This window comes from Halichoerus grypus, chromosome 3 (assembly GCF_964656455.1).
Source record: "Halichoerus grypus chromosome 3, mHalGry1.hap1.1, whole genome shotgun sequence".
Classification (NCBI taxonomy): domain Eukaryota; kingdom Metazoa; phylum Chordata; class Mammalia; order Carnivora; family Phocidae; genus Halichoerus; species Halichoerus grypus.
The window spans coordinates 103,642,847-104,219,562 of record NC_135714.1 but is presented as its reverse complement, the minus strand read 5'-3'; the positions used below and the strand labels follow the sequence as shown (position 1 = coordinate 104,219,562).

The 576,716-nt window shown below is 37.2% G+C and overlaps 6 protein-coding genes, 3 long non-coding RNA genes and 2 pseudogenes across 24 annotated transcripts in view; 6 read left to right on the top strand and 5 right to left on the bottom strand.

The window, feature by feature from the left end:
- Nucleotides 1-194,312, bottom strand: part of BLTP1 (bridge-like lipid transfer protein family member 1) — a 208,044-nt gene extending 13,732 nt beyond the window's left edge. For 2 of the 7 annotated variants that reach the window (XM_036069404.2, XM_078069201.1), the window contains exons 1-80: nt 194,078-194,312; nt 192,299-192,384; nt 176,336-176,465; nt 173,566-173,682; nt 172,270-172,348; nt 171,091-171,155; nt 159,466-159,652; nt 156,760-156,841; nt 156,205-156,398; nt 154,174-154,253; nt 151,282-151,432; nt 146,253-146,409; nt 145,764-145,842; nt 143,563-143,654; nt 142,170-142,287; nt 134,832-134,987; nt 134,477-134,574; nt 131,697-131,875; nt 131,423-131,529; nt 130,254-130,462; nt 123,215-123,442; nt 122,063-122,200; nt 117,298-117,477; nt 115,215-115,343; nt 112,215-112,334; nt 111,026-111,306; nt 106,036-106,286; nt 103,129-103,387; nt 101,258-102,095; nt 98,572-98,642; nt 97,242-97,415; nt 96,624-96,744; nt 95,477-95,623; nt 94,951-95,078; nt 94,429-94,625; nt 91,801-91,998; nt 90,838-91,049; nt 87,260-87,411; nt 86,657-86,807; nt 86,340-86,492; nt 85,088-85,328; nt 83,763-83,905; nt 81,180-81,399; nt 80,558-80,716; nt 78,875-79,050; nt 74,763-74,938; nt 71,438-72,144; nt 70,780-71,025; nt 70,215-70,308; nt 68,244-68,294; nt 65,010-65,216; nt 63,083-63,321; nt 57,915-58,159; nt 54,984-55,089; nt 48,878-48,975; nt 47,992-48,177; nt 39,613-39,781; nt 37,883-38,094; nt 35,679-35,877; nt 29,400-29,459; nt 26,904-27,130; nt 25,648-25,778; nt 24,457-24,580; nt 22,618-22,727; nt 21,854-21,944; nt 21,237-21,299; nt 18,899-19,152; nt 18,116-18,331; nt 16,453-16,633; nt 15,552-15,753; nt 13,687-13,848; nt 12,366-12,505; nt 11,073-11,274; nt 7,148-7,348; nt 5,923-6,102; nt 2,891-3,028; nt 1,868-2,125; nt 778-928; nt 238-395; nt 1-133 (exon numbers count right to left, since the gene is read on the bottom strand). The exon at nt 1-133 is cut by the window's left edge and continues 60 nt beyond it. In XM_036069404.2, coding sequence (XP_035925297.2) covers nt 1-133; nt 238-395; nt 778-928; nt 1,868-2,125; nt 2,891-3,028; nt 5,923-6,102; nt 7,148-7,348; nt 11,073-11,274; nt 12,366-12,505; nt 13,687-13,848; nt 15,552-15,753; nt 16,453-16,633; nt 18,116-18,331; nt 18,899-19,152; nt 21,237-21,299; nt 21,854-21,944; nt 22,618-22,727; nt 24,457-24,580; nt 25,648-25,778; nt 26,904-27,130; nt 29,400-29,459; nt 35,679-35,877; nt 37,883-38,094; nt 39,613-39,781; nt 47,992-48,177; nt 48,878-48,975; nt 54,984-55,089; nt 57,915-58,159; nt 63,083-63,321; nt 65,010-65,216; nt 68,244-68,294; nt 70,215-70,308; nt 70,780-71,025; nt 71,438-72,144; nt 74,763-74,938; nt 78,875-79,050; nt 80,558-80,716; nt 81,180-81,399; nt 83,763-83,905; nt 85,088-85,328; nt 86,340-86,492; nt 86,657-86,807; nt 87,260-87,411; nt 90,838-91,049; nt 91,801-91,998; nt 94,429-94,625; nt 94,951-95,078; nt 95,477-95,623; nt 96,624-96,744; nt 97,242-97,415; nt 98,572-98,642; nt 101,258-102,095; nt 103,129-103,387; nt 106,036-106,286; nt 111,026-111,306; nt 112,215-112,334; nt 115,215-115,343; nt 117,298-117,477; nt 122,063-122,200; nt 123,215-123,442; nt 130,254-130,462; nt 131,423-131,529; nt 131,697-131,875; nt 134,477-134,574; nt 134,832-134,987; nt 142,170-142,287; nt 143,563-143,654; nt 145,764-145,842; nt 146,253-146,409; nt 151,282-151,432; nt 154,174-154,253; nt 156,205-156,398; nt 156,760-156,841; nt 159,466-159,652; nt 171,091-171,155; nt 172,270-172,348; nt 173,566-173,682; nt 176,336-176,432 — 13,631 coding nt within the window. In that variant the 5' untranslated portion in view covers nt 176,433-176,465; nt 192,299-192,384; nt 194,078-194,312. Of the gene's footprint in view, nt 134-237; nt 396-777; nt 929-1,867; nt 2,126-2,890; nt 3,029-5,922; nt 6,103-7,147; nt 7,349-11,072; nt 11,275-12,365; nt 12,506-13,686; nt 13,849-15,551; nt 15,754-16,452; nt 16,634-18,115; nt 18,332-18,898; nt 19,153-21,236; nt 21,300-21,853; nt 21,945-22,617; nt 22,728-24,456; nt 24,581-25,647; nt 25,779-26,903; nt 27,131-29,399; nt 29,460-35,678; nt 35,878-37,882; nt 38,095-39,612; nt 39,782-47,991; nt 48,178-48,877; nt 48,976-54,983; nt 55,090-57,914; nt 58,160-63,082; nt 63,322-65,009; nt 65,217-68,243; nt 68,295-70,214; nt 70,309-70,779; nt 71,026-71,437; nt 72,145-74,762; nt 74,939-78,874; nt 79,051-80,557; nt 80,717-81,179; nt 81,400-83,762; nt 83,906-85,087; nt 85,329-86,339; nt 86,493-86,656; nt 86,808-87,259; nt 87,412-90,837; nt 91,050-91,800; nt 91,999-94,428; nt 94,626-94,950; nt 95,079-95,476; nt 95,624-96,623; nt 96,745-97,241; nt 97,416-98,571; nt 98,643-101,257; nt 102,096-103,128; nt 103,388-106,035; nt 106,287-111,025; nt 111,307-112,214; nt 112,335-115,214; nt 115,344-117,297; nt 117,478-122,062; nt 122,201-123,214; nt 123,443-130,253; nt 130,463-131,422; nt 131,530-131,696; nt 131,876-134,476; nt 134,575-134,831; nt 134,988-142,169; nt 142,288-143,562; nt 143,655-145,763; nt 145,843-146,252; nt 146,410-151,281; nt 151,433-154,173; nt 154,254-156,204; nt 156,399-156,759; nt 156,842-159,465; nt 159,653-171,090; nt 171,156-172,269; nt 172,349-173,565; nt 173,683-176,335; nt 176,466-192,298; nt 192,385-192,674; nt 192,849-194,077 lie in introns of all 7 variants that reach the window. The other 5 variants (XM_078069196.1, XM_078069197.1, XM_078069200.1 and 2 more) reach the window with 5 other exon arrangements.
- Nucleotides 194,313-206,150: 11,838 nt separating this feature from the next.
- Nucleotides 206,151-206,851, bottom strand: LOC118521076 (prefoldin subunit 3 pseudogene; annotated as a pseudogene).
- Nucleotides 206,852-218,740: 11,889 nt separating this feature from the next.
- Nucleotides 218,741-218,848, top strand: LOC118521105 (U2 spliceosomal RNA; annotated as a pseudogene).
- Nucleotides 218,849-279,157: 60,309 nt separating this feature from the next.
- Nucleotides 279,158-387,803, bottom strand: LOC144381371 (uncharacterized). Its single transcript, XR_013446449.1, has 3 exons — nt 387,681-387,803; nt 377,987-378,131; nt 279,158-279,905 (listed from the first exon to the last, which is right to left on the bottom strand). It is a non-coding gene; the product is annotated as an uncharacterized LOC144381371 (long non-coding RNA).
- TRPC3 (transient receptor potential cation channel subfamily C member 3) lies at nt 386,763-458,389 on the top strand. Its single transcript, XM_078069195.1, has 12 exons — nt 386,763-387,301; nt 406,030-406,801; nt 414,155-414,343; nt 422,853-423,017; nt 426,739-426,955; nt 428,945-429,178; nt 431,257-431,521; nt 434,323-434,518; nt 436,697-436,906; nt 439,973-440,056; nt 454,747-454,822; nt 457,764-458,389. The coding sequence occupies exons 1-12, from the start codon at nt 387,090-387,092 to the stop codon at nt 457,904-457,906; spliced, it is 2,763 nt and encodes a 920-aa protein (XP_077925321.1). The 5' UTR covers nt 386,763-387,089; the 3' UTR covers nt 457,907-458,389.
- A 7,750-nt stretch (nt 458,390-466,139) lies between these two features.
- Nucleotides 466,140-516,822, top strand: BBS7 (Bardet-Biedl syndrome 7). Its single transcript, XM_036099193.2, has 19 exons — nt 466,140-466,345; nt 468,646-468,711; nt 472,995-473,057; nt 474,418-474,593; nt 477,133-477,319; nt 479,326-479,398; nt 480,011-480,127; nt 481,761-481,891; nt 483,360-483,444; nt 484,178-484,280; nt 485,901-486,093; nt 495,082-495,156; nt 497,904-497,969; nt 501,868-502,007; nt 503,661-503,825; nt 512,752-512,861; nt 512,995-513,098; nt 513,230-513,353; nt 515,612-516,822. The coding sequence occupies exons 1-19, from the start codon at nt 466,310-466,312 to the stop codon at nt 515,743-515,745; spliced, it is 2,148 nt and encodes a 715-aa protein (XP_035955086.2). The 5' UTR covers nt 466,140-466,309; the 3' UTR covers nt 515,746-516,822.
- LOC118540155 (uncharacterized) lies at nt 471,518-517,565 on the bottom strand. 2 transcript variants are annotated; one of them, XR_004919486.2, is made up of 4 exons: nt 517,438-517,565; nt 509,603-509,711; nt 508,182-508,273; nt 471,518-471,636 (listed from the first exon to the last, which is right to left on the bottom strand). It is a non-coding gene; the product is annotated as an uncharacterized LOC118540155 (long non-coding RNA). The 2 variants fall into 2 exon arrangements; XR_004919484.2 differs by lacking the exon at nt 471,518-471,636 and adding an exon at nt 482,339-482,522.
- On the top strand, nt 517,084-524,375 carry CCNA2 (cyclin A2). The gene is made up of 8 exons (XM_036099195.2): nt 517,084-518,141; nt 518,913-519,156; nt 520,637-520,749; nt 520,946-521,169; nt 522,036-522,243; nt 522,798-522,911; nt 523,354-523,487; nt 523,828-524,375. The coding sequence occupies exons 1-8, from the start codon at nt 517,929-517,931 to the stop codon at nt 523,874-523,876; spliced, it is 1,299 nt and encodes a 432-aa protein (XP_035955088.2). The 5' UTR covers nt 517,084-517,928; the 3' UTR covers nt 523,877-524,375.
- A 206-nt stretch (nt 524,376-524,581) lies between these two features.
- EXOSC9 (exosome component 9) lies at nt 524,582-536,613 on the bottom strand. The gene is made up of 12 exons (XM_036099194.2): nt 536,443-536,613; nt 535,998-536,092; nt 535,160-535,279; nt 534,931-535,033; nt 533,879-534,016; nt 532,019-532,101; nt 530,134-530,266; nt 528,951-529,039; nt 528,182-528,328; nt 527,420-527,604; nt 525,101-525,179; nt 524,582-524,729 (listed from the first exon to the last, which is right to left on the bottom strand). The coding sequence occupies exons 1-12, from the start codon at nt 536,506-536,508 to the stop codon at nt 524,645-524,647; spliced, it is 1,323 nt and encodes a 440-aa protein (XP_035955087.2). The 5' UTR covers nt 536,509-536,613; the 3' UTR covers nt 524,582-524,644.
- On the top strand, nt 529,224-530,378 carry LOC144381370 (uncharacterized). Its single transcript, XR_013446448.1, has 2 exons — nt 529,224-529,634; nt 529,843-530,378. It is a non-coding gene; the product is annotated as an uncharacterized LOC144381370 (long non-coding RNA).
- A 33,084-nt stretch (nt 536,614-569,697) lies between the features above and the next one.
- SMIM43 (small integral membrane protein 43) lies at nt 569,698-576,326 on the top strand. Of its 9 annotated transcripts, none has more exons than XM_036099203.2 (6): nt 569,699-570,364; nt 570,929-571,046; nt 571,303-571,457; nt 572,522-572,586; nt 573,615-573,772; nt 574,814-576,326. In XM_036099203.2, exon 1 carries the CDS (start codon nt 570,170-570,172, stop codon nt 570,359-570,361), a length of 192 nt encoding a protein of 63 aa, XP_035955096.1. In that variant the 5' UTR covers nt 569,699-570,169; the 3' UTR covers nt 570,362-570,364; nt 570,929-571,046; nt 571,303-571,457; nt 572,522-572,586; nt 573,615-573,772; nt 574,814-576,326. The 9 variants fall into 9 exon arrangements, 7 of the variants coding, with proteins under 7 accessions (XP_035955099.1, XP_035955096.1, XP_077925320.1 ...); XM_078069194.1 differs by having other exon boundaries at nt 571,290-571,457; XM_036099199.2 differs by having other exon boundaries at nt 569,731-570,488.
- Nucleotides 576,327-576,716: the final 390 nt, after the last annotated feature.

Here is a 576,716-nt window from a genome sequence, read left to right as displayed (position 1 = left end):
AGCTTGAGATCAGCATTACTGAAGATACCCATGAGGATACTTGAGCCCATGTAATCAACACGAGCTTCAGTAGAACCCATAGTAATCTGAATTTTGTGACTAGGTTGCTGATTTGGATGTTCAGAAATATGAGCTAAAATAGAAATGATAATTACCTTTCATAGAAATACCTAATGGGGAAAACTTATCAAAATCAATTTTCAAAAATTTGTTTTCAGTTGTAAAATTTCAACATACCAACCATCTCCAAAGCATTGACATCTATGGTCCCTCCAACTACTCCTCCTTTAGAATCCAACTGTGATCTTCCCAGACCTACGGACATGCTTATCTCTCGATCTCGATTACTTCCTACCGACAGACGGCCCTGGCTCTTCAAACCACTAGTTGTCCAACTGGAGAAAAGAAAAAGGGTTGTTAATTCGACATACCACTTTCAATGTCATGAATTAAAACAGGAGTTAGAGGATTTTGAAAATCTGACAAAACAATACATTTCTTATAAAAACTGTGGTAAATGTTTGAATATTGATAATAAAGCTTTCTTCTTAGCAAATTACACTGTTTTCCTTTTAATTTTCTCTTTTTAGAGGACATAGTCCATGTTGTTTTATATTACAATATCTTTAGGATAAAACCATTTTCAAGATAAAGCAATTTATAGCTTTTTTCTACTGTCTCAAACACTTCAGTATTAAAAAGGTTTTAAATTGCTTTATTACAATATAAGAAAAATTACAACGAATGATTAATTTTCCTTGTATCTGAATATCTTACGTTGTATTTCCCATTACATTACTCATATTCATTTGAACGTTTAATTGCTTCAAGTTGATGGCAAACACGACCAATGTTTCCCATGGGGTCCCTTGTTGGCTTGCTGCTTTGTTCGATTTGTTAAAAGGAGTTGATGTTTTTGAAAGTGAATCTAAAAACAGAAACATCAAATGCATATTCACTCACATAGATGCTCAGACAATTAAAAGTTACCATTCTTACCACTACAGCCCCAGAAGTAAAAATATGGTATTCTTAATTAAAACCTAACATCTAATAGCTGTCATATTGCTTCTAAAATACTAGCTACCATTTACTGAACATTCAGTAGGGCTAGCAGTCTTCTTGAAAGCTCATAAAGTTCCGGATGATCTCCATTTTACATGAGGAAATTCTGGTGTGCATGGGATACAGCAGCACAGATCGTCACCCTGGGATTTTCTTAACAAAGGAGAAAATCATAAGTTGCGGCTGCCAAATAGAGGACTTGAAGGCAGGGACCATTCTGAAATGCAGACGCCTGCTGAGGTGCCCGTCTGCTGGGTTCCTGTGGGCTCAGTGTGTATCTTGAACCCTGCATTTACTCATTATACTCTAAGCTTGTGACATGAACTATATCATTTTTATATGTTCAGATACAAGTAGAGTGCTGAGCACATAAAAGAGTTCAAAAAACATTGGCTGAGTAAAGGAATGACTGAATGGATGAATACCAAAGATTAACTTTTTCATAAATGAGTCTGACACTCAGGGAAAAAAAAATTAACTTTTTCAAAATCAAACATCTTTTCCAACGTCACAGGTTTGTTTTACTTCTAAAAATAACTACCACGTGGAACAAACTAATAATATGCTCATTCCTCTCTTCTTTTCCCTTTTCAAAGCTACTAGTCATCCAGCTATCTCTTCTTCTGGCAAACACTTTGAAGTGTCTATTGTTTGGTTTTGGGTATTCCCACCCCTCCATCTTCCATAAAAATCTTCAAGAGTATCTTTTCCTACAGTTGAGGCAGAAATCTGAGAGTAACTAATTAAGATTTTTATCTTGGGGGCATTGGAGGGATACTGATAACAAAGAGAGCAGTGTTACCTCTTCGGGGAACTGAAGAATCAGACACACTCCTTGATCTTATGGAAGCTGGGGATTTTAGGCTCTGTGCTGCTGTCCCTGGTGACATGGTGCTGTTTGTCATATGTTCATTGAATACATTAGGTGACTGAGGCATGTGGGTGAAAGAGGCTGACTGACTAGGCTGTTCCCAGGTCCTGCAGTAAGCTTTTCTTGACGATTCAGGAGAAAGATGCTGGCTTACCCCTTCAATGGAATCAGGTGTCCCTGGGCCAGATGCTGTTAGAAAAGTAGAAACAAAATTAACAGAATCAAAATTAATCAGGGTACAATCTCCACGTTATAAAATAATAAATTTCACCACTCTACCTTTTCTAATCATAGATTCCTTCTAGTTCTCTATTTGAGAACTGTACAGCAATTTATGGTTTGCAAAGTACATTCCAGCATGTTATTTTATTTAATTCTCATGGTAATTCATGAGAGGGGCAATACAGGTACTCTTTTTCAATTTTACAAATAAGGGAATAGATGGGCGCCTAGGTGGCTCAGTTGGTTAAGCATCTGACTCTTGAAATCAGCTCAGGTCATGATCTCAGGGTCGTGAGATCCAGCCCTGCGTTGGGCTCCGCGTTGGGTGGGGAGCCTGCTTGGGATTCTCTCTCTTCCTCTCCTTCTGGCCCTCCCACCCCCCGCCGGTCGTGCAAGTGTGCACACTCTCTCTATCTCAAAAAATAAAAAAAAATAATAATAAGGGATAGACTCAAACTTGGATTTCTAATATTTTCTACTGTATCATGTTAACTCTACCTTTCACTTACACAATATGCTACTAAAACATCATCTAAGTCCAAGAGAAAAAGTGCAGGCAATGTGATAGCATATCCCCAACATTTTCTGTTTTCCATGCTTAATTAACCATGATTAACTTGGATGTCTTACCAAGTAAAACAAAGTTTGTGGTATCAATCATTGATTCCTGTTACTACTGTAACCAAAATTAAAAGTAACATAAGTATAATTACAATTACATAACAAGCTTACTTGGCAAATTTATAGTTTGGTCTCCAAGGAATAGGCGTCTTGCAATACTTCTCCTATACCAGGCTCTTGGAAATGCCAGAATTTCGCTGAGTCGACGCATATCATATTTAAAGGAGGCAGACCCTATATCACATACAGCTGATACATAAATAAATAAAGTCTGTTAGAACAGATTTCCAAAACCTTTAATATTGTCACATGGTAGGTATGACACATGACACAACTAAATTATAATAATGTTATAATTAATGAAATATCAAAATAAGTTACAAGGTATGATTAGTAAGTGATAATATTTGTTCCTTCCACAAATGATAAAAATAGCACATTTTTGGGCGCCTGGGTGGCTCAGTTGCTTAAGCAACTGCCTTCAGCTTAGGTCATGATCCCGGAGTCCCAGAATCGATCTCGCATCAGGCCCCCTGCTCAGCAGGGAGTCTGCTTCTCCCTCTGACCCTCCCCCCTATCGTGCTTTCTCTCATTCTCTCTCTCTCAAATAAATAAATAAAAATCTTTTAAAAAATAGCACATTCTTACACTATTCCCATTTCCTTTTTTGAGGTGAGGGCAACTTGGAATTCTGTTGTCACTTTATCATGAAATTCTGAGGGGTTCTAAAGATCAGACTTATTGACAGCTTTCAACTTTAATATAGGGCTCTTCTCAAATATGGAAACTGAATAATCGGGATGGGCAGGGACACAAACTTCCTCAAAAGTAGTTGTAAACCAAACAGTGTGTGGCAAGAACTACTATTTTCCTTTTAGACAAAGAGCAGGGACTTGTCAGTCTGAAAGCATTGTGATGACCACTTCTTGGGGTTCTGCTCTGAGCACTCTTCCGCCCCTGCTTTACATGCTCTTCTGTTCTTCCACCAGAGCTTCTGTAAGGAGTTACACACCAGTGTCCCCCAAATCTAATATTTCTGTTTCAGCCTGAGTCCATATCCACATAGCCCATCAGCCAATTAGCTACAGACTCTCCCACCTAAACGTCCTAATAAGCACTTCCTTATTTTTTTTTTTAAATATTTTTTTTTTTTTAAAGATTTTATTTATTTATTTGAGACAGAGAGAATGAGAGAGAGAGAGAGCGCACATGAGAGGGGGGAGGGTCAGAGGGAGAAGCAGGCTCCCTGCTGAGCAGGGAGCCCGATGCGGGACTCGATCCAGGGACTCCAGGATCATGACCTGAGCCGAAGGCAGTCGCTCAACCAACTGAGCCACCCAGGCGCCCCAGCACTTCCTTATTTTTGATCTAAGTTAATGACAGTCCACTATCCCTTCAGTCACCTAAGCTAAAAACTTGAGGCATCCTTGTCTCCTTTACTCCTTACACAACTTGTCCTCAAGCTTGTGGGTTCTACTTCTCTTAAAACCATTCTCTCTTCTTTTTTATTGTCACAGTTTTGGGCTTCACTCCCTATTGCTTGGTCTATTTCAACAGTCTTTTCAAGCATCTCTCCCATTTTTCATGCTGCCATCAACTCTTTCTAAAACACCAATCTGAAGCATCATCCCATTTATTTTTTTTTTTAAATACAAACATGTTATTTTATAATACATATACAAATTTATTGTGTGTGGTAAGAACACTTAAGATGAGATCTACTATCTTCACAGATTGTTTTTTTGTCTTCACAGATTTTTGAAGTGTACAATATAGTACTGTCATCTTTAAGCACAGTGTTGTCATCCCATTTCTTAAAAACCTCTAATGGCTTTTCACTGCCCAAAGGATCAGAATCCTGTTCTTTAGCCTGGCATATGAGTCTCCCATCAATCTAGTCCTGGGGTGTTTTACCAGCTTTCCCTCTAAGCAATTCCTCTCTCCCTTGGGACATTTAACTATACAACCAGTTAAATGTTCAGTTATAACTATGCTTTGCTTCAGTGAACCGAAGTATGATCCAAAAGCATACTTTCTGATGCTCTCTGTACCATTAAAGACCATGTTGCTATAGCTAAGAATTTTTTTTTTTACATAATTTTGAAGATCTGGCCCCAATATCATTTCTTTTGTGAAGCCTTCTTTGATCTCTTGAATAAACAAATTATTTCTTCCTCTTTATGTAAAGCTCCATTATAGCATTAATTACACTGCACTGTCATTTATTTGTCTACTTGTGAGACCTTGTCTTACTCATGCCGGCACCCTGAATCACCTACCAGAGTGTCGGCACAAGTTCATTGTAAAATATAGGCTCAGTGTATGTTTGTTGAATACTAGCTTTAAGTGTACTTACTGTATTTGTGCAATTAATAACTTTAAAAATTTTCACTCCCATAGTACTCTGAATTCTTAAAAATGTTCCACATGCACTTAATTTTTTTTTTTTTTTTTTTTTTTTTAAAGATTTTATTTATTTATTTGAGAGAGAGAATGAGAGAGAGAGCACATGAGAGGGGGGAGGGTCAGAGGGAGGAGCAGACTCCCTGCAGAGCAGGGAGCCCGATGCGGGACTCGATCCCAGGACTCCAGGATCATGACCTGAGCCGAAGGCAGTCGCTTAACCAACTGAGCCACCCAGGCGCCCCACATGCACTTAATTTTAAACGGTCAAGTCACAACATAAGGAAAATGAGCAAGTGATTTGCCCATAGGTATATGGCTAGTTACAAAGCTAGCAATACACATGTACCCAGCTTAAGATCTAATGACACTAAGTAAAAAAATTTTAACCATCATCCCTCATTAGTGTTTTAAGAATTTACAATCAGAAAACTAAGCTAATGAAAAATCAGAAATTTTACCAATTCATGGTAGAGAAGTGAAGAAAAGAAGCAGTTTTCAGTGACTTAACTAGGCATACTTTGGCCTTTGGGTGACATTTCTATGCATTTACCTAGAAATCATATTCCTAACATTGCTTACTTGGACTGAGAGAGAACATTGGCCTAGACTGTTACTCCTCTCATTTAAATCATTCATCACTAAAAGCTTAATATTACTATTAAAACACTGTTAAAAAGGAGGCCCTTACTTAATTCTGAAAAACAGCATTTTAATTAAGAAACTATACAATTAAGTACCAGATATATTGATTAGTGTAGTGTCCATTTTGCTTGCAGATTTGCTTACAGACTGACTTTCAAAAAATGAGGCACCTCCTGAGCGCCTTATCCGAGACAAACTCACTTTTACAAATTCAAGGTTTATACTGAGTGAGTCTTTTCGACCAGTGACGGAAGTGGGTTCTTCATCCACATTCCCTTTAAACCAAAAACAAAAACACAACACACACACATTTATATATGTATGCATATATATACATGTATGCAACTATCTAGTTACATGAAATTATCTAATACACTGGAATATGCCAACAATTAAAATCACTTTAGGTGAGGTTAAAAATTTAAGAATGATCTAATGAGCATTAGCATTCTTAACAATAGTTTAATAGTTTCAAGCCCATAAACAATAGTGATGATTTTCACAATACTGCTCCAACAAAAACTAGCACTGACATGGAATATATGTTTTTGTTACTTCTCTAAGCAAATCAAGAGACATTCACTAATATCAAAATCTCAGACATTTTTAGTGGTAAATCTGCACTTTAAAATGATAGTGAAATTTAAGTTGGTTAAATAATGACAAGAAGGAGAAGCAACAGCAGCAGAAGGTGGTTTCATTTTAAACTGAGAAATGTGATGCACACACTTTAAAAATTCACTATTTGCAGAATACAATTTCTTATACAAATAATGATTTGGTAAAACATTTAAACTTTTCAGTAACATAAATATCCTTTTTAAATCCAAAGATTATTGTGCTGCATATGTCACTGTTTTAAAATTCTTATATAATTAATTCACCTCAATTATTTATTTCATATTTCTACTTATGTAGAGACAGGATAGATATTGTCAAGAAGAAAAATAAAGTTTTTGATCTTATTTTATATCCATTATTTTTTAATTAAAAAAAATTTTTTTAATTTTCTTTTATATCCATTATTAAAGGTACTGTGATTTCTGAAAAGATCAAAGCTTGAAAATGTGCTATAAATTAAAAAAGATGGAAACACTCTTTTTTTTTTTTTTTTAAGATTTTTTTTTTTAATTTATTTGACATAGAGAGAGGGAACACAAGGAGGGGGAGTAGGAGAGGGAGAAGCAGGCTTCCAGCTGAGCAGGGAGCCCAATGCGGGGCTCGATCCCAGGACGCCGGGATCATGACCTGAGCTGAAGGCAGAAGCTTAACCGTCTGAGCCACCCAGGCGCCCCAAGATGGAAACACTCTTAAGTATACCTAGTCCTCCTGATCCAGGTGTGAGCCCAGAAACAGCAGTTTTTTGTTTCCCTGCTCCGTACGGATGAAATACATAAAGGGAAAAGTCAGACATGCATGCAGTGAAGCTCAACCCAGACGAACTGCTGCTAGAACTGGTCAGATCTGACTGACTACTACTATGTCGACTTCTGCCAAGAGGGCTGCCTAGGCCGGATGAACCTATAGTGAAAACAAGAAATCCAAAATATTTATAAGCCACAGAAGATTGTAAAAGCCTGTCACTTAATACATTCTTAAGAACCAAACAAGACTTGAAATTAAAATGGAAATACTCAAACATTAATTGATAAATAGATTTAAAATCTTGATATCAAAATAAAGACTCAGATGTACTTTTCAATTAATTTATTCTATTAACTGGGGTTGAATACTCTGTTCATCTTTGAAACAATTATTTAGACATTTGATTGGCCAACTCCATGGTTTCCTGTTTCTTTTCTCCTTTGCTCCACTGGAAGCAGGCAGTGGAAAAGGCACAAAATAGCTGGGACTTAAGCGAAGGGGGAGAACAAACTATAAAAAATCCAAATCATGTAACTGGAGTCCACATTTCAGTAGCCAGCAGTGGAAATAGAGCACGGTACACAAACGCAGAAAGTTAAAGATCTCTTTCTCTGAGAAGAAGCAAGTGTCCTCATTGGCAACACTTACCATAGGTGGTGTATAGGCTAATTCAAAATATGCTTTAAATGTAAAAAATACGAGTAAAGCATCTTAAGAGAACATTATATGATTTTGCTAGTAATTCCAAAATATGTATTTCCAAAATATATAGACCTCCTTTGGATTCATATTGCAACTGGTTACTTGACATCCTACTAGAATGTGTCACAAGCATTTAAAGCTCACCATGTCCAAAACTGAACTCTTGATCTTTAACCCCCATCTATTTTTCTTCCAGTGTCTCCCATCTCCAGTAAGTGATATTTCCAAGCAAATAGCTCAGCCAGAAACCTGAGACTTATTTGTCATTCTTCCCACTTCTATCATGTAATTTATCACCATTATCATTTCAATGTCTAAGAACATAAATTAAGCCTGTCCATTTCCCTGTATCTCACTATTGTTCCTCTAGTCTAAGCAATTATCAGCTCTGGACTGCTGAAATGGCCAACTGTTCTCCCTGCTTTCTTCTACTCTTGTTCTCCTCCAATCAACTATCGGACTGCAGCTGGACTGGTGGTATTCTGAAGGTGTAAATCAGAATCTCACGTCTACTTTCCTGTTTAACCTTCAGTGGCTTTCCCACATGATCTGGCTCTTTCCCATCTCTCTAAATCTTTATCATACCAATCTACCTTTTGTTTGCCACACGACACTTACACTAGTTGTTTTTGTTTTTTAAACTTGCCAAATTCTTTCTTGCTTCATGGATTTTGTGTTCTCTCCCTAAAGTGTTCATCATCCCAACTCTCTGCTTGGCTAACTCATACTCACTTCACATTTCCACTTAAAATACACTTGTTTGCTTGTTTTCTGTTTCTCCAAATTCAACTTAGGTTCCACATTAGCAGTGACATATCTGCTAGCTAGGTTCACTACCATCCATTCAACCTCTGGCATGGACCCGGGCCCCAGTAAAGTTCAATAAAGATCCTTTGAAAGAATGGATACTGTTGTGGTGTCTGGGTGGCTCAGTCAGTTAAGTGTCTGCTTTCAGCTCAGGTCATGATTTCAGGGTCCTAGGATCAAGCCCCAGGTCTGGCTCCCTGCTCAGCAGGGAGCCTGCTTCTGCCTCTCCCTCTCCCTCTGCCTCTGTCCCTACCCCCGCTTGTGCTTCTTTATCTGAGAAGATAAATAAAAAATCTTAAAAAAAAAAAAAAGAATGGATACTATCATAACCTATACTTCTTATACATTTATTCTTATCATTATTCTTCCTGCATGTTTTATGATGATAAAATGAGGGATGCTATTTCATTTTTTTTAATTTTCTATAGGATCAAAATGTGGACATAAAAAATAGTCGCTCATTTCATATTCCTTTCACTACATATACTTAGTATGGTACATATCTACACTACTACAATAATTTAAGTGTCAGTAATTTGTGGCATTTTGTCACTAAGAAAAAAAGTGAATATCCCAACAGAGAAATGGACATGGGCATATTTTTCTCCCGCATTAGCCAATAAAGTAATAACACATAAAATAAAACCCCATTTTAGCCCATCACATTAACAATGATTAAAAATAAATTTAAAGCGTAATGTTGGGAAGAATACAGTGAACCTGGTGTCTACACACACTGTGGTGAGGATGCAGAAATCTTATATTTACTAGAATAGTAAAACATATCAAACACTTTAAAAATGTTCACTCTCTCTGACTCAGGAATTCCACTTTTAAGAATTTATCCTAAGGATGTTGATTTATATATAAAGATATTCATCTCAATATTATTCACAAAATAGAAAACAAAAAGCCCAGGGAGTCTCAAATGTATGATCAAAATGATGGAATATCATGCAATCATTAAAATTATTTTAGAGATGAATATTTAATAATTTGAGAAAAACTTATATTTTAAGTTTTTAAAAGATACATAGCAGAAGAGATCATATTTGAATTTTGCCTGGGAAGAAGACTGTATCTACAAAAATGTGGGAGAGTAGGTAGGAAGTGATAATACTGGTTATCTAAGATAAAAGGATATTATTTTCATTTTTAGTACTCTTGTTTTCTGTATTCTCTATAATGAACAGTGAGTTAATTTTATAATCAAAAAGTAGGTTTTCAAAAACTGACACTACCACTCCAATATTTTATAGACTACAACACAATTCCAACAGCAATATTTTGGAGCTAAGCGTGACAGTGGGCAACCACATTTGCAAAAACTTATTTCTAAAATATCAACTTTTTTTTTTTAAGATTTTAAAAAATTTATTTATTTGACAGACAGAGACACAGCGAGAGAGGGAACACAAGCAGGGGGAGTGGGAGAGGGAGAAGCAGGCTTCCCGCTGAGCAGGGAGCCCAATGTGGGGCTCAATCCCAGGACCCTGGAATCATGACCTGAGCCGAAGGCAGACACTTAACGACTGAGCCACCCAGGTGCCCCTAAAATATCAACTTTTTGTTTTCCTATTTTATGAGGAAAACTTTCAAAGATTCATGCAGCAAGGCAATGTTTTGTTTTAGCCATTTTTTCAGTGTCTTCTGACATTGCAAAATATCCCCTGGGGGCTTTTTTTAACCCCTGGTTATGAACCATTGTTTTAATGATAGTTCTCTTATTAATAATTATCAATTTTCACTCATTCTAGTCTCTTTAAGAATGGTCAATAAAATCTTTATCATTTGCATATGCAATCTTTCTATGATTTTTAGGGCAGAAATGACACTGAGCTTTAATACAGTGAACAGTGACTTTCTCACCAGGAAATCATCAGTTGTGTGTTAAAAACAAAACCTTTCATGAAATGGACATTTGAGTTCTAAATATATATATATATACATTATTATGATTACATACACACACACACACAAACTACCCTTGATACAATTTTAATTCACTGTGATAAGTTCTTGCATGATAACACTGTCTTATTTTCCATTTGCAACACTGATTACTCTTAAATGTAAAAATAGAGCATAAGACATTCAAAAGTACTTAAACGTATAAAACGACATTTACTTCATAGTGCTTGTAGCGTGTACATTCAAACCAAACAAAAAATGCTATCCAACTGCCATTCACTTGTACCAAAATATACTCAAAAAACTTTGATCTCAATATATTTTTCTATAAATACTCTAATCTCAAATATTCTCCTTTTCCAAGTTTATTTTTTTAGTAATATACACTAATCACTATTAAAATACTTATTTGAAAATAGTAGTTGGCTTTCTACCAGGGAATAAAAGAGTATTTCTGTACCCGGTGTTCCAGTTTTGCTTGTAGAGGTCTTTGTTCCAGTCTGAGTAGCATTACCTCCAGGGGATAAAGTCTCTGTGGGATACGTGGTCCCCAAAGTCTCCAGTTCACCTCGGTTTGAAGAAAACACCAAGTCCAGGGATGGTAGCTTTAGCATGCATTCTACTCTTGATACTGGTAAACAGCTAAACTTGATCTGTGAGGGCTAAAAAGTGCAGAAAGCCAAAAAAAAAAAAAAATTTCTGGGTACTAGTTAAAAAATTTCACACTGGATTCCAAATATATAATTTCCACTTCAGTCCACATATAGCAAATTATTCGACACTTCAAAGGCTTTTGTGTTTAATGTCCTAGCTTTTTCAAACAGATACATGATACATTAACCAAAATTTATTAACAAAATGGCATTTTAGGAATCACCTCTGAGTGATAAATATTTAGATATTTAGATGATTCAGAACATTAAAGATATCTATGTTCATATTATACTTGCTCATAATCAAATTTTTAAAGGAAATAATTCCTCTTATACTAAAATTTTTAAAAAGCTATTTAATAAGTTTTATAAACTCTCAAGCCCTCCCCCATTACATGTTTTTATCATATCTTCAAAAGGCTAATGCAAAACTCCATCCTGAAGCCCTTTTGGCCAAACTGCTATTGTAGAAAATAGTTTGAACAGATGACCATTAGTGTTTCTTTTATTCTTGAGATTATCAGATTTTAATTGAAGGTAAACTGAAACCTGAAGTTTGGTTACAAGTAGTTTTCAAATCCTCTTTAATAAATGGACTCAATCAGATGCTAATACAGTCCCAAAGGGCGACTGTGAAGACTGCATTTTACAATAAAATATTAAATAAAAATTCCATAACTTAGCAAAAATCTAACAAAGGTACTACTGTGTGACTTACATCTCAATTACACTTTACATTTGCCCCAAAAGGACCATAATGGCAAGAAATACAGGTGGCAAGAAATAAAAAAAGGCATAAAATTCTAAAAAAAAAAAAGGGTTTTAACTTACACATTTTTATTTTTGCCAAAAAAGTGTAAGATCTAAATTTTGAAAACCCAAAGATCTATGAACCTCCTCAGCAGAAAAGTAAATACACACATAAAATTGTACATATACTTCCCAGAGGTCCAGGTGATCTCTAAGCCATTATAGGTTTACTAAAGGTCCATGAATCCAAGGTTAAAGAAACTTTAAGGGAAATAATGTTGGAAATATTCAAATAAACTTAAGAAAAACATTTTTCTTTAAAACAAAAAGGAATAAATGAAGTATATCACCTGAACTCGTACATAAACCACAACATCTACAGGGAAAGAAGAGTAAGCAGATGTCGAAGATGATACTAATGATGTTGTTGATTCTTCCATAGGATCTGGTATTTCAAAATGTCCCATATCTTCATCTTGTGAACTGACAGCTGTTAAAATATTTAGTTTTATTATTAGGGCAAGGGCAAACTATTTTTTTTAAAGATTTATTTATTTATTTGAGAGAAAGAGAAAGAGTGTGTGCAAGCACGGGGCGGGGGGGGGGGAGAATCTTAAGCAGACTCCACGATCAGTGTGGAGTCTGATGGGGTACTCCATCTCAAGACCCTGAGATCATGATCTGAGCCAAAATCAATACTTGGACGCTTAACTGATTACACTAGCCAGACACTCTGGGAAAACTATTTATCAAAAGATCCTTTCTTGGGGCACATGGGTGGCTCAGTCGGTTACGCATCTGCTTTTGGCACAGGTCATGGTCCCAGGGGCCTGGGATCGAGCCCCGCGTCAGGCTTCCAGCTCAGAGGGGAGCCTGCTTCTCCTCCTCCCTCTCCCTCTGCATTTTCCCCGTTTGTGCTCTCTGGCTCTCTCTCTTTCTCTCTGTCAAATAAATAAATAAAATCTTAAAAAAAAAAATATCCCTTCTCTTATGCTAGTACTGAGATCAGGGATATGAACACACAGAAATGTGCTTTTGTAGCCCATCATTCTACACATCTTTCCCTATTCAAACCTCCTGCTCATTTCTCCAAATTCTAATTCCCCTCCTACTACAACAAACACTGTACAAAGAGAATTAAGCCTTTGCCCTCAAGAAGTTTCCAGTCCAAGAGGGAAGCTAATGTAGGAATTAAGGATGTTAATTTCATCATTAACTAGCTGTGGCTGTGGGAAAATCATGTAACCCTCACCAAGACTTAATTTATTTGTAAATGAGGACTAGATGATTTCTCAAGTTCTTTTCTTGATTTGTAAATGAGGACTAGATGATTTCTCAAGTTGTCTCTATAATTCTTGATTATTGAATATATTAATAATAATATATAACAGCATTAAAAATCCTTCTAAGTAATAGAATTTTAAAAATATTTGTGATGCAGGGGCACCTGGGTGGCTCAGTCGTTGAGCATCTGACTCTTGATTTAGGATCAGGTCATGATCTCAGGATTCTGAGATCAAGGTCCATGTTGGGTTCTGGACTGGGCATGGAGCCTGCTTAAGGTTCTCTCTCCCACTCCCTCTGCAACACCCCCTCCCTGACTCTGTGCTTGTGCTCTTAAAAAAAAAAAAAATTGTGATGGGGAAGTAAGTATATAAGGAGGATACTTACTTGTGTAATTCCTTTCAATTGGTGTAATTGGGATAGTTTCCAGAGCTTTTTCCAGAAAATCTAATAGGCAGGGACTAATAACCATTTCTTCTGGCAATGACTGAAGTGCTACCCAAGCATATAATTTGGCTGTTTTTACTCCTCCACTTCCTTTTCCTTTGGCTAGAACATTTACAAATGTGAGGTCAATTTAATAGTTCCCATACAACATATAATAATTTTGTGAGAAATTAGAACTATATATGACAGTTTAATCAGGTGAAGCACCTTATACCTAAACCATACAAGAATGCAGTAAAAATAGCAGATTGATAGAAATGATATATTAATATTAGAATATAAAGATAATGATGCATATAAAACAATAGTTATTTCTACTTGCTCTAGGTCACAAATGTTGCTTCAATTTTTCAAGTTTATAATTTGCTAAGTGTCTCATTTAGCATTATTTTGTCTACTTAAGAAAACACAGAGAAATCTGACGAACAATATTTTGTGTTAAGTGAGGAAAAATGTTGTTTTCAGGCTTTCCTATGTTCCTGCTGTTCTTAGCTTGTAGATTTTTACAATGCCTCCCTACATGGACTGCCATCCCTCTTTCACTTCTACATAACAAATACTTCCGTGTGAGTAGAATGAATGTAATAGCTAACTAAGATTTAGCTCACTTTGGCTTAGGTTTCCACCCCCAACATATATTAGTTTTGTAAACCAAGTAAATCAGCTCAACTTCTATGAACCTGAACTCTCTTCATTTATAAAATGGGGATAATAATATCTGTCCTGCACTTAATGGGCATAGATGTGCCTTGTCAATTCAAAAGTGATATAAAAAATTTTATGCATTATCACATTTATTAGCTATTTTATTGAGCATACAGGTCAGCTCTCTTCAGTGTGGAAGAAAACTACATAAGGGCATGAGTACCAGGAGGCAAGGGCCACTGGAAGCTATTTTGGAATCTGGCTACCACACCACATGAATAATACTTTATATGTATAGTAGAATTTCCAAGAAAAGGGATTATCAGACCAGACAAGAATTAGTTCAAAATGTTTCATTTGAGAGATGGAGTTTGATATATAAATCTTCTAAGATATTGTGGAAGTTAATGTTTGTGACTTCTGAGGCTAAGCCATAAAAGATACTGCAACTTTAGTAGCTATGTTCTCTTTTGGATCACTCCTTTTGAGGGAAGTAAGCTCCCTTGTTATGGGAACACTCAAGCAGGCCAGTGGACAGGCCCACATGGGAGGAACTAAAGCACCAGTTTGCCCATCATGTGAATGGGATGTGATGGAAGTAGAACTTCCAGACGCAGTCGAGCATTCTGATGACTGCAGCCTTAGCCAACATCTTGACTGCAGTCACGAAAGACTGTAAAGTTAGATTCACCAGCCAAACTGTTCCTGAATTGCTGATCCACACACACTGTGTTTAAGGTTATAAGCCACCAGGTTTGGGATCATTTGTTATGCAGTAATAGATAATTAATAAATGTGGTTAAGACCATGTACTTTGTCTTAAAAGTATAAGTTTGATGCTTCCATCTAGATCATAATCTCCTAAATATGAACTACATAAAAATTTTTCTAAATACATATAGATCTAAAAAGTTAAGTAAATAAACTATTTAGCATAGTAAGTTTCTTTTAACACTGATATTCTAAGGTAGTATCAGTTTGAAAAATAGCCAAAAGTCAGGCCACACTTCCATATGTGAGTTTTATACAGTCATTATTGGCAAGTCTATGTGATCTTCTCTTTAACACGTAAATTTGCAAGAAATTCTCAATAGAGCAAGTAGGTGATGATTAAAAAGTTACCAAAAAAATTAAAAATAACGTATATTTTCCTGAAATACCTGAGGGAATAGGTGGGGGTTGGGGAGGAAGTAAGGTGTTAGTCTTGCTCTGGACAGTGCAAGGTAAAGGAGGAGAAGGAGGAGATGGTGCACTATCTTTCATACCATACAGCTTGGACTCTTTAGAGAGGGTTCTTGGCAAGGAAGATCCTCTGGAGGCATTGGGTGATTCGGTCTTTAGTGTCTTGGAATTGTAATGCAACTGTATAAAGACAAATAAACTTTCAAAATTAAAATAATGAAGATGAGAAAAACCAACATATGTAGAAAAATGTGGAAGAACACCAATCCATGAGTCAGAAGACACAGTTCCAGTTCTTACAAGTTAACGCTGTGATACTAGCAAGATTCTTAGCTGTTTTTCATTTAAAATTTAAAAAGTCATCCTAGATAATAAGTTCCTTCTAGCTTAATTTATAGGATTCTATAATTCTAAAATCTAAAAAATAGGTGTTTAAGTTGGACTAGGAAAGGTTTAGCAAATGTAATGACTATCAATGCATAAAAAAGTAACTTCTTACTGACAAATTTTAATGGAAAAGCTGTATAAAAGAAGTGGCAACCTGCAATTTGGACGTTCTTATGTTCAGAATATGGCTATATCAGAGAAAAATGTTGGAAAGTCTCACTTTTTTTCTTTTAATTTTTTAAATTTTATTATGTTATGTTAATCACCATACATTACATCATTAGTTTTTGATGTAGTGTTCCATGATTCATTGTTTGCATGTAACACCCAGTGCTCCATTCAGTATGTGCCCTCCTTAATACCCATCACCAGGCTAACCCATCCCCTCCACCCCCCCAGGAAAGTCTCACTTTAATAGGTAAAGGAAGAACACGTACGACAGAAAATAAACACTGCTAAGAATAATCTAATCCTAGACTTTTAGGTTTTTACCTTTACATCAACTCCAGGAATGTAAAAAACTGTTGTTTCTAAGTCACTAGACTTTGTCTGTAGAGATGATGGCACTTTCTTGCCAGTCATTAAATGGGTGGTAGAAGCATAATTAGTTTGAAACTTCTTCTTTTTTGAAGGAGAGTCTTGATCTAAACTCCTGGAACTTCTATCATAACTCCTATAAATAGAAAAATGATTTTTATCTTGTAAAAAAAACGCATTTATCTCCTTTTGTTTAAAACCAAACTTTTACTTATACAGTAAGTGGAATGTCATCCTTCATTAATAAAGTTGAAAAAGGAAAGCTCATTAGTGCCCGCTGCTAACCTGGCTAACACTGTCATGGATGATGTTCATGTCGTGCGCTCTGCAGCTACACAGGGCAGCCACCTTTAGGCTTTCCTGAGGTCACAGGTGTTTCACATGAACATGTTAGATTGAACCAAATGAAATTGCCCTTTACATAGGTAAAACGAGCTGAATATAAGCAATGTATTATAATGAATTAACATGCTTTTTATCGTTACTACTACATTTGTAGGAATTTAACTGCTTGAGTGCCTTTTTATCTTCTCATTTTATAAAACCCTCCTTAGACAAAAAGACAATTTTTTTTTTTTTTTTTAAAGTAATCTCTATACCCAACATGGGGCTCAAACTCACAACCCTGAGGATCAAGAGTCCCATGGTCTACCAACTGAGCCTGCCTGGTGCCTGTAAAAATCTTTTATTATGAAAAATTTCAAACATGCAAAAAGTAAACAGAATGGTAAACTGTGAACCCCTATGGCTCTATCTCCCAGCTTCAACAATTGTCAGCATTCTGCCCCTTTTTTTAATCGACATTTCCACCCACTCCCCATCTATCCTCTCAATTAGTATTTTCTTTAGCTCTTTTTTAGATTAGGAAAGAAAAGCAAACATTCAAAGAAAAAATAATCTAATCTTAAGCCTCTTTATACCACCACTTTTTCAATGATGGAGACAAACGGTAAAGCTGCAGTTATATCCTGAACCACATTCCAGTATATTGAGGCCTCTCTGTCCCCCAGTTTCCCAATCTTGTTTTTCTGAATTCATCAAAATTCTGAATAACCAAGATATCTCTGAGTACTGCACTGTTCTTTAAAACAGAAATGTGCACAATACAAGAACAGAGACTGAGAAATTTGGGCTTATTTAAAGGAGAATTACAAAGATACAACTCTTTTAATTAAATCGCTAGAATCTAAAGCAGAAATGCATTTCTAGTTGCCAGAAAACTTTATACACTTGTTTATTTATTTATTTAAAGATTTTATTTATTCACTTGAGACACAGAGATAGAGAGAGAGAGAGAGAGCATGAGCAGGGAGAGAGAGAAGCAGGCTCCTCGCTGAGCAGGGAGTCCGATGTAGGGCTCGATCCCAGGACCCTGGGATCATGACCTGAGCCGAAGGCAGAAGCTTAACCATCTGAGCCACCCAGGCGCCCCTATACACTTGTTTAAAGAAACAGTATGTTATACAAATAACCACTCAAACTTACAACTATAATTAAATCCACTCTTTAAATCTGTATTTTGGGACATGGGTGAAAAAGTTCTTTGTAATTCAGTGATATATCAATAGTATTTCTAACAAATGAAGTTACATGTATCCTTTTCTGACCAGTTTCTTACCTTCTCAAGCTTATATCGTCATGTTCTTGTAGAAGGGTAGTTGGGTGGAGCACACATTTTCCACTATCAATTTCGACCCGTATATCAAGTTCAAAGTCAATATTTCTCTCTGTAGCAGTGCCACTGAGACTTCGGTTGACTGGAGTTGTGGGCCAGCGTTCTGTAAATAGTTGATGAACAGCAGCAAAGCCTGTTGCTTTTTTACGAGATGTATGTCTAGAGAAAGAACAATTGATCGTTACATTGTATTAAATTGGAAGAATTTCCAACAACCTATTTCCCAATATATTATGTCAGCAACAGTCTGTAAATAAATTTTACCTGTTTTACAAATTCATACATTTTACTAAACTAGCTCATACTAATTGAAGTTTTTCCTAAGTTTGATGTAGTTACATTTTTATTCAACAACGATGCACTCAGTAACTATTACGTGCCAGGTGATGTGCTAGGTGCTGGACACAGGCATAATCACTGCTATTAAGGAGTCTGAATATCAGTGTATGAACTATAGTCTACATTTTTTAGGAGATTTCATTTTTGAAAATTGTAAAATGCTATTTTCCTGATTTTATTAAAAGAACGAAGAATAGGGAAAGAAAAAAATAATATCGCGTGGAGCTAAATTACATTAGTAAACCATGGCTATGTCTCTTAGTCTCACTCTGGCTAGGTACATTAAAATTTTTTCCGTAAAATTTAATAGTTATACATAATACTTTAAAGTTCAGTTCTAGACTCTGAAATGTTACTTATGGGTCTCAAAATAAAAAGGTCACTTACGAGGGTTTCCTGTAAATATAAAACCTTTCCCTCTCATGGTCTTCATCCTTTTCATCCTTCTCAGAATCTTCACTAGTAGAAGACAAACTGTCATCCCGTCGGCCCTCTTCAGGTTGGAAAGGAAGGCCTGATGAATAGCCTCCTGGAGTTTTGGGAGAACTGAACACGGAATATGATCCTTCACTATTTGAGGAGTAATGGGATGGACCTTCAACAGTTACTGACAAAAGGTCCAGTTCTGTTTCCTCTGGAAACTGTAAAAAGAGAAGACATGGATCAGGTTCATATTACACATCTCTTCTTAATTAAAAAAAGAAAAAGAAAAAAATATATGTGTAAACATTTAAAGTTCTCTCAGTTGAATTTCCTCACTCTGAACTAAAAGAAAGTCATATGAAATGGCACACCAAGAAAGGAAGCAGGTCTTAACCACAGAAAGTCACACTACTGACATACTAAAAATTAGAGTGAAATATTACGTTATATAAGCTTATATCAGCCTGTTACTTAGTACATACTGTGTAATTCTTTAAGCATAAGTTAAACATGCTGTGGAGACAAAGCAAATAATGTTGATCAACCGTAAATCAGAAGGGCAAGAGAGCAATTAGTGATGGAAGAGCACGCAGTGTCTGTACAGAAAGTGCTTCATGATTCCGGATGCTTTTTATAGATAGCTTTTAAAAATGAGTCCCTAATTGGCTGTAGACAGATGTGCCAGTCATTATGTAATTAAAGATACCAATCAGTCCAACTTAAGAATACTATTTTTTAAGGTTAATAGTTTTTTATAAACACTATGTCACTGAGAATTGCACCAGGAGGCCATTGTATTTAAGTAGATCAAAAAAGAAACAACAATAACAACAACAACACTTCCTATGATCTAATTTGTAGTCCACTTTTGAGAGTTGCTTAAATACCCTTTGAAAATGTGATAAGCCTTTGTAAAGTGTTATGTGCAAGGTAATGTAATTTATTGACGCTATTAGATACAACAAAATTAGATACACGAAAATAGAGTACTATAATAAAAATTTCAAACATGCGGAATTCAGCTTTTCCTCACTTTTTATAATATACATGTTATTTAGTAAATAAGTAAAAGATTTTATTTATCAGAACATCTTTAAAATTTACATTTTTAAAAGTAAGAATCTGTTTTATGTTTATATATATATTTTATATTTATTTTTGTTTAATCTTTCTTTTATATTTATTTTACATTTAACCATGCCTTAGTGATCTATTTTATAATTTGTGATTTTTATATACTATTTTTTACAAATAGCATACACTACTATTTAAAAATAGGACTTGAACCAATTCAAATATTAATGCCTTTAAGAATTACTTAATCATTTCAAAATATACACATAAATCAAATCATTAGTTTTACATCTGAAACTGATATAATGTTGTATGTCTCAATAAAAAAAATCGGATGGGGAAAAATCAATTAGGAGAATCCCTCAACTCAATTCTGTAAATGATTTATTTCCAAGTTCGTTTTTAGAAAAAAAGGACATGTTTATCAAGCTCCCTATAATCTCATAGTTCTAAAACAAAATTCAGTTTGACTACATTCAGTGTAACTATGGGATATGTACTAAAACTATGGCTTAAGAGGGCAGGAAAACAAAATGTACGTGGAATAAGTGCCAATTTGTAATGTAACTTGACAGAAAATTCCTAGACAAAGGTTTATATACCTAGTGTACAAATCTATTTTTAAAATTTAATTTTACTTTCATGACTTATATTTAGGGAAAATATACAGTTCATAAAAATGTTAATTCAACTTATAAGTCCTTGTGTAGCACATTTTCCATACTGTTTTGAACATAATTTTTAAATGGATTGTTTTTATAAATGTATGTTTTATATGTATACAGTGACTCCAAAGAAATAACATTCAATGATTAATCTGTTGTTCTGAGAGAAGTTTGATTCTAGTTTCTGTTAGTTAAAATTCTTTTTTTAAAGAAAAGATTCATTTTGTGGTTGAATGTAGAGAAAAGAGATTCACTTAGGGATTAGCAAATAACTAACAGCAGTTTTTGACTTATGATTTGGTTAATCTGGTAAGCTGCTTTAGTCTTTAATTTTGGAGACTCAGTAATTAATATCATACAAAGAAATACAGAACTAAAATATATTCATGCAAGAGCTTATAAAACATACATGATGAAAAAGAATTCAAACAATCTTAAAGCTTTATGTAAAATATTTTTGACGTCTGAGTTTAGTATAAAATGAGAGGAAGACATTTTGAAAGCAGATTTTCAGGGTGGTTAATTAGTTTTAAAGCAAAATTTACGTTGTTCTTAATAAGTACCTGAAAATACCCTTCCCCAGGACAGCTGGATTGTGGCGTACTTCCCCATATTGTTTTTTTCAACTTAATTAAAATAATAAGAAAATATATAAAAACTCATGAAAAATAAAAAGACAACGGTTTAAAAGCAAAGAAACATTCAAAAAACAAAACAAACATGTTAATGTAAATTTTTACATATATAAAATTAAATATAGCTTTTAAGCTGACCTTCTGACTTCTGGTTTCTGCTATTACCTCTATATATTCTGAGCTAAAATACATAATAAGATAAATACATAAAGTATAAACATTCCACATTTACACTTGTGTAAAAGACCTAGTTTAATGTGGATTCATACTTGAAAGGAAAATTATTCAACAAAGTCTTTCCACCTAAGAGCAAGCAGTACGGAATCTTTATTCTAGGTGCAAAACACGAACATGAGCAGCACGGCTCTCAAATGATAGCACAGAGGCAGTGTCCTGCTGTTTGGTAATTTAAAGACACTTCACCCATCACAATTGGCACTTTCATTGTAGGAATTCGTATTTTGAAACTGTGTAACTACTATAATTTCGTTATTACTAAAAATTATTTGGCACTGTGTATCTCTAACAAATAATCTCTCTCTTACTGTATCTTGGATATTGAAAGTTACTCTGGGTCCGGGAGATGCTGCATCCACACGGATTTCAGGGAGCTCCTCAGTTTCTCCTATTCGAGAACTGGAAGTAAAATATAAAGTTATAAAACATTAATAATAGTCTTTTTAAAAAAAGTCCCTGGACTTAATGAAAGTCTAGCAAATGACAGTAACATTCTAAATATTTCTAAATATTTACCTTATCCAAGGATTAAATTTTTGGTATCCCATTTCTGAATCTTTAGCATCCCATAAAAAAAAAAAAAACAACACTGAATATTTTAATTAATGTGAGATTTTCTGAAACTAAACCATATAAAAGAATTTATACTTCTTACTTTAAGTGCTCATTAATTAGTAAGACAGTATTTTTCTCTAATATGTAGAATTTCCATTTTTTTATATGCTAAATGTGTATGTAGTCACACCTTTTCTAAAATGGCAAACTTACAGCAGCAGCTACTAATTTGCCCATACTCATTTCCTTGGATAGTCTGTAAGTTTACACATAAGCTTGTCTAAATAGCAATGTACTTCTTTACTAAAAAGTACACGGTGATTCTGGTATAAATAGAGGAATTCCTCAATAAACTTTTTAGTTTGACAGTATCCATTATTACCAGTATTTGACTAATAAGTTTCATTTTTACTCCCTTATGTAATTTCCCCAATTAGAACATAATAAATAAGTAGTGGACCTTCATAAAGGAGTCAGCAATTTTATTACTTGTTTCAGTAGTGGAAATATATATTACCTTGCCCTTTCCATTCGTTTAAGAGGAGGTCTTCCAGAAGCAGAAATGCTTTTCGAACGGCTATAACTTGGTTTGTAACCCAAACCCCACTTATCCTTTAGAGAAGCAGCCTAATGAAATGGGAGAGGAAGAGTGACTTTAGACAGTTGCTTATGTCATAATATCTGACTACAGATAAAATATTCTATTCAACAAAATAGTATGTTTCCCCCAAGTCAATAACATGTTACTTTAAATTTGACTTTAAATGTCACTTAACAGTATATAGATGGATCAAAGTAGAGCAGGACTCTGCTACTTTTTAGTCCTAATGTCAATTAGAAGGGCTGTACAATGGAAATACAATTCACCGTCTGGCCTGAGAGAGAAAAGAAAAAGATTGGGAGTAGGCATGAGGGGTACAGAAATAAGGTGAGAAGAAAGGAAACAAAAAGGAAAGAAAGGCAAAAGAAAATGAGAATTAAAAGGAAAGATTCTGGGAGAAAGCTGGGTGGTGGGAGGAGGTGAAAGGGGCTAGATAATGAAAAGATTCCAAGACAATGGAGATTTGGAATGCGAGGGGACTGAGGGGGAAGTGAGGGGGGAAAGACAGATGAGATACATGCTAAGAACACTGATAAAACTTCGACAATTTCCCTAATTCTCTCTACCTAGATTTTATTTTTAGCAGACAATTACCAAGTATAAACTACCTTATAAATAGTACATAAGCAGTATTTTAATTCTATTTTATGATTGTTAGGTATATAGTAGCAAAAATTTTAAACACAGACTTATGCATTACAGATCATCACTATCCATTTATTACCATCAGAAGCCAGGGATGAATAACTCATATTGGATTTTATCTTCTATTTGAATAAATAATTTAGAACAGTATTCAAACTAGGGTGTCTGGGAGTTTGGGGTGATCAAGAAAGTTCAAGCCAATGAACCCTGGATCCCTGCAACCTTTCCCCCCTTCCTCTGGCCCAATCAGCTCTGATTTAATGTTTTTTATGTATTAGGGTGCCACCAAAAAATGAAGGGTTCTGTTGATTATTTAAAAAAAAAAAAAATAAGGTTAAGAACCTATCTTTTTTGAAAAAAGTAGTTTTTCCACTAACAAGACCACCTTGATCCAAGGAAACCTACCTCCATTTAAATACATTTTAGAACTATTTTCTACTATATGTTTGTAGAATATCTATCTACATATTTATTTCACTTGTTCAGCAATTGGACTAAATCCCAAAAAATGTGGTAGGAAATGGGGTCAAAGATAAATAACTTGTTATTTATGAGACTCAAATTCTAGTTAGGACAACTAAATGTGCAAAGAAAAGAGAATGAAGTGCTGAAGAGTACATAGTGGCTGAGAGGTAAAGTCAGCTGTGGAAAATGGGACAGGAGTAGAATGGGCATCTCAAAAGACTCATACTGAGATACAGACTGAAAAGAAAGTGTGGTTTTATGAAAGGTGGACAAAAGACAGTGGCTAAGGACAGACTGTAGAGTCCCACTGTTTGGGTTTAATCTTGGCTCCACCGAGATTGATGGCTGTATAACCTTGGTCAAATTATTTGACTTCTTTCTGTCTCAGTTTCCTCATTTTTAAAATGGGGAAAATAATACAAGCTACTTCATATGGCTATTGTAAAGATTTAATGGGTTGTTAAATGTAAAGTGCTTTAAACAGTGCCTAGTACATAGTAGATATGAGATGTACAAATCAAGTGGTTATTATCACCAGCAATGGAGAAAGAAAGAGAACTTCAGTATGGTCACAAAGTTTCATAAAGTAAAAAATAAAAGAATGGTCTACTCCAATAATAATATTCTTCTTAAATGTTTACTCACTCGCATACTCGACCTCCGTAATTTCTTACGGACGTCTCTTCGAATATCATTCACAGCAACAGATTCTAACTGTTGATAACGCTGAATTTCCTGGTTTATGGTTCCTTCACTTGCACCTAATTTTCTGGATGCAAAACAAATATGGCAATTAGTGTAAAGAGGTAACAGAGTAAGAATGATTTATATTTGCTCCACAGAATATCAAAGATTATATATGGACAGGCCAAAATCCTCCATAACTTTTAACACCTTGGTGATCTCATTTATAAATTAAAAGGGTTGTACTAGCCCAAATCCAGTTTTCTCCATATTTAAAATTCTATGATTCTATTATTAAAAAATATTATATTAAAAATCATTACACATACTTAAGATCACCTAGTAAACTGTAAAAAAACCTCTCTAATATTTTAGGAAATGGCTCTTTCTCACCTCTGCATTAAGAATCTCTATGACAACTTTATGAAAGCTATGGACCCACTCTGCAGAATAATGTCTGTATGTAAAATTCTACATAAATTTAAGCCTCAGGTACAATTTAAAGGGAGGAAGTATATTTTGCTTCAAGTCATTTTTAACCCCTGAGAGCAAAACTCAAACTGTAATGTAAGTCAACAGGAAAATGTGAGTCACTGTATCGTCATTAATTTACAGATGAGTTTTTAGGTAATACCTATCATTGTACAAAATGCACATATTTGTCTAGAGTCCCTGAATGCAAAACCTCTGACACAGGTGGTGTATGAAGATTAGAAAAGATGTAATGAATCATTGAACACTAACATTAAAAACTAATGATGTATTATAGGTTGGCTAACTGAACATAAAAAAAAAATTTACATTCCAGAAATATCAATGTTAGCAAAAGACTAACACATATGTTAACATACACATGTGAAGTTATATGTAGGTGTATATACATATGCAGAGATATGTATGTGTGATACACAGTCTGTCATGAACTGCCCAGAAATGGGGAGTTGTGATGAGTGCTGCACCAGGACTTCAAGCCTAACTTCATCACTAATGAATGTATGATCTCAGGCAAGTTATCAAACTCTACTGGACCTTGGTGACCTCATTTATAAAATAAAGGGGTTGTACTAGCCCAAATCCAGTTTTCTCCATATTTAAAATTCTATGATTTTATTATTAAAAATATTATATTATATTAAAAATCATTACACATACTTAAGATCATCTATTACTTTGGCCTGTTCATTCAGTTCTCTGATATCCACTATACGCTTCATAATTTTTCTTCCTCTAAGTTCTCCTGGCTGGCTACAAGATGCTCCTTGTCTTCGATAATCTACAGCTTCCTGTAAAATCAAAAGCATGTCTGTCAATACCATCCTCAGGTCACATAGGCAAATCTATACTATCACAAAAATAACACCTTAAATCAAAGGAAGCATGCAAGAATCAAAGCCATCTATATCAAGTAAGATGATTGGAATTCTCCAGTGATTCAAATCCCTTCATTTTCACAAGGAATCTATGTAGTTGCTACCTACGTTTCCCCATGAGTGAGCTCTGCATGCTTTCAAATGGGACTGGCTAGACTGAGGGGAGCCCCACATCTCTGGGTCACACAGATACTCTGCAGGAACAGAATAGCGCTGATTTGGGGGCGTCAGGCCTAGCAGGTGATTTACAAGTCGCTGCCCAAAGGTGAGCTTGTGGCCATCTCCACTTACTGAACTTCCATCTGAACTCTAAATGATAAACAGTAACATTAATTTTTTGAAAATTTCTTTCTAAAAACAAGACTATTTCATGAAACAATAGTTAAAAGATACTTAAATTTTTTTAAACCAATACCAGAACAAAAGCAAAGAGTAATTTGCCTTTTAACTACCAAATAATTTATACTATATACAGTATAGAGGGAAATACATCTTTTTAAATGTATATTTTGTGTGCATGCACTTTGCTTTTCAGATTCATTTTTTAGCACCTTTATTGAGATACAATCCACATGTCATAAAATTCACCCATTTAAAATGTAAAATTCAGTGGTTTTGAGTATATTCACAAAGTTGTACAACTGTCACCACAATCTGTTTAGAACATTTTCACCACCCCAAATGAAACATCACAGCTAACAGCAGTCTTTCTCCATTCCCCATCCCCGACTCTCCCAGCCCTCAGCAACCACTAATGTACTGTCTATCTACAGGTTTGCTTGCACTTTGCTTTTAACGTTAGTACATTACTTGTAGGTTAAGGCACAAGTTTGTTGACAGTTATTATGAAAACTATCAATGAAAAGACAATATTATGAAATTAAAAAACAACATTATAAAATACAGACCCAGGGAACCACCACTCTCTCCCTTCCTCTACAATTATCAACTACAATATAATAAATAACATTAAGTCAATCTTTTCCTTGTCTAAGGGTAAAGGCCAGTCCAGAAAAGTCTAACAGTGAGTTTACTTACAGTATGGATAGTGGGAGACATAGTATCAACTTCATCCTCATCTGACAGGTCAGCTATGTTCACTGAATTTAGATCAGCAATGTCATCTATGTCCTCCTCTCCTGTCAGGGTCGTAAGGGTATTGCCCAGAGCATTAAGTCTTTTGCCAATGTTAGGATCCATGTGGACATCGATCCCACACATTTTCCACAAAACATTGAGTGTCCACGTTCCAGCACTACTACTTTCTGTTTAAACAAAGAGAAGTGGCATTTTTGGTAAGTCTTGAGTTCAGAAATTTAATTCAATCTATATTTAAGGAATAAAGTGGATGATGGCCTTGTGTAACAACTAATCTCTCTCACAGCTAGGTGTGGGATTGATTTCCCTTTGCAGAGTGTGCATCTCTTGTTCCCTCTGTGCAGCACCCTTCTTTCTCCTGTGAACTATGGATTCTCTCTTCTCCCTGCTCCCAAACTGATCTACCCTCCCATGGCTGTAGTGGGAATTGCCATGACCCTCACTCATTAGCCAGAATTAGATAAGTAGGCCAGGTGAGAGTCAAGGTTGGGAAACTAAAACCCTTCCCTGGACTTCAGAAAACAATGGTCCCTCTCTAAAGACTGAAGGTGGGGGAATGAGGCTCATGAGCTGATGGCAGCCATGTCTCCTGGCGTGTGTAAGGACGAGATCAGCAGTATGAAGAAAATGAAGCAGCCAGAGAGGAGCAAAGAAAAGAGCCCTGGTGGCAATTGAAATCTTGGATCCAGGAGTTCCTGAGGGCCCCTAAATTGACCTGGTTCCTTATCTTCACTGAGATAGCCATTCCTAAGTTTAACTGTGATCTCTACATACCCTTTTAATAAACTCCCCCCTTTTTGTTAAGCTAGTTTGTGTGCCTTGTCGTCACTTATAAACCAGAGTCCTGACAAAGACTTTTATGTGGCCTTTCTCCAAATATGTGTGTGTTCACCTCAGTCATCACCCTTTCCTTCTAACGTTACTCCTGGAAATTTCTCTTTTTTTTTTTTTCAAAGATTTTTATTTATTTATTTGACAGAGAGAGAGACAGCGAGAGAGGGAACACAAGCAGGGAGAGTGGGAGAGGGAGAAGCAGGTTTCCCGTTGAGCAGGGAGCCCATGTGGGGCTCGATGCAGGGCTCAATCCCAGGACCCTGGGATCATGACCTGAGCTGAAGGCAGATGCTTTAACGACTGAGCCACCCATGCGCCCCACTCCTGGAAATTTCTTAAACTCTTCTTCAGTTCTCCATCAGTGGGACTGCTGGCCTTGCTACTTTCTGAGACAATTTACTTAGGATGAGCACCAAGGCTAGGCTTGGGGAGGACAACAGGAAATAGTAAGGAGAGAAAGGAAATCTACTAACTTTAATCAGCTTCTACTCGCACTGACATTTTAAGAGCCCTTAAATAAATATCTTCCTTTAGCTTACCCTTACTTTATATCAAGTAAAATAAAAATTTACAATAGACAAGTTATAACTTCCAGAGTTATCTCCTAACCAGTTTCCTAAGATTTTTTTCCTTTCTCATCCTTGGAAGTGTCTTTCTTGCTCACAAAAATTCAGTGGCTCTCCCGCTATCCACCAAATTAAGTCCAGACTCCTTAATTTGAGATTTAACATTTTTCCCATATTATTTTTCACATAACTCTGTTCCACCCAGTCTGGACAATTCTAACTAGACACCGTTTTCATAGCATAACTAATATTCTGTCTGCCTGAATTTTCTGACCCATACCCTTCCAGTTTCTGCTTCAGAAACAATTTTATCTGTCAAGTCCCTATTCAAATGCTTGTTAAATATTAAAAGAAGCTTTCTCTGGGCCGCATGGGTGGCTCAGTTGGTTAAGTGTCTGCCTTCGGCTCAAGTCCTGATCCCAGGGTACTGGGATCAAGCTTGCCTTTGGGCTCCCCACTTTGCGGGGAGCCCGCTTCTCCCTCTGCTTCTGCCTCTCTCTCTCTCTCTGCCTCTGCCTCTCTCTCTCTCTCTCTCTGCCTGTCATGTCTCTCTATCTCTCATGAATAAATACAATCTTAAAAAAAAAAAAAAAGATTTCTCTAATCCTAGTATCCTTCCAAATTTGGAATTTTTCTCTCCCCTCAGTAGATTTCAGAAGGAATTAGAATTTCATATTTTATTGAACTTACCACTTATTATAGCTTAGTCATGCTGCACAGCCTCAACAACATTAGAATTTAAATTTATACAGAGTAGAAAGTATATCTTATTCGTATTTGTCTTTCCCAAAACTTTTTGCAGTATATCAGCAAGTGTCTAATAAATAATTGTTAAATAAATAAAAATATGCTAATATTAAAAATAGTTTTAAAATCAGGGAACACCAGAATTAGTCTAGTTAAAAGACTCTCTTAATGTTAATGTAAAGGCTATATATGTCTGTGTATATATGTGTATTTACATATATATGTATAAAAAGGCAGAATTCTAACTTATATATGTAAAAAAAAAAGGTAATACCAGTCATGAACTTACCGGCAGCTGCTTGTCCTGTAGTCCTAGAACATACTTCATAGGTGCCATCTGGAACTACACCTGCATAAAAATCACCCCAAAAATAGTTTTCAATAAAATTATGGTTGTGAGCATCCTTTCTTGATTAAAACTCTTCAGAGTATAGGGATACAGGGTACATACCTTAATATCATAAAAGCCATCTATGAAAAACCCACAGTGAATATCATTCTCAATGGGGAAAAACTGAGAGCTTTCCCCCTATGGTCAGGAACACGGCAGGGATGTCCACTATCACCACTGCTATTCAACATAGTATTAGAAGTCCTAGCCACAGCAATCAGACAACAAAAAAAAATCAAAGGCATCTGAATCGGCAAAGAAGAAGTCAAACTCTCACTCTTTGCAGATGATATGATACTTTATGTGGAAAACCCAAGACTCCACCCCAAAACTGCTAGAACTCATACAGGAATTCAGTAAAGTGGCAGGATATAAAATCAATGCACAGAAATCAGTGGCATTTCTATACACCAGCAACAAGACAAAAGAAAGAGAAATTAAGGAGTTGATCCCATTTACAATTGCATCCAAAACCGTAAGATACCTAGGAATAAATCTAACCAAAGAGGCAAAGAATCTGTACTCAGAAAACTATAGAATACTCTGAAAGAAATTGAGGAAGACACTAAGAAATGGAAAAACGTTCTATGCTCATGGATTGGAAGAACAAAGATTGTGAAAATGTCTATGCCTCCTAGAGCAATCTATACATTTAATGCAATCCCTATCAAAATATCATCCACTTTTTTCAAAGAAATGGAATAAATAATCCTAAAATTTCTATGGAACCAGAAAAGACCCCGAATAGCCAGAGCAATGTTGAAAAAGAAAAGCAAAGCTGGTGGCATCACAATCCTGGACTTCCAGCTCTATTACAAAGCTGTAATCATCAAGACAGTATGGTACTGGCACAAAAACAGACACACAGATCAATGGAACAGAATAGAGAGCCCAGAAATGGACCCTTAACTCTGTGGTCAACTAATCTTCGACAAAGCAGGAAAGAATGTCTAATGGAAAAAAGACAGTCTCTTCAACAAATGGTGTTGGGGAAAATAGGACAGCCACATGCAGAAGAATGAAACTGGACCATTTTCTTACCCCCAACACAAAAATAGACTCAAGATGGATGAAAGACTTAAATATGAGACAGGAATCCATCAAAATCCTTGAGGAGAACACAGGCAGCAACCTCTTCGACCTCAGACACAGCCACTTCTTCTTAGACACATTGCCAAAGGCAAGGGAAGCAAGGGCAAAAATGAACTATTGGGACTTCATCAAGATAAAAAGCTTTTGCACAGCAAAAGAAACAGTCAACAAAACCAAAAGACAACCGACAGAATGGGAGAAGATATTTGCAAATGACATATCAGATAAAGGGCTAGTATCCAAAATCTATAAAGAACTTATCAAACTCAACACCCAAAGAACAAATGATCCAATCAAGAAATGGGCAGAAGACATGAACAGACATTTTTCCAAAGAAGACATCCAAATGGTCAACAGACACATGAAAAAGTGCTCAACATCGCTTGGCATCAGGGAAATCCAAATCAAAACCTCAATGAGATACCACCTCACACCAGTCAGAATGGCTAAAATGAACAAGTCAGGAAACGACAGATGTTGGCTGGGATGTGGAGAAAGGGGAACCCTCCTACCACTGTTGGAGGGTTATAGCAGCACTGTCCTCAATAGCCAAACTATGGAAAGAGCCTAGATGTCCATCAACAGGTGAATGGATAAAGAAGACGTAGGGTGTGTGTGTGTGTGTATGTATACACACACACACACACACACACACACACACACTGGAATATTATGCAGCCATCAAAGCCCCCCAAAATCTTGCCATTTGCAACAACGTGGATGGAATTAGAGGGTAATACACTAAGTGAAATAAGTCAATCAGAGAAAGACAAGTATAATATGATCATATGATCTCACTGATATGAGGAATTTGAGAACCAAGACAGAGGATCATAGGGGAAGAGAGGAAAAAATGAAACAAGATGAAACCAGAGAGGGAGACAAACCATAAGAGACTCTTAATCTTGGGAAACAAACTGAGGGTTGCTGGAGTGGTGGGGGATGGGAGGGATGGGGGCCTGGGTGAAGGACATTGGGGAGGGTATGTGCTATGGTGAGCACTGTGAATTGTGTAAGACTGATGAATCACAGACCTGTACCTCTGAAACAAATAATACATTATATATTAAAAAAAAAAAAAAGAAGATAGTAGGAAGGGAAAAATGAAGGGGGGAATTGGAGGGGGAGACGAACCATGAAAGACTATGGACTCTGAGAAACAAACTGAGGGTTTTAGAGGAGTGGGGGGTAGGGGGATGGGTTAGCCCAGTGATGGGTATTAAGGAGGGCACATATTGCGTGGAGCACTGGGTGTTATACACAAACAATGAATCATGGATCACTACATCAAAAACTAATGATGTAATGTATGGTGACTAACATAATAAAATAAAATTTAAAAAAATTATGCTTGTGATTAAATACTGTAATGTTTCACCCAAAGACTATTATCTAAATATAAACAGAATCACTAGCCTCTTTAGGCTTCAATTTCTAATCTGCAGAATGAAACATCTACCTTAGATGACTCGTAATATTCCGTATCTCAACATTTTTTTATTTTATGCTTTTAAGAATTTAACTGCAGCTTTATCTTTACATTCTGCATGTGACAATACCTGGCCAACTCTGAAGCTCTAGTTTCTAGATGGTATGACAATTTGTGCCATCATGTAAAGGGCACTTTGAGAATGCAAATGATTTAAAAAATAGTTTTCTGTTAATAAAGAACTTCCACATTTAGGTCACAGACAGGATTTATCAGCCTTGTCTTTTCATGGATCATTTTTTTTTTTTTTTAAGACTTCATTTATTTATTTGACAAAGAAACAGCGAGAGAGTGAGCACAAGCAGGGGGAGTGGGAGAGGGAGAAGCAGGCTCCCCGCTGAGCAGGGAGCCCGACGTGGGGCTCGATCCCAGTACCCTGGGACCATGACCTGAGCCAAAGGCAGACGCTTAACAACTGAGCCACCCAGGCGCCCCTCATGGATCATTTTATGAGAAAAAAAAATGACTGACTGCCATGATGTCAGTCTCATATAATTACTCTCTTAAGGTCATGGGCCTATCCTCAGAACATATCTAACTTTAACTCTGAAATATTTACTACCACTTAACTTTAATCTGATAACTTCAACTTCAAAAAAAAAAAGGTGAACTAAATTAACAATTTTAAACAGTAAAGGGACATACCACCTTTGAAACAACTTTTCAAAAAAGTAAAGTCTAAGGACAGGGTTAAGACTCTTTCTCAGTAATCCTTCATAGAAACCAAATTTCAATCTAAACCTGGTAGTACATAAGTCTTAAATGAAATGTCCTTTTGCAATTCATTCTGTATCCTAAGTTGGTATTCAAATGTTACTCAAATCTGAGCTGCAGAAATACTGTAACTTATTTTGGGAGAAAGAGTGTATTAAGTAATAATATTATGTGGGTTTTTAAAAGATAATGCCAATAACTTTAAAATCTAAATTATATTTTTGAACCATATGGTACCTGTGCTTCGTATATAAATTACAGAATATGAGAGAACTAGATCTTGTCTTAGGGTAAAAGATTGCCCAATTCACCTTTACAGTCATGATTATAAATCAGAACAAAAGGAACTTAGATAACTCTTTCAAATCTATGAATGCTAGAATGAAAAGAAAACCCTCTGAAATTTGAGTAACATAATGGAGGCAAATGAAAGCTAGTAAATAAAAAAAGGATAGAAAACTTTCAGGATTTCCAATCCCAAGAAGTGTCAGAGAATTTTAAAAAATTAAGTTTAAAAAAATTATATAAATTCATATATTACAGAGCCATGATGAATTAAAAAGGAATATTAAGATTTTTAGGAGTAGATCCAAATCCTCAAAGTAAGGAGAAGGGAATCAACTAGCCTCTTCCCTGTTGTGCCTACGGTCTCTGAGTCAGAGACAGAATGCTGAGTTGGATCAACCATTAGTCTGAATCCAGGATAGCAATTTTCCTGCTCTTTCGACCTAATGTTACCCAGGTGTTAACATAGAGCTTGGAGTCTTTCAAACTTCTTCTACACCCCCACACCCATGCTACAGTTTCAAAGTTTTAATGGTTTATATAAATTTTTTTTTTAAAGATTTATTTATTTTTTTTAATTTGACAGACAGCAAGAGAGGGAACAACACAAGCAGGGGGAGTGGGAGAGGGAGAAGCAGGGTTCCCGCTGAGCAGGGAGCCCGATGCAGGGCTGGATCCCAGGACCCTGGGACCATGACCTGAGCCAAAGGCAGATGCTTAACGACGGAGCCACCCCAGGTGCCCCTGGTTTATATAATTTTTATAAATAAATGTTAGTAAAGATTCTGATCTTTTCTATCTACTTATATGGTCCTTTGAATTCTACCTACAGACTGTCCTTTCTAATTTTTACTGCATTTCCTAGAAAACATTATCACCCTATAGAGGCAATTCCACTGGGCCATCTTTTTTCTAGGCCCTGATTTTAAAATGATCTGTTAAAAAAAAAAAATCCTACAGCATAACTCTACTTTCTTTGTTTCTCTACCCTAATTCAGACCTTTTTGTCAAAAATATTTAATGCCATTTATATTCTATTTATTATTACTAATAAAAACTAATTTGCCCGTTATAATTTAGAATACTTATATTAATAAAACAACCACTCAACTCTTCTGCTTCCTTCCCAAGACACCAAACAAAAAGCATGTTATAAAAACAAGTCATTTAGTATCCTACAAAACCTAAAATAAACCATGATTATTACAATTATCAGCATGTTAGTATTCTACTTAGTTGGTATAATATACACTGAGGTACTGAGTTATTGTTTATATATTTTTAATACATGTTTTTGATTTTGATTCAGAGGCGTATTTCTCAGGCATCTTCCCTTTATAATAAACTGTTAAGGAAATGGTATTCTCTCTTTGCTTCCAAATATATTTATCCATTTTAATGATTATAAAAAAGGCAAAGTTCATCTTACTACAAATCAGTAATTTAAATTTATTTTAAGAAAAAAACAGACAAAAGAGTTATAGTGACTTTTATAAATATATATAACAACTGTATAAAAGCTTATTTGTTAAGATTTCTGATGAAGGCTATTTTTGTTCTTGTGGATATTAGGCATAAGTACTTTGATATCAAGTCTTCTTAGTAACCTCAAGTATTTCACAGAAATTCCAGTATTATACCTATGAATTATCTAAGTAAGAAGCAGTCAAAACCAGAATTTCACCTATAATTTTATCTAAGTTTTAATCAAAATGGAATGCCAAAACTTCAATTTTTGATATAAAAATAATGAAGTTTTCTTGTTCTTTAAAGAAGACCCAGAACTGGAAAGAAGATTTTCTTCCAGTGGAGAAGGGAAAATACTGCATAAACAACAGCATACCACCTTTTGTAAAGTAATTATTAATTTTGGTTTAGAGATTGGCTGAGGAATTTTAGTTGGCAACCTTTAATTCCTCAAATGTAGTTTTTCTTTATTAGAAGATCAATGATGATTTATTAACTCTGCTATAATATTTTAAAATATTATATAATTATAATATATTAAATAAAAATAAACCCATATACCTTCAAATATATTAAAATAAAAATAAACCCATATATCTTCGAAACTGTATATAAACACAGCTTTAGTTACACCCAACCTTGAGTATTATGGAATCAGAGGAATTCACACAAGTTACACACTGTAGCTTACAAATTTAGACACACGAATTTATTCATGTCAATATTATTTTATGGCTGGAGTTCCTGTTCCTGGTTATCTACAACCTGTTGTTCTATGTTATATGATGAACTGGATCCTGCACATTTATCACTTCCTTTGAAGATCCCCACAGAGCAAAGATGCTTTATCTGGTCATTCTTTAATCAATTATAGGAAAAAATCAGGTAGTAAACAAATCTTCAAATGTTAGACTATCAAGAAGAATGCCTAGTTGATTTACCAAAACTATGGAAAGCTGTAGTGTTTCACAAATATGACCTACCTTCAACTAAAAATAGCCCTTATTTCAGAAAGTGCAATAACATTCCTATAGCTAAGCATCCTATGGTATTACAAATGAAGACACCATTTTTGTTTTTTTTTAATTAAAAAAATTCTAAACCTCATGCAGAAAATAAAAGACACTCACAGGCATTCATCACTAGATCGCCACGAATTTCTGGTTTCCAGTCATCCCACGACGTCTCAAAGCCATCAGCAAAACGAATACAAAAGTTTTTGAAATGCCCTTTACTAACCAGAGATTCTGAAGAACAAGCAGTGATGAGAGTACTTTCAATGGTCAGTACTAAAGCAGAACCAATGTCAAGGTCTCCAGTGTGATTAGACTGCAAAATATATTAAAAAATAAGACAAAAGATAGAACGTTTTAAATTTGGAAATTCTCACAGGATTCATAGGAACAAAAGTTTAGAAAAAGTCAAGACTAGAAATCTTCATTAAAAAGCAGCTTAGAAAGATGTCTACTTTCAAAAAATTAAATTGTTGAAGTGAATACATTTGCCACATGCATCTTTTTTTTATTATTGTTCAATTAGCCAACATATAGTACATCATTAGTTTTTGATAATGACTCATTAGTTGCGTATAACACCCAGTGCTCATCACAACACGTGCCCTCCTTAATACCCATCATCTGGTTACGCCATCCCTCCACCCTCCTCCCTTCTATAACCCTCAGTTTGTTTCCCAGAGTCCAGAGTCTCTCACGGTTTGTCTCCCTCTCTGATTTCTTCCCATTCAGTTTTCCCTCCCTTGCCCTGTGGTCCCCCGCACTATTCCTTATGTTCGACATATGAGTGATACCATATAATTGTCTTCATCCTTTTTTTTATTTTAAACTTGCAAAAGGTAGGGGTGCCTGCATGGCTGAGTCGGTTAAGCGTCTGACTCTTGATTCCGGGGCAGGTCATGATCTCAGGGTCGTGGGACTGAGCCCCACGTGGGGCTCTGAGCTCAGTGGGGAGTCTGCTTGAGATTCTCTTCCTCTCCCTCTGCCCCTCCCCCACTCACATGCATGTGCTCTCTCTCAAATAAATAAATAAATCTTAAAAAACTCACAAAAGGTTAATTTCTCGTTTTGGGGGGCTTTTTGTTTTGTTTTGTTTTGTTTTTAGAGAGAGAGAGAGAGAGCACGAGCAGGTGAGGGGGAGAGGGAGAGAATCTTAAGCAGGCTCCATTTGGCATTGAGCCCCAGCAGGGCTCCACATGAGTCTCCATGTGGGGTTTGATCTCACTACCCTGATCATGACCTGAGCTGAAATCAACAGTCCGATACTTAACTGAGCCACCGAGGTGCCCCTAATCATCTAGTTTTCTACCTCAAGCTTCTGTTTTAGCCGCCTCTGGTGTATATGGCTTTCCTGTGCTCTGTCCATAATGCCATTAAAAAATCACCATTTTTCAACTCCTGAGGCATAAATTACTACATGTTGCCAATCATCGACCCAGAGTTTTTCTTCACAATGTCTTGCTAAACAAATACTAAAAGTTAAATTCATGCAACAACTGGTTACAGGTTAAGGTAAATTTTAACAGTGAAACAGACCTCTGTATTTGATATAATTGTAACCTCTTAGGCCTGATAGGGGTTTTTGCCCTTTTTTGTCTCATATGCATGTCCATAAATTATGAAAATTCTTGCTTCATCTGGTATACATAACTTGGAAGTTTCATTACCATTAAATATTGCAGCTTAAAGGCATTTTGAAATCCCCTAACCCATTTTAGATGAGATTACTGAACATTATTAAACAGTATTCTTAAATGTTCTTTTGCTTCTACTTTATTAACAAGTGTATGCCAAAGACCTATTTGCTAAAAAACAAAACAATAAAAATATTCTGGGGGCGCCTGGGTGGCTCAGTCAGTTGGGCGGCTGCCTTCGGCTCAGGTCATGATTCTGGGGTCCTGGGATCGAGCCCCACGTCCGGCTCCCTGCTCAGCAGAGAGCCTGCTTCTCCCTCTCCCTCTGCCAGCCACTCTGCCTACTTGTGTTCTCTCTCTCTCTGTCAAATAAATAAATAAAATCTTTAAAAAAAAAAAATTCTGAAAACTAAGCTGCTTATTTTCAAGGTAAAAATTAAGATTTATCAGATGGGTATCAATCTCATCACAATTCTGTGGCAGAGTGCTTCAGAGCAAAGTCTCATGAGATTCATATTTAATACACTGTGGATGAATAATGGCTGAAGGAACCCAATCTTACTTGCTATTTACTAAACTCAAGTTATAAACTGTTAATATGAAAAAAATTATTATACTCCATATACAAAGAAATGGTTAGTAGAATGTTGTGCTCTTAATCTTGGACTATGATTTGATTTTTTGTACCTGTGCAGTATTTGTGATGGGCAGACATATTCCCAGATCATTCACAGTGAGCTGGAGGAAGAGAGTCCCAAAGGCCTGGGCTGATGTTTGCTGGATACCCGGTAGCATATCTACCACTTCCTTTGTAGCCATATGAATATCTTTATGTAAAGCCATTCGTTGTTCATTCCAGTTGTCATAGGCAGCCTTATAATTCAGCCAAAATAGCACAGCTTTTTATAATTAAGGCGGGGTGGAAAGAAAATTAAAATCAAAGCTGTAAAGCTAGAAGGCAAGTAAAACTCAGTAGCTTCAAAATCTAGCTGATTAATAAAAATTACTCCCATGAGAAAATTATAGCATTAGAATTAGAAAGGATCTAAGAGGATACAGTCAATTTGACAAATGAAAGCAGGCAACTGCATAATGGCAGAAAGAAGAAAATATTCCAGGTCCATTTGTTCATTTAACAAATTATTTGTGAAATGCCTATTAGATGCTATGCACTAGGATGCAATAAAAATGAAATGAAAACAGAACATGGTCCCTGACCTTGTAGAGCTTACTGTTACTACTGTTAAAAATTCTTGAAGGAGAGGTACATAACAGTAGGAGTATATATCAAAAAGATAGGACCTACAAAGAGAGGCCAAGACATCTGAGTCTGTAACAAGAATGGAACCTTATGGAAAACCCTCATTTAATGCAGTGTACAGAAGGAGGAGCCTAAAGAGGAGATAAAATGAAGGGGCTAGGGAAGCAGAAGGAAAAGTGTCATGGACACAAAGAGTAAAAAGTATTTTAAGGAGTTGTTGAAAGCTGATGAAAGGTTAGTTAGATGTGAAATGAAAAAAGTGCACAGAATTTAGCAAAATAAAACATTATCCATAACACTGCCAAAAGAATAGTTTTCTAACAGACTTATTACCAGCCAATGCGTACCACTAATTTAAATCTTAAATGACTTCAAAAATGGTTCTTCATTACTTCTACAATTCCAACATATATGCCCAATATACATTAATTAGACCCTATCTATCTGTTCAGTCTTATTTCCTATTATTTATGAAAGCTGCTACATGTTTTAGACCTCTGTGTTAATATATATTCATTCATATTCCCTCTCATTTGGTAAATATTTATTTAGTTCTTACTATAAGCTAGGCACTATTCTAGACCCTCAGATACAAAGGTAAATAAGACTAGCTTCATTTCCTTGTCTCCCTGGTGAACTCCTAACTCCAAGTCAAATCTGAAGAATTAGTTTCTCCTCTAAGAAGCACAGGCAAAGTTAGAAGGCTCCCTCAGATACAAGAACAGGTATCTCTAACTCCTCTCTTTAGTATACTTTGCTTTCTCCCACTGGACTGAGAGGTCCTTGAGGGCAGGGAATCCTGTTTTCTATATTTGTATTCCACTTCCAGACAGTAAATGTTTACAGAATAAATGAATAAAGACAGTGCCAAAACAAATGGGTGCATTAGTTTCTGAAACCAAAAAACTTAGTATTACAATTAAAATTCTGAATCAGACATCCTATATATCCATGTAGAAAGCAAATGACTTTAAAAAGCAGTAACTTTAAAAACTGAAAGGAATAAGCAAAACACTTTTTTTGGATGCCCATATTTCAGATTTAGGAGACATTTAGCTGTCAAGCATTTACACTAGTAAACTACAGATGATTTTTATCCAACATTGCTAAAATATTTCTAAATCCAACAAGATAGTGTTAATGGACTTTATCTTACCTCTATCAAAGGCCACAGGCTGTGCATAAACAATGGGTCTATTCAAGGTAATAAGCACAGCTTCCCTATCTGAAGAACCACTGATTTCTTCTCGGAGGGCATTTCTTAATCCGATTCTGGTTTTAAAATAGGCAACTTGATGAAAATCAGAACCAGCTTCTTCATAAACCTAAAATAAAATTAAACGCTCAATAAAACCAAGTAATGGAAAATGTTGTGATAAAAAACCTAAAAGTTTTAACACCATTAATGGTATTATTCACCAAAAGAACTATCATATATTTCTCAATTTTATTTATCAATGATATATTCCTTATATTCTGTACCATAAACACCTGAAATTAATACATAACATGAATGGGTAAATAAGACGTAAATATGAAGTCCTACATAAAGTTGTAGAAAAGCTAGGATGAGGTCCATTTTTTTTTATTATGTTAATCACCATACATTACATCATTAGTTTTTGATGTAGTGTTCCATGATTCATTGTTTGTGTATAACACCCAGTGCTCCATGCAGTACGTTCCCTCTTTAATACCCATCACCAGGCTAGCCCATCCCCCCCAACCCCCTCCCCTCTAGAATCCTCAGTTTGTTTCTCAGAGTCCATAGTCTCTCATGGTTCGTCTCCCCCTCCGATTCCCCCCCCTTCATTCTTCCCTTCCTACTATCTTCTTTTTTTTTTTAAACATATAATGTATTATTTGTTTCAGAGGTACAGGGCTGTGATTCAACAGTCTTACACAATTCACAACGCTCACCATAGCACATACCCTCCCCAATGTCTATCACTCAGCCACCCCATCCCTCCCACCCCCCACCACTCCAGCAACCCTCAGTTTGTTTCCTGGCATTAAGAAATCCTCATATCAGTGAAATCATGATACATGTCTTTCTCTGATTGACGTATTTTGCTTAGCATAATACCCTCCAGTTCCATCCACGTCATTGCAAATGGCAAGATTTCATTCCTTTTGATGGCTGCATGATATTCCATTGTGTGTGTGTGTGTGTGTGTATTTATATATATATATATATATATATATATATATATATATATATATATATATCACATCTTCTTTATCCATTCATCTGTTGATGGACATCTTGGCTCTTTCCATAGTTTGGCTATTGTGGACATCGCTGCTATAAACGTCAGGGTGCATGTACCCCTTCGGATCACTACATTTGTATCTTTGGGGTAAATACCCAGTAGTGCAATTGCTGGGTCATAGGGCAGCTCTATTTTCAACTTTTTGAGGAACCTCCATACTGTTTTCCAGAGTGGCTGCACCAGCTTGCATTCCCACCAACAGTGTAGGAGGGTTCCCCTTTTTTCCGCATCCCCGCCAACATCTGTCGTTTCCTGACTTGTTCATTTTAGCCATTCTGACTGGTGTGAGGTGGTATCTCATTGAGGTTTTGATTTGGATTTCCCTGATGCCGAGCGACGTTGAGCACTTTTTCATGTGTCTGTTGGCCATTTGGATGTCTTCTTTGGAAAAATGTCTGTTCATGTCTTCTGCCCATTTCTTGATTGGATCATTTGTTCTTTGGGTGTTGAGTTTGATAAGTTCTTTATAGATTTTGGATACTAGCCCTTTACTGATATGTCATTTGCAAATATCTTCTCCCATTCTGTCGGTTGTCTTTTGGTTTTGTTGACTGTTTCTTTTGCTGTGCAAAAGCTTTTTATCTTGATGAAGTCCCAATAGTTCATTTTTGCCCTTGCTTCCTTGCCTTTGGCGATGTTTCTAGGAAGAAGTTGCTGCAGCTGAGGTTGAAGAGGTTGCTGCCTGTGTTCTCCTCAAGGATTTTGATGGACTCCTGTCTCACATTTAGGTCTTTCAACCATTTTGAGTCTATTTTTGTGTGTGGTATAAGGAAATGGTCCAGTTTCATTCTTCTGCATGTGGCTGTCCAATTTTCCCAACACCATTTGTTGAAGAGACTGTCTTTTTTCCACTGGACATTCTTTCCTGCTTTGTCGAAGATTAGTTGACCACAGAGTTGAGGGTCCATTTCTGGGCTCTCTATTCTGTTCCATTGATCTATGTGTCTCTTTTTGTGCCAGTACCATACTGTCTTGATGATGACAGCTTTGTAATAGAGCTTGAAGTCTGGAATTGTGATGCCACCAGCTTTGCTTTTCTTTTTCAACATTGCTCTGGCTATTTGGGGTCTTTTCTGGTTCCATAGAAATTTTAGGATTATTTGTTCCATTTCTTTGAAAAAAGTGGATGGTATTTTGATAGGGATTGCAGTGAATGTGTAGATTGCTCTAGGTAGCATTGACATCTTCACAATATTTGTACTTCCAAACCATGAACATGGAACGTTTTTCCATTTCTTTGTGTCTTCCTCAATTTCTTTCATGAGTATTTTATAGTTTTCTGAGTACAGATTCTTTGCCTCTTTGGTTAGATTTATTCCTAGGTATCTTATGGTTTTGGGTGCAATTGTAAATGGGAATGACTCCTTCATTTCTCTTCCTTCTGTCTTGTTCTTGGTGTATAGAAATGCCACTGGTTTCTGTGCATTGATTTTATATCCTGCCACTTTACTGAATTCCTGTATGATTTCTAGCAGTTTTGGGGTGGAGTCTTTTGGGTTTTCCACATAAAGTATATCATCTACAAAGAGTGAGAGTTTGACTTCTTCTTTGCCGATTCAGATGCCTTTGATTTCTTTTTGTTATCTGACTGCTGTGGCTAGGACTTCTAATACTATGCTGAATAACAGTGGTGATAGCGGACATCCTTGCCGTGTTCCCGACCTTAGGGGGAAAGCTCTCAGTTTTTCCTCATTGAGAATGATACTTGCTGTGGGTTTTTCATAGATGGCTTTTATGATACTGAGGTATGTACCCTCTATCCCTATACCCTTAAGAGTTTTGAACAAGAAACGATGCTGTACTTTGTCAAATGCTTTTTCTGCACCTATTGAGAGGATCATATGGTTCTTGTTCTTTCTTTTATTAATGTATTGTATCACATTGATTGATTTGTGGATGTTGAACCCATCTTGCAGCCCAGGAATAAATCCCACTTGGTCGGGGTGAATAATCCTTTTAATGTACTGTTGGATCCTACTGGCTAGTATTTTGGTGAGAATTTTTGCATCCATGTTCATCAAGGATATTGGTCTGTAATTCTCCTTTTTGATAGGGTCTTTGGTTTTGGGATCAAGGTGATGATGGCCTCATAAAACGAGTTTGGAAGTTTTCCTTCAATTTCTATTTTTTGGAACAGTTTCAGAAGAATAGGTATTAATTCTTCTTGAAATGTTTGGCAGAATTCCCCTGGGAAGCCATCTGGCCCTGGGCTTTTGTTTATTAGGAGATTTTTGATGACCGCTTCAATTTCCTTAGTGGTTACAGGTCTGTTCAGGTTTTCTATTTCTTCCTGGTTCAGTTTTGATAGTTGATACATCTCTAGGAATGCATCCATTTCTTCCAAATTATCTAATTTGCTGGCATAGAGTTGCTCATAATATGTTCTTATAATTGTTTGTATTTCTTTGGTGTTGGTTGTGATCTCTCCTCTTTCATTCATGATTTTGTTGATTTGGGTCATTTCCCTTTCTTTTTGATAAGTCTGGCCAGGGTTTATCAATCATGTTAATTCTTTCAAAGAACCAGCTCCTAGTTTCGTTGATCTGTTCTACTGTTCTTTTGGTTTCTATTTCATTGATTTCTGCTCTGATCTTTATTATTTCTCTTCTCCTGCTGGGTTTAGGCTTTATTTGCTGTTCTTTCTCCAGCTCCTTTAGGTGTAGGGTTAGGTTGTGTATTTGAGACTTTCTTGTTTCTTGAGAAAGGCTTGTATTGCTATATACTTTCCTCTTAGGACTGCCTTTGCTGCATCCCAAAGATTTTGAACAGTTGTGCTTTCATTTTCATTTGTTTCCATGAATTTTTTTAATATTTCTTTAATTTCCTGGTTGACCCATTCATTCTTTAGTAGGATGCTCTTTAGCCTCCATGTATTTGAGTTCTTTCCAACTTTCCTCTTGTGACTGAGTTCTAGTTTCAAAGCATTGCGGTCTGAAAACATGCAGGGAATGATCCCAATCTTTTGGTACTGGTTGAGACCTGATTTGTGACCAAGGATGTGATCTATTCTGGAGAATGTTCCATGGACACTAGAGAAGAACGTGTATTCTGTTGCTTTGGGATGGAATGTTCTGAATATATCTGTGAAGTCCATTTGGTCCAGTGTGTCATTTAAAGTCTTTATTTCCTTGTTGATCTTTTGCTTAGATGATCTGTCCATTTCAGTGAGGGGTGTGTTAAAGTCCCCCACTATTATTGTATTGTTGTCGATGTGTTTCTTTGCTTTTGTTATTAATTGGCTTATATAATTGGCTGCTACCATGTTAGGGGCATAGATATTTACAATTGTTAGATCTTCTTGTTGGATAGACCCTTTAAGTAGGATATAGTGTCCTTCCTCATCTCTTATTATAGTCTTTGGTTTAAAATCTAATTTGTCTGATATAAGGATTGCCACCCCAGCTTTCTTTTGGTGTCCATTCGCAAGGGAAATGGTTTTCCACCCCCTCACTTTGAATCTGGGGGTGTCTTTGGGTCTAAAATGAGTCTCTTGCAGACAGCATATCGATGGGTCTTGTTTTTTTTTACCCAATCTGATACTCTGTGTCTTTTGATTGGGGCATTTAGCCCATTTACATTCAGGGTAACTATTGAAAGATATGAATTTAGTGCCATTGTATTGCCTGTAAGGTGACTGTTACTGTATATTGTCTGTCCCTTTCTGGTCTATGTTACTTTAAGGCTCTCTCTTTGCTTAGAGGACCCCTTTCAATATTTCTTGTAGGGCTGGTTTCGTGTTTGCAAATTCCTTTAGTTTTTGTTTGTCCTGGAAGCTTTTTATCTCTCCTTCTATTTTCAATGACAGCCTAGCTGGATATAGTATTCTTGGATGCATATTTTTCTCATTTAGTGCTCTGAATATATCATGCCAGTCCTTTCTGGCCTGCCAGGTCTCTGTGGATAGGTCTGTTGCCAATCTAATGTTTCTACCATTGTAGGTTACAGATCTCTTGTCCCGAGCTGCTTTCAGGACTTTCTCTTTGTCTCTGAGACTCATCAGTTTTACTATTAGATGTCAGGGTGTTGACCTATTTTTATTGATTTTGAGGGGGGTTCTCTGTGCCTCCTGGATTTTGATGCCTGTTTCCTTCCCCAAATTAGGAAGTTCTATGCTATAATTTGCTCCACTATACCTTCTGCCCCTCTCTCTCTTTCTTCTTCTTCTGGGATCCCAATTATTCTAATATTGTTTCGTCTTATGGTATCACTTATCTCTCGAATTCTGCCCTCGTGATCCAGTAGTTGTTTATCTCTCTTTTTCTCAGCTTCTTTATTTTCCATCATTTGGTCTTCTATATCACTAATTCTCTCTTCTGCCTCATTTATCCTAGCAGTTAGAACCTCCACTTTTGATTGCACCTCATTAATAGTCTTTTTGATTTCGACTTGTTTAGATTTTAGTTCTTTTATTTCTCCAGAAAGGGTTTCTCTAATATCTTCCATGCTTTTTTCAAGCCCAGCTAGTATCTTTAAAATCATCATTCTGAACTCTAGGTCTGACATCGAACCAGCGTCCGTATTGAGTAGGTCCTTGGCAGTCGGTACTGCCTCTTGTTCTTTTTTTTGAGGTGATTTTTTCCGTCTTCTCATTTTGACCAGAGGACAATAGATGAATGAGAGAACAAAATGCTAAGAGGGTAACAACGACCCCAGAAAAATATACACTAAACAAATCAGAAGAGACCTGAAACTGGGGAAAAAGAAAGGGAAAGAAAGAAAAAAGAAAAAGAAAAAGAAAAAGAAAAAGATTAAAAAAAAGAAAAAAGAATATGATCCAATTTGATCAGGCTGGTGCATAGATCAGTGCCACACACTAGATTTTGGGTGTATTTTGGTCTGTTAGAAGAAAGTGCCTCCCAAAATTTTAAAGAAAGAAAAACTTATATATGTACAAAAATAAGGGTAAATACGATAAAGGGATGGAATATGACTGTACAGATGAAAATTATAGAAGATTTTATAAAAGGAATTGATAAGAAGTTGGTTGAAAAAAGAAAGAAGAGGAATTAAAAAAAAAAAAAAGGAAGAGAATGTGATCAGGCAGGATACTAGAACAAAGCCATACACTACAGATTTAGGGTATATTTTGGTCTGTTAGAAGAAACTGTATACCAAAATTTTAAAGAGAGAACAACTTATATATATATATATATATATATATATATATATATATACACACACCAAAAATAACGTTAACTACTATGAAAGGATAGAATATGACTCTAATAATGAAAAATAAAAAAGATTTTTTAAAAAAGGGATTGATAAGATGTTGGTTGAAAAAGGGAAAAAGAAAAATTCAAAAAAAAAATTAAAAAAATTAACTTTGAAAGACTAAAGAATCAGGGGGAAAAAAGCCATGAATTGTATGTGCTGTATTCCCCTAGTGCTGGCGTTCTGCCGTTCTCACTGATCAGTAAACTTGGTCTTGGCTGGCTGTTCTTGCTGATCTTCTGGGGGAGGGGCCTACTGCCGTGGTTCTCAAATGTTTTTGCAGGGGTGCGGAATTGCCCTGCCCTTGCCAGGAGCCAGGCTAAGTAATGTGCTCGGGTTTGCTCTCGGAGCTTTTGTTCCCTGCAAGCTTTCTGTACGCTTTGGAGGACGAGAGTGAGAATGGTGGCCTCCCAATCTCCACCCCAGAAGAGTCGAGAGCTCGGGGGCCCACTCCTCAGTGTGCCCCCAGAGAAAAGCAGTCAATCACTCCCATCTCCCCGGTCTCCGGTGGCACTCCGTGCTCACCCGGCCTGTCACCGAGCATTTCTATCTCTGGCACACGACCCCATGTGGAGTCTCCAAACCCAGAAGATCCCTGCCGTGCGCTCCGACACCGCTCCTCCCGGGGGAGGAAGGGGAGTCTCCCCGGGTCTGCCACTTGTTGGGTCCCTGCTGGAAGAGCAGTGGTCCGACTGTGTCACGGATCACGGTTAATGGCAACCCCGAGTTGTGAGCCCACTCCTCGGCTCCGTCTCTGCAGCCCACTTCCCCGCTCCAATACCTGGGAGCTCTGCCACACTCAGGCACCCCCGGTCTTTCTGTGACCCTGAGGGTCCTGAAACCACACTGTCCCAGCGAGGGTTCCACCCCCCGCTTAGCCACTGGAGCTACGTCCCTCAGCGGAGCAGACTTCTAAAAGTTCCGATTTTGTGCTCTGCTGCTCTATCACTCGCCAGTAGCACTGACGGAGGCCCCCTCCCCCACCATCTATCTTCCCAAAGATCGCTTGGATTCAGTTCTCCGCGTGTCCTACCTTCCAGAAAGTGGTTGCTTTTCTGTTCAGAGAGTTGCTGCTATTCTTTTCTTTGATCTCCTGTTGAGTTCATAGGTGTTCAGAATGGTTTGATCCCTATCTAGCTGAATTCCTGGGACCAGACGAAATTTAGGTCTCCTAATCCTCTGCCATCTTGCTTCTCCCCCCCAGACTGAGGTCCATATTTTTAATGTCAACATATTAACTGTTTCAAGATAATTAGATCCTTTTTCCTCTCAACATGTGTTTCCACTTGGAAAAAATTACTGTTTTTCTAAAGATGGCAAAAAATTTTTCTTCATTTATTCCATGTAATCTTTAATATAGCCATTCAATTTTGAAAGTATGACTGGTATTCTTTTAATCAGTTCTTCAAATGAAGGAAAAAGGTTAAAATCTACATAATAATTTCTAGCAGAATAAAAACAATAACAAAAAATGCTCCAATGAGGTGTGAAAATTATATTTTTATAAAATAGAATCTGATTTATTGCTCTATGTGTGTATATAGGTGTAAAACTTTCTATACATATATATACATATATGTATAGACATATATACACATGCACACATATATGTGTAACATATATGCACATACATGTGTAAAACCTGGCATATGTAAAATTTCTATGTTTAACATTACGGTATGCAAAACTTGTCAATGTTAAACAGGGCAGCTAAGAAACTTAGTGACATTTTAAGAACTGACCAAAGTTAGTTCAAAATGCTGAAATAAAAAAATAATTCTTAACAAAATCAAGAGGAATTGAAGATGCTGAATTAAGCTTCATGTGACTGCATTTGCACTAAACTGTAGCAATATACCACCCAAAAACAATGAAATGACAAACTAAAATTGTAAAGGCCTTCTTAAATGAGGTTTCACTCCAATTTACAATTAGAAATTTTAGGAATGTTAAATACTTTTTTAAAGTATAGTAATATTTAAAGTAGTTCAAATTGATATACAAAATTTAAAAGCCAAAATTCTAATATCAGCATATTCTGTACTCACTTGATGTTTGACAATTTGTCCTAATGCCAGATTTAAATCCACTTGGCATTTACCAAACAGTTTCAGATAGCTGCTACTCCCTGGTGAAGCTTTAGTTTGAAGTCGATTCGAAAGTTCCAGCTCTATCAATCCAGTTTCAAATCTGACAGCTCTCATTGATGGAGTAGTAGCTGTTACTTGAATACCCTAGCAGATTATATGTTAGGAGGAAAAAAAGAATCTTAAATCAACAATAGGCACTCACTCAAATGAAATCTTTCAATATGATAAAATAGCCACATTTTATAACACATATGGGCTATCTAATAAGCTGATAAAACTGGCAACATTCTTTAATTTCTCATATTAGTAGGGAATTTTTTAGCATTTAAATTTCATTTTAACATTTTGTATTTAACATCTGAATTGTTCATGAGTTAAATACATTAATTATAGTTAACTATTTGGTAATAGTATTTTTAACACTGATATCTTAAGTACTGGAAACATTAAGGTTTCTATTAAGGTATTATTGTTAATTGGACAAATGTACAAAGTATTTCTTACAGAGTAACTTATAACTGTAATAATTAGAAAAAAATAAAAATATTTACCAGCAACGGTATAATAAATAGCTATTCAGGAAGATAAAGTTGATCTATATGTTCTGGCATGGAAAGGTATTCAAGGCTTCTAAAATGTAATAAATATATGCATATATAAAAATACAAAGAGAAATAGTCCTAAAGGGCATTCAATTGCTAATGCTTTTTCTCTTGAGTGGATGCGGTCATATGTCATTTTTATTTTCTACTTGCACATTTATGTATCATATGAATTTCCTATAACTAGAATACATTAAATACTTAGAAAAATACTTTGAAAAGTGTAATTACTTATATGTTACCTTAAACTGCAAGTTCAGGGAATAGAGCAGAATTTTAGGCTTATCTCCATCTGCTGTTCCATCATGTTCATTCCAAAGAGGAATAGGCTGCTCCCCACCTAAACAGATTAAGTAATTGAGGGTCTGGGGCAATCACTTTAAGAGGAAAATAATAATTATTTTGTGCATTTAAAAAAAGATAAAACAGTTATTTTTTTTCTAATCATTAACTCAATCCTTAATAGGGAACTGTAGCCATGTTACATTTCACTGACACAGATATATATATATATATATATGTTAGGGATAATACTGCATATATAGATAGGTATTTATTAAGAACATTTTATAAGGACTAAAAACATTATGTATATAATTAAACAAATGTAATTATATATCTCAGAAAATGTATTTGAGGGGAAAAAAGTAAATTGGACTAATTTCTTCAATCAAAAATGTGAACTTTGTTGTTTACATTTAGATGTGCTGCAAACAAAAAAGAATAAAAGAATAAATAAAGGTGGTGAAATTTTAAAAATAAGGTAATGCATGCTCATAATAAAGAGTGTTACAGCAAAGGTTTGTCCTACAAATTAAAAAAAAAAAAAAATGAGGCAGGGAACCCTGGGGTAGAGTTCCTATCATTTGTTGCCTCGGCAATGTGGCATCCATGAAATAATTCTAATATTTTTTTTTTTTTTTTTAAAGATTTTATTTATTTGACAGAGAAAGAGAGTGAGAGAGGGAACACAAGCAGGGGGAGTGGAAGAGGGTGAAGCAGGCTTCCTGTTGAGCAGGGAGCCTGATGCGGGGCTCGATCCCAGGACCCTGGGATCATGACCTGAGCCAAAGGCAGATGCTTAACAACTGAGCCACCCAAGCACCCCAATAATTCTAATATTTAATGTTTACCTTCTATTTCCACTTTTCGTCCCCTTGACGAAAAGAAAATTGTTTATCTTTTAAATTTTCCATCTTAAAATGATTAATATTTTTGTATGTATGTTGAGTTTAGCATCATCCCAGGGAGCATATATACATGGGATAGGAAGTTTTCTCCTACTAGGCAACCAAATTAATGCAATCCATCACAATCCTTGTAAAAAATCACATGGTCTTATCAAGAGATGCAGAAAAAGGGGCACCTAGCTGGCTCAGTTGGAAGAGCATGCAACTCTTTTTTTTTTTTTTTTTTTAAAGATTTTATTTATTTATTTGACAGAGAGAGATACAGCAAGAGAGGGAACACAAGCAGGGGGAGTGGGAGAGGGAGAAGCAGGCTCCCCACAGAGCAGGGAGCCTGATGTGGGACTCGATCCCAGGACCCTGGGATCATGACCTGAGCCGAAAGCAGACTCTTAACCCACTGAGCCACGCAGGCGCCCGAAGAGCATGCAACTCTTGATCTTGGGGCATGAGTTCAAGACCCATGTTGGGTGTAGAGATTACTTAAATAAAAAATAAACTTAAAAAAAAAGATGCAGAAAAAGCATTTCACAAAAATCCAACACCCATTCATAATAAAAACTCTCAGTAAAAAGGAATAGAGGAAAATTTCCTCAATTTGATAATATCTACAAAAATCTATAGTTAAAATCATATGCTCAATGGTGAAAAGCCTGAAACTTTCCTACTTAGATAAAGTACAAGGCAAGGATGACTCCTCTTACCATTCCTGTTCAACATCATATGGAAAGTCCTAGCTAATGCAATAATACAAGAAAAGGAAATAAAAGGTATAGAGATTGGGAAGAAGAAAATAAAATTGTCTTTGTTCACAAATGACAAGATTATATATGTGGAAAATCTGAAAGAACTGACAAAAAAAACTGCTGGAACCAATAAGGGATTATTGCAAGTTGCAGGATACAAGGTTAATAATATATAAAGGTCAATCACTTTCCTATATACCAGCAATGAAGAGTAGAATTTGAAATTAAATACACAATGCCATTTACATTAGCACCACAAAAAATTAAATTAATTAAGTTAATCAGGGATAAATTAACAATATATGTATAAGATCTATATGAGGAAAACTACAAAATTCTGAGGAATGGTATCAAAAAAGAACTAAATAAATGGAGAGGTATTTCACGTTCATAGACAGAAAAACTCAATGTTGTCAAGATGTCAATTCTTCCCAATTTCAGTTTTAAATTCAATGTAATCCCAATCAAAATCCTAGCAAGTTATTTTGTGGATATCAACAAACTGATTCTAAAGTGTGTATGGAGAGACAAAAGACCCAGAATAGCCAACACAGTATTGAAGGAGAACAAAGCTAGAGCACTGACACTATCTGACTTCAAGACTACAAGCTACAGTAATCAAGGCAGTGTGGGACTGGTGAAAGAATCGACAAATAATACATCAGTGGAACAAAATGGAAAGCCTAAAAATAGACCCATACAGTGAACTGATCTTTGACAAAGAAGCAAAGGCAATGCAATGAAGGAAAGACAGTCTTTTCAATAGATGGTGCTAGGATAATTGGATATCCACATGCAAAGAAATGGATCTAGACATAGACCTTATACCCTTCACAAAAATTAACTCAAAATGGATCACAGACCTAAATGTAAAATGCAAAACTATAAAAGTCGTATAAAATAACATAAAAGAAAACCTAAATAACCTTCCATATGGTGATGACTTTTTAGATGCAACACCAAAGGCAAGATATATGAAAGAAAGAATTAATAAACTGTACTTCACTAAAATTAAGAACTTCTGCTCTACAAAAGACGATGTCAAGAGAATGAGAAGACAAGCCAAAACTGGGAGAAAATATTTCCAAAAGATACATTTGATAAAGGACTGTTGTCTAAAATATGCAAAGAGCTCTTAAAACTCAACAAGAAAACAAACAACGTGATTAAAAAATGGGCCAAAGACCTTAACAGACACCTCACCAAAGAAGATACATCGATGGCAAATAAGCACAAGAAAAGATCCTTTACAGAGTATCATCGTATCATCAGGATATGAAAATTAAAAAATACTAAGATACCACTACAAACCCATTAGAATAGCCAAAATTTGGGACACTGACAACACCAAATGCTGATGAGTATATGGAGCAGCAAGATCCCTCATTCATTCCTGGTGAGAATGCAAAACGGTATAGTTACTTTGGAAGACTTTTGGTAGTTTCCTATGAAATTAAACATATTCTTACCATATAATCCAGCAGTCATACTCCTTGGTTATGATCCAAAGGAGCTGAAAACTTATGTCCACACAAAAACTTGCATACAGATGTTTACAGTAGCTTTATTCATAATTGCCAAAACGTGGAAGCGACCAAGGGAGGGATAAATAGGTGGAGCACTGAGAAGTTTTAGGGCAGTGAAACTACTCTGTAGGATACTATACATGTCATTATTCATTTGTCTAAACCCACAGAGTGTACAACAACAAAAGTGAACCCTAATGGAAAAGATGAACTTTGGATGATAATGATGTGCCAATGCAGATTCATCAGTTGTAACTCTGGTGGGGGATGTTGACAATGGGCCAGGCTATACATGACTGGGGGCAGGAGATACCTGGGAAATCTCTGTAACTTTCGCTCAATTTGCTATGGACCAAAAATTGCTCTAATAAGTTTATTTTTAAAAAAACTGTTTTTTTTTGATCACTGCCTTGAATATCTTTTAACCAGTCACAGCAATTTTTTTTCTTAAAATTTAAAAGCAAGAGCTCTGCCTCTTACAAAATATACTGTACAATAATTTTAGCTTATAGAAATATCAGAGACACTATTAGTCACATCAACTCCACAGTTTTTTACCTCATGATGAATTAAATATATAACTGGACCAATTCTCAGAAGGTAACCTCCTTATATGTTTCTTTTTTTTTTTTCCTGTACCAAAACATTTTTTTAAATGAAAAGTTGTCAATTGTAGTAGTTAACAAGGATAAAATTGCAAGTGTCTTTATGTTCCAGCATATAAGCTTAGGTTGAGCATTCCACTGTTTCTAAGATGGCTGTCCATATTCAAAACTAAATCTCTTCTGTTTACTAGGTCAGTGCTTACCTACATCTTTCTAAAACCCAGGGAGTCCATGGACAATAAGATTAGAAGAACTGATTCCTCAAAAAAAGAATTTTACTAACAAACTTGATGACTGCTGTCCTAGAAAATGTCCTAGAGCTAGCTGTAATATTAAGGAAAAGCATGAGGAAAAGGTGTAAGAAACAAAGAAATAAGGACAATAACTATGAAGATTATGGGAGAGTAGGGAAGCAATACAGAGATTAGAATACTAAGAAACTTGGCTACAAGGGTTCAAAGTATTCCCTCTCAATAAAATATTACACTCTCCAGTTTTGTAAAATCTCTGCTCCATGAGGTCCTGGGGCCAGCTAGATGATAAATGACTTACTTTCAGCCATTTTCCTAGAGTTCACTCTATAGTCAGGAAGGAATGGTTCAGGGATCAAACCTAGCCACTAAATGACTTTAGTATCAGAATCTTATCTCTGAATTCTTCACAGTGATTAGTAAATCTTCATGGTTAGAATATTAATTTCTAGTCTTCTTTTCCAGTTCATTCTTCATAGACCTAGGGATATACTTGTAACTCCTCATTGACTGTAATCTGAAGGTTAAGAAAAGCCTTTCTCTTTCATCAAAACCACCTTAAGGGCAACTTATAGTGCCAGTCTGATATTAGAACTCTATAATGCTAGCTTTTTAACCATGAAAGATACAAAATTAGTTACTTTAAGAGTCTATATATTTTTTCATTATACATATTCAGCAATAACAGACTTGAAAATATTCTATAGAACTAATAAAAATTTACCAGCTTAAAATATTCTGAACTTCTATATCTCAATGTTCTAACGTGATTTTAACCAGGTAAACGGGCCACATCAAAACTTCTGTATATTGCCCAAATACAGGCACCTTCAGTGGCAGAAAGGGCTTTGCTATTTATTTTTTTTTCTTCCTTAATGGTTTGTATTCAACCACTTTCAGAAAAATTCCAAAGCTACCAATTGATCTGATTTTTCACAACTTAACTCGTGAAATTCTATAGCTCTACTGAGCTTCTTCAATGTAATCATTTAGTAGTTTCCTGACTTCAGATAAAATCAGAAGCAGCTCACGAGAATCAGGAAAATCTGTTGTTCACATGGGTACTATATAATTTAATTCCCTACTGCAATGAGATTTGTCCCCCTTTGGGGCCTTATCGAATACTTGTCCATAAGCTCTGCCTGCATCTCTCTACCTCTCCTTTCTTGCCAAATAGATTTCACTTATGAGGTTTGGGAATATGACTTCCTCTGCATAGCCTTTTCTGATTTCTTAAACTATATTAGCTTCTCCTCTGACACAGACCCAGCACACTGTTCTTGCCATTCACAGGATTCATTAAAATTATAACTGAATACTCAGATACTTACTCAATAAATCAGTTAAATGAATGAATTTATTCATCAACATGGAGGAATTTCCTCTTGATGGCAATTTATAGATGTGGCTTTCACTATTATTTTAACATGATTATATCCATACTGGAAATATTTAGCCTCGAGAATTCTTATGCAGAGTCAACTTATTTTCCATCCTAATACCTCTTGATACTTTATCTTGTGAATTAAAGGTCAGTTAAACATTTTTTAAATCAAACATATATTTCCTGTTTAAATGTAAAGCTGTGATTAAGACGCTCATTTGTAATCTACTCCTGATGCACAGCAAAAATATGACAAGGGTTGCTACAGATGATTTACCAGGCAACAAGCAGAGTCATCATATTAAAAAAAAAAATCTTATATTGATCTAAATCTTGTTCCCAAATGAGTAAGATTAGTTTGGTTAATAGACATACACTATTAGCTCTTTTTGTGGGGGTGGGGGAGAAAGCATAAAGGAGCTTTGTGAAGTTTATAAATCATCAATGTATATATTACACATGACAAAGTAATAAGCAAAAGAATCTGTAGGTGGAAAAGCCAGAAAAGGAAAAGAGTTTTTAGGGAATGACTCAACAACTATATCTAAATGATAGGGTCAATACTTATACCACAGATAAATGGAATATCATGTAGCCGATGAGAATAAAAATCATATATTCTATATTACAAGGTACTAGATTATCTTACCAGAAACTTTCTGTATTACTTCATTAACTTCCTTCATGAACACTTTCTGTACAAATACCAAGTGGTTTAGAAGATCAGTTGTGAGATTATGTTCGAAGGAACCAACCTGTCAAACAAAATCAGAATATTAGATTAACAATACTGACTGTATTTGTTGTAACTACATCTTTTGCTCACATAGGTCATCCCAAACTCTGAAGAAAAACAATGAATTATCTACATATTCTTCGAAAAAAGGTTAAAGAATATTCAGATTGCCCAACATTTACTGGTCTGACATTATTATGGGCCATTCCTTAATTTTTTTTAATAACAGTGGCCAATAAAGAGTCTTTTTCTATCTTTCAAAAGTGAATGAAATTTATACTTTATGTAACCTGCTAATTTCAAAACTGAAATTTTGTCTAGAATGGTATTTATTTTCAATGACTACTATCATATTGTTAGAAACATGGACAAGTATTAATACACATGAAAGTAAATTTATTTGCACATTCAAATATTTATTGACCATCTACTTTGTGTACCTTGTTAGATGCTAAGGATATAGCTATGAATAAAAACAAAATCATGGCTCTCAAGAGGCTTACTTCGCATGAAATAGCAAATCAGATATACTCAATCAGCTTTAATATATGCCCTATAATTAGTATAAAGCATAAGATTTCTGGGAAGAATTAATAGATTAAATAGAAAGCAGGTCCTAATTGAAGTTGAGTATTATAGTAAAGACAGATTGAAACACCCTTATGAGTAAGGCAAATGCTTCAAATTTACCACTTCGTTAGCATTCATATTTTGATCAAAAATAAAGCAAAACAGATTTAGTAGTCTTTACTTAAATGAGAAGTTACATAAAGTCTAAGTTGCACTAGCCGCTTTTTATTTTGTATAGTATAGTACAGAATGGGCTAAGATGATTTTCATGTGTATTTATTTCAAGCCATAGTAAAACAGGCAACTGTTTGAGGAATGCAACTTTAGATTCTTTCAAGAGTTTTTAATTAACTGCATTCTTAGCAAATCTGGGATTGTGTTCTTCCCCAATTACAAACTTTATACCTTTCTAATAGCTAGTATCAGTAAGGAATTATGCAACATACTACATCAGATTTGTTTTATTTTCTGTCAAATAAGGCATTAAGAATAGTATTGCTAAACTAGAGTTTGAAGCACTTCTTTTTCAGAATAGAAAGCACAAATGAAATATGCTTTATAATCTACCTTTTAAATAAGTATCGGACTTCTAGAATCTTGTACACTATTTTATTTGTACACTCATTTTTCACATAAAGAAATCACAACTTTTAGAGAGGTGCTAGGGTAAGCAGCATCTAAAGAAGGTAAACCTGTATGGTGACTAACATAACATAATAAAAAAAATAAATAAAAAAAAAAAAAGAAGGTAAACCAGACTTAAATTAAATATCTCCCATAGCTGTAATATTTCTAGCAAAGAACTCAAAGAGTATTCTCACACATGCTTCACATTCTAGAGAATAAAACTTATAAAAGAAATAGTTAGAAAACTGCTTTTTCAAAATAAGTCAATCAGAAAAAGACAAGTATCATATGATCTCACTGATATGAGGAATTTGAGAAACAAGACAGAGGATCATAGGGGAAGGGAGGAAAAAAATGAAACAAGATGAAACCAGAGAGGGAGACAAACCATAAGAGACTCTTAATCTCAGGAAACAAACTGAGGGTTGCTGGAGTGGTGGGGGGTGGGAGGGATGGGGGGTGCTGGGTGATGGACATTGGGGAGGATATATGCTATGGTGAGCACTGTGAATTGTGTAAGACTGATGAATCACAGATCTGTACCTCTGAAACAAATAATACATTATATGTTAAAAAAAAAAAAAAGAAGATAGTAGGAAGGGAAAAATGAAGGGGGGGAAATTGGAGGGAGAGACGAACCATGAAAGACTATGGACTCTGAGAAAAAAACTGAGGGTTTTAGAGGGGTGCAGGGGTAGAGGGATGGGTTAGCCCGGTGATGGGTATTAAGGAGGGGCAAGTATTGAATGGAGCACTGGGTGTTATATGCAATCAATGGATCATGGATCACTACCATCAAAAACTAATGATGTAATGTATGGTGACTAACATAATAAAATAAAATTTAAAAAAAAGAAAACTGCTTTTTGATAAAGTTGCAATTGTTTCTGAAAAACTGACAAAGCAAGCTGAGAGACAGCCCTGTGTATGAATCCTACATTGCTCATTTGATAGTGGAAAGATTTAGGGAAAGTTATTTAATTTCTCTCAGCTTCAATTTTCTACTATATTAAATTAGTATAATAACAGATGACCTGCTTACCACAAATCAAGTAAAAAATATGTATGGGAAGGTTTTTTAAACTTATGACAGTTGTACCAATATAAAGTGAAAAAATGATGGAATTAGGTATGCTGGTTTTCAACTTCCCTTAGTAAAGAAATTAGTCTGAATTTAACTGTATTTTATTTGTATGACCTGTAGATTGTTAATAATTATGAAAAAAAGATTGTTAATAATTATGTATTCCTGATGAATCATGTAACCTCCTGAAAGCGCAGTTTTTTCACTTACAAAATGAGAACAAATATATCTGCCTCTTAGGATTGATTTAAGTATTATACAAGTCAATGCATATAAATGCTATTAGTTTTTTTATAGTCAAATGAACCATAAAGTATTCAAGAGATGGATATGAAATCTAATATACGAAATACAAATTCAAACATGACTAATAAAAAAAGCATATTTACATGAAACTATAGAGAGACAGATATATACACACATGTGTACATACATACACCCCAAATTTGGTATAAAATTCTGTGAGGATAAATGATATAATGATTTGTCTTAAAAGTTTGGTACACCTAAAACTTAAAGACTTCTAAATGACAAAGCATAAGAAAATTAAAAAGTAGACTTACTTCTGCCACACAACGTAGATAATTTCCCTGTAAATAGTACCCTTGTTTAGAAGGTAGTTCATCAATACTCCACACCTGATCTGAATAACTATCATGTTCTTCCATTATATATTTCCCTGACATAGTAACAGGAGGAAGGTTGAGACTGGCAGAAGGAGGAATGGTTGACATATCTGTGGCAGAAACTTTCGAAGTAAAACGTAATCTGTGATTTGGCAGCTCAAATGTAAACCTGGTCTGTGCACCTGTAAGAAATAAGAAAAGTTATTGTTTGTTTGTTCAGGTGCTCATTCACTCCTTTGTTCAAAAAATTGGTTTCTAAAAAAATGCATACATATCCCAAATAAAATAAATCCTTATATATATATTTACGAGTACTATAAAGAATCAGTCAGTACTATTAAGCCAGCAAGTATTATTTATTAAGCCGACTAGGTGCCAGAGAAACACCTACAAATGTTCTTTATTTCATAGAAAGTAGAACAGAAAGAAACTGCCCTTATCACAGAAGAGTTATAACAAGAGAAATTAAGTGTAAAAAAAAATTCTAATCCATATTCACATTCATTCTGCTTTATTAACAGAGAAGTTAGCACCTAACAACTAGCCTCCTGATCCTGATTCAGTATGGAAGGAAATAGTGAAAACTGTCAAATCATTGTACTCATTGAAAACATTCATCAGGTATAAAATTATGCAAACACATGTATTTTTTACCTTAACAATAATTATTAACAGGACCATATACCAAATAGGGACATGGTATGAGTTTTAGTTTACTAAAACTACTGTTGGTTCTAAACACTTAAATCAACAATTTGGCATGCAGTTGTTCAAATAATTATAAATGTACAACCTATACCGTTATTCGAGCCATATTTCTCCAGCTGTTTATGAAGGCATTAAGGAGTAGAAGAAGCCCTGTTAAAATCAAGATCTATCATTGCCCATTGTATACATATGCGCTCCTTTCCAACCAACCAAGTCTTACACCGTTCTATATGTTACCAATTCTCTCCACTCAAACATCATTAAATAGCCTATTTTGCCTACATACATATTATAATTTAATAAATATTCCTAGTGTTCTCAATTGTGCCAGAAATAATTCTCTTTTTTCAAAATACTAGTAAAAGATCACTCCTGTATGTTACATTTGCTATTCACTAACTATACAATGATGTTTATAATTGGAATGAGTTAGGCATAAACAGAAAAAAGCTCTTTCACCAAACGTTGCATGCAACTATGAATGGCCAGATGGATCATGACTGCTCTGATCTTCTCTTACTAACTCCAACTAGGCAGATTCAGTGACCATCACTTGCAGGATGCAAAGGGTGGGGGGCTACCACAGAAATTAAAATTTCTACTACTATCACCAGCATTACCAAATAAAAACATCAAGATTGAAGTAATCCTAGGCCTCAGGTCATCCCTTATCACTAGTATAGCCATTCTTTTACTATTTTTGTCCCTCTCCTTCATTTCAAGAAGAACTAATTTGATATTTGATAGTACATTTACTTTGCTCCTAAATATTCATTTCTTCCTAGTTCCAACTGCCTATTTGGCTTTTGACTTACTGTCTCTGTTGAGTCTTACATTTCATGGATGCCCTGAATAAATGACCAAGATGAGTCTAATTTATTGTCAGGCCAATATCTGAAGGCCCTAATACTTCTGACTCTGTCAAATCTGGAAGCTCCCTTCATAGTGCTTCTCTTTCTAGTAACAGAAAGACCTAGATGTTCAGAAAAATCCCTCTCTATAAAGAAAAGTTAAAATGCTAGAAGTAGGAATAAAGACATACATGTAAATATATATAAATACATATGAGTACATATTTATATATGCCAATGTATGCACATTTTTAAATTGGTAATACAACTTATGTTAATGGTATAAAGGAGAAAAAACATTTTAATTTCAATAGATGTAGAAAAAAGCATCTGATACTATTCACCAATTTTTCTTCATAGAAACTCTTAGCACACTAAGAATAGAAATCAATTTTCTTAACCTGATAAAGGGAATCTAGCAAAACCTTACAGCAAACATCACATTCATTGATGAAATATTGATTCCCTTAAGAAATAAGAGTAAGACAAGGATGCCCACAATACCCTTTTCTGAACATTGTAGCAGAAGCACAATAAGAAAAAGAAATAAAAATTCTTAAAGACTGGAAAGGAAGAAACAAAAGTATCATTTACACATGGTACAAGTATCTACCTAGGAAACTCCAAAGAATCTTATTGGCAATAAAAAAAAAGTTTACTATGGTGCTGAGTATAAAATTAACATAAAAGAATCAAACGTATTTGTATATCTCACCACCAGTTTAGAAAATGCCATTTTACAAAATATCCCATTCATAGTAACTAAACAACAATAACAATAACATAAGGTACCTAGGAATCTATGCAAATAAATATATTTTGTAACAGAAGCACAAAAACCTTTGGTTGAAAAATTTTAAACTTTGCAGAAAAACACTGAAGAAGACCTAAAGAGACAAAGAAGAACATATTCAAGAATAGAAGGGTTAAATACTGCATCAATTCTCGGTATTAATCAATATTGTCCATTCTCTGCCTGGGTGGCTCAGTTGGTTAAGCGTCTGACTTTGTCTCAGGTCATGATCTTAGGGTCCTGGGATCAAGCCCCACATTGGGCTCCCTGCTCAGCGGGGAGCCTGTTTCTCCCTCTCCCTCTGCCTGCCACTCCCCCTGCTTGTGTTGTCTGTCAAGTAAATAAATAAAATCTTTTTTAAAAAAATAAAAACAAAAACACAAAAAAATATTGTCAATTTTCCCCAAGTAAATCTACGGATTTAATTAAATTCTTATAAGAATCGAAATAGGCTCCATTCAGTACGTGCCCTCTTGAACGGAGCATTGGGTGTCATACGCAAACAATGAATCACGGAACACTACATCAAAAACTAATGTAATGTATGGTGACTAACATAACATAAGAAAAAAATAACTAATAATAAAATAATATAAAGGTAAAAAAAAGAATCGAAATAGGCTTTTTCAGAGAACTTGAGAAACTGATTTCTAAAACGTATATGAAGGAGCAAGTAATTAAAAATAACCAAGATAAATCTTTAAAAAGGAAATGTCAGGTAGCAATATGAGACTGTAAATAGGTGGTGCAAACAGGTCACCAATAATGGTGCAAATAGGCCAATGAAGCATAATAAAGAACTCTGAAACAGACCCCACATATATCAGCACTTAAGAGATGACAATAATGGACTATGTATCAATTGAAAAAAAGGACAGATCAGTCAATAATTGATGCTGCAGTAACTGATTAGACAAATCCACACCAAATTAAAGAAAAAAATAATTCCATATAGATTAAGAACTTAAAAAGCAAAATTTAAAAACATTTAACAGAAAACATAAGAGAATAGCTTCATATCCTGGGAAGATAAAGATTTAAGATATAAAAATACACATCATACAAGAAAATACTGGTAAATTCAATTACTTTAAAACTAAGAATATTTGTTGGTCAAAAGACAACAAGTGAAATAAGCCTCTAATGAAATGACAATGTATGTTAAACTTATAATATTAAAAGTTTAACATATAAAACATATAAAGAATTCCTGTGAACAAAAAAAAATACAAATGATTCAATGGTAAAATGGGCAAAAAACAATAACTATCAAGAGGCACTTCATATAAGAAAACATATAAGGATATCTTAATAACAAAAAAAATCAGCTTAATTACAGAAATACAAATTAACACCCCAATGAGCTACCATTCCACATTTACCAGACAAAGCAAAAACTTAAAAGAATATACCAAATGTTGACAAGGATGTGGAATAATGGGAACTCTCATTTAATACTGGAAGGACAGTAAATACTGGTGAACACAAGTACTTTGGAAAACAGTTTTGTACTTTTTTTTTTTAAAGATTTTATTTATTTGAGAGAGAGAATGAGATAGAGAGCATGAAAGGGGGGAGAGTCAGAGGGAGAAGCACACTCCCTGCTGAGCAGGGAGCCCGATGAGGGACTCAATCCTGGGACTCCAGGATCATGACCTGAGCCGAAGGCAGTCGCTTAACCAACTGAGTCACCCAGGCACCCCAGTTTTGTACTTTCTAATAAAACTGAAGATGTATTTACCCTACAGTCTAGCTGTACCACTCCTAAGTAAATATCCTTGAGGAACTCGTGCACATGTACCAAGAGATGTGTGTGAGAACAACTGTAAAAGCAAAATATAAAATGAGCCAAAGGTCCATCAATAGTAGAGTAGATAAACTGTAATATAATCACATACTGGACTATTAGGTTTCAGTGAAAAATGAATGAACCACAGATACATGAATGAACAGATGAATCTCAAACAAAATGTACAGCAAAAAATCTTCCAATTAAAAAATACATTTTAGTGGAAGTCCATACAAATAAAGTTCAAAACATAAGCCATTTTGAGTATATACATATGTGGTAAAACTATAAAGAAAAGCAAAGGAATGGGTAACACAAAATTCATGTTAGTGGTTATTCCATGAGCAGTCATGAAGAAAATCTGGTAGTGATAATATTCATTGAAGGAGGCTTCACAGTACTAGTAATGTTTTCATTCTTAGTTTGTGTAATGGGTTGGTAAGGTTACAGTTATTATTCTTGAAACTGTGTGTATGTAATTTACACACTTTTGTAGATATGATAAGTTGCAGAATAAAAATACAGCAGCAAAAATTTTTTGGAGAGAGTATATAAGGATCACAATACCTTATAGAAGTAGCTATTTTGAAGAAGCCAAATAACCTCTGATTTGCGCTAAATTCACTCAATGAGAGAATAAACCAAGTTATTCAGACTAAAAAGAAACTAACAGATGTGGAAACTTATTGAACTTAAGCTTGATCAGAAATGGCCTCAATAGTTGAATAGCTCTGAAGAGTTCAAATAAAAGTGGGGTCCCTGCTGGTCATTCAAGGAAGGTGTAACTGGTATTTTTTTACCTGACTGAAGGACATCATTAATGAAATTGAAAAGTGCTCTAATTAAAATTATTTAAATTTTCATATAATATCTTCAAAACCAAATGTACTTTTTCATCAAAATATTACTAATTTCTCAAACCAATCATAAATTTAAAGAGACTGAATTCAAAATTCAATGTTACCTGTCATTCCATGACTTCTCATTCTTCCCATTTTGTATTCTGCTTTCAGAGATGGTAAAAGTGCTGCTCCAATGGCTATACCATCTAACATGGCACTGAATTTAAGAACAATAGGCTTCTTTTCTAAACCTTCGGGTAGCTGAGGAAATTCATTTGTTTCAATAGGAGTTTGATTAACACTTGTTGGAGTTTTTTCAGAAGGTAGGGGCGTTGCAATATCTTCTTTCATGGGCTGTGGGCTATAAAGCAAAAAAAAATCACTTTAAAAAGATACAACTAGAACAACTACCATTTTATTGTATAAAATTATTAGAATTCTCAATGAAAAATAGCAAAAATTAACTGTAAACAGAGGTTTTCAATACCAGACCCCCTTAAGACTTCCTAAAAACAGCCACAGAAAAATGATGATCTAGAAATTAAACAAGAAGTAATAACAATACAAACGAATGTTATACTGTCAAGGCCATTCATATCCTTAATGTGAAACTAGAGTGAAGACTCATGTTTGTCTGATTCCAAATTCTATGACTTAAGCATTGTGCACTCTATTACTGATGGTAATATTACTACTGTTACCACTACTGTCATTACCACTATTAATAACAACACCACCAACAATAACAATAATTATTTGAGTGCTTAGTATGTGCCAGGTAATATTCTTAGTGCTCTGTGTGTTTTATATCATTTTTTCATTTATCTCACAAAAACCTTTGAGTAGGTATGATTATCTGCTTTGCAGATGAGGAAGCATAGCTAGAAAACGGCGAAACCATGATTTTAACCTGCTCTGACAAGAGTCTGATTTTTTTTTAACATTCTGCTGCCAATGTATTATAATAAGGAAAAGTTCCTTAGCATATTTTTAAACTAAGTCTTACGTACACATTTTGGATGCCATACTCCACTGACAGGAGAAACATATTTAAATTATTACTACTTACTCAACCAGACATGAATATTATGTCAGAATTAAAGATCTATATAGAACAATTAGAAATATCACTGCTTTAGCACACTGTAAAAAGACACACTAATGTTTTTCTACCTTACAGATAAAGCAAAAGGATTATAATAAGGCAATTTTTTTTACCTTTTACTTACCATATTTTTATTAATTATTCATTAGTTATATAGCTTTAAGGACCAGGAATAAATCTTAACAATTCAGACCCATGAAAAAGGGCTATAAACACAGGGAATAGAAATCAATGTACAAAGGTCCAGTTTTCTTCCCTTTAAAATATTTATGTGGCATGATCATATCCTGCCTTGAACCATGTACAACAATTTCATAGGACAACACAAAACCATGCATGGGATATAATTGACCACTGTAATTTTTAAACTTATGCAGTCATAAATTTCAATGAGTTTAAAGTAAATAAGAATTGATACAGTCCTAGAATTTGTTAATTTGCTTTTTTTTAGTACCTCTTATTATGCCCACAAATCTCTGGGATCTCTTTTTTTTTTTTTTTTTTTTTTAAGATTTTATCTATTCATTTGAGAGAGAGAGAGAGGGAGAGAAAGAGGGAGAGAGCAACAAGCAGGGGGAGAGTCAGAGGGAGAGGGAGAAGCAGACTCCCCGCTGAGCAGGGAGCCCAAGTGGGGCTCAATCCCAGGACCTAGAGATCATGATCTGAGCTGAAGGCAGATGCTTAACCATCTGAGCCACCCAGGAGTCCCTCTCTGGGATCTCTTAAGCTTTATTGATGCAATAGAGAACACTGACAATTGCATTTGTGACAGAGTACTTTATACCCAATATGATTCTCCCACAAACATACTTTCCACCTGCACCATAGTTCATAATGGTCAATATTTGGATGAAACCCTCTGTCTTCCTCCAAACTATAGTTAACACATCAAAGACCAATTTAAAGTATTACACAGAACCATAGAACTTGAAAAAATAACTTACGCTGTAGAAGGCTGTCTGATAAGATCTGAGATCTGCTTAGATAGTTGGTGGGAACTCCGAACCATCATGCTATGTAAGGTGGCAGGGTGCTGGGGAATGTTGATGCTGATAGCTCCTACTTTGAACACGGCAGCATTGTTAGTCTTCAACCCTCTCTGGGCACTGTAGAGGGCTTGTGACTTGGCAATACTACATTTCACTACAGTTCTATTAATAAAGAAGGAAGACCATTAAAATATAGCCAAATAAAGAGAAATGTTGAAAAAGTACTTTAAGAATAAGGCAATGCTTTTAAATCATTCAATGAACTAAATGACTTAAGATTTTTCAGGCATTTAAATCATATATTGAGGAAATACTTTATAAAAACATTGAAATATATTTATTTTACATTGTTTGCACTGAAAATCATTCTATATCTTTAATAGAGTTTATGGAAGAAAACATGTATGTGCTCACAAGTAAAAGAATGAACATGGACATATTACATGTGTACAACACACAAAGTTCCATTTTTACTTTTCCTCCATTCAGAACTCCTCATTTTGCCCCCAATTTATTTTAGGGATATGTGTAACCACTAAGAAAGTATAGATGCTGAATATAGAATAAAATACTCACTATACTTCTTAGAGTCTAATCAAAGGAATTCATCAATTATCTAACATGTTGGAAGAAATTAACAGGAAAGAAGGAATTTAACTTATATTTTCCATTTTTTAAAATTTTCAACAAGTGTCAAAGAAATGATAGAAGTCTAATTCATAATAAGTAACTACTACTTAGTTAAAAATTAGTAAGCTTTACTGATACAGACACAAAGCAGAGATATTATCTTTCTGGATTTCTTGTTTTCTCTTACAATGCCTACAACAGTACCTTGAGCATGGCAGCACTCACTGAATTTTGTGAAATTAATGAGCAGAAAGAAATACAGCAGAGGAATGACTCCCAACACTAGAGCTGTGGAATTCCACGATAACATGTGATAAGTCATGTATGTAGAAGTCATGATGAAGCAGTTTTGATGTATAGAATGGAAAGGTTCACGTCAATGAACTGCACCAGTAAAGGCCCAGTTAGTAAAAGGATAGCTTCAAACGTAAATATTATCTTTCAAATGGGCAAAGGATTCTTGACAATAAATAGATTTAGCAAAACAACATATAAAATGCAAATTTCGTATTAACTACAGGTCGGTTGACATACATTTATCTCTACTTAGGTTGTAGAGGATTTGCTGAGAATTTATTTACAGTCTCGAGGATCTAAACAATTTATCATATTTAGCTTCTATTAAAATAAGCCTTGAGAAGCATAACAATGGCTCTATCAGAGGTGTTGATTATTTACAGACAATGAAATCCATGTATTATATAAAATTAAAACATGATTACTGGAGAACAATGTGGCTTTCTTCTACAAAGGCAACTATTTTCAGAGACTATCACAGACTAGGGAAAAAGGTAATCTATGAAATTGGTCTAGCCAGCATGAGAGTAGATTCTGGGATACTGACTAGTTACTGAATTTGGAATCTTTTCTTAAATATTATAATAAATAAAGCTACTTTTATCATCAATGAGATTTCATTTTAAATTCAATTTCAACATAAGCCAGAACACTCAGATGGTGCTAAAATGCAAATGATTTTTTACTTGTGAACAGCATCCATCTACTGAATGAAACTAAACATACAAAGAAGTCTGTCTTCTTATCATGACAGTAAAATTCTATACCTATCTCGCTGTTTTTTCCTTTATAATCTATAGAAGTCTGCTTAAATATTACTTTCGATTATATAAGCACGTATAGAACACTGGAATTTCAGGTATATGGCAAAAGTAAGAATGGAAAGCTAATGGGGCTGATTGCTCTCCTATTATGGATCCTACTATGATATTTCCAGTGAAAATTCTGATGTTAAGGACTTCAGGTGCTCTGTGCTGTCCAGCACCAGAGGGCTCCATTCACACTGTAGTCTGTGTAAACGATGCCTACTACTACAATGTGAGTGGTGTTCTTCTGAGCTGGATAACATGATAGACCTATCTTGATCAAACCAAGCCAGAAACTATAGAGGATGTCTGATTAACATTAACTCCTGTCAAACTGTGCGTGTTAAAGACATAAGGAGACCCAGAATGAAGAATTAAATAGTTTACAAGCTGCTAGGTGAGTTATCTATTCATAATTTTATTTTAATTCTTGAAGAGAGTTGTCACCTAATCTAGCTCCTACAGTAATGTAGAATATGTAACACTTTTACACAAGAAAGAACTGGTCAAAATCTCTCTGAAGAGAAGACTATAACAACAGGTAGCACCTTAGGCATGCCTCATATATATATATAAAAGTTCACGGCAAGTGACCAAACAATCTTGTTAAAGAATTCATTGGCAGTGTTAGTCTACCCTCACAAGGTTCTGACAGATCCACTGTGATCAGCTACAATGACCACCTGCCTAATGAGGCAAGTACTTTTTCCGCATCTTCTTCTACTTCTTGAGTCCAGGAAGTAAATGCAGGCCCCATCCTTTTCTATCCAATAGGCTGAGTGAAATTTGAGGATTTACTCTGGGGCTTCATTATCTCTACTCTATCTCCACCCCCATGTAAGACTCATGTAACAAATACTTAAATTAATAGCATTCAGTATAGCTCACTACCACAAAATATCAGCTATAACTGGGTCAAATCAAGCCACTCAAAATATAAAAGCACTTTTACTAAAGCATATATAAAATCTGTCAACAGAGTAGTAAACTCTCCTCATCTTATTTTTTTTAACTCTCATCTTGAAAACAAAATTATAAAGTTGAGATGTGTCAATGTTTTCATATATTAATGTTTTAATAATTATTTTTGTAATTAGTAAAAACTCATATGCAAGTGAAACTTTTTAGTTTCTATTATCACATCAAACCTTAAGAAGGATTTATGATAATATAAATTTTAACAGTGAGGTGTCTTAAAAAAGCACAAGCAACACATAACTACAGTGTTAAAATCTTTCAACAACAAAACAAAGTGTGAATTACCAAAAGGTAGACCTTACCTCTGTGTGTTCCTTGAATGTCAGTAAGCTTTAATCTATAAAAGGATCTACATTAAAGCTACAAAATAACAACTACATACATTCACAGCCATGCAGATAATTGAAATACTTCTTTAAAACTATTCAATACTATATTAATCACAAAGCCCATGGGGAAAAAAAATAATATGACATACAGAAACTCTTGTTTGGCTGTGCTTGTAGGAGATGTAGGAAAATCCTCCAGTCTACAGATGAAGATTCAAGAGAAAGCAGGAAAACAAAAAGGAAGCAAATAAACATTCATACATAAATTAGTTACAGCATGACCAATCATCTGGAATGCTTTTCTTATTTCCCACTTTTAAAATTTTCCCTCAAAGAAACTTTTCAACTATTTTTTTTTTAGTTTCATTTCCTTTTAACTGAAATCAGAAATGAAAAACCAAAGACTAAATCCAGAATGTCTTAACACTAGTACAGTTTGGTAGTGAATAATTAATAACTTCTATTTTTCAAAAAAAAAAGTTAAGGGATCTTTGTTTTGTTTTTTTTTTTCCCAAAGGCAAGAAATATAACTATATAATACTTTCTAAAAATCTGTTTTATAAATACTGTTTTGCAGGTCTGGAAACTATTTGAAGCCCTTAAGAGATAACAGATAATAAAGATAAAAGGTTCAAGAGGATAGAGTAAATAAGACACCTGAGACAACTAGAGAAATTTGTTTTACTTGCTGCATAAGTTAAAGTAGCCGTGGTACTTTCAATTTAGAACCAGCAAAGGAACCATGGAACTGAAGGTCTGTAGTGACATTTGGCAGAAGCACAGGTTCAGACAACAATTCTGACTGTAGGGTTTTAAGTATTTTAGGCACAGCTTTTATCTTTCTGAATCTCAATTTATTGTTCTGTAAAGTGGGATAAAACTACCTCAGTTCACAGGATTCAGATTAGGATTAAATAAAATAATCTATGAGAGGCTCCTGGTTCACAGTAGGTCCTTGTTAAGATTGCAATTACTACATCATAATCGCCCTTCTCCCACACTGAATGATCAGAAAAGATCTTGTCTGTCATAACTACTGTAATTTCCTGGTCTTTCCAGACTGCTTAGGAAATGCAATCTGGACCAAGTAGGCATCTATAATGAAATATACTCTTTGGCTCTAGGTTTACAGGTCTAAAATACCCCAGTAAGACTTAACCAACCATTTAAAGGAAATGTTCTCCAAGACAGTTATCACATCACCCATGTTTAAAATATGAATAGAACTGTTACTAGTCAATATATGATTAACACTTAATATTTACGAAGCTGAACAAAATCCTCTATTTAGTCAGTATTTAGTACGACAGATTCACTATAAGATGACAGAACATTAACTAGTTATATTAAGAAACAGCAAATTCTCAAAATCTGACCTAAATTATCAAAGCATATTTTGTAGTTACAACATAAAGCTGCTCCAGTAAAAGGAAGTTAGGAATTAAGATATATACTCCCAAGCATATGAACAAAGTCAATGGTTAAATATACTGATAATAGGTTAACGATCTGCATATATTGAAAGGTAATCATTATCAGAACAATTCAGAATAGATCTAAGAGTAGAACTTATAAAGAAAAGGTTAAGAGCAAAGAATCAAAAGAAAAGTGATATGGTATGGTATACTCACTATAAAAAGTTTACCTATATTATTACAAGAGTCTCATAGGCTTTATTGTTAAATTCTTTAAATGAAAAATGGCAAGATACAGTTTTAAAAGCCAGCATGAATTTGAGTAATGATTACTTAACATAAAATCAAGAGACAGTCTGTATTCTTTGACTAAAATTTTAACTATTTGAATTATGTAAGCTTTTTGTATGTTGTATGTTTAACTGAAGTTTGCATTATAATCATTTTTTCTTGTTATACAAACTTATAGTGTACTTGGAGTCAGCTTTTTTGGGGGGGGTGCGGGGGTAGTAAACCAATTGTAAAAAGGGAAAAAATTATTTTTCTGAAAACATTTCATTTGGTGATATTCTTAATGACATAGGAACTATAGTATCTGGTAACATAATGTATACACATCTCAACTCAGCATGTATGGGATTCATCCAATGAATTTTAAGTTTCCTATAAAACTGTAATAAACAAGTTGAAGACAACAACACTTACTGTATATTTGGTGTAATCCCTTCAAGCAGCACAATATTAACCCCACCAATATGAGCAGTGGCACACGTTTCAGTCATCTTTTGATGTAAAACATCTTAAATGTAAGAAAAAAGAATTATATGAAATCTGGAAATAAATTAATTGTATTTTGTATTAAAGTTGCATTTTATCCATAATACAATCATTGACAAAAGATAATTTAAGTTTTATTTATAATAAAATTTAAATTATTTTGGAACTACTTAAAATTTTTTTTCTTATTTCTATGTATTCATATATATGTACATATTATATGTCAAAGTTGGAATAATGCCAAATATACAGTTTAATATGCCATTCATGCATTAAATAGCCTAAAAGCATTTTAAATCTCAGAAGTAGATTTGGTGCAGAAAACTTGGAAAACTAAAAAAATAGGAAAAGAAACTATATAAAGTGGCACTCTTCATCCATATAAATGGAAAAGTTCATTTTTTGAAGAAAAACTGCCAAGTAGGAATTTTAGAGACATGGCATTGGCTTTTTTTCAGAAAAGTAGCACTACAGTGTTAGAACGTCAGCCTACCTTTCATTTTTTCCTTAAGTGTAAAGCTGCCGTGGATCCTCTTCAGTTCTGATTCCATTGTTAGCCCCCCAATGTCAGCCTCCAGGTGTGTGCGGTTCACCATGCCAATCCCAAACACTATCAGAGTAACATGCTGAGGTTCAGAAGTCACCAAGCTACGTTTCCTCTGTGTCTTAGTCAAACTATTACTGTCTTGTTCATTCTCAAACACAACTTTACATGTTGGCTCTGTAGGGCTCCGAACTCCTTTATAAGGAAACAAAACATATGGATTTAGATAGGAAAATGTGAAATTGAAGGACACTCCAAACACCATCTTATCTTTCTTCATATTCCAAACCAGCCCTCTTCCTCACCAAAATTATTTTTAAAATTTTTCAACATTTTCCCATGATCATACTGACAGTAAATAACAGAGTCAGATATTTGAAAGTAGTATGTCTGAATCTTTAAGACCATACTGTGTATGGAAGGACAGGAAATGGGGTGGCAGATTATCTGACTGCCATTACTATTTTCTCTCCATGGGTGACTGGCAATTTTCTTGGCATTTCATTTATCTCCTTATAACATTAAGAAAACATGATCAACAACCAGTCTGTTTTAGTTTTACTGCTGTTCTAAAAAGAAATTTTTCAAATATAAAGATATCCATTACCTGCTGGTCCAAATGTTTCTGAAGATTTTTCCAATATTCCTGTTGGATCAGAGATAAGTGAATAGAAGTTAAGTAATTTATACATATTCTGCCAGCACTCAGCCGAAGGCTCACTTTGTTCTGACACTGTAATTGAATCAGAGTCATCCATATGAATAGTCATATGGTCCACCACATCTTTTGAACCTTTCCTAGACACTTTTGAAGTTCTTCTTTCAGATCTTCCTAATGAATTTTTGTTTCGAGATTCCTTTTTGTTATTTTCATTGTTGGTCCGTTTGTTCTTTGCATTGTTTACTCTATTGCCACCATTCAGACTTCCTCTAGAACTGCGGCTGAAGTCAGATGAGCGAAAATCCCGATGTTTTCTGGTTTTGAAGGTAGGTGTTGGGGAAGCCGATCCAGCTGTATATCTGCTAAGTTTAATGTCAGTCTGAGTCGCTTTGATGTCATCTATCATCGTACTAAATTGATGAATAAGACGAACCAAAGCCATATCTACATGCTGGCTTATTGACTGACAAGAAATAGTAAAGTTACAGTGGAAGGTATTATAATACCGTTTGTTGAGATCATGAAAAGAAAGAGCACTGGTAGAGTTCTGAGGGGTGCACACTGACTTTTCCATTACAACAGCACTGATGCTAAAGGTTTCCAACATTAATGCTGGTTTGAATTCAAGTGGAGGAAGATTCACATGACCTTGCCTAAAAATGAAGAAAAAAGAAAAAAATGACAAGATTTTATTTCCTTTTTCCCAGAGCTGCACAATCTTTATTAGTTTGTTAGCAAAAAACCTACAAGGTGAAACATGTTATAAACAATTTAAATAATTTTAAGCAAGAGATCAAGTAGACTATGCTTTCTCATGAGGCCAACCTTTTATATGTTGGAAACTAGGCCTTAAATCTTCCCTCTTGATCTTATTCCATAACTGACTAGTTAAAATCAGATTTATGTTAATTATTTCAGTGAAGTAATAAAACATTTTTTCTTGCCAATATGGTGGTATACGCCAATGGTAATGGAATTTAAAGTCAATTATAGGTCAATTAGGGTACCTCCCTTAACCATCCTCTCCCCCTCTGTTAAATATATTGTTTATATATTTAATCTCATCGCATTTATATATAAAATTAATTTGCTATTTGAAATGAAACCCTACTGGCTTACTTTGCCAAGATGAAAGTGGGGAGGAAGACAAGTGGAAACAAAAAAATGAAAAATACACACAAAAAAAGCTATGAAAATTATTTGGGCAAATCTTTCTGCTTATCTGAAAATTTTCATGTAGGAATATTATAGTCAATTTTAACATTTAAAAGCCAAAACTGTCTCAGATTTCTGTAAACCACTACCAATAACAATAAACCTTGGGGCCCAAAATTGTAAAAAAAGGTATTTTTTCCTTCTTCTTCCATGTATAATACGAATATGTAGTCACATAGGTCAAATTTTCCTAATAGAAAAAAGAAACAGAAGTTGCTTTGATGTTCTCAATTTAACTTAAAGATTTTATAGAGAATAATAATTCTTTAATGAATATTGTTTTAAGAAAAACCCCACTATGGAGTATAATCCATGAAAATCTACAAGCTCATAGTAAGACTACAATCAATACTAAGCGTGTAGTCAGAGAAGGAAAGACTGGATTTTGAGAAGTGGAATGGACAGGAGAGAGAAGACTCAAAAGAAATTAAAATAATCCACAACTGCAAAAACAAGAATTAAAAACATATAAGGGAAGCAAGAAAGTCTTAAAGAGAGGAGATTCAAGTAAAAGGGGAAAAAAAAAACATTGGTATTTAATGAAGCAGTCACTTAAGACAAAAGTAGCCAGACAGATAAAGAGCTGGTGTGGGCACTGTATAGCCAAAGTTAAAAGGATGACAATATCCCAGAGGAAGTGATGCTGGCAAAAAATTTCATAGTAAAAGGAACTCGTGATGGTATTTCATGACATTAAAAGTGCAAAGGAAAAAGTGTTGGAAACTCATCAATACTTACAATGGAGTATAGCATTATGTAAAGGTACAGAAGAGATGCTCTTTCTGTATTGTAAGTTATATGATGATAAGATGGCAAGGGCTTTTCAAACTATCCTTTGGTGAGATTTTTAGAATTGAAGTAAGACAGTTTAATTCTCAGTGTTTCTAATGTTTTAAATTATAATGTACTACGTATTAGTTTTACTGTATTTTTCATTTCCCTACACATTTAAAATAAGCAGTAATAGAGTGTTTAATGTTTTAACAAACATTTTTTCCAGGTCACAAAACAAAGGTAATTTTCCCCACTAATCTTGATAATCATTAAGGTCACTTTGTGGTGCTTCAGCTGGCCAGTCATTGTTATGGTATAACACTACGAAAAGCAGTGACTGTCTTATATTTAATAGAAAAGACAACGTGATGTCCATGTTCCTGTGTCATTAGAAAATCCTCAGATATCGAGACCTGAAACAAAATTTGAGAAAGCTGTATTTTTCTATTAATAATTGCTGTAAAAATGTTTAAACTGATTGTCAAATTATTTAAATTTTTAAATAGAATATTTCAAATGAAAAACATACTTCACTTAGTTAAATGTGTGATACATGTGCATTTTACTTTTAATCTACCACCTTGCAAGAACCTAAATTGGATGAAATGAAGAATGTTGCAAAAACCTCTTGTCATAATTGCCACCTATATCCATATTCTACTATTCCTATCTACATCACATCAGCCAAGACCCACGCAAAGTAAAATTTAATGTTCACAGAAGGATTAATCAAATATTATTAGTGGGCATAATATTTCCTATTCAAGCAATAAAGAAACTAAAGAACTATCCCTGATAATAATGACAGTAAAACATGGTTCTTAACTTTCACCATGCTACATTTAGCATTCCTGTGTATTTGTTTCTCATGGCCATACTCTCAATATGACTTCTACCCTGTTTCTAATAGAAAATAATGCAAGTCGACTCAGAAAGGCAGTTAGGAATAATTCTAAGTAAAATATATAAAATTACAATGCATAAGATAATAAAAATTCAGCTACAGAAACAGTAAACAAATTCTGAGGATATACACAACAAATGTACTTTGGCTGACCCACATACACATGCTAACATGGCACAAAACGAAGTCTCAGCATAGACCTCATCACCTAGAAAATCCACAGGTTATTAAAATGAGGTTATTTTTGATAAATGGAAGTTACCTTCTCATTAAGATATGAAAATTACTCTCATTAGCATTAGAGGAAAACAAAGTTAAAAAAAGATACTATAACCTGTGTACAACATTTTACACAAAAAAAACAATAACACAAGACACCTTCTTGCTCTTTTGCCTTTTCTCTCTTTGGCTGTGTCCGAATCCACAATATCTGCTCTAAGGCAGTCCAAAGTCCCTGAAAATGAAAGGTGTTCTCCAAAGTACATTCGGTAGCAGAGTGGCATTGCATCCTGTGATTGAATCCCTGTATGACTGAGAAGAGGTCTGAAAACAACCTAAAAGACATAACATGTTCATTAATTAGCTTAACTTATAATTCATCATTTACTGTGGCTTTTTTCTTACCCTACCTCAATACATATGTCAATACTGTAGTGTGACAAAAAAAAAAAAAAAGAAAGAAAAGAAAAGGACTTGTGCAATAAATATAACTCTAATTTTACTTAAAACTTAGGAGAAGATATTTGCAAATGACATATCAGATAAAGGGCTCGTATCCAAAATCTATAAAGAACTTATCAAACTCAACACCCAAAGAACAAATGATCCAATCAAGAAATGGGCAGAAGACATGAACAGACATTTTTCCAAGGATGACATCCAAATGGCCAACAGACACATGAAAAAGTGCTCAACATCGCTCGGCATCAGGGAAATCCAAATCAAAACCTCAATGAGATATCACCTCACACCAGACAGAATGGCTAAAATTAACAAGTCAGGAAACGACAGATGTTAGCGGGGATGCGGAGAAAGGGGAACCCTCCTACACTGTTGGTGGGAATGCAAGCTGGTGCAGCCACTCTGGAAAACAGTATGGAGGTTCCTCAAAAAGTTGAAAATAGAGCTGCCCTATGACCCAGCAACTGCACTACTGGGTATTTACCCCAAAGATACAAATGTAGTGATCTGAAGGGGTACGTGCACCCTGATGTTTATAGCAGCAATGTCCACAATAGCCAAACTATGGAAAGAGCCAAGATGCCCATCGACAGATGAATGGATAAAGAAGGTGTGGTATATATATATATATATATATATATAGAACATTATGCAGCCATCAAAAGGAATGAAATCTTGCCATTTGCAGCGACATGGATGGAACTGGAGGGTATTATGCTCAGCGAAATAAGTCAATCAGAGAAAGACATGTATCATATGATCTCACTGATATGAGGAATTCTTAATCTCAGGAAACAAACTGAGGGTTGCTGGAGTGGTAGGGGGTGGTAGGGATGGGGTGGCTGGGTGATAGACATTGGGGAGGGTATGTGCTATGGTGAGCACTGTGAATTGTGTAAGACTGTTGAATCACAGACCTGTACCTCTGAAACAAATAATACATTATATGTTTAAAAAAAAAGAAGATAGTAGGAAGGGAAAAATGAAGGGGGGGAATTGGAGGGGGAGACACACCATGAGAGACTATGGACTCTGAGAAACAAACTGAGGGTTCTAGAGGGGAGGGGGGTGGGGGGGGATGGGTTAGCCTGGCGATGGGTATTAAAGAGGGCACGTACTGCATGGAGCACTGGGTGTTATACGCAAACAATGAATCATGGAACACTACATCAAAAACTAATGATGTAATGTATGGTGATTAACATAACATAATAAAAAAAAACTTAACAGTACTTTTCAGCACATATTATATGCCACTCATCTTCAAATTAATCACAAGGACAAAGATTTCTCTATCTTGCCTGAGTGTCTGAAAGGACAAGGAAAATAAAATTGTGAACTAATTTAAATCATTCTACTTCTTGCTCTTTAAAAAGGCATGAATATATACTGTTTCCATAAAAATCTGGTATATTAGAATAGTTTATCAACTTCCTATGTTAATATAAAAACATTTCATATGTAATATTATGAACATCTGACCTCTTTTTAAATGGTATCATTTGGTTGTTACAGTCATTTAACATTTATTTTCTGGAAAAAAAAAAGTTCCTTTAAAGTATCATACAAGCTTATGGAAATAGATCATTCTGGTTAAATCTCTTATTAACTGATTTTGTAGTCATGAAGAGCTAACCCAAACAGAAGCAACTACATGTGTTCAATAGTTGATCACTATAATCCCTCTGCTTAATCTTTGCTTCATGGTTCCTTTTCCTCCTTCCATATCCAAAATATAGGTGTTATCCAGTACTTTCCATGGCCCTCTTGTAACCCTTTCCCTGTACATCTCCCTTAGTAATCTTTACCTGAAAGTTAAATGATACTATTAAAATGGACAAGTGCCATTTATGTATTAAGACCTAAGTCTACATGTTCAATTATCTCTAGATCATCTCATTTGTTTGTGCTTAGGAAGACAGGCTACTCTTGTGAAGGTCTAATGGCCTAGAACAGAGAATTCCAACAATTGTACACTAGATTGGAACCTTAGGGAGAAATTCCCTCTCCTTTATATACTTGCTTGGGATATTCTTTTTTGGATTTTACTCTTTCATTCTAAAGGAAAAATTCTTCCCTCTTCAAGGTTCAAACCATCCTCCATCTTTTCTAATGTTTGTCATTTATTTATCCCCCACCTTGTTAATCCTCCTAACTAAACTTTGATTCCTGACTTACTTTCCTCTTTTTCTTTTCAATCCCAATTTACCATCCTGAATGACTTCTGAATGACTTCTTTGACCATGCAGATAACTCAACCAACACTTCAGTTCCAAAGTTATGTGACTTCTTTTTCCTCCCATAATCTTGGCTTAAACTCCATTTCAGCAACTTCCTAGACTGTTTATATCTATCACCTCATTTTTCTTGCTACATCTGCTTTGGATCAATCCTCTTATACTCCTATAGCTGAGCTGCTAGGAACAATGAAAGGAAATGATATAACTGCATTCATTGGTACCCCAACACTAACCTAAACTCTTAACTAGGCCCTCAGCACTATTTGGCAATCCTTTTAGGGAGTCTGTGGTAAGCTCTCTTTCATATTCACGCCAACCTGTACACATATCTAAATCACCTTACAGAGTTTTTTACTGTATTATTTAATATTCATGTTTCTAGTGGATTTTAGAATCTTACATGTAAAACAATATAATTATTTCTAAAAATATGTATTGAATGCTAATAAATACAATTAATGTATTCTATAGGCCAAAACAACAACAAAAAGGTTATTTATTTTCCCACTCTCCTTTAACAAAAAAATGAAGTCCCTAAAAACTACTCCAGTGCATTGGAGAAGTAAATCTCAAGAAAATTTAAAAGTGCCTGACACATTTCTTAACATAAATTACTTTCTACATTAAGAGAAAATTGAAGCTACCAATTTGCAAACTTAACCTGTATAATTGTGAACTGTCCTTATTGCCTTCTTAGTTTCTCAGAGGAAAAAAGTAATTTTTTATGTCTAAAACATCTCTCTCTATGAGTGACTCTAAATTCCAACAGTCCTCATCCCTCTCTGAATCTTGCTCTATCAGTTTACCCTCTTTTTTCTTTTTCTGATCAGGACCTTCCTAATTCCTCCTCAGTATGTAACTATGCTGGAGTCTCTCTCATCCTGAAAAAATAACACCTCTTAATACCCATGGTCCCACTCACCCACTTGCCTTGTGATCATTCGGACTAAAATATACATTTCAAAGGATTTTGCTCTCCACTCTTATATTTGATCAATTGAATAAGACCTTCACATTATTTTGCCTTTACCTTATCAAAGCCACAACCATCTAAGTTAAAAGCCTCATTTACCACTTATGTGAACTACTTCAGTAACTCATCTTTTCACCTATAGTGTCTCTACTTCAATCCATTTAACACATTGCTACCCATATAATATTTCTACATGTACAGTTCTAGTCACTTAATTCCTCTGCTCTAAAATCTTCAGGGCTTCCCAACTGCTCACTCAGTAAAGTCTTAACATAGTACTTAACACAGTCTTCTAATTTCTAGTTATGTTATTTAGCCAATCTGTATCTCCACATAACAAAAATGCTATTATATGAGACAACTAATTATATACCACTCTTCTGTTTAATGCATACGTATAGATGCTAAATTAGCATTTGTAACTAACCCAGGTACTTTAAAAAGGCTCCTCCATTTTTGCATGAAGACTTTAGACAGACAAGCACACAAAAAAGATTTTCACTAGAATTCCAAGGTGCATATGACTGGATGGTTCCCGCTGCTAAGAATTACCTAATGAGGGGTTACTATAATTACAGAAAAACAGACTGGCTCACCTGTGCATCAGCAAGCTGCACAGCAGGAAACCCTTGGTTGGCTTCTTCTACACCTGCCACATCATCCTGACTAGTGCTATGCTGAGAATGTGTTCCATCCAAAGTATTCTGGTCACTAGATAAGACGGTGTTGAAATCTGAGGCTGAGGGTATTGTAGGAAGATTGGGTGCAACACCTAACAGAGTAAATGTTCAAGAGTAAAATCTGAATTATAAGGAAATAAAAACAACATAAAAGGGCACAGCAAATTAAACTTATGAAGCCCGTATTACAGCAGTATTACCAGACCATTTAAACTGAATGAAGGTAAAAAAAAACCAAACACACACAGCACTTTTTGGTCATTTTACAGACGATTTAATAATAAAAATGAAATTAAACTAAAACTTCAGAAAGTATCAGTCATTCTCATACATGAAGTCTGTATTAGAGCCAGTCAGTCCAAAATACAGAAATTTATGGCCAGAAGATCTTTGAAAAGCATTTGATATCCCCTCAGCTTTGCACTGAGGAGCAGAGTTACAGACAGCAGCAGGGCAAAAGCCACAGATGTCACAGAGTCCCACATGTAAATTTCTTCCCAATTATGCTTTCCCAAGGCAGAACAAAAATAAAATGGCGCTATTTCTTTCCTCTGTATTCCCTTTATCCTCTAACCCCCAGGCAAAGGATCCATGAGAAAAAAGAAATGTTCTTTTCTGATTTTCTCAAAATTTAAACTGTGCAGTAGTGAGACTAGTGCTAGAACAGTGCTGAGAGCTGGCGGAAACAGTGTCCTCTTCTCTTCTTCAAAGAAGAACCAATGCTAAGAACTGTAATGCAGTCATAACTAGGATCAGTTTCAGATTCAAGAGTGATCCACATACCAGCAAAACAAAGGACTGAGTGAGTAGTCACTTATCAGCCATATTTCACATCATATTTTCTACATGAACAGAATTTGCTAGCAATGCAAATAGCTGTTACATGGATTAATTTCAGCTGCCTTCAGGACCTAGGATCAAAGTCTACTTCACATGTTTTAAAAAAAAAAATTTTTTTTTTACAAGAATACATGCATCTACTAAATTTGGAAAAATATCCCAAAAAGAAAAAAATAGAAAATGAAGGGTGGCACCACTTATGTTTCTGGAGATAGCCACCAACATTTCTTGGTGAATTCCCTGCCAGTGTTCTTGCTCTTTGTACGTATTCTTTTAAAATTAATAAGTTGCCCTCATTTCTTCCTCAAAGGCAAAATCTTATTTTATTCCTCTTAGTACACCTTTAGGTTTAATTAAGAAACTATAAGAGTAAAAGAATGCTATTATTATTTCTCAGAGGAATCTGAATAAACTAAAATATTTTCTATATTATAGGTACAGTATGCCATATTCTTTGCATTTTTCCATTTACCTCCTTTTGGTATTTTGAAAATTAAACCGGCCACATTAATTGGACATTTTAAACTCTAAATTACATAAGATCTCACATATGACCTATTTGTCTTTTCACAAGAATACTAAGTGACTGCTTATAATTCTCTCAATTCAGTATTAACAAAGGCATTTCATAAATGGGCAAATTTCAACTAAACAGTATTAAACATTTGATATTTTGACCATTCTGTGAAAAATAGAATTTTGTTAAAATTTACATATGTCCCTTAGACAGTTAAGCAAAATAACATGATAACTCAATACCTGATGGAAGACTATTGTGTGCGGATTTTGTAACAGGAGATTCTTGTACCACACTTCCACGATTACCCACAGCATTTGACATCCAATTATAGAAACTCACAGATGATGGCTCAGATAGCAAGGGATGTTCAGATAACATATCAGTGGCCATTGTATTTCCTGAAAATAAAATTTTATTGAGTATAGTATTACTTATGTAATAAGCAGAAAATGTGACTTATGTAATTATTTTTTAAAAGTCAGACCAAACTGTCTTTTGCAGATGTTTTCAAAATCACTGCATGATGCTGGTATTTGGATATTAAGGCACTAATAAACAACTTCTTTTTAATATAACAAGAAGAAATTCACTGTTGGATGGCTTAGACATCATCTCATACCATGACTAGGCTGGTAGTAGTATCAAATGCTGCAATTTAGAAATGCAAACTAAGGGCATGAAGATACCAACAAGTTACAAACAGAACAGTTTCCCAAACTACTTTTTCAAAGATAAGGTGTAATACATAGATTAGTTATGCAACCGAAGTATAAAGCAAAATAAACTTAAGTTCTATTTGTTTGTTTGTTTTTTAATTCTCACATAGAAGTAAACTTATAATTGTCAAAACCAAGGAAGTACCCGTTCTCGTTAGGGAGCTGCTTTTTATAGCTGCACTACTTCTCTGAGGAGTCCCTTCTAGGAGGTTGTGCAAGCTTGGGAAGCTTCCAGTCAGGTAGCTGAGTAGGCTCTCCTTCCTTGGACTCTCCTTAACTGGCATCCCAGCACGTCCAACATGCACCGGAGAATCGGTGGCAGTGTCTCCACTGGTATAGCTCAAAGAATGATATGGGTGAATACCCTACAAAAGGAACAACACAGGGCTCTTTCTCATGCATATAAAAATGACTGCTAATAACTAACACTACTAGTACTGTTGCTATTACTGTTAATTACCATTCACATTAATACCAAAACAGATTGTGCCTACTAGGATTGTGGTGAATCCCAAATGTACACGAAAATGTTTTAAAACTTTACAGTACAATACCAAGGACAGCCTTTATCATTCACTTATTTTAATAATGAATTATTAATTCCTTTTGAAATCTGAAGAGTGTGTCTGGTGGCAAGATTTCAATCTCAATATTCTTAATACTATACTACTCTTGTTGGTACCCTGATAATGAAAATCTATAAGAGATTCTCTGTAGAGTTCTAATATGCCAAAAACAATTTCCAGCAATTCTCTGAGGAAAATTAAAAAATTACAGAATTGCCCATCTCTATCTGTTTTGTCACATCTAAGCTTAGAATTTCGGATCAGTTTAAAATAGTATAAGAAAAGACTATACAGACAGAAAGATCCTGAAAAGAAGAGATCTGAAACAAAGCGGTGCAATTCCATTTTTTGGAGGACTTTTATAATTCATAAACAAAGGAATGTTGGTAGGGATAGGAAAAACCATTGAACGGGAAAAAAATCTGAGACTGATTAAGGATGTGAGAATTTAAAAGTATCCTGGCTTCAAACTATACTATAGAAGTAGAACAAGCCTAATAGTTCAAATTTTTAAAAAATGTATATTAAACTATCTTTGAATGTTTTAATTAAGAGCAATACTTATACAGAATAAAAACTTTAAAAGCACAAAGACAATTCAATAAATCGTATCCCCTGAGCTCGTCTACTAGATCCCTTCCCCTAGAAGTACTCTTTACTTATCTCTCCTCCTTAAATAATTTATAACTATATAAGCACATGTACATATTTGTCCTTTTTTTAACACACAGATACATATTGTTTTATATTTTGTTTTTACTTTAATCCAGGCACTTTGGTAACCATTCCATATCCACTTAGAGATCTACATTTTTCTGAAGTTTTTATGGTATGCATCTCTGTAACAGGGTACACTAGTTTATTAGTCCTCAAATAGTCATTTATGTTGCTTCCATTATTTTCCTATTACAAACAGTGTTGTCTCTTAGCATTTATGAGCATTCATTTCTTTAGAATGAATTCCTGGACATGAACATACTGGGTGAAAGAATATCACATTTTAAATTTTGATACAAATTGCCAAATTGGTCTTCAAAGAGTTTGTGCCAATTTTCACTCCCACCAGTACTGTAGGAGAGTGTCTGTTTTTCCTTACCTTCACCAACATACACCATTCAAATGTTAGTGTTTTCAATCTGATTTGTGAAAATGGAAATCTCATTTTTTTAAATGAAGCTGATTTTTTTTAAGTTTTATTTTATTATGTTATGTTAGTCACCATACAATATATCATTAGTTTTTAATGCAGTGATCCATGATTCATTGTTTTCGTATAACACCCAGTGCTCCATGAAATCTCATTTTAACTTACATTTCTTTAATTATAAGAGGATACATTTTCATATTTGTGTGTGTATTTCTCTGTGAACTGCCCATTAACCTATTCTCTATTTGATTGTGTTCTTTTTCTTAGTGATTAGAAAAAAGATCCTTATATATGAGGAAATTAGCCCTTTGTCATATGTCTTTCTATTTTGTTTATAATACATTATTTTTTCTGTGTAGAAATCTTATATTTTAATACGGTAAAATTATCAGTCATTTACCTTATGGATTCTGAGTATTAATGTAAGTCTATACCCAAACTTTCAAAGAAAGTTAAAATACTAATTGTCTGTCATTTTCATTGCTCAGAAAATGAAACTAACAAAACATAAATAACCCACGACAACAACAAATAACTTACATGCTTATTACGTGTGGGTATTGCTCTAAGCATTTTTCATGTATTAACAGTTATTTCTTAACATCCATATTCTGGGAAAAGTTACTATTGTAATCTCAATCTTACAGATGAGGAAACTGACACACGGTACAGTTAAAAATTCGTTCAGTCACAAAACAACTAAGTGGCAGAGGCAGAATTGAAACCAAGGCTGTCTGGCTCCCAAGGTAGTATTCAACCACCCTGCTATATACATGTCTTACCAAGCACTGGTTAAATTTCTTAAAACAGTGTAATTAAAATCATAAAATAGCCTAACTCAAACTGTTTATGTTGCTAATCATGTTCATGTCAACTCAATTATTAAATTATTAATTCTTGAATATAAAATACTATTTGAATATTTAAATTTAAACACCTAATGTTTGAATTTGAGATATCAGAAATTTAGGTCTTCTCTGGAAGTCTACTCTAACCAGAAACAGCAGTAATGTACCTTTATCTTTAATGCAGAGTCACTGTGGGTATGAGTCTTAGAAAGTTTCCTCATTATCTCAGCTCCAGTTACAGGTCCAGAGCTCCCAGGTGGAGGACGGTTGCCTGTTCCTTCTAGTAGCATTGTGTGTTCACTGACTGTGGCTGAAACAGTTCAAAAGAGTAAGTGGGCTATAGATGATCATTTTCTTGAAACATCAATACCAGTGTTCCTGGTGGTGTAACTACCACTCAACTTTACATATTCCTTGAGTAAACAAATTAAATTAATTAAATTTCCTTGAAATTAATTGTGGAATCTGCTATAATATTATTTTTTGTGTTTCTTTTACTCTCCCAACCCCAATCTTCTCACTCAGTCTCAAGAAAGGAACAAATAGCTTGTATTCAGTCCCTCCACAACCCAGCCAAAGGGTTTACAGAGAAAAAAACCAACCAGGCTCAAAGTACAGAATTTTCAGTTTAACCCAAGAATTTGCAGTTAATTAGAAGGGAGCCAACATGGGGCTTGATATTACAACCCTGGGATCAGGACCTGAGCCGAAATCGAGTTGGATGCTTAACCAACTGAACTACCCAGGCACCCTTCCTCATAGCATATTCACTTTTAAGTATAAACTTTTTTTTTAAAAGACAATAAAAAAAGCTGGGTAAAGTATTACATATCAATGTTCTGAAAGCTCTAATTTTAAGGCTACCGTCCTTTTTCATGGTACTTTTAACATTTTTTTCCAAAATACCGTAATTCAATATTATTGAATATTACATGTTGTGATAACAAAAGTTTACCCCAGAAAAAGCATTAAAATGTGCACATATATTTCTGAAATGCATATCTACTGTCTGTGTTCTGGCACAGTCATGTTGCTGACAGAATTGTATGCTGAATGCATGACTCTAAACATTACATAAATGCAAAATTAACCAGGCACCAGATAAAATTCAAAGACTCCTTTTAAGTGGCATAGGAAAGATGATGAACAAATATGAATATGAATTTTATTTTTTTCAAATGTGAATTTTAAAAGGAAGTTAACATGCTTCATTCAAATATTCTAGCTATGCAAAGATGTCTGTTACCGTACGCGATAGATTAGAAGTCTATCATATTTCATGAAATTAAATGTAAAAACCAAAAGTCAGTATAAAGATTACAACATTATTATCATTTATTTGGACTAATACAAATCATACTTGTATAATTAAGCCATAACGGTTTCAAATTTCGGACACAAATGATTAAAATTATCACATATTCATATCACATTATCACATATATATGTTACCAGTATCTGGCTATATTTGACTAAAATATTTACAAATTACCTGCATCAAATTCAAATTCTGCTCCATCAGCACTGGTGTCACTTTGAAGACCACCTCCATTGTCTAGCCCAAGTCCGTCTTCATGTTCATGGTCCACAGCTGATTGAGGTTTCAGCGGCTGAGCTGGTCTGTGTAAGCTAACTCCTTTAAAGGCTGGTGTCACCACAATAAACTTCATCCACTGCCTTGCCAATGCAACTAAACCTTTCTTTAATGTTACCAAAGCAGGAAGTCCATCACTCTGTAACAACAATGATGTAATAATGTTGCCATTTAAATGCTTTGCATACATTTATTCATTTAAATCTCATAACCCCCATTTAGAGATGAAGAAACTAGAATTATGTGTTATAATTTGTCCAAGGTCACAAAAGAGAGTATTTCAAGCTGACAATAGAACTCAATCTCTAAACACAACATTGCATCTTTCTGTCACAAACAATGCAGTACCAGGTGAATAAGAGGCTAAACATGGGGTGCAAGATTGGGATTCTCCTTAAGAAGCATTCAATCCACTTTACCTTTTTTGTTCTATTGAGGAAATCAAATGTATTTTGAGCTACCTGGAATAGTCATTAAACAAAGAGGAAATGAAATTACTCCCTTCAAAGATTAAGTAACTACCACTATTTTAACATTTTAACTAAGACATTTTTTCCTAATTCTCCTACCTCTTCCTTTCCCTCCTAGGCATTCTGTATAGCTTTATTCACCTTCTCTTCACCCCCTTCCCCTTTAATTTTGGTGTTCTTCAGATATCCATTCTTGACCAGTTTCTCTCTCAACATACCATCATTCCTAGAAGTCTCATCCATATCCACAGCTTCCAACACCTTCATGTTGGCAATTCCCAAATCACTTATCTGAGCCCATTGTTGTCTATAAGCCTGTATTTTTAACCATATTTCTCCTTTGGACTTCCCATCTGCATCTCAAACCCTGTAGGCCAATGAATGAGTCCTCAAAAGGACAGAGGCTTCCTTTTGTTTTGTTTTTTTTTTTAAGATTTATTTATTTATTTTAGAAAGAGAGAGAGAGAGATTGGGAGCATGAGCAGGGAGAGGAACAGTGAGGGGGGGATGAAAATATCCCAAGCAGACTCCGCATGGAGCCCAAAACAGGGCTTGATCTCACAACCCTGAGATCATGACCTGAGCCGAAACCAAGAGTCGGATGCTTAACTGACTGAGCGACCCTGGCACCCCAAGAATAGAGGCTTCTTTAAAGCTAACATATGGTTTCAGTAACTCACCATTGTAGCATCATCAATGATGGAGTAATTTGCCTGGTGCAGGTAGTGATGTAGTATATTGCACAGTAAACATGAAGGATTTTCTTGGAGAAAACGGGCAACTTTTGTAAGTCTGTTGTATTTACTTCTTAAGGGAAAATGTACACTTTTATTCTGAAACAAAGCAAAAACAACAGATTTAGAGTGATGTATCAAAGACACTGCAAGTAGAAGATATCCAGTAATCAAGAACTTGCAGGTCTGATGTTTTCCAACAATGATGAACAATTAGAGATCATGTTCAATAATAAGATACCTTGTATTGTTGATAGACATACCTCTAATGCTTCTGTCATTATACATCCCATAACAGCACAAATTCTCAAGGTGCCCTCAGTTTCTAATTTGTTTAAGGATGATTTGAGTTGATCAATGGGAACAAGCCATGCACCAACAGCTGGAGTTGCAGTGCTTAAAAGGTTCAGCTGCCTTTGAAAATTTAAAAAAAAAGAAATTATAAAAACTGTCAAAATTTGTATTTCAAACAATCTCCCATACCTACTGTACTTAGTGGCTATTTTACTTAGGCAAAATTACTTTTCATTTTGGCTACCAGATAAATTATGAACATATAAGTAGAAAATGTGAAGAATAGAAAATAGAAATGAAGAAAACATATTAAAACCTATTAGAGGTGAGAGTAAGAAGTTCATGGTGGCATGACATATAATAGTAAAACTAAAGCCCTAGGAAAGAAAAAGGGTCAAACAAGATAAGAATAATGTCTACAGAAAGCATAAAGTAGGAAAGATGGTAAGAAGGTGGCAACCCTAACGCTAGATAGACCAGAAAAATAATTTAAAAAAATAACTGAAAGAGTCGTATGTTATTTAAAATGAAGAAAAATCAAGGAATAGTACTACATGTTTAAAACTTTTTACCTAGAAAATGCATGTGTAGGAGATCTCACATTGGTGGGAGCTGCAAAACTAAACCAAATTTCCTTGATGGTCAACTTCATGCTACATGAATCTGGAGGTGGAGGCATCAGAGGTAAATCTTTTTTCAAATCATCAGATTCAACTCCTTCATCCTACATAAAATCAAAAACCAAAAACTTATAATGTATAGCTGCTTAAAACCATTAGTGCCAAGGTAAATGTTTTAAGCACAAAATCTTCCCATCAAATCAAGTTCTACAGATGACACCTTTATATAAAACAGGTAACATAAACCTTGCTCAGCCTAACCCTAATTCTGAGAAATACCTATAGATCCTTGAAGCTCTAAGGAGCACAGTCTGAAAAACCACTACATTGTAGTAAGCCATAAATCACTGATCTTAGAACTGAATGTTTCTCCTGACCACTTCATTCAATTACATTTGTTTAGGGATGTTTAAGTGTTATTTTTTCCAGATGAAAAAAGTGAGAGAAAGAGGTTTTGTGACTTGTCGAAGGTCATACAACTATTAAGGAGAATGAGTGAGAGAATCAAAGTTTTCTGCTTCCTACTACAATGTTTTCCATTCCATTTTTTTGTTTTGTTTTCCATTCCATTTTAACAACATATTTCAAATTTCCAAAAACAAGTGCCATAAAAACACTAGTGTTTTATGTTCAAATAAATAACACTCTACAATAAAAAAATTCTTGGTTATCTTATATGCTAGCAATCTGAATCAACGTTAAGAAATAATAATTTTGGGGGGCACCTGGGTGGCTCAGTCGTTAAGCGTCTGCCTTCCGCTCAGTTCATGATCCCAGGGTCCTGGGATCGAGCCCCGCATCGGGCTCCCTGCTCAGCGGAGAGCCTGCTTCTCCCTCTCCCACTCCCCCTGCTTGTGTTCCCTCTCTCTGTCTCTGTCAAAAAAATAAATAAAATCTTTAAAAAAAAAAAAAAGAAATAATAATTTTTTTAAATGTATAATCACCACTCTTTAGAATGCAGGGAGGTAAGCATAATATTAAAGAAACAAACAAAAAAGTCTACTGCCTGTTATGTCTCCTCACAGCTCTCTAATTCACTTTTAGTTATTACTGGTCAAGATGAAGAAGACTGGCATTTTCTTGTGGTATAATTAAGGAATGAAGAATATCCACAAAATAGCTTTGAATCCTAAGTGCTACAAAACGTTGTGACTATAGGCAATAGTAATTTTAAAGTTAGAAATGCTAGATATATAAGTCCACATTCCTTATCTGCAGCTCTAAAACTCGTAACGTTCTGAGAAATCTAAATATTTTTGTGTAAATGTGGCATCAAAACCTGATCTGAATCTGATGAGAGGCTATTTATCCCACTTGGAATTTTTATGAATGTTGTGCTGTAAAAGTATTTAAATATTTCAAGATGGAATGCTGTCTCAGATCCCACTAGGAGCTTATGTAACATATAAAACACATACCATATTACCTTTCTGTTAAAGGAAAAAAAAAATCTGAATTCTCAAATACATCTGACCTGTGGGTTTCAGACAAGGCTGTGAGCTAGGCACTAAGGTATACAAAAGATAGAGAAGACAGTCTTCAAGAACTCAAAATTTTAAAAAGGGAAGGAGGCTTACAGATAATAAGCAACTAATTATAATAGTATGTGAAGCAAAGCAATAATAAAGTTGGATTTAGGTTGACTAAATTTTTGGTACCTATGGCATGTGTAAATGATGATAGCTAAAAGGCCACTGCATACAATTCTGGAGCTCAACTGAAAGGTTGGTGCTAAAAGCATAACCGATGGGAAAGAGTTAGTGTCATCAAATTATGGAGCAGGACTAGAAAATGAAATAAATCAGGGAGTGGACATACAGCAAAAAAAAAAAGAAAAGTAGCGAAGAACAGAACATGGGAAGAACACCCACATTTAAGGACAAAGAACTGAATGAGGATATGGACCAGGAAAAGTTACAGAACCCAAAGAAAGCAATGTTACAAAATTTAGGGACATTCAGCAAAGAGACAAGGATCAGAGGGACCAAGGAAGACATCTGAGCTTTTTTTTTTTTCTTTTTTTTGAAGATTTTATTTATTTATTTGACAGAGAGAGACACAGCGAGAGAGGGAACACAAGCAGGCGGAGTAGGAGAGGGAGAAGCAGGCTTCCAGTGGAGCAGGGACCCCGATGCAGGGCTCGATCCCAGGACCCTGGGACCATGACCTGAGCTGAAGGCAGATGCTTAATGACTGAGCAGACTGGGTACCCCGATATCTGAGCTTGTATCAAGTGCTTCAGTGGGATAGAGGAGAAAGAAAGAACAGCTGGGCTCTTCCCAGCTCTTTTGTCCAGTGAGTAGCTATTATATTTTTTAATTTCCTTAATTAAAGTGCTAATCCCCAACCACCACTCAAATACATCCAAAGACCTCACAAGAAAACTGTGATTAAACTCTTAAACTATGCATCAAATCAAAATAAATATTTCAAAAAATAAATTACCAGAAACCTGGGGTTCAGAGGTGATTATGCCAATGAATGGTGGATATCCGTGACATTTCTTTTTTTTTTAAAAAAAAAAGATTTTATTTATTTATTTATTTATTTATTTATTTATTTATTTGACAGAGCTATATAGAGACAGCACAAGTAGGCAGAGAGGCAGGCAGAGGGAGAGGGAGAAGCAGGGTCTCTCCGCTGAGCAGGGAGCCCAACGTGGGGCTCAATCCCAGGACCCTGGGATCATGACCTGAGCTGAAGGCAGCCGCTTAACCTACTGAGCCACCCAGGCCCCCGTATCCATGACATTTCTTAATTAAAAGGTGGTTTCTTTTCTCTTCAATTGGTTTAATTTCCAAATGATCAGAAGTATATGTACATATGTGTTTAAAAACAACATTTACCAAGTTCTTACTATGTGCTAGACACTGAGTTAAGCCTTTTATATGTATTATCTCCTTCAGTCTTCACAAGTTTAGAAGGTCAGTATCCTTACAATACTATTATAGACGAAGAAACTTCGAAGAGGAAAAAACTTGCACCCATCAGTTAGTGGTACAACTCTTCTGTAACCTAAAATTTTGAATATTTTTATTATTGCTATTATTAATCATTGTGACAGTCTACCATAATAAAAATAATAAATGAATTGCATATAAGGTATTCTTCAGGACTCTAGCTGAAATGGGTGGATATTGACAAAAATATTTAGAACTTACATGAAATACTACCAGTGACAAAACTAAGTATTTCCATGAACTCTGCTAAAATCCTTGAAACAACATCAAAACAATGCCTACTTTTCTGAAATTCTATTCATTCATTAATTCAACAAATATTATTAAGTGCCCAATATAAGCAAGGCATTAAACAAGGTACTATGATAGATATAAATATATCCATGGTACGGTACCTATGCTTCAGAAATTATATTCTAGTAGTAGTATAATCACCAAAATATCTTGACTACAATTTAAGCAAAATTCCAAATATTGAAAGAAGCAAATATACTCCAGAAATTAATTTTGAAATGGGTATGTAGTTTTGTTATTTTTTCAAAGCACTATTATTATTAAAAATTCACCAACTTGTTCATCTGAAACAGAATTTCCATTTAAGTCTGAAGAAGGGCTTATTCGATCACAGGGAAGATTATCATCAGAGACATCAGTATTATAGCCACTGCCAGTTGGAGAATCAGAAGAATTATTGGATGTCAGCACTCCACCTCTTTCTGTGACACTAGCTTTACCCATAATTCCAAAAGTATTATATAAAACAGCACCAGACTGTCTTCCTCCTATAAGAATGAAAGAATATATTTATTAAAAACAGTGGGTATCTCAACACTGTACTCTACAGTACCCATAAAGACAAAAAAATAAAAATAAAAATTCATAAAGATATTTTTTTCTCATCAAAACTTCGCCCTTAACTGTAAAAGTCATGTAAGACTGGATTATCAGGTAAAGAACTACAGGCATACAGGCGCCTGGGTGGCTCAGTTGGTTAAAAGAACTACAGGCATACTCGATTACTATTATATATAAATATATATGACTAACCTAGAAGTCTTACATGTAACTCAGCCTTCCTTTTTTATATATATTACTCAATAATGTAAAAGAAAACTGTATATAACTGTAAGTTATATAACTGTAAGTCAGTCTGTCACTGAATAAAGGATTTATAGTATTTTCATCCTGCAAGGCTCTACTAATCAAAAATCCAGTTTCCAAAGACCAAACTTTCAAAAGCTGGGTGGCTCTACATTTTATTCAAAATTTTTTTTCTGAACCAGATTTTTTTGTTCAAACAATGATTTTTTTTGTATTTCTACATGCTCTGTTAGTTTTGAATCACACATTGAAGGGGAAGTCCCACTTACACAATTGGGATGGGGCACCCACCCTGGTAAAAAATCCCAGGTCCCAACTTTCTGCTTAAATATGCTGATTCAGGTTATTAAAAGTCACAATTGTTCAAAACATTTCAGCAATGTGAGGCCAATTTGTACCTCACTTAAGCAGAAATGAAAAAAAAATGCTTACCTTTTATGGTTAAATTTTCAAGTCCACATTCAAACATTATCCAACCCCATTTTTCTTGGCTGGGACCTATTCGAGTTACATCTGGAACAGCTTGCTGATCAGTTTCATCCACAAAAGTAAACTCATCCAACTCTTCCAGAGTAAATAAAACTTTGGACTTCTCAAAAGGAATAGCAGTGATGGCACAGGTACCAATATCTATTATCAAAAGAGAACAAAATGACCATTTTTAAACAGAGAAGTTTTTATTAAAAAACAAAACAAAACCAAGAAAGTAAACATTTGGCACAGTGTCTGTCTTAAAAAGGTATCTTAATACTCTGTCAAAAAGAAAGATAAATGAACCAACCAACTTCTAAAATAATGTCTAATGTCCTACAAGTTAAAAAATGCCAGAATCACATTGAAGTAAAAGGAAGAAAAAAAGATTCCATAATTAAGAAATAATTGCTCAGAGGCAGAATGAATTCATTTCTGAAAGATTATAGGGTACTCTAAAAATCTATTAAAAAAAGCTCCTGAATAATTCAACTTCATGGTAAACTATTTTTAAATACTTTCTCATCATCTTACAAAATAAGAAATCATTTTAATTAATTACCCAGCTACAGGAAAAACATTAGAAAACAGAAAAATTATAGCTTTTACTAAAGGACTGCTTTATAATACATTTTATATAATTACAATTCATAACAGACATTGCCATAATTCCACCACTTACAATATGCAATGTGGAAACTAACATCCTGCATGTCTGGCAAAGGTTTGTATTTTATTTACTTTTTTTCATTTCTTTCTCTGATTACAGCTAGTAAATACAGAAAAGCAAAAAAAAAAAAAAAAAAAAAAAAAAGATTTAAAAAAAAGACATGTGAATTTACCACCCAGAGATAACTTGTTTACATTCAAATTAAATTTCCTTCTAGCTTTTTAGAGATTATTTTACAAACCAACCAGCTTTGGTTCCCATATTTCAAGTGACAGTAAATCATTATAATTTCCTGAGGGCATTAAAAATTCTTCAAAGATATTATTATAATAGTTATATAATACTCCATCATATGAAAATACTGTATTTCACATTTGTGGTTAGAAAATATTCCTGATCACGAGTAAATATTCACTTAAATTTTTCTATGATTTTCTCATTATTTATTTTTTATATTTGCCTTTAATTCCATGAATTTATTCTGATGTATAAGGTGAGGATTAAACTTAAATTTTTTGATTAAGTAATACACTTGCACAGATCAAAGATCCAAAACGTGTGAAAGGGTATACAATGAAAAGCCTCTGACACCACACCCAGGAATCCACTTCCTCTCCCTATAGGTAACAAATGTCATTAGATTATTGAGGATCCCTTCACAGATGAAAGGATTATGAACATATAAGCAAAGACAATTACATTTTTCCCTGCATTTTTATACAATGTTTTGTCTTTGATGACATTTTTCTGCATAGCGTGCTTTTCAAAATTCTATTTAGTTACTTCTTATGCTCTTATGCAAGTGCAAACTGGTTGCCAGTGCAAACTACAGAGCTGAGAAAAGTCTTTTTATATCAAGCCACTGTATTTTGTACCAGCTTTAGGATGAGAGATCTCAGGTAGCCAAGAAAAGTCTCTTTATTTGGAATCCTCAGGTCAAATGCTTTGCTCTCAAACACAAGGATGGTGAAATAAGCTTTGAGAAAGCCACAACAGTTATACAGACCCAGAATACAGACAAGAATCATGGAACCTTCAAAGCCTACAGAATATAATGAGCAAATTCAAGGTAATCATTTGTTCATTCAGGATTGGTCATCTGTCCCACATGTAGATTTTAGTGTAGCAAATCCTCTCAAATAAGACTAACAAACTCAATGTTTTCTAGATTGAATCTCTGACAATCTGAGATCATTTAAGCTTCTAAAGGTACTGAATTACATCAAAAATATTAAAAGGACGAACCATGAGAGACTATGGACTCTGAAAAACAAACTGAGGGTTCTAGAGGGGAGGGGGGTGGGAGGATGGGTTAGCTTGGTGATGGGTATTAAAGAGGGCACATCCTGCATGGAGCACTGGGTGTTATATGCAAACAATGAATCATGGAAAACTAATGATGTAATGTATGGTGATTAACATAACATAATTAAAAAAAATATTAAAAGGATATGTGACATCTCTAGTTTTCTCTTTCACCTCACCAGGGACTTTAAGAGGCCAGATCTATCGTTCTAATTGCTACTATATTTTACAGACTTGACCATCTGCTTTTGATATTGCAATTAATTCTTTTTAATGAAGTTGTGCCAACAGAACGATTTTAAAAAGTAAGAAAGACGATAAAGATCATACTCTCTCTTCTATAATGAGCAAGCAGATACCATGAAGAAAACAGGGGATAGAAGTAGTGCCTTTAATTTGGGCCATACCACTTACTTTCCTACCAAAGTTTACCTTCCATTCTCATAGAACATGAGTAAATATTTAAATACCATGTGTTCAATATATGCAGAAACACCTTTCTCTTATAAAATATTCAAATTATAGCAATATTTGAAAAAAATCATGCCTCCTTTTGCAAAATCCTCTTATATTTATATGTGTCAAAGAAAAAAATGTTTGTTGTAGAATCCTACCTGTTGTATCAAGACCCCTAAGTTGCCCATGAACTCGATGAATATTTAACTTGGCCGCAATTTCTTTGCCTTTTTCTGCTCCAGCATTTGATCTGAGAGATCCAGATGACTGAGGCTGCATCTTAGTGGCATGGACATACCTATCAAAATTTGATGTTCTACCAGGTTCTGTATTTGAAGTCTCTTCAACCACACCTCTTTATGGAAAAAGAAAAAAAAAAGTATGATGGTGAATATTTAAATAATATAGTTCAATAAAAACATTTAGTAAGCAGTTTTTTAAAAAACTCCGTTTTAATTAAACCAATATTAATAAATTTTTCAGTGTTTACTGAAAAACAGTATGAGTAAAACAGTACAAACTTTTAAAAACCTACTTTGTTAATCTATAGTGATATTTGAAATTCCAATACCAATTTTGAGTTTTAACATTAGAATTTTCAGATATGTATTAAAATGGCTATGGCTTGCTTTTACATCCAACAAGAAAATTATGGCTCAAATTAATAAAATCTTTCTTACCTGTTCATACGAACTTGCGTAGCAATTCTGTCAAAACACAATGCTACTAGAGAAACATGAGTCACACTTTTACTAGGAGCTGTACTTGGAGATTCTTCCACTGAGGCTTGTAACAAACATAAGTTTACCTAACACACAAAATGTCATAAATTTCAGATATGAAAAGTGAAATATTATCACTTAAACATAAGATACACAGAAAAATGAAAAACTACTGTTAGGAATGGTATATCTATTTGTGTGTCTGAGAGTAATGAAGATAAAGCTTATAAACAGACTCATAAAGTAATCATAATTCAATTGTTACTGGAGGGAGGGGAATATTTTAGCAAATACTACCCAGTATTCCACTTAACGTAAACTATTTCTATTATTAATTTTTACATTAGATCATCAAAGGAATAAGATATGTATTTTTGATATTATAATCTATTCTACCACCATTCAGTTTAGTAAATACAAAGGATAAAAACCACCAAAATGTTCTCCTCTTCCAGGAAAATTTTTTAAAATATTGAATTGTTACCTTTGGTATGCTAACATTAGCCTGAAGACCTTTAATTGTTACATTATCTTGCTTCATTACAAGATTTGTCTGTGCTTGTCCTTGGTTAGTCGTTCCTATGGTAGCGTGTTCAGTTTTTGTTCCTCTAACATCTGGTTTGGAAGATAGCTAAAGAAATTAAAGCAGAATTGTTATTTCACAGAACTTTCATAATTTCCACAACACCCACAATAGCAACTTGCTTATTCACTGGGCTCCCTTATGCCCATCTATATGCCAGCTGCCATCCAGTTTAGCTTCGAAAAGCTAGGAAAAATACCAGAAGCTTAGGGGCTGAGAGAAGTGATATAAAATAAAGTGAAACCAGTCTATAGAGAAACAGACAGAAAAAAAGAATGGCAATAAGTATTATTTTAGAATTACTAAAATGAATTTATTTGACAGCATATTTTGGATCTGATAACTGGCTCCTTGTTGACAGAATATTTTCAAATTTCTTACGATAGTAGTAAGATGTGTGCACCTCTACCCTAACTACCTATAGCACATGAAATGCCAATGTTTTGAATAGTTGGATCATTCAAAATAATCAGCCTCACTTTACCGTGCCTCTGGTCTCTAGCCCAAATATGACCCAGATAAATCGGAAAGTCAAATGGAGCACCAGGATATGATTGCTAAGAAACTGGCTCCATAGCTAGAACTACAGCACAAGTAGACTCCCACACACCAGGAGATGAGGACTTGATTCACTGAAGTGAACAAAAATAATCTAAAAATATTAAGATACAAATGATCTAATCACAGAGAAAAGCCAAAATAATATGCAGCGTTGCTTTCTTAGAAAATGAATGTACCAGGGAAGAATGCTCATTCACTTAGGACCAAAGTTCTTTAGGAAAGGCTTACAATTAAGCTACTTCCGAAATAAAAGAAAAAATAAAACTACAAATTTAATAAATATTTTATTGCTATTTAATCCATAGTATAGTTATATACGGTATCTCTTAAGGAGCCAATAACATATAAAGACTATTTAGAAACGTCCATGTATTCCAATTTAAATGGTGATAAAATTTTAATACATTCAATTTTTTTTCAAGTTCAGATATCATGCATACATGAAGAGTACTCAATTTGCTAAACTCATTGAATAAAAAGTTCTTACATTTTCTGAGAAAGTAGTCTTGCTATTTTGGACAGCCTCCCTGAGGACTTTGGCATGGAGATCATCTACAATTGCCGCTGGATGGCGGGTACTAGCACAATGAACCATTGCTTCAATGTACCTGAGGGAAGAAAAACAGTAAACGAAAAACTTAAATATCACTTAATACTATGGCCTAGTTTATCTAAACTGTTCCATTATGTTCCATTCTAGATTTCATCCACGGTAGTTTTACCTACCTTGATAGACTATAAGCTCCTTGCAGGACAGAGTAATCTATTATTTCCCCTTTATCCCTTCATTGACTAGATAGTAGTAAGAATATCAAAAATAATAATTAGTTCCTGGGTGTTTGATCATTTTATGCTTATCAGCCCAAAGCAAAAAATGGAAAATATAATGCAATATAATTATAATATTGCAGTATAATTACTTATCCTGAAAAAGTAACAAATGATAACAGACCTTTTTAAACATATTTTCATCTTTGTTCAACCAAAATAGCCATCATCAACATCTTCTTCATGAACACATATTGCATACACTAATCATATCACATATGCTTAATCATTTTATAAAATAGTAGTTAAAAATTATGTTTTTCAACAAAATTAATACCTGTCCAAAGCTTCAGCCACCAGGGGAGTCAGAACAATATCAACAGTCCCTTTTACTTCAACTATGGCTGTGGTCCTGGTCTGAGAGACTGGCTGATCCAAGGTCCACTCTTCTGTCAACGTCTCATCATCTGTGTTATCAACAGTTTTCTTTTCCAGAGGAGTATATGGTGTACTATACAATTTAATAAGCAAAATACATATTAAAAACACCATGAAAAAGAACAGAAGTTAGAATTTCCTTAAGATGAATGCCACTCAAATATACATTTATTTCAACTAAAATTTTCATGGAATCAGATTAGATATTTTATGTCCCAAATGCCTTGCAGAGACAAGTGAGGTACAAAAATACAAACTGATCAAAGATGGTTAATACATCAAGTAAGAAAAAAAAATGCTGATATATTTACTTGATGGGGCTTTTCCAAAATATGAAAACTACAATGCTGAATTCTTGGTAGTTCCCAATTTCAATATGCCAAGTTATGGCTTGCCCATTATGTCCAACAGAAATGCTAGTGGCTGCTTAGAAATGTTGGCAAAGCCATGACAGACAACAGAGTTGAATTATTTACGATAATTACTTCATTTTTTAAAAATGTTCCAGGGTGCCTGGGTGGCTCAGTGGGTTAAGCGTCTGCCTTTGGCTCAGGTCATGATCCCAGGGTCCTGGGATTGAGCCTCTCATCGGGCTCCCTGCTCAATGGGGAGCCTGCTTCTCCCTCTTCCTCTGCCTGCGGACCCCTCTCCTGCTTGTGTGCTCCCGTACTCTCTCTCTCTGTCAAATAAATAAACAAAATCTAAAAAAAAAAGTTCCAGAACTAATCTTATTTTTCTTTCATTTTCCCAAGGCCCTAGACAATTCCTGCCACATGATGGCCAATGAAATGTTATTTGTAAGAATGAATAAATAAAAATGAGAAGCTGTAAAAAAAAAAAAAAAAAAAAAAAATGAAATAATACTCCATCCAACAACTGCAAAAACACTTTCTTTTCTACTGCTTGTGGAACACTCACCAATACAGACTACAAGCTGGGGTACAAAGCAAGTCTCAACAAATGTAAAGATCAAACTCCTAAAGAACATACTATGTGATTACAAAATGAAATGATATCTTTTAAAATTCTCAAATACATGGAAATTAAGCATTGCATTTCTAAATAAGCCATGGGTCAAAGAATTAAATTAGAAGGGAACATTTTTTAAATAAATAAATAATAAAGTTTATAGTCAAGTAAAGAATGGTTATTTCTCAGGATAAACGCTAAATATCTAATAATCAAGAAAGACTGACTTTGAATTTCAAAAGTATGTAACTTTTACTTACTTCGAAGTTGATCCTGAAAGTTGCATTCCTCTGTCTAGTAAAGAATTAGCTGTGAGCCCCTGTTTGATAACCTAAAATAATATAAAACATTACTCACAGTCTAGAATCTTAATGTTATTTGTTCTCTAATTTTATGCTATCAACTGTTATTTGTGAATATTCAGATTACCTTGTTAATATGACTTTGATATGTACAATAAAAATATTTAACAGACAGAGGTGCCTGGATGGCTCAGTTGGTTGAGTGCCCAACTCTTGGTTTCAGCTCAGGTCATGATCTCAGGATCCTGAGATTGAGCCATGCGTAGGGATTCTCTCTCCCTCTCTCTCTGCCCCTCCACCCGCTCTCTCTCTCTCTAATAAATCTTAACAAAAATACTTAACAGACAAATTGAGAAAAATCAGATAAAATATATAATTGGCAATTTCATTTTCTGATTATTCAGACAAATGACAGGGCAGGGCTATGAGGATTCAACAATGAGGGTAAAAGACTATACAACTAAAGCTTAAAGGTAAGTGCTTCAAATATCTTTCCTCCCAAATTCCTTATCAAACTGAGCTTTTCTTAAACTAATTTTAGAATCTTCTCCTGGCACAATCAACTTTTAAGTGGGGAAGAATCCCAGAGAAACATTAAGTTATAGGAAAAACTAACTTGTATGTCCATAAAAGAAAACAAATAAAATAATGCATTTGATTATTCAAACTAAACTGAACCCTTTTATATGTTAGACAGTTATTCAGATTTAATAGAGAAAAATAACTTTCTTACCACCTATATTCTATTTCGAATTTATCTAAAGATATGAACTCCTTCCTTGACTTATTTAGTTCAGAGATTTGACTGCCTAATCAAAGTAGAAAGATTTATTGAAAATACTAAAATAATTCTAACCTTTTAGGTACAATTCTGTATTGGAAGTACCACTGAGTTTTATACTGGAAAATCCATATACCAACATACTTTCACATGGAATAAAGAGAACATTTTGAAGTCATAACATGGGCAATTTATATTGGGCAAGAAGTGGCACAACCTTAAAGCAAAAACTTTGGGGGTACTGGGTGGCTCAGCTGGTTAAGCGTCTGCCTTTGGCTCAGGTCATGATCTCAGGGTCCTAGGATGGAGCCCTGAGACTGGCTACCTGCTCAGCAGGGAGTCTGCTTGTCCCTCTCTGCCCCTCCCCCTGCTCATGCTCTCTCTGCCTACCTCTCTCTCAAATAAATAAATAAAATCTTAAAACAAAACAAAACAACAAAAAAAAAACTTTGTAACTGTCACTGTTTCTTCTTCCTTCAACACATATTGCTCAAATGCATATACATATATTCCAATTCCATTTATCACATTTCCAGCATTACTTAAGTCCAGTCCTACCATCTCTTGCACAGACTGCTGCCCACAGCTTCCTAAGTCATCACCCCACTTCTTCTGCTTCATGACAGTTCAATTCCACTCAGTAGCCAAAGTACATGAGATCACATTTCCTTAAAGCTCTCATAAGTTTCCTAATGAAATTTCAATGAAATTGTAACTACTGATACCATGGTCTATAAGTCCTTAATGATCTGGTCCTTGTTTATTTAGGTCTCTAGCCTCAAAATGAGCAGTGTCCCTGCTAACTTATCTATGTGCACTGACTTCTTTCCCACTTTAGAATTTTAGCAAGGCTCCTGCCTGTGCCTAGGTATCCCCATCATCAATTCCTTCTCATACTTTAAGTTTCAGTTTAAATATTACCTCCTCAGATAGACCTCTCATGTCAATACAATATAGGTAGCTCCACCCCCCCATTATTCTCTATCCCAGCATCTCTGGATTATCTTCATAAGACTCTTCTCAACTTGTAATCATATACTTATCTGTTTTATCTATTAACTGTCTCCCACACCTAACCTCTAAGTCCTATGTATGTTTTCCTCATCACTGTGTATCAAATGCCTGGCACACAGTAGTATACAATAAATATTTGAATTAAGAATGAATAAATTAACATTTAGACACTTTAAATAAGTGTATATGCTTATGTAAGTATATACCACATAAGATTCCTAAACAGTTATTCAGTTCCTTCCATAAGATTTGACCTGCTTAATTTTGTTTTTTAAAATCATAAAAAATCTCTTATAAATGTACAATTTTATAAAAATAGTTTCGCATTGGTTATTATCACTAAATTTATTTTGATGTATTTTCAGTTTTCCTTTAAAAAGCTATTTACAGAATTCATTACAGAAATGGACAATAACAAATTCCTGCTAAATTATAAGATCTCAAATGTCAAGTGCATGGAATTGGATTTGCATAGCAGCAGTTAAATAAATTAAGTAGAAAGAACACCAGCTATTAAAAATAATTTCAAAATTTTATTTTGAAGACACACAAAAATTTGAATTCATAAACTTGATCCTAATCTTAGAGCATAATGTAGACAGAGACTATATGTTAATTAACTAACATTGTGACAATCAAGTCTGAAACTATTCCTCAATTTGAGATGTTTAAATTTATAATACTCATCAATAACCCTGAGATTTATTGTCACACATGGAAGCCATGACTTCAAAAATTCTTTCTTTTAGAGAGGTAGTTAAAATGACTGAGAGAATAATTTTGGAAACATCTTAAAAATTGATTTATCTAAGTAAACCTAACAGTGGAAACTAATGATTTGGTTTATACCTTAAAAGTTGGAACAGAAAGCTGTTCAAATGACGATGAACTTTCTTCACTGGTTGGAGTATCGAGATCGAGGGGACGATGCAATGAGGACTTAGAGGTTCTTTTGTTAGTAGGATGCTTCACTGACCAATTAATTACCTGGAACTGAGTAAGGTAAGTCTGATAACAATTCATCACAGGTTGTTGAGAAGTAATCTGCTCGCTCTCTACTGTTTTCTCAACTTCTACAACATATGGATGTTCTATAACGTCATCTTCTCCACCTAATGCAGAAACAAATGAAGCCTGGGAAGGATGAGTTTTGAATGGCAGAGTTCGGGGATCCTGAATGTTTTCTCCATGGCCAGTAAGTGGTCCCTCCACACTGTGATATATGGAACCCCTACTGTAGTCAATCTGCTGTGTTTGCTTTTTCTTCTTTTTTCTACCTGGATAAGTTCCAGGGCCTTCATCACTGCTAATGGGCTCAAATTCTTCAGCTGCAGAAAAGTAGGCTTCGCTATCAGCCATTGACATGCTGGAATCCATTGACCGATATTGATGAAATGAATTGGAGTCTGCCGATGGTGTGTATGGAAATGAACCAAAACTTCTTCTCTGCTTTGGTGAGTCTAATACATTCTCATCACTTCGGGAGACATCACTACTAAACTGGACTCCAACTGTAACAGGTTGCTTGTCCCCATAAAAAGCAGCAGTAAGGCTCTTGGTACTCCCAAGTCGAGTGGAACATACAGAGGCTTGTCGTTTCAAGGGAGATCTCAAAGGAGATTGACCTACTGACTTTTCCTGAGTATTAGGAGACACAGGGCTGTTTCCTGAAATTTCTGTAGGAATACTAAAATGGAAAGCAAGGTTATTACCATTACTGTACATTGTATAATTTAAGTATAAATAGAAGTACTTATAAAATCTTTACAGTAATCTTAATCATTTATTTTATAAATAAAGGAAAATCTAAAATTTTACAATGAAATATCTATACAAAGTAACAAAACAGCACAATATGTGTTCGTACCCCATGTAGTTCCAAAAAAAATTAAGGCAGTTTACAACATAATAAAAAACCCAAAGTATAATCTTCCATCCATAATTCCTGGACACTAATGCATTTATAACTTTTTTTTTTTTTACATTCTTTAAAAGTTTGTCCAACAAAATCTACAAGGGCTTTGGTTAAAGGAGATAGCCCCACTATCACCACCTTCAGCAGCTGATGCTAGAGCCATTTACTGAGGCAGAACAAGTTGAGAATGAGAGGCACAAGGTCACTTTTTATGGGCTGAGTTTAAGGTCTCCATGAAACATACAAGTAGAAATATCAAAAAGGTAGCTGGGCCTACAGGGACAAAAGTTTTGGCTAGAGTTTTACATTTAAAAGATGTTGGCTATAGATCATAATTGAAGCCAAACAGTTACTGAGACTGTCTAGGGAAACAGTATAGAGTGAGTGGAGATAAAGGCACAGAACAGAGTCCTGAGTATCCAGAACATCTAACAAATGGCAGGCTGTAAGAGGAAGAAAAAGAAGAAATTGAGGGAAAAAAATGGAGGACATGGAAATAGGGAATAAGAAGGAATAGCCAAGGAGGTTGGAGGAAAATCTAAAATTTTCATATCTGTGGTATGACAAGAAATATTTATTTTCACTACATTTTTCTGTATTTTCCTATTTCTGGAACGAATATATATGTATTAATTTTATAATTAGCAAGACAACAGCAAATGGACATTTAAAAATATGTTCAGGAGGAGAAAAGAATTTTCTATAGTGGGTTAGTTGAGAGGGAAGTTTTCCTTGCCAAAATTTTAAGTAATTATAATCTTATTATAATTTCTAATCTATTTTCTAAATGTAATTGAATACTGACCTTACTTGACCATCATCTCTTTTTGCACTATGCAAGAATTCTTTTTGAACCAAATGGTCATCAGCAACAGAAGAGGGACTTTCCTTTTCTCCGGCCAATAAAGGCTGTGCAGCACTAGAACTACTATTCTCTTCTGAGGAAGAGGATGAGCTATGAGATCGTAATGGTACTTGAAGACTAAGGTGCTGAGTTTTTCTTTCTACTTCTATTCCCACTGATTTGTTTTCCCATTCTTTCCTCTTCATGCCATTCACATTACCTGAATAAACAAACAAAAAGTAGGTTACATGAACATAATTTCAAAAGCAATTTATGAAAAATAAGAGCACTTAATCCAATTCCCTATTTTTATGAATATAATCATTTTTAAAAGCACAAATATCCAATTTCACATAGCAATATGCTAAACACTATAGAAAGATATCTACATTAAGTATGGGTCCAGAGTCCATAGACAGTGAATTTTTTCTTATTTTTTCAAACTTTATTTGAAAATTTTCAAACTTACAGAAAACTTTAAAGAATAATACCAAGCCACCATATTATCTTTTACTTGGAATTACCTATTTTAAACATTTTGCCACATTTGCTCTAATATATATAATATATACATAAGACTTTTTGAATTAAGGGCAATTTGCAGACATAGTGACCTTTTATCCTAGATAGTTAAGTGTTTATTTCTGAAGAATAATATGTAATAACTATATAATTATTAACTTGGTAAATTTAGTATTCATACAATACTGTTATCTAATCTACCATGTGCTTTCCAATTTTCTCAATTGACCCAATAATCTCCTTTAAAGCACCTCTGCCCCTTCCAGTACAAGATTCAATCTAGGATCATATATTATTGCATTCAGTTGTCATGTATTCTTTAATGTGGAACATTTCCTCAGCCTTTTATAAGACATGTTATGTAAATTGGGGGTGGGGGGGATGAAAAGAGAGTTCTAAATTGCTTAGATTAAAAAAACAAAACAAACAAACAAACAAACAAAAACTCCTGCCCAGTTTCTATTCTCCTCCAGCCATTCCTGTGTTACCCAAGAAAGAAGAACCCGTTAGTAGGAGAAAACACCTCTCTGAGCAGAATACAGTTCTAGATGGAATTTAAGGGGTAAGAAGACTGAAGAACTTACAATATAAGTAATATTATTCGTTTCTACTACCACAAATGGAAAAATCAGAATAAATGTCAGAAGAAAAATGGGTTTCATTCACTTCTAAGTGGTAGGAAACTAGTGGTCACTGACCTTCCAAGGAAATCCTGCATTCTACCATGTGCCCTCTAGATTGTATCCTAACACTGCTTATCTATACTTGGCTCCTAGAAACTTCAACAATCAGAAGTCAGATACTTACATAGGGGTTAATTCTATAGTAAAATCACAGTGATTTGGGAATTATAGCTCACTCCTGAAAGAATCAATAGGAGATACAATCTCTATTATACATTATAAGAGTTATAATGAGCTCTGCTTTGTTCAGTTAGAGAATTTGCTCTCTTCCCTCTTTTATACCATGTGTAAATTCCCTGTAGATTTTCTTCCTTCCCTTTGTGATGGTTAAACTTTGATCTGCAGATCAGAAAATCAAGCAGTGTTTATAATTAGTGCCAGCTGTAGTATGGTAGAAAGAACACTGAAGTGGCTTTGATGGCCCTGATTCTAGTTTCTGCTTAGCCATTTGATTTTGTGCAACTCCCTCTCAGTGATGAGCCTCACTTTCTTCACTATAAACAAGGAAAATACAGAACTCACATGGTAGCTTGAAGATTAAATGAGAAAATACCTGTGAAAACCTTTAAAAACAAACATTATTCAAATATAAGAAAGTAATATTGTAAGAAAAATGATAAATTTTATTTAGCATCTTCCCTACCCTTTAAATGTCAAGAACTTTTGATGTTTGCAGAGTTTATAGGATAATCTGCTCTTATTCTAGGCAAAACTGCTGAAGTTAAACAACCTTAAATAAGATGTACATACTTATCTATTAATATTTAGTGAAAAATCATTAAAGCAAGAGCTTGGTATATGTAGTTCGGCTCTTTCTTCTGAGAGCTCCTTATACATGGGAAATCAATGAACTTTTAAAGTCGAAACTTCTTTTCTCCCTTTTTGCCTACTGACAAAAGGCAGTGCTGTTAATGTTTTTGAATAGATCAAGAGAAAAAGGCTAATATAAAATATAAAATACCAAGATTTTTCCACATTTCACTTCTTGACAGCATGACAACTTAAGCAGTAAATACTGCACTTAACTGTAGGAACATACAACTAAAAAACCCAAAGGAACATCCACTTCTGAAGTCTTCAGAGAAAAGATGCTAGATAAATCTAAATCTAATATACTTAAAGCCACCATTTACTGCTCATATGACACACTTGTGTATTTGCAAAGTTATCCTACAGGGTCTAAGGCCACATTTCTCTTCTTGACATGTTCAATTTTAGTGATAAAAAGAATATCTTGCAAAATAGTTGGTAATATGAGGGCCAACAGTATAAATATTACTACTGATAAGCTTTCCTATAAAAGTAAACTCGTAAAACAACTGTTACCTTGAAGCACAGCTATTCTTAAGTAAATCTCTGGAAGCTGAGGTCTAGGAAAATGATACATAAGGAAATACTCAGAATAAGCTTGTCTAGGAAAATCACCAATGTCAACAATTGATCTGAAGGGTAGACCTACTTTTGCCTTGTGTAACTGTAAAAAACTCACTAGTCTTCTCTGGCTTTAGTTAAATCACCTGCAAAACAAAGGAAGATTATACTGAATTCTACCTATAAGACCACTCAAAGAATTGAGTTGAACAAAGTAACACTGAACTTCTCTCAGAATGGCATATGGATAAAGATAAAAAAGATTAGCACAAGTAACAAAATAACACATTACCATCTACAATTTTGGGAATTTCTTTAGTAATAATCCATTCTCCAGGCTGTAGCAGAGACTGTCCATAATACATATCAGACTCTGCACTCGTGCTTGAAAATGCAGAACTACTGGAAGGTGTCAACTCTTCAAGTTTGAAGAAATCTAGGCCAGTTACTGTGCCACCAAAGAATCTGCAGCCACCGAGACAACCACACTTGTTCCTACACCTCTTATTCTTCAGGGTATCATCTGGCCACAAAAACCACAACCTAAACAGAACCCAAGACAAAACAAACAAAAGCAACAACATAACAAAAACTCATTAGGAATAAACTTTTTGGCAGATAATTAAAATTAATTGTTAATATTTTTAAAAGACAAGGTAAACACAAACACAAAAGCTTATTTTACTGTGGAGTGTCTAACCATTTTGTCTTTCTTAAAAAAAATAGTCTCACCATGGTGAGATGAAAATAAGTAGGAACAGAAAGAGAGATATAGCATACCTAAAAAAAAAGAACTAAAAGAAGCAAATATAAAGATCAGACATTTAAGTTCAATTTAAAAACAGTAGTAAATATTCTCAAAAGGACTAAAAATTTTAAACATTAATGTAAAAAATGGACAAAACTATTGGTACAGATTATACCAAATACATAATTTATCACCATTAGCATTTCAGAGCCTATCTCACATGGCAAATACACCAAAATACTCTAAATGTAGGGCAAATAAGAAATCTATTTCTCAATAAAACCAAAATAATGCATTCCTTATTAGAGGAAAAAACTGTAATAATTTTGGAATAAGGACTCTGAACAAACTATTAAGAATTAGGACAATGGGAGAAAATGTGTGTAAAATTTTGTGGGTTCTGTGAATGATCCACACAAAAGCCCGTCAGTGTATTAACTCTCCTACTTTCTTAAAAAAAATATTATATAATACAAATATGGGTGCTATATCTTTATTCCTCTTTTTTAACTTTAAATAATAAAATCACCTCATATTAACAGTCTTTCTAAGTATTTTTACATGCATTATCTCATTGGATCCTCAGGGCCCTCAAGGAAGACAGAATAGGTATTATCATTTTCATTTTACATTCACTCATTTATATTTCTTGAACATATATATATGTGCCTAGTATTGTGCTAGGTGAAACTGACAGACACAGTCTTATCCATATGAAGTTCAGAGTACGGAGGCAAAGGCAAGCCACAAACAAAATATCTAATCATAAATTATACTGAGTGCTATGAGGTAAAAACAAAACAAAAGAAAACCACAAGGTTTTGTGACAAGGAACACAGAAGGAATCTTTCAAAAAGTAATACTTGAGATGTGAAAGATGAGATGAAATATATCAAGATAGAAGTGAAACATCAGTCTAGAGGACAGAAGGAAAAATATGTGAGAAAGCCTTAGGATTAGGGAGAATCTGACATATTACTTTAGTTAAACATTATCAAATTCAAATCACTTCTCTATTTTAAAGCGTTAAGATTCAGTCACTCAGCAAACTATTGTAAGCACTAACAAAATAAAAGACCTTACATATTCCACACACTTTTTTAGCTCATTTGTGTAGCATAAAGCTTAGTAAAATGTATGGGTTTGCATTCATCTAGACATGGGTTCAAATTCCAGCTGTACCACTTAGTAACTCTAGGACCTTGGTCAAATTAGTTAACATTTCTGAGCTTCAGTTTCCTTAACTGTAAAATTGTGGTCTGATATACCTAATAAGACTGTTTTGAAGATTAAATGTAAAGCACCTGATATAAAATCTGGAATACAGAAGTTGCATAACAAATGTAAGCTCCCCTTCCCTACCTTTATTACAATCCAGTGCACTAGTTCTCAAACTTTAGTTTGCATTAGAATCACCTGGAGGGCTTATTATACTATGGAGAGCAGGGCTGCACCCCCAGAGTTTCTGACTGAGGTCTAGTAAGACCTGATTATATAAATTTCTAACAAGTTCCAAGGAGACACTGGTGGTGGTGGTTTGGGAACCATACTTTTCAAAAACACTAAAGAAACTAATGACCTGTGTGTCCAGTAACTTTTCCAGTTACATCAAAAAAGAATACATGTAGGCTCCAAAACTCCTGGGAAACAAATATGCACAAAGGCAGCCAAAGCTGGAGGGCAATGAGTTACATTGGGAGGGCAATTCCCAATTTGCCCTAAACATCCCTACCTGTTCTTGTGGGTATGCCAAGAGTGCAAAGCCCTGACCAGGGCTTGGGATTGTACTGGCAGTAAACAACCTAAAGAGATGAGGTAATATCTCACCCTGGAAAAGAGTAGGTTTGCTTCCACGTATTATAAAAGTGATAGAACCCTTAAGTTCAATATTCCTCTTCTATAATGTATCCCACTGTGTGTAGATATCCATCATGGACTTTTTTGTGTCACCTCCAAAAGATTCATGAATAGGGGTACCAGATATACTAAATAAAAATAAGTTTGTCCTATGCAATATTTGGGACAATATGACACACCTATATTAAAAAGTTATTTGTTGTTTATCTGAAATTCAAATTTAACTAGGCATCCTATATTTTATCTGGCAACCCTACTTGGAGGGCACAGGGAACCCATAAAAACACATATGACTCCGGTTCATGCTTTTGTTGTAATAAAGTCCTTTGTCCCTGACCAGAAGTCTTGTGTCTTCTGGCAGCATCCATGAAACTGTGGCAGGCTAACTTGTTAGCTTGCAAGTAGGATAAAATCCCACTCTTCACAATTTTTAACCAAACAGAGCACTGAAACCAATCTAAATAGTTGGGTTTACTTGAACACCTGGAACTTGAATCACGTGGTGCCATTTCCTTTGCTTCATTAGCACCTTGTTCTACCATCTGACCTAATTAGACCCAGGCACTTTGTTCATAGTAACTGGCTTCCTGAGCAATAATTAACAAAGAAACCAAAGTTTTTTTAAAACATTATTTCCCACACATGAGCTTCCATACTCAGGTTTACAAGATGTCAGGATCTTAAAGTAACTTAAAAGATTAATGTAATGTCAGTAAAAAACTCGGGATTTTTTAAAACAAGAATAACACTTCTTTTAGGAAATTAACAGATGAAAATACCTAAACGTTTGTGATGAAATGGAAAAATAAATGTGTATTAGGTATAAATTTTTACCCCTGTATTTGAATACATATTTGCAAAAAAAAAAAATCTATTTACACCCTTGGCTGGATTTAATACAAACACACCATTCAAAATCCAGATACAGGGGCACCTGGGTGGCTCACTTGGTTAAGCATCCAACTCTTGATTTAAGCTTAGGGTATGAGATCGAGCCCCCCATCAGGCTCTGTGCTGAGCATGGAGCCTGCTTAAGATTCTCTCTCTGCTCCTGCCCTCCCCCCCAACCATGTGCACCCATGTACATGCTCTCTCGTTCTCTATCTCTCTAAAAAAAACCCCAAAACAAAAAAAACAGAGTTTTATATGTTAACAACCAGAAAAAGGAATAGAAAAAAGAAAATACAGGTGCCATGTGATTACTAGCAAAAGAAATATTTTCTCAAATTAGTATGAGAAATTACAAAGGTTACAAACAGACATATTTGAATGCACAAAAATTAAAGTCTGTATATAAGACTAAAAAATTTTAAAAATGAAACAAATTGCAAAATATTAGCAACAGGGACTATTGAAAGGAGATAATCTATAAAGAGCTCTTAAAAATTGGTAAGAAATACACCAATATGCCAATAAATATACATAGAATAGTAATATGCAATTCACAAATAAGGAAATAAAAACCACCAGTAAATACATGAAAAAAGTATTAATCTCAGAAATAAAGAAATGCAAAATAAAACAGAAATATCATCTTTCAGTTATCATAAAACACATAAAGGATAGCAAAGATGCAGTGAGACACAGATTCTCCTAAAAAGCCACTGGGAATATAAAGTGAAATAATCTTTCTGGGAATTTGGGAATGCATATCAAAAGGCCCAGTTTTTAGCACAGTCACACCCCCCTTCTAAGGAAACTATTTAAAGGGAATTTAAAGAACATGTGGGAAAAGATTTTATGTGCAAAAAAATGTTCCTCTTACTATTATTTATAATGAAAAATTCAGAAACACCTATGTATTTAATAAGTAAGGGCAATGGCTAAATAAAGTACAATACATTTTTTTGATGGTGTTCTATCATTTGTTTGAAAGGAAATTTATAAAATTTTCGGTCATATGGGCAGATGCTTAAGATAGAAGTTTAACACAAACATGCAGAATTTATAAATACAGGATGATTTCAAGTATAAGAAAGATACATTAAAAATATGGGGAAGAAATATGACAAATTCAGTGTGGTAAGGTTATGGCAATTACTTTCCTTTATTTCATAATAGTTTTCTCAATTTTTAAAATAAGCTCATTTAACTTTATAATGAGGGAGATGGGGATGGAAAAAAGTTATACATATGGCATTTTAAATGGACATGATTTAGTAAGAGGCTCTGGCTACTTTTTAAATGGCAGATACAATTATTTCTTAATGACTGTTTCTTGAGGATTATATTCCCTTAGTCTCCCTTGCAGTCGTGAGAGCTCACAAAAGGAAGAGTTTTGTAGAGTACAAGGTGATAGCAATGACGTTTTCTAGAAATGATGAAATCAAAGTGGAAGGCTGTGGTGAGAGAGAAAGGGGAGTAGTGCTCTATAAAACGTTATTTGGGAACTAGTAATTTAAACTCATTTCACTGCTAATACACATAGTACGGGCTTGGAAACACGATAAAAAACAGTGTTATTTCCATCAACCATACCATTACCAGAGATGAGATATACAACATATTTACTTAAATATCAGGTTCTTATACCTCCACTGAGGTGTACCCAGCACAATCATATTTAGTCTTTATGTAAAATGTTCCTATTCCATTCCTAACAGTAGAATTTCCTCTATAATTATAAGGTAATTTTCGTCTGAACTTGGGACCATTAACTTCCTTAAATTTCACTTACCTCTTAGTTCTGGCATCATGAGTTTCTAAGAAATGTCTCTGAGCCTCATGTTTAGAATGATGATCAGCAGCTAATGCAATATCAACAGTAATGAGTCCTAAATTGGCTGACCCCGCTTCAAGCCAATAGGCCCTCCGTAGTACTGCAGGCTGAAGTCCAACTCTGGAATTATTTAATTGTTCAATGTACTGTCTCACTTGAAAATCCTGAATTGCAGCACTTATTCCTTCCCCAACCGACTGATTGTGGAGATTACAGTTTGCAACTCGAATTGCACCCATCTAAATTGCATGAAGAAAATGAAATAAAACTGTAGTTTCTGTATTCTTAAGCAACTTAGAATAAACTACAGAATAGTTATTTATTTCCAAATTGCATGAAAGAAGGGAAAAGAGAAAAAAGGGAAATAGAAAAGATAAATGCAACAGATTAAAAGTAGACATTCAGTTAATAAAAAAGAGGATAAAAGGAAAAGAACATAAGTTGAAAGGAAAACAAGAGAAGGAAGAAAGAAATGTTGGTAGTAAGTAATAAAATCACAGACTTTTAACAAGGTTTAATTTTAAGCAGTAACCCACAAAGCAGAGGTGGCAAACAAATGTTTTCAGGAACCAGGCAGGATATAAATGTACAAAACCTAAAGGCATTCAAAATCAAATCTTTTAAAAACACTACCAATTTAATCCCTGCCATAAAAGCAACCTCCAAGTTTATATCCCTGCCCTAAAGCAAAGTTATGATAATTCAGTTAGAGTAAAATAGTAGTGAAGAAACAGACTGGAAGAGAACATGGACGAGCCAAAAACAGAAAGCTATCTCCTGGAATTGTGTAGTGTTTTGTGAGATGGCAAATTATAAATGTGTGTTCTACCTCAAGAAATGGAGGTTTGGGGGCGCCTGGGTGGCTCAGTAAGTTAAGCGACTGACTCTTGATTTCAGCTCAGGTCATATCTCAGGGTTGTGAAATAGAGCCAAATGTCTGGCTCCACGCTCAGTGGGGAGTCTGCTTCTCTCTTGTTCTCCCTCTCTCCTCCCCCCCACCCCCGCTCATGCTCTCTCTCTCTCTCTCTCTCTCTAAAATAAATAAATAAATCTTAAAAAAAAAAAAAGAAAAAGAAAAATAAATGGAAGTTTGGTTTGGTAGAATGGAAAAAGAACTACACTGGCCAAGAAATAGACAAAAGTGTACCTTTAGATTTGTAGCACAGCCATGCTCCACAATATAAATATCTGCTCCATCTACTGCTAAACGAGTCATAGTATATTTCAAATCATCTGAAGTTGGACAAGGCCCAGGAATACAACTCAACTAAAAAGAAAAATAATTGAATATTTAATCCTCAGTATCAATTCACCATTTTGATACTTACATCTGCTTATTTAAATAAAATTTTGGTTACATGTGTATTTTAAAAAATTAGTCAATTAAATCTCATTTTTTATAATGATAAATGAAATTATCAGTAATTAAAGTCTTACTAATTAGAAACTAATCATAAGTATGTACCATTTTCATTCAAAAGGGGAAAAAAGCAAGTCTAAGTTGACAGAATGTATAACTTGTTATTGAAACTCACAAAGAACAAAGTAAAATGATAAGTAAACAGTGTCACAGGATTATAAGAACTATACAGGAGTTTAAAGTTGTAAGATTTTCTTATGAGTACTCTATACTACACAAACACACAACTTGTTTTTACAAATATATCAACTGTAAATTTTATTATGATATCTAAGGACAATTGACACAAATTTAATACTATTTTATTCCTGAAAGAGATTTGGTCATGGTTAGGTTGGAAGAAAACATACACTTCACCTACTCTGATGAACTTCTTGGGGAAATGGCAGCCCTGGAGTAATTATTGACTCAATAGCATGCAAATGTTCATTAGTGGCAGAGCCAGAGTAGAACACAGGTGTCTTGCATTATACTCAGTGTTCTATAATAATAAGGCATACCTTGGAGATATTGCGGGTTCCATTCCAGACCACCGCAATAAAGCAAATATCACAATAAAGCAAGTCAAATGAATTTTTTGTGGCTAAAATCAAAAACACAAGAAATAAGAAGTGTTGGCGAGGATGTGGAAAAAAAGGAACCCTTGTGTACTGTTGATGGGAATGCAAACTGGTGTAGCCACTGCGGAAGACAGTATGGAGATTGCTGAAAAAAATTAAAAATAGAACTACCCTATGATCCAGTGATAGCACTATTGGGTATTTGCCCAAAGAATATGAAAATGCTAATTCAAAAGGATATATGTACCTCTATGTTTACTGCAGCATTATTTACAATAGCCAAATTATGAAAACAGCCCAAGTGTCCATTGATAGATGAATGGATAAAGATGTGGTGTACACACACACACACACACACACACACACACACACACACACAGAGGAATATTACTCAGCCATAAAGAAGAATGAAATCTTGCCATCTGTGACAACATGGATGGGTCTAGAGTATAATGCTAAGCGAAATAAGCCAAAGAAAGACAAATACCATATGATTTCACTCATATGTGGAATTTAAGAAACAAATGGACAAAGGGGAAAAAAGAGAGGGAGACAAATAAAAAAAATAGACCCTTAACAATAGAGAGCAAACAGATGGTTACCAGAGGTAAGTGGGCTGGGGGATGGGTGAAATAGGTGAAAGGGATTAAGAGTACACTTGATAAGCACTAAGTAATATACGGAATTTTTGAATCACTACATTGTATACCTGAAATTAACATAATACTATATGTTAACTATATTGGAATTAAAATAAAAACTAAAAATAAATAAATACTATTAAAGATTAAAAAATGAATTTTTTGGTTTCTCAGTGCATATAAAAGTTATGTTTACACTTTATACTATAGTCTGTGCAACAGCCTATGTCTAGGAAAAATGTACATGCTTTTATTGATAAAAAATGCTAACCATCATCTGAGCTTTCAGCCAGTCATAATCACTATTCATAGATCACTGTAACAAATAATAATAATGACAAAGTTTGAAATATTGCAAGAATTACCAAAATGTGACATAGAGACATAAAGTGGGCAAATGCTGTTGGAAAAATGGTTGATAGATTTGCTTGTGGCACGGTTGCCACAAACCTTCAACTTGTTAAAAAACAAACAAACCAACAAAAACCACAGTATCTGCAAAGCACAATAAAACAAGGTATGTCTGATTTCCCCCACACAAAATAGACCTAAAAAACCCCGATCTAAAATGACAGAGGCACATCAATGGTTGCACAGAATAATGAATGGCTGACTGCAAAGGGACACAAAGTAATTTTCTAAGGTGATAAAAAATGTTCGATTTTTAAAAATTTTAATGCAACATAAAAGCTCTGAATCATTAAAAAAAAAAAAAAGAGGAGACACCTACAAGTATGTGTGATTTATCCATAAGGAATAATTGGTTGACATATAACTAAGGATTCCCTAGATCCTGGCAATGTGTTTATAACAAGAAAAAAATAATTTTATCACTGATTATTGCGGTTTCCTTTATTGTTGGTAAAGAAGCAGAGGTTAGATAGATATTTTGGACATAAAATTAAAAGCAGGATGAATTGTTTTCAATTCACACTAATATAACAGTAAATAAACATAGTATGTATAACAAAAGAACAAAAGGATAAACACATATAGGGAAGAAATCAGAAAGGAAAATGAAACTGTTTACAATGGTTATCTCTATATTATAGAATCGGGATAAAAAAAATTTTTTTTAAACTGCCATGTTTTCTTGGCAAATGCCAACATTACTAACCACATTACAAAAGAAGAGGTATGTTCCAGGGAGGTCTATAAACAATGTCATGTAAGGGATTTAACCTTCCTCTTGCTTCAGTTTCTAAATCTTGTACATAAATACACAGCCATATCCAAAAGAATGTAATAACATAAGAAAACATGAGAGTTAACAATAAAAGTGTAAAAGGTAAGATATAATCTTTATAATATCTGCATTTACCTGTGAATTTATGTTTTAATAATTACCTCATATGTTAGATACTTGCAACTAAATAACAACTGGCTACAAATCTGCAAAATAATTTTATTAATTGAGAAAACTGAACTATAATGGCTGTGTATTTGATTTAAAACTGATATCTCAATCTTTCATTTTAAAAAATCCATAAATGTTTATAATACTGCTAACATCTTTGTTAACATACCTTGGATTCACAGAACCGACGGTCAAATCCATGCTGACATATTATTACTGATTTAGGTCTTTCCAGTTCATACTCCCGACATACCACATGAAAAACAAATGTCTGTCCCCACTCCAAGAGAAAAGCTAGCTACAAATAAGCAGTGACAGGTTGACAACAGTGTTAGCATTCTAAACACGTGTTCAGAGTTCAAAAGCTTATCAAGAATATTAATACAGTTTGAAAGAACACAAATGCTGTTTTATATCTGCTGCTACATAATCCACTTTTTAGCCAGAATCATGATTTTTCTACCTTGACATCATTTATAAGCTTATGTTACTTCTCATTTGTGAATGACAAAAAATGCATGACAACTGAAAAATTCAACTTCAGCAACTTACAGAGTAAGTACTTTCCTTCAAGGTTATATCTTCCTTCTTACATAACTAATCGGAATCCTCTGCACAGAAAAGCACCTAAAATTCTCTACCTAATAATAAACAAAGCTTGGATGTGAAATTATTATCTAATTATCATAGTGAGTTACAATTTTGGAAAATCAGATTTTTGAAGATTATAGCACTTTTGTTTATGTAAATAGAAACTTAAGTATATATCAATTCTTCATCAAATCTTCAGTTTACAAAAAAACCCTTCATTTTATAATTGATTAGAGTTGTTAACAATAAACACACTAAAATATGGGTATACATATTATTCCCTTAAAAAAGTACAAATTTAAACTATCAGAAAACATGAATTTCACTTTTAAAACATATAAAGAATGGAATAAGCATTAAAAGCACCTATGGATTCATGAAACACTAGAAACAGTGATGTCAAGATTCTAGTGAAGAAAGAAATGTTTCATCTTCTAATAACGGCAACTTATAAACATAGATACTAGCAATTGTTAAAGAAATTGTGTCCAGTCTTGCACAATCAGCATGGCTTTATTCTATGTTTGTTAAGGAACAAACTTTTTTATATATATTTCAGTCTTTACTTGTACATTAGAGAAAAGAGATGGTGGATAATAAGGAGAGGATAGTTATCAGGCCAGTGAGCACTGAATAGTTTCTTTCCATTTTTATACATTCTGTTATATATTTTATCTACTTTTAATATAAACTATCCCTTTTCCATTCCATTTTCTTATTTATAGAATCTTAATTTTTGCTGCCTTCTAAAAATTTCTTGTAGATATGCAAGGTATCTAGAGTCTTTATCCACCTTCTTGTTGTATTTCCTACCTATAAATGTTTCATACACATTCTGTAATTTTTATTAAAATTGAGTATGTACATTTCACACATTCAAGACCATATTCCAGTTTTTCTAAATGCCAAGATAAATATGCATATTATCATAAATATCTGGATCAATAGGTGAAATGTTACACTAATATGGCTATTTGGCTAAATTTCAATGGTCCATTTCTAGAACTAAATGATCCTTATGACTTCTGAGTCTTCTAAAGATTAAAGGGGACAAGAGGAGGAGGGGGATTTTATCCAGAAGGATCACAACTAGCACTCTAGACCAGGTTTACTTACCAGCAAATTTCTTTTTATTTTTTTAAATCCACATCATTAACAGCAGATACAAATGATGTTATCTTGCTTTGAGACATGACAAGAACCGAACTACCTAATCCTGAACACCATAAACAATATTTTCAAATCCTACTTAAGAAATATATAAGAAAGCAAAATTCTTTAAAAATTATTCCATATACTGGGAAAAAAAGAATTTTTCAACAGTGGAGAAACAACTAATGTAATTTTAATAATATATAAAATTTCCAGACCAGTTCTCATACTGAGTTTTTCCCAAAGTCTTGGTCTTGAAAGTGTTATGCAGAACTATAAAACATTACACCCTTCAATTTTATGTGGCTCAGAAATGTGAAACTTGTCTCTGATTCATCTATTGCTAAGAAAATTCTGAATGGCAAGAATGACTCTCATCCAAAAAGCAGAGTTGTCTGGCCATCAGAACACCATTAGTGAAAATGCAATGAACATTCAAACAGGCATACAACTTACTCTTGGCAAAGTGGGTAAGCAAAGGAAAAAGAAAATAAGTCAGAGAATCCTACCTGTGGTGCTGTGACCTTAGCTGTAAGACTTCCAGCCTGCACATCAATTAACCATGCATATTCTAAGGAATCGCTTCCCAAAGGAAGACCTTCTGCTGAGAACATAGCATGTGCTCTCAGCTGGAGACCTGACAAATTGATGTGACCCTCCCTGAGCACTTCATCCACAGGAGGTCGCTGCTGAAAACAATAAGAAGACTGTAAGAAGTACAAGAAAATCGGCATTATTATTTCTAGTTGTTTCTTTCTCCAGAGACTAACAGTAAAAACATGCTATCTGGAAAGTAAGACTCAAGGATCCATAAGATCCTAACACAACCTTGTACCGTAGAGTCTCAGTTAAGCTTCTTTAGTGACAATATTCATAAGAGTTCAACTGCAAAGCAAGATAGCAAAGTCCTAGAAAGAATGAGACCTCTCTGATAGAAATGAATGGCTCAATGAATAAAAAGAAATTAGTCCTCTGACTGACAGGGAATGTAAGAGACCAATCTTAGGTGGAAAGACAGGAATAATGAGATTAAATACTAAAAAGAAAAAAAAAAATAACAGGGAGAACAAAGACCATTAAGACCATAAAATGAAGAACGAGGGAAGAAAGCCATCTTTCATATAGGTTTTGAGAACTACATAAATATAAAAAGAATAGACTTATCTTACAGAAATTACATACTTACTACTAAAAAGCAGCAAATATTTCAAAGAGAAAAGTTCTGGACTTACTCACAAAGCTAAAAGATATGTCCTAAAATAGGGTATTCCATGGAGCACTAACTAGTTCCACAGGATATTATTAGTAATACAGAATCAAATAGGTTTGGCAATGCCCTACCCATCAGTCACCAATTTCTGTAGAATCTACCTCCCAATCTCTCAGAAATGCATTGATTTTCTTCTATCTTCACCACTATCATCATGGTCCCAATAATATGACCTCTTGCTAAGATGTTTGCAGAGCCTCCCAGCATTCACTTTTACATCACCCACCTCCATACTCTACAAAACAACCACAGAGATCTAAAAAGGCCAATTTTATCATGTTCTTGTCTCAAGACCATTATTTATTATTTCCTCAATATTTCTCTTCTCCACCAGGTTTATTAGGGTAAAGACTATTTCTGTCTTGTTCACCATTTATCCCACTGCACCTAACAGTGACCACAAAAGGAAGATAATGTTGTGTATTTCTTCACAGCAAGTCTTTTCAGAGAATTCAATATACTAATATACATTGAGACAGTTCACAGGTATTTCCCAAACTAATTTTATTACAGTAGTCTTTTTAGTATGTGTATGCAGGCCATCTGCACAAGGAATAGTGTTAGCATTCTTTGTTTCAACACATTTTAGGAAATGTGTTCTTAAAAAAAAATTAAGGATATGAGCTAAATCAAATTCATAAGGAATTCTTAAAATGAAATTTCTAATTATGACTATAATAATAGCTCTAGCATCTCTTTTGATACATTTTTTATTTTTTTTTCATCTAAGCTGTGTGACAACATAAAATCACCAAAATTTCTCCAGGCATTAGTTTCCTTCTATTTTTTATCTGAAGAAGCTGGGGAGGATGGTGAATAAAGATCACTTCTGGCACTAAGTTTCGATAATTCTCAGCATAAGATACTTCTGATTGATATTTTTTGAGCTCAAAAATACATATAGATCTTGGCTTGTCCTAAAGATAGAGCCTATCTAGTACACCAACAAAGATCATATTCTAGAATTTATTGTGGGGTTGCATCATATTGTGGGCTGAATTGTGTCCCCTAAAAAGACACATTCAAGTCCTAAGCCCAGACACCTGTGATTGTGACCTTACTGTATTTGAAAAAAAGGGTTTTAGCAGATGTAGTCAAGTTAAAATGAGGTTACACTGAATTAGGGTGGGCCTTAATCTAATGACTGGTGTCCTTTTAAGAGGAAAACTGGGACACAGAGACATATTGAGACAATGCCATGAGAAGACAAAGGCAGAGACATGCATCTACAAGACAAGCAATGCCAAGGATTGCTAGAAACCACCAAAAGCTTAGAAGAGGCAAGGAGACCCTCTCCTACAGCCTTCAGAGAGAGAGAACATGCCCATGCCAACACTTTGATTTCAGAATTCTAGGCTCCAGAACTGTGAGAGAATACATTTCTCTTATTTTAAGCAACACAGTGTGAGGTATTTTGCTATGACAGCCCTAGGAGACTAACATACATCATAAGATGCTCATAAATTAAAAGGGGATGGTTCATTAAGTCGGACACAATAATCTATCCATCACCTCAGATCCTTAACCTTGAGGCCCTGCATTAAGACAAATGCTATCAGGAATAAGCAGCTAAATCCTGGAGAGCTCACCCGTACCAAAGGTTTCAAATTTGCCCAGATTCACCAGAGGAATCACTATCTATGGCAGCTATAGTCTTACAACACGTATTTCTTAAATAATAAGACTTGAAAGTCAAAAGGACTCTTTGATCCATGGGCTCCAAAATGGATCTTGTGTTAATCAGGCATGAAAACAACATTAATCTCAGGGTGCATCTCCATCAGCGCTATTGGGTGACCAGGTGCATTGTCAATTAGCAGTCATATTTTGAAAGGAGTCTCTTTTTCTGAGCAGTAGGTCTCAAAAGTGAGCTTAAAATATTCAGTAAACATTGTTGTAAAGAGATACACTGTCATCCAGGCTTTTTTGCTCCACTGATAGAGCACAGGCAGAGCAGATTTAGCATAATTCTTAAGGGCCCTAAAATTTTCAAGCATTGGCTTCAACTTAAAGTCACCAGCTGTGTTAGCCTATAAGTAGAATGTCATTCTGTCCTTTGAAGTTCTGAAACCAGGCACTGACTTCTCTCTAGCTATGAAAGTCCTAGATGGCATCTTCAACTAGAAGGTTATTTCATCTACTTTGAAAATCTGTTGTTTAGTGTAGCCACCCTTCATTAATGAACTTGGCTAGATCTCCTGGATAACTTGCTGCTTCACCTTGCACTTTGGTGTTATGGAGATGGCTTCTTTCTTTAACCTCTGAACCCACTTCTGCTAGCTTCAAACTTATCTTCTGTAGCTTTCTCACCTCTCTCAGGCTTCGCAGAATTGGAGAGTGAGGGCCTTGCTTTGGATTAGACTTTGGCTTAAGGGAATGCTGTGGCTGATTTGATCTTCTATCCAGACCACTGAAACTTTCTCTGTATTAGCCATAGGCTGTTTTCCTTTCTTATCATTGGTGTGTTTACTGGAGTAGCACTTCTGATTTCCTTGAAGAACTTTCCCTTTGCATTCACAACTTGGCTAACTTTGGTGCAAGAGGCCTAGTTTTCAGCTTAGCTTGGGTTTTGACATGCCTTCCTCACTAAGCTTAATCATTTCTACCTTCTGATTTAAAGTGAGAAACGTACAATTCTGCCTTTCACTTGAACACTTGGAGGCCACTGAAGGGTCATTAGCTGGCCTAATTTCAATACCTTTTTGTTTTAGAGAATAGGGAGGCCCAAGAAGAGGGGGAGAGACAGGGGAGCAGCCGGTTGGTGAAGCAGTCAGAACACGTGCAATGTTATCACTTAAGTTTGCCATCTTACATGGGCACAGTTTGTGGCACCTCAAAACAATTACAATAGTAACATCAAGATCAGTGAACACAAATCACCATAACAAATAGAATAATGAAAAAATTTAAAATACTGTGAGAATTACCAAATGTGACAGAGACATGAAGCGTGCAAATGCTGCTGGAAAAATGGCTTTGATAAACTTGCTTGATGCAGAGCTGCCACAAATCTTCAATTTGTAACAAATGCAGTATCTGCAAAGTGCACTAAAGCAACATGCAATAAAATGAGGTATGCCAACTATTTCAAAAGTCTGATAAAGGAAACACATTCAGTGGCAAAAATAAGCATATATTAGGTATTAAGTTTCAGCTACTATGAGGTCAGCTGTGTTGAATATATACACATGAAAAACTTAAATTCTATGTAGAAAAATATGGTCAGTTATGGCAAAAGAGTTGCAAAGGGGGTAAGCTATTTTATATAAAATGATCAGTTACTATATAGAATCCATAGTAGGTTATCATCTGTTGTGATTTTGGGGTATCAAATTCACCACCCATTTATAATTTTACCTTGCTTTATATTAAAATCCATTTATTTTTCTAAAGCTCACAACTTGACTAAAAGTAGAGAAAAGCCCTAAAGTAGTGTTAAATGAAAAGTAAAGCCATTTGGCATTAAAAAATAATAATAACAAAGTGATTATCTACCCAAGAATGTAAATTACTCCCATTTGCTGAATATCATTGGTTCCCTTTCAAAAGAGCCCTGGGGATATCTTGATGGGATTAATAAAGTGTCTTGTAAGTACGTTTGGTGAAAAGCATAATCCATGTGGATATGGATGTTTTGAAGATTTAGAGTACTGGTTAATGTGAATATTGAGGTTGTAATTCTCAACAGAATCCACCAAAATTTTATACATTTTCCCTTCCATAAATATATGAAAAAGTTTTAAAGTATTTCTTTCCATTTCTAAAAACAATAGATACAGAATATAATTATATGAGATCACATAAATAGGGAACAGCAGAAAAAAAAAAAGAAAACTGAGATTCCTGAAAAACATATATATACAAAACTTCTTAATATGGTTAAATAAAAAGCCTCTAACTTAAAGAGCTATATATTCTATGCACAGAAGCTAACACACTGTTTCAACCCCATAAACAATAATAATACATCTCTAAGTCTCTACCATAACTCACTTTCACATTACCTGATAGTTATCACTGACAAACACATTTAGGGGTGACAGGACAAGTTGCAGCATGGTCTCCCGAAATCCTTTTTTCATTTCAAAACACAGTCTTTCCAAGAATGCTGTAGGGCACTCAGGGCCATCAGTGGTTCCATGCTAAAGTCAAACAAAATACCATAATCAAGATACAGAGAAAATAAGACCAAGGAGGTACAGGAAAATAAAAATTACATTTATTATTTTTTAAAGATTTTATTTATTTATTTGACAGAGAAAGAGACAGTGAGAGAGGGAACACAAGCAGGGGGAGTGGGAGAGGGAGAAGCAGGCTTCCTGCTGAGCAGGGAGCCCGACGCGGGGCTCGATCCCAGGACCCCGGGATCATGACCTGAGCCGAAGGCAGAGGCTCAATGACTGAGCCACCCAGGTGCCCCCAAAATTACATTTATATAATTAAGAGATTTTGATTCTTAAAAAGGAGAAATAGTGCTTACTGACAAAGTTAACTATTCTGGACCCCAGTAAGAACATCAGGTTCACTAAGCACCAGAGATGACTCCTCTGCTCTGCAATCCTAGGTGCATGATATGGAGCCAGTAAGCAGCACAATGCTCTAGGGCCTCACCCTCCCTATCTGGCCTCACTCCAACGACCCTGGGTTCTCTGGGCAATATAATCTCATTCCAAGTCGGTCCAAATGGTCCATTGGTCAACCTTAGACTGAACCAGGATTCTATGCTGGATCTGAACCCCTGAAAACAATTCAACCTTCAGGATCAAGCTGAATCTTGATTTTGTAGTAGGTGCACCATAAGGGTCCCAAATGGTCTAGATGGATAAAGGATAAAAAAATGTAAATCCTAGAATATCCATCAGGCTAACTATAAACCCAGCAACTCAACGTCATGACAAAATGTTCTAAAGTTACACAGAACAGCAAGAAGGAACTCAAATGAAAGAAGAAAAGCAGAAAATTATCAATGATCAAGTAATCACATTAAGAAGAAAATAATAAACTAACTTTATAAAGGTAAAAGGATAAATTTTAAAGTTTTCAAATCTGATTTTTTTTATTAGTGTCTGCATGTGTGTACAAACACCTACAGTTTTCTAAGTTGGGTGAATTTCATAATATACTCCAGACTATACTCCAGATACGTAAACACTTACAACAGGAAGGCGCCCATGAACTTTGTACAAATTAACAAGTACAGTAATATCCCAAGGACGTAAGGTAAGCGGATGAATTGACTTGGCTGAACTTTCATTTTCCTTTTTGTCATTTTCCATTCCAACAGCAGTCCACCCAGAGCTGGATGATGTTGACAGTGACAGAACAGGACTTGAAATAACCTCTTCAAAATCCATATACATGTCATCTTCCCCAAAGTAGTTTTCCTATAAATATCAAGAACAAACTTCTATTAAAGAGATATGTATCAATAACTTTTCAACTTAGAGCCTGAATTTTGTAAACCAAGCATCTCCCTAAACTATTTTATTTAGTTAAAAGTATATGGTCTGTTTCCTTGAAATGAAAAACAAACAAAAAAAAGATACATATGCTTAAGACATATATTTACTTGGCTACTTAGCAAATAAACATTCTGTAGCAAAAAAAAAATAAAAATAAAAACAAAACAAACAAAACCCAAAAAACAAAAACATAAAAATTTAAGGAAGTTTATAGTAAAGCTTCATGACAACACCATCTCCAATTATAGCAAGAAACTTGCAATTTAGGTCCTAGAAGAAAACTTTGAAAATCTGTAATGTTCAATAGTTTTCAATTTTTCTCAGAGTTCTGAGGCAATAATACCCAGAGACATCTGTTAAGGGAAGATCAATTCAATGAAAATCAATTTGACTAAATCCAATTAGCTAACTACTACAATTCATATATTCTGGGTGAAATATTTATCAGAAGTGTTTTTAACAACTTAAATAAGAATCTCCAATTTTGGTTACTGATGATAAAAACATGTGTTATCAACAGTTACTAAAACATCCTTTCATATAATTCATCCTGGTTTCTTATGCAAAGTATTTTAACTTAATATTCTGGTTCCTTTTGCATCAGAATTTAAATTTATTATTTTTTTCTTCTTTTAAGGTTTTATTTAAATTCCAGTTAGTTAACATACAGTGTAATATTAGTTCCATGAGTAGGATTTAGGGATTGATCACTTACATACAACACCCAGTGCTCATCACAAATGCCCTCCTTAATCCCCATTGCTTACTTCACCCCTCCCCCCACCCCCTCCCCTCTGGTGACCATCAGTTTGTTCTCAATTAATTAAGAGCCTGTTTCTTGGTTTGCCTCTCTCTTTTCCCCCCCCCATGCTCATTTGTTTCTTAAATTCCACATATGAGTGAAATCATATGGTATTTGTCTTTCTCTGACTTATTTAAATGAAATTCTTTTTTCTTCCCATTATTCTGAATTTAAGTTTTATCTATTTGATCTGTCAGTAGTAATCAGAAGTTGTTAAAATATTCCTGCTAACACAGTTAACTATATTTGTTCAATATCAGAAATCAAGTCAGTATTTCGATAAATTCTGCCTTTTAATTATTGGCACATTTATTTTCTGGCTAGAATTCTAGTCAACTAATCAGGCCAATTAAATATCTTTTCATAGAAAAGGATGCTGAAGGGTTTACAGTCATTTGGTTAATTAGTGGTAGGACTAATAATAAAATCCCAAATCTATGGACTCACAAAACTGATACTTTTTCCTCATTCTCTATTGTTATCTGGCTCTAATAATACAGGTCCTACTTAGAACCTGCTTGACATCTTGAAAATTGCCTTTATTATATAACTCTGAAGCATGGACAAATTCAAGCACAAATATAAATGTAAATAAACATTAACCTATATCCTAAATTCTAACATTAAATTTCTAAAACTAAAAATAAATGTCTAATTGATTTCAATCTAAACATTAAAGATCTAGAAGTATTCAAAGCAGCAGTCCTCAGATCATTTGAGAAGCCTTTTCAAAAGACACATGCCAGGGCGCCTGGGTGGCTCAGTCATTAAGGGTCTGCCTTCGGCTCAGGTCATGATCTCAGGGTCCTGGGATGGAGCCCCGCATGGGGCTCCCTGATGAGCGGGAAGCCTGCTTCTCCCTCTCCCACTCCCCCTGCTTATGTTCCCTCTCTCTCCCTGTGTCTTTCTCTGTCAAATAAATAAGTAAATCTTAAAAAGAAAATACACATGCCATTCTGGTCCTGGGGACAGGTTCAATAGTTTGCAATGGGCGTGGATTTCAGAGACAGAAGAAAAGTAAAATATTTCCTTCAGTGATTTTATCTACAAACGGCCTCCAGACCCTATCACCTCTACTCCACCCTTCTTCCATACAACTGATCAACGGAATCAGTGTACAATGTTCACGTTTATTAGCTTTTGACATACTTAGAGTTACCAACAAATCAATAAAAATAAGTTATACTCATTTTAGCCAATTTTTAATAATCCTACTCTATAAATCTCTTATTTTTATTATTTTTTATTTTTTTAAAGATTTTATTTATTTGACAGAGAGAGACACAGCGAGAGAGGGAACACAAGCAGGGGGAGTGGGAGAGGGAGAAGCAGGCTTCCCGCAGAGCAGGGAGCCCGATGTGGGGCTCGATCCCAGGACTCTGGGATCGTGACCCGAGCTGAAGGCAGACGCTTAATGACTGAGCCATGCAGGCGCCCCTAAATCTCTTATTTTTAAAAGATTCCTTAGAAGTCTCTTACAGTCTCTTGCCATTTTTAACCTTAAAAACAGAAGAGATTCATGTAGATTATTAAAATCAAAAGAAAAATATTCTCTTGGGCCTAATGTTCAATTTGCTACCAAAACAATCTCACTTAATTATCTGAAACAGGAATAACTCATAGCAAATTCTTTAGGGAATACTGAATCCCCAACATAGTAGAGAACATTTGCTAATTTTTATTAAATGTGTCAGTGACTGTTTTTAAAGAGTTATAAAACTCTAGGAGTCTTTTATGAGTTATCATATCAGTACATATTGAATATTATCAACAAAATGTACTTTTAAAATTATAACTCCCTTAAAACACTTAGCCTCACATTAAATGTTTGATGCCGAGTGTGAGATTTAAGTTTTGCATGTGCTTGTTTTAGTTTTGCTTTGTTTCTTTAGTATGTGTACTCCATCTGTAAAGGTTAATTTCTTAAGGATTCACTAAAAAAAATTACCAAAAGGTTGACCAAAGTATAAGGTAAGTAGTAATATACTATGGCAAACATATGGTATTTTAAGATTAATAAATGTACACAAATATTTACAAATACAAATAAAAGTTCCAGTTCCATGTTAAGGTAGGTAGTATGCAAAATTGAACTATCTCTAGAACAAATTCCAAACAACCTTAGAAAAAAGCAATAACTTATATAACTGAAAAAATGTGTTCTTTTGTCAAGTTTGCAGCATGAATGAATTTAAAAATGATAAAACAAGCTGTATTTTCAATCTACTTAAGAGCTCTATGAAATTTTATTTTCCTAAAGATATTTTATTATGTGTGTCAAGTAACTACTTCAAGTAACAGGACATTACCATTTTTTTCCCCAGCCTACTTATGCAATGATACTCACTTCTCAAAAAAGAGGAAAAAGAATTATCACTAGAGTTAAAAGAAGACAGCTAATAAATTCAGAGAAGCAGGGGGAAAAAAAACAACCTACAGGTAGTTTGTTTCCAATATTAAATTTTTTTAATGGAAACTTAGCCAGGCTTCTGTTGAAGACTATTAAAACTGCTTTTTTCTAATAAGGAAAGCATATATGCCATATATACCCACCCTTAACCCCACAGTTACTACTGACTACCACTGACATGCTATCACTATTTAGATTCAGATTTCCCTTATTCCATTAAGAAAAAATGTAATAAGACCAAGAGAAGTCAATTCAGAAGATGTAAACATTTCCATAAAATATTCTCACAAATTTTAATGCATGTTAGTATATATTCTTCTCAGAGTTCCTGGTAATAATAATGGTAACCCTAGTTTCTCCTGTAGATTTTAGAAATCGTTTTTTTTTTTTTTTTAAAGATTTTAGTTATTACTTATTGTGACAGAGACAGAGAGAGACAGTGAGAGAGAGCACGAGCAGTGAGGAGAGGGAGAAGCAGGCTCCCTGCCAAGCAGGGAGCCCGATGTGGGACTCGAGCCCAGGACCCCGGGATCATGACCCGAGCTGAAGGCGGCCACTTAACCAACTGAGCCACCCAGGAGCCCTGGAAATCTGTTTTTTTTTTTTTTAAAGATTTTATTTATTTATTTGACAGAGAGAGACACAGCGAGAGAAGGAACACAAGCACGGGGAGTGGGAGAGGGAGAAACAGGCTTCCTGCTAAGCAGGGAGTTCGATGTGGGGCTCGATCCCAGGACCCTGGGATCATGACCTGAGCCAAAGGCAGACGCTTAATGACTGAGCCACCCAGGAGCCCTGGAAATCAGTTTTTTATAAACGGTCAAACAAATATGATTTTTTTTTTCTAGTCTATCCTTCAGAATTTCTTGATGTTTAATTCTAGTAACTAAGGAAAATACAATCTCGGTTACATGAATTTTCACATTCTCTTTGTTTTCTTTTATATATACATACATACATTCTAACACTAAGTAGAACATAGTTATATATTAAAACAAATGAAAAAAAAGTAATTGAAAGAGAAAGATTTAAGATAGAATACATCTCCATGTTAGCATGACACTAAGCTTTCTAGTAGGCAGTAGGCAGAAAGAAAAAAAGAAGAAAAAAAAAGACGAGTTACTTATATTCCTAATAAAAGGAACCATAGAGTTCATTGGCCTAGAAAAATTTTTTGTCATGTTTTAGGTACATACTTTTAAAAATATTTTAAAACTTCAACAATTTTAATTTGCTTTAGTAAAATTTTAATTTGTTTAGTAGAACATACAAGTTCTATGTTAATTCGATGAATGCAAATACTAATAGAAACTTTAGGGGCGCCCGGGTGGCTCAGTCATTAAATGTCTGCCTTCGGCTCAGGTCATAATCCCAGGACACCCCTCATTGGGCTCCCTGCTTGGCGGGAAGTCTGCTTCTCCCTCTCCTGTTCCCCCTGTTTGTGTTCCCTCTGTCAAAAAATAAATAAAATACTAAAAAAAAAACAAACTTTAGTACAACAGACCTCTGACACTACTAAACAGCTGTTATAAAATCTTAAAGCATGGAAGAGACTGCACCAAAACAAACTATCAAGAGAGGTTACATTTATGGAGAATTTGTAAAGAAATCTTTAAAAAAAGGCATTTAACTCCTTTCTCTTTATTCTTCTTTGTTATAGTCCTCTTAATTTTGACGAATATGTATTATTATGGAATTTTTAAAAGAAAAAATTGAGGTTCAGTATACATACAGTAATGCAAAAAAACAGTGATAACATCTCTTTAGTAGTATTCAAAAATGGTACTATATCAATATAACCACCCTCATTTGCTAACTAAATCATTACTTACATTTAAATTAAAATACAGTTCAGCCTCTTCAGGGAAATTATAACTTGAAAATTGCATTTTAAATCCTTTATAGTTATTCACAAGCAATCCCAAGAAAATTAGATATTGGGAGAAATATGTGAAGAATACTTTAGGTCAAACAACGGTCACAAGAAAGAAAAAAAAATTCGTGTGTATGTGTATGTTTGTGTATGTATTTCTCCCCTTTGAATATCTGAAGAATCACTCCTTTAGGAATCTCTCCTAAAACCAAACCAAAACTTTAGATTTCCACAAATATTAAATACAATGTCCCTTGCATCTTTTATCTTAAATTATATCATCTGATGCTTTATGGTAGTTTATAGTAAATATAAGACAGTAAATCAAATATAAAAATTTTTTATAAATATAAAAACCTGTTCAGCTAGCACTTCTTCCAGAAAACCTTTCTCAACAAACCTTGACTGTCTTTCCTTAATCAACCCTGATCATCCTAGACCCTTTCCAGAATTAATTACTCCTGTCACTGTACATTATGGGATTGCCTATTACCTAAGCATTCAATATCCAAACCTCCACAGTTGTGAAATTACAAAAGGAAGCAAATAAGTAAACACTGACAAAATTAGACTCACACAAAAACCTATCCCACAAGTAACTCTACTGCTCATGACTGTTAATGTTTAGACAATTAATCTCACTTTGTTTATCAGATGTAGTAAAGCATCCAACAGTATGATGAAAATCTGAAGCAAAGTGAATTAGCAAAAACCTGGAAAAATGCAACATTTCATGAAGTTGCTAAAAGTGATGTTGGATAACCACTCAAATCACAGAGAAAGGTATCAGTGATAAGTGAGGATCTGGAAGGCTTAGAGTGGTTACCTATAAAAAAGAGTAAATCAATAAGAGTTATTGATGACTTGCTGGGGTGACTTTTTTAAAGTACGAATTGAATACCAAAAGAATAAAAGTGATGTGTAGAAAACTTACAAAGTACTCACATATTTTTCTTAAAATAGCCTCTCTTCCTGATCATGCTTGATCAACCTTCAAGAGCTATCATTCTATGCAGTCATACAATTTCAATGGAAAAATTATACTAAAATGAATCAACACTTGATTTGATCTTTATTCAAAGAAGGCATACTTTTTAGAACCTAAATTTGTCATATTTTGAAATAAACTTATTTTCATATATTTGCTTCAGGTTTTAAGACAGTGCTCCAAACAAATCTTTGCTTATTATTTAGCATGAAATAAAGTTTTCTGTTTTTACTGAATTCATTTGAAGTCAACTCTTCCTGGTTTTATTTCATTATTCTCAGATGACAAGGTTCTCTTGTACTTCTTTCGCTGTGTTATATTACAATGTGTTAAAATTTGTCCCTATATATGTCTATCCTACTATGTCCTCTAGCTTATTTCCTTGAGAACAGATGCTGTATCATCTCTTTCTCCAGCCAACTAGCACAATTCCTAGACTATATTAAATGCTAAAAATACAAAATAAAAACTCAACTGAGAAGTACATCATTTTAAATAAATAAGTTTGTAATTGACTCTAGCACCAGAAGTATAGTCAACATATATATCTTCAACAACTTTAAACCACCGAACTGGCTATTTCAAAAGGTCTCAATTTCAATTAGATATTAACTATTTTGCCTATGTTTAAAAATGTGTAAGATCTTTTAAAAATCATACCTTTATACATAAGAAGGCATTTAATAGTGGTCCATAGAGAGTTATTTGAGAATCTGGGGAAAGTTCCATTTCTACATGAAGTTTATCAGGTGGAAGTTCAGAGGGATCAATAGGTGGGCGTGAAGAAGTAGAAGGAGTAGAAACAACTCTGTCTGATGTTTTCTGGGATGGCCTTAATACAGAGAGCATTGTTTCTTCCATTTCTGATACTGAAAAAAATTAAGGAAAAAAAAAATTGTGGTGGGGAATTTCTCAGAAGTTCTTTAAGGAAGCATTCACTAAGACATTCTATTTTGTAATTTTTCATGAAAGCAACTATCTCTGATACAGTATCTGTAGTATATAATGAAAACAGACTTGCAAGACTAATAATTAAGAATGTGAAATAAAACAGACTTCATTGAAATATGTGTAGAAATACATAAATTAGATGGTATAGAATCAATGAAAATTTCCTATTAACATTCTAAAGTCCCTGCAATATAAATTCAGGTCACAGTTAGGCTTTATCTATACTTGGGCATTAAAGTACAAAGTTGTTTTCACATAAACAGCTATTCAAATACAGTGTGACATTATCAAGCTCCAAACACAAGAACAATTATGAAAACTATTCTTTAACACTTAACTCACTAGAAAAATACAAAGAAAATATCACTTGACTCTAATTTCATTTTGGACCCTGGTAATAAGGTACATAAGCTTCAGGGAAACATGATATGATAGCTGTGAAAATGCATTAAAAAAACTAACAGTTCATGAAACCAAGTGCTTTAAATATATATATATATTCATATTCACATACACCTTATTTGATATTCTAGTTCTTCTGTTTCTAGCTTGGCAGAACTTGAAAAAAATTATTTACTTACTCTGAACATATTTGTTCAAATGTACAATAACAACATTTATCTCACAGAGTTGTTGTAAGGACTAAATGAGATAATGTAAACCAGTAAACAGCTTGGTCTAGTATTTGATACACAGTAAATGCTCAATGAAAGTTAGTTGTAATTATGCCAAAAATCCTTAAAAGATTTTTAAATGTATACAAATACATCAAATGAATAGATACATTTCCAAATTTAAAAAACTTTTTCTTATACTTTTAATGATTATCAATCATAAAACCAGATGTTTCGAAGTACAAATTATATAAAAACACTTACATGATTGTTTTAGCTGCTCATCCGCTTTTTGTGGATAAATTGGATGCCATGTATAATCGATTGTAAGCATGACACTTGGGACAGTCCAGCATTCAACCCAACCAGCTCTTTGAAGAATAAAAAATAAAATTCTGGTCAGTTACTTAATTTATTTAATTGTATACAAACACCAATTACAAATAGTCAACTTTTATCTTTATTCTTTGAAAGAATCAGAAGAATCTTCCCCACATATAAACACAAAATATTTAAATCACTAATTTTATATACTCACTTTTCTTGTGTAATATTCCGCCATTTTGGTTTAACTGTTTTCTGACCACTTTGACACTCAGCAGGAATGCCAGTATCATGAGTAATTTTATTTGGGTGGCAATTCTTTACCAGCATAAATAATGAATATTTACTAGGGTGGCAATCTGGTAGAAATAAATGAAGATCAACATCTTCTCCCTAAAAAATAATTCATAATAACCCAAAGTAAAAAAACAGGAACATAAATATGTTAGGTTTCTATTTCCAGCCAAACTTATCTATAATAATCTTGAGAATAAATTCAAAAGAAAATAAACAAATTTCAAAAGGCAGATTTTATAATCAACAGTCAGTTAAATAACTGGAATAAGATTTTACATTGACTAAAACTAAATTCTGATTAGAAAGTTAAGAAAAAAAATTAAGGAAATAAAAAACATAGTTTCCACAAAACAGTAAAAAGATTATCTTCTATGGGTATTCATGGGTATTTCACATGTAACTCAGTAAAAAAAACAATTAAAAATCATCTCACTGAGGAACACCTAGGTGGCTCAGTTGGTTAAGTGTTTACCTTCAGCTCAGGTCATGATCTCAGGGTTGTGCGATCGAGCCCTGTGTTAGGCTCTGTGCTCAGCAGAGTCTGCTTGAGTTTCTCTCTCCCTCTGTTCCTCCTCCTTTCCCTCTGCTCATGCTCTCTCTCTCTCTCAAATAAATAAATAAAATCTTTAATAAATAAATAAATAAATAAATTAGAAATCACCTTACTGATAATAAGTTCAGGTGGAATATATTCTGCATTTTATTAATTTTTTTAAAGATTTATTTGAGAGAGAGAGAGAAAGAGCGTGGGGGTAGGAGCAGAGGGAGAGGGAGAGAGAAACTCAAGGAGACTCTGCTGAGCATGGAGCCCAATGCGGGGCTGGATCTCAAGACCCTGAGACCACAACCTAAGCCTAAACCAAGAGTCAAACACTAAGCTGACTACACCACTGAGGTGCCCCTACTAATTTTTTTGATTCTAGTAAGTCTTGGATTATCAACTGGTTTTTAAGAATTCTGAATTGATACATTTTCATTTGGCTTCACTTTTTTCCTTACAGGTTGGTGCCCTAATCTTGTTCCTCATGATGCCTGATATTTTTTTTAGATTGTATTATTACAATATGTAATTGTAATTATTACAATATATAATACAATACATATTACAATATGTAATATGTATTACAATATGTAATTTTACATATTGTAAAATTTTACATATTTACATATAATATGAATTTTATTTTGTTTCAAGTTTTTATTTAAATTCCAGTTAGTTAACATACAGTGTAATATTAGTTTCAGGAGTAGAATTTAGTGATTCATCACTTACATGTAACACCCAGTGCTCATCACAAGTGCCCTTAACCTTAATACCCATCACCCATTTAGCCCATCCCCCTGCCCACCAACTTTCCAGCAACCCTCAGTTCTCTATAATTAGTCTATTTTAGGGTTTGCATCTCACTTTTTTCCCGATGTTCATCTGTATTCTTAAATTCCACATATGAGTGAAATCATATGGTATTTGTCTTTCTCTGACTTATTTCACTTAGCATAATACACTCTAGCTCTATCCACTTCGTGGCAAATGGCAAGATTTCATTCTTTTTGATGGCTGAGTAATATTCCATTGTGTATATAGATCACAACCTCTTTACCCATTTATCAGTCAATGGACATTTGGGCTCTTTGTAATTTGGTTATTATCGATAATGCTATAAACATTGGAGTGCCGTGATGCCTGATTTCTTAACAGGCAGCATAGTAGAGTGGTTAAGAGAATGAAGGCCTAACCTATACCACTTGGGTTCAAATTCCAATTCAGCCACTCACCAATCACATAAGTTATATAAACTCAGCTTCTCAGTTTCCTATTTCATAGATGCAGATAACAACTACCTCAAGCAAACTGCTCTGAGAATGAAATGAGCTAATACACATAAAGCACTTGGAATAGTGAATGGCACACAGAACATGTTTAATAGGTATTAGCAGCTCTTATTGCTATTTTTTACCACCATAGCCTCCATCAATACTACAACTACATCTGATTGCTCATACCCTAAAATTAGGTATTCCACAAAATTTTGAACTCATTAGAGCTGCCTTTCAGAGAAAAGAAAGAGAGGTATCTGTGGCTGTCCCTTGAATTCATGTTTATAATTAGTAACGAAATTAAGGACAGTACAAAATCTAGTTCATCCACTGTTAAACATTAGAGTTAGAAGGGGTTTTTCAAAAGAACATGTAAGTTAGCCACAAAGGTTAGAAATGAGCTGGTTAAGAAAATAATCAACTCAGGGAATTTTCTTTTTATTGTCAAAACTCCTCAGGGGAAGTTGGGGAACTTAGGGGAATGACAGAACATTACTGTTAACTACAAAAAAAAAAAAAACAGCAGCATTTCTGTGACACCGAAGCGCAGGAACAATGGTGGAGAGCTAAAATACTGCAGGATGGCAGTAGGATAGGCAGGGAAAAGTAGAGATAAGCTTTGGGGAATCACACTAATAAACCTATGGAATAAAGAATGCACGCAATTATACGTGTTTATCTTTTCTTTTTTAAAGATTTTATTTATTTGAGAGAGAGAGAGAGAATGAGCAGGGGGGAAGGGGAGAGGGAGAGAAGAAGCAGGCTTCCTGCTGAGAAGGAGCCCGATGTGGAGCTCGATCCCAGAACCGTGAGATCGTGACCTGAGCTGAAGGCAGACGCTTAACCGACTGAGCCACCCAGGCACCCAATTATACGTACTCTTAAAGAGAACTTGGTGTTACACGTAGCTGGAACAAAGTCCGTAAAAGGCAAAGAGAAATCAATGTTTAATGTTTCCCCACAGGCTGCCAGATATACTACAAGAGGAAAAAAGAGAAAATTTATTTTTAACTTCAATAAAACTTTAAAAATTGCCTTAAATACATACCTAAGAAAATGAAAGATAATATGCTTAGTCCAATAAAAACTCTAAAGTAGTTCTCTGAGAGTATTATAAGACAATGGAAAAAAGATCACATCTAGTAGCTATTAAAACTACAAAATCAACATCAATTTCCATTGTTATTTGTCTTAATGAACAGAATACTTAACCTAATTTTTAAGAAGTTCTTACCATTTTCCTGTTGTTTAGTGGAACAGTCAATCCAATTGTGTTGATTAGCAGCCCAAATCATTTCAAATTGATGAAACATGATTTTAAAATTCCATGTATATGGCACAAATGAAAAAATGTCCGGAGCACTATCACTAGACCAGTCTTGAATTAAATCTAAAATTATGGGAGTGGGAAACAGAAAGCAAAAATTAACTGAAATTCAGAAAACAAAATATAAATATTCTAACACCAGTCAAAAATGAATTTTTCTTTTGCAACTAAAAAGACCTTTTATACTGAAATAGTAAAAGAAGATTAAGGTATACGTGTGATTTAATAGCAATCCAGTATTCACCTACTAATCACAGTTTCAAATAAGAGAAATTTTATGCCTTTTATATACCTATTATTTTTTATTTTTTATACCTATTATTTTTTAAAGAAACTTTAGAAGATAAAAGAGAAAAAAATATCACCTGATAATCCACTACCCAAATACCCAGCATGGTGGATAGGTTTCCTTCTAGTTTTTTTTTTTTTTCTATGTAGACTTTCATACTATTCTAGATGCACATATTTTATATATTGCTTTTTCTCATTGAACTCAAAATTTTTCCATATTATTTCATATACATTAACAAAAATTTTAATGAGAGTTCATTAAAGAGATTTGCCAGGATTTACTTAACCATTTAATAATCTTGGATATTAGATTCTTTCCAAATTTTTGTGTTATATATAATTTTATGGATATTTTCATGTAAGATATTTTACATATTCAGGATTACTTTGTCAGTATAGATTCCAGAAGTAGAAGTGGCTAGGTCAACGTTTATAAATTTTTTCAAAGCTATTACAAATTACAGAATTGCTTTCTGAGAAGAGTGAAACCATTTATACTCCTACCAGAAATATATGCTTGACTATTTCATTGTACCCTCCTCCTGCATTATACTTCTTTCTACCTTTCCCTCCCCCTGTCCCCCCCTCTTTCTCTTTCTTTCTGGGGGTAGTGGGAGGATGTAGCTTGGTAATTAATTGACCATTTAAAACTGTTATCTCATTTAACTGAATTTCCTAATTACAAGTAGGGTTGAACATTTTTTTCATTTTTTTTTTTTTTAAAGATTTTATTTATTTATTTGAGAGAGAGAGAATGAGAGAGAGCACATGAGAGGGGGGAGGGTCAGAGGGAGAAGCAGACTCCCCGCCAAACAGGGAGCCCGATGCGGGACTCGATCCAGGGACTCCAGGATCATGACCTGAGCCGAAGGCAGTCACTTAACCAACTGAGCCACCCAGGCGCCCCTTTCGTGTTGTTTTACTCATTAAACAAATACCTACAGAGTGTCTACTGTGTGCCAGACTCTGTTCTAGACTCAGAGAATATAATGGTGAACAGAAACTTGGCCCTGTTAGTATTTACAGTCAATAATCCCTGATTTCTGATTTGTTGTACTCTGATTTGTATGGTTTTAAGTGTTGCTTTTTAAAACTATTCATTTATTTAGTCTGCTTATCTTTTTTGGTACCTTTTTTTTTTTTTGAATCTCGAAAGGCAAAAAACTCTTTATATAAAGATATCAGCACTAATCTTAAACAGTGGTTTTACTTTTTCTTCAGCCATTCACATCGCTTACGTGCCTATACTCCCAGCAATCATATCTTTCAGGACATGTCTCCTCCTAAAGGTGGCAAGCTCATCTTTGTATATTCATAGTATATAACATAGTGCTATGCATATAAAATTAGAACTTTGTATATATATGAGAGAGAGAAACAACTAGGAGCAGTATTATAGCACACTTTGACAGCAGACAGTCCTGGGCTTAAATTCTGACTTTGCCATTTTACTAGCAATACAATCTTAAACGAATAACGTAAATGCTATCAGTTTTCTTTTTTACAAAATGAGGACAACTTCATAGACTTATGGTGAGAACTGAAACTATATGTGTCAAGTTTTAGCACAGTAACTGCCACAGGGTAAGCACTCTATGTATGGAAGCACTTATTATTAAAGATATTCTAAAGAAAATAATAGGTAAAAATAATTAAATATTTAAAGTAGTTTCTTTGGATTTTAAACGAGGTCATTAAACTGAAAGATATTATATTCAATAAGGAAATCAGAAGTCAAATTTCTCTTACATAATATCATATGAACTCATTTAAAAATAATTTAGCTGCAATGTACAAAGCTTGTGCATATTAAAAATCCCTCTTAATAAAATGGCAAAATAATACATTTAATATCAAATGTCAAAAATTTGAATATTAATAAGATGCAGAGTTTTATATCAATCGAATATGGCAATTAACCTGTTCTATGAATAAAGGAAAACTCCACTTGACAATTTTACTTTAAATGTATTTTTATTTCACTGAACAAGCAATCACAGTGGTTCATCATATTGTATAGTATCTATGCTTACTTCTAAACTTTTACTTCCACATGCCACCCTACCTAATATGACTCCATCCCAACTTTGTAACTTTATTCTTTAGCACAATGGCTAGCAATTGAGAGATACCCAAAAGTCATCTCTGGAATTAACCAACTCTACCATAAAAATTTACCATTCATCAAGCTGATTTTCTCACTTTTCTTCTTCATCAACATTTTTAGTTCTGTACTTTTACTCAAACTATTCATCCTATCTAAAATAAGTATACTCTTTGGTATCCTCTCTGCTAAAGGAAAACTCCAACCATCTTTAACAGCAACATGATACTATAGAGAGAGCACAGGGTCCATACTCAAAAAAATGTTCTTAAATATCTCTTCCAGTTACTAGCCTCATTGAGTCTGACCAATTCATTGAATGTTTCCCTGCTTCAATTCCTCTTGTTAACTCAGGGAGAGCATTAACAGCTATCTCTTTTCATAGTCATGAAGGTAATATAAATGAACATGGTTTGGAATGTTCTGTGGTGACAAACTATGCAAATATCAGTTAATATTACTGAGTTCATTTACAAAGACCATTTTAGATGTTATGGTCTTTCCCTTACCTCTCTGATTGCCTTTAGGTCACAGCCATTTCCTCTGTATTCATGTGTTACATGCATTTGTTAGTTTCAGTTGATGTTAGTAATCAATATATACACTGTTTTGTATTACTTCATTTGTTTAAGTCTAGTGCACATGCCAATATACTTGAGACTGATAAATAATACAAAAGAAGAAATGCCCATAAAGCAACATACCCATAAATTCTGTGGGCTGAGATCATGGTTTAAATTTGTTTTGAATCATTATTAATAAGAGACTTTCAGCTTACACTGGTTGCATGTATCTACTTCACACTTCTAGTTAAAAGATTGAAATATAATTGCTAGTAAAATAAACATAAATTCAAATAATCCACTAATCATCTCAGGAAACCAATGTAATTTTATAAAGTTACTAGCCAATTTCTATTTTAACAAGTCTTATTAGTTTTTCTTCCATATTTTATTTGAAATTTCAAGATATTCTGCAGTATAGTTTCCTTATCACCTTATATAATATCTTTACTTATAAATATTTAAAAATATGGTAAAATATTTTTACTAGCCTCAACAACTATATCTAATAAGTATTTCTCTTTAAACCAAAAGCTGCTCTCATTAGCAGGTGATCTTATCAAATAATTGAAAAAAGGAAGCACTTTCTTGATGACTGCCTTACTCATTTAGACAACAATTTTTTTTTTTTAAAGATTTTATTTATTTATTTGATAGAGAGAGACACAGCGAGAGAGGGAACACAAGCAGGGGGAGTGGGAGAGGGAGAGCAGGCTTCCCGCCGAGCAGGGAGCCCGATGCGGGGCTCGATCCCAGGACCCTGGGATCATGACCTGAGCTGAAGGCAGACGCTTAACGACTGAGCCACCCAGGCGCCCCTAGACAACAAATTTTTAAAGTTATTAATTTGTGATGAGCACTGGGTGTTGTATGGATGTGCTGAATCACTATATTGTATGCCTGAAACTAATATTACACTGTATGTTAACTAACTGGAATTTAAATAAAAACTTAAAAAATATAATTAAGTTGGTAATCTAAATATTCATCTGGAAAAAAACTCTTCTACAACTCACTTTATAATTATATTGTTAGACAAATACCCTATAAAATGCCAGTCAATTGTACTGGAGCTTAGCCATATTGTTACCATTGTCTTCTTCTCCCCTTTATCAGAGTAAATCTAAATCAATTTCGATATTAGCAGAAGAGACTTCACTTCTGCCTGTTTTACATCTTTTATTCCTGAGACTCTTTTTTATATTTATCATGAAGCTGTCTTTGCCCCACACTAAAATCTCTTAAGAACAACTTTTTGGGGCACCTGCGTGGCTCAGTTGGTTAAGCATCCATCTGCCTTTGGCTCACATCATGATCCCAGGGTCCTGGGGTTGAGCCCTGCATCGGGCTCCTTGCTCAGTGGGGAGTCTGCTTCTCCCTCTCCCTGCTGCTCCCCCTGCTTGTGTTCTCTCTCTCGCGCGCTATCTCTTTCTCTCTGTGTCAAATAAATAAAATAAAATAAAATAACAACTTTATTTAATAATTGGCATAAGAATGGCTACTGAGGAATATTAGGCATATCCTCACACCAAATTAGATCATTTGCTTTCTGCAGAATTCTGTCAATGGGGAAATAGAAAACTGAGAACAGAGCAAAGCAATTCAAACACTATGACCAAGTATGTTCATCTCCAGGATAAGCATGTTACTCTCTAATAGTCATCCTTTTTGAAGAATAAATAAGTTTTTAAAGGATTCTAAAAAGCAATAGAAGACATATGAATAAAAGTTACAGCTGTAAAATCCGGGATATGAGAACTTAAGTTTTGTACCTATTTTCTTTAAATTTCTCCAAATAAATTTTAGGAAAAAAAAAAGTGAATTGCAATACATATAAGCTTAGAGATTAGAAATAAAGAAAATAATTTAGGGAAAACATGGTTGTAACTTGGGAAATGCATTCAAATCCTATTTGAAAGTGACTAATACAATGCTCAGCCTAAACTAAAGTGTTACTATAAAAATTTTAAATCTTGAGGAATTATCTACTCCAACTATTCTTAGCACTGCTAAAGTCTAAGAATGTGAGACGTCTGGAATAAAAACAATGTGAAGGATTAAATGCTTGAAAATAGGAACCTATTTTAAAAGGTTAGCAAAGTTATAAAATACAAAACTTAAGTGAGAGAGAAATGGCTACTGCCAAAGAAACTAAATATAACAGATTCTCGAGCCAGACAACTTGGGTTGGAACACTAGCTCGACAGACTTACTAGTTGTGTGACCCTGGACAAACTGCTTGACCACTCTGTAACTTACTTTCCTCATCTGTAAAACAAGGATAACAATAATATCGATCTCAGGAATTATTATAAGGATTCAACAATTCATGTGCAAATTGCTTAGAACAGAGATAGACACATAATACACACTGTGAGTTTTAGCTATTTTTTTTTTTAATAAATCTGAATTTGAGCAGTACTTATTCAATGTTCAGCTTCACTGACAAAAGTTTAACTTGCCAGGGATTTTGTTACAACTTCTACTACTGGGACCCTGACTCAAGCCTTGAAGAATTATATAACTCCAAGAACGCAGAAGCTTTCTATCTAGCCCCCACAATAAAGTTCCCAAACTAAAAAACAAATATAAAAGACTTACGAATGAACATATTGTAGTAATGGCATTATACAATGCCCAAACTCTAACAATAACAAAATTAGGGTAGAAATTATCTCTATTTCACAGATAAGGAAATAGAAGGTAAAATAATTGGATAATTCGGCCAACATCATATTGCTAGTAAGTAATGTGCAGGCAGGACTATCTATGAATACCTGACTATCACTATATCCCCATATATCTAATATTACTCAGCACAGATCAGATGCTTGTAAATGACTGGTGGATACAAGGAAGGATGGAGGGCTGGCTGGTTGGCTGGCTGGCTAAATGTAGCAATCAGTAAAGCAAATATTAGGTGCTCTGGGGGAGCCACTGACCCTGGCAAATCAGACCAAACTCTGTTTAGCTAAACTTTTTATGGGAAGGTTCTATATAAATGCAACTTATTTTTATGTAGTAATATTTATGTTAGTCAGAGACCAAGACTACATGTTCCTAAACCCATGAAATATGAGTCGCTATTGTAATATGCTTCAAGAAATAAAGGAATTTTTTCCAACTAACAATAACCAACTCAATATCCATGCCAATGGAAAGAAGTAGGAGCTCCAAATACAAAAGTAACATACCCTCATGCACTGTTGGTGGGAATGTAAATTGGTACAGCCACTGTGGAAAACAGTACAGAGGTTCCTCAAAAACTTAAAATAGAAATACCACATGATCCAATAATTCCACTACTGGGTATTTACCCAAAGAAAATGAAAACACTAATTCAAAAAAATGTATGCACCCCTATGTTTATTGCAGCATTATTACAACAGCCAAGATATGGAAGCAAACTAAATGTCCACAATAGATGAATAAAGAAGATGTGATGTGTGTTCACACACACACACACACACACACACGCACACACACACACAGACACAGAGGAATATTAAGCAGCCATAAAAAAGAATAAAATTTTGCCATTTGCAACAACGTTTCACTTACATGTGGAATCTAACAAACAAAACAAATAAGCAGAAAGAGACCCATAAATACAGAAAACAAACTGATGGTTGCCAAAGGGGAGGAGGGTAAAGAGATGAGAAAAATAGATGAATGGGAGTGGGAGGTACAGGCTTCTAGTTATGGACTGAGGAAGTCACTGGAATGAAAGGCATAGCATAGGAAACACAGTCAGTGGTATTGGCAGTAGCATTGTATGGTGACAGACAGTAGCTATACTTGTGGTGAGCATAGAGTTGATAAATCACTAGTTGTATAACCAAAACTAATGTGACGTGTTAACTACACTTCAGTAAAATAAAAAAAATAACATACTTGACTATTTGAATATACTGTTTGTGGATTACAATAATTGAAACAAAATAATGAAACCATGCTGATGCCTAATTCAGGCAAAGAAAGAAATTGATTCATCCTCCCCAAATTGTCCCCCACTAGGATGATAAAAAGTACCAGCCTAAGATGAGTTCTTTCATTTTTTTTGTAAGCCCAATTTTGGATTGATATTTTCCTTGTTTGCGGTAAAAGAGAACACAAAATACCTATATTTAAATTTTCCCTTTTATACTCATAGCCCAAAAAGAAGTGTAAAAAAAAGTATGAACTCTACCATCAAATCCCTATGTTGAATCTAAAAGCAAAACTTCGTGAATATAAACAAGTTCACTGTGATAAATCTCATTGTATTTACATTTATTAGAAAATTACCAGTAAAGAAGTTCTTCTGTGCAAAGATGAAGTGATAGGTGGCTTTATAAACCTCTAATTCACACTGCCAAGTCTGTGGCATGTTCCATATTCGGGGATAACTGGCAATGATGTGGAACTGCAAATGAAATGTTAAGTAAAAATGTTAGAGCTTAAAATGTGACATTGTGTGAAGAACATTAGAAATAAATTCACACACACACACTAGTAGAGTAATTAAAACTTATTTTCCCACTGAGCTGAACAGAAGGTCCCTTTGAGATTTTAATATTACTGTGGCTAAAGGTCAGTATCTATGGTTATATCCAGCTCCTTGAAATACTAAGCCATGAAAACTTTAAGAACAACAAAGCAGACTACAGTTTTGATACTGTACTCTAGCTAAACCAACAGAGTAACAACCAATGTCCTTAATTCCTCTTTAAACCTAATCTGTTACGTGAGAGGCTCGGGGTTTGGCCACCAGTGCCTCCCAGGTTCCCTTTTGGCAAATACATGCTTTATCATGTATTTAAGGTGCTTTATCATGTATTCCATCTGCCGAAGTTTGGAGATTCTGCTAAAGGCAAGAGCTGCCTGACCAGGAATAGCATTATGGTACAGCACCATTTATCAGCAATAGCTCAGGAATTCATTTAAATGCTGAATATGCCAGTTTAATATACATTTATAGTATTCAACATATTCTTGGTAATTACATATTTTTCCTCTTAATTTACATATATGTGTGTAAAAAATGCTGTTTTTAGACAATTAAAACCTAATGATACCATCTTATAAAAGAATCCTTTCTGAATATCAGCCATTCTACATAGTGGCTTTTGTTATTATTGTTATTGTTGTCTTCCCTGATAAGGAATAATCTGCCTGATAATGAAATGAATCCCTAATCTGCAATTTTAATCATAAGCATTTCCATATTTTTTCTAATATGGAGTAATCTGCAGTATCAGTAAGATTTCCTTCTTTTAACCTCATTCATCAAGTAAAAACCAAAATGACTTATTAAGCCATGAGAAGGAATCCAATGGGGCCAGAAACATATAGTGAAAAATTATCTCATTTATAACATAGGAGTTAGTCTAGTCATAAAATAAAATTTAAAATTAATATTCTAACAACTTTTCACATTTTTAAAGACCAAAAACCATGCTAGCACTGCCTTATATTCACTTTGCCCATAACCAGAAGCAGAGCAAGAGAGATGCCAGAGTCCATAGCCCTGGGAATCTACTCCTCTTCACAAAAAATAAGGCCAAGAGCACCTGGTAGTTCTTGAATGAGAAGATTAACTATTTAATGACTTCCTGGTCATTAAAATTTTATATTAAAAAATTAAAACCAAATTCAGATTTTATGTATGTATACATATCATCATATACTCTAGACTTACTGCTAACATTTCTGCTTCTAAAAGGGTCCGGTATTGCATGCTGGTGGTGGCATCAACATGTAAGAGCTGTCCTTTAATTGCAGGAGTATAACCTAGTAAGTGAAAACATAAAAATTAAGAACCTACAAAATATATGTGTGACTAAAAATTTTGTACTGGAAACAACTCCCATCACCACCCAAAGAAGGAATCCGTGAAAACTGGTGATCAGACACAATACAAATACATCCCAGTGATGGGGAGCTTGCTATCTAACAGATGACCTTTCTCATTTTGGACAGCTCTAAAGGAATAAAGTTCCATCTTCATAGAATGTCCTCCTGATTTTGCTTTCCAGCGCAAAACTCTAAGTCTACCCTCTAAATGACAGTTTTCAACTATTAAAGATGGCTACTATGTCTCTTCTTCTCTCACTGACTCAAGGGAAGTTGTTTTCATCATTTTCAACTGTTCCTTATATAATGATACTTTCTGAACAACGGCTATTCCTTATGTAATTAATGACAGTTAGCAAATAACATAGCTCCATTCTGAACAAAAGCAGAAAAGTACAGAGTATTTCACTTCTTTTCTTGAAGGGCTGCCCTTCTATGAACACTAATGCTATGGTCATTAGTATATGACTAGTTCAACATGTATCCTGCTCTGGATACAAAGACCTGGACCTCTGAAAAAAGTTTTACATGTGTTTGAGTTATATTTTGTTAATGTCTATGACTTAATCTATTTTTCCCCTCAGACAGTCATCTTAAAAGCCACCTAACCTTCCCAAGAACCTGACTGGGTTTTCCTTAGACCGGTAACTCACTCAGAGTTCCACAACCAGTGTGCTGTGGCACTACCCATGAATTCATAATTAGTATGTTCCAGATATTGATTCCCTCAGCCCTCAGTGGCTCCCTTACCCCAGTGCACCAATAATTGTACAAAAGAAAGGTGTACAAATATTTCCTATGTGCAATATCAGTTTAAAAATGGTAGAACCACTCCCTTAATTGAATCATTCTCAATTTTACACAACCCCCAACTGTCTTTTTCCTCCTGCTTTGTATCTGTAAGTAAGGCTACCCTAAAAGATGTTCTTTCCAACTCACTACTCTGAACCATCCAGTCCTAGAGAATCTCAAGCATCTGCTTCAAGACTTAGTATGACCACTCTTTTACAACCAGCAAAGGTAAAGTTTAACTCTTCATCAAAAGAGCCTCAAAGTTACAGGGAAAAGATACACTATGCCATTCTCAGTCACTGTTTCACAACTGATTATCTAAGTAGGTAGACCTGACTGCTACCTTTTTATACAAGCTAATGAATATAGTCAACTCACTACCTGCCTTCTTATACCAGCAACAAAAAAAGGTGACAAAAACAAGTAAAGAGAGCCAAGAATGATATAAAAATTACTCTAATTATACTTAGCCATAGTAACATTGTTGGTTAGTGACTTAAAAATACAGGTACGTTGCTATTCTCTGTACTCTGAAGAAGTGAATAAATAAAGTAGAATTTCATTTTAATTGTTCTCAATTACAAATATAATAAGAGGATAGGAAGAAGGAAAATGAAAAAGGCTATATAATATTTTGATAAATTTAACAAAATGTATTTAATCACATTATTGATTAACTTGTATCAGAGTTCAAATTTCAAATGCATAATGAATTTAGATTAGCTCAGGTGAAACTATAGCAGAGTATTATTTAATATTTTAAATATGAAATGTTCTGCTTTCTTAGTTATATTTTTCAAAGTACCAGGCTTACTCCCTGACAAAATCTATTAACACCATAACCTAAAACAAAGCCTATCAATCATACTATCACATACTGCCCATATACCATGTGCCAGGGTACTGGGTTCAGCACCAAGTTTACATCAGTTTAAAAAAAACACACAGCACCTGCTCTTACAGAGCAACAGACTAATAGGAAAAGTACATTTTAAACAAATTATGCTCAGTCTTACAAAAAAGAAGTACAGGGTATAACGAAAGCATAAGACCTAACTTGATTTAAAAAATTTTCCCTTCTCTCCAGGTGCACAAAATATTTAATTACGTAATTAATATGTACTGTTAATATAACAGAAAGCTGAAAAAGAAAACCCCATTATGTTAGTCTAAATAGGATTGCAAGCTATTATTTATAGATTAATTATTCCCCTACTAATCATTTAAAATAGGAAAGTACTCATTGCAGCTTACCATTTTCCTCAACTGTCATTGGAATATTAATTTCTAAATATGAGCCAGCTCCTACATTTACATGTACAGCATTTGTTTCCTACCAAAAGAAAAAAATTAAACCATATAATTATTTTCTCACTATTTAATCATACTCCCATCTTTACTTTTCAGTTATTATCACAGACAAAATATAATCATCAATGATATGAAATGGGTATTAAAAGTTCCTAAGAACAAAAGTTCGAAGTTTTACTAAAAATACACTAAAACAATTTGGCCAGATATAAAGAAGAAAATGAACCAGACTATAGAATTAAGGTTTATTATTAATTTTTCCTACTTTTGGTACTTAATGAAAGCAACATATATACAATTATTATGGGGGAGGGGGTGATAGGAGGCTCATAGAAATGAATCTAAGTATAGAACTAGTTACCAGAAAAATACTCTGGAAAATCATGTTTAAGTTTTAAACACTATTTTCTACTATATTATTTCAATAATTACCCTGTTTTTGGTAAACAGCAAATCAATTGTAGCATCTGCAATAATATTCATTCGCAGTTCAAAAGCAAGGATCTGTCGTGGTCTCCCAGGCTGTGCAATTTCAGAAACTTTCAGAACTTGATAATCAGGTGGGAAGAAAAACTTCCATAAACAATCTCTATATAAGGAGGTATAAAGGTATAAAGAATAACTTGTTATTTAAACAAAATTACATTTATAAGGGAGCATAATCAGTATTCTAACTTTGTACTATCACTGTTATCTCATTTAACAACTGGGCATGAAATAGAAAAAAAAATTAAGTCACAAAATAGCACCTACTCTAATTTCCTTTCAGTAAAATGAAATTTTCTCCAATGTTTTATACTTCCAAAGATCAACAAGCTTTGAGTATTTTTTTAGATTTATTTACTTATTTGAGAGAGAGAGTCTGTGCGCAGGCATGCACAACACACACATGCACAAGAATGGGGAGGGGCAGAGGGAGAGAATCTTCACACAGACTCCCTCACTGAGCACAGAACCCAATGTGGGGCTCGATCTCACGACCCATGACCTGAGCTGAAACCAAGAGTCCAACGCTTAACTGACTGAGCCACCCAGGCACCCCAACAAGCTTTGAGTATTTAATATACTATTGTCAAATGAGATATAGGTAATAACAAATTTACACTGTTGAGGCATACTGTGAGAAATTAAAGACTTTCTACAAGCATATCAAAAGGCAAAGAAAGAACTAAAGGAGGATGGTTTAATTAGAATCATTACACTATGGATGAGTTACTTAGCCTTTCTGAGGACACCTGACCTGCTTTCTCATCTGCAAAATAGGAATAACATAACTGGCCTCATAGACTAGATCTGAAGATTAAATGACAACATATATGGAAAAGACTTGGCAGTACATGATGCTAGAAAAAATGGCTATTATTTATTTTATTTTTATAATCATTTATTATCTTTTAGAGGGGGGAGAGGGGCAAAGTGAGAGGGAGAGAGAGAATCTTAGGCAGGCTCCATGCCTAGCATGGAGCCTGATGCAGGGCTTGACCTCATAACCCTGAGATCATGCCCTGAGCTGAAATCAAAAGGCAGATGCTTAACCAACTAAGCCACCCCGGTGCCCCTTATAATCATTACTTTTAATCAATAATCTATCAATAAGAGTCTAAAGAGCAATAGATCTCTAAAAAGTAAAGATGCTAAGGCTCTAATACATTTGCCTCCCCTCATCATTTCACAAAGATGAAAGAACCCAAGGAATTTCCATTTCAGAGTCAAAATTAATGTAATGTTATTCATACATTCAGAGAAGGTGCCAGTTTATAGCTTTTAAACAGGAAGGGTTGAAAAAGTAACAGAAAATGCTACTTGGAATAAATAAGATAGGGAAAAATTAGATGAACAGAACAAAAGTTGCAAACTGACCCATTATAGACTATAACTTGCCATCATTAAGTAAGTGTGTATGAAAGAAAAATAAAGTTCTGCAAATGTTTTGGCTACAACATACAAATACATGAAACTCAGACTATTAAAGACAAAAAAAGTCCAATATGATCATTGAATGAAAATGGACTGTTTAGTGGGTAGCAGGATATAATGAAAAGAGCAGTGGACTTGAAAAGCTGGTTTGAATGTTAGTTCTAGATGGCTATAGCATCATTATCTTGCCGAAATCACTGAACCTCTCTGCATCTCCATTTTCTCACAGGTACCTGCCCTATGTATCTCACTGGGTTATGAGAATCACATGTGAAAATATAAATAAAGCACTTATGTGAAAGCAGTAAGAGGCTAGACAATGTTGAAAATGTTTGTGTTATTGTAATTATTATCTATCTAAGGATTAAGTACAAATCTCATAAAGTTTGCATTTCAACTCTGACGTGAAAATTCTCAGAAAGAAAATATCATGAAGGAAAAGCTGAGTATCTTAAAGATTCAGAAAAATTATGTAAAGGTGGTAGAATGAAATCAAAATCCATAAGCTAACAAGTCATTCTATATCAGAGATCAAAATCTCTTCACAAAAGTGAATGAACTATCCAATAGCAAAACAGTTAAGATTTCTTCCTAAATTTCTTACATCTTAGTGGATGCTAAGAAAACTGACCTTACTATTCATTTCCGGGTATAATTCATATTTGTATAGAAACTGAAAATGGGGAAGAAGAAAAGGAAATGGCTACAAAAGAGGAAATGCACTCTTTGTACATGTAAGTCAGGAGTGAAGTATTCTTAGCAAATTAAACCCACGTGACAGTAAGTTTTTCGGGGCAGTTGGGTGGCTCAGTCGGTTAAGTGTCTGTCTTTGGCTCAGGTCATGATCTCAGAGTCCTGGGATGGAGCCCTCAGTCAGGCTCCCTGCTCAGTGGGAAGTCTGCTTCCCCCTCTCCTTTTCCCCCCGGCTTGTGGTCTCTGTCTCTCAAATAAATAAAATCTTAAAAAAAAAAAAAAAGAAAGAAAAGAAGTTTTTCTTTTCTGTCTTTTTTTTTAAATAAACCTGAATGAATGGTTTTGTTAAGTCCAGGTTAAGAAAGATATTGCTGTTCTCTCCTGGTAGTGGCAGGATCTACTGAAAAGAGTTGATAAAACAAATTTTTCTTTTATGTTAACTTCACTGTCATTTCTCTATATAATACAAAGATCACCTCACAAGTGAATATGGCTATATATTAAAAGAATTTTAGTTTGGACTTTATGTAAATATGCCCTAATATTTTTTTAATGTAACAAAATTAAATACAATTTAAGAATAATCACACTTTATTCTTAGAAATGCAAAAATATTTTATGTGTCTGTGTTAAAGCATTGTTTTAATTTTTTCCTTTCAAATATAATAATGTATAAATGTAACTATTACTTAATAGGATGTAAAAACCCTCATCTTCAACTATTCAATAGTAAATACAGCATGGCTTACTACAGGAAAAATTTTATCATAAAAGGAAAATTTAAATCCAGTAATTTGAAAAGCATTTGTTTCCTAACCTGAAATTTTAAGCTGTTCACTTTCAAGTCTAATAAATAACCTAACCCAGAACTCAACAAAGTATTGTATTAGCATATTGCAAGAGTTTTCAAATGACAAACTTACTCATTTTTCATACAATTGTTAAATAGCTACATTTGATGAGGCAGGTATTCCTATATACTAAGATACAAAGATTAATAGAACATGCTACTTAACAAAGTATATAATTCTTCTAACAATGCTAGGTAGAAAGCACTTCTTAAAATAAGTATAAAAAGAGTAAGTATATCAAGTCAGTATCAGCACTCTTCATTAGTCCATTAACAGCCCAATAATATCTGCTTCGGTGAATGATTTGGCTTATATTTCTCCATTCAAGCTTGTTTATGAACAGAAAAACTAAACTGACTTTAGGCAATGTCTATTTACATAAAAATTTAGATGTTCCCTCATAATTAGAGGTAAATATCCCCTATTTGCTTAAAACTCTTCAATAAGTAGGAATGTGGTCAGAATAAATTAAAATAAGAATTACTTCAAAATTAACAGAATGACTAAAAAATAAAAAAAAAAACCTCTCAGATACTGTCCATGACCTCCAGGATAAAGTCTCTGTTTCTTAACTACCTACAAATCTCCTAACAACCTGTAGAAACTATAAGACAAATCTCCATCGTCATCATGCATTTGCAGAACTCTTCCTTTGCCTCAATTATTTGTCCTCCTCTTCCTTCATTGGCTAACTCCTACTTAGGTTTCAAAATTCAACTCACATATTACCTCTACTGAAAAGCCTTCCCCAATTCTTCTCTTCTGAGTTATGTACTTGTTATGGGAAGAATTGTGTCCCCTAAAAATTCATATATTGAAGTCCTAACCTCAAGTACCTGAGAATTTGATGTTTGGAGATAGGCTCTTTAGAGAGGTAATTAAGTTAAAATGGGGTTGTTAGGGTGGGCCCTAATTCAATATGACTAGTGTTCTTCTAAGACAAGGAAATGTGGACACAGAGGCCTACAAGACACACTAAAGGGAAGACCATGGGAAGACCAGGGAAAAGATGACCATCTACAAGCCAGGGAGAGAAGCCTTGAATACACCCTTCCCTCATAGCCCTCAGAAGGAACCAAACCTATCAACACCTTGATCACAGAATTCTAACCTCCAGAACCGTGAAAAACTTCTGTTGTTTAAACTACACAGTCTGTGGTACTTTGTTATGGCAGTCTTAGCAAACTAGTACAGTACCTTTCTAAGTGCTTCATCAAGACTTTTTACCTACCTTTACTACAGCCCTTAATAAAACTCTTTTGTTTCTTTTTCCTCACTAAAACTGAACTATATGTCTTTTTTTTTGTATTATGTTATGTTAATCACCATACATTACATCATTAGTTTTTGATGTAGTGTTACATGATTCATTGTTTGCGTATAACACCCAATGCTCCATTCAGTACGTGCCCTCTTTAATACCCATCACCAGGCTAACCCGTCCCCTCACCCCCCTCCTCTCTAGAATCCTCAGTTTGTTTCTCAGAGTCCATAGTCTCTCATGGTTCATCTCCCCCTCCAATTTCCCCCCCTTCATTTTTCCCTTCCTGCTATCTTCTTCTTTTTTTTAACATATAATGTATTATTTGTTTCAGAGGTACAGGTCTGTGATTCAACAGTCTTACACAATGCACAGCGCTCACCATAGCACATACCCTCCCTGATGTCTATCACCCAGCCACTCCATCCCTTTTGTCTCTGAATCTCCACAGCCCAATAATCCCTGGCAAACTCATTGAATACAAAACAAAAAACAAAGAAACCAATAAATATGCTCCTCATTCACCATTTTTCTAATGGAATTAGCCCCTCCTTCAGAGTGCACTTGTTTATGCCAATTTCTCTACAAACAACTTACAATTTAAATTAAAGTGCTTAGTGATATCTTACTCTGCCATAATAAAATAGCTTATAAAAATATTAAGCTACTTTTTAATAAAATTTATATCATTATCTTAATACATTAAAAGACTTACTAGAAATATAATTTACTCAAGTACCTTTGCCTATCGGCCCATGGCCCATAGTTGAAATCTGTTCCTTTACCACAAACTATATCCAGTCCCCAACATGGAGGCAAATCTTGTAATTTGCAATCCTCACTGCTCATTTCTCCTTCAACATTTTCTTCTGTTTCTTCTGGAACAAGTCCTATATTGCAGAATATACAACAGAAAGGCAATTACTTAAAATTACTGTTTAAAGATTCCCTAGATCAGGAGTTCTAAAAATGTTTTGCTCTCAGTAATCCTTTACACTATTAAAAATTACCAAGGATGCACAGTGGGATTTTTTGGTATTACCTCAATCATAATTTACTGTATTCAAAATTGAAATTGAGCAATTTTAAAAACTTTTATTTTAACAACTCATTGCATGTTGATGTAATGAAATGTTAAATAAAATTGAACTCACTACATTTCATTTAATAAAATTTAATGAAAATATCATATGAAAAAAATATTTTAAAAAAAATAAATGAAATTTTAATTCCATTTTTAATGAAAATACTTTTTAATGAAAAATAACCGTATTTTCTAAAACTAATTCATTTAGAAATAAGTGTTGGCATTGTTTTTATTTCAGCAAATCTCTTTAATGTCAGGCTTAATAGAAAATAAGCAAATTCGCATAGCTGCTTCTGAATAGGCCAATAACCAGTAACGAGATTGAAGCAGTGATCAAAAACCTCCCAAAAAACAAGAGTCCAGGGCCTGATGGATTCCCTGGGGAATTCTACCAAACATTCAAAGAAGAAATAATACCTATTCTACTGAAGCTGTTTCAAAAAATAGAAACAGAAGGAAAACTTCCAAACTCATTCTATGAGGCCAGCATTACCTTAATCCCCAAACCAGGCAAAGACCCCATCAAAAAGGAGAATTTCAGACCGATATCCCTGATGAATATGGATTCCAAAATCCTCAACAAAATCCTAGCTAATAGGATCCAACAATACAGTAAAAGGATCATCCACCACGACCAAGTGGGATTTATCCCCGGGATGCAAGAGTGGTTCAACATTCACAAATCAATGTGATAGAACACATTAATAAGAGGAGGGAGAAGAATCATATGGTCCTCTCAATTGATTTGACAAAATACAACATCCTTTCCTGATTATACTCTTCAGAGTATAGGGATAGAGGGAACATTCCTCAAGTTCATAAAATCCATCTATGAAAAACCCACACTGAATATCATCCTCAATGGGGAAAAGCTGAGAGCCTTTCCCTTAAGATCAGGAACACATCAAGGATGCCCACTCTCGCCACTATTGCTCAACATAGTACTAGAAGTCCTAGCAACAGCAATCAGACAAAAAAAAGAAATAAAAGGTATTCAAATTGGCAAAGAAGAAGTCAAACTCTCTCTTTTCGCAGACGACATGATACTTTATGTGGAAAACCCAAAAGACTCCACCCCCAAATTACTAGAACTCATACAGCAATTCAGTAATGTGGCAGGATACAAAATCAATGCACAGAAATCAGTTGCTTTCTTATAGACATTGCTTCTGCATTCAATCTGTTGTTTAAGGATTTGAAGAAAACCTAGCCTCAAGCAAATAGCTATACAGAAAAGGGAGGAGTATTTTAATAGCTTTTTCAGATAATTTTGAATATTCTTCTCTGACACTATGCCAAAATTCAACAAGTGGTAGTTTCTTAAAAGTTAGTTGCAATGTGGAATCTGAAACCCTATACTGAATTTTTCATACTCTGATACATTAAAATTTACTGATCTCTCTAACACTTTGAATATATATTTTACCCATGGCATAACTTTGTAACATCATGCATTTGTAAAATATTGGTTCAGAGACACACATATGTTTTCCAAATATTGATAAATTTCATCATTAAACATTTTTAAAATCACATTTGTTGATATCACTGGTGGTCCTATCAGAAAAGTCCTTAAACTCACAGTGGCAGACCCAAATTTTCCAAAATTCTGATTCTCATATGAAAACTCAAAATCATCTGTCTCTAGTTGCTCCTTCAAGTAAAACTGGTGCTCCATGAAAAGAGCAAATAATTCAGCTAGAAACTCAACTATACAAGTGCTTTTCCTCCAAACATCAGTATACTTTGGGATGTAGCAGAAGTATATTATGTGTACTTGCCATTTTTTCACACTGAATATTAAAAAGTTTACTCAAGGGTCAAGATTTGACAAAAACAATTTTTACTGCTTAATCAAAGTTTTTAAAACTGATACTGGCATTTGTTTTACTGTAAATGGGTGGCAGTGAAAAAGACAGTGATGACTAGTATAGTATGGAACCACTGCCTTAATTCATGCTAAAGCACCAACACTTTCACCCACCATTGCTTTTGTACCAGCAGTGCAAATGTCATATGGTGAAAAAGGCAAGTAACATCCTAGTTTTACCCTGAAAATACTCTGACCTCATTAACCCCATGAAAGGCATAAAAAACCAGAAGTAGGGAAAAAGGGCTAAAAATCCAATGTTTAGCTACTTTCATAAAATTCAAGCCACCTGTGAAGCACTCTAACCAGCTAGATTTCAATCCTTAAACTTCAAGCCTCAAACGATTTTTTTCTTAAGCTAGCATAAACTACCTTAACTGTCACCACATTTTCTAAAGGTTTTCACACCAGGTTACTTGCATTCACAATTTTTGAGGTATACTTCTGAAAATAGAATTGAACAAAAGATTCCTATATTGTTCCTTTGGTCTGAAATAGTAATATTCAATTTTTGATAAATGACACAGACAATTTTTAGGTAGGTACTCTTCCATCCACATTTACGATTTATTGATGTCTATTTTATCCTACCAAGGAGACTTAAAATATTATTAAATATCAACATTTCATAGAATAGAAGTGTAGCTATGAAACACACTTTCAAAGACTAATACCTGGTTCATCCATGTAGTAGTAGATGTCAACATCATTTGACTGCATCACCACAAACCCTTCTCCCATTAATCTTGGTGGTCTATAAGAAGGAGGGGGGACAGCAAACTAAGTACATCTCCAGAATATAAAATGTTCTGTATTCTAATTATGGTAGTAATAGTTGAGAACAAAAAGAGAAAAAAAATCTAAAAAGCAATCAAGTGTAGCATATTGAAAAGGGAAAACAAAACATCTTTTACATAGACAATGAAGTTTTGCATAGTTGTATTCTATATTAGACTAAATAATAAATTGGTACTGAAAAATTTCTAGTCAAAATATTAGTTTCAAAAAGAAAAACTGAAAAAGAAAATTTGTTTTATATTTTTCATTTTAAGTTTTAAATGAGAGAAATCAATTTAAAGCAAAGTTTAATTAAATACAATGTAAGAAGTATGATCATTAGAATAATCATATTCTGCATTTACAACAAAAATTTAAAATTAAACTTAAAATTCAACCATTTTATATTAATAATACTTTACAACTTAACAGGAAATATTTTATTATATCTGTAAAATAAAGTTTAATCTGTCAGAAACATTAAATAAGAAAAATACTGTCATTTTTATTTTTAACAACTTTATATTATCTTTGTCTTTATATTATCTATTTGCAAGAATATTTAGTTGATCAACTTGAAAAAATTCTGGAATGAATGTTTCTCTACAATCACTTTCCCACAAACTATTAATCTTTACTTGCTTTGATTTAACAACTTCTCTCTTTTTCATTCATATACCACATCTTCCTTCCATATCAAAATTAACTTCTCAATCATTAGATAATATATACAAATTCAACAATCTTCTTCTAAATATGTATTAAATGACAAAGGTTAATGTCTAGTATCATCATTTAATTTCCACACTTACTTTGAAGAGTGAAAATACAATTTTACATCTTTTTATAAAAATTAATAAAAAACACCTTTTTATCTTACTCTAGTAAATTTCACAAAGTCCAGATTTATTCAGTATTATAACTTTTACCCGTAATATATTGAATTGTGTACACAGCCCACATTCTACAAGATGCTTAGCAAAGTCTGTGATTATGAAGAATGAGATGAGGTAAACCCACAGCCTCCCTGCTACTCACATAAGGAAAACCTCTCCATCATCGTAATGATGGAGAAATCTAATAAGCAAGCTAGCCAAAAGTTGGAACTAAGAAGAAATAATCATGCTTCTTATAACCTCATAAACTTCATACTGCCTGCACACAAAGATAAAAGCTGGGACAGTTCTAAAACTGTATCATCCAAACTTCACCAGTTTTCTAAGAGCAATTTAGATTCAATTTACAACTTTTTATTAACTCAAAATGGTATTCCACTATACTGCATTTGTTGAATGCAGTTCAAACATTTTCTAACCTACAAACATCAGGGCTTAAATGCCCAAAATAAGTTTCCCAAGTATAGTGAGGAGGACAAAAGGGTAGAAAATTTATAGCAATAATCTTATAGGAAAATATTTAAAATTAGAGTTCATCAATGGATAATATATCCATTTATAATTATAAAGCAAGACTACACTGTTAACTGATTTAATAGAGAAATATGCCCAACATAGAGTACATCATTAGTTTTTGATGTAGTGTTCAACGATTCATTAGTTGCATATAACACCCAGTGCTCATCACAACACATGCCCTCCTTAATACCCATCACCTGGTTACCCCATTCCCCCAACCCCCTCCCTTCTGTAACCCTCAGTTTGTTTCCTGGAGTCCAGAGCCTCTCATGGCTTGTCTCCCTCTCCAATTTCTTCCCATTTGTCCACAATAGCCAAACTATGGAAGGAGCCAAGATGTCCTTCAACAGATGAATGGATTAAGAAGATGTGGTTCATATATACGATGGAATGTTACTCAGCCATCAGAAAGGATGAATACCTACCATTTGCATTGACATGGATGGAACTGGAGGGGATTATGCTAAGTGAAATAAGTCAATCAGAGAAAGACAATTTATAAGACTATCTTACTCATCATTTTGAAGACCAACATATCTTGGACTAGGAACAAGCATTACTCGAACATTTTCAAGCTTCCCTTTCACAATATGCATGAATTGGTCAAGATGACTAGAAGGTGGTTTTGTAGTATAAGTTAAGAAAGCATCATCAAAGTTGATACATAGAGTTTGAGGTTGGTAATGATTTCCAAAGGCCAAACGTCCCTAAAAGATAGATAAGAGAAATTATGCTGTAATATACAGACCATATATTTTTCCTTAGTTGACCTAATAACAAACATTTTCAAGCAACAACTAAATGATTCCACTTTAGCACTATACACTATCCATATTACTCCACTGATCAATTTAGACCAGTGTTTAAAGAAATCTAAGTACTTGTGAATAAGTAGCCCTTAAGACCTAATAAATGTGTGCTAAGATGGTATTGGCGTTGAAATAATTCTTTCACACTTTTATGAACTTTGGAACCCCAAAATTACTTTCTTAAGTGAAAATTTCATTTGCAAAAATAAGAGTTTCATTATTAACCCACCAAACATTAATTGCAGCAGAATTTACTTACTGTGCTCACATTGACCTTTATGACTGGAATAAGTGATCTCCATGAAGATGTCGGGTCTTGAGATTCTGTTTTTACTTTAACTCTGAGAAAAATAAAAATAAAAATAGACATACATAAGAAAAGCTTAAATAGCTGAGAACACAGCTGACTTCTTCATAATACACAGTAATACCAGCTGTGACTTTCCAAATACATCTAATGATTGCTCCAGTAAACAAATAATGACAACATCTAACAGAATACTAATATCTCTCAAATATCTCTTGGAATGCACTCTATCATATATCAATTTTTAGACTGGCAAGGTATAATAACAAAATTATGTTTTTAGAGTAATAAGTTTTAATGACAAAAGTATAAATTATGATATGCTGTCATTACATGCTCCATTATACTCACTATAATATGACATTCTATAAGACAACCTAAATTACTAAAATTACAAATAACCAAGGTACAAGTCACATTGATATTTTCTACTGTTTTAAGCACTTTTGACAACTCAGCTGATCCTTTCCCTTCCTTATCCCCATCACTTTGTGACAGAATAATTTCCTCTCGGTAAAATGAAAATGATAGGCCAAGAATAAGAAAAAAAGAAATTGGCCACACACAAAGTACACAAAATTTAAGATATGAAAATTTCACAGCAAGTCACTAACGATTTCAGATGAGAACTCAAGGCATAACTCTTCAATAACCCAGTAACTCCTAAATCATATTTCTGAGGCCATCTCCACTAAGGTAGCCCTCAGTGCTTAAAACTAAATTTGAAACTGACCTCACTATCTCCCCTCTAACCTGCTCTTTCTCTGAGGTTCCATGAGCATGACCACTAATTAAATTAGAAACTGGATTCATTATTAACTCATCCTTCTTACTCATTCTCCACACCTAATCTATCACTGTCTTATGGATTCATTTGCCTAAGTATATTTAGAATCCATCCACTTCTCTCCCTTCTCCTTGTTACCAACCCAACTGATGATCATCTCTTCCCTGAATTGTCACAACATCTTTCTTCTTCCTCAATCTGTATAACTTTTATTTCCTTTTGTCTTATTGCAGTAGGTAGTACTTCCAATACAAAGTTGAAAAGGAGTGGTTTAAGGGGACATCCTTATTTTGTACCTGATCTTAGTGAGAGAGCTTCTAGTTTTTCACCATTAAGTATATTGTTAACTATAGGGTTTCTGTAGATATTCTTTATCAAGTCAAAGAAGTTCTCCTTTATTCCTAGTTTACTGTGAGATTTTAATCATGAATGAGTGTTGGATTTTGTCAAATACGTATTCCGCATCTATTGATATGATCATTTGGTTTTTCATTTTTAGCGTGTTAATTGATTTTTGAATGTTGAACTAGCCTTGTTTACCTAATAGTTTTTTAAGTAGATGATGAGGACATTTATTCCCAATTAAATATTTCATGGATATTATGTCCAAGGCACCGAGCTGAGGTATTGGGGATACTGAGAATATGACAACTGTTCTGTTTTGAGGGAATCTGTACCCTAGAATGGGAGTAAGAATAGTTAAAATAGGCAATTTTAGTGCAAGAAGTGTTACCTTAGGAAAAATAATAGAATTCTGTGGGCGCACATAGAAGGATCAGGGAGACCTGAAGGGTGAATGAGTTAGGCAAAGAAGATGAGTCTTCCATTGAGAAGAAACATCATATACAACAAAGAAGTTGTTTACTGAGGCTAGAGTGGATTAAGGTGGGAAAGAAAGAAATAAGACTTTCTTTGTTTGCAGATGACACAATCATCTGTGTGGACAATCTGGAAGAACTGACAAAACTCCTGGAACCAATAAGTGATTATAACAAGGTTGTGGGATTCAAGATTAATAATAAACAACAATCACTTTCCCAAATACCAGCAATGAACAAATGAAATTTGAAACTAAAACCACAATACCATTTACATTAGCACCATAAAAATGAAATACTTAGATATACATTTAACAATATATATAGAAGATCTACATAAGGAAAACTATAAAATTGTGATGAAAGATATCAAGCAATCAAATAAATGGAGAGATATTTCATGTCACTGATACGAAGATTCAATATGATTAAGATGTTAAGTTTTTCCTAACTTATCTATAGATTCAATATAATCCAAACTGAAATCCCAACAAGTTGTTTTGTGAATATTGACAAATTGATTCTAAAGTATATATGGAGAAGCAAAAGACCCAGAATAGCCAACAAACCACTGAAGGAAAACAACAAAGTTAGAGGACTGACACTACCTGACTACAAGACTTACTGTAAAACTACAGTAATCAAGATAGTGAAGTACTGGTGAAAAAATAGATACATAAGTCAATGTAACAGAAACAATGTAGACAGCCCAGAAACAAATAAAACAAAATCATATATTTGTATCTTAACTATGTATATATGTGTATATATTTATGTACATGCACTCAAAAGGAAAAAACACAAATAGATAACAGTAGTTATCAATATGGAGGAAAGTAGGACTAGTAAGCAGAACAAGACTGCTTCTTTTTACATTATATAATTCTTTATTATTTGAATTTTTAAAGGAATTATATAATTTATGTGAATGTAAGTTTTAGTCAAACTACAAAGAAAGACTAGGCTGTGTTTAGGTGAGTAGCATCGACGATATTCTAATAAAAGTAAATGTTAAATGTTAGAGATTAATAAAATTCAAGTGTGACTATGAACCTTTCAATTTTGGACTGGGTTCTTGTTCTTCCATTTTCCCGTGTTTTATCATCCTCTTTCTTGGGTGGAATTATTGTTGGTTCCAAACCAAACAATTCTTGAAGACGTCCATAAAGATCCGAACGATTATAGACATGAAATTCAAAGTCATTGACTGTGATGTATAATCTGGTTTCTGCCTTTGGATCTAAAGATACCAATTACAAAAAAAAAAAAAAAGTTTTTAGTCAACTTTTTTAAAAACTTCAAAGTTTTTAGTCAAATCTTTTCTCACAGCTAAAGTAACTCTATTTTAAAACATAATTCTATGATCAAGAGAATTTCAAAAACTTAAAAATATATAATTTATATAATATATATAACTTATACAAAATATATAAACATATTTTATTTTTTTAAGTTTTTTTTTTTTTTTCAGATTTTATTTTTTTGTCAAAGAGAGAGAGAGCATAAGCGGGGGTGGGGAGTGGTAGGCAGAGGGAGAAGCAGACTCCCCGCTGAGCAAGGAGCCCAATGCAGGACTCGATCCCAGGACCCTGGAATCATGACCTGAGTCAAAGGCAGACACTTAACCGACTCAGCCACCCAGCCGTCCCTATAAATGTATTTTAAAAATATATAAAACACGAGCAAAAGAAAGAAAAAAGCTGATGTTACTGTAGTATTCCAATTTAGCATTCTAAAACAACCTGGATTTCTAAATTCTGGCTGTATAATGACAGAATTTAAAGATTTTATGCTAAAAATAGCAAAGTGGCCTTTACAGACCAAAAGTAAAACTTTATCCTAATAATAAATTTATAATAAAGTATATGAATAGCAAAATGTTCAAAGTATGATGCATTTAAACATCACATTAGTATTTAAATTTTTGCATCACAGAAACAAAGATTTTTCATAAATACTAGTTTATTTTTTAAAACTACACAATACTAAGGTACGTGTGCGTGGCTCAGTTGGTTAAGCATCTGCCTTTGGCTCAGGTCATGATCCCAGGGTCCTGGGATCGAGTCCCGCATCGGACTCCCTGCTCAGCGGGAAGCCTGCTTCTCCCTCTGCCTGCCGCTCCCCCCTGCTTGTGCTCTCTCACTCTCACTCTCTCTTTGACAAATAAATAAATAAAATCTTAAAAAAAATTTTTTAAATAAAACTACACAATACTAAAACCAAGATCTTATAAACTGTAGACTTCAAACAATAATCTTCTCAAATAAAAGACATAATTACCTTAGATATAAGTAACAATAGTAATTATTAAATCCAACAACAAAATGATAGATGGGGCACTTGTTTCTACTGAGGAAATAACCTAAGACACTGTATCACATGTCAACCAAAGGGCGTCAGAAAAAAGGTACCATAGTGCTTTCTTTAGTGTGTTCTTTTCTTATACATGTTTTTTTTGAGATTGCCTTTTTTTAACCTTTATTCATTTTTCTCCCTATCAAATTCAATTGAAGGACAATTAAAATTAGATATGATCAGTTAGAGGGCTTATTTTTTTTAAATGGCTATGGAGAACTGTTACTTTCATTGCAGTAGCTTAAGCTGTGTTTAAATATGAAGTATACACCTTTAGTAATATACCAAATTACACCAAAATTAATTTCTTCTCTAGTTACTAGAAAATAAGAAAGCGTAAGAAATGTCAAACATCCTAAATAAATGTAAATTTTAGTTTAAATGAACAAAAGAAAAATACTGTCACTCACACTTCAAAAATAAACCTTGGAAAATGAATCAACATTCATTTTTTATACAGTAATACTTTTAGTTCTACTCCAATCTAGGTTTTTTTTCTCACCACTTCCTAAGATAATTAAGAAAAGAAAAAGATAAGCCTAATCCTTAAAAACAAACAAACAAACAAACAAAAACAATGTTTAGGAGCTTTAATTTTTCTGGCATTTTTCAAATAGCTCTTGACCTATGTTTCCTCCTATTTCTTCAGATTTATCACAGGCCTAAAAACTAAGACAATCCCCTAAACTATTACAATCAAGTGTTTTGCCCCTTTTTCTTGTTATAGGTCAAATTCTTAAAATTAAAATAAAAAGAATAGGAACCACTGTTTTTTAATACATTTGGAGCATTCTAAGACATGATAGTAATAAATACCATCATCCATTTTTAAGTAAATCACCAAACTCTATCACTAATTAGGTTTAAACCTTTCCTCAGTAATCATCCACAACCTCTTCCCAAAATGCCAGGGTCAACTATCCAGAAAATTACTCAAATATTTCCAATTTGATACATTAACAGGTATCTCACACTTGACATTTCCAACCGAACATCTGCTTTTCTCACATGACCAAACGTAATCCACAGTATTCCCCATCTTATCAATAGTAAGTCAATCTTTTCAATTACTCAAGCCAAAAAAATTGACTGCTCTCTTTCGTGTCCCAGATAGTATCAGCAAATTCTATCAGATTTCCTTTGAACATATATCCAAAATCCAACCACTTCTCACCACTCTGGCTCAAGTCACCATCAACTTACACCTGTTTTAATACAAGAGCCTCCTAACTAGTCTCCATGCTTCTGCCCTTATTCCCCTTATGTGGGTGCTTTTACACATCTTTACAGATCTTACAAAAACCTACTGAAAGCGTGTTACTCTTCTGTTCCCTAACTTTTTGATGGCTTCCCCTCCCATTCAGATTAATATCAAGGTCCTTTAAGTGACCTATAAAATCCTATAGGATCCATACTCTTCTCTCCTAATCTCTCCAAAAAACTGGTCTCAACTTTGGTAATGATAGGAACAACCAGGAAATGTTCTTCCCCCAGACATTTACAACTCATTTCCTTACTTGTTTCATGTTTCTGTTTAACTATCCCCAAACAATAAAACCTTTACTGACTTCCCTATATAAAACAGAGCCCTCCCCACAAACCAGCACTCCCTATTCTACTGAATCTGCTTTTATTTTCCTCAATGCCATATTTTCCTCACTCATTCCTCAAGGCTATATATATTTACTCGTTAATTACCTGAATCCCTCCCAACTTGAATGAAGCAAGATCTGTAAGAGAAGGAACTTGCTTTATCCAATGTTGTATCCCTGGTACCTGCAATTCTTAGCATATAGAAGGACTCATTTGTTTGAAAGAATAACAGCATCTTACCACAAATCATACTCCTAAGTAAAACAAAAATATCCACACACAGATCTTAGAATTTTTGAAAACCCTATATGCAGAAGCATAGTAACTGCAAAGTGGTATATTTTTCTATTCCCCCATTGATCTATACAAGTAGGAATGAATTATTATGCAATTCTTCAAGGTCATAAACTACTCAATCAAAATTTACCTCAAAACTCATTTAGGTCACTTGTTTTCAAATTTACTTACAGAATAGTTTACCAGGGTCCCTGAATACAAATGCCCTGATCATTAGGACCATGTTATAAAAGCCAGTGGATGAGCTGTAGAAGCAGCAACAGGGAAAATTAAGAGTCTGAACTAGCCCCTAATTGGATCAGCAGTGATGAATAAACAAAAAGTGACTGTATAAAAATGGAAATAAGATTCCTCTCAATTTCATCACTAACTTACTGGACATGCACAACTGATTCTCTTCTTTCAGTATAACTGATATGATTTGAATGTGGCTACATTAACTTAATAAGGACACCAAGGCACAAAGATAAAGGTATTAATCTCTGAAAACATTTTGACAACATTGACAAACACTAAATACTTGATACTAAAATACTGGAAGATCCCGGGGCGCCTGGGTGGCTCAGTTGGTTAAGCAACTGCCTTCGGCTCAGGTCATGATCTTGGAGTCCCGGGATCGAGTCCCGCATCAGGCTCCCTGCTCATCAGGGAGTCTGCTTCTCCCTCTCCTGCTCCCCCCATCTTATGCTCTCTCTCTCTCTCAAATAAATAAATAAAATCTTAAAAAAAATAAAAAATAAAAAATAAAAAATAAAATAAAATACTGGAAGATCCCCTCAACAATACCTACCCTATCTTTCCAACTTTTTTGGCATTAATATTTATTTATTGTTGCCTCCCCCCACTAGATTGCAAGCTCCATTAGAGAAGCATTTTTCCTGTTGTGTTTACTACTAATTCCTTAAAACAATGCCTGGTACATAGGAGGTGCTCAATAAATACGTTAAATCTTTAAATAGAAATAATAAGTGGGTTTTTTAAAATAAGATTGAACATGGACATTAAGGAGGGCACATAATGTATGAGCACTGGGTGTTACATAAGACTGGTGAACCACTGAACTCTACACCTCTGAAACTAGTACCACTCCATATGTAAATTAATTGAATTCAAATTAAAAAATGAAAAACAAAACAAAAATAAATAAGATTGAACAAAATGCCTAGACCACTCTTTTCCTTCCAAAAATCACTTTAGAAAAATAATAGCAAATCCACAAGCATTTTAAAAGCACCTATTGATTTCGTATTTTAAAAGAGAAAGATTTAGCTGAATTCACAAAGCATTTTTTAATTTGTTCTGCTGGTTCTATTTGTTTCACCTGCATTAAAACTACTATTCCAGCCAGCAAGCTATGTGATTAAACAATAAATCAGAACTCCACACCTGGCTTACATGGCTGTATTCTCTTCAGGGCCTTTGTCCAGGATCTTTTCTGTCAATAATCTCAGCTTTCTGTGATCCCCGGGAATATTCTATATAGCGATACACTTTCCAGCCCCCTACCCCATCATAACATACACACAAAGATGCGAAGTACTGGCACACTTACAATCTCACCCTCACACAGTAAATCCATACAGCGCCACACACAGAGGCACCCCACACACATTGTGCCTGTTGATTTGGAAAGGTAACCTCATAAATAAATATCTCTGCTGACAGATGAGCACATTCCCGAAAGATAGACATCTTTTCCAAAGACACGTATCTCCTCTTCCAAGGAATGTGCATGTACACACACACACATACATGCACACACAGCTTCTTTAATTAAAAAAAAAAAAAAAAAGTTGGGGACTCCTGCATTGGATTCTCCAGAAACTGGAGAAAGTAGTAAATAAACAGTAGAAAGACTGTTAAGACTAGATCCATGTGACATTTTTACTAATGTAACCTAAGGCAAGTACCTTAACCACTGTGAGCCTCATTTTTCCCATCTATAAAATAAGAATATGGGACACCTGGGTGGCTCAGTTGGTTAAGCCCAAGTGGGGCTCTCTGCTCAGTGGGGAACCTACTTCTCCCTCTGCCTGTTGCTTCCTCTGCTTGTGCACACTCTGTCTCTCTCTCTCTCTCTGACAAATAAAATCTTTTTAAAAAATTGTTTAAATAAATAAAATGAGAACATCTCTACCTACCTGTAGGATTGTCATACAAAATAAATACTAGTTTCCTTGTTTCTGCAGGTCAAATTCTTACTAGTCATATAAATTATGCATTCACTTTCAATTTATAAGTATTTTTTTAAAAAATAATCTTTCATTGGGGCGCCTGGGTGGCTCAGTCGTTAAGCTGCTGCCTTCGGCTCAGGTCATGATCCTAGGGTCCTGGGATCGAGCCCCACATCGGGGGAAGCCTGCTTCTCCCTCTCCCACTCCCCCTGCTTGTGTTCCTGCTCTCGCTGTGTCTCTCTTTGTCAAATAAATAAAATCTTTAAAAAAAATAAAAATTAAAAATAAAATAAAATAAAATAACCTTTCATTTCATAATATGATACAATGTTAATAATAATAAAAGCAGCTCATCTCTACTGAACATATGCTCTGTTCCAGGGACTCTTCTAGACACTCTATTCAGCTAATCTCATGTAATCATCACAGCAACCCTGGCAGTTGAAGCCCAAGATTACACAACTAGAAAGTAGTAGAGAGAATCCAAGGTTCTAAATACTAGGTCTTAACCACAAAATTACTTATCAATTATATTAATAAATGCAATGATGGTTTCAAAAAAAAATGTTATTAATCCCTGAAAACAGAAATGTATCAAGAATCCAGTTATTTCTTCGTAATTTCATGAAAAACTTATCAATATTCAAAGCTTAAATGCAATATTTAAAACTGTTAAATTCTAGTAACATTAGATCTCTCAATGACATTTATTTCTCCTGGGAATTTTAAAAGCAGTTTTTAAGTTTCATTCATTCTGATGACACTGAAAGTCAAAGCAAAAAATTTAATTTATATATAATTTAAGAAAGGCATAATCAGTTGACTCTTTTTTTTTTTTTTTTTAAGTAGTCTCCATGCCCAGCATGGAGCCCAATATCGGGTTTGAATTCACGACCTTGAGATGGGAGACCTGAGCTGAAATCAAGAGTTGGACACTTCACGGACACTTAACCCACTGAGCCACCCAGGCGCCCCAGATGACTCTTTTAAATCTCATCTCTACACTGACATTGTTCTATCACTGAAGGCAGAAATCTTTTTCTCATATCCTTATCATCTAATATTTACCTAATGGACCCCCCAAAAATATGTGTTAATAAATACACAGATAGATATAAATTATAAATATAAAAGGCTCTTCACTTAATAAGTAGTTAATTTATGGAGGAAAAAAAGGTAAATGAATGTTGTAGAACTGCTTAAGTCTCCTGAGCAAACAGCTAATTGAGACTTCTTGTTTTCCAAAGGGAAATTAGGAAAAAGGCACTTATTTAATTATGGAATTGGGACACATGCTATTTGTAGTAAAAAAAGCTAAAATGCCAAGTGCTGCCAAGGCCTTGTGATACTTGGAATCAATACTTAGTACAAAGACAAAATAGTCTACTGACCTTTTAAATTGTTAAGGGATTTTTATTTCCTGTATTTAACAAACAAGATTTAGATGCTACAAATTTAAAGTACTAGATTATATTAGGCTAAAACTTCTAAATGACAAAATAACAGAAAGGGACATACTTTACCATCATCCTTTCACTTCTTAGCAATGTAAGAACTTCTCTAGATAAGAAAGATGCATGCCTAGTTATTTAGATTGGTATTCATTTAAACACTGTATCATCACATATTAAGAGGTAATTGGTTCTGCTACTTATTTTCCAAAAGAATGGCTTAAAATCAACTATCCTAAAAACCAAAATAAAGGTTTTTAATGGTTATCCTCATTAATTAGTCTTTGGCCAACAATCATCTACAGGGGATCACTGATTTCATGACCTAGGGAATATTTTACAACAAATTCTATGTTAAACAAATTAGATGTTAATTCCTTTTTTTTTTTTTTTTTTTTTAAAAGATTAAACTGAACTGACAACTCTAAATCTACTCCTGGATTAAATTATCCCAACCAAGCTCAATGGCACAGAATTTGAGCACCTGAACACTCCTTTTCTCTCCTAATAAAATAGTTTTAAAGTTTTCTCATAAAAATCTTAGCCTTACCCAGACAGACCTTAGCCTATCTCTTTGGATTGCTAGTGGCCATTATCTATTCAGGCACACGCTCCAATTAGGTTTCCAAATTTTCCAACAAGAAATGTCAACCATCTCTACTTCTTGCTCAGTTAACTGTGAAAGTACATGATCTGGATCTGACCTTAATCAGTAAGAAGTCCTATCTAGACTGTAAGGTCTCATGAGTGAATGTAATTCACTATTTTAATATATATTCCATAATATTGTTCAACTTTTTACCAAAAGCTCAGTTTGCAGTCTACCCATTCTTCTATGTACTATATTCTCTCTCTGAATCATGCTAAACTAATAACGTATTTAGATCAAACTGCTTATTCCTGCATTGCTATTCGGCATTGTGTCTTTATTTTGGAAAGGTGTGACTGAGCACCTTAAGAATGGCATCCTCTGTAACAGAGAATTTTTTTTTTTTTTAAGATTTTATTTATTTGACAGAGAGACACAGTGAGAGAGGGAACACAAGCAGGGGGGATGGGAGAGGGAGAAGCAGGCTTCCCACAGAGCAGGGAGCCCTATGCGGGGCTCGTTCCCAGGACTCTGGGATCATGACCTGAGCCAAAGGTGGACGCTTAACAGCTGAGCCATCCAGGCGCCCCGAGAATTTCTTTTAAAAGCACATGAGAGAGAAACTTCTTTGACCCTCAGCAAAGCTGTGCTCTTCTTGATGAACACATAGATTTAAATGTTGAAATGTAGGGAAAACTATGAGCAAATAATTAGAATTGCAAATGTGATAACTAATAAAGTCTACCAACTTTTTTTTTTTTTAAAGATTTTATTTATTTATTTGACAGAGAGAGACACAGCGAGAGAGGGAACACAAGCAGGGGGAGCAGGAGAGGGAGAAGTAGGCTTCCCGCGGAGCAGGGAGCTCAATGTGGGGCTCGATCCCAGGACCCTGGGATCATGACCTGAGCCAAAGGCAGACGCTTAACAACTGAGCCACCCAGGTGCCCTTGGGTCAGTTACTCTTGATCTCATCTATGTATTTTGGTGAAAAGCAATCCACTTTAAGGAGATAAAATGAAGTAATTATTTTCTTCAAAAAAAAAAGCTACAAACAATTTAAGATGTATTCCGCATGTCTAAGAAAATTCTAAAGTGGGCAACCTCATTAGGCTTAGCCTTAAAACTTGCAGTTGTCTCTGGATACTACAAATTATCATATTCATTCCTCCCATAAGCTGCCACCAGTGTTTATATATAAGAATTTTCAAGAACCTACTTGGCCACATTTAACAAGCCTGTTTTATAATACAAGGAACACTAGACTGGAAGTTAGCAAACCTAGGTTTTCATTCTGGCTTTACCATTTATTGATAACAGGAATTTCTGTTTTTCCATCTGCAAATCGATGATTTTTGAGATCATTAGTTGTTTCCAAATTGATAAGGGATTTTGAGAAAATCAGTTGTTTCCTAATTGTGTAAGTCCTTGGAATCCTGGGGTAAAGAGCATGGGGTGGGGGAGGGGGGATGTTAGGTCAAATGGGCCTTCTCAACTCATATCCCTAGTTTCATTGGTTCACAAGAACATCTTAAAACACTGAAAAAAAAAATACAATAAAATTTCTAATATAAATATACAAAAAGGCATTTTTTAAAATATAAACAAGGAGAATTTTTGTTTCAGCTCTGCTGAAATCTCATTAACAATAAAGCTTATGATAACTAAACGTGGGGGAAAAAAAAACTAAACTGAGATTAAATCAAAAGAGCACATCATTGCAAGATTAACAGAAGCATGACATGCAGCAAAAACATATGGTCCTAAAGTAAATCTATCTCTAAGGGACAAACTAGATAGACTTTACAAACCAAATTAGAGGCAGAAATACTGGGCCTGTTCAAAGTTAAGTGAATGTGTCAAAAGCTGGGACTGAACTCAAAAGAACTTGGCTCTTAGGAATGAGTGCCAGCCATCTCTGAAGTACAAGTAAAATATCTTTACTTAAATTCCACTTTTAAGGCATACAGTCAAATAAAATATCAAAAATAATCAGGAATATTATCTCCACAAAATTTAATGTGAATAGTGTAGGAAAGTGATTCAAAATTTTGAATATATTCATATTTGATAAAAGTCAAAACTTAAAAGATTTCCAGTGCACTAACATATTGACTATCTAAAGAACACTTTTTCCTGTGAAAATGCTTAAAGCAATTGCTTAAAAAAAAGAGGTAAAAAGGCAGTGTGAACAACCGATTTTCTAAAACCATAGACTTAATAACACACAGCCATTCTGAATCACATAAGACAGACTGAGAAAAGTCTATTCCAAACTACCAACAGAATACTTTTATCATATGAAATCACTTAACCTCTGCTCAAAATTATTTAATAAACTCTTAATTTTTAGAATACTTTTTCCAGACATGAAATCCGCCCATTCTTTCTAGTCATTCTGATTTCATTAATTCTATAGATGCCAAATTGTCATCAATTTATGCCAGTCTTTTCAAGGAAAAGTACATGATGTATTATGTTAAAGGGGAAAAAGCTATGTGGGAAATGCAAGGAAATGACAGTTAAAAAAGACTAAATAATAATGAATAGTGAATTCAAAAGTAATTTAGGCTAGCTCAGTCTTGTGGTAAGTTTAACAACTTTTGGAACTTTAAATCTATTTTACCATAGAAACAAAGTTAAAAATGATAGCAAGATTCCTAAGTGTACCGACCAAAAAAAAAAAAAAAAATTAATTGGAAAGTTCCAAAGTTCTACAGACCCTAACCACCATTTCAGAATTTTAATGTGAGGTGCCAGAAACACAGGTAGTCCTAATAGCTAAGAAAAGGTGGAAGGGTCTCATCATCTTCTGACACTACTCTCCAAGGCCCCATCTAAAATCTTCTAGAGCAGTAGTTACCAAAGTATGGTCTGGGGACCTTTGCAGGGATCCCAAGATCTGTTCCAGGGACCAAAAGGTCAAAACTATTTTAACAGTGTTATAATTTGAAGATGTTAAACTTTTTCTCAATCATTCTCCCATGAGTGGACAGTGGAGTTTTTTTTAAAGGCTGTATGTATGATACATGGCACTTTAACAGACTGAACATAAAAGCAGAAGTGAGAATCCAATTATCTTCTATTAAGCCAGACATTAAAAAGATTTGCAAAATACAGAACAATGCCACTCTTCTCACTATCTGGTTTTCTTTTTGCTTTAGAAAAGTTATTTTTCATAAAGTATGGTATTTATTTTAATATATATGGCTTTATTATAGATATTTTTAATGAGATAAAAAATATTTCTATAGTTATCAGGATTAATTTTTTTTTAAGATTTTATTTATTTATTTTAGAGAGAGAGTATGTGAGTGTGAGCAGGGGGAGGGGCAAAGGGAGAGGGAGAGAGAGAATCCCAAGCAGGCTCCACACCCAGCACAGAACCCAACACAGGCTCAGTCTCAGGACCCTAAGATCATGACCTGAGCTGAAATCAAGAGTCAGACGCCGAACCAACTGAGCCACCCAGGCGCCCCCAGGCTGAATTTTGAATGCAGCACATATCAATATAAATTACATAAATAAAAGCTCTTTGGGGTCCCCAGTAATTTAGAAGAATGTACAGTTACTGAGATTGAAAAGTTTGAGAACCACTATTCTAGGCAGTAAAGTCAAGGTTTACATTCCTTGAAGTCACTGGTATGATTAATGTTGGGTAGGAGGGTTAGGGGCACAGGAGCACCTATAGAGTTGTGCAATGAAGACCTTGGGAGAAAATTCTGAGGTGATAAAATACTGATGATAAAAGCAGAGCTGGAAGAGTCTAGAGCCTTCATTTCCTCTTTCCTGTTCATCCTTAGCATAGTAGATAAATGAGAATTAGTAGCAGTGTCAGGTAGGACTATGAAAAAGGCACAGAAGCTGAAAAATAAGAAAAGTGTCTTAGTAGAAATGATTAAAGACTACTAGGAAGTCCATTTTAACCACAGAATGGGTTAAGTCCACAGATGTAATAGGAGGTAAGGCTTTGGGAGTAAGAGTCATACTGAGGATAACCCTGAATAAATAATATGCTTAAGTAAATAAATTTAACCAGGCAAAAGGAAAGCTGCTGAAGAATTTTCAGCTAACTGGTGATAAAATCAGAGTTTATAAGTGCCAAAGTTTTAAAAAATATTTTTATCTATTATAAAATGTGAAACGTTTTAATGTCCATAAATGAAAACACTGATCATATAACTAAAGACTTCAAATACATAAAAACATGAAGACTCACCATGTTGTTTCTGTTTTGGATTATACATTTTCCACCACCGAAAAATTATAAATCCATCTTGAATTCTATGCAAGATAAATTACAAAAAGTGAAAACTTCAGTAACAATTTACTCATTTAATTATTATAAAAAGCAGGCAATTGATAATGAATATGAAAATACAGAAAATTCTCAACAGATCACTGGTATACATAAATGCTTCACAATCTCTAGTTAAAAAAGGAAAAGAAAATTTACGTAGCTCTAAATTAGATTATTCTATTTAGGTAAAATTTAATACCAGATCATAAGTAATAGGAAAATGAAGAAGTGCTAACAGAGAAACTTTTTTTCTTTTATAAATGATAATTTTTAAATGGTGTAAAAACTATATAAACAAAAAGCCAAATCTTGAAAGGGGGACATTAGGATGCTAACAGAAACTTTTAAAGATACCCCTTCTTCTCTGTAGTCATATATAACCTCATGCCTCAAAAGAATGAACTTACAGCCTCTCAACCTTTACTTTTTACTTTTCTTTTCAAAATAATTTTAGACTCACAAAGAAGTTGCCTCTACTATTTTAAATGAGGTATGAGTATTGCCAAACCCTACCACCTCTCAACTAATTTAAAACTTTGAAGTTCTAAGTAACAAATGTTAAGATAATCACAAAAATAGAGTAAGCTTTTCTTTCAAGGCCTACAGAAGAAAGAACATAGCAAACATAATAGTTGTCATTTCTTATTATATTCAGATTTGTGTTTACTCCTTACTGTAAAATTAAAGTAGCTAACAGATACTAAACAATTCTTAAAACTTATTACCTATAATAAGGAGCTAGTGGATGAGTTATCAGCAACCCTGATCCTTGTTTTATGTAACAAATGACCACCATGAATTCTACAAGAAAAGTGGTCAGATAATTTAATGGCTCAAGTGTTCATCTAGGAATGAAATGAGATTATTCGTTTCTTTAAGCTGCTATTTGATAAACTTTGTGCCAGTCTAAACCTTAGCTAAATTAATCTGATAAAAATATTTTTAAACATCAATTCACCAGATATTATTTACAAAAAAAATTATTTTTGATTTATGGATTTTAAAAAGCAAATATTAAATATCATCAGAAAAAAATTTTTACAATATTTCAAGTTTGTTTAAAATGAGTTTTTTGTTTTTTGTTTGTTTTTTTTTTACCTAATAGACATGTCTTCTGTAATGTAATAAATTTCACGAACCATGACTTTTCCAGAAAGAACAGAGAAAGAGAAGGACCCTGTTGTAGGGGGAAAAAAAAAGGGATTAATGGAATTGTTTTGATCCAGAGTGAGCACTTAAAGCTTAAAATAATCTTAGCATTCAGTTTATTCAATAATTAAATGTTCTCTCCTGACTCCCTCTTGATACCCTTCCAGTCTTACTAATTTTCTATTGCTCTTTCCTCAAATATAACAAAAAGTACAGGGCGCCTGGGTGGCTCAGTTGTTAAGTGTCTGCCTTCGGCTCAGGTCATGATCCAAGGGTCCTGGGATCGAGTCCCACATGGGGCTCCCTGCTCGGCAGGAAGCCTGCTTTTCCCTCTCCCACTCCCCCTGCTTGTGTTCCTGCTTTCGCTATCTCTCTCTCTGTCAAATAAATAAATAAAATCTTTAAAAAAACAAACAAACAAAAGTACAGTAAGTACCATCACTATGAACTGAGCTACTAAATAACCATATGAAGACACTGAATAGCTGCTTCATATGAATAATTCCCTTAATTATGCACAACTTTAAATAAACCCCAAAGCAGTGACTAATTCACCAACTTTCTCCATTAATTTCTTTGACTCCAGGAACCAGTCATTGCCTCAAATTAGTGGAAGATGACTTATGTTTCACAGAAATTTTATTTATGTCCTCTAAGAAGTACTCTAAGGAAGGCTGGAATGGTTCTAGACAGTGACCTCTCACCCTTTTCCCACTAATTGAGGGCTTTCCGAAGCATACTGGTTCCAAATAGACCCTCATATCTGCAAAATTCCCACTTATGAGTAGTTGGAAACTTAAATTAACAATGCAGGTCACAAAATGAAATGCACAAAATGATTCCAAATTATAGATTTTTTAAGTATGGGTTACTGAAAAAAAAAAAAAAAACCAGCAAAAACCTCACTGTGCGTTAGAAACTTTCTTTGGATAGTAGAATCCTGAGAAATTTTTATTTCCATATTTTGTATGTGCCTATATTTTTCAAATTGTTTTAATGAGCATCTTTTATAAGAAAAAAAAAATCCAAAAGTTACTATAGAAACACTTTAAGAAATAAGAATGAGGTAAAGAACTTAACCAAGTGATAGAGTCATAGAGTGCTGCATGAGAGAAATTTCAGTTAGGTTAACGTTCATGAAACAAAGGTAAATTTCTAAAGCTACTACCACTAATAAAATATAAATTTGTAATATATATCTCAAGATTATGCAGAAGAAAAACATTCAATGTTACTCAAACTTACCAATATGGATATAGCCATGTTTGTATAATCTATTAAGAACCAGTGTTAAAATAAGACCAACATTTCGAGAATTGTAATATGTGAGATAAATAATCCATCCACAGGATAAAATGGTAGCTGTTGGGAGAAAAAAATGCAAAAGAATCTCACTGTAAGTTTCCTTTACAATCACCTTAATCTCAGTAAAAATTTATCGGTAAAAGTTCATTTAATTACACCCAGGCCTGGGGTGCCTGGGTGGCTCAGTCAGTTAAGCGTTTGCTTCTTGATTTAGGCTCAGGTCATGATCTCAGGGTTGTGAGATTGAGCCCCACACGGGCTCCATGCTAGGCATGGAGCCTGCTTAAGATTCTCTCTCTCCTTCTCCCTCTGCCCCTCCTCCCGCTCCCCTCACCCAATTTTCGCATGCAAGTGCTCTCTCGCAAAAAAAAAGAAAGAAAAAAATACTTCCTTTTTTCTGTTTCCTTTTTCACTGTTTTGTACTCTTTGTTATTAAACATATAAACATGTTCTGGAAAGAGAAAGCCCATATTTCTGAATATTTTGAAGAATATCCATCTTTATCAGGCTAAAAGCTCATTCCCAAGCTACTTCCCACAGGCTACAGTCATTTAAAGAGAAAGAAAACCAATGATTTTTTAAATCAGAGAAAAGGTAGTGTTTTGTTTTTAATCAATAATTTCTGCTTTTTAAAAAAAATGGAAAGAAGTGAGAATTTTGCCCTACTTAAAGGCATATCTATATTAAACAGGCCATTTTATACTATTTTGCTGTAATTGATAAGATAATAACCCACTTTTAAAGAATGCCAGTGAATATGCTACAGTAAATGGTATTTCAAATTTGACAAATTTTTCATGAGAAGTGTATAGTCACCTATAGGATTCATAAAATTCCCAAAAGAACCTAGTTCATGAATATACAAAATATAAAAAAGAAGAAAGCATTTTTTATAATTTCCTTTTACTTAATCATTTTAAAAGTATAACTATTTTCTAAATTAGGACAAAGTAATGTAAAACAATTTAACATGTACAACCATTTAGCAACATCACATTAAGTTTTTAACTTTTTAAAAAAGTTATTTAATGTGGATAAAACAAAGCAGTCACTGAGTCAAAATACATTTTCTCAGGGTAGCTTAGACTGACAGTGATAACTCTGATGTAAGTGCTATGATTTGCCCACAAAAATTATTTCTAGAACAATTCTTTTGAAATGTTATTTTGATGATATGTCATTATTTTTTCGTTGTAAAAAGTGTTTTGTTTTTTTTTACTAAAGGATAGTTGACACATGATGTTACATTAGTTTCACGTATACAACATAGTGATTTTAATATGTCATTACATTTTAAATTTAAAGACATTTTGTGCTAATTTTTACTGTAAATCACTGTGTCAAGAGCAGGTTATGGTGGGCCATTCAGAAAAGCAAGAGGTATTTGCTGAGAAAGTATGCTTCCAGTATTATACAACCTGAGAATTGTGGCCTTTTCACTGCATCATGTTCCCCAACCCCCTTCAATGTCATAAGGCCACTTAGTAAACAGCAAGAGTAAACACCCTTAATTAAACTAAAAGAGAATTTTCAATGCTGCTTTTATGCAATTCTACTTCATATGAATGTTCTGCATTTCATCTTACTTTTTTGGCTTTAATCAATGATAATTTATAATGGCTCACTTCTGTCAATTAGAAAAAAATAGAACTCAAAGTTTAAATGGTAATCCAATCCTACATACAAATCACAAATAATAATTCCTTCTATACACACTTCACCTCTACATCCATTTCCTTACCACATATCCTGTGGTGTCATGAAAGAAGCATAAGCATGCACTCAGAAAAAAACAGCTATGTTACCTGTATAAGTTATTTAATCCTTATAGGCCTCAATTCCACAAGTTAAAAGTCTGCTGCCTTCATAAGTTTGCTCTGAGCATTAAGTGAGATAACATATGCAAAATGCCAATGATATGTGGCACACAGAAGATATTCAATAAATATCATTACACTCTCTTTCCCTCTTACCCCATCTTACCCTTTTTATTTCCCCCTCTACCTTTCTAATTGTTATGCTGAAATTCAAATCAAATACTGTTCTTCCACAAAAACTGCCTGGACAATAACAGCCTACAGTATTCTCTCCTTTCCTGATTATTATTTTGTATTTCCCCCCATTATTTGTTCATAGTCATTCATTCACTCATATTTTCCCCTTCTCTTTGCCACTGATTTATACACTGTTTTTTATTATTTCTATGAACCTAGAAAGCTTCTGGAATAGTAGACAATAACAAATTTTTACTGGCAGAGCTCCATGTCAAGTATGTAAGGAGTGAGTAAAGAGATGAGATTAATTAGGCATATACACTCTATTTTGCTATAAAATATATTTACCACGGGGATTTATCATTTTTAAAATAAAACAAACTCTGTGTGTGTGTATGTGTGTGTATGCATGTGTTGAGATGCGGGGGGACAGTGAAGGAGTGGACTTGAGACAGGAAAGATAAGCTAAGTGCAATGTCTTTCTTCTCCTCCCACCTCCCCTAAGTCGGACAAAGAGGAAGCCTAAGAAAAAGAGCCCTTCAGAGCACTTGCCAGAACAAATATTCATAGAAACATAGATTAAAACCTTTTTTCCAAGAGATAAACCAATGGTATTGTAAGCATTTCAACTTCAGCTAACTACTGCTTAAAATTTGGCAGTTGTTAATCCATACATAAAAAAAACAATAAAGTGTAAGAAAATATATTCTACTTACCAACAAGGAGCCAAACAACATTGGAATTGTGTTCTGTAAGAAAATCTTCTAATTGAGTGATACTAGGAACAATACTCTCATTCTTCCTTTGATCCATTACTGAAGTCTCTCCAGACCAGCATCTAAAGGCCTAAGAATTCAAAAGTTAAATTTAGAATCAGAGATTTATTAAACTGCAAGGGAAATTATCTAAGGGAGAAAAAAGGTGAATTTAATAAAAGTGAAAATTCATTAAACCCCATTCCAGTTCCTTCAGTAAGAATGAAAAATATACAACAAACAGCAACAAAGCACGTCCACATTTCTATATAAAATGTAAGAGAACATATCACATTTTTAGTGTCCTGATTTCACCATTCTAAGAATGAGTAGAGACTTGGGCTCAGTTACCATACTCTGGCTCCAAATATGAGGGACATAATTACTAAATCTAATCAAAGATATTTATCTCAACAATAAGAAGTATTAATGATCTACATTAGACAAATTCATCTACACTTGTCTCAGAAGCTGCCACTAAATGTCATATTTATATATTAACTTATATTAATCCTTCTTAACCTCCATCAGCTCCGTATTTCCCATTGTTCCATGGGGAAACAATCTTCCTACTTTGGATTCACTCTGAGTAGAGTTTTGACAGTAAGCAGATCTCCTCGTATCAGATGCTCAGGATGAATTACAATAATTACATGTCAAATTGTGACCAGACATGTGAAGAATGTGTTTCTGTATATATATTCATTTCAGCATGACAAGTATGAATATTTAGATGTATTGAGAAAGAGTTAGATGAATTGAAGAGTAAAAAGTGAGGAACAAAAGTTCTTATTTTATGATCGAAGAAACAAGAAAATTATCCCTCTGTTAAAAATTATCCCTCATGTTAATACAGCATTAGCATGACTAACCCAACCTACCTATAACAAAATTATCTTGTGATAAATCAGAAAAAGGTAAACAAAACAAAACAACAACAACAAAAACGAGCCTTAATCACAAAGAGAGCTACATGGTTAATGATCATGTAAGGCAAAATAGCATAGGTGATTTTATAGAAAACTAGGAAAACAGATTTTAAAACAGGAAGAAAACGTGAGAATGACTTTCTAGTTGAAATTCAGTACAGCTGACTTGTCAACTTCCTAAAAATGTTCTCTATTTACTCACCAGAGTCCTATCTTCAGAGATCACAAAACAAGTTTAAAAATTGGGTTAGACAACATTGCCAGATTACAATGTTTCATATTTCTAAATTGTTGAAATGTTAGCAATTCAGAGGCAAGTTAAACATCTCTTTAAAAAAAAAAGAAAAGCTCAACAACAAAAAGTTTATTAGTAATAGTGATAGGGAAACCTAAGGGTAAAAGAACCAGAAAAAAATGTTTAAATGTTTTCATTTTTCAATAACTGTTTTTTCCTACAGTTTAGAAAATGAGTAAAAAATGTTCTCATAGTGAACAGCTTGGTAGTGACCCCAGGTTGGTGGGTAGGGAAAATGAGTGCAGATGGTAAAAAGGTATAAACTTCCAGCTATAAGACAGTAAGTTCTGGGGATATAATGTACATCATGGTGACTGTAGTTAACAATACTGTATTACATATTTGAAAGTTGCTAAGAGAATAGATCTTAAAAGTTTTTATCACAAGAAAAAAAGTTATAACTATGTGAAGTGATGGCAGTTACTGTGGTAATCATTTTGCAATATATATTTATATCAAATCATGTCATACACCCTAACTAATACAATATTATATGTCATTTATATCTCAAAACTAGAAAAACATGTGCTCATGCTTTTCAAAGCTTTGAAAAATATGTCAACTGGCAACTTAAAATTTGGGGGCTAACTTTACAACATGAGCTTCTCTTTCTTTCTTTCTTCCTTTTTTGTTTTAAACTAAAAAAAAAAATAAGGGGCGCCTGGGTGGCTCAGTCGGTTAAGCGTCTGCCTTCGGCTCAGGTCATGATCCCAGGGTCCTGGGAAGGAGCCCCGCATCAGGCTCCCTGCTCATCGGGGGGCCTGCTTCTCCCTCTCCCTCTGCTGTTCCTGCTGCTTATGCTCTCCTGCTCTCTCTCTGTCAAATAAATAAATAAAATCTTAAAAAATAAACTAAAAAAATAAAATAAATACAAATTTTAAAAGGAAAAAAACACTGAAAAGTCTTACATTCAAAACCAAAAATAATGGCTTATATGCTACAAAGTAACATCTGTGCCTATTTCATATTTATTGTTACAATTTTATAGTAATCAACACACCACTGCTGATGAAAAGATCACCTACTAACTCCTGGGGATGTTTCATGAGGGTTGTATCCTGGCATTCAGGTTTCCATATAAAAAGGTGATCTGTTTTGAATCAAATCCAAGGGGGAGTGATCTATCCACCAAGAGGATCTAAAGATCTCATCCAAAATCTCTACCACTAACTACTGTAACAACCCCCAGCCAAAGAGAATGAGAAAGAGGGTGTTCAGGTTGCAAAGACAGAAAATTGCAGTATCACAAAGTTTACACTTTTCCAATTATTAGTTAATGCAAAACCTTTAAGAGAAATCAACAGATAAAGACTCAATAGTTAAAACAACATTTTGAGTTAAGTACTGAAGTAAAGGCTAAGACTTAATAAAGGCCCTAAGTAAGAAGTAGACATTCTGATGAAAAGGAAGTTAAGTCAAAGCAACAATGGACACAGAGAATCCAGATGGGGGAACTGGGGCTATATGCTTAGCCACACTGTTTACATGGTACACTACGAATTCCTTAATGGAGGGTAATTAGAGGCTGATAAAAGAACCTACTGCATATTCTTCATGAAGCAATTGATGGAATAACAAATCGGTTGTTTTCTCTTCCTCAGTAGTTCAGTCTAAAATCCATAGGTAAAGCACAGTAAGGTAAACATCTGCATTTGGGGAAAAGACGGACAGGAGTCTCCGTAGCATAGGGGGATGTCAGAGCCCAATAATATTAAGTATCTATTTGTGTGATGAAGAGGCTAGTGAAAGAATGGCAGTGTTTCAGGGTATCAAAGCCATAGCAGGATGAGGAGACCATACTTGTAGGGAAGACGTCAGGCACAGGGTGCTAGAGTCTGAGTGGAAGGAAGAGTGCATCAGTGGTGGGGGGAAGAGGCTGAAGAAGGAGACCAGCTTAAGGTGTTGGAGCCTGAGCAGGGAGGTTGCCTGATGCAGGGTGTCAGAACCCAAGAGGAAAGTATCAGATCCCAAAGAGGTAAATAGGGCTTCCATGCAGGAGGGCAATCTGGAGTAGTGTGTTGATGTGGGAGCAGGATAAGGAGGGCACACACCCAGGAAACAGCCCTTGCAAGATATGCGGGAGGGGGTTAATTAAGTTAACATATTACGGATAATAAAAGCCAGTTTTCTCACTGCTGGAGGATATATAAAGGAAGAGTATTAGAATTAATCCCGTGGTGTTTGATAAGAACTAGAGGTATAGTTTTCAGTATAAGTACATATAGAAATAAATACGGCTACAAATATGTATATGTATGTATACACATATGCTCATTAAAAGATCTGAGAGCAGCAGCCCCGCAATTAAAATGAACAGAGAACTTTGCTCCTAAAAACCATTTTCTATCAAGAAGAAACAGGGCTCCTTGGAGAAATGGCTGATTCCACAAATAGGGCAAGGAAAGTCAAGATGAGCCATGTTTTCCAGAAGGGAAATACCTGAATGATGGGAACATGTCAAAAGGACACAGAAACCAGCTTGAAGAGGCACCCAGTGGTGAAATCTGGGGCAATTTAAGCACCAAAATAAGTAACAGTAATAGATTAAAACCCATTTAATAAAAAGAATCTGTGAGTCCATACCAATATAAATAATCAGTTAAATTTTGATAAGCAACAAGGATTCTCATATCATCTCAAAATAACTCCCCTCAAAATAATTATTAATGACAAAGGGGGAAAGAGGAACTTTGTGAATTTAATTAAGGATCAAAGAAAGTAAACACCATCAATATTAAGATAAATCAGAACTGTACACTCCCTTTTTAACTTTTTATTTGATTATAGTTGACACACAATGTTCCGTTCACTTCAGGTCAACTTCTCCAGGCATTATACTATGCTCACCACAAATGTAGCTACCATCTTAATAGAAGAACACAGCCTCACTTCTATGATATTCCCACCAAAGATGCATAACCTGAACCTAATCTATCTTGCCTCTCTCTTCTGATAGATTATGACCAATATAGATTGTTTTATTCATCTTTGTATTCCCAGTACTGGTGACAGTGCCTTGAACACAGCCACTGTTTTCAAGTATTACATCATTTTAAATGGTATTTTTATCCAGTTCATAAGAAAATAACACTGATCTACATGTTTCAACACAAGCTCTCTCAATATTTTCATGATTCATCTATATTCTCTTCATTTTTCCTGAAGTCCATTATATTTACTTCAAAACTGCTGTCCACATTAGAATAGAAATTGTGGCAGTTATTATTTTAGTGACAAAGAAAAGCATGAAAATGTGAAATGGTTCAAGCAAACACAGCACAAACCAGAAATTTATCAAAGTTCCTAATTTAACACCACCACTACTATACCATTTTAGGAAATACCTTTCCAAGAAGATTACTTTTCAAAATGAATTACCTGTAAAATCTTTTCAAATACTACATTCACACTGTTTTATTTCTGCCTCACTGGCATAAAGAAAATAAAATTATCAAACATCTAATACTTGCATTAACACTTTTATAGACAGAATTCCAAATCTTAATTTGGTCCTTCAAAAATAGAGGCCATCCTACAAATCAGTATAAAAAAATACGACTAATATGATAGAAAAATAAGCAAAATACATAGTCAATTCACAAAGGAAGATAATATCACTAGAAATGGGAGCAATCACCACTTATCACCCAGTAGTCATATTAAGTGAAAATGAGAAAGACTGCAAACAACTATATTGGCAAAAATGTGGGAAAATGGTCACTCATACACAGTTGATAGATGTAAACTATCTTTGGGAAGAATAATTTATCAGATACTATAAAAATGTGTATGCTTTAACTGGGACATATCAGTTCTAGGTCTTTCTCAGAAATATGCAGGCACCAAAAGATGTTTTTCAAGGAAAATCACTGCAGCATTATACAGTATACTGGGAAATTTGAAAAACTGTCAATTAATAGGAAAATAGTTAAATAAATTATGGTATACTCTACTGGGAAATAATATTCAACCTTTCTGAAAGAATGAGATGGCTCTATATGGGCCGACAGAGAGAAATGTCCAGGATGTATGTAATGTTAGCAGGGAAAAAGCAAATTGAGAAACAAAATGTATAGTATTCCACTTATGTTTAAAAGAAAAAAGACTATTATGTATGTTACATGTATAATCCTATATATATACATATATGTATATATGTGCACATACATGAAGTGTGTGTGTGTGTGTGTGTGTGCGTGTGTGCACTTTTTTAAATCTGCAAAAACACTAGCAAAGCCATGAGTGGTTACCTATAGAGGGAGCAGTGAGAAAGATCTGGAAGGAAGGAAAAGAATCAGTGAAGCAGGACTTTCACTTTTACTCTTGATACTCTTGGTATTGTTTAAATGTTTTACAAGTGGCATATAATACTTCTATAATTTAAAAAGAAAAAGGGAGAGTGGTGGCTGGAAGACAGGAAATGACAGTTCAGAAGGAGGCTTTTTTTACCCAAGCATGTATCTCACAGCCTCTCCTTACAAATATGGCCAAGGAACAGGTATCTCCCAACCCAAAAGTAACCACTCAGTCATCTGTCATTCTACCATCATGTCTTTCTTCAGTTCTCAAATGCTTATCTTTTTAAAAAATTAAAATGCAGATACTGAGCAATATCAAACTCAAACTTCAAAACAACATCAGAAAGATCAGTTAATACCTTTGAAAAAATTATTTGAATTGAAAGCCTTGAGTGTAAAAAATGGAAGGAAGAATAGCTATACTGTTCTAGAAAGGGGGAGCAGGTAAGCTGCCATCAAGAAGGAGGTAAAGAACACTAAAAGGAAAGAGACTGGGCAAGGGAGAAGGAGACAGTTATCGGAGAAAAACAGTAGGATCAAAAGAGCCTAAAAAGGGGGCACCTGGGTGGCTCAATCAGTTAAGTGTCTGACTCTTCATTTTGGCTCAGGTCATGATCTCAGAGTCCTGGGATTGAGCCTCATGTTGGGCTCCACGCTCAGCACAGAGTCTGCTTGTCCCTCCCTCTACTCCCCCCCACCCCCGTTCATGAGCTTGTGCATGCTCTCTCTCTCTCAAATAAATAAATCTTAAAAAAAAAAAAAAAATCCTAAAAAAAGGTGTGTGGGGAGGGCGCCTGGGTGGCTCAGTCGATTAAGCATCCAACTCTTGGTCTCAGCTCAGGTCTTGATCTCAGGGTCATGAGTTTGAGTTCAAGCCCTGAGTTGGGCCATTATATGGATTAAGAGCATAGATTCTGTACTAGACTATCGTTCTAATATTATAGCTGTGTGACCACAGACAAGTTACCTAACCTTTCTGTGCTCTATTCCCTCATCTGTAAAACAAGAACACTAACAGTACCTATGTCACAGAGCTGAATAGTGAGAATTGATGAATTCATATATGTAAAGCATTTAGAATAGCACCCAGCACATAGTAAATAATACACTGTATAAATGTTTGTTAATGGCAACCAATGCTTTACTGTCTTGCTCATATACTGTTGGCATTCACCTCTACACAAGAAGACTGCTCATTTTGAACACCTATAACATCTTACTGAGGACTGCTTTTTGACTGCAGAAACAGCTCAGCTTATTATCAGGACAAGCCAGAAATGCCAGAGTTAATGTCAATGATGGCTCGCAAAGTGTTGGATGAACACCTGCAGCTTCCTTGCTCTTAGTTTGGGATAACTCTGAGGAGCATTTCATTTGGTCTCCGAGAGTTCACCAATGGTAGTGAGCTCCGGATGCCCACAGCAGTAACTGCTAGAATAATACCCTTTATTGACTTCAGTCCCTTTCCTTTCTTACTTCCCCATCCTCTACCAGTGTTTCCTATGATCACTTCCCAAATAAACTACCTATACTTGAATCCTTACCCAGGTTTTATTTCTGAGGAAACCCAAACTAAGGCACTATTTTTTTTTTTAATTTGTTACCAGTCCTATTAAATCTGAGGACAGTTTCTTTTACATGAAAAAAGATTCTGTACTTAAAGAGATCATGAAATCATACGATTTAAAGGACACAGTATTAAATATTTAGTATTTTTTAAAGTTAGCTTTAATTCAGGGTATATATATATATGCTGGGTTTTGGAACTGGGTTTTGACAGAAAGAGAAACATTTCCTTCATCTGAACAGGAAGAAAGAGGAAAGGAAAGACCCAGATATGGGGAGATTTGGTGACGGAAAGATGAGAGAATCTGATGGCTTCTATGTATTTTTGAAAAAGTCACATTCATATTTATCTAAAACCTCTTCTATTTCATTCCATTTTTTAAAAAAATTTATTTATTACTCCCAGTTTTTTGGATCTAATCCCATTACTTCTACAGTTCCTGTTCCTCTTCTATTTTTCTTCATCTTTAATTTGTGTTTATAATGGCTGTCAGAAGAATAGGCCTAGGGTGGTAGATGAAAGGAAATATGGATGAGAGGGCCTTCATCACCACAGCTTACCCCACGTCCTCCACCTCCACTCTACCTCAGCAATAATTATTTTATCAGAAAAGGGGAGCGGGGGGGAACTGGATGATTTGTGCACCTGCCCACAGCTTCTCAAGAAAACCTCACTGCACTGGTTAATCTTCTTCCAGGGCTGCATGACTCCTCTATAAGAGACATCACCCCATAATTTGACAAAGGATTTCAGAAGGAAGGTTTTCCTATATCAGGTTTAAACTGGAATAAGTCTATATAATATTACGTACGATGTGAGAAGACCTGGTTATGAAGAGCCAGAGCTTTCTCTGGAACTGTCATGGGAAAGTATATATTTGATTTTGATTTTTTGGAAGAACATACTTAAGACAGTTGCATGATAATGTAGGGTTTTTTTGCTTGTTCATTTAATAAATATGTATTGAGCTTAAAAATTCTACAATACAGCAGGCGCCTGGATGGCTCAGTTGGTTAAGCGTCTGCCTTTGGCTCAGGTCATGATCCCAGGGTCCTGGGATCTAGTCCCACATCAGGCTCCCTGCTCAATGGGGAGTCTGCTTCTCCCTCTACCCCTCCCCCCTGCTCATGATCTCTCTCTTGCTCTGTCTCTCTCTCAAATAAATAAAAATAAAATCTTTGGGGCACCTGGGTGGCTCAGTAGGTTAAGCATCTGCCTTCAGCTCAGGTCATGATCCCAGAGTCCTGGGATCGAGGCCCGAATCGAGTTCGCTGCTCAGCAGAGTCTGCTTCTCCCTCCCACTGCCCCTCTCCCCCAGCTCATGCTCTCTCTCTCACTCACTCTCTCTCAAATAAATAAATAAAATCTTAAAAAAAAAAATTCTACAATACAGCTAAGGAGTTCTGAGTGTTAAGTTTAAGATTTGGAATATTTACAATAATCTTCAATAGGATGTCTGGCAATACAGAAAATGCTAAAGAAAGGCTGTTTGAATGACTACCTGTATCTTAGCAGTTATATCATATTGTAATTATCACTTTAGAAGTCTATCCCCCCCACTAGACAGCTGTTCTTAAGGATGAGTTTGCCCTACTCATTTAAGTGCCATATCCAACCACATTCCTGTATATAGCAGTCTCTCAATACTTGTCTCAGAAATGAATGAAATAAATGCATCATTATAAAAAGTACATAATTATGAACTATTGCCAAAAATAAGTGAGTATTCCCAATGTACCCAGGGCCAAAGAGAGTCCTAAATGATCTTTTTCACTCTCAAGAAAATCTGGTTTTCATTTGCTTGAGTTTAAGAAGAGGATTTTCAACTTTTTAATAACCCAATGCCAAATGTAACAAAAATGTGAAAAAAGTTTAATCATTCTCAAATCTCTCACACAACAATGAAGCCACAATTCTTTGAATAAAAGTTGTTCACATATCTTTAGACCATTATATTAAAGTTCTCTGGATTTAATTACAGTTCCTTTTCTATAAAAGAAATTTCATGGGTTTTAAGAGTTGAAAAACAAACTTTATAGTTCCCCTTTGAACTTCATCAACATTGATAATCTGTTCATACATCAGGTAAAATTAAACACCTATTAGAACATACTGCTCATCTCTACTATGGCATAATGACATCCCAAAACAAAAGTAAAACATAAATCAGATCACAACATTTTTATCCAAAATGAAGTTTCAAGAATGATTAGAACATTTGAGCTATTCATTTAGAACACTGACCACTCACCATCTAAAGGTAAATGGTCTGAAACAAATGACTTTGTGATGTTCCTTCCAACTCCATGATGCTACACAAATAAAGTATATAAAATAGAGAAGAACCAACTGCAATTAAACATCTCACATAAATATATAAATTTTACGTTACAAGATAATAATGGAATGTAGTAAAAAGATTGTTATTATCCATTAAACATATAGTGATTTGGAAAGCCTTATCTGCCTAAAAAGGTTTACCCATCAGGATACAAGGCCTAAAATTCTACCATCCATTCCTTTAAATGGAGTATTAACCAAGATTCTCTCTTAAAATGAAAAGTAAAGTATCTCAGTAATAGCTACCATTAATTATTACCATGTGTTATTAGTGTAAATTAATTCACTGGATGACTTTTCTCACTAACAAGCAGGATCCAGGGATATCCTGAAAGGCCCAGGATTCTTGAAGATGGGGGAAATCTTAAAAGGGGGATAGTGGGCAACAAAAGCAAATGGAATTTCCTTAACAGTTTTGGCCAGGGCAGCAGCTTGGTACAATTCAAGCAAAGATATATAATGTCCTATTCTGTTCACTTAAACAAACACGATAGACAATTACCCTCTTAAGTCAAACCAGGTATATAATCCTCTCTACCTAGAAAGAATCACTCCAGGTCCCTTTCAGTCCCAGGATTCTATGTGCAACAAACACAATTCATTATTAACTAACTCTAAAATCCAAGAGAATTAAGTAGTAAAATAACATTCTATCAGAAATAACAGAAATCATCTGGTATGCTGGAACTAGAATAGGCTTTAAAGCCAGATTTGAAATGGAAAGCTCGCTCTATCCCTTTAATTCCTTCCTTAGCCATGATAAAGCTTGAGCAAGTTACCGCATCTCAGAGCCTGTTTCCACATGGCCATTTCTTCCTCGAAGAGATGCTGAAGGCATTAAAAACACAAAGCAAACATAAAATTCACAGTACAGTGCTTGACAAGAAACACAACAGTGGTAGCTAAGCTACTGTTATTCATGTTCTTTAAAAAAAATAGCTTTATTGTAACTTTTGCATCTAATGTGAAATAAAATTTTGTTACATTGTATACATCATGTAAAAAAAATCAGCTCAACAAAAAAGGTAAGATCTAAAAAAACCAAAAAAACAAACAAAAAACAATAAAATGCATACCAGTAAACAATGACTAAAATGCATCTCATTCCTTACAACATATAAGAAAAATACATATATGTAACTAAATAACAGAGTTTTACAAAAAAAAAATTAGTTGGCATAAATATCAAGAAAGTATTACGTTAATGTAAATAATATAGTTCTACAAATACCAGTAAGCATGATTCTTAGAAGCAGATCAAATACCAAAATACACTAGCCACCAGGCAACTATTGCTGAAGAAATATTCAGATATGGTGAGTGACAATTCAAACACTACAAATCTGCAAACTAAACAAATGTACTTTTTAACTTTGTAATCTATGCTACAAAAATGGTTCTTTATACTATGTATGGAAGAATTTTTAACATATAAGAAATCATATCATTCAACAAAATGTTGCACTTTAGGAAGGCTGACTTCCACAGCCAGAAATTTATGCTGATTTACCTAAATACTTAATAGAAGCAAAAGCAAAACAAAACCAATCTCTTAAAAATCTGTAGAAAACATATCTACTAATAGGGTAAAAAGAACTGACTTTGATCTCTCCAAACCTAGAAGAAACCATGATCTTTAAATATAACCAACTTTTAACAGTCCAGAACTAATTACTACCTTCAACATATTCCTTGATATGGTCAAGTAATACAAAGAGATCAACAGAACTGCTGAATGAAAGGTTTAATCCTCCCACTTCTACATTCCATACACTGGTTGTGGGGTTTTGTCTTCATTTTTTGTACTGACTAGTGAACACACTCTCCAAGTTTTCTTTATTTTAATCAAGAATTCAATATATCACTTTCATTTTGATTAAAAATACACCGGAAGGTATAACACTAAAAATCACCAGCAAAGTAAAATTCTATAGGATTTTTGTAATAAAACTATTTCCATTTTCCTATCTGGCCCTTAAGCTTCTATGTTCTACCTTATGTCACGTCAGTCAGAAAACCCTCCCAAAAACATACTCAAACTACTTGCCCAACAAAATAGGGTCCTGGATGTGGGGAGAAGGAGAATGAAACTTGCAACATGTGTTTACCAACACTCTCATCATATCAAGTACAAAGAAAATGTTTTTAAATAGCGTGTTGCTATCCAAAGAGCCCACAAGGTCCATTTAGTAGCCAATTCCTGTGAGCGGAGAATTGCTACAACTGAAATTGAACTTTCATGTAAATAAAACAACAACAATATATGATTATACAATACTACTGGTTATATCAGAGACAGCATTTTAAATGGATATGGATAGAAAAAAATGAATATAGAAATATACTTTACATATACATAAAAAGTGACAAAGTACAATAAGATCAGTAATCTAAAGTTTAAGCTTTAAACATTTTGGTCAATGCTCTCCTACTCTTTGAAATGTTCACTCCATGGTATTAATTCACCATTAAAATAATAAAAATATGGCTGCCATAACAATGGCTGTAACATTTATTCAATGCTTGCTGTGTGCTAGGCACTGTTCTAAACACTTTATGTATATTTACTCATCTAATCATCACAAATAACTACTCATTTATAATTCTCCATTTTACAGATGAGAAAACTATGGCATTGAGAAGCTAAGCACAAACACAGTTAATACATGGCCTCAGTAATTATCTCTTCGTTCTCAGTTTCTTTATATGAAAAATGAGTTCCTTCCTCCCAGCTTTACATTTACAAGCTAATATGAATGCTTCCAAAATTCATATTTTGTTATAAAAAATCATATTTTGCACACTATGGAATTTTTTTCTCCTAAAAGGATCCTCCATTAAATCAAAGGTCAACAAGCACTTTTTAAAATAACCCTAACTGGTAACACATTAAGTTATGGAGCCTGATTAGCAGCAAAGAAGGCCAAATTATAAAGTGAGCCAAATCTGACTTAACCACCTCCCCACTTTTCTAGAACCTCTGTCTCACCTGGTCATAAAGTCTATATTTTTGTACTTTGAAAGAGCTTATTTGACCCTAAAGAATGTGACAATTGATAAAAGATGTATGGTAGTTTTTTTTTTTTTTTTTAAAGATTTATTTATTTATTTGAGAGAGCGAGAATGAGAGAGAGAGAGAGTACATGACGGGGGGAGGGTCAGAGGGAGAAGAAGACTCCCCGCTGAGCCGGGAGCCCAACGTGGGACTCGATCCCGGGACTCCAGGATCATGACCTGAGCCGAAGGCAGTCGCTTAACCAACTGAGCCACCCAGGCGCCCCTGTATGGTAGTTTTATAATGTCTAAAAATCCCTTAATATTCCTCCCTTCAAGAGGTCAAACTTAATTTCCCTCTCAAGCGTGGGCTGGACTTAGTGATACAGTTTCTAAAAGAATATGACAGAAGCAATGGTTTGTAACTTAAGTCAAAAATGGCATCACAGCTTCCTCCTTGCTCTCTCTCTTAGATAATCTGTTCCAGGGGAAACCAGCTGCCTTGTTAGGACACTTAAAAAGCCCTGGAAAGGGGCACCTGGGTGGCTCAGTCGTTAAGCATCTGCCTTCGGCTCAGGTCATGATCCCAGGGTCCTGGGATCGAGCCCCGCATCGGGCTCCCTGCTCAGCGGGGATTCTGCTTCTCCGTCTCGCTCTGCCTCTCCCATACGCTTGTTCTCTCTCTCAATAAAATCTTTAAAAAAAAAAAAAAAAAAAAAAACCCTGGAAAGGTTCACATGCTGACGATTTGAGGCCTCCAGCCAACAGCCATGTGTGTGGGCCATCATGGACGTAAATCCTTCAGCCGCAGTTGAGATGACTGAAGTCCCAGCCGAGATTTTGGCTGCAACCTCCTGAGAGACCCTAAGATCGGAGGAAACCAGTTTACGCACTCCCAAATCCAGATCCACAGAAACTGAGATACTAAATATTTTAGACCACTAAATTCAGGTATGATTTGTTACTCAGCAATAGATAACTAATACAAAGTATGAGAAAAGTAATTTTGTAAGATATCTGCAAGTTATCTCTACCCTAATGGTTCATACCTGTCATGTTAAGCTAAACTACTGCACTCTACTCTCCTCCAACTTATCAAAAGATGAGGAGTAATAATACACCAAGAAGATTACCAATCATATGAGTGAATCATTTCCTCTCTCTACTATAAGTGGGAGTCTCCTGCATGAACTCTGTGGAGCAACCTCTACCCTGCCTCCTACAAAGGAGGATCTGTATCCATAATCATCACCACCTCCTTAACTCCTATCTCAGTAGAAGTCTATCTAAAGTACCATTGACCTGCATCCTCATATTCCACCCTTCCACCTTAGTAGTGATTAATTATTCTCCCTCATTCCTCTGTCTTCAAATTTTATTTCTGATGGTTTTTTATCCTCAGCAAATAATGATAAATCATATCACTCATACCTTTAGAAAACAAAAACTCTCTCTCAAACTCGTATCTCTAGCTATCCTCTCTCTATTCCACTTAAAACCAAACTTTCTGAAAGAGTAAATGACATTAGCTATTTCAATTTTCTTATCTCTAACCCAGTGTGAACTGGCTCCACACATATAATTGCTCTTACTCAGGTCAACAACTTCTTGATGTTCAATGGATACTTTTCTTGTCCTCATTTTATTTGATGTCTCAAAGATGCTTAATATTCATTCCTTTTCTCCAAACTCAGTTCTTCCACTGACTTCTGTGATTCTCCTGCTTCCTTATCTACTCACTCATCTCCTTTGAAGTGTGTTTTCCTTCCATCTGATTTATTAGTGTTCCCCATCCTCATTTCTCTTCTTTTAGTCTACATTTTTTCCCTGAGTGATCTCATCCAGTCCCATCGCTTTTAACCAGCAACTATAACCTGAGACTCCAAACTGTATGTCTCCAGCTGGGTGTTCTTAACTAAGATCCATATATACAACTTCCTAATGACATTTCTTTGAAGTCACAGATGCCTCATAACAGCCCCAAACTGATCTTCTCCAACCATGTTCCCCAATCTACTGTTCTTTGTATACTGCCATAGTAAATGGCGCCAGAATCCACTCAGTTTCCCAAGCCAGATATCATATAATTCAGTTCACTTATCTTTCAAATATTCATTAAACATTAATTATGTGCTTGAACATGACAGTGACCAAAAACTTTCCTGACTCTACTTTCCCTCAAGCCCACTAAATCCTACCCAGTACATCTCCTTTGCATCTATCTAATCCATCTCCATCCATAATTCCCATCTGCATCACTGTACTTCTGGTTCTCATTTGCCACCTGGATTATTACAACAGCCTCTAAATGATCACCACTCTGCCAAGTTCATCACTCTCCAATTCATCACCAAACTGTTGCCTGACCATGTCACTTTTATTTGTTATTTACAAATTGTCTGAAATTTTCTCAAATTAAAGAGTTTTCTTTTTTTTTTAAAGATTTTATTTATTTATTTGACAGAGAGAGACAACGAAAGAGGGAACACAAGCAGGGGAACGGGCAGAGGGAGAAGCAGGCTCCCCACTGAGCAGGGAGCCCAATGCGGGGCTCGATCCCAGGACCCTGGGATCATGACCTGCGCTGAAGGCAGACGCTTAACGACTGAGCCACCCAGGTGCCTCTAAAGAGTTAATTTTCTTAACCTCTCATGAAAATTTTTAAATTTCAACACTATCATTAACATGAAAAAAGTATGCTAAAATGAAGTCTATAAGAATCCTAGTATCCCACTGTACCTTAAAGTAGCACTAGTGGAGTACCTTCATTTATTAACTAAAATTATGAAAGACTTATTATAAATACAAACATTTACCATATGGGTAGTGCTGTTTTCCTAGTCTTTTACATAAACCAAAAACATCTTTGCATATAAAACTCAAGAAAATGTATGGTATTTCACAAAAATATTACCTTCTAGAAAAAAATCCTCTACTCTAGACTCTCCAGGGCCATGATAACCACTATTCTAATACTAAAAACCTGAAATAATGCCTGAAATAAGGTATATGGTTCTCAATAAATATCGAGGAAATGAATTAAGTTTTTCTTCATCATGTTTAACCATGTTTTCTACTATGCTCCATAAAACTCAAGAGTAAAAAATATACTTGAGTTCAATCATACCCAGTATTCTGAGAAGAACAAACCAAAGGTCAACTAATTTTCTTCATTTCTTTTTAAAACCCTTTATAACATAGGCAGATTAATGAGCAAGCAAAAGAGAGGAAAAAGTGTTGACACTTGATCAAGAATCAAGCCAAAGTTTCCCTTGGCTTTCTCCTGCCAATATACAAGCTAAGCACATAACTTAATTGTCAGATATCAACAATTCAAAAGTCAGGTAAAATGAATGCCAAGTCACGTTATACAGCCCCCCAAACCCCCACTCCTTGACCATTTAAGCAGATTAAAACACAACTGAAGCAGAAAGTCAGATTTCCTCTACCTCAGCTTTAACTGGAAATTAGATTTTTTTAAAACTTAGCCAAAATACTTACCCCAATTTTTTTTCAGAGTCTGCAATGTTGTTTTGCTTCCTCCTTATCTTCAGAAGGTCCACCTGCAGCGTTTCATCTTAACAAACCTGACAAGAACAACATTTAATCAACATACAAGATAGTCTGGCTATACCATCATTTTCACCACTTCAGATTAAATTATTTGATTACATGCGTGCAAATGCACACATGTGGAAAGTTTTTAACGTTACTCCAAAATTGCATTTCCTTCTTTAAAGTTTCCAAAGAAGAAATACTTCTAAATCTAGAATAAGACCAGTTTCCAAACCACACCATTCCAAAGGTTTCAAAACCACTACAACTACGGTAAGAGCATGATTTGGGTAGTGAGAGGGTTGTAGAGGTCAAATCCTACCTTAAAAACATACTCAAGGGGCACCTGGGTGGCTCAGTCGGTTAAGCATCTGACTCTTGGTTTCAGCTCAGGTCGTGATCTCAGGCTCATGAGAGCAGCCCCACCACTGGGTTCCACACTCAGAGTCTGCTTGAGATTTTCTCTCTCTTCTGCCCCACCCCCTTGGTGCGCTCTCTAAATAAATAAATAAATGAAATCTTAAAAATATATATATACTCAAAGTGTGGCCTTAAAAAAAGTTGTTCTCTCAAACTGTTGGGTCTTTGCTGGCAAGAATGATGCCTCAGTTTCCTTCCAATTCCAAGCACCTGGCACACTACTCATTTAATGAAAACCACTTTGAACTCTTAAGACACTTGGGAGATGATAAAGCATACTGATTAAGGGACTGTAAACTGGAGTCAGATCACCTAGTTTAAATCACATCCCTTGACTTTGGACAAGTTGATTTTTAGGGCTGTGCGTTTATCTATGAAATGACAATGATAACGGACCTTACATGATAAGATTGTTAAGATGATTAAATGGGATAACATGCATATGAAATATGTACCGCTCAACAATTATGTAAGATAAATGTTCTGGTTAATTCATCTATTTTTATGTTTAATGTTTATGGTTAACTTAGAATAAATCAGCTTCAATGCCATGCAAGGAGTCAAAGCAGCAACATGAAACCAGTTGAAACTTACACGCCCGGATAGTTAAAAAAAAAACCAACAAACCATGATTTCCTTTGGGAGGAAATTTACAAGAACTCTTTCCATTTAACAAGCGTCCCTAACTTTCTACTGTCAAAACTAAGGCAAATGGAGATGGGAGTTAGGTGTCGGGAGTGGGTGGGAGACAATGCAAAAGGAAAATCAACTTCCCTTCACCTTCCTTTGACCAAAGATAATGTTTCCGCTGAAATGTACTCTTCAATAGTGTAGACTCGGCAAGCACCAATTCAGAATACAAAACACTCCACGCCTGAATTGGAAAGAGGAATTCTAAGGCTCCACCGCCCTTGGTCAATGGACCCTACGTTAAGCAGTTCGGGTCTGCAGCATCCCAGAGCTGCTGTAAAGGCTAAAGCCGGAGCCTGCAGGTGCACTGACCTTCCCGTCCGCCGAGTCCACACACCAGCAAGTGGGCGCCGCCCACCCGCCTTATCACCATCCACAGAGGCCGCTCCCGTGTCCGCGCCCCCAAAAATCTGACTACAATGGCCCTTCCAGGCCTTCCCATTGACCTCCGACACCAGGTCTACAGGTCCCGGTGCTGTAGAAGAAACTAAGAAATGAGTCGACACCGCAACAGACGTGAAGCCAAACCTCCAGACTCCCACCCGGCTGAGTTCCAGAGATGACGGAAAACTGCTGCTCACCCTAACCCTGCCCAGTCCGACCCCGTCCCCTCACCTGGGTGAGCGCCGGGGCGGCCTGGAACCGCTCCGGTCTCTCTCCGAGGGACGCCAAAGGCCTCGGGCAGCGGCAGCAGCGCCGACCCGGACCCGGCCCGCGAAGCTCTGCCCGCGCCCACAAACCTCTAACCCCGCCACCCCGGCCAGCTGCCACAGGTCCGGCCCGGGGGCCCCAGCCACTGACACAGAGGGGCGGAGAAGGATGGGAGGGGTCCCAGCCGGGGCCAGGCGTCACTGCGACTGCGTCAACTGGTAGCGTCACACGTCATGGCGCCGGCACGCCACCCAAGCCCCACCCAGGAATCTGCGGCGTCCCACCTCTTTCCTCTCCTCCCCGGGCTGGGGGTGAAGTCTGGATCCTGAGGCGGAGGACAGGGGCGGGCTTGAAAAAATCACCTGCAAGGGGAATGTCAATGAATGGCCTTCCTGAGGCCGGGAGACAGAAGCACAGAAAAGAACAAAACGCTGACAAAAAGGAGAATCAGACCGGTGCTATGAAGTGAAATGAATCCGCTCGGAATAGAGAGTAATACTTTTATGACCTTATCAATACCGGGACTTTGTATGAAATGAAACTACATTGAATCAATTGAGTCTGTTATTGTATTAATGAAAAGTGGTTTGATGCTCACCATTTTTAAAGAGAAAGACTCTTCATACTGTTCAGCGGGTGAACCAAGGCAAACGACTTTCTGGAGTTCGAAAATTATCTCAGATATATTGCGTACTTTTTATGTACGAATTGTAATAGGAAGAGGAGAGTGGAAAACAGTCTTAGCTCTATGGAAGTTTGTGATTGCTTGGGACAGATGTGGAATATGTACAGAAGACACTAGAAATGCACACAGTGATATGCAAGCAATAGCAAACAGAGTGTTAAGCATGGGCCAGGCACTGTTCTAAGCACTTTATATTTATTGATTCATTTAATCCTCCCAAAACCCTGGGAGATAGTACTCTTATTATCCCTTCTATTCCCATTTCACAAATTAAAAACTAAGGTACAGAAAGGTTAAATAACTTGCCAACTGTACCTTAAATACTAAGGTACAGAGAGGTTAAATAACTTGGAAGGCTAGGGGTTGAACCCAAGCAGTGTGGCTCCAAAGTTCATGCTGTTAAGCATTACTGTCTAATTTATCCTGCCTCAAGTTCTAAATGTCTAAAACTCTAGTTACGACTTCCTTCCTGAGCTGAAGTACTGTATCTCCTAACGTTTTCAAGTGGGAGTTTTACTCTTACCCTAAAAGAAACAGATGTGAAACCAAATATAAAATAAAGCCAGAAAAGGTTAAACGTATGACATACCATATTAACCTTTATTGCATATAAGGAAATAGAGGCCCTGGCAGAAGTGCGTTATGAAAGGACTGGATAAAAGCCAAAAAGAGAAAAACATGCACCTATCTTAGTTACTTCCACCTTCTACCAGGACACACCTACCACCCTTATTTGAATTCCTCTTTAGAGTTTATTTCTCCACTTCTGCAAAGAAATTAATTTCAACAGATTTTTTCAAAATCTGGAAGAATCCCAGTCATTATCAATTTTTGTTCCCTAGTAAGGCATCAAGACCCCCACATGAATTCAAGTTTGCCACAGCCAAACTACCAACTTTGCCCAAGAGGGAAACTGTCCCAGTACAAATTCTCTAGAAATCTAGAAATTACCTAGATGTGGTTCAGATTCCTCAAATCAAAAACTGAACTGAATTAAATTGCCCTGGAACTAAGGGAAGGAGGGAAGAGAGGAAAGAGAGAAGAGGGAAAGAGAGGAGACGGAATAAATCTCTAATGGCATAATTTCATGTACAATGAAAGGATTATTTAAGGATAAGAGGAATTACTCTCAAAATAATCCACAAACGTAGGCCCAATTTAACCAAATTTACATTGATATTTTCACCATGAAAATGTTTTACACTAGAGTAAAATAAAATGTGCTTCAAAAATTAAATATATACTAAGAAAATTTTTAAAAATTAAATATATGCTAAGTGCCAGGCACTTGGCTAATCCTTTATGGGTATTATTTCATTTAACTCGCACAAGCCCATAATGTAAATGTTGTGGATGAGGAAGTTTATAAAAGTTAAATAACTTGCCCAAGGTCACATAAGCTAGAAAATGGAACCAGAACTTGAACTCTCAAGTGAGTCTAACTCCAACACCTATTATCTTTCATTATTCCATACTAGATCCAAGTTAAAAAAAAATTCTCAAAATGTAAAACCACAACTACTTTACAGATTATTTTAAAACAATGTTAAAACAGCATACTATCTGTATTTTAATGCATAAAGAAATTTACTGCCACCAAATTCAAGATGTTAAAGTTTTTTGAATGCTTAATTCAGGTTTTTATTTTTCTATCATCTAATAATTTCTTAAAACCGCAATGTCTTGATGTATAAACTTGAGTGTTCCTCAAGTTGTTATACACTTTTTATAACACCAGGACACCAAGTCTGAAGTCATTTCTCACACCAAATCATCATCATCATCATCATCATCAGTAATATTAGTAAGTCCATAAAAACAAAAAAAAATCAATATATTTCTGTATTATTTCACAATATACCTGCCAACTGAAATTATTTTTCTTTCACTTACTACTAGCCAATGCAGGCCACAATTCAAGCTTCTGTCATGCCAACTAGTATCTCAGGAGACACCAATGCTAAAACAAATCAATAAGATTTAAGTCAAATATATTTTAGGAAAACCACAATTACCCACTTTAAAGCTGATAAAAAGTGAAAGGAGCTGAACATGCATTTGGAAAGAGGAAATTTGTACATCTTTTGATATACTAGAAGAACCCAGTTTTCTAATAATGATTTGAACTTTAAAATAGCATGTAATGTCCTACAAATCAACAAGTAAAACCACCAACCCATGAACAAAAAATATGAGCAGACAGCTCACATAAAAAGAAATACAAGTGGCCTAAAACAGTGGAAAAGGTGTTCTTCATTCTCATAAAAAGATAAAAGCCAGTTAAAGCTGCAGGTGAGGTACCATTGTTTTTCTTTTCAAGTGGCAAAGTTCAAAAAATTTTGATAACTCAGTATTAGAAAAGGCTTGGGGAAACAGAAACCCCCCCATACCTTGCTGGTGGGCATGTGAATTGATTTAGCTTCAAAGGAGAGCAATACAGTAATATCATCTTAAAGCTGTCAGTGCTCATATGTTTTGACCCAGCAATTCCACTTCTAGAAATGAATCATACGGATATCTTCACACATGACCAAAATGTACAGGCTATCCATTGCTACATTGTTCATAAAAATAAAAGATTGTTAACAAGCAAGTAACCTTCAATTCAGAAGACTAGTTTATTTTTTTTTATTTTTATTTTTTCAGAAGACTAGTTTAAAAATTATGGAACATCCATAGAGCTGCAAAAAAAATGTGGTAGCTATAAAAGCACTGATAGGAGATGATCTACAAAGCACACTATAAAAAAGGTGAAGAGCAAAAAATGTACATGTACCTGTGAAAACTAGTAATAGGCCCAGACCTACAAATCTGACTTTATAAACATATTGCTCAAAAGACTAAATTGGACAAAAGTTAAAATTTCTAGTCAATGGCACATAGTGTAAAATAGCATTTATATGCATATATATATATTTCTTTTAGGCATAGGTTATATATGAAAAAATGGTGAAGAAAAACTGGTATATTGGGGCACCTGGGTGACTCAGTCAGTTAAGTGTCTTCCTTCAGCTCAGGTCATGATCCCAGGGTCCTGGGATTGAGGCCAAATCAGGCTCCTTGCTCAGTGGGGAGCCTGTTTCTCCCTCTGCCCCCGCTGCTGCTCTCTCTCTCACTCCCAAATAAATAAATAAAATCTTGAAAGAAAGAAAGAAGGAAAGAAAGAAAGAAAAGAAAGAAAGAAAGAAAGAAAGAAGAAAGAAAAAAAGAAAAACTAGTATAGACTACCATTGGAAAGGAGAATTAAGTGGATATCCTGGGCCAGAATGAGTTTGTAGAAAGATTTTTTACTGTATTTTTTTATAATGTCTGAATTTTGTAATGGGTGTATGTGTTACCTAAAGTAAAATAAAATATTTCAGTGAAATATGACTATCTTTTTCTTTGGCTCTCCCATCAATTTTTACTTTCTTCCTCCAGACCCGAAATGAATTTACATTTTTTTATGTTAGTTTGCTAAGGCTGCCATAACAAAATATCACAGAGTGGGTGGCTTAACCAACAGAAATTCACCTTCTAACAATTCTGGAGACTGCAAGTCCGAGATCAAGGTGTCAGCAAGTTTAGAGTCTTCCGAGACCTCTCTCCTTGGCTTGTAGACAGATACCTTCTTGTTGTGTCCTCACATGGTCCTTTCTCTGTGCAAGCATGACCATGGTGGCTCTCAGAGTATCAAGGACACCAGTCACATTGTATCAGGGCCCACCCTAATAGCCTCATTTTAACTTAATCACCTCTTCAATGTACATATCTCCAAATGCAGTCACATTCTGAGGTACTGCAGGGAACGGGGGAGGTTAAGGCTTCAACATATGAATTATGAGGGGACACAATTCAGTCCATAACATTTGACAAACAGGATCTTTTCCTAGAACTAGTCTATTTTTCATTCTTCTACAGTTCTCTGAAATAATACATTCTATATACCTTACTTTAAAAGTCTTGTTGGGGCGCCTGGGTGGTTCAGTTGGTTAAGCGTCTGCCTTTGGCTCAGTCATGATCTCAGGGTCCTGGGATCGGGCCCCACGTCAGGCTCCCTGGTCATGGGGGAGTCTGCTTCTCCCTCTCCTTCTGCCTCTCTCCTTCTGCCCCTTCCCCCCACCGCCCCCAGCTTGTGGTATCTCTCTCTCTCTCAAATAAATAAAATCTTAAAAAAAAAACCTCTTGCTGCTCTTATTTTCTATTTTATTATCTTGTTCATTTATTCTTGTTATTCTTTTTTAAAAAGTATAACATTTAAAAATTTTTGTAAATTATCTCTTGATCTTGGGTGTGTTCCAGAAAAGGCTGACTGAAGGGTGGAGATTTTTTTCCCTCATCCCTTAGTATTATTCAAACCCTCTCTTGGCATGTGTGCTAGCCTAAGTGACAGAATCTTATCTCTCTAATAAACTCTCTTTATTGCCTTTGTAGTTACAGTCTTTCTGCAATTCATTAATCATTTATCAGTATATCTCAGTTCATCAGGTCAATGTGAAAAAATTATTTTGAAGTCTTCTTTATTTTGATTTTTCATGTCTCTATTTTTCTTCTTTACTTAAGTCAAGAAATATTTAATATCTGTATGCCAGACACTGGACTAAGCCCTGGATATGGGTACATAATCAAGGTAGACATGGTCCCTGCCCGTGAGGAGCTGATAATCAGTGGTAAAGATAGAGAATAAACCAAAAGCTAAATTAAAATCTATCATTGCAGCTTAATAATTCCCTGGTTATATTTTTCTTCCTCTAACACATATTAAGCTCAAATCCTTTTAATATACGTGCTAGAAAACTGACATAAATTGACCTAAGTAAAGGTAAAAAAGCCCTTGTAAGCTTTAGACACCAGAATTAGATTAACTTCAGGTCAGGCATGAAGTTCCAAGCCATATATATCTCCAGGAACAGTTTGGCTTTATGCCTCAGAGGAGCCATTCACTACGTTAGCTTCAATCTCATGTTTCCCATGGTAGCAAGACAATGGCAGAGCTCCTGGTCCTATACCCTCCCCATTTTTTGATCCAGCAAGAAAGAGCAAGAGTCTTTTCTCCAGAAATCTCAGCCAAAGTTTCCTTGTGCCTCATTCACTGTACTTGGGTCCCATGCTTACCTCTAAAGGCAATGGGGACTTTGGTAGTGTTGACCGGCCTTGGTCGTACACTCCACCCCGGAATCAGAGCTACTACCAACTTCAAGCTGCCATTACTTGATCAATAAAGATATATCACAAAACACAGTGAAAAGACAAGCAACTATGAATGAGGAAGCAACCCCTCAGCAGACACTGAATCAGCCAGTCTAGATCTTGGACTTGTCAGCTTCCAGAACTGTGAGAAATAAATGTTTGTTGTACAAGCCACCCCCAGCCCCCACAAAAAGACTTCTCACAATGTTCACAATGTTTCCCAGTTTTTGTTTCTAAACACCTTTTTGCGCTTCTATTGGGCAAAGATCACCCCAAAAATGGGGTGATCAGAGAGAAGAACTAAGCAAACAAAAACTTACAGGTTACTGCTTCAATATCTATTTTCTGGTTTTAATAGTATAATATGGTCATGTAAGATGTTGTTAATGGGGAAGTTGGGTAAGAGGTGCACAGAACTCTCTGTACTTCTATTCTGCGCTTCTATTGTGAATTTCCTCAGGAATGTCTTCCATGGTTTTATATTTAGGCCCAGCATTGTGTCTGGCATAAGGTAAACAGTCACTAAATGGTTATTAAATAAATGAAGGAGGGAATAATTAGTTTAAGATAACAGGAATCTAAGTAAAAACAGACATGCCAAAGAGTGTTTAAAAATTAGTAAATATCACACCCTTTATTTGAATGTGAAATACTGCACACATTATATCAGAATTTCTATTTACTGAACAATAATTTAAAAATAAAGGTACCATTACCTAGCGTTCCTGGTTGTTGATACTTCTCAGTTTGAAATGTGATGCAATGATCCAACAGCTATTATGTTTGAAGGACCATACATTTTCTACTAACACTACATATTCAAATTCGCTGAGTGACATCATCATCACAGTTGTTATAGTTAATACATATTGAGCACTTAGCATGTTCCAATATATCTTTCCTAAGCACCTTATACATATTAATTCATTTGTTTCTCACACACAAAAAAAATCAGATTAAAAAAAAGCAGATGTCCTTCAAACAAACATGTAACTAGGAGCCAGTGTTTCCTTTTAATGTATATTAATTTGTTTGGTCCAAATTAAGTCTTTCCTAATCTAAAAAGGTATGCTATAAAAAGCAATGCAAAACTAACACCTAAATATGCCTTGGTATTTAGCTGTTGAAAACTGGTTGAGTCAAGGGGTTTTCATATGAAGCCTTAAGTAGAAAATGTTGTAGTGATACAGTCGAATTTATTAAGGAATCCAAAATGCCAACATTGCATCAAAATTTATGAGAATAAAGGTGGAAACAAAAATACCATCTTTGCAGAGACATTGGAATCTATTGGTAGCAATAAAACTCAAAGTCAGAGGAGTGCCTTGGTGGTACAGTCGGTTAAGCATCTGACCCTTGGTTTTGGCTCAGGTCCTGATCTCAGGGTCAGCTCAGCACGGAGTCTGCTTGAGATTCTCTCTCCTTCTCCCTCTGCCCCTCCCGCTCATGCTCTCTCTCTCAAATAAATAAATCTTAAAAAAAAAAAAACAAAAAACAGAACCTCAAAGCCAAAGAGAAACACAATTTTCCGTGCAAACTAGAATAATTATCACTTTCATTTCCTTGAAATGTTTTTCTTCCCTTTCAGTGTCATTTCCTTCTTGTCTGAACAAAGCAACTTTCCAATACGGTTTCAAAAAGTAGCTACCTGTATCCAATTAAAAAGAAATGGAACTGAAAATTATCTGCCTGAAAAAATTACCTTAAAAAAGTATGGTATATACTACTTTCATTCTAATGAAATCACATATTTAAATCAATAGCCCATATTTAAATCAATAGCCCAACTAAAAATAATGCTATGGGTTGGAGAAGAGTTCTCAAAGTATGAATTACTGTACTTCCTGAGTAACTTCTTGTAGACAAGGAAACTGAGGTTATACATTTCCTTCCCACCACTTAACATATGACAACAATAAAATGTGGTCATCAGAAATATTGATTTCTACAATTACTTTTTTTTGGCATCTTCAATTGACACATAACATTCTGTATATTTAAAGTGTACAACTTATTGATATATATATATATATAGCAACATGATTACCCCTGTAGCTTTAGCTCACATCTCTATCATGTCATACATTTATTATTTCTTTTTTGTATTGAGAACATTGAAGATCTGGTCTCATAGCTATTTGGAAGTACATAATACAATATCATTGACTGTAATCCCTATGTACATTAGATCACCAGAACCTATATAACTGCCAGTAGCACACAATTAATTGTTGCAACATGCTCCCCAACTACTAATGTACAAATTAACTGTGATATTTGGAATTGGATCTCTACCTACATCCATTCATTTATTGAATTAATATTAAGCACTTACTGTATTTTTGTTTAACAATTACAGCACTATTGTGAGTGCTGTTATACAATGCTGCACTTGCCTTCAGGGAAATTACATCCAGGAAGTGGAGACAGACCACATCCAAGTAAACAAATTAGTTTCAGATAGTGTATACAAGATGTGAGTACAAAGAAGGAAATCAAATAAGGGAATGTGGTAGAAAATGACTGGGCTTAACTTTAAATGGGGTGATCAGAGAGAAGAACTAAGCAAACAAAAACTTACAGGTTACTGCTTCAATATCAATTTTCTGGTTTTAATAGTATAATATGGTCATGTAAGATGTTGTTAATGGGGAAGTTGGGTAAGAGGTGCACAGAACTCTCTGTACTATTTTTGCAACTTCTTGCTAGTCAGATTATTTCAATATAAAAAGTTTAAAACTGATAAATAACTTACACATTGTGCTAACATCTATAAAGGAAAGAAAGAGGGGACCCTGAGAGTATTAGAGACTTTAGGAAGGGTGATCCTGAAAGATAGCTCTGAGGAGGTGATTTTGAGCAGAGATCAGAAAGATGAGACTAGTCTATTGAGAAGGAAAGGAGTAGCATTTCAGGCAGAATTCCTACAGCTTGCAAAGAAGCCCCAAGGCAAGAAAAAGTTGGCATGCAAAAGGAATTGATAGAAGATACATTTGAGGGGAGGCACAGCAAAGAGGGAGAGACTGGGACAGGAGAATAAGGTTGATGGAGTAAGAGAAGCACTTGGGTGTTTTGTACTAGCTGGATTTCATTCTTTCATTTTTAAGCCTCAATCTACTATACGTTGGTTGTTTCTAAGCTAAAACAAATACCTTGACTATCACTACATTGTTTATTCTACTACATAAATTATTCATTTATGATCATGTATACCAGTGCTCCACATACTTTAACATACATACAAAGTACTTGGGGATCTTTTAAAAATACAGATTCTGGGGGCGACTGGGTGGCTCAGTCGTTAAGTGTCTGCCTTCGGCTCAGGTCATGATCCTGGGGTCCTGAGATTGAGCCCCACATCGGGCTCCCTGCTTCGCAGGAAGCCTGCTTCTCCCTCTCCCACTGCCCCTGCTTGTGTTCCCTCTCTCACTGTGTCTCTCTCTGTCAAATAAATAAATAAAATCTTAAAAAAAAAAATACAGATTCTGTTTCAAGGTATGAGGTGGGATCAGAGATTCTGCATTTTCAGCAAAATGCCAGATGATATTACTGCTGCTGTTTCATACAACAGACTTGGGTATCCAGGTGGTAGTCTGCCATGAGGAATTTGGAATATATGCAAAAGTCAATGAGAAGCCATTGAAGGACTGGTTTTTTTTAAGACTTTATTTATTTGAGAGAGAGAGGCTGAGAGAGAGCGCACACAGGGGCAGAGGGAGAGGGAGAAGCAGACTCCCCGTGGAGCAGGGAGCCTGATGCGGGACTCGATCCCAGGACCCCGGGTTCATGACCAAGCCGAAGGCAGACGCTTAACTGACTGAGCCACCCAGGTGCCCCCATTGAAGGACTTTAAAAGAGACATAATTCAGTTTGCTTTATACTGTACTTCAAGCTCCATAAGGCTCATTATATTGTTGGCTCAGGCTCTTCTCTCCCAGCAGTTACTTAGTAAGAAGGCTGTTTCAAAGTTCTAAGTCACCTTGCATGTTTCAGGTTTCTTCCATGTATTCTCTTTGGGGCGTAAGTCCAGTTAGTGAACTAGGTCAGGTCAGCTAGGTCCAGGTCAGTGGCCTTCAAATGCTCTTGCTCATGTGTTCCTAAAAGATTTTGTAAGCAATATACCCCTACACATTAATATCTTAAATTTTTCATAATATAGATCATTACAAAGGATGCAATTTTCTGTACTATCACAAATATTGATTTTTTAAAATAAAACTTTAATAACACTCTTTTAAATGTATTTAATTGGACCTAAATACTATAGTTATTTATAACCACTATGATTCACTTAAAAATAATAATGGACAAATTTTTCTTTAATAGTTGCAAATTATGATTTCTTTTTCTTTCTGAATTTGCAATTTCATCATATTTCCCCTGCAGAATGTTACCTAATATAATATATATTTAATGTTTAAAAGCCTTTTATGGAGTGCCTCTCTTTCTTATCTGCAACAAATTATGTAAATAAATATAGATTTAATTTCTAAAATTTTATGTAACCATAAGGTTTTAATAGTTAACTTTCTCCCCTCTTGAATTCGCACCATTGATTTATAACTGCAATTATTAATGAAAACCAATTAACCAAAATATTTATTTTATAAAATGTAATAAAAATTATTATATAGTAAGTAAAATGTACTGGAAATATATCTCTTATTGTGAAAAAAATGTGGTCTTTTTTTGCCAATTAGTTAACGTATCTGTGGATGAATCCTATTGATTGCTTGAAGAAGGCCTGACTATTCCTATTTGTTCATGTGCATTGACATAGGTGCTGAGAAACTTTGCTCATATTAACAAGGAGATAGGGATGAAAGAAGTTTTATTACATCAGTATCACTTAATTCTCTGAATTCCTTTAGAGTTACATGCTAAAAATCACATTATGATCTATTATCAAAATTATTTCTTTGATTAGGTCCCTATAATACTAAGAATTAGAAACCAATCAGAAATCTCTTGAGTTACAAAATGATTTATTATCTAATTATTAGTCATTCGTTGTTAAAGGAAATTTACCAAAACTTCTCAAATGATATTAGCTTTATATTTTTTTAACTTCAATGTTTTAATATCATGAAATACAAGTACAAAACATTGTACGAGTATGTATTATACTACATGGAGATGGAATAATACATTCATGTTTTTATCAGAATCTGTATCACCCAGTGCTAGCCACTATACCAACAGCTTTCCACAGGGATTTTTCTATTCTTCCTATAAGGTTTTATCATGAATAAAAAAGCTCACAAATCTTTTCAACCACTGCAGATTTATATTTATCTCAATATTCCTGTTCAGCTGCTTTGGGGAACTGTTAAGAAATATAAAATTGCCTTAGCCAAGAGTTTTGAGTGGCTAAAGAATTTTGTTATTTCACGTTGGCCAAGATCTCCCTTATGTTGGTAGATGTGCTGCCGAAGCGAGCACTCCCTTATGTTGGCATTGCAAAGACACTGTGTACTTCTATGGGGTAAGAAAAAGCGTTGTCTCAATAGCCCTCTTACTGTTTAGGAAGGCAAATTACCATTTCTTGAAAAGTACAGAATATTTTAATAGTTATTGGCTAAGCAGTAATTCATGAAAATCCAGTTATATAAGACAAATAACAACAACAGAGAGCCATAAGGCCCCACATGTACCAAAGAAAGCAAGTTTGGAAATATTTAAACTAACTGTTTTTCCTACCTCTACCCTGGTTTAACCACGTCAAGTGAGAGTAACATCAGCCAATAAAGAAAAGTGTCCTGGGGCGCCTGGGTGGCTCAGTCGGTTAAGTGGCTGCCTTCGTCTCAGGTCATGATCCCAGGGTCTGGGATCGAGCCCTGCATCAGGCTCCCTGCTCGGCGGAGAGCCTGCTTCTCCCTCTCCCTCTGTCTGCCGCTCTGCCTGCTTGTGCTCTCTCTCTCTCTCTGTTAAATAAATAAATAAAAATCTTAAAAAAAAAAAAAAGAAGAGTGTCCTGAATTCAGCATCCATAGCATACCTCAGCCATTTCAGCTAAGACTTTTTAAATGACAAACCAAAAAAGATGAGGAAAGTAGCATTTACTTTGTTGGAAATAAAAAAAATTAAAATACTGCTAATTTCATAAAATATTTGAAACTAATTTTGTTTTTATAATAAAATGATGTTTATCTTTTTTTTAAGTTTTAATTACCATTCTTGCTCTTAAAAAATAAATCAGTCAAAGTGGTGTCAACCTTTAGGGATAAATTTCGGGGTATGTAAAATAACATGTTTGGAAAACTGAACCACATTTTTAATTGCCAGCATTATGCTTTGTTCTTGGTAGAATCATCTTTGTTTCTTCTTTTTACATCCGAATTATAAACCCTGGCCATACTGACTTCTGTGGTAGTAAATGGATCTCAAAGAAAGAATCAAGGTCTTCCTCAAGAGAGTCAAGATTCTTCGTGGCAGTCGATAAATTCTTTGCCAACAATGCCGGAGCTTCATCAATACCATATTCAAGCATTACATTAGCCCCCAACCACAGACACACTTTATCAGTAGGAGGAACTGAAGCTTTGCAACGCGGGTTATCTGCCAGTAAGAATCTGGTCTCCAGTAAACTAGTGGACTCTTTTTTTCCTCTGCATGTATTTTAAAATTTCTAAAGTCTGCTTAATTTCAGGAATCTGACTTTTCAGCCTCCTTTTCTTTTGAGCAAGGTTGAGTTCCATAAACTTACACTTGTGGTACTGTTCATCCCGCTTCTTTAGTACTGTATCTGCAGTCTCATTCCCAGGCTGTCTCATGAAAGAATCTGCATCTTCCACAAACATGGCCTCAGGAACCTCTAGGTGCAGCTGCTGCCGGGTCCCTGCGGCCGCTTCTCCTGAGCCACAACCGTACTTAGCGGCCACCATTTTGGAGAAGCGTTAACTATATATTTTTTTCACTTGAAGCCACCCGTTGCTGTCACAAAGGGAAAATTAAAATATTCCTAATTTCAGCATATTTTCCATACAATATGTCTGATAAAATGTTTTGTCATGTCATGTGATTTAAATATGTTTCGTCAAAAATCAGAGCTGCAGGTTAAACTTGCTTATCAAAAATGTCCACTTTTAACCTAATTACAAGGTTAGGTTTCATTGTTACCCCAGTTAACCAAATCAGATTGACTTTCTGTTAAAGAAATAACAAGTCTTACATTTTTAATTCAAATGAATGTGTTCCTATGCATTTTGAGGGATAATACCACTGAAAAGTAAACTGTAACGTAGTTAAAAGACATTAAGATTAAAGTCATACAGTCTAATATAATGTTTTTCATTTTCATAATAAGCTATAAGCTAAGGAATAAGTTTTATGCTAGCTTTCATTATTTAACTTAGAATAATGTAATGCAATGGTTAACCCAAATCATAAGTTATTTATAAAGCATGGAGTAAAATAAGAAGAGAGAGAGAGAGAGAGAAACATGGCATATGTTTTATACTGGGTTCCTCAGAAAGCAGAACCAAAGACAGTGGCTTAAGAGCAAATGCTGAGTCAGGAAATAAAGGAGAAGAAAAGCAAGGATGGAACGAAGATGATACAAAAGTTGGCTAACCCTGATCAGTTGCTCTAAGAAATGTGCCTTGACCCTGATGTTTACAGCAGCATTATCAACAATAGCCACATTATGGAAAGAGCCCAAATGTCCATTGACTGATGAATCGATGAATGGATAAAGAAGAAGATGTGATACGTGTGTGTGTGTGTGTGTGTGTGTGTGTGTAGTGGAATATTACTCAGCCATAAAAATAATGAAATCTTACTATTTGCAATGATGTGGATGGAGCTAGAGAGTATTGTGCTAAGTGAAATGAGTCAGTCAGAAAAAGACAAATACCATATCATTTCACTCATATGTGGAATTTAAGAAACAAAACAAATGAACATGGGGGGAAAGAAGACAGGAAAACCAAAAAACAGACTCTTAACTATAGAGAACAAACTGATGGTTACCAGAGGGGAGGTGGGTTGGGGGATGGGTGAAATAGGTGATGGGGATTAAGAAGGGCACTTGTGATGAGCACCCGTGTTGTATGTAAGTGTTGAATCACTAAATTCTACACATGAAACTAATATAACACTGTGTGTTACCTAACTGGAATTTAAATAAAAACTTGAAAAAGAAAAAAAAAAAAAGAAAGAAGTGCGCTTTGGGACCATCCATCTGGAGGAGAAATGGGGAAGAATTTTTTTTCCTGCCAGATAGTGAGAACAAAGAGCTTACTGTAGCTCTTCCAGATTCCATTTTGCTACACCAGGTCTCCACTGGTTTAAAAAAAAAAAAGTGCCTGGGGTGACATCATTTTCAGAATGATGAAGTAAGGACCTGAGCAGATCCTCTCCCCTACCAAACAATGATTTAACTGGTGAAAATTATAAAAGTCAATCATTCAAAGTCTGGAAATTGTACTAAGGACACGGAGCAAATGAGCAAACATTCTTTCAAGAAAATATGCTAAATCTTGGGTAAGAACAGTGAGTGGCTGAGACATCTGAACCATGATCTGCTCCTTTACATACTCCCTCGGTTCCACATTATGGAAGCTCTACCTCTTGGATGGAATTTGCAACCAAGAATAAGATTCCTCTCCTCCCAGCTCCCAGTCTGGGGCTATGATGACCACAAGAAGGGTAGGCAGGTGGTGTTTCATCTTCTTCAGGCCCATGTTACAGGAGCTCTATTACTGAAGGATTGGAATAGCTCTACTTCTGCAGGGGTAGTATACGGAGTCTCTCTTCCTACACACAGCCTCCCCTCAAGACAGAAACCCTACCCCAGGCATGGCAGGCTGAAAATACTAAGGCTCTAATTCACCCCATCCCCAGCTAGCTGGAAGGGAGGAGGTTCCAGCCTGGGAGGAGCAAGCTGGGAAGACTGGGGTCTGCCCTGACCCTAGTGAGTAGCCACTGGTAGTGGGTGAAGGAGGAGCAGTTTCCTGCTAGAGATCTGGTGCAGTGGCACATGGGTTCTATCCAGGAGGAAAGGCAGGCCACAAGGACAAAGACTCCACAGCTCTGCCTAAGAGGCCTGCCTTTATTTGGAACAGAGAGTGGAGAACTTTATGCTTAAGGATGTTATTGAAAATAAGTAAGATCTTGGTGGAGAACAATTAAGAGAAGGCTGCTTGTTCTCATACAAAATTGCATTGCAGCCAGAAGTTTAATGGAAAGAACCAGGGAAAGAGGCTGTCAAGAAAGCCTTCTTGAGATCATAGACATCTCTGGGGTCAGAAAGATGTGTACATATGCTAGGCTGCACCTACTCAGGGGCAGTCAAAGCAAGACATGGGGAGACTTGAAATCATTCTCCAAGTTGCCCACAAGCTTATCAACACAAAGCTGATACAGATGCTGGAATTATCAGATATGAAATTTTAAATAACTATGATTACTATCTCAAGGAGTCTAAAGGAAAACATTAAAGAAAATATGGATAGTATAAAGAGATGAGTGAGAACTCTAAGAAAGAATCAAAGGGAAACTCTAGAAACTCTAGAAATCCAAAACCTTAATGCCTTTCATGGATTCATCAGTAAAGTGCAGGTAACCAAGGAAAGAATCAGGGAGCTTAAAGATACGTAAATACAAACTTCCCAAATTGAAATGCAAAGAGAAAAAAAGGAATAAAAACAAAAAAATAGAACAAAACATCCAAGAACTGTGGAACAATTATGGCAGCATTATTTATAATAGCTAAAATATGTAAGCAACCCATGTGTTGATCAGTAGGTGAGTGGATACAGAAGGTGTGAAATATGGGTTATTATATATATATTACTCAGCCATCAAAAAGAATGAAATTTTGTCATTGCAACAATATGGATGGACATAGAGGGTATTATGCTCAGTGAAATAAATCAGACAGAGAGACAAATACCATATGATTTCACTCATATGTGGAATCTAAAAAACAAAACAGAAACAGACTCATTTTTTATGAGGAAATATGCAAACTAAAATGATGAATCTCCTAAATTTGACTTAAGTTTTTATGATTTCTTTTTAGCAGAATCAAAATTATGACTAACCAGGAAGGTGAGCAATAGCAAAAGCTGCCCAACCTCTTTACTTAAATGGCATAGGAAAAATATATTTCAGTTAATGTACATATACTCAATGTTATTATTCTGGAATTAAAAATTTTCTCTGTTTCAATCGAGTTTAAACGTTGGACATCCTACCATTGAATTAGTGTTCTAAAATTGCTAACGTTTCTCAGAGTAAGTACAATCCTCAATAGCAATTTTTATGGCACCTTCTAAATAATGTCAAGGTCACAAATCAAAGTGTCAGCTCTTTCATTAGGACAAAATATTGTAATTTATTTACCTATTACTTTATACCAAAGATATAATTCTCTAATATACACTTTTATTAAATTCTAATCACATTTTCTCTTCCATAAACTCCCACTTCAATAACATGTAACTGAATTATTCCCCGTTCGTACAACTATTGTAAGCAGCCCACTGCTACTTTCTTTCTCCATGCTATAATGGTGATTCTTACAAAAAAACAGCCAATTATAACATGATTCATCTCAGTTGATATAAGCTAACTGTGTCCCTAACAGTGGACACAGATGTTGGTTGATACTGAAATCAGGTTGTGTGCTCTCAGGTCCAAAAATGCCTTGAAAGTCCCTCTCTTTTGAGGGACTTGAATAAAAGAAAAACTTTAAAAGTACGTAAATATGGAGGTTATACAAGATTCCATTTTATTATGTTATCTTAATCACCATACATTACATCATTAGTTTTTGATGTAGTGTTCCATGATCCATTGTTTGTGTATAACACCCGGTGCTCCATTCAGTATGTGCCCTCTTTAATACCCATCACTGGGCTGACCCATCCCTCCACCCGCCTCCCCTCTAAAACCCTCAGTTTTGTTTCTCAGAGTCCATAGTCTCTCATGGTTCGTCTCCCCCTCCGATTCCCCCCCTTCATTTTTCCCTTCCTACTATCTTCTTTTTTTTTTTTTAACATTATTTAATGTATTATTTGTTTCAGAAGATTTCCTATCATTTTAGTCTCTTTAAGGAGCATGTTTTTAATATTCAGGAAAAGAAAGCTAGAGTGGTGACCCTGAGCAGCATAGACATGAAGAACAGAATTGGGTATGGGATTTCCCATGGAACAGACACACACAGTGGGTTTTTTTGTTTTTGTTTTTAAAGATTTCATTTATTTATTTATTTGGGAGAGAGAGAAAACATGCAAATGGGAGGGGGTGGGCAGAAGCAGAGGGAGAAGGAGAGAAGTAGGCGCCACACTCAGCTCAGAGCCCTATGTGGGGCTCGATCCCACGAACCTGAGAACATGACCTGAGCAGAAACCAAGAGTCAGATGCTCAACCAACTGAGCCACCCAGGCGCCCCCCACACAGTGGTTTTAAAGTGTTTTACAAACATGAACCTACTACAAAAATTAGGTTCCTTTCAAAAGCAGTGATGTTGACTTTTTTTTACAATGTGTAAATAGTATTCTATACAATTCCAGCTAGAACTATAACAGAAAATAGGACACCATTAACAAAACCAGCAAGAACTAGGAATTAACTAAAGAATGCATATGAATAAAAAATTTAAGGATATAAAAGATCTGAGTGAGTAGAGAGGTAGCTATGCTCATAATGTTTCAGTTTAACCTAGTATGAATTATATTAAATATATAAATTCAATGCAATCTCTCCTAAGAAATTCAATTCAAATATGAGTAACTTGACAAACTCATAAATTTTATATTGATGAATAGAAGCCTAAATTCCTAAATCAATTTAATTAACAAGAGGAAAGCACAGAGGCATGTCTTACTAGATAATAAGACTAAATCAAAGCTTTACTAGTAAAAACAGTATGAGCCGAAGCAGGAACAAATAAGCCAGTGAAACAGAACAGATATTGTGTGTGTGTGTGTGTGTGTGTAAATTGATATGTGAAATTCACACCCCAAAGCAATGGAGAAGTGAAAGCACTTATTATCAGGGGAATTAGAATAATTGGTTCAGTAGATAAAGAAATATACAACTGTATCTTTACCTTATCCATATAAATAATAGACTAGAAGTAAACAATAGCACTAATGGAAGAAAATATAGGAGAATATATTTGTGATATACGGTCACAGACAAGCTTCCTAAACAGGATCCTAAAGGCAAACAATAAGATGAAAAATAGATGTTGACTACATCAAAATTAAAGAAAAAATTAACAATTGCTGTTCAGGGTAAGACACCACAGGTAACATTAGTAGACAGGTGACTGAGAAAAGTATTTGCAGTATTTAAAACCAATGAATCATTAATAACAAAAACAAAACAAAGGGATGTAAAAACAAAGTGAAGGAATAACTGAAATGGGGATATAACTGAAAAATGGGCATAGGACATGAATAAACATTAACAGAAGAGGAAGCCCAGTACATACCAAAAGATTCCCAAATTCACTAGCAACCAGAGAAGTGGAAATTTTAACAATGTCATGTTAATCTATCATGTTACTTAAATTATAAAAATGAATGAATCCAAGGTTTGGTGAGTAATGGTGCACTGCTGGTGGGAGTTCCTTTCTGAAAACTATATGAGCATGCTCAAAATAGTTAGATTTAGATCACTTAGATCACTAAGACCCAGTGATCCCATTCTGATATATCCCAGAGAAATCTTTTTAACAGTCCTGGATGGGCTATTCTGGAAGATACAGTGGCATTGTCAGGGATCAGGGAGAGCTGGAGGCTAGAGGAATGGATGTATAAAATATGATGCATACCTTGTACTAATACACACCAAATAGAAGTTATTTTTATGTACAGCAACTTGATAGGTATCAAAATAAGAAAAAGTTAAGGGAAGAATGGGATTTATAGCACAACGCATAACACTGCATCTAGTACCACATGTTTTACAATAATAAATACGTAGTTAGGAACATTTATCCTTGTATTTGTTTTTAACTAGAATGGGAACCTAAGGTAAGAAAAGAATATGAGTAAGTATATGGACAGATACTGATAATGTACTAAGAACTGAGGAAGAAGACTAACTCAACTCTGTCCTCCAGGCACCTGAAAAGGGAAGAAAATTCAATACATATTACAAATGCACAAGTAGACATAGGAATAGTTCTTTCTTATGTGTAAGAGTTACACTGCTCATCTAATAAAAATACTTTCAGGCTGTTCTGTGAGCTCCTGCAGTCCTATTACAACAACCAAACAAGAAAATTACTTTGTTTTAAAAATGAAATTTGGCTTCCTAGTACTGTTTTTGTAAATACTATCCTAGGTGATTCTTCTCACACTTAGTTGCATAGTTTTCAAAAAAGAATCACAAGTCTTTTGCTCAAGATCTCTGAAAAACAAGCCACTCTAGTACCACCTTTGCTGGAGGAATTTTTAAATCTAGTTCTTGACCTAGTTGAGGGTATTGTGTATAGGTTACATGAACCGGATAAGGGTTGCACTGAATGACTGCCAAGGCCCCTTGTAACTCTAAACATCCTACAATTTTGCTCTTCCTCCTGAGAGTTTCAGCCTGTACTGTATTGCTTTATGCTCCAGTGAGAAAAATAATAAATTAAAAGAAACAGCTCAATTGGATGTTTTTTCTGAATAGAACTAAAATGTATTTAAGTCAGACATTCTTTGGACAGCCATGAAACATTTAGTTAATACACATGAGTGCTAAAACAGTAGTTAATACACATGAGTGTGAGACAAAAGTGGTGAATTTTTCAATCCTGAGGACAACGGGAGACCTTATTTTCAAAATCTGTTCCTGCCCAATTGTGGCATATTCTTGTTAAAGAAAAAAATACAAATTTTATCACTTTTATTTTATTTTTAATACCTTCACTAGCACTGCAAACTATGATTCCATTTAGAACCAGGGGTTTCAAGAACGATTACATCGAGAACCATAATATGGAGTTTGGAAATATTTGCCTCACAAAGCTCTGACTCATCTCTGATTAGAAATGAGATGCCAGAGAGGTGAAAGGAAAAGAAGCAGAAACAGTAAAGCAAAAGGAGAAAAAGAGGAAGAGCGTATGATGTTACAACCCTGCAACCCAGCACATAAAAGACCTGTGGATCTATTTTCTCATTTCAATGAGGAGAAGCCCAGCATCCTTTGTCATCCTACCTATAAATAGAAATGTTAGGAAAAGTATCTCAAGACACGGTCCCAGCACAAATTTGAGAGGAAACTCATCAAGGACAAGGAATGCTGAGCTATTGGTATTTGCTACATGTATCCCACAGACCTGCCTGATCTTTTTTTCTCTGCAATGGTGCGGAAAGCTATTACGTACAACACCAAAGGAATACGGTTGGACTTAACAGAGCCAATGTGTAAATATGTAAGAATATTTCTCACAAGAAAAGCACAGAAAATGAAGGAGATGGTTGCTGGGCTGAGTTTTTCACTTTCCTAAAAAGGAGTCTGTCTCCTCAGCATGGAACTCCAATAGTGGAGTACATGGCTGTCCCCAGAACAGGCAAATACAGAGGCTTATGTCATTGAATGCACAATGGTTTGCTGAGAAAGACATGTTGATAATGAGAAAATGTTGATGCAACAGGAAGAAAGTAATATAGATGCTAAATGTTTCATACTTTTTTTCCTGTCTGGAGAAAGCTTTACATGTTTCCAAAACTTAATTCCATAGTTACAAGGGCTTATGAAGTGTTGGCTTTTCAATAATTTATCTCCAATATCCAATTCATGCACTGCCCATATCTCAGGGCTTATCTTCAGGGCTCATGAGGGAAAGACCTTGCTACAACTTTACAAAAGAAGGACTGGTGGCAATATGGTTGGAAATGTGACTTACTTAGAGAAAATCCAAGAAGCAAACTGAAGTCCCAAGCTGACCTCAGATTCAGGGCTCTTTCCCAGGGATGTGCAGCAGTTTTATATGTTTGAAAGTGTCTGTGTATCATTTCCCTGCAATCACATAAACCGGTAGCGGAGCAGAAAACACTGACAGCGGTGATGACATAAAACTTCTTCACTCTGCCCTTTCCTTCCCTCTGCCCTCCATTACCCCCACTCTCCTGCCCTAAATTTCACATTCTGCCTGAGAGGATGGTTTAAGTTTTAAGGAGAGTCCTGATAAAGTCATTTCTGCACACCACTTTCCTTCTAGCTGTAGAAAGTTCTATTGCACTGCATATGCAGCTTCTCCCAGTCTATCTCTTTATCTCCCCGGCATTCACTGGGATAGTCATAAGCTTTTCCTCCACGTCAATCATATATTTTGCAGCCTTGTCTATACCATGCACTGCTGTTCCTAATTTATTTTTTGTCTTTTAAAACCACTTTATTTTGTGTATCAGTAGCACAAAATCAGTTTTGCAGTGTGTTGAATATAACACATTACTTTTGAAAACTTTGTGTCCACCCCCAACAGTCTATTTTGAAAAAAATTCAAACCTATAGAAAAGTTGAATAGTAAAATTAGTACTAATTTATCTTTTTTTAAAAAAAAAAGATTTTATTTTTTCATTTGACAGAGAGAAACACAGCGAGAGAGGAAACACAAGCAGGGGCAGTGGGAGGGGGAGAAGCAGGCTTCCCGCTGAGTGGGGAGCCCAATGTGGGCTCCATCCCAGGACCCTGGGATCATGACCTGAGCCCAAGGCAGATGCTTAACAACTGAGCCACCCAGGCGCCCCAGTACTCATATATCCTGCGATCTGATTTACCCATTGTTAACATTTTGCCCCATTCCCTTTATCTTACAGGACACTTCATGCCTAAATACTTCAGTAAGTGCCATGAGTAAATACATTCTGCTACATAATCATAACACCATTATTATACCTAAGAGGCATAACACTAACATAGTATTTTTATCTAATATGCCGTCCAATACTCGGTTTTCTCCAGTCGTCCCCAAAATGTGCCTTCTACTTGTTTTTTGTTTTGTTTTGGTTTTGCTTTTGTTTTTGATCCAATGTCCAATCAAAGGTCACGTATTGCATTTGGTTATCATAACTCTTCAATCATCGTTAATATAGAAGAGCTCCCCGACCTTTTAGTTTGCTTTTAATGATTGGCATTTTGGAAAGCTTGTTTTATTGTGGTTTGTTCCATAATTTGGATTTATATGACTGTTTCCTTGTGTTTAGATTCAGGTTAAACATTCTGGCAAGAGCATAGCATAGATAATGTTATGTCTTTTTAAGCACATAAAAACTAGAGGCAAAAAATATCTGTTGCATTGTTGATGAGGCCAAGTTTCAACTCTTGGTTATAATGGTGTCAACCACATTTCTCCATTATAAATCTGTATCTTTTTTTTCTCTTTGTAATGAATAATTAATCTGTGGTGTGATATTTGAAAACTGGATGAGTATCCTGTTCTCTAATAATTTTTACCTATAGGTTTTAGCATTCATGAATGATCTCCACCTATGTCAATTGGTTGCAAATGGTGATTTTCCTACTTATCATTTCTACTGCATCTTTTAGCTTATATTCTCTTGTAGATAAGGGATTTCCCTTCTCTCTCCTGCCTCCTACTTTTTTAAAAAGAAAACTATGGACTTATAACTGTCTTTTTATTGATGTGTCATAATTCATTAACATCATTATTTAATTTGATGCCCAGAAAGTCCCAAGTTTGGTGGGAACTCCTTTAAGCTGGATCCTATGAGCTTTCGAGCACTTTCTTCCTTTGTTAGTAATGAAAATATATTCTAGGCTCACCTTGCACTTTTTCTGCCCCAAGATCTGAAATCCATTTCTCCAAGGAGTCCTGCTTCCTTTTAACGGAGTTCGGTATTTTAAAAACCAAGATCTAGGAACTAGATGTACTCATTGCTACTGAAGTATTATTGCTTCTAGGTCATTTCAGTGGCTAGCGATAGGAAATAAACATATCATACTGACACTTGTGCCTATTGTACCAGTACTTAGGTGGGCACTGACAAAACCTGGTTGACATTAACTGGCCAAATAATTTTGTCTCCTTGATTGTCTCCCATAGTGGATGCTCTCTGGTGGGCATTAAGATGTGATATAAAAATCCTCATACCTTGTGTGCACTTCCATATGTCCATCCATATGCCTCTGTGCCAGACCTCCTTGTCACTGATCTTGGCCAAGCCATTGCCCATGAGACCTTTGCCCATTGAGATAAGCTTTTCCTCATCACTGTCAAGGCCACTCCTGAATGAGGCTATAGTGTAGCTGACTTCCATGTCAACTTGCACCCACAATATAGAGCTGACCCATCTACAAACCAAGGTCAGACTTCTTCCTCCTCCTTCACCTAAGAGAGGGCATGAATGCAACAGCAGTGTGTATCATGGGAGTCTGGGTTACCTGCACACGCAGCTTGCTTTGTGCCCTCTGGCCCTCATAGCGCCCAAACCTGGATGTACTGCTTCTATCTTATGAGAGATTATTGCTGGTTATTCAATCTTTTAAGTTTGTGAGTTCTCATGAGAGGCAATTCTAGATGCATGGTGGCTTGGTTTCCCCATGGTTAGGAATTCCATCTTGACAGAGCCCAAGTAGCATGTCAGGTACATAATTTTCTGCTATCAATGGCATAGCCTTGCTCCAGAACCTCAGAGATCTTGTTCCGATTTCCTTGCTAGGGCTTGCTACAAATTCCACGCAGCATCTTTCCTACTACTGATATACTCACACCATAGGTTCTGTGGATCATGTGGTCCCAGTGGCAGACCGGCTTGCATAGAAGCTTGGACCTATTGCAGAGCCCTTTTTTGCTCTGGGCTCCATTCAAACCTGGCAGCCATTCATCACCCAGCATATGAGCCAGAGAGACTGAAGCTTACCAGCTAATATACTTCCTTTTTCTTGGTAGGGAGTATAAGAGGCAGTAATTTGTCTTTTCCTTTTGAAGAGCTGTCCCAACACAACCCTGCCTACTGAAACTTTAAATATTTTACAGATGTAGCATGTCCCTGAAACTCTACAGGTATTATCTTCCACCCTCTGCAACACATGTGTCTTGCTAATGCCTCCAACACACCAACTAGTTCTTGTTTATGTGGCTTTATCAACATAAGTTCATCAATGTAATGAATTAGTGTGATATTCTGTGGAATGTCTAGATGGTCTGGATGGCTTCAGGCTATATTATGACAGAGGATAAGAAAGCTAACAGAGGTCTGGGGCAAAACTGTTCCATGCCATCCTTTTTCCTGACTGGGATAGAAAGGAATATATTCACTAAATCAGTGGCTGCATACCACATACATGAGGCCATATTAATCTTCTCTAGCAAAGATACCACATCTGGCATGCTGGCTGTGATCAGGGGTACTAGTTGGTTGAGCTTGTTTATGGTTATTCTCCAGGATTCATCCAGTTTCTTCAGGGCCTAGACTAGTGAATTAAATGGATAGAGCCCACCACTGCTGCATCTTTTAGAGTCTTAAGATCAGCGCTAATTTCTGCTGCCCTGGGGAGGCATTACTGTATTGTATATCCATTATCTTGGTGGGGGTGCTGGGGAGGTAGTTTAGAGGCTTCCATTTGGTCTTGTCTACTGTTACTTTACTGACCAAGAAACCAATGTGAAGGTTATAGTAGCTGCCAAGTATACCAATCTCAATTCAGGGACAGGGGAAATAAACAGTGGGTATGAACATGGACTCGGAGAACCCAATGTAAGCCTGGTCTTGACTCACCTAGACACTGGATCCATCAGTCCTTGAACGTCTGGATATTTCCTTTACCTTGGTACATAATTACCCATATAAATGACCGTAAGTCTTATCGCTTCTCGGCCTTTTGGCTAAGATCAAGTGTAGTATCTGTTCTTATCAGTTTAATAAATGACCATAAGTCTCTTTGGGGAAGGACTAGGAAAATCACCACCCATGTTTACTTGTCATGGTGTTGCAGAGTTCTTCCTTCCAGAGATCTTGCCACTTCTTAAGTCAAAGAATTTTTCATCTGAAAGTTGGCTCAGGTGCAGAACTGGGTAAGGGATCACACCGCTCACCCCTCGGTTATCTATCCTTCATTGCTTCTGCCAATATAAGCTAAATAGTTCCCATGTTGGCTGCCGATCCACTTTACCCCAGGGGAAGTTGTATATCACTAATAATCTCTGTAACTTTGTGTGGTTCTGACTCCCTTGGCTTCCCCTCTGATCTGGGGGGTCATTACAATAATTGCTATCTCCTGGCTTCTGGCACTTATGTGTCACACCAAGCCTTCTATTATTTTGGGATTCTACCATCCCCACTTCTATCAGTAAGCCAAGTTCTGTAACAGACCCTCCTCCCGTCAGGGCTGACCCCATTAGCAATTTGTATTGATGCTGGTGTCCCTCTCACCAATTTGTTCTCATAACCTTAGGAAATGGTATGTCTTCTGGGCCTCCCCACGGAACAGAATCATTTGTGGAGTCTTCTCATCATAGTAGTATATCCATTCAAGCACACTCCCTTTCCTGAGCTTTTTAATCCCTTGCTCTACTGTCTACCACAGCAACACTGGCATTCCAGTTTTGCTCAGTGTGGGCCATGATGTGGGCATCATGTGGGCAGGTCGTTTCCATGTCTCAAGGAGTCATTTTAGGAAGAAGGTCACACCGTCTTCTGGAGTACATGCAAGGTCAATAAATACTGTATCTTGGTGGAGTGTTCTCAAGTCAATAAACTCTTCCCTTGATCAGCACCTTCAGAATCCCATCAATGCATATTCCCTCAGCTCCCAATACCTGTTAGCACAGTCTTGCAGTTGCTCTAGGATATGGTTTCTTTCCTCCCTTATCAGGCCCAGCTCATTCCCAGCTGTGTTTTTTTGTTTTTGTTTTCTAGAACTTTGGCTGTTATTTTGTGATTTAACCCAAATCATAGACCTAAAGGGTAGAAGGGAGAAGGAGGGGGGAAATCTTGAGGCAGGCATTTGTTGCCTTGTAGGAAAGAGGCCTCTATGATTATCTTCCAGACTTGTTGCAGTACTCGACTTTAATAGGGAGGAGTGGGACACTGCTACAGGCTCAGAAGGTTTAGGGGAATCCGGGGAGTCAAAATCTTCAGAAGCATCAGCCCAGCATCTCCATTCCTGAGTCAGTTGCCCAGTTTTCCCCCCACCAGAGTGCTGACCTTAGCATAACTGATCTGACATTGATGAACCTTAACTTGCTCCTCAACTGCCTCTGCTCTCCTAGTAAAAAAGATGAGCTTATTTGTATATAAACAAAGAGAGAGGTCTTTTGACTTCCAGAAGCCTTTTTTTTTTAAAGATTTATTTATTACAACCCAGCAATTGCACTACTGGGTATTTACCCCAAAGATACAAATATAGTGATCTGAAGGGGCACCTGCACCCCAATGTTTATAGCAGCAGTGTCCACAATAGCCAAACTATGGAAAGAGCCTAGATGTCCATTGACAGATGAATGGATAAAGAAGATGTGGTATATATACACAGTGGAATATTACTCAGCCATAGAAAAGATGAAATTGTGCCATTTACAATGATGTGGATAGAACTAGAGGGTATTATGTTAAGCAAAATAAGTCAATCAGAGAAAGACAAGTATCATATGATCTCACTGATATGAGGAATTTGAGAAACAAAGCAGAGGATCATAGAAGAAGGGAGGGAAAAATGAAACAAGACAAAACCAGAGAGACAGAAAAACCATAAAAGACTCTTAATCTCAGGAAAAAAACTGAGGGTTGCTGGAGAGCAGGGGGGTGGGAGGGATAGGGTGGCTGGGTGATGGACACTGAGGAGGGTATGGGCTATGGTGAGCACTGTGAATTGTATAAGACTGATGAATCACAGACCTGTACCCCTGAAACAAATAATATATGTTAATAAATATATATATATATATATATATATATATATATATATATATATAATAATAATTTAAAAAAACTGAACTCCTAGATACAGAGAACAGATTGGTGGTTGCCAGAGGTGGAGGGTGGGGGGTGGGCAAAATGAGTGAAGGTGGTCAAAAGGTAGAAACTTCCAGTTATAAAACAAGTAAGTCCTGGGGATGTAATGTACAGCATGGTGACTGTAGTTAACAGTACTCTATTGTATATTTGAAAGTTGTAAGAGAATAGATTTTTAAAAAAATGTATTTATTTATCCCAGCAAGAGAATAAGAGAGAGGGAGGGAGGGGGAGCAGAGGGAGAGAATCTCTCTCAGGCTCCACACTCAGCAGGGGGCCCACAGGGAGGCTTGATCCCACAACCCATGAGATCATGACCTGAGCCGAAACCGAGAGTCCAACACCTAACCCACTGAGCCACGGAGGTTCCCCAAGAAGCCTTTTAATTGTCTACTAACTGGCCGTCAGCTGTTCACCGTCCTTCCGTAAGGCATCAATGGGGTTTGGCAATACTGCCATTTCCTGTCTACTTCTCAGACAGGAGACACAGAGCACCAGTGAGTGCATTTCCCTCCCCTGGTATGCCCTTCCAACTCATCACCAGGGAACAATTGGACCCCCACCTTGTGCCAGGGGCTGCTGTGCTCCACCTGCCACCAGTGGAGGGGTCCGTATTACCAGCCAGGCGAGGGTAATCCAGCTCTTGGCTGCAACTGTGGCAGGCGGGGCTCTTCAGAAACACGCCGAGCTGGAGTTTGGGGTGCGAGGTGTTTATTAGAGATCAATATCTGTGAAGAGAAGAGAAACAGGATTTAGGAAAAGGGAGAAGACAAACTGTGATGCAGGCCAAACAAAACCCCAGCTAACCAGGCGGCAGCTCTGGACTATTATCCAGCATTGGGCCTTTATGCCCCTGCTTCACTCAGTCGCAGGATGTGGTTGCCCCAGGAAGGGTGTGACTCTGCATGAGGCCGTTCATCTGCAGCTGATGCAAGCCCTGGAGGAGCTGACAGCTGCAGGATGGCCACTGTCTGCACTTCACATAGCTGGGCAGCCCAGGCTTCCTTAACAGAGGATCTGGGTCACAGATTTCAGTATCTACCCCATCATTTAATTTTATGTTTGGAATTATTTAAAATATTTACATAGTATAAATGTCAAAGTCATGTGAAAAGCTATACTCAAGGAAGTCTCATTCCTATCTCTACCTCTTCCACTCCATAAGAAAACATTTTTTCTAGTTCCTGCTATTTTTTTGCCTGCATTTTTTTTTGCAAAAACAAGCAAATATGTGTGTGCATGCACGTGCACACACACACACTCTTATTTCCCCTTCCTTCTTACTCAGAAATTAGCAATCTATTTATATTATTTTCCTTGCTTTTCATTTAACAAAATATCCCATAAATCATTCCATATCAGTACAAAGAAATCTTCCTTTTTTTTTTAACAGCTGCTCAGAACTCTACTGTGTGCACGTACTAGAGTTTACTAACCGATCTCCTATGGATAAGCATCTAGGTTGCTTCCAATATGTTGTTATTACAAATAATGCTACAAAGGAGAATTTTTTGTGTTTTCCATATTTATGAAGGTACCTCTTTTGGGTAAATTCCTTGAACTGGGGCTGCTTGATCAAGCACCAGAGATAATTGAGAGTGCTTGTTTTCACACAGCCTTACCACAAAGTGCGTTGTCAATTCTTGGAATATTTGCCCATCTGATAGTTAAAAATTTCTTGATCCATAAAAGTTTGATATCTTTCCTCACTTAACCTGTTGCTTGTCATCTCTTCTGTGGATTCTTATCTTGTGGAATCTACAAGATCTAAGGTAACCTGGCCAGTGCCTACCTTTCTGTCCTCATTGCCTATCACTCTTCCACCAACCCATACCCCCACTCCACTTCCGCTGCGCTCCATGACACTGTCCTTCTTTCCATTCCTCGAACCCTATCAGTCAGCGTTCTGCAGAGGAACAGAACCAATATGATATATTTCTTGGCAGCAACTACTGTAGGCTGGGTTCTTCAGAAGCAGATGTTGAAATAGAGTGTGTTTGTGTGTGTGTGTGTGTGTGTGTATCTCAGTCCACATATTTTAAGGAATTGGCTCATGCAGGTGTGGAGCTGACAGGTCTGAAATCCATAGGGCAGGCTGAAAACCTAAGCAGGAATTCCTACTGCAGACTTGAGGCAGAATTTTTCCCTCTTCTCTGGGAAACCTGTTTTGGCTTTTAAGATCTTCCAACTGATTGGATGAGGCCCACCCACATTATCCAGGGTATCTCCTTCACTTAAAGTCAGCTAATTGCAGATGTTAATTACATCTACCAAATACCTGCATAGGAACAGCTAGGCTAGTGTTTGAGAAATAACTGGGCATTACTGCCTAGCCAACTGCCACATAACCGAACTATCATAGCCTCTCAATTTCCTCTTGCGTTCCCTGTTTCTTCAGCTGACAATCTCCACTATCTATTCCTATAATGCACGGCTTCTTCTTATCATTCAGGTCCATATTTGAAAATCATTTGTCAAATGGTGCCATCTCTGGCCTCTGCAGACTCCCTGTGGTGGTATGTAGGCACTCAACTCCTCAGGTCTTTTCTGCGACTTACTGCAACTGCCTCCTTGACCTTCCTTTCACCTTTTTTTTTAAAAATTTATTTTATTTTATTATGTTATGTTAGTCACCATAAAGTACATCATTAGTTTTTGATGTATTTATCCATGATTCATTGTTTTTGTATAACACCCAGTGCTCCATGCAGTACATGCCCTCCTTAATACCCATCACTGGGCTAACCCATCCCCCTACCCCCCGCCCCTCTAAAACTCTGTTTGTTTCTCAGAGTCCGTAGTCTCTCATGGTTCGTCTCCCCCTATGATTTCCCCCTTTCATTTTTCCCTTCCTTCTCCTATTATCCTCCATGCTATTCCTTATGTTCCACAAATAAGTGAAACCATATGATAATTGACTTTCTCTGCTTGACTTATTTCACTTAGCATAATCTCTTCCAGTCCCATCCATGTTGATGTAAAAGTTGGGTATTCATCCTTTCTGATGGCTGAGTAATATTCCATTGTATATATGGAACACATCTTCTTTATCCATTCATCTGTTGAAGGGTATCTCAGCTCTTTCCACAGTTTGGCTATTGCAGACATTGCTGCTATGAACATTAGGGTGCATATGGCCCTTCTTTTCACTACATTTGTGTCTTTGGGGCAAAAACCCAGTAGTGCAATTGCTGGGTCATAGGGTAGCTCTATTTTTAATTTTTTTTTTGAAGATTTTTTTATTGTTATGTTAATCCCCATACATTACATCATTAGTTTTAGATGTAGTATTCCATGATTCATTGTTTGCGCATAACACCCAGTGCTCCATGCAGAATGTGCCCTCCTCAATACCCATCACCAAGCTAACCCATCCTCCCACCCCCCTCCCCTCTAGAACCCTCAGTTTGTTTTTCAGAGTCCATCATCTCTCATAGTTCGTCTACTCCTCCGATTTCCGCCCCCTTTATTCTTCCCCTCCTGCTATCTTCTTCTTCTTCTTCTTTTTTTTTTTTCCCTTAACATATATTGCATTATTTGTTTCAGAGGTACAGATCTGAGATTCAACAGTCTTGCACAATTCACAGCACTTACCAGAGCACATACCCTCCCCAGTGTCTATCACCCAGTCACCCCATCCTTCCCACCCCACCCCCCATTCCAGCAACCCTCAGTTTGTTTCCTGAGATTAAGAATTCCTCATATCAGTGAGGTCATATGATACATGTCTTTCTCTGTTTGACTTATTTCGCTCGGCATAATACCCTCCAGTTCCATCCACGTCGTTGCAAATGGCAAGATCTCATTCCTTTTGATGGCTGCATAATATTCCATTGTATATATATACCACATCTTCTTTATCCATTCATCTGTCGATGGACATCTTGGCTCTTTCCAAAGTTTGGCTATTGTGGACATTGCTGCTATAAACATCGGGGTGCACGTACCCTTTCGGATCCCTACTTTTGTATCTTTTATTTTTAATTTTTTGAGGAACCTCCACACTGTTGTCCAAAGTGGCTGTACCAACTTGCATTCCCACCAACAGTGTAAGAGGGTTCCCCTTTCTCCACAACCTCTCCAACATTTGTTGTTTCTTGCCTTGTCAATTTTTGCCATTCTAACTGGTGTAAGGTGGTATCTCAATGGGTTTTGATTTGAATTTCCCTGATGGCTAATGATGATGAACATTTTTTCATGTGTCCGTTAGCCATTTGTATGTCTTCTTTTGAGAAGTGTCTGTTTATGTCTTCTGCCCACTTTTTGACTTGATTATTTGCTTTTTGGGTGTTGAGTTTGAGAAGTTCTTTATAGATCTTGGAAATCAGCGCTTTGTCTGTAGAGTCATTTGCAAGTATCTTCTCCCATTCTGTGGGCACAAAAACAGACATACAGACCAATGGAACAGAATAGAGAGCCCAGATATGGACCCTCAACTCTATGGTCAAATAATCTTCGACAAAGCAGGAAAAAATATGCAATGGAAAAAAGGCAGTCTCTTCAATAAATGGTGCTGGGAAAATTGGACAGCTATATACAGGAGAATGAAACTCAACCATTCTCTAACACTATACACAAAGATAAACTCCAAATGGATGAAAGACCTCAATGTGAGACAGGACTCCATCAAAATCCTAGCGGAGAACATAGGTAGTAACCTCTTCGACATCGGCCACAGCAACTTCTTTCAAGATACATCTCCAAAGGCTAGTGAAGCAAAAGCAAAAATGAACTTTTGGGACTTCATCAAGATAAAAACTTCCTTTCACCTTTTAAGAAGAAATCCATCTTTAGACTTCACACTACTTCTGGGAGGCAGAGACATCATCATATCAGGATTTTCTTTCCTAGAAGCCATTTGCTCCATGAGGCTCTTTCCTTTTCCACGTTTGCTTGCTGCTGGGTGAATTTTGAGCTGGTGTTCAATGAGAGCGGGGTCTTGTTTGATTGCCACAGCCCCACAACCTAGAATGGTTATCTGTCGCATCACTGGAAATTAGTATTTGCTGCCTGACTTAGACCAATTTTTTATTCATTTCATTAGATGTTAGAGGAAAGAGATTCTGCGATCCTGCTTTGTCCTACCACTTTATCCCTAGATGACTTTTGTACCAGAAAATGTTATTCTTAAGTCCTAGTAATAATAACTAGAATCATTTTTGCATACTAAGGATGAAAAATATTTTTAAATTCATTTCACACCAGAAATTAACCCTATTATAGTACATAAGATAATAATTTGCACACAATTCTCACAACGTGCTGTAGATGTGATGGAGGCATAGGCTTTGGAATCAGACTGACTAATCCCAACTTTGCTGTCTTTCAGCTTTCTGATTTTGGGTATGTTACTAATTTCCCTAAGGCTCAGTGTCATGATCTGTACCATGGTGAATGAGAATATCTAACTCAAGGGGTTACTGGAATGATGAAATAGTTACATAAAGTGCTTTGCATAGAGCAGGGGATCCTTACCTTTTTGTGTGTGTGCCATGGGCCCCTCTGACAGCCTGACCTTATAAACTGCTTCTCAGAAAAAACAAACAAACAAACAAACAAAAACTGCTCAGAATATGCTTTGAAAAACATAAAATAAAACACATAGAATTACAAAGGAAATAAGATATATTAAGCATATATTATCAACATGTATTTTAAGAGACAAATTTAGAACATATACTGCTTCTTTATTAACACATCAAATAGCAAGATCTAGTGGCAAGGTCAAATAACTACTATAATTTTATTATAGTAAAATATACATTGTAGTGTAATTTTGATTTTTTCTATTGTAATTTTGAAGTAGTGATGAGTAAACATTATTTTGAGCTATCTACAGCAACTGTAATATAATAAAGTATCTGTGATTTCTTTTTTTTTTAAAGATTTTATTTATTTATTTGAGAGAGAGCAAGAGTGAGAGAGAGAGAGCACAAGCTGGGAGAGGGGTAGAGAGAAAGGGAGAGGCAGACTCCCCACTGAGCAGGGAGTCCAATGCAGGACTCTATCCCAGGACCCCGGAATCATGACCTGAGCCAAAGGCAGATGCTTAACCGGCTGAGCCACCCAGCCGCTCATATGAGTGATTTCTATTGGAGACAAAATTATATGTACAATTGATGCTTTTCTGGCTTGTTGCCTATATTAATAACTAAAGAAATCAATAAATTTCAGTTAGAGATACTAAAATAAAGTGTATTTTTCCCACCCATGTTTATGAATCTCAGATTAAGAATCCTAGTTTGTAGAAGTGATCATTATTATGAGCTTATGCTTCAGATTTTGGGGTCCCTCACCATCACGATTTTAAAATAATCTATGAAGTACCTAATTATATCTAGTGTTTTGCATGACTGTTTTATGTGACAGTTACATAGACTCATTCCCTGATTTCCTGGTATTTAGAACCTAAGACAGATGGATACAGACCTAGAACAGAATAAAATCATTAAACCAATACATGCCTCAGTAAGTCGTCAATCCAAAGACAAGTGCCTTTTAGGAGGATGGAGTAAGAGGAGTACATGTTAGGGTCATAGGGGACAGTTCTCATTCAGATTGGGTAGGGTTCAGGAAGCAGTTGAGTAGGAGAGGAAAGCAGTCAGGCTTATCTAAAAGCAGAGCAACGTCCTTTCTCTGTCAAAATGAACTGACTGTTGTTGGCAGATGGGACTGAAGAGAATGCAATAGCATTAATCACCCACTGCCCTTTTTTTTTTAACACACCTGGGTATCTAAGATTCTCCTGGATTTGCACAGTCTTGCCATTTGAGAAGAGAATGGGACCCCTAGAGTGCTGTCATCTAGCTACAATTTCCATACATGGAGTGCCCTCCCTCAAGATAGTATCAGAATTCCAGGAACTCTCTTTAGATTTCCCTTCACATCTTTTCTCTGAATAAGAAACCTTTCCTGTTTCCTAGAAGCCACAGTGATTCATTCACTGAATGCCTCCTGCGTGCCTGGAACTATTCTATACAATGGGGATTCATCATTGAACAACCAGACACGCCTTTGGTAATAGGTGGAAAGTAGGCATTCAGGGGATAGCAGAATGGTGAAAAATAGCAAACTAGTGAAAACCAAAAAGATACTGTGCCATTCTGTAGACCAGTGAAAATCCATGATATACAAAGAGTGTTCATTGCCCATATCTCCCAAGGCTATGTTCCGATAAAAATGCTGAAATCTGTGGTGCTGGTCTGAAGCAGATTCGAACTGTGGTGATTCGGACCTGCACTAAATATGGCCATTCCCATCGCAGCCCAGCTGCTAAGTGCTGAGAATCCTCAGGTAGAGCTGATACTGGTTGGTTTGTACTAGTGTGGTGAAAGATTGTTAAAAATGTTGAAAAAGGTTGGTAAAAAGTTGGTAAATAGCTAGCTAATGTCCTGAGCCTCCTGCATGACCCCTACCCTTGTCCTGGCCACCCCTGGAATCCTCAGGATCTCCCCACAGTCCAGTGACCAAATGATTAATATCTGGTCTGGCCAGCAGCCTAGACGCCCTCACTTCTGCAATAGGGCTGGAGTCCCTGCTAACTGATCAAGTTGTACGCCATTTAATCATCAAGTACATTTAATATCACCTCAAACCAAAATTATCTGTCAATGGAGGCCACAGGGTAAAGGATAGGCTAAAGTCCAAAGAAGTGAAGGAATGACAGCTTCGTTTTCTCCTCTTCTAGTTAGAAAAAGCATCAAGAGGACCTCAGGAGTATTTAGTGGCTCTCATCTTTTCAGAGCTAGAAATTTAGCTTGTAAGTAGCTGACCAGTATGAGATATTAGGTAATTGGTATAATGAGGGCATATTTGTAATTACCTAATTGCCTTTCTTGTTGTTAACTTTAAGGGACACCTTGGGTAGCCATTGGGAAACTCGCCTGATCAGCTCATGCCTGATTTCATCCTTGCGCTCTATCCCTCCAGGAGTCCTGGTTATTCAGCCCAGAGACGACCCTCCAGTGGTTCATAGCAATCATAGCCTTTTTAAACCAGTTCCTCCGCTTTCTTTTTCTTTCTTTTAAAAAGCTATCTTATTTGAATGTTAATAATTTAATTTTTTTAAGATTTTATTTATTTTAGAGAGAGAGCATGAGCAGGGAGAGGGTCAGAGAGAGAGGGAGAAGCAGACTCTCCGCTGAGTGGAGAATGAGACGTGGGACTCGATCCCAGAACCCTGAAATCGTGACCTGAGCCGAAGTCAGATGCTTAACCGACTGAGCTACCTAGGCACTCCAATAATTTAATTTTTATTTTAAAAGATTTATAGATACATGGCTTTAAAAGTCAAGCTGCTTGGGGCACCTGGGTGGCTCAGTCATTAAGCGTCTGCCTTCAGCTCAGGTCATGATCCTGGGGTCCTGGGATCGAACCCCACATCAGGCTCCCTGCTCAACAGGAAGCCTGCTTCTCCCTCTCCCACTCCCCCTGCTTGTGTTCCCTCTCTCACTGTGTCTCTCTCTGTCAAACAAATAAATAAAATATTAAAAAAAATAAAAAATAAAAGTCAAGTTGCTTTATAAGGCCAAAAATGGAAAACAGCATCCTCACTCTCCTTATCCTTGATTCTTTCTCTCAAGGTACTTGATTTTATGTCTTAGCTATAATATCTGGTGTTTATGTCCATATTTCTGAATAACATGCATATTAAGCTACTATGTGAGTTTTTAATTTTAGATACTTTCTATGGGCTTCTGAATATGGAGTAGAGGATTAGTTCTCTTATATCTCTGCCCCCACCACTATCTTTCTAATATAGTTATATCATCATTTAAAAAAGCATTTTATTATGGAGAATTTTGAACATATCCACAAAAAGGATATTACGTACTGAACCCTCGTGTTCCCATCACCCACCCTCAACAACCATTAGCCTATGGCTAGTCCTGCCTCATCCACCCACCACCTACTTCCCCCACCATCTCATACTATTTTGAAGCAAGCCCCAGAATCTAGTTTAATCACTATTTCTTATTAGATCAATATTCAGTGTTAACATTATTTTAACCGTGTTATTTGCAACTGAACTATGTAGTAGACTGTGATTATATTTCTTATATGATTTTTTTATCTTACCTGGTTAATACTTAACTCATTTTTCACCTCCTTTATCTTTTATGTGTCTGTCACCAATTTATCCCCCAAATATCTCCATACGTATATCCATATGTATAAATATTTCCCACTCTTTGGAGTCCTCACTGCTGGAATCCTCCATTCTCCTACTCTATCCTCCATGAGTTCATGGCTGTCTAGGTCTGTTGTATAGCTGTGCGCTGGGATCTTCCTTTACCCTGATCCTAGAAATTCTTCCCAGGGTTCTCCTACACTAGATACATTGTTTTCTATTTCTGATGCTTTTCACTTGCTTTATTTATTTTCTTTTTTGTTGTAGTACATGCCATAGAGTCTTCCTGAAAAAGGTATAACAAGCGAACACTTTTTGAGATCTCACATTTCTGAAAATGGCCATTTTTATTTCATAATTATTTTTTTTCTATTGGTGAATGTCCCTCAATTTAAAATTTCTCCTACCTCACCTTAAAGTACATAAGATTTCCAAATGTATAGATGCTATATTCCATGAGATTCTATGTTATGTTCAAATTGTTCATTTAACTGAATGTTTGTTTCCAGTATTAAAAATAAAAAAAAATAAATCATTTGAACTAAATCATGTATTCCCCCTGGAATTCTGATAATCAGCATATATTCCAATACACATAAATTTAATTTTCCCCACCCCAGGTTAGCTCACTGAACCTCTAACCCCTTCATCCCAATGTCCTGTTTAACTGAGTGAGGTGGCCCTATTCCTCTGTAGCACCCACCCATGGTCTCTGTAGTTTTGTTGTTTTGGTTGACCAGCTTCCTAACATCATTTTTATTTAGGAAGAATCCAGTGGCAGGTGGGAAATAGCCTAATTTCTTTTTACAAAAACTGATGGAGGGGTAGATATTTCTCTCTTCATTGTTCTGGTAGCCAGAGCCTGGACAGCTGACCTAAAAGTGTGTAATTGGATGCTTCTGCCTAGAACTCTGGATCTTAAGGAATTGACTTGAAGGCACAGGGTAAGTAAGAGAGTTCCGGGTGGCTGCTGTGGAGTCTAGAAGCCAGTGTCTGGTGGAAAGTCCTGAGAGGCAGCGGAGTCAGAGGTGAAGTCCCAAGTAGCCATGACTGAGGCTGATTTTGGCTTTGTCTTATCATCTTTAGGACCTGTCCGGTCCTGTTGTTCAGCTTTCTCATCAATACTTTGAGCACCTCTTACCTCTTTCAATAATTCTTTTTTACTGTTTAAGTTAACTGGAGTTGATTTCTGATGCAATGAAAAATCTTAAGTACAGTCTCTAATTTCAGAGCTTCTCTCAATCCCCACAGACATATTGTGGTTCAAAAGCCTAGGAAGAATAATTGAATGCAAGAAGATATTCTGCCAGTACGATTCTTGACAAGATTTTTATCACACTGGTATAGAAATAATGTAACAAAACTATTCTCCAAGATGGGCTACAAGTGATATCTGGGACATTCTGCAGTCTATCCAGGTGCAAACTAAGCTGGGATCAGAGTAGAAAGGGAATCTTTATCACATTAGTGCACAGCAGCTCCCACTTCTGGAGAAAAAGGTAAATGAAGTCATAAAATCAATGTGTATTTTTTTTTTTCCTAATCATGGTGGTAGTTTGTTAAAATAAAAACTGGATTGAAATGATTCTTATATATTTCAAACATGAGAGATGGTATCAGATACAGTTGGTTGGGCTATCTCTCTCTATATATAACCCCTTCCCCTTCTTTGATTGATACAGTTTGGGTGTTGTGGCTGATTAACAGTTATCCTACAATAATGTTTACCTCCTTCTTCCAAATGAATAGAAGTCATCAGTGCCCTTGGCCACCCAGAATAAAGACTGCATTTCCCAGACTCCCTTGTTTGGCCATGTGACTGAGTTCTGGCTAACTGGATATAAACAAAGAGTTATTTAGAAACTTCCAAGAATGTTCCTTAAAGGACAGCTGGCATGCTGTTCACCCCATCTTCTTTATTTCTTTTTTCAATCTGCAGTCTGGAATGTAGATGTGGTGGTTGACATCTTGGACCAAGAGGACAAGGATCATACCCTGAAAATAGCATACTGGTCAGCTGAAAGGAGCAGAGCCACTGCTGTGGTAGATTGGTCTGCAAAAGTGAACCCAACTATTCTACTCCCTGAATCCAGTATCCTTGCTATGTGATTTTGCAGCTATGCTCATCAAGAAGTGGAATGTATTACCCAAAGTAGTTAGAAAAAGAAAAACAAACAAAATGCAAAACCAGCAGAAGAAAGGAAATAATAAAGATTAGAACAGAAATTGATGATATATAAACAAAACAAAACAAAACCAACAAAAACAATAGACCAGATCAATGACACAGATTCTGGTTCTTTGAAAAGATCAACAAAATTGGGGGCACCTGGGTGGCTCAGTCAGTTAAGCGTCTGTTGAGCTCAGCTCAGTCTTGATCTCAGTGTAATGAGTTTAAGTCCCACGTTAAAAAAAAAGGGGGGGGGCGCCTGGGTGGCTCAGTTGGTTAAGCAATTGCCTTTGGCTCAGGTCATGATCGCAGGGTCCTGGGATCAAGCCACACATCGGGTTCCCTGCTCAGCAGGGAGTCTGCTTCTCCCTCTCCCTTTGTGCTCTTGTGCTCTCTCTCTTTCTCTCTCACTCTTTCTCTCTTTCTCAAATAAATAAATAAAATCTTAAAAAAAGGAAAAAGAAAAGATCAACAAAATTGATAAACCTCTAGCCAGATTTATAAAAGAGAGAGAAGACTCAAATAAACAAAATCACCAGTGAAAGAGAAGAAATAACCAACACCACAAAAATATAAACAATTGTAAGAAAACATTATGAAAACTATATGTCAACAAGTTAGACAACCTAGAAGAAAAGGATAAATTCCTAGAAATACATAACTTCCCAAAACTGAAGAAGGAAGAAATAGAAAATTTGAACAAACCAATTACCAGCAAGGATATTGAATTGGTAATCAAAAAACTTCCAACAAAAGCCGAGAACCAGATGGCTTCACAGACAAATTCTACCAAACATTTATTTTTTTTCTACCAAACATTTAAAGAAGAGTTAATATATATTCTACTAAATTATTCCAAAAAATAGAAGGAAATCTTCCAAATTCATTCTATGAGGCCAGCATTATCCTGATACCAAAACCAGATAAAGACACCAGTGAAAAAGAGAACTACAGGCCAATATCTCTGATGAACACAAATGTAAAAATCCTGGGGTGCCTGAGTGGCTCAGTTGGTTGGGCGGCCGCCTTCGGCTCAGGTCATGATCCCAGGTTCCTGGGATCGAGCCCTGCGTCAGGCTCCCTGCTCCGCGGGAAGCCTGCTTCTCCCTCTCCCCCTGCTTGTGTTCCCTCTCTCACTGTGTCTCTCTCTGTCAAATAAATGGATAAAATCTTTAAAAAATAAAATAAAATAAAATAAAATAATAAAAAAAATAAATGTAAAAATCCTCAACAAAACACTAGCAAACAGAATCCAACAATATATTTAAAAAAATCATTCACCACAATCAAGTGGGACTTATTCCCAGGATGCAAGGTTTGTTCAATATTTGACGAAGTACAACATCCATTCATGATAAAAACCTTTAACAAAGTAGGTTTAAAGGGAACATACCCCAACATAATAAAGACCATAAATGGAAAACTCACAGCAAACATCATATTCAATGAGGAAAAACTGAGAACTTTTCCCCCTAAGGTCAGGAAGATGACAAGGATGTCCACTCTCACCACTTTTATTCAATATAGTATTGGAAGTCCTAACTGCAGCAATCAGACAAGAAAGAAATAACAGGCATCCAAATTGGTAAGAAAGAAGTAAAACTTTCACTATTTGCAGATGACACGATACTATATATAGAAAACCTGAAAGACTCCACCAAAAAACTACTAGAACTGATGAATGAATTCAGTAAAGTCACAGGATACAAAATCAATGTGCAGAAATCTGCTGCATCTCTATACACTGATAATGAAGCATCAGAAAGAGAAATTAAGAAAATAATCCCTTTTACAATTGTATCAAACAGAATAAGACACCTAAGAATAAACCTAACCAAAGAGGTGAAAGACCTATACTCTGAAAACTGTAAAACACTGATGAAAGAAATTGAAGATGACACAAAGAAATGCAAAAAATTCCATGTTCATGGATTGGAATAACTAATATTGTTAAAATGTCTATACTACCCAATGCAACCTACAGATTGATTAATGCAATCTCTATCAAAATACCAATAGCATTTTTCACAGAACTAGAACAAAAAATCCTAAAATTTATATGGACCCTGAATAACCAAAGCAATCTTGAAAGAAAAAAACCTGGAGGCACCACAATTCCAGACTTAATGTTATATTACAAAGCTGTAGTAATCAAAACAACAGTATTGGCACAAAAATAGACACATAGATCAATAGAACAGAAATAGGAAACCCAGAAATAAACCCACAATTATATGGTCAATTAATCTTTGACAAAACAGGAAAGAATATCCAATAGGAAAAGGATAGTCTCTTCAACAAATGGTGTTGGGGAAACTGGACAGCGATGTGCAAAAAATTAAACTGGACCATTTTCTTTCACCATACACAAAAATAAATTCAAAATGGATTAAAGACCTAAATGTGAGACCCAAAATCATAAAAATCCTAGAAGAGAGCACAAGCAGTAATTTATCTAGCATTGGTCATAGCAATATTCTTCTAGTTGTGTCTCCTGAGGCAAGGGAAATAAAAGCAAAAATAAACTATTGGGACTACATCAAAATAAAAAGCTTCTGCACAGTGAAGGAAACAATCAACAAAACTAAAAGGCAACCAATGGAATGGGAGAAGATATTTGCAAATGACATATCCAAAATATATAAAGAAGTTATAAAACTCAACACCCCCAAAACAAATAATCCAATTAAAAATGGGCAGAAGACATGAACAGACATTTCTTTAAAGACATACAGATGGCCAACAGACATATGAAAAGATGCTCAACATCACTCATCATCAGGGAAATGCAAATCAAAACTACAATGATAGCACTTCACACATGTCAGAATGGCTCAAATCAACAACACAAGAAACAACAAGTGTTGGTGAGGATGTGGAGAAAGGGGAGAAGGGGAAATGCAAATTGGTGCAGCCAGTGGGGAAAACAGGATGGATGTTCCTCAAAAAGTTAAAAATAGAGGTGCCTGAGTGGCTCAGTCATTAAGCGTCTGCCTTCAGCTCAGGTCATGATCCAAGGGTTCTGGGATAGAGCCCCGCATGGGGCTCCCTGCTCTGTGGGAAGCCTGCTTCTCCCTCTCCCACTCCCCCTGCTTGTGTTCCTGCTCTCGCTATCTCTCTCTCTGTCAAATAAATAAAATCTTTAAAAAAAAAAAGTTAAAAATAGAATTATCATATGATCCAATAATTGCACTACTGGGTATTTATCCAAAGAATATAAAAACATGAATTCAAAGAATATATGCACCCCTATGTTTATAGCAGCATTATTTACAATAGCCAAATTATAGAAGCAGCCCAAATGTCCATCAATAGATGTATGGATAAAGATGTGGTGAGATATATATATATATATATATATATATATATATATAATAGAATATTACTCAACCATTAAAAAGAATGAAATCTTGCCATTTGCAATGACATGGATAGAGCTAGAGAGTATATATAAGGCTAAATGAATAAGCCAGTCAGAAAAGACAAATACCTTATGATTTACTCATGTGGAATTTAAGAAACAAACAAACAAACAAAAGACCAAGGATAAAAATAGAGAGGTAAACCAAGAAACAGACTCTTAACTATAGAGAACAAACAGATGGTTACCAGAAGGGAGGTGGGTGGGGGGATGGGTAAAATAGGCAATGGGGATTAGGAGTGCACTTGTTGTGATGAGAACCAGGTGATGTATAGAATTGTTGAATCACTATACTGTGCACCTGAACCTAATATAACACTGTGTTAACTATACTGGAATTTGAAACAAAATTAAATTAAGAAAACAAAAAAGAGTGGTGTGTATTTTCACACACCATGTATCTGGGCTGGCCTAAGTAGCTCTGGTCAATAGAATGCAGCAGAAGTGACCATGTGCCAGTTTCATGCCTAGATCTCAAACACCCTTGCATGCTTCTACTTTCTCCCTTGGATCCCTGCTTCCACCATGAGCACAAACTCAGGCTAGCCTGCTGGAGGATGAGAGACCACATGGAGGAGAGCTGAGGGGTTCCAGTTAACAGCCTTCCAAACTCCAAACTCCAAACTAGAAGCAGAGCTACCTAGCCATCACACAGCTGCATGTAAACAGATGAAGGAGCCCAGGTGAGACCAGCCTAAAGTGTTGTTTGCAGGCTCTTAAACTAAGGAAATTCCTGTTTTAAACCATTGCATTCTGGGAAGGTTATGCCACAATAGGAAGATACACATATTTCTCCTTGCTCTTGCCTGTGCATGGAAACAAGCCTGGACTAGTTTACTTCAAGTTGAGAGACAATGTGGAACAGAGCCGAGGCAGCCTAATTGTCATAGTTGAGGTCCCAGACATATGAGGAAACCCATCCACCAACAGTAAATCCTACCGGTGGCTGCATACCCACTGACAACAGATCTCAAAGTCCCTCTGAGACCAGAGAACAAATCACTTGACCCTCAGAGTCATAGCTAAATGTTTATTGTTAAGACACTGGGTAGCAATAGGTATTTTGTACATAGTCCAAGATTGCTAACCTCTCAATTTTTATGGGGGTGATTTTCTTTCTTATTTAAGTCTCAGTTGTTTGGGATCTCTCTTACAACCAAACCTATTCTTAATTGACATAGCTGTCCATCTTTCCAGCATGAGCCAAAGTCTTAAATTATGATTAGTCTAAATTAATCACTGGGTTATATTTGTCTTGTGAGTGATTGGTTTAATAGTAGTCCTATGACCCAGTTCCTGAAGAAAGGAATGTAGGAGGCTCCTGGGAAATGTTTCCTCCTCTTAGAAAGAGATGCATGGGAAGAGATGGCCACATTATCCATCAGACTTTGACGTATCTACTCATGATTCCTGGGACATGGTAGCCATCTTACAACCTTGAGGGGAGCTAGCTTCTAAGCAAAAGCTGATATTCTGATGGTAGTATAATGGGAAGTCTTTGATAATGTGATTGAGCCACTTTTTAAAAATATTTATTTATTTATTTTAGAGAAAAAGAGAGAGAGAGAGCATGAGCAGGGGAGGGGCAGAGGGAGAGGGAGAGAGAGAGAATCTCAAGCAGACTCCCCGCTGAGCACAGAGCCTAATGTGGGGTTCCATCTCACAACCCTGAGATCAAGACCTGAGCCAAAACCAAAAGTCAGATGCCCAGCCGACTGAGCCACCCAAGAGCCCCATGACTAAGCCACTTGATAACTTTCCTTAACTCTGGACTATTTGTTATACAAGATAATACATATCTCTAAGGCTTGAGCAGGTTTAAATGAGTTTTCCATTAATTCTAGCTGAAAGCATCCTAAGTGATACAAAAATTTTCTGTTTATTTAATACTACACCAGCTGGAAAAGGTCTTTAAATCACTGAACAAAATGTGCAGTCATTGCCCTCTAGGACTTTACAATCTAGACATCATGATTATAAAACAGATTGAGTGTAATAAATTGCTCATTAGTTTCCCAATTAGGAGAAGTTATTCCTTCAATATCAAAAGGGAGTTCTGGGTCACTGTCGGATTTGTTAAATATGACTTTTAAAAGAAATTTCACCCAGAGGAATATGATCCTTATGTAAAATAATCCCTTTTGGGCATACATAATATTAAATACTAATTATAGGCTTACACTTTTATTTTCATTCTCTGTTCAATTCAGAGTAATCTTGCTTTGAGATGCTATGGTAGGTCTACATTTGAAAAGTAATATAGTGATGATGTAATATAATTTATTAATCACCCATAGACATACCAAGTCACAAATTACCCTGAGCTTAAAACACTAGTCTAGAAATAAATGCCTTACTTTAGACTGGGGACTGAATCAGGATTACTCACCTTCTTTATCCATTTTTATGTACTTAAGTGATTTTGGAATGGACTTGGTAACCTTGGCCAAGTAGTTCTTGGGGACTGATAGAAACAGGAATTTTGGTTGCACTGAGAGGGGTTTGTGAGCACCAGGAGATGGGGCAAGTTGTGGCAAAACTTACTTCGGGATTCAAACTTTAAACTTCTTCCACAGGTTCACTATTTCAACCCCAGAGGTTTTTCTGTGGCAGTTACATGCTCTGCTCATGAGACATTTGAGTTCTCTGTGGTTTTTAAAAGTTGTTTCTCAAAGACATACTTTTTCTTCCAGTTTTTTTTAATAGCCGCTCACATGCTGTGCCCATTGTGTACATCACAACAGGAACTGTTGCTTCAATTCCTCACAGTTTGAAGTATTTTTATATTGTTAGTTCCCTGCTGTGATTTGTTTCTAATTCTCAGGAATATCCATTTTCAGGACCATCTTTTGAAGCTCTTGTTGCATTCCAGCAAAAATGGAATGAGACATGGGGGCAAGTGAGGACTCAGACCTGTGCACATCATCCAGGAACAGCTCTGTCGAACAGTGTAGGCAGTTTTCATCCAGGACACAGATTCATAGAATCAAGGATTGTCAGCGTGAGAGGGGGTGGTCTTACAGGCTAAGTTTGGCTCTGTGCATGCCACAAAGTGAGACCTAACATCCGATGAGATCACGAAAAAGATCAATAGCACATCCCTTTGACAACTTAATGTGGAGCACACACTAAATGCTAGAGCCCGGATAATGTGGCAGGACAGGATTTTTCTTTCACCTCTCCTGAGTCCTTATTCCTTACCATCCACTTTTATGTAGGGGGAGTGCTTAGGATAGAGCAAAATATAAAGCAGGTCTATGAGCAAAATAATGCATCAAAGTTATGTTATGAGAGTTCTATCAATATTAGGAAGAGGAAGGTTGGTTTGTCTCAATGTTGCTTTGCTCTGAAGAACTTAAAGGATATAAATGTCTCTGCAGTGATACATAGTTGGAATTTCCTTGGCCTTGCTGGGATGGGCCCACAAATGACTTCAGGATGAAGATGGATTCCAGGGGCGAGGAGGGTGAAAGCAAGTGACGCTACTATTAAATATGGAGATTGGCTCTAACACTCTGATTTTGTCTGCCTGTCAGATGGTTACATGTCAGGTCTGGTACAGGATGGATCCTGAGGAGAGGGTAGGATTATTAGAGGGATCCAGTAGTCTTATTGTTTCTACTTGTTTATTACTCGAAAGCTGTCGAGCACATAAACATTGCACAAGAGAATTGAGTTCAGAGCCGATGAGTTTAAAAGTTTGACACTGAGTTAGAAAAATAATTGAATTTATTCTAAAATGACATAACCCTTTAGCTAAAAATGGAAGTCTCTGGGCTCTGCCCTCTTGCTTATACCTTGAAGGATGATGACACTAATCAGAACTGAGATTGCTGCCTGCCCCTGAACTCTTTATGTCTTTATGTCTTTTACATACAATAAGGACAGTCAGTATTAAAATGGAAAGTGCTCTCTTTTTTCACATCTCGCCTTTATTAATGGTCTCATTTAGGCAACCTCGTAATTCTGAAAACTTGGGAATTAGCCAAGTATAACTTTTATTTCCATCTGTGTTGAAGCCACCCCAGGGAAAGTTATCTTCATTGGAATAGTCTAAGGAAGAGCCACTTATTTAAATATTTATTCACAGAATTTTGTTTTTAGATTTTCAATTAGCAACTATGATGGTTAATTTTATGTCAGCTTGAATGTGCTGTGGAGTGCCCAGATATTTAGTTAAACATTATTTCTGTGTGTCTGTTAGGGTGTTTCTGAATGAGATTCACATTTGAATCAGTAGACTCAGTAAAGCAGATTGCCCTTTCCAATGTGGATAGGACTCATCCAATCTGTAGAAGGCCTGAACAGAATAAAAAGCTGAATAAGAAAGAATTCTTTCTTTCTCCCTGTCTTTGAGCTGGGACATCCATCTTCTTTTGCTTTTGGACTTGGTCTAGAACTTATACCATAAGCTCTTTTTGGTCTCCAGTTTGTTGACTGTAGATCTTTGATTTCTCAGCCTCCATAATCATGTGAGTCAATTCCTTACAATAAATCCATTTTATCTATATCTCTATCTATCTATCATCTATCTATCTCTACCTACCTATCTACCTACCTCCTATTGGTCCTATTTCTCTGAAGAACCCAGACTAATATAGCAACTTTCAAAGTAGAGACATCTATTAAGTATTATCTATAATAGAAGCAACAGGACTTGGAGGTAAGAAAGATACATACTAGAGCTGATAAATTAATGAAAATGAACTGATGACTTTCTTTAGCTGGGATAACCAGGAGAAAAAAGTTCTGCCTTCCCAGTTTTCTGGTTTGTCCTCCAGAATGACCTTTGATGTCTCATAAAATCTCAGCGAACCTGCCTTCATTCATTCAACAAATACTTAAAGCATGCCTACTATATTCTAGAATGTTCTAGGCACTGGTATATATCTAGGTCAGAGTTCTTCAGGAGCATATGAGAATTTTTTTTTTTTTTACTTCAACCCTAGGCTGAGGATGAGCAGGGGCTATACAGAACAACAAAGGGGGATGGATGGATATTGGCCATGACCAACATCCTAGATTGTCCCCACCCACCCACACTGGTTTCTCTACATAGTGCTTCCTAATCCCTAACTTTCTGCCAAGAGTCCTATAATTATACTATTTAAGGTTATTAAAAATTCAATTTATCCATTCTCAGCTGGTCCTGAGTGTTCTAGCTAATCTTTTTTTATTCACCTATAAGAAAACAGCTTCTCTCATTAACAGAGAGCATAAAGCCACGCAAAGTTTGATCAGGGAAGCATTAAAAATGAGATCTTGGTTTCTTCTCCCAAGTGTTTATATCCCCAGTGGTTTCTTCCTTAATACCACCCTTATTCCTGTTAAATCACCACAGCTGTTCAGACGCATTTATATGGCTTGCTTCCTTCCTGACTTCTCACCTACCTATTCAAGTTTGGTGATGCAAGGTCCTCAGAGTGGCTATAAGGGGCTCTACCTAACTTTTATCTGGGTTCTACTCCTCTCACTTTGGATCTGGCAGTTCAAACCTTCCACAGTCTCCTGAATCCAGCCACTTAAGTTTAGTTTCCAGCCCTATGTCACAACAGATTGACAGGTCCTCTCAGGCTATGATTTTTATCTTGGCCCATATTTGGAGCTTTTGCTGGGAACTCTTTCAGGTGATTCTTTTTTCCCTCAGAGAATTGATCTTGAAAAATATGTATTCATTACATGCTCACCTTGGCAGCCATGAGTAGGTGGCCCTTCAAATCCCCTGTTGCAGAGAAAAATGGAGCTGCCTTCTCCCTGGATTGACCCCACGGTCCACTCCCTGCTTTCTGCAGGCTGCTCCCAGCCAGTGACTGACCATGGCATACAAAAGCCAGCCCATTCTTGCAAGATGGGAAACTCCCTTAACAAGGGCCTTTGCTTGAGGATTTCCCATTGGCTTGGCAAAACTTCTGAGAACTGCACTGAAGTTTGAGACTCTTCCTAGCTAATCCTTTCTTTTCCTTCTCCTTCACAGGAATCAGACCTGCATGAGTCTGAAGGCTCTCCCCAACTTCTGCAACTCCCTCCCTTCTATCCTTCATAGGCATTTCTTCCAAATAAGCCTCTTGCACATCTAATCCTGACTCAACATCTGCATTCTGAAAACCTTAACACACTCAAAACATACCCATTCGTTTGTTTATTCTGATCTAAAGGATGTGAGGTGTTAACGTGCTCAACCATCATTAACATGGCACCTTACTTACCTATAAATTGGTTCCTATCCACACTGATCTTGAGATCGTTCTCTTAAAGATGACGCTCACTTCCTAATTGTCAAGTTTATGGCCTCATCTCATCCTTCATTTTATTCAATCTCAGAATTTGGCTCCATTTACTACTGCTTCTTTTTTGAAATGTCTTTTATCTAGGTTTTGATGATAGATCAAAAAGCCATCTTTGATATTCTTACTTTCTGTAGGGTCTTTCCCTTACTCTACCACTGACATTTTAATTGTAGGCATTCCCTAGAACTGGCTGGCCTGTATTTTGATTTTACACTCCTGCTAAATGAGCTCATTTATTTGTAAAGCCTCAGTCTTTGACAATTCCCCATTCTATTCCTTTACCATTATTTATTTTCTGAACTCTAGGTGTCTATTTTTTTCTTAAGAAAAAAAATGCTTTACTGAGTGAAAATAGACAACAAATTCCAGGGTGCATGGTTTTCAAGCCAGTCCATCACCCCACTAACAATAGGAACCAGACCACTCAGTCACCACACATTCTCCTACCTCAGGGAAGAAGTGCCTCAGTTAACACCTTGTCTGAATGCTGCTAGGGAAAAGGGCAGGAGGAAGGAGTGTCTGGCAATTCCATCCTTTCTCTCTTTCCTTCCTTCCTGGCCTGTTCTAGTAGAACCTGATTGTCCCAGGATGCAGAAGTCCTGGTTGGGGGCAAAGAAATATCAGAAAAATGTCTACATGGATATTTCCTTAGAGACTTGAGCTCAGGGAGTCTAAACCAAAACTTGTCTTCATTTGCAACCTTATCTCTGCTTCTGCCTGAAGTACCACTATCTTCTTAGTTACCCAGACCCAAAGCTCTATTCCTTTAACTCTACACCCAATTTCTAAATCTTAGTGATTCTGCCTCCCCAGGGACATTAAGACCCAGTCTGTCCTTCCCATACCCCAAACTCTCATTTTTCATCTTTTCTCTACCTCCTATCTCATATTTCTAAAGCACTCTTTCCAGTGCTGCCAGAATTATCATAAACACAGTGCAGGTGACCTTACTGCTCACCTCAGAAATTTGCACTGGGGCTCCCACTAGCCAAAACTGGAACAATTTATGCGTCAAAATAAACAATAATGTGAATGACTTAAATTCATTGAATAAGAGTTCATGTTTATTCTAATATAAATAGATAAATAAATGTGCAAGGAAGAAAAAGCTCTTCCATACAGTAATAAATGTAGGAGTAATGAAATTAAAAATTCACCATTTGGCAACTTCCATAGCAATAACTATTTCAGGCGAGAAATTACTGGTGAAAGTTTGATGAGAAAGAGGGTATCACACAGTCTCCAGATAAGATATTTATTAACAAAGGGAAAATATGGAAAATCGATAGTGGAAAAACCCAGTACATAACTACCTTACTAAGTGTTCGAGGTTAACATTACCCACAATTAAATAAGTAGACATCATGTATCTCCTGATACAATGCACTGAGAAAGGGCCAAACATCACTCTGTGATATTCCTGCCCAAAATACATAGTGTGACTCTAATCATGAGGAAATATCAGAATCTACAAACTGATGTTCTTCAAAATAAATGGCATGGACTCTTCCAAAGTGTCAAGGTCATTAGACTGGAGATTCCAGATTAAGGAGACTAAAGAGAAAAAAGCAAACAACAATTTGTGCTCCTAGAGTGAATCTTTTTTTTTTTTTTTAATTTTTTATTGTTATGTTAATCCCCATACATTACATCATTAGTTTTAGATATAGTGTTCCATGATTCATTGTTTGTGCATAACACCCAGTGCTCCATGCAGAACGTGCCCTCCTCAATACCCATCACCAGGCTAACCCATCCTCCCACCCCCCTCCCCTCTAGAACCCTCAGTTTGTTTTTCAGAGTCCATTGTCTCTCATGGTTCCTCTCCCCCTCCGATTTCCCCCCCTTCATTCTTCCCCTCCTGCTACATTCTTCTTCTTCTTTTTTTCTTTCTTAACATATATTGCATTATTTGTTTCAGAGGTACAGATCTGAGATTCAACAGTCTTGCACAATTCACAGCGCTTACCAGAACACATACCCTCCCCAGTGTCCATCACCCAGTCACCCCATCCCTCCCACCCCACCCCCCACTCCAGGAACCCTCAGTTTGTTTCCTGAGATTAAGAATTCCTCATATCAGTGAGGTCATATGATACATGTCTTTCTCTGTTTGACTTATTTCGCTCAGCATAATACCCTCCAGTTCCATCCACGTCGTTGCAAATGGCAAGATCTCATTCCTTTTGATGGCTGCATAATATTCCATTGTATATATATACCACATCTTCTTTATCCATTCATCTGTTGATGGACATCTTGGCTTTTTCCACAGTTTGGCTATTGTGGACATTGCTGCTATAAACATCGGGGTGCATGTAGCCTTTCGGGTCCCTACTTTTGTATCTTTGGGGTAAATACCCAGTAGTGCAATTGCTGGATCATATGGTAGCTCTATTTTCAACTTTTTGAGGAACCTCCATACTGTTTTCCAGAGTGGCTGCACCAGCTTGCATTCCCACCAACAGTGTAGGAGGGTTCCCCTTTCTCTGCATCCCCGCCAACATCTATCATTTCCTGACTTGTTAATTTTAGCCATTGTGACCGGTGTGAGGTGGTATCTCATTGAGGTTTTGATTTGGATTTCCCTGATGCCGAGTGATATTGAACACTTTTTCATGTGTCTGTTGGCCATTTGGATGTCTTCTTTGGAAAAATGTCTGTTCATGTCTTCTGCCCATTTCTTGATTGGATTCTTTGTTCTTTTGGTGTTGAGTTTGATGAGTTCTTTATAGATTTTGGATACTAGCCCTTTATCTGATATGTCATTTGCAAATATCTTCTCCCATTCTGTCAGTTGTCTTTTGGTTTTGTTGACTGTTTCCTTTGCTTTGCAAAAGCTTTTTATCTTGATGAAGTCCCAATAGTTCATTTTTGCCCTTGCTTCCCTTGCCTTTGGCGATGTTTCTAGGAAGAAGCTGCTGCGGCTGAGGTCGAAGAGGTTGCTGCCTGTGTTCTCCTTTAGGATTTTGATGGACTCCTGTCTCACATTGAGGTCTTTCAACCATTTGGAGTCTATTTTTGTGTGTGGTGTAAGGAAATGGTCCAGTTTCATTCTTCTGCATGTGGCTGTCCAATTTTCCCAACACCATTTGTTGAAGAGACTGTCTTTTTTCCATTGGACATTCTTTCCTGCTTTGTCAAAGATTAGTTGACCATAGAGTTGAGGGTCCATTTCTGGGCTCTCTATTCTGTTCCATTGATCTATGTGTCTGTTTTTGTGCCAGTACCATACTGTCTTGATGATGACAGCTTTGTAGTAGAGCTGGAAGTCTGGAATTGTGATGCCGCCAGCTTTGCTTTTCTTTTTCAACATTCCTCTGGCTATGCGGGGTCTTTTCTGGTTCCATACAAATTTTAGGATTATTTGTTCCATTTCTTTGAAGAAAGTGGATGGTATTTTGATGGGGATTGCATTGAATGTGTAGATTGCTCTAGGTAGGATTGACATCTTCACAATATTTGTTCTTCCAATCCATGAGCATGGAACGTTTTTCCATTTCTTTGTGTCTTCCTCAATTTCTTTCATGAGTATTTTATAGTTTTCTGAGTACAGATCCTTTGCCTCTTTGGTTAGATTTATTCCTAGGTATCTTATGGTTTTGGGTGCAATTGTAAATGGGATCGACTCCTTAATTTCTCTTTCTTCTGACTTGTTGTTGGTGTATAGGAATGCCACTGACTTCTGTGCATTGATTTTATATCCTGCCACTTTACTGAATTCCTGTATGAGTTCTAGCAGTTTTGGGGTGGAGTCTTTGGGATTTTCCACATAAAGTATCATATCATCTGCAAAGAGTGAGAGTTTGACTTCTTCTTTGCCGATTTGGATTCCTTTGATTTCTTTTTGTTGTCTGATTGCTGTGGCTAGGACTTCCAATACTATGTTGAATAGCAGTGGTGATAGTGGACATCCCTGCCGCGTTCCTGACCTTAGGGGGAAAGCTCTCAGTTTTTCCCCATTGAGAATGATATTCGCTGTAGGTTTTTCATAGATGGCTTTTATGATATTGAGGTATGTACCCTCTATCCCTATACTCTGAAGAGTTTTGATCAAGAAAGGATGCTGTACTTTGTCAAATGCTTTTTCTGCATCTATTGAGAGGATCATATGATTCTTGTTCTTTCTTTTGTTAATGTATTGTATCACGTTGATTGATTTGCGGATGTTGAACCAACCTTGCAGCCCAGGGATAAATCCGACTTGGTCGTGGTGAATAATCCTTTTAATGTACTGTTGGATCCTATTGGCTAGTATTTTGGTGAGAATTTTTGCATCCATGTTCATCAGGGATATTGGTCTGTAATTCTCCTTTTTGATGGGGTCTTTGTCTGGTTTTGGGATCAAGGTAATGCTGGCCTCATAAAATGAGTTTGGAAGTTTTCCTTCCATTTCTATTTTTTTGGAACAGTTTCAGAAGGATAGGTATTAATTCTTCTTGAAATGTTTGGTAGAATTCCCCTGGGAAGCCATCTGGCCCTGGGCTTTTGTGTTTTGGGAGATTTTTGATGACTGCTTCAGTTTCCTTAGTGGTTATAGGTCTGTTCAGGTTTTCTATTTCTTCCTGGTTCAGTTTTGGTAGTTGATACATCTCTAGGAATGCATCCATTACTTCCAGGTTATCTAATTTGCTGGCATAGAGTTGCTCATAATATGTTCTTATAATTGTTTGTATTTCTTTGGTGTTGGTTGTGATTTCTCCTCTTTCATTCATGATTTTGTTGATTTGGGTCATTTCTCTTTTCTTTTTGATAAGTCTGGCCAGGGGCTTATCAATCTTGTTAATTCTTTCAAAGAACCAGCTCCTAGTTTCGTTGATCTGTTCTACTGTTCTTTTGGTTTCTATTTCATTGATTTCTGCTCTGATCTTTATTATTTCTCTTCTCCTGCTGGGTTTAGGCTTTATTTGCTGTTCTTTCTCCAGCTCCTTTAGGTGTAGGGTTAGGTTGTGTACTTGAGACCTTTCTTGTTTCTTGAGAAAGGCTTGTATTGCTATATACTTTCCTCTTAGGACTGCTTTTGCTGTATCCCAAAGATTTTGAATAGTTGTGTTTTCATTTTCATTGGTTTCCATGAATTTTTTTAATTCTTCTTTAATTTCTTGGTTGACCATTCATTCTTCAGTAGGATGCTCTTTAGCCTCCATGTATTTGAGTTCTTTCCGACTTTCCTCTTGTGACTGAGTTCTCGTTTCAAAGCATTGTGGTCTGAAAATAGGCAGGGGATGATCCCAATCTTCTGGTACCGGTTGAGACCTGATTTATGACCTAGGATGTGATCTATTCTGGAGAATGTTCCATGAGCACTAGAGAAGAATGTGTATTCCGTTGCTTTGGGATGGAATGTTCTGAATATGTCTGTGAAGTCCATTTGGTCCAGTGTGTCATTTAAAGTCTTTATTTCCTTGTTGATCTTTTGCTTAGATGATCTGTCCATTTCAGTGAGGGGGGTGTTAAAGTCCCCCACTATTATTGTATTGTTGTCGATGTGTTTCTTTGCTTTTGTTATTAATTGCCTTATATAATTGGCTGCTCCCATGTTAGGGGCATAGATATTTACAATTGTTAGATCTTCTTGTTGGATAGACCCTTTAAGTATGATATAGTGTCCTTCCTCATCTCTTATTACAGTCTTTGGTTTAAAATCTAATTTGTCTGATATAAGGATTGCCACCCCAGCTTTCTTTTGGTGTCCATTAGCATGATAAATGGTTTTCCACCCCCTCACTTTCAATCTGGGGGTGTCTTTGGGTCTAAAATGAGTCTCTTGCAGACAGCATATCGATGAGTCTTGTTTTTTAATCCAATCTGATAGCCTGTGTCTTTTGATTGGGGCATTTAGCCCATTTACATTCAGGGTAACTATTGAAAGATAGGAATTCAGTGCCATTGTATTGCCTGTAAAGTGACTGTTACTGTATATTGTTTGTGTTCCTTTCTGGACTATGTTGCTTTTAGGCTCTCTCTTTGCTTAGAGGACCCCTTTCAATATTTGTTGTAGGGCTGGTTTCGTGTTTGCAAATTCCTTTAGTTTTTGTTTGTCCTGGAAGCTTTTTATCTCTCCTTCAATTTTCAATGACAGCCTAGCTGGATATAGTATTCTTGGCTGCATATTTTTCTCATTTAGTGCTCTGAATATGTCCTGCCAGTCCTTTCTGGCCTGCCAGGTCTCTGTGGATAAGTCTGTTGCCAATCTAATGTTTCTACCATTGTAGGTTACATATCTCTTCTCCCGAGCTGCTTTCAGGATTTTCTCTTTGTCTCTGAGACTCATAAGTTTTACTATTAGATGTTGGGGTGTTGACCTATTTTTATTGATTTTGAGAGGGGTTCTCTGTGCTTCCTGGATTTTGATGCCTGTTTCCTTCCCCAAATTAGGGAAGTTCTCTGCTATAATTTGCTCCATTATACCTTCTGCCCCTCTCTCTCTTTCTTCTTCTTCTGGGATCCCAATTATTCTAATGTTGTTTCGTCTTATGGTATCGTTTATCTCTCGAATTCTGCCCTCGTGATCCAGTAGTTGTTTATCTCTCTTTTTCTCAGCTTCTTTATTTTCCATCATTTGGTCTTCTATCTCACTGATTCTTTCTTCTGCCTCATTTATCCTAGCAGTTAGCGCCCCCATATTTGATTGCACCTCATTGATAGCCTTTTTGATTTCTACTTGGTTAGATTTTAGTTCTTTTACTTCTCCAGAAAGGGTTTCTCTAATAACTTCCATGTTTTTTTCAAGCCCAGCTAGTATCTTTAAAGTGATGATTCTGAACTCTAGATCTGACATCGTACTAATGTCCGTATTGAGTAGGTCCCTGGCAGTCGGTACTACCTCTTGTTCTTTTTGTTGAGGTGATTTTTTCCATCTTGTCATTTTGTGCAGAGGAGAATAGATTAATGAGAGAACAAAATGCTAGCAGGGTAACAATGTCCCCAGAAAATATACTCTAAACAAATCAGAAAAGACCTGAAGCAGTGGGAAAAGAAAGGGAAAGAGAGAAAAAAGAAAAGGAAAGAAAAAAAGAAAAAAGAAAAAGATAAAGATAAAAACAAACAAAAGCAGAACAAAACAAAACAAAACAAAAACAGAATGTGATCAAATGTGATCGGGCTGGATTATAGATCAGTGCCACACACTAGATTTTGGGTGTATTTTGGTCTGTTAAAAGAAAGTCCCTCCCAAAATTTTAAAGAAAGAAAAACTTATATATGTACAAAAATAAGGGTTGATATGATGAAGGGATGGAATATGACTGTAAAGATGGAAATTATAAAAAATTTTAAAAAAGGATTTGATAAGTTGTTTGAAAAAAGAAAGAAGAGGATTAAAAAAAAAAGAAAGAAAGAAAAAAGGGAGAGAATGTGATCAGGCAGGGGAGTAGAATAAAACCATACACTAGAGATTTAGAGTATATTTTGATCTGTTAGAAGAAACTATCTCAAGATTTTAAAGAGAGAACAACTTATATATATATGCCAAAAATACGGGTAACTACTATGAAGGGATAGAATATGACTTTAAAAATGAAAAATAAAAATGTTTTTTTTTTTTTTTTTAAAAGGGATTGATAAGATGTTGGTTGAAAAAGGGAAAAAGAAAAAAGGAAAAAAGAAAAAAAGACAGTTAAAAAAAATAATTAACTTTGAAAGACTAAAGAATCATAGTAAAAAAGCCATGAATTCTATGTGCAGTATTCCCCTAGCGCTGGAGTTCTGCCGTTCTCACTGATCGGTAAACCTGGTCTTGGCTGGCTGTTCTCGCTGATCTTCTGGGGGAGGGGCCTGTTGCCGTGGTTCCCAAATGTCTTTGCCGGAGGCAGAATTGCCCCGCCCTTGCCGGGTCCAGGCTAAGTAATCTGCTCGGGTTTGCTCTCCGGAGCTTTTGTTCCCTGCAAGCTTTCCGTACAGCTTTGGAGGCGGAGAGTGAAAATGGCGGCTTCCCAGTCTCCGCCCCGGCGGAGCCGAGAACTCGGGGTCCCGCTCCTCAGCGAGCCCCCAGAGAAAAGCAGTCAGTCACTCCCGTCTCCCCGGTCTCCGGCCGCACTCCGTGCTCACCCGGCCTGTGACCGCGCCTTTCTATCTGGCACCCGACCCCGGGTGGAGTCTCCAAACCCAGCAGATCCCCGCGGTGCGCTCCCGCACCTCTCCTCCCGGGGGAAGAAGGTGAGTCTCCCCGGATCTGCCACTTGTTGGGTCCCTGCTGGAGGAGCAGTGGCCCGACTGTGCCGCGGATCACAGTTTATGGCAACCCCGAGCTGAGAGCCCGCGCCTGGGCTCCGTCTCTGCAGCCGGCTTCCCTGCTCCGATACCTGGGAGCTCTGCCGCACTCACGCACCCCCGGTCTTTCTGTGACCCCGAGGGTCCTGAGACCACACTGTCCCGCGAGGGTTCCACCCCCCACTTCACCACCAGAGTGACGTCCCTCAGCGGAGCAGACTTCTAAAAGTTCCTATTTTGTGCTCCGCGGCTCTATCACTTGCCAGAAGCGGCCGACGGAGGCCCCTCCCCCGCCGTCTATCCTCCCGAATAACGCCTCGGATTCACTTCTCCGCACGTCCTACCTTCCAGAAAGTGGTCGCTTTTCTGTTCAGAGAGTTGTTGCTATTCTTTTCTTCGATCTCCTGTTGAGTTTGTAGGTGTTCAGAATGGTTTGATCCCTATCCAGCTGAATTCCTGAGAGGAGACGAAATCCAGGTCTCCTACTCCTCCGCCATCTTGCTCCGCCCCCCTCCTAGAGTGAATCTTAAATCAGATTTATTTTTCTTTTCCTATAAAGGATATTTGTAAGACAACTGGTAAGATTTGAATGAGCTCCATAAATCAAAGGTAATTTCCTGGCTTAACTGTATCAAAGTTAATTTCCTGATTTTGATGACTGTGCTGTGGTTTTGTGGAGAATGCCCTTGGTTTTAGGAAATTGACACTGAAGTATTTAGTGATAAAGAAGCATCATGTCTACAACTTACTTTCAAGTGGCACAAAAAACACAACTCTATCTATTCGTTTATCTATATCTATTTGTAGAAAAAATGATAAAGCACATGTAAAATGTTAACTTTTTAAGAATCTGGGTGAAGAATATAGGGAAATTTGTTTTTGTAGTATTTTTACAACTTTTCTATGAATCTTAAATCATTTCAAATGAAAACTTAAAACCTTCAATGGCAAGATAAATTACAAACTGCTTTGTATAGCATTAGGAAGGCTCCATGACCTGGTGCAAATTTTAACAAAGGCAAGTTAAGCAATCTCTCCCATACCCATTCTCTCTATTCCTAAATAATTACTCCCTTGGAAGAGTTTCCCTGACTGATAGCTTAGTAGAGAATCAGTCCTAATGTATTTCCAATAGGCATAATAATGATGATCATGATGATGATGAAATAAACCACCTTACAGCTATACCTTAAAGACTTTCTTATTGTGGTATATGTATGTTTTGCCTTTTCTCTTGACAAATTTATTAATAACTATAATATACATGAGAAATCACAGCCTAATGGCTAACTGGTCTTAGTACTCAATGTAATATTTGGGAAAGAAATTACATACCCTATTTACAACTGCTGAAGGAGTTCAATTCTTGGCTCTTAGCACTAACACAAGGAAGGGAGAATGGGCCTTATGCCAAAATTTAGGCTGTTTCAAAAATTAACTGGGTTTTGGAATATGATTATACATTTATATTTGGATACAGATATGATTAATTTTTAGAATTCATACAAAAAGAGAAAATAATGAACACCATGGGCCAACCCAGTAATATTTGGGAAGCTGCCCAAATTAGCCATCTTGCTCCCGATTAAATCTTCTGGGCACCTTACTTCCTGCTGAGAACAGAGGACTCTCTTCCAGGTTATTGTAAGTTTACCTACCATTAACAAACCTATTTTGAAACAGAAGAGGTAAGCATATCTGTAGGTGGTAAGCAGAGTAGATACAGTCAGTAAATATTCAAAAAAAATTTTGAGAAACCACCATTAAGGTATAATAGGAGGGTGGTATTTTTCTCCAGTGGATGTTATTTTGATTTTTCTTAGTCACAAGAGCACCGAGGGGTATAATACTCTTGGTAAGTATTATGGCTGGGGTCAGGCTAAGAATAAGTCTCATCATGGTGCTGTTGGAAGAGACAAGTATCCTGCAGGTGACACACTTCAGCTTTGAGGGGAGCTTGAGACAGCAAAGTGGAGCTGTCTGATTACTGGTGCGGAGGAGGTGCTCGTGTCAGCTGTACTCGAGAGGCTGCATCTGTGGATTTTGCACTTACCATGCTTCCATAATTGAAGTTTTTACAATTGAATTGAAGCTAAGAAGTGGCAGTCCCAAAAAGATTTAAAAAACACAAATATATATACTTTTTGTGTGTCTAAAAAGGAAAGAGATATCTAATCAGTGAGCCTGGTTTTGTTTTGTTTTGTTTTTTTGAGGTAGTGAAAGGATCTGGATTCAAGATGCAAAATATGGGCCCTACAAGCTCTGTAATTTTTTTTTTTAATGAAAAGTTTTTTTTAAAATTTATTTGACAGAGAGAGAGAGAGATAGTGAGAGCAGGAACACAAGCAGGGGGAGTGGGAGAGGGAGAAGCAGGCTTCCCGCTGAGCAGGGAGCCCGATGTGGGGCTCGATCCCAGGACCCTGGGATCCTGACCTGAGCCGAAGGCAGACGCTTAACGACTGAGCCAGCCAGGCGCCCCAAGCTCTGTAATTCTGGGCAAGTAACTTAACCTTTTAGAGCAGAGATCAACAAATGTTTCTGTAAAGAGCCAGTTGGTAAATGTTTTCAGCTTTGTAGGACACACTTTCTGATGCATCTACTCAACTGTGCTGTTGGGTGTGAAAGCAGCCATAGGACAATATTTAATAAATAAGCATGGTTGTCTTCCAATAAAACTTGAGTAACAAAAACTGAAATTTGAATTTCATATAATTGTCACATGTCATATAATATTTCACATGAAATATTCTTCTCCCCATCCACTTTTTTAAAGGTCGAATGGACTTTATTAAGCTATTCATGAATCAGGCAGCATCCCATTTAGCAAGTAGAGGGGAGCTCCCACAAACTTTCAAATTCTAAAGTAGAATCACCTATTAGAGGAAGAGGAGAGCTAATGCAAATTACTAAGTATATGCCAGGTTAAGTTCTTTAAAGTGCTGGTCCATTTAACCCTCAAAATAACCCTATGAAATAGATACTGCTTTTCAGATGACAAAACTGAAGCACGGAGGAGTTAAATAATTTTGTCAAGGTCTGAATCTGGGAAATGAGAGAACCAGGATTCAAACCAGGTTTACCCCTACTGAAGTTTCCCAGTTTAACCTGGATGCCCTGTTCCAGTGTCCATATCACTGAATTGGACTCAGGTCAGTAAAGGCATGGGGCCAGCCCAGCTGCAGTCAACGGGCAGATCATAGTGTGTGCTTGATGGTGTATCCATATACATGAAGAGAGTGTTTATGATAGTATGGTACCAACTTCTAGGCTTTGGTGTTCAATCAACACATTATATGGACTTCTCTAAGGTGTAGGTCTATGTATAGATACATACTTGCCTTATGTAAAAACTTGGGTGAAAGAAAAGGAGGCAACCTTAATCATCTAATTAGCTGGGTGCAAGTCACAATATCTCTGGGTCTCAGTTTGGACATTTATGGAATGAATATGTAATAAAAATGCTTTCTGCATAGACACATATGTATGTATATACACATGCATGCATATGCACACACATATAAAATACACACAATACACACATACATACACATGTATATACGTATTTATATGTATATATATGTATGCACACACACATATACATCATAAGCCCTGACTTTAAGAAAACTAGTTAAGTGGGAAAACCAATATATAAATATCTATACTATAAAGCAGTATAACAAAAGTACTAGATGAATTCTGAGGAGTAAAAGGAAATTAACCCATGTTTATTTACCAGCTACTCTATGCCAGGTGTTTTACATACAAATTATTTCATTTAATCTTACAACAACCTTATTAGGTAGGTGCTTTCCCCATTAGATATATGACAAAACTGGGACTGAAGACAATTAAGCTTAATGGAACAGAAGCTCAAGTCCTTGTTTATCAACATTCAAATACCATGTTACTTCTATCTGAACTCTTATGATATGTTTTGTGGTGACGATAGCACTTCACCCGGCTTTGGAAAGAAGGAAAGAAGGCCAGGGCTTTGTAAGGAACAGAACGAAAAACAGAAGAGATAGACATTTCCAGAGTAAAACAAAAACAGGATAGAGGTTGAAAACCAAATAGTGTGACCACAAAAAATAGTGGACACATTAGCTAAAGTGTAAAAAACATAAGCCAATAGTCAAGGGAAGGAGTATGGAGGGCCTCAAATGCCAAATCAAGAAGTTTGTAGCTGATACAAGACATATTTTATAGTGATAGCTAAACATATACCCTCTCCTAGGAGTCTGCAGATGAATAGCCCTTGTTAGGTAGACAACAGATAGGGTGACTATATCACTTGTCCTTACTAAAGCCCAGTTTTAAGAGAGAGGGTACTATAGTAATAAGTCAGTAGGGTCATGAGTTGTAAAATGGGGCTGTTGCTGACAAACCAGGAGGTAGGGTTATCTCAGGAATGAGACTACATGACCCAACCCCTAGCTATACCTGACTCCCATCTCAATGTAAGCAGATCTGGGGTCTCTGTTCGAGGTCAAGGGAGAAAATCATATGAAAATGGTATATATATGAAATGAAAATCCATATATATGGATTCTAACAAATTAAAAAGAGATAACAATGGAGATCAAGTTTTACTGTGGAGGTCCAGTAATTCTCAAAGTACAAGGCTCCCTAGTAAAACTGGATTAGGGAATCCCTTGGATCTGAAGCTAAAATTGAGCTTTCCCCTAGATTGAAGATGATTAATTCCTTGGGAAAGATAGGTATGATTAACTCAGTTGTAGGCAAAAAAAACTGGAACTAAAAAGGGTAGGTCTAGCTAGGTGCATTGGTTTGCTTGTGACAAGGTTCAGGACATACTACCCGGAAATATGGCACCTTGGGATATTGAATATTTTTTAAGCTGAAGGAATTTGAGAAACAGCACATATAGGAAGGATTTTCTGACCTTTCCCCAAAGTGGATCATAAAAACTCTGTGTAAGAGGTGCCCTCCTATACCCAGAGAAAAGGAGCATTCTTATCTTTGAAGACATAAAGGGACACAGAGAAGAATCTAAACAAACAGGCCTTGCTATTTCCCCCAGTTTGTGACACTTAGTTCAAACCCTTGTCCTATCACATCTTTCTATACCTTTTCACTTTTCATCAAACCCAGCACAAAAATACTGAGATTTAACCACTTCCTTGGGTCTTCATTTTCTTTTCTTTTTTTAATCTTTATTTTTTAAAAGATCTTATTTATTTGAGAGAGAGACAGAGAGAGCACAAGTGGGGGGTGGGGTGGGGGCAGAGGGAGAGGGAGAGGGAGAAGCAGACTCTCCATCGAGTGGGGATCCTGACATGGGGCTCAATTCCAGGACCCTGAGATCATGACCTGAGCCAAAGTCAGACGCTTAACCAACTGAGCCACCCAGGCGTCCCGAGTCTTCATTTTCTTATGAAGGCTCCTGTGTCAAATAAAACTTACATTAAATGTATATGTTTTTGTCTTGTGAATATATCTTTTGTTATAGGGGTCCCACCCAAGAACTTAGAAAGACAGAGGAAAAACGTATTTTCCTCCCCTACACTTACTTCATGAAGATTGTATATGTAAGGCAAGCCGGGCTCCTTAAGTGCAGCTGAGAGGGAAGGAGGGGAAGAGAGGCAAGCAAGAAGGAAGGGGAAGACAAAGGGAGGAGAAGAGGAAAGAAGAGGCAGAAGACGGGAGGGGTAGAGAAAAGAGAGTGGATGGGGGGAGGGAGAAGGGAGGGAGAGAAAGAACCAAGGTGCACAGTGTTTGGGGAGCAAATGATCCTTCCTACTGATAAGATGGCCCAAAGAAGCCAAGTTCTTTATAGTCTCACTGATGACATAAGTCTTTGGATACCCACCCAATGACAAGAGACAGTTAAAGAATAGAGAAAACTAGAAGTATTGATTCCTATACTCTCCCACCTCTGGAGACAAATAGCGACCTATCCTAAAGCAACATAAGAAGGGGAAATATAGCAAAATACTCCTTCTACAAGTGAATGACAAATGATGAATAGGTTGAGTCATCTTTTTTTTCAGGGACTTTGAAATTGTGGAACAGAGACTCTGTTGCAGATAGCAATGGCCCCTGAACTTGGGAGGTCAGGCAGAATTGGTCCTGGCATGGTACAGGTTTAAGCTATGAATAAGCAAAGGAAACCAGGTTGGGGGGGGGGGGTGGACTCTGTGGCTGATGCATGACAATAAGCAGAGAAACCAGGAGGGAGAGAAAGATTGGAGAGCAGCTCAATCTGAGAGTTGCCTTGACTCACTTCTAAGGGCCTTAGCTCATGGAGTCTTTTCCAGATTCCTACATGCACATTCCTTTCAGCCTTTATTACCAAAAGAGTACCTTCTAGTACATTATTTAGCAGAGGAAAAATTGAAGCTTCAAAGCAGAGGAGTGGCACAAGTACTTGCTTGTGGGAAGATTAATCTAAAGCCAACTGAATGAGCTGGATATCAGAGAGACTGGAAGTGTAGACACCATTTAAAAGGTTAGCTTAGGTATGAAGACTAAGACCTGAACTAGGTCTTTATCTATTACTATTTAAAGAGGAAGTGATTTGATATGCTAAAAAGAAATTTGGTTTCACCCAGGATGGGATTTGGGAAAGAGTCAACAATTGGTTAGTGATTTGAACACAGATTAACTACAGAATAATGGAACCAGAAACACTTAAAAAAAAAAAAAAAAGACAATTCATTGTGAGGAGGTAGTGCAGGAATTCAGTTTAATTTTAACCATTATGAACTTGAAATGCCAGTGGAATGTCCATCCATCTTTGGCATTTGGTCTCTGGAGAGAAATAGAGTATGAAGCTTTGGTATTTACTAAGGTGGTAGTTGACTGTGGGGCAAAGACTGCAAACTAGCAGCTTGCCCCAGTAGTCCTAATTCAAAAGACAGTGGTTTTGTTTGGCAAAAAATTAAATTAAGTTAAAAATTAAAACAATTTAAAACGTGTTTTTGAATTTTGAATTTTAAAGCTTTTTGTAGGGTGTGACCTCTATAGTAGGTCCCAGGTCACATAACTTCCTATTATCTTATACCTGGTTCTATTAAAACACTGGTTCCTGAAAACAGGGGAGGAAGTATAATCAAGTGTATTGGTTAAGAGAGTGAGCTCTGGCCTCAGATTATGTGCCCTGGAATCTCTACCCAGTCATCAGGAGCAGTGTGACCTCCAGCAAGTTATTTAACTTTTTTTTAAAGTAGTCTCCATGCCCAATGTGCGGCTTGAACTCATGACTCTGAGATCAAGAGTTGCATGCTCTACTGACTGAGCCAGCCAGGTGCCCCATTATTTAACTTCTAAGGGAAGGTACTAGGACACTGCTTGACTCATAGTAAGTGCTCAATGAGATATTAGCTATTCAAACTTTTAGAGTTTGTTCCTCAAATCAAGGAAGAGAATCTTAGATTTTTTTTCTTGTTTACTATATTCCCTATGTACCATTTATCCCCATGACTTATTCATTCCATAACTGGAAGCCTGTACCTCCCTCTCTCCTTCACCCATTTGGCCCATCCCCCACCCCTCCCCTCTGGCAACCATCAGTTTGTTCTCTGTATTTATGGGTCTATTTCTGCTTTTTGTTTATTTTTTAGATTCTACATATAAGTGAAATCATGTGGTATTTACCTTTCTCTGACCTATTTCATTTAGCATTATATCCTCTAGGTTTATCCATATTGTTGCAAATGGCAAGATCACTCTCTTTTTTTTTTTTTACATTTTATTTTATTTTCATTATAAGTGTACTCTTTAATCCCCATCCCCTATGTCTCCTATTCCCTGACCTACCCCCTCTGTAACCATCAGTTTGTTCTCTATAGTTAAGAGTCTGTTTCTTGGTCTCTCTTTCTTTTTCCTCTGCTTGTTTTGTTTGCTCTCTTTCATGGTTTGTTGGCCTTCTTTAGTGATATACTTGGATCCCTTTCTCTTTATTTTTTGCATATCTATTATCTATTTGTGGTTACCATTAGGTTTGTATATAACATCTGCATATAGCAGTATATATTAAGTTGATGATTTAAGTTTAAGTCCATTCTTTATTCCTCTCCCTCCCATGTTTTAGGTATATGGTGTCATTTTACATTCTTTTATTTTATGAATCCCTTGACTGATTTTTACAGAAATATTTTTACTGCTTTTCTGTTTTTTCCTTTTCATACTCTCACTTTTGATCTTCCTTTCCACTCAAAGAGTCCCCTTTTTTTTCTCTAATTATTTTATTTTATTTTATTATGTTATGTTAGTCACCATACAATACATCATTGGTTTTTGATGTGGTGATCCATGATCCATTGTTTTTGTATAACACCCAGTGCTCCATGCAGAACGTGCCCTCCTTAATACCCATCACCAGGCTAACCAATCCCCCCTCCCCCTCCCCTCTAAAACCCTGTTTGTTTCTCAGAGACCATAGTCTCACATGGTTCATCTCTCCCTCCAATTCCCCCCCCCATTTTTCCCTTCCTTCTCCTAATGTCCTCCATGCTATTCCTTATGTTCCACAAATAAGTGAAACCATATGATAATTGACTTTGTTTGACTTATTTCGCTTAGCATAATCTCCTCCAGTCCCATCCATGTTGATGTAAAAGTTGGGTATTCATCCTTTCTGATGGCTGAGTAATATTCCATTGTATATATGGACCACATCTTCTTTATCCATTCATCTGTTGGAGGGCATCTTGGCTCTTTCCAAAGTTTGGCTATTGTGGACACTGTTGCTATGAACACTGGGGTGCATATGACCCTTCTTTTCACTACATCTGTGGCTTTGGGGTAAATACCCAGTAGTGCAATTGCTGGGTCATAAGGTAGCTCTATTTTTAAATTTTTGAGGAACCTCCACACTGTTTTCCAAAGTGGCTGTACCAACTTGCATTCCCACCAACAGTGTAAGAGGGTTCCCCTTTCTCCACAACCTCTCCAACATTTGTTGTTTCTTTCCCTGTCCATTTTTGCCATTCTAACTGGTGTAAGGTGGTATCTCAGTGTGGTTTTGATTTTAATTTCCCTGACGGCTAATGATGATGAACATTTTTTCATGTGTCTGTTAGCCATTTGTATGTCTTCTTCAGAGAAGTGTCTTTTCATATCTTCTGCCCACTTTTTGACTTGATTATTTGTTTTTTGGGTATTGAGTTTGAGAAGTTCTTTATAGATCTTGGATACCAGCCCTTTATCTGTAGTGTCATTTGCAAAATCTTCTCCCATTCTGTGGGTTGCCTCTTTGTTTTGTTGACTGTTTCCTTTGCTGTGCAGAAGCTTTTTATCTTGAAGAAGTCCCAAAAGTTCATTTTTGCTTTTGTTTCACTAGCTTTTGGAGATGTATCTTGAAAGAAGTTGCTGTGGGCAATGTCAAAGAGGTTACTGCCTATGTTCTCCTCTAGGATTTTGATGGATTCCTGTCTCACATTGAGGTCTTTCATCCACTTTGAGTTTATCTTTGTGAATGGTGTTAGAGAATGGTCGAGTTTCATTCTCCTGCATGTGGCTGTCCAATTTTCCCAGCACCATTTATTGAAGAGACTGTCTTTTTTCCATTGCATGTTTTTTCCTGCTTTGTCAAAGATTAGTTGACCATAGAGTTGAGGGTCCATATCTGGGTTCTCTATTCTGTTCCATTGGTCTATATGTCTGTTTTTGTTCCAGTACCATGCTGTCTTGGTGATCACAGCTTTGTAATATAGCTTGAAATCGGGCAACGTGATGCCCCCAGCTTTGTTTTTCTTTTTCAACATTTCCTTGGCGATTTGGGGTCTTTTCTGATTCCATACAAATTTTAGGATTGTTTGTTCCAGCACTTTGAAAAATGTCATTGGAATTTTGATCAGGATGGCATTGAAGGTATAGATTGCTCTGAGTAGCATAGACATTTTAACAATATTTATTCTTCCGATCCATGAGCATGGAATATTTCTCCATCTTTTTGTGTCTTCTTCAATTTCTTTCATGAGTGTTTTGTAGTTCCTAGAGTATAGATCCTTTACCTCTTTGGTTAGGTTTATTCTGAGGTATCTTATGGTTTTTGGTGCTATTGTAAATGGAATCGTTTCTCTTATTTCTCTTTCTACAGTTGCGTTGTTAGTGTATAAGAAAGCAACTGATTTCTGTGCATTGATTTTGTATCCTGCCACATAACTGAATTGCTGGATGAGTTCTAGTAATTTGGGGGTGGAGTCTTTTGGGTTTCCCACATAAAGTATCATGTCGTCTGCGAAAAGAGAATTTGACTTCTTCTTTGCCAATTTGAATACCTTTTATTTCTTTTTGTTGTCTGATTGCTGTTGCTAGGACTTCTAGTACTATGTTGAACAATAGTGGCGAGAGTGGGCATCCTTGATGTGTTCCTGATCTTAAGGGAAAGGCTCTCAGCTTTTCCCCACTGAGGATGATATTCACCGTGGGTTTTTCATAGATGGATTTTTATGAACTTGAGGAATGTTCCCTCTATCCCTATACTCTGAAGAGTTTTAATCAGGAAAGGATGTTGTATTTTGTTAAATGCTTTTTCTGCATCAATTGAGAGGACCATATGGTTCTTCTCCCTCCTCTTATTAATGTGTTCTATCACATTGATTGATTTGCGAATGTTGAACCACACTTGCATCCCGGGGTTAAATCCCACTTGGTCGTGGTGGATGATCCTTTTACTGTATTGTTGGATCCTATTAGCTAGGATTTTGTTGAGGATTTTGGAATCCATATGCATCAGGGATATCGGTCTGAAATTCTCCTTTTTGATGTGGTCTTTGCCTGGTTTGGGGATTAAGGTAATGCTGGCCTCATAGAATGAGTTTGGAAGTTTTCCTTCTGTTTCTATTTTTTGAAACAGCTTCAGTAGAATAGGTATTATTTCTTCTTTGAATGTTTGGTAGAATTCCCCAGGGAATCCATCAGGCCCTGGACTCTTGTTTTTGGGGAGGTTTTTGATCACTGCTTCAATCTCGTTCCTGGTTATTGGCCTATTCAGGTTGTCAATTTCTTCCTGTTTCAGTCTTGGCAGCTAATATAGGTTTCCAGGAAGGCCTCCATTTCATCCAGATTGCTCAGTTTATTGGCATATAGTTGTTGATAATAATTTCTAATAATTGTTTCTATTTCCTTGGTGTTAGTCGTGATCTCTCCCCTTTCATTCATAATTTTATTAATTTGGGTCCTTTCTCTTTTCTTTTGGATAAGTCTGGCCAGTGGTTTATCGATCTTATTAATTCTTTCAAAGAACCAACTTCTAGTTTCGTTGATCTGATCGACTGTGTTTCTGGTTTCTAATTCATTCATTTCTGCTCTAATTTTAATTATTTCTCTTCTAATGCGTGGCTTAGGCATCGTTTGTTGCTTTTTCTCTAGTTCTTTAAGGTGTAGAGTTAGCTGGTGAATTCGGGATTTTTCTATTTTTTTGAGTGAGGCTTGGATGGCTATGTATTTCCCCCTTAGGACCGCCTTTGCAGTATCCCATAGGTTTTGGACTGATGTGTTTTCGTTCTTATTGATTTCCATGAATTGTTTAAGTTCTTCTTTGATTTCCTGGTTGACCCAAACATTCTTGAGCAGAGTGGTCTTTAGCTTCCAAGTGTTTGAATTTCTGCCAATTTTTTTCTTGTGATTGAGTTCCAGTTTTAAAGCATTGTGGTCTGAGAATATGCAGGGAATAATCTCAATCTTTGGTATCGGTTGAGACCTGATTTGTGACCCAGTATGTGGTCTATTCTGGAAAAAGTTCCATGTGCGCTCGAGAAGAATGAGTATTCTGTTGTTTTAGGGTGGAATGTTCTGTAAATATCTATGAGGTCCATCTGGTCCAATGTATCATTCAAAGCTCTTGTTTCCTTGTTGATTTTCTGCTTAGATGATCTGTCCATTGCTGAGAGTGGAGTATTGAGGTCTACTACAATTAACGTATTGTTATCAATATGACTCTTTATTTTGGTTAACAGTTGGCTTATGTTGGGGGCATAGATATTTACAGTTGTTAGATCTTCTTGTTGGATAGACCCTTTAAGAATGATATAGTGTCCTTCTGTGTCTCTTATTACAGACTTTAGTTTAAAATCTAATTTGTCTGATATAAGAATTGCTACCCCAGCTTTCTTTTGAGGTCCACTGGCATGGAAGATGGATCTCCATCCCTTCACTTTCAGTCTGGATGTATCTTTAGGTTCAAAATGAGTCTCTTGTAGGCAGCATATGGATGGGTCCTGTCTTTTTATCCAATCCGCAACCCTGTGCCGTTTTATGGGACCGTTTAGGCCATTCACGTTGAGAGTGATAATTGAAAGATATGAATTAATTGTCATCATGTTGCCTGTGAAGACGTTGTTTTTATAGATTGTCCCTGTAAATTTCTGTTGTATATCACTCTTGGGGTCTTTCTCCTTTTATAGAACCCCCCTTAATATTTCTTGCAGGGCCGGCTTAGTGGTCACATATTCTTTCAGTTTCTGCCGGTCATGGAAGCTCTGCATCTCTCCATCCATTCTAAATGACAGCCTTGCCTGATAAACTATTCTCGGCTGCATGTTCTTCTCATTTAGTACCCTGAATATGTCTTGCCAGGCCTTTCTGGCTTGCCAGGTCTCTGTGGATAGGTCTGATGTTATTCTGATGTTCCTCCCTCTGTATATAAGGAATCTCTTCCCCCAACTGCCCTTAAGATGGTTTCCTTGGTTCTAAGATTTGCAAGTTTTACTATTACATGCCGGGGTGTTGGCCTGTTTTCCTTGATCTTGGGAGGGGTCCTCTCTGCCTCTAGGACGCGAATGTTTGTTTCATTCCCCAGATTAGGGAAGTTCTCAGCTACGATTTGCTCAAATACATCTTCTAGTCCTCTCTCTCTCTCCACTCCCTCCGGGATGCCAATTATTCTGACATTGGAACGCTTCATGGTGTCACTTATTTCTCTGATTCTATTTTCATGGATTCTGAGTTGTTTTTCCCTGGCCTCTTCTTTTCCCTTTTTATCTATTATATTGTCTTCCAGGTCGCTTATTCACTCTTCTGCCTCAGTTACCCTAGCTCTTAGATTATCTAGATTGGATTGGATCTCATTGATAGCATTTTTAAGTTCTGCCAATTCACCTTTTATTTCTGCCCTTAGAGACTCTATGTTGCCATTAATTGATTTCTCCATTCTAGCCATTGTCTTCACAATTGCTAGCCTGAATTCCATCTCTGACATCTTGGTTATATCTGCATCCATTTGTAAATATGCAGCATAAGTCATAATCTCTGAGTCTTTTCTATTTTGGGGGCTCCTCCTCCTAGTCATTCTGTTGATGGGTGTTTGAAGGAATGTATAGAGTCCAAATTATTGACCAGAACCCAAGCAAGATGCACCTGTTTTCTTGGGATCTTAGGGTTGCTGGCCTCTTGTTTTTCCAGCCTGTCTTCTGCGGGAGGGGCCCGCCATGCTGTTACTCAGGCAACCCTGTTTGGGCGGAGTTGCCCTGCGCCCCTGTGGCGGGGGATGGGCTCAGCGGGAATCAGTTTGGGGGGCTTTTGTTTTCTGGCGGCTTTCCCTGGTGGCTTTCTGCATCTCTTCCACGAGTCAGAGCAGAAGAGACCATTTCCAGCCCTCTGCCTCAGAGCAGAGAGACTGCAGTCTGTTCTTCAGTGAACTCTCCAGGCCACACCGTCTCCATTTCTGTTGGGGCTGCTATAAACTGCAGCGTCCTGGGTTGTGCGCCCCTCCGTAGCGCTCCCAGTCCTGCCTCCAGGTCGGGGCACGTCTCTGCCCTTTGTGCTTCTAAAACCGCCAGCCGCTCCCAGTTCGCACGCGCAACCCCACCACTCTGGGTTTAAGCCCTGGGGGCTGCCCTAGAGTCCTTTCCCTGCTGCTACCGGTCTGCAAGTCTGTGCCCGTCCCCAGCGCGTGAGGCTGTCGCTCACCGGCAGTGTAGGATCCCCACGGCCAGGCACCCTCCTGCTGCCGTTTATCCTCCGATATCTGCCTGTGGAATCACGGATCCCCGCTTCATACCTCAAAACCAACTGCCAGCGATATTTTGTTTGTAGAGATCCAGATCTTCTTACATCTCAGGCTGGTTTTGTGGGTGCTCAGAGTGGTCTGGTAGATCCAGCTCAATTCCGGGGACCAGTTGAAATAGGGTCCCCTACTCCTCCACCATCTTTCCCCTCTATCAAAGAGTCCCCTTTAATATTTCTTGTAGGACTGGTTTAGTGGTCAAGTACTCCTTCAGTTTTTGTTTGTCTGAGAAAGTCTTTATCTCTCCTACTCTGAATGATAACCTTACTGGATAGAGTATTCTTGGCTGCTGATTTTTCCCTTTCAGCACTTTGGATATGTCATGCCACTCTCTTCTGTCCTGCAAAGTTTCTGCTGAAAAATCCACTGATAGCCTTATGAGGTTTCCCTTGTATGTAACTGTCTTGCTGCCTTTAAAATTTTTCTTTATCAGTACTTTTTTTTTTTTAAGATTTTATTTATTTATTTGACAGAGAGAGAGGGAACACAAGCAGGGGGAGTGGGAGAGGGAGAAGCAGGCTTCCCGTGGAGCAGGGAGCCTGATGCGGGGCTCGATCCCAGAACCCTGGGATCATGACCTGAGCCAAAGGCAGACGCTTAACGACTGAGCCACCCAGGCGCCCCTATCAGTACTTTTTGACATTTTAATTACTGTGTGTCTTGGTGTGGATCTCCATGGGTTGAATTTTTGGGAGGATCTCTGCATCCTGGATCTGGATATCTGTTTCCTGCCCCAGATTAGGGAAGTTTCAGCTATTATTTCTTCAAATAAATTTTCTGCCCCCTTATTTCTTTCTTCTTCTTCTGAGAACCTTATAATGTGGATGTTATTATGCTTAATGGGAAGGTCTCTTTCTTTTTATAGCTGGATAATATTCCATCATACACACACACACACACACACACACACACACACCACTTCTTTATCCATTCATCTTGTGTTGGACACTTGGGTTGCTTCCATATCGTGACAATTATAATTAATACTACAATAAACATAGGGGTGAATATAACTTTTCAAATTAGTATCTTTATTTTCTTTGGGTAAATACTCAATAGTGGAATTATTGGATCATATGGTATTTCTATTTTTAATTTGAGGAAACTCCATATGGTTTTCCACAGTTGCTGCACCAATTTAGTTTCCCACCAAAAGTGCACAAAAGTTCCTTTTTCTCCACATCCTTACCAACACTTGTTATTTGTCTTTTTGACAAGGTATTTCTTAAATAGAGGTTGACAGACAGAGAGGCCCATCAGAAATGGCAAGGAGGAGGGCCAGGACCCATGCAGATTGGAGAAGTATGTGGGCAAACACACAGGGTTATCAAAGTTCATATGGCGGTAGGACATTGAAATCTCATACTGAATGGCCCATGTCAGTGAGGAAAACATTTTATTCTACCCTCTTTGGTTTATATTGGAGGCCTGTAAATTAAACTGACAAAAGATTAATGAAAGACAAAATTTAATCACCTAGGTATGAAAGTTCACAGAAAAATGTGTATCAAGGAGATGGTTAGAATTTGGGGCTTATAGATCATCTTAACAGATGAAAGGGAAGGGAGAAGAGAAACCAAATGATGTTTAGGAAAGATGAATGGACCATTAGAAGAATAGATAGGAGATAATAATAGTTTTAAGACAATGTCTATTTAGGTGTGGTGTGTGACTTCTCTCCAGTTATAAGATTCAATCTTCCCTTAGTCTGGGAAACTCCTAGGAAGGGGATTTAGGACAATTGAGTTCTTTTGGGAGGCTCTGATTTTAAGCAGATAAGGAAATTCAGAAAAAGGCCTATTTCAAGTACCTTCTGCACAAAATAATTTTTATGTCACAATGACATATTCTAGACCACTTCACCTGCATTTTATAAAGAAAACATTTTAAAAAGGACCCTGGATAATGATAAAAAGAGAAAACTGAGGGCTTTAGCATTTTCAACAGTTAATATGAAGTTAATAACTAGTTACTAGATGATCCCTAAATTGTATTCTAGAGCCACGGCAACATTAATAGTGGCTAAGTGAAGATGTCATGCCACGATTCTGCCTTTATTCTATGTAAATTTCTACGGATGAAAAGCCATGCCATGGTAGGCAGCAAACACCTGATCAAGAAGACAGGGAGATAGAAGATGAGATATTAATGTTCAAGAGAAAGGGACATGGACCCCGGAGAGTAAAACCATCTCAGCCACAAGCTAGAAAGCTATTAATAAGTAAAACCAAACTCAGAAAACAGTAGGTCATCAGGAACAAAGAAACTGCAATGAAGGAGCTAGGAAAGATTTCTCAAGAGAAGGAAAAAGATTTAAGAGTTCTCTTTTCTAGGCAACATTTTAAGTATTCTTTTTAACCCCTCCTTATTGCCACTAATTTTTTTGTTTCAAAGTTTGTGGCCTCCAGGCTGAATTATAGGGCAAAAAGGGTCTCATTTGAATTTTCATTATCCTCCAGAGATTCTGCCTCTCAGCCAGTTAACTTCTCAGCTGGTCCACAACCTTTTGGTTATGGGAGCTATTTTTTTTTTTTTTTTTTACAAAATAATCTAAACATACGTCTTTCTCTTCTGCTGTGCCTTGCAAGAGCTCTATATTTGACTGTTTTGGTTGTTGATTTCCTTTACCCATCTCATGCCTTCCATGTTCTCTCGTGCTCTCTCGTGACACATCTCAAACTCGGAGCTCTCCTATTTCCTTTCTCCTCCCGCCAGTATTTTCCTGTTCTGCCCACTACACAGCAGAGCTGCTTACTCCTCTCTTTCTCTTTGTCAATTCCCTATTCTCACGATGGCAGTTGTCCAAAAAGTCCTTTACAGGCTGCCACTTTATTTATACATTTGACTGCAAGCAAGCTAAACAAAGAATTAACTCTACGAGAGCTGAGGCCACAGATGTAAACAAAGGCAGCTTGGAGAGTATGACTGAATCCAAATCTTTGATTCGGTTTGAAGGCATCTAGTAAATTATACTTAAAATATCAAATGCATGCCCTGCCAAGGAACTGACAGAGGTGGAAGGTTGAGTGCAATATTTCTGCCACCATCAACATCACTAAACATTCAAGAGGTCCATTAAGCTTAGTTCTTTTCCCCAACTCTGTTGACCTTGGACAGGAGGCTGTTTCTCCATGGGCTGCAGGCTTCCCAATCCAGGGATGAGAAGTGGACTCTTGAGAAAAGTAACCAAACACGTTCACAACGTCAGTGATCTCAGCATGAGCCTTTTCCCTTGGGTGTAACTTTCCAAGCAGTTCGCATTTTTCTCATGGTTTTAGGAAACAGATTCAATCATGTTTATTTCCTGGGTAATATTCCAGCATCATGGGAAATGGGAAGGAGGAAATGTAGGCCTTTGCTCAATGTGGCTGTAACTTTCAGAATAGGAAAAAAAAAAAAAAAAAGAATAAGTTCTTCCTAAGACTGTATGCCACTTTGGTAAGATAGTCAAGTGATCTTAAAATGGCCTAGGAAGTATTATTTTTATACTGTATATTGTCAGGCATATTCTGTGAATAATTTACATTCTGTTTAAGAAACGTTTTACATGAAAGTTTAAAATTCCTCAGTCTGTTGGGGGAAAAATGAACACTAATAAATATCTGAAAACCAGTTCTCTGCTTTCTTCTCTCATTATTTCTGATTATCTATCAAGGTCAACCTCTGATGTAAAATTAGTTTCACATGGTGGGGGAAAAATAAAATCAAACAGATTAATTAACTCATGCTTTATGGAGTTAGTCAGTGCATGTTAGACAGCCAATCTTAATTCATTCAAACAAAAGACCACTACGAAAAACTCATGACACCAAAGTCAATACAGAGAATGTGGATAATTGTATGAAGAGAAGATTAAGTGGAAAATGAGTTAGTGAGAGAAGAGAGAAAATGCAAGGGTGAGGCATGCAGATCACTTGAGCCAGTTTTTCATGCTGTTATAACTTAGTCTGTGGCAAAAATTCAAATTCTTTTGGTTGGTTGATATTTTTTAATCCTTACTATTTCTTAGAAACGTCAGTGTATTTTGGATGTAAGACCCTAAAGGAATATATATTCTTTTTACTTCATCTTATTAGTATGGGAAAGACATGTGTTAAAGCAATATTTAAGTTTTTCCAAAATAACAACCTGATCTTCTTTATGTGATAGAAAAAGTATGGATGGAGGAATGCAAATCAGGTGTGTCCTGGGCCAGAGGCAGCTACTGTATTTTCTCACTTCCCAGCTGGGTTATATAGAGAGTGGGATAAATGAAGACAAGCAGCAAGGAGCCAGCATACTCATTCACACATGCATATTCATTCATTTTTTTCAGTAAGAACAGTAGCTGTGACATTGGGACATTTGCAGATGCAGAATCACTTGAGTGGCAGCTAGAGAGCAGCACTCCATCTGCAGAAAACTATCCCATCCCTGGTATATGATGTGGTCACACAATCCCATCCTGCTGAACTTCACTTTGGTTGTAGCTGAAACCCAACCTTGAGGAATTACAAACCAAACTCAGAAGGTGTTTTCGAATAATGGAAAATATAGGTCTTTTAAACGTAATGAAATAAAGCAGAATATCCCAAATCCTCATTCTTTATAACTAAACCACATATAGGTTTTAAGTTTTGAGCCTTCTTAATACTTGAAGTGATGACATAGTTCTATACATGTAGTACATATCCATATCTCATTGACGGAATGAGGGCATTTCCAAGATGGACTTGGTTTTCTCTTGAAATGATCTGATCTAATCTCATTTACAAATTAAGAAGTCAGGATTCAGACTTCAACTGCCAAACCAGCTCTAGCCTTTCTTAGAATTCTCTCTTGAAAGAGAAGATCCATGATAAGAGAGACTGAGAGGAGAACCTGGCCAGCATAACCTCAGGAAACCTCCTCCCTCTTCCTCCCCTTCCCGTTCCTGCTCCCTGTCAGCAGTGTGAGTTTCCCAAGTAAATCATGGAAAATGGGGATTCTGACTTTTCCACCATATCTCCCAGAAACCTACAGTATTACTTTCCTATTGTTGCTATAGTATTGGCTTAAAACAACACAAGTTTATTACCTTATAGTTCTGGAGGTCAGAAGTCTGAAGTACATCTCACTGGGCTAAAATCGAGGGGACGATCCATATCCCTGCCTTTTCTAGCTTATAGAGGCTACTTGCTTTCCTTGGCTTGTGGCCCCTTTCTGTCTTCAAAGCCAGCAACCCCAGTCCAAGTCCTCATGCTGCCACATCACTGGTTTTCACTCTCTACCTCCTCTCCCTACCCTTATTTCCCCCTTTTAAGGACCCTTGTGATTACATTGGGATCACGTGGATAATCTATAGTATTTTCCCTATTTTAAAGTCCATTCATTAGTAACCTTCATTCCCCCTTTCGTGCAACCTAACATATTCACAGGTTCCGGGGATTTGGAATGTGGACGTCTTTACGGGGCATTCTGCTTACTACACCTATGAACCTTAATTTCATGTTCAGAATAATTTTTATTCCTACAAAATTGGAATTTTCATTTTGGAAAGTTTTCACTTCGTCTGGATCCTCTAAGCTCATGTGACGTGCTTCCTGGAAATTTTTACTATTGAATAAAAGGGAAGATACTGAAATGAATACCAGTTCTTGATTATAACCGAAACAGGATAATGATAGTATTTTGCCTTTAATAGATCTTGGAGATTTAGATACCCCTGTGAGGACATATGATGTTGTTCCTGCACTTTGGTAAATGACAGAACTGCAACACAAACATTTCCAAGGTGTGCTAAATAAATTTCTGAGAAGGAATTCAACACGTATTTCTATAAACTTCAGTGTGTATGTGTGTGTATTGAAATAGTGAGTTATCTATGATGTGCCATTTGTACTAAATTCAAAAGCAATGTTAAAAAGTTTAGAATTCAGGCTCCTTGCATTTTTTCCTTCTCAGCATCCCCCGTCTGAGGTCAAATGATAAGGACTTCTTCACCAAGGTAAGTGTGACCGAAGTGTCAAGCACTGATGTCTTAATACAGCAGCCTCTTCAGACTGGGCCATTAGTACTAATGTCTTGGCAGGGAGCTTCAGGTCAGCGCATTTAAACTCCAGGAGCCTTAAGAACTTTCTGGGATGAAACAGAAAAGTATGTAGGAGAGGAGCGACATAAGAGAAACTAAAAAGATGAGAAAAACATCTGGGTCAATTCAGGCCAAATCCAAAGACTTGGAGCCTTGTGAATATTTCATTCGTGGTTGTGATTGTTGTTACACTTGTATTCTGTACATTTTAAAATTTGTTACCTTTTATAGAGTTGAAAATATAGTTAAAAAATTGTTTTAACTCTGCTCCTTTTTAAAGGTTTTTATTTATTTATTTGACAGAGAGATAGCGAGCACAAGTAGGTGGAGTGGCAGGCAGAGGGAGAGGAAGAAGCAGGCTATCCACTGAGCAGGGACCCAGACGTGGGGCTCGATCCCAGGACCCTGGGATCATGACCTGAGCCAAAGGCAGACGCTTAACTGACTGAGCCACCCAGGCGCCCCAACTTTGCTCCTTTTGCTCAGATCTGGAATAGGCAAGGAACGGGGGGTTTTGTGACCGGGGAGAAGTTTGGTCCAAAGGCATCGACCAGCCTTACTCTTAGCCGGCCTAGGCCTCCAATTGCCACAGAGCCCCTTGGCCCCTCCCTGCAGGATTGCCAGTGGTCTGCCCTGGGTGGGAAGGTGAGCTGGGACAAAGGAGGGGAAGGAAGAAAGGGCATTCAGTAGCCCAGGCATTTCAGCCACAAGTCAGCCCTGCTGTAGCTAGGCAGTCCAGTGCTGAGATGGGCCCTGCTTGGCCACAGCAGGCCTGCCATGTTCTTAGTCTAAGTCTCCATCTACATTCTCTGCTAACAATGTTCTAGCCTTCTTGTCCTGGACCTGAGACTTTGTCTTGCTTAACCTCTCTTTCACTTTTGTTCTAAACAAGCTCTTGCCCACCCCATCCCTCACCCTGCAGGGCACCAGGGTCTTGTTCCTAAAACTCTGTTGTAGGACCAGAATAATTCGACCTCTCCCCAGAGCTGCCCTCCACCAACGCCCCTGTCAGGAAGGACTCCCCCATCACCTCTGTGACATTTTAAAACAACATACAGAGAAGCACAGAGAATACTCTTAACACAATGGTTCTCAAACTTTAGTGTGCACCAGGATCACCTGAGGACTTACTGAAACACATATGGTTGAGTTCCATTTCCAGAGTTTCCAATTCAGTAGGTCTTGGGTGGAGCCTGAGAATTTGCATTTCTAACAAGTTTCCAAGTGACGTTGATGCTGCTGGTCTGGGGACCCTACTTCGAGAACCACTGGTTTATTATATACGTAGGCATCCACCACCCAGATTTAACAAGTATTCTCATTTTGCTGTGTGTGCATTAGATCTCCCTCTCTCTCTCTTTTTTATGAGAAATGAAATGTTCTAGATTCGGTTGATGGCCTCCCTCTCTCTCTCTTCCCCGCTTCTTCTTTTTCCTGATGATAACTACTACCTGCCAGGACTGTGTTCCCTGGATACAGTGCCCTGGCACTTGGCTGTATTTCCTGCCATTTGAAGTTGGATCTGCTTCCCCTTTTTGCAGCTTGACTCCTGAATTTCCATCTCGCAGTATCTCTCTCTTTTTTTTTTTTTTTTTTGAAGATTTTATTTACTTATTTGACAGAGTGAGAGATAGCGAGAGCAGGAACACAAGCAGGGGGAGTGGGAGAGGGAGAAGCAGGCTTCCTGCCGAGCAGGGAGCCCGATGTGGGACTCGATCCCAAGACCCTGGGATCATGACCTGAGCCGAAGGCAGACGCTTAACGACTGAGCCACCCAGGCGCCCTCGCAGTATCTCTCTATCCCATCTGCTACTCTGAGTTTTTCCTGTCCCTGCTGGGTCACAGGATGTAGCAGAATATACATTAAACTTTCATTAGGAGAAATGGAATTAGGTTTTTTACTGTGAGGAAGACGGTGCTTACCAGGCAGAAGGTGTTTACTCTATTAATTAAGTTTTAGGTGGGGAGAACAAAGATCAGTAATGGGGCACCTGTGGGATTCTCCCTAAGTAGACAAAGTAGATGGGGCCCAGGCATAGTAATTTAGAAGACTGAAAGCCTTGATACTTAACAGCAGATTCACCCCAGGCTGTGGTGAATCCTTCCACAATGATACTTCCAAGTGATACTTTGCATTGAGGACACCAAACAACAATCTTATTAATTAAGGGTTCTCAACTGGGCTCAACCAGTACCATAAAGATCAGGTTTTACGTGGGTTAAACACAGGAGTCTTCTAATTTGGTTCTCCTAAGACTACAAAGGTTTGTCTAAGTGAAAGTTTAAAATCATACAAAATAAAAATTGTCTAAATCGCCAAAGGTACTCATAACTGCCCAGGAATTTTTGTTCATTCTTTAATCATTTGTACCTTATTGATAGAATTGACATGAGTTGATACACATATCATTTGACTGGTACTGGCGCAGTTAATGCACACCCCTTAAACATAAGTGGAAAGAACAACCTTCTCTGGGTCCTCTTCTCATTGTCTGTCCTCTACCCGTTCTCTCTTACTATCTTTGCTGAACTTTCTGGTGAGCATTGGCACCCCTCCTCTGATCTTTCCCTTTATGGAGGCGATCTGATTGGCACAGTCCCTGTCAGCTGCTGGGGCTGGGTGAGAATTTCTATCCACCATTTCTTCTCCTTTTCTTTATTAAAACAGATTTTAACCTAGTTCTCATCAAACCCCCATCCAGCTTAGCTCCATCTGGTCTGAGGGGTTGCTCAGTTGTCTTACTTACCAGTGAAGTTCCCTACCTTTCCCACGCCTCTCCAGATTACCAGGAAATGGTGCCGTCTGTCATATATCCTGGATGGACATCTAAATGCCAGAGGAATTTTAATGAGGGAAAAGTTCATTGTGATCTAACACTAAATTATTTTCATTAGTGTAAAATCTAACACAAGCAGTATGTTTATTTAGTCATTCAACTTATTCACATGTAACTATTCTTGTGAGATTAGCATAATGTTTATGGTCCGGTATTTATACCGCGGCCATCAAACAGTTCTATCGTTACCCTGTCAGACAACAACAACAACAACAAAAAGCATCAAAGCCGCAGATTAAACAACATCAAAAACTCAAAATTAATCTAAACATACACAGACACACACACGCACACCATCTCTCTCTTAAGAATAATAAAATCCTCATAAGAATAACTGCCATAGAGAAGGTTAGAGTTAGTTATTTGAAATTGAACCTTTTAGGTTCTTCCCTTATTCCATTACTAGTGCTATCATTATTTTCCCCTGATAAAACATTGCATTTTGTCATTTTGTTAATGTAAGTTACGGTTGAACCTCTGGGAAGAAAAAGAAGAAAATATAGAATTTTCTACTTAAGTGGGGATTTAAAGCTTCTTCAAAATGATGAAAATATTTTAGACTAGTTTGAAGAAAGAAATGCTGGAAATTCAGTTTTTGAAACAACTATCATATGTAAGAGTTTTTCTCCTTTTTAAATCTGTGGTCTGAGCCATATAGAGAGTTAGGAATTAAAAACTCAGTGACAAAAAAGAAATGCCAATATATGTTTATGATAACACTGTTTTCCTCTGCATTGAATCAGGTTATTAATATCAGTGTTTTTTTCCAACGAGATGAGCTTACCAAGTGACCATCGATCCTGAGTGAGTTATCATAAATAAAACATAGGCGTAAATGACTGCTGTAAACACAGACACCTATAAAACATCCAGTGCTGGGGAAATGCAAAATGCTCAAGTGGTTAGACTAGCAATCTTTTATGTAGGGATCTCAAGCCATAGGCTAATGGAATTTAATTTAATATACTTTACTGCCATGCAGAGTTAGGCATATATTGCTACAATCAATAAACTGCAAGGTGTTGCCTGAGGGACAGGTTTGAAATTCTGTGCCTTCAATTATGTTACATTCACTAATGAGATACAGCTTTGTTGCCATCACGACTGAGATAATCCTTTTCTCTCTTTTTCACTCCCCAGAGTGAAATAAGAGCATTTTCGCAAGTTTTAATCAAACATTTCTTGCAGTTTGAGAAATATATTTATGTTTTAAATCCATGTTTATAAGATAGGAAATCTCTAGGTGTGCCTGGGTGGCTCAGTTGTTAAGCATCTGCCTTGGGCTCAGGTCATGATCTCAGGGTCCTGGGATCGAGCCCCTCACCAGAGTCCGTGCTCAGCAGGGAGTTTGCTTCTCCCTCTCCCTCTGCGTCTCCCCTGGCTTGTGCTCTCTATCGCTCGCTCGCTCACTCTCTCTCTCAAATAAGTAAATAAAATCTTTAAAAATAAAATAGGAAATCTCTAATTCAGTTCATCATCTGGCACTAAGTCATTTCTCTTAAGCATTCCACAGGCTTTAGATTGCTCTCTCCTCCTTTCTCTACTCACCCCTCCTATCCTCCTCAATTCCTAATTTCAGCTGATTTATTAAGGCATATGATTCTCATTTGTTTAATATATTATGTTTTTTGTTTGGTTTAAAGATTTTATTTATTTATTTGGAGAAAGAGAGAGAGAGAATATGAGTGGGAGGAAGGGCAGAGAGAGAGGGAGAGGGAGAAACAGACTCCCCACTGAGTGTAGAGCCTGACTTGGGGTTCGATCCTGTGACCCTGAAATCATGACCTGAGCCAAAGTTAGACACTTAACCGACTGAGCTGCCCAGGCACTCCTGTTTGGTATTTTGTAAATGTACCATTTGATAACCTAAAAGAATGTATATACATGCTTCTGATTTTTTTTTCATTTTGTTGGTTTTCTATACTCTAACAAAAACATACTTTATCAAAGTCAGTATCTGGAATTAACCAGCACATATCACACCGTAAAACCTGTCCTTGGATATTCAACCAGAAGAATGAACATACATACTAAACTGGAAACTGGTGTATGTATGGAGATAGATCACTGCTACCTAGAAAGGCATTACTCTCTTGAAAGTAGCTGGGAGAAAGGGAAGTGGGGAGAGGGAAACATTCCTGGAGAGGTAGTACTACCATGAACAAAGGCTCCTGACATTATGTCTGTGGGAAGAGTGATGGGCAGCCAGAATGACTGGACCTTTAGGCATGTGGACAAGAGGGGTGGGCATCGTCTGCTCAGACATTTTGGGGCCAGATCACAGAAGTCTGAGCAGGTGAGACTGAAGTTGGTAGCAATGAGAAACCATGGGAGTTTGGCAAAGGCCAGTGACAAAAAGTGGTGCTTAAGAAGATTAATCTCATGGCAGATTGTTTCAGGACCTCATTCTGAGATTTAATAACAGGCAATAAATTCTGTTAGAATTAACCTATCCTTCACATCCGGTCCTTATTGGAGGTGATGAGCAGTTGGTTAATACCTTCTGAAAATAACCTCTTCCCAGGCTTGAAGAGGAAGTCTCATTTAAAATTATAGAATATGAACTGAGGCATAAATGTGCCTTGACACAATTTAGCCAACCCCTCTGGAGAGGAAGTGGGTACTTGCCCATCAAGTCAGTGGTGGCCCCAGAAATCCTGGTGCCTAACCATTTGTTCTTTCTCTTACTTTGTGACTTAGTGGCTCAAACTACCTCCTCTCAGAGCCTCTCCCAGGTCCATTTTCTCTCTATCTCCCTGAATCGATGGCCTCGGCTTTTAGCTGGAGGCCCCTTGAATTCTCCAAGCTGGAGTGTCTCTCTTCTCTAAGATTCCTTCTGCCTTGTTTCTTCTGGAAAACCTTTCTTCTGAGTTAAACCATACCTATGCCAGAAGAATTCCCTGAATAAGCCTGATTAAATCTGATTATTTCTGTACTTTGTGTCCTCTTAGCTCTTAGTAATGAAAGCATTTTCATTTTTCTGGTTTTTGAAGGAATGATCTGTTTTACACCAAGAACAATTTTGAAGACTTAAACTTGTTTCTTTAACTGCCAATGGTTAGTCAGCTAAACTGTTTTTTTTTTTTTCCCAAATTGTTTTTCAAAAGTAAATTTTCTATACTGATATATCACCTATTTGTTCTGTCCTTTATCACCAAGTCTATTGAATATAAATTAACTTGTTCTTGATGCCAAGGCACCATCATTAAAAAGCATTAATCTTTCTGTCTAACCTGCTCCTCCTATAGTCTTTCCCATTTCATTTATTGGCAATCCCGTACTTAAAACTGCCCAACAAAAAATGTGGAGTCATCCTTCACTCCTCCCTGTCTCTCACATACCACATCCATCCTAATAGCAAGTTCTGTTGGCCCTACCTCCAACATATATCCAGAATCTGAACTCTTTTTACAGACTCTACTCTTTCTATCTAGGTCCAAGCCTACATCATCTCTTACCTGGATGGTTACAATAACCTCCTAACTAGTGTCCATGCTTCTACCCTAGACCTCTCCTACCCACAGTCAGCTCTCAACATGGCGGGCAGAGTGATTCTGTCAAAGGGAGTTAGTTCACAGTCAGATGGTAGCTCTATTTACCGTGGTGATTACTTCATAATGTATATAAAGGTTGATTCACTATGTTGCATACCTGAAACTAACCTAATATTGTATGTCAACTACACTTCAATTTTTAAAAAAAGGAACACAGGGAGTTGATTAGTTCATGTCACTCCCCTGCTCAAAACCCTGCAATGCCTTCCTCACTCTCAAGAATAAAAGCCAAAGTCCTGACAGTATTCTCAACTGTGGCTGGTGGTTCTGGTGAAGTGCACTCATTTTCTAACTTGTGTTTTCATTTATTCAGAAACTGTTTTGCTTATTCAGCATTTAAGGTTGTGTTCCAGAGTTGAGATCATTAGATAAGTGATAAGGCATAACTGTGTATTAATTTGCACTTGCTGTATTGCTTTGTAGAAATGCTTGTCATTTTGCTTTTCACTTTCTCCTTCTGCAGCTGAACTATTCTTCATGCAACTCTTTACCTCCCTCCCATATTGCTCTTCACCCAGTGAATGCTGGCTTACCGCCTCTGCTTACAAGCAGACCTCACACTTTGGAAAAGTAAAAATGAACAACAGAATCAATGATTCAGTGGACTGTAAGATGCCTGTAATGATCAGTTTTATCCATTTGAAAAGCTGTTTACCCTTTTACTTTTCCATTCTGTTAAGTCACCCAGACCCGAACTTGAGAACCGTTTCTTCTTCATCGACACCACAGCTTACCTCCTCATTTCCAAGACCAGCAACTTGATTGGCAAGTGGTCATGCTGTGCAAACGTAGAAGGATAGCTCCTGTGCAAACGGTGGATGATTTCCCACTGCTTACACACCACAGAGCAATCTCCAGCATACAAACCATATTACGGCAAAGTTTTACAAATGTAAAATCCATATACGCTATTAGTCTAGTGTATTCTTCCAGAAAAAGAGGGCAAAATTGTGTAAAACAACAACAAAAAACCCCAAAACACCAAACACTTGAGGGCGTGTGTGTGTGTGTGTGTGTGTGTGTGTGTGTGTGAAAAAGAGAGAGAAGAGAGAGAGAGGAGGGAGAGGGAGCGAAGAGAGCCCGATGGTACAATAGAAAAAGCCTAACACTGGAAGTTAGAAATTCTAGTTTTTAATCTTGACTCTGATGTTAACTTGCTGTATCATCTATAGCATATTCCAGTCTCTTTGCCCTCCTTTCCTCAACTATAAAAATCAATGAAGTGGACCAAATCAGTGATAGGAAGTGTGTGTGTACTCCTCACATTCATGCCCATAATAGGTATACATTATCTGCTAAACAAAGATTTGTCATTTTAGTCATTGTTAACCTAACACTTCATAAATCACTACCAAGCAATTAAAGATGGAATATGAGATAGAAACTATTTACCATTAATAATCTTTAAGGACCCTGACTCTATTATTCTCCATTGTCATGGGAATGATAGTTTTCCATGTTAGTTACCAAGACTTATTTAAGATCAATAAATTACTTCAAAATCTATTGCCTACCAAATACATAATAATATTAATAATAAATGCCCTTTATTGAATACTTATTGTGTGTCCATTCATAGATTTTTAGCACATCCATAAATCCATCTGTCACATACATCTGGTCATCAGAACAACCTTTTAAGATGGGCATTTTTATCTTAACTAGGAAATCGAAACTCAGAGACACTCATTAACCTGCTCATGATTATACTACTAAATTAAAGTATTTTTAAATTTATCATTTCTTACTTCTAAGATTGGCAACTCGACAACACACTGTATTGGCCAGGCAGTAGGAAAAAAAACCTTTTTTTCACTGGTGGTGGGAACACGAAAGGTTATAATCCCTAGGAAGGAAAATTTGGCAACATCTAACAAAACTATGTAGGCATCTGTTTTCAGGCCCAGAAATTTCACTCCTTGGAATTTATCCTTAATATGCCTCCACAAATTCAAAACTACATGTGCATGAGTTTATTCATTGTGGCGTTTTGTAGTAGCAAAACATTGTGACAACCTAAATGTCATCCATAAAAGACTGGTTCAATAAACAATAGAGTGATAATAGTATAAAATGAATGACAAAAATCTCTATAAAGTAATGTGGAATCATTTCCAGAATAGAATGTTAATTGAAAAAAGCAAAAGACAAAAAAAATGTGTATAACATGGTACCTTTTGTGCAAAAAGGTGAGCTAAGAATACACATGAATATCTGTCAATCATCTATCTATCTATCTATCTATCTACCATCTATCTATCTATCATCTATTATCAACTATATACCTAACTATGATGGGAACAAGGTAGAGGGGATTTGGAGAGACTTAGCTGAGTATACCTTTTTATATAGTTTTGATTTGTGAAACATATCAATGTTACATATTTTCAAAAAATACAACTAAATAAGGAAGTGTGAAAAATCAAGCACAAAATGAAATACAATAGAAACAAATGATTTTAGTAGTATGAGAAATTAACATATCCATAGAGAAAAAATTAATTCAAGTAACTTTTAAGCACACTCTCTAGGTTGCATACCTCTGTAGGATATATAAAGACACTGCAAATAATTTTATTTACTTATTTATTTTTTAAAGATTTTATGTATTTATTTGACAGAGAGAGAGAGACACACAGCAAAAGACGGAACACAAGCAGGGGGAGTGGGAGAGGGAGAAGCAGGCTTCCTGCCCAGCAGGGAGCCCGATGTGGGGCTCGATCCCAGGACCTTGGGATTATGACCTGAGGCTGAAGGCAGATCCTTAATGACTGAGCCACCCAGGCACCCCTGCAAATAATTTTATAATTTTACTTACTAGGTTTGTTATTGACGGTAGTATTGGTGCTATAATTCTGAAACTATTTTGCATGTATGTTGGATAGAACTAATGAGTAAATATTTTGACATTGTTGGAAACATTAGTTGATTTTCACCAAGGGAGCAGGGCATCCAAAAAGGGATAAAGAAAAAGAAACATACAGTTTGGATTTCAATTGTACATATTAGTATGAACTTATGATTTTAAGATGCATTATATATATAGTTACATACATAGATGCACATGTTAAAGTATATATACATATATGTATATATATATATTCTTTTTCAGTGAACAGGCTTAGAAAAAATAACATCCCTATTGTAATTGTATCCAGGATCTAGATCTTGATTCTAAAACTATTTCCCATTAAAAGGAACCAGGTCTCCTTGGAGAAATGGGTGATTCCAGGTGTGAGGCAAGAAAAGTACAAGTACAAGGTGAGTCTGGAACATCTTGTGCCCAGAAAGCAGCAAAGTGCTCAGAGATTAATGGGGCCATGTCAAAAGGACTCAGGAGCCAGCGAGAAGTGCCACCTGCTGACCAAATCTGTGACAATTTCAACCTGAAAAAGAAAAATGATAGTTATAACACACCAAATTAAAAAAAGAGATCACAAATTTACATGATATGGGGAGGGGGGATAGAGAAAGGGAGAGCTTTTCTTTAAAGTAGAATGACAGGTAATAAAGATAGAAGGAATTATAAGATTGGAAAATCACCTTTTTATAACACACAATATAATAGCTGATTCAGGCATGAATTATTAATAAATAGTTAAGCCTTGAGTTACAGATTTATTGTGGCAGAGAATGTTTACATGATCTCAAACGATTTTGAGTGTGTGTGTGTGTGTGCACGCGTGTGTGTGTAGAATAATGTTGGCAGTGAATCTAGATGAGGAGTATATGAGGGGGTTTTTTGTTCCATTCTCTTAACTTTTCTGTGGGCTTGAAATTTTTCAAAATAAAACACACATATTTAAAAAATCATACTGTTAGTAAGTAGTCAAATGTCGGTTTGAATTCAGGTCCTAATGCAGTGAAAAGCCTTGTTCTATTCTTTCAGCCTCACAGTGTCTATTTGCATAACTAGTTCACATACAAATAAGATACTTTTTTTCAAGTTAGTGATTATTGGAATTTCTAAATATGAGCCCTAGGAAACTCAAACCTTTAAAATAAGATGGTTAGGAAATAAACACTTTTTTGCCACCTAAGGATACATTTCCTAATTTTATATTTAATAGGTACTTTTAAAAGGAGCACTAACTGCTCTTTGGGGCCCTGTTATTCGGATATGTACTGAAAACACATCTGCAGCAATTCTGTCTTTCTTATTAATGTCTCTAGAAAACACCCATTGGTCTACTTGTTCCAGCTAAACATGCACAGATTTGTCTACTGGTTGATGGATAGGAATAAAATAAAATCTAATTATATCCATATCCATATTCAAAAACATATTGATATGTAAGAGTGCTGAAAAGAAATACCTTAGATTCACCATGTAAATGGAACTTATAAATGAAATTTGAGTAAGATAGGAAAAATTGGCACTTAAAAGTCTTCAGTCTTGGGGCGCCTGGGTGGCTCAGCCGTTAAGCGTCTGCCTTCGGCTCAGGTCATGGTCCCAGGGTCCTGGGATCGAGCCCCACATTGTGCTCCCTGCTCAGCAGGAAGCCTGCTTCTCCCTCTCCCACTCCCCCTGCTTGTGTTCCCTCTCTCTCTGTGTCTCTCTCTGTCAAATGAATAAATGAAATAAAAAAAAAAGTCTTCAGTCTTGTAGCTAGCCACGGTTTCAGATAGACACAGTACAAAATGAAAACCTGCAATCAGACTTAGGTCAACCAGATAAAATATAGAATGGACACCCAGTTGAATTGGACTTTCTGATAATGAATACTTTTTAATATAAGTATGTCCCAGATATTGCAGGAGACATACACTAAACAAATTTATTGTTTATCTGAAATACAAATATAATTGGGAATTCACTATATATATATATAGTGATATATATATATATTCACTATTATATATATATATATAATATTTCACACACACACATGCACACGCTTTTCTTGTTGTTAGTATTGTGCTTCCATTTCCTAAGAGGAATGGGAGATACAGGCCTCCAGCCATGGAATGAACAAGTCATAGGGATGAAAGGCATAGCACAGGGAACAAAGTTAATGGAACTGCAACAGTGCTGTAAAAAAATAAAATAAATCTTGTGCTATTTTTTTTGAGTATAGTTGACACATGATGTTACATTAGTTACAACATAGTGATTCAACAACTCTATATATGATGCTATGCTCACCGTAAGTGTAGCTACAATCCGTACCTACACCTATGGTGAGCATAGCATGATATATAGAGCATAGCATAATGCTATCACCATTCCGCTAACCACACTCCCCAAGCTGTACCCCACATCCCTGCGACCCAGTCATTCCACAACTGGAATACTGCATCTCCCACCCACCTTCCCCCATTTTTGCCCACTTCCCTACCCCCTTCCTCTCTTCTAACCATCAGTTTGTTCTTTGAATTTATGTGGTCTGATTCTGCTTTTTGTTTGTTCATTTGTTTTGTTTTTAAAATTCCACATATAAGAAAAATCATATGGTATTTGTCTTTTTCTGTTTGACTTCTTTCACTGAGCATGATACCCTCTAGATCCATCCATGTTGTCTCAAATGGCAAGATCTCATCCTTTTTAATTACTGAGTAATATTCGTGTGTGTGTGGGAGAGAGAGATATCTTTGGGATATATATATCCCATCTTCTTTATCCATTCATTTATCAGACACTTCCATATCTTGGCTATTGTAATACGTTGTTGTTTTTTTTAAAGAATTTATTTGACAGAGAGAGAGAGAGAGAACACAAGGAGGGGGAGCTGCAGGCAGAGGGAGAGGGAGATGCAGGCTTCCTGCTGAGCTGAACAGGGAGCCCGACATGGGGCTTGATTCCAGGACCCTGAGATCATGACCTGAGCCGAAGGCAGATGCTTAACTGACTGAGCCAGTCAGGCACCCCTCATACCTCGGCTATTGTAAATAATGCTACTATAAACGTAGGAGTGCATATATCTTTTTGAATTAGTGTTTTAGTTTTCCTTTGGTAAATACCTAGTATTAGAATTACTGAGTCATACAGTAATTCTATTTCCAATTTTTTGAGGAATCTACTATTTTCCATAGTCAGTGTACCAATTTACATTCCTACCAACAGGGCGCAAGGATTTATTTCTCTCCACATCCTCACCGATACTTGCTATTTCTTGTCTTTTATATAATAGCCACGCTGACGGGTGTAAGGTGATATCTTATCATGATTATGATTTGCATTTTCCTGGTGATTAACGATGTTGAGCATCTTTTCATGTGTCTGTTGGCCATCTGCATGTCTTCTTTGGAAAAATGTCTATTCAGTTTCTCTGCCCATTTTTTAATTGGATTATTTATGGGTTTTCGGTGTTGAGTTGTGTAAGTGCATTATATATTTTGAATATTAACTTCTTATTGGATGTATCATTTGCAAATCTGGAAATGCTAATCATCCCCTACTCCAACCACCTCTGTCTAGGTTTGGAGCTGCAGCTGTGGGAGAGGGTGGGAGAAGATGTGGGTTGGTTAGTATGAGGAATGAATTATGAAATCCGGGAAGTTTTAATTTGCAATATTACCATTCTATTGTTTGCTTCCTTTATCTGAACAGAAAAAAGGCCTAAGAAATATCAAAACTTTCCAAAAAGAAGTAACAGCTATATCATCACCAAAACTGTAGCTGCACAAAATAAAGAGATTAATAACTCAGGATTCTAATTGTTCATTTTCAGAACATTAAGTAGGTGATACATGTGAATTGTTTACAAAGTTCTTTTTATCTCTCCATAAATGTGTAGCTTGCCATTTTAAGTATTTATTGTTAATGTCCTAATTTTAGTGGGAAGGCATCTAGTGTTTTGCTGTTACTTTGGCTTGATGTATTCTCTAACAAAGAAAGCTCTCTTCTATTTCTAGTTCACCGTGAATGTTTTCTTTGTTAACTAGAAACTTCGATTTTTTCAAGTGTCTTTTCAGCATTAACGAATATGATGGTATGGTTTTTTTCCTTTATTCTATTTATATAATCATAAATCACAAATCAACCCTGTTTTCCCGGGTTCATATTCCAGCTTTCCTATAAACTACCTACCACTAAATCACAGTGTGACTTTGGGCAAGTGACTTAACCATTCTGTGTGTTTCCTCTTTTATAAAATGATAATAGGGTTGTTATGGAGTTTAGATGGGTTAATACATGTAAACTGCTTAGAGTAGCCTGCACATAGTAAGTACTATGTATGTTTTAGTGATTATTTCTATTCATAGATGAGAATGAGCTCTAATTGTGAATGTGTGAGTGTGTGTGTCTCTACCCTTTCAGGTTTAATGTCAGAATTACGTTAGCTTCATAAAGTGAATTCAAAGCTTGTATTAAGAATATATATTTTCTATAGAGTTTAAATATATTAGTTAAATCAAGCTCCTTAATGATATTATTCAATAGTTATGTATTTAAAAAATTTTTGGTTTACTTGATCCATCAAATTCTAAAAGAAGTGTCAGACTCCCACTATAATTGCAATTTGTGTAAATTCTCTTTGGCTCCATTTTAAAAAGTTTTTGCTTTATATTTCACCTCTTTGTTAGTTGAATAAAAGCTAAATGTTATTGCAGTTTCCTTTTAGATTTTATACCTTTGTCCCATTTAATGCATTTTCCTTTGAGCTCTACTTTTCTAGTTTTAATATTGCCATTTTTCTCTCTTGTTTATGTTTATTGATATTCTTTGTCAATCAACTGACAATGTTTTGGGGTCTTTTGGTTATAAGCGTATGCCTTGCAAACAGTACAAAAGGATGTCTTTTTTGTTCAATCTGATAATTTTTGTTAATCAAGAAATTAGCCATTGGGGTGCCTGTGTGGCTCAGTTGGCTAAGCATCTGCCTTTGGCTCAGGTCATGATCCCAGTCCTGGGACTGAGCCCCGCAATGGGCTCCCTGCTCAGTGAGGAGTCTGCTTCTCCCTCTCCCTCTACCTCTCTCCCAGCTTGTGCTCTCTCTCTCTTTCTCCCTTGCTCACTCTCTCTCTCAAATACATAAATAAAATTTCAAAAAAAAGAAATCATCTGTTTTACAGTTATTATGTAATTAATATATTTAATCTGATTTTTGTCATCTTATTTGATGCCTTTTTTTGCATTTTCTTTTTTTCCTCCTCTTTGAATTTACTGTAATGAATCAATTTTTTTCTTGGCATTTTTACCCTTCCATTAATTTAGAAATCCTGCATCTTTTCTTTTATTTTCTTTTTGAAATTCTGCATCTTATTTTTTATTCTAACAGTGGTTATTTAAGATCATTGGCCAAGAAAAATTGTCAAATGGCAATTCTTTCGATTGAAAATGAGGGAAGCAAAGAAGTGGAGTTTGGAAATGTTATTGATAAATTTGCTTCCATTAAACCTAGGAAAATAAAATTGTAAAATTCTATTTTTGATGCAAATAAAATATTTAGTGAAGGTAGAGGAGAGGCGACATGGGTAAAGGTGGTCAAAAGGTACAAACATATAGTTATAAAATAAATAAGTCACAGGGATATAATGTACAGCAAGTGCTTATATGTAATAATATTGTATTACATATTTGAAAGTTGCTAAAAAAGTAGATCTTAAAAGTTCTCATCACAAGAAAATAATTATAACTATGTGTAGTGATGGATGTTAACTAGACTTATTGTGGTGATAATTTCACAATATATACAAATATTAAATCATCTCATATACCTGAAACTAATATAATGTATATCAATTTTATCTCAAAAAGATATTTAAAGTTAATAATAATGCGAGAATATTTTGGTTTATTTTGTTTTGTATTTTGTTTTGGAATGAGATTATGAGACTGAATTTTCAAATAGACCAGCAAGGGCATTTCTCAGGGTACATTCAGGAAGGGATTCTTGCTTTGGGAATATGATTCTTATGGTCTCTGCTCTTAAGACCCTGTGACTACATGCACAGCATGAAAAACAATACTTATAATGTACATGAAAATGAATGTGGGTGATCTCTATGGATATGGAAAAGTATACAAAATAGAGTAAGTAAGGTAAAAAGAATTTATGGAAATATATAATGGGAGCCCAAGTTTTAAAAATATAATATATATGCTTATGTGCTTAGAACATTTCTGGAAGGGTATACAGGAACTTACAATGTTATTAAACTCACAATTTTCAATAATTTTTTCAACTACTTCTGGTGAAAAAAATAACCATTTTTAAAAAACACATAAAAACATTTATATTGGGGTACATAATTCTCCTTTTGCTTCAGGCTCCAATATGGCTTGCTACTGCCCTGGTCTTTAAAAAAGGTTTGATATTCTGGGGCATCTGGGTGGCTCAGTCCGTTAAGCCACCAACTCTTGATTTCAGTTCAGGTCATGATCTCATGAGATCAAGCCCCAGGGCTGGCTCCCGCTAGCGTGGAACATGCTTAAGATTCTCTCCCTCTCCCTCGCTATCCCCCACTTGTGCGCATGCCTGCTCTCTCTAAAAAAAAAATAAATAAATAAAAATAAATAAAAAAGATTTGATATTCTAAAAACATCATGTTTTTTTGTATTCATATTGATTTTTTAAAATATTGCATTCAAATATAATTTTTTTGGTTACTGAGTTTTTTGGTGTCCCGGTAAATCCTGGGCCTGAGATGAGTGCCTCACTTGCTTCACCCTAATCCAGGCCCAGTTTCAGTTAATTTACTGAAACTTATTTTAAATTTAATTTAATTTTAAGTTAATTTTTAATTAATTTACTGTTGGGTTTTGGGAGCTAAATGTTACCAAGTTATGGGTGTTTCCTACTTTTTTTGACAAGGGGCTCTATCCCAGGATCCTGGGAGCTGAAGGCAAGTGCTTAACTGACTGAGCCACCCATGCGTCCCCTGTTTCCTACTTTTATGAGTTTATTTCATAAATGGGCATTGGATTTAATCAAAAGCTTTTTTGGCTTCTCTGATCTCTTCCGAAATGAGTTACATTGGTTCAAATCTTGTCTTATGCTTACTAGCATTCCTGAGAAAACTCTACCTGTCCTATTTTTAAGAGACACTATCCTATTTTTCGTACTTTATATGATTTAGTTTATTAATATTTAAAAAAAAATTTTATTAGGGATTTTGTTTTCATTTTTTTAATTATTATGTTATGTTAATCACCATACATTACATCATTAGTTTTTGATGTAGTGTTCCATGACTCATTGTTTGTGTATAACACCCAGTGCTACATTCAGTACGTGCCCCCTTTAATACCCATCACCAGGCTAACCCATCCCCCCACCGCCCTCCCCTCTAGAACCCTCAGTCTGTTTCTCAGAGTCCATAGTCTCTCATGGTTCATCTCCCCCTCCGATTTATATTTATATCCATATAGGGTATTTGCTTCTTGTGTCTTTGAGGGTGGTTTTTTTAATCAGGGCTTTACCTCATGTGAGTTATGTGGCTTACCACATTTTCCTATGCTCTAAAACAGTTGTATAAGGGAAGAGCTATCTGTTCCTTAGAGGCCTGGTAGGGATGACTTACAGAATTGCCTGGGCCTGGAGCCATCGTTGGGAGGGCAGGGGGAAGGAGACTATCATTTTGATTTCTATCACTCAGATTCATCTTACTTTTCGCATAGATTTGTGTCTTGAGTTGAAGGCTTATTTCATTTATTTTATATATTACTTTTTATATTTTGAGCTTTTAGTTTTGTTCTGCTCTGGATCATTTGAATTTTTCATTTTGATTTCCTTTTTTTCAGCTAATTCTTATTTAGAAATGTCAGATGTGGATTTTCTGAATATATTGTGTTACTGATTTCTAATTTTATTGCACTGTGGTCAGTAAATGGAGTCTGTGTAGTATAAACCTTGAGATTTGTGGTATTTCTTTTGTCAGTATGTGAGCAATTTGGGGGACTGCTTCAAGAGTGTTTGAAAAGAATGTGTATTTTTCTTTGTTGGGTACAATGTTTTCTCATACAAATCTATTGGAGTAATTTTGGTAATTGGTTCATCCAAATTCTCTATACTGTATATTTTGTTTACTTCATCTATTCTTTTCTGAGAAAGATATGTTGAGAGTCTTCTGGTAGAATTGTGGATTTGTGGCTTTGTCAACTTTTACTTAACATACTTTGAAGCCATGTTGTTAGAGAATCATAAAAATTCATGACTATTTTCTTTTTTTTTTTAAGATTTTATTTTTTTATTTGTCAGAGAGAGAGAGGGAGAGAGAGCATAAGCAGAGGGAGAGGCAGGCAGAGGGAGAAGCAGGCTTCCCGCTGAGCAAGGAGCCGAATGCAGGACTCGATCCCAGGACCCTGGGATCATGACCTGAGCCGAAGGCAGACGTTTAACTGACTGAGCCACCCAGGTGTTCCTCATGACTATTTTCTTAATGGTTAATTTTTGTCATGGAAAATTAAGATTCTTGATCGTATTTTGAAGCTAATATATTAGTGCAGAGTGGTGTGCATGTTAGAAAGAGAAAAAATAAGAATATATACTAGGATTAGCTTTAAAAAATACTAGAAGAGTACACCAGAAACTCAAGATGTACTTACCAACTACACATTTTGGCCAAATGATGAATGGCTGAATGTTAAATATCAATAGGTGGCTAAGCTCAAGACTGAAGCCAAATATCACTATCACAAAATGATCTTCGGGAATCTAAGTATACGACAATGGATTTGAATTTTTGTTATAATTAAAATTTTATTATTAAAATTTATTAGTTACATTTTACAAGTTTGACATTATAGTGCAGAGACAGTAATTCTTTTTCAGCACTGTCATAATATGGGAAATTATACTAGACATTTTAATAGTAGACATTTTTAAGAGTTTAGAATTGTCTTAGTTATAGTTAATATATAGTGTATATATAAACTAATATATAATATATATTATATAATATATTAGTAATAGGTAATATATAGTAATATATAGTTAATAGTTTAGTCTAGAATAGTCTCATTCTTCCAATTGAAGTTAGTGTAGAGGCAAGAGACTTTTTTGGCCAGCTCTGGCAATGTAAGGGCCTGCTAATGGTGCTATTGACACTGTTCTATTAATTTTGCTTTCTTCCTTAATAGCAACTAAAATGAAGATACCCTCTCTTCAAGTCCTGGACTTGGAGATTTGGTCAGTGATAACGGTGCACCCTCAATGAAGCAGCCCCACAAAGTCTATATACAGACTTCAGATTACTTACATTTTTTATTCTTAACATACTCACTTGAGAAAAAATTGTCATTAAATGTTGAATCTAGAAATGTAGCATTAGAACAAAAAGTTGGCCTTCAAGATCATAAAATTACCTTTGAGTTTTCATCTCATCTGTTTTACTTTATGCAGATCAGTTTCAGAAACCTCTCTGGGATAGAATGATAAATGGCACTGAAATAGGTATTTGGTTACTCTGCTTCCACAATACTGAGGCCCAGGCTAAACCCCGGTACATCTTCATATAGAACTAATAGAAGTGAAGCTTTGTGTATTACCTATTAAATGTTTTTAAATTAAAAAAGTATTTTAAAAAGTTAACCTGCGTCACTTATTTACGTTACTTGTAAAAATAAGCTTTTACAGGGGCGCCTGGGTGGCTCAGTTGGTTAAGTGACTGCCTTTGGCTCAGGTCATGATCCCAGGTCCCACATTGGGCTCCCTGCTCATTGGGGAGCCTGCTTCTCCCTCTGAACCTCTCCCTGTCATGCTGTTTCTCTCTCTCTCTCAAATAAATAAATAAAATCTTTAAAAAATAGGCTTTTACTTGTTTTTTTTTAAGTGACTTATTACCTTACCTATAAATAAAAAAAAAAGTATTACCTTTAATCTATATTCTCAATCCTGAAAATATCTGCACAGTCTTTATTACAATGATTGAGTTAGCCCTAATAACAACAACGACATACCAGTAGTGGGCTATTTATCACAAGATTAGTAAGTAAATTTATTCCTAAACCAGAGTTTACAGTATTAGTATTACAATATTAAGTGAGCAAGCATGGTTTTCTATGACAAGCATTCTAACAAGTCTGTTCGTATAGCAAACTACACTGGTTCTCATAGTCTCTAGGTCATGGCTCAACCATCTCTGGGATGGTTAAAACAAACTGTTCAATATTATCAGAAAGTTCCCTGACCCTTGTTGTAAATAGACTGAAACAGAAACTCAGTTTTATGTTGGCAAGATACAGGATAAGCATAAATCTGACAGAAAAGGATCCTCACCTTAACTTGTCTAATGTTTATTTTCTTAATGCCCTTAAGGTAAATGTTTTGAAATTATTTTCAATTTTTACATTTATTCTTATTACAGGAGCTAATGGCTAGTTCAGCAATTTGCATTCATTTTCATAGCATCTCCTTTACTTTCAAGGTTCTTCACTAAATTGCCATTTAATCAAGAATGAAATAAAAATAAATGGTAATTACCATTTTCTACTTCCACAGCTTGTGATACCTATTTTATACCTTTATTTTCAAACTTCCTGAATTATTTTTATCTCTCTTATAAACAGTATGTAGTTGTATTTATTTCCTACAATATTAGAGGCTCTTTCTTTTAATAAATTAGTTACATTCATATTGTGATTGGCTGATTATGTTGAAAATCATTTTGCCAGTTTTTCCCGTGCTTTCTACTTACCACAATTTCTAGTTGGTTCTGTCCCACCTTCTTCCCTCTTATTGCATTGATTTAGTTTCCTCTGATCCAGCTTTTTTTCTTGTGTTTGAAATTGTCAAAATGATCTCAAAATATATCATAATCATAAATAGAGATCACATATTTTTAAAGCTTGAGTATTAATCAGAAAAGAATAGATGCTTTGTGTATCAGAATAAATATAACTGAAGAATGAATTAATGAGAATAAATTCATAATGAATTAATGATCAAGAAAAAAAATGCTCCCAGAATGCAACAAAAGGCTAAAAAGATGGTAAATCTGAACAAAAAGAAAACGTTAAGTCTCTTCTGATACAGTTATATATCAGTACAGGGAAGGATGCCTTGTATATTATAGTCAAGATCTAAATATTCCAACTTTTGGTCCAGTTGGCATTCCAGGACAGAAGAGGGAGGCAATAGTCAAAGAATCAGCAGGAGAGAATTTCCGGTTCTTCTGCTAACAGAGCCCATCAAGTGCCAAGTAGAGTTTTGTTTTTTTTTTTAATTCCAAAAATAACACAAAACACCACCACCACCAAAAACAAAATCTTTATATCTAGACATGCTATATTGAAATTTTAGAGCATCAACAAATAAAAGAAAATCCTAACAACTTTGAGAAGATGTCTTAAAGAAGAAGTAGAAGAAGACTGGTATCAGATTTCCCATCAGCAACACTGAGTGCAATATAACAATGAAATATTTTGTGAGACTATTATAATCTTGATACAAAAACCAGACAAGAACAGCATGAAAAAGACAAATAAAGACCAATTACATTTAGGAACACAGATGCAAAAATCTGCAAGCAAAATACTCCCAAACCAAATCAAAATAATACATCACAACCAAGTTGAACTTATCCCAGGAATGCAAGAATTATTTGGCATTCAAAAAATCAAATGTAATTCACCAGAGTAATAAAGGAAAGCTTTATTTAATTATTTTAATAGGTAAGAAACATCTTTAACAAATTAAAAATAATTAATGTTTGAAATTGTTATCAAAATAGGAATAAAAGGGAACTTCTTTAATCAGAAAAAAGTAGAAAACAAAAACCTATCAGAAACATTAACCTAAATTATAAAATGTTAGGTATATCCCTTCTAAAATAAGAAACAAGACAAACATGACCACCCTCACTGCTTCTTCTCAACATTGTATTTTTGATCAGAAGGACAAAAACAAAAAAAGTGAAAGATATTAGAAAGGTGTACAAATGGGGAAAAATTTATGTTTTCAAATTAATAATAGAGTTTAAAAAGGCAGCTGAATATAAGATCAAATATACAAAAATTAATTTGTTTCTATATACAGCAATACACAGAAAATATAATAATAATTTGTAAAAACACATAATTTATAATAGCAGCAAAAAAATAAGGTATCTAAAAATATATATAAGAATAGATGTGCAAGTTCTTTTATAGAGAAAACTTTTTAACTTTGTTGAAATATATTAGGGAAGAATTTGGAAAGGAAACTTAATATTGCAAAATTGTTGATTGATTCCAATTGAATCCATAGATACAATAATATTTCACCCAAGACCCCAGTAAGTTTTTTTTTTTGAGGAACTCAATAATCTCAGAGGGGCCTAAAAAAATAGCCAAGAAAATCCTGAATAAGAACAAAGTAGGGGGATACCTGGTACCCAGCTACATTACAAAGCAATAATAATGGACTGCGTGGGTAGGTGGGTAGGTGGATGATAGGTGGAGAGCCCCATTGACCACTGAGACATTAGAGAAAACCCAGAAATAGATTCACACTGACACAGAAACTTGATATGTGATAGGGGCAGTACTGCATGCCATTGAGGAAAGGAAAGACTATTCAATAAATGCTGAGACAATGAGTAATCCATAAGGAAAAAGTGAAATAGAATTTTCTGTATTACACCATAAACAATCAACATGAGATCAAAGATACAAAAGAGAACTTTTAGAAGAAAATATAGCAGGATATCATCATGCTCTTTAGTAAGTTTTTAAAAATAAAACCAAGAAAAGCATTAACTATAAAAGGTGAGATTGATAAATTTGACTACGGTAACATTAAGAATTTGTTTTTATAAAAAAAACAAAGTTTTTTTTTAAAAAGCGCTAAATGGTATTTGCAACACACATAACCAACAACGGATTGATAGCCAAAGACCTGTTTACAGATCACTATGAAAAAAACAAGCAAATAGAAGAACAGGGAAAAGATATGAACAGGCATTTCAAAAGAAGGGAAAACATGAAAACTATTTGAATATATGAAAAGATGTTTAATTTCTTGAGTAATGAAGAAAAATGCAAATTCATAACAGAAGAAATATATTTTATATCCCATAGACCAGGGAAAAAATTAGAGTCTGGTAACACCAAGGTTGGAGAAAATGTGGAATAATGAGAACTTTTATACACTGCTGTATGAGTTTGAATTGGTATGATCCCTTAGGAAAAAATTAGCATTATTGAAGGTTGCAGATATGCATAGTTCCTGAGCCAAGAATGCCAGGAGTAGGTATTTACCTTAGGGGGAATCTCTTGCACATAAGCACTGGTAGATATATACAAAAATGTTCATAGCACCACTGTTACTTATAGCAAAAAAATAAAAAAAAGAAGGAGAAGAAGAAAAAGAGTGGGGAAGGTGGGGGAGGGACAACCAAACCCAAATGTCCATCAATAGAAAAAATATAAATAAAGTAAGGCATATCCACAGAAGAGGATATATTGTAGAGGGAAAAAATTAATAAACTGCAACTCCTCACAAACAAACTGTAAAAAACAGTAAGTCACAGAAAACTACTTATGGTACAGACTTATTTTTATAAAGTCCACAAACTAGCAAAATTAAATAATGTGTTACTTAGAGACGTATACATCTATGGTAAAACCATGGGGGGAAATGGAAGGGAATGGGAGGGGAATGAGATGGGGTGCGGGGAAATAGCAGCACATACACAACTTCTTTAGTCTTAGGTTGCCTGCTGGGTTAGGAATGTTTGTTTTGTTAACTTTGTTTTGTTACTTTGTTCTTTACACTTCTCATCATTTTACTACAAGTGCTATATAAAATATATATGTACAAAAGAAAATATATATGAATATGTATGCCATGGCACATAAATAAAAATATTTTTTAATGGTTCTGAGGGCAAATGACATTGAACACAGAATTCTATACCCAAAACAATCATGTAAGTAAAGATGAAATAATGACATTTCCAGACATGAAAAGACTCAGAAAATGTATCATTCAGAGAATCTCCCGGGGAGAATTGCTGGAAAGTGGTCTCTGGGAAGAAGAAAAGTGAAACGAGGAGAAAGAATAATTGGGATACGATAAGCAATGTGAGCAAAGACATTAGTAAAAGGCCATTATCAACTGTAAATAAGAGGGATGTGGAAAGTTAATAATCTGGAAAAAATTTTCAGATGTGATCAATATAATAGATGGAAGAGAGGAGTGAGAGAGCAAAGTGAAGTAAAGTATGTTAATCCTGAGCTTGGGTTTTTTGGGGGATGGGTGAGAGAGGATGTCAATGTCAATGTTAATTCCATGTGTGTTGAAAACATAAGGTGGAAAATGCAATGAATAGAACAGGACCTACAACTTTTTAAGCCACTGGAGGAAAAAAAAAATCAAAGGAAATTCGGTCTGACAAAAGGCAGGAATGGGAAACTCACACTGGCTTACAGTGACCTTTTTCTTTTCTGTTAATCACCATACATTACATTATTAGTTTTTGATGTAGCATTCCATGATTCATTGTTTGCTTATAACACCCAGTGCTCCATTCAATATGTGCCCTTTTTAATACCCATCACCAGGCTAACCCATCCCCCCACCCCTTCCCCTCTAGAACCCTCAGTTTGTTTCTCAGAATCCAGTCTCTCATGGTTCTTCTAAAAGCTACAAACCATCTGGATGGATGTGTCCAGAATTTTGCTGCTGAATAAAAATAATGACACTAATAATAATGTTATTGATGAAAATAATAGTTATTTACTGAGTATATACTGTTGTAAGACATTGTCATAAATATGGGTATGTAGTCATTTTTGTTTGTTTGTTTGTTTGTTTTTTTACTTAATCCTTCCAATAACCCCATGGACTAGATTATATTAGTATTACAATTTCACCAATGAGAAACCAGAGCACCGAGTTCAAATTATTTGCTGAAGTTCACACAGCTATGAAGAGATAGGCAAGGGTTGTAATCTGGACTGTTTGACTCCCAAGCTTGGATTCTTAACCCTTTACTACATTGTCATTTTAACTTTCAACTGAAAATCAGACTTTGTGTATTCTAGTCTCTTCCCTTCTTCTGAAATACCATGAATTCATTACCTCATACTTGTATTACATACCCTTCCTTCTGTTGCTTTTCCAGTCTCTAGTTTTTCTTCTTTATAACGCACCTGGTATATCAAATGCTCACTATGAGATTAATCTTCTTAAACATGTTATGCCACCTCTCTCAACATTTCGCACCAAGGCAGCCTGCTTTTCAAAAGCCTTCAAAAACTGCAACCACCCCCGCTATTATTTGGCACTCTTCTCTAGCAGTCATCTCCTCTGATCGTTATTTCTGACCGGTTTCATCTCATCTTCCACTCTTCTCACACCTACCCTGTGAACTTGTATCTTTTCTCTGCACCTCTACCAGCTCCTGCTATTTTTCCCTTCTCTAAATCCTACTGCATTTGTAAACCACTCTGTTCACTGTTTGTCATGGTCTAAAGTGGCAGGCTAAATGCATAGAATGGGGTCTTGAAGAACATTCTGGCTAACCCCCTCATTTTACAGTTGAGGACATGAAAACACAGAAAACATCAACTTCCCACAGTCTCAACTAGTTGGTGGTAAACAGACCTCCTGCCATCTAGGGCTCTTTCCTTTACAGATATGACTGACTGGTAATGGAGTTAAATACCGGATGGATTAGAATTATTATTATCATTTTAAAAATTGTTTGAGTATAGTTTACACACTTACATTAGTTTCAGGTGTACAACCTAGGGATTGGACAAGTTTATACATCATGCTGCACAAATGTAGGTATGAGTGGAATTATTATTATTCTGTATTAGATTCTGTTGGTTTTCTAAACAACAGCCATTTCTTCCTTCCCTTGTATTGAAAGAACTTTTTTTCTGGTGATGTCTTTCCCATACGGTTTGGGTAAATAATACTTATGATTAAGCCAATTATCATGGGTTCTATTCCTTTGCCAATGATTGGTTTAAGGTGGAATGTGACCCAATTCTGGCAAATGAAATGTGAGAATAATCTAATGGGGATTCCTTCTGGGAAAGGCTTCTTTACTGATTGATTTCATAGGGATGAAGAAGGCTATTTTTTTTTTTTTTTTTTTTGCCTCTGGTGGGTGAAGATAGAGTATCTAGACCTATTTGTCCATCTCTGATCATAAAAGAAGCTAGTAGACATGAGGATAGCTGAGTAGAAAGATGGAAAGAAAGGGCTCTACTACCTTAACTAAGGTAATGAATATTCTAATTGCTTAAGCCATTTTTTTATTAGTTTCAGAGGTAGAATTTAGTAATTCATCAGTTGCATATGCCCTGTACTCACTGCATCAGTACCCTCCTTAATGCCCAGCACCCAATGATTCCTTTCCCCGACCCACCTCCCCTCCAGCAACCCTCAGTTTTTTCCTAGAGTTCAGCGTCTCTTATGGTTTGCCTCCCTCTTAATTTTCATCTTATTTTATTTTTCCTTCCCTTCCCCTGTGTTCATCTGTTTGTTTCTTAAATTCTACATATGAGTGAAATCTTACAGTATTTGTCTTTCTCTGACTATTTTGCTTAATATAGTTAATAATATTAATATAGTTAATGTAGTTCCATCCACATCGTTGCAAATGGCAAGATTTCATTCTTTTTGATGGCTGAGTAATATTCCATTGTATATATATACCACTTCTTCTTATTTTTCATCTGCTGAAGGACATCTGGGCTCTTTCCATATTTTGGCTATTGTGGACATTGCTGCTATAAACATTGGGGTGCAGGTGCCCCTTCCAACCACTATGTTTGTATCCTTTGGATAAATACCGAGTAGTGTAATTGCTGGGTTATAGGGTAGCTCTATTTTCAACTTTTTGAGGAACCTCCATACTGTTTTCTAGAGTGGCTGCAAGAGTTTGCATTCCCACCAACAGTGTAAGAGGGTTCCCCTTTCTCCGCATCCTCATCAACATCTGTCGTTTCCTGACTTGTTCATTTTAGCCATTCTGACTGGAGTGAGGTGGTATCTCATTGTGGTTTTGATTTGTATATCCCTGTTGCCAAATGATGTCAAGCATTTTCTCATGTGTCTGTTGGCCATTTGTATGGAGAAATGTCTGTTCATGTTTTCTGTCCATTTCTTGACTGAGGCTCTCTTTCTTATGCCACATCTCACCCATTAACAAATCATGTTGACATAGTCTTTAAAAATATGCCCTGAAGCCAACTACTCTCATCTCTTGGTGCCACCCTAGTCCCAGCAACCATCCTCTCTTGCAAAGATTATTGCAATAGTTTCCTCCTGCATTCTCTCCTCTTCCCTTTCAGTCAGTTCACCACAAAATAGAGTGGGGGGTGATCCCTGTAAAAAATAAATCAGATTAGGGGTGCCTGGGTGGCTCAGTCAGTTAAGTGTCTGCCTTCAGCTCAGGTCATGATCCCAGGGCCCTGCTCAGTGGGGTGTCTGCTTCTCCCTCTCCCTCTGCCTGCCGTTCCCCCTGCTTGCGCTTTCTCTGACAAATAAATAAATAAAATCTTTAAAAAAGGTCAGATTATGTCACATATTTCCTTAATGCCTTCCAGAGCTTCCGATCTCACTTCGAATCAAACTCCACTTCTCCAATATGGCCTCACAAGGCTGTATGGGATCCAGCTGTTAGCTGCCCCTTGGCTCTTGTATTCTCTGTAAGCTACCAGGCCTTTTTGCAGGATCTTAGACATATCGGAGCATGAAATGCAGAGCCTTTGTACTGGCTGTTTCCTCTGCCTGACACTCTCACCCCCAGCCATCTGCATGCCTCCTGGCTTCCAGGCCTTTGCTCAAATATCTCCTTGTCAGTGAGGACTTTCCCAAGTAGCCTATCAAAAATAGCACAACCTTCCCCTGACCCTATCACACTCTATTACCTTCATGTTTCTTTGTTGTGCTTACCAGCTCCTGACATATTTTGACTTTGCTTATTTTTTTATTATCTAGAATGCAATTATAATATCAGTGCTATGATGGCAGTGACTACCAATTTTATTCCTGTTCTAGCCCCTTGAGTGCCTGGCACATAGTAGGCACTCAACAAATATTTATTAGATGGTAGAATTCTTTAATGAGGGCATTCTAAATTAAATGCATTTTACATTTTATTTTACATTAAAAAACACTCATGGTAGATGTAGCAATTTGTTAAAATGCATCAAAGTTACAATTAATATCTGTGTAATTCATCCCTCAATAAATCAAATTTAAAAAATTAGAGTAGTGATGGTCCTAAGGAAATAATTTAATTTTGATTTTTTGGTTTTTTAGTCTGTAATTAGGTCCTATGTTTCTATTATTTTAATGGCTTATTACTCTATATTAATTTTATTCCATGCCATTTCAGCACATTATAAAAAGGGAACACTAAAGCTTTTCATATTCATATACAGACAAATAAGATATTATGATTTGTTTACCTCAAGAGTCTCTCATGGTGTCTCACACAGAGCTCAGTGGACTTAAATCAAATGATAAAGGAGAAAAGGAAGGAGATGAATAAATGTCACCAACCCATGCCTACTTTCCCATCCCAACCACAGCCTTTTTCATATTATTAATTATTTTTAAACGATTTTATTTATTTATTTGACAGAGAGAGAGAGCACCAGCAGGGGGGAGCTGCAGGTAGAGCGAGAAGCAGGCTCCCCACTGAGCAGAGAGCTCGATGTGGGGATCAATCCAGGGACTCCAGGATCATGACCTGAGCCCAAGGCAGGTGTTTAACTGACTGAGCCACCCAGGTGCCCCCATATTATTAATTAGATACCTAACAGCCTGTGAGCCTGGTGTGAAGGTATTTGTGCATGGGTTACCCCTGTCAGGACTACCTCAAAAGCAATGGAGGATCACATCCCCAAAGAACTCCCTCCTGAAACCAAGGAGTCCCTCCAAAAGACACATTAGACACAGGTCTTGCTTTAACCCAGGGCACCTGAGGAGGCAATTTTCCAGCCATTTTTATCCCAGAGTCCATTTGCCAGGAGGTCAGAATAAGCAAGGAGCAAATGTAAAATCATCAAGAGTTTCTTAATGATTAGAAAATGGATATTTACATATGGTGCTAAATTGCTGGGTTGGAGTAGTTTGATGGTGAAAGGGTGAGCTATGAGAAATATAAGAGGCAGTGACTGAGAACTCAGGGTCAAGATAAAATGGGTCTGACTCTGATCTCACACAGAGCACTCGAGAGCACTAAGAGTGGCCTCTGGTCTTAGACTCTGGTCCTCTGATCCTCAGTGCAGGCATTGGCCGGGATCACAGTCTATTATTGCAATAAGGCTGGAGAGCTTTAAAAAAATTCTGCTGTACCTTTTTTCTGGGGTTGAAACCATTTTTAGAAAGATTTTGCTTCTGAGTTTTGAATATATTTAGAATCACATGAAGGCCTTACACAGGTCCTTTAGTTGCATAAAAAAAACCAGTGGTGGCAGCCCATGGGAAAAGATTATATTGATAATTCACACTCGCACAAAGCAGCATTTTGAAATGGTTTTATCTTTTCTTTTCCTTTTTGTGCTTTGTTTTTAAGATTTATATTTTTATACTTTGTTTTCTATTTTTTTATTTGAGGAGAGGAGGGAATATTTCATTTTGTTTTGGTGTCTTGCCCGTTTGAAACATACTTTATACTAGTTCTTTAAGAATGTAGTTCTTCATGATGACATATTATGGTATTATTAGTAAAGCAGAGGGGCAGTGAAGGAGAGTTATAGAAATGTTTACTTATTGCACATTTCTTTTTATGAAATTCAGCTTATGCAGCTCACTTTTCAAAGTCATTTACATAGAAGCATTTCCTTCATAAAAGGCTTATCCAAGACACTGTATATGTATGGATGATATATTTGAGATAGTTTCATGACATTAGCTGAATTTTTGCCCTTGTGATATATTCTCTCCTTTTCATGAAGATCAAATTTGCATTGCTAAGTGTGTGTCTATGTGTATGTTCAGGAAGAAGTGTAAGGAGAGAGAGAGAAGTACCATAGAATAGAATAGAATACTGGTCTCTCTTTATATATATATTTCTAGAAGTACACATATATATTTCTAGAAGCATATATATATGTATTATATATATATATATAAATGTCATATATATATATATATATATATATATATATATATATATAATATACATATATCTAGGGGAGAGTCCCAGGGTGGCAGCAGAAAGACCCAGAGAGGAAATAAAAGGAAATTAATGCATGAGTTTCTAAGTAGATGGTCCATGGACAGCTTTGCAGAAATTTCCATAACTCACATGGCAACATAGCAATAGAAATATTTCTGTATCCTCAGACTGTGACCTAGCTTCTGGTGGTCCTGAAAATATTACTGTATTTTTTTTCTGGGGGTACAAAAAAATAAAGAAATGCAGACATGAAGAAAGCATTTCAGTAGTGACCTGTATGTCCTAGATTGTGCCTTCTTCCATGTCTTGCCATTGTGAAGGTCCCCAAACTGAGATCACCATGAAGTCTGGGGGGTAGGGAACAATGAATTGACAAGGTTAAGGATTTGCTATCTAAGTGGAATTAGGAGTTAAATAGAAAGTTAGTTGAGTAACTAAAACTGAATATAGTTAAAATTCTTACACAATTGAATTTGTGGCCTGAGGTTTAGACTCACTGTGTATGTACTTTGATTTTTTTTTCAATAAATATATCCTTGAGACAATTTCTTTTTAAGTGAGTTCTATTTTAAATGCACATAAAGTTCAGGTTGTATATTCCATGAGGGCAGGAACCATGTTTTTTTCATTCCACACTTTTCCTAGCACAAGAATAGTGTCTGATATATAACAGTGTTCAATAGTTGTTAATGAATAAACTCGTTGTTTGAAGACAGTTTCATTAAAATGAATACATTTTATAAAGAAAACAATCACTCTCAGATTTATTTAATTTAATTCTCTGCATTTTTAGTTTTAGAAAGCTTACGCCTGATCCCATTCACTTTCACCACCTCCTCCCTCACTTATATTTAGTGTCAACTGCCAACAAGATCTGACACTTCTGGAAGCTTGGCCTTCAGCAGCCTCTTGATTCAGCAGCTTCTATTCATCCATCATGCTCTGGGGACATTTACTAACAAGGCCCAAATGAAGCGTCAATAATGTCACCTCCTTTGGAGAGATGATAAAAGAGCTGCATCAGAGTCTATGTACTTTGATACCTCAGAATAGAGGAGGTAGATACTGCGGGACATATGAAGCTTTTAAATATTATTGATTTAGTGGAATAATGGAGTAGAATAATTCCTAAGAAAATCCATACCTTAAAAGAGAACAGCTGACCCAACCCAGAGAAGACTTAAGTGAATAGAAATGTCACTTAGAGTACCTAAAAGTTAAAAATACACCTTCATTGGCTCTTACAGGAATTAGTTTATAGTTTGCTGAACAGACAAGATATCTTCAGCCATTTGTAACTATTTCATGATTTCAATCACTTTCAATTAACAAACAGCAAAATTGGGGCTCTATCCTCAGTTTATATGCTTTCATACAATATTTCGGCTACTTTTGAAAGAACATGTAGATCTACAAAGTCAGGGAGAGTATTCTGGACTGAATTAGCCTTCAGAACTGGCAGAACTGCTGACCGGTGCCCAGTGGTCCTGTGACCTGGTAATCAAACTAAAAACATACATGCCTTCAAGCAACTCTCCTACTCCTCAGGGATTTGACTGTCAAGAAAGCAGTTACTTTGTGTTTAACTTAGTTGTACAAGAAAACAGCTAGTATACTCTCTACAGTTTGGCCCAGAGAAAATGGAATTCCATCTGAATGCCATCTGTCATTTTGTGGAAAAACAGATAAAGATGGAGGTGGAGTGCCTTAAGTCAGTCTGAAAATTGGTGAGGGACACTCCAAGTAGAAGTAGTTAAACAATCTGTCTTCTTGTCTTAGAGGATTTAGTCATATGTTCCTTCCAGTAATGACTGTTATATAGTATTCTTATGCACCAGGCATGGCTCTATGCACTTAACAGATATTATCTAAATCAATCTTCAGACCACCCTATGAGATAAGTACTTTGAGTGTCCTCATTTTACTGATGAGGAAACTGAAGTTTAGAGAGGTAAAGTAACTTTCTCGGGGTCATCCAGTTGTTAAAGGGGGAGGGGGTTATAGAAGTGGAACCCACATAGTTTGGCTCCACAGTCTGTCTAACACCTACTATGACTAGCTCTCAGAGCCAAGCAGTCATAATTACAGGTCAGCATTAATAATAACTGCACTTCTTAGAGTTGGAATGAACTTCAGAATTAATCCAGTCCATATAAGCCTTGCGTATACGATCCCTGATTTGTGGTTAAATAGTCTCTGTTCTGTTCTAGTAATGGAATTTCTACTCCATGAAGTAATTAATTGTTTAATCAGGAAGTTTTAAGTTGGAAAATTCTTTCTTTTAAACAAAAAGTCTTCTACCTCCCTAAATCTTTCTAGTGCCCAGAGTTTTGCTCTCTGAAGCAAAACCAAATAGACTGCTCCCCTTCCAAGTGTCAGCCTGGAAGGGTCTACTAATGGGGGATAGTTGTCATTATCTCCCTGTGGTCCCCTACTTCATAGGGTAAACATCCCCAGTATCCTTACAATTCTTCTTTATACATATTAAGACCTTTTGCCCTTTTATAGTCTCCCTCTTAAAATGAGAATCCTTGAACAGAATGTGAATCTGACCAGGAGGACCATGATCTCCATTCAACTGGGTCCTATTTTTTTTTTTTTTATACAAACTAATCACGGATTTTAATCAGTTTTACCATATTTTTTGGTCACATTAGAATTTAAGTCAGGTAATACCTTCAGGCCTTTTTCATACTAATTGCCATGAAGCTGATTTCTATGTGATCAGGTTTTATTTTTTAGTCCCAAATGCAAGATGTTAAAATTTATCTTATAGGCTTGGGCTTTGTCAAAACTTTTTTGAATTTTAGAACTTCATGGAATTTCTTAACACTGCAGAATTAAGATTTTAAAGTTTATTTATGAGCCTTATGGTCAGGTAGGGGTAGCAAAGAAGTGTCTCCAGGGGCGGGGTTAATCCAGTAGAGGTATTTTCTTTTGTATTGGTGCATGCTGGGACTGTTGGGAAGAGTCAAAATTGTAACTGCAAACGCAAGAGTATTCATTACTTCCAAGAGCCCTAATGGGAGCAGGGACAATGATGTCTTGGAGAATAGAAAGGCAGTGTTTTTCTTCTAAACATGTCTATTGTAGGGGCCCAGGGGAGGCTGCCCCCAAATGGACCACTTGGTCATGCCCATTATTCTGAGCTGAAGGCATCCAAGACCCTACAGCCTCAAGAGAAATTTTTGCCCCTCTCTTAACTACAGAGAGTAATCTAAATTGGAGGGCCTTCCTAGAACGAGGGCTATTAGCATAAATAAATTTTATCTGAGTGACCCATCTGTGTGGCAGGGCAAACATCTACTCACCAAACACCTGCTCTTATCACCCTGTAAAGTGCAATCCTTTCCTCTGAACTCCCAGACCCCATCCCCTTCTCCTTAGTTCACGATGACATATGTATCTTATTTTGCCTGTCTTTGGGATTTTCATATCTGTGTAGACTCCCTGCCCATATGCTATTAAATTTAATTTTCTCCTGTTAATCTGTCTCATGACAATTTGATTTTTAGTCCAGCTAGAAGGACCCTTGAGGAGGACAGGAATTCTTGTTTCCAGACACTGGTTGTTAAACAATTTGCCATTTATCATATTTCTTAGATTGGATCATTTCCAAATTTAGAAAGGCTTGTTTCTGTGTTTTCTGTTTTAGATCTTATCAATTAAAACTACATCTTTTCATCTTCAGGGTTTTCTGACAGAAGGAAATGATTGATCTCTGCATTTCTATTAGTAGTACGAAGTTACAGTAATTGAATGGCATTTCCTGGGACAGGTTTTCTTTTTCCTTTTGAGGAACCTGCCTTATCTTGAAGCAGAAGGAAAAGGATCTGTTCAGCTCTGTCAGAGTCCGTTCTCACTAATGCACCACAATATATGCACACAGACTGTCAGGACACTAGCGCTGATGATGAAGGACAGTTGGAAGAAAGGCAGGCAGGGATAAGCAACCCCCGCCCCCGGCCAAGAGGAAACCACCCTTAAGGATTTTACACCACCCTGGAAGGAGCCCTCCACCCTTCTCCACATGAGAGATAGATGACAAGAACCTGATTGGATGACAGGAGCAGGGAAGGTTAATCAGATTAAACAGTTTGCCAACAAGCCAATAAAAGCCCCTAGACTTAGAAACTCCCATGGCAACCCTCTTGGGTTCCCTCCCTCTTTGGGAACTTTGTACTCTATCCTTCAATAAACTTTACTATTGCTCAATAAACTTTGCTTTGCTGCCCACCACTCTTTGTCCTGTCTACTCTTCATTCTTTGAAGCGGCATGACCAAGAACCGTGGGAGCTGACGGAGAAGAAATCCTGTAACACTGAGACTCCAGGAGCCCTGCTCTCCCAAATCTGTTTCTCTCCATGCTGTCACCTTCTGAATCTGTCTTGGGAGCACCCAAAGAGCCCACTGATGCTCATAGCAGAAGAGTAATGAAAGGAAAAATGGTCTCTTTTTCATCTTAAATGTGCTGTGACTTTAATCTTTTACATATATTAAAATTCACCAAATAACAGAGTTAAATCAGTAACATTGCTATCTCAACAGCAACTCAATAATTAATTTTCTATGCTGAGAGTAAATGCTAAAGAAAGAATCAATTCTTATTTACATTCAACTTTTCCAGTAACAGGCAAATCTGAAAATGCCAAGACTTAAGGAGAATAATGTAGCAATAGAAGGAGCAGAATCATAGAATCATATAATATCATAATATAGAATCATATAATATCAGAACTGGACATGACCTTAGAGACTGTCTGGTACAACGTCCTCATCAACACAGAAAATTGAGGCCAGAAAAGGAGAGGTGATTTGCATAAGGTCACAAAGGATGTTTGTGTTAATCTTCCGAAAATCAATGGAAGTAAAATTTCAGTGTTTCGAGACCGAGGTTTCTCGGCCTTGGCAATATTGACATTTGAAAACTGATAATTCTCTACTGTGGGTGTTGCCCTGTGAATTATAAAATGTTTAGCAGCAAAGGTGAACAGAATATGTCACTCTCAAATATGCCTCTTTGGATAAGGATTAGTTTGAGCTGATTATTTTGAGAAACAACAGATCCAGAAGAAACTCTGAAAACAGAGTGGAAGTTACTCTTTTGTAACAGAGGAGGAAGTTACTCTTTTGTAAAGAAAATGTACCCATTGTAAAGAAATCTCCATTTGTGACTGTGTCTCCTTCTCTGTAACAGAGGACATTGACTAAATCACAAGAAACTCATCAATGGAGAAGGCACAGACTTAAACCTACCTAACAACCTTTCTCTTGTTTACCGTGCTTTTCACCTCTCTGCAACTGGCCTCCACAAGCCCCTCTCTTACCTTTCACTGAAGATGGCATTCAAGCCTGAAATGGAACCACATCATGAGTTACTCACCTTTCATGGGTATCTCCCATGTAGACATGAGGTATACATGTTAATAAACTTTTTCTCTTGTTAATTCATCTTTTGTTATAGAGGCCCCAGAGAGGTCTTAGAAAGGCAAAGGAAAATTGTTTTTCCTCCTCTTGAGAAGCATCCCTGGCTTTACCCACGAGATGCCAGCAGCCTCATATCAAAGGAAAGTTCTGGGCCTTACTCCAAGATAAGTTAAGAGGCTAAGGATAGTGTTAATTATGTAAATTTTATAAGGTTCACAGAATTCTTCGCTATTGGAAATTTGTTCATATTAGCTTTTACCCAACTGAAGTCTACAAACTGATGGGCATGAAACAGTTAAATAGTAATGCACCTGTACTGTATCTTACTAGGGCATAAAGCATTGTTTTCGTGCTTCCCAAGGAAGCAAATCCATTCTCAGCTTGGATTCCCCACAAGAAAGTGAAGCTTCTGGCTTAACGGGATTTAGAAGTCCATCTCTATATAGCTGTCCTTTCAGGGCATGGAATACGCTGGTTGCAGCGGAAAGAATCCAGCTGACACCCTGTCAGGGGATAGTGTCAGATCAGAGAGCTAGATATAAAGTCCTGCACATGATCTAGTTATTACTGAGGTGGGAAGAAAGCATTTCGGAGCACTTTGGAGGAAACTGAAGACTTCTGTTGACATTAGTTAACTTCTGTTGACATTAGAACTCAAAGACTTCACTTTGAGAAGAGCATAAGCTAGAGTCGTGGCCTGAAGTAAGTAGCAAACATCACACTGCGGATACTGTGGAACGTCTGAAGGAAAAGAAAATACCCGATGAGAAGAGAGACTTTACTCTTAGCTATGGTGACTTATGGCTGTCACCCATTCTACTGGCTTGGGAAGGAGGAGCCCCCAACCGCTAGCAGAACCCCTGCAGCAGACTTTTCTGGTGCTCGTGTCACAACCCTTTGGCTTGCTTCTGATGTTAAGTGACAGCTTCAGTGGACAACTCACTCTCCCTGTCACATTCTGCCCCGGGGCTTTGTCTGTAGGAAATGATTTCCTCCACCCTCAGGCAAGTATAAGCCCCAGAGTGTTGGGGCACACGACTCCAGAGGCAACCCTCAAAGAACAGGAAACACAGGCAGTGAATCAATGTTCCAGCCCCTTTCTCCAAGTGGAAAATTCCTGAAGACATTCTGTGCACTTCCCAGTGGAATCAAGGCTCTAACTGTTCACAGCAGTGACCTCTACAACATTCTATTTATATTGGGTTTTCCCTTTACCCTTCTTGCTCCTCACTCCTGCTTCCTGGCATCACCTTCCAAATAAAACACCCGAACCAGAGTTCTTGTCTCAGTTCTGCTTCCCAAGACACCCAAACTACAGAGCCCCCTGTATGGTATTCATATTCATGGCAAATATTTGAATCCAGATGAACTATATGGAAGGTACCTCATTCTCATCCCTGAGTTTGGGTTTATTCATTTGTAATGGTCATTTTGCTATCCTACATATGCCTCAATTAAAGAACTCCTTCTGATATTGTTATGAATTAGTACACAGCACCTAGTCAAGATTGTGACTAACAACATTTATTTCTGTCTGGATGTGCTACACATTCAAAAATAATCTCTTGATATTAAATAAGTTTTAAGGATAAACTAAGTCTATTCATAAATCCTTTAGCCCAGAGAGGTTGAGAATTTTAGTACTTTATATTAAGGCATATGGTTGAGAATGGCCTCTCAGATTATCACCCTTAAGCATTCTGGAAAAACTGGTATCCACCTAGTGAGGAAAGTGACTTCCATGCTATTCCTTGAGAATGAAAAGTATACGTGAAAATCAGGCTGTCTTTAAAGCACTGCCTAACAAATTTAAGTATTTTTTTCCCCTAACAATTATATTTATATCATTTGAGTATTGCACTAAAAACTTATGCTATTCTAGACAAAAATCCTGTGTGTTGGGAGAGGGTGGGTATAAAATTGTTGAGGAAGCAGATGAGAATATCTGCAGCTCAAGGTCTCCTCCCTCTTAGGAAAGGCTTTGAACCTTCAGGGGGATGGATAATGGAGAGAAAATGGACAAATGTCAAGCTCAATGCTCATTAGTACAGTGTCTGACTAGAGAAGTTATAGAATTGCCTTCCATGGAGCCCTTAAATTTAAATCTCCAAGAGTCCATGTCTTTGCCTTCTATCTATATCTCTCAGTAACTAGCCCAACGCATTACATCCAGTGAGAGCTAGCAAGACTAATGCCTAACCTTATCCAAATCTGTGTGCCAGGCACTGTTCTAAGAACTTCAACCTATTAATTCCTCTAATAAGAGGTACTTGATAAATATCTTAAGGTATTAAATAAACACATAATAATGTTTACCTACAATGTTTAGGTAAAATCTGAAGCAAGTTAGAAAAATCGGTTCAATGAATTTTTGAAGCCTCTGCAGCTCTATAAATAAATTTGTCAAACAACAAATGCTAGATGGCATTCTTATTTCCTTTATGGAAAGCTGAAGGGACTCCATTTTAGAAAGGCTCCATCTCTGCTATTTTTCTGCTAGGCCCCATTTACTCGCCATATTTTGCCTCTGAATAAGCCAAAGAAGCTATGCTCCCACTTCAAGGGGGAAGCAAGAAAGTTAATCATTCTCTGAGTTTTGTCCTAGGCCCCAGACACCTGATAACACCTAAGGAGAACCAGATCCCAAACATCTTCCAGGACATTAACTTCAGCTGATGCTGGCATCAATACCCCTACCTTAGGTAATTTATAGAATAACACCTATTGTTCACATGACACTCGCCTTTGATTGGACCCTACCTTGGACTCCTGGAGGAACACGTACCCTAGACCCTTTCATATATATGGCTATAAACCCATAGCCCCAAGCAACAACAAAATTCATTCTCTTTTCCTTTTGAGTCTCCCAAACACTCCGTCTGCTAATCTCTACCTGTCATTTACACTATTCAATAAACTCGGTTTTCACTTTCTTTGGCTCACATTTGATTTCTATCCTGTGTGAAGCCAAGGACCCTCTTGGCTGGTCCCATGGGACCTTCCCCTGGGCTCTTGGGCTCAGCCTGCCTGCATCATTATCAGTATACTTTTTTACTGATAATATGTTTTGACTCCAAAACAGATGAACATAGGGGAAGGGAAGGAAAAATGCAATATGATGAAAATTGAGAGGGAGGAAAACCATAAGGGACGCTGAACTCTAGGAAACAAACAGGATTGCTGGAGGGGAGGTGGGTGGGCAGAAGGGATAATTGGGTGATGGGCATTAAGGAGGGCACTTGATGAGCACTGGGTGTTATATGCAACTGATGAATCTCTAAATTCTACCTCTGAAACTAATAATACACTATATGTTAACTACATTGAATTTATATAAAGAATAAAAAAAAAGTTTTGACTATCATTCCTACCCTCTCTGCACTCTCTGGAAGGTTCCAAATTTCCTGGGCAGGCAGTGATCTAAACTTCAAGCTGTTTCAATTGCATTAAACCCAAATAAGATTACAATGGTCACCAGTAGACTGGGCTTCCCTACTTTCTTAAGTTCAGTCTAGTCATGATGTCTATGGTTAGGAGAGAGAAGATGGATATACAACCATATTCTTTATTATCTACACTGGTTTCAACCAGTTATTGCAATAACAGATAAGTGCTTTCCCAGCTTCTCCTGAGAGCTCATCTGCAATTCAACTATCTTGTATACAACTCAGATTCCTTCTCTATTGACCTCATACTTCACTTCCTCTAACTCCCTCCCAACTCCTCCCTAAATCTTTCTCCAAAGCAGACTATGTATGGCTCCACCTCTATAACTATTTATAAATTTACATGCATTTTTCCCCCTCACTGTAATGTCCTTACTGTCATTAATGTCATTACAGAAATGATGCATGCTCAGTTAAGGTTCATTGGACCCTTTTCTCCTTTGACCAGACTTCAGCTGAGCACTTGGGTCACCTCACTTCTGGGATCACGAGAATATAAACTCTCTGCAGTTTCTCCTTCAACATCTGTTCTTTCCACATCATATTGGTGACCTGTGACTATTCCTTTGAACTCATTAATTTGGCACATTCTTTTTCTACAAACTAACTGATCATTTCCTTCTTCAAATACAGTATAATTGAGTCTCTTTTCAAATTTCTCCTCTGAGAAATGCTACCCTCTCAATGGTAATCTTAGGAACTCTCTGTTTAAAGGAGTTCACCAGTGTTCATCATTAAAAACAAACGAACAAACAAAAACAAAACATAACTTACTCTGCCAGTATGACATGCCTACTGACTCTTGATTAAAAAGGAAAATCTGTGTGCGCTTTCCAAAGGATATTTAGACCTGCTGATTTTTTATTGTGATGGGAGCAAATGAAATGGATGGTGACCAGCTGTTTCTTATGGAGTCTGTGAGGCTAGAAAGATAAGAAACAAATTAAACTGAAGCTTGGAGTAGTTTAGGTTCAATGTCAGGAAAAATTTCCTGTGAATACAGGATGCAAAAAATTGGAATGGATTTCTAAAGAAGATAGATAACTCAACATTTTCTGGATGTCTCCCAAAATGGAATAAATTTGCCGATGGATACTTAAAATAATATCCTTTTATTGTGATATAATGCATCAAGATTCTTTCCATGACTGAGATTCTTTAGCCCAGTTTTGGAGAAAATGAAACATACAGAGAAACATACGAGAAAATGAAACATTGTTGTAAAAATGACAAAATAGCATTTTAAAATAAAAATTATTACCAGATTATTTCAAACTAATTTAAAATATGATTTGATTCTGGTTAAATGCAATTTAACAAATATTTTTAGCTATTTACTATAAGATAAAGAAGATTGAGACAAATTCATTCTTAAGGAGCTCCCTGAAATAGGCTTTTATTAAATCTTTCAAGGAATGCTATGGTAGAAGAGGTTAATTCTTACTGCTATAAGATTTGGGAGGTCTTCATAGAGAAATTGACTTTTGAGCTGGTCTTGGAAGGATGGACAATACTCTGGTGGGGAGACTTAGAGCAGAGAGACACTTTTCTTTTAAGGGATCGGAATAAATAAAATTCTGGAATTCATAAATGTTTGAACTGGGTGGAGAATAGAAGTATGGGGCAAGGGAAGGACCTCGGAGCTGATTTAAAAAAAAAAAAGGAAAAAGTCCAAGCAAGAGCGTGACACTCCTATTCTTTGTTGTAGAGGCATCAAAGTCCAGAGAGTGAATGATATAGTAAGAACCATAATAAGGATACAGCTGTGGAAGTACAGTGGCTACATTGGAATGCTATATTCAGAGCTAATTTATCTTGGAAAATTCATTTGAGATGAAATATGAGAGAGATTCCAACAAATAGTGTCACTGGAAACCCCTCACACTGCAGTGAACTTCTTGGGAGTGAATCCTCCAGGCCCAGGTAAGCCACTTAGCTATTATATGGAGCAAAGACAAGCTAAGCTCTTCCCACCAAGCCCTACCCAAACTGCAAAATCATGAGCAAATGACTCTTGTTATTTAAGGACTCTGACTTTTGGGGTGGTTTTTTATACAGCAACAGATAACCAAAACACAAACATATATTTTTTTAATATGAAAATTACATAGGGTTATGAACTTTAAATTTGGAGCATTAAAATGATATTCTCAACTCATGATTATTATCATCTCATGAAAAGGAAAAACTTTAACACCAAAACTTTAACACACAGAGACACACACACTGAGAAAATAATCGCAGACTAGAGGTGAGTTCTTTAAATTTAGTAACTTTAATTTTATAAAAAATTCACAATATTCCCTTATTGTTTTCATTTTTTTTCTCTATTTACTGAAATATCATTAAGAACTCATACTTGGAAATCACTGCTCTACCATCCTCTAGGACAGTTCCAGAAGCAGGATATCCTTATTTTTAAAATTCGAATAACTTTTCTTGAGAAAAGATTTATCTTGACCAAACTAACAGCAAGCCCTTCCTTTTCTGAATTGTAGTCTGTATCATTAATGAATATCACAAATTGATAAAAGATCTCACTAGCAAAAACCACAATTTGGATATTCTTGTTGGTGTCTTCTGCAAAATTTGGTTACCTATATACTTAGGGGATACAAAACTATTGACACAATTCGTGGATCAAAGATGGGGTATTTCTGTGGATGGGAAACATTCTCCCTTCATAAAAAGATCTTAGGCCTGCCTTGATCAAATATTACACAGCAGGGACAGGCATGCTTCAGTGGACTGGAGGACATATCATCTTCTAGATTCCTCTCCCAAATAAGTTATCCTGCCTAGGATAGGGCCTGTTGGGTGACACATCTAATTTCTCACTGCCCAGCTCTGGCTGGCAAGATGCACATACATGTGTGCTGTGGGTCTGAGGCCCCATCTGGTCCCTGGGCATCACTGATAAGTTCTCAGTGGAATACACGGAAGTCAGCTGAGTGTGTCATTAATAGCTCCTTTCTACATCTTCCAATGAAATTAGTTGGGCCTCTACATAAGACTTACTGATTATTCAAGTTATTTTCATGATCAACTAACATATATTAGAGTGATATGGGTTGATTATTATGTTTTAACATTCAAGCCATTTTACTCCTCAAATTTGTTTCTAAACATGTCATAATTTTTGAAATAGTGAGAAAATTTTCCCACCTGCTTGGCAGTGGAAACATTCCGCTCATCTCTGATGGCTTCTGGTAGTAATTTTATAGAAAGTAAAACAAGGCAAAAACATTTTGAATTAAATGCTGAGGGATATTTTGATAAAGCCAACCTAAGAATGCCTGAAATATGACACAGTAAATTTCTTTCTTTGGCTCCTTTTAAGTATAATTGTAAGTTATAAATGTAACCTTAAAATTTACAAAGATATCCACAAATACATTTATATTAAAATTGGACTTATGATATATAAGAGTAAGTGCATTTCCTGGTTTGACTAGACCAGCTCTAAAGGACTTGTTTGGGACAACTGAGGGAAGTTGAATGTTATCTGAAAATTAAATGTTATTAAGGAATAACTGTTACTTTTGTAAAGTGCAATCATGAAATTGTGGATTTTAGGAAATACTCTGATTTTTCAGGGATGTATATTGAAGTATTTAGGGGCAAAATGTCATGATGTTCATAATCTGTTTTAAAATACTCTAAATTTATGAACCAAATATGCCAAAATGGTTACAATTATTTTTTAAAGATAATGGTTAAGAATTTATTATGCTAGTCTCTCTATACGTTTTTCATAATAAAAATATGAAAAAAAGGATACATGTATTATATGCTTGCATTTTCCTTTCAGGGAATATGATGGAAAGAATTCAATAAACCTTGAATTGTACTTTAAAAAATAGATGCTAATCCTGAAAGAAACATCTACTATACAGCATATAAGCTTCCCATCAGAAAGGTTCTCTCTCTAATTCTGATTCAGTCCTACTTATTTATCTTCTTAACTACTGTCCATAGACGCACTACCAGCAATCAGAATAGTTTTGATATTGTTACAATCTGAACCCCAACAAGCACAAGATTCAAATTTTATTTTACTTAATTTGATGAGTTTCAAATGTGTGCACTTTGATTAAGCAGGCGATTTAGAGAGCAGATAATGGGGCTGACACAGCCTTCTGAACTAGGAAAAGTACAGCATAATTGAAGTCAGCTAACAGGATTTCCAGCAGGGAACGATTGCCCCGAGTGTGTGATCTGATTTTCTTTGATGTTTGTATTACAGTAATAGCATTAACAGCATCCCAAACAACACTTGATGAAATTTTAGACTTGCTATACATGAGGCCTCCTCTGTCATCAAACTTGGCTCTTTTCTATACAATTTCTCTCAGGTAAACTAGCTCAACATGTGGGAAAACCAGGACAATATAGGACGTATATCAGCTTCAAATTCCAGACGAAATATCCCTGCTTTTAAAAATAATTCTATATGCTTGCTATCCTTGGCCTAAACCTGTGTTGATTTTGAATTAAGGAAGTATCTAAACTAGTCAAATGCGTAGAAGTAAAGAACAGAATGATGGTTGCCGGGTACTGACAGGAAGGGGAAAACGGGGAGTTGCTTGTCAAAGGGCATCAAGTTTCAGTTGTGCAAGATAAGTAAGTTCTAGAGATCCGTTGTACAGCATAGTGCCTATAGTTTACAATGCTGAATTGTACACTTAAACAGTTAAGAGGATAGATCTCATGTTAAGTGTTCTTATCACAATAAAAAGAAAAAAAAAAAGAAAGTGGGTAGAACAACATCAACTGGGCATGAGTATAGGAATAATGACTGGCTAAGTCCTGCTAATGGTTGTTGGTGGTGATGGTAGCTTAATGTACAAGGAATAGTGCATTTCACACTTCCAGAAAACTGCTTATATCTCTTCAAAGATGGTTTAGAAATATAACAAATGTTAAGTGCCATTTAAGGAGTCTAGGATTCCAATTACTACTTGTAATTTTATTAAGAGTGAGTCAGTAAAGAAATATTGAACTGTCTTTAAAAAGCTTTTCAATGAATAATTAACCCTCACACAGGGAGAGAGAGTCATCATCCTGACTTCACTGTCATATAAATTTGGAACCTGAAAATTCATCTCTCCCTGGAAATGTTTGAAAAATGAAAGAACAGGTTCTTGCTTTCCATAACTCATGCCTGACTACTAATCCATATGACTGAATTGTATGTAAGTACCAAGGTTAAAATCCATGTCTAAGATTTTCCAGGTTTGGTGGAAAGGGTTTTGTTCTGTGTGTATAATTAGAAGAAAGGTCTTGGTTCTTAGTTCAGAACTAAAAATGGGGGTAGCAGGGTGGAGGAAAGTGGGAATCTATGGCTGATGGATGGGTCAAGTACAGGTATTAATGATTCCATAAACTAAAGTTATGCTGAAACTAACAAGTAATTATAAGAAATTAGTAAAAGTAGGTAATTATTGACAATTGCCAATAAAAATGAGAAAGGCATTTGACCAGTTATGACTCCTACCTAGTTAGAATCCATTTTAATATGGTCCCAAGTTGCAGAGTTCCAAGAGACACCAGGTAGATGAAGATTCTGTATTCTGATGTTTGTGATTATCTACAATTTTTATTAAAGGCACTTCAAACAGGTCACTGAATAAAACTCAGGTAAATGTTGTTGCTCTATTGTGGCTGTTTAATTTTGAAGTTCAGCTAGTAGGATGATGTAGTCTAGATTTCAAAATGTATAACATATTTCCATTCACTACAACTGGTCTTTTGAAGACCCTGATTCCAAACTCAATCACAGGAAAGCAGTTAATTTGGAAGTTCTGAAAATCATTTTTGTTTTCCTTCTGTTGAGATCAATTACCTTGTTGTGTATAAAATTCAGGTTCCACAAGGATTTATTAGATAAATCAGAAAGTGTGACTATAATATGGATGATGGCTTATTTGGGCTCCAGCTAGAAGACAGAAAGATTACAAAATCACTTCACATTTGTTTAATATAATTTCACTCATTTTGGGGCCAACATTTATTGAGCCCCTACTACAAGCAAAGGATGTGCTTGGTTGGCCTTCTGCTGTGTACAAATACAGTAGTCAGGAAGGCAGTCCTGGCCTGTGGGTGACCTTAGGAGATCAGTCCATTAATGACTTGCAAATATTCAAAAGTATAGATTTAATATTTTTGCTAAGTCAATAATGGATTGTATCTTTTATAGAAGTTTATCTTATCTATCTAAGAACTGAAAAGTAGATTTTTAACATGGGTTATATCATAAGAAAATAAAAGTGACCCACAAGGATAAATGTTCCTGGGTACCTAAAAAGAGCAGAAAAGTTGGGACTTGAATTTGGCTCTAGTTTTCTGGCAGCTAAGATGAAAAGGGAAACATAGATCATGTCTTGTTATGTTTTCTATTTTGTTCCTCTGCAGTGGCAACATTTTTCCTGGAAGTAAATCCTATGAATCATGAATAATTTAACTCAGCAAAGACAGGGTCCACTTTCCCAACAGAGGTGATAGTATTTTGACAAGAGTCTGCAGTCAACCACGTCATACACAGCAGACGTGGTGGTTTTTATTCTGTAAGAATAAATAGCAGGGGCATTCACATGTTCAAAAGATGTGTCCAAAAAATATAACAAAAACACATTTTTGTTTATCAGTTCAAAATATCTTAGTTTTCATTATTCTGATGGTGTAGAAATCCCGAAAGTAAAGTATTCCATTCTTCTGAGAATAACAGCTAACAGTAAAACATAAAGAAAGATTCACGAGGAAATGTTTTATGACTATTAACTCTAATGTATGCAAAAGGTTATCCAGGTTTGGTGTCATTAAAAGCTTTTATCAGATGATTTCCTAATAGGACATAATGGTTCTGTTGAGGTAGTTAAATAATGCCTTTGATATTTCCTTTTTATTCTAAATCATGCTATGCATTTTTAAGAACACATTTCAATTGCTATCAAGTAAACTTAAATTATATTGGCAAAGACAAATATCAGTGGGTTATGCTAGTAGAAACAGATGTTTTATTTAACAATCCAAGTTCCAAAAATGATTAACAATGTAATAATAACATGATTTTGTGAATTCTAGTCTATGGCTGTTTTTATAAATTTTCAATTTTCTGGAGACCTATAGAACAATTGTATAGCCAAATGGTTTGCTTGGCTTTGGTGAAAGAAAATGTTAATGTGAGGCTTGCATAGGTATAAAAATGTTTGGAAATTGAAATTCTTCACTAATTAATTTAAATGTAAAAAATTGATGGCACAGACCTATTGAATGAGATTCTATTCTATCGTAATATAGGAGTAATGGTTAGTCATCTTTGTAATTCAGTATTCATTCATTTAGCAAAGATTTATTGAGTCCTACTCTAAGGCCATCACTGTGTAACATGTGGGGACATAATAATGAGTAAAACAGTCTTAAACTTGTGACGCTTGAAGTCTATTGGTAGTCAAGATATTTCACAAATACATAATTACAAATTGTAATGCATGCTATAAAGACACTTCTATTGCCTAGAAGATGCAATGAGAGTGTATCATAGGTAGACCAGATGTAATATGGGGGTCAGGGAAGGCTTTCTAGAGGAGGTGGCATTTAAGTTTCTATTTGAAGGGTGAATAGGTGCTAAATAACAATGAAGAAGAGAGTGGGAAGAGCATTCCAGGCAGAAAGAGAAGCATGTTCAAGGGCCCTGAGGTAGGAGGTATGGAGGAACTGAAAAAAGAAAGAAAAGCCCTGCCTGTGGGATTGGATCACAAAAACTGTTGGGAAAGTGGCACGAGATGGTATCAGAGAGACAGGCAGGGCCAGATGTCAGGATTTCGGTGTTTATTGGTAAAAATAATGGGAAGCCTTTGAAGTATTTTAAATAGAAAGGTGATATAACTAGACTTGCAGGTTTTTAAAAATTACTTTTATTTTTAAATTCCAAAGTATAATTTACATACAATAAAATGTTCCCACTTTAACTATACAGTTTGATGAGCTTTGATAAATGAATGCCTGCTTATAATCACCATAAAAATTAAGATATAAATATTTCTTTTGCCCCAGAAAGTTCTCTCATGCCCCTTTCCAGTCTTGATGACACCTCCTTAGCCCTAAACAGCCACTGATCTGCTTTCTGTCACTATATATATTACTTTTGCCTCTCCTACTATTTCATGTAAATGGAATTTTACAACATGGACTCTTTTATGTCTGGCTTCCTTCACTCAGCATGTTTTTGAGATTCACCCTTATTGTTGCATGTATCTGTAATGCTTTTTCTCGCCAAGTGGTATTCCATTCTTTGGATATACCTCAATTTGTTTATCCATTAATCTGCTGATGGACATTTGTGTTGATTCCACTTTTGAGCTATCATGAATAAAGCTTCCATGAATATAAAAATCTTTTTTGTAGACCTATGTTTCCTTGGATAAAAGTAAGAGTGGGTGGAGGGTAGATGTTTAACTTTGTAAGAAGCTGCCCAACGCTTCCCCAAAGTGGTTTTATATTCCAAAACAATTTTTTTTTTTTTTACTCTGAAGTACATTTTATAGTCCCATAAATGGTGTATGAGAGTTCCAGTTGCTCCATATCCTCATTAACACTTAGTATGGTCAGTCTTTTTAACTTAAACTTTCTAACAGTTATGAACTGATAGCTCATGTTTTTAATTTTCATTTGAAATAAATCACCCTGACTTCAGGGTGGAGAAGGACAGGAAGGAACCAAAAGTGGAAGCACAGAGAGATCAATAATTTGGATGACCAACTCATGTCTGCTTGGCCTGGACTATCCCAGTTTAAAATCAAAAATCCCACATTCTGGGAATGCTCTTAGTGCTGAGCAAACCTGGATGGTTAGGCACTCTATCAATAAAGAAGGAATGGTGGTGGTTTGGCTTGAGTGGATGGCAGTGACAATGAAGAGAAGTGGAAAGATTTGAAAGATATTTAGGAGATACAAATCAACAGAACTAAGTAATGGAGTAAATAGATGTGGGGAGAAGAGGAAGATGCCAAGGAGAACTCCTAGGCTTCTGGCTCTAAAACTGAGTGACTGGTGGTGCATCCACTGGGATGGAGAACCCTGGGAGAGGACCAGGTTTAGGGAGGATGACCTCGAGTTCAGTTTTGAATACGTAGAATGTGATGTATCTTTGAGACATCCACTTGGCATTGTCAAATACACACATAGCCTGGAGCCTAGAGGACAAGTCTGGGCCAGAAATACAAATTAGGGAAGTAGGCAAATACTCTGGTGGGTAATTGAGGACAGGGATCTCAATGAGATCAGAGGGATCTCATTGCAGAACTTTAGTGGAAGTTTCTTAACTGACTTTCCCGGGTGTTTTTCCCTGTGATTTTTGTAGTATGTAAGTCATACTACTTCAGTATGAGAACAAGAATAGAATTTTATCATGAACATGTCACTTTATATGGCAATTTAAAATTTATTCTTGATTTCTTAATATCAAAAATGTAACATCTCAGGATTTTTAAGATTTTATTTATTTATTTGACAGAGAGAGAGAGAGCACAAGCAGGGGGAGCTACAGGCAGAGAGGGAGAAGCAGGCTCCCCGCTGAGCAGAGAGCCTGATGTAGGACTTGATCCCAGGACCCTGGGATCATGACCTGAGCTGAAGGCAGACGTTTAACTGACTGAGCCACCCAAGCACCCCTCAAACTCCCTCTTAAACTAGATTTTCCAACTTGGCATAATACAGACTCTTATAATTAGATGGCTTAATCAATGCTTCTGTACCTACCCTATGCAAAATATATTTATTGCAACATCATTTAAAGATAACATATTTTTATTTATTTATTTATTTATTTATTTATTTATTTATTTATTTAATTATGTTGTGTTAATCACCATACATTACATCATTAGTTTTTGATGTAGTGTTCCATGATTCATTGTTTGCCTATAACACCCAGTGCTCCATTCAGTACATGCCCTCCTTTTTTTTTTAATTTTTTTATTGTTATGTTAATCCCCATACATTACATCATTAGTTTTAGATATAGTGTTCCATGCTTCATTGTTTGTGCATAACACCCAGTGCTCCATGCAGAACGTGCCCTCCTCAATACCCATCACCAGGCCAACCCATCCCCCCACCCCCCTCCCCTCTACAACCCTCAGTTTGTTTTTCAGAGTCCATCGTCTCTCATGGTTCTTCTCCCCCTCCGATTTCCCCCCCTTCATTCTTCCCCTCCTGCTACATTCTTCTTCTTCTTTTTTTTTCTTTCTTAACATATATTGCATTATTTGTTTCAGAGGTACAGATCTGAGATTCAACAGTCTTGCACAATTCACAGCGCTTACCAGAGCACATACCCTCCCCAGTGTCCATCACCCAGTCACCCCATCCCTCCCACCCCACCCCCCACTCCAGCAACCCTCAGTTAGTACATGCCCTCCTTAATACCCATCACCGGACTAACCCATCCCCCCAACCCCCTCCCCTCTAGAACCCTCAGTTTGTTTCTCAGAGTCCATAGTCTCTCATGGTTTGTCTCCCCCTCTGATTTCCCCACCTTCATTTTTCCCTTCCTGCTATCTTCTTCTTCTTCTTTTTTTTTTTTTAACATATAATGTATTATTTGTTTCAGAGGTACAGGTCTGTGATTCATCAGTCTTACACAATTCACAGCGCTCACCATAGCACATACCCTCCCCAATGTCTATCACCCAGCCACCCCATCCCTCCCACCCCCCACCACTCCAGCAACCCTCAGTTTGTTTCCTGAGATTAAGAATTCCTCATATCAGAGATCATAAGGATAACATATTTTTTAAATGGGTGGTAAATATGCCAGATTTCTGAGGAGCCCAAATTTAGGGGCTTCCGTCTTTTTGAAAAGAGATTGACTATTTTCACATCTGAAAACGACAAAACTCAGATATAATCCCTTTGCTTGAAAGATGGGAACATCAAGAAACAAAGATACAGTGGTATGGTGAGCGCTGTGAATTGTGCAAGACTGTTGAATCACAGATCTGTACCTCTGAAACAAATAATACATTATATGTTAAAAAAAGAAGAAGAAGAAGAAGAAGATAGCAGGAGGGGAAGAATGAAGGGGGGGAAATCGGAGGGGGAGATGAACCATGAGAGACTATGGACTCTGAGAAACAAACTGAGGGTTCTAGAGGGGAGGGGGGTGGGGGGATGGGTAACCTGGTGATAGGTATTCAAGAGGGCATGTTCTGCATGGAGCACTGGGTGTTATACGCAAACAATGAATCATGGAACACAACATCAAAAACTAATGATGTAATGTATGGTGATTAACATAACATAATAAAAAAAAGAAACAAAGATACAAAGATATGGAAAACACATTTTTTTTAAGATTGTATTTATGTATTAGAGAGAGTGAGAGAGAGAGCACAAGAGCGGGGTGAGGGGCAGAGGGAGAAGCAGATTCCCCGCTGAGCAGGGAGCCTGATGCAGGGCTCAATCCCAGGCCCCCCAGGATCATGACCTGAACTGAAGGCAGATGCTTAACCAACTGAGCCACCCAAGCACCCCTGGAAAACATGTTCTAATATGAAATTCCAAATACTACATCTTAATTTAGGTATGCTATTTTCATTTAAATGTATGTGTAATTTCTAGATTATATCCTATCCAATGCTCAGAGAATGCATCAAAATCTGAATCTTAGCAATGCCAATATTTTAGTAAAATATGTGACTAAACCTTATCTTAAGAAATATAGGGTTTTTTTAATTAAAAAAAAAAAGGTCTTAGGGACCTAATAAAGAGCTGAAGAAAATGTGCATAAACATAATATATAAGTGCATAAAATAATAGAAAAGTATTAATGAAAGGCAAGCACTGAAAATGCAGATTGTATGTTTAAGGAATGAGAGCTTAATGTGTGGGGATGCAGCCACAAACCAGGTCAAAGAAAGCCTGGAGTGGAAGGAGAGATAATTGGGAAAAAGTTGGTGCCCTACTTTGTCGAATATCAGAATATCACATCAGCATTCAGGAAAGCAGTCTTGTAATGCCATATGACCTATTAGACCCCATCTGGAATACTGCACTTAAATCTATACTTCTGGAAGCTACATTTAAGCATTCAGCCCCAAATTTTCTTAAAAGTATGTTCTATTATTTTTCTGTCACGGTATTAAACACAGGTGCCGGAAAGTTAAAAAGAAAGAAAAAGGTTCAGAGAAAAACATGGACATAGTACAAAGGATTTTAGGTGTAAATAATGTGATGAGATGAAAAGAACTAAACCCATCAGCTGAGAGAAACTTATTAGGGACTCAGTTACTGGGGGCTTATTAGGGATTGATATATATCTCTGAAAGAAAAGAAGGAAAATAAGTAGTGGGTGGAAGCCATCAGAATTTGGTAAGCATGGTAGAATAGAATAAGAGGAAAAGATTCTTCTTTTTGAATTTTCATTATTTACGTTTTGGTAGGAGGAAAACCATCCGACCTGGAAATTCCATGATCACCGGCAGAAGTTTTATTCCTTGAGATATTCTGAAGACTTCATGATGACAAGCTCAAGAGTCTAACAAAGGGGAGAATGACTGTGTATGAAGAAACTATGAGAATGTGAGAGCGTTTTAATGGGGCTCAGCTTGGATTTAGATATCTATGAGGAAAACAAAGAACGCCACAGTGTGTTCCAAATGACCATGGGTCAGTAAAATGCATACCAGAGGCATATGGACTGTGTGTCAGTTGCTAAACTTTTTATCAATCCCGCTTTTTGAAGATTGCTTCTGCTGATTGATTTGTAACCTCATTTGCCCATAGATAGCCAACGTCGTAGCCTTTCGTTTAGCATAATTCTAATAGAGCCAGTCTAAGCAAGCTTTATATAACAAGGATCTGAAAGAATAAAGTAAGCCCCACCCTCAATTCCAGAAATCTGGTGTTACAGGCAAGCATTTGTTGTTTTCCTATTGCTGCAATTTGGTGGCATGTCTGCAGGGTGCTGAATGCATTATGTAGAGTGCATTGAAGATACAGTGAATGTTTTCTGAAAGCTTTTGTGCTCTGAGTTATTTTCTAAGGTGCTATTTAATACTATCAGATGCTAATACAGTGATGTGAAATTTATGAAGCCAAGTGGTGAATGCCCTCCGCTATACTTTTTCCAGTGCCTTGAATGCCAGCTTGCTGTGATTATTACTTTTCTTCCTTTCGTTTTATCAGCAATAGACTTCCAACAGAGTGTAAATTTACGTATGGTTTATTCTTTGTTTTATACAAATACTGAACTCTAATTCAGAGGACCCAATACCACTCTATACATTTGTCCAGCTGGACACTATTTTAGGCTGCTCCAGAATGTGTGTTTAGGGCAGGGAAAAGGGGTTGGACACTTGGATTGTATTCAATATGGAGGTAGCTGCATTAATAAACACCACTTTATACCACTGATTTCATTTCACAGTAACAAATGTTTTTATTTAAGTGTTCCTATTTCCCTATGAAATAAGTTTAAATCTTTAACTCCCCATCTAATTCTAATTTTGATTAATGTTAATAATTTTCCCCACCAATACAGGAATTCAAAATTTAACAAATGAATTATAATTCTAAGGAGAAAAAATGGATTGAGTTCTTTTGCATCCTTTAAGAAGTGTGAAGTGAAATCCCCATTCATTCATGTCCTTACACCTCAGTGTTTGCTGTTCCCTGACACACTCTGATCATCAGATCAAAGTGTCTACTCGGTATCCACCGGATTGTGTTCATTCCTACTTCTGTGCTTTTGTTCACGTAATTTCCTTTTCCTCTTAGCTTTTTAAAAAATGTTAATGATTTTTATTATGACGTATTTCCAATATACAGAAGAAAGCAGAAAATAAAATACAGAGCAACTATATGTATTCATCTACCAACAGCTTTAAAAGTATTTAGTGGTCATACCTGCTTTGATCTCACCAGCTTTTTTTTTTTTTTAAGAAAAATAGTTTTGCTCAAAAAAACCTTCCAATTCCTTTCAGTTCAACTGTTTGTTTTTGTTATTCAATAAACAAACAACTGTTGAGTACATCTAGAGGCTCTACTATATCTAGAGGCTGTGCAGGGTGTAGAGAGGTGGGGAGAAGAAACCAAGCAGCCTACTCTTTTAAGAGTTCACCATACAGGGGATCCTGGGTAGCATTGTCAGTTAAGTGTCTGACTCTTGGTTTCAGCTCAAGTATGATATCAGGATTGTGAGATAGGAGCCCGACGGGGGCTCCGTGCTCAGTGCAGTCTTCTTGAGTTTCTCTCTCTCTCTCCCTCTGCCCTTCTCCACTTCTTTCTCACTGAAATAAATAAATCTTAAAAAAAAAAAAAAAAAAAAAAAAAAAAGAGTTCACCAAAGAAAGCCCTTCCCCTGTTTAAATCCTCCCTTCTCCCATTAAGCACTTCCTAATAGGAGTCTGACAGGCTGACCTCCCTTCCCCAGACATCTAGGACACCTGTGATCTAAAAACACCATTTAAGGGATTGTGCATGTAGACAAATGACTAGTTGTGCTGGAGCTGGCTTGTACCAGCTTGTGAGAGACTATGGCGTATAGCTCTTTCCATCTCTGCATTCAGTGGTGAAATGAGCAAACACTACAAATCAGAGATTTTGTTTTTAGGAGAGCTCATTTACCAGCACATCACTGCATGTAACACACATATAACATACCTGCCTTGTACACTTAAAACGTTTTTGTAAAGAGGTCTTAAGTGTAAGTCCTATAATCTCCTTGAAGATGGAATCACATTTTATAGGACTTTCTTAATCTCCGAAGAGTTGGGCAAACAGTAGGGATTTTATAAGTACTTTCTGATCATTTTGAAAGAGTGTGTTCAGTTCTCATCTTGCCATAGCGATTCATTAATGACACCCACTTTGCCCTGTTTTTGTTACAGTGAACTTTAAGATGCTGTTATTTGAAATTACTCTGATAGCTAATTGCTTTCCCTCTCCCTGTGAGGTAATTTCATAAACATCAAAATATCAAGTACTTGCAGCCCAGAAAGACAGATTCCAGTAAGTGATATTCTCCCGGGTCCTGTGCATCCTCTGGCCATGCTGTGCTCTAGGACACAGGCCGCCTGCTCCGTCTGTGGCTCACTTGTACTCTGCACGTTCTGTATTACCCAGCAGGTCTCTTCTGGAGCCCCGGCTTGATGCTAGTCAGTTATTAAGAATCTTGAGAAAGGGAGGGGAAGTGTGAGGTATGTGCTTCTGGATGGGCAAAGGGCCCTTAGCGGGAACCACAGGATCTATCAGAGTGAAATGAAGTCAGATGTTAACACTGACAGTCATGTGCAAGTTTCTCAGAGTCCTGACCTTTTTATGTCTTCATTTCTCATCCCTCTAGTGAGATAGCAAAGCTCATTGGAGAGACCGATGCTCTGCAGTTCTCATATTTGCAGACCGTAATCAGTGCTCCTTACAATTCTTACACAAAGGTAGAGATTCTCACAGATCTGGGGTATGTCTGCAGAGAGACTACTGTCTGTCCTACCTCAGGGGTCCTTTAAGGGACCAAACATACCTGAATTTTTCTTTTCTGTGGCCTCCTTCTTCAGTAAACCACTATAGTGTTCAATCACTTTGTCCATTTTTAAACTGGAAAAAGGTTTTTATTTCCCTTATTCTAGCAAGACTAAAACAGGGAGTAGATTATGATTATATCCTGTATCCTGAGAATTTAAAGAAAGTTACACACTGGCCTTTTTTTCCCTTAATCATACTTATGGGGGTAGGCAGGCAAGAGGTAGAGGATGCTTTATGCTTTGTGATATGACTGTTTACTTAGGTTTATGTTCCATGAGTAAATGAAACAGCATCCACTTCCTTTTCCCATCTTGCCAGAATTCCCAACATACAGACTATTTGGCTGACTTTCAAACTGAAGAGCTTCCTTCAAATTCATTGTCCCAATCTCCTCCCCTTTCCAGGGGCCTTTAATAAATCCTCAGTCCTAGGGGAGGAAGCAAAGGCAATTGACTGGTTTTCCCATTTTGCTTGTCAAATGCTTTTTAAAAAGTTTTATTTATTTATCAGAAAGAGAGAGAGCACAAGCAGGGGGAGCTGCAGGCTCCCCGCTGAGCAAGGAGCCCGATGCGGGGTCGATCCCAGGACCCTGGGACCATGACCTGAGCAGAAGGCAGACGTTTAACCGACTGAGCCACCCAGGTGTCCCTTCTCAAATGCATTTAAAATTCTCCCTTTGAAAAGAAAAGGCTTTGCAGAGGTTGCTTTGTTCTCTGTGTTAGGGACAGATAAGGAAATTCGTCCCTCCTGCCACCACACCTACTGTGACCTCGGTGCGCCTCGGCAGTTTCACCAGCTGGAGGGCCCCATCGCTTTCCAACCTCGGCCTCTGGGCTGACAGGACAATAGACCACATCTGGCTCTGCTGGCACCACATTTCTGGGCTGATTTCCTGACTCTTCATAAATCACAATCCTTAGCAGGCTTTACACGTTTCTTATCAGTTACAGAGTGGCTGAATTTTATCATCACCTCACTGATCAGCCTGTAACAAGTTTTCCTGGTTGCGCTGAAACAGAGAAAGTAAGCAATATCCATCTTGTTGAACCACTGACTTACACAGGGGCTGAGGAGCCTCTTAGGAAAAAACCTGACACTTTTCTACAGTTTGAGTCTGGACATGTCTGAAAGATGAGGAACAATGGAAACCAGATTAATGAAAACCCCCAATAAGGGAGAAAGGAGACTTGCAAGATAAGCTAGACCCATCATCAGGACCCAAACAACATTTATTTCAATACTTAATTCAGTAAGTGTTTATGGGACGCCTACCATACACCAGAGCCTGCACTAAGTGTCAACCTTAATTTTGTGTGCTTCGTCATCTGTGAGTACAGAAAATAAGAAGACAGACCCTATTTGGGTGTTCTATGTGTGGCTTAGGCAGTCAGGACAATTTTACAATTATGACTTTAATAGTCTGAGCACCTTTAGAGAAAGTACTAATTTTGATTACTAATGATATTCAAATTGAGTTACTTTTTAAATATTAATTAATGCTACCCACGATACTGGAATAAAATCCTAAATATGTTAACATATTTCAAAAGAAAAATTATCAATGTAACCTAATAATTTTCATATAAAATTCTATTATTTCAACAAAAATTTGGTATTGCATTTGTTATGATTACCCGACAGTGGTAGCTTCCCATCATTTTGGGGATGCTTGATTAGATGTGTCCAAATCCCTGACTGCATTAAACAAATTATTGTATTCTATATAATTCCATGTGTTGTGCATAACTGCGCTAGCCCTTCCATTTGCCATTTTATCCCCAACCAAAGACCCAAACACTCAGAATGTGAAATGAAAACATTGATGGGTTTGAAGTTAAGTGGAAACTCATGAACCTTGAGTTTTTACCCTACCTAAAATTTGACCACATGACTTCAATTCTCAGGATAAACCCTAAAATGATGTGGCAGTTACTGTGCTGCTGGTAAGATTGCAAAGCTATGTCATTGGAATTCATCTATGTCAGTTTCCATTTCTGGGGGTATATTTTACCACGGGAATAGTGTGTGGTGGAAAAGAGATATAAGAGAATTGAGTAATGCTGAGTTAGCATCTCCAGGTACCCATGGTCCCAGAGGGCAAAGTTATAAGAGCAGTGGTGAGCACAGACCACTCAAGCTATATCGCTAATGTTAAATGAAGGAATATAATGGAAGCTATCAAGAATCTAGGTAACAGCTGGACATTCGACCTCCTCTGTAGCTTTGGGAGCAAATCTATACGATGCATAAAAATTTCTAGGATGGTGAATATGTAAAGAACCACATAAAGAACCACACAGATATAAAAAAGACCTGCAAAAACTTTCAGCTATAAGATGAATAAGGTCTGAGGATCTAATATAAAACATGGTGACTGTAGTTGATAACACTATATTTATAACTGTAATTTGCTAAGAGCAGAACTTAAACATTCTCACAAAATAAAAAAAAAGAAGGAAAGATAAATATGCAAATGATGAATGTCTTTACTAACTAGCTGGAGGGGATCCTCTCACAATCTATATGTATACCAAATCACAATGATGAACACTTTAAATACATATCTTCCAATTCTATATGCCAACTATATCTCAATAAAGCTGAAAAAAAATACCTACATTTAGTGAAACTCATTCATTGCTGTAATGTGCACTGTCATCATTTCTGATGAGACAAACGAACTGGCAGAAGACAGGAATTTCCCTTTATAAGATTCTGGGTATAAACATGAGAGTATTTAGCCTTCTTCATAGAGTTCAATGCATCAAAGTAACTTAGCAGGTTCTGGGGCACTAGTGTAAGGATGGAAACTTCAAAACTCATCGATTCCCACTTCCCTGCATCTGAAAATATTTCGAAGCCTATTTTCTGAGGCTGTGAGACATGCCTCCAGTGTTGGAGTCTGTTTCAGTTGCTTAGGTCATAGCAACTTCTGCTGCTCTCTGGGACAGTCACATCATGCTAGAGAAAGCCTGATTTCCCCTGAACTATTTCTAGGCTAAGTGGATTGGTTTCTAGATTACTGCCAATAAGTTTCCACTATTGTTTGCCTACCACACGAGGAACTGCTATCAATAACACTGTATAACAATAACAAATACTACTAATAATAACTAAGAAAAGTAGCATTGGCAATTCTGGTAGCCGGCGTCATCAAGTCACGCAAGCCTACAGGAATTAATAAACAGCACAAGAAGCCAGAAGTGGGCCACTGAGGTCTGAAGACAGCCACCACTGTGAAAGAAGTATCCACATTAGAACTGTGAAAATTAATCAAGGGAAACCTCACTAGAAGGGAATTAGGAGGTTCAGCAGAGGGAGCTCTCACACCCTACCACTTGTCAATTGCAGATCCAACAGGAAGAGACGGACCTTGCAAGTGGATATACTACCTTTACTACCCCAACAAGAAGGAAAGATGTCCTCCTCCCCCTGCAATAGTCCAGCCAATGAAAGACAGCAACAACCGAGCCAATGAGAAGCCACTATACTTCCAGCTCCCAGTTTACTCCAATGGAGTAACAGTCTATACCGATTCCATTGATTACTGAGTACAGCAGCTCACAACACAGGATGCCAAAGGATGAGGTATCTTGAGACTGAGTTACACTAACTTTGTAGCAATGCACAGGAGAAACAATAACAAAAAAACTATAGTTTACAATACAGAGCAAAACTTTTTAAAGTCTTAGGAAAGTCAATAAAGTAACCAGGGATCTTATTTAATGCCATTTTACAATTTCCTAATAATAAAACATTTTAAAGATGTTTTGTCAGTTTCTCAGGTAGCATATCAACCTTCAGCTGTTTTTTTTAACAACTGGTGATCAATATTTGAGGTGATGTGGCTTCTCCTGTCACATTCTAGCTCATTTATTTCTCTACCTACACTGATCACATGGCCCATTGTAATACTGCCTCTGGTACCCTCCTGGCTATTCTCATGCTTTGAAGGATTTTCACATTAAACTCTTCAACAAATTGCCAAGTCTACATATTCTAATCGCTCCTTGTTTGAAACTAATTTTTAAAAATATTTTATATGTGGGAGAATTGTTTTGACTATTTTTGGGGTGACGGTTTCTATTTCTTCAACCTTGAAGCATTTTTAAGTTTTTTTTTTTTTTTTGCCAATTCTTCAAATGACACATCAGCATTAATTTTGTATGTTTTATCACCAGTAACTAAAGCTGAACATTCCTATTCAAATATTAAAACCATTTTTAGTAAGTCAAGAAATTTTGGCAAATTGGTAATTCAGTGAATTGAATCTTATTTTTCAAAGTATTACTTTTGTGGTGACTTGATCTCCCAAAAGCTGGAGGCACTAAACTATGTCCATGCTTACACTGAACAACTTCTATAGAATATAAATAAATACTGACATTTTTGAAGTATTTTGGTTACAATAGTAGCTCGGATGAAAAGCATACACATTAGAACACACCGCCCATGATGTAAATGATTAATAAAAGGACAAACTCTTGAAAGATTTAGGCTCCAGAAGTTGAGAAGTGTCTTTATCACAATCCCAGAAGGGTAAATATTACCCTTATAATTACCATTATAATATAAATATTATATAAATGGTTATATAAATAACCCAGAAGGCTCAGGATTCTGTTTATAGGTGTTATATTGTGTCCTTCATCTAGGAATATTGCTGAACATTGTTGGACCTTTTGTTTGCTTACCTATTCATGATACCTTATAGGAACTTTTGTTTCACTGTCTCCACCATGAAGGTGCCACTTATTAGGAGTTATAACAATAATTATTGTTTGTGTAGTAATATATTACTTATAAAAATTGTGTATACCGTTATCGCTATTAATAAGGCAAAAAACATAGATCAATGGAACAGAATAAAAAACCCAGAAATGGACCCCAAACTCTATTGTCAACTAATCTTTGACAAAGCAGTAAAGACTATCCAATGGAAAAAAGACAGTCTCTTCAACAAATAGTGTTAGGAAAACTGGACAGCAACATTCAAAAGAATGAAACTGGACCACTTTCTTACACCATACACAAAAATAAATTCAAAATGGATGAAAGACCTAAATGTGAGACCTGAAACCATCAAAATCCCACTAGAGGAGAACATAGGCAGCTCCCTTTTTGACATGGGCCATAGCAACTTTTTACCAGACACGTCTCTGGAGGAAAGGGAAGCAAAAACAAAAATGAACTATTGGGACCTCATCAAGATAAAAACCTCTGCACAGTGAAGGAAACAATAGAACTAAAAGGCAACCTACAGAATGAGAGAAGATATTTGCAAATGATATATCTGATGAAGGGTTAGTATCCAAAATCTATAAAGAACTTATCAAATTCAACACCCAAAAACCAAATAATCCAGTTAAGAAATGGGCAGAAAACATGAAGACATTTTTCCAAAGAAGACATACAGATCACTGACACATAAAAAAATGCTCAATATCACTGATCATCAGGGAAAAACAAATCAAAACCATGATTACATAACACCTCACACCTCCCAGAATGGCTAAAATTAACAACACGGGAAACAACAGATGTTGGTGAGGACGAGGAGAAAGGGAAACCTTGTTACATGGTTGGTGGGAATGCAAACTGGGGCAGCCACTCTGGAAAACAGTATGGAGTTTCCTCAGAAAGTGAAAAATAGAACTACTCTACAACCCAGCAACTGTGCTACTAGGTATTACCCAAAGTATACAAAAATAGTGATTTGGAGGAATACATGCACCTTGATGTTTATAGCAGCATTATCAACAATAGCCAAATTATGGAATAACCAAATGTCCAGTGATGAATGGATAAAAAAAGAATTCATTCTTTTTTATGGCCGAGTAATATTCCATTATATTACTCAGCCATAATAAAAAATGAAATCTTGCCATTTGCAACGATATGCATGGAACTAGAGTATATGATGCTAAGCAAAATAAGTCAGTCAGACAAAGACAAATACCATATGATTTCACTTATACGTGGAATTTAAGAAACAAAACAAATGAACATGGGGGGAAAAAAAGACAGAGGCAAGCCATAAAACAGACTCTTAACCTCAGAGAACAAACTGAGGGTTGCTGGAGGGTAGGTGGGTGGGGGATGGGCTAAACAGGTGATGGATATTAAGGAGGGCACTTGTTGTGATGAGGACTGGGTGTTATATGGAAGTGATGAATCACTAAATTCTACTCCTGAAACTAATATTACACTATATGTTAACTAACTGCAATTTAAAGAAAACTTGAAAAAGAAAAAAAAAAAAAAGGCAATGAGCTAGTTTCATTGCTGTGGATTTTTTATAAAGAGGGAGAATTTTGTATAGTAATGTAGAAAAGTATCTCAATTCTTCAGCTAAAATTTCAATGTATTGCACATTCACATGTAGAGATTTCAATTAAGAACCTGTGAATAATCAACTTAATACTCAGAAAGCCAAGGTCCTTTTTCCCAAAGCTGGTTCAGGCATGGACCTATGCCTTTATCATTAATATGCCTCAACTCTAATGTAGCTTCTCCTAAGGTAGAAGATAACAAATTCAAGAAGAATTTATTAAGCTGAGGCTAACATTAGCATTATTAGAATGGCTTTTCAATAAAGTCAGGAATCGAACTGACAGCACCAATTGAAACTGGACATCTTTGATTTCATTGGTAAGCCAAAAAACCCAAGACACAATGTTTGGCTACAAAACCAAGTAGCAGCAAATGTACGTACACCAGATTTTTCTCTTAGTAGTCATTAAGTAAAGCTACTTGTCTCTTAGATGCCCCAAGCCAGTCCTGCCCCGACCAGGCTCTGTTCTCATGTTTCCCTGGATATAGTACAAGGAAATCGTTGACCAATCTTGAGCTATATTCATGTTGGTGACTGGCAGGGATTAATATTCTCTTTGAATTACAGTAACTTTCTCTGAATAAAACCATGCACAAAAACCCACTTTGATTACAATATGTAACTATGATATAAAATGAAGATGCAAAATCTCTGGACACTGAAAACCAAAATAGCCTCTTAAGTGCTTTTCCTAAAATAGGTGATATAAAACCTCTTTTACAAAGAGATAATTGGCTACCATTAATAGTCTTATAAAATGTCTCTTGTTTCTGCTGTAAAATTAAAATATGTCCATAACAAAAGAGAAGACTCTAAGTTTTAACATTTGATTTTTTTTCTTTTTTAATTTTTTATTGTTATGTAAATCACCATACATTACATCATTAGTTTTTGATGTAGTGTTCCATGATTCATTGTTTGTGCATAACACCCAGTGCTCCATGCAGAACGTGCCCTCTTTAATACCCATCACCAGGCTAACCCATCCTCCCACCCCCCTCCCTTCTAGAACACTCAGTTTGTTTTTCAGAGTCCATCGTCTCTCATTAACCTTTGATTTTTAATGCTGAAGTCATTTTGCAAAAAAAAAAAAAAAAATACATGTGATATTTATATAGTAAATCTAGCTAAGATTTTACTACCAAATGATGACCTGCAGAAGTACTGTGAAATGACTTAATTTCTTGTATACTTCTTCACTTAGTAAAAAGGGCTATTGGTCACATTTTAGCCCATATAATTTATAAATGATTGATACAATTAAAACTTAATTTGTGACCTAATTGTGGGAAAATGCCTACTACACGTGAAACAGAGGTTGCAGCGTTGACCAGTTGAATCCTAAGTTTGAAAGTTTTATAAATTAAGGATAATAATGCTATCAAAATAGCAAATGCTATCAAAGTACCCTTCTTGTCTTGTGTTTTGAGGTTATCTCCACTTGGTGATTGGAAAGCCAATAAGGAACCCAGTTCTGTTTCATGCTGGAAGTTTAGCCCTCTTGTCAAAGGAGGAGTGATCAGAGGCACAATGACGGCAGCTGGAGATATATGAGAAGCAGGTTCTGCCAGCATGGGCACAATGATGAGGCTAGGTAAGGAGAAATAATGATTGGACACAACCAAGCTGGATCTGATTAGCAACTGGGAGCCTCTCCTGCCTCATGAGCAGATGATAAAAACTATTCTGTAGGTGAAGGATAAACTGGGAGGGAAGAAAATGCAGACAAGGAGCCCAGCTAAGAGGCTGTTACGAACACGTGTGAGGCAGGTAGGATATTGGTTAACGTGGTGACTGTGGATCTAGTCAGAAAAGTTTAATGGGGAAAGTACTGAATGAATTGGCAGCTGACTGAGTGAGGAGGAAGGGGGAGAACAGGACAGAGAGGCAGTAACTAAGATACACTCTGATGTTGGGAGCCTAGGGTCCCAGGAGAGTGTGGAGGCCTTGGCATTCATGGAGAATTTTGAAAGAGGTGCAGATTTGAGGAGAAGATGGAATGGAAGCAGAGTATGTAAAGCACTGGTTCAGAAAAGAAGACTATATTGCATGGTAAAGAAAAATTGAATCATGTCTAAATATCAAAAGAGAAGACATGGAAGAAAAATATTTAAAGTATTAGAGATTAAAGTATTAGAAAAATTCCCACTATGCATGAAATCCATGGTCAGGAGAATCTGTGCAGTGAAGACACTACTAAAGAGGGGAAAATGAAGTCTTCAGAGATATCTAACCCTAAAATGAGTCAGTGGGGAGGGAGTGGTGACAAGACCCTGAAGAAAAGCAGGTGGAAGAGAGAAAGTGACAGCACAAGATGATGCCAGTATGTCAGACTCTTGAGGATAAGCTGAATCTGTCATCATACCCTTTTCCATCCTGAAATCCTGATTCATGGTGTCTCTACCCTCCCTATTCATTCGTTCATTCATTCATTCACTCACTCACTCAAAAACTGATTAGATACCTTATAAGTAGCAGGCACATGCTCGGATATGAAGATACATAAGGTAGAATCTTTGTCCTTGAAAAGCTCACAGACACACAAAAAGTTATTGGATAGGCTGGGAAATACACATGCTCTTAATTCATTATGGTAAGTGCTCACTTCGAGAACACTAAGGACAGTACAAATAATTCTGACTAGGAAGTGAGCAAGACTTTCCAGAGGATGTTTGTCAAAAAAGTCATATGCATGAACACTTATCACCAAATGCTTTCACCAATAGATATCTACAAGAATGTTCATAATAATATTATTCATCAGATCCCCTGATTAAAATCTATGCAAGTGTCCATCAACAGCAGAATGGATAAATAAAGTGTGGTATATAATGGAGTGAGAATGAACAAATTACAACTACACACAACACAGGTGACATAACATGTGGGAAAAGCCAGACAGACATAAAAGAGTATGATTCTACTTAGATCAAGTACAAAAACAGGCAACGTGATTCTATGGTGTTAGAAACCAGGATGGTCCCCCTTGGGAGAAGGCAGAGGCTGGAAGGGAGCCTGAGGGGAGTTCCTGCGGCGTTAGTAACATTGGTGCTTGGTGCAGATGCCCTTTACAATGTATGTGGACTTTGTAGAAAGTCTTCAAGCTATGCACTTACTACTTGTGAATTGTTCTGTATAAATGTTACACTTCAATAGAAAAAATAAATAAGTAAAATGAGGAAAGAAGGATTTGAAGCCTAAGAAGAGCAAGTTTGGGACACTGTGGACGTGAACCACCAAGGACCTGATGAAAGAGTGTGTCAGCTCTCCCCTGCCTGCTCCTCAGCCCTAGCTCTGTAGCCACCCCCGTCTGGAAGGGTCACTATCGTGGGTGGAATTGTGTCCCTCCAAAAAGACAGTGTTGAAGTCCTCATCCCCAGTACCTCAAAATGTGACCCTATTTGGAAATGCGGTCATTACAGATGTTCATTACACATGTAAGTAGTTGAGATGTGGTCATACTGGAATAGGATGGGCCTCTACCAGTATGCCTGGTGTCCTGGGAAGATCATGTGAGGACAGAGACACAGGGCGGATGAACACCATGTGAAGACACAGGGTTGGAGAGATGCATTGAAAAGCAAAAGAAATGCCAAAGATCGCTGGCAAATCACCAGAATCTAGGAAGAGGAAAGGGAGGATTTCCCTAAAGTTTTTAGAGACTGCATGGTCCTGGCAATACCTCGATTTTAGATTTCTAGCTTCCAGAACTGTGAGATAGTAAATTTCTGTTGTTCTAAGCCACTAAGTTTTGGGTACTTTGTTATAATAGCTCAAGGAAAATAATACATGGACTTTTATAGACCTTTATGGACGGCATTAATAGGCTTCCCTAGCACTAGATTTTGGCCAGTGTGAGGTAGCTGTAGGAGGCCCCACAGATTGGAAGGTGGAAAGTGTGCTGGGCTATGCTGGCAGCTGCTGAGTTTCTCCACCAAAGACTATAGCTCCTGGTCCAGGTCCTTTAACTGTAACATTATCATGCCTCTCTAGCCCAGGGGTGGTAATGGACCCTGTTGTTGCTAGCTCCAGGGTACTTTCCCATCCCTGGTAGTTCTCCCTTTACCCAGCCTATACTTTTGTAAATAGGCCCCCATTAAACTCCTCTCAATTACCCTGTTTGAGGATTCTGCATGGATCCTGAATTATATAAAGGAGAGAACTAGCATTGCCTAAGTAGGACATACATACATATACACAACACAGTATAGTTTCAGAATAAGTTTGTGGGAGTCATGATGAGAGGCCTTCAGGAAGATTCTCTATGAGGGAGCTAAAACTTTAGATAATGACAGATAAAGATTTTTCCTGATACAGGTATATTGCCTATTGTTCTTTTTTTTTTTTTTAAGATTTTATTTATTTGTCTGGGGGGGTGGCAAAAGCAGGGGGAGTGGCAGGCAGAGGGAGAAGCAGGCTCCCCGCTGAGCAAGGAGCCTGATGCAGGACTCAATCCCAGGATGCTGGCTGGGATCATGACCTGAGCCAAAGGCAGAAGCTTAACCAACTGAACCACCCATCCCTATTGCTTATTGTTATTTTTTTTTTTTAAAGATTTTATTTATTTATTTGACAGATAGAGACACAGTGAGAGAGGGAACACAAGCAGTGGGAGTGGGAGAGGGAGAAGCAGGCTTCCCGGGCAGCAGGGAGCCAGATGCGGGGCTCAACCCCAGGACCCTGGGATCATGACCTGAGCTGAAGGCAGACGCTTAATGACTGAGCCACCCAGGTGCCCCTTGCCTACCGTTCTTAAGCAAGGTCTGTGTACTGCCTCCCAGAGCCAGATTGCATTTCTGCAAGAGGAGAACTTGTACCTTCAGCAAAGCCCCTCCTTAAAACCCTTTGTTTAGAAACCACGTTTGTTGGTTTTTCTTCCCACAAAAAGTAGAGAAGAGGAGAATTAATCTCTCAATGCAGGCAAAAGAATTTTGTGATTGGCTGTCACCGTAGCCCATTATTTCTGTTCTGGGAAAAACCACCCATGGTCTATTGGCATGGGTTTGCCCACAGGCTACAGCCTTAAGAAAAAGCCCTTGGTCATCTGTCCATATATGAACCATCTAGTTCTAGGGGTCAAAGCCAATCATCAGTTGAGAAGTCCCATCTTTAACTTCAAAAAGTGAGCTTCAAACAGAATGGCCAATAGCCAGATAGAGCTTAGTTTGAGTTGATTAAAAAAAAAAAAAAAAGAGGGGCGCCTGGGTGGCTCAGTCGTTAAGCGTCTGCCTTCAGCTCAGGTCATGATCCCAGAGTCCTGGGATCGAGCCCCACATCGGGCTCCCTGCTCGGCGGGAAGCCTGCTTCTCCCTCTCCCACTCCCCCTGCTTGTGTTCCTTTTCTTGCTATGTCTCTGTCAAATAAATAAATAAAATCTAAAAAAAAAAAAAAGTAGAGGGAAGTCAAATCTTTTAATTTGTCTCATTATTATAAAAAAAAAATGATGAATGGTCTGGTCCAAAGAGGGGGCAGTACCAAGCTTGATATATGCTAAGAAAGAGAGACAGTAATTATAATTATAGTTACATTTGAACATTTGAGTGCTCACCACTCCTCACATGCCAGACTAAGCATTTTACATATCTCTCCAACACTACAGGATAGGTACTATTATTACCCCATTCTATAGATCAAGAAACTAAAGCTTAAGTAAATTGCCCAAAGTCACACAGCTGGTGAGTGTTAAGTTTAGGATTCACATCCAAGCCTATAATACACACCAAAACTCCACTGTTTTCCCAGGACAAATGGGAAGAGAAAGCCCTTGGGTCACCTCCTCTCAAAGGCTGAAAAACTTAGGGATGGAGAAAGAAGTGAATTACATTTAAAAAAAAAAAAAAAGGGAGGGGGAATTCCACTCCAGATTTTGAACTCCCGCTGTGAGACCTCCATTTTGCAGATGAAGAACCAAAGTTTGGAGGTTAAGTAGTTTGCTCAAAATCCCATCCCAAATTAGCACAACCCAACCCAATTTTTTGCCTTCTTAATATGAATAATATGTTTTCAATGAATTAAAGCTAAACCTCCACATTTGGGAAGCTTGTGAGTATTAATCTTGGAAATTAAAGTGCTGATCAAAACAGAAAATGCCTTTCCCAGAAAAGGACTCTGCTATTAATTGAATTAATAAATGAAATCGAGTGCCTCGGGAGGGTTCTTTTTTCCTCAGGGTAGTCAGGCTTAGTCTCTTACAAAATTGTGTGGAATAGCAATTGGCAATGTAGAGAAATAATTTAGCAAGGCAGAGCCTATAGAACTAAGAGACAAAATTAGATTTACTATGTAGTTAACATCCCAGTGGGATCATGGAAAAAATGGCCAGTCTTAGTTTAGTGGAACTGAACTAGGGTTTGAACATTGTCAGCTACATGTATCTTAAGATTTAGGTTTATAAACTTTATGTTCTGTATTGATGCTAATTGAAAGACTAAAGTTTAATACACCTTTAAAATACAAGAAAGGACATCAATAGTGTCTGTCTAAGGTAGCAATAAGAAAATTTAAGAGGTAATGGAGTGTTAATGTAGCTAATTGTTATTCTCTAGTAACAGCTATGCCCCAGTGGCCTTATATATAGTTTCTTCCATTCCACTAACAGATACTCTCAGTGGTTTCACTTCCACAGAGCCACCTGGGAACTTTAGGAGTGAAAAAAATAGCTTAATAGGAGAAAAACCCAACTCTGTAGTCCTCAAACTTCAGAGTGCTTCAAATCATATGGGAGGAGGGCTTTAAAAAAAGATTTCAGGGCCCCAATCCCAGAGTTTCTGACTCAGCAGCTCGTGGGTGAGGTCTAAAAATTTGCATCTCCAACACATTTCCAGCTGATGCTGATGCTGATGCTATCTGTCTAGGAAAGACACTTTGCTAACCTCTGATTTAACTGTATGGGCAGATCTGTTGCCTTAGGTGAGAATCAACCAGGAAAGTTGTCTTTTCTCCATTTATGTTTCCAGCAACTACCAGCTTCACATGCATCACAAGGTTAGAATCGAGGTTTGAAAATGAAAAAAAAAAAAAAAAAAAAAATGGCATCTCTATTCCCAACACAAACATAGAAGCCAAAAAGATTCTATAAGATGGACCTAAAGTCAGAGCAAAAAAACACCAATCTAACGTGCCATAGGATTTTAGTGTGCTATCTGGACATGCTGTACTACGATTTACTTGATGAAGACAAGATGTTAACTCTCAATAAAATCATGTGAGAACAGCACTATTTTCTTTACTTAGCAGCTGACAATCTGGAGAATTGAATGGCAGTATATCATTCACCAAAGGCAGCAAACTAAGGAATGGTAAAAGAAAAATGAAAACAGAGAAGAAGGAAAAAATATCCAACTTTTCTATTTTCCTCTGCATGTAATGCACATATCACACTTGTGTTGCACATGGAAGGAAGAAAGATTCCTGATGGCCCTGGTTGCCTATCATTGGATCATAAAATGAGAGAGCAAAACGTGAGTTCATTTTACAGAAGAGGAAATTGAGGCTCAGAGAGATTAAGCAACCATTACGAGGTCCCCTGGCTGGTGGTAAGTGACTTACTGAAAGGCCTGGGCCTCCCATCCAGCATGCAGTCTAGCACACAAGTTACAACAGTTGTAAAGACAAAAGACACTGGTTAAAATGGAAAAATCACTAGGCTAGGATTTGCGTCAGGCTGTCCTCTGTGGACCTGTCACACACTCAGTCTGATCTCAGTTTCTTCAAGTCTAAAATGGAAATAACAATTCCATACAGAACAACCATAGGGTTGTTCTGGGGATCAGTGATGGAATGGATGTACGGTCACATTTTTGGAAACTGAAAAGCACTGCATAGACCATGACACTTTAGTGGTAAATGTGATGTGACTGATGAGCCTAATGGCATTTTATAGCTACATAGAAGAATATGGACAGAAAGGAGCAAGGGTCTTAAAGAAAATATTTATCCAAAATAAAAAGCCAATAACAAGTAACTCCAAAAGACTTCTATCTGACATTTCTAGTGCTGAATGTCATATGCTTTTGAAAAGACAAGAAGTCAAAACAAAAGGAACAAACAAAAATCAAGAAAAGATTTAACCAAATCACATCCTGTACTCTCCAGATCATCCTGTATACTGGTATTAACTAGGAGGACCAAGTAGTCAAACTTTAAGCCTTTTGTATTAGTCATATATTCCATAGACCCGTTGGACTAACTAGCTGCTATTCATGACAAGTTGTCTGTCTTTCTGCCTCAGCTGGGGAAGTCCTAGGTCAATAATATCCAGACTTTAACTTTCAAATGGCTTATGGCTCTTGCAATTGCCAAGAGACTCCCAAACCTCTGGTTTGGGATTAGAATATCCATGGGACTATTTAACAACCCCGTGGCCCTTCCAGTTAATGGTGATTACAGCTGTGAGGCTCCAGAATCCTAGGACTGCAGATACTCCTGGCCTGGGTATGAACTATAAAGCACTAGAAGTAATATGGTGACCTTTGTGGAAATACCCAAAATAACCAAGGTCAAGTTGAGATGGGATAAGGAAAACTCAGCCTGAATTAGCATCCATAATATACAGCAAGAAAAACAGGGATTACTTGTCTCCACAGTCTATGTTTAGCAGAATGTGCTCCTTCGAAAGCTGGAATGTGTGGCTGATATTTATAGAAAGCACCGTAAGCACGTCCAGGACCTTTCTGTGGTATAAAAAAGCAAACTGCGGTGAGCCACAGAGAGGAATACATTGTCAATGTTGATAAATCGAAAAACCCCAGTGATGAGGATGCGATTATGTGACTCACTGGGGCTATTTCCCCATCTGTCATGTGTTCCATGAGGATCAGGACAGCTGTGAGGATAGAGATGGAGGAGGGAAGCATTGATGGTAAATAAGAAAACTTTTAAAGTTAAAATAAGCATCTTACTTTTCTGGTGTCCCTATTTGACAAGAGAAGGGATGTCATAAGGTTGTCATCAGTCTTAACACTGTTGGGCCAGGTGGACAAAAACCAACTATAAGGAAGAAATAAGCCATGAAAAGAAATAAGAGCATATAATTTAAGACATTTGCTATCACTTCTTCTTTGGCTTTATTGAGAAAATCGTTACCTTTCTTATTCTATAACCTGTTCATTTAGTTTATTAGGCACTTATTGGGCATTTATGTGCTTAATTTTATAGGGAAAACATTACTTCTGTCATTTTTCTGTTTTGTGCTTCAGAAGAATGCTTCTCTCTTTCAGAGTGTTAGGTCCCAGGCAGGTTTGCCTGGCTTTTGGAAAGGCCACTGCTGGCCTATAGGTGCTTTTGAGTGGGTGGAGGCAGCTTCATGGGCACATGGCTAAGGGTGAGAAGTGAGGGCTGGATTTTGGCTCCCACCTGTGCCCCAAGCCAGGTGTCACTGGGCAGTGCACAAACTGCACACCTGTATTTGGCAGCCTAGCTTCATGTAATAAATATATTTTTAGTAAGTTGTATGTGATTAAATATGTATGGACTCACTGTGACCTTTGGTTTTCCTGTAAGAGGAGATATTGTAAATTGTCAGGGCAATATCTTATTTTATACTCTGCAGCAATTCCATGACGGATTTTTTTGTAAGGGGAAGAAGTATCTCCTAATTTACCTATTATACAAATCAATAGTTAATAGTAATATTACAGTAATTATTTATTATAGAATAATTTAATAATAAATTAAATTAAGCTCAGCTTATTTCTTCATGTGCAGGGTGGCAAAAAACCTCTATCTATGTGCCCTAGAGTTCTTCAGAGTAAAAAACAAAAACAAAAACAAAACACATAAAAAAAAACACAAAAAAACCACACACACACACAAAAACCTTTATTACTATTCTTTTTTAAATATTTTATTTATTTATAAATATTTTATAAAATAAATATTTTATTTATTTGACAGAAACAGTGAGAGAGGGAACACTAGCAGGGGGAGTGTGAGAGGGAGAAGCAGGCTTCCTGCGGAGCCTGGGATCCTGAGCCGAAGGCAAACGCTTAACAACTGAGCCACTCAGGTGCCCGAATTACTAGCTATTCTGTAGAAATACGTGACACTCTAACAAATTTATTTCTCACTACCTAATGGTCAGGAAAGCTTCTTTGAAAAGTAAAAGTGTTGGCAGTTGTCAAGGGAGACAAGAAAATAGGAGTGTTACTGGTAAATTATTCCCCCAAATTTGTTTCTCTGTGCTGTCAATCCCCCCACTATCCTCCCTTCTAGTACAGCATACTTTAGGTTTAGAGATGCAGAAGCATATGCTATATGCAGAGACAGAAGACGAAGTATTTTCCCCTTTTCTTAGTGTAATGTGGGCTTAATATGTTAGAAATGATTATAAACCGACCATCTTGTTCAGAACTAGTTTGGGTGGACATAACTAAACCCAGCTAGTGTTGGGTAAGGGCAAGGGAGGAGCTGGGACTCAAGAACAACTTGATGCCAGGTCTCAGGCTCCGCCATTCTTACTTTCTCTCCATCTCTCCTCATGACCTCTGTCTCTCAATCACTTGGTCTCTGTCCATAGGTCAGCTTTTTATTCTTAGACCTATTTCCTCACGGATATACAACCACCAGCTGCTCTTCCGCCAGACATCTCCTAGCTTCACCACCAGAGGGAGACTGAGACTCTGGTCCCCGTTGAAAGATTGGTGGGGAGGACTCTAGCCTGGCTTGTGTTCTCCCCGCTGAACCCAAACCTGCTGGATTCAGCTCCAAGCAGGGCCACCGGGGACCCTCAGAGGAGGCAGGAGAGTGGGATTTCTAAGTGAAGGGCAGCTCCTACATACATAGGTTAGAGTAGAGGAAGGAGCATTTCCAGAAGAAAGCTGTATGGTTGTGGGCAAAGAAGGCCCACTATGCACGTTCTTACACCAAGTGAGAGTTAATGGGCTCTTTTGTATGTGTTTATTCAACATGTATTTATTGAATGCTGCTTTATGCCAGCTAGGAAGCGTGGAGTTGGAAGACACAGTTATGGGTGTATTGCAGAGCCCAGTCCAATTTAATGGCATGGATGCTCAATGATTAAGAACTTGGGCTCTTAGTTAACAAACATGAGCTTAAATCTCAGCTTTCCCATTTACTTGGGCAGGTTATTTAACCTATCTCAACCTCAATTCTCCTTACACTCAAAGCACTTCACCAAAGAGCCTGGCATATAGTAAGCACTCAATAAATGACAGCATCGGGGCACCTGGGTGGCTCAGTTGGTTAAGTGACTGCCTTCGGCTCAGGTCATGATCCCAGGGTCCTAGGATCGAGCCCCACATCAGGCTCCCTGCTTGGCGGGAAGCCTGCTTCTCCCTCTCCCACTTCCCCTGCTTGTGTTCCCTCTCACGCTGTCTCTCTCTCTCTCTGTGTGTGTCAATTAAATAAATAAATAAAATCTTTAAAAAAAATTAAAAAAAATAAATGACAGCTATCATTATTCAAAAACATACGGAGATCTTATTGTCCCCATTGTGTTAATACAATGGTGGACTGTCTTCATGAAGATCAAATAGAATTTGGAAAAAAAAAATCCATATTGTTTTATTTGGATGGGGGGGGAAGGGAGGGGAACTTAGACGTCTTCACCAGAACAGTCCCTCTTCAGGCACAAAACACACAGAAGCCCTTGTACAAACTAGAGCTCAATTTATTGTGGCACCTAGTCCTAAATTCCTTGTGTGTCTGGATCTTGTGCCTTTTCTCTGCCCCTTCTCTAATACTTGCCTGCCTCACCGTCTGTGTTTTGACCCTCTGCACTCCTGATTCTCTGCATTTGATTCTGACCTTCTTCACCTTCACCTTCCTGACAGGTGTTCTGACTCTCGCAGACAATTGAGGCCTACATACTTCCATACCATTGCTGGGGTAATGTTTCACTGAATAGAGAATCAGGGACATATTGGGATAACAGCACCAACCCAGGAAGAACAAATCAAAAACAGGGAGGGGGTGAATGTATACATTGGAGTAGATGGAAATAGCGTGTAAGTGGTGCAAAGCCCTTATATGAAGAGAAAAATATGTCTCAAAGGACAGCAAGTAGGTACATTTTAGTGGAGGGTTGCCATAAGGCAGTTTATGGTCGGATCCAGAAGGAAATAGGAAAGAGCAAGGCAAGGAAAATGAAGACACACAGTGTGAAAAACGTGTGCAGGTAGAAGGATTATCAGGGTCTCATTAAATTGCCAGAAGGCTGGACAGTCCAATTTGGAAATGGACAGGCACCAAGGCAGCTCTGGAAGACCAAGAAGGAGGGACCCTAGCAAAGTCTCCTGATAGGTAAGGGTACCACCAAAAAATGTGTAGAGTACCTATGTTGCTTTCTTGTGTCCCTCACAACAGATTCCAATACCTGGGAGAGAACATCTGATTGGGGAAGCATACCCCCTTGCTGGCCTGGGGCTTTGAGAGAAAGGATCAGGTCACTTCAACTATTATGGAGGGAAGGCCCTGGATCCACCATCCGCCAGCATCACATTCGGTGGAAGACAGGTAATTCCCCAAAGGAAATCGGGGTGCTGCTAGGAAATGGGGAGCAAATATCCTCTATACATTCTTGCACCACATTTTTGGTTATTTCCATACAGAAAAATGAGTTGCACTGATTAGAGGAAAATAAAAGTTTCCATGATTCCAACATTCAGGGATTTTAGAATTTTTTCTTCCCAGAAGCCATTTTTGTAACTGTAAATGTTATGTAGAAATCCAAATACAAAACGGGTAAAAAAGCAGAACTACTGCAGTAGGAAGGGGAAGAAAAGCCCCCACATTGAGCCCCACCACGGAGAACCTGTAGCTTTGAGAAACACGGTTTAAGAAAAATCTCTGCTAAAAGTCCTTAATGGTGGTTATTTAAAAAGAAAAACAAAAAAGCAAACAAAAACTTTGAGCACATATTAAAAGGCAATTCTGAAATTAGAGTTTTTAGAGGAAGAAAATATATGAACCAATGTATTTATATCCTAGTTCTAGTCCTTCCTTCCTGTGAACCAGAAGTTCAGTTATGGCTATTAAGAAATTAAAATGCAAGAATGCTAGACTGCCCATAAAAAAAATGTTTCCTTGCTTTTTAGATATTTGTTCCAGGTTGCTGTGCCAATTCAAGTTATTCCTTAAAAGGATAGAAAATGTACTCTTTATCATTAATATGTTGCACTTGGTACTTGAAAAGGATGAGACTGAATTCTGTGATGTTAGAACCGCTGATGCAACCAGCAGAGCTGATCTCTATACAAGTAGCTTCAGTGGAGAATAAATCAAAGACTGGAGGGCACGAACTCTACAATTGCAGAGGTATTCTCTCCAGCTCAAAAGGAAAGTGCATTGACTGGCAGAAAAGCAAGTTGCTAGCACCAAGCCCCGCTGAATGAATAGGGGAGTTCAGAGAAATCTGCACTATTGAAACTGGCACATTTCTAGAGCATCAAAATTTATATGCAACCTTTTATTTTCCAGTTTAAAACTGTTTCCAGCATCTTCAAACAGCAACTTGTATGAAATTTTTGAATATGTGCTTGTTTCGAGTTCTTAATCTTTATGTTTAAAACAGTGATTCCCCAACCCCTTTGCTTAATTGCAAAATCAATCCTGGCCACCTGAATGATAAACAGAAGCAGCTTGTTCTTCCGTCACAATTAGGAAAGAGATGAATATGACTGTTTAACAGCTGGGGTCAGAAAGAAGAGATTCGGGAATGTAAAGAAATATTTATTATTGTTGTTGTTGAAAAAGTAGACTCATAAAATCCAGCACAGATTGTACTAAACCTGCTGACTTTCGTTTCAAATGAGAAGCTAAATACGGGTGACAGGAAACCGGTAGTGTGGGGGATTTCAAAGAGATCTCACGTTCTAATCCTTCCTTTCACAATCTGGGATATTGTTCAGTATGTGTTTAGGGGAGAGGCAGAGGAAATGCTAACATTAATTAGCCCTTGAGGAAAAAGCAAATTAAATGTATTTCTGAACAGTTTATTTATATATAGGAATTAATTTTATCCTCGGAGAATTCATTGTCATACCTGTAAGCCAGAATTACTAGGTCGAATTCTTATATTTAGCCCATGCTAGAATCATACAATGATATTTATAGGACTTGTATAAGCCTTATTATATATGACTTCTGACTTTTTATTCCTGAGGTACCACCTACAGGGATTGGTGATAATTGCTTTAGGGGTCAAGTAATAATAATAACAGTAATAAAATAATGATAGTTTTTTCCAGTTGGGAATTGATCATCTAGTTGGGCAAGTAAGCACATACACATGAAAAGCTAAGTAATAAAACAAAGCAATACATATGTAAGGTCTAAATAGGACCCTAGGAATTAGAAGAGAGCTATCACCATGAGCTATTGTGATCATTGAAAAGTTTGTGGATCATGTAGGACCCTTAGCTGAGTTTTTACACATTGGTAGGATTTTTATAAGAAAAAAAAGAGGGAAGACAGTATCCATTTTAGGCAGGAGAACTCCCATGCACAATACTGAGGGCAGCATTAGGCTGAATAACACTAGCTGCTATAACAGTCTCCAAATGTCCGTGATTTAACACAGTAAACCTTAATTACTCACTTACATCCCAATCTAATGTGGCGGGGCCAAGAGTGGGGAGAGAATAAGGGGCTCACCGCTTCTCAGTCATGCAGAGCCCAGACTCATTCCATCTCTTGATATCATCATCTTCCATGTGTGGTTCCTAAGGTTACCACAGAAGAGATGAGTAAATGGAGGAATGTGCATGGGAGATTTTCAGAGGACAAGCCCCGCGGTGGTGTAAATCACTTCTGCTCACATTCTACTATCTAGAACACAGTCAGATAGCTCCAACTTGACTGCAAAGAAACTGGGAAGTGTAGTTTATGTATGTACTCAAGAGCAAACGTATGCATTGTTATTGCTGCAGGAGGTCACATGAAAGACAGTAAGAAGAGCATATCACAGGTCATGCTGGTCACCTCACTAGTCCCCATTTTCTCCTTCCTAATACTACCCCAAGTTTTGTTACCTATGCACCTCCTTCAGTTCAAGGGATATGGACACTAACTTTAAGCAAGAAGAGAAGACAAGTTTAAACTTGATAGCAGAGGGAATAAATTGGATGCCATTCTTGGTTCCTTTGTAGATAACTGACATGGAAAAAATGGCACTTGTCAACTACAGTATGGAGTAGACATGAAAAAGAGTGGAGAGACCTGAAAAGAAATAATATATTTGTAATATTTTAAATTATATTTTTCTTTTTTTCGAAGACTATTTATTTGAGAGAGACGGAGAGCACAGAGGGAGAGTGAGAGGGAGAAGGAGACTCCCCACTGAGCAGGGAGCCCGATGTGGGACTTGATCCCAGGACCCCGAGATCATGACCTGAGCCGAAAGCAGACGCTTAACCACTGAGCCACCCAGGCATCCCAATAATATTTTTCTTATTTGTAATTTTTTTCCTACACTCTCTTACTATTACTAGACCATGAGATTCTGAATTGTTGCCCTAGGAAAGAGGAAGGCAAATACCAGAAAAAGCAAGAGATGCCAGGATGATACATTTTTTAAACTTTTATTTTATTATGGTATGTTAATCACCATACATTACATCATTAGTTTTTGATGTAGTGTTCCATGATTCATTGTTTGCGTATAACACCCAATGCTCCATTCAATACCTGCCCTCCTTAATACCTATCATTGGTCTAACCCATCCCCCCACTCCCCTCCCCTCTAGAACCCTCAGTTTGTTTCTCAGAGTCCATAGTCTCTCATGGTTTGTCTCCCCCTCCGGTTTCCCCCCCTTCATTTTTCCCTTCCTACTATCTTCTTTTTTTTTTTTTTTTTTTTAACATATAATGTATTATTTGTTTCAGAGGTACAGGTCTGTGATTCAACAGTCTCACAAAATTCACAGCTCTCACCATAGGACATACCCTCCCCAATGTCTATCACCCAGCCACCCCATCCCTCCCACCCCCCACCACTCCAGCAACCCTCAGTTTGTTTCCTGAGATTAAGAATTCCTCATATCAGTGAGATCGTGTGATACATGACTTCCTATTAAGTATCTAAGAACTTAAATGGTCTCTGGGAAGAAGTGCAGGAGAAGGGGAGGGAAAGAATCCAGAACTGGCCCAGCTTAAATGCTAAAGGACTGACACTGTAATAATCCAAAGAGATTTTTTTAACCAAAATGTGCTGAGTTACCTTGGACTAAATAAATGCCCCCTACCCCATTACAAAGTAGAAGTGGAAACTTCATTATTGCAAATACTATCCATCACAGTTAGTAATGGAAAAGTGTATCTGTTATAGATCAGTTAGGAGAGCCTGCATGTTCCCAGGAAACAGAGCCCTGAGACAAGGTTTGTATGCAGGCAGGTAGTTCATTTTGAGAAGTGATCTCAACAAACAAGGATGCGGAACTAGGTAGAGTGAAACAGGGAAGGAAGAGAGCCAATACAATGGTGTGTCCTCTAGTTGGCTATCCCTGTGGGCAACGGGGGCTTGATGCCAATGGCGGCCCCTGGGGCACCGTGTAGAATGAGCCTCAGATCTCTCCACCCAAGGGATGGAGGAGAGGGGCTCCCGTCCATACACACTCTAAGGCTGCCAGTAAGAGTCCCAGCAGGCCCCTCAGGCATCGCACGCTGAGGCATCAGAGAAGGTCAGCTCGTTAATAGAGAGATGCGCAGAGCACCTTGCACCCGGTGCTGCAAGGTGACCCCGTGAGGACCTGGGTAGCCGGGCAAAGGCTGGAGCCAAAGGTAGGCTGGGGGGATGGGAGGTGTCGGAGGCAGCTGCAGTCACAGGATGATGGGGGCACAGACGAGAGTACTGACAAAGTGGATGAAAAGGAAAAGATGTCCTGCTGCCCTGCCCTTTTATCTGCAGGTCTTCTCTGTCCTTTCAGAAAGAGCAATAATCCCAGCCTTCACACGAAAGCAAGGTTTTATTTAGGGACTCTAATGGATATGTGCTACTTAAGGAAGCCTCTAAAAAAAAACTGGAGAAAGGGGAAAAGGCTACCAATTTCCCTTTAAAAATTTCCACTCAGAAAGCCAGACCAATTTGAATGTCATGCCCCCTTAGTGCTACCACTTAGTCTAGTGTAAATTGTCGTTTCCCAGAGGATGAGTCACTGATTAATGCATTTCACTTACTTTTTCTATAGAATTCTGTGATAGTTGCCATTACCAGAAAAAGCAGCTAAAGTAGTTATGTCCCACACTGACCTCCTCTACCCTGCCCACTATAAATGAACTGCTTTTGGCTTATACCCATGGTCAGACAAATGTCTTTACCAGATAATGGTCTCTGGGCACTGGATTTCTTCCTTTAGAGAGTTTCTCATACTGAAATATTCCCTATTCCATGCTCCTTCACCCCTGCTGGTTTTCACAGTTCAGCATTCTTGACATTGTCTTTATGTTGATAGCGGCCGCCAATAATGTCATAGCTAATGGAGTCAGAACTTTACTTGCAGGTTCCAAAAAGAGGAGATTTGACATGAAAACGACGATAAAGAAATGTGTTGGAATTTTTCTGTTAATCACCACACTCTTAGGTTTTTCTAAGCACAAGAACCCATTTAGCTAGTGACACCTCTTTTAAATGATTACAACTTCAGTTATTCTGATTGAAAAAATTTCCATGCTGAGTACATAAGGCAGAAAATTACAAGCAAGCTGTGATTCTAGAATATATTGCTAATGCAGTCATTTTTTTAAACTGAGCTAATATGGGGAATTTTTAAGTCAGCGTCGATACATTTTTTTTTTCCAATGTTTACTAAGGAGCTGTTTGTTATGTGCTAGGTGCTAGGGATTCAAATTTGAGGAATTCCTTACCCTCAGGGAGTTCACAGTCTAGTGGAAGAAATAGAAAAATAAATAAGGAAACTCCCTCCGGAAAATGCCACAAGAGGAGCTTGCATAATGTGTTAATGGGTCAGAGAAAACCCCTAACCACCTCTGGGTGTGTGGGGTGCGGTGACAGGGATGGGAGCAGATCAGGAAGAAGGCTGTGAAGAGGTGGCCGCTCTTGCATTGAGTCGGAAGGATGGGTGAAAAATCATCAGAAAACAAGGAGAGGAGGGGCAAGTGCAAAGATGTGGCTTTGACTGTGGCTTATTTGAGGAGCTGCAAGACACGGGGAACGCTGATTGTGGGGGTTCTGCTGAGACTGAACTCTACACTTTATCCAGGTATCAGGAAGGCAGTCTAGGGTTTGAGCAACATGATCGCATTTGCAGTTAGAAAGCAAACTTTCTAACCGTGTAGTGGTGGTGGTGTGGGAAATGGAGTGATGTGCTGGTGCAATGCCCAGTCAAGAGGCGACAAGCACCTGAAGGAAGGCAGGTGATGGAGTGAATAAAAAATGTACTTGTGAGAAATACCCAGGGTATAAAACTGCCTGGTTCCATAACCAACAGTGGGAGAGCCAGGATAGGGTTTGGGTGGACTGTGTTTGCTCTTTTTCCTTTCCTCACTGCCATCCATACTCCTTGCTACAATTGCTGCTTGCTCTCCTGCCAATAACTCTCCCCACATGAGTAGATGAGTGACAGTGACAAGACAGGAGTTGTGCCTTGTTTGAATGTACCAGTTATAATCTCACCTTCTGGCATTTGACTTTTGGTGCAGAAGATGGGCTGTTTTTAAGTATCTGGGGGACAGTCATGTTTGCACAAGAATTCTCGAATAAAAACTGGAATCGATGTAACTCTGTGCAGCTTACAAAGCGATTTTCCATTTGTCATCTCACTTAAGATGCAGGGCAATGTTCTGGTGGATAAAGCAAGTGCTCTCACCATGCCCATATTGCCACGGGCAGTTGTGCCTGAGGGAGGGTAAGTGACTGGCCCAAACCCACACAGCTTCTGAAGAGCTGGCCCAGGGATTCCATAAGATCTTTCTCACTCCACAATTTTACAGTACCCCACCATTAGTTGAGCCGTTTGGTTTTTAGCTTGGAATGTCATTGATTGCTTTTTATTTCTCTTTTTAAGACTTATCATATCTATCCAACTTGATTATAACTCTCACAAGGTTAGGAGTTAGGTACTATTCCAGTTAGTGTTACATTGCACAGACAACTTAAAATGTAATGCTAGACTTTCTTCTTCTGAAGATCCTTGGCTATTTCACCAATTCTAGCTTCTCACTGAATTGCTCTGCCTCCCTCTTCTGCTGCCACAAACACTGAAAACATTCACAGTGACAATGGTTCTTCCTGTTGTTGACGGGGTGGAAGAGTGCTCTGCAGCTGTCTAACCTCTATTCCCCAATTCAGTATCAAGCCCCTTTCAAATGGCCAAAGACTATGATGGTGGGTTCCTGCCCCGGGTCTCACACCCCACCTCGTTTCGTCTATTGTCCCTGTGAGGAGAAAGCAGCCACATAGAGACTGATTTCTCCACTGAAATGAATTATGCCACCTCTTCCTTGTAAGGGAGAACCAGCCACAGTCAGTTTTCATTTCAGATGCATTTTTTTTCTCTTAGGAATATATTATTATTGTACCTTGTGGTGATGGATGCTGCCTGCTTAATAAGATATAAAAAGATGACATTGAATGAATTGGTTTTTTTTTTTTTTTTTTTTTTTTTAATATCTCTTCGTTTGGTAAAGACCTTCACTCCCATCCTAGGATTTGCCATCTGCACTGACTTAACATTGCACAACTCCTCAGGTGATAACTTAAAAAGGACTTGGGTTTGCATGAGATGCAAGAAAACTCCTTGCAAAGCAATGCCATAATTTTGATTCAGATAAACCACCTCTTTAATAGCTAATTTTTCTTCAGCCTTTGGAATAACACAGTGTCTTAAAATTACATAGTATCTATAAATTACTGCCATGTTTTCAAGTAACCTCTATTTGAAATAATGGATGTCTTGTTTTTTCTGGGATGAGAAACTGATGTCTTTGTCTTGTGCCAATGAAAATAAGGCAATCTCGAAATCATGCAGATCTAGAGATCTGGGTTCTTTAAAAAGGTGAATCCCTGAATTTACAGTAAATAAAAAGTTCTGGGATTAGAAATAGAAATTACAAGTATGCCTTTCACTTCATAGGAATTCCTTCTTGAAATTTTTCCAGTAACTTAATGCACTCAGTATCTTGTGACTAGATTTCAATATAAATTTCTTAAGGAAAGGGAATAAAATACATTGTTGCTTTCCAATACATGAAGTCAACTCTATAACTAAATTGTCTTTTCTGACAAGCAGTCAGAAGTGTTGTATGAACCCAAGTAAGTCACGTACTTTATATCCGGGCTCTTTAATTGCCATTTTGATGGAACATAATAGATAGTTTCACTCAAGAATTTTGCTCTGTTATCTTTAATCTGTCATCATTTTGATTTGGCAACATACATAATGTCTCTGGTTTCAATTTCATTCCTTTTTCAATTTACATTTGATAATTAGACATATGTGAATCCACAAATCCCCTTCAATTTAGAAATGGGATTAGCTTTTGGAATGACTGAACAGAAGATTAAAATCTGGGGCGCCTGGGTGGCTCGGCCATTAAGCGTCTGCCTTCGGCTCAGGTCATGATCTCAGGGTCCTGGGATCGAGCCCCACATCGGGCTCCCTGCTCGGTGGGAAGCCTGCTTCTCCCTCTCCCACTCCCCCTGCCTGTGTTCCCTCTCGCTGTGTCTCTCTGTCAAATAAATAAATAAAATCTTAAAAAAAAAAAAAAGAAGATTAAAATCTTGGGGTGCCTGGGTGGCTCAGCCAGTTAAGCATCTGCCTTCAGCTGAGATCATGATCTCAGGGTCCTGGGATTGAGCCCCGCATCGGGCTCCCTGCTCAACAGGGAGCCTGCTTCTCCCTCTCCCTCTGCCTGCCGCTTCCCCTGCTTGTGCACCCCTCACCTCTCTCTGTCAAATAAATAAAATCCTTGGGGGAAAAAAGAAGACTAAAATCTTAACCCAATTCTCAAAACTTAACTGGTATATTAAGAAAAAAAAAATCTTAACTTCAAGGTACATTAGTGTTGGATTTAGAATTATTTTGACTTCTGAATAACATTTGTCTTTCCCTGCAAAACTTGTTATTGGTAAACTAAAATTCCAACACTAATTCATTGCAAAATAGTAATAAAAAACTTGCTTTCCTACCCAGAATTCTTTCCCGTATCTTTATTTTTTTAAGATTTTTAAAAATTTATTTATTTGACAGAGAGAGAGTACAAGCAGGGGGAGCGGCAGAGAGAGAGGGAGAAGCAGGCTCCCCGCTGAGCAGGGAGGACGGCGGGACTCCATCCCAGGACCTGATCCCAGCACCCGATCCCAGGACCCGATCCCAGGACTGGGAGATCATGACCTGAGCCAAGGCAGATGCTTAACTGACTGAGCCACACAAGTGTCCCCTTTCCCCCATCTTCTTAAACAAAACCCACATTCTCCTACAGAAACCACCCCTCCTCTACTCTCAGGCTAGATGGCTGGGGTAGACAAACTCCTCCTCTTGGCACCAGTGCAGAGCATGTGAGGAGAACTGCCCAATCAGAGCACTGTACCTCTCAAGGAAGGGCAGAGCCAAGAGATGGAGAAAGAAAGAACCTTAATTATTTGGTCTTGGATCCAGCTGGGCCACAGTCCAGTCCACCTTGGAATCCCTGATTATGTAAGCTCAAGTCAGCTTGAGTTAAATTTCCTATTACTTACAATAGACAGAGTCCTGACTATAACAAATAGCTTCAGGACATATTTACTTGGCAGCATCTCAAAAAAGATTTCCCTTTAGTTTATCTCTGTTTTGCCAATAAGCAAGTTCTTGAAGCTAGATATAAGTCACTTAACTTCAAAGGTGACCCAAAAAAGTACATTCAAGGATTTATTATTTCTGCTTCTGGATTGGTAGCTTTAATTCACATGTTATCCTCAGGAAATCTTTGTAAATTCAAAGTTTGTATTATCCAAACTATTTCTGAGATCTGGGTTTGCATTTCATTTAATAGGTTTTGTTACTTTGCTTCTTATTTTTAAACTTTCTAAATGCTTTACCATCTCACGAGAGAGAGAAAATGGACAGTATGAGATGGTTTCTTTAATGGGGAAAAAGGGCCTTGGAGAAGCCTATCCTCCCCTGCTGCACCACTATTTACATTTCCATCTATTTTTTTCTGTTCTTGTTTTTGCGTAAGAACTTACTTTTATGTAAGAATTGTTTTGATTGCTAAGATATATAAATTAAACTGCTTTTAGCTCTAAGAGGAAAAGCCCAACTCAATTGGCTTAATAAAAAAATATATATATATTTCATATACCAAGAAGCCTAAGCAGGGGTGGCTTCATGGCTAGTTAATTCAACAACTAATTGATGGGTTAATTCAACAACTAATTGATGGGTTCCCTCCGTCTTTCCACTTTGCCATCTTCAGGAAAATGACCCTCATTAACAAGATGGCTACAGCAATGCTAGGAAAGAAGAGCAGTTTCTTCTCCCGTGTCTCTTTTCATGAAAGATGAAATCAGATCCCATTGGCCAGCACTGTGTCAGGTGTTTATGCCTACTGGTTGCTGACAAAGGAAATGGGGATATATTCTTGGCTTAATCCATCCTCCTGGATTTGGGGATGGGACTCACCTCCCCTAAAAGGATGGTCATGTGAAAGAGAAGGAACATCTGAGGATAACAGTTGGGAAGGTAACCAAAGAGTTCTGCTCATGGTCAGCTTCATGAGTGTACATCCTTAACAGTTGCCCAGAGCCCAGCTCCAGAAGGGCCCTGTCCTTAGCTTCATGCTCTGCTCTCATGAAATTCTTAATTAATTTTGAAAATTATGTAGCCTGTCTGAGTTCTGGCATCTTGAATAACTGTGCCAGGCGCTTGGTAGAGTGTCTTCTTCACCTTTCTCTTTTCCATCTCTCCTTGAAAGAATGCAAAAATAAAACTGTGTTGTGCAGAGGTGAAGCAAAATTAGTTAAAAGAATGTGGAAGACAGTAGCTACTGAGGTAAGGAGGAAGCTGTCAATACAGATGTGAGCAGTCAGAAAGAAAACAGGAGGGATGGAAAGTAGAGAGCAGGAAAGGATGAGAACGAGGCATACCCTGGGGATGAGCCAAAACAGGCCAACGCAGCTCATTTTCAGGGAGCTTATTACCAAAGGAGATTGCATTCTATAGGAATTGGTCAAGGCAAATGTTGTGGTTAACTTTATAGCTGTTTAATTATCCTTATATTTGCTTATAGTCATTGTTGCTTGTTTATTTTAAATCTCTCTCTCTCTCTAACTACTCTCTTTCTCATGCTATTCCTTTTATCTGCTCTCTCCAGGTTTTCTGTTAGAGAGCTGCTTTCCTCACATCAGTTATTGTCCCTTCCCCCCCTCCTTTTTTAAAAAAAGATTTTACTTATTTATTAGACAGAGAGAGAGAGAGCACAAGCAGGGAGAGTGGCAGGCAGAGGGAGAGGGAGAAGCAGGCTCCCTGCTGATCAGGGAGCCTGATGTGAGGCTTGATCCCAGGACCCCGAGATCATGAGCTGAGCTGAAGGCAGATGCTTAACTGACTGAGCCACCCAGGTGCCCCTCCCTTTCCTCTTTTGAAGAATAGTTTCTGCTTTTAGGTAAAAAGGGGTCTGCTTTACCCACAAGTGCAAAGGCCTACCTAACACAGGAATGTAGCACACTTTATTGCTTGTTGCTTTTCATGTGGTTAACCCCACATTCAACTCCACTTCCAGGAGTGGGCACATGGTATAAGTGTGGCCTACCAGTAAAGTCCAGTGCCCTGGACTCAGTAGTTGTTTTATTTAGCCACTCCCTAAATAAAATATAGCTCCAGGACATCTGCCAAAACAGTTGGAAAAGAGGTGCTCTCTATTTGTGAGAGCTCATAAACCGATAGGATACAAGCCTAGAGCTGCTGGCTGCCACCTTTCTCATGACTTGGTCAGAGTCGGAAAATGAAGTTAGTTCAGGGACAAGCAGAGCTGAGACGTGGAGACAGATTTCTAACAACTGCTTTTGAACACTTGGGTTCCAGTGAGCTGGAACTCTCTCCCTGATTTTCGATTACGAGGAACAACACATTCTCTTTTTGGTTTAATTCAGTTTGGGTTAATCCAGTTTCACCCAATCGCTTTTAGTCTAAAGAGATTTGACTAATGTATATCATTGCCACCACACAATATATATGTGTAAGTATTTACAGACACTTTTTAGGAAGAGATGTGTTTTCAAGGAAATTTCTCTTGCTAGCTTTCTGAGTGTTGAATATCTACCTAGAAAATAAGACACAAAAAGCGCAAGCTGCCCTTGCGAACATGACCTCTGACATGCCAGGACTAGTCAGCCCCAGTGGATTCAGCCAGTTGGAACTGAGCAGGACCTGGTCCTCAGCTGCCAGGAGGGAAGGGGCCTTTTCCCTTCACAACTCATGGGGACAGTGCAGTAGAAGTTGATGAGCCACTGGATAAATGGCATAGGTCATGTGAAAAGATGACCACGCCCCACATCTTCAGCTTGGACACATGGCAGAAATGTCTTCAAGCAGTAGAAAAGATGAAAAGGACAGAGATTTTTAAATCAGATTATGAATATATATATATATATATATATATATATATATATATATATATATATATAGATGAGGTGGTAACTTTGGAAAAGTTCAGCTTACTCCCTGTAGGACTTTTCATATAGCCCTAGATTTCAGCTGCTCTGGAGTTCCACTGGCCTTATTCCTCTGATCTTCTTATTCTTACTAGTTAGAAATAAAAATAGACATCAAAAGGTAGTGTTGTGGTTGCCAATCAGCATTGGCACAAAGTCTGTTTTCTGGAAATTAGGCCCATTAGCTACAGAAACTTTTTGAAGAACAAATATATTTGTAAATTATATCCATTATGTTAACATAACCAAAACCTCAAAAGTTCAGTATTTGAAATGTGTAGTGAGTCCTAAATTTAAGAAGCAAACCATCTTAGCACATACATTACTTTACTAAAATCCAGGATAAAACCTCTCATTCTTTTCTCTTTTGTTCACAGACAAATTCCTCCACAGGACTCACTCTATACTTACAGTCACCATTTCTTCTCTTACTGCCCTGCTTCCGGCTAGCCTGATCCGCCCCCAGACCATAAAGGAGAATGAGGAAAGCCCCACTGGAGCTCTCCATGGTCCCCCAGCTTCTCTCCCTGGGTCCATGGTCCCCCAGCTTCTCTCCCTGGGTCGCAACCTGCTTTTCCTCCAACCCTGTCTTCCCAGTGTCACACCCTTGGTCTGCAAACCCTTGGAACTCACCTTCTCCAGGGCTTGACACCTGGCTTTACTTAAATGACTGTAATCTGATTCCCTTCCCCCTACTACCTTCCCTAGACACACAGTTCTTTTTCTGCTCTGAGGAGAATATTCCACCCCTACACTTTAGTGCTAAAGAACCCACCTCAGACAACACAAAAAGCAGGGTAGAGTGAGTCAGGGAGTGTCTGGAGGACCCTTCTAAGTGCCTATAGAACTTCATCTCTTCCTACTCCCCCCCTCACTCTATGCTTTCTAAAATAATTCACCTCAGATTTTTTAATACAAAGACCTCTTAGTGTATGTGACCATTAACTTATAAAAATCTAACAATGCACATAAATTTGGGGGGAGAAATATTTGCATAAAGCTGAGTATTCTATACAAATATATATTAACATTTAGATTTCTCTTTGCAAAGGCCTATATGTTCTGTAAGCAGGAAGAATATAAAAGTTTTGTGTTAAGTTTAACCCTCTATCCTAACTGAAAAAAAATTAAAGGCAATGAAGTATTTGCCTATTGGAAAGCTGCTAAAGAGAGCTAGAGGAGGACGTCCTTGAAGAGGGGTTCCTGGTCTCTCTGTGCAGAAGTCAATGCCAGTTCTCCCCACAGACAATAGAGCAGAGATGACTGTGTCCCAGCCAGATGGTGAGGAGCATTTTTTAAGACAAACCCATTATCCTGTCTAATATGATCCACATCCTTCTGAGACTCTGAATTGAAAGAAGACAGATATGATAGTGAAGTTTTCAGCCACCTAATTATAAGCCAAATGGCATTTCCATCCAGAAAGAGGCCCTCACATAATCAGACATGTTTATAGTTCATTCCTGTCCTTTCACTGGCATGGATTAGAGTAGATAATGCAGTGGCTTTATCAAAAGGTTGTAATGTAAGAAATTACATGCTGAACATTCCTGAACTCCTATGAATGGAGTATGGCTCCATGGAAGAAAAGAGTTCCTAGAATTAGAATAAATAGTGAAAGATTGAGATAGTCAACAAATGAGTACATATGTAAATTTTAAAAGATACTTGAACTAAGGTTTGTTTTTTAACATTTGAAGAGAGGCACTGTTTGCCCAAACAGAAAAAATATGCTGCATATCCAAGTGATTTTGGCAATTAAACCGTAAAATCTGGTCTAATTATTCTTTCATTTTTCTTGGGTTAAGATGGGGTTTTTTGTTTGTTTTTTAAAGATTTTATTTATTTATTTGTCAGAGAGAGAAAGAGCACACAAGCAGGGGGAGCAGCAGGCAGAGGGAGAGAGAGAAGCAGGCTCCCCGCTGAGCAAGGAGCCCGATGCGGGGCTGGATCCCAGGAGCCTGGGATCATGACCTGAGCCAAAGGCAGATGCTTAACCGACTGAGGCACCCAGGCATCCCAAGATGAGTTTTAATGTACTATTTTAAAAATAGAATTTGCTATAATATTTGTTCACAAAAAGTGACCCATTTTTCATTTGTGAGTTAATGGGATTGAGTCAAGGTTGATGTTTTCATAGTGAAAAACTTGAATAAATTCATTAATTCATTTAAAATGATATTGTTCAACTTATAGTGATAAACATGAAAATGTGGGGTTTACATTCTAATGGAAGAGAAATGACAACAATAGATAAATAAGGGAATTTTTGAGAATGATTAAGTCCCCTAAAAGTAATAAATAAAATGGTATGAAAATAGATACTAATAGTAGTTATGATGTACTGGATAATTACCATGTGTTGGCACATTATATTCTTTAAATATAATCCTGTAATGTAAATACTATTATTATCCCCATTTTACAGACAAGGGAATTGAGGCATGTGGAGGTTAAATAACTTGTCCAAAGTCACACAACTATAATGTAACAGAGTGAGGATTTGAGGTGAAGCAATTTCCTGTGTAATGGTGGGCTATGATATTTGAATCAATTGTCTTGCTAGAAATAACCAAAATACTTAAAAGAACCATCTTCTTCAAATCATCAAAGAAACAAGACAGTTTTTTAAAAGGCCAAATGTGAAGAGAAAATGAGAATTCTGGAAGGCAAGTGGGCACAGAAGGGAAGTGGGCATAGAAATGCTTTTGCCTTGAAGGCAGTTCCCAATCTGGGTAAATCAGAAGCTTTGTTTTGATGACCTTGTTGGATAAGGGAGATGGCCTAAAGTGGAGAATCCAGTGGAAGACCCTCTTTTCAATAAATTGGGAGCCCTCCCCCAAAAGGCTGCACATTCAGGATAAGCATGAACCAGTCCAGAAGAAAATTAAAGCCTGTGATTTAATTACTATCTCAAGACATAAACTTAGTTTAAGGTGAAAGTGCTCCAGAAGCTTAGCGGAAGCAAATAAAAATTCCCTCTGGAGTTTAGTACTTTCATCTGTGGACCTCAAATTGTTTCCATGAATGATTTTCACATACAATGTCCAACACACAAAGAAAACCAAAAATATAAGCAAACTAGACTTGAGTAAGAACCAGCTGAAACAATAAAAGAACTATGCTGATTTTGTTGAGATAAATAAAAGATAAGCTTGAATACGTCTGCAAGAAATAGAAAACTATAAAAACTAGCAAAGCCAATTCAGAAAAGAAAAAACAAAATGTGATAAAAAATTGAAAACTCAATGAATGAGTTTTGACATCAGATTCAGCTGAAAAGGTGAAGAAAGCATTAATGAACTGGAATACAGGTTAGAAGAAATTATCCAGAGTATCACATGTTATATATAGAGAAAAAGAACAGGAAAATACAGAGGAAAATGAAGAAAATTAAAGGATAGATTGAGAATGCCATGTGTCATTTATGGGCACCCAAGTAAGAAAAGGAACAAAGATGATAAGACAGGACACAAAACAATATCATGTAAGAGATTTTGGAAGAATTGGGAATATTTAACACTTATGATTCAATTTTATTCTACAAACACTTGCTGAACATGTCCCTGATGCCAGGGATGGTTATAGTCACTGGAGATACAAAATATATAGGACTGGTTTCCAGTCTCAGAATGTTCATAGTTTCATTACAGTGTAAACAAGAGTAGAAGATTAGGGATAAAGAGGATAACTGTCTTACAAGAATGTAAGGTTGAGGGGCTCCTGGGTGGCTCAGTTGGTTAAGTGTCTCACTCTAGATTTTGGTTCAGGTCATGATCTCAGGGTTGTGAGACTGAGCCTCACATTGGGCTCTGCACTCAGTGTGCAGTCTGCTTGTCCCTCTCCCTCTGCTCCTCTCCCCACTTGCACCCTCTCTCTCTAAAATAAATAAATAAATAAAACCTTAAAAAAAAAAAAAGAATGTAAGGTTGAACTGTGTGATTTTTTTAAGGTCCTCCTCACCCTGAGAATCTATTACTCAAATTGAATTAGTTATCTATTACTGGTTAATATATTACCACAAGCTTAGAGGCTTAAAGCAATATACAATTATTATCTTATAGTTTCTGTGAATCAGGGATCCAGGCATGATTTAACAGGGTTCTTTGCTTCTGGGTCTCTCACAAGACTGCAACTAAGGTATGGTCAGGGCTGGGGTCTTATCTGAGGACTTGACTGGGGAAGGAGCTGGTTGTTGGCAGACCTTCAGTTCTTCAAGGGCTGTTGGACTGACATAGCCAACAGCCATAGGTCACCCTCATTTCCTCTCCAACATAGCAATTTGCTTCATCAAAGTGTGTCAGGGAGAGAGTCTGTTAACAAGGCACAAGTCACTCTCATGTAACTTAATCATAGAAGTGACATCTATCATATCCTACTAGTTAGAAACAAGTCATAGAAGCTGCTCACATTCAAGGTGAAGGGATTATTTCCAGACATGCAATGAATTAGAAAATCAATTAAGATAATCTACCATATTATCCTAATTCAAGGGAGAAAACCTCCAATCCATGATCATCTCTACATATACCAAAAAAAAAAAAAAAAAAAAAAAAAAGACATTTGATAAAATTCAACATTCATGCCTGAGTAAAAAGACTTAGTAAAATAGGAATAAAAAAACATTTCTTTAATAAATGTCTTAAAGTGTTAGAAGAACAGTAGCTAGTATGGCAAATGATCACTTGATGGTCCAAATTAACAGCCTCTCTGTGTCCCTGCCTTTTAATGTGAATTTGCATCTCCTCCCATTGAGACGTAAAGTCTGTTTCCCATATCTTGAATCTGAGCTGACCTTGTGACTTGCTTAGGCTAATAGAAAGCCAAAGAAGTAAACATGTGCCAGGTTTAAGCCTAGGCTTCAAGAACCCTTGCATGGTTCCACTTTCTCTCTTGGACCTTTGCCTCCACCCTGAACACTAACTCTGGCTAACCTGCTGAAGGACGAGAAATCACATGGAGGAGAGCCAAGAGGTGCCAGCCAAGTCCTGGAAGCAGAGCTACTCGTCATCACATGGGTGCATGCAGACACGTAAGGGAGCCCAGGTGAAACCAGCCTAAATTGACTACTTGATGAACTAAATAAGTGGTTGTTTGAAACCATTAAATTTTGAGGTCGTTTGTGATGCAACAATAGCTAATTGATACAGCTAGCAAGTCCACAAAAATCCTCAACTAATTTCCTTTGTTTTGGAAGTGATAACTTCTGGCTACATACATCATCCTTTCCACTCAAAAGAATGGAAAGAAGGAAGAAGAGAGGGAGGGAGAAGAAGGGAATTCAGGTTACATTTAATTCACTGTACATTTCTAAATGATGACAAAGGAAACAAGTCATGAAATGATTATTCTATGTAGATAAAAGTTTTTATTATTGATTTTTACATGAGAGTCAGGATACTGATACTTTGCTACTCTTCTCATAATGAAGTTATTTCTAAGAAAGTCTTGATGCATTTAAAGAATAAGTGGCTTGAGAGAGAATTTTAGCTAGTTTATGCCTTCTTTCCTAACTCATATCTTGAAATTTAGATTCAGGATAATCACTCAGGCTTTATATTCATTTTTTGCTTTTGCCAATGATGCTTACCATAAGCTACAACACTTGAAATCACAATGGAGACATTAAATTTCCAGAATCATAATATTACTTTCATCTTTTGGTTCAAAATTCATCTACCTCCCACATGTCTTAATGGCAGTTGAGCATTTTTCTCCCTTTTTGTGCAGTATAATTTAATATAACTCAGATATTCAAGATTGTCTTTTGAGGATTAGCTGGCAGTCCAACCAACATGTGCCATAAAAATTGGACCTCTAGTAGAGAAGACACAAAGCAATGTAAATCTGGGAGAATAGTTTGTTCAACAGACACAGTCATGATTAAGTAGTCAGTGTGAGCTCTAGCCTCTTCCTGAGGATGAAGTGATGGGCCTTGAGGATCCTTCATAAGTCCCCATGATGTTTTTGAATCCAACGTAATTGAAGGGAATGAGTAATTTAAAATCTGTTTAGAATCTCCAGAATGGCCATTTCCTTCTAAACTTAATTCCAAGTAAAAAAATTAAAAATAAAAACAAACAGACAAACAAACTTAGTCCCAACTCTTGAGTCTAATCTTAAATGGGTGAACCAAATAGCCCCTAGGAGTAAATGCTTTTCCCTCTTTATTTTTATCTCTGAAGATCTATTTATTTTCCAATTACCTGAGCCTAAGATGGTTCCCCTGGCACAATAGCTTTAAAATTGTATAATTGCTAAGGATTTCTCCTATCTTAGGTCTTCTCTGTTTGCTACAACCTCTTCCTGATATTTATTTTATAGATATTTATGGAGCAACTACTATGATCATGACACCAGAGAGATGAAAAGTTTATGGTTTTGCCTCAGGAAGAGAAGATATTAAAGTAATTCTTTTAAGAACACTCCTTTGAAAGGTATGGCTCCTCTATTAATATCAAGAAAGCTTTTTGGCATCTGTTCCTTAAGGAGCACATCCACGATTCCTCCTCTTTACTAATAAAGAGAATTATGTTTTGGAGTCAATTCCCAAGCTCAGTTTTCCTGCTTAGAAATGAATGCACTCTAGCCCACAAACCCAATTCTGAAAAACTGTAAAAAAACAAAACAAAACAAAACAAAAAACAAAACAACAAACCTTCTCAATTGCTTGGCTCTGACTCAGTTCTGGTGGGTTCTGATAGAGAGTTGGGAGCACAGAGAAGGTGCACAGAACTCCAAACATACTTCTCTTCCATTACCATCATTGGAACGCACAATTTGGTGTGGTCAAAAGCAGTGCTACTGTTAAGTGCATGAGACAGAGGAGTCTGTTTCAGGCAAATCCTTTTCACATGTACCTCTTCACCACTTTGTTTTTTGTTTGTTTCATTTTGCTACAAATATACTCCTAAAATAGCCTGCAAATTGGGAATCATTTCACTAGCAAGATGGTTATGTGGAAAATGTAACATAGTGTGAAAAAATTATGAACCTCTGGGACCAGGTTTTGTGACAACGATCCAGTTCCTCTTAATCATGCCATTCTCACACCCAATCAGATTCCTGTCAAACACTCCTTACTAAGTTCTTTCATTTCTCCACAGTCTGTCACCATGACCCTGATTTACTTCCTTTCCTCTGTTCTATGGCTTTTGGCTCTAATTTGATCTTCCTATTTCCTGTCTTTCCTGATTCCAGTGCATTTTAATTTTAATCTTCTTGAGGCCCAACTTCAATCTTATCACTGGCATGCTTAAAATTCTTTCTTTCGTTGTTCTCTATCACCCACAGGATACGATTCAAACCCCTGTGGAGACATTAACAACCCTCCTTGTCTCACCACAACTTCTGTTTCCAACTTTACTAGCCCTCCCCTCTTCACACACCCTATGGCAGAGTCAAACTGATTTCCTCATTCCTTCCTATGCCCGCTCTTCTCTTTACTGCCCTATGCCTCTCGCTTGTAGTTCCCGTTAACTGAAATACCCTCCCCATCACTTCAACTATAAATACTATCTTTTCTTCACAGGTCAGATCAGATGCTGCCTTATTGACAAAGCCGCTCTGATAATCCCCATATAAATGTAGCTGATCTAATCCTCTTCCCCAGCTCTGGTGGAAGAAAGAACTATTTTCCCTTTAATTTTTGGTTCAAATAGCTCTGAAGTGCTACCTCACAGAATGCCCTTCCCCCGTTGGAGAGTCCTCTCTCCATGGGAACTCCAGTTCCCCCAGACTTGCTTTCTTAGTCCCAGTGGGCAATATTAATTATTCTTATCTTGCGGGGGTGGGGGTGTGAACCAGAAAACCTGCTCTATCAGCCAATGGGCCTATCCTTGTACCACACTTCAGGTCCATTACTTGAGGATCTTTGTCATCTTGGACATGTACTACCATCAAGTCTGGCACAATCCCTGTCCTCCAAAGAAATTCCTTTGGCGGTCAAGTAAGATTATACAACTGTTTTTGCCCTGACCATCATCTCCTTCAATAAGAAGGGGAAAAGGAAAAGCCTCTCTACTTGTAGGCACAAGCAGCTGCCTTCATCTCTGACCACTCAGAACGTTACTGTTCTGAAGTTACATCTTTCCTCAAGTCTATAACAATATACCCACAGAGCCTTTGCCCAAGGTACTGTGGGCAGTGCCAGAACAGCTCATTCTTGAGAGATTTCCATCTCGGCCCCATGCCATAGTCAGAGCCCTTCATCCCATGCCACTCCATCCCTTGCTACCTGACTTGTATCTCATTCCCAAAACAGGTTTCACATCACCTTCCATTCAGTTAAATGTGCCTTCTAGGTAGTTATCCAAGTCCTTAGGAGATATGTTGGTTAAAATGCACTGGGTGTTATATGCAAACAATGAATCATGGGACACTACATCAAAAACTAATGATGTAATGTATGGTGATTAACGTAACATAATAAAATAAAATAAATGCCTTTAATTTTAAGTAGTAAAACAAACAAAAATGAACAAACAAGAAAAGTCTCAAGCTGGATTAAACAATAATGAGATTTGCTGAGTGATATAACTGTAAACTTAGAGGTAAGATAGGTTTGACGATGACTTAATCCAATAGACAGCCCTTTTTCCTTGTGATTTTTGGCCCTGTCTTCTCCTAGTATTGACTTCATCCTCCAGGCTGGTGACGGGATAGCCTTAGAGGTCTGAGCCTCACACCCACACATGTCAAGATCCAGAAGAAGAGTTAGAGGGTCACTTCTGCAAGCATTCCTGGAGTAGTGGAAAAAACACTTCCCAGGAGCCCCAGCAAACCTCTCTTCAGGTCTCACTGGTCAATTTGGGGACTCCCATTCCTCAGCCAATCACTGGCAAGGAGGAGTAAGACTGCCAATCAGGCTTACCCCATCAAGAATTATATGGGTTGCATGAGTTGGGGGGGCGCCTAAAAAATGTGGGCTCCCTTAGGAAAGATAGGAAAGGAATTTCACACATGCCTCATAATAGCTGCCTTCTTTCTAAACTGGTGATACGGAAAACATCTCATATACATTGATTAAAATCTTAGATACTGTTATATTACTCAGTTTTTTTTTTTAAAAAAAGCTTTTAGAATCTCACAAACATAATATTGAGTGAAAGAAGACAGACACAAAAGAAAATATGTTCCGTATGATTCCATTTATATAACAGCTCAAAAAGAGGCAACACTGTATTGTGTTATAAATAAGAGGGGTAATGACTAGAAAGGGCATGAAGGGGCTTCTGGGGTAATGTTCTGTTTCTTGATCTATGCTAGTTATAGCATGGGTTTAATTTGTGAAATTCATCCAGCTGTACATATATGATTTATGTAATTTTGGAATGTATGTTCTACTTCAAATAAGAAGTTAAAAATAAAAAATAAAATCATAGTGTGAAGGGCTGTGCAAGGTATTACAGATACTGAGATAAATAAAGTCTATTCAAGATTCAGGGACTTTATAGCTGGGTGGAGGATTCACATAAGTCAGTAATCCATTACTATATAGTGTTAGGATATTTTCTATAATACGGGGGATCAAATCCAAGGATGGGGAAGGCTTCCCAAAAAGGATGACATGTAAGTTGGAGCAAACACAAGGTATGGGTATGAATTTGCCTGGTGAGGGTTGAAAGGGTCTTTGAGTGCACAAAGATAACAGACTGCCTGAAAATAGGTTACTATGGCTGGATCTGAGTGTTTAGGAAGGGCACACATTGAGGCTAAGAGAGGTCAACAGAGGTCTTTTAGGTTATGTGAAAGAGGTATACCTTATCCTGAGGGCAAAGGAAAGTCAAAAAAGAAGACTGCTATGATCCAGCCTCAGCCAAGAATACACTCAGACTCGTAGTGAAGGGACTTCTACTTGTGTGTCTAGGAGACTGGAAATAACATCCTTGAAGAGGTTAATAGGCATCAGGGTTTGGCTGAAAGGAATTAGTGGGAAGCAAACTGGCCTGCAAGTCAGATAATCTAAATTCTCATCCCCACTTTTCCTACAATCTTGATCTGTATCCGCAGACAAGGTAGAACAGGGTAGGGTAAGAACACTATTGAATAGTTCCACTACTTAGGCAGACCCATCTATTTTATCTCACTTAATAATCTCATTTAATATATGCCCATGCCATAGCTGTTCTTAGCCCCATTTTATAGAAGATGGAATTGAGCCTCAGGAGGGCACTAGTGGCAGAGGTGAGATTCAAACCCAGGACTTCTGGGGCCCTGGTGCAGCTCTTCCTGCACTATGCCATGGAAGAGCCACAAGTCCCATCACTCTGGGCCATACTTCCCTCATCTGTAAGGTGAAGGACTGATTGCCCTTTGGTTATTTCCAAGGTCCTTTCTAGTTCCTTCCAAGATTCCATGCTATTTTTTTTTTTAAGATTTCACTTACTCATTTGACAGAGAGAGAGAGAGATAGTGAGACAGACAGCACAAGCAGGGAGAGCTGCAGGCAAAGGGAGAAGCAGACTCTCTGCTGAGCAAGGATCCCAATGTGGGACTCGATTCCAGGACCCTGGGATCATGACCTGAGCAGAAGGCAGACACTTAACCGACTGAGCGACCCAGGCACCTCCAAGATTCCATGCTATAATTAGGATGCAAATCCTTAACCCAGAGATTAAAATTAAAAGTATGTTTTAACACACATTTGCAAATTCTTGGTTGTATTTTTATTATTTTTTTAATCAATAAAAGGAGGATGGGCTTTCAGACATTTCTTTCTCTGAATGCCTAAATAATACAGGAAATAAAATACTACTTTAATAGTAATTAGAAATCTGGAGGCTTTTTAAAAAAATATTTATTTATTTGAGAGAGAGAGAGCAAGAGCACATGAGTGGGGGGAGGGTTAGAGGGAGAAAGAGAGGGAGAGACGCAGACTTTCCACTGAGCATGGAGCCCCACAAGGGGCTCGATTCCACAACCCTAAGATCATGACCTGAGCCTAAATCAAGAATTGGACATTTAACCGACTGAGCCACCCAGGCACCCCAGAAATCTAGAGGCTTTTTAAAGCCAGGCCGCTATATGTTAAAAAGCAACAGTATAACTAATTTCTGTAAAATATCAATAGAAAAAAATCGCCTCCACTTGACAGAACAATGACCTTATATAAATACTTAAGCATGGTGTATTGCTATTTTTTGGTCATTAAGTCCTATTAATTACTTATTCTTTTCTAATTGCTATGAACCTCACAAATTCATTCCATCATGATCTGTCCTAATGCAAAACAAAAATGCCATTGCTAGTAATATGTAGTATACTAGCATCCAGTGTATTTGATATCGGGCCACTCATCCATTTAATGATTTAGATTTTTTTTTTTTTTTTTTGCCATTGCTGACATCAAATGAATACTTTGTGATGGAAGAACCAAGAGGATCCATGTAATCTTACCTTTTGCCCTCTAGTAAAGGAATTAACATCGTGACCTAATGACTCTATCTATATCAACATCTATACTCATTATGTTTCATACACAGTAAATTGTTAATAGTGGTGCCCATAAAGAGGAAGTGATGCTGTGGGAAAAGGCGGATGAAAGGGAGGTATCACTTTTCCTCATTAAACTTTGACATTGTTAGAATAACTGTTTTACAGTTAAAATCTTTTCATATATTACATGTATAATTTAAATTTTTAAATTTTTATTTTTTATTACTTTATTCTTCATCATGATAAGCATACTCTTTAATCCCCTTCACCTATTTCACCAGCAAAAGTGGTTCTAAGAAGGAAGTTTATAGCAATACAGGCCTACCACAAGAAGAAAGAGAAGTCTCCAATACATGTATAATTTTTAAAAATAAAAAAATACCACTTGCCTAGCTTTCAAAATTCCTTTTTTTTAAAGATTTATTTATTTATTTATTTAGAGAGAGTGTGTGCACATGAGCACACGAGCAGGGGAAGGGGCAGAGAGAGAGGGAAAGAATCTCCAGCAGACTCCCAGCTGAGCACAGAGCCCAGGGCTCCATCCCATGACTGGGAGATCATGACCTAAGCCAAAACCTAGAATCCAGTGCTCAACTGACTGAGCCACCCAGGCGCCCCTAGCTTTCAAATTTCTTAAGAATTAAATCATTTTGAACAACTGTGCAAGCCACTAATGACTATATCTAATGGAATCTTATAATTACATAAAAACACTTACATGTTTTACTGCCATTCTTTACAATAGTGTTTTATGTTGAGAACCCTATTTTTTTAAAGCATTTAATACCATTGGCAAAAAGAGTGTGACAAAGAAACAGTTCTATTCCCTGGCAGTGTGAAGGGCAATGATATAAAGTTTCACATCTAAAGCCAAGAAAATCTCTGAGTAATAATAGCAGTGCCCAAGAGCAGTGAATCCCTGGAATTCTGGAATCATGACTCCCACAATTAGATTTAATTCTCAGAAGATTTCTTGAGTGTGGCCATATTAGAGACACACAGATGAATAAGATACAGTTTTCCAATGCCAAATTCCCATATCTACCAAAGGAAGCCCGGAAGTACTATTGCAGTGATGTTATTAGTGTACAAGGGAGGGACTAATTAATTCTGCCCTGGGAGAGGCGAGGGCTGGTGGTTAGGGAGGTTTTCAGAGCAGGTGCCTATACTGGGCTTAAAGGACAGAGAGAATTTCTCCAGACAGAAAAGAAAGTAGGTGAGTTCATTTCTTGGGAGTATAGGAGAATGAGCATGATGGCCGCAACACAAACAAAGGCATCAAGGCACTAGGTGTGCTCAAGCAAAGTGACCAGACTGGGAGGTGGGACGGTGGTGAGTGAAGGATGCTGAATGACTGAGAAGCAACAGGATAGGAACCGCACCGGTGACTTCGGCTGATTTCAATCCTAGCAGGATGGCAGACTGGATACTGAATGGCTCTCCATGATCATACTGCCAATTCCTTAATAAATTATAAAAAGCATGTTTATTTTTTATCCATTCATCTGTTGATGGATAAAGAAGAGGTGATATGAAGAGGAGATATATATATATATATATATATATATATATATATATATATATATATATATATATGTATATATATTACTCAGCCAACAAAAAGAATGAAATGTTGCCATTTGTAATGACGTGGATGGAGCTAGAGTATATAATGCTAAGCGAAATAAGTCAGTCAGAGAAAGACAAATACCACATAATTTCACTCATGTGGAATTTAAGAAACAAAACAGATGAACCTAGGGGAAGGGAAGGAAAAATAAAATATGATGAAAATTGAGAGGGAGGCAAATCATAAGAGATGCTGAACTCTAGGAAACAAACTGATGGTTGCTGGAGGGGAGGTGGGTGGGGAGATGGCGTAACTGGGTAATGGGCATTAAGGAGGGCAGGTGATGTGATGAGCTCTGGGTGTTATATGCAACTGATGAATCACTAAATTCTACCTCTGAAACTAATTTTTTTTAAAAGCATGCCTTTTTAAAGAATTGCTCAGCTCAAAAGAAATCAAGAGAAATAGCCTAAGGCCAACTTATTCAGGTGCCTGGGAGGATGATGAAGCAGAAAGAGAAGTGCAGGGGTGTAAGGGAACTGGCCAGCCTAGTAACCTTAGGGAAGCCGCTCACATTCTCCTCACATGGGAAATGAGGGTGTTGGGCAAGGAGATCTCTAGGATCCCAGTGCTAAGATTCTATCTGTCTGAAGGCAGAGCGCTTTTCCTGCCACACCTCTCAATACACACTAGTGCATTGACTTCTCAGATCTCTGTGAAGAGGCAGGACCCTTGGAAAGGTCCCTAGAGTTTCCTTTTTCTATTCTTGTTGTTTCTGGAAATTAAGAGCCTAAGAAATTATTATTATTATTATTATTATTAGGCTTATTATTATTATTACTTTTTAATTTTCAGGTAAAAATATAACATCAAGAATATTCAGCTGGCTGGGGCGCCTGAGTGGCTCAGTTGTTAAGCGTCTGCCTTCGGCTCAGGTCATGATCCCGGGGTCCTGGGTTCAAGCCCCACATCGGGCTCCCTGCTCTGCGGGAAGCCTGCTTCTCCCTCTCCCACTCCCCCTGCTTGTGTTCCCTCTCTGTCAAATAAATAAATAAAATCTTTAAAAAAAAAAAAAAAGAATATTCAGCTGGCCAAAAGCATCAAAGAAAAAGCCACTGCCATTTCATTTTTTCAAATCTTAAATTCACCTCATATAAAGTGAATAATGTAAACAGTGACTCCCAGGGGAAAAAAGTCACTTACTCAATAGAGTGTTTAACTTTATTCCATCCCGTTGGTCATTTTATTAGCAGAATTTCTAGCTTTGGGTATAGAAAATACTATTTCATGAAATAAATATTAATATAATATATTCAATAAATATCATTTTATGAAAATGATAATGTATTTAAAAGAACAATTTGTGGTTTTAATAAGCTTACAATTATATAAGAGTGAGTGCAATGTTAGGAAATCATCCTTTAATAAAGACTTATTTCAGAGAAACAACTTCCTGGTATTATGGGAAAATACTGACACAAAATACATTACTTGAATAAAGCATTCATTTGGTTATGCTTAATTTGTTTCAAATAAATTATTTTTAGCTTTTAAATGAGCTGTTGAAAAGTTCTGTCTCAATAAGGCAGCTACTATTGTTTTTCTTTGAGTTACCGTATTTGCTTTGTCCCCAGAGAACAGAATTTATGAACTTTTGTGTTTGCAAAATCAATGAGAAAAGACATATTCATTCTTTGGCAGTAGCTATAGAAATCTAATTTCAAAAATGTATGTAATCTTTTGGAAGAAAACAGGAAGGGAGGGAGGGAGAAAAAATCAATAAAAAATTAAAATTTTCCTTAGATAAATATAATTCACAAGTGCAATGGGGAAATATTTATCTTTGCCCCTTTCTCACTTATCAGACATGAAAAATGTTATTAAAACCCTGTTATCATTTTTATTGTACCACTTTTTAAATTTATCCTATCCTTAAGTTTCCTCTGGGGGGGAATACACATTGTCATACAGAGTTTTGAAAATTATTCTGGAAGGAAATGTGTGAAAATCTATATAGTGTAAGAGAAGAATATGATTCAATAATTATTTGGCTTACCTACCCCATAGATAACATTCAGGGAAATTCAAACCATCATTTCCATTATTAGACTAAGAATACCAATTTTTTTGGGGTGCTAAGTAATGTATTTCTTTACAGTGGAATTAGCTTCTCTGAATGACAATAATTCACTCCTAGTTTTTCCCATGGGAAGAATTAACAAACATGGATAAACACAGAGAGAGAAAAACAACTACGGTTATGGTCCTTATCTGAAATACATTTAGGTACCTCAGTTCACCCTTCGTTATTTTGCCACTTCACTGACTGGCATGCAGCACTGTGCTTTGCTACTTGTACTTCTAAATACCTCTCAAGAAATAACCATTGACTAAATGACTGGGTAGCCTACGGTACTCTCCCTTCTGTGGTGGAGAAAATATGTCAAAAGCTCCAAGAGTAAAAATATATGACTTCTTTTCCCCCATTTAATCCACTTCAAGAAATAAGAAAGAAAGAAAATTTACATGCTTTATCTAAATTGAGATCTCAGACAAGGAGGGGGGAGTGTACTGTATAGTAAAGTTCTTAGGTGTTACTAAACTTGTAGTTTGTAAGTCAAGGTAAGTCAAGCTTGTAGTCAAGGAACTAGGAGGTTCCAGAACTGTGGTCTGCTGAACACCACTAGAATTGAACTCCATAATAGGATTATACACAAATGATGAGGTCCTCAGTGAAACACAACTAGCTTTGTGTACGAGTAGGAAAGAAAACCATGGATGTTGCTTAGATTCATCATATATCAGATTAAACATGGGAATGTTAAGCAGAAAAGTGATTCTCCCCATTGTAACAATCGTCAATAATTAATTATATGTGCTTATCACCTTTTTATTTCTGGCTTGATTTGTTATTCAAACCCTATTGATTTTTAAAACATTTTATATTTTTACATCCAATTCTTCTAGAACATGGCTGGAAGCTCCTTGGCTGCAGGAAAAATTGTCTTTTTAAAATATCTTCCTACAGTGTTTTATACCAGGTTGGTATTCAATAACTTTGGTTGATTTGGATAATGAAATTAAGCAAAGACCAAATTTAATTTTAGCAATTTGGTTTTAAACATTTTTTTCTACTTACAAAGGTAACACATGGTTAGTGCTGAAAATGTGACAAACACAGAAAAGCTGAAGGAAAATTCAAAAGTCATCACAAGTCCTAAACACCTTTCTCCACTTCCCTTTTGCCCCCAGAAACAGGTGAAAGTTCTTACGGTTTTTTTACTATGTTGGTTTGCAGAAAAAAATGGTATAAAGCTGTACAAAGAGTTCAATTTTTACTTAATGTATATCATGAACTTTTCCCCACAACATGACCTTTGCGCCAGTATAGTATTCTATTGCATGGGAGCATCATAATTACTTTTTCAAAATCCTGTTGTTTCTATTTTTTCCATTATAAATTGTGGAATACTGTGAATATTCATGTTAATATTATATCAAATACACATAGCAATTAATAATTAATCAAATAGTTGAGCTCTGATAAGGGAGGATGCTTAATTAAAAAGAGACGAAGAATGGAGTTAGATGGCTTTACACAATCATGTATTGCATATTTTACATTTTCACATAGGAAAATTACTAATCTTGGGGCACCTGGGTGGCTCAGTTGGTTAAGCGTCCGACTCTTGATTTTGGCTCAGGTCATGATCTCAGGGTCATGAGACTGTGCCCCGAGACAACAGGGAGCCTACTTGAGATTCTCTTCCTCTCCCCCTGCTGTTCCCCCCTACTCTCTTTTTCTCTCAAATAAATAAATAAATCTTAAAAAAAAAAAGAAAAATTACTAATCTCTTGAGTTCTGAAATGTGATTAAGAAATAAGATACTAAGATCTTACAGGTAAAATATGTGCCTTTATAAAGTGACTAATTTCCTTTTTTAGAGTATAAATGATTATAGATAACTAAAGCCTTAAATCATTTAAAATGGGGCAAACAAAAGGCTTAGCATTTATTTTCTATACCATTTACCTTATCTCAGTGAGTTACTAAAAAAATAAATATGGGGAAGAATTCTTGCTAATTCAGGTAAGTTTGAAGACAAGTACATTCCAGATAAATTATATAAATGCTCAATACATTGATACATGATCATTGATCAATTCAATCTTGATTTGTGTCACATGCAAAAATCTACTATATGACTTCTACAAAACTCTAAAATTCTAGACTATGATTACATACTTAAAATATGAGAATGAGATTATCTGTCACAGGCCAACATCATTTTTTTTTTAATAATTCCATCACCAACACAAATGATGAAAAAAACTCATAAATATTTCAGAATGTCCTTTAAAGCAATCAGTTCATGGACTATTTATTTCTGCTCTTTTCTAGCCATCTTCATAGCTGGTGACCTTTTTTACCCTCTAATCCAAAAACTTTTATAGAGGTAAAACATCAGACTGTTAATAAAGAAAGGCTTTGGGGGAAAAGATTATTCCTAAGGTTAACAGTCTCTTATCCAATTTGGTTCTTTGACACCCAAAGTAGCTTTATACCTTAAATATGCGCCAACAAATAAAAGAGTAATAAAACAAAGTTTTTTAAAAGAAAAAGAAACAAAATGGATTTAAGACAGGGGACAGAGAGATTCACCAAGAATCTAGAACTTCTGCTCTAAAGAATTCAGAATATTCTCGGAATTTAATTTTTTTTTTTAAAGTAAATGCCAATTTTTTAAAAGATTTTTTATTTATTTATTTGACAGTGAGAGAGACAGTGAGAGAGGGAACACAAGCAGGGGGAGTGGGAGAGGGAGAAGCAGGCTTCCCGTAGAGCAGGGAGCCCAATGAAGGCCTCGATCCCAGGACCCTGGGATCATGACCTGAGCTGAAGGCAGATGCTTAACGACTGAGCCACCCAGGCATCCTGGAACTTAAATTTTTAATCTAGCACTGTAAATGCATGCAGTTATTGCCTAATAAGAACATAAAGATGATCACAGTTTAGAGAGGATGATGTTTAGGTAAAATACATTTAAGAAGTGCCTAGGTCCAGGGTGCCTGGGTGGCTCAGTTGGTTAAGCGACTGCCTTCGGCTCAGGTCATGATCCTGGAGTCCTGGGATCGAGTCCCGCATCGGGCTCCCTGCTCGGCAGGGAGTCTGCTTCTCCCTCTGACCCTCCTCCCTCTCATGCTCTCTGTCTCTCATTCTCTCTCTCTCAAATAAATAAATAAAATCTTTAAAGAAAAAAAAAAAAAAAAAAAAGAAGTGCCTAGGTCCATGTCATCAACATCACCCCTTCTCCCACGGCCATATTCATTGGTTTATGTCATTACCTATAACAAAAGAACGTTCTGGTCAAAATCAAATTCCCCAAGGATTTATTAAGCACTAGGCTGCTAGAACTCAAGAATGAATAAACATAGTCCTCATCTTCAAGAGTAACATCCTGAAGGGAAAACAATTTGTAAAAAACAGTGGTTGCTCATAAATTACACATTCTGAAGTGTATATTTTTGTCACTTTATAGAGTTAATCTATATTGTTATCCTTTCTCCAAACAAGACGTGACTCTTCACATGTTTCTACTTGCCTCCATCTCCCACCACTTTTCGTGTCGTGACGGTTAGACAGTAGTAATAGTCTTGGTCTTGCTCTAGTGGGAGGTCACGCCCGAGGACTGCATGGTTTCCTCCAGTCACAATCAGCTGCATCAGCAGAGGCCTGCCACAACAGAGTTAGCTCTGCCAAGTGAATACGGGGAAGGGAGATGGGGCGAGGGGGCTGGGGGCATTACACGGGGAACGGGAAATAATCATGATCCTAACATCTAAGTTGGGTAAGGGGGCATGTGGGAAAGGGAAGAGGCTAGGATTGATGGATTGGAGATTCTGGAAAGATTGGAGTATGGCTGGAGCTGTGCTACTAGAGGGAGCCAACCGCCTCTATAGAGGTCTGTAGGGGGTGGGAGGTCAGAGAGTGAGGGGTATGAAACGGAGAGGCCAGAGGGGTTTTAAGGACTGGTTATGACAAATTCTAGGGTATGATCACGGAGTTCACAACTGAGGTAGAGTGCAGGACAAGATAGAGGAAAGGAGTTCAAGAAGCTGAGAGGCCAGGGTGTTGGAAATATTATCTACGTATATATCGAATCTTCAAAAATTAATACAGGAAAAGTGCTGGAGAGAGTGACCGTGAGTCAGGAGCTAAAATCATAGAGAAATTTAGGAGTGACACAGGCGTAGGGACATGATCCCAACAATGAGCGTTAGTTGGTAATATCATTTGATGACATTAGAGTCAAGCTGGGGGAGGAGGGAGGAAGAATGGTCTAAAGCAGGAGAAAAAAAAAAAAAAAAGGAGCAAAAACAGCTACCCTGATTACATCTACCCCTATTCCAGGTCTATAAATACAAAGGGAGTGGTAGAAGAAAGAGCCCCAACTTGAGAAGACTGCAGGGGAAGAAGCATCCTCAGAAGATAACCAGGTTCTCTGTAGAGCAAGAAGGTGAAGGAACCTCTCAGAAAAGAGGTTGAAGATGTGGTAGATTTTGCTGAGGATGGATCATGAGTTCCAGAAGGCACATGGAAGAAATTCAGGTGTTTGCTGAACGATGTGTGGGAGATGAGGTCAGGAGTAGAAATGCCCTGGAGTCTAGAGTTTCTTATGGTGAGTGACATAAATGTGTAGCTAAAAGGCGTAATGGAGACAGTCCCGGTAGACTCAAGGCAGACAGTGTAGTCCTGGTAAGACTGTAACCGCTACAGGGCAGGGAAAGAAGATATCCAGGGTATTCAGGGCTCCTTCATGTCCTCAGCAGTTACAGATAAGGAGGCAGAGAAGCCTCTCTCAGAGGCTTCTTGACACCCGTTGATAAGTGTGTCTGACCAGGGAGATGTATCTTATTCAATGTGTACTAGATTCACTCTTGACCCCTGCTGCTCAGGACTGCTGATGGGAATTTAAACAACTACATTCTCCTTGCAGGGCAATTTCTTAGTATCTGAATAAACAGAAAGTGTATATATATTTTGACTCAAAAATTTTAGGAATTTTCCTCAAAATACTCTCATGTGGTGATCAATTTAGAAACAAGTTAAATGATGAACGGTTAAATATAGTCTATATTATAAAACAGGGTAGATAGATTGTTAAGCAAAAATTAAAAATTGCAGAACAATTAAGTCAAGCAGAGAAAGTCAATTATCATATGGTTTCACTTATTTGTGGAACATAAGGAATAGCATGGAGGACACTAGGAGAAGGAAGGGAAAAATGAACGGGGGGAAATCGGAGGGGGAGATGAACCATGAGAAACTATGGACTCCAGGAAACAAACTGAGGGTTTTAGAGGGGAAGGGGGGGGATGGGTTAGCCTGGTGATGGGTATTAAGGAGGGCATGTATTGCATGGAGCACTGGGTGTTATACGCAAACAATGAATCATGGAACACTACATCAAAAACTAATGATGTACTGTATGGTGACCAACATAACATAATAAAAATAAATAAATAAATAAAATTGCAGAACAGTAAGTACACTACAATTTCATTTATATAATTTAGAAAGCAACATAGAAACCTATACTTGGATTGCATATGTAGCAACTACTTCCAAAAGAATTTTCTATGTGCAGGGCACTGTTCTAGGTGCCATAATCGGTTATGTACTATTATGATTATTGCTATTTTATGGATAAGGAAACTGAGACCCAGCAAAGCTAAGGAATTTGCCCAAAAGCCCCAAAATATTAAGGGGTAGAGCTTGAATTTTGTCCCAAACACCCTGACTCCAGGGTCTGTGCTTTTAAATACATTAAACTGCCTATCAGGTATATAAGTATAAAGAAAAAAATCCTGAAACAATATGCCCCAAACTCTTAACTGCAGTTACTTTTTTTTTTTTAAAGATTTTGTTTATTTATCGGTCAGAGAGAGAGAGCACAAGCAGGGTGAGCAGCAGGCAGAGGGAGAAGCAGGCTCCCCACTGAGCAAGGAGGCTGATGTGGGACTCGATCCCAGGACCCTGGGATCATGACCTGAGCCGAAGGCAGACGTTTAACCAACTGAGTCACCCAGGCGTCCCACCAGCAGTTACTTCTGAGGAGAGCAGGATCGGTGGAGGTTGAAAGTGAAAATAATTGTTAGTTGTTACTTTGACTACAAGTTTTTTTAAACTTTTAACAACTGGAATATGTTCACTTGTATAGTTTGTTGGGGTTTTTTTCTTTCTTTTCTTCACTCACTTAAAAAAAAGTTGCTGTACAGCTCTAGTCCGCACCAGGGTTGTACGCGGTACTGTGGTAGCATTATTTAAAAGGGTAAAAGGATAGTGATCAATTTGCCTCAAGGAAGGACATTTCAAAGAGGAGATTTTTGAGTCTTAAAGGATGAAGAGTCTGCCAGGAAGATGTTTAGGAAGGGCCATACAGTTGGTGCTCAATAACTCTTTTTGAATGAATGTGTTCTAGGTAGAGGGGACACATATACAAAGCCTCAAAGGAAAGGTAGCAGGAGGTAAGGTTGGAAGGATAGGTAAGGGCCACATCACCAAAGGTCTTATGTGTGAAGTAAAGGACATTATCTGGCAGCAATGAGAAGATTTGGAAGGGTTTTAAGTGGTGGACATCTGACTGTTCTATGCATATGGGTTTAACAGGTTTCCAGCACATCATCCTACAGATGCTCACTCCACACTAAACAGAAAGAAATAATCACTAAACAGAAAGAAATAATAGCCAAGAATAGTTGTTGGTGGTAGTGAATTGAGATCCTGGGACTCTGATCTATGACTATCTCATATGATACACCAGTCTGGTATTTTTTGTATTTAAGATCATTTAATTCATGGCCACATTAATATCATGGGAGTTTTAACTTCCTTAGGCATTGGTGATTTTTTCCTGCTTTGTACTCAATTTTGTATTTTGCATTTATATAAAAGTAGCTTCTGAAACAGATCTAAACACATGAATAAGATCTTCTCATATATCCTTACAAAAAGTCATTCTAATTAAACTATCCAGTTTTTTCCCCTTAACAGTCCTAATAGATATAAATCCTTAATGCCCTCTCTTGCTCATTATGAACTTTTATTATTCCTCCAGACATCAATTCATTTGTGGATATTGGGCTTCTGCCAAATTATCTACAAAGGTGTCTGTTGATGTTTTAATGTATTTGGCTACAGTACACATAATATTTCTAGGCATGGATAAGCTGGATATTTTTAAATAAGTATTATTGGTGGCATAGGTCTCTCAATGCATTTTTGGTAAAAATCCACCTGTGATTCGCTAAGCTGATTTTACATGAGAATTGAAGCCATTTATGGTTTGGGAGCCTGCCATGCCTTTCTGATCTGTGAGAAGCCTCTTTCTCCCTTTGGGATTTCAGCATTTTAAGCTGCAAGCGAAACAGCTGAGCAGAGGAAAAAATTCTCATAAAACAAATAAAACATTCTAAATAAATTATTCCTTTGGTTGTTCAGTAGCCAGGAGTAATGTAAAACTTTTATGAGAAGTACTTTTATGTGCAGGAGTTGTTTGTTTGATACAGATACCAGCTCTTTTGTTACTGTGCCGGGGCTCCGCAGCAAGCATCACCTTTACGAGATGCCAACAAAGTCCCTGGGACAAAGCTCCCTTTCCAGGATAAATCACATTTAAGCCAAGATTTAAAGCTTCCACTTTCAAATTACATTTTAGACAATTCTGTTTTGTAGTGAAGCCTAAATCTATTGTATGCAAAAGTCTATAACTTGTTTTGTTTTGGGTTTATAAGAAGGCAGATCCTTATTAATTTGCTCTCCATTCCCATTTCCAACTCATAATGATGACAAAAGTTCTGACTGGGTTATATCCAAGGCTTAAATTTAAAAAGTGCAAACTTTCAATGAAGACGCACTTGTTTACTGAATTTGATTTGAATATATCCAGTTGGACTTTTCCAGTCCTTGTAAATATAAGTGGCCTTGGACATCAATGCTTCCCAGGAATTCTCATAGATACCACTTACTGTCCCCCTTTGAACACATCGCTAAGAGATATAACAATCTTCTTTATAAGGGCTGTTACTCACAGACTTAAGTAACTTACTCATTGATTAAGATGTAAGCCACATCAGGGGTGCCTGGGTGGCTCAGTCAGTTAGGCATCTGACTCTTGATCTCAGCTCAGGTCTTGATCTTAGGGTTGTGAGTTCGAGCTCTGCATTGGGCTCTATGCTGGGCCTGGAACCTACCTAAAAAAAAAAAAACAGATGCAAATCACATCATTTTTTCCCCCCTGCATCTGCAATCTCTTCTAAGAAAGGATTTATTGCATTACAAAACAATTTATAGAGGTAAGTGAATCACATTTTTAAAAAACTGTTTACATGATAAAGATATCAGTATATACGTATGAACATTTAGCCAGGACAGTGCGGAGGGATTCAAGTATTATAAGGTGACCATACCAGATCTCCTTTAAGATATGTTTCAAATCCACATAGTTCATGATTTTCTAGACAATGTAATCCCCTCCCTTTCCTTTATCCCTAAAATCCTTAAAGATATTACGATGATTATAATGTCATATCAAAAGTATTAATAATTGAATTACATATTTTATGTTGCTGTGTGAATATCTTGCAATTTTAATTTTTAATAAAAATTTGCATTAAAAGGAGACCATTGAGCATCCGTATATATGGGAATTTCATTTTTAAGATAATTTATTCCAGATGAATATACGGAAAAGCAGAAAACTTTGCCTTCTCTCCTATTTCTTTTTCCTTTCACTTTCTCTTAACATTTTTGCCTAAAGTTAAGAGTTACAGGATAGAGGAATTACATTTGAAGATTAGGGATAGGAAGTTGGGGGCTCGGAAGGGCATGGCTTAAAGCAATGGGGAAACATTGTCCTTTATATATTCAAAGTGTCTAAGTGTGGCCCACTTTCCTCTCCCTAAATCCATATCTGTTCAGACTTGGGGTGTCAGCAAGTCAGGTCTCCTTTCATCTATTGGTGGTGAGTAGATCCTTGTGTTTTTAAATACAGCAAAGGACAGTGAACTGGTAATGTGGATACCAGCAGCTTTACCCTAAGTCTATTACTAAACAATGTAGACCTTAGAATGGGATTGCATTTGTAACCTCTTAAGAGATGTGTGTGTAGCACAGAATAAATTTGGCATAGAAGGGCTATGTGAGCAGGAAAAAGAAAGAGAATTACACTTTAGTTTTTATGACCATTTTTAATTTGTCCTAAGAATTCACCCTGCATAGGGATAATATAAATAAGAAACGAATTAGCTCATTTCACTAAAGGTGAAAATACGATGACTGGAAAGACTGAACTTCTCTATTTTTTCAAACTCCCTTTCTGCCAGGTGACTTACAGGATACATTTCTGCCAGTTTCCCATTTGTAAGTAATCAGTATTTCTTTCCTCCCTCAAGGAAGGACAAATATAACTTTAAGGAACATGTCTTTAAATAGGCTTTGGGGGGCACCTGGGTGGCTCAGTCAGTTAAGTGTCTGCCTTCAGCTCAGGTCTTGATCCCAGAGTTCTGCTATCAAGTCCCACATCGGGCTCCTTGTTCAGCAGGGAGTCTGCTTCTCCCTCTCCCTCTGCCTGCCGCTCCCCCTGCTTGTGCTCTTTTTCTCTCTCTGTCAAATAAGTAAAAAAAATCTTTAAAAGAAAATTAAAAAAATAGGTTTTGGAAGGAGGTGGGCAAGGATCATCGGGATTAGGATGGAGCAGAGTTGTTCTTATCCTTGCCAAAAATAGAGGCTACACAGATTTGATTTCTGTATGACACACAGACAGAGGTCGAGGAAATGAAAGCTAAACATGCACCCTCACTTCCGCCCCAGCCCCGAAACACAACAGCACTCAGAGCCTCAAGGGGCAGTCCCGGCATCAAGCTACTCCTCAGATTGTTGAAACAAAACTGCAAGCAAGTATGAAGTCTGTATCTTACTAGCAGAAGCGCATTGATTTCCTCTGGTACTAGTTTCACATAAAAAATCATATTAGCAAATATGTAAAAGAATTGGCATAGAAAAATTAATTAATAATGCCTTTAGTCCCATGGGAAAGTTATTAGAATCCTTTTAAGAACCTAATTTACTCTTGGATTGTGGTGAGCATAGCATAACATATAGACTTGTTGAATCACTATGTTGTACACCTGAAACTAATGTAACATTGTGTGTCAACTATATTTCAACTGAAAAGAAAAAAAAAAAAAAACGAACCTAATTCACTCTTGGAGATTTCTGCTTGGGGTAGGGGTAGGGACAGTTGTGAATTTTTTCATCTGTAGATGTAACCGTTGTCAAAAATTATGAAGCATCTGAGATTTTACACGATTTGCAAGTTCACAAGTTGACACAGTTTCATGGATGCTAGCAGAAGGCACGAAACTCCCGGACTAGAGACAAAGGATGGTTTATTACTCACAGCAATAACAGGAGCCAGAGTGTCAGCATTTGTGCCAGTTCCCTGAGTCCCAATTCCCACAGAGTGACATGAAGAGAGCTAGATGATCCCTGCACAGGCAGTGGGGCGCATTACAAGAGAGGAACCCTGAGCTTGGGTAACTGAATCTTTTGTAATGATCGGTAAGCCCATGTGACCTTTGTATTCTCTTTGTTATACCGGACAGAAAACAAACCTGCTTTTTGTTCCATAGAGGGACTCTATCTCTGTCTTCCAAGGCTTTTTTCAATACAAACACCCTTGAAAAGATATTCCAGAACAAAAGCAGCCATTGCCTCTGCTTGCAAGATGTACAGAAATGTGAGGCACTCACGGAGAATTGAACAATAATAAATTTCAATCCCTATTTTCTCAAACTTGAGACTATACATAAAGTCCCTTAGCCCATTTTCTACTCTTTTTTTCAAACTGGGAGTCTTTCTTGAAAATACTATGGGCAGATGCTGGTGGGGAGAGGGATGGGAGCAATTTTGAATCAGTTAGGTGTTGTAACTTTAGTAGTGGGAAGATGAAAGATGAAAGTCAAAAACTCTGTAGGGAAGTTACCCCAGAGCAGGCTTGCTATTTGGCAGCTCCCAACCGTCCCCGCCATCCTCCCCCAAGGCATCTTCCTTTCATTTCACTTCAACACACAGCTAAATGGATAATCACTACAGTTTTGAAAAATGTAAATCTCTTAGAGCATTAAGGACTCTTGGGTTTTTACACACATGAGTGTGAATTTGTGTAAGACACTTGTCCTTTAAAAGCCAGCTGAGATTGGCTGCTCTGAAGGAATAGCAATTTTGACTGTTAGGAGAGAAGAAGGGTAATTGTGAAGTTTGGAGCAGTTTTGGGGTATAGCAGGCCAGAGAGATAACACTGTGGGGGAATTAAAACAATATGACGTCAGAGTCCATCGTGCAGGGCAGCTGGGCACTATAAGGTGGGAAAAGATGTGAGAGAAAGAGTAGAGAAAGACTAGGGAGATATCCAAGAGAAATTGCACCCATTCTGATTTTACTTGAAGTTGGCACTGTGCCCAAAGCAGAGGAAGAACATGCTCTTCCTCCTTCTCCTCGCCCCTGGATCCTCTTTCCATAAATATTTATTGAGTATCTGTTGTGGCAACTGCCACTGCTAATATTACTAGTTATCAATTATTGAACCCTTGCTATGCATCCAGTTTTATGTTTACACTGGTGTGACAAGGTCAGATAAGACATTACAGTCCCGTGTGGGAGATAGACAAGGAAGTCAACAGTTATACAATTTAGTAAATGCATCTAAATCAGACAAGGTAGGTCCTTGCTTTAGGACCCAGACTTCATATTTCCATCATTAGTTCTGTAGCCCACAATAGTGAACTAATAGTAGCTAATTCATACACAGCCAGGCAGTTTTAAGTGCAATTAACAATGAGCATCTTTATAAAAACCCTATGAAATAGGTATTATGATTCTATCTTATAGAGTGTATATCTATCCACGCCAATGTCACAGAACCAGTGAGCAGCTGAGGTGGGGTTTGATTCCAGGCCTCTGGCCCAGTGTAGGGGGAGGTAATACTGACACTGACTCTAGTTTAAGCTAATTAGGCATTTGTGAGCTGCCCAGGAAATATAACCATCACTTACAACTTCTTTCTGTGATAAAGTACATTTTGACTTCCAAACTTGTGAAGAAATTTTCAAATGGGTGTTTTAAGGTAAGAAAGTACCTGAAACCTCTAGAAGGCTAGAAAAGACCTGTGAGCATTAGTGACCTATGGTTAATAGGACACTGTAAATTTGGTGCAAAAGGCAATAGAGTATTAACTGTCACACTGTAAGTTCAGGGATTCTCCTTTTTAAGGTTCAATTGTTCTTATAGGCAGCAGTTCCCCCCCCTTACTAAGAAAATTAATGACTTAAGTTTACTTTAAAAAGCAAAGAATCAAAAGAATGAGAAGACAAGCCACAGACTGGGAGAAAATAATTACAAAAGACACATCTGATTAAGGAGTGTTATTCAAAATACACAAAGCCTTAAAACTCAACAATAAGAAAACAAACAACCAGATCAAAAATGGGCTAAAGTTCTTAACAGACACCTCATCGAAGAAGATATACAGATGGCAAATAAGCATATGAAAAGGTGCTCAACATCATATGTCGTTAGGGAAATGTAAATTGAAACAATGAGATGCCACTACATGCCTTTTGGAATGGCCAAAATCCAGCATACTGACAACACTTAATGCTGGCGAGGATGTGGAGCAATAGGAATTCTCATTCATGCAGGTGAGAATGCAAAATAATACAGCCATTTTGGAAGACAGTTTGGACGTTTTTTTACCATATGATCCAGCAAGCATGCTCCTTGGTAGCTACCAAAGGAGTTGAAAATGTCTGTCCCCACAAAAACCTGCATATGGATATTCATAACAGCTTTATTTATAATTGCCCAAACTTGGAAACAACCAAGAGTTCTAGGTGAGTAGATAAAGAAACTGTGGTACATCCAGACACTGGAATATTATTCAGTGCTAAAAAGAAATGAGTTCTCAAGCTATTAAACGACATGAAGGAAACCGAAATGCATCTTACTAAGTGAAAGAAGGCAATCTGAAAAGGCTACATACTGTATGATTCCAACTCTATGACATTCTGGAAAAGGCAAAACTATAGAGACAATAAAAAGATCAGTGGTTGCCTGGGGTTAGGAGGGAGGAGAGATGAATAGGCAGAGCCCAGAAGATTTTTAGGGCAGTGAAACTCCTCCATAAGGTGGATAGTTTTAAATTTGTCCAAACCCACAGAATGTACAACTCCAAAAGTGAACTCCAATGAAAACTATAGACTCTGGGTGATAACGATGTGTCAGTGTAGCTTCATCAGTTTTAACAAATGTGCCACTTTGGTGGGGGATATTGATAATGGGGGAGGCTACGCATATATGCATAGGGTATATGGGAAATCTCTGTACCTTCTAATTAATTGTTCTGCCAACCTAAAACTGCTCTAAAAAATAAAATCTAGTTTTTTAAAAGAGCAAAGCAAAATTCATTTATAAGAGAACCTCTATTCTTAAGAAGAGAAAAAAATGTGCACTATTTGGAACATTATACCTGTTCCCATACTCTTGCTCCCTTGAGAAAATTGCTAACCTTCATCCTGGGGTGCAAGAATTACTGCTCAATAGTGTCTTCTTATTAGGTGTGTTACAGACAGACCTGGAGAAAGGGAGAGAGAGGGCAAGGGAGAGAAAGAGGCACAGAAAGAGAACAGGGGCATTCCACAGTGTGTGAAATGGATTTTAAACAAGACACAGCATTTTCTTAGAGATTTAGGAGGAAATTTGGAGACCATTTTCTGCTATCAGGTTAAAAAATTAGTTTTATTTTATTTGGACCTAGCATAAAATTTATGCTTTACTTATGCCTCAGTGGCCACCTCTTCTTGAAAATAATCTTCCTCAACAGTTGGATTTTCTGAATATTGAATAATGATTTTTCCCCCAAAGGAATAATGGATTTTGAATGTATATTAGGCGAACACTCATTTAATGAATACACAGATAACTAACAACATATATGCAGTGATAGATCCTCTTTTACAAAAGAAGGACATAAGATAAAGCTGGCTTATGCCAGGGAAGAACATATTTCCTATCTTCAAGAACCTACTTTCTTTCAGATTTCCTCTCCTCTGGGTTTTCATCAATCTCAGGGGCATACGTTTTAAGAATAAAAATGTTAGCGGACTCTGGGAAGAGACTTCCCTCAGACCAGGAGAGTTAGTTTATGTTATGAACTGAATTACGCTGCCCCCTTCCTCCCCACCACCCCACCCCTGGCAAATTTATATGTTGAAGTCATACTCCCCAATACCTCAGGATGTCTATTAGTAGATAGAGTCTTTAAAGAGGTAATTAAGTAAAAATGAGGTCATAGGCCCTAACCCAAATGACTGACATCCTTATAAGAGATTAGGACACAGACACAGAAGGAAGACCACGTGAAGACAGAAGAGAAGACGATCATCTACAATCTGTCAGGGGAAAACAACCCTGCCAACATCTTGATCTCAGACTTCTAGCCCCCAGAATTGTCAGAAAACGAATTTCTGTCTTTCATCCAGTCTGTGATACTTTGTTATGGCAGCCCTAGCAAAACTAATATAGTGTATAAGAGTAAACCCTGGTGACACCAGCATTCCCAAAGTGCTTTTATCCAGAGCCTAATAAGAGCAGTTCAAGGGGCGCCTGGGTGTCTCAGTCGATTAAGTGTCTGCCTTCAGCTCAGGTCATGGTCCCAGGGCCCTGGGTCCAGCCCCGAGTACTCGGGCTCTCTACTCTGCAGGGAGTCTGCTTCTCCCTCTCCTTTTGCCCCTCTCCCCCACTCATGCTCTCTTGTGCACTCTTTCTCTCATAAATAAAATCTTAAAAAAAAAAAGCAGTTCATGAACTTAACATAATTATAAAGAAGTTGTAGACTTCAAAAAATTAATTCAACAAATATTTGTTGAGCTTCTCCAGCACATCATGTACTGAGCTAAATGGCAAAAACAAAAAGATAAGCTCCCAAGTGGCTCAAAGTAAATAAGACCCCAGACCATCCTCAAAGGAATTCAGTCTAAAGAGGACACAGGTACAGAAAGAGTTAATTTCAACATGATGTGACCAGTAAGATTGTGGTATGCACAGAGTGCCATGGGTAAGGACCAATGGCCATGAGAACTTCACTGAGATATAGAAAGGGGAGCAGATTGGAAGCCACATCCAACCTAAGTCTTTAGGAAAAAGTAGAAGTGTGCTGGGTGGACAGGGGAAGAGAGACATTTCAGTGACAGGAGTACCGCAGACAAAGGCAGGGAAATGAGAAAGTGTCTAGAATGTCAGGTGATGAGCGAGAAGTTCAGGGTAACTGGAGTTAGGATGTGTATGAGGGAGGATGGGAGGACAGAGTGAAGAAATAAGGTCAGACCACTAAGGGCTGGGCATGCCAAATTTGGATCTTATCCTGAAAGCAGTGGAAAGCCACCAGAGATTTTTATAGAGAAAAGTCACGATCAGACTTGCTCTGAGCATGGTCTGGCTTAATAGCGTGGAAAATGAAATGGTGTGGGGAGAGGTAGGCTGCATAAAGACAGAAAGCAGGGAGGTTGATGGGAGCCTGAACTGAGGCAGCAGTATTGGGGTACAAAGAGCAGTCCTCCTTTAGAGATATTTCAGAGGTGGAATTGAAGGGGTCTAGAAATGTATATTGTGAAGATTTTAACACTTCTATTTCTGCATGTGCTAATATGGAAAAGGTGCTTCCAAGTGTAAAGCACTAGACGGTATTTACTTGTATTTTCTGTCAGATGTACAAATAAATATTGTTTCCTTAAACATCAGATTTGTTATCACCTTAATAAAACACAATATTTTATTTACTTTTTAAGAACTGAATTCAAAAGAGCTACTACATTTCCTTACTTGTGTTTTATTTAATTTCGGGAAGAACTGCTCCCTGAAAAAATACAGTATAATTGGATACAGTTAAAAGATGAGTATCTTATTTCATCTCATCATAGCATGTCTGGTATTTCTGTGACTCTTCCAAGCTGGACTTGATTGAAAACTGCATATTTGAGGCAATTGAAAGCCTTGGAAAATACACTCACTTCAGTCTAATCTGAGTTTTCTCACTAGCTGCCTTCCATGACTAGTTTACTTCCTCTTTCTAGGCCTCAGTTTTCTTATTTCTAAAAAGAAAAGGGATAAATTCTTTGATCCTTAAGACTCCTTTTGACTAAAATTCCAGTATTGCTTTTGACTTTTAAAATGAAAAAAAAAAAAAGGTTTATTTATTTATTATTATTGAAGTTTTAAAAAGGAGACTTTAAATTTTGCTGGAAAATATTTACTGGAATGTATATAAATCTTGTTAGATGGTTTTGAGACTTATTAAAAAAAAACCTGAAGCACAATGCACGTTCAAACATTACCGTTCTTGGGGTACAAAGGCACTCAAGGAAATGTACTTAAACCTCCGTAGTTTCAACTAAGTCTTAGAGTAACACAACGAACAAGTGATGCTTGTTGAAACAAATCTGGAGTCGAACTCGGTAAATACTTCAGAAAAATTAGCAAGCCAGACGACTTCCTTTCCCCTTCCTTAGGAAACTTTTTATCTGTAAATGGAAAAGGGCTCTAGATCCTCCGGCAGAGAAATGGGAGAATACGGAGAGAAGTTTCTCTGATTCCTCACTCCCTACCTGCTGGTCTGATTTCCTCTCCAGCTCGCTCTGTCTGATAAGGAATTGATTCTCCCCCCTTCTCTCCCTCCCCCACCCCCGCTCCCTCCCTCTCTGTCCTTCACCCTGAGTAACGGTAGTGTCCTAGCAAGTGATGCTGTCGGAGACAGGAGCCGGGCACCGAGGAGCCTTCGGCGCCGCCGCCACCGCCGCAGCCGCCGGGCGGGAGAGCCTTTCCCAGCACGGGCGCCCCACTCGGCCCCGGGCTTCCTCCTCGCAGCCACAGCCGCGGCGGCTGCTCCCACGGTTTCATGGTGGGCGGCGGCGGCGACTCGGCTTTGGTTCCCGCCTCTAACTGCTCGGTGTCGGGCCGCGCAGTTCTCTCCTCCTGCCTTCCCGCCCGGGGCTGCCCGGGGCTGCCGGAGCGGCGGGCGGTGCGGAAGGGGCACCGCGTACAGACCCGGCGGCGGCTGCGGCGGCCGGCATCCCCACGCTCGGACCGCGGCGGGCGCGATGTCCACCAAGGTCAGGAAGTGCAAGGAGCAAGCGAGGGTGACCTTCCCCGCGCCGGAGGAGGAAGAGGAGGGCGAGGACGAAGGCTCGGAGCCGCAGCGCCGCCGGCGGGGCTGGAGGGGCGTCAACGGGGGGCTCGAGCAGCGCTTGGCGCCCTCACAGCGGGAACCGCACGGCTTCTGCCCGCCGCCCTTCTCCCCCGGGCTGGACATGTGAGTACCCCGCCGGTCGGCGGCCCGCGCGTCGGGAGGGCAGCGCCGGGCGGGGGGCAGGATGGCGCGCTCCGGGACGCCCCGCACGTGCCAGGGACCCCCAAACGCCTCCCGGCACGGCATGGCAGTTCTATTCGGGGCGACTTGGGGATGCAGACCTCGATCGGGAGCTCGTCCCCTTGGTTCTGCTTTGTGGAGGGACTTGGGGGCTGCTGAAGGCGTGGCTGGGGCTGTGTCCCGGTTCAAGCGCAAGGAACGGCCCCGCGGACGGACACAACGGACGCCAGACTCGCTTTGCAGCAAGCAGACACGTCCTCTCCTACACGCACACTACTGCCCCATGGGCTGGGACCCCTCGGCAAATGAACCCCGAGCTTACCCGAGGAAGTCAAAGAATGGGAAGGTGTGCCTAGACCCAGGCGCGCTCTCGAACTTCGACCTCCTCCCCCGCTTCCCAGCGTAGAACTACCCTGGGAACGTGCGTCTCCCCCGCGACGCTCCCGGCGGCCCCCAGCCGAGGCAGGGGAATGGGGAGAAGGGAAGGGAAAGTGTGTGATTCGAAGTGTGGGTATAAGTTTGCCCAGTCGCCTCGTTTCTCGATAGTCCATTCACAGTTGGGGGCAAACTGAAGCCAAATCCCCAGGGGAGAGTGGGCGCGAGGCAGCCGCGGGAACTGTTTCGTGGTAACTTTGGCTGTAGTTCCCAGGCGGCTCAGGGTCAGCAGCTGCTTTCTTTTTAAAGGAAGGTAGAGGTTGGCACTGTAGTGTGTGAGAAAGAGCAACTTTTCTCAATTTCCAGATCTTGGAGTCAGCCTTAGCAGCTGCGAGACATAGCGAGGATTAAAAGAGAGCGCTTAGTTTTAAAGGGTGCATGCTATTTTTCTTGTCACATACCTTGGGCGTGCCACGGGGTTTACAGACTTTTTTAGGAAAAACGCACAGACCTAGGTAGAGAACTTGGGGTCAGACGTGGCGGGCGGCACTAACCGTCTGGGCGGGGTGGAGTGGTTCTCTGTGAAGGGACGGAGGTTATGCAGCGCCCCCTGCTGCCCTAGAGCTGCCACATCCTGGTCCCAGGCTTCTGCGGCGACCTCTAGACGGACCTAATCTCGCATAGCTCTGCCGGCTCAGAGACTGCGCCTGGCCCTTCCAGATTTGCTTATAAAAAAACAGAAATCAGCCGCTAGGAGTAGATCGCCTAGGGAAGGGTTCTGATTTAAAATGAGCGACGCATCCTGATGTGGTTCAATTATTGCCGAAGATTAGCCTGGAGTGGAAATGGCCCAGGAAATGGAAGGAAGGTATATCCTTAGGGATTAAAGCATGCCAGCTCGCTTCCCAGCCTCCCTAAGATTTTAAGACATTGTCTATTTTTCCTTTTGCCAATTTGGTTTTTATAACCCAGTTCAGTTTCTTGATTAATTTTTTTTTTTTTCTGTTCCCTTCAATCCACACTAAATGGGACACCACTGCCCTCTTATCTGAGAAAATAGGGTGGAGCAGAGATTACTCACTTTGCCTTTTGGAGTTTGAGGTCAATTACACAAAATACTAAGGCAAATTCTATCGTAAACTTGTCTACCTGCTAATAGAAGAGAACATTTTTTTTCTATTTTCTGACTTTACATAATTCAACAAGTAAATGTCTTAGTATATTTACTTTGTAAAGCGCTTGAGAAGATCCAGTCATCTTAAGGAGACAAACATTAATAAATGTTTCTTCGGGTGGTAGGGCAGCGACCTCTTCATGTTTGAGTCCTGTCATTTGCTAACGTTGGGCACTGGTTTGATATCTGTAGAAAAAAATCAGCTCTTTATTCCTCCTTCAAGTAGAATATGGCCACAGTTTAAAAGCTCAGAAAGTGAACACAACAAGCCTAGGATGGAATTGGAGCAGGATAACCAGTCTCTCAAAGCCCCAGGGTCATTTTCAGTAGTCAGAAGAGAATAGCTGGACTTAAAATTTAGCCAGGATGCTGAAGATAGAATCCCACTTTTACCAAAAAGATTCCTCAAGGTTATCCTGTTGCTCATTTCACTGCTCCGTGCTCCAGTATTCCATTTGGGAATTTTAAACAGACTGACTTAGGAGAAAGAATGTAATCTGCTGTATCACTAACAAGACCTTTTAAAAATATCCTTTGATAGAACTCTTGATTCAACCATTGATTCAAACCAAGACTTTCTTTTTCCCAATTGTTTGCAAACCTAGGACCAAGTAGTCTGTCATTGGCAAGATTACCTCATTCTCGAAGTTTTTAGTTATTAAATATATCTGATAAAACTCCAAAAAGGCATCTGAAGACAGTTCTCATGAGTTTCTATTCAAAGACATTTCTTAAAGCATTTGCATGTGCCAAGTGCAAGTTAGGTACAGCAAGCCCCAAAGATGAGTATGACAACTTTTCTACACTCAAGAAGTTTAAAATCTCATGAGGGAGAGGTGGAAATGAAACTGGGCATGAGCTATTATGCTATAAATTAGAGTAAAATAAGTACCATAAAAACATACAAGGAAGGAGCTATGAAGGATCAAGTGTAAAGGAGCGACGGACTATGTAAGGTCATGGAGAAATGAAGGAAACATTTATGGCTCTAAAAGATAGGAAAGGAGACAGAGACAGAGTGGGACATTAATTGAAGCCCTTCCCCCAAAATGTTAGGCATGTCTGGGGAACGTTAATTGAGTTTGGTTGGAACATAGAGTATGTGTAGGAGCAGTGAGATTTAGCTGGATGTATTGGTTTGGGGCATTAATATGGAGGATCTTGCCAGGAGGAGACAATAGGGAGCCATTGATGGTTACAGAGCAGCAGCAATTTGATCAAAGCCAGTCTGAGAGCAGGATGGATTGAAGTGGCAATTGAGAGAATGTTAATAAATAAATTAGGGGGCTACTATAGCCATTCTGGCTGAGATTAAGATCTGTAATAGTGTAGTACTGGTGGGATGGAAAGGGAAGAGGTTGGAAGACAGAATACACAGATAGGATCATGGAATATGCAACTAACTGCCCATGAGGGGTTTAAAGAGAAAGCAGAGGGGCGCCTGAGGGGCTCAGTGAATGAAGCGATTAAGCTAAGCGTCTGCCTTTTACTCAGGTCATAATCCCAGGTTCCTGGGATCAAGCCCCATGGCAATCTCCTTGCTCAGCGGGAAACCTGCTTCTCCCTCTCCCTCTGCCCCTGCCCCCCTTATGTGCGCTCTTTCTCTCTCTCTCTGTCTCTCTTTCTCTCTCAAGTAAATAAAATCTTAAAAAAAAAAAAAAAAACGCGTGCGAGAGAGAAAGAAAGCAGAGTCAGAGATGACTTGGCGATTTTGGCCTAGATAACTGAGATCATCGATGTCGTTGAAAAGGAAAGGACAAAGAGGAGGATCTGATTTTTCAGATAATTCCGATTAGAGGTGTCAAGCAGGAAGAGGGAAATGCAAGTTTAAAGCTTGGGAGAATTTGAGAATCTACTGGCTGATGGGGCTAGTTGCTGAGTCACGTGAGTATATGGTATTACCCAAAGAAAGAGTGTAAAGAGAGAGACAAAGAGAGCTCTAGACTCCCTTTTCTGAAGGATTTTTGTTGTTGTTTAGAGGGTAGGGAGAAAGGGTAGCAAGATGAAGGAGCAGGTGGGTACTAAGGCAAAGCTGCCTAGAAAGACCAGTTTCAAGAAAAGAGAAGAATTGACCCATAGTTGGCAAATAGTTCATAAATCAAGAGAGAAACTTATGAGTCTACTTTTAGAAGGAAGAATCAATCCTTATATTAATGTATGTGCACATAATCATTAGATTTCTCAGCAGTGTTATCTTTAAAAGAGAAAGACTTCTAGAAAGGAAGATTCTGTTTAGTTTTTCTTCAGAGGTAGTACTGCCAAAAATGTGTCATAACAAAAGCAGTAATTTGTGTTTATATGATATTTCATGCTGGAACTGGGAAGGGATCCCCCGTTCTTAGTGCCTGCCCTCTCTTGGGTCTGGTACCCTCACAACCAGAGTATCTCTGTTTCTATTTCTCTGGAGATTTCATACCCTATCTTGCTTATAGGGGTGAGGGTATCAGTCAGTGGGGTAGAGATCTGGGGAAAGAGTTCTGCCTGATCTTTATACAGACTTTCAGCCAATTCCCTTATTTTGGGCTCTTGCCTCATCTCTACTTTCTGGGATTTCTTTTGCCTTCAATTTCTGGGCCTTTTCTGGCATTGAGCAAGGTGGATCAAATTGCTTCTTGTTATAGGCACTCTGGCACTCTGGTTGGACCTTCCTTATCTCCACTAAATCATTTACCTGTCTTCCAACTTCACATATTGTGTAGTTACAGATATTACAAATGTCTTCTGGTTTCATGGAAGACAAAAGCTGTGTTACTTTTCTCTGTTTTCCTTTCTGTTTAGGGGAGATAATTTTGGAGAGGAGAAAGGGTAAGAAAGGCCTTTATTCCATTGTCTTGAAACCAAATATCCCTACGATTATGTTTTAGGTGTTCATTTAAGCCCCAATGAAGACTATATTATTAACAGGCTAAGATTGCAGAAGGAAGAATATTCTTATTCATGACTGATCTTATTGGGTGAATGGAGTAGATGGTAAGCTATACAGTGTGATACGAGGGTCATTTGAACTCCTCCACCTAAAGTCATCTTAGTACCACACTTCCTAAATCTAACTGGTATAGAATATTTTGGGGAAAAAAAAAATAGAATGTTTGAGTTGCAAAGGATTTCATCTAGTCCAGTCTCTTCTTTTACAAATTGATAAACTGATTCTGAAGTTTGACCTCTAATTCACAGCAGCCCCAAGTCATCTGAAATCTCTAGGCTCTTAGGGCTCTGCTGTTCACACCGTGGCCTCCTTTCGGTTCAGCTTTTCTCTCTTCCTCAAAGAAATTTAAAAGTGCATTTACTCTTGGGAGGAATAACACAGGACACTACTAATTAGTATTAATTCATTTATGAGATCCAATTAATTCATCATTTCAATTTGACTGCTGATGGCTGATCAACTTGAGAAAGTTTGTAAGCTAGGTGGGAGGACTAAGAATGGAAACAAAAAGAAAAGAATATCTCAAAACATAAGTGACCCCCTGCCAAATGTCATTTATGGTTTTCTCTTTTCTTAATATCAAAGTGGTGAGAGGATCCTGGAGCAAGACTGGGGCATCATCTGATGATGGGGTTAGAATTTTAGGGATTTTTCATTACTGGCCTGGGATAGCAAATGTCTGTCCTCTCTTCTCTCTCTCTCTCTCTCTCTTTTTCTCTCGCCCTTCCTCTCTTTCCTTCCCCCCCCCAGTATTCTTAACCATTGAGCTTTGACTTTGCCTACAATATCCCATAAACCCCCTTACCCCAGTTGACAGTAAGCAATAAAACACCATGGGAAATATAACAGGATGAAGAAACCTGTTTTTACTGGGTTCCTAGGCTCTTGGTAGGAAGGAATGCTTTAAACTTCATGGCTCAGGATTGAGATTGTCCCCTCAAGGAGCATGCTTAAGGAACAGTGAATGGCTGCTGAGCAGTCTTCTGAGGAGGGAGGCTCTTATCTTGACCAGCAGTCTTCTTTTTCAACCCTGCCCTCAACATCACACGGGATAAGTCTGGCAGGAGAGCCTGATTAGTGGCCTGTGCAGGGTGAGCACATAGGAGTCTGGCCCCAGATAGAAGATCTGGAGTTGTGAACTATGGGGTGACCAACTTCACACTTGGCATAAGGGGCTCAGCAGTGACTTTATGAGAATAATTAGGATTGTTACAGTGTTTTGTCTTTAATTTAGCATCTAGGCCAGGGGTGTCTGTCTACAGTTACCTAGTCAAAAGAAATCCCTTATTAAAAAGTAAACTTCCCTCCTTTTGCAGTAGTCAAATAATAGGTGACAGTACGGATTTGGTCTTAGATCTTTTAAAAAATGAGATTTAAATGTCCACAAGTATATGACCTGTTAAGGAAAGAGCATGATGATGCTAATATTCTACACCAGTTTTGCATTTCTAAATATATTTTGTCAAGTAGTCCTGATGCATATGGATTCTGTTGAAAAGTATGTTGCAGGGTGACGAGACAGGAGCAAGCATCTAAAAACTTAAGACTTTTGACTTAGGATGTAGATGATAGTGATAGAAAACCAGATCCCTTTGCTTCTAATAATATTAAAAGTGTATATGGATATATATATAAAATAAGTTTATATGTATATTATATAAAATATTAATATATATATAATATCATCTAATATATTTAAGTAGCCAAATATGAATTTCTCTTGGGTCAGTAGAAGTTTTTGATTTTATTATTGAGTTTATTTTTTTTTTTCTTTGTGGTTCATTTTTAAAAATTTTTTTATTGTTATGTTAATCACCATACATTACATCATTAGTTTTTGATGTAGTGTTCCGTGATTCATTGTTTGTGTATAACACCCAGTGCTCCATGCAGAACATGCCCTCTTTAATGCCCATCACCAGGCTAACCCATCCTTCCACCCCCCTCCCCTCTAGAACCCTCAGTTTGTTTTTCAGAGTCCATCGTCTCTCATGGTTTGTCTACCCCTATTATTGAGTTTATCTCAATTCTCGTTCAGTTACAGATTGAATTCATATTTGACTTCTAATTTCATTGTCACTTAATATTCCTGAAATAATAAACATTAGTTTTAGAAAGTGTTGTGAAAGAGTTTATTTTTGAAGATAAGCTTCATTATTAGAGCTTATTAATTCTAAGATTTATCCCCATATTTTTTTTAAAGATTTTATTCATTTATTTGAGAGAGAGAGAATGAGAGAGAGAGCTTGAGATGGGGAGGTTCAGAGGGAGAAGGAGACTCCCCGTTGAGCAGGGATCCCGACGCAGGACTCAATCCCGGGACTCCAGGATCATGACCTGAGCCGAAGGCAGTCGCTTAACAAACTGAGCCTCCCAGGCACCCCGATTTATCCCCATATTATCCTGATAAACGTCACTTTTTTTTATCTAAAGTTTTTTTTTATTTGTCAAATAAATAAAGACACAGCGAGAGAGGGAACACAAGCAGGGGGAGTGGGAGAGGGAGAAACAGGCTTCCCGCTGAGCAGAGAGCCCAACGTGGGGCTCGATCCCAGGACCCTGGGATCATGACCGGAGCTGAAGGCAGACGCCTAACGACTGAGCCACCCAGGCGCCCCCAAACGTCACTTTAATATCAAAATCAAGAGATGTGGAATTCATCAGATACTTTTTGTGGTGTAACTAAGAATTAAATGTGATTAAGCAGAAATCTGCTTTGAAAGAAGAATAATTGTTTACATTACTTTAACTTCTGATTATTAATTTATATTATTCATGACTTTTATAGAAGAATTATTCTAATTCCCCTCCACCTCTACTTCCACACATTATCATATGTGACCAAAAGTTTTCTTTAATCTGGAGGGGAAAATTGTCTGATCTCTGGGTCTTCAGTCTTGTGGTTTAAGCACTCATGCGTCTGTGCAAGCATGGCTCCAACAGATAGATATGCATCAGCCATGTACTGAAAGCCAGGTGTATAGAGATAAAGGGAGGCGGTCTCTGCTATTAAGGATGTTACATTATCTTTGAAGAGCCAAGCATAAAAGCAGACAATTGAAAGCAATGCAGGGGCACCTGGGTGGCTCAGTCAGTTAAGCATCTGCCTTCAGCTCAGGTCATGATCCCAGGGTCCTGGGATTGAGTCCCTCATCCGGCTCCCTGCTCAGTGGGGAGCCTGCTTCTCCCTCTCTTACTCCCCCTGCTTGTGCTCTCTCTCTCTGTGTTAAATAAATAAAATATTTTTTAAAAAAAGAAAGCAATGCAACAGTCAGTTTAACCGAGTTATACACAAAATACAGTTCCTGAAAGCAGAAACATCTAAGTTCTAGAAAGTACATGCGTTTAAGAAGTATTATCATGTCATACAGGCAATGATTAGGGGTCTTCACCTCTGCTCCCAGTGGAGGAAGGAACACATTGTTAAGTGGCCTTTTTGCTTTTCTGGTTGTGGCTGCTGAGGGGTCTGGCAAAGAGCTTTCATGAGAGGGATGACAAAGAAAGTGATGAAGGGAGAAGACCGGAGCTTTCCTCCTTAAATATACAACAGCCTCTTTTCTCTGACTTGGCGATTAGGGTATATACCCAAATTAGCATTGTCTAATAGATTTATTAAACTCATACCTAGAGGATTCTGAATATAGCACAGGCTAACAGAAACTGTCAGGAAATTAATTACTGTGGAGACCCAGATCTCTCTCCAGACTTGTAAGTGCTGGAATCTCTACCTATTAATTTTTTTTTTTTTTGGTGGGATGAGAATCTTTAGAAATGAAAGCTATGCTTTCCTGTTTTTTTTTTTTTTTTATATAAAGATTTTATTTATGTATTTGACAGAGAGAGACACAGCAAGAGAGGGAACACAAGCAGGGGGAGCGGGAGAGGGAGAAGCAGGCTTCCCGCTGAGCAGGGAGCCCAATGTGGGGCTCGATCCCAGGACCCCGGGATCATGACCTGAGCCAAAGGCAGACGCTTAACGAATGACTGAGCCACCCAGGCGCCCCTGCTTTCCTGTTTCTTAAATGGAGCTCCTTATCTTGTTGGTTTGGTTGCTACTGAGACAATGTGTTATTGAGCTGTTTGTGGTGTCAGGAGATGTGAGCTCAGCACTAGGCGGTGTGGGACATGGGACTCCCTGTAGCCCTGTACCCTGTTCACCAAACAGTTGAAGAGATTGGGCTGCCTTCCTCTAGTCCTCCATACTGATGCCCTTAGGGGATATACTGAAGTTCAGAGTGTCCCCCACTCCACTTCTTCCCCTCTCCAAATACATATATTAAGAGATTTTCAAAACATGTGTTTTTGATGACTCCATTGAGGCTGTTTGTGAGACACCCTCCCTCCCTGTGAGCCCACTCACACGAAAGCCATGTGGTGTAGATGTCAGGTGTCTCCAGAGGCAGCCACGCTGACTGACAGCTGCCTGCTTGCCAGGGGGCTCTGAGGTTTGTCTACTTCTTGACTTCTCATCTCTGACTTCCTTGTCCTCCGTCAGTGCCTGCTGCTTCCCACCCTTATCATCACTTCCAGTTATCACCACCCGGACACTGTAACATGGCCGTTGCTCTCCAATGCTTTTCCCCCCTCCTCTGTGCTTTTTCGCACTACTTCTCTTCTGTGGCTCCTTCTGCTCTTCCTGCCCTTCACAGAATGACAGACTGGGTCCTGGCCGGTTGGCACATTCACTTTCTTCAGGGGGGTGAACAGCTTCGTCAAAACAACTTGGGTGTTATTCTCATTGCTTTGGCTCACATTGATGGTGTTATTACTCTGTTTGCCAGCTTGCTACATGAATTGAGTAGTTGGCTAATTCTTCATTTCAATAAAGGATTTGACTTCTTTAATAATGCTCATTTGTTGCTGAGTGCTAAAGAGATTGTGATTCAATCCAAAGAGCAGTTTTTGAAGCTGTTCTTTCTAGAACCCAAATGTTCCAAAACATAAGCTAAGCATACATTTTTAATAACATTATTTTGATTTGCAACCTTTATTCATTTTTTTCTTATTCCCCAGAGACAGCATGGTAGAGAGCCTGGGAGAGGACCTCTGAGCTCTCTTCTTCTAATTCTTTATCCTTTAATGACCTTAAGGAAGTGACTTACCATTCTGACTGAATCTCTTTGTCTATAGACTTAGTATCAATGGGGCAGAAATAATGGTAGGCCCAGGGATGGGAACAAAAGGAACATCCCAGAGGCAGGTGTAGCAGGGTCAAGAAACCAGAACAACTTAGATGAGCAGCAACGTGTTGCTCCTGTAATCTGCCTGTAATAGGTCTTTCTCTTGAGCCTCCCACCTGCTGACCAGGAGAGAAAAAAAATAAACCAAATGTCCATTCTGTGGTTTAAATTCGTTTTTTAAATTTTGGGGTTTTTTTTTGTTTGTTTGCTAAACAGACACTTATTCTCATCCCACAAGTGAATTAAACAATCAATCAAGCAATTAAGTTAATTAAGCAGTTAAGCAGTTATGTGAGTTAATAGGAGGGAAGACTTGCCCTACATTATTGCACGGAATAGGTCAACTAGGACAGTGTCTCCTTGTGCCTTGAGCTCATATCTAAGGCATTTTTGCTTGCTGATTCTTCCCTCCAATCTCTTCAGGGGGTCGTAGTCTCCTTATGGTTCATGTATACACCTCTAGTTCAGGGCACCCTGGGGAGATGCTGTGAAGCCAATTTCATTGATCCTAGTCTGATGTTATAAAGTAAATTTTCCTTTTAATAAATAGCCTCTCACTTGGATAAAATAGCTCAGGCTCTCAGAAAGCCCTCCCCTCCCCCCCGCCCCCACTGTCCTCTGTAGCATCTGGGCACTGGAGGAAGGGAGCTTATGTGTCCCCTGGAGGAAAGAAAGAGTTGTTGTCCTCTGATTCTTCTGGTCTCTGGGCGATGTTCATTGTCTACTTGGGTGCTGCTTGTCAGTGAAAATAACTCGATCTTGGCTGACTTGCCTTTGTTATAACCCAGACATGCTCCTTGGCTTATATGGTTTGAGCTCAACTCCCAGGAGCTCCAGGGCTCTAACCCAGCTTACAGCACCAGTGGTGTCCCTAGTCAGGGTGCAGGGTCTCTGGCTCTCAGCACAGGGTCCACACCACATGGGAACTTAGGGTGGCTTGACAAAGCCCACACCATTCCCTACTTAACCGGGCTGGGCTGTCCCAGATCTCTTGCCCTCAGTGGTTCCTCACTTTCTTGGATCCACATCTTAATTTTTACTTCCCTTTTATTTTTTCTTTCTTCTGTTAAGACAGGAAGCATCATGGCCTTGCTGTCAAAAGCTGTCTTGTCTGCACGATGAGAACATTCTATGATCAGGTTCCTTCAGAACTAATTAGAGAAATGAAGGAACTGAGCAAATCTTTCCTCAAGACAATTTCTCTTTTTCCTAAATTTTGCTTGCAAAATCCCATTTTTTCCTACAAAAAGCTGAAAATTACCTTGCTCTTTCTCTTTGCACTCCTCTAAAATTTGTCTTCTCTACTTCTCCCCTAAACACACCCACCTAACTCTAACTAACCACTGATGCAGGAGCAAGGAGCCTGATGCAGGGCTCATCCCAGGCCCCTGGGATCATGACCTGAGCTGAAGGCAGACTCTTAACCAACTGAACCACCCAGGTGCCCAGGAATATATATTTTAAATGAACATCCTTTGAAATTCCCAAGCACACTAAAGGTTGGGAACCTCCAGCATAAAAACAATGGGATTATCCTGAATCAATGACCCCAGACTGTGAGGCCCTTAAACACCTGTCATACTGGCCCTGACAAAAGTCAAGTTGAAATAACATGTGTGAGCACTGCAGCCTAAGGGACAAACAGCCATATGTTTGTTTAGGTTCCCTGTGTTTTATTAACATTTAAAATTTGAACTTCAGGAAGCTGAACTTCAGCAAGTCACCTGAATCACAGTAAATAAGAAGCCTGCAAAATGCCTTCACCAGTGACTCGTGACCGTCCCCCCCCCTCCTGCTACCCCCGCAGCAAGGTGTCCTGAGTCAACCAGGGCAAAGATACTGTATTTGGAAAGACAAAAGAGAAAAGCACCTTACTACTTTTTCCAAAAATACCCTTGACAGTATAGGAATATCCTTGACAGTATAGAAGTAAGCAGGATAATATGTTTATAAGACAGTGAAAAATGAATCTGAAGAACAAGGAAAACAAGGTTGGCTGGGCAGCATCCTTGAAAGTCAACCAGAGAATTCTAGTTTGTTTGTTGTTGTTATTTAAGAGAAGCATGACAGTAAAAGCAGAATTTAAGAAGAGCAAGGTGCTGGGGATGGCTATGGCATGCAAGGAGGAAAATTAGGAGTAGCCTGTGGCACTGGAAAGAATCTGGAGTCAATCAGAGAGACCCCAAGTTGAAGCCCAGATCTGCATTTAGCTATATGTGTTACAGTGGGCAGGTTTTTTTTTTTTTTTTTTTTTTAAAGATTTTATTTATTTATTTGAGAGAGAGAATGAGACAGAGAGAGCATGAGAGGGTCAGAGGGAGAAGCAGACTCCCTGCCGAGCAGGGAGTCCGATGTGGGACTTGATCCCGGGACTCCAGGATCATGACCTGAGCCGAAGGCAGTCGCTTAACAACTGAGCCACCCAGGCGCCCAGTGGGCAGGTTTTTTAATCTCAGTTTTCTTATCTATGAAAGGGAAATAATACCTGCTTCATAACTAAATAGGAATTAAATATGATAGTGCGTGAAAAACATACCTATATGCCAGTGCTGAGTAAAGTTTAGTAGCCTTCCTTCATGCCATCTCTGCTGGAAAGCTGGTCTAATAATCCAGCTATGATTGGTTAAAGATCTGGAAGACGGTGCTGGCAATGAGAATTGGAAGGGAGGGTCCAGTACACGAAACATTCCAAAGGAGAAGCTTCAGAACTTTGAGACTGACAGCGTCAAGACGGTGAGTCATAGATGACCTTGAAATTGCTTCATCTGGGGGCGCCTGGGTGGCTCAGTCGGTTAAGCGTCTGCCTTTGGCTCAGGTCATGATCCCAGGGTCCTGGGATCCAGTCCCACGTTGGGCTCCCTGCTCAGCGGGAAGCCTGCTTCTCCCCCTCACCCTGCCTGCGGCACCCCCTGCTTTTGCTCTGTGCCTGTGTGTGTGTCAAATAGATAAAATCTAAATAAAATAAAATAAAGAAATTGCTTAATCTGAATAAGGAAGGGGTGCTTGTTAAGAGAGAGGGTGAGTTGGGACATTTTAGAGTGACCAGAGAACAATAGGTGTACATGTAGGATCTGAGGTCAAGGGGGAGGACAGGACATGGGAAGAGATTTGGGAGCTCAAAAGAACAAATAGTTATTGAGTACTTACTCCCTATGGGTCACTGGATAATGAGAAATAAAGAATTACCTGACCATCCAGGAATATGTGCACATGTGAGGGGATATTTATTAATACTGTATTTCTTTAAAAAAAATTCATGTAACCATAAAATAGGTTTAGAACACGTGGAATATATGATAATTGATTTTAAATCTATGTGAGAAATCATTTAGGAGGAGGGAAAAGAATGTACCAGAAATCTGGGGTAGAATAATGATGGTAACTGAACACTTTTAGATCTAAGCTAAATTGCTAGATTTCCTGGGCCAAAAAAAAAAAAAAAAAAAAAGGCAAGGGTTATATAGTTTATATATTATTAGATTAAATGAAGCAAACTTATCTGGAGAGAGAGGCCTATTAATACACAATTCTATGATAACTTTAGCACTTGCATCCTCATAAAAGGTGCAATGGATATGGATATGACAACCTCTTAACCCTTTAAATGCAATTTTGAAGACGACATAGTAACCTTTTAAAAATATCAATCCTTGATAAAAGCAAGGGCGTGACATTAACAAGTCACTGGTGAAGGCATTTTGTAGGCTTCTTATTTACTGTGATTCAGGTGACTTGCTGAAGTTCAGCTTCCTGAAGTTCAAATTTTAAATGTTAATAAAAACACAGGGAACCTAAACAAACATATGGCTGTTTGTCCCTTAGGCTGCAGTGCTCACACATGTTATTTCAACTTGACTTTCGTCAGGGCCAGTATGACAGGTGTTTAAGGGCCTCATAGTCTGGGGTCATTGATTCAGGATAATCCCATTGTTTTTATGCTGGAGGTTCCCAACCTTTAGTGTGCTTGGGAATTTCAAAGGATGTTCATTTAAAATATATATTCCTGGGCACCTGGGTGGTTCAGTTGGTTAAGAGTCTGCCTTCAGCTCAGGTCATGATCCCAGGGGCCTGGGATGAGCCCTGCATCAGGCTCCTTGCTCCTCAGGGAGCTGCTTCTCTCTCTGCCCCTCCCCTCTGCCTGTGCGCTCCCTCTCTCTCTCATGCTCTCTCTCACGCTCTCTCTCAAATAAGTAAATAAAATCTTTTTTAAAAAATAAAATACATATTCCATAGCCCCACCCCTGAGAGATTCTGATTTAGTTCATCTAAAATGGGTCCCAGAAATCTGCATTTTAATAGGCACTCCAAGTGATCTTGAGGCAGGTGGTCCTCTTGTCACATTTAGAGAAACAGTGTTAGAAGTCAGATGAGTTTATGTCAAAGTTATGAAGACTGAGGAGTGTTACTTGTATTTTTACCTCTGAATGCAGTGGAGCAAAGGGTTGCCTTTGGGTACACCAAAATATTTCTCAGAAAGAACTTTTTATCTGCTTTTGTTTGGAGAAGTACCAAGAATCCAAAGTTTGTTTCATATAGCATGCATTTTTTTTTTCTTAAGATGTATGGTCACTGTCTTACTCAGCTTGGGCTGTCGACAAAATACCACAGACTGGCTTAAACAACAGAAGTGTTTTTTCCTCACAGTCCTGGAGGTCAGAAGTCTGAAATCATGGTGCCAGTATGGTCAGGTTCTAGTGAGAGCTCTCTCTTCCTGGCTTGCAGGTGGCTCTTTTTTGCTGGGTCTTCACCTCGTGGAGTGGGGGTGGGGTGGGGGCTTGAGGTGGGGGGAGAGAGAGGGAGGGAAAGAACATGAGAACTCTCTACTGTTTCTTCTTACAAGGGCACTGATCCCATCATGAGGGCTCTACCCTCATAACCTCATCTAATCATAATTGCCTCCTAACCTCTCAAAGGCTCATTCCCAGATGCCATCACATTGGGAGTTAGGGCTTAAACATATGGATTTGTGGGGGGACACAGTTCAGTCCACAGCAGACAGATATTACCAGGCATCCATATCAGCCTGAGCTTGCAAGAGGACTTTTGAGCAGCTGGTTTAGGTCAGTGGTACTCTAATGCCCTTATAAGAAAGAAGGCCCTGTGCAATGGACCCTTGTAGTGCTGAATGAGTCAACCCACTGGATGGGGATCTGAAGGTAAAAAAATGTCTGGCAAAATGATTTTAGTGTTAATATTACTAAAGCGAGGCATCCTCTCCCTTTCACCCTCATTCCTTCCTTATTTCTCATGCTAGCGGAGATGCACTGTCAAGACCAGCTAAGCTTGGCGCCATGTTTATGAATTGTGGACAAGTTGAATTCAATGTGACTCATACCATCCTATCATTCCAGATTAATGAAGGTTGTTTTACCTAATACTGTAAGGCAAGTTGTTTTTTTTTTTTTTAAAGGCACTTCCTACATAGATTCACCATGAAGATACATTAGATCAGCTCTTTTATTTTGAAATAGCTGTATAATTTGTTCTAATTCAGAAATTGACTTCACACTTAACTCAGTGTTAGAATCTTTTAAAGACAAAATCAAAATGACTCATGTGACATGTGTTGTGTAGTACTAAAATCCCACATTTCAGCTCAAATACACAATATGGAGATATTAGTTCTGAAAGAGGAAGAGATACTAAGAAAAAAAATTTAAATTTTAAGAAATGCAAAGAAAAATTCATTAAAAAATCATATTCCGGTATTTTCAAATCACACTCTTTGGGGAGAAAAGGTGGGGTTTTTATAAGTGATTTTTGTTGTAGATAGCAATCATTAGATAAAGAGCCCTTTCCATTAAGATGTGACACTTTAATAATGAGTTTATTTCCACAAAGATAATGTATCTGAGTATAGATTGGAATTCTTCAGACATATATACTCTGCAGATACCTTCTGGAGTTATAGAAAATGTCAATATATTATCACTGGTAAGCATAAAATTCATCTTTTATGCCATATGGAAATTCTAGCCATTTGAAGAGTTCCAGTTTGTAGCTTCATAGTAAAAATATTAACCCAAAAAAGTCAGTACCATTAGGAGTAACAAAAGATACTCACCTACCACAGTGCAGTATTTACCAGATTTGTTTAAAGCCCTGTCATAGAGTTTGGTCTTGAAACAAAGTTCTCTTCTATGCAGTCCAGTGAATGCTATTTCCCAGTTCTTTTTTTTTTTTAAAGGATTTTATTTATTTGACAGAGAGAGACGGTGTGAGAGGGAACATAAGCAGGGGGAGTGGGAGAGGGAGAAGCAGGCTTCCCACTGAGCAGGGAGCTAGACGCAGTGCTCAATCCCAGGACCCTGAGACCATGACCTGAGCTGAAGGCAGACGCTTAATGACTGAGCCACCCAGGCACCCCTGCTATTTCCCAGTTCTTGTCCACCTAAAAATCATCCTCATACCAACACATACAGACACACACATATATACACACACAACACACCCCAACCCCGACCCACCCTTACACCTCCTTGTCTCCCCCACACACCACACACTACGCACACCTCACTCTACATGCTACCCTACACAACCTACATCCATACTCCACTGATAGGGCATTTATTTAGCTTCAGAAAGATTATAATGTAATCATTGCCAATAAGCACCTATATTTAAAAATTTTTGTCAACTAAGGGATTAAAATTTATAGACATTAAAAATATGAATTTTATTTTATTTATTTTTACTTTTTAAAAGATTTTATTTATTTATTTGAGAGTGAAAGCGTGCACAAGCAGGGGGGAGGGGCAGAGGGAGAAGGAGAAGCAGGATCCTCACTTTGCACGGAGCCCGACACGGGGCTCCATCCCACGACCCTGGGATCATGACCCGAGCCAAAGGCAGACGCTTAACGACTGAGCCACCCAGGCATCCATGATGAATTTTATTTTTAATAAAAATATTCAAACTGTGGTTAAAAGTAATCAAAATGTGCAAAAGGGTATAAGTGAAGAGCAGAAATCTCCCTTTTCCTCTGGCTCCTCAGTTCTACTGCTCAGAGCCCAGGTATAACTACAATTAAAAGCCTCTTGTGTTGCTTTCTGGAAATTGCTACAAACACATATGTATGTGTGTGCATACATGTGTGTACATATATATGTATGTATATAAAGTTGTATATACATATAAATGCTATATTTATTTAATTTTAAAAAGTTGATCACCTGACACTAGTTGAGCAGTTAGGATGGGGTGCCAGTCTAGCACTGTCGCCCTTGGAGTTAACATGCCTCTCCGGACCTCTTTGGTTACCACCTCTGACGACCCAGGTTTGCCTGGCCATGTTCCCTTGGTCTCCATGTGAGAAACCTCTGCTAGTGCCTTCTGTACTCCTCTCTTGGTTTGAGGTCAACAGAGGTGAGAATTGAGTGGGGGCTGGTAACTGCCTCTGACTTCTGCTCCCAGACCCCCAGGGAGAAGGACAGTGTCTTCTCTAGCATAGTTTTCAGCCCCTGACTCTGTGAATATTGTTTTATCAATGGTGGAAAATATTTCTGGAATATATATCATAGAAGGAAAGCATTTTTCTCCCCCAGCATTCACTTTTAACTTGTCACTATTATTTGCTTCAGAAGTCGGTAATGTAAAAAGAGCTTTATCTGGTATTTTTGGTTGCAGCTCATACACAAAACAAAAATCACAGATATTTTAAAGGAGCTTATCTTAAGCATTGAAGTCAGCAAGAATGTTAGAACTGGCTAAGGGTAAAGATGCAGATTTGTATTTATAATAACAGCCGTTTAAATAGTAAAAGTAATCACAATGTTAAAAAAAAGTAATCACAGTGTTAAAAATTATGTTGTTTATTTAGCATCATTTTTCAAAGACTCAGAACTTCTAAAAAAGCTTTTTGTTCATGTGCTCATGAGGAAACTCTGGAGCACTTTGTAAATTCCCATTTTACATCTGGGGTGAGGAAGTCCAAAGAAATGAATTTACTCACCATCAATTAAAATGTGAACCTGAATCACTGTACACATCAATTAATGACATCACTTTCATAATGCAGCTAAATCTCAATGAATGTGGTTGGTATTAGGTACGTTGTTCTGGATATACAATTAGTGTCCAGTTGCTTTATTCATAAAATAATAGTAGTGATTTTTTTTTTTTTTTTTAGAGAAGGGGAGGGGGTGGGGAGGGGCAGAGGGTGAGAGAGAGAAAGGGAGAGAGAGAATCTTAAGCAGGCTCCTCCCCCAGTGTGGAGCCGGATGTAGGGCTCTGGGCTTGATCTCACAACCCTGAGATCATGACCTGAGCCGAAATCAAGAGTCAGAGGCTTAACTGACTGAGCCACCCAGGCGGCCCAATAGTAGTGACTTTTCAACCATAAATCATACTATATCCTTTTACTTCAAAGAGACAATTATATAATATTGGTAATTAAACAATTCTTATTACAAAGTTACAGTTATTTTCAAGCAAGTAAGTTGGGTTTTTTGGGGGGCGGGGGGAGGCAAGATACCCTTAAGAGGAAAAGATAACAAAGGTAAGATCCTGAAAGATCCTTCACCTAAATCTTAGGCTTCCCCCCCCCCCCGTCAGTTATTTTATTTAGTTAAAAATTTGCAATGATTTGAGAGGATTCTTCTGGTCTAATTCTTGAAAAATTTGCTTTCTTTGGCCTTAAATCCTAGTGCTTTGGTGCCAAGAACCTGCTAGACCTCTATTTTCAAGACTTTTAAGACTAGTATGCTTATTTATACAAGGTCCAGTGAGTTCCATCTATACCAGGGCCACAAGGGAAGCATGGATGTCTAGACCTTGTTTATATTATGATTTCTTCCAAATGCCATTTTCTTTTGAACAGGAACCCTTGTTCTGTCTGGGTTCAAGCAGCCGGTATTAGGTACAGGTGTAAATTTCAGGTGCGTTGTTTAGCAACTGACCCAGCTGCCCGTGGGCCACAGGTCTGCTGTAGGTGCTGTGTACTTGGAAAGGGCTGGATCTGTGGGAGGAAGCAATACGCCCTAATAGTCTACAGTTGTTTTTCATTGCTGCTGATTAGGTCCATGGAGGAAAGCCCATCTCTGAGGCGCAAGACGGTGATGCGGGAGAAGGGCCGGCGCCAGGCGGTCCGGGGCCCGGCTTTCATGTTCAATGACCGGGGCACTAGCCTCACCGCCGAGGAGGAGCGCTTCCTCGACGCTGCGGAGTATGGCAACATCCCTGTGGTGCGCAAGATGCTGGAGGAGTCCAAGACGCTGAACGTCAACTGCGTGGACTACATGGGCCAGAACGCGCTGCAGCTGGCCGTGGGCAACGAGCACCTGGAGGTGACAGAGCTGTTGCTTAAGAAGGAGAACCTGGCGCGAATCGGCGACGCCCTGCTCCTTGCCATCAGCAAGGGCTACGTGCGCATCGTGGAAGCCATCCTCAACCACCCCGGCTTCGCGGCCAGCAAGCGCCTGACCCTGAGCCCCTGTGAGCAGGAGCTGCAGGACGACGACTTCTACGCCTACGACGAGGACGGCACGCGCTTCTCGCCCGACATCACGCCCATCATCCTGGCGGCGCACTGCCAGAAGTACGAGGTGGTACACATGCTGCTGATGAAGGGCGCCAGGATCGAGCGGCCACACGACTATTTCTGCAAGTGCGGAGACTGCATGGAGAAGCAGAGGCACGACTCTTTCAGCCACTCACGCTCGAGGATCAATGCCTACAAGGGGCTGGCCAGCCCAGCGTACCTGTCCTTGTCTAGCGAGGACCCGGTGCTCACCGCCCTGGAGCTCAGCAACGAGCTGGCCAAGCTGGCCAACATAGAGAAGGAGTTCAAGGTAAGCTCCGCGCTCCACCCCGGCTACCCTGCACGCTCGTCCACTTTCCTACTGCCGCCTGGTGCCTTCCAAGTTTGCTCTGTAATCAGTTTTGCCCAGCGGATTTAAAATCACCAGATATTGGAAATGTTGTTCAGAAATGATTTCCCCCTCTCAGCATGGTGCTGTGATAAATTCGCTTTGGGGCTGGGTATATACTGGATTAGAGAGCTATAGTTATGGTGCTGTTCTGTGGGGATGAGCATTAAGTAGAACGCAAGACTTCCCCCCCCCCCCCACCATTTGTTTAAAGGAGGGATTTGATGTGAGTTTTTGCCTCCCAAATTCTTCTTCCTCTTCTGTAGTTAGTGGTATGTGGCACACAACACAGAAGAGTATTTAGTTTTGCTGTTTATTGACCCAAACATCTGTATATCCCTTTAGATAGAAAGTCAAAAGACTAATATGAAATACAATTAAAGTCATTTTATTAATATGACAAAAATGCCTCTCCCTGAAATCCACAAATGTATATTCAGAGTGGTGAGCCATAGACATTGGGTCAACCCAGAAATACAAGGATAACAAATTATTTTGTTTTAATGGAGGAACTTTTTTTCTGAACATCATTTCCAGTCAAGCAGTATTATTGTTTTTTAAGCAATATTATTTTTTACAAAAATAATACATTAGTGACAGAACATTTTTTTTCTTTTATTCGGTTGCTACATCCTCCTATGTATTTTGGATGGTTCTACCTTTAAATCTGGGGCAAAAGGAGATTTCATGGTTCTGGTGAAAGTCAAACTGTTTTTCAGCAGGTTCTTGTCTCCTATTGTCCACTGAAGATTATTGTAGACATCAATTCCTTAAATTATTTTCTGGATGCTGAGTTAATCCAATTTTTAGTGTTGTGGTGTCAGATCACAGAAAGAGTGATTATTCGGTCTTTCAGATCTTATTACAGTTTTTCATACTTAAGTGAGATTTGCGCAAATGCAACTAGCAATATAATTCAGGTTAAGGGGTTGCAAGAAAATGGTATGAAACAAAGAAAAGAGCTATTAAGCCATGAAAAGACATGGAGGAACCTTACATGCATATTACTAAGTGAAAGAAGCCAATCTGAAAAGGCTACATACTATATGATTCCAACTATCTGACATTCTGGGAAATGCAAAACTATGGAGACAGTAACAAGATCAGTGTTGCTAGGAGTGAGTGGAGAGGGAGGAATAAATCAGTGGAGCACAGAGGATTTTTAGGGCAGTGAAAATATTCTGTATGATACTATGATGATGGCTACATGTCATACATTTACCCAAACCCATAGAATTTACAACACCAAGAGAGAACCCTAATGTGAACTATGGACTTTGGATGATTATGATATGTCAGTGAAGGTCCATCAGTTGTAAGAAATGTACCACTCTGGTGAGAGATGTTGATGATAGAAGCTGTGTACGTTTTGGGGCAGGGCATATATGGAAATTCATGTACCTTCCTCTTAATTTTACTGTGAACCTAAACCTGCTCTAGAAAAATGGTCTTTTTAAAAAATATCATTTAAAAAATGGCAGGAAAGTTTTGCATGTTTTTTGTTTCCCTTTCCCTAGATATTCATCAACCCTCATCTTGTCCTGGTAGAGATCTGGCCTTAGTATAATTTTGTTATTCCATTAAAATTTTTTCTGATATAAAAGCTACACATATTTACTGTAAAAATGTGGAAAAATACAAAGAAAAAATAAATATCACCTTATAGTTACTCTCTTTGAAGAGATTCATTATGTGATATATGAAAAGATGTATTTCCTTGGACTTGAATTATTTATTTATTTATTTTTTTTATTTTTTTTTTTAAAGAATTTATTTATTTATTTGACAGAGAGAGACACAGCGAGAGAGGGAACACAAGCAGGGGGAATGGGAGAGGGAGAAGCAGGCTTCCCGCGGAGCAGAGAGCCCGATGTGGGGCTCGATCCCAGGACGCTGGGATCATGACCTGAGCCGAAGGCAGACGCTTAACGACTGAGCCACCCAGGCGCCCAAAAGGAATTATTTATTTATTTATTTATTTTTAGACAGAACTCAGAGCAAATTGAAAACTTCAAATTCTGTTTAGAGAGAATAGAAAAGCATTGAGGTAAAATAGTTCTGAATATCATTATTTTGACATAGTAATAAAAAATATAATTCTAAATGTATTTGCCACTATTTCAAATGTCATTCAAGCCTTGTTTTTTCCATTTTGCTTGATAATATATTGAAAATCTGTAAAAGAGATTCTACAAAAGGGAATATTTTCTCATATTATGCTTTAATAATTTATAAAAGATGGTGACGTTTGCAATCCTGCCCAGAGAAGTCCTCTCAGTGAAGCGATAGTTTAAAAATTTGTTATTCATAGTTTTCCCCTGAAGCTGGCTAAATCTGTATTGGTAATACTTAGAACCTCCTTTACCCTGACTTGAAGAGTCACCTCTGATAACCTTTCAAATGTTGGAAAATATTACAAGAGGCAAAAAGAGAAGAAAACACAACTGAATTTAAGAGGGAGTCCAGGAAGCTACCAAGTATCTAAGGATATGCAAAAATCATCTAAATTTCACAGTTCCTTTTTCTAAACTGCACGGAAAGCACTTGTGTAGCATAACCCTCTCTGAGCCAGAATACAGATGGTTCTTCAGGATTTACAGTCTCTAAGGACAAGTCTCTCTCCCCTGTTTCTTTTCTTTCCTGTTTCTTGCCTGTCCTTATTATTCCTTTCCATATCTGCCTTCCTTTCATCTCTTTGCCCTCTTGTCCTATGCTCCTGTCCAACTGTCAGGGCTTTAGACAGACAGAGAAAATAGTGCTTTCAGGACACAGACCCAGAGACTCTGAGCTCGGAAAGGGCAGTGGGAGTGAAGCTCATTTCTGAGGCAACCAGGTAACCTAATTTGCCCTATTCCGTGTGTTCACTATATTCTTTCCATAGAGACCATGCCCTCAAAATACTAGCCTTGAAATGAAAAACTAATGTGTTCCTAGTGAAAAAGAGGTGATTTCCCCCCCTTTTAGACACCTGTACCTATTTTATCTTATCAATGGCCTGTAAGATTATCGTCTCACCCCTCAAATTGCCATCACTTAGGTGCATCCGAGAAGGTTCTCAGGCAATGCGCAGTTTTCAGAGTTCCTTGAAGAATACAGGAGGCATGGTGCCGAAAACATATGAAGGTCATTACCGCAAAAGGTTGAACATTCTAGGATATAGATTTAGATAAATTAATGGAGGACAGCTTGGTGACAGGTTATTAAAGAAATAGTTTGGATGTGCAAATGATGTCTGAAGCTATTCTGAGAAACAGAATATTGGACAGGATGGACTCTAGGTCTAATCTTCCGAATGTCATTGGTAAGAAAGCTAGTCATTTATTAAACTGTGAGAATGCAAAGTGAAGTTTCTTAATTCTGAGTCAATGATGCACTTTTTTTTTTTTTTTTGAATAAAGAAGGTATTTTCCTCCCCTATGCCTCAGTTTTCCTCTCTTTAAATTAGAAAAGCAATTTTAACTTACATCACAGTAGGGCTGTGAGGAAGAGGTAAAGAAATATAATCCAAAAGCAAGATGGCATTTTATAAAGCAGGAAGATATTCTAGGAGTCCTCTAGCTGTACAGACCTCTTATTTTACAAATGAGAAAACAAAGCCTATTAGCCAAGGACCCATCTGCTAAGCCTAGATTTAGGTGTCTTGGGTCCCAGGACTAGATATTCTATCTAACGCGCTGTACCCAATAACATCGCGGTATTTCTATAGTACTTTTTGTGCATGAAGCATGCCATAAACATATAATCCTCATAGCAGCAACATTAGGTAGGCTTATTCTCATCAGAAAGGCTAAAAGTAAATTCCACCGGATCATACAGCTAGTAGGTGGTAGAAGCAGTGTTTGAACCCAGGAAGTCTGGCTTCAGATTTAAGCTTTTGTTTTTTTTTTTTTAATTTTATTTTATTATGTTATGTTAATCACCACACATTACATCATTAGTTTTTGATGTAGTGTTCCATGATTCATTGTTTGCGTTTAACACCCAGTGCTCCATGCAGAACGTGCCCTCTTTAATACCCATCACCAGGCTAACCCACCCACCTCCCTCCCCTCTAGAACCCTCAGTTTGTTTCTCAGAGTCCACAGTCTCTCATGGTTCATCTCCCCCTCTGGTTTCCCCCCCTTCATTTTTCCCTTCCTACTATCTTCTTTTCTTTTTTTTAATATATAATGTATTATTTGTTTCAGAGGTACAGGTCTGTGATTCAACAGTCTTACACAATTCACAGCGCTCACCATAGCACATACCTTCCCCAACGTCTATCACCCAGCCACCCCATCCCTCCCACCCCCTACCACTGCAGCAACCCTCAGTTTGTTTCCTGAGATTAAGAATTCCTCATATCAGTGAGATCATATGATACATGTCTTTCTCTGATTGACTTATTTCGCTTAGCATAATACCCTCTAGTTCCATCCACCTCGTTGCAAATGGCAAGATTTAAGCTTTTAACCATTATACTATCCTGCTTCTTTTGTTATTAGGGAAAGGATCTGACCAAACCAAGCCTCCTTAGAGTTGAATTCCAACTTTTCTCTTAAAGATAAAAAGGGATTAGAATGATGATTAAACCACAAACATTAAAATAAGTAGACAGGTTGTGACGAGGACCAGGCATCCTTGTTCTTCCCTTGGCTTGAGCAGGTCTTCGGGCTTTTGAGTTCCTTCATCTAAAAAGAAGGTCACAGATCCTTCTGGTAACTTTGTGGAGAGCCATGGTATTAGAAGAGTGGCATGATGAAGATGATTAAGCAAAACTAAATTAAGAGAAAATTACTAAAAAATGCAGACCAGACAAATGGTCCAAGTCATTGAGTAACATTAGGCAGGACCTCATGGTAGAACTAATCTAGTCACCTCATGGTGCAATGCAGACTTCAGGTAGTTCCTTTTGCAACTGAGAAAAGGCTGTCTTTAGCTGGGGCCCTCCATCTTTCCCTGGGAGCTCCGTATCTGTTGATAAAGCAACATCCCATGCCCGCAATAAAAGAAATTGCCATTATCTCCAGCACTGATTATTTTCTGCACTTAGGCAACAGAATTCTTCCAGCAGGAAATGCTTACAGTGTTATGAAGACAAAGTGTTGTTTTTGCAACTTGTATAACTACCAGTTTTTGTTTCTTGATTGATGTTTCTGTGGATGTGAACAAACCACACAGCTTTCTTTAAGACAATTTACTGATTATGATTTTTTTGAAGCAATGAGTTATACTGAGATGTTACTGCAGAGGTGGCTACTGTTTTCTTCAAACATTGAAATAGTCCCTCTTTTTTCTGATCAATGGAGAAATGGTCATCCTGTGTTACATCAAATCTTATAGAACAGTCTGAACTGAGGAGTAACATGAGGAAATTTCGTCTAAAAAAATTGTATTAAAAGGAGAGCTTTATATGGAAACAGACATGAATTTAATACTTCTGGATGCTATAATAAAATATTTCATTAGTCTCTCAGGAATGGAAACAGATGGATATTTAACTGACACTCTGCCTAGAAACCAGGGACTGAACATTTTATTAATTTTATCAGTTGCATGGTACCAACTTGAATGGAAACCAAAGACTGAAGTTTTTATTCATTTTATCTATTCTCTTATGAGGGGAAAAGGATTAACTGTAACTGTTCCTTATCTGAATTTCTGATATCTGAAATGGAAACTTTTCTAGTCTGTGTAGCCTTTAAACAGTCTCTCTTCTTTATTTTAGTTGGTGATGTGATTTTTTGCCCATCAAATCAATTATTTATTTAAAGGAAAAAATTCAAATCCTTCATGTCTTTTTCTTTTTTTTAAGTAGGATTTTTGGAAGCCTGGAAATTCTGCTGTGCTAGGTATTACTTGGTTATTAGACACGTATAGTATCTCAGGCCATATTGAAATGGGGAACTCTATTTTCCTCAAGTGTGCCAAATTAGACTATCATCGGTTAACTATTTATTTATTTATTTATTTATTTATTTATTTATTTATTTATTTATTTATTTGTCAGAGAGAGAGAGCACAAGCAGGGAGAATGGCAGGCAGAGGGAAAGAGAAGCAGACTCCCCACTGAGCAGGGAGCCTGATGCTGCCTCGATCCCAGGACCCTGGGATCATGACCTGACCGAAGGCAGACGCTTAACTGACTGAGCCACCCAGGAGTCCCCCAGTTAACCTTCTTTTTTTTTTTTTTTTTCCCCAGTTAACCTTCTTAATGGGCTAAAATTTTAGTGAAAGCCATAGAAGTAGAAGTGGGGTTTCTGAAAGTAAGATACTTTCCCAACAGATGGTCATTGATACCTTAACTGGAACCAAAGTGCTAGAAATAGAACTCCATTCAGAAGGTAACAGGGAATGTTGCCAAGTGACTTCCTTATCCCAGTCCATGGCACTATATAAATATGCTAATGAAATTAAAGATTCACAGATTATTTTTAGCAAGGTGTTAGTTCCACTGGCCTGGAAATTTTCTCTCAGGTATTGATACTCTGCAACCCCTGAGAATTCAATTACATATAATCAGACATTTCTCTCCTTCCAGTTCTGCAGGACATGATAACCTTCAGACAAACAAGGAAAAATACCTCCTCTCTCTGTTGGTACCTGTCCATTTCTTTACATTCACTAGAAACCAGTCATTCTCAAACATACATGTGTATCACAAACACATGGAGCGTGTGTTTACATAGATTGTTGAGCCCTCTCTTCAGTTTCTAGATAGGAACAACTGAAATGGGGTCTGAGAACGCACTTCCAGTACACGTCCAGGTGCTGTTGATGCTGCTGGCTATAGGACTACACTTTGGGAAGCTACGTCTCCAGCAAGGCAAGGCAGAGTAGAAACTGAACAAGTTATTTTCATGTGTAGTCAATCTTCTATGTCAGATCGCCACTTTAGGAAAATTACCATTTAAACCAATTTTCACTACAGAAATGGTTTTGTTTTGGCTTTAAGGAAACTCTTGTTTATATAAGAGAGATGCCGCTCCTTTTGATCCTTTTGGTCTGTCAGCATTAGCATTTATCCAACATCTCTTAATACAAGCCAGTAACAAATGTGCATACCATTTTCAGGGCTGTATCCTATGGGTGGGCGGTTTGCAGAAGGTACCCGCTGAGATTGTGAGTGTGGGCAAATCCTGCCTGGGTCTAACTCAGCAAGCCTTGCATCCATGTAGGAACAGCAGCTTCTACCCAGAAGAAGGGACCCCTTTTTGTAATTCACAAAAACCCTAAACACTTTCCATTGAATTAAAGCAAACTCCTTGAGTTAAACTTTAAACCTCTTGTTTTTAGAATGACTATCGGAAGCTCTCCATGCAATGCAAAGACTTTGTAGTGGGTGTGTTGGATCTTTGCCGAGACTCAGAAGAAGTAGAAGCTATTCTGAATGGAGATCTGGAATCCGCAGAGCCCCTAGAGCTACACAGGCATAAAGCTTCACTGAGCCGTGTCAAGCTTGCTATTAAATATGAAGTAAAAAAGGTGAGTGGCCCACTTTTATCCAGCGCCATATTGGAATAAACATGTAATATCAACTATGCCATAATCCCAGGAAAATTTTTTAAATAATAAAGATGTTATTGATAAATATGGTAAAGTTGTGAGTCAAATATCTAGCTTCTGCGATCCTTTCCACTTCTTGTGTGCTGTGAGACCTTGGATAAATCATAAAACTTCTTTAAACTTCAGTTTCCTCATGTAAAAGGAGGATAATATCTCTTATCTATCTCAGAGAATACGATTTCAGTGGATTAAGATATGCAAAAGAACTTTGTGAACTGCTCATTACAATGCAATTAAAAATAAACTGTTACTTGTATACATTTTTGTAAATCACTGTTACAACTGTCGTATTAATCCTTGTGACAAGCCTATGTGATTATCCATTTCACCTATAAAATAGGTAAAATAGATGATGACATTTCTACTCTAAAAAGGAAACTGAGGTTTGCCAAGCTTAGATATGTCTAAGTCACAGAGCTGTGGATACCAGAAATAAAATTTGATTACTTTTTTATTCTGTTTATTGCAGATAAACTGTTAAGTGTATGTATTTGCTGCTTGTATGGGGCTTTTAAATAATTCTTGAAAACTGTAGTTATGATGTTTTACTATAATAAAAATCTGTTAACTACAACCTAGCAGCGTTTATATGTTAGATAACTGATATTTTTTTGTATTCTAAGAGGAAATGATAAGTCACCAAGAAGTAAGCTGTTTTCAGGAACAGATCTAGTTTCATGAACTGGTTACTCTCTGTAGAGCTGAATTTTCTCTCCTCCCTGCATGGTGCTTAAGAGGGCAGGGAGCCAGCTTGCAGGGTTTCAAGTCCTGAGTTAACCACATGTTCCCTGTGTGGCCACGGGCAAGTCACCCAACCAGGCCAAGCCTCTGTCTGCTCAGTTAGTGAAGTAAGGACCACAAACTGCTTTTTCAGTTGTTTATAAGATTATAAGAGCTAATACATGTAAAGTAATTAGCACAGGTCTAGTACATGGTGATTGTTCAACATGTACTAGCTGATAACATTTCTACGTTATGAAAATTCATTCTCAAAATGTTGACTCTCAAACAAGTTCAGCTTTTAGTCCTCAAACACAGATTTCACGTTCATTGTGTTGGCTCCAGTCCTCAGTAATAGACTACAGCCATTTTAGGCAGAAAGGAATTTAGTAAGGGATCTGAGGAGACTCACAAAATCATTAGGAGGGGTGGGGGAACAAGCACACCTAAGTCGTGCCTCCAGAAAGCTTCCTCAGAACCAGGCCCAGAACGGAGACCTGCGCATGTGCCCCTGGCCCGTGGAACGGAGGCAAGTGTAGGCACTCTAGCAGCAAGTGAGCATGAGGGAAACTTCCTCTCTTTCCTCTTCTCTCCTTGTGTGCGTGCACGTGTGCTCGCGTGCACCCCCCCCAAAAACTCTGCCACAATCTAGAGAACTTTCACATATAGTATTCACAAGGTTTTAGCCAACTATTAATCACAGATCTCCCCTCAACTTAGTAAGACAGGCAAATGTGAAGATTCTTAGTAAATACTGATGTAAAATAACTTTTCAAGGAATTATCGTTTAAAAATAAATTGGCTCAACTGCCTTCCTCTCAGAGCATTCTTTTTTTTATTTAAGTTTTTATTTTTTAATTCCAGTTAGTTGACATACAGTGTAATGTTAGTTTCAGGCGTACAATATAGTGATTCAACACTTCCATATAACCCCCGGTGCTCATCACAAGTGCCTCCTTAATCCCCAACCTCTATTTCCCCCTTCCTCCGCCCTGGTAACCATCAGTGTGTTCTCTATAGTTCAGAGTCTGTTTCTTGGTTTGCCTATCCCTCTCTTTTTCCCTTTGCTTGTTTGTTTTGTTTCTTAAATTCCACATAGGAGTGAAATCATATGGTATTTGTCTTTCTCTAGAGCATTCTTGCTAGTTGAGGTTTTGCTATATTAAAGGAGAAAAGATAATTTTGAGTAAGATTAATATTAAACCATTTTTAGAAATCTGTCTGGACATTTATTCACAGATCTTGCAATACACATCTCTTCTTTAGCACCTGAGAGGAGTGAATTGATTTCAGTTGTCTCTGGTTCGTTATCGTTACTTTGAGAGTGTCATTAGCAGAGGCAGCTCATCTGTAGATGTGCTTCTGTTGACCAAACTGTCTTGAGACCGTGAATGTCTTCCTGGCATGTTAATTTTAAATAAATTGATGTATAGCTTACAACGTATGAGGTGTCATTAATAATAAATTTGTTATCAGTCAACTAACTACCAGGAAACAACAAAATAATATATTTGAAACTGAAAGGAGATTTAGGGCTCTGCAGGTATTTCTGGGTTTGTTTGTTTTATGCTCTTTGATTTGGAAGCTTCATTCAATGTATATAAAAACTTTATCCTAGCATGCCCAAAAAACCCCAAAGACTTCCTTCATTCTTCACTCAACATTCACATGTCTCCATCTAGCAAGGAGGAAAGATGCCCTATCCCTTCTGGTGCTTCCTTTTTCCTTCATCTCATTTCTAGTACCGAAGTGAAACCACTTCTTGGCTTACAGTGATGCGTGAACCCTATCCCCAGTGCCACTGAGGTAGTCTACAGCTACATGCGAGGCATTGGGATTTCAAAATATATGTTATGGAATTTTTTCCTCCTGATAACATAATAAACTTATATTTATTCAAATCAACTCATAATTCCACCAAGGAAACCAGTTTTGTGTAACGGTAAGCTGTTACCCATAAGAGACTCAGGAAGTCTCTTCTGCCACGTGCCTAAGATGTACCCCCAGCTCTGTTTATGAGATGGCTAGCTTCTGTCTGGCCTCACAGTCCTCAGAGCTCAGGTCTTCCCTAGGAATCACACTGTGAGTTCTACTCAGGCCTTACAGAGCTCAGTGGCAATTAGTCAAGAAAATGAAAATATGAAAGACCTGAATAGGAGAGATCTGAACATGATTTTTTTTTTTTTTTAAGAGAGCGAGAGAGAGAAAGAGAGCACACACCAGTGTGCGCACGTGGGGGAGGGTCAGAGAGACAGGGAGAAAGAACCCTAAGCAAGCTCCGCGCCCAGCATGTGGGGCTTGATCTCATGACCCTGAGATCATCACCTGGGCCGAAATCAAGAGTCAGATGCCCAACTGACTGAGCCACCCAGGTGCCCTGATCTCCACGTGAATTTAATGTTTATGTGAGAAAGAATTTTCTAATACAAAAGTAGTCAAATAACAAAGCAAAAAGGTAAATAATCTGACAACATACAACTTAAAACTTCTGTACACAGAAAAATCATAAACAAAAAGGTAAAGGGCAATGTGAGAAAGGTATAATTTCTCAATTCTAACATACAAAAGATTGATATTCTTAATGTCCAAAGAGCTCAAACAAATTTTTAAGAAAAATTTCTAGAGCTCTGCAGAAAAATAAGCAAAGGGCTTGAATGGGCAACTCACAGAAAATTCAAATGGCTAACATATTTAAAATTGTCAAACCCTCTAGTACTAAAATAAATGCATCCTAATATGCAAATAACATTTCCTGTCTCTCAAATTTTTAAAGAATAAAAAATATTCTCAATGCTGTTGGTGTAATGGGCAATCTTATGCTCCTACTGAGGAACAAACAATAATGCGTTCTCTATCAGGGAGTGGATGTTTTAGATTATTCATCCCAGAATCATTTCTGAGGAGTCTCAAAGGTAAATAATAAAACTGGAAAGATAGTAAATATTATTACTGTTTGCAGAGTTACCCATGTTTTTCTACAAAAGAGAATGGAATAGAGTGAAAGATGAAATTTGATTTTTTTGAAAGAGTACAAGAAGATTAAGTTTTAGGCAAAAACATCAATTATTTTCCAGTTAGAATAATTGATTATTTACTTCCCCCCAAAAGCTCTGAGTTTTAATTCTACCTGTACCTCTGCCTTCTCTGCGACTTGAGGATGAACATCAATCCCTTCTCCCCCATAGAAATAATGAGAGCTTCACCTGCTTCTAGTAAGTAAGCTCTGTCTATTCTAAGAAAGTCCTTGACAAAGTTAAAAGATACTAGAAGTTGATAAATCATCGAATGTGGAAAACTGGGCTATTGAGAAAGAGAGAATTTCCTGGGTTGTTCCTCTTTGTTCTCTTATTTCTTCCATGGTGAGATTAGATTTAACTATAGAAATATCATCTAGAAAAGAGACATGCAGCAATATATGCACATAAAATTACCCATTGTGTATGAAGAAATTGTGCTTTCCCTAATTCCAAAAATTGAGCAATGCAATGTGAGTGGTAAATATACTGCAGAGACCTTGGGCAGGGTGCATGTGCTGGCCGGTGCGGTCCTGAGTCCTACAATTGGGCAGCCTCTTGGCCAGGTTCGTGCCCGGCACCAAGAAAGAACAGAACATTTTGCGCTCTGGGTTTGAAATCCAGCAAACTTATACAATGTAAATTTTCGGTTTATACTTCACAACTCAGAACTTTAAAAAGAAGTTGAATGAAGTAGCTTTTATTCATAGCAGTATTTTAAATGGTATGAGCTGTGCCTCCAACCATGTCATTAAAAACAAACACAGGGGTGCCTGGGTGGCTCAGTCGTTAAGCATCTGCCTTCAGCTCAGGTCATGATCCCAGGGTCCTGGGATTGAGCCCCGCATCGGGCTTCCTGCTCAGTGGGAAGCCTGCTTCTCCCTCTCCCACTCCCCCTGCTTGTGTTCCCTCTCTCCCTGTGTCTCTGTCAAATAAATAAAATCTTTAAAACAAAACAAAACAAAAACAGAGTGTTCCTACCGTGTTTTTGTACAACAGTAGTCCCGTGAAGATAGTTCTTGTAAGGGCTGATTTGATAATAAGACAGTGTAACGTGAATTTTTTTTAAGTTGAAAATTATCTCATTGTTTTCCATTAACCTGCCCTGATCAGCGGTTCCATTTACAATGTTAGTCATTTGGCAGGAAAAAAAAAATGTTCTCAATGCTATGGTAGTTTTGTTCCATTGAAAGGTTGAGATTTTCTTGTGGGTCAGGGATTCTCCTTTTAAATCAGAAAACCTCAAATAAGGGCATTATTTTTGTAATGATTTCAATTTGCTGGTCCACTGAAGTTAGGATGCAGCATACAAATGTATCCAACTGGCTATGACTGGTGTGGCAGCATAGGAAGTGGTAAACAATTTTAAGAGATCAAGGTCACCGCCCCATTTTGAAGTCCTTGAAAAGAGCAAAACTCATCTCCCAGAGGGATTAACTTTTTCCCCTCACTTGTTACTATTGTATTGATTTTATTCTTTGTTTCTTTTAACGTTCCTTGTGTGCTTGCATTAGGATTTTAAATTATTGGAGGAAAATATCTATTTGTGTTTTCTTCCTGTGAATTGGAAGGGATGAACAGATACCATACGCTGGTGTCTTACTATCTCAATTAAGAAGAGAGTAGAATTAACAGTATGGGAAATATAGATGTGAAGCCGAATTTTAAAGTGTAACAAGTAAGATGCAAACACCACAATTTGGGCTAATATTTAACATATATTAAGTGTTTGCACTGTATTGTACAAGTCACAATGGGTCGAAGATTTATCATTATATAATGCCATATGGAAAGCACTGATTTCCATCAAGTCTTTAAGGGCTGTGTAACCTATATACAATGTAACTAATGCCATAAAGCACATATTCAAGTTTGAAGATGATCTGGAAGAGGAGGAGCAAGAAGAGGGAACCATACTGCAACATTAATATTTCTGTCCTCAAGAGTTTAAAACCTAAGAAAGAAAGGCTGGACACTCACAAAAGCGAAATTTGTCCATCAATTCTATATGGACCCATGTCCACCTGTCTCTGAACTTTATGGGGATTTTCTGTCTTGTAGAAAACCTTGGCCTATAAAAAAGTGCATGTTGACTTCCCAAGTGGTAATCTGATTCGAGGACATTATCTATTCCACCTGTAGATTTCTCTGAATGCACTATTCCCCCTCCTCAGCTGAGCCTAGTTGGAGTCACAGGACGGCTTTTTATTTGCATCTGTCCAACCTCTCACAATGCAGACCCTCCAAACAGCAGGACATTCAGACCAACATTCAAACTAGTACTATTTTAAATGTTGATTATTTATCTTGGCAAGCATAAGGAGACTGTCTCCATTTTTTTAAAGAATTATTTATTTAATTGAGGGAAAGAATGTGAGCGAGTGAGCAAGCCTGGAGGTGGGGAAGGGGCAGAGGGAGAGAGATAATCTCAAGCAGACTTACCGCTGAGCGTGGAGCCCGATGTGGGGCTGGATCCCGTGATGACCCCGATATCATGACCTGAGCCTAAATCAAGAGTTGGACGTTTAACCCACTGAGCCACCCAGGTGCCCCTCCATTTTTTCTTTCACGTTTATTGAGAGTGTGCCCTAGAACAGGACCCGCTTATCACTTAATGCATACTGATGCTTCCATTTTCACTTTATTCTACCAAATACCTAACACAGTGCCTGACTCACAGGAAGAGCTTACATTTTGAAGAGTGAATGAATAAATGAATAAATGACATTTAGGAACTCCGAGGGGATGAGGATTTTTAACACAGAAGGAGGGATAAAGCAGGAAGGAGATGATCCACTAAGTATAGAGGCAGAAGTGGAAGTTTGGCAAAGTTCTCAACAAGAACCCTACCTAGAAAGTTGTCACCAAGACCCCAGGGCTTTCAGCCTTGATCGTATTTTATCATAAGTTCAAATAATGACTGTATTGATCGAAAATTGGAGGAGTGACTGGATCTTGATTCTGGAAAGGAGATCTAATATAGACCTAGCTGCTAGCAGTGACCAGTAAGTGAGCTCTAGGACCTGGGATTTTTAGAATTGAATTGAAAGACATTTATAAAATACGCTTTTTCACACTGAACTTGTTAAGTGAGAAAAGATAGCATCTTCTTTGTAGTACTTTAAATCTCCCAAATCCTCTCAGTCTGTATTATTGAAATAAATTCAGTTAAGTACTTCAGATCTATTATTTGTAAACTCATCCTTACCACATCTACCAGGATAAGACCCCCTTGTGCCCAGGGGGCACACGCGTCACCAGAGTGGCTATCAACGGACTTCCCAGAGGGCAGGTACACACAGGGGCAAAAGTAGGGACTTGGGAGAAATTGTGTCTCTACTGCCTACCCTGGGGGGTGAGGTTTTATTTTTTAATTTTATTATTATTTTTTAATTAGAAGAGCTAATGAGAAACTACACACCAGTGAGTAGAAACCTGTTCATTTTCTTGTAGGCGTGTAATTGATAAATAGCCAGATAACTTGAGGAATTGCCTAGAGTTGCTAACAATCATTAGGATCATTAACTAGAATTTGATTAAAGATGAACCCTTCATGGGTGGAGACTGTGGCTGTTTTCCTTGCCTCTAAGAGTTTGCAAAAAACATTTCACGAGTACTTCCTAACATGTTCATTGTTATTTTTTTATTTTGTTTTTTAGAAGATAGTGATACCTTGATTTTTGTGTTGCTAAATACACTTTAAAAAAATATGTTGGTACTCATAGTTGATTTGTGAATGACCCTGAATAATTTCTAAGCTTGGGCAAAGTGTACCTGGTCATTCAAAGACAGGCATATCCAGTCACAAATGGGCACCTGTTGATGTAGGGGCCTTTTCACATGAGCCTGACTACAGATACATTCTGCTACCTGAATAAGGACAGGCCTTTAGTGAAATCCCAGTCCCTCTGAATAGATGCTGGCAGATGACCTAGTGAAACCAGATGGCAAAATAAAATGGCAGGGCTGAAATAAATATAATTTGCTCAGTTTTTCCTGGTTAGAACTGTAGTTACAAAAGAACTGTTGGAGATACATGTTTGTGGTTTTTAACCTGTGAGAGAAACAGCAACAAAAAGGACAGATTACTGAAATAGGAAGGCAGGGACATTTGATGCCAGTTCCTGGAGCCAGTGCAAGTGTGGACCAAGCATAATTCTTGCCAGTTTCATTGGCTTTTTGCAGATCTTTGCAGATTTGCAGTGGTAGTACATACGTATACATAGGGCATGCTGTGTATATATTTTCCATACATGTAGCATTTTAGGAATTGCTTATGAAACTTGACACATTTTTCTTTAAGCTGTAGTCTACACTAAACCAAATGACTATTCTTTTCCATTTTGGACCAAAAGCAAGTAAGCGGGCAGACAGCAGGATGGGACACATTTTCACAAAGGAGAGCATATGTCACCTAGATTCTGGAGAGGAATTTGTGAATTACGGAGAATTTCAATCAGAAAGAACTGTAATTAAGGACAACATCAATTTTACCCTCTTGTTGCCAACTTTAATTCTACTAGTTCTGAAGCAGTTTTGGGAAATGGAGGGAAGGTAAAGGAAAATATTACCAGAAACTTCTAGTGCCTATATTCCAGAAAAGTACACATTAATATCCTTAGGATACACGTGCATTCAGTAGTTGAAGTGTCCCTAATGGCACAGTAGTAACCTTCGTCTCTTTCTGCCGACAGTTTGTGGCTCACCCCAACTGTCAGCAGCAGCTCTTGACAATCTGGTATGAGAACCTCTCAGGCCTGCGGGAACAGACCATAGCTATCAAGTGTCTGGTTGTGCTGGTTGTGGCCTTGGGCCTTCCGTTTCTCGCCATCGGCTACTGGATCGCACCGTGCAGCAGGGTACGTGTTTTTCCTCATCCATTTCCTCTGGGGTTGGTGTACCATGTGCTTTGGGGATGAAAAAAGAAAAGCTCCCTCCTTAAGGCTCTTATCAGTTTTATCCTGAATGGTAATTGACTCCAGAACACAAATGCTACTTTTTTAATGACTGGATCAATTCAAATAAGGGATGAAAAAGGATCTGGTACTAGTGGGGTAGTTCACATTTGAAGGTGTATAATACTTATTAGGCTTTTAAGATAAAATCCCCATGGTAGTCAAGAGGAAAAGCTGCCTGAGTGAGGTAGCACTTTTTTTTTTAAATTTTATTTTATTATGTTAATCACCATACGTTACATCATTAGTTTTTGATGTAGTGTTCCATGATTCATTGTTTGCGTATAACACCCAGTGCTCCATTCAGTACGTGCCCTCCTTAATATCCATCACCAGGCTAACCCATCCCCCCACCCCCCTCCCCTCTAGAACCCTCAGTTTGTTTCTCAGAGTCCATAGTCTCTCATGGTTCGTCTCCCCCTCCGATTACCCCTCCCTTCATTTTTCCCTTCCTACTATATTTTTCTTTTTTTTTTTTAACATATAATGTATTATTTGTTTCAGAGGTACAGGTCTGTGATTCATCAGTCTTATACAATTCACAGTGCTCACCATAGCACATACCCTCCCCAATGTCTATTACCCAGCCACCCCATCCCTCCCACCCCCCACCACTCCAGCAACCCTGAGTTTGTTTCCTGAGATTAAGAATTCCTCATATCAGTGAGATCATATGATACATGTCTTTCTCTGATTGACTTATTTTGTTTAGCCTGATAGCCTCTAGTTCCATCCACGTCGTTGCAAATGGCAAGATTTCATGTTTTTTTTTGATGGCTGCATAATATTCCATTGTGTGTGTGTGTATATATATATATATATATATATATATATATATATATATATACCACCTCTTCTTTATCCATTCGTCTGTTGATGGACATCTTGTCTCTTTCCATAGTTTGGCTATTGTGGACACTGCTGCTATAAACATTGGGGTGCACGTACCCCTTCGGACCACTATATTTGTATCTTTGGGGTAAATATGAGGTAGCAATTTTGCTGATTCTATTGACAGCTTAATAAACAGAGAGCCAACTGAGTTGGCCTGTGTGAGGAGAACAACCCTACGGCAGTGGTACCAAGAAACAGTGAACCTGAGAACTGGAAGGGCAACTCGTTGGAACCTGTCAAGAATCTGAGGTTGAGTGTATTAAGTATGGTCACGAATAGTGGTTTGTCGTTTGACAGTTAATTTGAAGAATTCAAGAGAGTGCATGCCAGGTTTCCTCAGCCCTTTATTTCTTCAGAAGATTCTAAAAAAGGTAGAATTTGGATTTGGGGGCTTAGGATTTTTTAGATTATTTATCTCTTTAATTTTGCCTGACTCGTTTTTTCACTACCTCCATCCCTCTCAACTTTACTAGTATAGACTCAATTTAATTGTGCCTCAGAGATCCTCTGAACAAGATATAGGAAGGAATACTAGTCACGCTAACAGAATGTGTATTAGGTTAATAAAGGGCACCACCAGGGAGAAGAAGCCATTGTGAGATCCTTTAATCCTGTTTTTATATTCCACAATCTGGTTTCGTTTAAATCGGAGGCAGTTTCAGGAAAAATGAGTCAAGGCCACTTACAAACGATTCTGGAAATCTGTCAGCTCTCTGGCTCAATCGTCTTTCTGGCAGAGTGAGGCCCGCTCTCATATACACGTGAGGCTATTCATCCGTCTCACTTCATTGTTGAGCTGCCCGTGCAACTGAAGGCAGAAAGTTTGTCATTGTGATCAGTTTTGATGACTCAACTAAGTTCCTTTATTATGTATCATGGGAAAGTACCTTATGATTCCTCCAATATATAAACCCTGAAGACTAAAATCTCTAAGTGATGAGCCAAAATCACTTCCCATGCATATAATTTTCCTTTCTGAGGGAAATGACTTGGAAAGGTCAGATTTCTAAGTGTTCATCTTTGGGGACAGCTTAATCAGTTAAAACATTGAAGTCCACTACTTTTTACTCTTCATTTATAAAAGTGCAGTGTGTGGTGAACTCTCTGTCTGGCGGGGAGGGTTAAAGGAGGGAATTGAGTCATTTTTTTTTTTTAAGATTGTATTTATTTATTTATTTGACAGAGAGACACAGCAAGAGAGGGAACACAAGCAGGGGGAGTGGGAGAGGGAGAAGCAGGCTTCCCGCTGAGCAGGGAGCCCGATGCGGGGCTCAATCCCAGGACCCTGGGACCATGACCTGAGCTGAAGGCAGACGCTTAATGACTGAGCCACTCAGGCACCCCTGAATTGAATCATTTCTGGAGCCCACATTTATACCTGCCATATACCACCTAGCCTGTGGCAAAAAGTACATAGCAAGAGCTCCCCACATATATCCCCTTTTTAAGACAGGCATGCTGCTTTATTTTCATGTTATTTAAAGTTAAAAGATCAGCCTTGATGAGAAACAGACTTGGCAGCTCCCAAGAAGTCACTGTGTGCTACAGATGAGCTCCCCCAAATGTGTCTCTTTGCAGCTGCAGAACAGCACAGTGATGTGTAAATGTGTTGTTTATTTTTCTATGTCTAATATGGAAAATGTGACATTTGTGTGTCTGCATTCATGTTCAACTCCAGAAATGCTTAACATTCTTTGGTTATTTGTTGACATCAAATTAAGGTTCCGGACATACAAAAACATTTGTTTGAAGTTGCAGTCTCTCAAATGTGAACCTTGGTAGTTTTTAAGGTCACAGACTGAGTTTGAAAGTTGGTTCTGAGTATGTAGACTAGAGAACTTATTTGATAAATCTACCAAATGTACCTAATTCTTGGGCTACAGAGGCCCTTGGGACAGGCAGAATTGTTTTTCATTTCTACTAGAACATGGGGCTTTTAAGGACATTATATCACATGGAATTTTAAAGGAGTTACCTTAAAATAATTATGCACTGAACTTTAGAGATGCTTTGGTACTATTTATATGATTTTCCAAACTCAGGGCTGACTTAATTAAGTTAACCTACTTAGAGGTTTTACTTACTGTATATCTCCTTCTTCTTATTGAGGTAATAACACATAAAATATTTACTTGATTCTAGTATCTTCTCCCTTTTTTTTCACAGCATACAAAGTGCAGCTTGATTTCAGAATATTTAGAAGTGAGAATGAAAATTTATTTCTGCAGTAGTAAGGTTTTGAATCTTCAGAGTCCTTGTTAGGTCCTACAAACCCATCATAACACTTCAGTTATAAATGAATGGGTCTCCAAACTCATAACATTTCAGTTATAAAGCAATAAAGAATACACACTACAGATTTGGAGTTTCTCTTCCTAGACTCTCAAAACCTAGATGTTGATTGCATAGTATTTCATGTAAAAATAAGAATAACCAGCATATGCCTTGTGATTTTCAGAAAGGCATCTGTGTATGCAGTCGACCCTAAGACAAATTGGGTATTTAGAAACAATGAAGTTTGAAGACTTCTTAAATTATTCTTGGAGGAAGCATCCCCTAAAAGGAGTAGTTTTCATAATGTATAGCTCTTCACAAACAGAAGTAGAATTTTGAAAGTCTTCTGATTTCATTTATTTTTTTTTAATCCTGTATAGTCATTTTCAAAAGCGGAAGCCAAGTTTTCCAAAGTAAAAGTTTCTTCTTCTTTGTCTGTTTGTTTGTTGTCCTACAGCTGGGGAAAATTCTACGAAGCCCTTTTATGAAGTTTGTAGCACATGCTGCTTCTTTCATCATCTTCCTGGGACTGCTTGTGTTCAACGCCTCAGACAGATTTGAAGGCATCACCACGCTGCCCAATATCACTGTTATTGACTATCCCAAGCAGATCTTCAGGGTGAAAACCACCCAGTTCACGTGGACTGAGATGCTAATTATGGTCTGGGTTCTTGGTGAGCTTACTATTTTAAATATTCTAATTTCTACCAAAAAATAGTGTCTATGTAATGATATCTTTTTTATCTAAAATGTTATCGTGCGTTATATGGTGACAACATTATCATTGTAAGATAAGCAGAAGAGCAAAATAATTGAATAATTTGGCAGCTTGATAATACTGAAAGGTATCCCTTAACACTAAATAAAAATTTTTATGAGTAACAAGAGCCTAGTTATAAATACACCACGTTTCTAACTTTAATTATTGAGAAATGTAAATTTAAAAAAATGTGACTCACCATGATGATCAAATTAATTGAAATACTTGTGAAATAAACGGGTAGCAGTTAACTGATGATTAAAGAACATTTTTTGTTTTCATTTCAGAGGTTTTTTTACGAGAGTTTCCGTTTTCAGAATGCTTGTTACTTCACCTTACAATAGTGCATTTTTTTGCTTTTTAAAATTTTTATTAGCAAAGTGTAGTTGACATGCAATGTTATATTAGTTTCAGGTGTACAACATCGTGATTTGACAAGTCTGTATATTACTCAGTGCTCCCCACGATAAGTGTAGTCTCCATGCAATGTTATTACGATATTATTGACTATATTCCCTGTGCTGTACTTTTTAGCTCCATGACTTATTTATTTTATTAGCTAGAAGTTTGTATACCTCTTAATGTCCTTTTTCTCCTACCTGCCCCCCCCAACTGACCTCCCCTCTGGCAGCCACCACTTTGTTCTCTGTATTGAAGAGTCTGTTGTTGTTCATTTGTTTTGAATTTTAGATTCTACATGGAGGTGAAATCATATGGTATTTCTTTCTCTGACTTCTTTCACTTACTATGTACCCTCTAAGTCCATCCATGTTGTCACAAATCTAAGATCTCACTTGTTTTTATGGCTGAGTAATATTCCAGTGCTTTGTGTGTGTGTGTGTGTGTGTGTGTGTGTATATATATATATATATATATATATATATATATATATATATATCACATCTTTATCCATCCATCAACCAATGGATGTTTAGGTTGCTTTCATATCTTGGCTCACAAGAGCCCATTTTGAATAGCTATGTTAAAGTTAAAAACTTGAAGCCATGAGAGGGAAAAAAATGGAGGTAGGAACTCATTTATCTATCCATCACTAATCCAGGTCACTTTATTCTAGTCTCTCTGTTTTACCCAGAGTGTTTTTGGTATTGTCTCAGTTCCTGAATTAATAGGTTGGTTATTCCCCTCATTCACTCCTGTGGACTCAACTTGCATCAAATAATTATTTTATAAATTTTATTTTGAGCTATGACATTTTTTAAAATTCCACAATATCTTCCCCTTACATGGTCAGGACAAGTTGTTAAATTGGAATATTTGGCCCCCTTCTCCCAGAATGGCATTTTCTGCTTTCCATTTCTTCACAGTGTCCTAGGGCCCCTGCTTAAGGGTTCCTTCTTTTTCCAGTGATATTCCTCACCTCCCTGGCATGAAACTAGAAAGAGGAGAGAAGGTAGGGGAGTGACGTAAGTGTTCCTGTGTGATTGGGAAACTGATCTTGTTAAGAGTTTATAATAAGTTTCTCATTTAGGGGTTTATTTCACCAATAATTACTATGGTGTGATGACCATTGGGATCCACAAAGATGAACTTTCTCCTCTTCCCCCAAAAGTCTCATAGGGCAAAATCATTTGACTTAAAGAGTCTTCTTTGCTTATTTTCCTTCCCTCTTTCCTGCCCACCACTCTGCATAAGTAGCACCATTGCTGGTGCCAAATGTAGAACTATGCTTCTCCAAATTCTAATTCTGACTTATTTGAAGATTTTTCCTCCACTTAACTCTGCCCAGGGCCTCAGGGAGCTGAACAAGAGCTGGTGCTTGGTGGTGCCTAGTATGATGTGCCTTATCTATGGAGCCTTTTCTAGATGGGGACTGATGGGGGACAAAGTAACATCTTCTCAGTCTAAGCTGTAAGAAGTAATCTGTACCTTCCGTGTGTGACAGGAATGATGTGGTCTGAGTGTAAGGAGCTCTGGCTGGAAGGACCTAGGGAGTATATTTTGCAGTTGTGGAATGTGTTGGACTTTGGGATGCTCTCCATCTTCATTGCTGCTTTCACGGCCAGATTCCTAGCTTTCCTTCAGGCGACAAAAGCACAACAGTATGTGGACAGTTATGTCCAAGAGAGCGACCTCAGTGAAGTTACACTTCCACCAGAGATCCAGTATTTCACTTACGGTAAGTTATTAACTACAGGCTCCTCATATGAAGGGTCCTCAGAAAAGGTACTGAAACCACATTTTGGAAGGAAGTGTCCATCTGTTTAATATGAGATGTGTGTTGAATGTATATGAACAGAGGAGAGAGCATGAGCTTTGGAACTGTACAAAACTGGATTCCTGGCGAGGCTACGACTCTCCCTTGCTGTGTGTGACTTTGTTCAAGTTAATTTCCTTCTCTGTGTCTCAGTTTTCAAATTTATACAAAGAAGATGTTGCAAGGTAGGAGAAAATTATCTTTAAGCCTAACGACATAATTACTCTCATATATTGTGAAGGTATGAAACTGTCTTAATTAGGGGGAAAAAATAGTTTGAGAAACTGATTGAGGTGGAAGATGAATCCCTGAGAGTGTGGTTCAGAGGAGATAAACTGACCGTTGACCACCTGCTCTGCAGGTGAAGTGAACAAAAACTCAACAGAGGCAGGAACTAGAAGCCAAAGTGACATGACAATGTAAGCTCTGGAGAACAGGCAGAAATACTGGGGTGAATGTCCTGCCCCTCAACACGAGGTGGAAGGGAATTCATGCCTAACTTCTCTGTATCATGAAGAGCAGGGAGACCCCAGCTGATAACCAGTGTGTAAGGATATTGACTCCTTCCTTGCCCAGCACAAACCAGTGGTAAGCGATGTGAGCCTCCCCTCCCTTGAGGCCAGATTGGGGAGGTGCGATTAGCAGATTTTCATGTAGTTGCACAATCTTAAATCTGGAAAGGACTTTAGAAATTTATTACCTACCCCTTATTTTACTGATAAGGAAACTCAGGCACAGAGTTCAAATGTGTTCTGATTGTGAAGAATAATTGTTTATAAATGTAATTAAGGCTTACATTGTGATAAGTACAAGTGGCATGTTAACATTGAAGAAGACTGGGTGCTTGCTCAAAAATATAAAATGTACATTTCACACATTGTGAACTTTAAACACGTTATCTCCTATTGTCAGCAAACAAAGATTTTTATATGCCAAGGACACCAGATCAAATGAGTAAATGATTACCATTTATAATTAAAGAATTAGCTTAAATTGTATTTTTGTATAATATCTATCCTATTTCAATAACCTATTTATTTAAATTTATTAATGTGTATCTAATGATTGTCATCTGGAGGGAAATTTGTGAGTTCAGGATTTACTTCTTATTGTGTGTATGATTTTGATCAAGTATTTAGCCTTTTTAAGTCTTGGTTTCTGCATCTCTAAGGAGCGGATAATAATAACATCAAATCCATAGAGTTATAGGAACACTCAATAAATGTTAACTTTTGTTGTTGCAAATGTCTACAATGTATCCATTCTTCTGGAAGTGACTCAGTTTGCACAAAATTAGCCACATAGTATTTCATTGACCTTCCAGGGAAATGAGTATCCAGTAGTCTGCTGTGAACTTACTAAGTGATCTTGAAAGGGGTGGGTCCTCATTTAGAATCTGTATCCCAAATTTTTGCACCTCAGTAGCATTTTACATTTTCCAGGAACAAGTCATACTGCTCAGATATCACACCGACAGCACCAGTGTGATTCAGTTGACATTCTTACTTCTCATAATATGACATTTTACTTGCACAAACTGTTAGATGAACTAATTTCCCTATGAAATATGAAAAAGAAGTTTTGCGCCAACTGAGCCTACAGGATGACAGAACAGTTGGTCAATAAATCTAGTAACTGAGCGGATAAATTAGTCAAGTCTGTTGTTTTGTCATTCTGGACACAGTCTGTCTCTGATGAAGGGTTTTAACCTCTTTCTTTATCTTTTGTATTTGATTCTGTTTCTACTCAATGTGAAGCAGGCTTAGTATCTTTATAATAGTGTTTCCTCCATTAAAAGATTCCATGTGAGTGTGGAATTCATATGTTTCTGGTTTAACATGAAAAACAGTGCCTGGACAGTTAATTAAATCTAGAGTAGTTTCAACCAAGATAAAAACCACCTACCTAAAAAATAGATATTATTTAAGGTATTTATTTTGCATGGCTAACAATGCCTAGGAAGTTCCATTTCTAATCTCTCTCTCTCTCTCTTTTTCTAGCCAGAGATAAATGGCTCCCTTCTGACCCTCAGATCATATCTGAAGGCCTCTATGCTATAGCTGTTGTGCTCAGCTTCTCTCGGATCGCATACATCCTTCCTGCAAATGAGAGCTTCGGCCCCTTGCAGATCTCTCTTGGAAGGACTGTGAAGGACATTTTCAAGTTCATGGTCCTCTTTATTATGGTCTTTCTTGCCTTTATGATTGGCATGTTCATACTGTATTCTTACTACCTTGGAGCTAAAGTAAATGCTGCTTTTACCACGTAAGTAAAACATCTTATGAAAAAGGTACGATGAAGAGAATTTCTAACAAATCTAGATGAAGCAAACACACAAAAAATTCAGAAATCCTAATAAAGATGTTTTTAAGGGGAAAAAATCCATTGAAAACAATGCTTATGTGTGATTACATTGCTCCAAAGGCTTGTTTCTTTGAGCTTAGTAAGTGTTTGACCACGAAACGGAATCAGAATTTGAAAAATCCTAGACAAAACTGACTATTTTGAGCGAATTGGGCAGCAAATTTTTAATACTGGGTGTCCCTTACATTATGTATGACATTAAACTTAGTTTCATCATTTTGTAGCCATTACTATTCAAAAAAGAAGCATTGTCTTTTATTTTAATGTATCATTAATCAGTACAGGAGGTGAGTAAGAAGAAATTAGAGCTAAACGTTGTACCGCTCACTGTAACTCTAAAATCACTTCCTTCCTGTGGCGACACTGGTTTCTGCACTGGGGACTCACCTTGCCTGGGAAGTCTTTCTTGATTAAACTTCCTTAGTCACTGTCCCTTGAAGTTCCCTCAGCATGGAGACATCCAGTTGTGAGATCCTCTCACTCATTGGTGCCTAGTGGTCAAGACGTGGGCCCTCATTTTTACTGTAGTCATTCCAGGTAGGGAGGTCGTAAGCCCTCCCTGCCTCACTTTGTACCCTGTCGTGCCACGACTGGAAAGAATCTAGACCTTCGATAAGTTCCCTGCAGACTAAAATAGAATATTAAGCCCTTTCAGGCATCTAAATTGTTTTGAGATGATTTTTTCCAAAGAGTTATATAGAGCAAGTCTTAGGGGTAAAAGAGAACTGAAACTCCCTTTATTGTAATGAAAAAAAAATCTGTTTGAACCCACTTGGGGAGGGACAGAGAGATCCTACACACAACACCACCCCTTTGAACTCTGTGAGAACTCATTTTATACAACCCACTGTGTTCACTGTTTCGTGTGAGGATGTGGCAACTTGATATGGTGAAAAGAATATAGGCTGGAAAATCAGGCAGATCTGGATGTGGATGCAGTCTCTGCTGGTTTCTGGTTGTGGTTTTGGTCAAGTTACTCAGCAGTCCTCAGTGTTAGTTTCCTTCTTTTTAAAATAAACACAATAAGGTTGGAATCAGGTTGTTGTGAGGATGATTTAAGGTCATTGATAGAAAGCCTCTTGCACACAGTAAGAGCTCAGGAACTGTCTGTGTCCTCCCCTTTTCCACTGTCTGCCTCTTCCCATACGTACAGTTTCTCAGGAATCTGTATTCTTGAAGTTAGAGGCGAGAAGGTCTGCAAAAGAACAAGACAAAGGAGTCAGAGAATTTGGGGATACTGTTACATTAATGGCAAGGAATGAAGAGATTATAGTTTTTCTTAGTCTCCTGCTACCATCTATGCTATAACATCACACAATGAAATGTTTTGTGATAGAGAGTAACTGCATAGAAGTAGGAACCTTTCTGTTCAACCTTCTACCCTCAGGGTCTAGCACACTTTCTAGAACATAATAGGTGTTCCATCAATATTTGCTTATTAATGGAATGAATAAACCAACTAGTACTAAAACCTGTAAATCTATAGAATTGTTGTTTAGAATCTGTTACAAATTTTTTTTTAAAAAAAGCACTGTTACCATAACTGTTTCTTTGGAAAAAGGACTGACTTGAACCTTCTGTGTAATGGAATTCTACACGTGTAATTGTTTAATTTAAGGATTATTTTTGTGGTTCACAAAGCAGTGAGTACAACTTGGTTATATGCCAAAACCAGGCAAATTCAGTTGGCAAAGTTCATTGAGGGGATAAAAGTTGGTAAATAATCTGGTAAGGGCCTAAGTGTTCACCGCTATGATGGAAGACTCAGGGAGTAAGTTATATAAATTAAAGGAAAAGACCAGGAATCTTTCAATCTGTTGCCTCCTTTTCATTTCCAGTTAAGTACAACTTTTAGGTAGGGAATATATTCTTGTGGCAAAAAATTCACAGAGTGGCATCTACAGTGAAAAGCATCTGTCCCCTTCTTCACCACTGGACCCCAGTCTCTTATTTCTCCTTAGTTCACAGAAGCAATGGTTTCTTTTCGATACTTTCAGAGATACTTTATACATAAACAAGAATATAAGTATTTGTAAACCCCTCTTTTTTAGTCAAATGATAGACTATTTCACTCTTGCTATGTCTTATTTTTTTACTGAATAGATCTCAGATATCATTTTATATAAACACGTGTAGATGGATCTGTCTCATTGTCCCAGTGGCCGCATACCATCCATCATATAGATGTCGGAATTATTTACCCACCCCCCCATTGATGGGTATTTAGGTGGTTTTCATTCTTCCCTGCTGCCACAGTACAGGGAATGTGTTTGTACGTACTTTTTTTTGAAGTGAGTATATAATTTTTATCCTGGCCTTGTTCTACTCCAGAAAACCTGATTTAAATGTCTAAACCACCGATAAAATCAACCCCCGAATTTCCATCCTTCTAGGAGAAAGGAATGGGTATCGTGGCATGACGTTCAGCTTTCCTCTGCTGAGTTGAGAGAATTTTCACCTGATGATAACTTCCAGAAAAGCTGGGCATTGGCACTATTTAATCACAAACTCCTGAAAACCTGAGAGAATGATTTCTATTAAATACTATGATAAAATAATTATACTCCTGGGGTTTATTATGATGATATTTAATGATGGCATTTTACCTCTGTACAGAATTCAGACCCTAACTTGTTTCTCTTTTGACTTTTTCATACTGAAAACTGTCAATTTATTTACTGTGTACCTTATTCTTTCAACAGTGTAGAAGAAAGTTTCAAGACTTTGTTTTGGTCGATATTTGGGTTATCTGAAGTCACTTCCGTTGTGCTCAAATACGATCACAAATTCATAGAGAATATTGGATACGTTCTTTATGGAATATACAATGTAACTATGGTGGTCGTTTTACTCAACATGTTAATTGCTATGATTAATAGCTCATATCAAGAAATTGAGGTAAACCTGCTTTCTATCCATGGTGTCTATTCTTGCCATCCCACTCTAATAGTACACACATCTGTTTCTGTGCCCTATGGTGGATTTCCAGGTCATCTAAATAGAGAGACTTATACCCAAGCAGAGGGAGTCAGGACATTTCCCTACATTTTCTTCCTGGGTAGATAGGCCCCCAGCCTCCAGTGTCTTCTAGGAGCACAGCAGGGGTCCCCCTGAATTTACCATCACTCTGCCTTCTCTCAGAGTACATTTCAAGTTTTGAAATTTGGGGGGCCAGAAGTATTGGCTATAGGGAAATTATTCTCTCCTAAGTTAGCCGGCCAACCATCGGAAAAATCCCAGTAGAGGAATCACTAGATGTCTGGCAAACACTGGTGATGTTCCATATCCAGTCAGAATTTTTAGTATTGTTGAAGTTATCCTATTTCTTGTTTTGGATTGGGCTTGGTTTGGTACCTTCCTTCATAATCATATGTGTGCTTTCCCTTGTCCTCCAGGTTAGTGTTCAGTATCTCTTTAGTGCTTTGCTGTTTGTTAAATGCACTGAGTCTGTGTGTGTTTTAGAAACACATAAAAAGGTTTCTCAAAGCAGAAGTTAGGTCCCCCAGAAATGAAAACTGTGGGATCCTGAATACCTGTTTGAGTGTGGTAATAGCAGTTCTGGGCAGTGTGAGATAAGCAAGCCAACTTCTCCCACCTTTGGACCCCCCTCCTCTTCATTTCTTCTCTCCATCACCATGGGCCAGGACTGAGAATAAAAGTGTTGCAGGATTTTTTCTCCTTCGTTGGTGCCCACGGTTCTTGGTCACACTGCTTGAAAGAATGAAGAGGTAGACCAGACAGAGTGGTGGGACCAGACAGAGTGGTGGGAAACAAAGCAAAAGTTTATTGAGTGATAGCAAAGTGGTAGTATGAAGCTCCCAAGGAGGGAGGGGATCCAAGAGGGTTCCCACCAGAGTTTCTAAGTCTAGGGGTTTTTATGGGCTTGTTGACAGGCTGTTTTAATCTGATTAACCCTCCCCGTGCCTGTCATCAAATCAGGTTTTCGTCACTGATCACATGGGAAAGGGTGGAGGGCTCCTTCCAGGGTGGTGTAAAATCTTTTTAAGCATGGTTTCCTCTTAGGGTGGGGGCCCCTTGTCCCTGCCTGCCTGCCTTCCAGCTATCCTTCATCAAAAGGACATATAAGACACGAATAGGCCACTGAGGGCCTCATGTGACATTTGAGGACAGATGGCAGACACATAACCTCCGAAGTTCAATTCAACTGAGTGCTGTCTTTTTTCTTTTGCTCTGAAGTATGTTATAGTCTATCTACAGCCTGCCTTGGGTGGGTCTAGATGAGGAGGGAGGGCAGGTAAGGAGTGGGGAAGTATGGTCGAATATGTGGAATTATCTTTTCATCCTTCCTTGACCTTGAATTTTTCTGGCATTTTTGCTTTGTTTTTGGCTGGGGAACAGGACATTCTGGTTAAATTTCAGTGGGTAGAGACAGAGGCATATGGAAGAGAAAAATAAAAACATTCTTAGCGGTACTAAGAATATATGTAGGCCAATAGAGGTTATATGCAGATAAATGTATGCAAGTCACTTATCTATTTCAAAAGGATAATTTAGGTTCATTGTATGATCCTACTGGAATATTTGGTTTTTTAAAATCTAAGTAGGGGAGTGAGGTTCTTGTCTCACGGAGTCAAAGAATGAGTCTCGTGGACGAAGGAGAGTGAAAAAAGCGATAGAGTTTTATTAAGCAAGGCTACAGAAAAAGCTCTCAGGAGTGAGGGGGGTCCTGACAGGGTTGCCACTGAGGGCTTTTAGGGTTGGTCTTTTATTGAAGGCTAACCAGGGAACTTAAATCCTTTTAACATCTCTACTGATAGCACCACTGAGTAAGGATTAGTGACAACACCTTTAATGGCTTGCTTCCTTTTTAGGGTCCAGTAATTCTTTATTCATCACAGGTAGCTGTTGCAACAAGATTCCACCTCTGACACCTGGGGCAGGGTGGTCTGGTTTGTTCCCTTCTCTCTGGTGTCCTTACACCTCTGCATTTTTGGGATTTCTGTGAGCCTAATCCCGTAGCGCCCCGCCACCACACACACCTATGTCTCCCTACCTAGCCCCGCCTGTCCTTTACTCAAAATAAGTCATTATTTCTTTTCTGTTTTTGTGACACAGGATGACAGTGATGTAGAATGGAAGTTTGCCCGTTCAAAACTTTGGTTATCTTATTTTGATGATGGAAAAACATTACCTCCACCCTTCAGTCTAGTTCCTAGTCCGAAGTCATTTGTTTATTTCATCATGCGAATCATTAACTTCTCTAAATGCAGGAGAAGCCGGCTACAGAAGGATATAGAAATGGGAATGGGTAACTCCAAGTCCAGGGTAGGTATCCAAAATTCACCAAGACCTGAAGATGAATGTTCTGTCTTTCTCCTTGTCTTTGATGTTTGTTCAGTAATTTTTGTGTGAACTTAGAAGATGTTGAAAGTTACTGTCCATTCCATAGTCTTTCACAGACTAATACTTAGTATCTTCACAATGTTTCAAGAAGTCGCTTGGTCTGTACCTTGCTTCTGGTCAGAATTTCATGCAAAGTACCAGATTAAAAACAAAAACATCTTTTTAACTTGTTAAAAGTAAACAGAAATGTTATTGTGAGAAAATACTCTGGTTTTTTTTGTGTGTGTGTGTTCCATGCTTCTCAACTGTTATTCTGTCGTTAAATAGTTTTAACCTCACATTTTTCTCTTGGCTATATGTATGGTTTACCGCCACCATATTCTTCTTATTTGTAGAAACTCTTGATTGGGCTAAGTAATCTTTTTTTTCTTTACTATCATAAAATTGACACAGACCTAAGAGCATCCTCAAATATTAATCATAAGTACCATTTTTGTATGTAATCAAGAATGGTTTGTCCCAGAGTTGTCCCATTTAAGTCATACTTGGGTTTTAGTTTGAGTCATACTCTGATTTTAACAAAGATGAGTTTTATGATAGTACTTTATAATAATGAACTTAATTTTCAGAGATAGAATTGGTAGAGGAGGCAGAAGGATATGAGCAGGACCTCAGATAACAGGGAGCAAGACATAGAGTAGCAAATGTGTGGAGTTAAAATAGCATTTTTGCCTAAGTTGTGAAAATGGCCTGTAGTTGTAATACCCTGGGAGCCCACCAGGTGGCAGTGTTACCTCCATAAAGTACAGGCCTGTTGAGCAGAGGTAGGTACTTGTTCTCAGTTGAAGCTAGGGAAAAAAGACTGGATTACTGCAATTTAATTTCTCACCTTAAAAAATAGATGTGCATTTCTAAGATTTGTAATACCCCGGCATCTTATTCTTTAAGCCTTTTAAACCTTTTAAAATTTTACCTGGATGTGGGCTCTTGAGGCACTGATTGGGCTATCTCATCCCATGATTTCAAATAGTAGCTCATATGTACACAGTGAGAAGCAGTACAAGATAAGGAAGAGAGCTCTGCGTTAGACCCAGATTTGAATTTTGGCACTTCTGGCTTCCTAGCAAGTAGCGTGGATAAGTCATTTCATCGCTCTGAGCCTTAGTTGTCTCCTCTGAAAGAGAGGAAATTTTGTAGGGTTAATGTGAGGATGATATGAGATGTACAGTTCCAGCCTCAACAAATATCAGTGCCCTTCCTCATTCACAGTTTACAAAGTGCTTTGCTGTACATTTGAACCTCATGCAACACTGTGAGGTAGGTATTATTATTATTCCCATTTTATAAATAAGACCACCGAAGCCATTAAAGTAGCGCACTTACACAGGTCAGGGAGCTAGCCAGTTGTGGGGTAGGTGTGGAATCCAAGTTTTCCAGCATCAGATGTCTAGCTCTTTCTACTGCACAGGACTGCCTTATACTCAGCACCTTGCAGGGCGGCTGATCTCTTAAAGGGACCAGGCTTTAATTGCCATCCTGGGCAATTCCTGCCACAACTGAAATTGACTTTGTTTTGAAGGCACTTTGTTTCTCTGGGGATTTATTAACTGAGTCTTTATTATTTAAAACCAGAAGTCTCTCAAGTGTGGGAACCCACAGCTCTTGCTCTTCACAACTTAAAGTTCTCTTTCTGTAGAAAACTGATTTCCGTGACTTCACTCCTGAGAGTGTAAGTAAGTCAGGTCGAGAGAGAGCACATTCCAGTGGCTTGTGGCTGCCTGGGCCTCTGTAAAGGAAATGCAACTGGCGCAAAGGAATGTGAAGGGATCAGATGTGCTTCATTTAGGGTGTCCTCTCCTGCCTGGATTGCACCGTTGGCGGAAAGAATAGCTTTTTTTTCAGAGAAGTTGCTGGAAGTAGAAAAAAAGTTGAGCACTGATCTCTCAAGAGGCCATGGGCCTTGGCTTCCCAGTCTCCCCAGATCCGATTTAAAACCATCACTTCGATTTTATTTTTTAAATTGTGCATGGAGATGTTTAAATCTCTTCAATATTATTAATACTATGAATATTAATAGATACTCTCTGTGTACTGACTTGAGTAAAAATTTGGAGAAATTATATGTCTCTGTTTTTCTTTTTTAGAAGAGAGGAAGTCGCCTCAAGAAATCTTTTGCACTAACCAGTAGTAAAACTAACCTCAGGCAACAGTCAGATACTGACCTCCAGTGGCAAAGAGGAGAATTAATTTTATTAGCCAAGGTTTTCTCTTGGCATGATTGTGCCACCTCCTTCCTCTTAGCATCCCAGCCATTCCCGAGTTATGACGCTGGGAAGTCAGGTGGTGGGTGAATATACATTTTGGCCTGGGGGCCCTGCCTTCGAATCATACCTAATCGGTAGCAGCTTGCGCAGGAGTAAGAGGCGGTCCCTGCTCACATGCATAAAGAGTAGCCAGTAACAGTGTGCTCTTCTTACTTTCTCTTTCTCCCCACTCTGAAGTTAAACCCTAAAAAGAGAGCGAGAAGAGAAAAGAAAACCAAAATTCTTCAAGCTTATTCTATTCAAAGTTGTGAATCTGAATCAGTATAAGGCCATGATACCTAGGAAGACACGTCATTCTGGCTCATATTTTAGGGTTATAAATTATCGAATGACCCATTCGAACTTGTACTGTGTTTTTGTTCAAGTGTCGGAGACGAATATAGGCTCAGGAGCAGAGAGTTGCTTCTAGGCATCTTTGCCTTCTAGATGGCATGAATACATTTTGATAAAACATCCAAGTCCCCAGGGACAATTATGTTTAGTATGAGCCAGATTTTAAAATAGGTTTTCAGTTCTATTGCAATTCACCTTGTGAACATCTTGACAAGTGTGAGCATGTTGCTCACGTTAATTTTTACTGTTGGAAATATATTAAATCACTTATGAAATTCAACTTCCACAAAATGTTCCTTGGAAATGTTATCAAGGAGAATATAGTAGATTATATTTTTGGTTTCCCAATGAATGTATTCTAATTTACTAGGTTAATTGTATTTTTTCCTAGTTAAACCTCTTCACTCAGTCTAACTCAAGAGTTTTTGAATCACACAGTTTTAACAGCATTCTCAACCAGCCAACACGTTATCAGGTAAGCATTCAGTAGATGTATCTCTTTATCTGTATGTAATTACCTGTGTGTGTGTGTGTGTGTGTACGTGTGTGTGTGTGTGTGTGTGTAGTGAGTAGAATTGTGTTCTGATATATTACAAGGATAAAACAGTAGAGAGAGAAAAATAGTATGGTAGTTGGACAGGACTTTAGAAATCAGAGTCCAAGTCCTCCTTTTTTTAGTTGAGGAAAAAGAGTTCTTTGTGATATTAAAAGGCAAGTGTTGCCAGAGTTTCCAAAGAACACCTTCAAATACCTTGAGCTGGAAAAGCAGTGAAAGATATGAAATATTAGGAAAATAATGCTTTCATAGTATGGAAATCTGATACATTTCTCTAGGTAATCCATTTTTCCAATGGATTCTTAGGCTATATTGTTTCATCAGTACTACTTTAGAGTATCTTTTGCATTTTGATATTAGATGTGATGTTTGAACGCTAAATTCCAACTCAGAAGAAGTTGTAGCTTTTTACTTTCCATCTGGTTGATCATTTTGACTGTAGACTTCTGATGTGTCCAAGACCACAAGAATGAGGATCCAGGAATTTATAATGGATGGTGATGTCAAATAATGGGTACAGTTTTGTATAGTTTTCTTGGAAGCAGCAAATTCTGCAAAATTGCTTGGCACACTTGATTGTCAAAGCCTTTTTAATGGTTACATTATATCCCATTATATGGTTATATTTAATATGTCAGTGTTCTATCAGTGGAAATAGAGGATATGGCCAATATTTAGCTATTACAAGCAACACAGCAGTAAGTAACCTTGTATATATGGCATTTGAAATGTGCAAATCTATGAAATTGTCTGGTATCTAGGCATTTTAATTTTTTAGTTATTACCAACCTGATTTTGATTGAGCTTGTGCCAGTTTATATTCTTACAATAAATGTATGAGAGAGCCCATTTCCTCCTTAATGTACCAACAGTGTGTTACCAAAACTTATCTTTGCCAAATAGATGGGTGAATATGGTATCACAGTGTAGTTTTATTTTACATTATTTGTAATAAATGAACTTGACCATCTTTTATTTAGTGTTCCATATGTTTGAGATCCTATGTATTTACTTTTCTTGATGGGCTTTTTGTTATAAATTAAGAATTCTTTTAAGAACACAGCCCTTTGTGATATGAGTTGAAAATTTTTTTTCTGTTTGTTGTGTGTCTTTTTAATAATTTTCCCCCAACTTTCTGATTTTTGTATAAACTCCACAAAATTTTTATGGTTTTAGATTTTGTATCCTGTTTAGAAAGGTCTTCCCCCACATAAGAATACTTAAGAAATTTTTTACACACGTTTTCTTGGTTTCACGTTTTATATGAAAATCTTTGACCCATGTAGAATATATTTTGATGCAAAGTGTGGGGTGGGGATCCAAATTTATTTTTTTCCAGATGATTATATAGCTGGATATGTTGAATAATTATCTTTTTATTGATTTGAAATATCACCTTTATCACTTACTAAATTTCTTTATCTCCTTAGATTTATTTTTAGGCTTTCCATATGCAATAGAACCACATTAATTATTATAGTTTAGAACAAAAGTCAAACAAAATATATGGACACAGACCCACATATACACATGTCCTTACTTTAAGACTTATTTTACATAATATTCTGGTTATTCTTTCTTGTTTATATTTCTATTTGAGCTTTAGAGTCAGCTTGTGTAGTTTGCAAAATATTTTGTTGATATTTTTATTGTGGTTGTATTAACGTAAGTAAAATTGACTTCTTTATAATGTTCTGTCTTCCTTTTCAAGAACATAATATACCTTTCCATTTATTCAGATCTTCATTTGTGTACTCAGTATCATTATAAAGTAGTCCTCCTATTGTTCATATTAATTAGGATTAAGTTTGGTGCAAACCACACAAAACCACCAAATACCACCCACTAAGTAGTTAAAAAAAGCATAAAATTTATGTTTAAAAAAAACACAAAAATTTATTTCTCTCACCTATTCAAGAAGTCAAGAAGTGGTCATTCCAGGGCTGGTATGGTACCTACCAATGTCAGGGACCAAGGCCCTTCTATCATATAATTCTGTCATGACTGGCTTTCAGTCTAACGTGCTCTCTGGTCCAAGAAAGCTATTGGAGCTCTGGCTCTTATGTATGCATTCCAAAAGACATTTAGAAGGTGATAGGTAAGAAAGATAAGCCTCCTTCTTGTAAGGAACTTCTGTAAAGTTTCACAACTTACCTGCAATGGAGGCTGGGAAATAAAGTCATAATTCCTAGTGGCTATTGGCCAAGCTAAAAAACCCGTGAAGAGAATTGGCAGTCACTCCTGAAATGGATTATATTACTTGTCTTGGTGCTTATCTTTATGTCTTTACACACACTTCTATCTCTGTTACTTGATTTATAAGTTGCGACTTTATCTTTTGATCCTCCAGCTCTAAAATATGAGAAAATCAATGTGTTTATCTTCCATCATTTCCCCCTTCTCTCAGCTTTTGTTGGTTAAATCATTAGAACTTGTGGGGGAGGAGAAAAAAAAAAAACCTTTTCTCTATCCATTAGGTTCTGTAGCTAGGGCCTGTGAATTAAACTGACAAAAGACAGATTAATGGGAGAAAAAAAACACAGTTTATTTACACACGCAAAGTGCATACACACAGGAGAACTCAGTGATGAGTAACTCAAGGGGTTAGTTAGAATTTGGAGCTTACATACCATCTTATCAAAGAGTAGTAAATTTGGGGAGAAGTGACAATTGACAAAGGAAAAGAGGTTTGGGTTCCCAGGAGTAGTAAATTGCGGGAGGGTAATATATGAGAAAACCAGTGGAAGATTAGGGTTAGTTTATTAAGGTTTAATTGTGCAGATGCATCTCAGTGCCAATTCTCTGTCTCCAGTGATGATGGTTGTTTTAATTCCTCCTGATATGGGACAGGAGAGAGGGAAGACCTTCATAAAGGGAAGTTTATGTCTTGCTTTTAGGCAGGTAGGACAAGGGTAGTGAGCTCTTTCTGTGTTTTCTGCTTCTTAATTGACTTCAGCTCAAAGTAATCCTCATGCCAAAGTGCTGTAAATATTGGGGTGGCATGTTCTGATCCCTTTCACTACCTGGTCAGGATTATAAACCACATTTGTTTTCATTTTAGTTCCACAGAGTCAAAACTCACCACTGATATTTTGCCATAATTTTTCTTTGTAGGCTAAAGTTTGTCTTCCTTTAGTTTCTTCAAAAAGAGCTCATGGGAACTATGTTCTCTCAGTTATTTCACATTCTAAACTATTTTCTGTATATTTATATTGACTTGCTATACAATTCTTAGATATGACTTTACTTTCTTAATGTATTTGTAAGTATCACTCCACTGCTTCTAGAATGAAATGCTGATGTGAAAAGGTTTGAGGCTGGATTGTTTTTCTTATACTGTTGACCTGAGATTTTGAATGAATGCCCGAATTTTCTTTGTTTGTTTTTTAAATCCAATAACTTGCTGTTGTTTATTCTGTAGGTGAATCTGCGTGAATTTTTTCTGGACAAAGTATGACTCTTAAATCCATACATTCAAGTCTTCATTTATTTCTGAATAATTTCCTTAAATTATATCTTGAAATATTTTTTCTGTTCCTTTATTTGGGCTGTCTTCTTTAAAGATACCAGTTAGATGCCTGCTGAATCTTCTTTGCCTGTCTCTATAGCTACCATTTTTACTCTAATCCATTTGAATTTTTCATCCATTTCTCCTTTTTGGCTCCTTTTTTCTCATACTGTATTTTTTTTTTTTTTTTTGGTCTGCATATGTGCTACTTCAAGTTTACCTTTCATTTCTGTGATGATTTTATTTTTTTCTTCCTCCTCTTCTTGAGATCTTCAAGTTTATATATCCTTTCCTTCCTTGGCTCACCTTATTTTCCTTGCCCTCTTTGTGCTCTTATTTTAAAGACAGGATTGGCTCATTTATTTTTAAATGTATCTAAATGATGGCATCATGTATTTTCATCCTTTCTTTAACATTTTTCTGGTGATTTTTCTGTATTTGCTATTTGTTTTATCCTTTTTTTCTTAGACTATCTTAATATAGACTGTGTAGATTCCTTATTGATTATTACTCAGTTTTGAATGAAGTGAGTTCTTGAACCAGCTGCTTTCAGGAGGTTGGAGTGTTGGAGAATTCCAGATCCTCATTCTCAGCTAATAGAATTTTCCTTTAGGCACAGAATTGTATATGTTCACTTTTTCTTCATGTTTCCCTATCAGAAAATAGCACTACAGTACTAGTCAGACACTCCCTCTCAACCTCACTAACTACTTCTAGCAAATATGGCTTTCCTTGATAATTTCTCCTTTACTCTTCTATTCTAAGCTTCTCAAGATTTTATATCAAAAAGTCAAGGGAAGTTCTCAGCCATGAATGTCTGCCCTTGGCATTTCCTCACCCCCCACTTGATCTTTTCATATAACCTTTCTAAAAAAGGGTATGGATGCCTCTAAGTTTCATCAAAGGAGTTTGTGTTTCTGTTTCTTATTCTCCTTGTTGCTTTTGAATGATTTAGAAGTGGGAGAAATTCCCAAGTTTATTGTCAAATTCAAACTTCTTGTGGTCTGAAAATTGTTATGCTTCTATAAACTCTGAGAAAAAAAGTTTTGATCAGCTATCAAACTTCACATGTCAATCAAACTTCATATAAATGCCTTGATTATATTTAGATAAAGTCTTTTTATTATGAACTCCGCAAGTGGTAACAATTGGTTTAGTTGTTATGGATTTTTGTTTCACGTAGTGTGATTAAAATATATGACTTACCTTAAAGAAATCCTAGATCCTAATCTGCTAAATGGGGATTACTTTCTTCAAAGTGGTAACCTTTTGGGATACCCTAATTCTAATGGTGCTACCACAGCTCAGAACATTTTTTGAATATCTCTAAAGAATTACTTTTATAATTAGCTTATGAGACACAAAAAATGCTTTAGTCTCATTACTAAACTCAGATAATTATTCACTTTTCAACCAGACTCAATGCCATAAGACTTTACATTTTTTTTTTCAAAAATAGTCACATTCATCTTCAAAAAAACACATGGCTGTCACCAGTTGGTTTTACCTCCCTATGTGTTTTAGATCTAAATGAGTATTTCTTCGCCAGTTACTTCAAAAGCAGAGAGATTCAAATGCGCCTCAAAGTACAACAGAGGAAGAGTTTCAAAAATACTTTGCTCAATGGCAGTATTATTTATATTAACATTATTAATAATATGCTGAGATCATTTTTTTTTAAAGATTTATTTATTTGAGAGAGCGAGAATGAGAGAGAGAGAGAGCGCGCATGAGAGGGGGGAGGGTTAGAGGGAGAAGCAGGCTCCTCGCTGAGCAGGGAGCCCGATGCGGGACTTGATCCAGGGACTCCAGGATCATGACCTGACCCGAAGGCAGTCGCTCAACCAACTGAGCCACCCAGGCACCCCTGAGATCATTTTTATTATGTGTGTAAAGATTTTTTTTTTTTTAACAGAACTAGGGATAATTTTTCTGAAAAATATAAGGACTTGAAGGGATAGCCTTGATTGAATTCTGCTCATGAACACCTGTGTTAGTTCAAGTTAAAGGTACATAGATATGCTAAGGTGACCTTAAGAAATGGGAAGTTTCTCTAAGGCTCCACAGAGGCAAGGCTGTAGGTTCTTGGGTCCTATTCTGTCTGGTGTCTCTTGTAGCAGCACTGCTTTAACCAACTTCTTTGGCTTGGGGACACCTTTGGCCCAGGTAGTGTCAGGCTGTCTTTGACCCACATGGTGGTCCCTGGTCCAGTCCATGAAGGCTACCATAGGTGGCTTAGTTTTACTGGAAAGCACATGGCAGTTTTTCTTTAAAGGAGGCAATATGAGACATTCACATTAAGCTTCATTTACAGTGAGCTTGAGGGCACATTCAAGACTCCCACTATGAAGAATGATCCTTCGTTATAAGGATATAAAGATACAGTCCATGCCTGCAATGATCTCTCCCTGGAGTGGAAGTGCGGGGTTGAGGTGGGAAGGAAAGGAAGGGAAGAAAAAGGTGGATGAGCATTCAGACAACCCTGTGGTGTGGCTATGTGGTATAGATGAAACATAAATAAAATGTTATAGTAAGGGGACCTAGGGAAACCCAGAGGAGGGGAATACTTGAAAACCGATCAAGTAGAAGAAGCAATTTTCTTCTCTGTTTCTCTAAAGAACAGAGCTTGGACCAGTGGTTAGAAGGTACAATGAAGCAGATTTGGTGCAATACAAAAGAATTGTTTTTAAACTGCTTCAGTTGTCTAAAAATAGATTAAATCAGCTGTCTGGAAAGAGTAATAGGCTCTGAATCACAGATGTTTATTCAGAGGCTGGGCAATGGTGATGGGTCAAAGTGAGTGGTATGAAAATACGAAAAACACATGACTTCCAAGGTCCCTTCCCTCTCTAAAATTCTACTCTTTACTTCTGGGTTCTTTATGTTTGTTTACATCAGTCTTACCTTATAGTCAGACTTTAAAGGTTGCTAATATCAATATCATGGAACTACTGATAACAGTCAAATTTGGCTTCTCTGTAGGATTAAATGAAAAAAATGAATGTAAAAGTACCAGATATAGTGCTTCACAATTGTTAGTTGAATTTGAATCAGTGAAAAATAAGCGAGAAGAGAGGCTTTGATGCCTTTTGGGAATGAAGAGCATATCCATATATCCAACCACCCACATTTCATTCCTTTTCCCAGTCTTAATGGAGGGTTGAGAAAGGAACTCAGATTTGTTTGCAAGAGATAATGTTTAAGGTAACTACACTCTAGGCTTTCCATACCCTGGATAGAGAAAATCCATAGTCTACTCTACAAAAGTCACAATGTCTACCTAAAGAGTGATTCACAGGATCATATCAAGAAATTTGGATAGTTCCTGGAGGTGTGTGGACTGTGGAAATTAATCTATAGACTTCTTTTTTTTTTATTATGTTATGTTAATCAGCATACATTACATCATTAGTTTTTGATGTAGCGTTCCATTATTCATTGTTTGCGTATAACACCCAGTGCTCCATGCAGAAAGTGCCCTCTTTAATACCCATCACCAGGCTAACCCATCCCCCCACGCCCCTCCCCTCTAGAACCCTCAGTTTGTTTCTCAGAGTCCATAGTCTCTCATGGTTCGTCTCCCCCTCTGATTTCCCCCCCTTCATTTTCCCCTTCTTGCTATATTCTTCTTCTTCTTCTTCTTTTTTTTAACATATAATGTATTATTTGTTTCAGAGGTACAGGTCTGTGATTCAACAGTCTTACACAGTTCACAGCACTCACCATAGCACATACCCTCCCCAATGTCTATAGACTTCTATTCCATTAGTTTTCTATTCCATTAGTTAGTAACTTGACCAAGAAGGGAAAATGATGAATCTGTTATTGGTCAATTTAGTTTTTGGTACTGGCTTTGATTAAGGAATCAGTTGAAAATTTAAAGATAATATTTATAATGGTAATTTTGTGTGTCACATATGTTTTATGATCCTTGCCCATATAACCATCACTATTAAGATTGGTTAATGAAGATTTGCTTTACAGAAGCATCCTTGATAATGAGAGCATAATAGTTATGTTAATTGAGCACCTACTGTGTAATTTACCTATATTATCTCTTTTACAATGTAGATTATAACATTTCCATTATACAGATTAAGTTGCCAAGGTTCCACAGTTTGTATATAATGAAGTCACAACTCAAATACAGGCAATTTGCCCTTGCAGCCCACTTTTTTAACTGCTTACACAATACTGCCTCAGGTTCACCACGCAAGCTACCTAACAGAATGGAAATGGCTAACCTTTGCCCCTTCTCTGAGTTGCACATAATTTTGGAATTCACATGAATTATCTTTCCAACATGAACTGAGGGGTGGACTATTGCCAGGTAGTGTCATGTGTGGGGAAACTGATTTCAATCCAACATCAGGTGTCTTCTTGCCTTGTAGAGAAGCTCAAATTTAGTACAGTGGTAGATATCAAAAATATTTAAGCTGTAAATATTAAGATGAAATTTTTTTTTAAAAATGAGAATTTTTGTGGGATACATGGAAAACCTAAAACACCCAATTTTGAAGGGAAAAAATTTAAGCCTGTAACCATAATTTTCCCTATAGGTTAAAGATGAATGTATCTACCTATTTTCCCTTCAGTGAGGGAATTTAATCTGAGTGACTCTGTACAGGTGTTTCTGGGGAACCTGTACTCTATTTGAATTTTTAAAATATTTTATTTTCCAATCATCTTCCTTTCTGGCAGTAAATATAACTTTTCATAGGCTTTTTCTAAGCATAGTTTTGGATAATGTTAAATATTTTAGAGAGTATCATACTAGAGCATGTGGGTAGCAATATCTTAGCCTTCAAATTTTATCTTTATAAATAATACTAGCAAGAATGAACCTCTTCTAAGCAGAAATTCTGCTTTTACATGCATTTGATGATTTAATCTGTACAACCTCTGAGTTTTTATTGCCCCATTTTTTTATATGGGGAAATGGAAGCTTAGAGAGTTAAAGCACCTTAGGTTCACTCAGCTAATAAATAAAGACCTGTTCAAATTCAGAGATTTTTTTTTTTTACTCCAAACTCCTTCTGCCTCCTTTTAATTTTTAAGCAGTTTTATTTTTTGTAGATAGGATTTCTAAGTAACACATTTCTGAATGGTTCTAAACAAGACCCTTTTATAAGCTCTGACTTGCTCTCAGTTTATGTATTAGCTAAAGTTTTTACAGCTTTGTTTGTAAAAGTGAAAAATGTTTGTCTATTTATTATAATTGAAGGGCTGTTGCTGCTGGAGATGGAAGGAATGCACAGGCTGGGGAGGCACATCAATTTGTTAGGCAGCATTAAAAACCTACTCAGAAGAACATTTTAATAGTTTTTATTTTATTTTAAGTTTTAATTATAAACTATTTCAAACCAGAAGGGTACCACAAATACCCTGTTAGACATCTGTGTCATTACCGTCTTGATTGAATAAATGTCAACATTTTCCCATATTCTTTTTGGACCTTTTTTGTAAGGATTTTCTGATACAACTAAATGCCCCTACCCTATCATATTAGCCTTCATCCTTCCCCAGTGATCTTCATGATCTTGAAGTTCAAGTGTGTTCTTCCCATGCATGCTTTTATATATTTATTACACATATAAGTACATTCATATCTTTATGTACTAGTTTTATGTGTTTTTAAAATATACATAAATGAATAATATACTACATATTCTGCTCTTTTTCCACTTATCTTTATGCTTTTGAGAATTACCTATATTGATACATGTATATCTTGTTTTTCATTCTCACTGCTATAGTATAATGTTCCATTGTATGAATAAACCATTTTTGTTTATTCATTCCTCTATTGATGAATATTTAGCTTATTTTCTTTCTTTGACTATTATAAATAATGCTGTAATGAGCATCTTAGTAAATGTCTCCTCTTGCACATTTGTGTTTTTCTGGATGACATACCTGGGAGAAGTTATATCAGTTTATATTTCTAGCAACGTGGTACAAGAGTTTCTCACTGTTCTCAGAAGTACTTGGTATTAACAGATTTTAAAAATTTTGCCTACTAAAAAACACCTGCCCTGTACATCTTCAAAAATATTGGTATCATGAAAGACAAAGGCCAGGGAACCATTCCAGATTAAGGAAGAGTAAAGATAAATAACATCTGAAAGCAATATTGTTCCTCAGTTAGAAAAAAGAGACTGAATATGGACTATGTATTACACAGTTCTTGACTCATGTTACTTTTTCTAAGGTTTGATCATTGTGGCTTGGTTATATAAGAGAATATTCTTGTTCTTTGGAAATATAGAAGTTATTACGGATAAAGGGACATGATGTTTGAAATTTATTTTCAAATGCCTTAGCAATATAATAATAATACAGACACAGAGTGAGATAAAGCAGTGTAGCAGCTTTCTCACATTGGTGAATCTAGGTGAAGAGTATATGTGAATTCATTTTACTTTCAACTCTTCTGTAGATTTGAATTTTTTCAGAAGGAAAAATGTTTGCTAAACTCATAGGTGTAAATGTATTCATTATTTTAATTTACTCTTCTCTGATTACTAGTGGGATTGAACATCTTTTTATATGTTGATCATTCAGATTTCCTTTTTTGTGAATTTAAATTCCTTTTCCTAAGTCTAATCAGCTATTTGTCTTGTCCTTCTTGACTTCTCAAGATTCTGTAATAGTCTTCATCCCGATTCTTTGTTGATGTATTTTGCAAACCACTTCTCTTAATTTTTGGTTTGTCTTTTAACTTTGGGTAATGGGTTCATTAAGGAATCTCAGCTTATGAGTGTATAAAATGACTTTGTTTTTAGTATTTTTCCGCTGACTGTCCTATTTTGGATTCTTCTTTTCCACTGGATGGAGGATCCCTTTACACATCTTGTCAAGACTCCGTAACTTTCCAGTGACTTGGTTATTAAAAAGTCTCATTTTTGTAATTAAAGAGACAGTTAAGTTTATCTTGAACCATGAATCTCCAAATCTAAAGCTCTGCTCCTTACTCCTAGTACAAGCTAAACCTTTCCATGTCTCTAGTGGAGAAAGGCAGTGGTCTGCTTTGTACATACATCCCCCTGCTAACTCATCGAGGTGCTAATCCTCTGCTATGTGGAGTGGGAAGAAGAAGCCAAGGAGCAAGCATCTTTTCACTTGAGTGAACTATAGGTGCAGCTTCCTCCTTGTTTGTCGCTACTGCTCTAAAGTTGACCAAGTTCTAATGTCTTCACTGTGGCAGGCACCCATGTGCTGCCTCTGTAACTGGGTTGGAGGACATGTTGAGAGGGTTTGGAAAGGCCATGTGGGCTACCTTCCCTTTTGCACAGCTCCTGAAGCAGAGACCTAGCTCTGATTTAAGGTTCACATCTAATTTTCACCTTTTCCATAGGGACAGCTCATCATCCCAGCCCCATTCATTGAAGACTCCCCTTTCCCACTGATATGTACTACTGCCTTCCACCCAATGTAGTGGAAATTTTATCTGTTTGCCAAATAATGGGAGTACAGGTTGACCCAATGGCTGTTCCACTCTTAACTGAGTTTTTTTTTCTCCCTGACTTAATTGCCAGGAGCAGGTCGGCAAGTTTGCTGGAATTGATATTTAATTGGGAGCAGGATGCCAAGACTTTGGTTTAGGCAACTCTAATCTTTTTTTTTTTTTTTTTTAAAGATTTTATTTATTTATTCAACAGAGAGAGAGATAGCAAGAGCAGGAACATAAGCAGGGGGAGTGGGAGAGGGAGAAGCAGGCTTCTGGATGAGCAGGGAGCCCGACATGGGGCTCGATCCCAGGACCCCGGGATCATGACCTGAGCCGAAGGCAGACGCTTAACCGACTGAGCCACCCAGGTGCCCCAAGGCAACTCTAATCTTTATGAGTGATTGCCTTGGCTTTTTCCCCTCCCTTGGCTTCTGGGGAATGGAGGTACACCACCTCCCTTCCACCCCGAAAGAGAACATCTCCACCCCAAAGGCCCATGATCCCTCCCATCTCTCAGTCCTTTTCCTTATGTGGAGTGAGGAGGAAGTTGGTGGTAAGTACTGGTCTGGTGATTCTCAGTAAGCCTTGAGGGAGGGTGGCTGGCCCCAACTGCTAGTGAAAACTTGGTCTTGGACCATGGAGAACTTAGCATCCTTTCTCATCAGTTTTGGATTTATCAACAATGTCAGGACAACCAGAAAAAATCCCATTTGACATAAGGTTACATTTCATTGGTATTCTTTCTTGTATAAAAGTTTTAAAATGTCTTAATACAGTCAGATTTACTAATCTTTTCCTTATAGCTTATCCTTTCCTTTAGCTTTTTCAAGAAGTATTTCCCTATTCCTTTCAAAATTTTGCTTTTCACATTTAGATCTTTTGTCTATATGACTCTTGAAAAATTTGTTTTATATGTGATATGAGGTAGAGATCTAATTTTAATTTTCCCAAAAGGATAGTTCTTGTCTTAGTACTATTTGTTGAATAGTCTTTTCTTTCCCACTGATTTGTATTATGGCCTTTCAAGTTGCTTTTTTTGTTTTTTTTTTTTAAGATTTTATTTATTTATTTGAGAGAAAGAGACAGCGAGGGAGGGAACACAAGTAGGGGGGAGCCCTAGGCAGGGCTCGATCCCAGGACCCTGGGATCATGACCTGAGCTGAAGGTAGACGCTTAACGACTGAGCCACCCAGGTGCCCCTCAAGTTGCTTTTAACTGATATCTATTTCTTTGTATTTTCTTTCTATAGGAATCACCTTTGCTATCCCCTAAAGTTAATTAGATCCCTGACATGTCCACCCATCATAGTGAATTGTTCCAATGACATTTTATTAGAGTAGGAGCTGTGTTCACTATTGCATCCCTAGCATTTAGTACAGTACCTGGCACAGAGTTGGCTCTCAATAAATATTTGGTGAATAAATGAGCAAGTCCAGGCCAAGATCCACCCAGCTGTGAGTCTGCCCTGAAGTCTAGATTCCACAGAATTCAATAGGTTTTCTATTTTACTGCAATTGGTAAAATGGGTTTTTCCTTTCCAGTTGCATAATTTCTCTCTTGATCTGTTATTCTTTGAGACAGACATTTTGAATATTCCTAGATTTCTCCCTTTTCTTGAGCTTGGCATCTAATAGGTCACTTAGCTTCATGATTTCTACTTTCTTAAAATTAAGATATATTTTCTATTCCTACTATATCTTCATTTTACCTCAGGCCTTTTTTTCCCCCTTTCCTTTTTTTTTAGTGTGATATTTGATATATGCACAAGAATGTGAGTAACACATAATAGATTATAATTACATGTACGCCTGTGGGAACCACCACTTGCCTAAGAATGGTAACATTATCTGTCCATTGCCTCTACTTAGGTGCTCCTCCCTGGCCCACCCCTTGCCTCCACCTAAGAGGTAATCGCTAAGCTGAAGTTTGAGTTTCTCATCCTCTTGCTTTGGTTTCCTTTTCAAATATAGACTTATTACATATAAAAGTATTCCTAACAATGCATTATGTAGATTTACTTACTGAACTTTATAAGAATAGTTTCATACTTTGTGAAGTCTGCAAACTGAATTTTTCATTCAACATTTATGCTTCTAAGATTCATCCATCCTGTTGTGTGTGGCTATGGCTCACTAATTTCATTATTTAATTTCATTAGTGAACACAATGAGATTACATTGTGTAACATACCATGGTTTCTCTATCCTCCTGTTGATATTTGTTTAGACTGTTTCCAGATTTGTGTTTGCTACTTTGGACAAGATTGCTATAAACATTGTTGTTTATGTCTCTTGGTCCACATGTGTAAAGTTTTTCCAGGCTCTGTATCAAGAAGTGGACTTTCTGGGTGAAAGGATATGCCAGGGTTCGACTTTAAAAGATAATGCCAAATCGCTTTTCAAAGTGGTCTGTTTGTACTCATGCCAGTAAAGCATAAAAGTCCCCATTGACTTATATTCTTTCCAACATTTGGCATTATAAGATTTATTAATTTTTTCCCTTTTTAGATGGGAAATTGTGTCTCCTTTTAATTGTAATTTATATTTCCCCGAGAAACGAATTTGAGATTGTTTTATATGCCTACTGACTATTCATGATTCCATTCTTGTGTAATGCCTGTTTGTCTTTGCCCTGTTTTTCTATTGGGTTATTTGAGTTTTTCTTCTTGAATTAAAGTTCTTCATATATTTTAGATACAAATTAAATTCTTTATCAGTTGTAAGTATTGCCAATATTTTCTTCCAGTTTGTGGCTTGCTTTTTAAATTTTCTTTATAGTATCTCTATAACCAGAAGTTTTAATGAAGTTTTAAGAGTAATAATGTTGAATTTATCAATCTTTTCTTTTATAATTGGAATTTTTTTATCTTGTTTATAAAACATCCAGCTCTACACTGAATTTATAAATACATTCTCCTATGGTTTCTTTTAAAGGATTTAAAAGCTTTGTCTTCCACATTTTAGATGCATGTGGAATTAATTTTTGTGTGTATGGTATGAAGTAGGGCTCCAATTTTATTTTATTTTTTCCTCATGGATAAACAGTTATCCTGTAAGAGCATTTATTTAGATTGAAATATATTTACAATATATATTGCTATGAGAAGAAAGCATACAATATAACAGAATATATGGTATTTTGAAAACATAAAATATACATATAGTATTTAGTGCATATACAGAATTTAAAGAGACATACACCAAAATAACAATTATGATTATCTTTGGATAGTGGGACAATTGATGATCTTCGTTTATTTCTTTTCTATGTTTTCCAACTTTTCTCTGTTGAGCATATATTCATATTTTTTTAACAGTGAAAGATAAGGTAGTGTTTATAGATGATAATGCGATGTCAGCACATCTTAAAGAGAAACCATGAATTTAAATTCTCCAACTTAACTTTTTTTTATATAGCTTCTTCCATTCCTAGGGGTGGGGGAGAATGTTTGTAGATTATGCAGTAAGTCTCAATAGAAGGTGAAAAATGGTTGAATTCTGAAATCTGGGTGAATCTTCTATAATTAGTTAGATAAAATTTCTCTCTCCTAAGCTGCGTTTGCTTTACAGGTATGTAAGACTCTTTGGAGAATAGGATCCATGTTACTTGTGTATATCATTGATGATATAATTATTTCTTTTTGATCAACAGCAGATAATGAAAAGACTTATAAAGCGATATGTTCTGAAAGCACAAGTGGACAAAGAAAATGATGAAGTTAATGAAGGTAAGCATCTCCACCTTGAGAAGCATCCTTTTGCAACTAACTTAATGACCTTGGAAAACTTGATATTGAAAGATACTTTAAAAATCCAATCTCAAGTAACAGTTCCAAGACTGATAGGAGAATCTTAGGTTACATTTCTAAAACTCTATCTTTTAAAAGAAAGGGTTATTAAAAATGTCAATCAGAGACAGTTGATCTCTATTTGAATGCCCTAACTGATTCTTAGAATGTAAAACCTGCCATCATTCTGGGAGCCTTTAAATTCCTATTACATAAAGTAGTCAGTAGTTTCAATTCTGTTGCAGTGAGTTCACATGAATGTTAACATTTTTCCAATGTTAACATTTTCCAATAAAATAGTTGGCTGGTTGGCTCAAATAAAACCTACATTTCTTCAGAAAAATGTTTCCTTTGTTGTACAGAAAGAAATCTGTAACCCATTTTTCTCATCTGCTGCTTCTCTTTTCCCTTTCCCTTTTCTCCTTTGCTCCTTATTTAAAGGTGCCTATTTTTCCAGGCATATCCTAGGTAGGGTAGCTGTCTGTACTATAAAAATGTTTCACCAAAGGCTAGGCCAAAGAACAGGCCCAGAGTTGGAAAGAAATCAACCTGGGAAAAGTAAGTTGCCTTAAAAATGGAAACTTAGCTTCCAATAGCAATGAGATTCCACTAGATCTATCTATGCTGATAAGAAAGGGCTAAACTAAATAAAACTGGTGATGGGCTTCAAAGCCATTACTTGATTTATGCAAAGAATCCCTTGAAAATCTGGATCAATCCACTGGTACGTTATGTAGAAAAGAAGTCTATGAATGTGTGATTGAGGACCAGCAAAAATCCAATCATGATGCCCTAGAAACTGTCTCAGGGAGACAGGATGGAGAAGGGTTGTAGTTTAGAAAGCAGAAATCTGATCAGTAACCTCCCTGGTGGATGGCAGTTGGGAGAAGAAAAACAAAGTGATCTGGGGGAATTGGATTGCTGACGGCCTCAGAAACAAAGGAGCATCTTCCATGTCCCTGCACCAAAGAGGAAAATAAGTTAATGAGAATTTGGAGTTCTGAACAAAGTTCTAGCTAAACTATCATACAGTTTAACATCCTCATTTAATAAATGAAGAAACTGAGGTCCAAGAGGTTGAGTAGTTTGTGTTTCCCATATTGGCAGACGACATATAACACTTAATGACTAGTCTCCCCATAACTCAAAAACAAGGAAGGAGGATATGGCACTAGGGAGGTGAAAGGGAATCTAGTGGGTTTGTAGTCCAAACGTGATATTCAATGGTGTGAGAATCCATTTATTTCACCACAGACCAGCCTCAGGATTTCAAATTAGATCATATTGCCAGATGGGAAAGGAAGAAGCACTTTTTTTTTTTTTTTTGCCTAAAAAAAGGAATCTGCAAATGTTTTATGTGTATTTTTGAGGAATAGAGTTCCTTAACGTCAAAAGTTTCTGATATATATATATATGAAAGAATGTAGAAATTATACTTTAAAGCATCATAAAGGTACCAGGTAATATCATGGAAGGTATGTTTTACATGTGATTCTTTTACAGAAAGCTTGTTAAAGTACCAATAATTTGAAGAATCATTTCTTAGATTCAAGATAATTTTTTTTTTTTTAAGATTTTATTTATTTATTTGAGACAGAATGAGAGAGAGAGAGAGAGAGACAGCACATGAGAGGGGGGAGGGTCAGAGGGAGAAGCAGACTCCCTGCTGAGCAGGGAGCCCGATGCAGGACTCGATCCAGGGACTCCAGGATCATGACCTGAGCTGAAGGCAGTTACTTAACCAACTGAGTCACCCAGGCGCCCCAAGATAAATTTCTGCCCCAGAGTTCACCTTTCAATGTCAATGGCTTATCTACATTGCAGTCATTTGCAAGAGAATCCAGTTCTTAATTGAAAACTACATATGCTCAAAATACTGCCAAGCTGAATTATGGGAATAGTTGTGTTTTAATAGTGACAAGTCTCCTCTGGAGACTCTTATGTGTATACCCATTGCCAGTGGTATCACATTAAACTTAATTTCACCATTGCTTGTTACTTCCTTATACATTGGTTTTCTGTGTCCTACAAAATGTTCCTTGGCCCCAAGTTCATTGCCATTGCCTTCCTTAATAGTCACTCCTACTTTTTTTTCTTCCCTTCCCTTACTTCAAACCTGACTTAAAATTTACTTGTTCCATGTCAGTATTTGCCTGTTAAACAGATTGAATCACCTTTAGTAAAGTTTCATCTTGCTAGGAGTCTCTTCCATTTTAGCAAAGGGAGATGATCCATGTAGGTTTCAACCCTTATGTCTGAGGGAACCAAAGGGACTCCCTATAGACAGAATGGGATACTCTGGCTGTAGATCAGTTAGCCGAAAAATCACCCTGTGTTAAGAGGTGATTAAGCCACAGAACAATACTTTAGCTGAATTTTGCTATTGAAAACATAGCTGGACTATTTTTATAGATTTTTCAAAGGTCAATATATTTTTAAAGACTAATACTTCTTGGGATGCCTGGGTGGCTCAGTCAGTTAAGCATCTGCCTTCCTATCAGGTCATGATCCCAGAGTCCTGGGATGGAGTCCTGCATCCAGGCTCCTTGCTCAGCAGGGAGTCTGCTTCTCCCTCTGCCTGCCGCTCCCCCTGCTTGTGTTCTCTCCCGATCTCTCTGACAAATAAATTTTAAAAATCTAAAAAAAAAAAAAAAAAATAGACTAATACTTCTTAAATATCCTGCAGGAAAAAATTTGATAAAACTACCTTGGACTTGTGCTCGCTTCGGCAGCACATATACTAAAACTACCTTGGACTTTATGAAGCAAATGTATTCATATTATATGAATTTGTATGAATTTCACTCTTTGTTCTTTTCTAAATCCAAAGAGCAAATTACCAATGATATGTTTCTTTTTTTTTTAAATACAAATACTATAGGTGAATTAAAAGAAATCAAGCAAGATATCTCCAGCCTTCGTTATGAACTTTTGGAGGACAAGAGCCAAGCAACTGAGGAATTAGCTGTTCTGATTCATAAACTCAGTGAGAAACTGAATCCTAGCATGCTGAGATGTGAATGATTCAGTAACCTGGAATAATGGCTTTGATTATAGCACAAATGTGGGCAATAATATTTCTAAGTATGAAATACTTGAAAAACTATGGTGTAAATTTTTAGTGTTAACTACCTTTATCATGTGAATCTTTAAAACATAGGTCTTAATGATTTTACTGTTTTATCACATGAAAATGGTCTTCATTTTAATTGTCTGCCTTGACATTATAAACAATGACATGCCATTGTATTTAAAGGCCCAGTATTATTACATTACTGACATTTTTGTCCACTTTAGAATAAACTCTGTGTCTTTGCACTACCTATTTGCCTCCAAGAGACTGTAAGCTCCTTGGGGACAGGGACCATGTCTTATTCATCTTTGTGTCTCCAGCGTCTAGTACAGTGCCTGGTACATAGTAGGTGCTCAATAAATGTTAAAACCAACTAAACGGAACTGCCAACACAATACAAATAAAAATAAAAAGGCCATCACTATATAGCATTCCTTCCCTTGTCCAAGTGCTAAAGAGATTTTTTTTTTTTAAATGGAAACTAAAGAAATTTTATAACCAGCCATGACTTGGTAAGATTTTCTTAGAATTTTTGGCATCACTCATGATCCTAGAACCTTTGAGCCCTGAATGAAGAATTTAACAATGAAATGGATTAATAGAAAATATAATTACATTACATATTTAAGTTTCATATAATTGTTCAAAACAACACATTAAAGATTTTTCTAAAGTATATACAGTTTGCTTTCTGTCTTAAATTTTCATTTGTTGTTTTTCAGTAATGTGAATTTATTCAATGGGGTAGTGAGTTTTTTTAAAGTTTGGGGCTATGCAGGTTGCTATTCTGTGATAACCTTCTAATTTCTGCCTCTGATGCTTTAATGCTAAAGAAAATATCAACAATTGACTTCTATCTTGCCCATTAGCTTAATTCTGAGTTTTAGAGGGTATGTGTATGGGAAGAACCAAGAAAGAGCAATGGCTCTACCTGGAAACACATATTCAAGCATCACCAGGTATGTTTCATTTCCCTTCGAGGCATCTCTTGCTATCATTACTTAGTGATTGACATCCTTTTTCTTATCAAAGCCTCTCTTACACTTTTTACACAAAATGGATGGTGATGAACCTGTAATTGATTTATTCTATAACTGAGCTGGATACTGGTAGTATCCACACTACCTCATGACTTTAATAAGAAAGGGGATACAGACCAATAATATCCCTCATCTCTTCACAAGACAATAAGCACTCAAAGTATTTTTTTTAACCAGCTGGGTTTTAATCTCTTAAAGAGTTGTGCTTATCATCTGGATTCTCTTCACTCTGTTTTTTGTCAGGTCTTAGAGGAATACGATTTATGATCATAGCTCAAGGATAGTTTTATAGGTTCTAAAAACCAATTAAATACATGGTACTTTGAAAATCATTAATATCACACAGGAAGGCTTTCTAGGCATGAAAACAAAAATGAACATTAAATGGTACTACATAAAGCTCTTTAAAGATAATTTCTTAATTTCTACTTTTGGGGAGTTAAAACAGTTAAGGTAAGAAAAGACTATACAATTTTGCTACAACTGTAGACTATTTCATTGACTTTTGTGCTATGCTAATGGTATTTTGTCTGAAACATTTTTCAAACTTTATGTATTTTATGTTATACCTCAGAACTGAATAGAATATTGATTTTTTTCATGTTATATGTGACTATAGTTTATAATAAAACAGTAAAGACATGGAGTTTCCATAATAGACAGTACTTTCAGTCTTCTGGTATTGTCTCGGATTCCAAGAATAAAAGTTTTCGTCTATAGCTATGGAACAGCATATTTAGTAATATCCCTAATTGGAACTGGAAACATGTTGAATGAAAAAGTGTCAGATTCATCTGAGGACATCCAGCCTAGGATCCTTGGATCACGCATATATACCCTGTGAGAAAATACTTTTTTTTTTTTTTTTAGTCTATGCCTCACACAACTGTAGAGTTCTCAACATAAGTTGTTTTTTCTTTATTAACTATACTTATGTAAAACTGGTATGTTTCTGTTATTTCATTTTTTTTTCCTTCTTCATAGTTTCTAGGTTGTAGCCAAGAAGGAAGATGTCATGCCAAGGTGTGGTGGATACACTGATGCTGTTGTTGTCCTGCCTAGATCCTTTTTAATGGGCCAGTGCAGGAATCTCCCAGATTCTGTGAGTGTTGGCTCCTTAGCAGTTCCCAACTATCCCCTTCCCCAGGGAATTGCCCTCCACTGAAAGGAAGCAGCCTTGCCTTGGATGTTATGCCCCCTTTTCCCCATGCCAGTGACCAACTGACTGGGGTGGAAACAAAAAGGCTGGGCCCTTGTTTCAAGGTAGGGCCAACTTTTTGGTGTAGTTCATGCTCTAGAGCTCAGGGAGGGATTAGGCTCAGCCAGACACCAGTTGAGACCAAATCTGTGTTTAGCTTTTTTCTCTGTCTTACCACATTTCCATTCCTCCCTTTCTGTTGAGAACATTCCTTCAATAAATCACCACATACAAATCTTGTTAGGCTTTGTCCACAATGAGCTCATTCTAAGACCTGGGTATTACTGTGGCAATATAGGGGCCAGGTAAGGATTACTCTAGGTGATTGCTGTCAAAGTTAATACTTCTTTGAGGTTAATGATATAGCTCTGGGTCAGCAAGTCCTTGCCCCACTTACCATTTTGACAGGGGCATTGGGCTTAAAAGCAACGCTCAAAGAAGTCAGTGGGGCAACTCGGGGAAGGGAACATTTTAACAGGACCAAAAACAATTTGTTTAGCAAAGGACATTTAGGTATTTATGATTAATTAGAAAATTATCAGAGTCCTCTATCTCTTTTCAACTTCTCTGCTGTTCTTAGTTTTTTCTTTGGTTATATGTAAAGTAAAGGAGGCAACTCTCAAATTGCTTCTTTGGCTTACTGTTTAAAAATTTGGACACTTTGTGTTTCTGTATTGAATTTATTGATGACCCTTGACTTAATGGACTTCATAATATGTTGAGAAGCTTAGAGTAATAGACTTGAAATAAAAGAGGGAACTAAGCAAAATAGTATCCAGTGTCTTCAGAGTTCTATGCACTATAAAAACCTAAAAATGACATATATTTTGTGATTATTAAAAGCAAATTTAGTACAACTTAGGATAACTCTTTTACCCAATCGTGTCCAATATGTTTCATTTACCCAATCATGTCCAATATATTTCAATTTCAAATATGTTAAGCCAAATGAAAGAAGCTTTTGTAAATGGGAAGGTAAAGTGTCTTATGAATGACATCTAAAGAGAACTGAAGCCACATCAATCGTTAATTGCGTGCCCTGGGACAAATCTGGTTTCATACCTTGTTCAGTCAAACAGGGTTATGCTACAAGCAGGTTCTCAGTCTTTGGGTGTCACAGAGCTGTTTCATGGGGTTGATATCATCATCCAAGCTGGTAATGATCTCTCTCCTCTTGTTTCTTTTTTTAAATCAATCTAAAAGGGTTATTTATTAAATTTTTTTTTTAAATAAGAGTTTGAGAGTTTCCATATTGGTACCACATGTTAGTGGAGACCAATGTATATACTCATGAGTCAGTCACTCAGTCAACCACCTCTAGCTGTGTGATGGTTTTAACTTTAATGCAGTTTAAATTGCTCTTATTCTTAGTCATAGTTGTTTAATTTATACTCATAATGATTGCTTTAAGACCACAACATAAGGTTTATAAGTTACTGAAGTGTATGATACTTCTGTAAATTTGTCTAAGGTGACATTTATCACATCTGAGATATAATGATTTTTTGTTTTTGTTTTTGGATTTTTTTAATGTAGCCCACCAAGATGTCTCTAGTACCTTAAAATATGTTTGAAAAGAGAAAGTATAGTGGCAATTTTGTCTAACTTGGCTTTTCATTTTTGTGAATAAAAACCCTGCTAATTATATAAGAAGTATTTAAAATTAGCCCTTTGAAGCCTTTGCCATTTAGAAACAAAACACAGTACTTAAAAAAAAAAAATCACTTGCCTTTTCTACATGCAAAATGAAAGAATTCCAAGTATCGTATTATGCAAGCTCTTTTTATTTTTGATGCTATATCATAGCCTCATTTCAATGTTTTAAAAGAAATTTGATCTTCAAAATAAACTCTTTTTTTCTTTTATACAATTAGCTTAAAGTAGAATAAACAGTGGGCATCACTTGTTAAATGGAAAATAAGCATTGCCAGTATATGTTTTTATTACAATTATTGTAAAGATTGCATGAAGATGAATTTTATAATGCTTTCTTAAATAATATAGCAACCTAAAATAAAATGCCTTTTCTTTAAAGTTACATTTTTACACAAACATTTTCCTTCTGTACAAAATTAATTACAAAATTGCACAATAAAAAATGAAATAATTATTAAAATTCTAAGGGCTTTGAAAGAGTATATACTACTATGAATGTGATTTGTGGATCCAAAAGGGAAAACACTGGACTAATGGTTTCCAAAATTTTGCCCAGCCCTGGAATACTTATTGAATTTCCCAGAGTAATTTTTAAAAAGATAATTCCTGCCCACTTCATCAGGTTTTCAATATTTTGATTTGTTTGTTATAATGCAAAAACAGCAATAATAGCTGTATTATTTTCCTTAAGTTGTTAACATGCAATGCCAGGACTTGAGAAGAGAAACAAGAGAATAGATAGTGGAAAGGTTTGGTACCTACCATTTTGGATAACCCTTTTTCAGAAACTTGCAAACATAGGGACAGAAGAATGCTCATTTTGGGGACTACACAGCATTAAACACAGGAGTCTTAGAATCTCTTAATTTTTAATTTTATTTTATAACAATTTTATTTTTAAATTGCAACATTTTTTTTTTTTTTTTTTTTTAAATTGCAACATTTTATTAAAAATGCTGGGCACTTGGGTGACTCAGTCGGTTAAGCATCTGCCTTTGGCCCAGGTCATGATCCCAGGGTTCTGGGATCCACTCCTGCATCGGGCTCCTTGCTCAGTGGGGGAGACTGCTTCTCCCTCTCCCTCTGCCTGCTACTCCCCCTGCTTGTCTCTCTCTCTCTCATGATCACTCTGTCTCTCTCAAATAAATAAAATCTTAGAAAAATGCAAAAATCTTATGGAAAACACAAAACAAGATTATAATCCTTTAATCTATAACCAACTAAAAATTTTTGGATATATTTCATAACAAGTCAGTACAATACACTATTTTATATTCAATTTTTATTACTATCCTTAACACTTTCCACATTGCTATACAGCCTTCATTATTTTCACTTTTCAGTGGCTGCGTAGTGGTCCATAAAGTGGATGCACCACTCCCTTTATATTGGATAGTTGGTCTTTATTTTAAATGGTTCCTCAGTTATGACTTCTTACTTTGCTTTGGTTTTGTAGATTAAATATTCAAAATTGGGGTTATGGGTTAAAAAATCACATATTTATAGGATTGGATATATATTGCTACATTGCTTTTGAAAGTGTTTTATTACCAGTTTAAAGCATCACAGTTGATGAGAACATGCTCTCTCTGCAACATACAGTGTTATCACTTAAATCTTTTTCTAATCTGAAAGGCAAAATAAAAAAGATATCTTGCTTTAATATTATTGATTAGAAATGAAGGTAATAGATTTCTATAAGTGTGTTCAGTAGCCACTTTCTTTGTGAAATATCTGTTCATATTTTTACCTATTTACTTATTGGAATCATAATATTTCCATTTTTATTAATTTGTATGAACTGTTTATAAATATATTAAGTTTATACATAGCCCCCAAATTTTTGTTTATATGTAAAATTTTTTGTTACATATTGAGATGTTTCATTTTTATTTTTAATATGTTTTTTCTTTGTGGTTTTTTCTATTCCTCTTAAGATCAGACAAGTTCCCTTCTGTTATGGGCTGAATTGTGTCTCACTTAAATTCATATGTTGAAGTCCTAATCCCAGTACCTCAGAATGCAACTAAATTTGGGGATAGGACCTCTAAAGAGGTAATTAAGTTAGAATGAGGTCATTAGGGTGGGCCTTAATCCAATGTGACTGGTTTCCTTATCAGAAGAGATTAGAACAGGGACTTGAAAAGAGGGAAGACCTCATGAAGACTCAAGGAAAAGATGGCCATCTACAAGCCAAGGTGAGATGCCTCAGAAGATTGGTTTGGTTTCCTGCTGACACTTTTTGATCTTGTACTCTTAACCTGTGAGACTTGTGAGAAAATAAATTTCTGTTGTTTGAAGTTATCCAGTTTGTGGTACTTTGTTTTGGGGGCCCTAGCTGACTAATACACCTTCCAATTCCCTAAATTCTATACAACTCTATGTTCTCCTATATCTCCTCTATGGCTTTTTCAGTTTATGTCTGAACTTTATCTGTATTTTTGTGAAATCTAAATTGATGTGTGTTTTCCCCCAAATTTCTACACAGTTAACCCATCTTCAGGCACTGTTGCTATTTTAATATGGAGTTATTTTAGCCTCAGAAAAAGAATTGTCTGGAACATTCTGGTACCTAGTCAAAACCTTCTCAGATCCCTTGCAGGAAGTAATTTTTCTACCTAAGAAGCACCTCTTCTCAGGGTTTCAATTCTTGTTTCACAATCACTTATGAACTCTCCACTAGTAGACCAAAGAAATCAGGAAAGGGGCTGTATCTTACTCATCCGTATGGAGTATTTCTGTAGGCAGAGCACTGTGTGCATTAAGGAAGGATTGATGAAAGAATCAGGGAATGTGAGCTCTCAGTCAGACCTTGGATCACTATAGGCCAGTGGTAGTCTGCAGGTCCCTGAGGCCTTTTCAGGGGGTCTGTGATTTTGAAACTATTTTCATTACACTAGGATGTTATCTGCCTTTTCCACTGTGTTGATATTTGCACTGGAACATAATAAAATTAAAAAAAAAAAAAACCTAAGAAATCACCTACAAAAAAAAAAAAAAACAGTGGTGGTTAATACTGCTGGTACTTAAGCATGAATCAAAGCAGTAGCTTCAAGCAGTAGTAATAGTTACTGCATTCCTCATGCCACATATTGGCAGGAAACACAATTCTGTATAAAAATGCTCTTTGTGAAGAGTAAAAGTTGTTAATTTTAAGTCTCAACTCTTGAATACGTTTCTTTTAAAATATTCTGTGTGATGAAATAGAAAGTACATAAAACATTTCTATTGAATACAGAAGGGTACTGTCTCAAGGAAAAACATTTGTGTGATTATTTGAGTTGCTAGCTGGAACATTTCTTTTTTAAAAGCACAACTGACAAAAATTATGATTATTCAGACTTGGATATTTGGTATACACTTTCTGGTGAATTCAAGACTGGAATCTATCATTTCAAGAAAAACAATTGACATTTGTTGCCAATGCTTAAAATTTGGCCTAAACACACATTAGAATATTGCAAAATTTGTATCCATGTCTGAGGTTGATAGCTTTCTAATACTTCAAAACTTTTCTGATGAAATCCACGGTAATATTAACATATAGGATTCCTTGGATGTTGTATAATGAAGACACATTCCACACTGCAATTAGCTTTCCAGAAACTACCACTTGTTGATTTTGGACCAGATTTTCTTCATATACTTAAAAAAAAAACAACACCTATACCAACAGGTTGAATGCAGTAGTAGATCTGGGACTTGCCTATCTACTATTCAGGTGGACAGTAAATAGATTTGCAAATAACACCAGTCTTTTTACCTCTTTTTTTCCTTCGAAAATAAGTTATTTTCATTAAAATATTTAATACGGTTTGAAAATACATTTTAAAATTTCAATTCTAATTTCTAACGTAAATATCAACAGATAACCCATATAAACAAAAGGTCTTTGGGGTCGTCCAAAATGGTTTGTAAGAGTTTTGTAAAGGGGTCGTAAGGCCAGAAGTTTGATAACCATTGTGGTAAGCTAACGCCTATAACTGTGGAACCTAATTCTTTGAAGGACCCTTTCCAGTGTCAGTAAAATAGTTCAGAATCTACACAGGTTTCACGTCGCGGGTCTACACCAAGAAGGACTTAGAAGTGCAGCTCTGGAGGGCGGTGGGGGTGGGGCCAATGCTGCGTTTCCAGTCTCCGGGGAAACCACCTTTCTCCGGTCTCCAGGATCTCGTCCTCCTTTCCTCTCTGCCTCTGATTGGAGGCAGGTTAAGTCCGTGGGCGGTCCTTCGGGAGAGGGGCGGGGCTTCGTTTTGGCGAGGGCTGTCCTCTTCGCGTGAACGTATTGACGTCACGCGGACGCCGCTGTCCTGACGCCTTGCCTTTGCATGCCGTACTGAGGCTGCTGGGGTTGTTCTTTCGAGGGGACGCGAGCGGTACCCCTTCAGAGGCCTGGGCTGTGGCAGCCTCTGTCACTCCTGTGCGGTCCCGGCGCTGCGCAGCGCGTTGGTGCCACCGTCATGGATCTAAATTTAAACCGAGCGGATTATTTACAGGTAAACCTGAGGGGATAAAACGGGAGCCGCGCGGGGTGAGCCCCGCTCCCCGAGAGGATTTTGTCCTTCTACTGACGTCTGTCGCGGTCGCCCGGAGCGGGTGCTGTGGCGAAGATGCGGCGGGGCTGGGTGTTGCGCTCGCGTAGTCCCGGTCACGGGCAGCTCCTGCTTGTCCTTGGGGGTCCGCCGGGACTTGTAAAGAAGCGACACATGCTCCCGCGTTGCTGGCGCCTGCCTGGTCCTAAAGATGCCTAGAAAGAACTGACGTGACCCCGGATAACTCCCCGGGGCCCTTCTTCTCCCAGGCTGCAGCTACCTGTTGGCCCGTAACTCCCGAATCTCCATCTCTACCCAGCCCCTTCTCCCGAGCACCAGACACTTCTTACTGTGAGCTGGACCTCACCAGCCAGATCATCATAAAAACGACAACTGCTTATTGTGCATGCAATTTATTCTAAGAGCTTAACATACATTGCTATTTAATCTTCATAAAAATTCTCGAAGTAGGTAATGTTACAGATGGGGATCCAGGGACTCAGATAGAGCAATTTGCTTAACAGAGAAAAAGGATGGAGTTCTTATGTGAAACAAAGTCTCTGACTCCAGAGCTGGTGTTCTGTTACACCATCCTGCCTCTCATTATTTAAGCTCTAGACATTCTGCCCCGCTTTTCCATCTTCTTTTTCAGTAATCCTATTTTGACTAATGGTGCAAAAGTTTGCCCCGTCAGTTTACCTGGAAGTTATGCTAGGTACTTTCCACCTTAATATCTTCCATATTGAACTGGTCACTACATTTTGCTACTTCTTTTATCTCCTAAATATGTCTTGATTCTGTCCCATTGTTGCCATCTCCATTACCCCCAGTTCAGGTTCTCATCTTCTTAATTGGGCTCCTAGCCTCCAGCTTCATCTCCCTCTGAGCCATCCTTCACATCACTTGTTAGAGTGATGTTTCACAAATGCAAATCTAAACAGATTACTTTAAACTTTAATACTACTCCTTAGAATATGGAATAAAGTTGTAGTTCTACATTATCTGTAAATCTTTTCATGATCTGTTTTTTCCAACTTCTCCCCCGTTGGTCCCATCCACCCAGCCTCCTATCCTAACTGTGCACCACTAGTGATAGTTCCCTGCTGAACAGGCCATGCTGTTTTCATCTTCCATATCTTCTGTAAAATAATCTTCATCATCAGATTGGGTGTCATTGCATTAGCGTGTTTGGTATTTTAGCAAAAATCTTCTATGTTGCATTTTAAATAATTGTAATCTATTTCCAAAGATTTTTAATCACTTTACAAAAACTTTTTAACAACTATATGACAACTGTAGGTATGAAGTTTTTTATGAAGTCTTCTAGAAATATTTGTTTTTAAAGTGTTTTTCCACTATGGATGCTTGGGTGGCTCAGTCATTTAAGCATCTGTCTTTGGCTCAGGTCATGATCCCAGGGTCCTGGGATCCAGTCCTGCATCTGGCTCCTTGCTCAGTGAGGAGCCTGCTTCTCTCTCTGCCTGCCACTCCCCCTGCTTGTGTGCTCACTCTCTCTCTCTCTTTCTGACAAATAAATAAATAAAATCTTTAAAAAAAAGTGTTTTGCCACTAATGTCGCATTATTTTTGGCTTGACAACTTTATAGCATAAATTTTAGTATTTTTGGGTGTCCTATATTTTGACTTTTGTGGCATATTTCATTAGAAAATAAGTTCATCGGGGCGCCTGGGTGGCTCAGTTGGTTAAGCGACTGCCTTCGGCTCAGGTCATGATCTCAGGGTCCTGGGATCGAGCCCCGCATCAGGCTCCCTGCTCGGCGGGAAGCCTGCTTCTCCCTCTCCCACTCCCCCTGCTTGTGTTCCCTCTCTCGCTGTCTCTCTCTCTGTCAAATAAATAAATAAAATCTTTAAAAAAAAAAAAAAAGAAAATAAGTTCATCACTGATCATAATTATTTCATATCACCAATTGCAATAAAAAGTCTCACTATGATCTGAATCTGCAGGTCCTTTTATTTTTTTTTATTTTTATTTTTTTTTTAAAGATTTTATTTATTTGATAGAGACACAGTGAGAGAAGGAACACAAGCAGGGGGAGTGAGAGAGGGAGAAGCAGGCTTCCCGCCGAGCAGGGAGCCCGATGCGGGACTCGATCCCAGGACTCCGGGATCATGACCTGAGTTGAAGGCAGACACTTAACAACTGAGCCACCCAGGCGCCCCTGCAGGTCCTTTTAATCTCTGATGTAATCATTTCAAGTTAGTGTGTCAGAAAACATTCACTAGGTGACTGGTGTGTTTCCTTAGGTGGGAGTGACCTCTCAGAAGACTATGAAGCTACTTCCTGCCTCAAGACATAGAACTACACAAAAGGTACTGTAGAGATACTGGTTTCTCCCTATCGCTTTAGCTCTGACAGAAGAGAGGTTTATATTTCTTTATTGGTAAGTTACTCTTTAATGTTAAAATGTAAATAAATTTCTTTTAATTTGAACAGAGGTTGGAATACCAAGAGATATTTATAGACAGTAATTTTCTTGGATGTTATAATTTTTATGTACAATCTGTAAAGGATAAGCAAACTTGTTGAAAAACATATTCCATTTTCCTGTTAATAATTTACTCAATGTGTACTTGTGTGTACTAGATTGTGTATATGAAAAAGAAACATAAAGCACAATAGGATATAGAGAAAATTCTTGTTAAACTTTATCATATTTGTAAGAATAAATTAAATATTGAGTGCCTTGGTGGCTCAGTCAGTTAAGTGTCAAACTCTTAGTTTTGGCTCAGTTCATGATCTCAGGGTCCTGAGATCGAGCCTGGCATCGGCTCCATGTTCATTTCGGAATCTGCTTGTCCCTCTCCCTCTGATTCCTCCTCTGCCCCGCTCTCTCTTTCTGATAAATAAAAATAAATTTTTTTTTATAAGTATTTAAGTATTTTGATATTGAACTTTCTATTTAGCTTATATTATTTTTATAGAAATACTGATCCTATGATTTATATAAGCCAATTATACTTTCCTAGTAGACTAGTAAGATATTTTAATAGCTGCCAAATAAATACACTCTCCTGATGTAATAACATTTTATTAAGATAAATCAACAGATTTCTGATTGTCATTTGTATTTGGTCTATTAGATCAGAACTTCTCAAATTCTTTTTGGTCTCAGCACCCTTTTACACTCTGAAATTATGTAGGATCCCAAAGAACTTTTGTTTATTTGGGTTATATCTATGAATATTATTATATTAAAATTAAAGCTGAGAAATGTCTAAAATATTTATTATTTTATTTTTTAAAATAATAAACCCATTACGTTTACATAAATAACATTTTAATGAAAAATAACTGTATTTTCATAAACAAAAAGAATTTAGTGAGAATAGTGGCATTGTATTACACCTTTGTCAATTCTTCAGTCTGGCACAGACAAAGGTACCTGGCTTCTCATGTCTGTTTCCTACAGTCTATTGTGATATATTGTTTGGTTGAAGTATACAAAGAAAACCCACCTCACACAGACACACAGTTGAAAATAGGAGTTATTTAAATAGCTTTTCCAGATAATTATGGCTCTTCATACACGATATGACACATATACTTGACAAGTAGTAGTTTCTTAAGTATTAGCTGCAATGTGGAATATGAAACCATATTGATTAGCTTTTCATACTTTGGTACATTAAAAACCATTTGTACTTTGAATGGATCTTTTACTCATGCATGGTTTTATAGCATCTTGTAATGGTCATTTGAGATTATTAGTTCATTGAGTTATACAGATCTCCCAAAGGTTGAATGTTCAGAAAAGTTGTTAAATATGGCATAGCTAGCTGTCCAACTCCCAGTGGCAGATACAAGTCTCCCAGAGTACTTATTTTCACGTGAAAGCTCAAATTTTATCATTGGGAGCAAACACTCAATTATTTTCCTTTAAAATGACAAGCTCACTTCCTCCAGTTTTATAAAAAAAAAAATGTCTACAAATACCCAAGTGTTAATAACAATTTGTTATTAACCATTGTTAATAGTTGACAGTTGTTTAAAAAAAAAAAAAAATAGTTGACAGTTGTTTTTTTCATTCTTAAAATTGTGTTTCTTGGGGCGCCTAGTGGTGCAGTCAGCTAAGCTCTGACTCTTGATTTCAGCTCAGATCTGATCTTAGGGTTATGAGATTGATTGAGCCCACATCCAACTCAGTGCTCAGGGCAGTGTCTGCTTGAGTTTCTCTCTCCCTCGCCTTCTGCCCCTCCCCCGCCCCACCGATTTTTCTCTCTCTCTCTAAAATAAAATAAATCTTTAAAAATAATTGTGTTTCTTAAAAAAACTGGGTAGTTCAGCTTGTGACTGAAACAATTATATAAGTGCTTTTTGGTTTGCAGCAAGAGTGTTTTATGCATATTTTCTTTTTTAAAGATCCATCCATTTTATTTATTTTATTTTTTTTCCGAAAGATTTTATTTATTTGAGAGAGATCACAAGTGGGGTAAGGAACAGAGGGAGAAGCAGACTCAGTGGGATGAGGCACAGAGAGAGAGGGAGAAGCAGACTCTACGCTGAGCAGGGAGCCCAGTGCGGGACTTGATCCCAGGACTCCGGGATTATGACCTGAGCTGAAGGAAGACGCTTTAACCAACTGAGCCACCCAGGTGCCGCGACCATCCATCTATTTTAGAGAGCAGGCTGCAGAGAGAATCTTAAGCAGACTCCACAATGAGCACCAGCCCAACTTGGGGCTAGATCTCAGGACCCTGAGATCACGACCTAAGCCTAAACCAAGAGTCCGACGCTCAACAGACTGTACCACCCAGGCACCCCAATTTTATGCATATTTTCTATTTTCTCACAGTAAATATTTTTTTTTTTTTTTTAAAGATTTTATTTATTTATTTGACAGAGAGAGACAGCGAGAGCAGGAACACAAGCAGAGGGAGTGGGAGAGGGAGAAGCAGGCTTCCTGCCGAGCAGGGAGCCTGATGTGGGACTCGATCCCAGGACCCTGGGATCATGACCTGAGCCGAAGGCAGACGCTTAACGACTGAGCCACCCAGGCGCCCTCTCACAGTAAATATTAAAAAGAGATGACTCAAGGGTCAAAATTTAACAAGATTAATAATTTTTATTGCTTCATCCAGAACACTGTTACATGAAGTTGGATTTTTTTTTCTTTACTCTGAAGTGGTGATGAAGATTACAGTGACCACTGGTCTGGTTTATTGTTGTTTCGATTCTTGCCGGACACTAGCAATTTTATCCACCATTGCTTTTGTACCATCATTGTAAATATCAACCTAGTGAAAAAAGAAAGACTTACTGAGAAAAATAGTTTTCACTTGGCAGATTCCCTAAAAAGTTCTTGTTGACCCCAGGAGTCCAGGAATCACACTTTGGGAATCCCTGAAATAGATTATTGTTTTTAAAAATTACTGGAGTAGTGTAGTGTTTAAAAAAACTCAAAATCTTAACTGTTCTTATGTATTTTTTCATCTGAATAGAAATCTGCCAATATCAAAGATCTATAAATCTCCTGAAAATGTGTGCATAATTATTTGTGAATGTTCATTGTTCTGGGGAGAAAGTCCATAGCTTTCATCAAATGCACAAAAGGGTTTGCTGTCTCCCTACCCCAAAGTCAAGAATCAGGGGCCTTGGGGCCCTGGATGGCTCAGTCGGTTAAGTGTCTGCCTTCAGCTCAGGTCGTGATCCCGGGGTCCTGGGATCGAATCCCACATTGTGCTCCCTGCTGTACAGGGAGCCTGCTTTTCCCACTGCCTCTGCCTCTCTGTCTCTGTCTCTTATGAATGAATAAATAAAATCTTTAAAAAAATTTAAAAAAAAACCGGGTGCCTAAGAATGTGCTCTGCAACGTCAAGTTTTTGGTATTTGAGACTTATTTTATTTATGTCCTAATACATGGTCAATTTTCTGATGTTCCTGTGTGCTTGGAAAGAACATTTATAATTTAATTCTTAGGATGAATGATTACTTATTTGTGCATGTGTGCGCACACGCACACCCTATATATATGTACATGCATATATACATATGTGCATATATATTAGATCAAAGGTAATTGTTTTTCTAATCTATATCCTTATCTTTTGTCTGCTTGATTATTAATTCCTGAGAAAGAAGTGTTGAAATCTCCCTCTGCATTTATTTCAAAATAATCCATTGGTTACATGTTGATAATTGTTGAAGCTAAGTGATGGATACATGGGAATTCATTATAATATTCTGTCTACTTTTGTATATGTTAAAATTTTTCTATTACAAAGGTTTTAAAAATATCAAAGAGGTCAGTCACAACTTTAATTGATAATCTGTTTTGAAAGTTAATCTTAACATGTTCTTATGTTCCAGTTGAGAAAAAAAATTACCTCCCTGACATTTCTATCTCTGTTCTCTTGTTCTGTTTACATTGTAGGAACAAAATATATGGCCCACTACTTGCATAATGACTCTCTGTACCTCCTCTTTGCCCTTTTCTTATAATTTCTTGGAGTATTAGTTTGTGTGGGGGTACTTGCCTAGATTTTCTGATCTCTACATTTAAAGTCATAATTTATATATTGAGATTCTTGTTTCCCCCATATAAGTTAAAAGGGCATAATAATAGTAATTTTAGATTCTCTTCAATCTATTGTAGGTGGTTATTGGAGATCACGATGGGGTAGTTATGTGCTTTGGCATGAAAAAAGGAGAAGCAGTGGTATGTATAGCTTTTTTTTTTTTTTTTTTGAGAAAAACAGATTTTCTAAAAGAGAAACACACTATTTATTGAATACTCTTAGGTTAAAATTGTCCTAAAAGCAATGAAAAATGCGTTATGAGGGAAGTAGTTACATGGAGTACGAGGCTACAGGCAACACAAGAGTCATATGCTAGCTAGCTGTGGAACAGATTACTTCAAACTTCAGGGTTTAAAACAACGCACATTTATTATCTCACAGTTTCTGAGTGTCAGGAGTCTGAGCTCAGTGTCTCATATGGCTGCAGTGCCAGGCTGGGGTCCTATTCCAAGCTCACATGACATGATTCAGATTCTTCCTGTTGTAGAACTGAGGTCCCCACTTTATTGCTGTCTGTACACCAGGGCCTGCTCTCATCGTCTTGAGGTCCCCACAATTCCTTACCCTGTGGTCCTCTCACAGGCTCACTCCTAACATGGTGACCTACTTCTTCAGGCCAGCAGGAAAATCTGTCCAGCCAGCTAAGGTGGAGTCTTATGTAACATAATGTAACATGGAAGTGACTATCCCATCACCTTTGCCACTTAATGTAAGCTAATCAAGGATGTGATTGTATATCATTATATTCACAGAATCATAGTTTACAAGCAATGGGTCTGAGCTGTGAACATTTATATTAACTATGAAGAATTTATAAAAAGATGAATAGACATTATAAAAAGATGAATAGGTAAAAACTGTCAGAAGCCCAGTGTTTCCGTTATTCATATATCCTCCCAGATACTTTATTTTCTGTATAAAGTCATTGGAGGGGAGGGAAAGAAACTGGTGCCAATAATAAAATGGAAAATAACCAGGAAAAAATTAATGATATAAATGTTGTATCCAGTTAGATATTAAGTTATACATTTGGGTTTTCAGTAAATTTTATAGCCTTTTATTTATAGTACTAAAATTCATGAAAATTATAAAAGATACAGGAGACTTTAGTTTTAAAAAGATGATTAAAATGCAAAAACATGTCCATTGGAGCCAGTGAGGGAATCTTACTTAGTAGAGTTGGGGTTGGGCCTGAGATTCTGCATTTTAATAAGGTTACTCATACTGATGCCACTGCTTAATGAACTGTACTTTGAGATGCAGAAGTTTAGATTTTAATGATGTGGCTGAAATGTGTGGCAATAAATATTCCAAATTTGGAAGATTTTTAGCCAGAAACCTTGAAGACTCACTGGAGTAAATACATTCGTATCCATAAAGATGTTTCTAAAGTGGAACTATAATATTTTGTGTGTTTGAAATCATAGCATTTTTTTTCAGTAAAGGAAAATGTTTACAGTAAATTTGTGTACTTAATTTTTTCCCCAATAATTTTTGCAGGCAGTGTTCAAGACTTTACCGGGGCAGAAGATTGCAAGATTGGAGCTAGGAGGGGTTCTTAACACACCCCAGGAGAAAATTTTTATTGCTGCAGGATCTGAGATTAGAGGCTTCACAAAGAGAGGAAAACAGTTCCTCTCTTTTGAAACCAACCTCACTGAAAGCATTAAAGCTATGTATGTTTATCCTTTTTTTATTTTTACATATCCATTTATAATATTTTGGATAGGTGACAAACATCAGATTGAGTATCATATCTTAATAGGTTTCCTGGGAAATAAAATTGAGTAAAGGTACTTTATTAGTCAGAAATTAATTAACATAGAATCAGTACAAAATTAGTTGGTTGTTGAAATGTTTTCTTTTTAAGACCCTTATAGTATTTATACATTTATTTATTTATTTATTTATTTATTTTAAAGATTTTATTTATTTATTTGACAGACAGAGAGACACAGCAAGAGAGGGAACACAAGCAGGGGGAGTGGGAGAGGGAGAAGCAGGCTTCCTGCGGAGTGGGGTGCCCAGTGCAGGGCTCGATCCCAGGACCCTGGGATCATGACCTGAGCCGAAGGCAGATGCCCAACGACTGAGCCACCCAGGCGCCCCTATACATTTATTTTTTGACTAAATGGTTCAGCTGATTCATGATCAAGGTATAAAAGAAAAAAGTAAAAGAAATCTAGAGATACTTAGGTTTCTGTTCCTTTGCTGTCTCTGCTTATTTTGGTTGTGAGGTAGCATCATTTGTCAAAAAGCTGGCTATCAAAGTTGGTAACTACCAATAGGCTATAATTTCAGGTAAATCAAGTAAGATTCTGAGTAAAAAAATAACTCCCTTAATGGCTTCCTGATTTGTGAGATTTTGCAAGTAAAATTTTAGTTTTTTGAATAATGGGAACTAGAAGGGTTTTAAAGTTTATCTAATCCCCTGTCCTCAGACCTGCTACTTAGGAGAATCTCTTGGAAGCTTAAAAGAGTGGATTTCTTGTCCTACTCATACCTGCAGATTCAGAATTATTAGGAGTGAGTGAAAAGTAAAAAGTTCTTCATTTGACAACAGCCAAGTTGTAGACCTTGGGTTGAAAACTACTAATTCAGTCCAGAGTTCTATGTGATGCACAGCTGTCCTGCATAATTCTGTATAATGCATATCACATGTCCTAACGTCCAGGCTGTAAAACTTTGCTTTGGTGAGATTAGGTAAAAATTAAACAATGGCAAGTGGGAGTGAGTTCAGTGGTTTAACAAGAATGTAGTATTTTTGAATTGTCCAGTGATAATTGTGAAATACTAAAATCAAAGTAATAAATTAATAATTTACATAACTCCACATTCAGGAAGGTATGTGGATAGAGGTTTGAGGAAGATCAGGAGTTTCCCAGCCAGTATCTTTTGCTAGTTTCTTAAACGTTTTTACTAGAGTGGCAGAGGTGGGATGGAGAGGATCTTTACTCATTTTTTTAAAATTTATTGTCTGAATCCCCAGATTTATAAGGGTGCACAGAAAAGCAAGGTTATAACTTGAAAATATTCAATAAGAAACTGAGCACTTACAAAGTTGGTTACCACTCACTCATCCTTCCCTGCTTAATGCTTCCATCTGTCCCCGCTCTTGTCAACAGTAGTGATTGCAAGTAATACTTTGGAAAATGTGTAATTGCAGTATAATTTCAAATGTAGTGCAGATGGATTTCAAGATGAAACTTAAAATCTTGAAAAAGATAGAATTTCATTAGGTTGGTAAAAATGATATTAAGAGGACTACTGAAATCATACGCAGAGCCACAAAGTGAGGCCACTTAAGTGATAATCAAAGAAGAGAAAATCAATGAAGATCTTTATAGCATAGGGAATAATTTTAGTACCAAAACTTTTTAACTAGACTTTAGAACGGTGGAGAAATAGATGAAACCTTCAAATAAAATTACCTTCTTTATGATTACATGATTTTAACAATCTAGAAGTGAAAGGTAATACACTAGTATATGATTTTTGTCAAATTTCAACTCCCCCAGTGAAAACTGGATTCAATATAAGAATTAGAACATTGCTATGATTATTGCCTAAATTTTGTTAAATATAATTTGAAATGAACTTGTTTTCATTTCTTTTTTCAAGAAATACTAATGAAATCATTTTTTCCCCCACTGTTTATCATTTAAAGTAGATTTGTTTCCAAAAGCCTTTTCTGGACAACTTAGTGTAGTAGTAAGAAAGCTAACTCTAGAGCTAAAAGCTACCTGAGCTGCAATCCACTCCACTACTAGTTGTGCACCATTAGGCAAGTTACTTAACATTTTATTGTTCTCTGTAAAAAGGGATAATAATAGTCCCTAGTTTACAGAATTATGAGGATTAAGCTAATACATGTAATACATGTAAATCTGTCAGGACAGTGCTTGGCACATAGTGCATACTGAGAAAAAGTTACTTTTTGACATTGTCTTCAGATATAGACAAAGTTTTCAGTTTTCTGAGCTTAATTTTTGAGATGCCTGAGGCCTTAAGATCCTCATTTTCAGCTTTTTAAAATCAGCGTCATATCAAAAAGTTACAAATTAAGTGGGGGAAACAGGGCGGGGGGAACTTCTTTAAGTCTGTGATAAAATGATAGAGACTGTATAAACTTATTTTCATATCAAAAGAATTCAGGAGTTTCCTATGCTTATTTTTTAAAATATGGATATTTTAAATTACTTTTAATGTTCTCAGGCATATATCTGGCTCAGACCTCTTTCTCAGTGCAAGTTACATCTATAACCATTATTGTGATTGCAAAGACCAACATTATTACCTTTCTGGGGACAAAATCAATGACGTCATCTGCCTTCCAGTGGAAAGATTACCTCGTATTACACCGGTATTGGCCTGCCAGGACAGAGTGCTCAGAGTTTTACAGGTTTCTGTTATTTGCATTTTTATGGTTTTTCATAATTTATGTAAATGAATATTGCTGAACAATGTGTACTTGAGATAAATTACTTATTACTACCACTTTGAATGTCCTACTTAAAATTATATCTGGAAAAAATGCTTTTTAATTGGTAAGCTAATTTTTTTTTTTAACTTGAGGCAAATGTATTGAGATCTTTGGCAAGTTTTTAGACATATATGGGAAAAAGGATGCTTTTCTGCCCCCATGCATAATTTCTGAACTAGTTCAGTCAGAATGGAATGCCTTTGCTACAAAGAACGCTTTCTAGCTTTTTTTTCTTTCTTCCTCCATTACTCTTTCCTCCCCCAAAAATCAAATTAATGGAGGAAATTGTGTTGGGGAGAGGGTGTTAGGTTTAAACAAAGAAGGGATAGTTGTGATCAGCGTTGTATCATTTGAGTTTATTCCACATTTATGACAATATGTGGAACAGAATAAGCACTCAGTAAATATTTATTGGATAAGTAAATGAATGATAGAGAGAAAAATCAGTTTATTGTCCTTATATTTCTATTAAAAACTATGATTGGTTAAAACAACTGCATAAGGCATTGTTATTAGTAATAAGAGTTACAATTATGTCTTCTCAAAAGTGGCTTTCAATAAGATACACATATGTAAACACACCAGGATCCATAAAATAAAGTTTAAATGCAAATAACCTAGAACAGGTGGATAACTTGGGTTAGAAAGTTGGGCTGATGATAGTGCGGTTGAACAAAACATTTGGCCGTTTATCCTGTGCCATCACAGGCTTTCTCACTCTTCCAAATTTCACAGCCAGAAATTTCGTAGCCATTTCTTGACATCAGTCCTTTTATATAAGGAACATTCCAGTAGTTCTATGAGGTTTTATTTTTTTTTCTATGGGAAAAAAAGTTAATGTTCAAGGTTCATTCTAGGGGCATGAATGATTAATTTCTTCCATAGCCTGTGCTCCCAAATACGAGTTGTTTGAATAAGGCTTTTGACAGGAGCTGGCTAGTATTCAATTAGGAATTGGTCTAGCTGATTTGAGGATTCTGCTTTGTTTAACAAGAAGAGATCCACGTGCTTACTGTAAAAATAAAAAAGTCACTAAGGATTTGTGAGAAGTTAAAACTTGAAGCCTTTGTTCTACCCTTCACATATCCCTACACCCCATCGACTCCGCATTTGTAAGCAATCCATTGCCCCAGAGGTAGTCTTTTTTAAAGTTTTTTTGTGTATTTTTTTGTTTATATACTTGATACCTGTGAAGTTTCAAGTGTAATTTTAAATAAAAGATAAAGCATATGACTTTTATAATTTTATATGTTATTTAATATTTTAAGAAAAATGTTATCATTCCATATTTACTATAATTTTGTGGGGTTTTTTGTTGAATGATTTATCATAGATATTTTTTCCATGTGAGTGTAAGTACTTCTACCTCATTCTTTAACAGCTTCACAAATACTGTGTACTAAATGAAAACATTACAAGTGACAAAATTTTTAAAAAGACAAATAAATGGACATAATTTGTTTTCTTATCTAAGTAACAGGTCATTCGGCCTCTCACTGGAGTAGGTTTTGGAAATATCTAAAAGAAAAGCCAACATTCTCCTTAGGAAATAACTTTGGGTCTGTTTAAATGTTTGAATGTGCTCTAAGTTAAACTGGAAAAAAGAAACAACTTGTTTCTGGAAAGCTTTGATAGGAAAATTTACCAGTGTCAGTCAAGTTTTTGGGCAAAGTATTTAAAATGAAAAGTATTTAAAGTGTAGAATATTTTATATATTTCTTCTCGATCTTTACATTTTGTATGTATTTTAAAATGAATTAACATATACAAAATTGCTAACAAAGACAAGTTAATAATCACAACCTAATCTTTTCTGGCAGTTTTATTCTGGAGTTTTTTATATGAATATTGACATTATCTATGAGTGCCTATATTATTTTAAATTTGTACTCTGTTTCAGTTTTGAAATACTTGTTCTCCTTCAGGGATCTGATGTGATGTATGAAACTGAAGTGCCTGGCCCACCTACTGTTTTAGCACTACACAACGGAAATGGCGGTAATCACAATCAGATAAGGGAGGGCATTATGTTAGTTAAGTCTAGATATTTCAGGTTTAATCATTTAACTATATATTAAGTGAAAATGGGAAATTGTAGAAAGAACATGAACTGGAATTGAGACAGTAGTCTTCAGATAACTTGCTAGTAACTAACAGTAATGAATTATTGAACTTTAATTTTCAGTTTCCTTATCTTAAAATTAGATGAGGAAGGGTCTTATCTCTTATATTTATAAAATTCTGTGACTAAATAACCAACCCCCAAAGTAAGTGTTCTTTTTTATATTTTTTAAATGAGATTTTTTTTTTTTTTAAAAGATTTTATTCATTTATTTGACAGAGAGAGACACAGCAAGAGAGGGAACACAAGCAGGGGGAGTGGGAGAGGGAGAAGCAGGCTCCCCGCAGAGCAGGGAGCCTGATGTGGGGCTTGATCCCAGGAGCCTGGGATCATGACCTGAGCCGAAGGCAGGCGCTTAACCACTGAGCCACCCAGGCGCCCCTTTTAAATGAGATTTTTATGTGAAAGTCAATGTATACAAAAAATTTTCAGTTTTAAAGAGATGAGTCATGGGATAAATATTACATGTTGACTTTAATTATAACTAGGTGACTCTGGAGAAGACCTTTGGTTTGGAACATCAGATGGAAAACTTGGGCTTATTCAGATCACTACCTCTAAACCAATACACAAGTGGGAAATTCGAAATGAGAAAAAGCGGGGAGGTATGTTTTTGATGTGGTTTAGATTCTGAAATTTCATTGATTATTAAATATCCTAAATTATATAGTTCATTCTGTATTATTTATTCATGGTACATAGTAGACCTAGCACTTCACAGAGCCACCTTACTATTTGTTTATTTAGCAGGTCTGTCATACTTTGGCATAATTATTAATTAAGAAATGCTAATAGTAGTTCAGGATAGATAGGCTTTTATGGGCTAATGTCCATCCATAACATCATTCTATGCTCAAAGCCATTATTCACTGTTTGGTGTAGGAAATTTATTTGAATTTGAGAGTATTTGATAGGAGGCAAGGAAAAAGTCCAATGGGTCAGGGAATATTTCTGTTTTCTAAGGAATTTATGCCTTTCTGCAGGAATTTATATCTGACTTAGAAGGTAGTGAGATGGCTATTTATAGGTATAGTAATTCTATTCATATATTCATTTATTCCTTCAACAAATACTTGTTAGGTAGGAGAGACAGAGAATAAACAAATGAATAAATAAGATAGCTTCATCCAGTCACCTGAAAGAAATATCAGAGGGTGATGTATTAGTGATGGGTGGAGGGAAGAAGACTATATTTAGACTGGGTGGTAATGGAAGACATCTTATAAAGGGTAAAATTTGAGCTGAGATCTGATTGATAAGAAAAGGAGTTAGTAATGTAAAAACTTGGGGGGGGGGGCGGATTATGCTGGAGAAAGAGGAAAAAGTCAGGACTTGAGGCAGAGGTAAACTTGATTCATTTGAGGAGCAGAGGGAAGACCAGTGTGGCTAAATGCGTTAGCATGGCAAGAAAAGAAGTCAAGGAAGTAGCATAGAGCCAAATCATGTAGGTCCTTGTGGGCCTTGGAAAAGGGTTTGGATTTTAATCTAAGTGCAGTGAGAAGTCTTTGGAGAATTGTAAGTGGGAGTATGACATGATCTAATCTACCAAAACAACAAAAAACCTACTAGAGAGAATGGATTTGGGGGGAAGCAGGTCAAAATTGGAAGCATGGAGATTGGTAAGGAAGTCATTGTTATGGTTGTTATAATTTATTTTACTCTAGGCTAGAGATATAAGTAGCTTGGGCTAAGCTAATGGTAGTTGGAAATGGAAAGGAGACAATTTCAGTATGTGTTTTGAAGATAGGGCTGATAAGATTTGCTAAGGGATTTGATCTGGGCAGTGAGAAAGAGAGGAATCAGAGATGTAGCCTAGAATTTTGGCCTGAGGAACTGGGTGATACCTTACTGAGATGAGGAGAGATTGGGGAAGGAGCATTGAGGGGGTGTGATTAAGGGGAATGAAGAGTTTTCATTGGATATGGAGAGTTTGAGATGCAAATGTATGTCTCAAAGAAAATGTTGAATAGAGACTTGGATATATGAATCTGGAGCTCTGGGGAGAGGCCAGAGCTGGAGATATAAACTTATGAGCCATTTCTGTTTAGAGTGTATTTAAAGTCTTGGAAATGGATGAATGTAGATAGAAAAGAGGACACCTGATTATGGTCCAAGGTTTTTGTTTTTTTCCCATTCTGATTTGGTATATACATTTTTTTTCATTCTTTACTTTGTATATACTTGACTGTAGTGTTAGTTTTATTAATAACTTGTCACCTCTATCATCTTTTTTTAAAGGGATTTTGTGTGTTGACAGCTTTGACATTGTGGGTGATGGGGTTAAGGATTTACTTGTTGGGAGAGATGATGGAATGGTGGAAGTGTACAGTTTTGACAATGCAAATGAGCCTGTTCTACGATTTGATCAGGTCAGTTCATTTAAAAAAAGACTATATATGCTTATTCATCAAATAATTATAGAGATGACTATTATGGTTTGGGTTTTATTAAATCAAATATGTTAAAATCTTGTGTTTGGCTTAGAATATTGCACCTTTGATGTTGTCAAAATCTTCTCTAGACCACTCTTGTGTTTGAATAATAGACTGTTGACTTCCAGCTGAATAATAAATTACTGCTTCATTTGGTTTCCAAATAGTGTATATTTGAAGTGTTAAATATTTTGCCTTAGTTTCTATAATGCATAGTAGATTACAGGAGTAACATTTATATGTTTGGGTAACATAAACAAGACTGTGTTGTTTCAAGATAATAATGTTTTAGGAGTAAACTCATGTTGTTAGGACAATATCAAAATATCCTTAAGCAGAGAGAGAACAGTTGCAATTTCACTTCTACCCACCCAAGAGTTTACCATATGAGAATTACTAGATAAGAGTAATTTTAGTTCACAAATTTTAAATGTAGTTCAGCTTGTTTATCCTAAGGTACAGAGTTACATGGAGAATCATTCTGCCGTAAATGGAATCTTTCATTTTCATGAAGTGGTGTTCTCCAGTCCACGATTTCCCATCCTGCCTCAGGGAGGATTCATTGAGGCTGTTTTAAAAAACAACAAAAAAACCACAACTCAGTATCAACTAACTTTTCTGTCTAATTTCTGTACTAGTGCTACCTCTCAGTTTTAGCTTTAACTGCAGATCAGCAAATACAGATGTTTTGATATATAGAGAAAGTACATTACATAGATAATATGGGGATAAAAATTCTCCAAAGGTTTCATATAGGCTATCTTCTTCTTTATTCATTAAAAAAACTATTTGGGAAAAACACGTGAGAGATAGCATATGGAATTCAGATAGACTAAACATATTGGGAGTTTTGCTTATGTAATTTTTTAAAAAAACTTCTTTCTTGGGATGCCTGGGTGGCACAGTTGGTTGAGTGTCCGACTCTTGGTTTCCTCTCAGGTCATGATCCCAGGGTCATGGAACTGAGCCACACCTCGGGCTCTGGGCTCAAGGGAGAGTCTACTTAAGTTTCTCTCTCCATCTCCCTCTGCCCTCCTTACGCCATGCACATGCACTCATGCACACAGTCTCCCTCTCTCTCTCTCTAAAATAAATAAATCTTTAAAAACAAAAAGGGAAAAACTATATAAATAAATGATTTTTGCTCATTAGGTGACTGATGAGGCTAAGTGCAACACACAAATATATGAGTCATTTTCAATCTTCTTTCCCCAAATTTAAAAGCACTGGAATTTTCTGCCATTTGTGCAGGATTTTTGCCTTCCAATCTCATTGTTTCCACATGGTAAGTATTCAGTAAATGTATGTTTTGAAATCTGGAAATGGGAAAATAAGTTTTATGGCTTATTTTAATATGTGAATTTTTTAGTTATTAATGAAGTGCTTGATCTTAAATTGATTTTAGATGTTGTCTGAAAGTGTCACATCTATCCAGGGTGGTTGTATAGGGAAAGATGGCTATGATGAAATTGTGGTATCCACATATTCAGGTAAGGTAAACGGTAGTAAGTAAAGAAAGAATGAATAAGAAAAAACTTAACATTTAATAAATTAGTTTTGATGACTACTTTTTAAAAAAAGTGTTATTAGTAAATCTTACCTATATTATTAAACCTTTATTGGTTAAAAAATGAGGGAAGGAGTGGGTGTATTGATTTATAAAACAGTTAATATTTGAATAATACTTGTTAAGAGTACTTAGCATGCTCTAGTATCTTTGAAAATTAAATTACATTCTTTGTTTTAAAAAGTATTCACTGAAATTTAGTTTTGTTATTGTGTACATTTCTTATAAAAATTTCCTTGCTTCTGAGATGGTCATTTTTGCATTCTCAAAATAGCCAGTGTGAGAGTTTAATTTTACATGAAAATGATTTGAAAGACTATTTTAATTCATCAGGTATTTGCTAGAATGTGTTGACTTATTCCATATTTGAAAACTAAAACTGTAAGATGTGAAAGATTTCCTTAATCATAGTATTATAGTGTTTCAGGCAAAATAAAAATAATATCACAACATGCTTAAGTAATTTCTTCTTTGTGGTTTGAATATTTTCCAACTTGATTTCTTTTGTTTTTTGTTTTGTTTTGTTTTTTGAAGGAGAATAAGTCCTAGACTAAATGAGGTTGCTGTTGGTGGACACAGGGGCATGTAATAATTGGGGTTTCTTTTAACACTAGCAGCACTAAGTGGTGCATGATTAAGTAATTTCATCTCTACAGGCTGGGTTACAGGTCTGACAACAGAGCCTGTACATAAGGAAAGTGGACCAGGAGAAGAACTGAAAATTAATCAGGAGATGCAGAATAAAATTTCTTCTTTAAGGTAATCTTGGATTTTTTTGTTTGCTTTTTTTTTTTTATTTCATGAAGTGTGTGGTTGTTTTTTTATTACTAATAGAAGCAGAATATTGGAAGGAACTATACCTTTTAATTCATTTATCACCTTTTTAAATGAAAGTTTATCAGTCAGAAAATTAGCAGTAAGTGCTAATTAGTTATTTCAAAGTTAGAAATATACTTTTATATGCTTTATTCTATATTGACTTTTTCTTAGATCATATTTTCACTTGTTTAGTTATAGATAGTTGTAGTGTTTTGTTTTTTCACAGGCATTAGAAAGAAACCAACACAGATGCTCTATTCCTCATTAATTGTAATGTTTATTGCTCCTATAGACCCTTCTGAATCTTTAACTTTGGCTTATCAGTTTTCTTACTGGAAATGAGTAATGTTGATTCCTTTAGACACAGGGATTGCTTCTGTGGCCTATTCAGTTTGACAAGTCCTATGAAAAGGGGCCCAGACTCAAGTAAAATTGCTTCATATAATGAAGAAGTGCGAGTTGCTAAAACTTTTAACGACTGCTCTCCCTACTTCAACCCTTGCCAACCTCTTGGGGCAGTGACGGCCAATCTTTTTTTGGTGGTAGTTGAGGACTACAGAAGTTTTTAAGGCAGCAAAATGCCACAAGTACTAATTCACTAAAGCCACACAAGTTTACCACAAGCCAGTTTAGCAAAGCCACCTGGAGAGTAAGCTCCAACGTTCATGCAACAAAGAAACCAAGTAGAGTCAATGTCTACTATCTCACATCCTCAGTATAGTACCGTACATTTATAACCCAGTCTATCCCTCCTGATTCCAGTGGAATATGGGATGAGAAGCTTATGTCTGTTTTGTTCATTCAGTACCTACAACATAGGTACATATGAAGCATTCAGTAAATATTTCTTGGACAAATAAATCTTTTCCTTTGTTTATTGCACAAATCTCTTCCAAGCTCTTCCCAGACTTTTCCCCCTAAGTTGGGGCTGGTGAAGCCTCTTTGCTGTTTCTCAGTTACTATTTGCTTCATTTGCATATGGGTTTTCCCTTTGACTGGAATGACTCTAAGCAATGAAGCAATGCCTGTACAGTTCAATCTAAGCAAAATCTTCTTCAACACTTAATAGAACTTCAGCTGTACCACTGGCTCATGATCATCCTGTGGTCCCCAAAATGTGAATACTCTGCAGCCTCCTTCCTTTGTCTGTCTCACCTAATTCTGATTGACAGGTACATATTTACACATTTTGTTTCTTCAAATTAAATCTAATATGTTTCTCAGCCAGTACAATCAGTTTCTCTTCTGATTAGTATTATATGTAACTGTAACTAGATTTGTGTATTAGAATTGATTATTTGCAACTTGCTTTGATACTTACAACTCTTTATTAATATTGCTGGTATGGAACTGAGTTTTAATTTTTAGATTAGAGATAAATAATGTGGAATTGTTTGGCCAGTCATAGAAACAAAATTTTGTTCCTATTAGTGTCATAGTTCTAGTTCACCTAATAAAAATCCATTTTGCAGAAGAAAATGTCTCAAATTCTTGTAATCATTCTAAGGACTTCAAATGTGTATACTTATAGGTGACAGAGTTGTATATATTTTCCTCTAGGAGTGAGCTGGAACATCTGCAGTATAAGGTACTACAGGAAAGAGAGAAATATCAACAGTCTTCTCAATCAAGCAAAGCAAAATCAGCAGTACCTTCATTTAGTGTAAATGATAAGTTCACATTAAATAAAGATGATGCCAGCTACAGTCTCATCTTAGAGGTACAGACAGCGATAGATAACGTCTTAATACAGGTAAGCAAAATGTCTAATTTATTTGTTTTGTGATTGGATCTATTTTGCAGACCAGTCATATACACTAATTATTATTGAACACTTTTTAGACAGTAATTGTGTTTATCTTTTTTAAAATTTTTTTTCAAGATTTATTTGAGAGAGAGAGAGTGAGTGCACCAATGGGGGGAGGGGCAGGCAGAGGGAGAGAGAGAAGCAGACTCCCCACTGAGCGGGGAGCCCAACGCTGGGCTCCATCCCAGGACCCCAGGATCATGATTTGAGCTTAAGGCAGACGCTTAACCAACTGAGCCATCCAGGTGCCCCTTTAAGTGTTTATCTTTTAAATGTTGCATTTAGTTTATATAATTTTAAAAGCTTTTCTTAACCTTCCATTAGGTAATCAATTGCTCATGGATTACCTGGATTATATCTTTACTTTTTATTTATACTATAAGTATTAAACGAAAGACTCATGGACTTAAGTTTTAGGAAACATCAGAAAGAAGTTAAGGGTTTTGTTCTTTGGTTGACCTTTAGGAGAATTTGAAGAGATGTGACAGAAAACTACAGTATTCAATGCCCTTGTTAGAATCTTTTTTTAAGGGGCGCCTGGGTGGCTCAGTCGGTTAAGTGGCTGCCTTTGGCTCAAGTCATGATCCCAGGGTCCTGGGATCGAGCCCCACATCCAGCTCCCTGCTCAGCAGAGAGCCTGCTTCTCCCTCTCCCTCTGCCTGCCACTCTGCCTACTTGTGCTGTCTCTCTGTCTCTCTGTCAAATAAATAAAATCTTAAAAAAAAAAAAGAATCTTTTTATAAGCTCCAGATTCTGAAATGGTAGCTTATAGTACAGCTTGCTCATTAGCTATCAGTTTCTAGGTAGGTCAGTAGACAAAGTGGGTAAGGACAAAGGGTGAAATTTAGGGATAATAATATACAACTCCATTCAACAATATATTTAATTAGTTTTCTTTAAATTGGATGATATTCAGGTAGTGGAAAAGGATGATAGTAGGATGAATGGAAAACAAAAGATGGAAAACCATCAGATAATGAGAAAAGAATAAAGATGAGGAAGAAGACAAGGTTTAAAAAGATGTGGGGGAGAGATCAGATTATTAATTAAAAAGTAAATGCTGAAATCTGTCTTAAGTAATGCTAGCTTAAGAGCTGCAGTCAAAGGAGGAGGAGCAAGATGGCGGAGGAGTAGGGGTCTCCTACTTCCTTCCTAAGTTTCATCTGGTCCCAGGAATTCAGCTATTTAGGGATCAAACCATTCTGAACACCTACAAACTCAAGAGGAGATCGAAGAAAAGAATAGCAACAACTCTCTGAACAGAAAAGCGACCACTTTCTGGAAGGTAGGACATTCGGAGAAGTGAATCTGAGGCGATATTCGGGAACATAGATGGCAGGGGAGTGGACCTCTGTCGGCCGCTACTGGCAAGTGATAGAGCAGCTGAGCACAAAATCAGAACTTTTAGAAGTCTGCTCCGCTGAGGGACATCGCTCCAGTGGCTAAGCGGGGGGTGGAACCCTCGCGGGGACAGTGTGGTCTCAGGACGCTCGGGGTCACAGAAAGACCAGGGGTGCCTGAGTGCGGCAGGCTCCCAGGTATCGGAGCAGGAAAGCCAGCTGCAGAGATGGAGCCAAGGCGTGGGCTCTCAGCTCGGGGTTGCTATAAACCGTGATCCGTGGCACAGTCGGGCCACTGCTCTTCCAGCAGGGACCCAACAAGCGGCAGATCCGGAGAGACTCCCCTTCCTCCCCTGGGAGGAGTGGCGCGGGAGTGCACCGCAGGGATCTGCTGGGTTTGGAGACTCCACACGGGGTCGTGTGCCAGATATAGAAATTCTCGGTCACAGGCTGGGTGAGCACGGACTGCAGCCGGAGACCGGGGAGACGGGAGTGATTGACTGCTTTTCTCTGGGGGCTCACTGAGGAGCGGGGCCCCGAGTTCTCGGCTCCTCCAGGGCGGGGATTGGGAGGCCGCCATTTTCACTCTCGTCCTCCAAAGCTGTACGGAAAGCTTGCAGGGAACAAAAGCTCCAGAGAGCAAACCCGAGCAAATTACTTAGCCCGACGCCAGAAAGGGTGGGGCAATTCTGCCTCTGGCAAAGACATTTGGGAACCACGGCAACAGGCCCCTCCCTGAGAAGATCAGCGAGAACAGCCAGCCAAGACCAAGTTTACTGATCAATGAGAACGGCAGAGCTCCAGCGCTAGGGGAATACTGCACATAGAATTCATGGCTTTTTGCCCACGATTCTTTAGTCTTTCAAAGTTATTTTTTTAAATTTTCTTGCTTTTCTTTTTCTTTTCTTTTATTTTGAATTTTTCTTTTTCCCTTTTTCAACGAACATCTTATCAATCCCTTTTTAAAAAATCTTTTTTATTTTTCAGTTTTAGAGTCATAGTCTATCCCTTCATAGTAGTTAACCTTATTTTTGGTATATATATAAGTTGTTCTCTCTTTAAAATTTTGGGATACAGTTTCTTCTAACAGACCAAAATATACCCTAAATCTCTAGTGTATGGCTTTGTTCTAGTCTCCTGCCTGATCACATTCTCTCCCCACCCTCCTTTTTTTTTAATTTCTCTTCTTTCGTTTTTCAACCAACTTCTTATCAATTCCTTTTATAAAATCTTTTATAATTTTCATCTTTACAGTCATATTCTATCCCTTTGTTGTATTTACCCTTTGTACATATATAAGCTTTTCTTTCTTTAAAATTTTGGGAGGCAGTTTCTTCTAACAGACCAAAATACTCCCCAAATCTAGTGTGTGGCACTGATCTAGTCACCAGCCTGATCATATTTGATCATATTCTTTTCTTTTTATCTTTTCCTTTTTTTTTTTCTTTTTTCGTTCTTTCCCTTTCTTTTCCCCCAGTTTCAGGTCTCTTCTGATTTGTTTAGTGTATATTTTTCTGGGGTTGTTGTTACCCTGTTAGCATTTTGTTCTCTCATTGATCTGTTCTTCTCTGGACAAAATGACAAGATGGAAAAAATCACCTCAAAATAAAGAACAAGAGGCAGTACCGACTGCCAGGGACCTAATCAATACGGACATAAGTAAGATGTCAGAACTAGAGTTCAGAATGACGATTATAAAGATACTAGCTGGGCTTGAAAAAAGCATGGAAGATATTAGAGAAACCCTTTCTGGAGAAATAAAAGCACTAAAATCTAACCAAGTCGAAATCAAAAAGGCTATTAATGAGGTGCAATCAAAAATGGAGGCTCTAACTGCTAGGATAAATGAGGCAGAAGAGAGAATTAGTGATATAGAAAACCAAATGATGGAAAATAAAGAAGCTGAGAAAAAGAGAGATAAACAACTACTGGATCATGAGGGCAGAATTTGAGAGATAAGTGATACCGTAAGATGAAACAATATTAGAATAATTGGGATCCCAGAAGAAGAAAGAGAGAGAGCGGCAGAAGTTATATTGAAGCAAATTATAGCAGAGTACTTCCCTAATTTGGGGAAGGAAACAGGCATCAAAATCCAGGAGGCACAGAGAATCCCCCTCAAAATCAATAAAAATAGGTCAACACCCTGACATCTAATAGTAAAACGAGTCTCAGAGACAAAGAGAAAATCCTGAAAGCAGCTTGGGATAAGAGATCTGTAACCTACAATGGTAGGAACATTAGATTGGCAACAGACCAATCCACAGAGACCTGGCAGGCCAGAGAGGACTGGCATGATATATTCAGAGCACTAAATGAGAAAAATATGCCTCCAAGAATACTATATCCAGCTAGGCTGTCATTGAAAATAGAAGGAGAGATAAAAAGCTTCCAGGACAAACAAAAACTAAAGGAATTTGCAAACACGAAACCAGCCCTACAAGAAATTTTGAAAGGGTCCTCTAAGCAAAGAGAGAGCCTAAAAGCAACATAGACCAGAAAGGAACACAGACAGTACACAGTAATAGTCACCTTACAGGCAACACAATGGCACTAAATTCATATCTTTCAATAGTTACGCTGAATGTAAATGGGCTAAATGCCCCAATCAAAAGACACAGGGTATCAGATTGGATAAAAAAACAAGACCCATCAATATGTTGTCTGCAAGAGACTCATTTTAGACCCAAAGACACCTCCAGATTGAAAGTGAGGGGGTGGAAAACCATTTACCATGCTAATGACACCATAAGAAAGCTGGGGTGGCAATCCTTATATCAGACAAATTAGATTTTAAACCAAAGACTATAATAAGAGATGAGGAAGGACACTATATCCTACTTAAAGGGTCTATCCAACAAGAATATCTAACAATTGTAAATATCTATGCCCCTAACATGGGAGCAGCCAATTATATAGGCCAATTAATAACAAAAGCAAAGAAACACATTGACAACAATACAATAATAGTAGGGGACTTTAACACCCCCCTCACTGAAATGGACAGATCATCTAAGCAAAAGATCAACAAGGAAATAAAGACTTTAAATGACACACTGGACCAAATGGACTTCATAGATATATTCAGAACATTCCATCCCAAAGCAACAGAATACACATTCTTCTCTAGTGCCCATGGAATATTCTCCAGAATAGATCACATCCTAGGTCACAAATCAGGTCTCAACTGGTACCAAAAGATTGGTATCATTCCCTGCATATTTTCAGACCACAATGCTTTGAACCTAGAACTCAATCACAAGAGGAAAGTCAGAAAGAACTCAAATACATGGAGGCTGAAGAGCATCCTACTAAAGAATGAATCGGTCAACCAGGAAATTAAAGAAGAATTTAAAAAATTCATGGAAACAAATGAAAATGAACACACAACTGTTCAAAATCTTTGGGATGCAGCAAAGGCAGTCCTAAGAGGAAAGTATATAGCAATACAAGCCTTTCTCAAGAAACAAGAAAGGTCTCAAATACACAACCTAACCCTACACCTAAAGGAGCTGGAGAAAGAACAGAAAATAAAGCCTAAACCCAGCAGGAGAAGAGAAATAATAAAGATCAGAGCAGAGGGTGCCTTGGTGGCTCAGATGGTTAAGCATCTGCCTTCGGCTCAGGTCATGATGCCAGGGTGCTGGGATCAAGTCCTGCATCAGGCTCCCTGCTCCTTGGGAGCCTGCTTCTCCCTCTGCCTCTCTCGCCCTCTCTCTCTGTCTCAAATAAAAATCTTTAAAAAAAAACAGAGTAGAAATCAATGAAATAGAAACCAAAATAACACTAGAACAAATCAACGAAACTAGGAGCTGGTTCTTTGAAAGAATTAATAAAATTGATAAACCCATGGCCAGACTTATCAAAAAGAAAAGAGAAATGACCCAAATAAATAAAATCATGAATGAAAGAGGAGAGATCACCACCAACACCAAAGAAATACAAACAATTATAAGAACATATTATGAGCAACAATATGCCAGCAAATTAGATAATCTGGAAGAAATGGATGCATTCCTAGGATGTATCAACTACCAAAACTGAACCAGGAAGAAATAGAAAACCTGAACAGACCCATAACCACTAAGGAAATTGAAGCAGTCATCAAAAATCTCCCAACAAACAAGAGCCCAGGGCCAGATAGCTTCCCAGGGGGATTCTACCTAACATTTCAAGAAGAATTAATACCTATTCTTCTGAAACTGTTCCAAAAAATAGAAATGGAAGGAAAACTTCCAAACTCGTTTTATGAGGCCACCATTAGCTTGATCCCCAAACCAGACAAAGACCCCATCAAAAAGGAGAATTACAGACTAGTATCCCTGATGAACATGGATGCAAAAATTCTCACCAAAATACTAGCCAATAGGATCCAACAGTACATTAAAAGGATTATTCACCACGACCAAGTGGGATTTATTCCTGGGCTGCAAGGTTGGTTCAACATCCGCAAATCAATCAATGTGATGCAATACATTAATAAAAGAAAGAACAAGAACCATATGATCCTCTCACTAGATGCAGAAAAAGCATTTGACAAAGTACAGCATCCTTTCTTGATCAAAACTCTTCAGAGTATAGGGATAGAGGGTACATACCTCAATATCATAAAAGCCATCTATGAAAAACCCACAGCGAATACCATTCTCCATGGGGAAAAACTGCAAGCTTTTCCCCTAAGGTCAGGAACACAGCAGGGATGTCCACTATCACCACTGCTATTCAACATAGTATTAGAAGTCCTAGCCACAGCAATCAGACAACAAAAAGAAATAAAAGAAGTCAAACTCTCACTCTTTGCAGATGATATGATACTTTATGTGGAAAACCCAAAGGACTCCAACCCAAAGCTGCTAGAACTCATACAGGAATTCAGTAAAGTGGCAGGATATAAAATCAATGCACAGAAATCAGTGGCATTCCTATACACCAACAACAAGACAGAAGAAAGAGAAATTAAGGAGTCGATCCCATTTACAATTGCACCCAAAACCATAAGATACCTAGGAATCAATCTAACCAAAGAGGCAAAGAATCTGTACTCAGAAAACTATAAAATACTCATGAAAGAAATTGAGGAAGACACAAAGAAATGGAAAAACGTTCCATGCTCATGGATTGGAAGAACAAATATTGTGAAGATGTCAATGCTACCTAGAGCAATCTACACATTCAATGCAATCCCTATCAAAATACCATCCACTTTTTTCAAAGAAATGGAACAAATAATCCTAAAATTTGTATGGAACCAGAAAAGACCCCAAATAGCCAGAGGAATGTTGAAGAAGAAAAGCAAAGCTGATGGCATCACAATTCTGGACTTCCAGCTCTATTACAAAGCTGTCATCATCAAGACAGTATGGTACTGGTACAAAAACAGACACATAGATCAATGGAACAGAATAGAGAGCCCAGAAATGGACCCTCAACTCTATGGTCAACTAATCTTCGACAAAGCAGGAAAGAATGTCTAATGGAAAAAAGACAGTCTCTTCAACAAATGGTGTTGGGAAAATTGGACAACCACATGCAGAAGAATGAAACTGGACTATTTCCTTACACCACACACAAAAATAGACTCAAAATGGTAGGAAGACCTCAGTGTGAGACAGGAGTCCATCAAAATCCTAAAGGAGAACACAGGCAGCAACCTCTTCGACCTCAGCCACAGCAACCTCTTCCTAGAAACATCACCAAAGGCAAGGGAAACAAGGGCAAAAATGAACTGTTGGGACTTCATCAAGATAAAACGTTTGCACAGCAAAAGAAAGTCAACAAAACCAAAAGCCAACTGACAGAATGGGAGAAGGTATTTGCAAATGACATAGATAAAGGGCTAGTATCCAAAATCTATAAAGAACTTCTTAAACTCAACACCCAAAGAACAAATAATTGAATCAAGAAATGGGCAGAAAACATGAACAGACATTTTTCCAAAGGAGACATCCAAATGGCCAACAGACACATGAAAAAGTGCTCAACATCGCTCGGCTTCAGGGAAATCCAAATCAATACCTCAATGAGATACCACCTCACACCAGTCAGAATGGCTAAAATTAACAAGTCAGGAAACGACAGATGCTGGCAGGGATGTGGATAAAGGGGAACCCTCCTACAGTGTTGGTGGGAATGCAAGCTGGTGCAGTGACTCTGGAAAAGAGTATGGAGATTCCTCAAAATGTTCAAAATAGAGCTACCCTATGACCCAGCAATTGCACTACTGTATATTTACCCCAAAGATAACAAATGTAGTGATCCAAAGGGTATGTGCACCCTGATGTTTATAGCAGCAATGTCCACAATAGCCAAACTATGGAAAGAGCCACGATGTCCGTCAAAAGATGAATGGATAAAGAAGAAGTGATATATATATACAATGGAATATTATGCAGCCATCAAAAGGAATGAAATCTTGCCATTTGCAACGACGTGGATGGAACTGGAGGGTGTTATGCTGAGCGAAATAAGTCAATCAGAGAAAGACATGTATCATATGATCTCACTGGTATGAGGAATTCTTAATCTCAGGAAACAAACAGGGTTGCTGCAGTGGTCGGGGTGGGAGGGATGGGGTGGCTGAGTGATAGACATTGGGGAGGGTATGTGCTATGGTGAGCACTGTGAATTGTGTAAGACTGATGAATCACAGACCTGTACCTCTGAAACAAATAATACATTATATGTTAAAAAAAAGAAAAGAAGATAGTAGGAAGGGAAAAATGAAGGGGGGGAACTGGAGGGGGAGACGAACCATGAGAGACTGTGGACTCTGAGAAACAAACTGAGGGTTCTAGAGGGGAGGAGGGTGGGGGGAAGAGTTAGCCCGGTGATGGGTATTAAAGAGGGCACGTTCTGCATGGAGCACTGGGTGTTATACGCAAACAATGAATCATGGAACACTACATCAAAAACTAATGATGTAATGTATGGTGATTAACATAACATAATAAAAAAAAAAAAGAGCTGCATTTAATAACTCTAGGAGCATCATTTACATAGAACTGGGTGCAACAGCTGTGTCCTAGAAACTACCTCTCCAGGAGAGAAAAATTATCTCCTTTCTGTGTTATAGGTGAAAATAAAATTGATAAAAATGAACTGATATAATCAGAATGGCCATATTAGGAAGATTATACTTTAAGGGGGGTGGTGAGAGATGACAGTCTGTGATCTCTGATAAAATTTGAAAAAAAATAAGTCATTGTGATATAACATTTATTCTTTATTGCATTTATTTTCTAGAAGTACATATTATCAAATATAAATTGAGAATTCATATGTTCAAATTTAAAGATGACTATGAACTAGAACCCTTAGAGAAAATGTTTTGTTGGGTGCCTGAGTGGCTCAGTCGGTTAATTTTCTGCTTTTGTCTCAGGTCATGATCACAGGGTCCTGGGATTGAGTCCTGCATTGGGCTCCTTGCTCAGCGGGGAGCTTGCTTCTCCCTCTCCCTCTGCCCGTCACCCTGCTCTCGTGCTCTCTCTCTCTTTCTCTCTCAAATAAATAAAATCTTTAAGAGAAAATAATGTTTTGTGAAAATTTTTAGTTTTCCATCTGAACCATTTTTTTTTTTTTTTAATATTACCTTTAGAGTGATGTTCCAATAGACTTACTTGATGTGGATAAAAATTCTGCTGTTGTCAGCTTTAGCAGCTGTGATTCTGAGGTGAGTACAAAGTATAAACAACTTTTCAGATACTTTTTCTATTATGCCATTTTGAATAAAGTCTATAAATGCTACTAGGGTTTGATGTTTCTTCTTCTATCTCTTTTTCATAACCTTTCCCTGAAAATCAGCTTCTGCTCTTTTTCCCTGTTTTCGGATAATCCAGAAACCTGGGGTGTTATCCTAGATTCCTTCCTTTCTCTGATCTGTTAAATCCAATTAGTCACTAGTTTCTGCCAGTTCTATCTCCTTGGCTATTATATCTTTCCTCTGCTTCATTTCTACTTTTTTTTTTTTAATTTTATTTTTATTATTGTTTAAGATTTTATTTATTTACTTGAGAGAGAGAGAGCATAAGCAAGGGAAGGGATAGTGGAAGAGGGAGAAGCAAAGACTCCCTACTGAGCAGAGAGCCCGACGATTCAAGGCCCATCCCAGGACCCCGAGATCATGACGTGAGCTGAAGGCAGACTCTTAATGGACTGAGCCACCCAGGCGCCCCTTCATTTCCACTTCTGTTAACTTTCCAGGCCCTTATCATGTTTGCTTGAATTACTCGTCACCAGTTTTTTTGCCCCCAGTATCGCCTCTCACCTCGAGGCTCTGCTGTACACTACCACCAGAGAGGTCTTCCTAAAGTATAAACATCTCTCTGTCATTTCTTTTCTCAAAACCTTTTAATGATTCCTTATTCCCTGCTGCATATAAGTCTAGATTTCTCATTGTGGCATAACAACTTTCTATGATTCAGCTCTTGATTATATCTCTAGCTTATCTCTTACCAGCTGCTACCTTCCCTCCCATGCACATTATTTCTGCCAAACTGAAGTTCTTAAAATTTCTTGAAAATGCTATATAGTTTCACACATCCTACATTTGAACATGGTCTGTTCCTTCTGCCTGTTCTTTTTCACCTTTTCTGGGCTTGTTGAATCTTGCTTAACCTTTATTTAGTAGACATTTGTTGAGTACTTACCATGTGCAAAGTACCTTGGATGAGAGTGTGTCAGAGGTTTTGGATATGCTTACTATATCACTTCTTTCTGCTTAGTACTAGCTGACTAGCATTCTCAGAGCTAAGTGTGGCTCCTGAAGAGAAGTTAGGGTAAAGATAAGGTCTGGAGTAGTTGTATTGAAGAAGGCAAGCCAGAGCAGGAGATGGTGACTAGAGTTGGCAGGTAGTTACACACATAAAAAGGGAGGAATGAAAAGAATAGAGGAAGAACAAAGTTGATAGCTATATTAGGGAATAGTTTTCAATATAATTTTATAGTAAAACTTTTTTAGATAAGAGATTTTATAAGTTGTATTATGTAATATATATGATTTGTCATCCCTGTTTGAGAATAAAACAAAGATTAGGTCCTACATTTTAATTTTCATTTAAAATATCAAGTTGATCTTAAAATTTTAATTTCTTAGTTGCTGTGAAAGATTAAACTATTTTATTTACATCACTGCAGGATTCTTTGAAATGAGTATTTTATATTAATTTAAAATCCATTTTCTAGAATGATGGCTTTAAAACCACCTTGTTATGGAGATTTCAAGTATATATAGAAGTAGAAACAGTAGTATAATAACCTCCATGTACTCATCATTAACTTCAACATATGACCAGTCTTGTTTTATGCTCTTCTCCTTCTCCTATCCCAAACCTAATCCCAGAACTTTCATGTATTTTAATCTTTATCATCCTATCCATAAATACTTAAGTATATAACATTTGTTTTTAATCACATGAAAGCATATTTATTTTTAGGTTGACTGATATTCTGTGTTTATTAAATTTAAATGATTTGAAATTAAAATGCTCAAATTTTCTTTTTGATATTATCTTTTTTATTTCTTCAGTTATTTATTAAAAATAGGGAAATAGCAGTACATGAACACTGAATACTAAATATTTCAAGTTGATTTGTTTTTGCAATTCCTGCACACAGATATATTTCTCTTTTTTTTTTTTTTTTAAAGATTTTATTTATTTATTTGAGAGAGAGAGAATGAGAGAGACAGCACATGAGAGGGGGGAGGGTCAGAGGGAGAAGCAGACTCCCTGCCGAGCAGGGAGCCCGATGCGGGACTCGATCCCGGGACTCCAGGATCATGACCTGAGCCGAAGGCAGTCGCTTAACCAACTGAGCCACCCAGGCGCCCATATTTCTCTATTTTTAGTAGTTTAATATTCAGGTTCAGGAAGTTATAATATTTGAAGTAACCTCTCCACTTTAATTCAACAAGCATGTATTGAATGCTTACAGTATCATCCCAGGCACTGTGCTATTTGCTGGAAATACAGAGAGGAGATATTTCTTAGTCCTCTAAAAGTATTTGTGAAAGTCAAAGACAGTCAACACCAAACACTGATGTTTTTGTCTTTTAATATAAACATTAGGAGTGTGTGCTGTCAGTTAAATTTTTAGGACAATTAATATTTAAATGTTATTGTAGAAGCTCAGGATGAAAGAGCGTGAGCTTTAGAATCTTAAAAGATATGAATTTGAATTCCAGTTTCATTACTTACTAGCTTTTGGGAAATTTTCCTAACCTGTAATGCTGCAGTTTCTTGTCTGTTAAAACTTACTTAGTAAAACTTCACATAGGGTTGTTTGCAAGAATAAAAAAAGCACATCACAGTGTCACCCAAATGATATGTGCTTAGTAAATGGTAAGCATTATTATTATTGATGTTTTTATTATTAAAAATGTGAATTCATCCTTTTTCTTCAACTTTGAATTCTTCCCAGTCAAATGACAACTTTCTTCTTGCTACTTATCGGTGCCAGGCAAATACTACAAGGCTGGAACTCAAGGTAAAAACATTTGAAATTACCTTTAATTGAAAGCTTGAACTTTTCTTCCCCTTGGCGTATCTTACAACATATGATATCATTTCTTTGTATTATTTTCTCCCTGAAATGAGTCATTTGGAGTAATGATTTTTGGATGACCAGTGAGGTTTTAACTCAGCCCCAACCATTATGTCTGCTATTGGCTTCTCTAAAATTATCCATCCTGAATTTCCTCTAAGTGGAATTTTTTTTCTAATCCTCTATTATGGAAAGTTTCAAACCTACGTAAAGGTAATGACTTCAGCTTCAACAGTCACCAACTCATGGCATTCTTGTTTATACTGTCACTGTCCATTCCAAATTATTTTGAAGCAAGTATAAGATATTTTATAATTTCATTTGTAAATATTTCTGTACATATATCCAAAAGAACTGTTTGTTAAAACATAACCACAATACTATTATCACGCCTAAGGAAAATTAACAATAACTCCTTAGTATCATCAAATATTTAGTATTTAGATTTCACTGATTTGTTTCTACAGTTCGTTTGATCCAGTCATTGTCCATAATTTGGTTATTGAAGTATCTGAGCATTTGCCCTATATTTTCCTACCACTCGGATTTCCAATAATGTCATTTATTATCATCTATTCTAGAGAAGATCTTTCAATGTTTTCTTTAGCAATTTAGTAATGTGATCTCCCTTATAATTAAATACTGATTGTATCACACAAATCTGTTTTAGTTACTTAATTTGTGTGAGGTTATTAGGGACTATAACTTTTTTCATAGTGTTCCTGATGTTCAGACTCAAAGCCTGTTTATTTCGAGAGAGATGCTGTTAACATAATAACTTTTTCACATCTAGTTAAGGAAATTCCAGTTAAATGTAGGTTTTTTTCTAAACAATTTATTTTAGTCTGCATAAGTTCCCTTTTGTGTATTTTGAAAGAAAAATTGAAAACTGGAATAAATTTTTTTTCTAAAGGAATATACTTAAACATATTTTATGTAACTTAATTAAGCATTTTAAATTACATTTCCACTGAACAAGACTGTGCCAATAAATTGGGAAGTAGGCCTAAAAATATTAAAAAGCTGTGTTCTTTTTTTAAAATTGGATGCAATAATAGATGCGAGAAAACTACTGAAAAAGAAGAAAAAGGTCGAACTTATCTTGCCATATGGTAAAACGTACCATAAAACTACTATAATAAAAATAATGTAGGGTATTTACAAGGCCTAAGTAAATAGGCAGTGCAACAGAATACTCTAGAAATAGAGCCCACTACACATTTATGGAAATTTAATGGATGGCATTTTTATGTAGAAAAAAATTCTACTGGGGCGCCTGGGTGGCTCAGTCATTAAGCGTTTGCCTTCGGCTCAGGTCATGATCCTAAGTGTCCTGGGATCGAGCCCCGCATCGGGCTCCCTGCTCAGCGGGAAGCCTGCTTCTCCCTCTCCCTCTGCCCCTGCTTGTGTTCCCTCTCTTGCTGTGTCTCTCTCTGTCAAGTAAATAAAATCTTAAAAAAAAAAAATTCTATTAAATTACTATGTCTATTTAAAAATTGGTGTTGACACAATTGGCATCTATCTGAAAGAAAATTAAGTGGATTCTTATCTTAATGCCATATATAAAAAATAAATTCAGATGAGTTAAGTACCTAATTATTTTTAAAAAGAAGGAAATTTAGTTGTCTTCTAGGTAATGGGTGAATATCAATAAAATACAAAGACTGCCTATAACTTGTTAAAAAAAAAAAAAAAAAAAAAAAAGACTACCCAGTAAGGAAAATAGGCAAAGAATATGGATAGACAGTTCACACAAGGAGTCAAAAGAGCTAACAAATATTTTAAAAAAATGTTCTATCTTATTATTAGTTAGGGAAATTCAAATTAAAATAAACAAAATAGATTTTCTGGATCTAACAGATTGGCAAAAAATTTTAAAAAGCAACATCGCCAGATGGCAGGGTTGAGAAAAAGGACATTCTCAATTGTAGCTGAAGAAAATAAGAATTGTAATAGCCACTTCGGAAAAATAAGCAACAGTCCCATTTGGAGGAATCTATTTTATAGCAATAAAATCACAGTATTATACACACACATATGTATTTAACTGCAGCATTGTTTGTAGAGGCAGAAAAGTGGAACCAAAGTGAATATTTAATAATTGAATGGTTGAATAAATAGCTGTTTATGCATTCCATAGAATATAGCACAGCTGCAATTAAGAATTCATTGATCTATTCCTGTTAACATGGAGTGAATCCCATGAAAAACAAAATGTAGATAAAATCCCTATATATATAAGAAAGATATGAAAAGAAACACACCTGTCTGGTATGATAGATTATGCAGTAGGGGGAAAGCATGAGTGGAATGGGAGTGGGTGGGAGGTGATGGCATTAGGAGAGGCAAAGATAAAGGAAAAAAGTGATTATTAGAAATAAAAACAAAGATATCTATGATATAAATAGAATTTATTCATATGAAATTATGCTTTTGTTTTTGTACGTGTGCATAGAGAAATGTATGAAGGCATAACTACCAAAATAGCACTAATGATCATCTCTGGGTGGCAGGATTTTAGGTGACTTATATGTTCATCCTAATTTTTCTTTATATTTTTTAATAATGAATATGAATTGTTATATAATCAAAGAAAGCAGTATGAATTTTTATTCTGGAAAAAATTATGTGCCAGCGTAAACTTACCTTTTAAAAAGAAACCCTAAAATATAGCTGTATCAGATGTATTTTTTATTTTTATCTTTCCTCTTTCCATTTAGAGCAATATTGGAAGTGTAACATCTGCAGAAAACCTTGCTTTAAACTTTTATTTATGTTTCCCATTTAGGTAAAACATTGATTCCCCCCCGCCCGCAACATGCTAAGAAAAGTATGAATTAAAATATCAGCTAGTTTAGAGAAGCTACCATTGTGATACAAGAGGTACCACAATCCATCTCATGAATTCGAACTGAGAGGAGCGGAAAATGGGCCAGGAGGGAGAAGCTGGACAACTCTCCAACTCCTCTAAAATTAGTTCTTCACAGTTTAATGAATTATTATTTTCTGTTAAGTGTTTTGAATTCTCAGGATATCCAACTGGGTATATTTAAAATAGTGCAAAAGAATTTCCTAATCCAAATATGTAATAATTAGATGGTGTATACTTCTCTATTTTCATAGAAAATCAAGAATTAAGTTCTTGGTAACATTTTTTCTGTCAATAGATTTTTTTTTAAGATTTTATTTATTTGAGAGAGAGAGAGCAGAGCACAGGAGGGACAGAGGGAGAAGCAGACTCCTCGCTGAGCAGGGAGCCCAATACGGGGCTCAATCCCAGAACCCTGAGATCATGACCTGAGACGAAGGCAAACGCTTAACCAAGTGAGCCACCCAGGCACCCCTCTGTCAATTGATTTTTTATAACAATAACTGTATGCTGTAATATCCTCATGAGAAATGAAGTATTCCATTTAAGTTTTAGTTCTTTGAAAAACTCACTTATCCCCTCAGCAAAAATGTCTAAATTTTAACCATTTTTTATGTGAATCTTATGAAATATATTTATACACCTGTTTTTAGATGCGGTGGGTAGTATGTGAGAATGTGTGTTTTTTGGAATGGCATAGCACAGCTAAGTGTAGACAAATCACCTAAATGTATGTGGTGGGGATAACTTTTATAGATAGATTAAGTTTGCTTTTGACAGCCAAAATATTTTTAAATTTTTCTTTACTCTAGGTAAAAAGTAGTTGTCTAATAGAATGTCATTTACTTCAGAATATTACAGAAGAGAGTAAAGTCTAATTACTTGATTACTTGTGTTGAACATTTTAAAGATAACATTTATGTTATGCTGCTAGATTATTTTTCTTTTCTTTTCTCTTTTGTGTTAAATCAGATTCGTTCAATTGAAGGCCAGTATGGCACACTTCAAGCATATGTGACTCCAAGGATTCAACCTAAAACCTGTCAGGTCCGCCAATACCTTATCAAACCCCTTTCACTCCATCAAAGAACTCACTTTATTGATCATGACAGGTAGGACAAAGGAGGAAGGAATTTATTTTTTAGGATATTACGTGATGCAAATAAACTTGCTTTTGATTTTAATAGTATAAATTCTGGTAGCTATTTATACATTTTAAAAATTAAATAGTATGGATTCATATTTTTAATATAAAATTTGTCTTCTTTTAATGGTTGGTTTGAGTTGAACTTTCCTATCTTTCTCATATATTACCATTCTGATATCAGTAGAGTAATAGTTCTCTCTCCCAAACACCTATGATGAATAAATAGGATTTAGCATGAGTTTTTCTGTGAATAGGATCTTATAATATTAGCCTCAAACATTATATTTGCTTTCTATTTCACCTCAGGGAATACTGGTAAAGCAATTGGTTGTGATAGTCCCTTATTTCTGACTTCCATTCCAACTTAAGCATCCTCCTGTTGGTAGTTTTTCACTTTCTTTCCTAAAGATGAGAGGCCATGGGCTTAAATGAAGAAGGGAAAGAAGTAATAATTACTGAATACTTTCCCCTCCGCTGTACATTTTGCTAGGTGCATAGGCATTATCATTTAAGTTTGACAGCAAGCAAGACAGGTAGTAATGTCTCCATTTTACAAATGAGAAACGGAGGCTTGGAAAAGTAACTTGCTGACAGGAAACTTGATTGGAGGCCAAAGCCCATGTTTTTTCTATTACAGTTTGTAATTTTAAAGATATGTAATTTAAATAAGATGTAAGGGAAAATATTTATAGGGAAGATTTTTGGATTTTTGGAAAACATTAAAGAGAATAGATTCTCTTTGTGGTATCTTCCTGTTTTGAAGTCTAAATTGTTGTTAGTGGAGGTAGCATGCATGGTGTGCTGGAAAGAACAGCAAACTGGGAATCAAGAGACTAAGATTCTAATCTTGTATCTTATCTAATGTCCCTCTTTAGCTTTGGGGAAAGCACTTAATCTCTCTGGGTTTTAGTTTTCTTATCTGCAAATGAGAGGGTTGGTCAGGATGATCTCAAAAGTCCCTTCTTAATTTTGTATCTTCTGAAAATTCCTCTGAATCTTTAATCCCTTAAACTTTGCATTTTCTTAACTGTTTGTAATTATCCATTTGATTTATTTAAATTTATTTATTTTACAGCCTTTTGTGTATATGTGCATATGTCTATGTGTGATTTTGCAAAATAGAAAGCATTATTCCATATCCCCGCAAGATAGCAGGTATTTTTCTCCAACTTGCCCAATGGCTCAGAGTTAGTAAACAGCTGGTAAATAATGGAGCAAGGTTTCATTCAGTTCCATGTCTATTTTACTTGAAAGCCCAATTCTTTGCCTTCACATTATGCTGATTCTTTCCCTCAGGAAATTCTTATGTAAGTACGTTTTATAGTTTATATAGATGAACTTTTAAAAAATGAAGTCTACCTGGATAAACTGAATTTTATTTGTAAAGCTATTATGTTACTTAATTGAATATTAAAAGCACAGATATAAGCATTCTTTTTCCCATGAAATTGAAATTTTTAGTTATCTGATGGTTAATATTAATCTGAGGAAAATTAAATGGATACTTTTATATTTGTTTAAACACTATTGCAGAATTCTGTTTGTTCATGTGTTGTGTATATAAATTACCTCCACGTATTCCCACACACAAATGTGTACCTCCGCCATTAAATTTCAGACCCATGAATACACTGACTTTAACGGGCCAATTCAGTTTTGCTGAAGTTCACTCCTGGGTGGTTTTTTGCCTGCCTGAAGTTCCTGAAAAACCTCCAGCAGGAGAATGTGTGACATTTTACTTTCAGAACACCTTCCTGGATACACAACTTGAAAGTACCTACAGGTAAATAAAACTTATTATTGGTTCACAAGTGTTTTTATATAAATGGAATTTCTAATTTTTGTTTTAAGGCAGGAATAACTTGAAAATAATGTGATTGAAAACCTATACTGTACAAAAGAATCTATTGAAAAACAAGTAGAATTACTGAGCTTAAAAATGATTGAATAAAGATGAGTATGGAAGATCAGTCTTTCCTATTCCCAACGATAACCAGTTAGAAAATAAACTATTTGAAAAGACCCTTTCAGAGTAGCAATAATAACAAAATATCCATATAAAAATCTGTAGGAATATTCATTAGAAATATGCAGAACTTACATGAAGAAAACTAAAATTTTATTGACATAAGACTTGATTAAATGGAGTAATATATTCTATAGTCATCAATATGAAGACATTGTAAACATGGCAGTCCTTCCCAAATTGTTTCAAACATTTATTCTAATTCCAATAAAAATTCCAGTTAAATTTATGCAAAAATAGGAAATGGCTCAGAACTTGAGAGTTTAGAACATAGAGGCTTTTGAAGCTATCGTGTTAAAAGGTGGAGGTCATATTCTTCTACACTCTTCTTAAGCTCCTAGTTGCACTCCTGCCCCTTCACTATCACTACTTATCTCCCATAGGCTTCCATAATTTGTTTCTGAATAGAGTAGAGGCTAAATTTTCCTTCTCCTTTGTTCCTATCTCTGAATGTGAAATGACCTACTTCTTGGGTAAGGCTAATTTTTCTGTCTGCTTTTGAACTTGTACCCTCTTTTTTTTTTTTTTTTTAAGATTTTATTTGAGAGAGGGCGTGCGCCCAAGAGACCATGGCGGCGGGGGCGGGGGGGGGGGGGTGGAGGCAGACTCCCCACTGAGCAGGGAACCCAATGAGGGGGCTCAATCCCAGGACCCTGGGATCATGACCTGAGCTGAAGGCAGATGCTTAACGGGCTGAACCACCCAGGCACCTCTTTTTTTTTTGGGTGGGCAGCAAAGCAGAGTTTATTGAGTGATAGTACAAAGCTCCCAAAGAGGGAGGGGACTCGAGAGGGTTGCTCTCATACTTCTTTAAGGTGCTTGCATTCTCTTTCTCACATCTGTAGGTTTGTTAGGCCTTTTGGTTTTTTTTGTTTTTATTATTTTGTTTGGAGATGAGGGAGTTTCTTGTCTAGGATTCTTTCCCTAAGCAGATTATTGAGGTATTCTACTTCTTGCTTCCTAGGTGAGACTTTACCATGCTAAGTTCTGGAAATAGCAGTGAACACATAATTTTACCTCAGAATGCAGCCTTTTGAGATCAAGAAGTCTCCAGAAATATAACTGTTTTTTTTGCATCAGTTCTATGAAGGTGTTTTATTGTAAAACCTTCAGGGGATCTTACATGTGTCTAAACCTGTAGCAATGACTCCTGTTTTCAAGTACCACAGTGTTACAGGGGTTTTTTTCTCTGTGGGTGCCCATGGTTCTTGGTCACACTGCTTCAAAGAATGGAAGAGGTAGACCAGACCAAGAGTGGTGGGAAACAAAGCGAAGTTTATTGAGTGATAGCAAAGTGATAGTACTAAAGCTCCCAAGGAGGGAGGGGATCCAAGAAGGTTGCCACCAGAGTTTCTAAGTCTAGGGGTTTTTATGGGCTTCTTGAGACTGGCTGTTTTAATCTGATTAACGCTCCCTGTACCTGTCATCCAGTCAGGTTTTTGTCACCTATCAGTGGGAAAGGGTGGAGGGGTCCTTCCAGGGTGGTGTAAACTCTTTTTAAGGGTGGTTTCCTCTCGGGGTGGGGGGAACTTGTCCCTGCCTGCCTGCCTGCCTTCCAACTACCCCTCATTCCCCCCCCCCCCCCGAAGAGGTAACCCTAACTTCTGTTAGGGAAAAAGGACGATGACACATTGTAGCTACTTCCTGCTGGTCAGGGGCATTGGATGGAGTGGCAGTCAGTGTTCCTTTCATCCCGATCTATCAAGGGGTCCCCTGTAGATATGAGGCTCCATGTGAGGCTCCTTATAAATCGGGTTAGGGCATTTAAGAGGCAAGGCCCAAAGCACAGTGCAAGACCGAGTACAGCCAGGGGTTCAGGGAGAGATAGATTATGTAGGGAGAGTAACATTATCTGTGTCTTGTCGCTTCAAGCCTAATTTGAGGTCTTCCCTGGGTTCACAGACGGATTGTTTTTAGGCCCTGTTGGGGACCAGGGTTTGACTCTGGAATGGTGGATTCAGGCTTCAAATTCAGGCACGTTGCTGTTGGAGTGGCTAAAATCACAGTATGCGGGCCTTCCCAGACAGGCTCTAACAAGTACTTGGTAGCTTCGGGAATCAAGAGTGGGCAGTCGCTGCTGCCCTTAAGGCATGCCAGCCAGCCATAAGCCAGCAGATCCAACTCTTTGCTTAAATATCCCATTTGCTGTTGAGCTAACTCCCTGACACCCAAGGCCATTCCCTTTAAAGCTGGGGCACTGAGCAAGGCCCTCTTGAGATTTGTAAAAGCTTTTTCTAACTCTGGATCCCACATTAATACATGGGTACCAGCTGTCTGGGTGTCCTTGGTCAACCGATAGAGGAGGCATGCTGTTTCTCCTTATCCTGGTATCCGTGAGCGACAGTGTCCTGTTATACCCAAAAAACTTTTCCAACAAGGGAAAGTTGTGGGGTCCTTAAGGTGTACGGGAAGCGGCACTGCTGTTAAGGTCCGACCCACTTCAGCCTGAGTTGCCCAGACCTGGGAATTAATATTAGCCTCTATTAAAGGGAGGCAATTGCTAGTTTTCCCAGGGGCTATCAATATGAGAGTTAATATCTCTACCTAAGAGAAGTGTGGGGCTCTCAGGTATTAAGAGTGCGAGAAAATTAGATCTCCCCAGGTGCATCCCAGAAGGTGAGAAAAGAATTTGGCTGTGGGTCACCCAGTGACACCCTTAATGACAACACTGCGGTTGGACAGTTGGCCCGGGGCGGAGACTAGAACAGAACAGGTGGCTCCAGCATCAAGAAGGAAATCGACTGGTTTTCCTTCTATTTCCAAAATTACCTGAGGCTCTGGGTTACTATGGTGAGCTACTTTGGAGGAGCCACCATGTAGAGCGCCAGGCCCCATCAGGCCCCATCAGTTCCAATCAGGGGCACTGGCCACCTGAGCTCTTGCAGGTTGAGGTCCCCAAGGGCATTCAGATTTGCAGTGTCCCCCTCCACAAGTAGGACAAGGGTTACAGGCCCTTGGTTTATGCCAATGGGGGCATTCTCACTTCCAACGTCCCGGGCGGCCACAGAGATTGCATTTGGTGCCAGAGCCTTGGGAGGCCAAGCTGGCAGTGGCATGCAAGGTTGCAACCAAAGGCTCAGACTTCCTCTTTAGCTTCTCTCCCTTACTCTCCTCTTGGTCCTGATTGTAGAAGACCCACTGGCAGCTCATTAGAGCTCTTCTAGGGTCCCTTCGGGGCCAAGAGCCAACTTTTGCAGTTTTTTCTGAATATCTGGGGCTGATTGGGTCTTTAAGAGTGATTTTGGCCTCGGGAGAACCGGGGGAGATAGCTGTGTATTTAATGAGAGCCTCTCTCAACCTGTCTAAGAAAACTATTGGTGTTTTCTTCCTGAATTCGGGTTGACAGCATCATGTTTACCAACAGATGCAAATATCTTTTACCGGAGACTTTGAAAGGTATCCTAACAATTACCCATGAAAACTTTAAGATATACAAGATTAACTGCCATTTTAACACAAGCTTATTTGACCTTCAGGAAACCTAGATAGAATTGTTCCCTGCTCTAAACCTTGTCAGCTCAACAGAGGAGCAAACTCTGAGAAAAAAATTTCTACCAAAGTGGAAATTTCCAGTCCATGTCAGGCTGGAGAAGACAGGGAATTTCCCCAAAACAAAGGGAGTTTCAGCAGCTGCTTGGGGATATTCCTTGAAGTCTCGGTCCTGAGGTAGACTAACCACAGTTGGCTCCAATTATAGCCATTAACCCTGGTAAATGAATGAGGAAGAAGCCCCCATGTACTGCTCAATCCCTCTGTGATGTGGGCTTGGAAGTGATGGTGATACCAGTTTCCAAGGGGATTGTTAGGATCCTAACTGGGGTCTTGAGGAGGTACAGCCTGGGCTCCAGTTGGAAACTTAACCTGTCCTTTGATCCCCATATCTTTCAGCAGTGGCCAGAACCTGATGATTTTCTGCTTTGGAGAGGGTCTGACTTAACAGAAACATTACATCCAAGTTTGGAAAACTTTGAGGTCCACCTTCGTCTCAGGTCTTGTAGTGGCACCTCCCCTCGGTCCCCCTTTGAGCACTACCTAGTCTTGTAAAGTGTAAAGCCCTCAGCACCTGCAGGGGTTCCAGGATAGGGTGGGACACGTAAGGAGACCCAATCTTACCTTAGGAAGGATGGAGCCAGGCATGGAGATTACCCTGCAGACTCCATTTGCCTATCTACTTTTGATGTGGATGTGGTGTTCCTTTGTTCCTCCTGCAGAAAAGAGCAGCCAGGTGGCTGGGATCAATCCTACATTGCTGAGATTAGAAGAAAAAGAGCCACCTTTTTCCCGGTTAAAACCTGGAAGGCATTGTCCCTCAGATGGCCATGTCTCATCTTCCAACTTATATCATGGCCATGCCCCAGAACAAAATAAAATGAGTTGCCTTCCCCCAGTTAAAACCAGGAAGGCATCCAAGTAAATGATATTAAGCTATTTATAGGTCTGATACTCTTCCTGTAGCCTATAATGCCAGGAACGGTCTCTAAAGGAATAAGGGTCTTGGTCAGGGAATTACCCATCTACAAGAAAAGAGAAAAGGCATCCCTACCTCAGTTTTTTATAGTTTATCAGGGAGACTTGGGAAGAGAGGAAAAGGCATCCCCCACCTCAGTTCCTCCTCATCTTTTCTTGATGTGTGGCTTTAGCTACTCAGGCGACTGATAGCCAGAGCCACTGTCCTCTCTGCGAGGTATTGGGAGTAGTTGCACTTACCTAGTCATTCTCCTACCTCCAGAGAGTGACCCTGGTTTCCCCACCCTTAAGACTCCCTTAGAAGTCAATGGATACACTAGACTTCTTTTAGTAGAGTTCTTCTGTCTGGCATAGCCACTTAATCATCTTTTAGTAGAATTGTTCTGTCTGGCAGACATGGAGGGACAAGATAGGGCACCAGAGAGGGGAAATCCACCTATCCATTGGGATAAGCCCCAATGGAACTGAAAAGTTGGGAGATCCCTTAGATCTTAGTTCTTTTGCTCTGCTTGGCCATTCCTTCACAAAGGTGGTGTAGACAGTCTGAGGGGTTTCCTAGTAATGCCCAGGATAGGAGGAGTCAGAAACAGGAGAGTGTTTCTAACTGTAACAGGGAACAGAGTGAGATCCCTTGGAGGCCACCCAAACCACTAACAAGGGAATGTCTACGGGACCATCCTGGGCTTTCCCACTCATTCTCCTAGGGGAGGAATCAGCTGAGAAAGAGTAGTAGAGAGGTTTCTCTCTGGATGCCTAGATGGACAAGTAAGGAACCAGGTCCCTGTGAGAGCCTTTGGGTGTCCAAAGGGTAGCCTTGGTCAGGCCCTTCAATTGCTGCTAGGTTTTCCCTAGGTCCCTCACATCGGTGATCTGCCCCGAAAGGAGTTCTGAGTCCTTACCAAACCAACATTCCCAACTTCTGTTGGGGGATCAGTCGGAAAAGAGCTCAGAGAGCCTGTCACCTGAGACTTGAGAATGGGAGTTGCGCTAATGGCTCTTACATGGCTGATGGGTGCCCATTGTTTCAACAAACAAAATGGAGGGGGAATAGAGAGAGACTTACTGACCACTACTCACGGTTAGTTGTCCTTAATGATGGTGAAGATCCCAGACGAGCTCCCATAAATGTTACAGGATTTTTTTCTCTGTGGGTGCCCATGGTTCTTGGTCACACTGCTTCAAAGAATGGAAGAGGTAGACCAGACCAAGAGTGGTGGGAAACAAAGCGGAAGTTTATTGAGTGATAGCAAAGTGATAGTACTAAAGCTCCCAGGAGGGAGGGGATCCAAGAGGGTTGCCACCAGAGTTTCTAAGTCTAGGGGTTTTTATGGGCTTCTTGAGACTGGCTGTTTTAATCTGATTAACGCTCCCTGTACCTGTCATCCAGTTAGGTTTTTGTCACCTATCATATGGGAAAGGGTGGAGGGGTCCTTCCAGGGTGGTGTAAACTCTTTTTAAGGGTGGTTTCCTCTTGGGGTGGGGGGAACTTGTCCCTGCCTGCCTGCCTTCCAACTATCCTTCATCAACAGTAAACCTCACACTTTAATCATAGCAGACAATTCAACATGCCCCTGGCATATTCTGTATTATTATAATAGCATACCTTTGCTCTTTCCCATTCTGTGTCTTTAAATAGTCTTTCCTTAACAATCAAAACTATAGGGATGCCTGGGTGGCTCAGTCCATTAAGCATCTGCCTTTGGCTCAGGTCATGATCCCAGCATCGAGATCATGACCTGAGCTTTGATTGTTAAGGAAAGAATATTTAAAGACACAGAATGGGAAAGAGCAAAGGTATGCTATTATAATAATACAGAATATGCCAGGGGCATGTTGAATTGTCTGCTATGATTAAGAGTCCTGCATTGGGCTCCTTGCTCAGCAGGGAGCCTGCTTCTCCCTCTGTTTGCCGCTCCCCCTGCTTGTGCGTTCTCTCTCTCTCAAAAATAAATAAATTTTTAAAAAATCTTTAAAAAAATAAAGCTATAAAATCCCTTAAAAAAACAATCAAAACTCTACTTATCCTCCAAGGCTCAACTTAATAGCTACATTTTGAAGCCTTCCTACCTGTCTTAGGTTATTTATTGTTATTTGAAGTATATAGTGATTTTTATGTAAGCTTGTCTCTTCAAATTAGACTTTAAACTCCTCATGAGCAGAGTCAGTTTCTTAATTATCTTCATATGTTTCCTCCAAGTACCTACTGCATGGCTTTGAACATAGTGGTGCTTAATAAATGTTTTTAGGGTGCCTGAATAAAATACATATATATGCAGAAAGTGCGCTTTGGAGGCAGACGTACGTAGGTTTGATCATGGCTCTGTGACTTACCAGCTATTTGCCCTATCTGGACTATTTAACTCTCTGAGCTTCAGTTTTCTTTTCTGAGGGATGGCAATAATAGCACTTCATTGAGCTGTGATGATTAAAAGAAGATAAACCATGTGAATCATTCCACAGTGCTAGGTACTGTGTGTTTAATGTTAAACATCATCAGTTAAAATTAAAGACTAGTGAAAATATCATGATTTCTAAAACATAATTGGAATCAAAATAATATATATGAATCATCTTCCTAGAAAAAAAGAATTAGCATTTGTCTACAGCTAGTTAATATAAACTATTAGTGTGTGTGAAAACCAAATGAAAAGATAGCATTTAATATATGAAAGATGGTATATATGTTAATTAGGAAACTTTTGGTTATCATAAGAAGGAACCAAATAGAAGCAGACCAACATACTGAATAACAGGAATTTATCAGCTCATACAATTTAAAAGTCCAGTAGTAATCTGCCTCAGGCACAACAAAGACTATCCCTTTCCAAAATAAAACAAGACAAAACCAGAGAGGGAGACAAACCATAAGAGACTCTTAATCAGAGGAAACAAACTGAGGGTTGCTGGAGGGGAGGGGGGTGGAGGGATGGGGTACCTGGGTGGTGGACATTGGGGAAAGTATGTGTTATAATGAGCACTGGGTATTATATAAGACTGATGAATCACAGACCTGTACCCTGGAAACAAATAATGCATTGTATGTTAATTAACTGAATTTAAATTTAAAAAAATAAAAAATAAAACAATAAGACTGTCCCTTTCCATTGCTCAGCTCCGTTCTTGTCTTTTTTTGGCTTTCTTATTAAGTACCATAGTGGCCACCAGCAGTTCTGTCCAGTTTTCTATCTTTTCAGGTATCATAGACCCTCTCTTTCCCACTGGTTCCAATAAAATCCCAGGATTGAGTGTCATTGTAGAGCCGTGAACCATTGTGGTCAGGAGGATGGAATATACACTGCTAAATGCTTTCTCTTAAAGTCCCACAAATGGGCTTGAGGCCAGTGCCAGTGAAACTACAGTTGACTCTTAAACAACACAGGTTTAAACTGCATGGGACCACTTATATGTAGATTTTTTAAATAAATATGGTACTGTAAATGTATTTTCTCTTATGATTTTCCTAATAACATTTTTTCTGTAACTTTACTGTAAAAATATAGTATATAATACTTACACAAAATATGTGTTGATCGACTGTTTACTAGAGTATTACTAGTTTTGGGGAGGTCCAAAGTTATATGCGGATTTTTGACTACAGGGGTTTGGCACCCCACCCCCCACATTGTTCAAGGATCAACTGTATATGGATTGAGAAGGGTAAGAGAAAGAAGTGGTTCTATAAAGAAGATGACAGGTCCTGTGTCCATAAGAAGTAGCAATGGATGATGGGCATGGAAGAACAGAAGCTGTCATTCTTAGGCTTAATATCAACTTTCTTTTGAGAATAAAGAATGTAGTCATGTTGTAATTTATGTGATTACATCAAAGAAAAACATACTTACATGTAAATAAGCAATTCTAAAAGCATTTTATATACATATGGAGTTAGCTGTTAGAAATTTTATTGGTGAAAGTGAAGAAAAAAGATGCTTTAATGAAGGATTTATATAAATTGTTATATGTTTAGGAGGCATATATCTAACATCTTTTGTTTAGTTTCACAATTATGTTCAGAACTTGAATTTATATAATAGTAAAAGGTTACACATTTAAATATGTTTTATATAAACAATGTATTTTATATTAATGTATAGAAAGAGATCTAAAATCAAATGAATTCTAAACACCAGGTGCTAGTCACAAAATATGTATTTACTGGACCTATTTATGTATTTTCTTCTAATGCTGTTCTTTTAAAAATATATTAATTTTATAGAAAAGGAGAAGGAGTTTTTAAATCTGACAACATTTCTACTATATCCATCCTAAAAGATGTGCTCTCTAAAGAAGCTACCAAAAGGAAGATTAACCTCAACATATCATACGGTATAAAAAAAAAAAAAAAGAAGAAGAAAAATAAATCATTCTTTATGGGGTATTGTTTTTTGGTTATTGTTACAATAAGAATATTTCTGATCAAAGTGACTTAGCTAATTGTGCCTGACTCACCTCCTTCTAGAGATAAATGAAGTATCAGTCAAACACACTTTAAAGCTAATCCACCCAAAGCTGGAGTACCAGTTGCTTTTGGCTAAGAAAGTGCAATTAATTGATGCTTTAAAAGTAAGTATACATTTCATGGACTCATGATCATTACTTTATTGTGATGGGATTTCTAAAATTGTAAAGACTTTAAAGTTACACTGGATTGGATTTTGATTATTAAAGTCCTTCTCTTTTTAATTTTAAATAAGGAGTTGCAGGTTCATGAGGGAAATACAAACTTTCTGATACCAGAATATCGCTGTATTCTAGAAGAGGCAGATCACCTACAGGAAGAATACAAAAAGCAACCTGCACATCTTGAAAGACTGTATGGTTAGTGGACTGTTCTAGAAAACCTTGGCGTATTTCTTTTTTTTTTTTTTTAAAGATTTTATTTTTATTTTTCGACAGAGAGAGAGACAGCGAGAGAGGGAACGCAAGCAGGGGGAGTGGGAGAAGCAGGCTTGCCGCCGAGTAGGGAGCCCGATGTGGGACTCGATCCCAGGACCCTGGGATCATGACCTGAGCCGAAGGCAGACACTTAACAACTGAGCCACCCAGGCGGCCCCTTGCTGTATTTCTTTTCTACTGGCTATTTGTGAAGAATTCATGAGAGAAGCTAGGCAGAAAGATAAGCGAAGATTACAGCAATCATGAACCAGTGACAACCAATTTATTGCATCAAATATTTTGTAAAATTTGTTTTAATATTTAATATTTTTACTTGAAAAAATGAAAGGAAAGGGAAGCCTGGGTGGCTCAGTCCATTAAGCATCTGCCTTCGGATCAGGTCATGATCCCAGAGTCGGATGGAGTCCTGCATTGGGCTCCCTGCTCAGCGGGGAGCCTGCTTCTGCCTCTCCCTCTGCCTGCCACTCCCCCTACTTGTGCTCTCTCTCTCTCTCTGACAAATAAATTAAAAAAAAACAAAATCTAGAAAAAAATGAAAGCAAAAATTAAGTGAAATAAGTGTAATGCAGTAAATTAATCTCTATATGAAGAAACCTGGTGTGAAATGAATATAACCTATGAAGCAATAAAATGTAGGCCATATTTCACACAAATAATTTTTAGGTTCTGTTGATACTGTGAAATATCAAAAGGCAGCATTTAATATTTTTTAGGCAAAATGTAATAAAGGATATGTATGTGCTGTGAATTTACAGCAAAAGTTGTTTTGCTTTGGTGGTGACAAGTTGGATGTTTCACAAATTGTCTTGAAAAACATTGAGAGCAAGAGGGAGATGTGCAGGAAGGGAGAGAAAGAGGAAGGATGGAACAGCTTAAGGAAAACATTTTTGTGTGTGTGATCTTTATATAAGCTAAGCTTATTTATTTCCTATTTCTTTATAACATCTTCATTAATCAGATATTTAATCCTTACAACAGCTCTGCAAAGTAGATGGTGTTATCTTCATTTTTCACATTTTTTTAACTGAAATCTGACACTAAAGAATTTGTTGTCACATTGGTAGTGGCAAAGCCTGCACTAGAACTTCCTCACCCCAAAATGCTTGCTTTTTGCACTATGCCAAATCTTTTTGGCATAGTTGGTATCATCAATCCACATTGATCTTTGAACCTGCCTAATGAATTTATTTTAATACCCAGGGACTTGCTCACAAACTATAACAATAATATCTAATATCTTAATATTTACTATATGGCAAACACATGATCTTTTATCCTTATAATAACTTAGAAGATGGGTGGTTTTCTATTATTACCAGTTCCAAAATCCAGAAAGCTTTAAAAACTAAAACTTTCATAAATGATTTGGCAGCAAATTTGACTTGATCTGAATTAATAATTTAATGACAAAATTTCACTTAAACTGACATGAGGTTATTTATAGTCATTTTTATTCCACTTAGTGTGAATATTCACCCATATATTTTGTTGCAGAAACTCATTCCCCTTGGATATTATGCTATATTTGGTATATCCCTTTTATTATCTCTCTAAAATATGAAAAATTCTGAAACATGTCTTGGATAAACCCCAAGAATGGTCAACATATTGATGGAATATTTTAATTCAAATAGAACTTAAGAACAGAATCTGTTGGAGTGCCTGGGTGGCTGTCGGTTAAGCATCTGTCTTTGGCTCAGGTCATGATCTCAGGATCCTGGGATCCAGTCCTGCATCGGGCTCCCTCCTCACCTGGGGGGAGTCTGCTTCTCCCTCACACTCTCCCTCTGTGCTCTCTCTCTCTCTCAACTAAATAAATAAAATCTTTAAAAAAAAGTATCAATACCCTTGGGACGCCTGGGTGGCTCAGTTGGTTAAGCGGCTGCCTTCGGCCCAGGTCATGATCCCAGGATCCTGGGATCGAGTCCCACATCGGGCTCCTTGCTCAGCAGGGAGCCTGCTTCTCCCTCTCTCTCCCTCTGCTTGTGCTCTCTCTGTCAAATAAATAAAATCTTAAAAAAAAAAAAAAAAAAAAAAAAGTATCAATACCCTTAGGCTTATATATTAAATAATGTAGTGATGAGTGCTTAGAAATAGATTCTCAAGTAATCACTCACTTTCATTAAGTACTGTGTTATTAGAACTAATTAATGACAGGAAATTAACATTTTTCTTTATAGGCATGATCACTGATCTTTTCATAGATAAGTTCAAGTTCAAAGGCACCAATGTAAAAACCAAAGTACCTCTTTTACTGGAGATTCTGGACAGTTATGACCAAAATGCATTGATTGCTTTCTTTGATGCTGCATGAACTATAAACAAGGTAAAGTTCCAAAGGAGTCTTTTTAAACGAAATATGTTAAAACAGAATTATGGCACAAGCTAACTGTACATACTTTAATTTCAAATGCTTTTCAATATTGTCTAAAAATATTTAAGATGTGACTTCTTTTAGTAATGCTTCTATTTTGAGAAATGGAGCTTTTTAAAAATAGAGTTTTTATTTTAAAACAAGTGGAATGATGATAAGGAATTTTAATGAATTTTTTGCAAGTGGATGTTTTAACTTTTAAATTGAGAAATATTTGGAAAATTAAAAATATATTCAAATATTTAACAAGCTATACCACGTGTATAAACTACTTTACAGTTTTCAAAAATGTATTTACATTCATTACGTCATCTAATCTTCACAATATATATTGTTATTTTGTCAAGTCATATAGGAAAACTGATTCTCTGTGAGGTTAAGTGATTAAGAGGACAAGCTGTTATTATTTTGTAAAGCTGGGACCAGATCCCAAGTTCTGGTGCCTGGTTTGTGTCCTGGTTACTGTATACGTTGTTAACCAGTGGAAATAACTTACCAATTATTTTTTCTCGGAGTTGAGATTGATTTGCAACTGATTTCACCCTTGCTGGGTAATGTTTCGTGAACCATGCTCAGTTTGTGAAATGCTTGAGTTGGTTCAGTGCTATAAATTGTGGCCAGGGAAATGAGCAGAGCTTGCACAGATTGAAGGGATCTTCACTTGCTGTCCCTGTAACCAGTAAAACTATACAAGTGTACTACAGGTGAAGAGTGCAGAAATAGTGATGGCTCCTTAGATTTTCCTGCACTAGTACCCACTAATTTCCATTTTATCATATATGGAGGGAAATAAGACTTTAAAGCTACAGAAGTTTTATTCATTAATCTTAATTTATGTTTTTTCATATTCAGGGTAATATTGTATTTAAAGGTTGTTTTAAAATGACATAAAGATTATATAATTATGTTTTCAAGAAGGGCGCACTCATGAATTTGTCAAAAACAATGTTTCTGAATTATCTACCATTATATTTATTATATGCAAGCCTTGTATATTAAATTTGAAAATTTGTTAAAGGCACAAATCATTGAGAGTTTTATTTTAATAAGGTCATATTGTTTTTATTATATTTAAACAACCTTCATTGCTAAATGGAACAAATAATTTTATTTAGGTCACTGGAATTTCACTGGGTGCTTTTTGTTGGCTGCCACAGCTTGGGGAAAGATGCATTAAAATCAGTGACTGTCTAGTTTAATTTCTTATAGTACTTTTTGTTTTAGATAGATAGATAGATAATGTCTCTATATATATCAACAGTGGTTCAAGGTGGCACCTTCCCTAATTGCATCTTCATTAGGTAAATTCAAAGGCATGACTGAAGACACCTAAATGGTAAGATGACATTATAGTCTGGCACTTGAGTATCAGTTACTACGTGAGCAACGTGTTAATGATTTATGCACATTATATAATCAGGACAACCATATGACATGGAAATATTTTTACTCCCAATTAATAGATAAGAAAACTGAGAATCAGAGACCTTGAATAACCGGAGCAAGACTATCAGGCCAGTTAGTGGCTCAGCTTTTAGAGCTTTGGAAACCAGTTAAGCTAACTGAAGGTCCCAGGGCTAACGTTAGGCTAGGGCGGCACACTAACAATTGCTGAAGTTTAACTCAGCTTACCCTAGAGACGGCCCTTGCCCCGTGCCCAGGGATCCTAGTGGCCCGGTTTAGTCGCCAGAAACTCAGGCCCCGCCTCTTCGGCCGGCGCAGGCGTTTTTCCTCCCGCCGCCGTTCGGCGTTTCTCCGCCCCTGCTCCGTGGCCTTCGCCGCCGCCTTCATTCGCCTGCGACTGTGTCGCCTCGAGTGACGTCACGGGCATCGGCCCTTCCCATTGGCCCATTTCAATAGTCGCGGGATACTTGAACTGCACGAACAGCCGCCGCTCCGGCGGGCTGCTCGCTACATCTCGGGGGCTTCTTTAGCCTTCCACGCCCGGCAGTTCCTACCTACGCCTTTCGCAACCTCTTCGGAACTGCGCGATCCCGAGCGAGCAGGCTGGCCCGGGCTGCGGCGGCTGGTTACGGCTGGAGCGTTTCTCGGCGGTGTCGGCGGGACGGAGTACACGCTGCTTGGCGCCGCAGGCTGATCCCGCCGCGACCCCGGGAGCAGTGATGTTGGGCAGCTCCGAGCCCGGGCCTGCGGCCCGCGAGGCGGGCTCGTCGCTGCTAACATTGCAGCATACGGCGCTCCAAGAGGACCAGGAGAACATCAACCCCGAGAAGGCGGCGCCCGCCCAGCAGCCCCGGACCCGGGCGGGGCTGGCGGTACTGAAGGCCGGGAACCCGCGCGTTCCAGCGCCGCAGCAGAGGCCCAAGACACGACGGGTAAAGAGATGAGCGGTATCTGTGGGAGGGAGGGCCGAGCGGGAGTTTTGCACGAGGTTTAGCAGGCCGAGGAGCGTGGAGAGAAAGCATCTTCCGAGCTTTTTTAAGGGAGGCCTGGGTCTGGAGTCCCCTTGATCCCTAGTTTTCTGGCATGTGGGATGCCACTTACAGCTTCTCTCCCATTGCTCTCTTCGCCAGCGCTGTGTTTTCCTGCTTGTCTGCTTTTTATTGGGGATATTTTTCTATAGATAATGAGGTCAAACCAAGTCCTACGTGTGTCCGCGCTTTTCTCGCCGCTTTAAACCTTAGGCATTGCCCTAAGATCTGGACCCGCTTCCTGCTTTCCATATGGTTAAGATTACCTCTATTTTAGGAAAGGGTATAAAAAATACTTTGCTTTTAGTAAATTCCGCCATTTTACCGGATTTGCTCTGTTGCTCCACCCTGGGGCGAAAGTGGTGAACCAACACCTCTTTGCCTGCTCTCCTAAACTTGTCATCTTTCAGCCTGCCACTCCACTCATCTTGTAGCCTTGATTAGTTTTACGTACTTTCACTTAGTGTGATTCTTTCTATAACTTATGTAGGAATGCCTGTAAGGAATTTGAACATCCCTTTCTTCAGCCACTCAAACTTTGTTGCCTGGATTTTGTCCCAGATAGTTTTATTTCCTGAGAGTATTTGGGAGTGAAAGCAGAAACTGAGACCCATAAGGGGAAGAAAGCAAAACGCCATTTAATAGGCTCAAAGCCAGATATTCATTTCTTTTTAGGTTGCACCTCTTAAGGATCTTCCTATAAATGATGAACATGTCACTATTCCTCCCTGGAAAACAAACAGTAAACAGCCTGCATTTACCATTCATGTGGATGAAGCGGAAGAAGAGACTCAAAAGAGGCCACCTGAATCTAAAAAAACAGAACGTGAAAATGTCCTGGCTTTTAATTCAGCTATTACTTTACCTGGACCAAGAAAACCACTGGTACCTCTTGATTATCCAATGGATGGTAGTTTTGGTAAGTTTTGTATCAAAACTTGTAAGATTTGTATCAAATCAATGTAATCATAATTATTAAATAGGCTGAATTAATGATATTTTGCATTTTAAGACATTATCGTACCTGATCCTTACTGCATAATGAAATTGGTTTAATGTAACAAAGTTTAGAAAGTGTGTGACTTATCTCAGATCTCACAGCTAATACGTTGACCTAGTGACCTATAAATCCTAATTGGGTGCTCCTTCCTTCTTGTATAAACTGCTGATAACATCAGTTTAATTAGATCTCAAACGCTTTGCTTGCTTGGGAGAATAGATTTCAATTGTACTGATAAAACTCACTTTGTACATACCACTTCATAGTATTTGAGTAGGACACAGCTTTCAATATTGTGATATCTAACATCTCTTACAGCTTTAAAATTTTCTGTAAATCTAGTCTGATACCAGAAAGGGACACTGTCCTGTGAATGAAGAGTTGAATCATGGCTGTTTGCAGTTAACCACATATAAAATAAAGTAGCTGCTATAAAGACAGCTCTGCCAACAGTTTGTGCAACTTCTTTACCATAGGTCTGTCGAGTCACTGACAACTCATTAAGTTCAATCTCATTTAGGTTTTAGTTCTATTATGAGAAGTCTGGGAATAGCAGGAAAATCCTTTGGAAATAAAGTAATTTTTGTATTTTTATTGAAAATTTGTAACAAGTTTTAACCTCAAGATGAACCTTGAAGTGAAAAGAGTAACGAATGATATTCTTTGCCTCAAAAGGTAATTTAAAATTACAAAACATGAAACACTTGTTGATTGTAGTGCCAAGTTGTTTGAACGGCTCATAACAAACCTAATTTTCATTGACCCGTTAGCCCTCCTTCTAGTTATTGCTACATTGTACTTTGAATTTATCAGACTTTGGGGTCTGCAAAATCTCTTAGGGTAAATACTACATAATATCACAAAACTTGGATTTTAACTCTGTCTTCACAGGATCACTGTGCCATCTGCTCTTCTCTCTCATAGAATATGAGTGATACTTTAACATAATACATCTTCAAATGCACTTTCCTTTTAGTGGCCTATCAGTATTTTCTCTTGTTGATTAAAACCAAGTGGACAGAGGTACTAAAACCAGAGTGAAATATTCTATGTACTTTGTCATAAGAAGCCCTTTTTAGTTGGATGAAAGAAATGCTTTTGTATGGGACGCTTTATAAGGGCTATCAGTTTTGGCTATTAAATTAATTAGAAAATTGGTGGCTCAGTCGTTAAGCATCTGCCTTCGGCTCAGGTCATGATCCCAGGGTCCTGGGATCGAGCCTTGCATCGGGCTCCCTGCTCCACGGGAAGCCTGCTTCTCCCTCTCCTGCTCCCCCTGCTTGTGTTCCCTCTCTCGCTGTGTCTCTCTCTGTCAAATAAATAAATAAAATCTTTAAAAAAAAAAAAATTAATTAGAAAATTAAACAGTGAACTTAATCATACTTTTATATTCTCCCAGAGTCACCACATACTATGGACATATCAATTGTATTAGAAGATGAAAAGCCACTGAGTGTCAATGAAGTCCCAGACTACCATGAGGACATTCACACATACCTTAGGGAAATGGAGGTAAGAGCTCTTGGAATCCAGTTCTTATACTGTTGTTTATTCCTTGTGGCAAAATGAAACAGGATGTTTTTAAGTTTTTTAACTGCTAGTGAATTATTCTAATGTTATACTTATGTTTCTGGTATGTAGCATCTTTGTTAATGGTAGAATAATCTAATTGCAATTTTAACATTATAGTAAGTAACTTTCTCAACAGGTTAAATGTAAGCCTAAAGTGGGTTACATGAAGAAACAGCCAGACATCACTAACAGTATGAGGGCTATCCTTGTGGACTGGTTAGTTGAAGTAGGAGAAGAATATAAACTACAGAATGAGACCCTGCACTTGGCTGTGAACTACATTGATAGGTTCCTTTCATCGATGTCTGTGTTGAGAGGAAAACTTCAGCTTGTGGGCACTGCTGCTATGCTATTGGCCTCGTAAGTCCAACTTGGTTTGTTGGATTAAAAGTGATTGATATGCTTCTATGTAGGGAAGAAGTTGTGATTTTTATTTTTTTAAGATTTTATTTATTTGACAGAGAGAATGAGAGAGAGCACATGAGAGGGGGGAGGGTCAGAGGGCGAAGCAGACTTCCTGCTGAACAAGGAGCCCGATGTGGGACTCGATCCAGGGACTCCAGGATCATGAACTGAGCCGAAGGCAGTTGCTTAACCAACTGAGCCACCCAGGCGCCCACAAGTTGTGATTTTTAACATTGTGACATATTAATATATACAGAAGGCAGAAAGTCAGTGACTGCTTTAGGGGTAGCAGTATGAAACAGTGTGTGAAACTAATTTAGGACATTAATTTTCCCAGATCTAGATTCCAGGGTACCTTCTTGAATGAAGATGGGAGACTGGCTACATTTTAATACACCAGGACTAGATTACCAAGTTTGAAAGTGTGGTTCCTTCCATCAAAAAGTGCTTTCTGGCATAAAATCTTCTCCCATGGAAATTAACTAAATTAAAAAACTAAAAATGTTTATTTTTCTAAGAATTTCCTAAATTTTCAGTTACTTGGTGAACTCTGGCATTGTTCCCATCTTGGGAACTCTCTTGCCTCTTATATCCTTTAAATGCATTGGGACAAAATCCCAAGTCCTGGATGGATTTGGGTCTTTTAGTTAGCATTTATCTAGCTCTACTGGAAATGGTCAAGTATCAGGGGAAACAGGCAATTAGTGGAGTTTAGGTTTTGGACTCATTTCATGTATTCTGCTAAAGGGATTTCAGAATTAGGTAAACAGCTTGCTTCTCTTTTTGGAAGGACTGATTACTTAAAACTTTTTTCATTGTAGAAAGTTTGAAGAAATATATCCCCCAGAAGTAGCAGAGTTTGTGTACATTACAGATGATACCTATACCAAGAAACAGGTCCTGAGAATGGAGCACCTAGTTTTGAAAGTGCTTGCTTTTGACCTAGCTGCACCAACAATAAATCAGTTTCTTACCCAATACTTTCTGCACCAGCCGTCTGCCAACTGCAAAGTTGAAAGTTTAGCAATGGTAAGTTTTCATTTTGTTGAATGAAGATTCTTAGGTGACAGAGTTTAATTTTATAGCTTTGGTCAAGGGATTTAGTATTTCGGGGACAAATTAGTGTTGCAGTATAAAGAGAGCCTACCACTGGCAAAAGATAACATGAATTGGGAGTACTAAGAATAGTGGTATGAGGATGAAGTCTTAGGAAATGGTAGCCAGAAGAGTTTTAAAAATTATTAAAAGAGGAAAAAGTACAGGATGAGGATAGATAAGGCTATGGGTTTTTTTCTTTGGTTGCCATAGAGCCAGTCTTTTAAAGATTTGAGAGAGAGAGCACAGAGGGAGAGTGAGTGGAAGCAGACTCCCCATTGAGCAGGGAGCCAGACGTGGGGCTTGACCCCAGGACCCTGGGATCATGACCTGAGCTGAAGGCAGGCGCTTAACCAACTGAGCCACCCAGGTGTCCTGCCATAGAGCCACTCTTAAAGAGAGGAAAATACTAGGGCAGAAGGCAAAAATTTGAGGCTTGAATTCTAGAGCTCTTGTGATCATAAAGTATATTTGCTTTTTCATTCCAGTTTTTGGGAGAACTAAGTCTGATAGATGCTGACCCCTACCTGAAGTATCTGCCATCAGTTATTGCTGCAGCAGCTTTTCATTTAGCACTCTACACAGTCACAGGACAGAGCTGGGTATGTATCACCATGTCCTCACACATCTGTCTTGCAACTTAAATATCTGTGCCAGGTAAGTTAGATAACTGTCCTATACAAGTGTTGCTGGTATAGAGGTACTTACCTAGAAAAACTGATCAAAAAATATATGCTGTTTAAAGTGTCTTACCTGTTTAGTAACATGTTTGCTTGTTAGGTAGAAAGTTATTACTTGGGTTTGAAAGGTGTGCTTAAAGAATTAGGGCCATAAGACCTGCTGCTGGAAGGGAAAGTAGTAAAAATTGATCAAAGTCAACATAAAAGACAGAATAATGGCTTGAGAAATCTGGAAGATTTGTTAGTTGGAGGTGTTACTCTTGAAATTTAACAAAACTCAAGTTTAATGCCAATACTACCTCATTGTGTTTAGTGTCTGTTGCTAAAAACAAAACTCAGTGGTTCTCTACTCCCTTCTCTGCAGCCTGAATCTTTAGTTCAAAAGACTGGATATACCTTGGAAAATCTTAAGCCTTGTCTCATGGACCTTCACCAGACCTACCTCAGAGCACCACAGCATGCACAACAGTCAATAAGAGAAAAGTATAAAAGTTCAAAGTAAGAATTAACATGAATAGATACTAAAGAAGCTTGCTTTTCCCGGTTACTGTATGATTGAGATCCTTGATATTTTAACTTTATCAAAGGATTCACAAACAGGCACAGCCTCCTCTTAGCAGGCCAGGTGTTTTGGGTAGGTTGTAGTTATGCTTTATGTCCTGCATTTGAGGGAGAAGAGGGGAGAGGAATGGGGCATGCATGCATGCATATTTTGTGGACCAATGATTCACTAACTCAATCAGAATAGAAACAGCATTTCTGAGTTCCTAGTTATATCTATCATTCCATGATCTCCTTTACCCAATGAATATTTACTGAGTTTTTTTCCTACTTACAGGTATCATGGTGTTTCTCTCCTCAACCCACCAGAGACACTAAATGTGTAACAGTGAAAGACTGCCTTTGTTTTCTAAGATGTAAATCACTCAAAGTATATGGTGTACAGTTTTTGTAAGGTTTTAATTTTACAATCATTTCTGAATAGAGTTATGGTCAAGTACAAATTATGGTATCTATTACTTTTTAAATGGTTTTAATTTGTATATCTTTTGTACATGTAACTATTTTAGATATTTGGCTAATTTTAAGTGCTTTTGTTAAAGTATTAATGATGCCAGCTGTCAGCACAGTAAGAATAAGAACTAATAAATGGATTTGGAAAATTTGGTTTGTTAAGTCAAATCTGATTTGACTTTATGATATCACTCAGAAGAATTAATTTGATTTACTACAGAAGGGAACTGGAAAGGCTTCTCCTGAAATTAAAAAATAGTTTTAGGAAAACAGATAAAAGTTTGAACACTCATTTTTCCCAAGGAACTGGATCAATTTGGTGACTTGAGCATAATCTAAGCATATCTGGAATAAATCTGTGCTTATTTATCAGTTGTGATGATCCTGAGAATCTTTCAGCCCTTTGTACACACTAAGAAATTGCTTTTTCATTCCTCAATTTCTCCACTTTACTGAAGTGACAATTATTTAAAACCTGCTAAATTGTCCAGAAGGTTTATTTTAAAGCATAATGTAAAAAATTATATAAAGAATCAACTAGATTTTATAATGGATTTGTGAATAGAAAAATACTCAAGTTATTAGCACTGAATAAATATCCTTTTAATAGTTATATACACACATATACAACTATGTGAACTTTAATTAGCAGCTCTCTTCTTTTTTCTCTTTTTCACTGGCTTTTTACTTGGTGCTTTTTCTTGTTTTGCACTGATGGTTTGTGTTCTGTGAATAAAATAAATTAACAGTTTACTTACAGTATTAGCACTAGAAAGCCGATACCATGGATGGTTTACCAGACTTACACCATTCTGCTCGTTAAATTTTGGACTACCAAAATAGGAGACTTTTTTTTTCCCCCCAGGAGAATATGTAACATTTGCCAACTAAGAATAAAATGCAGTAACCTTAAAAGGCATCCATACATTTTTATAGAATTAGGTCCTGTTTTTAAATCTCAGTTTGAAGAAACCATAGAACAGCCGGATTTCAAATAAAAAAGGGGTGTCTTTGTTTCTAGTAGAATAAGATAAGAATAAAACCAGAGAAGTCTTGACTTATGTGTATACATTTGAAATAAACCAGAAATTTGTTACCTTATTTTCTTTGGGTTCTTGTCTGGTTCTAAAATGATCATTTCTTCTTCTTCACTGTCTGAGAGTATTATAGGGGCATCTTTAAGAAAATGTTAAGGAAACAATATAAGTATACTCTCTTGGAAAATTTCTGTGTGGGTTTATGTCAGCAGTTCTAATACTCTATTTCCATACAAATAGCCCCAGCTACTCTTGAGTTAAGGCTTACAGAACTACTTGTTCTTTCCTTCCCTGAAGTGACTCCTTGGCAAAGCTCTGAAAAATAACACATACTTTCTTTACTTCCTAAAAATTCTGTAATTATATGACCATTTTGTACATGTCGTAATAGGGGGAAAGTCTATATAACTTCTCCCTATTATAAACAACACTGAAAGGAAAATACTAGAAAGAGAATTATTAGGTCAAAAGGTATATACATTCTAAAAAATATTTTGCCAAATCCACCCAAAATACTGTTTAAATTTATATGAAAAACTCATTTTCTTATGCACCCTTGCCAATGGTGGTATTTTTTTTTTTCTTCAAGATTATATTTGAGGAGAGAAAGCACAAGCAGGGGGAGGAACAGAGGGAGAGGAACAAGCAGACTCTACACTGAGCATGGAGCCCGAACCTGGGACTTGATCCCATGACCCTGAGATCATGACCTGAGCAAAAATCAAGAGTCAGATGCTTAACCTGAACCACTCAGGTGCCCTAAATTTTAATATTGTCTGATACAGTAGTTAGAAAACATCCCTTTTTGCTTTGAATTTATTTCCTTTATTACTACTAGGGTTGCCCATGAAATATGTTACTGGCCATTTGTATTTGAGAATTACTTTATATCTTTTGCCAATTTTTCTCCTGAGCCTTAGTTAATGATGTATATAAATCAATCTTTGAGTTTTCAATTAGTTTCTCCTTGTGTTCATATGCTTTACAAAGGCTTTACCTGCCTTATCCTCCCAATTATCTTAGGTCCACTTTCATTATTCAGTTGAAAATATTACTCTTCAAAGCAGTAACTGAATGTTTAGGTATTAATCTTACTAATCTTAGAAAAATATTTCACAAATATATAAAGAGGCCTATGCAAAGATGCTTTACTGTAGCACTGTAACAGAAAATGGTAACATTTATCAATAAGGGAATGTTATTAAGCCAACCTAGTTATTGCCAAAGCTAGAATTCTGTGTAGCATTTAAAAATGTGGCTGATGACATGAAAAAATTCTAAAGATTCATTCACAGTCCTTTAAATGTAAGTGCTTAAAGCAGCTTATATTGGTGTAAATATATAGTAAATACATACAGCAAGGTCTGGAAGAATAATACCAAATAGAAGTAACCACTAGGAAAGCTGAAAAAGGTTCCCAGTTGATGGGGATTTTTTTTTTTTCCTTACAAAAAACCCTGGCAGGCTCTCAGTAATGATTTCATTCCCTGAAGGTAGGCAGGTATGTACGTTACATACCTAAACTGTATCAACACTATTTTTTTTTCCAGCTAGATTTAGTAAATACACCCTTTAGTTCTCTGCCAGCCTACTTGCTGCATCCATCCTTGTATGATTTGGGTTTGAAAAACCCAATTCATGATTATTATGGGCCAAGCAAGCATTTGGTTTTCCGAACAGTAAAAATATCCACAAGTTAAAAACAATTTTCTCCAGTTCTACAGCTTTCAGAATGCAAAGAACATCCAGGACTACCATTATTCCAAGTGATTCTAGAGTTTTGTATGTTCTAATACTGCTCTATTAACAGCCATATATAGCTATTTAATTTTATATTAGCTAAGATTAAAATTTAGAATTCTTCTGTCACAAACCACATTTCAAATGCTCAATATCTGCATGTGGCTAGTGGCTATTTTATTTATTGAACAGTGTACATATAGAACATTTCTAACATAAACAGTTCCATTTGGACAGTTCTAATACATGTTATGATATGATAAGGGTTTTTTATGTTTGAGTCTAGAAACCACAAAGAAAAAACAGCATGCAGGAATGAACTTTTTAAGAAACTCATCCCTTTAAAACTGGCCCAGATATACATAGAAAAAAAGAACAAAACATTTTTAACTAAAAATGCCACTACATACCAGAGTACCACAACTCCACAAAGATAAGCACATTCTTTTAAAAAACAATTGGAGTTAATATTGTAGTTAGCATCAACAGTTTAACTGAAATTTAAATCACAAAATACTTAGCCCCTCTAAAAAAGGAACTGCTAATATAAAAATAAGATCCCTAAAACAGGAAAGTATATATATTATGTATATATAATATATATAATTACATAGAAGCCATAAATGAAGTGTTACCTACCTTGGCTTCCAATATTGGAGACTTCTACTCCAGTGTCCATTTTTATACTATCAAGAATGATTGCTTCATCAGTGCCATCTTCATCGTCCTCTTCCTTCTCAGAGTCTTCAAGATCACCCCAGGAGTTTTCTATTCCCTCTCCAATTTGGGCAGTTCCAGGAGTCCAAAGCACAGGATTAGAAACACTTAACAAGTTAAGAAAATTATGAGTAACAAAAATACTGCTATTTGATGCAGTGTTGAAAGATGAGAGTAAAAGTTTTAAGACTGAAGTGTGCATCAAGTTTGTGCGAAAAAATTTCACTAATAGCTACACTATGGGTGGCTGAACAATAAGAAAGAAAAAACGTAACTCAGGTAGGACTTTATGGAAACAATGGTGAGAAATACCGAGACATACTGACTCTCAACAGTTGCAGTTATAAATATGGCAAAGGGGTGAATAAATAATTTCCAAGAACAATATGTAATAGTATATATATAAAGTGCTTGACTAAGATTAAGGAACAATTTTCCAAAGGAAAATAAAACGCTATAAATTGGCTAACAAGATAGAAAATTTTCGGTTTTTGTAGGATAGTTGAAGAGGTGGATGTTATATCGAAGACTTAATAAGACTAATCACTGTCTTATATCTTGAATGTTTTCTCTAACAGTGTTTCAGAAAACAAACTTCAGTATGTACACCCTTCACATATACCTAATAATGCCAAAAGTGTTATGAATCATGTTGTTACTGAAAAAACCATCCAATAAAGATACACTTCTGAAGGAGGCTCAGCTTCAGCAATAATTTCTTCTGCTTTCTCTTCTACATCGGAGGTATCAATAGGGGCCTTTTCCATTTTAAATGCTGTGATCCTTTGACTTGCTATAGACTCTGCAAAGCCAAATTTTCCACCTTCTTTCCTGTGTGGGTTTTTTATTTGAGGGTGGGGAGAGGTGGAGGAGGGGGAATGATAGATGGAAGAGAAAACAGGAAGGGGAAAGTTAACCATTTTATCCTTTTGATGGGAGAGGAACACTGGGGAAAAAAGCTATCTGACTAACTTAACCTCACCAATTTATTATGCTTATCAAGAGAAATAATAAAAAGTTACTATAATTAATTTATTGAACCACGTGCCAGGCAAGTGCTAAGTGCTTTAAGTATATTACTTTCTAATCCTCAAACCAGCCCTACCAAGTAGGTATTACCTCCCACATTACAGAAGACACTGAAGTGCTGGGTTATAGAAGAAGCAGAGAACCAACCCCAGTTTGTGTTACTTCTGTTAGTTTGAGCTACTAGATTCTTTTTTCTAAAGAAAATGTTAATTTTTTTAAAGACCAATATTATGTGGCTTCTCAATTCAGATTATATTTAAAGTGGAATACAATATAACACGTCCGTATATTCAACTTAGATTAACAGATAAGGAAAAATGGGAGTGTGAAAATTAATATGGTTACTCTTATGGAAGAAAAGTCCTTAACAGAAAAATCTATTAAAAATAAAAAGACATTTAGTTCTAAAAAAAATTAAACTTACCTTACTTTCTGGTCATTCTCCAAAGCCTTCTGTATTAGCTCTGTAATTTCCAGTACTTTCACACCAGCTATTTTACTACATCTCAAAACCTATTTATAAAAGTGCATTCTATTATTTAAAGACAACAAACTACACAGCTTTCTCTAACAAAACTAGAAATATGAGAATGGTTTTTCTACTTTTAAAATATAAGCTTGACCTTTTAAAATACAAAAATACAATGTAAACACAAATGAATGCAAAATGTGAGACTTGTTTTAAAATATCTGAAGGATTATCACGTTAAGAAAACAGACTCAAAAACTTCTCTGACAGTATAAAAGATACCACTGAAAAGGCCACAGACATACATTATATACTCAGGGATGCACTAACTACCTTTCTGTGTGAGTGATTCAAAGCATTAATTCAAGATACGGCTGCAGTATCCCCTGGGAAACTATAAAGCAAAGATTCCCAGGCCTCACGGACCTAATGGATCAGAATCTCTGGAAATAGGGATCTGATAGTGGTCATAATACTGGTAATAGAAACTAACATGGCACACTTAATATATGCTATACAGTGCAATATGCCCATGTGTTTATCCTTAACATTCCTTATCAAGGTGTTGACACATAACTTTATTCCCTATTTTACAGATAAAGAAGCCAAGGCACAAAGATAGGAAATCATTTGCAAAAGGTCAGTTAATATAAGGCAGAACTGGAATTCCAACTAAAGCAGCCTCTGTGCCCCACCTGTGCTACATGCTATATGCCAATCTATTTTCTAGAAGCCTTTATGTGAATCTGATAAGTAGCTGGATTTGAGAACTACTGCTTACGGAACCCAATTTCTGAGAGTACCTAATTTCTATCTTTTTGACACCTTTTTATTTTTTTTTGAATAGGGAGATGAATCTCTTTTCTCACTGGGAAGAAAAAAGTGTTCCTCTATGTAGAAGGGTTAGACCCTGGAGGGCCATACATGGGAGCAGCAAGGAAGAAAGGAAACCTTGTAGCCACCAGTCAACAGAATGTAATAATATTGAAACCAGATGCTAACATATCCTAGAATCAATCACTGAAAATATCCTTGATGGCTTTTAGTTAAAAAAACAAGAAAAAGCAAAACAAAACAAAGAAAAAGCTTCTAAAAAGAAAAGACCTATTCTTAATAGAACATTAATCAAAGCACTAACTTGATCTTTCAGCAGCATTATCCCACCACTGGACTGGATAGTACAAATCTCTCGATGCTTGTTCATGGCAATCACCAGCAGGCCATCCATTACACGTTCTTCTCGTTCATTGGGATCCACCAATAAATATGTACTGAAATGAATGTTAAATGGACCTGAGCAAATCTGAGGCTGAATGCTTGTCAATTTTAAGATACTGAATATTTTTAAAAGATAGCATTAATAAAGTCAACACAGTGAAGGTCTGAGCCTGTGGATGTGAGTCATTTTAATGGGAAAAGAGAGAAGAATTATATTTTTATGGACAAAATAAATGCTAAGGGGATATCACTAGCTATTACAGTAAACTCACTTAAGTTCATATTGGTTTTCTTTAAATAATATATAATCTAAACCTAATGCTATCATTTTGGTTAAACAACTTGTTGCTCATTAATAAAAACAGATAATATTAATTTGTTAATTTTAAATGTCCCCTAGTGTGTCCTAGATCCTGAAGTGCTTCTAGGTTCTGCTAATGGCTCATTAAAAGAATACTATTTCTGCACTGTCCAATGTTGGCCTCTAGGCTATTGAGCCTCTAAAATGTAGCTAGTCCAGAATGAGATGTACGTGAGTGAAAAATACTAGATTTCAAAGATTTAGTAGAAATAAAAGAATGTAAAATATCTCATGAATAATTTTTATACTACATGTTAAGATAATATTTTACATATAAGATAAAATATATATCAAAATCAATTTTCCCGGTTTCTTTTTACTTTTAATGTGGCTACTAGAAAATTTTAAATTACATATATGGCTCATGTTGTATTTCTACAGTGCTGGTCTACTTCCCACTAATGAAATTCTACATTACAATGACTAAAAATTGAAAGCTTCCCTAGTTTTTGTTCATAAAATTGTTACAATATCTTATTTATTTATTTATTTATTAAAGATTTTATTTATTTGACACAGAGAGACAGTGAGAGAGGGAACACAAGCAGGGAGAGTAGGAGAAGCAGGCTTCCCCGTGGAGCAGGGAGCCCAATGCGGGGCTCGACCCCAGGACCCTGGGATCACGCCCCGAGCCAAAGGCAGATGCTTAAAGACTGAGCCACCCAGGCACCCCAACAATATCTTATTTGTATTTCCCTTTGTTTCCGAGAAGATTTAAGGCTCAAATTTTCATTGAAAGGCACCACTACATGGACTCCAGTTTTTCCGTTGTAGGAAGAATTAGTAAGTTGTGAAGAAACTACTAGAGAGCTGAAGAAAACTAGATTTATCCCATTTGTGAACCATTCCCCCTTGTGACTTGCTCCTCTAATATGCTCCAAAGTCCTATCTTCCATTAATCCACAGTAATTCTCAGCCTACTTTCCCGAATTAGAGCCTAGCACACAACTCTATTAACACCTGTACATCTCTAGCACCACCATGCTGCAAGAAATTTATTTATTTATTTTTTTAAAGATTTTATTTTTTTGTCAGAGAGAGAGAGCACAAGCAGGGGGAGCGGCAGGCAGAGCAGGTAGAGGGAGAAGCAGGCTCTCCGCCAAGCAAGAAGCCCGATGCGACTCAATCCCAGGACCCTGGGATCATGACCTGACCTGAAGGCAGACGGTTAACCGACTAAGCCACCCAGGCGTCCCTTGCTGCAGGAAATTTATAAGTATCCTATGAAAAGTGTTGTGAAGTCTCTTCATTACAGAAGAATTTGTCACTTCCATTGAGAAAGCTCTTTGCCAACTAATGCTCTCACAAATAAAGAAAAAAATATATATAAGGTGCTTTAATATTAGAGGAGGTGTCTGTTCATCTATCCACAGCACATTTGAATAGAACAAAAAAGTTCCTAGCTACATGTACAATTTCAGCCCATGACAAGCATGAGACTTACCCTTGCTGGAAGAAGGCAAAACTGACACAAATGGGCATGTGGTGGATGCTTAACGGTACAGGATCTCGCTCTTCAGGTGTATACTGTTTGAAAATAAAAGCTTCAATAATTAGCCACTAAATTATAAACATAAAAAAACACCTTGCACATCAAGTATTAAAAAATATAATTCCTTTAATCGTCAGTTGAGTACCTAAATTAACTCTTTCACAATTACCTGTTCGACTTTGCCACTCATGTTCCTTAAAACTTTATGCATATGTCAAAAAGCTTTAATGGGGTATAAATACCACAAAATCCATTCATCGTAAGTATGTATCTAGTCACTTTGGAGTAAATTTAGAGTTATGCAACTATTACCACAATCCAGTTTTTTGACCTTTCCAATACCCCCCCCGCCCAATCTCCCTGAGTCTATCTGCAGTCACTTCTCACTCCCACTCCCAGCCCCAAGCATTCCATGTAAGTGGAATCAAACAATTTTGTCTTTTGTGTCTGCTTCCTTTGAAGTTAGCATGTTTCATCCATCTTGCAGTATATATCACTAGTTTGGTCCTTTTTACTGCTGAATAGTATTCCATTGTGTGGATACACCACATTTTGTTTTTTGACTTACCAGTTAATGAACATTGGGATTGTTTCCAGTTTGGGGCTATTATGAACAATGCTGCCATGGAACATTCACATGAAAGTCTTTGACTGAAAATGTACTATCATTTCTCCTAGGTAGATTCCTAGGCATGGAACTGCTGGGCTGTGTAAGTTGACACTAACTTTTTAAAGAAACTGCCAAACTTTTCCAATGTGGCTATACCATCAGCAATAACTCTACAATATATTTAAATTGATCTTCTCTTTTACTTCCTTACACCAATTCCCTTTTCTAAAGGAACATGTCTATTGTTAATAAACCTTTGTCTCTGGGGCACCTGGGTGGCTCAGTCATTAAGCATCTGCCTTCGGCTCAGGTCATGATCCCAGGGTGCTGGGATCGAGCCCCTCATCGGGCTCCCTGCTCCTCGGGAAGTCTGCTTCTCCCTCTCCCACTCTCCCTGCTTGTGTTCCCTCTCTCGCTGTGTCTCCCTCTGTCAAATAAATAAAAAAAATCTTTAAGAAAAACAAACAAAAAAAAACCTTTGTCTCTACCTCTCAGTCTTTAGAGTCTACTCTAGTCTAATGCCTAAAAGCAGCAAATGAATGACTGCTCAGAAATGTGGGCATCTGATGTTTCCTTTCACAACTTTAAGACTCAAACTATCCGGTGTACTTTCATTATTCCTGCATGAATTCATATAAATTGACATTGACATACTTAGCACAAAAGAAAGGCAATGTAAACAGTACATGTCAACAGTTTTTAAAATGTGGCCCATCCACTGGCAGCATCAGTATCACCTGGGAACTCTGTTACAAGTACAAATTTGTAGGTTCTACCCCTACCCTACTCTGAGGGTGGAGCCTAGCAATGTTTTAATAAACCTTCCAGTTGTTTCTGAAGGACTTCTGCCAGAGAGTAAGCACAAGTATCTCAATGTGCCGAGAACCATGTATTTCTCACACATGTGGCTCCTAAACATAAGCCAACCGCTTCATCTAGTGCTCAATCCCAAGAAAAAGTCATCTAGTTTTATCCTAGAAAACCAAGATGGGGTGTGCTTTTATTGACAGACACTTTGATACAAAAGATTTAAGAGATTTCAAGGACAATTTTGACCATATATCATTTTTGCCTTATCAACAAATTTCAGAACATACTTAATTACCATCTACAATAAGAATTCACTAATAACAAGTTGCCTGAACATCAAGGATATTCATTCTTTCATAGGGAGAAGCGTGGCTCGAATCATGGGAGCTTACCAGTGTTACTTCATCTCCTTGGACAGAGACATCGGGTCTCCGGAAGTGACACAAGGCTACAATTGCAGCAATGCTGGCAGCATCAATAATATTCCCATCATGATTCAATAAATGTAGGTCCACACGTATTTGCCAAACCTGAATGTGAATTTAAAACAAAACTAAATCCTAACTGACCACAACCAGTGGCTATTCATAAGGAAAGTAACACTGCGTGCAAATTTTTCTCTTGCAGTTAAAATATGCAGTTACTCCTTCTATTTTATTAATAAAAATGTATTAAGAGAAATGTTAAGCCAGGCCAACAACTGAAGTACCAGTAGTTCACCTTTCTATGAGTCATCTGACAACAGTAAAATATACACTCTAAATAAATAGAACCATTGCACAATTAATACTAAGATTTTCCCAATCCTAAATATATTTTTATTTTGTCTCCTAACTTAAAAACCTCAAACTCTTAGGTTTTACATGACAGTATTTATAATAACCTTACATGTAATCCAAATAGGAAGGATCATATTCAAGGATATAATGTGGAAAGTGACTTCTCTGGAGTCAAAAAGATAGTCAAAATACCCTAATCAAGAGTAAAGTTCTAAAACATCATCATGCAGCACAATTTATTGAGAGTAACATTTCCAATGTCAGTCTACCACTGACTCCCTGTGTAGCCCTGTGTAAGTCAATAAACCTTCACAAAAGAAGGATTTAATCTGTTCTTCAGTTCCTCATTCATAAAAAAAGGAACACATTACCTGCTTCTATCAACTCACATAAAGAACATAATAAAACAGAATATAAGAAAAACCACAAGTTCTTTGAATAAGACATTTTTACACACATCCAAGTTGATACTTTCACTAATGTTTATTGTCCCTTCCGAGAGAGAGATGACAAAGTTCTATGCGTAGCACTCAGGAACATGTGAAGTGAAGTGAATCAGTATAAAATTGAATTAATGGAAGCTCTGAGAATAAAAGTACAGATATAGGAATCCATGAATCAACAATACTCAACCTAAGATTAAGAATTTTGGGCATATTCCCCACCTTTTCACCAGCAACAACACAGAGAGATTCAGTGTCTATACACTTCGAATTTCTTAGACATCTTTCCAAGAGTCGATTCAACTTCACCAAGAGATCTGACTGCCTATGAAAATAGGAATGGGCTAATGTCATGAAATATAACACCAGGCATTAAAACAATAGCTCACTGCTGTTATGTTCTCCTCTGGCTAAAAAGCAGCTTAAAAAAAAAAAAAAAAGATTTAAATACCTGCCAGGTTCAAAAGCTGGGGCAGCCATCTGAGAGAGTTCAAGGTTAAAAAAAAGAATACCTTCTGTTGCCCTGTTGAGCTTTGGAGAAACAAGTTCACAGGAAACCTGTCCAAGAACTCTGCAAAATAAAGTACAAATCTGTTAACTAAATATATCTCCTTTCCAATTAAAAATAAATCTAAAACAGGTACCAGTTAAGTTTCGATCTTACTCCGAGTAACAACATACTCAGTATGATATATCATTAGAGGCTGAAATTACATATAAAGTATAGAATATATACAGAAATAAAACACATATTGGCATACACAAAAGGATGACAAGAAAAAACATCTCTTATTACAATATTGACTATTCCACAGATTTTTTTTTAAATCAATGATCTTTACTTCTCTTTTCTAAAACAAATATTTATTGACACAAGATGGCCTGAAAACTTGAGAGATTTCTTAAGAGTTTTCATATGGCATGGCTGGCCAACATTATCTGAACAATATCCTCACAGCTTCCAAATGAATATTAAAAACCTAATTCTCATGTCAGGAAAATGAGAAAAGTAGGCCTACTTAATGGGAAGTGCAGAAAACAAATTCAGAGCAATTACTGCTGGCTGTATATATGACTTAAAGAGATCAGAAAACTATGTGACACTCATGTGATGAAAAATATATTTATGGTTAAAAATAAACTCTCGCATTAAAGAAAATATACTTATTTTGGCAGCGAAACAAAGAAGTCTGTCCACACTTCTTAGCTGCTTTGTAAACAACCGAGTCAATAAGGTCCTTTTAAACTTTTCCCTGTTGAGCTTTTATCTAATTTGAATCCTTTGTTACCTTGTTTTCCCGAGTTCCACAATACAGCACCCATAATCTGTTCCAAATGAAATCTTGAGGTTCCTATAATCATAGGTTTGTCTGCCATCCAGGCGCTGTAAGCACAACATTCATTCGTTATTCCTTCAACAAATATTTATTGAGCAGCTACTCTATGCCAGGGCTAAACACTTGGAGATAGGTGGATTCCTAACCACTCCGCATAGGAAAGTGGAAACCAGATGCCCAAGCACTACTAGTCGCTGGTGTGACTCCAGCTTTGAACCCAACTGGAGCCAAAAAAAAAAAAAAAAAAAGGTTGAGGGATTGGGGGAACGCACCGGCGGTTCCCTCCAGGGGCTCCCTGGGCCTGCGAGGGCCAGCTCTGTACGACCAAACCCGAAGGCTGCGAGCGGCGGTGCGACCAGAGCGCCCACGCACCGCGAAGTTCCCCGGGACCATTTACCTTCTTCTCTTCGATGGCGCGGAGTAGGAAACGGCGCTCGCAGTTTGAAAGTGGTGTCTCCTTCATGCTGTGGGACCACAGCACACAGTAGCACCGGAATCAGCTAGGAAAAGTGAACTTGATCCCCTCACGCGCTCCCCGCTCGCTCTGACGCGCAAGAAATATACGTCATCAAAGCTCGGCGGCTTAGGAAAGCCAAGGCTGGGGGCGGTCGCTAGTGCGCAAGCTCAAAGCAATGTTGGCACTAGCGGGGCTGGCTGGGAGAGAGGCAAGTGCGTTTGAGGAGGCGGGCTTCTGAACGTAAAGCTCTATTTCTTTTATCAGAAACTGTAGGGAAGAAAAGGACCCCAAAACAACTATCAATGATAGAAATTAATATCAGTATAGGGCTTTCGCATTTCACCCTTTCTTCAGTTCTAGCGGGGTAGACTAGACAGGTATTATTGTTATTTTACACAGATGAGGAAGTTGAGATTTAGCCAGAAAGCTGCAAAGGCAGAGTTTGTAGCATTTTCAATGGAGAAACACTGGAATGAACGGGCGAAGTGGAGAGGAGGGAGGAGACGAAACTTGAGACGGTGAGGTGGGGTATTATTGCGGGCTGAAAGGTGAAATCTCGTAGACTTGAGAAGTTGACAGGAATTGAGAATATTGACACTTCGTAACTAACGGTGTTATAATCACCACGAGCTGAAACAAAATTTGTTGTTTATTTTTTCAGTCTCCCCAGTTATTTTAAGCCGATAAACTTATTTTTATGGGCATAGAGGAACCTGATGCTTGCGCCGCCAACCACTCAGCTTTTTTTTAGAGAGGCAGTATCAAGTAGTTAAGAGCAGGAACTCCGAAGTTCTGTGACCCTGGCCAAGTTAGCTTATGTGCTTCACTTTACTCATCTGCAAAGTAGGAGTGATAAGCCTATTTATTATGAGGGATGAAAACGAGTTAATACATGTAAAATGCTTAGCACAGTGTCTGGAACGAGTAAGTACTATGTGTTTGCATATTACTTTGTTAACATTTGTTTCTGAGGTGATAGTCACTGTAACTCCTTTTCAGGCTCTATTCCCCTACTTTCGTCTTTTTTTACAAGTTTTTTTTTTTTTTTTTTTTTTTTTTTTTTCCTACCAGTGATACAGTGTAGTCTGTTTGTACTACTTGCAATCCATGTACTCAATAAATTACATTTTGTGTGTGTGTGTGTGTGTGTGTGTGTGTGTGTGTGTGTGTGAGGATCTTCTGTGTGGCAAGAATAATTCCAAGTGCCGGAGAAAAGGGGTGGACAAAATCTTGTTCCTCTAGGAACCCATATTCCCTTTGGAAGAGACAAACAATAAAAACTTAAACTCACACAAAAAAAACCCAAGTTCACACTCTGAATGCTATCTGAGAATGGGGTTGCTATTTCAATAGGGAAAGTTGCAGAAAGAGGTTGTTCTGTAGAGGTGGCATTTGAGTTAAGTAAATTCTCAGTGATAAGAAGGAGCAGCCATGATATCATCTGGAAGAAAGGAAGTGTTTCAAGCAGAAGGAGCAACATTAGCCAAGAATGAGATAGGATGAGCTTAACATGGCCTGGAGACAGAAATTGTGAAGGAGGAAAGTGGACAGAAACTATGTCCACATGCTCAGTGAATTGGTTTTCAAAATAGGCAAGGGGATTATGGAGTATAGGCCATTCAAGTTCTTTAACAACATAAGTTCTTTTATTGTACAACTTCACAACAGAACTCCTGGCTAACTTCATCGTTTAAATCCTTGTGTTCTTTTAGTGGGCATTTACGAATTTCTCTTTTCTTCAGAAATGAAATGTTGGCCTTTACTGAAGTAGTCTGTCCTTTCCTGGGGGGCAGCTTGGTAATGGAAAAAGAATGTTGTTTGGCTTCAGATAAACTTCAGTTCTAATGGACTTTGAGTGAACTAAGTAATCTTTGTGAACTTCAGCTTCTGTATCTTAGTTTGGAAAGAATCATTACTTCGTGTTAAGTTGAAAGAATCTAACACAGTGTTTTGGACAGGATAGCTATTCAATTGGTTTCCTTCCTTTTTTTGGCTTGCCAAAGGCTTCCCTTGAAATCACCCAGATTTGCCATGTCAGATTGCTGTTCTGAGATTGCTACTTGATTACTTTGCCTTTGCTTTTCTCCACTTGGGTAGAATTTCCACTGTTCTTTCCTACTTTCACTATTATGTTATTGTAATTTTAACACTGCAGCATCTGCCTTTTATTGGAGTTAATCCAAAGATGTATAACCCATCTCCACCCACATCTACATACCATCACAAAATATATTTACATCATAATCTTATTTTTAGTAAGAAACCTTTGAAACACCCAAGGGACCTTGGCTTCATGTTTTCAGGGAAAAATTTTTTTTGAAGTTTGAAAAGAGGTTCAGATAATATTGTACATTCTGCTCTTTAAAAATAATCAATTTGAATCAGAATATTAACCTGGATTGTCGGTCTAAATATAACCTGGTTTTCAACAAAATATTTGAGTATACATCTTTTTTCCCCCTCTTTATTGGGCATCTGTTGCTTTGTCTGACCAGCATCCTTCTATTTTTTGGAGAAATGTCCTTTCCTGATCCCACATTATTCTGGTATTAATGTTTATAGGAGGCAGGGTATGACCAGGCCCTATAATCATGGAACTCCATCCCTCTCTCCTCATTGCCTGTTCACCCAGGCAGGGCTAAAAAGAGTCACTTCATCAGTCTTGACATGTGAACTCTAGGAAAGAGTAGGTCTTTCCTTCTCTAAGATTATGAACTCTAACGACAATGCAAGTCTGGAACTGTTAGGGGCCATCTTGCTACCACAGGGAGAGAATGTGTTTGAAAATGAAGTCAGACAGAGGCCAGTAAACTGAGAAATAAAGGAGAGAAGTGGAGCCCTTATGTAGAAATAGTTTGCACCAGTTCTTGGACTTCCCAGTTGGTGACAGTACATTTGAATTGGTCTCTGGTTAAGTGTGTCCAGAAGAATCCTGACTAAATACATTTCTACTAGATTATAAAGATCCATGTCTTACTAACCTTTATAGCACCTGCTGAAACTGGTGTACCTTGTGAGTAAATGAATGAGTGAATGGTCTGTTACAGCACATCTGGTAAAAGAAATTAATAGGTGGATGAATAAATGAACAAATGGAATCTTACAATTTTGTTTACCATATAATATGTCTGCTGTACAATTTGTCTCTATAGAAATTGATTTTCCAGAAATTATCCTGGAAGAAAATAATGCAAAATGTTAAGGTGGTTATCTCTGGGTGGTGGGATTCTGGGAATTTTTTTTTTTCTTTTTTGAACTTTCTTCTTTATGAATTTCCCAAATCTCCTGTGAGGCATATAATAGCTTTTATCATCAGAAAAAGTAAAAATAAAAATGAGTTTTCCTTTTCTTGTTCTGAAACATTTAACTATTTATTTAAAGACATTTTGGCTTTCAACTACATTTTTTTTTTTAAAGATTCTGTTTATTTATTTGACAGAGGGAGACACAGCGAGAGAGGGAACACAAGCAGGGGGAGTGGGAGAGGGAGAAGCAGGCTTCCTGAGGAGCAGGGAGCCCGATGCGGGGCTCGATCCCAGGACCCTGAGATCATGACCTGAGCTGAAGGCAGACGCTTAACAACTGAGCCACCCAGGTGCCCCTCAACTATATTTTAACAAAGACATTTGTTTTGTTGTTGTTTTTCAAGACTCAAACTGGAAACTACATAGTTAATATGTGAAAAGATTTTATGCATTGACAACTGTCGTGGTCTGAATGTTTGTGTCACCCCGCAAATTCATATGTTGAAATTCTAACCCCCAAAAGTGATCATGTTAGGAGGTAGGGGTCTTTGGAAGGGGAGGATGGAGTCCTCATGAGTGGAATTAATACTCTTATAAAAAAGATCCCACAGAGCTCCCTGGCCCCTTCCACCGCATGAGGATACCATAAGAAGTCTCTGACTCAGAGAGACCCCTCACCCAATCAGGCCAGGACCCTGATTTCAGTCTTCCAGCCTCCAGAATGGTGAGAAATAAATTTCTATTGTTTATAAGCTGTCCAGTCTGTGGTATTTTGGTTATAGCAGCCCAAACAGACTAAGACAAAAATGATTGAACACTAATAAGTCACATGTAGTGTGTATTACCCTTCCATATTTTTCTTCCATATTATAAATTTTATTTTTTTTAAAGATTTTTATTTATTTATTTATTTGTCAGAGAGAGCACAAGCAGGGGGAGCGGCAGGCAGAGGGAGAAGCAGACTTCCCGCTGAGCAGGGAGCTCAATGTGGGACTTGATCCCAGGACCCTGGGATCATGACCTGAGCTGAAGGCAGCCACTTAACCGACTGAGCCACCCAGGCGTCCCCTTCCATATTATAAATTTTAAAAATCTAGATTATCAAGTTCATCTCTAGTTTCTATGGACTAGTTAAAAGAGCTTCCTTTTCTTTTTTATCATTTGCTATGATCAAATATCTATATATGAACTCTCATTATTAAGCTTTTTCTATATGTTTAGAGGAATAAAATATTATTATCTTCAGCTTATAAATACAACAAAATGAGGGGGGAAGAGAGGCAGGGGAAATTTTGATTTACACTGCTCTCAGATAGTTGTAACATGTGGGTAATCCTGGACTCAAAGAAAATTAGGCAAATTCTCAGGTTCCACCCCAGAATTACTAAAGCAGAAACTGCAAAACGGGCCCTACCATCAGTGTTTAAAAAACTCCTCCAGATGATTTTTATACACACTAAAGTTAGAGAAGCCCCGATCTAAATTTCTTAGAGAAAGAGATACACCTGGTCTTGTCCATAGCTCTGGGATTCCCAGTCTGTTTAGCAAAATGTGCTTGCAGATGTCATCCACTGCCCTTCCCCAGGGGACACTGCTAACTGAGGACTTACTGATTTCTGGAGGGAAGTGGAGGCAGAAAAGGAATTACAGAGCTCCTAATATATGCTAGGCAGTGTGATTGGTGCTTGTGCTTCTGTACAGTGATTTCCAACTTGATCTTCACTGATTTTACAGAAGGAGAGTTTTCAATTACAATCTAAACCTGAGCTATATTTCAACAGCATGGATTTTTATTATTTTATTTTATTTTTTAACAGCATGGATTTTTTTTAAGTTAATAGACACATGTTTAAGAGTACAGTGAAATTGAATGGAAAATACAGAGTTCCTATATACCCTTCCTTCCCCAACCCCACTACATAGGTGCAGCTTCCCTCACCATCAACATCCCCAATCAGTATGATACATTTGTTACAGCTGATGAACCAACATGGACACATCATTATCCCCAAAGTCCATAGTTTACATTAGGGTTTACTCTTGGTGGTATATGTTTTATGGGTTTGGACAAATGTATAATGACATATATTTGCTAGTAGTGTGTCATACAAAATAGTTTCACTGCCCTAAAAATCACCTGCTCCACCTGTTCATCCCTCCCTCTCCCCTAGCCCATGGCAACCACTGATCTTTTTACTGCCTCTTCAGTTCTGCCTTTTCCAGAATGTCGTATAGTTGGAATTATAAAGTATGTTGCCTTTTCAGATTGGCTTCTTTGACTTAGCAATATGCATTTAAGGTTCTTCCATGTCTTTTTGTGGCTTGATAACTCATTTCTTTTTATCACTGAATAATATTTCATTGTATGGAAATACCATAATTTCTCTATTCATTCACATATTGAAGGACATCTTGGTTGCTTCCAAGTTTTGACAATTATGAATAAAGCTGCTGTAAACATTCACATGCAGATTTTTGTGTGGACATCAGTTTTCAACTCATTTGGGTAAATACCAAAGTACACAATTGCTGGATCATATGGTAAGAATATGTTCAGCATTATAAGAAATCTGTCAGACTGTATTCCAGAATGGCTGTACCATTTTGCATTCCAACCAACAATGAATGATTGTTGCTCCACATCTGCACCACTTGCTGTTTTCAGTGTTTGGGATTTTGACCATTCTAATAGGTGTATGGTAGGATCTTGTTATTTTAATTTGCGATTCCTTAATGGCATATGATATTAACTTATGTTGAGGAAATATATATGCTTATTTGCCATTTACAAATCTTTGGTGAGGTGTCCAGATCTTTTTCCCTTTCTATTTTTTTTAATTTTTTTTTAAAGAGTTTATTTATTTGACAGAGAGAGAGACAGCGAGAGAGGGAACACAAGCAGGGGGAGTGGGAGAGGGAGAGGCAGGCTCCCCGTGGAACAGGGAGCCCGATGTGGGGCTCGATCCCAGGACCCTGGGATCATGACCTGAGCCGAAGGCAGACACTTAACAACTGAGCCACCCAGGTGCCCCATCTTTTTCCCTTTTTAAATTGAGTTTTACATTTTCATATTCTTGAGTTTTAAGAGTTCTTTGTAAAAAAAATTTTTTTTTAAAGAATTCTTTGTATATTTTGGATTGTTGGGTTTGGCCAGCAAACCCCGATGCGGCAAACAAAAAGATTACTCCAGATACCTTAGTAGGAGAAAGGAGAAGGGACCATCTGATGTTCTAGTGGCAAAAGGCCCCGAGCCAAGCTCTTCCTCCACTTTTATATTGAGCGTTATCAATACATCAAGGGAATAAAAAAAACAAGGAGTGTGAAACTTTAATAATCAGGACAGTAACAAAGGGAGTATCCTGTGATTAGAACAAGCTATGCTCATGTCACACATGCAGGCAGGGAGTACGTGACCACCAAAGATAAATGTTTCTCCTAAGAATTTATCCCCTGGATGAGTGCACTGATCTGCAACAAGGATCCGGCTGTTTTCAGCCCAGAAACTGCAAAGGAGGCCCAGTTTTCTGGAACTCCTTCTTTGCTTTTCAATTAGTCTCACCCAGAAAGGCATATATTTATTAAATCTTATCTAGCCAGGCATTATGAATTCTCACATTGGATGATAAATATGTGTTTTGCACTGTTTTCTCTCAGTCTGTGGCTTGTCTTCTCATTCTATCGACAGTGTCTTTCACATAGCAGAAGGTTTTAATTCTAATTCTAATGAAGTCCAACTTGTCAATGTTTCTTTTTTGGATTGTGTCCTCGACATTGTATCTAAAAAGTCATCATCTCCAAACCTAAGGTCATCTAGATTGTCTCGTGTGTTCTTAAGTGTTTTCTACTTTTTCCATTAGAGCCCTTAGTGTATGAATTATAGTTGTTTTAAATTCCTGGCTTGATCATTCCAACATCCTTGCCATATCTGAGACTGGTTCTGATGTTTGCTCTGTCTCTTCAAACTCTATTTTTTGTCTAGTAGTATGCCTTGTAACTTATTGTTGAAAACCAGACATCAGGTACTGGATAAAAGGAACTGGCATACATAACCCCTTAGTGTTGATAAGGTGTGGGGAACAGGAAACATTCTATAGTCCTATGATTTGGTCTCAGTCTTTTAGTGAGCCTGAACCCCTAGGCTGTGACATTTTACAAGTGGTTCTCAGTTTCCCACCCCACCTTCCTTAGGTAAGACAGGAAAACTAGTGGGGAATGGAGTTGGATCCTTCTTTTCCCCCAGGTCAGGTGGGCTCTGGTGACATAGTTTCTCTTGAGGGCAGGCCTTATTAAAAAGAACAGAGAGTGTTCTGGCCCTATGTCAAAATGGCTACCATTCCCCTCCCCTTGCTAGAAGCATGAGAAGACTTTTTCCCCCAGTCTTCACTGTGAGAGCCTGGTAGGGCTTCTGTAGGTAAAACTCACAAAAGAGTGGGAGTCATCCTATGAGTGACCCCCAACTGGAATTTTTAACTCTCAGACTTGTCTGCATTGAACTCCAGCAATTAGTCCATTACAGCTTAGGTGTTCGACCACAGAGGTTCCTGTAGAGGTTTCTGTATGTGAGTTTCTGTTCTGGTAAGTTGTGGTTCTCCGTATCTGCCTATCTGCCTCTCCAGATTTTGTGGCAGTGGTTTGTTCTGTGACCTCACTTCTGTGACAGATCTAAGAAAAGCTATTGATTTTTAGTTTGTTCAGCTTCTTTCTTTTCATGTGGACAGGAATAACCATTTCCAAGATGACTGTGTGCTAGACCAGAAACTGGAAGTAAGTCACGTGAAGTAAAACTTTTTAAAAAAAAATTTTTATTGTTATGTTAATCACCATACATTACATCATTAGTTTTTGATGTAGTGTTCAATGATTTATTGTTTGTGCATAACACCCAGTGCTCCATGCAGAACGTGCCCTCTTTAATACCCATCACCAGGCTAACCCATCCTCCCACCCCCCTCCCCTCTAGAACCCTCAGTTTGTTTTTCAGAGTCCTTCATCTCTTGTGGTTCGTCTCCCCCTCCGATTTCCCCCCCTTCATTCTTCCCCTCCTGCTATCTTCTTCTTTTTTTTTTCTTAACATATATTACATTATTTGTTTCAGAGGTACAGATCTGTGATTCAACAGTCTTACACAATTCACAGTGCTCACCATAGCACATACCCTCCCCAATGTCTATCACCCAGCCACCCCATCCCTCCCACCCCACCTCCCACTCCAGCAACCCTCAGTTTGTTTCCTGAGATTAAGAATTCCTCATATCAGTGAGGTCATATGATACATGTCTTTCTCTGATTGACTTATTTTGCTCAGCATAACACCCTCCAGTTCCATCCACGTCATTGCAAACGACAAGATCTCATTCCTTTTGATGGCTGCATAATATTCCATTGTATATATATACCACATTTTCTTTATCCATTCATTTGTCGATGGACATCATGGCTCTTTCCATAGTTTGGCTATTGTGGACATTGCTGCTATAAACATTGGGGTGCACATACCCCTTTGGATCCCTACATTCATATCTTTGGGGTAAATACCCAGCAGTGCAATTGCTGGATCGTATGGTAGCTCTATCACGTGAAGTAAAAACTTAAAACAGATTCTTTTATTTAACAAACATGCATATAATACTATGTGCCAGGTCTTGATTTAAGCACTTATAAATATTAATCCTAATAACTAACCTGTGAGGTAGGTCAAATTATTATCTCTGTTTTACAGTTGGGGAAACCCAAGACACAGAGAAATTAAGTGATTTGCCTAGGGTCACACAGCTAGTAAATCATAAAACCAGGACTCATTTGCAGGCAGTCTGTCTCAAGAGACTGTATTTATAACCACTACCCTGTGCTGCTTCTTATAAACGGGAATCCATTTCTATGCCAAGTATATGATCTTCACCTTAACACCAAGTCAATTTATTTTCTTTCTCTGTGAGGATCTTAACTTTCCTCTTTCAATTATATTGACATCTACAGTTGACCCTTGAATAACATGGGTTTGAACTGTTTGGGTCCACTTTCATGTGATTTTTTTCTGATAAATACAATATAGTACTGGAAATGTGTTTTCCTAATATTTTCTTTTCTCTAGCTTATTTTGTTGTGAGAATACAGCATATCATGCACATAACATACAAAATATGTTTAATCAATTATGTTATTGGTAAGGCTTCTGGTCTTCAATAAGCTATTAGTAGTTAAGGTGGTGCCTGGGTGGCTCAGTCAGTTGGGCATCTGCCTTAGGCTTGGGTCGTGATCTTGGGGTCCTGGGATCAAGCCCTGTGTCAGGCTCCCTGCTCAGCGGGGAGCCTGCTTCTCCTTCTCCCCTCACTGCTCGTGCTCTCTCTCTCAAATAAATGGGTAAAGTCCTAAAAAAAAAAAAAAAAAAGCTATTAGTAGTTAAGTTTTGGGGGATTCAAAAGTTACATGCAGGTTTTTGACACTGGGGGGGTCAACGCCCCTAACCCCTGCATTGTTCAAAGGTCAACCGTGCATAGAGAAGAAAGCTGATATTATATTACCCAAACTCAATTTCTTATGCTTAGACTTGACATGCAATTAGACGTACAACCATGAAGTAGGGTTCACTAATGCAAAGAGACATGATGAGATCCAACTGTAATCCCAAAGCTTGCATACAGACAGAAGTAAGATTGTAATTTAGCTTTTATTAATAAGCAGTATGAGAACTTCTATGTGCAAAAGTGATGTTGGTTCTTGATTGAGAGACTCTTACAGAATATGTCATTTGTACAACCTTTAGCCCTAAAGTCCACGGATGCTGTCCCTATATCATTGATCAACTCTTTATTCAAATTAACGACTTAAGAGGAAAAATTTCTACTTTACTTCTTGTTTTCACTTTGTTTACCTCTTCCTAAAGTTGCCCAGGAAGGAAGGCTTAAATTGTTTCAGAAGCAGCAGCGTCAGCAGAAGTGGGAGAATACCAGATGATGGTGACTCTCAAGAGAGGTAATAGTGGACAGCCAAAGCGAGAAGGTGGTTTCATGTGGGCATGTCTCTTTAACAAGCAATAAAGTAGGGGTACCTGGGTGGCTCATTCTGTTAAACATCCTACTTGTCCTACTTTGGCTCAGGTCATGGTCTCATGGTCAGCGGGGAGTTTGCTTCTCCCTCTTCCTCTGCCTCTCACCCCACTGGTACTCTCTCTTTCTCTCTCTCTCTCTCTCAAATAAATAAAATATTAAAAAATAAGCAATAAAGTATTCTTTTGAGATAGTACTTCAGTGGTAGGCAGCCTTCAAAGATGGCCCCTAGGGCTCCCCACCTCCTAGAATTCAGGGCCTGTGTAATCCTCTCCCTTTGAGTGACTTGCCTCAAACCAGTAGACTCCCTCAACATTGAGAGGATGATACTTTTGTGATTAGATTACAAGATAATGTAACTTCCATCGTCCTAGCAGTTTCACTACCTTGTTGGCTGTGATGAAGCACGTTTCTATGTTAGGGGGGCCCACATGGCAAGGAAGTAAGGATGTCCTCCAACCAACAGCCATGTAGATACTGAAGCCCACAATTCACAGCCCAAATGGAGTTGAATAATGCCAATGATCACATAAGTGAGCTTGGAAAAAATCCTTCCCAAATTGAGCTTTCAGGTAAGACCCCTGCCCTGGCTGACATCTTGATAGCGGCCTTAAGCAGACCCAACTGAGCTGTGCCTGGATTCCTGACTCACAAACTAGGAGTAATAAACATTTATTGTTTAAGCTGCTAAGTAGCAATAGACAGCTAATGCAATTTCTAGCACAAACTCTTAGGTAAGCATTACTTCTGGATTTCATATTTCCATTGACCTATTCTCATCTTGTTGATAGTGCGAAGAAAATCTATATTTAACATTTTTTGCAACCCCTGAGTTTATGAAAATGTTGCTAAAATAATTTATGAAGGAATTTGTGGCACATAAATGCTAATTCTTTATCACTGAAGTATGCTTTCTTTAGTGACCAGGAAATTTTTTGATGATCTTTAAGAGAAGAGGTTAACTGAAAGGAAAGCATGGTTTGTATCTCAAGAATCTTGCTATAATTAAGTACTACTGGACTAGAAATGTAATTTTTATCTCTGGCAATATAAAATGTATGGGAAAATGACTTCCAATGTGCAGATAGGAAAGCCTTGACCGACTTTGCTCTTACTTAAAACAAAAAACTGAGCCTGAATATGTAGTTTGTTGAAAGTCAATGACAAGCAAAAATCCATTCAGCAATGGATTTTTTATTGGATCCAATAATGTTATCTGAAAAGGTGAATGTATATTGGAATCTCTGTTATGGGAACATATCTATAAAAAGAAATACCAGTATCTGTTTATAAACAGGGACTGGAAAGGAAAGCTGACATTAACAGGGATTATGTATTATGTCTGATGGTGGCATTTTTCTTTAATTTTCATTTCTGATATTACTAATAAAATTAGATTGTGTAGCAAATAAGAATCTGAAAGAATTCAGTCATTTATATAAATATTTTTTGTGAGCATGCTATGTGCCAGGCTCTATTCCAAGCGCTGGAATAATGTAGTAAACAAAGTAGACAAAGTCCCTTGCAGCTTATGTTATAGAGACAGGTGGACAGTAAAATAATCAAAAAACAAGCAAATGAATAATGCCTGGTAATAACAAACAATACAAAGAACAGTAAAACCAGGTTTGGGTGAGAGAGAGTGGCCAGAAGTTTACTGTGCAGATAATATAATCAGGAAAGGGCCTCTCTGATGAGTAGGCATTCAAAGAAACTTGGAAATGTGGGGAATGAATTATTAAGTGGACTTTGGTATTCCAAATGACCAAATAGGCTGTGAGAGGGGTTGCTGGAAACAAATAAATTACTTCTTTGAGGTTCTGTAGCGCATACCATACAGAGCGGGACATAGTTTTATGAGAGGGAATTTAAAAAGCCTAGGCTCCAGAGCCAACCTCCTGGTTTAAATTCCAGCTCTGTAACTTATTAGCTGGGTGACCTTGGGCAAATTATAAACCTCCCTAAAAAAAAAAAAAAAATGAGGCTAATAATCACACCCGCATAAAGTGTTCATGAGGGTTAAGTAATGTGTGAAAAGCACTTAGAACAGGACTCTGCCCATAGTTAGCTATAATAAACATTAGCTACTGTTCTTAATAAATTTTCTCTATTACAATATTTATTCGTTATTAAATAAGGTCAACACATATCGCTCTCTGGAGGTATAATGATCTGCCTTTTATAAGATGAGGGCTCTAGCCTTCAAATTTGCAAGCCCAATTTCCTAAGTAGCTTTCCTGGCCTCTAGGAGAGTTTTAGCACAGGAACCCAGAACTAGCTTCAGACGCATTAGGTATACATTGTTAAAACAAAGGTATAAAGAAGTAGGTGTCAAGAGTTCTTTGAAATCATCTAAGAAAGTCACACATTTTCTAAAATGTAATTTTATTTATTTTATTTTTTTATTGTTATGTTAATCCCCATACATCATTAGTTTTAGATGTAGTGTTCCATGATTCATTGTTTGTGCATAACACCCAGTGCTCCATGCAGAACGTGCCCTCTTTAATACCCATCACCAGGCTAACCCATCCTCCCCCCCCTCCTAGAACCCTCAGTTTGTTTTTCAGAGTCCATCGTCTCTCATGGTTCGTCTACCCCTCCCATTTCCCCCCCTTCATTCTTCCCCTCCTGCTATCTTCTTCTTTTTTTTTCTTAACATATATTGCATTATTTGTTTCATAGGTACAGATCTGAGATTCAACAGTCTTGCACAATTCACAGTGCTTACCAGAGCACATACCCTCCCCAGTGTCTATCACCCAGTCACCCTAAAATGTAATTTTTATAGTGGTTCAGGGCATCAGGCAGCCTTGGGTTTAGATCCTGGCTTGGGAAACAGTAGTGTTTTGGACACATCATCCTACCTCTCTAAACTGGAGTTGTTATAGCTGACACTCTTACAGCCTTTATTATGTGCCAGATACTTTTCTAAGATGTTTACATACATTAGCTCATTTAATCTTCACAATCCCTTTTCAAAGTGGTTACTGTTATCCCCATTTTACAAATGAGCAAATTGAGGCAGAGATCAAGTGACTTTCTCAAGGTCACAGAGCCATTTAAGTGACAGAGTCAGGATTTGAATGCATTATGTGTGGCTCCAAGTCTGTGTGCTTAAAAGCCTTATACTCTACTACCTCCATAATAACAGTTTCTACCTCATTGGTAGAACCATATTAAGAGGTTATGTGTAAGCACTCATCACAGTGCAAGACACTAAGTAAGTGCTCAATAAATATTTGTTGAATGACTAATTATGCAAAGTCGTAGTAAATTATATCTTAGTAAATATCTGCATACTTTATTATGGCTGAATAATTCAATTATTTTTCACGTTTTTAGGTAATCTTGTATTTATTACATCAACTTTACAAGTCCATTATAGTCTAATAACCCTATTGGATTACCTGGCAAAATTTGTTTGTACTGAGACCATGCTGGCTCCTGATGGTCACCTCTTATGTTTCTAAATGCCCACAGACCATCTGTTTGAGAATCTATTTTAGAATTTTGCTTGCAATCAGTGTCAAGACCATCATTTACATATTTGCCTTCTTTGCATTTTTGGAACTTGGGGAACTTCTAGTTCTCTTCAGGATGAAAATCTAGTTTACATTACTGGCATATTTCATTACTGATGAAGACCATTAGAAATTTTCTACATAGTTTCAATTTTTTGTTAAAGTAATGGGATGACTGCATTATACTAGAAGAGCATTTGAATCATACAACTAGCAAATCACTTCTATTTCAAACCCATAACTGTATCAGATTGTGGGGCTGATCCAGCATAAAATTAGATTACTCATCTGTTAGAGGAAATTTTCCAACAGGAAAATTTAGGTAGGATATGAGTCATATAATCTGACATTCTTCTGCTATCTAAATAAATCCTATTTCTTTTAACTAAACCATATGTTTTAAAGGAGTAAAGAAAAAATAAAAATGTAAAATTTTTGTACATAGAACCCCTTGACCAATTAGGTATTTTATAGACTTGAATTTCTGAGTTATAGTTGGACCTTGAAAATAGGTCAGTCATTTTCTTTGCAGCAAAATTTTCCAACTGCATTTCTTTCTTAATAAATGGTTTCTGGTTACTTAAATTTAGCAAAGAAATTAAGTTATGCATACTTTTGTGTTCTCTGTAGATGGTGTTGTCTAAAAGCAAAAGCTAGTAGTAAAACTTCTGAAATATTGAAATGGATAGTGCATGGTCTCCCTTCTTAAATTTTCTAAAGGTCAATGGCATTGTTAGGAGATGAGAATTAAACTCCAAAATTTAAGTTGGTCAAATTGTACTTTATTTCTACAATCTACAGTTAAAATGGTAATAAGTTGCTTCCACAGGGAAGTTTTGCTACAACAGTTGGAATCAGGGCACCATTGACATGGGTTTGGCCTTGGTCATGGGGTTTGGCCTTGGTCATGGAACCCAAGGTTGTACCTCAATGCCTGTTCTCTTTCCTCCTTTAGTTTGGTTTGCTGAGAGCTGAGGATGAGTTGTAGTGTAACTACAAAGGATGGGGGTGGTAAGAGAAGGAAAACAAGACAGAGCAGACCTTGGTGGATCTCAGAGGAACACTAATCTGTTAGTTGAGAATTGAAAGTTGATGTGAGTGTGTGTATATGCATGTGTCTGTGTGTGTGTTTGTGCACTTAGATTGACTTACACTCCTTATTGTTAAAACCAATGAAAATTGAGTCTCTTGCTTGATTTTTCTGCATCATTTGATATCATTTGTCTTCCTGAGATGTTTTTTTCCTATGATTTTAGTGACCTTCTTGAAATACTTTTTTTTCCCTCTTGACTTTCATGACTTCTAATTCTCCTGATTCTTCTGCCTTATGTGACATTCCTTTTTAGTCCCTTTTGGGGATTCCTCTTCCTCAGTTCATCTCTCAAGTATCAGTGTTTCATTGAATTCTGTTTCAGAAAATTTCTTCCTTTTTACATTCTCCCTGGTTTTCCACTTCCCTGGTTTCAATTACCAGCTGTGTGCTGATTACTCCCAAAGGTATTGTGGGATTTCAGACCTAAATCCAGACCTCCTCTGAATTTTTCTAGATGTTCTGTGGACATTTCAAATTCACTGTGTCTACAACTGAACCATTATCTCTCTTCCCAAACTTGTTTTTCCTTATATTCTCTCTAGTGAATGGCAGCATCCCAGTAGCCAGGACATGAGGGTGTCATTCTTGACTCGTTTCTTACCACACCCACCGCTTCTCATAGCTCACCAAGTCCAACTGAGGCTACCTACTAAACACCTAATCCATTTGTTTTCTCCAGACCCACTGTCATGACCATTATTCAAGTCGCTATTGTCTTTTCTCTAAGTTATTGTATTGGCCACCAGCTTAGCCTGCCAGTCTTCAGTCTTGCCTTCTTCCACTTCATTTTCCACATTATGTGTGATGCTTGTAAAACACAAATCCACCATGCTGTTTTACTTACAGCCCTTCTATGACTCCACATTACTTTAAGATAAATTCCAGACTCTACCCCATGGTTTACAATACCTTTTCTAATTTATCCTCTATTTTTCCAGTCCTATCTGTAAACACTTTTCTTTTTATCTAATCTTCAACTTTATTGAATTATTTTCAATTACTCAAAAGCACCACATTCTCTCTCACCTCCAAGCATTTGCATTGGGATTCTCTCTGCCTGAAATACTTCCACATTTTCTATCTGGCCAACTCCTAACCGTTCTTCACGTTTCAGCAAGAAGTCTTTCCTGAAACCCCACACTGACTGGAGTCCCCACTCTGTGCCTCTAGAACATTTATGGCATGCATTTAAAGTGGTCTGTTTGCCTGGTTGTGTCTCTCCTTAAGCTCCATGAGGAGAATCTGTTTCATTCACTTTTTTATCCACTGCGCCTAGGCCTGAAACATGGCAGATACTTAGTAAATATTGAATAAATGAGAGAAAAGCAAGACAAGGATCAAAATGGAAGCATATTTACCTGGCACCACAAGCCTATATTGTACTACAGAGCAAGAGTAATCTTCACAGTCACATTTGCATTCCTACTGCGTTCCAGGCACCATTCAAAGCAATTTCCAAACCTGCACTTTTCCCAACAACCCTAAGTAGATGAGGATTTTGATGCCTAGATAAATAAGGCAACTTGCCAAAGGTAAGACATTTATTAATTTGATGCTTTCCTCCTCTTTGGTAGGAGAACTATGAGTGTTCACTATGTCTAACAAAATATATCACTTCATATTTTGCACAAAAGTACCACTAACATGCTTATGACAGACTTCAAGTTTGAGGCTTCAAGTTCTCTAAAACAAGTTTTAAAAAATCTTTAAATTAGAAAATATCATTTTATTTTAAATAACCGTGCATCCTTTTTATGAGAAACCTGTTAAATTATTTTTCAGAACCTTTGCCAACATTATATAAATAATGTAAAATTTCAATGAAACTACCCTCCTTTATTCAAAATAGTTTCAAAGCCTTCTCAAGAAGGACAGATGGTGTTTTCATCATCTACAATAATATGAAGGATACCAAAGTCAGTTGAGGTGAGGCAAAGTACCAAGTTTCATAGAGCCAGGCCATTAATTTAAGATGCATAAAGAAATTTGTTCAGAATTGGGAATCTTTATAGAATCCCAAAAAACCCACAACATATTTAGCCATCCAAATTGTATCTCACAAGATGCTCAGTGCATTTCTATTTTTCTGCAAGAGATTAGTCAATATTTTGGTAATCAGATTTTGAGCAGGCAGTTTGAAGCTCTGCTTTTCACAGAGAAGGTGATCAGGATATATGTTGATGGCATGCTTTTAAATGGCAACACTTTCAGCTTCATCCTGAAGAAACATAAGCCAGTTGATTAACTTTGTGTAAAAATTAATCCATGGCAATAGCACTGGAAGGAGTTATATAAAACTTAAACCAGTGAATGTATTTAGAGTGGTGGGATTTTTCCCCTGAATTTTGTGGAGATGCTGTATGTGCCATAGACAAAAATCAGGGAGAGATACGAGGTTTAACAACTCGTGCTGGTGGCAGCCTCAAGCATCTGGCTCATGTCTACCTGAACTCTTAGAAAGCAGCCCTGTCACCCTGTGGCTACTCCCCCAGGCTATGATGTCTATTTTGGCTCAACACATGTGACACCAGTTAATAAGCTTTATTCTGTCCCAAAGCACAAAACTGTGTTCTTTGATTAGCCCAAGCTCTGTAAAAACCCTGTGCTCAGAAGCACATGATTGTGTTGGGTTCTTAAGAGCTTCCAGTGGAGCCCAGGGAGAGAAACCGGGATGCTGGGGGATGCGTTCTCCCCTACCCCTCACTGTGGGTGTCACACTGCTGGGGAAGAAATAAGGGAACAGCTGGAGCGAGGCACAGCCCTTAGCAGCAGAGCATGGTGTCAGAACCCAATTTGGCAAAACCGAAAGTCGTTGGCAGTTACATCAAGAGTGCCAGGTCCTTTCCAGCTGCCAAGAGAGAGTGGCTGTGGGTGGGTGGGTAGAACAAAGAGGCAAAGGGAACAACGCAAACCCATTTCCAAGGAGGGATGGGAGATACACGACAGAGAAGCTGCCCTCAGAGATGTGACACACGAGTGGCTACTCTGTGTGGGGAGGGAGGCAGTTGTCACAATCTGTACCAAGTGAATTTCAGGTAAGGTAAGGTTGCCATGCTCGAGGAACTGTGTACTTGACACAGTGGTAAACTTCTAAGGAAGCACTCTGACTCCACACAGGAGGTTTAGGAACTAGCACAGGGCTCCTAGCATCTCTGTGTCAGCATAGTCTTGGCCCCCAAAAGCAACCCATTAGAACTGCAAGGCTCTTGTGTGACTCCCAAGCCAGAAGAGGGCTCCTTGATTTTTAGAGAAACATGTTGGTAGGACTGCAGGGATCCACCAGGCTTACCAAAGCAGATTCAGTAGTCCCATTTGCCACATATGATCCCTTGAAAATGATATGTCTACATATGAATGAGTGATCTCCTGGTAGGAGGAATGAAATATTAGTATTTAGTATATTGACTCCTTATGTTTGGTTCATTCTTATAGACCCTCCATGTAGAACTGCCACTAGGTGTCACGTCTTTGCAGGCACCTTCCTCTTTGCTTTTTTTCCCAGTACTCCTTGGTAATGGGCAGTTTGATCCTTTTGCCTTTTTGTTCTACCCACTCACTTGCAGTCTTTTTTTTTTTTACTTTTTATTTGGCAGCCCAATAACAAGCAGTGGGTCCAAAAGAAACCAACTACAAAGCCTTGAAACAAATGTTTGTCTCAGTTTTATTTTACTAATCTCACCTCATTCTGCTTGTCCACATCACTGTGATACATACAACATTAAATTATACAGCTCTTTTCCATATTCTTCCCTGTAATTGTTACCTATTTCTTTGATCTTTCAATTTAGTCTCTTTTGAAGCAGAAAATAAAAATTCCTTAAAGATGGGGATGCATCTTTTATTATTTGGCATGCTATCTAATGTATAAAGGGTGAACTGTGGACAATAGTTACAGAGTTAACACCAGGTGTTTTTATTTCTTCACTCAGCGCCTGAGACAGGGCATGTACAATTAGACCTTTAAAAACCTTTTGTGATTTATGAGATGATTCTCTATGTGTTTTTGATTGTGAATCTATCTTAAACAAGTTGTTTGACCTTTTTCTTTTTTTAATGATAGAAATCCACTTTTTTTTAAAAAAGATTTTATTTATTTATTTGTCAGAGAGAGAGAGAGCACAAGCAGGGGGAGCGGCAGGCAGAAGGAGAAGCAGGCTCCCTGCTGAGTGGAGAGCCTGATGCGGGACTTGATTCCAGGACCCAAGGATCATGACCTGAGCCGAAGGCAGCTGCTTGACCAACTGAGCCACCCAGGTGTCCCTGTTTGACCTCTTTCAACACAGTTTTATTAACATACTTTCCAGATCTAGCTTTTTACGGTATAACAATAAAACCAACCCAACCCAAATCACTACTTTATGGTTTTTTCTAAAATCTTCCGGAAAAACAACAAAATATATTTGAATGAACAGTACTGATGTCATTAAATTTGAAAATAACTCCAAATGACTCTTTGGACATAGAGTATGCTCATCTTTGAAAACAATTCAGGAAGCTCTACTTGCGTCTCTTCACGTTGGTGGAAATGAATTGGTGCACTTTGCAGAAAGCACTTTGTTCTAAATTGAAGACTTTAGTTGGGATCAAATTAGATTATGTATGGGAAAGTGCCCTGTTAATTGGTCTATAAATATATGTCATTAGGATGAGTAATGATGATGGTCGTCATGGAAAAGCCAAAATACATTTAGGCAGTGAGGAGCTGGGACCTCCCCGGGCACGGCTGACATTCATGAGATAACTAAACAACTAAGTGCCCCCAACCTAGTGCTTCTGAAACTTTAATGTGCATAGGAACCACCTGGAGAAATCGTTAAAATGCTGCTTCTGCTTCAAAAGCCTGGACTCAGGCCTGAGTGTCTTAATTTCTAACAAGCTTCCAGGTGATGCCAACACTGCTGATCCATGGAAAACACTTTGAGCAGCAAGGTGCTGAGCCTTCACAAAAGTTGCTGATTAGGAAGAAAAAATAAAAAGGAAAGAGGATAAAGCCAAGGACTATGTTCTTCGAAGTGCAGCCCATCGATAATGGGCTCCTATTATATAACCTTGGTACCTTGCACCCCTAAACACACACACACACTCACCCCCACCCACCACCACCACCACCACCACCACCACCACCCCAGAAGTACCTGAACAATTCCAAACACGTTTGAGGTGAGAGGAGGAGGTGTTTGGGATGTAAGAAAATAAGCAGTCTAGGATCCTTTTAAGGATGTTTTTGATCACAGTCCCCCTAAAAGCTTCTTGAAAAGAAAAAAAAGAACAACTGTATTTCTGCTAAAATATTTTAAATTGACATTTAAAATTTTTTATCATAAATTTAAATAGCAGCCAAGGATGTTGTTTATGGCATACTACAAATATCTGTATTTTAAAATAAAGCTATTGTATCACTCTTCAGTGGAAACGTAAGATCCATAGTGATTTGAACCCATCATCATCCATTTAAAACATTTATAAACAAGCTCCTCTCTAACAGTAATTTCATGTTGTTTTTTTCTCTTTCAACTTCCTATTTCACTTCTCTATAGATTTTTATCCTAATCTAATAGGCTTTTATATTGAAAGTCTTTTATTGGCTATCTTATGCTTCTTCACATCAAATATATATCCTATGACCATGTACGTAAAACAATTTGTTTTGGATTGGTTTATCATTATAAACACAAGTAACATTTGATTAGAACAGCATAAATTATGAATTTTGATAAACAATTATTACGTGACTATTAGTTGGCACAAATATCCCAAACAATACACAGAGGAGGCATAGAGCAGATTTATTGGGAAGTCTCATATCTGAGAGCCAGCAGAAGAGCATACAGGATCTCACCAGCTCTCATCCAGCAAGGAGAGGTGTTTAGGCCTAGGACCTCACCCAAGGCATTGGGAGGGGGCAGGGAGCCTTTATTTGACTATGTAACAATAGGCGCTTCCTAGGGGTAGGATGACTTTCTTAGAAAAGCGAAGAAGTTGGAGCCTAGGCTGGCATCAGCTAGAAGCCTCACCACTGTATTTTTGAGCTGGCTCATTGCTGGGCTGCCTAATGGGGTAAGGAGAGAGAGCCACTGAAGCCAGTTGGTGGACAAAGGATTTTTGTTTCTTGTCACCTAAAAAGGAAACATCTTTGGAGATATATTTCTTAATGAGATGGATGGGGGAGGATGTATTATGGTGCATTGAGTAAAGAAATTATTTAAAGGATTATTTCTGAATTTGGCAATAATTCTGAATTCAGAATTATTTCTGAATTTGGAAATATTAAGATTAGGAATAGGTAAGAGATAAGTCTTGTTAAAAATGGGAGGAAATTTGGAAAGAGGAGTATGAAAAGAGACCCTTGACATATTACCAAGTGAAAGAACCCTATTTGAAAAGGCTACATGCTGTATTATTGGCAAAACTGTGAAGCCAGTAAAAAGATCAGTGACTGCCAGGGATTAGTGGGGAGTGAGAGATGAACAGGCAGAGCAGGGGATTTTTAGGGCACTGAAACTACTCTGTAGGATACCATAATGGTGGATACATGTCCTTATACATTTGTTAAAACCCATACAATGTACACTACCAAGACTGAACTCTGATGTAAACTATGGGCCTTGGGTGATAATGATGTAGGTCAGTGTAGGTTCATCGACTATAACAAAGGTAGGACTCTGGTGGAAGAGGTTGATAGTTGGGGAGGCTGTGTGTATTGTAGAGACAGAGGGCATATATGGGAACTCTGTATTTTCTATTCAGTTTTTTTGTATACCTAAAACTCTTCTAAAAAATAAAGTCCAATAAAAAAGAGAGACCTCTGATGATTGACAGATGATTTTAGGAAAAAGTACATAGAAGTTGAAGATCTGGACATAGCCATGCTCATGTCCTATTTAGAAAGTCTTCATATACCTTCAGTTGTATCTGAAACCTAGTTTGAAGACCTCTGGTCTAAGGTTATGGGAGAGTGAATAGACAAGAAAAATGTAGGAAAGATGGGTTATTCATCTGAAAAAAAATGGTTTTGGGAAAACAGGGTAGTCATATGGAAAAAAGAATAAGGATGGATCTCTGCCTTATACCTCATCAAAAATTAAATTCTGAATGTATCAAAAATTTGAACATTAAAAAACCCTATAAATGTAATAGTAGAAACATGATCTGGACAGTGACAGGTATGGTTAGTGAGGTAGGCAATGAAACATACAGCTGGTTTGTGTAATTACAAGAGGGCTCACAGATCAGCATTGTCCTTGGTGTGTTAATATCCTGACTTGTGAAATAATACTAAGAATAATAGTTAACTTTTATTGAGCACTTACAATGTTCTGGACAATGTTCTAAGCTCTTTCCATGTATTAATCCATTTAATCTTCACAACAACCCAGTGTTGGGGCCTCCATTTTTCAGATGAGACAGTTGGGTCACAGAAAACTGAAGTCACATGATGGTTGGGATGGAAGCCAAGATTTATCAATTCAAACAGCCTGGCTCTACAGCCCAGGGACTTAATCACCATACTCTGCTATGAAGCAATGCTTATTTCTATATATTTTTTTTAATGTTAGCTATAAAGATTGATAAGTATTAAATTTTACAAGTTGTATCTATAGTGCTAACTTTAAACAATTTGTTCATTTACTTTCCTTTAGAAAAGCTTTAGAGAAAGACTGTTTTTCATTTAGTAGTTCACTGAAAAAACAGAATTATTTTATCCTTAATATATTTCACTAACTGAAGAGTATAATTTCCACATCTTTGCAGGCTAACTTCACAATTTAATTCATGGTATTTTAAAAAATCACAGTCTGTACAATAGTTTTAGAAACACTGTTATTATGCATGAATTATTTTACAAACATGATTATCAATAGTTTATCATAGAATGATGGGCAAACAATTGTCCTTCAAATTAATTTTCTGCTTATGTTGAAGTTGAGAGCAAATGTTGTCACATTATTTCTTTGGCAGAGTAAATCTGCAAACCTTGTTAGAAAAGCATGAATACCAAACAGCTCTAGCTTTATAATACTGTCATGAAATGATTATTGTGTTGTTACAAAAGATATAAAATAATGGATTGTCAAGTGCTTGATAACAAAAATGCTCAATACTATCTAGTATTAAATAATCTTTAAGATGAGACCAATTTTTGTTCAAAGTTAGATGAAAACTAGTAAAACCATTTTCTTATGGTGGTGGGATGAAGAAAGCTTCATTTTTTAAGCCTGTACAATGGAGGGTTTATTGTTTTTGTTTTTGTTTGATTTTTAAGTTTTTATTTTAATTCCAGTTAGTTAACATATGATATTATATTAGTTTCAGGTGTACAATGTAGTGGTTCAACAATTCCATACATCACCCAGTGCTCATCACAAGTGCACTCCTTAATCCCTATCACCTATTTTGTCCATCCCCCCATCAACCTCCCATCCCCTCTGGTACTATCAGTGTGTTCTCTATAGTTAAATGTTGGTTTCTTGGTTTGTCCCTCTCATTTTTCTCCCCTTTGTTCATTTGTTTTGTTTCTTAAATTCCACATATGAGTGAAATCATATGGTATTTGTCTTTCTCTGACTTATTTTGCTTAGCATAATACTCTAGCTCCATCCATGTCATTTTACAAACGGCAAGATTTCATTCTTTTTATGGCTGAATAATATTCCATTATATATATGTGTGTATATATATATTCCAATATATATATTCCATTATATATAATATTCCATTATATATATGTGTGTATATATATATATATATATATATATGGCATATACACATATGTATGGACACTTGGACTGCTTCCCTATCTTGGCTACTGTAAGTAATGCTGCTATAAACACAGGGGTGCGTGTATCCTTTGAGTTAGTGTTTTGGTATTTTGGTAGTAAATACTTAGTAGCGCAATTGCTGGGTCATAGGATAGTTCTATTTTTAACTTTTTGAGGAACCGCCATACTGTTTTCCACAGTGGCTGTACAAGTTTGCATTCCCACCCACAGTGCAAGAGGCTTCCCCTTTCACCACATCCTTGCCAGCACCTGTTGTTTTGTGTGTTGTTGATTTTAGCCACAGTGGAGTTTTACTTATTCTAATCTGAAAGAAAATACAAACAGTGCATACAGTTACACTGCGCATGAAGCCCTGTCCTCAGCAGCCTACCTGGCAGGTCTTATTAATACAACTTTTCTCTTATACTCTTTCTTACTTGGAAATGATTTGGGCTTGATCAGAGAAGTTGAAGAATTATGTGTGTAGTACTCAGGGGGAGAATATCTTCTTGGCAACTTGTAGAATACCTTATCGGTGGGGTCGATTTTATTTAAAACGGAATTTGATAACCTACTGGTAGGAGCTAGCTCAGGTTGGTGATCAGGTTTCCTGCATAACAAAGAAAGCAAAGGAAAGAAAATAATAACTTTGTCGGGGAAGACGGTGTTAAAAGGAGAGAGCGCCCAAAGTTGCTCGAACAGCCAACCAGGGCCTTCGGGAGTGACAGGACTGTCTAATGGATATTTGTTTGCTCCGTGGTCTAAATTCTCCCTTTAGTCTCCCTTCAGTAAATTCTGTGTTGCTCAGTCATGTTTTGTGGAGTGATTTTCTCTTTTAGAGGAACCCACGTTGTGCTGAGTCCTGCTTATGGTTTGCACATAGGGGAAAAGTGGTGGTTTTTTGGAGCAGCTGATATGTAGGTTACATGTGAATAACTCTACTTACTTAAAAGAAAAATGTCATGGCTGGGGCTGAGCAGTGGTTAACTAACCTCTTCTGTTAATGTGCCAGAGGCCCTTCTGGGAACAAATTGCTTTCCTTTCGAGAAAGAAGGCGCTCTGGGTTCCAAGCCTACCCTGTCGTCGTGGCAGCTGGGAACAATTCACACAGATACTCTCACTCTTCTGCCACCCCTGGTTTTGGCAGGAAAAACGATAAGTCATTTGAATTTTGGAACTAGAAGGGACATGGAGATAATTATGTTCAATCCCCTAAGTTAGGGAACAGAAGCGTAGAGAAGTTAACGACATGCCTAATGTTATGGCTCATGCTAGCAGGGGATGGTGAGAATCCAGGCTTCTGAAGTTTCCAACCAGTGTTCTTTCCACAACACCAGAAACTCTGAAGAAATCTGGAGAAGAAGGAGGAAAAATCATACCAGAAAATATAGCTAAGGCATCAGTAAAATGATGAAACTGATATATGGCTGTTTTCTTCTTGCGATAGATTTTTTTCCATCTGACAAGATACACAAGATAGAAGAAAACATGAAGAGCCAAAAAAATATGTAGGTAGCAGGTGCTCAGTTTTGTGTATTGAGTTGTGTGTTCATCTTTTCTCATAGGTGAGAAATGGTTCCACCACCAGCTGCGGTGGGTGGAGAGAGAAAATTCCTGGTGGTGTAAGTTTCAGTCATAGCCCACCAGCTTAGCCATACAACACATGAAGAGATCATGATTATGAAGGGCCACACAGAGAGCCAGGTGTGCGACAGCCTACAGAGAATATGCGTTTTCTTCAGATGTCACAGACCTTCGTTTTCATTACTGAGTAATTGCTATAATAGCACTCAGTTCAACCAACAGTATCTGCGGTGGAGCAAAAGGAAACCTCAAGACAGTATTAGTATTCAAATACAGGTAATTCACAAACACCCTGAACATTTTCTTTTTACAATGCTTTTCAAGTCACAGAAAATAATAGAACAATCTCTTTATTGCTGAATTCATAACCTATACCTTTTGAATTCTTGAAAAATATTTTAAAGGTTGCTATCTCTATGGTGCCATTCATCTTAGTGTTTAGATGCTCAGATCCATTAAGTAAAAAAAAGCTAAGAATGAGACTTTGTCTCTCCCAAGCCAGCAGCCTCTAGTTTGAAGTAATGATTTCCTTGGGGAGGGTGAGAAGGTTCCTTGGATAGATTCACAGTGGCTTCCAGACAGCTGATACAAAAACCAGAGGGAGGCTTGGGTGGGCAGTCAATGTTGGCTGTTTGTGGTGGGGATTACAAAAGGAATATCCAGATGTATTTTCAAGTGGAGCCCTATAGAATCTCTCTCTTTCACCAAGAGTTTCTGTTTATGTTCTAACCAGTATTTATGACAACAGGCCTTCTGATATGGCATATTGCAGAGTCAATAATACCAAACTGATACCTTAACCACTGTGGAATTGGTCTCTCTAAATACAGAAAATCCCAAGGAGAAATAATTTTCACATATATTAAATAGTATTGTGGCTTTCTGCATTAAGCATACTTGCACTCTACAGGAAATAGTTCTTCAGAGGGCATATATGTATGTCTTCTTATAACCAATAACCAAAGTAGATTATTTTAATGATTTAGATCATATGATAAAGCTCCTGTTTTATTCAAAAAGTGTCTACAAGAGTGGTATATACATACAATGAAATATGTATTAGTTAAGGATCTCCAGAGAAGCAACCAATAGAAGATATAGATAGATAGATAATTATTTATTTTTAAAATAAATAAATAATTAGGGAGGGCAATCTGCTTTACTCAGTCTACTGAGTGAATGTTAATCTCATCCAGAAACACCCTCACAGATACACCCAGAATAATGTTTGACCAAATGTCTGGACACCCTGGGGTCCAATAAAGCTGACAGATGAAATGAACCATTACAGAATACTATTCAGCCTTACAAAGGAAGAAAATTCTGACACACGCTATAATGGGGATGAACCTTGAGGACGTTACGGTAAATGAAATAAGCCAGTCACAAAAGGACAAATACTGTATGATTGTACTTATATAAGGTACCTAGAGTAGTCAAATTCATAGAGAAAGAAAGTAGAATGGTGGTTGCCAGGGACTGGAGAGAGGAAAAAATGGGGAGTTATTGTGGAATGGGTACAGAGTTTCAGTTTTGCAGGATGAAAAAGTTCTGGAGATGGATAGTCATGATGGTTGCACAACATAATGAATGTGTTTAATACCACTGAACCGTACACTTAAAAATGGTTAAGATGATAAATTTTATCTTAAGTGTGTTTTACCACAATTAAAAATAAAAAAATGGGACGCCTGGGTGACTCAGTCAGTTAAGTGGCTGCCTTCGTCCCGGGTCATGATCCCAGGGTCCTGAGATCGAGTCCCACATCGGGCTCCTTGCTCAGCAGGGAGCCTTCTTCTCCCTCTCTCTCCCTCTGCTTGTGCTCTCTCTGTCAAATAAATAAAATCTTAAAAAAAAAAAAAAAAAGAGGTAGGATTCTGGGAAGATGGTGGATTAGCAAGCACTATGAATTTGTCTCCCCACCTAAACAACAATTGTACTGGCAGCAGGATCTGTCTGATACGACTATTTTGGAACTCCAGAGTCTATTGTAGGCTTGCAATTTCCAGAAGTCTTGGACATAAATTATGGTAACAGAGATTACAGGCTCTGAGTAACAGTGATTATGAGCTCTGGGTAACAGTGACCATTGACTCTGTGTAATTCCATTTTCCCCTTTGCTCCTCTAGTCCAGGGGACTATAATCTTGTGGTACTTTACCTCTAGTCCAGGGGACTATAATCTTGTAGTACGTCTCTGTTTTGCATCTTGCATTCATTCAACAGCTGTCTAACCAATTTCCCTACTTTAGATACCTACAGTGGTTTTGTTTTCTTTTTTGGAAACTGATAATACTTTTCTTCAATTAGATTAGGTCAATTTATGTCATATGCCCCTCCTAGACTGAAAAAAAAAAATCATCGTATTAACTGAATGACTTTTAGATCACTAGGATGCGCATCCCCAATACAGTTTCCTCTAAGTCACATGGGGTACCTGGGAAAGAGGTAGATACCTGAATAAAGTCAGGATTCTATTAATAAGGAAGAATGAGGGATGAGGTGCTTCTTAGGCAACCAAAGGTTTTCAAGGTTACCCAGCTAGCAAGAGATGAAGCCAAGATACATGTCCAAGCCATTGGACTCAAGACACTCTCATCACTGTACAGTACAGTATAAGGTAGAGTGTATAGGGCTGGTACCAGGACCCAAGTCTGTTCATTGCCAGTTTGCCTATGTGTATGTCTAAAAGGCAGCTTGGATCCCTAGATCTGGGAATACAGGCCCCAGTTGCTGAGGTCACCAGATCTTACAAGCTGGCATTTCACAAGGAGTATGGGTTACAGACAAATTCTACTTTTTTTTCCAATTTCTTTTTCCCTTGTGGCAGTGTAATTTTAGTCCTATGTATGTGCACGTGCATCTGTGAGCCCACGGCTCTGATTATTATCAGCTCATACAGAAGTTCACAGACCTTCCATTAGAAATGACAGTTTCACCACTGCCATTATTGAGGTTGTGCTAAACAAAAGATCTATTGCTCTATAATGCTCAGATTTTTTATTTTGCTACATGACATAGTATTGATCAAGTCTAGAGTCAGCCACAGTCACATCGACTTTTTCTAGTGTTACTGCTAACTTACTGGAAAGAGTCTAAATTAAAGAAATAGTGTTTAGCTGTTAGCACAATCTGTCACTTAATTTTTTTCAATATTGGACAGACTTAGGCATCTTCTGTTGCGTTTTAAGACATTCTAAACCAAGGACAGGGTCTAGAATTATTCTTAGTGGTGAATTCTGGGTTTCAAAGGCTACCCACATAGGATGATCTCCCACATACCCCTCAAATAAATTTCTTCCTTAGATTTCCCTCCCTCTCTCCCTTCCTTCCTTCCCACTGGAATTCCTAAATGGTTATGTGAGATTTAAGCAGTTTATCATTTACATTTTACTTATTTCTTGAAGAGTTAGTATTGCAAAACTGCTACAGTCATTCTTTTGGGATGGAGTAGGAAAAGAGGTGAGGGTGTGGAAAGCAAATCCAATTGTCGGGGTCTTACAATAACTCTTGGCTAACTTAATATGACTCCCTGAAATAGAACAACTCACTTTTCTGCTGTCTACAGCAGTAAACATTCCCATAGATATTCTAATTCTGACCCAGAGGGTGGTAGGAGTTTTAAAGAGTGTAATAAGGGGGCAATTCCAAGGAAGCCCAGTTTGTATCGCCTAGAAATGAACATGGTGGTACATTTGTGTATGGGGAAGAAGCAAGGGATTTGGGGTGTCAGAGGGACATGGATAGTATGCGCTGGGATATTTGGGGCCATTAAGAATTGCCACTGATCACTGGGTGATTCAGGCCCTGATTAGCTAGGACAGAGCTTCTTAGGGCCTGGGAACTTCCACAGAGAATGGATCTCATCCTCAGCACGTGAATGAGTGCTTTACAGGAGATTCCATCCACGCAGAAGCCATCCACCTGTAACCCAGTTTTTGAGGTCCAGAGCACCTGGAAAGGTGTGTAGTTACTTAACAACCTCGTGTTAATAATCATGGTCAACAGCACATTTTGAGGCCAGAGCATGGCGTAAAAATATTTCTTCCATTTCTTTTGGGTTCATTTCAGACCAAACTGAATTAGCCTTAGAAAGATACCTGGAAATCTTTTTCTCTAGTCTCCCAGTTTTGTCCTTCCCTTGCCTTGGGGAAACTGCTTCCATTCTGCAGGTTACCCCCAACAGGTAAGTCCAGGAAGGTTTCACCCGGGGATGGTGACAGTAGAATTTTATTGTCCTTCCTTTTGTGTTTTCTTAGGTCTTTAGACTCTTTAGAGAAGCACATTTATAAGACAAATTCTTCTATTCCTACCCTTAATCACTTCTCATAAATAGTTTTGATGCTTGTTATGATAAAAGATTCCTCCCTAGCAGAGGTGAGGGTGAGGAGGAACAGAGCAGGCAAAGGGATAGAGAACCCTATTCTGATATATACACCATAGCTGTCCATAGGCCAGGACCTGGAGCAGCCCAGGGGCAATATCCAGTTGCTTTGAGACTTGTGAGGAGAGGACTGAGGACTTGAAAGATACATAAAGTCTAACTATGAGTAGTCGACGTGTTAAGTGAAAGCATATATGGGGTCAACTTTATGGGCAGTGGTATGGGATTGTAATGACATAGTCTCCGTCTGTTTTACCAGTTTGTGCACAAGAGCTTTCTTTTTAGATGCTAGAACCAGCCAAGCTCTTATATAAAGTAAGTGTCCTTTCTGCCTTTTAAAATGGTTGGGTTTTCTTTCTATGGATTTCCATTAATATGCATATTTAGGTAGAGAAATATTGTATCTTATTTCTATGGAGTCATTTATATAATAGAAACTGAAATTCAGACCATCTTATGAGGTGTGTAAATATGACCAGAAGCTAAAAAGCATTGGGAGCATCTAATAAATGTCATAAGTTATTTTTTTGTTGTAGCAACATTATTTTAAATAGCATTCTATTGAGAGTGACTATGAGGATTTATTAGTTAATATTTATAAATCTATTTAAGCTGCTCAGATAAATGGAAAATCTAAACAGTTATGGTCAGGAAGGCTGAAATGGGTTTGAGCTTGGTGACATAAAACTTTCATCTGTTGGCCTCTTTCCTCATCTGCAGGCAAACACTCACTCATTTGAAGCTTTGGCGTTGAAGATTTCAAAGGAAGGACCCGAGATGTAAGTAAGCAGAAGGTATGGGTTTCTTGAAATTTATTTTCCTTAAGTTTGACACTCAAAAGAAAAAAATATGGTCATTAATTTGATGGTCATACACAAGAAAGAGGTACTTTCCCCTGTGAGGCAGTGCATCATAGGGGTTGAGCGTGAAGGCTTTGGAGCCAAACTCCCTGGATTCACATCCCAATTTTGCCACTTGTTAGCTGTGTGGCTTTAAGCAGGTCACTTAACCTCTCTGTGTTTTAATCTCCATCCTTTAATAACTTGGATATCTGGATGCCAATGTGCCAAATGGCATATGTCTTTTCTACCAAACACTTTATTGATTATGAGTGCATAATATATGCAGAGTGTGTAGGTAATGCTTTCTTGGTCAATATTTGCATCTGCAAGATAGCACTAACCACCATTCCTTGCTACAATAAGGAGATGTACTAGAAAACCAGTGGAAGCTCACAGAATGGAAGAGAGGCAGGAGAGCCACATCTGGGGAAAGGGCAGTAATCAAGGATGCCTTGAGAGGCAGGCAACAAGAGCCAAACCCAGGTCACTCCTGGGACTGGTCTGGCTTTCAGAGCTCCTCTGCTACCCAGAATGCATCTGACCTCCAAACATCTCCTCCTGTTCTGTCCGCTCCCAAGCTTCAGAGTCTTGGGAAGCAAGGATATTTGGCCGAGTTTCTGGCATGGCTCTTCCTGCCCTTCTTCCTGCACTGTATCAGGAGTGGGTAAAAGATGTATTTGAACCTCTTGGTTTCCATAGCAGGAGGTGGCAGTGGAAAGCACTCACTGGAATCTGTCCTCCTGTCAAGATTAGATAAAATGGAGAATTCTACCAGTAGGAACATGTGGTGTTTCTCTGTAGTAAAAAAAAAAAAAAAAAAAAAAAAAAAAAAAAAAACCCACAAATCTCTGCTTTACTTATATAAGACTTCAAATTTTCCTCAGTAGCTCCATGAGCCATGGTGTGGTGGTTAAGTGTTTAACAAATGACTCTGGCCCTGATTTGTAGCGTTCGTACATTTCCAAGGGCAAAGGCTCTTACCGTGGCCAATTCCTGGCTACCCACATGACATCTGAACACAGTTGAGAAGAGAGGTACAGCAATATACTATTATATAATATGTAACCATATAGTTACAACAGATGTACATAACCTCAGGTGCATAGATAATAGTGAAATATAGTAAAATAATGTGGAAGTAATGAGTTTTGAGTATTTATTACCTTTGTTGTTAACATTATTTAGTTGTAAGCTTACACGATTTAATTTTTCATAATAGCTGTATTTTAGCAAATGCCTTGCAAAAGTTTTCAAAAAAATGTTGTGAGTCAGCACACTACTGGCTAGAGGATGGATCAATAATGTTATTGAGAGAGAGATCTTACACAGTACAGTGCTTGGTGAGAGACCTGGGACCTGCACATTTTATACAGTACATTTTTGTACATTGGGGATCCTCAGTAACACATTGATAATAGTATCTGACATTTATCTAACAAAACACATTCTTATTCAACATTGCATTCATTTTTGATCCTCACAACAAACCCAGGGAAAAGGTACGCAAGGTATATTATAGGTGAGGGAACTGAGTCAGAGAACTGAAGTGACCACTGACCAGTGGAGTGGAAACTAGATTTGGGTCCTTGAGACTTCCAGTTCCCAGCTTTTTCCACACCATCGTGTTTCTTTGAACCCCTTGCCATCCCTGGAACAGCTATTTATTATGGGCAGACCAGTAAATAATCTGGGATATGTATGTCAGCATTTATTTATTCCCGGAATTCAGCCCAGGGGGCCCCTCCCATCTCTTCACAAATAAACAATGAAATGAATTTGGAGGCCAACAGAATGGACAATGACAGTATGTTGCATTAGCAGCTTTGATGGCCAGGCTCCAAGATGGCCCCCGGCCGTCGTTACTCCTGGTGTTCATGTCCTTGGACTCCTTCACTGAGTAAGGCTCTGTGTGGGACTGACAGGACATCGCAGAAGTGATAGCATACCACTTCTTACACTAGCTGCGAAGAGCGCTGCACTTTCTGTCATGTTCTCTTGGGTCACTGGCTCTGGGGGAAGCCAGCACAGTGTTGTAAGGACACATAAGCAGCCCACCAGGCAAAGAGCTGCGGCCTCCCAGCAACAGCCAGCACCACTTGTCAGCCATCTAAGTGAGCCACCCTGGAACTGGATTCTCTAGTTTCATTCAAACCTTCAGGTGACTGTGGCCTTGCCTGACATCCAATTGTAACCTCATGAGAAACCCCAGGCCAGAATCACCGAGTTAAGTGCTACCAAACTCTTGACTCTGTGAGAGTGTCTCAAACCGTGAGAGAGAACTAAGGTTTGTGTTGTCTTAAGCCACTAAGTTTTGGGCAGTTTGTTACACAGCAGTCGATAAACTGGATTTCTTTACAAGCTGCACCGTATAGGCTATGGGTGATCTTAAATACAGAGAGGTGTTAGGGACTTAAGGGAGCATTTCGAGTAATTGTTTATTGTTGTTTTATTTTTGCTTTCCACCAAGGAAATTCAGTTTCAAGTCAAGGTTCTGAAGCTTTGTACAATATAACTTTTGAAATGTGTTTTGTTCTTAATGCTTTCCTAAATGAGCTGTTGTCCATGGAAAAGAGCGCTCTGTACTGAGTGCCTCTGCAACTCTGGAGAGCAAGGCAGCTTGAACTGGAATTCACTTTGGCACGGTGAAGTCACCTCAGCCCTCTAGACCCCACCTTCACTGCTATCTTTCATTCTTTTGGGTTTCTGGGCCATGGCATCTTTCCCCTTTGGGAAAACCAGGACAGGGGAAAATAATGAAAGAAATTAATTAGGAAGGGAGGGGGCTAGGGACCCATTGGATGTTGGGGGTGGAGATCTTAAGATCATTTGCCAAACACCAGCCCCAACACCCCTTGGGGGACTGAGCCATGACCCCTTCTCCTGGTGTCCCCGCCCGCAAAACTCGCTCCTAGAAAAATCCGCTCACGTCCCCAAGAGCGCAGGAGAGGATCTCAGCGAAGCGGGAGGCTCTTGTGCCTGCTGGGAGAGGCGGAGCTGGGATTAACCAGCTCCTTGGCGCTTTTCCTCCGAGCTGGGGGAGGCCGAGCACGGACCGCGGAGTAGGCGCCCAACGTGGGGCGCCCGTACGCGGGCGGAGGAGACCCGGAGGTGGGAGAGCGGACTGCAAGCCTTGTCCCGCGGCCGCTACCCGCGCCCAGCGCGCACTGCCACCGAGCGCCGGCGCCTCCAGCATGGAGTGGGAGCTCAACTTTCTGCTCTACCTGGCGCTCTTCTTCTTCCTGCTCTTCTTACTTTTCCTCCTGCTCTTCGTGGTCATCAAGCAGCTGAAGAACTCTGTGGCCAGCACGGCCGGGGCGCTCCAGCCCGGGCGTCTCTCCGTGCACCGGGAGCCTTGGGGTTTCTCCCGCGAGCAAGCGGTGTGACCCGTAAGGCGCGGGCACCAGCGGGAGGGCACGGAGCTGCGCGGGTGCCGGGCTGGGTCTCAACCTCGATTCCCTGTGCGCGTGGCCGCCCAGGTTCCAGTGCCAGGCTCGGTTGTAGCGTTGGCAGGTTCGTTCGGGTGTGGAAGGGGTCTGCGGAGGGGTGAGTTTCTCCCCCCCTCGGGGTGGTTCTGGGCTCGAAGCACGCTCGGTTGCCAGGCGCGGCGGGTGTATGGGGTCTGGGATGGCGCTGTGCTCTTGGGGACGGACCCTCAGCTTTTCCGGGGTCGAGAGATGGAGAAAGAGAGATGTTCAGCGGTTGGAGCCGGAATGGCTTTGGGCACCTGCAAGCTCTTCTTCCCAGCCCCACTGCATTTTAGCTTGTGAGGAAAGGATGGAAAACTAAATCATTCAGATAATTCAATCCAACCACTTCCAAACCAAATTTGATATCCCAAATCGAATGTCAACCTTAATGTCCAAATTACTGAGAAAGTGTGGGCTTTGGGACAGGAAGCAGGAGGAAACAGTATGCCAAATACTGCTTTAAATATCTTTGCGCTTTGGCAGACGCTAAATGGGGTTCGTCTGACTGTGCCAGAGAGGATTCAGTGGCCCTTCTTCCCCTTAATCCCTACTCCTCTTCTAGCCACCGACCCCATTGATGCCTGCTGAGTTGCCACACGAGGTGGGTTTAGAATCTCAAACGGCGGGAGGGTGAGCGTTAGCGAGTCATTTGGGAGATGCCTTGGGGGTGATGAAAAGAGGTATACTGTTCACACGTTGTAGGGCAACAGGAAAAAGAGGAGCAAGGCTGTCGTTTCAGGTTACGTGACTAGACCGTTTGCCAGAAGATTGGCGGGCAGCATTAAACTTCTTATTAATGTGCCCTAAGCACCCTCCAGGCACTGTCAGTTTGGGGGAATAACAGTTTCATCTTCCAGATGCTTTTTCCTCGATTTATGTCGTCTCGAGTTCTGGAACCGAGCTGTTGCCCTGGGTTGGTGCGCTGAAGACCACCACTGCAGTTACAGCTGGTAAGGGGCAGCCCTGCACGGAGAGGACCGGGACAACCCGAGACGGACCTTCGCTGCAAACGGTAAGCGGGGACCACCCTTGATTTCACTTTGTCCCTGGTTGTAGCTGAACTTCTGAAGACCCAGAGCCTAAAAAAGTGAGAGGTTAGGATCGAGGAAACGGATCTTAGGATCCTAGGATCCTAGGACCTAGGATCTTAGAACCGATGAGCTTTCTACTAGAACTGGAGGAGCCGAACTGATTTCTAACTAAGTGCAAGAAGCAGTGTCTATGCAGAGGAGCCTAGATATTAGAATGGGATGTGAGGAGTGTTTACAATCGTAATAATCATTTTGCTCTTCTGGAAAACAGTGCAGGGGGCCTTGGAGTTGAAATACGGAATGCAGATATACTTGTCTTCAGTAAGGGAAGATTTGGGTTCAGTCACATTAAGGTGGGATGAGCTGTCCATGTCATGACTGAATATTGAAAATATTTATTAATTTTAGGTACAAGGACCACGTAGAGAGGATAAAAACAAGAAATACTAAGTTTTGCCTAAGTGGATAATACGAAAGTGACGTGGAAGACAATTATTTTGATAATTCTAGGGAAGGAAAAAATACTCTCATGTAGGTAAATGGGAAAATTTTTTTGGCTGAGACATTCAGATAATTTCCCACATTTCTATTTCACTTTTCTAGAACAGCCCTGTTTTAAATGAAGTATAACTGTGTGTGTATATATATTTCTCTCTCTACATATAGAAATACACATATAATTCTCTTTATATAAATATATGTAATTCTATATCTCTATTTATCTATCTATACTTCTCTTTATCAGAGCTATGGTACGACTTGTTTTGAATTTCCAGTTTGAATCCCAGAATCAACTGCAGTGACTCTATCTTGTATTTTGAGCAATAGTTCTGTAATTGATTGACACCCCTGCAGTAGCATTTAGTTATCGGGTTGTATGGTTAATATGGACATTGAAAATGAGTGGGGGGAGTAGTTAATTAGCCATTATTTTTTTACAAGGCTAGAAAACAATCACTTCATACTTTATAAATAACCAGAAGGTAAATTATTTTAAACACCTCCGTGACTTCTTGAGTTTGTAATCCTTTAATCTTCCCAGCAGTGCCCCTGGTGTCCAGAGGTTTAAACCCTCCTGACTCTTCTAGAGAGGAGACTAGAGAACTCAGGGTGAGTAGTTTGCTGCTGTCCCGTCCCCATATGAAGCCAAGCTCTGGGTGGTTCTACTGACTCTGCTCCCTGTGAAAGGGTGGTTACTTTTCTATCTTGTGCCCAGTGCTATTTTATAACCTCCTTGTAATCTAATTATTAGTTACTAAGTTCCCATTTGTCTAGGCCAAAAAAATGAATATTTATTCCTGTTATTTAATCTCTGCTTGGAACTTGGCCCTAAACTCTGGAAATTAAGGTCCCTCACATTTGCTCTCAGAACTTGCTGCTGTTGATCTCCTGCCTTGCCCTTGCTTGGTTAGACACTCTGCTTTTGAAACTGGGACACCCCATATATGAGCTGCCTTTTTCTATTGTTTATTCAATCATCATTTTTCCAAAACTCAACAAAGACCAGTCTCCCAAATAAGAACTACTTTTGAACTCACTTTTTTTTTTGTTGTTGTTATTGGTATATTCTTGATCTAACGCTTTGACACCCACCAGGGTCTAGGTTCCCAGTTTGTGCATGTGGGCTGTTCTATCCACTGACCACATTCTGATCCTGACTATCACTAAACCAAGTCTATTTTTGAAGATGGTATGCATGTGGGCTAGACATGAAAATATTTGAAAAGTCAGGAACGTTTAAAATAACTGCTCATCATATAATTTGATTATAGAAGATTCTTATGTTCTATTTTCAATAAAAGGTTTTTAGTGATTCTTCAGCGATGCTAGAAGCCTAGTTGAATTTCTTACGTCATGAGGAAATAGGCCATAATTCAATTATTAGGAAATATTAGTATTTTATTTCAAGTGTTCTTATTTCATGTTGTCTCTAAATTTCAGTTGTTTGAAATGACTTCAAATCTTATTAGGATAATCTTGATTGTGTCGCTGATTTCCAAACCTGTAAGTGCAATGAATCAGCAGTTCCACTTGGAAAGAGAACCATTTTCAGTTGAATGAGAACAACATCACACTCACACCTGCAAAATCTGAAATGTCTAATAAAGTAGATTCCTATGTCTGAACTTCAATTTTAGGGCACAGCTGTAGATGCAGGACTGATGCCATCTGGTGCAGTTCCACAGAAAAAGAGATAAAATTTACCCAGAGTGTGCCATGTACTGGCTTTTCTGGGAACGACAAGGTGCCAGGATTTGTTTTTGGTTCATTCGCAGGGGTGGAAACTTGGAACGAGGTGAGTAAAATAGATGCAATAACCCCATTTATAGCTTGACATTTTATATTTCCAATTCTGTTTATAGTTTCAAAATAAGTGCGAAAGAGTTAATTTTTTTTTAATGGCCCAGCATTTTAACATTGTAAATAGTTAAACCATTTAGGATAGTGGGAAATGTTTACTTTTTCTAACTCATACCTACTAATCTAGGGACTTTTGGAATGCTAGTGGTACTAATACAGTACATAGAAAATATGTACAGAGTACTGTACTTTGGTTTTAATTTTTATAGCTACTTTGAGGTAGGTGTGCTTATTTAAGCTAAAACCACAATTAAAACTCTGGTATCATTAGGAAATCACTGTCAGGTGTCTGTGTCACGTACAAGGGAAAGCTAAAAACTGAGTTGCAGATCTTTGAAGTTAATTTGGCGGGGGGTTGAATCAGTGAAATCAATTCTCAACACTACATTTCTTACTTTGTCCACACAAAATAAGATTATAGATTAAATAGTGATCTGATTAATTATCTGAGTAGTTAGCATCTTACTCCATAGGAATGTGGGCAATCAGGGCAGACCTGTGCTTAGAACAATAGTCAGAACATAATAGGCGTTCAGAAAAAACTTCCTGATGAAGTAAGCTAAAAATCCTCTTGTTTTCCTTAATAGCAGCTATTTTATGTAATAAACCTAATCATTTCTTCCACTGTTGCACTGTGTAGACATGGGTAGGTTGAAGTTAAAATTTTTATACTTTTGTTTTATTAGTATGACTCTATGAAGTTACTTGAACTTTATTGAATATATATGATTCTTCAGGCAAGTGTTTTTACAGTAAGATGGAAATCTTGCTTGCCTATTGGGAATCAAGACGGATGGCTACCTCAGAAATAGAGTAGGAAGTTACTGGACCGAACAGTAGCTTAAACAAAGTAGGGGTTTTGTTTCATTCTCATGTGACTAGGAGGTTAGGGGTAAATTATTGCTGGTGTTCGTTCAGCAGCTCACAGATGTCAGGGTCAAGGTAGCCCCTGAGGTTTCCTTGGCTTTTCCCTTAGGTTCCAAGATGGTTGCTGCAGCTCCCCCAAGAAGATGAAGGAAGCTGAAAGGGAAAACAGGGCACACCATTTTGATTCTGCTTCCTTTTAAAGAGCTTTCTCAGAAGCCCAGCAACTTTTACTTACATCTCATTGGCCAGACTGTGTCATATCTGCGAGGTTGCATGAGAAATGTAGTTTTTGTAGCTGGACAGATGATTGCCTTCAACAAAAAAATCTGAGGAAATCTAAGGAAAAAAGATGATGGTGGATCTTTGGGGAACAAACTAGCAGTCTGTGCCCTGGTTACAAAATACAGTTGTCAAGGAGCATAATGATTGAAACAGATCAAAACTGTAACTCCTTCACAACTAATAGTACTCCAAGCAACACTGCTCTGCCCAGAGAGTGAGCAGAGTGAAGACATCCTAGGTTTTTTCTTGAAACACCTGCCAGAACTGGCTTTTGCAGTCAGCCGATATGCTTGCCCGACATCAGGATTTTCTAGAGGAGGACCCTGGGAACCTTACACTTCCTTGGAGGACATAGGCTATGGAAGTTTGGAACAGGATAAAGAAGGCTGTACCTTGCTGCTTTCCCATCTGCTTCATGTATCTCTAATTTTCCTTACAGATTTTTGGTGGAGTCTAGTTTGTTTGATCCCCAGAAAAGGATCATCCCTTTCATACATAGGAAAAAGTAATCTATGTAAAGAAAGGCTACTTGACTCCCTTCTGTGACTCTACCACCCATCTAGGAATATCCTGGGAGAAGACTTGCTTCTCAAAGCTGCTTCCATAATCAGCCTACATCCTGCCTAAGCAAAGGAAGAAGAAACACTTCCCACATCCAGGGCTGTCCAAAAGAACTTTCTGTGATGACAGAAATGTTCTATATTTGCACTGTCCAATATGGTAGCCACTAGCCATGTGTGACTAGTGAACACTTGAAATGTGGCTAGTGTGAATGAGGAAGTAAATTTTAATTTTATTTAATTTTAAATAATTAAAATGTAAATAGCCATATGTGGCTAGTGGCTGTTGTATTGTACAGCACAGTATACAACTTTCTTTTTCTTGTGTTTTCCAACTACCTGGGAGGGGTTTGAGCCAGTCATGTGCTTGGTGTTCCATCGTCTTCACTATTCCACCTTGCCATTGAACTTGTGTCCCAGAGAAAAGGAAAAATAGTATCCTAGAACTAAAGTCAAGATGTTAACTTGACATCTATACATTGTATGGATTTCTGTATAAATGGAATGATCCCCTGGGAATGGGTCCTGTGATTGATGTTTGTGATAATTGATGGTGGAGAAATGGTGGTGGTGCTGGTCCACTTACCATTCCTAGTGAACATTATGCGTTCCTAGCCAGAGTGAGTCAGCAGGAATAATTTTGTTCTGTTGTGCAATTCGTTCTGGTTTATTTTTGTAATATTGTGGCTGCTAAGTGATTATTCAATGTGTGTTTTTCAAAATACTTAGTGGTTTATATTTTTTAAAAGGCTGTGAAATAAAATAATTATATGTAACTCAGTTTTTTTTGTGTGTGAATTATTCTTACCCATAATTTTTAAAGAGTTAATTAGGACAAGGTTAATGGATAGAAGGAAATATTTATTATTTATTTATTTATTTTTAAAGATTTTATTTATTTGAGAGAGAGAGAGCAAGAGAGAGCAGGAGCAGGGGGGAGGGGCAGAGGGAGAGGGAGAAGCACACTCTCCGCTGAGCAGAGAGCCCTATGTGGGACTCGATCTCAGGACCCTGGGTTCATGACCTGAGCCAAAGGCAGACACTTAACCAACTGAGCCACCCAGGTACCTGGAAATATTTATTTTTATATCAGATTTTTTCATGGGCATGTCTGTATGTCAATTAATGCTATGTTTTAAAAATATTAAATAATATTTTCATCATATTCAG

Coding starts and splice junctions, on each gene's coding strand:
- CCNA2 (XM_036099195.2), top strand. CDS start 517,929: ATGTTGGGCAGCTCCGAGCCCGGGCCTGCGGCCCGCGAGGCGGGCTCG. Junction 521,170..522,035: donor GCTGCTATGCTATTGGCCTC/GTAAGTCCAACT, acceptor TTTTCATTGTAG/AAAGTTTGAAGAAATATATC. Junction 522,912..523,353: donor CAGTCACAGGACAGAGCTGG/GTATGTATCACC, acceptor CCTTCTCTGCAG/CCTGAATCTTTAGTTCAAAA.
- TRPC3 (XM_078069195.1), top strand. CDS start 387,090: ATGTCCACCAAGGTCAGGAAGTGCAAGGAGCAAGCGAGGGTGACCTTC. Junction 434,519..436,696: donor GCTCATATCAAGAAATTGAG/GTAAACCTGCTT, acceptor TTTGTGACACAG/GATGACAGTGATGTAGAATG. Junction 454,823..457,763: donor AAATGATGAAGTTAATGAAG/GTAAGCATCTCC, acceptor CAAATACTATAG/GTGAATTAAAAGAAATCAAG.
- SMIM43 (XM_036099206.2), top strand. CDS start 570,170: ATGGAGTGGGAGCTCAACTTTCTGCTCTACCTGGCGCTCTTCTTCTTC.
- BBS7 (XM_036099193.2), top strand. CDS start 466,310: ATGGATCTAAATTTAAACCGAGCGGATTATTTACAG. Junction 479,399..480,010: donor ACTACACAACGGAAATGGCG/GTAATCACAATC, acceptor AATTATAACTAG/GTGACTCTGGAGAAGACCTT. Junction 512,862..512,994: donor TAACCTCAACATATCATACG/GTATAAAAAAAA, acceptor ACCTCCTTCTAG/AGATAAATGAAGTATCAGTC.
- EXOSC9 (XM_036099194.2), bottom strand. CDS start 536,508: ATGAAGGAGACACCACTTTCAAACTGCGAGCGCCGTTTCCTACTCCGC. Junction 534,017..534,930: donor GTGTTGTTGCTGGTGAAAAG/GTGGGGAATATG, acceptor ATTCACATTCAG/GTTTGGCAAATACGTGTGGA. Junction 527,605..528,181: donor GCTGAGCCTCCTTCAGAAGT/GTATCTTTATTG, acceptor TAACTTGTTAAG/TGTTTCTAATCCTGTGCTTT.